The sequence below is a fragment of the Streptopelia decaocto genome (assembly GCF_964273445.1).
Source record: "Streptopelia decaocto genome assembly, chromosome: Z".
Classification (NCBI taxonomy): domain Eukaryota; kingdom Metazoa; phylum Chordata; class Aves; order Columbiformes; family Columbidae; genus Streptopelia; species Streptopelia decaocto.
In genome coordinates this window covers 72842079-73369497 of record NC_138657.1, presented here as the reverse complement: position 1 = coordinate 73369497, position 527419 = coordinate 72842079, and the positions used below count along the sequence as shown (strand labels likewise).

General features: G+C 46.3%; 17 protein-coding genes across 38 annotated transcripts in view; 5 read left to right on the top strand and 12 right to left on the bottom strand.

Moving 5' to 3' along the window:
- UBAP2 (ubiquitin associated protein 2) overlaps positions 1-26939 on the bottom strand; it is a 161816-nt gene extending 134877 nt beyond the window's left edge. For all 4 annotated transcript variants that reach the window (XM_082074598.1, XM_082074599.1, XM_082074600.1 and 1 more), the window contains exons 1-2: positions 26863-26939; positions 3183-3322 (exon numbers count right to left, since the gene is read on the bottom strand). In XM_082074598.1, the coding sequence (XP_081930724.1) occupies positions 3183-3281 (99 nt within the window). In that variant the 5' untranslated portion in view covers positions 3282-3322; positions 26863-26939. The remainder of the gene's footprint in view (positions 1-3182; positions 3323-26862) is intronic.
- Positions 26940-38323: 11384 nt separating this feature from the next.
- On the bottom strand, positions 38324-71958 carry DCAF12 (DDB1 and CUL4 associated factor 12). The gene is made up of 9 exons (XM_082075713.1): positions 71682-71958; positions 70714-70968; positions 60121-60327; positions 58835-58895; positions 55621-55814; positions 54466-54531; positions 53590-53752; positions 48336-48520; positions 38324-47572 (listed from the first exon to the last, which is right to left on the bottom strand). The coding sequence occupies exons 1-9, from the start codon at positions 71763-71765 to the stop codon at positions 47414-47416; spliced, it is 1374 nt and encodes a 457-aa protein (XP_081931839.1). The 5' UTR covers positions 71766-71958; the 3' UTR covers positions 38324-47413.
- Positions 71959-73829: 1871 nt separating this feature from the next.
- On the top strand, positions 73830-110512 carry UBAP1 (ubiquitin associated protein 1). The gene is made up of 8 exons (XM_082075690.1): positions 73830-73987; positions 93227-93267; positions 98095-98219; positions 102054-102983; positions 106226-106261; positions 106708-106905; positions 108305-108406; positions 109813-110512. The coding sequence occupies exons 2-8, from the start codon at positions 93234-93236 to the stop codon at positions 109951-109953; spliced, it is 1566 nt and encodes a 521-aa protein (XP_081931816.1). The 5' UTR covers positions 73830-73987; positions 93227-93233; the 3' UTR covers positions 109954-110512.
- A 2160-nt stretch (positions 110513-112672) lies between these two features.
- KIF24 (kinesin family member 24) lies at positions 112673-145376 on the bottom strand. Of its 4 annotated transcripts, none has more exons than XM_082075686.1 (14): positions 145303-145376; positions 144023-144135; positions 138928-139555; positions 135157-135346; positions 132971-133068; positions 130679-130894; positions 129022-129109; positions 126930-127051; positions 125226-125331; positions 123072-123143; positions 122244-122353; positions 118879-121314; positions 117850-117943; positions 112673-115224 (listed from the first exon to the last, which is right to left on the bottom strand). In XM_082075686.1, exons 3-14 carry the CDS (start codon positions 139539-139541, stop codon positions 115084-115086), a joined length of 4287 nt encoding a protein of 1428 aa, XP_081931812.1. In that variant the 5' UTR covers positions 139542-139555; positions 144023-144135; positions 145303-145376; the 3' UTR covers positions 112673-115083. The 4 variants fall into 4 exon arrangements, with proteins under 4 accessions (XP_081931812.1, XP_081931814.1, XP_081931815.1 ...); XM_082075688.1 differs by having other exon boundaries at positions 144023-144130; positions 145303-145351; XM_082075689.1 differs by lacking the exon at positions 144023-144135 and having other exon boundaries at positions 145303-145374.
- A 130-nt stretch (positions 145377-145506) lies between these two features.
- Positions 145507-150398, top strand: NUDT2 (nudix hydrolase 2). 3 transcript variants are annotated; one of them, XM_082074409.1, is made up of 3 exons: positions 145507-145630; positions 147007-147152; positions 149478-150398. In XM_082074409.1, exons 2-3 carry the CDS (start codon positions 147032-147034, stop codon positions 149789-149791), a joined length of 435 nt encoding a protein of 144 aa, XP_081930535.1. In that variant the 5' UTR covers positions 145507-145630; positions 147007-147031; the 3' UTR covers positions 149792-150398. The 3 variants fall into 3 exon arrangements, with proteins under 3 accessions (XP_081930535.1, XP_081930537.1, XP_081930536.1); XM_082074411.1 differs by lacking the exon at positions 145507-145630 and adding an exon at positions 145644-145877; XM_082074410.1 differs by lacking the exon at positions 145507-145630 and adding an exon at positions 145931-146164.
- Positions 150399-151968: 1570 nt separating this feature from the next.
- Positions 151969-177696, bottom strand: LOC309451029 (uncharacterized protein). 2 transcript variants are annotated; one of them, XM_082074407.1, is made up of 7 exons: positions 177541-177696; positions 169214-169375; positions 159000-159470; positions 156126-156266; positions 155661-155729; positions 155027-155117; positions 151969-154674 (listed from the first exon to the last, which is right to left on the bottom strand). In XM_082074407.1, exons 1-7 carry the CDS (start codon positions 177617-177619, stop codon positions 154467-154469), a joined length of 1221 nt encoding a protein of 406 aa, XP_081930533.1. In that variant the 5' UTR covers positions 177620-177696; the 3' UTR covers positions 151969-154466. The 2 variants fall into 2 exon arrangements, with proteins under 2 accessions (XP_081930533.1, XP_081930534.1); XM_082074408.1 differs by having other exon boundaries at positions 169214-169378; positions 177541-177545.
- On the top strand, positions 165383-181814 carry LOC309451027 (myogenesis-regulating glycosidase-like). The gene is made up of 2 exons (XM_082074404.1): positions 165383-165806; positions 179367-181814. Exon 2 carries the CDS (start codon positions 179502-179504, stop codon positions 181596-181598), a length of 2097 nt encoding a protein of 698 aa, XP_081930530.1. The 5' UTR covers positions 165383-165806; positions 179367-179501; the 3' UTR covers positions 181599-181814.
- Positions 181815-188301: 6487 nt separating this feature from the next.
- MYORG (myogenesis regulating glycosidase) lies at positions 188302-198000 on the bottom strand. 2 transcript variants are annotated; one of them, XM_082074406.1, is made up of 3 exons: positions 197865-197989; positions 194975-195420; positions 188302-190600 (listed from the first exon to the last, which is right to left on the bottom strand). In XM_082074406.1, exon 3 carries the CDS (start codon positions 190461-190463, stop codon positions 188427-188429), a length of 2037 nt encoding a protein of 678 aa, XP_081930532.1. In that variant the 5' UTR covers positions 190464-190600; positions 194975-195420; positions 197865-197989; the 3' UTR covers positions 188302-188426. The 2 variants fall into 2 exon arrangements, with proteins under 2 accessions (XP_081930532.1, XP_081930531.1); XM_082074405.1 differs by lacking the exon at positions 194975-195420 and having other exon boundaries at positions 197865-198000.
- A 915-nt stretch (positions 198001-198915) lies between these two features.
- On the bottom strand, positions 198916-203074 carry SPMIP6 (sperm microtubule inner protein 6; the record flags this gene model as incomplete). The annotated part of the gene is made up of 6 exons (XM_082074210.1): positions 198916-199012; positions 200422-200635; positions 200755-200830; positions 200955-201067; positions 201633-201777; positions 202937-203074. 6 exons carry the CDS (start codon positions 203072-203074, stop codon positions 198916-198918), a joined length of 783 nt encoding a protein of 260 aa, XP_081930336.1.
- Positions 203075-204800: 1726 nt separating this feature from the next.
- On the bottom strand, positions 204801-307453 carry FAM219A (family with sequence similarity 219 member A). 4 transcript variants are annotated; one of them, XM_082074554.1, is made up of 6 exons: positions 307218-307453; positions 249337-249436; positions 219616-219718; positions 215467-215547; positions 215072-215126; positions 204801-213885 (listed from the first exon to the last, which is right to left on the bottom strand). In XM_082074554.1, the coding sequence occupies exons 1-6, from the start codon at positions 307275-307277 to the stop codon at positions 213727-213729; spliced, it is 558 nt and encodes a 185-aa protein (XP_081930680.1). In that variant the 5' UTR covers positions 307278-307453; the 3' UTR covers positions 204801-213726. The 4 variants fall into 4 exon arrangements, with proteins under 4 accessions (XP_081930680.1, XP_081930681.1, XP_081930682.1 ...); XM_082074555.1 differs by having other exon boundaries at positions 204801-213882; XM_082074556.1 differs by having other exon boundaries at positions 307251-307453.
- A 352-nt stretch (positions 307454-307805) lies between these two features.
- DNAI1 (dynein axonemal intermediate chain 1) lies at positions 307806-458280 on the top strand (the record flags this gene model as incomplete). Of its 2 annotated transcripts, XM_082075449.1 has the most annotated exons (20): positions 307806-307838; positions 319369-319437; positions 321245-321337; positions 322216-322296; positions 323894-324020; positions 325426-325505; positions 326319-326483; positions 328147-328206; positions 330069-330212; positions 339353-339437; positions 340323-340440; positions 342506-342549; positions 376757-377004; positions 397674-397763; positions 402511-402598; positions 404443-404522; positions 413111-413259; positions 414157-414256; positions 428776-428961; positions 458046-458280. In XM_082075449.1, 20 exons carry the CDS (start codon positions 307806-307808, stop codon positions 458148-458150), a joined length of 2145 nt encoding a protein of 714 aa, XP_081931575.1. In that variant the 3' UTR covers positions 458151-458280. The 2 variants fall into 2 exon arrangements, with proteins under 2 accessions (XP_081931575.1, XP_081931574.1); XM_082075448.1 differs by lacking the exons at positions 307806-307838; positions 319369-319437; positions 321245-321337; ... (1 more) ...; positions 323894-324020; positions 328147-328206 and having other exon boundaries at positions 325143-325505.
- Positions 458281-459326: 1046 nt separating this feature from the next.
- ENHO (energy homeostasis associated) lies at positions 459327-461902 on the bottom strand. The gene is made up of 2 exons (XM_082074072.1): positions 461612-461902; positions 459327-460995 (listed from the first exon to the last, which is right to left on the bottom strand). The coding sequence occupies exon 2, from the start codon at positions 460681-460683 to the stop codon at positions 460498-460500; it is 186 nt and encodes a 61-aa protein (XP_081930198.1). The 5' UTR covers positions 460684-460995; positions 461612-461902; the 3' UTR covers positions 459327-460497.
- Positions 461903-464232: 2330 nt separating this feature from the next.
- Positions 464233-467267, bottom strand: RPP25L (ribonuclease P/MRP subunit p25 like). Of its 6 annotated transcripts, none has more exons than XM_082074655.1 (3): positions 467122-467141; positions 466036-466245; positions 464233-465586 (listed from the first exon to the last, which is right to left on the bottom strand). In XM_082074655.1, the coding sequence occupies exon 3, from the start codon at positions 465583-465585 to the stop codon at positions 465025-465027; it is 561 nt and encodes a 186-aa protein (XP_081930781.1). In that variant the 5' UTR covers position 465586; positions 466036-466245; positions 467122-467141; the 3' UTR covers positions 464233-465024. The 6 variants fall into 6 exon arrangements, with proteins under 6 accessions (XP_081930781.1, XP_081930782.1, XP_081930783.1 ...); XM_082074656.1 differs by having other exon boundaries at positions 467118-467132; XM_082074657.1 differs by lacking the exon at positions 467122-467141 and adding an exon at positions 466819-467096.
- Positions 467268-469754: 2487 nt separating this feature from the next.
- On the bottom strand, positions 469755-474022 carry DCTN3 (dynactin subunit 3). The gene is made up of 7 exons (XM_082074652.1): positions 473889-474022; positions 473671-473755; positions 472645-472731; positions 471948-472031; positions 471265-471323; positions 470486-470545; positions 469755-470142 (listed from the first exon to the last, which is right to left on the bottom strand). The coding sequence occupies exons 1-7, from the start codon at positions 473976-473978 to the stop codon at positions 470053-470055; spliced, it is 555 nt and encodes a 184-aa protein (XP_081930778.1). The 5' UTR covers positions 473979-474022; the 3' UTR covers positions 469755-470052.
- Positions 474023-479546: 5524 nt separating this feature from the next.
- On the bottom strand, positions 479547-499806 carry ARID3C (AT-rich interaction domain 3C; the record flags this gene model as incomplete). The annotated part of the gene is made up of 8 exons (XM_082074550.1): positions 499623-499806; positions 498595-498936; positions 485757-485829; positions 481756-481939; positions 481340-481584; positions 480776-481045; positions 480509-480598; positions 479547-479689 (listed from the first exon to the last, which is right to left on the bottom strand). The coding sequence occupies exons 1-8, from the start codon at positions 499659-499661 to the stop codon at positions 479547-479549; spliced, it is 1386 nt and encodes a 461-aa protein (XP_081930676.1). The 5' UTR covers positions 499662-499806.
- A 4191-nt stretch (positions 499807-503997) lies between these two features.
- Positions 503998-508692, bottom strand: SIGMAR1 (sigma non-opioid intracellular receptor 1; the record flags this gene model as incomplete). 2 transcript variants are annotated; one of them, XM_082074704.1, is made up of 4 exons in its annotated part: positions 508455-508692; positions 507452-507652; positions 506834-506925; positions 503998-504051 (listed from the first exon to the last, which is right to left on the bottom strand). In XM_082074704.1, exons 1-4 carry the CDS (start codon positions 508600-508602, stop codon positions 503998-504000), a joined length of 495 nt encoding a protein of 164 aa, XP_081930830.1. In that variant the 5' UTR covers positions 508603-508692. The 2 variants fall into 2 exon arrangements, with proteins under 2 accessions (XP_081930830.1, XP_081930829.1); XM_082074703.1 differs by lacking the exon at positions 503998-504051 and adding an exon at positions 505081-506524 and having other exon boundaries at positions 506833-506925.
- A 57-nt stretch (positions 508693-508749) lies between these two features.
- GALT (galactose-1-phosphate uridylyltransferase) lies at positions 508750-512374 on the top strand. 2 transcript variants are annotated; one of them, XR_014186245.1, is made up of 12 exons: positions 508750-508861; positions 509144-509313; positions 509385-509460; positions 509592-509640; positions 509856-509985; positions 510263-510319; positions 510621-510743; positions 510897-511029; positions 511504-511587; positions 511679-511833; positions 511934-512057; positions 512215-512374. XR_014186245.1 is itself a non-coding variant. In XM_082075032.1 (12 exons), exons 1-11 carry the CDS (start codon positions 508804-508806, stop codon positions 511997-511999), a joined length of 1101 nt encoding a protein of 366 aa, XP_081931158.1. In that variant the 5' UTR covers positions 508750-508803; the 3' UTR covers positions 512000-512034; positions 512215-512374. The 2 variants fall into 2 exon arrangements, 1 of the variants encoding a protein (XP_081931158.1); XM_082075032.1 differs by having other exon boundaries at positions 511934-512034.
- The last annotated feature ends 15045 nt before the right edge of the window (positions 512375-527419 follow it).

The following is a 527419-nucleotide window of genomic DNA, read 5'->3' as shown; positions in this document are numbered from 1 at the left end:
ATCCTGCACCTAAGTCCGTATCTTTGCTCAAACAAAAGAGGTTTCCATCTCATGCTACAGAGGGCAGATACTAAAGAGAGCCAGAACCAAAATGTGAGTTGATGTGTTGCGGAAGACTTCTTCATTGAGAAGGGGATCAGCTCATCCACTGAAATTCTTGACAGAAAGGATTTGTCCTGGGCAGCTGTCCAAATCTCACCTTTCAAAATCTCATTTCACAGAATACCCACATGAAATTCTGTGCCTCAGGAGTTCAGACTTCATCAGCTTCGAACTGCTTTGCTTTTGGAGTTTACCACAAACACAAGGAGGTCACCAAGTGTAAATGCTGAGATGAGTCTAAAAATTACTCCACCGTACACCACCAGCTGCTTCTTTTCTGAGAAGTTACTGCAGCTGTCCTAGTTCCTTGAAGGAAACAACATTTGCTGTACTCAGAGGCGATGTTCCAAGACAATTAGCATGTGTAATGGAGTTAAGTACTCTGCACTAATTCACGTTTTCAAAGTGTCATGCTGACAGCTTCATAGGTCAGTCAGTAACACAGAGGAGAGCCTGCTCTGGAATTCCTCATGCTGGCCCAGGTGCCACCCTCCACAAAAGCCTGTGTGGTGCTCTGTGCAAAGGAGCTCGCTCTTGGTGTCTGCTGAGAGCTCAGCAGAGAGCAGAAACAAAAGGTCTGCTGGTCTCAGGAATTCAGCCTTGTTGATTCATCTTCTCATCCTGAATTCAGCCTTCTCAGGCCCGCTGCAACTTTTAAGCTAGTGAAGAGATCTTCTTTAAAGATATCCAGATTTACAGCATTCAGACAATGCAATTTTTGTAGAGACACAATGGCGTATTTGACCAAAACCAGGAACCCATTAGAATTCGTTTTTTCCATAAACCATTTTTTTTTTCAAGTCCACATTCAAAGAAAAAAATATACCAATTTTATAACACTATCAAATGTGTGACAGTATCTTCAGTTTTCCTGTGTAAGCAGAGAGCTTAGAAACACAAGTAGGTGCAATATTGCTGGTATTTATGCCAGTAGATTACATTCAGATTCAACTGAAGGCTCAGAAGAAAAAAAATTAAAACCCACATGATGTGTTTACAAACACCAAATCATTGTCACAAAAACTTTTGGTTTTTTCCCAGCAAGTAGTTTATTTTTAAGGCACCATTGTTACAAGTAAGATTGTAGAATCCTATAAAAGAGTATAATTAGATTTTAGTTGCAACTAAGAAAACAGTAGAAGCTAAAACTTTACTCAGTTTTACAAGACATATTTGCAACATAAGAGAGTGAAGGAAATTATTAACCAACAACTTCAAACTACCAGAAAACAGAAGTATGCAAAATACAAAATTAATTCACAGTAACGCGACCAGATCTTACAACAAAATGGTACATTTATTATCCACAAGCAATGCAAAAGAACTGTGATGTAATTTCTTAAATAACTTAAATAACGATTATTGTGCTATTATGAGAATGAAATCTCCATTTCGGAAAGCCAACATTATTCTACATTCAGAAAAATGAATCAGTGGTTATTAAACAGTAAATCCCACACATGTCTGTTCATCTGTAAAGTCTGACTAAGCATGAAGAGTCATCTGATATCTGAAAAACAAAAAAAACGGTGCACCTAATTGCCGTATATTAAATAACCATCTTTTCCACAAAATTGACCAAAACAGTATCCATTATGTAAGAAGTAGAATCAGTGGATGAAGTGCAGAAAAAGGTCTGTAAAACTTAGTGCTTAAAATCAATCACATAGGTTGGAAAGGTCCTCGACTGATAATCAGTGCGACCTTCCACTGAGAGCATGTGACACTGGAGGAGCAGCCTGGCAGCAGACAGAGATCCCACAACTTCTCTAATCTGTGATCGTGTTATTGTAAACTTTTTTTTTTTAACCTTCGAACAGCTGGAATTTCCACAAGTTCCAACTTGTACTATTCTCTGTCTGGGAAAAGTCTGGCTTCACTTTTTCTATACCCTATCATAAGGTACACAAACAGGAGATATGACCTTGCCTTGCCTGCTTGGGGCTGAAGACACCCAGTTCCCTAAGCCATCCCCCACTGATCCTGTGCTCCAGCCTCTCAGCCATATTCACAGCTCTTCACTGGACTTGATGCCATCTAGCAATGTCTGTCTTGTGCCAGGGAACCCAAAACCGGGCACAGTACTCTACTGCTGTCTTACCAGAGTCAAAAAAGGGGAAACCACCACTTTCGTCAAACTGCTCACTATATTCCTGCAGCCTTACTTGTTATAAAACAAAAACGAACAACTTCGTCTGTTGAAAGCCCTTTCTAAATCCACACATTAGCATGAATCACCAGTACACAAATGCTGTAACACAAGAAGATGAAAAGGGCTTGAGCTCACGTAATTAATACTGTACAAAACAGAGCAGGTGCCTCTCCATGTTAAAGATCAGTCTAGAAAACAGACACGATTTTTCACAGAAACACCTCTAGATTGATGCACTCTCTGCCACCAGAGAACTGAGGCAATTCTTGACTTGAGTCCAATTTTGAGAAGTCTCTGACAAGAGAACAATGAGTTGTCAGGAGCAGAGACACTTTGCACTCTCTGCAACCCAGACAAGCAAACAACTACTCTGCTGCTGAGAATTAAGACAATGGGGTAAGAGCTTAATTTCAATCCCACAGATACTCAAAGTAATTTCAGTCCACTAGCGGACAAACACTCATTTCATTTTGTGAAGACACTGCACAAGAAATTTAAGATTTTGTGATTTGTAGATACGCTGAATCATGCTGTAGAACACAGCATACATCTAATGGAACCTTTTTCCCACCCACCCAAATTCCCCTACCAACCAGAAATCTTCTAGCATCATGAAGCTGGCATATGGAAGAGCTGAGATCTGAGGACACTGAGGTCACAGGACAGAAATTCTGACACAGGCATAGAATTCCTCACTGATGGGGAATGTTGCTGAAGAAAACAAAGCTCTTTTAGAGACAAGAATACAGGATCAACTTAATGCTGTGCTGGATTACTGAACAATTAAAGCGAGATATCAAACATACTCTTTCAAAACACACCATGATTTTTCCTCCAGTCTTTTCTCAGTTTTTACTGACTTAGGGAAGAAATGCATATCACTACACACACACTTTCAACCTGACAAAGATTATATAGTATCACATACCTGTACTACTTGTTTCTGTGGTTGTGTTGGCTGTGTGGTTGAAATTTGCGTTTTGTCCCGAGTGCCCCGGGTACGTTCACTGCCCACCGAAGTCATCATATACAGTATATACAAAACAATGTATGTACAAAATAGAAAATCTGAAAGGGAAAAAAATAAAAAGAGCATGAGTTAAGGCAGGGTACTGATTTCAATACCCATATAATATAGAAGTGCTGTAGCTCATACTCTTCCTGCCTTTACCACAAACTCTGTACAGAGAATCCTGAAAAAGCAGCTTTTATACACTACTATTGGATTTATTGCAGCCTTTACAGTAAGAGGGGAAATGCAGCAGATAAAAAGCATTTTTGTCAGCTGATTTGGATCTCTCTAGATCTGTACTCCCAGAAAAGATCTAAATCTCACGGCTTTTCCCAGTTATTTAACATACAGACTTTTCTATCTGCTACTCTGCTGAAACTTCAGCTCCAGCTGTATCACTCAAAATTCTTAATACCCGCTGTCTTGTTTTGACCCCTCGAATATAACCACTTTCATAACCATTCAGAATGCTAACGCAAAAGTCACAAAATAGGCAGTTCCTCTCTTCCCTATTATCAGACTGCTTTCCTGCACATATATGGAGGTTCTGGCCAATGCCCACTCCTCACCTCTCATTTGTAAGAGAAATTATGATCCTTGCCTCTAAATCCAGCCTCTGTAACCAGTGGTTGTTTTTTTTTACCCTCATACTTGCAGATGTGATTTACAAAACTATCTATTACCCTGCTTTAAACATACCTTTGTTGTATGACAACAAAACTTAAAACCCAAACCCACACATACATCAGTACAATCCCATTTGCAGAAGTCAGCTTTCATTCTCATTCATCCTCTAGCATTAAAATTACTTTCAAACAAGAAATAAATCATTCCCCCTGTTTGTACAGCATCTAACAAAAGGCTAATTGATGAGCGTGGTTTATAGTATCTAGCATAACTGGAAACTGATCTCTCAACTGGCCAGAACAGTAATAATCAACTACCTTGTTTCTGTCCTTAGGACACTGGGAAGTAAAACTGCAAATTTAAAGAAGTAAGGACAACTTATAAGTGGTGCCCCTGGGCAGAAACAGATGTGCAAATAAGCAGCAAAGAGCTTTTATTGCTCCCCCAATGTATGAACGTGCCTTAGCACGCAACTTGTCAGGGCGGCAGCTTTGGTGCAAACTGGCCAGCATGAAGCTCAATGCACAATAATGCTCAAATGAAAACTGAGTAAAATGCTGTGACTGCATGAACAAGGATGTGTTCAATACCTAGCTGCTCACTAGCACTCACAAGTAATGGGTACTCAACAATTTAAAGTCGCAATGAGAGGTTCAGTTTAAACATCGATTCAAGATGCTCAGGAGCCTCATCTAGAATCAAAAACACAATTAACTCCATTATAATCTAAATCACTTCTTTAGAAGACATTAGAAACACATTTTTGTTGGCCAAAATTGAACCTGACATTGAATTTCTTTATGTGCTAGTTAAAGCATTCAATAAAGTCTGAGGAGAAAGTGTATTTCCATGAACCCTTACATATTTAACAAGAAAAGGCCTGCCTTTACCAGGAAGCAACTGCAGATGAGCTGAACTGGAACACTGTGTTTCTCCATGTTTATGAATACATTCACCACAGCCAATCTGTCTCTCAGACTCTTAATGAAGTCTAAACTTTATTGTCTTCCAAGCCCCAGAACACACAGGCCTTCAGAGTTCTGCACTTGGCACCCTAAAACCCAGATACAGTCAGAACAGAGGTTATTCAAGCTCGTGATAACATGTTCTATGGAAAGCAAAATATTAAGTAGATGTGGAGAAACTCTAAACAACAAGTTCAATACTTATCGCCGACTATGTGGTCAAGGCTGTCCACTGATATTTTAAATGTGCTATGGGCAGTCTTCAAGTGGAGTTCACAGTAGAAATTACTTTTGCTCTTTCTCTTAAAATCTGCTTTATAAGCATTGCTGACTGGACTGCCAGCATCCAAAAGCTAACTTAAATCTATATACACTAATAAGGACCTTTGGGAATCAGACTGAAGCATAGAAGGTTCCATCTGAATAGGAGGAGAAACTGCTCTGAGGGTGCCAGAGCCCTGGAACAGGCTGCCCAGAGAGGCTGTGGAGTCTCCTTCTCTGGAGACATTCAGACCCACCTGGACACATGCAATCTGCTCTGGTGAACCTGCTTTAGCAGGTGGGTTAGACTACATGATCTCCAGAGGTCCCCTCCAACCCCAACCATTCTGTGATTCTGTGAATCGGTCAGCTCATCACAATCTGAACCTAGCATAATGAGCAATGAAAAAAAGCCCTGAACAGAGAACAGGACAGAGAACACTAACATCTCTGAAAGATGAGCTAAAAATTTCAAATAAGACTGTCTAAAATTAGACTACTGTGATTTAAGAGAAATTTTAATTCCATTTGGTCTGAATTTGTTCACCATTTCTGAATTAACATCATGTTTATACAGATTCTAGCACCCAGAAAATGTGACATACCTTTCACTGTTATTTTCTTTAATTTCATTAAATCTACTCAAAATACTGTGATCCACATTTTGGACATGACAGCTGTACACACATGTTAAAACAGAGTTTTCAGTTCGTTTGTAAAGCATACTATAGCCTACACTTCTGATAGCCAGGCAACCTATAGTACCTGAAAGAGGAATGTGTTTCTTCTCCCTCTCCTAACTCGTATTCTACAGCATCTCTGTGCCACAGCTGCTTAAGCCATATTTGTTTGTCAGGATTAAATGATACTTTAAGGAAAAAGGCAGGCACAAAAAACATTTGAAACATTCCCCAGGAATGAAGCAGCAGAGCAAGACCAGCCTTCAAGTGGGAACAGAGCCAAACTACCTTAACAGTATGACAGGATCTTCAAAGAAGATCCTCATCTTGCTGACCATGCAGCCCATGAGCAGCACAATTTGGCAACAGGTCCAAAGCAGAAAACTAGCGAGGGTGAGAGCCTCTTCCTGGCAGCACTATGGACTTGCACTTGCTTGAGACAAGTGTGGAAACACACCTCAGTTTGAAATTTCCCATCAAGCCAGCACAGACACACTATAATCCCTTTCAGACACGAAGTAGTCTTCTTAGAAACACAGGTGGCAGCTCCAAACAAAGGGAGTTTTCAATATGAAGTTATTTTATCTCCCTTTAGTTGGCTTCCACCATCAACAGGCAGTATCCAGCCCCACCACAGCATGCAGGAGGAGCAGACGACAGCGCACTGACCAGGGAAACGTGCCCCCTCCCTGGCACCAGCATGTCTTCACCACATCGGACTGAGGCTTCACACCCTAGTACACCTGCTCCTCAGAGTACCGAAACAACAGGCAAAGCAAGGCAGATACCCACTGCCTTCAAATTACCATGACGAGTACAAATTCGAGCATTAAGTGGGATATTATTAATTAATAAGATGGGGCTGAACAAGAACATTTCCTTGCTCACAAAGCAGCTTCTTATTCTCTCCAATTCCTCATATTAAAGTCTGCTTGGCAGGCTGTTGTCATAGCAATGAGTAGGATACCACAAGCTGATGAACTTAATTTTAACTGCAGATCAAATGAGGAAAAAAGATTTGAGACTGGGAGAAAGACAACTCTTAATTAAAATCTATTGAACAAAGATTAAAAAAATAATTCAGACAAGCAGGTGTTTCAGTTTCCACGTCAAGTTCTGGGTCAATGCAGAAGTCCCTCACCAGCAATTAATACGTGACCTTGTAGACACACTGCAACTCTAGTAAGCAGCCAAAACAGCTGTATTTTGAAGAAATATATACCCATTAAATGAAACAGACCACCAGAGCGCTAGAAAAGAGGAGAAAAAAGCATTAAAGGAAGAGACTGGACTTCCCAAAACTGTCGCATAAAGAAGGTGGTCATACTTTCTTTCATGATAATAAAAAAGAAGCACAAGACTGCTGTAAACTGTTTTTCACTGATGTAGTCTAGTACCTCCAAAGGAAGGTTGTCTTCTACTTTAAAAACAAACAAACAGAAAAACCACCAACCATAAAACCAAAAAATCCCTTTGAGCCAGTAGTTAAGAAAATTGTTCTGTTCACGTATGTTTAGCTTGTCAACCACAAAGGAATTCAAATTTCAGCACTTATTCATAAAGCAAATAACTAGACTTAAAAACGGAAAACAACAGAGGCATTTAAGAGGAAAATAATCCCAAATCTCAATGTTTTGTTTGTTTTAGTGTTTCTGTCTGTACAGTAAGTTTAGCCCAAGGACTTACACTACAACAGCAGATATAGTGTTGTATAATAAGTCATCAACAGACTGTTGATGGGATGGCAACAATTATCTCGTTTCCAAAAGCAGTACTTAAGTATTAGTCTCCTTCCTAAAGAGACCAAATCCCACCCCCTCCCAAAGTCTCCATTCCCGTAAGCCTTATTCAACACATTTAGTTGGGTTTTTGCTTTGGATTTTAGAAGGAAAAGAGGAAGGCAAAGAATCAAAGAGTAACTGAATGCATATGAACACACAAAACAGGTTTTTAAAGCTATCATAACACTTTCTTTGATCTTTTGTTCAACTTCTCTTTGCAAGAAATCTAGTTCTTTCATGCTCATAGAAGTCATAAAAGCTAGATGTATACAGAATACTATTTGACTTGGCAGGGTGGTAAGCCCCAGAAGACACAGCAAATCTATTGCAGAACTTCCAGGGACAGACCACGCACTGCAATACCATCTGACTTTCAATAATCCTTCTGAAGTTTAATATTCACCTGAACAAAATATTGATAGTTTCAATTCTTTTCCCGAGGCAGTCTCAAAGTTATTTTCTTGACTCTGCAGACAAGGTGCTGTGATAAAGAACACACGTTAAAAGCGTGGTTGGTTTTTTATACCCTAATCATAAAGCAACTCAGTCAAGGATTTCTCACAACGAGAGGGCTGGGAAAAGGCTGCAGGACACTGCCTCATGATTGCAGGACTACTGTACATGTACAATGAGTCTAGACTTCAGTGCTATGACAGTTGTGTGACAGGACCATGAGAAAAAAAGAGCAGAGGAAAAAAAAAATATGTCCACAAAGCATAGATGGAATGCATTTCCCTCACGTGCTGTTTTCTAAAGAATCTCACCACCTTTATTACTGCTTGAAAAGGGAAAAGAGTTTTCAAGAGTCAGATGTTCCTTGGGAGCAGTGCTGATTACTCAATGTTTGTATTGCTCCAAGCCAACAACAATGAACCTGAGCTTATGGATCCTGGGAGGATTCATGTCTCATCTTATGGTCTCCTATAGTAAACAGGAAAAAAAACTGATGGCCAAGTGTAGACCTGCATCACTGGCAGAACATCACAGCAGAGAGAAATTGTACTATCTATATGCTCTCATGTTTTACCAAGAAAAGAGGATTTCTGGAATTAGCCACAAAGATATAAACTAACATACACACTTCCATTTGTATTAGAAAAGCATATCGAATAAACAAGTGAATACTCTTACTCACCGTTCTTCAAACCCACTGAAATGCTAGTTTAAACTATTGTTATATTTTGCCAAGTCAATCTATACTTAGCTAAGAACATATCCCAATCTACAGAAATCAGAAATTTCTCATTACCAGAAAAAAACACCAAACTTCAAGAACTAGTATTCCTAAGCAAATGTTATACAAAGGAAGATAAAGCAATATATATAAATAAATCTTACAAATAAAAGAAAAGACAGCATTGTTATGGAAGAGAAAGAAGTATTCCTCTTCAAAAGACCAGAATTAGGCAAAAGGTGGTCACCTCTCCAGAGCCCCTCTCAAAAGCATGTTCTCAAAAGCCCCTCACGATACGGAAGGGGGACTCAATAGTGTATGTTCTCCTCTAGCAGAGCAGGTTTCAGTCATGGAAGTTACATAATATCATTAGTGTTATTTAGAAAAATATTCTAATCTCACGATACCTATATTGGCTACTACCCCAGTGTCTCTGCTAACAGATGTGTTTTACATTTTAGTATATACTAGTGATTATCCTAGCTTTAATCAAAATCAGCCAGCTACACCCCATAAATATCCAGCAGATTTGCTCTCATCATTTCTTTATAAATATTTAAACTTCAGCAGAAACAAGTGCCCTTATTCATACAGAAATTTCTGAAGGTGGAATCTGAATTCTCCAAAATTCAACTTTCCCTGGTATTAAAAAAAAAAAAAAAAAAGGACAATTGCACTGAAATCAGAGAAGGCTGACTTCCACCTAGGGCTTTATCTTTCACACAACCAAAGCAAACCTTACATTGCTAAAAATGTGGCTAGCAAAATCCAGCCAGCTCTGCTGCTGTCAGAACACCACACTCCTGAGTGGTTCTGGACAATCGAAAGCCGGTGAATGTCCTAGAAGATGCAGAAGACTTAACCTTATGTTTCAGACATCTGTATCTACAAAGTCACTACTTTGATCTTTTGCTGCCTTCCTCCAAGAATGCCATTTTAGATAACAACCACTTGGACTTCTGTATGCAAACAGAATAAACTCCTGCTCACTGTCCTAACAAATTAAAAGCCCCATGTTTGCAAGGACCTGCAAGAAACACTAGTTACCAGCACCTACTATTGACTGTAATGAAACTTTAAGTAACAGAGATCCGGTTTGAGTAACTGCATGCTATTTTGTATCTAAGCACTACTCTCAGGACTATCAGAACTAAAGGCCCCTACTACACCATAATGCAGACCAGACCACTGGTGTTGCCATCATCAGCTAGACAGAAAAAAAAAAGTGCACTGGTCCACATAGAAATATAACATATAGAAAATAGAAATCCTCTTTAAGAAGCAGCGATCATGAGGATCCTATGAGTTCACTTTTGAAGTACACTTCTCTGCTGAGGAATATTTTAAGAAAAGCTCTGACCTGTGCAGATATTCTAAAACCTGAAGGAAAAATTAAATACATGTTCCTGTCATCTTTGATGGAAGGACCTAATTTCTTACACTCCGTCATAGAAAAAGCTTTTCTTATGCAAATCCTCTCTAAAAGCTACCAAAGTAAAAGGGATAATGTATTCTTATCACAGATGACACTGCATGCTGTCCTGAACTCCCAACTGACTCAGTATCTTGGGTTAGGAAGCAGAGAGACCACAATGGCTCAGATGTGGTTCCTGGTGCTCGCACAGCCATGCACACACTCTACTTCCTCTTGCTACAGGAAGAAAGGAACACCTCCATTTCCAAGTCCTCTGCTCTTATTTTCTAGCCAAATCAATACACAGTATATTTGCTGTTTATTTAATCACTGCTACGTTCAGTGGTGAAGAACCATCAGTTTTACAAATATCTTCTTCATATCTGTTTTTCTGTGTACATCCCCCCAACAAGATGGAAAAAAATCAACAGAGAAAAATAGAAAAGGTAAGGCCCTCGGTGTTTTCCCTCCTAAGGTTTCCCAAGTAGCATCCAACAAAAAGGCACTAGAGTGTCTACAACTTTCAACAAAGCAGCAGCGAGCAGAACTACAGCCTAGTCACTCCCTGCAACAAATTCAGATTGAATTATAAACTGCATGAACTATGAGGTTTGTAAAAAACATTAACTAGTACTTCATAAATAAAAAGTTTTATTGAAGTTGAGGAAAAAACTGAACTAGCAGGTTTCTCTGGGTTGAAAATTATTACCCTCTTGCAGCCAGAACTAACATGGCCTTCCTGAAGTCACACAAAAGTAGAGGATGGCTAAGCAAAGTTTGGGACAAAAAAACATGACTGGAGCTTTAGTTCCTGTTTGGAACTTGGTTGTATATTCACTTCAAGTTCAATCCATAGTGCAGGTAGAACCCAAACAATTTATTCCACTAAAATCAAGTTTCAGCTCACATCTAATACAATGCAACTGCAAGCTGTCACCAGAAATTACATTCCTGCTTCCCTACTCCTTAACCACATAATATTGCTGCTTCCCTTCAATCAGACTAACGATCCTGCAGCTGCAAAAGGAGTGGGTTGAGCGAGCTGACCCAAGAGCAAACTAAACCTTCTAAAACAAAACAGTGAGTCAGCTGAATAAGCTCATCCAGTGGAAAACTATGTGGCTATACAACTGCTTATCTGACAGGAGTGATATGGATCAAGTTCACGAGGAAAGGGGGAACTTGCATTTCAGTAGCCATGCACCATTATAACATGGATAAAATGTGACGTTTCACATTTTGTTTTCCTGGGATCCAGTACAGGAAGACTTGATCCTGGTCAGGCCCTCTGCATGCAACAATGATGAAAAAAACATTAAAAATGCCCTGTAGGTCTTTTAAAAAATAAATATCTCCCAGGAAGGGACTCTGCCAGTACAGTGACCTTGACTACAGCACTGTCTTATGGTGTACATATTCTTTTGATCACCAATGGGAAAACAGAGACTAGTATCAGCTTTACTAAGGAACCTTCCTTAATGTGCAGCCTCTGGGATAACCATTAGCACTGCGCAACTTGCTGTGAAGAATACACTTAAAAAAATTTGGAGGTGTTTCTATCCAAACAAGAGGAGGCTATAATCAATGAACATTAGGACAACCTGACTAACACAGCCTTTGGTAATCTAGAATACAATCCTTTTCCCCAGCCACAGAAGTATCTGTCCGCATTCAGTTTTGGGCATTAAACTAGAGACTCAAACTACCCTAAAGCAATTTAGCCACCAGAAGCAATCTTTAATGATTCTGTATATAGAACTAAATATTCAATGCTTTTTCTGGTCATCTTTTGAGTTTCACTTTCACAGGAATAATACACCTAAACATCCACCTTTTCCCTATCAAAAGCCCCACCTTGAGAAGGCTTACTTCCTCTGCCAGCTCACTGAAACCACAGCAATCCCTCCAAGGCGTAAAGGAGGAAATCCAGACAGACTTGTCCCAGAAGGCAGGGCTGGATGACTGGAAGTTCTTCAGATGGCTACCTCCATCAAAACAATCATAAAGCAAAGCCTCCACAGACTGTAATAGTTTGCACAGCCTTCCAGTCTATCAGCTAGAAACCCAGGTGAGCTCAGGGTGGGTACACACACATACATATACACATACGTAACAGGTGGGGAAACAGCTGCAATGTAAAAACTAAACAAGTTACAGATGTTCTCTGCAAAGAATTCATGGAAGGCCATAGGAAACCCAGTCACACTCTGGTTAAGCTATCAGTACTACAAGGGAAAAAAAAATTAAGTAGCCAAAGCATCTCAGATAAGACTGAAGTACACCACTAACACTACACAGGACATATGACCTTCCTGTATTAACTCTTACCAACTTTTCTCAAAACCACTATTCCCCACACCTCTAGTGATAATATCAGCAGGACACTTTCAAAACTGTTTTAAGCTTGGGCTAAGTCAGTACATACAACACAAGCTACAAGCATACATTGGACACTTCAGGCTTGCAGTTTTTCAACAGTACAGGAAGACACAGACAACAAATCTCTCAGTGGAGGACACTCCTATCCATCATAACCATTACAGTCAACAGCCAGCCGTACCCACAAAATGAGTAATTCATGCAACAGCCAAAAAAAAAAAAAGCTGTTAAATAACAACAAGAACAAAAATTTAATCACCTTATTAGGAAACCTAATCTAGATTAAACCAGTACCAAAACAAAAATTATGCTGAATTGTAACAGGAACAGGGAAAAAAATACTGGAAACTGTCAACTTTGGCTATAAAACTGTAGAAATGCATATTTCAGCTATTCGCTCTTATGTAACATCCCACAACTAAACAGAAGCAGATTCAAGTTGAAACCCAGGTACTCCAAATGGCAGAAAGAAATAGCTAACCCAAGCTGAGAGCCACACAGCCAGGACAATACCCCTGAAGGGGTAATTTGATTTCAGTGGGGTTTTTGTAAACAAGGTGGCACATGGGAAGCAGCACTTGACATAGGGACAAACATGCTTGGTACTTGTGCTCCTCCTGCCCCTTCCAGCTCCTGTTCCCCCCCACGTCACCAAACCCCACTCTCCTGGAACAGCTTCCAAAGGAATACTTTGAATAGAAACAGATACAAGCAACAGCACTAAAAATAGCCAAGCAAGAGCAGAGACATTTGTGATGTTCTCCCACCGGTGGAAACACACTTAACTGCATTAAAAAAAAAAAAAGGGCACCAAGTTAATTCATACTAGAATTGACAATTAAGAGCAATGTAGAAAGTACCACCATTAAAAAAAGTTTTGGAGGGGAAGATTAGTACAGACTTGAAACACTCAGATCCCATTACAACACTCACAACAAAAAGCAATGGCTAACTTACAAGCCACAAGTCAATATAAAAGCAAACGCACTGAGTAATCAGTAAGGCCATATCTAAAAAGTGTGCTAAAAACCTTACCATATCAGAGTTTTGATTCTAGCATCAGAGTTTTGGTAGCAACACCAAAAAGCTCATGTATCACTCCCGCACCTATACAGAGCCCTATTTCTTGAACTAGATGCTGAGAGATCACAGATCACACTGCTTGTGATACACTCAGATATTCAGAAAACCACAGAAAAACAGGAGACTTGCTGAAAAAAACTCTCTTAAATAAAGCAAGATATTCCAGAACATCTTCCTATAATTTTCCCCCAGATGACAACATTTCTCAAGGTTCATATTAAGCAAGAGGAAAATCCACAAAAAAAACAAACTGATTTTTTGCAGAGACATACACAACCCTGAATATAAAGTTCCAGAAGGAAGAAACAATAGTTTTTAAGGCAGTACTAAAGATTTCCCTCCTTCACAATCTTATGCTTTTACTGTGCATAAAATCTTGATGAAAACCCACAGTCATTTCAGTCCATTTAGCTTTCCCAAGTGAAACACAGTGTCATGGTTTAACTCAAGCTAGAAATAAAACTATGATAGCTGCTCACTCACCCCCTCCCCCAGGCCCCCAATAGTGGAGACAATCAAAAGGGAAGGGAGAACCTTGGATCGAGATAAACACAGTTTAATAAAATAACAAAATACTAATACACTACTAGTAAATATATATACAAAATAGAAATAAAAGATACTCAAGGCAATTCCAAACTAACTCCATCCACAACTGAACAGCCAGTCTCAGTCCCTGGTCCTGAACAGCTGATCCTGAAGAGAGAAAAAAGGAAAAAAGCAGAAAAGCCCAGAGGCCTCTGCAAAATGGCAGAAGGCCAAACTAAACGTCCTGCACTGAACTCCCCTGGCTGCGTCCAAGAGCCAGCAAGAGTGAGAGAGAGCGGAAGAGCAGAACCAGAACGTCCCAACTCTCCTTAAATCTGAAGCATGAGACTAATGGGACGGAATACTCTCATCAATCAGTCTGGATGTCAGTCAAGCTCTGCCCCATCCATGCCACCCTTCCTTCCTGCCTCACACCTGTGGACAGAGCACTCAGAGTGTCCTTGGCTCTCAGAGCAGAGCAATTAAAACATTAACTCTGTGCTGGGGTGCTATCCCTTGTTCTCAAACTAAGTCAAAATAATGACCATGCTAGCTATGAAAAATAAAGGTTTCTAACTGCATGAAGAAAATTAACCCATTTTCAGTCAAACCAGCACACACTGCAAGAAGCTGAGTCCTTTTTCAAACTTACTGTCAGGTGCTCAGAGACGAGCAGCCACAGAAACAGCACTGAAAACTGAAAGCCATAAAAGATCATTTTTATTTCTCTGCCACCTCTGCATTGCTCTTTATACAGTCATGACTACTGTTAGCATTTTGTCTAGCTTTAAACAAGGTTGGTTTTATTGGTTTCTTTTAATACTAATTCTCATCTTGATCTGCTTCAGTAAGAAAACTTGGGTTTACCCCAAACTTTTCCACTCAGTTTTGAGCATTATTTTCCTCATGATCACAACTTCCCTATTTGATGTCTCATGTAAAATCATTTACACTTGTTCTACCACTCTAAAGGTCTACATGAGGTCAGGTCTACCTGATTTGCAACAAAACAATAACAAACTGTCCAGAGAGATGAAAGATTAACAACCTTTACAACCTGCAACATGCTAGAAAGGACCAGGTAAATAAAGTATCCTCTACACAGAACCCAACTCTAAAAGGAGGAATAAAGTCATACAGGCTGTTCTTGTGTGTTTAATATTAAAAAGGCAAAATAAAATTCATCTCCCACTTCTAAGTTAGTTTCTCAACCTTTTTGAAGACACCAAAGAGACAAGCTGCTCACATATGATGTCAAATTGTCTAAAGTTCTATTGCTCTTAATTGAGTATTTATTTTCTCTCCAACATAAGGATGGGGGGAACCACCCATAGGTTTTTTTCTAATAACCACAGTCACTGTTGCAGTCCCCCATCTGTACATTTTTCTGCAAGTCTGGACTGACTTAAATGTTCTTCAGCTGCCACGTATTTTCTGATCCTGGTAGGAAGATTTCACTCTGCCATTTCTTTCCAAGCCAGACTACCTTATAATAAAATAGAAGAAAAGTGCAAAGAATTATTTTATTTTAAGTCTGCAAAATCTGAATAAACATCAAAAGTTTTTCTTCAAAACTTCCCATTGATAGACCACTAAGAAATTCCTTTTCACATAAATTTATTCACTTATTTTCTTAAAGCTCACATTTCCTTTCAAATGTATTTTTGTATTCTGCTGGGTTATTCATTATTAACCTAACAGCCTGTGTTAACCTAAAAGCCCCTGATTCCACAGAGGTATGCCAGGTTTATATACTGTGCAAGGCAATATTAAAATGCCCAAGCAGAAATCTGCTTTCTAAAACATCTCAAGATTATATTGGTCATCTGTCTATTTTACCACCAGTCTAGGAAGCACTCTGCTGCAAGATGAAGTTTCTCACTTTAGAAAGAAAAGGGATTTGCACTCTTCAAGTCTTGAGTTTCTAAACCAACTTATTTATATTAATTGCAGCACCTCACCCTCAGTACATATGTGAATTCTGAAATTGAGTCTGGAATACACATTTTGCTAACTATGGTATTAAACTCTAGCAGCAGCATTAAAATATTACAGGTTATCAGCTTTAGAGATGATACTGCACCTATAAAAACTTGACTGAACAAATGGTTTGGTGATGACAATCTCAGACTATTTCAGCAGAAGATGTGTTGTAAACAGCAATTTTCTCCAAGCAATCAAACTGCTGTATCTACACAGCTCGCTGTATCTACATAAGCAACACATGAACAAGAGATAACCAATATAAAATATTACAAATTTTAAAAACGGCATTACAAACTTAAGTAACAGCTTTTTAATCACAATAATAATTTTTCAATCGCTTACAGAATGTTATTTAAAAATTCTAGCGCAACAGGGGACTGATAAGCACACTTGCTGTGAAAGCAAAGATGATACTGTAAATAAATTGAGAAACCAACGATAGGAAAGTTTAAAATGCAGAACAGTATGATGCCTTAAATGTGTTTTCAATTTAAGACACGAAGATTGTTTCTCAGGTTGAATAAGTACACTGTCCAAAACATGGCTTTTTGAAAACTAGTAAGAACCTGAATCACTAGAATAAGGTGAAAATAAAAAACCTAAAAGGAAAAATGCAACTTGTTGTTCTGCATGCCTCCTTTGATAACAGCAAAAAAGTCTAAGACACATATACAGTTCAGAGGGCACTCAAAGGTAAACTGCTAAAAGGCTGCTCAGTGTCTTACCTTCAGGACCCTGAAGGGGTTTAGGGTGTTCTTATTGAAAAATAAAAGTGTCATCTAAGTAGGTACCATCCTTTCGGTCCCTCCATCTTCCCATCGCTAAAATTTGAAAAACAATATTCACTAACCCTGTTTCTGTGCTCTTAAAACTCTTAAGGCAGGTGTTAGCGTGACCTTAGTTTTCATATCCCAAAAGAACCTCACCACAAAGTCTGAGTTTTTGAGGTTTGTTGTCATGAAATTACTGTGAGATCACAACTACATAACAGGAATTGCTTTGCAGGATCAAATGCAAGAGACCAACAGAACGGGATAAAACAGCTCTCAATACACTGCATTTAAACATTACCAAGTACACATGCAACTGCTGAGAACAGCAACTTTAACGGGCAGAATTTTTACTTCCACTTATTCATGACAGTCTATTTGAAGAGTTACACATACATCCAAGAAAAACATTTTGTGCTCTTTTCAGATATTTTTTTTTTTGCTAGGGAAAGAAGAAAGGGAAGGAAGAAGCGTGTTTAAACAGATTACGTCATTTCCAAAGCCAGAGACATAACTTCCCTTAAAACTATTCTAAGTTTTCAAATGTTATATACACAGTGAATAAAACCCAGAAAGTTTCCAGAACGCAAAGCACTAAGAGTAAGGTCTTTCGTGTGAGAGATGATTGGTTAGATTTCAATGTATATTCTAATATACAAGTATAATGGAGAACAAAAAACTTCGTTCAAGTGACTTATTACAATTCCTATCAGATTTTTAAAAGGAATAAAACAAAGAGACCAAGGAACACAATAAGTGAGAAGAAAAACTAGGATTAAACCTGGTGGGTCAAAAAAAAAAAAAAAGAAGTCAACCTTACATACAAATGTGAATCCACAAAAGGCTATACTTTAATGTTCAGAGGCAACTAAAAATAAATGTTTTTCTGGAATTTGCCTGTCAGTAGAGATTTTAACATGACTGAATGCATATTGCTGTTTAAGAGTTAGAAGTACACTGATGTCAGCCTATAATTCTCACACTGTAAACCAGTATTTCTTTGGCCAAACTATTCCAGAGCTTTAATTAGATACCAAATTGCTGTAACAGACTTGAAAGCTGAAGTTCAAGAAACACATGATAACGTTTTGGTTAACCTTGAGACTCTTGGATCTGTGATGTTTTGGACTTAAATACAATTGGAAAATATTCACTACATCTTCCTTAAGATTAGCTTTAGGGGAGCTTTTCTTTTTTAGCCTGTCTAAAGCTTAATAAAAACCTTAATTTTGTAAAGTTTTTGGAAAAGTGAATTGAGGGCATCTTTCCACTTTTTCTTTTTTGCTTTTAATTAGAAATTTGGGTCATTCTAAAAACACATACAGCTTCTGAAAGAGAAGGGTAGAGGCTAAATACTGTAAATCAGTACTTCAACGAGCTTTGATACATCCCAGAAACTGATCTGCTTGGCAGGCTAATTCACAACAAGTCCTGGAAGAGCTAAGTGTACCACTTCTTCCAAGCAGGTCTTTAAGATTTCAAGAAAGCAGAGCTCCACACCTCTCTAGCCATAAATACCATACTAGTATAAAATACAATAGAGTCACAATACCGAGACATACATACGGACAAACCAACCCAGTGTAAAGGTCTATTTTCAGTCTCTTGCATGTTGTCTTCAGCTGAATGCTTTCAGGCTTTAACTATAATAAAATAAGTAGATACAGATTTTAGCAAAGTTTAGCACAGTGTTTAAGCTATGCTTATGTGGGTCGCTTTATCTGGCAAAGAAACTGTGAAGTCTGAAGCCAAGATTTTTCAAGAAATGGAAGAGAAGGTAACAGTCTCATTTTATTCAATAGCACTAAATGAATCTCTAAACAGAGCTAACTTTCTCCACCATCAGAGTGCCAGAAGAGATAGCTTATCCTCTTCCAACATTTCTCCCTTAAAAAAGAACACAGATTATCTTAAAAAAAAAAAAAAACACACAACACAACTGTGGTATTTCAAAGCATGTCTGTTCATATATAAACTCACAGGGAAAAAAAGGCAATTCATCAATGCTGCACTACACGTACCCATAAACACAGAACAAAAACCCATTGATAGGAATACTAGGAGAAGATACAAAACAATCTTGCAGCTTTCCAGCTTGTATTACTGAAACTCCAGCCACTACACACTTAACACCAAAGTCTGAAACACAGTCACAGCATCAGCTAATTCACCACACAGATCTATCCGCCAAAAGTGATGCAGGGACCAGATACCTCTTCCTCCTTCCCGAGTATTCCACCAGGACTCATCGTTCCTGGTGTTGATTCATTACTCACTTTCAGTGCAGTTCTTCAAAGCAGGAATTTTGTTTGTTTGTCTAGAAAGACACACCTAAGGTTCCCTAGCATTAACTACTTGATTTCTGCTGCTATGTGCCAGACCCTGGATGATTTGAACAAACAAATCAAAGTAGCAACGCATCGTATCAGTGATCAAGAATAGCAAACTCTTTCCCCCTCTTTCCCCCATCCCAAACCAGTCTTGTAACTACCTGAAAGCCACATCCTCCTCCTGCTCCTCCACAGGTAACTCATTCTTTCACTCTCCGCACTGCATCAGGACCAGTCTTTTGAGTCAAGTAGAGAACATACCATCAAAAGGACAGGCTAACAACTGATCCTAACTTTTCTCCAATACCCTGCAAGGGGAAGAAGAGTTGCATGACAGCTTTTCAATCAGGATAAAGGAGACCTACGACCATAAAACAAATTCCTTAACAAAGTCCTGGAGAGGAAAATTATGCTGACTCCAGTCGCTTAACTCTTTTCACTTGTTCTCTCCTACATTCAGCTCCAATCTCAAACAGCTAACTGTTTTTTGCTAAGTGAAAAAGGTTTTAGCTACCACAGTCTGACTCAGTGCTCCAAACCTGCTTGTTCTGTCCTGTGAGGTAAGATGTATCATTCAATATGTTTTTATGGTCATTTTTTAGATATTAAAATCAACTGAAAAAAGATGGTTCTATGTTTTCTTGCCCTATGTTTTAGCATATTTTATAACAAATAGGTCATTTCATAACTAGAGAAACATTTAGGATGCCTTCTGTTGATCAGCTATTTTAATGGATTTGTTTTTTGGGAAGAAATATAAAAGTTATACATTTTAGCTTGCCTCTCTCCAATGACTGAAGCACTCAAAAGCACTCCCTAGCAATCAACAGAATCAGCAAGGGAGATAAGTCATATAAATATTTGAGGTAGGTTTCCTAGCAGAAACTAAATCTCACCGATGTTTCATTTCGGAGGACTGTACTAAAAGAGCTGGTCCAGCACTTCACAGATGCAATATCCCTAACTATGAACTAATTTTAACCACCTAATTTTATTCTAACCTTTGTCTACAGTTGTGGGGGTCCAGGGGATTAAGGGGCAGGCGACTGGATTTGCAAAAACAGGAAAAATAGGCTGATCCAGTTCACTTCTAATTTATCAGGACTTGTGTAATTCTGCAAAGTTTTGACTTCACTCTCATTAAAGAGTACTTTAAAAATAATTTTGATGCACATCGCTTCATAAAATGAACTGCTCAATATGCAGAAGTACAATAAGAACTCAGCTGAACCTCTCCTAAATGCTGTATGTACATTAAACCATCATTTACAATCCACACAATTCCTAGACAGAACATACACAGGGCAACTTCATCCCTGTCAGACAATTAAATGTTGGACCTGTTTCTTCCCTCACAGAACTGCTGTCTTCAGTTCAGCTGGAGCCGAGACAGTTAATTATTCTTCATTTACAAGCACAGAAATAATTTGGATTTGCAATATGCATCTTATGGCATTTTCACAGGACTTTCTCTAAACACACATCCCAAACCCACCCACCTCTCCACCTATTAAGAGTCATGAATTGCTGTTTACAACACCCCTACTAAATTCAATCCTTAATCCACCTTCTTCTCAAAAGCATGTAAGAACATACAGCCTTGAGTCTGCCTGAAGGACTTCAGATCTGACTGCGTCAAGTAGTTTAACCTGGAGAAGAGGAAAGCTTTGAGGACGATGTCTCATCAATGTATATAAATACCTGAAGGAAAGGTGGACAGAGAAAGTCCAGCTCTTTACACGGTGCCCAGTGAGAGGACCAGAGGCAATGGGCAAAAACTGAAACACAGTAGGCTCCATCTGAACATCAGTTACAGCTTTTTTACTATGAAGGTGACCAAGCACTGGGACACATTGTCTAGTGAGGTGGTAGAGTCTCCATCCTTGGAGTTACTCAAAAGATGTCTAGACACGGTCCTTGTCAACCCATTCTAGGTGGTCTTGTTTGAACAGGGGGGAGACAAGATGACCTCCAGAGGTCCCTTGCCAGCCTCAGCCAGTCTGTGATTAAGTGAAATTAAAGGGGAAGGAAGCCCTATAACAGAAAAGCTATTAGAGACAAGTCTTAAGCTTTAGCATTTCTGCTCAGTCACATAAAGAAAATCAAGTGTCTATCCTTAAGTAAATCAGGTAGGGTAAAAGTCAGTGGGACTTGAAATCCAGCAACATATGCTGCTCTGTCAAGAGATAAAACGGTAAACAATGAAAACTGGAATACAGGTACAAGGTTGCAAGGAATGTTATACTTTCAGTCAGAACAGAGAACTATTCAAGAAAAATAATAAGCATCCTTTTGTAAGAAAAGTTCCTGGGTATGGCTGGTCATCAAGAAGTAGCAAAGAAACCCAACGGGTTGAGGACATGTGTCAGAAGCCATAAAGGTTTCTCGAACACTAAAAAAAATTTTGCATTATCATTAACTTGCCTTCACCAAGCTCACAGCACTATTTTCAGTCTTTCTCTAAAGTGAATTTCAGACAGCTATCCCTTGGCATTTACCCCATGTTCAAAACACTCAGAAATTCATTAAATGGCTAATAAAAGAAAGTGAAGCACAAGACTGGGAAGTGCCATACTGCTCCCCCCCCATCACACTTAGTCACCCAAAGTTAACATCAGTAACTTAGGTCCCTCTTATGTGAGTCTCAAAATGGATCACAAGTCAGTGATCTGAAGAACGCATGACTGAAAGATGAAATAAAAGCCCAGTAACAGAAGACATCTGTCCCTTGGTGAAAAGCCCATCAAAAGCAAGGACCAGAACTTCTCAAGTACAATATATTATGTACAGCCTGACAACAGAGCTGGGTTTGGCACAGGAATTCCTTTCAGATTCATGTTGCTAAAACTGCATCTAAGACAATGACAAGCATGTTGAAAATCAAGGAAGAATGTAAATGCAGAAAGAAAATAAAACAAAACAAAATAAAATAAAATCAAAAGCAATAGCCTTCAAATACAGCGAACCATGGACAACATGATAATACGAGATAATGGTCAAGTGTTTACCATAAAATACCCATGATTCAGTTGACATTTAAAACCAAACAGAAAGAGGAAACAAAAAACTTTGGGAAGCCATATGCTTCATTCTATATTATTATATCCACCATCCTCAAACCACTTAACAAAACAAATACAGTAGGGGGAAAAAAAAAAAAGGTTTTTGCTGAAAAGCAATCTCAATATGGTCTGTAAAGCATCGTCCTACTTCCAGGAACAGTATTTTAGTCATACAAAAAACAATTGAAATGTTCTAGATTAAATCTACACCACACAGAGTAACACTGCAAAAAGCCGCCTTTTCTCTACAGCTAACATTAAAAATATTTAGGAATATAATCATAGTGACTGCATTCGAATTTTACAACTTCAAACACAAGGCTATTTTTCCTCCCATTAAACCAGCTTAAAAAAAAGTGCAACCTGATGATTCAAATCTGGAGGTTAAGAAAGAATCTGTGTTTTCTTCATTTAATTTTGGATTCAAATACTAAATGATTCTGTAACATAAATTCTATTGAAACAGCATCTTCTGCAGATCTGGAATAAACTGTGCTTCCTGTATGATAAAGCAAAAGAATAAAACCATAAAGTTCACCATAGGAGTACTACTATGGGCAAACCTTAAGTCTCAAGAAAGATCAAAGCTCTCTCAATATGGAAAATGTTTCATTGTTTTTCATGCAAAACACTACATACAGCCAGGTCAAGGACTCCCCCAAGCTCAGCTGTTGGAAGACTGATTTAAGAAGCTGAGGAGAGAATAGAAAAAATCTTGACAAGTTTTAACTTCAAAAGAAGCCACAGTATCTTGCAGCTTTCACAAAGACAGCTGGACAACAACAACAAACCCACAAAAACAAGAAAAAAAAAACTCAAGAGAACTGAGAGTAGAAAAAATTTAATGCAAGAGAACTGCAAAAAGTTGTTCCCATAACCTATCTCACAAGTTTTACAATTTAGAGAGAACATAAATAAAACAATATGCTCAGCAAAATAATTATGATGCTGTAAAAGCAAGCTCAGCAAGCCACGAGATCTTAGGCATCAGACTGCACCAGCTCTAATCTGTCTCCAGTCACTGTTTACTCTTTGCAGCTTTGAAAAGAAGTGGAGGGGAAAAGGGCTGAAGGTACCACACCTGTGAAATGGTTTGCAGGAGCCACAGGTGGGCAGGGAGTTTCAACAAACTGCCAGTTTAGACAGCCAGGATCAAGCAGCATGCACTGTTATGTTAGAGCAAAAAGGAGAAGCCCTCTGTACGATTTCTGTAAAATATGAACCTTAAGTAATTGCAAAGGAGCTACTTCACAACCTTTCATCCCAGCTCTCACTTTAACAAAAGTAAGCTGTTTAGGGAAGTCATATGAAAAACAGTACAAGTCCAAACTAAGTCTTCTCTGAAAAGTAAAGAGGATGAAATGGGCCAAAAATGAGCAAACTGTACGAGAAAGAAAAAAAAAAAAAAAAAAAGCTCCAGCAGAATAGCAACACTGAAGTGGGTATTACTTGCATTTCCTCTAGCACCTTCCATTCAACAGATCTGAAGTATGCAAATACAACACTGAGTTATTTAATCTGTCATCTTATAAAGGGGACAAGTCACTTGGCTTCTCTTTTACCGAGGTCATACAAGGCTGTTGCAAACCAGAGCGCAGAACACAGGTCTTTGGAGTCCCACTCATGTGCTTTAACCAAATAAGAGACAAAGATAAATAAGAAGATTAATAAAAGATAATATTTATACCCCTGTTCTTTTATAAAGAACCTATCTGAGTGTTGGTACTGGGAATTACTGACATTTGAAGTAAACATTACTATTGGTAGTAATACTGTCAATACTAACTATTAACAGAGTACTAACAGTCTTGATACATTTTTCAAGCACTATTAATCAGCATACTCTTCTGCTATGATCAATATCACTAAAGAGACACCAGCAACAAATATACCAAAAACCAGCATTCTATGAGGAAAGCAACACATTAAATGAAAGTCCATGGAAGAAATATAAAATACCAAAAATCTGCTTCTAAGTTCTAAAATGGTAGCTTAAAAATTGGAAGGACTAAAAAAAACAAAATAACAGCTTCTGGCAACAGACAAGGTTGGGTCTTCCCTTAGCTTCCTTAGATTTTAGTGGTGAGGCTGTAACTCCAAAGTCCTCGGTCAAATGGTCAAATCCTTTGACACCAGGAATTTTTCTGAAGAGCAGCCAAAATGATGCAAGTGAAAGAGCCTAAATGTCTGAATTTCCCTGACTTTATTTTTAATGTATTTAAACTTTTTTTTTTTTAAAATCAATACACTGATAAGACTGCAACTAGACCAAAGCAGAATAGAGCTTGCCCCATTCCTGCTCCTTCCCGCTTTAAGTTACCAACACTGTTGAGGTTATAAACACAAAAGCTGGATCATTTTCCAGACTATGTATCAAAATTGGTTTACACCAGTTAATCCAGTTTCTCCATGTAACCGTCCAGGAGTCCCAAACATCATTAATGCTGCAAAGTGATCTAGCCTTGCTTGCTTTCAAGTTACCTAGTATAAGGTTAAAAATAAATTCTTTAAACAAGTTAGGTCAAACCACCACAGAGAGATCAGGCCCAGGTATAAATACTGAGTCAGTCAGGTAGGAATCCAAACCCAGATTCCACTAGAGAACGTGACATAACCAAGGGAACTGCTAAAAGGGCCTGGTAAATATTAAAAAAGCAAAGCCTGCTGTTTGTTGTGAAGGGCTCTGTTTCAATGGCAAGCACTGCTCCTCCAGGCCTGCACATCCTCCCCCTCCCTTCCCTTCAGACACATCCAGCTCCAATTTCTCTTCTTGAAAAAAACAGCTGCTCTCACGTCAGGACAGCCCCTCCATTTCAGCAGCCACCATGGCCCCAGAGGCTATAGCCTTGATCTGCTGCTGTATTACAAGCATTCAGCATTTACTCATAGAATGGTTTGGGTTGAAAGAGACCTTAAGGATCATCGAGTTCCAACTCCAACCGAGATGACTAGGGACCAACTGGTGCTTGGTAGCTGGAGATGAAGTGGCCTGGCCCTCATGAGCTTCCTGTTACGCAGCTCTACACCAAACCCAACGTTTCTGTTCCACAAGACTGCGTGTTCCTTTGAACACAACCAAGAGAGCTCTGCACATCCATGCTCCCGATGTTAACACACCTACAAGAGAGAAGCTTCAAACAAGGTTCACCCTGAGTGACTCCCAGGTGGTACTCAACAGCACTGTGCACATCTCAGCACATATTTTAAAATCTATTTCACATCACAGAGTTCAGATTCTTGCCATCAGGCTCAAAGGTGCACCAGGTCCCTTTCTACATCCAGTTTCCCGCAGAAGGGTTTCTACCAGTTCGCTGTCCTGCTGTAATTTCTTCAGCAACAACACCAAACACAGAAGAGCTTTTTTTTCTGTTTTTAAATGAAACATAAGACAGCCCAATTGCAAAGCCCTGCCATGACTTCCAATTCTCAGCCAGCACACATCATCAGGAGTGAAGAAAGACTAGGTCGAGGTTAGCAGAGAAAATGGTTCATTCATCACCATGTCCTCAAGTAACCTGCTGTTACTGCTAAGATGTTATTGTCAGTGGATTCTGTAGCTGTGACCATGACACGGCTGCCCTACCCCACCCCACCAGCGAGGGAGCAGCCAGCAAGGAGATGGGGAAAGACAACATGGAAGAAAAGCCCTGCACAAGGCACAAATCAATAGTTATTCACCCACTTGTTTCCTCCCTGTGCTGCCAGCCCTTCTTTGGCCTGACTCGATAATCTCGGAAGGGGCTCAAAAGCACGCCCCACTCCACCAGCCCCGCTTTTCCTCTGAGGGGTCCAGCTGCACCCCCTTCCCTCACACCCCCCACCCACACAGCCAGGAGAAGCACGAACCCGTCAGGAGAGAAACCTCCAGCTGTAAGGAGATGAGAAACGAGGAGGATGTGGAGCAGGACCCCCTCTCCAGAACGGAAAAGGGTTGAAAGCCAACACACCTCTCCCGGCAGCCACCGGGGGTCGGGTCGGCTCCCCCTCCCCACACAAGCCTGGACTGGAGCAAGGCGGGAGCTGCTTACAGCCGCGGCCTGCTCAGCGGCCCCCACCCGCGCCCCTGCGGAGGGCAAGGGGGCCGCAATCTAGAGCAGGGCGAAGCTTCCCCCAGGCAGCCGCCAGGAAAAGTAGGGCAGAGCTGCCTCCCCTCACGCCGCCACCCCCCAACCCCTCCGGGCTGGGAAGGGGCGGCAGGCCCGACGGGGAATGACACACACCCGCACCGGACAAAAGCGCTCACCGGGACGGGGAACCGGCCACGGGATGGGCCCGTCGCCCCCGTGTTATGTCCTGGCGGGGGGGGGGGAGGAGGGGCGAGGGGCCCGTTCCGCGGCCTCGGGCCGCTGAGGGACCAACGGTCGCCGCGGGCCGTTGGGCACGAGCGGGGCGCGGGGCCTCCCCCGGCCGCGCGGGCCCACCAGCCCCCCACCGCCGCGCGCGGGCCGTGCTGTGAGGGGTGGGCTCGCGCCCCCCGCACGCCTCAGGTGCCCCCCCCCCCAACACCTCACCCCACCCCTCAGGTGCGCGCGGCCCCGGCCCCCCCCGCGCCGTACCTGCCCAATGTGCTCACAAAGCAGCAGCGGCGCCCACCAGCGTCACGTGACCGCCGCGCGCCTCGCTCCCTCCCTCCTGCTCCCTCCCCCCGCTCCTCCACGCGCGCGCGAAGCCGCTCCCCCGCCACGTGACGCGGCGCCGCGCGCTCGCCTCCTCCCCCCCCCCGCCCAAAATCCGCACCCGCCTCCCGCGCGCCGCACCCCTCACACACCGACAGCGGCGCGCCCACCCACCGGCCCTTCCGCCTCCCCCGGCACCACGTGAGCACGGCGGGGCAAGCCGGCCCCTCCCCCCACGTGACCGGGGCCCCGCCCCCCGCCCGGGCGCGCGCGGCGGAAAGCGGCGGTTGGTCCCGCCCACGGCCGCGGCTCCGTGACGGGCCGCGGGGGTTCCCGGGCCTTAGTGCCGCTCGTCGCCGCGGGAGGCCCGGGCGTAGGGCACAGCAGCTCCACGGGTCACTCCGTGGAAGGTTAACGGAACCCGACCGGGAAGGGCTTCAGCGGGGCCGGGTGACGGCGCCTCAGCGCTCCGTGTGGCCGCGGGAGGCTGAGGCCCAGCGCCCGCGGGAGAGCCCTGGGCCCAGGCGGATGGGTTTAGGAACAGAGACCGTTCGGAATCGCGGCTCCAGTGCCTGTCTCGCTGACCGAAGGATCGGTGGATCCAACTCTGGTGGATTTTTAGATTTTCTTATTTTAATGTGACTTTTTGCCCTGCAGGGTTTTGGCAGGACGGATGATGAGTGGTTTATGCCACTGTTCAGTTTGCCAGGTTCGTTACCTTTGGTGCCTCAGTCCCAGACAGTGTTCAAGCTGAGGTGACACAAGTTCAGGGCTTTCTAGAGCTCACTTGTGTCATTATTAAACAATCTCTGACCAGTGAATCAAAAGGCTCCTTCACCTTCTCTCTTCACAGTTGTTGAGACCACTGCCTGAGCGCTCAGGAAATTTGAACAAATTCTGCACTTACATTAATTTAAGTGTTACAGTCTTTTGGCAGGCTGGGCGCAGGGAGGTAACACAGTGACAGGAGGCATCCCAGGACAAAGGGGACCTGCACTACAGGAGGAAAAGGATGAGGAGAGTATGTTGGGGACTAATAAAATGGCAAGGGGATGGAACAGCACAGGTATATCAGAGCACTTAGTGCAGCTATGGCAATGCAGACTGAACAGTGATAGTACAAATGGCAGGAAAAAAAGGTTGGTTGACTCCCCAAGACAAGGAGTTTCAGGTTGTGAGCCAGGAGAAAAAAAAGAACTTTTTCCTGCTATACATTTCTCCCATTCTGTACAGCACCTCTAGCTGCCCAAAATGTAGCAGTTGTGCCATCTGTTCTCCCTTCTTCTTAAGGTCTGGCAGTTTAAGGCAGGGCTTGCTTAGCCTACGTGGATATTGGTCCCTGCTTGGCGCTCTCCTGCGTGGGCAGAGTCGGTGAAGGTGGTGGGAGCATCAGGTAGAGGAGACTCTTTGTTCAGCCCCTGGTACCTCCAGTGATAAAGCCCCGTGGCTTTTGACCTTTTCTGTGGTCTTATTTCCTTTACTGCTGTTTGCTCATCAGATCTCATTTTACCCTAAGCATACCTGAAAATTAATCAGTGTTGCTCATGCTTCTACCTAGCAGACAGATTTGAGTGGCCTGTGTCCTGGACTGACCTTGGTATTTGTTACCTAGATGGGCCAGAGCTATGACAGTTCCTACTGCTCAGAAGCAGCAAGACGTCACTATCCACATCGTTTCCTGATAAGATAGAAGGTACTTTAGGGATAAATGGAAATTCCAACCAAACAGTGCTCAGGTAGTGTTGATTTTCTTGAGGCAGCTGTTGATATTTTGCTTCATTACTATTGAGGGGAGGGAATTAATTATAGCTCTAAACAAAGTTTCACAAGCTTTGTGACAAACATGTCTGGGGCTTCATAATCTGTGCAAATTTAATTAGTAGTATTAGCATTCTTTCATCATGACTTGGCAATCCTTTGCTAATCAAGATGGGTATTTGATGTGCAGCATGCAACAAAGGCTGAGAGCTCTTGGGATGCTGTAGTCAGATGGTGTGGTGCCAGCTGGAACGTGTTTGTGAATATCACACAGAATCCAGCCCAGGAGCGTTAGGAACAGGAGAAAATTCAACAAGGATACCGTAGCAAAAGCATTGTAGACTCCTCTCTGTTGTACATGGAGCAAATATAAGTGAGAAAATGGCATATTTCACTGCCAAAGCTTCCAGGGCAGGGCTAGAGGAATAAGCTGATGGAAGCTTGGAGACACAGACCCTCGCTGCAGATACGCAGTACGTCAGGCTTGGAGAGGAGACCCTGCACTAGACACAGCAGTTTGACCAGGCCTGGCAGGCAAATTCTACCTACTGCCTGAGTCAGGACCTTTTATCTACTGCTATAAGGATTTGCAACCTTTTCGGTTTTTCAGCTACTGAAGAATAATCCAGTGCAGGTACAAATCCCACCAGGGGTTCTGGTGGACAACAGGATGACCATGAGCCAGCACTGTGCCCTTGTGGCCAGGAAGGCCAATGGCATCCTGGGGTGTATTAGAAGGGGGGTGGTTAGTAGATCGAGAGAGGTCCTCCTTCCCCTCTACTCTGCCCTGGTGAGACCACATCTGGAATATTGTGTCCAGTTCTGGGCCCCTCAGTTCAAGAAGGACAGGGAACTGCTGGAGAGGGTCCAGCGTAGGGCAACCAAGATGATTAAGGGAGTGGAGCACCTCCCTTATGAAGAAAGGCTGAGGGAGCTGGGTCTCTTTAGTTTGGAGAAGAGGAGACTAAGGGGGGACCTTATTAATGTTTATAAATATATAAAGGGTGAGTGCCATGGGGATGGAGCCAGGCTCTTCTCGGTGGCAAACAATGATAGGACAAGGGGTAATGGGATCAAGCTGGAACACAAGAGGTTCCACTTAAATTTGAGAAGAAACTTCTTCTCAGTGAGGGTGACAGAGCACTGGAACAGGCTGCCCAGGGAAGTGGTGGAGTCTCCTTCTCTGGAGACATTCAAAACCCGCCTGGACATGTTCCTGTGCGACCTCACCTAGGTGTTCCTGCTCCAGCAGGGGGATTGGACTAGATGATCTTTTGAGGTCCCTTCCAATCCCAAACATACTGTGATACTGTGATACTGTATGTGTGAGCTTATTTCAGGCTTGCTTTTCTCAGTCACCTACTGCAGATTTCTTAAATAGCTTCTAGTGCATGTACCACAGGCTGGAAACCACCATTCTGGTGCTTTGGCATTCTACTTACCAGTCACATTTGGGAGCCAGGGGGAACCACTTGTGTTAAGAGTATCACCCTGTTCCTGTCTGCTCTACTTCTGCGTTACAGACATGAAACAAAACTCATCTGTTCTTCATAGGCTTGGGCTGCAGTGTATCTGTGTATCTTCCCTCCTCTTTCTAACACTCTCTTCTACTTTCCAGACTGCCAACCTTTGCCCCACAGACTCGTCAGACAATCAATGCAACTGAGCTGAAGTTCTGAGCCATTCTTCACAATTTAACTTGAAGTTTATATTTAGTTTGCGCCTTTTTTTTCCCCCAGTTACACCACTTGGTTTAATAAAAATAACTGCTCTGGTGTGCAAACTGTTCTTACACCCTTAACCCATGACACCTGCATCAACAGCACTACCTTTCTCCAAAATACACTCCAGTAGCCTCAGAGACGTCATGTAATCCAGTTGTACTCAGACTCTCTAAGGGAGAGACTCCACATGAAGAAACCAAGCTTGACTTTCAGGTTTCATTTGAGACCACAGGGAATTAGGAATTCCCTCTACTTACAGTGGAACAATTGAAAATCTTGGATGCATTGGGCTTGTCTCGAGTGATGTTATGCTGCATTTAGACTTGGGGTGAAACTCCTAAAGATGCTGTCTAGAAATGGGATCCAGTGCATTAGATTGTGTTAATATGCATGCAGAAGCAAGGCTTCAGCAACATTTGTACTTGAAAGGGTTGCCATCTCAGTTGTGGAAGCAAGCCCTTCTGTTATAGATGCCATTCATTGATTGAGGGCATTGAAGGCAGAAAGCTAATGATCTCATTGTGTCTAGACGTCATAACAGCCCAGGCTATTCAAATTCCTAACATCCACAGGCGGCATTAGTCTCTCATGTCTCAGCATCATCCTGGAAATTCATGTTGGACTGCTTGATCATCCTTGGGTGTTGGTGTGTGCCTGGAGACAGACCCTCTTCTGTAGGTGCCCCCTGCAGCCCTTCATCCAAGTTTTCTCACCTTATAATTTGTCTGTATGAAAAAGATGATGCATTTTCATGTGACCAGAATCTGAAATTGCACTGTACAACCACCCATTGTTATTCCTCCAGCCTTTTTCACAAAACATCTTCTGCAGTGACTTTGTACTTATTTCCTTATTGCTGAGACAGTTCAACACATCTGAGCCTGATACTGATCCTATAGAACCTCACTGTAAACACCTGCTTCGGGGAGCATGTTGGCAGTTGTTAATCTGTGCAGCGTGTGCTCTGCTAATGGTGAGGGCTGAGTTTGTTCTGTCATACTCCCCAATTTAATTCTGTGACATGCTGACTGTTAACTTTATCAGCCAGACAATCTCTAAGGATTAAATAGGCTTTTGTTAATCAGACTTATATTTCAGACAACCTGTTGCCTGGTAATAACTGTCTATCTAGCCTTGAATTCTCTATTAATCAAGTCCCTTACCAGTTCTCCATTATTTTGCCTGTGACATCAAGGAAAGTAGTCGTCAGGTATCTGGTCACCCCTCTGTGCCTTGTTCAAACAGTGGCACGCTTCCAGCTTCTTAAAATTTCTGAAGATTAAAATTATCTCCATGAAGCCAGAAGTTTCCCTTGCCAGATCTTAACCTGGGGGAGGGAGGTGAACTAGATGATGGTTAAAGGTCCCTTCCATCCCACAGGTCCCTTCTGACTCAAACTGTTCTATGCTTCTATGAACTCTTGGGTCTAAGCACCTCAGGGCTGGTGACAGAAAACCATTTCTGCCTGTCAGATGTTACTTTGCCCTTAGTCAAGTCTGTAAGCTAACAAACAGCTACTTTTTTAGTCCCACTGTGACACTACTAGAGCATCCTGCTTAATGGAACAAGAATCAAGTATTTTTGGAACACTCCTACTATTACAATCATCCGTTCGTGCTTCTAAAACTGTCTACAAGTGAGCCAATGTGATTGCCAGGAATTGTCCTTTAAGAGGTTGGAAGTTCTTGGAAGCAAAAAAATCCTTTTGCTGGTGTAGCTTGTACCATCTTATACCAGAATAAATGTAGAGGAATTTATTTATTTGTTATGGGCAACTCAAAGTTTATCAGCCAGAAACACCAGTTGTTTACATGCAGAGCTAGTTCATTGTGGGATGGCTGATTAGCTCAGCTGCAGGGTCCCGTAAATGCAAAGCTAATTCGGTTACTGGGCCACGTCGACATCCTTGTGCACTGTTAGGGCCTAGTGGAATCTCAGCCTTCCTTCCCCTTAGATAATGTTAATGTTCCTTTAATTATTTGGTAATAAACTAATAGTCTTGTAAAGTGGAAGCTGGATGTTGCAGCATTTGCTGTTTTCCCCCAAATTTCATCTTAGGATAAATTACAAGTGCTTTTATCCTGTAATATATTTTAGGAGAATGTTTTCAATAGCATGCCCGAGGATATATGCCAACTCTGGTTAAATGTCAGTCATCTGCTTTAAGTTATAAAATGGCCATTTGTAGATGCAGCAACTGGCAATGGCAGGAACAAATCAGTGAGCCTGAGAGACCTTGGGGAAGTGCAGGCTGGTCGGCTTCCTCACTGTCCATGTGAAGGTCTTAGAGCAAACTACTGAAAGCCATTTCCAAATGTACTGAGGACAAGAATGTGATTTGGAGTCATCACCGTGGATGTACACCTGGGAAGTCCTGTCTGACCAACACCATCTTGTGTGATGAAATGACTGCCTGGGAGAGAAGGACATGTCATTGGTTTTGACTTTAGTGAGGTTTTCAGGAGTCTTTCCTAAAACAGCCTCAGAGACAAACTGATGATGTACAAACTAGGTATATGGGCAGTGAGGTGGACTGAATACTCGCTGAACTGCTGAGTTCAAGGGGTTGTGATCACTGGCACAAAGTACAGCTGGGGACCAGTCACTGATGGTGTCCTCTGGGGTTTGGCCCTGGGGCCAGTGCTGTTGAATATCTCCATCAATGACTTGGGCAGTGGGGCATAGTGCTTCCCCAGAAAGTTCACAGGTGGCACAAAACCAGGAAGAGCAGCTGATGCACAAGATGGTTGTGGTGCCATTCAGAGGGACCTCAACAGGCTGGAAAAATGGCCCAACAGGAATCTCATGCAGTTCAACAAATGGAAATGCAAAGTGATGCGCCTGTGAAGGAATAACCGCATAAGCCAGTGTGGGCTCGGGCCAATCATCTGGAAAGCAGTTTAGCAGAGAAGGACCTGGAAGACCTGGTGGGCAAGTGGAACACCAGCCAGCCATGTTCCCTTGTAGCAAAGACCACCATCCTGGGCTGCATTAGCAAGAGTGCTGCCAGGAGATCAAGGCAGGTGATTCTTCCCCTCCTTTCACCAGTTCAGCATTGGTGAGACACATCTGGAGTGCTGTGTCCACTTCTAGTCTCTATGATAGAAGAGAGATGTGGGCATAGTAGAGGGAGTCCAGAGAAGTGTGACAGAGATGGTTAAGGACAGAAGCACCTGACATACAGTACAGGCTGAGAGAGCTGGGATTGTTTAGCCTGAAGAAGATAAGGCTCAGGGGATCGTATCAGTCCCTTATCTGATGGGAGTCACTAAAGAAGACAAAGCCAGACATCTCAGTGGTGGCTAGTGAAAACACTCAAATTGAAAAACAAAATTCCATTTAAGCATAAAACTTGTTTTACTGTGAGAATGGTCAAACACTGGAACAGGTTGCCCAGAGAGGTTGTGGGGTCTCTGTAGTTGAAGATATTCAAAACCTGACTGGACATAGAATCACAAAATCATAGAACAGTTTGGTTTGGAAGGGACCTTCAAAGCTCATCCAGTACAACCCCCCTGGCATGAGCAGGGACAACTAGATCAGGTTGCTCAGAGCCCGGTGTAGCCCGGCCTGGGATGTCTCTAGGGATGGGGCATCCACCACCTCTCTGGGCAACAGGTGCCAGTGTTTCAGCAACCTCACTGTAAAAAGTTTTTTCCTCATGTCTAACCTGTATCTCCCCTCCATTAGTTTAAAACCATCACCCCTTGTCCTATTAAAAAGTCTGTCCCCATGTTTCTTATAGGCTCCTTTTAAGTACCAAAAGGCTGCAATAAGGTCTCCCTGGGGACCATGTCAAAGACCTTCCATAAGTCCAGGTAGGAAACATCTGTAGCCCTTCCTTCATCCACTGATATAGTCACTCCATTGTGGAAGGCCATTTGGTTGGTCAGGCAGGATTTTCCTTTGGTGAAGCTGTGCTGATTCAAATCTCCTCCCTGTCCTCCATGTGCCTTAGTGGAGGTTCTAGAAGGATCTGTTCCATGATCTTCCCAGGTGCAGAGGTGAGGCTGACAGGTCGGTAGTCCCCAGGGTCCTTTCTACCCTTTTTAAAAATGGGTGTTATGTTTTCCTTTTTCCAGTCATCAGGGACTTCACCTGATGGCCCTGACTTCTCAGGTATCATGGAGAGTGGCTTGGCAAGTACATCAGCCAGTTCCCTCAGAACTCTGCGATATATTCGTCAGGTCCCATAGATTCATGTATGTTCAGGTTCTTCAAGTGGTCACGAACCTGATTTTCTCTTACAGTGGGAAGGACTTTGCTCCCCCAGTCGCTATCTTGCAGTTCATCCAGACCTTCCTTTTCTGGTTGACATACCTGTAGAAGCCCTTCTTATTATTCTTTGCATCCCTGGCCAAGTTCAGCTCCAGCTGTGCCTTGGCTTTCCTAACCCCATGGTCCTGGGCAGCTTGCCCTAGCTGACTGTGCTTTGAGCAAGGGTTTGGACTTGGTGATCTCTAAAAGTCTCTTCTAACCTGACCTATTCTGTCACTGGGAGAGTACAGGAACCCAGCATTTGGCGGAATGACTTGGCCTCTCTGACCATTTCTTATTCCAAGAGTATGTTCATAACCTGAGAAAGGTGGCAAAGAAATCCATGTCACATGAGCCAAACTTTCCCTGTAGTCACTTCCTATGGCCCTGTGCAGAATGTTCGAGCTGTGGATGTTTCCTTTCTCCTAAGCGGAATGGAGCAGCCCAGAGTACATGACTAAAAGCTTTCCCCAAAACATAATGTATTCCAAGTACAACAGCAGCAGCCTGTTGTATATGCACCAAGATAACAGGGTTGGCTGTTTTTGTTTTTGAGTCAAAGCCTGTTTATACAGGTAAAAAGCTAAAGTCGGCTTTCTGTGATTAACAGGAAAGAGATGCTCCTATAAATACACATAGCAAGTCATCATTACACTCAGAATTTTTTTCCTTTATGAGAAGAAAGTCCCCATGAAATGGTTTTATCAGAAAGCAAGATCAGAAGTCATTAGAGTTTAATAGCTCTCTCCTGGCATCCTCGGTGGCCCAGCTGCTGGGTGGTGACCAGCAGCCCCTAGCAGTAAGAATAAAGTTGCTACCATTGTAAATGAGGAATGGATCATGGATTGTGCATTCCCAGGTGTTTCAGTTAGTGCTGACCAACCATTTCTCAACTTCTTGGCTCCAAGACCTCTTCTAGGGCTCTTATCCATGGAGAAACTGTCCAGTATTGCTGAATACTTACCCGGAATTCAGTGGCTATATTGGCAAGAGTTTTTCCACAACAGTACTAGTCTGTGTCTCCCCAAAGGCAACCTTAAATCTAGTCACATCTTTTCCAGTCATGTAGAATCTGTGAAATTTCTATTGTAGATGAGTCTGTGTCCTTAACGATCAACACACACCAGACACTGCAGTGCGTCTGTGGAGAGAGGAAACCCCTGGAACAGGGAGGCTTTTGACAACATGGGAAAAAGCCACAGGCACCAATGACAGTGGCTGCAAACCTTTCTGCTGAGACGGCAGTGTCCCTGGAACATGACCTACACTCCGTTTATGTCTTTGGCGCAAGCAGTGCTAGCAGCTCTCTAGCTGACCTTCTGACTGCAGCTCTGCACTTGCAGCCTGTGGCTTCTACCTCTCCCATCTCGTGATACACCTTAATGAAGAGGGAAAGGTAAAACCCACCGTGCAGGGCAGCACTTTGGAGCAGCTGATCAGTAGCTCCCAAAGGCCATGCCGGCCACATCGTCCCTTGAGCCTCGCAGGGGGCTGAAGTCATCCTGACGTTTGCTCTTCCAGATGAGGTGGCTTGGGGGGGGACTGAGAAAGCTGGGAGACAAAGTACAGGGGTTCTTGTTTTCTAATACACTGTGAACTTCCTCAGTTTCAAGCTCTGACAAAATGGGCTGCCCGTGCCCAAAGAACAGTCCAAGCACTGCGTCCCTGGCACCTCTTCATTTATAAACCCATTTACTGGACCTTGCACTGGAAAAGACTACTCCAATCCTCTATTCAGACACAGACAGGGTAAGTATAGCTATGGCTGGGAGGAACGAACAGAACCAGTATGAAACCATTCCCATAGTGCTGTCGTGATTCGGCTTCCTGGTTCTGCAGCAGAGGTGCCACCAGCTGGCAAGAGCTGAGATCCCGAGTCACCAAAACCAGAAACAAAATATGGATAAGAGGGAAAGCGATGACAGCCAAGCAAAGCTGCAGCAGCTGGGCTGGGCGCTGGAATCAGGCAGGCGGCAGATTGAGTGTTGAAAGGGATAACGTGCAGTGCCACCGTGTTTGTAGTGTACAGTAAAAGCACGGCCAACAGCAGCGCAGACCTGCTGCAGGCTCCAGGCCAAGGAGTGCGATAGATCTTGTCTTGGTTTCACAACCAGAAATGGTGGTGGCCACACGCACATGCCAGACACAGCCGGTGAGAAAGCACTGAGGGAACCTGGACTGTTCAGTCTCAGTGAAGACCATGGCCATGAAACTTAAAAACCCCTTCCAAAAAAGAGGTGGGCTGCTCCACAGAAGGGAGAAAACTGCTTCATCTGCACGGCGAATGGGAAAGCAAGGGGACCTGCAAGACAGAGGATGGGACAAAACAGGTGAACGCTAGAGTTATTATAGTTGCTGGGCTCTTTATTGCTGAGATTTAAGCTGCACACACATCTAGGAGGAACTCGATAGTTACCAACTGTCTTGGTATCTCCTGGGGTCCTCAGCCATCCCTGGTCCTTTTTGGTCCCGCACGTCAGCTGACAGGTCCCACACCATCTGGATGCAGCACTCCATGGAGTATCTGGTGCACCTGGGCAGCCAGTAACCCTCATTGCCAAAGCCCTTTACCCAGCTTAAAGTAACCATCCATTCACCCTCCTCTCATGTTCTTATGAGGCTTGGGGGCAGAAACAAAAGCACCAGCATGGTAAGGGACCTGTTCTCTTTTAAGAAGGAGCGGCCGTGTGACCAGAGCACAGCTCACAAGCAGTTCAGCTTCTGCACTGAGGGGCTGGCACAAACTCATCCAAACACACAACTGTGACAGGAGGCAAGCCAAGAGCCACAGCTCGTACTGATACCAACACCTCATCTCACCACACATCTAACCCATCATCTCCTACATGTCTCCGGGCCAGAGTTTCTTTTTTCCTCTCTCTCAATTTTGGTATTAGGCTCAATAGGATGACTGTGTAGTATTCACATACCTTTTAAACTCTGTTCTTCTGTTTGCATACACGAGCATTGGTAATACCTGCTGCAGTACTACAGGGAGCAGAGATGGTACAGCAGCAAACATAGTCTCCCATAGCTTGCATACAAAACTGCAGTTTGTCTGTGACCATGGAAAATAGGACCTTAGGGTGAGGCCAAGTATAAAGATGGGGATGCAGGAGCTGCTTTTAGGCACAGTTTTAGCCTCCAGCATAAAGCTTCGATCCCTTGAGGACATTCTTCCTCTCCCAAAAATAACTTTCCCACATTTAGGCAGGGAAATAGGACAGCTGGACACAAGCCTCACTGTCCTGTGCAACAATACAGCAGATCTAGTGCTACAGATGCAGTTTCGGTATGCAAGGTCTTCCCGAGGTACCAAAATAAAACAGGAAGGAGACATGTGAAGAGTGTAACAGTCCCAACTCTGCCACTCTCTACGTTTCGTATATGAACAAGGAGTGTTACTGCAGCTGTACAGAGGACAGGACGGATGTTAAAGCTGTGAAAAACAGGAATAAGCTGAGAACCTGTCCTTGGGGTATGAATCCACTCACTGGTGAAGGGAAAACAACAGTTCACTTTATTTCCCTTGAGTAAGTCATGTCAATGCAGAGGCTGGACTGTTACAAGGGAAAGCCATGCCCACTTGCTCTCAAAAGTGCTCTGGGTTTACTTGCAGTGAGATGATTAGCAAATAAAGGAAACCATCAGCCAAGCCAACACACTATCAAATACATTTTATTTAGAGATACCCATAGTAAGATGCACAAATACTTTTTGTTCACCAGTTTTCAGATCACACAACTTCAAGTAGTGGAAAAAAAACCAAACTGCAGTTAATTACAATTATCTATGTAACAGGGCAGTAGTAAAAGATCCATTTGTCAGACTACAGCATGGTTAACGATACTGAGGTGAGAACGCACAGATCTAGGTATTTAAAAAGTGCATGGGCCATTGCCACATACACTGACATGCTTTTTCAAAGAGCAACATCTTTCTGGCATGTGAAAACAGTAATCCGGTTAATGCAAGATGGAAATGTAGGCTCCTAATTTGATCTAAAAATGTATCTATTAACAGTTTTTGTCCAAATGGCAAATTAAGAGTTTTGGTTTTTTGTGACTGACACTTGAAAAGCAATCTGTAAAAATCACTGTTACATTGTCCATTGTCTATGTAGTCGAGCAACACACAGACGACCCAAAATGATCAGTTCCAGCCTACAGCTTCACAGCTCTTCTACCACAGTCTTCTTCAGAGGAGTCCAGAGTACTTGATTGCATTTAGCAAGCTGGCAGAAGGGCTGTAATCTGGGATCCAAACTCTTGCACCCACACCGAGTTCTTTCACAAGAGAAATCTTAGTCCTCGAATTTCAAAAAGCCCATGTTCCACCTGCCAGCATGTCAACTGGATCACGTATTGCCGAGTTTCCCGTCTAAATGGAGGGAAAGGTAGGAAGTGGCTCATCTAAGAGAATAGCTGCATTCATTTGAAGGTGTATTTAAAACACATGGAACCTGGACTCTTCTCTCCAGTGTCTCTCTCAAACCAAGGAAGCTCAGCAGGTTCTACTGCTCAATGTGATCCCCATTTTGCTTTTAAATAGGGATAGTGCTGTACAGTGCTTGGGGAAGACCAGCGAGGACTTGTGTGGATGATTACATGTAAGAGCGAGAAACAGGTTAAATCAGTCTTCAGTTAAACTACTTCCATTGCAAACAGAGACTGACTTTTGCATTATAGTTGAGAGGCACATTTTGCATTGTTCAATATAAACCCCCAGTTTACAATGCATTTTTTTTTAAAAAAAGCCAAGAAACTGTTACTGTTCTTATATTTAAAATTCTTAAGCTGTTCCCTCACTTATTTGACCCAGAAATACCTTCCCACTTGTGTGCATCTGCTTTTCCTCCCTAAAACTTGTTTGCATGAGAGATCCTTGTTTCTGTGCATTTTGGAAGTAGACAAATAAAGCTGATGCCTCATAGGGTGGGCTCCTGTACCACATTCAGGAGAGCAGAGCACGTCAGTAGGATTTCATACATATGTAGTGAATCCCAGAATAAACGAGAAAAATAAAAGTCACCAAACTGAAATAGCCAGCAATACATGAATCAGCTCCTTCATGGAGCACGAACGAGTTTGGAGCAAAGCCCTTCAGACTGGAAGGGGGACACCAGAGATACCCAGGGCTGAGCCAAATGAATAGAGAGCCCATCTGCAAGGCCCCAGTTCAGCAGGTTACTGCCTAAGCAAGCGTACAAGTCTTAGACTGCAGTGGGGCTTTAACAGGTGGCCCTGGCTTTGCAGAACTGGTACCTGAAGTACTAAGCTGTGAGAAAACAGGGAACTCACTGGAGTCCTGAGGAGCAGGGGGTGGCGGGAAGGGGGTGAAGCTGGGCCGAGAAGCTAGGAATGGAGACACCACATTTTGAACAAGAGCCACAGAACCCATTTGAAGTTACTTATCCAGACCTTTTCAGCCACTGAAGCTGTAAATCCCAGCTGTCCTGTTAGACCCCTGCGCACACAGCTCGTGTTGGCTCAACAACCAGCCAGGTGGAGGGAGCCGCAGACGAGGCCCTTCGGCTCCACAGCACGTGGGGGTGGCTGGTGACAGCTGTAACGTACACTGGTCGTACTCAATCTCAAAAACTTCCTGATGTGCTGACATTCGCTGTCCAAGGCGGATGCGAGAGAATTGCAGCTTCTGTAGACTGCACGAGTGGAGACTCCAGTTCCCAGGCAGCCAGACAGCCAATGGAGTTCGTGGTAAAAGCACAGAGCGGGCTACAGGTTTTCTTCTTATTATGACTCAATATTTTTCAGACTAGGTAAGCAGCTTTGAACTGATTATTAAAGGTGAACTAGGAAGAAATGGGAGAAGAGGAAGGTGCTAAAGATCACAAAACAAAGTTAGGCTAATCTGTTCTGGTCTGAAAAGTGACTGTGATAAAAACAGAACCTCACTGAATTTGAAGAAAATGCAAAGTTAGCAAGAACTCAAAAGATCAGACTGAGTCTGCAGCGGGGTACAGGGAGAACAGTTAGCACAGGAAGTATACATACATGGGAGCTCCTCGATCATGTATTAATATCAATACACTGCTAACTAATTGTGCTGATTCTAAAAACAAAGATAGCCTCATGGATCAACAGAATGCAGTACCGTACTTCAGTTAATTGTGGATACGCGCGCCCTTTGAAGGCCACAGCAAGAGAAGAAGCATTCTTGTTTCCATGCTCTCATGATCCTTCCAGCTGCAAAGGGACATCTTGTATTTATCACACCATCCTCTATTGCCTGCATAGGAGATGGCAACTCAGCCCGAATTCCAGATGTCACTTTAAGAACAAAAGTATCCTTTGCCAATTCAGAAAATTAAGCCAAACATGTAAAGCCTTTGTATTGAAAAAAATGAAAGCTTTTCAGAGAGGAGAAACAATTTACAAGGTAACTCTGATAACCAAGCTGCGCATGCAGACAGGCTGGTTTTGCATACTATCTGCCATCTCCCACTGTTCCATTTGCAAGCTGCATCAATAATTTTGAACAGTTTTACCTTATAGTTAAAAATGTGCACTGTAATATTTGAAGAGAGCTGTTGCTGCTTCACTTGACAGCTCCTGTGACCAGGTCAGGATCCAGTGCTGTTTCTGACACAGCTCACAACAGAAACAGCAAGCTGAGCATGGCTCTGTTAAATGTGTGGAATTGCAAGAGTTGTTAACAAACATCAGACCTTGGATCTAGAACAAAAGCCGCTAAGTATCAGCAAGTCCTGATATTTCTTCCCCCCCTCAAGGCTTTGGATCTTATAAAATATATTTGGGGAGAAAGAAAGAAAAAGAAAGAAAAAGAAAGGGGTGGGGTGGGGGGGGGAACAAAATAAAACAAAATTTAAAAAAAATAAAAATAGAAGAAAAAAACCCACCCAAACCACAACATTACACACAGTTAACTGTAGGACATCCTACCCTCAGGCAGCAAGTTGTGATCACTGCACATTTTAAAACAACTTGTGTAGTTTGTGCATCATATACAAGTACATCATAGGCAATGGGGAAGATCCAGCATTTGTAGCATTTGTGTACACATTAAGATACAGGCGAGCACTGATAAATGTCACAGGTAAGACAGATCCCAAGACAAACCAGTGCATTGATTTGTGTCTACACCACATCCTAAAACAAATGGAACAGGTCACGAGTAATGGTACAAACCTGTTGCAACTTCAACACGTACATCTTAGAAAAAGACAATGGATGTACCCAGCCCTAAGACAGTGACGAGTTTGAGATAACTTTACAAAGATCAAGGTACCAGAAGAGGAAGGCACATTAACCTCTGGTTGGTCCGTTTCAGTATTATTTGGATGAGTCATAGTGATTTATATACCCTGAGACTGTGGGAGGCCTTGAAAAGGAAAGGAGACCAGGTGAACGGGCAAATAAAAAGTACAAGTTTAATGAGATTTTAAGATTCAGCACCTGAATTTTCCCTTTTAATAAGGGCATCTAGAAAAGCAGTTCCTAAGAAAACAATGTATTGACTCCTAGATTTTTGTTCTTAGGCCAAAGAATTAAAATCTAGGACTATAGAGATATCACATTATGTTGCAAGGTTTTTACATACCCTCTCAGTTTCACTCTAATGACCAGAATTTGTACACAATCAAGTGTTTTACTTGGTGTTTTTTTGTGTACAGAAATGGTGAGGCAGCCCATGTTTTTCCCAGCCCTGGCACCCTGTTTTAGATCTGCGTGCACTTCTCAGAGCGTCCAGCTCCCACCAGGGTGCTGGAGGGAAAGGCTGTTAGAAAATGGCACCCAATTTTTAGCTGCGAAGATTCCTTTCTGTCAAGAACATTCTTTTGATTAGCCAAATACCACATGGTTATGATGAAGAAACACAGCATCGCAAGCAAAAAGGTACTTCCTAATTTAAATCCTTGAAAATTAGCATGGAGAAACAAGAATGACAGGGATATCTACTTGATCTCTCTGAAAACGTTTCTGATTAAGCCCTTTCACAAGTACCTCCTGAGCAATCAGGAGCTCTCCCCTCTATGTTTTTAAATTCCTCCGGAGTCCTGAGAGCAATACCAAACACCGTTGGGCTTTCACCTTTTCTCTTGTGCCTCCCTGCCCACCCTCACCGCACCCCAAAGTGCCAGCTTGCAGAGGCAAGGGAGAGATTCATTCAGACAAGATGTGCTGTCTTCTTTCCACTCCCCCTTGTCTGCAACCTGGACAAACTCCTGCTGTCTGTGCTTCAGATACTTTAAAATAAGTTACTGAAGGCACTGCAACACTCAGAAATGCGTTTTGAGTTGAGGTTGCACCATGGGCTGTGGCTGTGGCGTGGTCAGTGGTGCTTACAGGGATTTTCGCTTGGCTTTAAGCTGGAGAGCATGTGCCTGGCCAGTGTGGGAGCCCAGGGCCAGCACGGGCTGGTGACAGAATCAGCGCTGCCCGCATCACACGCAGCTCTGCAACAGCGCTCCTAGGAACGAGCTGCACCCCAGCTCAGACTGCTGCTATTAGTCACAGCAGCAATTGAGACAGAAGCTAATTATGAACCTCTCAGACACCTTGGAAACGTGGGTTTGTGGAAAATAAGGGTATCAGACCACCACAAACAGATCTCAGAGCTCCCACCTGGCTGCTTGAAAGATGCTGCTGCTTTGCCCAGATGCAGTAATTCACAGCCCGTCTGTTCTTGGTTTCTTGCAAACAAACAAAACAGGTGACCTCCGTGAAGGGTCTAGGCAAGCCTGCTTTATTTCCCACCTGCACCAGGTGAGGGACATCAGTTCACACGTCAGTAAGTGCCTCTCAGCTGAGGGGCAGAAATTAAGACACCAAACCACCGCTCAGCATAGCTGGATCACAACTTTAATCTGTTAACTCTGCAGCTGCAAAATATATACAAAGCAAGTGCTCGGCTGAAGGAAGAGGATGAAATTCTGGAAAAGAACAAGTGATACATAAGTATCTTAATCCTTAAGATACAAAAAGCTGCCAAGGACTTGAAATGGAGGCAGCAAATATATCCCCATAACGAAGTTCAGGAGTCCCCCTCAATAAAGGGAGTCACAAGAGTCACCCACAACATGAACATAACCTTTGTGGACAGACTAAGTCCAGTAACATCACTGGGGACTCTTGCAATTCATCTCAAAAATGAATCTATGTGGAAAATTACCAACTGAGACTAGGAACAAACACCTTTTAACTATTCTTTGGTAATTTACTCATCCTGGACTAACAGCAGCAGCACTGAGGAGGGAACCAAACAAGTGGACTCAGTTTACAGCACGAGGAGTGCACCAGCAATTCTCACTGTCTGACTTGACTGTACAAGGGAGAAAACTGGAGGAATTACCAGGAATAAGGTGTTTGGTGAAGAGGGTGAGCACCACCCTCATTGCTGTGCTCAAGCTAACATTGCAAAGAAGCCTCTGCTTCCTTAGCAATGTCCATCACATAATACCCAGTTGTTACTGAGGGGCTGCTACCCAGTAATTAACAAGCTGTGTATTACCAAACCCATAATTAAGTCACTAGTCTGATTACGAATACAGAAAATGTAATAACTAAAGATACCCAAATTAACATGGCAGTCTACTGAAAAGAGCTGAGCAGTAACATTAACTGCTTCCTACACTCACTGAAAGATCCCACAAGCCTGAAATGTCAATAACAGCAAGAAAAGCCTCAAGGTCTGTTATGACTGAAGTTCTTTTCTGCCCTTCAAGTGCCCAACCTGAGACAAAACAGAGCCTGTTGTCCCCAGGAACAGACTGTTAACTGTGTAATCCCCTATCAGTCAAATATGTTCAAGGACAACTGCCCAGTCCCACAGCCTGAGCCAGTCTCAAAGGTCTACCCAGTTTTAAAATAAAGCAAATTGAAGGTCTCGAGCATGGCTTGACAAAATGCCAGACAGCCCATTTCTGCTTGACAGAGGTTACCTCTCCAAGTACAATAGTGCTGCAGTAAAGACTGGCATGATTTGGGGTGGAGGGGATAAACCCAAATAGAACATTCAGGAGGGCAGGAAAGAGCAAGGAGAGAAATCATTAAGAAACATGGGAAAAGATAAAATGGTCTGAAAACATCCCTGGCACCGGGTCTCAGCAGAGCACAGTGAGCTGTTCAAGCTACAGAAGTGTAGTCACCAGACAGAATTCCATCCACAATGGGGTTGTATCTCTTATTTAAACCACGGGGTGCACCCAGTTCACCCCTACAGCCCAGAGTTCCCTGCTGTACAGGCATTCCTACCCCTGCTTTTCTCACCCTGATCCTGGATTTCAATTCTGGTGTCTAGCCCAGCAGGGTGACAAAGTCAAGTCAGAAAACACAGCTTCTCCTCTTATTTCTCCTATCACTTATATTTGGACAGTTGGAATATCGTGACCTTTCTCTGCCTCAATTTCTAACACTGACTGGACCAACTGACATACGACCAACCACAAAATATTCTGAAACTTAACATCTGTATCCCTACAAGTATTTAAAACCACTGGAATAAGCTACAAATTAAACTCTCTCTGACTGAATTTGTTTGCGTGCTTGCAGCGCTATCTAGTTTGTTCCCATTTTTTTGCAGGGCTTTTCATACAGCAACAAGGATGGCGCCCTCCCCAAGAGAAATTGTCTCTGCAAAAGGGCACCCTGAAAGCAGAACTGATGGAAGCACATGAGACTTGAGGCATTTTACATCATTGTCCAGATTCTTCTGAAAGCTCTTAAAGCTTCCTATACAGAAAATAAGGGAAGAAGAGGGGGCTCACACTATGAGGCTTTAGGACCACACGCTGTGGTGCTCCAGGAGACAAGAATCAGGAGAGGGACACCCTTGCCAGGGGTGCCAAAGTGACATCTTCAGTAACCTACAGACTGCAGAAAAATCAGCCTCTGTGTTTGGAAGCTGAAGCTCAGTCCATAAAAATACCTTTTCTGCCCCCTCACCCAGACATGGAATATGCTTCAATTAATAGCTCAACATCAGGGCTAGGATTTCCAGACGAGGAGCCCTCCTTTGGCACTGGTGATGCTAAGTGTCTAACTAGCAACTGTTGTTTCAGCAGAATTGGAGGATACACGAGTAGACTCAAGTGTCTAGTTTCTTTAAAAAAAGCAGCAGGACCTCAAACCAAGCCTGAATTAAAAAGAACTGAGCTGAACATGTTCCCTGTGCCAGAGTGATCTTACGCAGTGGCTGCAGGAGTCATCCTAGAAATACACAGCCTGCCATACTTCACCTAGTTTTTTTCTTTATACTTCCACTTCTCAAAACCCCTAGAATGACCAAAGCAGTATGTTGCCACCACAGAACAACACGGGCACCATTACAACATCTTTAAAAAACAATTTACAACTCTAAAATTTTGGAGCTCCTTTGCTAACCCATGGTTTATAACTAGCAGAGGGAGCTGCATTCCTCGCAGGATTTCCATCCAAGTCTCCGCTGCCAACTGGAACTCAAGCCTGAGCCTCACTGCTCGGTGTTACTGATGAACATACTGAGTCCAGGATAAGAGGGGCTGCAAGGACACACGCAGAGCAGAACTGTGTGAGGGACTAGGGCTACTCTGCAGTGCTGGCTGTGATCTCCAAGCACAGACCCCAGAACAGACATGCCCCAGCCCTGTCCTTCTCCTCAGCTTTGGCCAACTGCCCCTGTGGCACCAAAGCAGTGAGGTGCAGGCACACGCTGCTCCACAGGTGACAGGAGCAGGGAAAGGCATTAATCCCAGCAGAGGACAGAGGCAGCAGTAACAAGCCCAGATTTTGGTGCGTGCCAGAAAGCACCCTGGAGTCCTGCATTTCAGCCTGGCACAAAGAAGGTCCTGGGTTTTAGGCAGTTTATGAAGAACCCGTGAGCTACCGCAGTAGCATACACAGGAACCTTGGCTCATCTGGAAAACAGATTATTTTCTTTTGAATGACAAGCACACTCATGTCCCTAACCCCTATTTCCTCTCAGCATCTCTGCAGGCCTCAAATGCAATGTCACCCTGCAACAGCCACCCTACAAAACAGCCTATACAAAGTCCAGTTGTGCAAGCTGACATCTGACACAGGCAGAGAAGGAACAAAAGACATATTTAGGTCCTGGCATTGCTGAAAACTACAGTTCAAATACAAATGCACTTTAGACACATCCCGCACTGCTGCAGTTTGGGCTTGATGGGCAATACCCCTGGGGAATCAACCCCTGGGCTCCAATGAGTACAGCTTAAAATTACCATATTCATCTATGTATAAACTGTGTCATTAGACTTGTACTTTTAAAAAATAACATCAACCCAGGCCAGGGCCAGGCTCTGCACATAAAGTAGTAGTTTATCTCTTATAAATATTTTTAATATTTTTTAATTACAAGTAGTCCTCACTCCAGGCAATGTAACTGACACAAAGTACCTGCACACACACAGCCCCATGGCTTTCACAGAAAGCCCAGGAGCAACTACTCTATAAGAAAGGAATCCCACCTCACAGCAAAGTAGGGGAGGGGGCACATGGCCAAAATAGCCTAAATGTGGGGGAAGAGTCATTTGGAGTAAGTACAATAAAAAGGTATTTCAAAAACCCTTCATATAGAGGATCAAGGAGGTTAAAGCAAAAAACTGGTTCAAAAAGATGTACAAAAATGTTGGAGACCAACAGAAAACTGCCAAAAAAACCCTTGCATTTAAATCAGAAATCAATGGCATTACACAATTTTGCTGTTACAAAAAAGGAAAAAGAAAAGTGGAAATCTGTGCAGAGATCACCATTTATAAAGAGTTATCATTAGCTCCAGAGACCAGCATAATTCCCATGAAGTCCTGATGGAAGGGGTCCTCCTGCCACAAAGAGTTTTGTTCCAGACGAGTCGTAGCAGTGGGTGTAAACAGCATTCGGGAAGAAATTTATGTCAGAAAAATAATTCCTCCAGGTTTCATCATGATTCTGTTAAAGGAAAGTTGAAATTGTTACTGCTGCCAAACAAACCCAAAACCTTGTTTCACAACAGCAGAAGGTAACTTCCAGAGCCTAAAAAGGGATCTTTTCTGCTAATGCTCCCTGAAGCTTCAGACAGATCAACCTGAAGATACCAGCATTGTCCTAAAGCTTTTTCTGAGGACATTTGGGCCAAACATGGGAGGGGGACAGATGTCAAGTTTCATTAGTTTTTCAAGTTACATCACGATACAAAACATAATGTAGGAAAGTTAGACAAAGCCATTAACTGTCTTACGATAACATACAGGAAATTGAACTCCAGTGCTTATCCTGGCATTAGCTCAGGAAGCCACAGTTTCTAAAACTGTTCACAATTAAATTAAATCTTACTTTAAGCACCATGTCGGAGTAGCACAGTTTTAAAGGAAGACTATGTATTTTGTGTTTAAGGCTCTGGAAACTATGAGTTAGATTACATGTAAAAAATATGAAGATATAAAATCTAGTTCAGTTATCAATCAGTGCATAAGAACAACAGTCAGTATGCTTTACACTCAAGCAACCAACCATTCAATACCCTTTCATAAAGCTTTTGCAGAAAGCAATTCTGCAGCACTTCTTGCTTTTCATTATTACAGTTATTGGCTACATGATTACTATTTTTACTGGGATACACCTCAAACTATAGTTCCCATTACTACAAAACGAATGGGTTCAAGCCCTACGGCACTCCTGTGTGAAGAGTCTCCTACAGCTACTCACTACTCACCAGCCAGCCTTTCCCAGTAGTCAGCTTCAGTATTTCACTTCCTCCTAACTTCTGCTTCTGCCCATAGCAGGCACGTGGGGGCTTTTCATCCAGGAACCTCTGGGCTCTGATGTCGTAAAACAACAAGGAACCTTGCCCCGTCCCCACTGTGATGATGTGCTCGTAGAAGCTCACCGACCGAATACCTGTCAAACAGAGAAGGGACACACAATGCAGTAAGGAAGATGGATGCTTTGGCTCTGCCGTGGTGCTGCTTGATGTCTAAAATTTTAAGAGGAACTACCTACTGGTATTCTCCACAACACTTAAGTTTCCCCACTGCTACGCAGCAATGCAGATAAATCCCATGGGTACTACTGAAACAGCAGCTTCAACTACATACGCTACTTCCCGCTCCTCTGAGGCCACCAGCTACACTGCTGGTGCACAGTAAGAAGCTCCATTCTCAGCAGGCCTCAGCTCTGCCAGGTAAGCAAAGATCATAAGCCATTTAGGATCAAGAGCAGCTTTGTTCTGTCTGCCACAAGCCTCTATGTGAACGCATCACGAGCGAGTACATGGCAGCAAAGAACGTCACATTGGTTCCCTCCATGAGCTCACCTCATATCCAGCTACCTGCCAAACTGCAATAAGTGACCACGTGAGAAAAGTTACTGTCCCAGCTGCCATGAAATGCATTTTGCTGATCAAGAAGTGAGCTCTAAGAAAATGTAACCATAATAATCACTCAGCATTTTGCTGCTAAGATAGATCAGGCTCTTAAATAATTTTCAATCTATCTGCACTCAAATGTCACCACACAAGAACACATTCTTCGTAGCTGGCACTTTCCACACTTCACCTAGCAATGAAAACAAACTAGGAATCCTACAACCTAAGCAATACCATGTGAGACCAGCACATGGGAAGCTACAAGTTTCCAGTCCAAACAAAACATTCTAGCACAATTCAGTTATGCCATTAAATTGGGTAATAGAAGTATATTTTGTTTTCACAAAATCTAAATCTAAAGCCTCAGCTAAACAACGATCCATTAAAAATATTCTTGAGGAGATTCTGCATGTAGGAACTCACAATTTGTATGATGTCCTGTCATCTCATCTCTATTTGTTGTGCAAAAGGTTTGTTCTGTGTAAGCACTTCACTGCAAACAACTCTTCTACTGAGCTTAAACCCCACCACATCTAAGCTTTTCCTTCCTGCACAACATGACACCAGGTTATAAACTCTAAGGTTTTTAAAGCCATCTCCAAAGTACCACTGAATTACAGCCTAAACAAGCATTCAAACAGGAGGGGAAAAGAGTGAGTTACGCCAGCTACATCCACATGCCAACTGCTGTCATTGTACCAAGTGGGACTGAACATCATGAAGCTTATACTAGAAAACACCCAGCAGGAAACACAACAGCGACATCAGAGAGGTGTGGATGCACCCAGGGAGCTTCTACTTCCCCTTTGTACAGAAACACATCCTCATCCTTCCGCCTCCACAACCTGACGTGACATCCACAGCCAGCAGTGCCTGTGACACGCACCTGGAACAGGCAAGGCCACATTGTGGTGCCCCAGATGCGAGGTGATGCCCTGGCCGCAGGCATTAACAGGTGAGAAAACACTGTCCCAACTCTCATACCCGCTGAAGCAGATTTACCAGATCTGTGTAAGAATCTCCACTTTAATTCAGACAACTACAAATGCATCTGAGCAAGCTGGAGACATCTCCGTCACCACCAAGGGCCTGGGTCTGGCAAATACATGCAGAAAGCTTTAAGCTCTCCGCAATCAGCAAGAGCAGTCATGAGAAGGAAGGCACAAGAGGGGACCTCTTCTTATTTTTGCTCCAGAAGTACTCTTGACAAGCAACCCAGCAGAACACTTAACGGAAACGGGTGGGTGATGGAGTATGAAAGCAGGGGGCATATACTTTTCAATGCAATTTACTAATAAAAAGCTGTTAAATGCAGAATGGCTGTGGATCTTTCTCTAATCAAAAAAATTAACTGAAGCAATCTGTGATGTACACACTACTCAGAGGACATTTAGAACAAGCTTTCAAGGACAGCACTCCAACGGGTTCCTAAGGGCCTAAAGTACCTCAGATTAATCAATCCCATCAAACTAACAGCATGACCTGTGCCTAGAACTGATCACAGTAAACCCTCCAACATACCCAGCACTCTGCCACCCGTGGACCTGGACCACTTGGGTCAGCAATTGAGTCTCACTCCTGAGAGGCGAGGAGGCTCCACAAATCCCAGAAGGAAAGATGCAGCAGCGTGTCCTACACAAGGAGTGGAAGCAGATTCTATGCTGTGCAAGCTCTGTCCACTACATTAACATTGCTGCCTTCGGGATGCAAGTCATGGGCACACAACATTGCACTGTGCGCCAGCTGAGAGGAAAGCAGATGTTCGCGCAGAGCAAAGACTGGAGTCCATGGCCTGCACATCCCTGTGCAGCTGCTAAGAAGAGCAACACAAGATGCACTAAAAAGCATCAGCTACTGTCTGGGGTAGAGCAGACAGGGTGACACGGGGTGAAAAGCAGCCCCAGTTCGAGTCTTACTAAGCAAGAATGTTTCTCTCAACTGGTTTTGTATACAACACTAATGACCTGAAGTTAATGTGGACTTGCCACATTCAGCAGGCGCATTTGGAAGCTGAAAGCACATTCAGGTAACGCTTCAAAGCACTTAAAATCAACCCAGATTTTAGTCTGCAAATCAATAAACCGCCCACTTTCTAGAGGTGCTGCCTCAGTCCACATCCCAGTGAGATCAACAGAAAATTGAAAAACTCAGTATTTCCGAATTAATGTTATTAAGTGCCTCTACGATGACCGCAAAAAAAATCTGCATCTGCCAACTGTGCAGGACAGAAAACAGCACTGAACACAGGCTTTCTCCAGACATGAAGTGGAGATGCCCCAGAGATGCCACCTACACATCGATCATCCCCCAGCAGGGACGATCACATACTCAAGGCAGAAGATTGCAGCCCCCACTTGGCACCACACTCCAGTGTCTTGGTGTTGCTTCCTGTTGTGGTTTAGCCCCAGCCAGCAACTAAGTACCACGTTGCCACTCGCTCCTCCTCCTGCCCCAGCGGGATAGTGAGAATTGGGGAAAGAAAAAAAGGAAAACTCGTGGGTTGAGATAAAAAAAGTTTAACAGGACAGCAAAACGTTAGGGAATAGACTGCCTTAGTTTACTGAATTATTGGGTATTCTGCTTCTTAGGGAACTTGTTTAGAAACTGCTCATATTGAAATTGCTCAGCATTGGTTTGCCTAGCATAACTTTTGCAAGCTGTGAACCTTTGAACTTTCTGCTTTGTTAAGTAAAAAGGGCCTCAGAGTCTTCAAGCTAGAAGATAAGGGGAGCTGCATCCCTGGAGATAAGGAACAGAACAGAGTCTAACAGAAGACTCTTTTTGGCTATTGCCAATAACTTATTTTCTACAGCTGTAGGTGCAAAACAGCAACTAAAAGTCAGGGGTTTGATTGATGGCCCAACTCACAAAAATGAAGAGATACAGTGAAGAACAGGGAGATCTCAGACTCCAGTTTTGCAGTTGGTCCAGAGTGACACGCGAGAGGTGGGGACTTGGATTGGGGGGGTACAACTGTTCAACTGTTTTTCTGCTGAGGGTGCCTCTTTGGGAAGCACCAAGCTCAAGCTGCTCTATGCTGTACTTTATGAATCAATTATTTATTTTAGAAGAGCTTGTGGAATTCATGCCTGAGTCTCTGTTGCAGGAAACCTTGGGAAAAGGAACTCACCTAAGAGTTTGGCACCCCAGATGGGATCCATGGCCACCACCTTCAGAGCCTGTTGGCAACAGGTGGTTCACCTGGGACCTTGGGAGAGTGCAAGGTGCCAAAGGCTGAGTGTTAAAATTCCTGGAGTAGATTTAGTGAAAGTACTGCTGCAGCTTGTTGGAGAGATAAGCAGTAACAATAATGACAATAAAAGAAAATACAAAGTGAGTGATACATAATGCAGTCACTCACCTCCTGGAAAATTGATGTCTAGCCCTCTTCTGAGCAGCGATTCCCTCCCCTGGCCACCTTCCCCACTTTATATGCTGAGCGTGATGTCATATGGTACAGAATATCCCTTTGGCTAGTTTGGGTCAGCTGTGCTGGCTGTGCCTCCTCTCAGTTTCCTATGAAAATTAACTGCATCCCAGCAGAACCCAGGACACTTCCCTACAATACTGAAAGGTGACAGTTTCAGGACCTCCACAGAGTCCTCACCAACAGTGGGGCAGGACAAGGGCTGTTGCTGGTAAGTTGTTCAGGTGACACCATGAGCTGGTAAAGCACCTTTTCTTATATTATAGAAACTTCTCCCATATCTGAAGGAAGCACATCCTGACATTTATCTAGATAGCACCACTCAAACTTCAGTAACTACATAAATAAAACTTTCCTAATCCTTGCCTACATGCATTCCCTTTTAATAAGTTACCCAAAGAAGAGATGGATGCCTAGAGCCAAGCTAAATAGGACTGCAATTTATTAGGCTGGGATTGATATGGTTTAAAATGGGCAACACAGCACAGTGCCTTCTCATGCTTGAAAATAAAGGGTATAGGAAGAAGATCATGGAACCATGTACCCTGCAAACTCTCACGCTTGGTCCTGGTGTAAGATTCAATTGGACACACTGCATCTACATCATGAAAGGAAAACAGCACTCAACCTGCAAACTTCTTCTAAAAGTGGAGCTTTTGTATATTTAAATCAAATAAATATACATTGAAATTTAAGAGTCTCACTCATGGCTTTAAAATTACAGAACAAGCATTCACTGACAGGATGGACTCCCAATATAACAGCACAGAGCAGACAACAAGCTTTTTTCTGTTCCCAGAGAAAAAGGCAAGAACAGACAGCATTAACAGTGGAACAAAGACTAGTTTTTCTTTAAGGTGAATTAAAAGTTAAAAGAAGTTAAAAGTTTAGTAAACTTCAGTTCATTTTTAAAAGTTCAGTAGTATTTGGATAGTGTATAACTTACTTGATCGTAAAAGCAGTAATGCTGCCTAGTCTATTTCACAGTTGCTTTCAAGTTTGGTTTGCTGGTTGCTCAAGGAATACTGTCATAAAAGCAAAACCTACATATACTACCAATGATTTTGTCTACCACACAACATGTCTTTCCTATTCATTAAAAGCTTATCTTACTGCAGTCTTAATAGCTACCTCTGCAAGCAAACCACTTGAAGAACCCTTTGACAAGTTTCTTACCACTGCCTCGTTCTTTGGAACAGACGGATTTCACATTGTGAGAAGGCTGCCTGGGATCCAGAAAGGAGACGTGGGCCTGTGATCCTACTGCGTACACTGACCACTCCTGACCATAAGCCAAACACACGTTCTCCCTGCAGTATGGCAACTTTGTGGAAAGCAACTGGAAACAGAAGGAAATAACAATCAACCCGTCATGAGAAAGAAGCAAGATATTAACAGAACAATTCTGTAAGTTATGTTCAAGGAAGTTGCAGTGTAAAAAAAAAAAACCTGAAACAGCTAAAAAATAAGTTTACCGCAAAATCAGAACTTTTCGAGAAAAGCAATAACCTGGCACAGAGGAAATAACCTGAAGGAGATGGGATGCCTTATCTGAATCAAACTGAGATGATAAAGGCTGAAGCCAAGTATTATGGCAAAGAAAATGGGCAGTTTGGTGAATTGTTTTACATCTTTCTAAGCTGCTGTTATTTCTTCAGCAGCTGTACACAGACATCAGCTCTCAGCTGAAAAATCTTACCTCATACACTAGCAAAGATATGTCTAGGTTTGATCTGCAATTACACTTAAATAAGTGCAACTTCCTTTACGAACACTGCTAATCAAGTATCCATCGCACTCTATGCAATGGTTCACTTCAGCTAACCCAGAACTGCAGAAAGTTGAGAGCATTCCCACCCTGCAATATAAGGGGAGGGGTGAGTTTCTCTCCTCAAGCTCTAATTTGTAGGACGTTTCATTTTACATAAACCTTTTAAGTCTTCTACAAGTATCACTGCTCTTTCTTCAAGCAATTAAAGGAGATTAAGAATAGTGAACAGCCTTAACTGCTAGGTAACTTTTGAAACTTAGCACCAACAAACAGAAAAGTACCTTTGATAGTGTGTGCTCTGCTTTCCAAAGATGAAAATACCCATCTAGGGACACAGCTCCCAGCTCCTGTTAAAAACCAACCAAACAAGAGAGTTAGTTTCAGTATTACAGATGTCCTTACAAACTCAAACTCACATTCTCTACTATGCAGGCTGCATCCTCTGGATTGAACTCATGCATAATCCTGTGCATGCTTACCAAGATAAATTTTAGTTTTATACTGATCTTGATAGAATGCAATAGAGCACAAGGGTGCCAGGTAGAGTAAGAATTAATAAAACAACAAATAATTAAAAATTACTTTCAAAGGTTTAGATCCTGTTAGACAATCAAATAATGAACTATTAGACAGAACAAGCTAGAGCTGGCAATTTTCTTTAGCAGCTGCCACACTGATTCTGACCCTGAAGCAAACATTTCTTCCCAGGCACTACCCTACTGAAAAGTCTCCAACACAGAGGAGTAATTAACAACTATAGTGAAAAACAAAACACAGAGGACCACTGTGCTTCTGAGAGCACACCCACCATCGCTTCAGCTCCTCTGTGTTCTTTGAGGGCAGAAAGAAAACTAGCGGAGGATGAACTGCTACTCCCACTAGTAGTAACAAGAGATCAGCATGCAGAGGTTAACATTTACTGTTTGTCAAACGCCGATACAATAACACCAAAGCAAGCACTGGTGCCTGCTCCCCCGTGTCAGTCACTTCGCTTGCCGAGCAATCCAGAAACCACTCGGCCATCAAAACAGGAACTGCCTGAATGTTGGCTGGTCATCATGAAAGGAGAAGGAAAGCAGCAAGAGCACTCAAGAGTGGGATTCAAGCTGCTAGAGGCATTTTGGTGCTTTGTGTGCTTCTTGTAAACACCCCCTGTCACCTCTGCCTTAGGGCACAAGTCTAAAATCAAACTCACAGGGATACATTTCCTTCTGAAAACATGATTTTTTTTTTTTCCTACTAGACTTCTCCATTCACTTAGTGAAGAAGCAAACATAGCAGATAAAGACAACCATCTCATATAGGAAAGATGAAAAAGGATCAGGGAAAAAATATTAAGTTTCTTCTCAAGTATATTTGACTTGTATTACTTCTTTCTTCTTCTAATAACATGCACAGTTTTAGGACTTCTCAACTGTCTTGCTTATCTTATTCACCTTGTTCTTGTTGTTGAAAGCCAATGCTCGGACTTTGCAGTTGTCTGGATTGGTGTTCTCCTTGGGGATGTCCTTCAGAGCCCTGTGTGTTATGTGGGCATAGACAGGAACTTGAGAGAGATTATGCCTGGCGTCGCTTTTGGACAACACATCCTCTGTAACTTCCCAGAGACCCATTGAACCATCCCGGGAACCTGAATAAACAGTCCATAAATTAATAGCCCATTTCACATATACATAAATCCCTTTTTTAAAAAAAGAATAAACAACAAGGTCTGAAAGAAATAAAGGATACTATTAATTTAATCTATCTGAACACATTGGTGGTGCCTGTATATTAATTGTTATTAAAACATGATTTTACTGAGCTGTAAAGTTCTTAACATTGTGAACTCACTGTTGACTGGTTTGTCTACACAGTTTCTAAGCAGCCAGATCACCTCATCTGTTTTCAAACTGATTGGGATGCATCAAAAACCACAATACTGTACAACAATCACCATTAGAGATTCACACGTAAACTCAGAAGTGACTGAAAAGCCATCATTCAACCTGGCTTACCAAGGCTGAGACTGACAGTCTGTTAAGCCAACATAAACACCTCCAAGAAAACTCAGCTGAGTTTATGCCAATTGGAGTTCATTTGGTTTCTGCCAGTATGCTTATGGATATGTACACACACATTTGTGAACAAAAACAACTATTTCGAACCACAGTTTGTGCCAATTTCTGTCAAATCTATTTTAAAACTATTTTTCTTAAGCCCATGCAACCTTTTGTTTAAAGAACATAACACAGGAACTGGGGCTGAACAACCAAGAGCTCAGTTTTCTACTCAATCTGAAGATATTAATCAAAAATATGAGTCAATAAGACTAACAATACTGGATGAAAAAGTTAAATGTCTTTGGTTTGCAGACCAACACACGTTGATCCAAGGCCCTATTCCCATCCCTTCTGGTGTTCAGGCAATTCGCTTCCACCTAAGTCAGCTCTGACAGATTTCGCATGTACTTCAGTTTCTTCCCTACACAATGTGAAAAACACGTCCCTCCTCCTCTCACAGGGAATGCGTAAGAAATATTTCATGTATTGAAGATGCTGGAAAAAAACAAGATACCTACATCAGACTATTACATTTACAGGGTTTTGTGCATCAAAGGGAATAAGCTACAAAGGCAGAAAGCTGAGGAAAACATCTTGTTGCAATACAGGTGGTCCAGCACAGCAGAGATGGCTTTGTCCCCTCACAGATTGATTCGGTCATTTGTCACTATCGCCTACTACAGCCAAATACAACAGGAGCTTCATAAAGGCACTTGCACAGCAACAGGCAGCACGTGATGCAACATCCTGCCATTCAATTTACGAGCTGATGGTTTTTAATGGCACCTAATCTTGTTTGTTATGGAAGCTGAATACTCAGCAGTAGAATTTCTAAAACATCTTGACATAGTTTAGGGGGAAGCTGTCCCTTTTAATAGCCCTGGCAGGGGAAAAAGTCAACATATGTTGTTCAACTGGATAGCCCTGAAGCCAAGGAGAATATAATTTGTTGCCTAGGCTCATGCCATCCTGGCAATTATTATTCATGCCATCTGAAGCTTTTGCCATGGAAAGCTTTTTCTCCAGCCAGTACAACTGAGTAGAATGATGCATTCTCCTTGAGCTCTGGCAGTTTAGTCAAGAGTTTAATTTTATACTTCGGGAATACTGAAATACACTGCTGAAGGTTGTACAGGCCTTGTTCTTGTTGAAGTTAACACAAGCAAAAGGAATAATCGAGTCTCTGGTTCTCTTTGTACTCCACTCAACAGTTCTGATGGCAGTGAGAAAGTACACTGCCAAACCTCAGACCTCAGGCTACATGACTGGCATGATGTGCCATGCGACCAAATGCTGTTTCTCCTTTCTGTGGCATTTAGCTTGCCCCAAGAAAGTCACCAAAAATGCATTTAGTTTCTTATTTCAGGCAAAGATATTTGCTATATCCTCCATGTTTGGAGTTCAAATATTTCTGCTCTGCACTTTCAGATACACATGTAATTGAAATCTGTAAGATTAATCAATATCAGAAGTTAGTTGTCTTTGTTTTCTCCTGATTAGGGTCACCAGTGAAGTTCTGAAGAACTCGGTTTAGCAATCAGACTTGCAAATTGCTTTCAATGAGTCTTCCCTGATGTCTCAGGTCTGGAGACCAGAATCTATATCCTGCTGTAAGCACCATACAATAGAGAGCACAGCAGTCTTCTACTCACACCTCCACCCTTGAGCAAGGATAAAACATCGAGAGCAAAACAGTTCAGTCTCACATTCTGTGCCTCTCTATTCCACTGGGTCCTTATCTTTCCCTTGGACATCTGTAATCCCTCTGCTGTTCAAGCTTACCAGCTGACAGTGGTTTCCAATGCAGATATTTGGGTTGGAGACTTGGAAGAATCAATTTTGATATTAAATTGAAAATAAAGTTCCTGGATTAGCTTTTTATTTTCTGAAAATAAAAATCTTACTGAACTAACAATTCAAGTATTTGAGTTTTATATGAGACTCTTACAACCTTCTGTCACCTGCAGTTGGATACCTCCTTGTACAGAATACTACACTCTGTCAGCACAGACAGTAAACTACTAAATGAATGCAAGAGCATATTAGTATTGCTGCCTTCAGCCAAGTAAGTGATACTTTATGAAGTTAACTGATTGTTCAACTAGTTACTAAAAAGTCAAGAACTGACCTTTTCTATTACAGCCTTCTGTATTTATTGCCATAGTATATATCCACACACAAGTGTACTAATAGCTTAACAAAGCAGAGTATTCGTTAATTAGCCTGTCATAGGATTTCAGGGAACTGATATTACTTTGCTCTATTCCAGAGTCACCATCTGATAACCAACACTCCTCTTGAAATCATTATTCTAGTGTGGAAACCTTTCCTGTTACTCTTTGTGTTCAGACACCCTCTCATGGCAACACCTACGGGAAAGAGTAAAATTCCCTGTGATACCAGAAAAATAAAATCTAGACCAGGAACATAAAAATGAAACAAAGTGAAGCACTGTATTAAGACCAAGAAGGGTTCAAATAGTCCAAGTAGTTCCAAGTAGTTTCAAATGTCCTGATAAAGGGTTTTCCCTAAGACCTGTCAAGTATCAGTTTAAATTTCTGAAGAGGGGAAAAAAAAAAAAAAAATAGAGAGAAAGAAATTATTTTACCAGAAACAGCCATAGTATCACTGATCCATGCAATTGAAAATATCCAATCCTTATGTCCATCCTAAAAGAAAAAAAAGACAGTTTTCTGTGTCATTATACTCTAGAGTGGTCCCAAAGCAGATAAGTATTCTTCACTCTGATTTTTAGTACAAACTCAAAGGACAGACCTGCACTAAAAACATGCAGATAAGATTCCAGTATCAAGCTGGAGAAGTTTAAGTTTCTAATACTAATTTTAACTTTTCAAAAATTTTGAATTGTATAATGAATAGAGAGCAATTAAGTGATGAAAAAACAGGTCTCTGACCAAGGACAAACAGAAAGCAATTCTAAGGACTTAGATTTTCCATTTTGAAAGCAACATTCCTTCTGTAAAGTAGCTACTTATTTCCTCAAATGCACATCCCTACTACAAGTAGTAACCAAAGTCTTGTGTTTACAATATATGACCTACAGATTAATTTTTCAAGACCATTACTTCAAGAATCTTTTCTTTAGCAGGTGAGAAACCTATAGGGAAAAATGCTATAAAGCTCTAGTTCTGTATGAAAAGCTGCAGAGTCACAGCAGCACACAAATGAACAGCAAGCCATACAAATATTCAGAGTAGTGCCTTTCTGCAACTGGTTATCTGCTGCTGCAGAAACTCTGACCTGACCTCTGCTGTTCTAGTTAACATATATGTGAAGTCCTGATCAAAAAGGAGAAATGAGAGAGAAATGCTTATGGGACACCACTATGCTAATGTAATCGTTCTTTTCTTTTTAAGATCGGCTATTTTGAAAAGGGCTCATGATACTTCAGAAATATAAGCAGTTCCAGAGTGTATCAAACTGCCATAAACCACTGGGTTAGAACTAATCCTTAAAGCCAAGTTCCACCTCTGGAATAATGCTGCACTGGAGAAGGGGAAAATTTTAAGAACTTGTATCCTATTTTCAGTTCCTCACAAGAGCTTCTTCACTCAAACCAGTTTCAGAGGTCACCACCACAATTAGACTACAACATTTAGGATTTTGTTACATCTTCAGTACTTAAAAGTAATCTGAAGTAGACCTGAATGTAGGTGAGGAAGAAGAAATCTGACTCAGAACCCTGAGAACTGTCTCATATGTTTAGGTACTCCCTCTTGTTTCAGGTATCTCATCAAAAAAGACAACCTAAGGAAGGATGTTTTCAAGCTTTTAGAAATTCTCTCTCCACTATAAGACTCCCAAATCTTAACCTTGCTCTGACATTGGGCACTTCAAGGTAGTAATAAACTTTTCTCAAATACTCTGACTTACATCTCCCACACAGACAGGATCGAGTGTAGGCAGACGATAAATTGCAAGGCTGTTGGGGTTGTCTCCACCTGTGGCCAGGAGGGTCCTCGAGGGGTTGAGCTCAATGGCATGAATGCCACATCCCTGCTGGTTCACCATGCCAGGTTCACGATCTTTCAGAATAGGAATCTTGGTAATTTGACCAGTCTGGACATCTACTACAAACAACTGAGGAAAAAAAAAAAAAAAAAAAGAGAGATGCAAGTCATCATCAAACGGATAAGAAAAACAAGATGGTAAGTTATCCTCCCTATTTTGATTTGTCATTCTTTTCAAGTTGGAATCCACAAATGCTGCAAGTATGGCTGAAAATGCATAAATCCCTTCTTAAAACAAGTAAACTAACTTAATTAGTGGGTTTTATTTCGATCATCCCATTTGGTTTTCACTCTAACAGAAGAGAGAGGAGATAAATTAGTCATGGGAGGTTCCCCATTTAACAAACCCCTTAAATCTAAAACTCTTTCTCTGTTCAATACCATGATTTAAAAAAGTATTGTTTTCAGTTTCCCTGTACAGCAGTGAGAGAGAGACTCAAAACAGCCAGGAAGTCCCAGGAGGCTCAGCACAAATCTCTTACCTCCCAGATAACATCCTTACCATGAAATTTTTGCTTTGGCAAACTGACACTTCATACATTTATATAATTAGAGTTGTTTTTCTGGCGATACTCAAAGAATAATAACTAAATATAGTACTGTTAGTGCGAACATCTAAAAGGGTATCTAGCTACCTACCTCATCATGCATAAAGACTGGAAGCTGGACCTCTATACCACTGTCCCCTTGGCAGAAAACTCAGTTATAAAGCCTTATAACTCTTCAAACAGACATTACACACAAAGATGCGCCAGTTCAGACATATGCAACCGTAGCATTACAGCCTAAACCAAAACAAAGTTTTACATGGTCTGCCAAAGTGCACTTTCATTTGAGAGGCTCTTGCGCCAGATCATTCCCTGTGTGTCCAGGGGGCAGCTGCACCAACAGTCAAGTAGGTACAACAGGTGGGACAAGGCTTGTGAGGGGGCAGGTGTGACACAAGGAAATGGAGGATCTGAAGCTGACTTGGCACTACGTGATGCAGAATCACAGCCTAGGATTATAATTAAATTCCATTCCATGCCCCTCCCTAAGTTTGTCCCTTCTATAAACAAAGCCTCTGGAAGTAAACTGAAGATGGAGAAGGCAACAGCAATAGAAAAGAAAACCCATTGTTATTTTAAAAATGCACACCTAAAATAAATTGTTCTGAAATCCTTTGTCAGACATTCCTAGAGGAAGAGAAAGCCAGAGGTTCTCAGGGAGAAGTTACACGTACAAGTTGCTCACAGACCAAGAAAGTGTAGCTGCATATTGTTCTTGATGTACCGAACTAGCAGATATTAATGTCAAATCAAAACCTGATTAACTATGGCACAGCATGGTAAACTCACTCTACAGAGAGAGCAGAAATCCGTTCATTGCTATTTCTGTGTTGCGTCTAGAATTATGCTTGTGTTGTGTCTACAATTCTGCATTACCTTCAACCCACAATGGCTATTCCTCAGTAGGCAGCAGTCTTGCACAGATGACTATTCCCACAGGGACTAAATTCTCCTGTTTAGTTCTTTGTTCTGCACACAGGTGTGGGGTCAGGCAACAGCTGAAGTGCAGCTGGGCAGGAGGGAGGTACTCCTCACTTCTCCCAGAATTTACAATGCAGTTCACTGTCTGAGACAGCTGGTAAGAGCACGATGCACACAGCAGTCCCTCTGCCCTAACCGCATCCCTGAAAATTAACACCTGCACTATAGGATCAGTACCAGTAATTCCCTCTCCTCTCATCCTCCCTTGTCCTTCCCCTTCTTCCTTCCAGCAGAAACACGATTCCCTCCCCTCTCCTCCTCCAACTACTGAGAAACAAACAAACAAAACACAAATTCAGCATTTAAGTAGCTAAGATTAAGGCCTGCATGTGTCATCTGCAAGTCCTAAAGCTGGCAACAGAAGTGCTAATTAGGAAAACACATCCACAGCTCAGGATGTCCACAGACTCAGGAAAATTGGGCTTCAGCTGTAAGAGACTCACACTTCAAAGAGCATCTCAACAGGTATGAGGACTGAAATTAAAAACCCTTCGTATTCTCCAGTCTGACAACACTATCATACATCCCTGTTTGATACAAGGTTAATAAAGATCACTCTAATGCAAAATTCCTTTAGGTAAACTCTAACCTAAGCGGGCTGAAAAGGTAAAGAACTTTGACACACACAGTGCTGAAGCGTCAGACCCTCGCATTTCTGCCCTTGGATCTTCAACCTCGACGTCATTCTCCTATAACAAGTTTCAAAACTAAGATTTTCTCAGAAGCAGCAATAAGATGGTTTCTTTGCAGCACTTTCACCTGCTGTACCCTACTCTCATCTACCCTTAGCCCATGAATTGCTTTGTCATTTCCTCACATCTCCTCTGGTTGCACAGTATTACCTCAAGCAGAACAGCAACTGCCCTTTGGGCAGGAAAATTCACTCGGTTAAGGGACAGGATTTGTAGTTTCAGCTGTATAGTTTTAAGCAGCAACTTCTCCCCTTGCTTGGTAAGGAACTTGGCACACTGTGGGTAGTTTAAAAACAACCACCACTACCCTAGAATAAAATAAGCAAGCACTGTCTGCGTATGCTAGGACTCTTGCATCACCTGGGACAGGGCAGGAAGCCAGATGCTCACACTGCACCACTGATTACCAAGAAACTTTCCCTCTAAATACAGAGAACAGAAGCCAAGAGAAGCCAAACAGTAGTTAGACACTTCTAAAGCTGAAAAAGGGAGAAATGTTAAGAAGCAAGATAGGCAGCCAGCTAAGAATGCAGAAAATTTAAATACTGCTTTAAGAGTTTTAAAGACACTACAGTAAATAAAGTACAAAATATCTGACTGCTTTTAATAAAGTAGAGACAAAACCACAGTATAAAATGACGAATTCAAAGAAAAAAAAACAGAAATTGGCCTACTTCCTCCAACCAAACTGGTACCTTCAATACATCTGCAAATAACTCCAAAGCAGCCTGGCCTCTAAGACTCTTTCCCAAGCCCCCATAGCTGGACTAGACTTCTTTTTTTCCTTTATCTCAAGCAGGAATAGAACTTCTTTCCCAGCTACTCATCATATAGAAGCTAAAAATCATCCACAAAAACTTCTCCTGGATGCAGTAAACCCCCACCAACCTCCAGACAGTGAACTGTGCATATTTGTCCCTTGTTTTTAAGCTTTACAGATAATTTAGTTCTTCCTGCTAGTATGTTAGCCATTAGCGTGCCAAATAACTTAACATGCCAAATTTAGTAAGTCAGGATTGCTTGGGCCACCTGTCAGAAGGCCAAGGACCACACTTCATCTGTGAAAAACTCAGCTGTCACGTTCTCTGCAGGACAACCTTGTACTAACAAGGAAATAGGCTGGATGACATGACAGCAAGAAATTAATCTTCACTCTTATTTTTAAAGCAATTCGGAGGTACAGCATACAACAGTGCTACCTCTCGAGGATCAAGGCAAACAGCCATGGCTGGGTACTATAGTTGTCATAGCCGTGAATTATTAAGATCTGGCCCTACTTTTCACACCCCGTGAGATTACATGCTGTATGCTTATTTTTATTTTGGTTTGCAGAAGTAGTGAGAAGTAATCTTCGCAAATGGCTCCCATACAACTTCTATGTGGCTGTCCCCTTTTAAAACTGCTTATGATCAAACTAATAAAAAAAACTGCTTCACTTCATTGACTAGGAAACTTAATTAATCACCTTGCAAAAAGTAAATGCTGCGGGAATCGAGTATCTGAGGACCAGAGCCTGAGCTGCAAAAATCTACCCTTCTGTTACACACAATACTGACAGCAGAACGGTTTGGCAGGCTCTTCTGTCATGTCTGCTTCCACTTCTTGATCTGCCTTTTGGAGACAACAGCTTATGGGAAAAAAAAAATAACCAAAGGTATCAATTCATTAAATGTACGACTCCTTTCCACGCATTTTTAATGGAAAGCATTGACTTTATACAGTAATATTAAAACATGGGCCTATGAAATGCCATTTCAAGACAGCATGTAGACTCCCTGGTGTCCTCTGCTGCCACCCCTGCACACAGAGCAGATGAACAGGCAGCCTGATCTTTTAGCTGATTGTACAAATCAATTGGAACAAAAGCAAAAGGTGCTACTTTGAACTACATGTTTTTATTACACAAGCAGGATGGATGTAGATTTGAAACTTGCATGAGAGTGCTTACTCGTCGCACAGGAAGAAGGGCTCACGATATGCACTGCTCTCCAGCTCTTCACATACTGGTCTCAAAACATCACAGGCACATCTTGTCATTCACACTAATGTTTGAAAGAAGCCCAAGACAAACACATTGCCTTGCTAAAAACAGAGCCACTAAGAGAGAGAATTGATTGTGGTTAAGTTTCACAATTGGCTTAAGCCAACCTTTGAGAATCCATGTGATTCTTCCTCACCCACCCAGTCTCACCACCCTTGTGACAGCTACTAGTCCTCAGGTAGCTGCAACGTAAGCTGGATAACATCTCTGCATTAGGTGAAAACTGACCCTACAGGAAAACCCATCCGAACACAAAGCAGCAAGCTGATCCAGCTGACTCCCCAGCCACGGGCACATCAGTGCCAGCAAGAACGAGCAGGTGGGAACATCCCATTCTGGAACAGCACAACTCCAGATCAGCTGAAGCTGGTCGTAAAAATTTCACTCTCAGCCAAGCTAGAAAATGACATAGTTGTTCTCCTACAAATTTGGGGGTTTTGCTAACAAAACAAAGGCAAGACAATGGTTACAGTGCCATTACACAAACAGTATTGCTGGTGACACTGGGTAACAATGTTTGATTTTTCACAGTTCTCAGTCTTGTCTTTTATTCAGATTGTAAACATTCCTCTTTCTATGCTCATAAAATGCCTGGCATAAGGTTCTTCCGTTCTATGGCAATACAGATTAACTAATATATGGCAAGCCCCAAAGAAACATGGACTCTTTAAAGACTAAGCTATCGAACTGGTACATCTCCTTTTCAGTGTAGATCTGAACACAGAATCACAGAATAGTTTGGGTTGAAATGGAACTTCAAAGCTCGTCTAGTCCAACCCCCCTGCAATGAGCAAGGACATCTGCAACTAGATCAGGTTGCTCAGGGCCCCATCCAGCCTGGCCTGGGATGTCTCCAGGGATAGGGCATCAAACACCTCTCTGGGCAACCTGGGCCAGTGTTTCACCACCCTCATTGTAAAATATGTCTTCCACATGTCTAAGCTGAATCTCCCCTCCTTTAGTTTAAAACCATCAGTCCTTATCCTAGTGCAACAGGCCCTGCTAAAAAGTATGGCCCCATCTTTCTCACAGAACCCCTTTACGTACTGAACGGCCACAATAAGGTCTCCCTGAAGCCTTCTCTTCTCCAGGCTGAACAACCCCAATTCCCTCAGCCTGTCCTCACAACAGCTGTTCCAGCCCTCGGATCATTTCTGTGGCTCCTCTGGCCCCTCTCCAACAGGTCCATGTCTGTCCTGTACTGAGGGCTCCAGAGCTGAACACAGGACTCCAGGTGGGGTCTCACCAGAGCAGAGCAGAGGGGCAGAATCACCTCCCTCCACCTGCTGGACATGCTCCTTGTGATGCAGCCCAAGATACAATTGGCTTCTGCACCGTGAGCACACATTGCCGGCTCATGTCCAATCTTTCATCCACCAGCACCCCCAAGTCCTTCTCAGCAGGGCTGCTCTCAATCCCTTCATGCCCCAGTCTGTATTAATACCAGGGGTTGCCCTGACCCAGGTGCAGGACCTTGTACTTGGCCTTGTTGAACCTCATAAGGTTCACAGGGACCCACTTCTCAAGCTTGTCCAGGTCCCCCTGGACGGCATCTTGTCCCTCAGGTGTGTCACCTGCACCACTCAGCTGGGTGTCATCTGCAGACTTTGCTGAGAGTGCACTCGATCCCACTGTCTATGTCACTGATGAAGATATTAAACAGTACTGGTCTCAATATGGACCCTCGTGGACACCACTTGTTACCAGTGTCCATCCAGACATTGTGCCATTGACCACTACTCTCTGGGTGCGACCATCCAACCAGCTTCTCATCCACCAAACAGTCCACCCATCAAATCCATATCTCTCCGTTTTAGAGAGAAGGATGTTGTGGGGGACCATGTCAAAGGTTTTACAAAAGTCCATACAGATGACATCCATAGCCCTGCCTTTTGTCCACCGATGTAGTCGCTACATCATAGAAGGCCATTTGGTTGGTCAGGCAGGATTTTCCTTTGGTGAAGCTGTGCTGGCTGTCTCAAATCTCTTCCCTGTCCTCCATGTGCCTCAGCAAAGGTTCTAGAAGGATCTGTTCCATGATCTTCCCAGGTGCAGAAGTGAGGCTGACAGGTTGGTAGTTCCCAAGGTCTTTCTTTCTACCCTTTTTAAAAATGGGTGTGATGCTTCCCTTTTTCCAGTCACTAGGGACTTCAGCTGATGGCCACGACTTCTCAGATATCATGGAGAGTGGCTTGGCAAGTACATCAGCCATGCACTAACATGCACTAATCGTAGTACAAAACCTACTCACAGGTTGCACAGTACAGGTGACGCAAGTGGGTAACGGCCTTAAATATCCTCCTTGAAAGAGCACGAAGAGGAATAATCCAAAATATAAAGAATCTAAGAAGTGAGTAGCAGTAAAAGCAGCCAGCGAGTTGACTCACTCTGAATTCACATTTCCAAAGACCATGCAATCAGATACTCCACTTTGCTATGAAACTGAAGCTCTACTAGCTAACAGGCACACACTTTGATGTCATTGAAATTGTTCACTGCCAAAATCACATTTGTCAGTTTTTATGTGTGTCATGCCCTCTACGTTTGATTTCAAGAGGCTGGTAGACAGCTAACACGTGTCAACAGATGGCAATGGATGGAGAAGTGAGAGACTTCAGCTGCTAAAGGGCATCTCTGCCACGCACACCATACCTGGCACAGAAAGCACCAGGCTCCGAAGGCAGACACGGGTATTGCATGCAGTTGACTGAAAACCAAATAATCCTGAGATAAAAAGGAACACCTGGGTATTTACTCACAAGCCACTAATAAAAAGGGTGAATGCAAGTGCCAGGTACAGGCATCAGAGGTTTATTTACACTGAGTTTCGCTCACCGTTCAGTGGACTTTGAGTTACAAACTGTAGGAGCATGACTTCTCATTCCCTCCATGGGATCAGAAATGAGCAGTCTTCTTGATTCTTCATTACATGTGCAAAGCCAGAAGACACGTGAATGTGCAAAGCAAATGGAAATTATTTTACCCATAGAGTCCATATTCCTGGATGGAGGAGTAACTGTGCATTGTATTCTCACCACAACAATCCCAGGTCTACAAGACTAGGTTCTACTTGTACAAGATGTACAGAACAGACATGGGATCTCTTGAACAAATTACAAGTCTCTGAGAGGAAAAAAGAGCTGGTGATTTACAGCAGGGCATCCAAAGCAACAGATGAATCTACCAGAGGAAGGAAAGGTATCAGCTAGCATTCAGAAAGCAACCCTTTCATGCCTTGGAAGAGCCACCTGAGAAACCAGAAAAGAGCATTCAGTAAGCAAGTTTATAAATGTAAATATATCCATCAGGCCTGCCCAGGAAAAAAAAAAAAAAAAAGGCCAAAAAAATATTTGAGGCAATTATATTCTCAAGGAACTGGAAACTAATACAGTTCTTGTATTTAGGGAATGATTTACAGCTCTTGTATTTTTTCATCCTCACCTTCACAATCAGCAAAAGAAGTATGTCGTGAACAAATACACAGAACTAAGGGAAGAAAAAGAAGTCTTGGTCATTTCCTGAAAACGGTAAAAAAAAATAAAATAAAACAAAACCAACCAAACAAAAAAACCAGCCACACCACACCAAACTTCAGCAATCTCCTGTTCACTGATTTTGTTTGCTGTAACCTTGTCTCCTACGTAAGTCTCGAAGTTTCTCTGGGAAGTTTGAACAGAAGGCACTGATTACAGACAGTATCTTCTTCTGAGATCTCTCAGCATCAGCCTTTGGCAATTTAGATGCCGAGGTGACACACCCTAAACATCTGCACCTCTCAGAGGTTTTCCTGCTCATTCATTTGAATCTGAAAATCATTAAGTAGCTCATTCCAGTCTAGGAGGTTCTTGCAAACAAGAATCCTGACTCAGTAAAGACCTGGTGATGATCTTTGAATTTTTAGACACTTGAATGTTTATATAGGTTACATAATTTGAAATCTACCTGAAAAGGCATGCACCTTTAAGAAACTCAAATACTTGATTCACAGCTGACCAACTGGGAGCACCTGGATCCACTGGAGAACAATAAAGTTATTTCACATACACAACCATACCCATGGATATTTTGAAGGATAAAAAGTTACCCCAAATAATTAAACAAGCTATAACCCTCATCAAAAATGAGCAGTTAACAGAGAGCTCCATATTCTATTCAGTGTTTATAGTGACAAGTACTGTCAAGTGACTAAAAGCAAACTTACTTCTCAATGACAGGAGTGTATTTTTGTTTACTTATTAAAAACCGTGAATCCTTCTGGCATGGCATAGCCAAGGGCAATTTATAAATTAAATGCTAAAAGCTTTCAGTGTGACATTCAAGCTTTGATTAAAATGAGTGCTACGGTTTATACTTTTCTGTTGTATTAACTTCAATTATATGCAACTACAATGCAGCAAACCCCATTGAAATCAGCCAAGCTGTTTTAGATTTACTCCCAACTTAAATGCCACATCTTCAACATATGAGAATCAGCAAAGAAATTCTCCTTTTTAGGTTGCTTACTCAGGAGACGAGAGAGAAAATCTTATAATTAGAGTGTAGAGTCTAACACTCTACTTGTTCAAATGTGAACACAGAGCAACCAAACTAAAGCTATTACAGTATTCTTAACTCATACACAGTTTTTCACAATTACTTTTTCCGTAATCGTTACATTTTGCTTAGTAAAAGACAAGGTCCACATTAGGTCTAGCTGTGGAAGCACACACTGTGTATGCAGTGGGAACAACAATATGGTTGAATCCCTCTTCAGTTCCATGATTGTTTGGTCCAAACAATTTTCTGCAAGGTTGCGTTAACAACGCACTTGTCCATTTATCTTCACTGCAGCAGTGCTGGAACTACAGAAGCTACAGAACACAGCAAAATCGTTCCAGCTCTATAAAACACGCAGTGATCTTGCTAGAGTAAGCAAGATTTTCAAGAGCTTGTGTTTCAGCAGGAGTTTGTCTCCTGTAAACTGTTCCATGCACAGTGCTGGCTGCTGACTGGCCGAAATGATGAACACAGGTGGAGAAAGAAGGCAGAAAGATCCTATCTTAAGCTTATTCCTGTTAAGAGACTGTTTTGTTTATACAACTAGGCCTTGCCTCTTAAGAGCTACCGCAGGAAAGCCTCCTGCTGTGTAACTATGCTTAACAACAGAATATCTGAAATGAAGACAAAAATACCACTGTCCCTTGCGAGTCAGACCACCGAGCATGGCTTCTGTGCAAAAAAAAAAATCACGAGGCAAAGAAACAACCACAGCAACTGATATACTTGGAGGTTTATGAGCAGCTTGACCTATACATTCCTCACAATGCCTGACTTATTTCTATGGCACTAAGCAACTTGGAAAGAACAAATGTGGGATTTGGCACTAACTCTATCAGAACTTTGTACATGAAATTGCAACCTCAGCTAATGAAATTGGGCTACTAATTCCGACAGTTCGAATATTTCCTAAGTAGTATGAACTCCTGCATTTATTAATCACATAAGAGGTTATTTTAAAGTGATGTTTTGGATTTGAAATATTATAGGGGAATATTAAGAGTCTAAAGAAGTTTCAGTTTTTGCTGAAGCATATAAAGTTACATAAACAAGAGAAATTATTTGAACACTGAAAGCAGACTTAAAGCGAAAAATATCACTAAGTGAGCAAGCAACAAATAATCCTGAAGGTCTGAAATTAATTTTTTAAGCTTGGAACATTTCTAGCTACTCTGACAAATATCTGGAGTTCAACCACAGCCTTTAGTTTTGTAGCAGCTTTTCAAAATGATCAGCATGGAACCACACATAAAACCAAACCGTTTAAGACCCTTCATAATGAAAATGAGTCTTACTAGCAACTTCTGCCAGCCATGACAACAACCACTTAGCAAAGCCAGTGACATTACTTTAACTTTCCATTTGCAGGACAAGGAGGAACATCCAGCCCCACTGCTGCTCCCCATCCCACATACAAATGTGAAGCGCTCTGCGCAGGTCAGGCAGAACCTGTGCCTTGTTTTCAGGTTCACAGCCATCAGTTTCAGATGAGAACCATCACCTTCATTCAAAATTAATAATGCGCGATTTTGGCTCTGCTCCTAATTACGTCCTAATATTTTCCTTGGCATTCTACATACTTTGATTACGGTAAGTGCCATTTGGGGTGGGGGTGGAATAATTAACAGAGGGAAGAGAAACAGAGAGGTGGCACTTACTGTGTTGCATTTTGTCCCACACACCACTTGTCGGTGGTTCAGCCACTGGGAGGCAAACACTTTATTGAGGGTTCCGAGGTGGAATTCTCTCTCCTTCAGGAGGCTGGGAAGCTGCTGGGCTGCATATCCGTGTAACAGGTGGTGATAGCTGGACTCATTCTGCATCTGGACCTCTCTACCTTTCAGGTAGTACACCAGAGACCTTTTTACTGGGGAGAGTCTTTTCCTTTTGTGAACTGAGTGATCCCACCCATACTGTGGAGATAAAAACCCATGGAAATTAGATAGAGCAACTAGAACAAATATAAGACACGACCGTTCAGAGATACTCTCAGCAAAATATCGAAGTCTTCCAAACTATCTACAGGATATTGTACACAATGGTCAACTCGGGAATGCTAATAAAGCCTTCAACAACATAAAATAATCATGTGTATTAACTAAAGAAGTAACAGTGTTAAAAACAGCTCGGAGCGATTCGGCACCCTTGGGACGCCTATAGAACCGAGAGGAACCCGAGCAGCACTTCAAAAAGCAGAGGGCAGCCCGAAGGCTGGGGGGTGACACGGCGGGGTCCGCCCGGTACCGACCGCGCTGTTCACCGGCCTCCTCCGGCCCGGCCGGGGGTCGCCCCGCAGCATCGCGCAGCCCGGCGGGGCGGCGGGACCCGGCGGTTACGGCCCGAACGGCTGAACCCAACGGGAGCAGCGCCCGGTGGGGGGCGGGGGGAGGCACGTACGAGGACACCCTGTGGGGCAGCGAGTGGGGGAACGGCCGCTGTATCGCTCCGGGGCCGGGGCTGCTCCCACCCCCCGCCGTAACACCTTTCCCGGGCACATCCCCCGCCCTCCGCCCCAGCCGGGCACCTGGACACGACACACCTGGCCAGGGTTACACCCAGAAACCGGAAATTACCCCGCTCCCGGGACAAGGGCTTTCCCCGACCTCCCCCCGACCCCTCACCCTACCTGCTCCCCCTGGGGTCCCCCGGGCCCCGCCGCGGCGGCGGCGGCCGCCGCTTTCCGCTTCCTGCTAACTGTTTTCCGGGCCATAGTAGCAGAAGGAGGAGGAAGAGGAGGAGAGGCCGTGAGCCCGGCCCGGGCCCCACATGGAGCAGGAGTGGGAAGCGGCCGCCAGGGGACGGGGCATATAAGAGCGGTGCGCCGGTCCCGGTCACTCTCCGCCGCAGGCCCCGCCGGCCGCGCTTCACGACATTTTCCCCGGGACTCCTTTTTTTCTTTTTCTTTTTTTTTTTTTTTTACGACGTCGCTCCTTTGCGGCCGCTCCCCAGCCCCGCCCCAGAGCCTCGTTTCCTAGCAACTGAAGGGGGCAGGGTGGCGAGCTGCACCGCCCCGTTCGCGGTTGCCAAGGCAACGGGGCTCCCATTAGGGCGGGGCGGAGCCCCCTGGCGGGGCGGAGGCCTTACCGCACCCCGCCGGACTCGGCAGCGGCTGGAGCTTTTCTTTCTTTATTTTCTTTATTCTTTATTTTCGAGCAACCGAGGCTTGGCGGGCGATGCCCAGAGGGGAGAAGCCGTTTGGCCGACAAGAAGCGTCGCTTTGTCACCGACTTCTCCGAGTGGGCACGGGGCTCCGGTGCACAGTGGGGCGGTTTGGTTACACATTGGGATGCCCCGTTCCGTGAGGAAACTCCCTTATTAGAGCTGGATGAAAGGGCATATAGAATAATTTTATTTAATTATGCCGCTTTAAAACTATTGTGAGTGGGTGTATGCTTTTTCTTATGTCCACGTAGCTCATATGTGCACTTTTTCCTATGCTTAGGGAGGCAAAAATTAGAATAACCCAAACCAAATTATTGTTGTTTTGCAAGTGACATTGCAGAGAAAAGGAGGATGAGGAGAAGGACAGAAACATCTGACTTGCAGACTCCAAGAACAGGCAGCTCGTGACTGCTTGAAACTCTCTGGCACCTCAAGTCACATTAAATTGGTAAACATTGTGTTTTCCTGATAAATAACACATTTCTTTTAAGCTTTTTGTGTGTGTGTGTGCTTTCATCTAACAAACCTCAAAGAAAGGGGTGTTGTGAAAAGCCAAACTGAAAAAAAACAAAACAAAACAAAAAACCCAAACAGCAAACGAAACTACTGTAAAAGAACCTCACAGGATGCCCAGCTTCCTCCGAGGATAAAAAGCCCAAGAGATAGTTCTAGTTCGGCCATTTTCAGCCATGATTTACCACAATTTACCCCTCTCCACATCCTCCTCGCACACACACAACCTTCACCTGTGTTTTGGACAAAACCCCTTCATTTTGACCAAGACACTCTCAGAAGGCTGAAGACCCCTTGCCCAAGGTGCACGAGGGGCCGAGCACTGTGACCTGGCGCACCGTGGCGGGCAGGTCCCCCAAGAAGGGGAGCAGGATGGGTGTTGAGGAGGTCGAGGCTTCTGAGGGAAGAGGCACATGGGGTGAAATTACAGAATGTCCTGAGCTGGAAGGGACCCACAAGACTCATCGAGTCCAACTCCTGTCCCTGCACAGGACAACCCCACAGTTCACACCGTGTGTCTGAGGACATTGTCCAGTCTCTCCTTGAACACTGTCAGGCTTGGGGCTGGGACACCTCCCTGGGGACCCTGTTCCAGTGTCCAGCACCCTCTGGGTGAAGAACCTTTCTGTAATGTCCAACCTGAACCTCCCCTGACACATCTTCCTGACATTCTCTCGGGTTCTGTCACTGGTCACCAAAGGGAAGAGATCAGCCCCCACCCCTCCTCTCCTTGTGAGGAAGCTGTAACAGTGGTGAGGTCTCCCCTCAGCCTCCTCTTCTCCAGGCTGAACGAACCAAGTGATTTCAGCCGCTCCTCATACTGCTTTCTCTCCAAACCCTTCACCAACTTCACAGCTCTTTTCTGGACACTCTCTAACACCTTTATATCACACACGGTGCGAATGGCAGCGCCTCCGTGCAGCCCCCGGAAGATGCCGTGGCTATGCGGGGCAGGAGATGCCGAGGACCCCAGCGGACACACCCGCGGCTGCCACAACGACCCGCCCGTCCGCCCCGCCTCCGGCGGAAAAAGGCGTGGCTCCCGGCCCAGCCCCGCCCCTCTCATCGCTGGGGTGACGTCACCGCGGCGTGACGCCAGCGCGTCGCCGGGGCGGTGAGGCAGAGGGCAGGTAGACAAGATGGCGTCGCCCGGCCGCGGATGTGGCGACGCGGCGCGGATTTCGTAGGGGCAGGCGGCGGGCAGCGACCGCAGGGATAGCCAGAGCCGCCAGCTGGGGGCCGCCAGGCGCCGCGCAGGTAACGAGCGGGTCGGGAAGGGGCAGGGGTGAGTGTGCTGGTTCCCCCGGTAGCGGGGCCTGGGCAGGGGGGGCGCAGCTGGCCGCTCCCTGCGCCCTCCGCCGGGCCCAGACTTCGCCGCCGCTTCTCCTGGTCCGGGGTGAGGGACCGTCTGCGCCCTGGCTGTGATTCAGCAGATGCGAAGGAGCGGCAGCGGGGCCGTTGGTCCCTCGGGGTGGGGCAGGCGGCCCGGGGGCCGCTGTCCCGGCCCCGGAGGGGAGCGGGCCGGGGGCGCTGCCGCGGCGTGTGGCGTCGCTCCGGCTGCGCGGCCTCTCGGTACCGCTCTGGAAGGGGGCGTTTAATGGAGGTGAGAGCCCACAGGGCCGGCTCAGAGGGTCAGGGTCCTGGTGCTTTGTCCTGGGCTGGACCCGGGGGCAGTGACACTGCTTTCCCTGCCCTCTCCTGCTTTCCTGCTGGTTTGGGGCCTGCCTGAGTCAAGGGAATACCTTTCTGCTTAATAACCCTTGATGAATATGCCTTCTAAGAGCTAATTGCTGTTGAAAGCTGAGTGAACAGTTAGTGTCCATGATATTTGGGAGGAAGTTCCTCCCCACAGTAACTAAATCTGTGGAGAACCGAGATACCTGTTTTTGTTTGGGAGGATGCGTGTATGTTTTTTGTCAAGCTTACCTTCAGGTAATTTGTTGATTTCTGGCTCTTATGTTGTTAAAACTATACTACTCATCTTCCCTGTGCTGCTCGTGACTTTAGAGTTCTAATGTGTTAAATCTTTGTGTCTTCTTGTGGGCTGAAGAACCAAAATCATGTTTACTTAATGGGTTGTAGCCCTCCACATCTCTGTTTGTGCTTAATGTCTGTTTCTGGATCTTTTCCAGTTAGCTATTCTGCTTTTCGGTGAGGAAGAGGATCATATCGTTGTCAGTGTTTGAGATGCAGACATACCATGGATTTAGAGACTGATATAAGAACTTTAGTTTTGTAGCTTTTAACTTCCCGATAATGCCTTGTGTTCTGTTTGCTCAGTGCTTACTAGATGTAAAACATTTAACATTTTTTTAAGCTATTTAGTATAATTCAAGAACTGTCTTCCTGAGTTTTGATAGCTCAAAATCTATCATTTTAAAGGGAAAATTAGGATTGCTGTATTTTTTTAATTACTAAAAGAGATCACAATAGATGGAAATGAGTAATCACCCTATCAAGTATTTTTATTCCTCACATAACTTGAAAATTCCAAACAAGTAAATAAAATAGTCTTACAGAACTCTTGTGACATTTTTGCTGTCTCATTAGAACAGAGATAAGCAGGTAGACTCTGGCACTTGGCTGCACAACTGATATAGCTGCCATCATGTATTAATGTCAAATTTGAGCACTTTGAACTGGATATTCCCAAATGACAAGAGAGTATTGCCGAATGAAGGAGCAACTGAGTTGTGCCTGGTGATGTAATTTCAGTGGCTGTGCTGCTGATAGATGGCATGCTGCATCTCACAGCCTGTCACAGGGTTTAGAGGCTTTCCTGGGAGCTTGGCTGGGGGAATCTTACTCCAGCTCTGACCTAGTGAGATCAGGAAAAGGAGGAAGAGATGGTACTGCAACTAGACCTCTTCTTCCCCTTCCTTCTTATGTCATCCTCAGAGAATGGCACTTTTTGCATGTGCAGGATGGTGTTAGATTGCAGTGCCATGGCAGTACTGATACTTAATGACTTCAGTTTTCTGTATGTGCAAAGCTGTGTTTCTGAAGTGGCAGCAATGCTTTAGATCGCCATTGTAATTGGGTGACTCAAGCCTTTCAGGCAAAACTTCAATTCTAAGGATGGGGGAGAGAAAAAATGTAGTCTTTAATCTTAGTTTTTGCAAGCTTGTCGTTTGAGAAACAAAACTGAAAGTGATTGCGCTTTTCCTGTCTCACCACCTATGTCTGGCCTGCAAGCCTGATAGTTCTTTTTTTCCTCTGTGAGTGCACTGTGGAGCAAAGGGTCTAGGCAGGAAGTTGCTTCTACCAAGATCAGACACTGCGTAAGTCAAGTGAAAGCTGAAACTGTTACCTGAAGCTTCAAAGGGTAAAAAGCAAAAAAATCTCAGGTGTAAGATATGTGAATACATAAATGATAGTTTAATCAGTTGAACTTTTGTTTTCAGAATATTTTGAGAATATACTGATCAGTGTAGAGAATATATTGATCAGGTGGGAGACTTGCTTTATAGTATATGTTGGTGGATAGAAAAATCTTAATTATGAAAAATCATCAAAAAGACACGTGCAAGAGCTCAATCTCCATTGTTCACATGGTGTTTTGCAGTGCCCAGCACTTATTGTCCTGAGACAAAAATCTCTAACTAGCAAACTAAGAGTCCTGTTTCTGGGCCAGCTCAGCAGGCCACCTCATCTGACTTGATCACACTGGCAGCCAGAGCTGTTTTGGCTGGTGCTGGTGGCAAAGTGCTATAATGCCACAGAAAACATCACTTTACTGCCCCTCCTTTTTAATTGTGTAAGCTTATGTTTTTTTGTTGCTCACACAAACTTTAGGGATTGATAATTCAGGACATTCAACATTGTTGTCAATATCTAGTCTCTGTAATGTAAATTTTTGACATCAGTGTGTTCTTGTATTTTACAGTTGGTGCTGGATTTAATATTTTGATAAATTGATCTGTGAGAAATTTAGTTTTACTTGTTAGACAGAACTTACGCAGCCTTATCTGGCATTTTGTTTCTAATGTAATCACACGTGGTCTTTTCAGTCATAAACTCCAGAGCTTCTGCTGTCATTTTACAAGGATCTCCACCTAAAGGCATTACTATCTATTTGAAACTGACCAGTGCAATTCAAATCAATGTCAGTGCAAAGGTCTAACAGAGCTGTAATTGAAAAGCTCTGGAAGATGTTTTGGAAAACTGGTGTTTGAAGAAAATACAAAGAAAGGTTGTTTAAAAATTATAAATAGCTCTCTTGTTTGAAAAAGTAGGTCTTCTAGGCTGCATCAAAGGTTGATTTCTCTTCCCTGTATTGTGTGTGCTTGCCCTTATAAGTACAAAGGCAATGCTATTGATCTTGCAGTGTGTACCACTCTACGGTTGATCGCTCACGGTTTTTCTGTGTTAACTGCTTAGGTAGGTAATCCTCTCTGGTATGCAAGTGCATTGCTTAATGCTTCGACCCTCTGACTTGGTTTTAATAAGCTCATGTTCTGTGTCCCTGATGACCTTTTGCAGTCAGTGTAGTGTCTTGTATTGAGATATCTAAGAGGAACTGAGCATCTGGATTTTTCCCTCTCCTGAATGATCAAATTTATTTCATGTCCTTCTTGTATGGTAATTTTGGTATGGCATTTTTGTAGATGTTAGGAAACACTGTCTTTCCTGAGGCTGGGAAAGGTTGGAAGAACAGCTTGTATGTCCAGACTTGATTGTCTGTGTTGTGGTTTGTAGTTGGTGGGGTTTTTTTGTTTGTTTGTTTGTAGTTGTTTTGGGTTTTTTGTTGTTGTTTTGTTTTTGTTTGTTTGGGTTTTGTTTTGTTTTTCCCTCTTTGAAGGCTACCAGGTCTTTTCAGAATCTTTTAAGCTTGCAGTGTACTTGAAACACTGAAATATATCATGGCTCTGACTTAGGTTTAAATCTTATTTTCTAGAAGGCAAGGTAGATTAGTTCAAAATACCATGTTGTATTAGTAGCATTACAGTTTCTAGCTAACTGACCAAGTTCAAATGGAAATTCTGAGCTTGTATTTTCTCAGCTGCACTTTGTGTTGGAAACTCTTACACCAGAGTAACATCCTAAGTGGGGAAATCAGAACATGAGTCCTATCTAAGAAGCAGACAGTTCTTCAGCTGGAAGATGGTCTGAATATGAATATACTAAAGCGACTAAGCTATTGATAGTATAATGGAAACTAGTAATAGAGTTGTGAGCTCCTAGTTATTCTGGTCTATGTTGCTGGAGATCAGCATTCATGATGACTGTCTGCTAGATTATGAAAGGTCTTAAATTAAATCTTTCATATAATGTACATGTTTGCTTGCACCACTAGACATCGCTAGGTTAGCAGAAGGTGAAGCTGTGGCTGAAATGACTGGTGAGGTTTATTCCCTGAGTTTGTGAGGTTGGATTTCTAAGAGTATGTGTGTTATGTCAAATGTTAGCACTGTGCCTAATCTAGACATAGAGATGTGCGTATGTGTTCAACTTGATTTGCCTCATCAGTTCTGAACTCTAGAATAAAGCTGGACTCCTTGTTTGTAAGCACTCTGCAAAGTAATTGTTAAAGCATATGTATTTCCTTTTCTGATACAAGAAAACCTCACTGGGTTCCACCCTAATGACTAATACTGTCATGTGGTATCCTTGCACAGTAATGTATAATAATATGAAATAGAAATATCGGAGACATATCTAGTAGGAAAGGGAGTTTATATGAATAAAATCACAATCATCTGGAATAAAATTATGTGTGGCAAAAATGGGTAGAAAAGCTTTATGCTGTATACTTTCTGAGCAAAGAATGTGTTCTTAATCTTTTAATTAAGTATTAGGTCACCACAAGCAGTTGTTGCCAGTCTGTTTGATATCTTGGTAGAAAAAAAACCTGAAAGATTGAGTTTCATTTTGCTTGCTGTGTTCATAACAGTACAAAAAGCAGGTTATTGTGCTTTTCAGAAAGTACCTCTAGGTTTTTTATTGGGAAGAGGGGCGATGAGTAAGTGAATGTATCCCCTTAATTTAAGTGTGAGTTGGAGTTTTGCAAACAAAAATGAATGGAAAAATTGTAGTAGTAAAAAGTAACTTGGCACTTTGGGTGGTCATGAACCATAAAGAATTGGGGGAACACGTTTCTGTATTATATGCCTCTGAGGTTTATGAGCTCCTTATAAATCTAATCAAGCTGTTATTGGCTGCTAGGGCTCTGTACTGTCAATTACTTTTACAACTGAGCATGTAACTGCTTGAAGCATCTTCCAGATACTATTCTGAGGAATAACTTAAAGCAAATATTTGGGTAAGAAAATTTTTTTGTCAAGCTATAATCAGCCAAATTATTTGTGTAACTGTTTTAATCCGAAGAACTGTCAGACTTTCAGTTGCGGGGGAGACACATTTTGGGACTCCCACAGCTGGTAAGGAGTCTCGTGCTTGCACAAATTCAATTCTTTTAAGCCAGTGAACTCTGTGGAAGAACAATTGCTAGATTCTGATTAGTGTCTTAGCAAGGAGCAGTTTTCAAAATGCCTGCAGTTACAGGTTTCCTTCTTGTTTGTATAAGGGAGTTTGGTACATGATTTTTCTTGACTTACCTGGAAATCTTTCAGTAGCTGCTGAAAAGGTTATAAAGTACTCCTCAACCACTGAATGCCTGTGCTTAGTAATGTAATTTATTTGCAAGGAAAATGCAAACAAAGACAGTGAAGAGGTTGTTGTTTTTAACTAACACTATTGAATTTTTCTGGATCTAACAACTTCCAGTGTGGACATAAGTGTGATACTGTTATGTTCTGTAATGTCTTCTACATGAAGATTTTCAGCTGGAAAAGCCTAATAAATATGGCTTAAAGAATCCACAAGTATATTAGGAGATGCAAGGTGAATGAAGGTAGACAAAGATGAAGAATTTTAGTGTGGCATGAGTGGCTAGGTGGTCTCAGCTGCTTTTGGAGCTGGTGATGGACTCTAGAAATACACATTTTGTTGACAGAATGGCTATCACATCTGTTTGTGTGACATAAAAATGTCATCCTTTTCATACCCAAGCTTCTCTACTGGGTGTTCTGTATGTGTTGTGATACTGGACTGATGAAGAAGTTCTGCCCTCTCCCTGTGCCTTCTCTCCCCTCTCCTAAAGCAGTGAACTCTTGAAATACACCAGTATTTAGTGCAGGGATCTAGCTGTACTGTGAATAAATTGAGTATACTGAATAATGTAAAGGTCTTCTCTCCCACCTTGAAGGGAAAGAGAGAAGTTGTGTATTCATTTTACTACAAGCCTTCTTCAAGATGTAGTTCTCCCGTAATTTGATGTTACTACAGGAATGTAAATGTGATGCTCCTGTTCTGTCTTTAGGCAGCACTGGTTTGATTTGCTAAAGTAAGCTGGATTTAAGCAAATATATGGATTATAAAAGAGGTGGACGGCATCTGATTTTCAGGTTTCAGAAGAAAATCTGACATCTCAGTTGAGGAATGGTCAACCTCTACTGTTTCTGCTTTGCTTCTTTAAAAAACGTATCTTGCTGCTTTGCCACAGCAGTGATAGTCCACTGAGACAGATCCCTATACTGTTTGCGGTCCTGTATTGTTGCCAGTCTGACGTTTGGAGCGGAAGAGCGGTGGGTATGGCTGCTGGGTAGTCATGGGGCAATCTCATCCAGCAACCTGCTGGTGTCTGGCTATAAAATAGAAGTAAGGCTAGATTGCTGAAGCTGAGTCAGATCTGTCAAAACATCCAGAGGAAATGAAGCTAATGCATCTCTGAAAGCTGCTTCTGCACATAGAATGAGCTGTTTCTGTTTACTTATTCATTAAATGTTTCAGGAGTTGCATTCATTACTATAGCTGCTACAGAAGTTTCTTATCTGCAGGAAAAAGGGTTGTACCACTGATCGAGACTGGATATATAGTATAGAACAAAATAGCAGACTTAAATGAATTTTAAGCAGTAACTTAGAAATAAAGCTTCGACTAAATCAAATTTTGTATTTTCAGTTCAGAAGAATATCCTTAAGGTTTTTATAGTTAGATGGAAAGCGGAATAAGAGTGATTTGATAGAGAAAAAAAATATATTGGTCCAAACTTGAGAGAGGGTAGTGACGTTCCTGGGGTAGCTGTGGATTTGAGATTCAAGAAATACAAGTTCTATTTTGGCTTTATTACTGGCTGAGCTGGATGACTGTGGGCAAACTGCTTCAGTTTTGTGCCCTGCTCCTCATACCTGCAGAAGAGGGATAGTTTTACTGCTGGTTGAGTGCCTGACAGCTTTCTTTTGAAGTCTTGTGAAAGAACTAGGTGATTCTGATAGTATAAGGGGTATTTTGCAAAATTACTTTCTGCTTAGGGGAATGGTAATGAATGAAGAGTGTGTCTATAAGGGTGTTCAATTCCTGGCATATGCTGTCACCTTCTATATTGCATCTGAAAGTGGTATCTTTTTATGGCTATGGTTTCTTTCACATTTTCCATTCCATTTGAGCATGCAGCTCTAGTTCAGTCTTCATACACTTTTATCATTGGGAGGCTTGTAATTGTGCACATGTCTGTCACATGTCCGATCACCCAGTACCTTGTGAGTTTCTGGACTTTGCTCTCTATGTTCCTGACATAAAGATCATTCTGTGTATGTAGTGAATTGCAGACTTCCATTCTCTACTGGTCCTTAAATTCATCTGCTCCAAACATTAACTACAATTGTAGGACTGCAGTGCTGGGATGGCAAATTGAGTTGTTGTCTTACACAGAGAGAAAGCAGACATTTTCAGTTTTGTGGGGGTTTTTGTTTGTTTGTTTGTTGAGGTTTTTTTGGTGTATGTGTTTGGTTTTGTGGGTTTTTTTGAGTGGTTAAACATAGATTTTGAAACTCATTTTATATGGAGACAACTGGAATTAAGATAAGCTGGTGTGGAGGTTATTTTATGATGCTCAAGGATCTACTGAGTATCTTGCCTGAATGTAGCTAGTGACCACTGCATAGGATGGAGGGAGGAATGATGCTTGTGATACCGAAAGGTTTTTTGAAGCAATATGTAAAGGTGAATGCAGCAACTGGAGCATCCTTGAAAGTTACATCTGAGGGATGGGGTAGTTGCTCTGATTTCCTCCTCAGAGGGTGAGGATGGTCTGTGTGTTTGCGTGTCTAGTAACCTCAGCTGTGGGAGCTGCACACATAGACACAACCTCACCTAACAATGTACTGGCTTTTTTCCCTGTTGCTTGTGGCTTCCATTCCTGAACTTTTCAGTCCATTGTTGGACTATATTTCCACCTAACGGAACCGTATTTCCACTTAATCAGTCCTAAATAGAGTGGCTTTTACTGTTTCAGAACCAAAAATCAGAAGATTGCAAGGAAGATGTTTCTGCTCAGGACTGGAGTGTGCTGCCTTCAGGTTGTGTAGAGCGCTGAAGTTTTATAGTACACAACACAGCAAGCAGCTCTTTTACATACGGTATTCTATTTTTGTAATATATCCACTGTAGCAAAGGGCAACCTCAGTTTGAATTCTCTGCACAAAGGTTGGTTTCTACTTTTTTTTACACTAGATAAATTTGCTCAAGACAACTTCCTGTGTTCCAGATGAATTCAAATCGAGAAGTGTACTTGCTGTGGGTACCACTGTTTTGCTGAGCCTAGTCAGGTGTATACTGCTGTTTTCACATGTCAGAGTTTTGGGGTTTTGTTTTGTTTGATTGGTGGTTTGTTGTTGTTGTTTGTTTTTCTTGTGTTTCATTTTGTTTTGGTTTTGATAGCCAGTAGTGATGACTTCTGTTTCTGTGTATTACTAAAGAGCAGAATTTAATCTTTGCTACCAGCTCTGGTCTTCTCTAAAGTTAACAAGCCTTTTCAGTAAATAGTTAGGGTGTAAGTATTGCCTTTAAGACTGTTTTCTGCTCTTCCTGCTCTGTTTTGCACTGGTTCCATGTTTAATTAAAACAAGTTGGTCTTGCTCATTTAAAATATGACTTCTGGTAGCAGACTTCTGTTGACTACTGATAGTATTTCCCATCTAGGTCATCTTTGTAATGCAGTCATTAAGTCCTGTTTGGACTGGGTGCAAAAACATGAGAACAGGTTTAACTGGTACTTTATATGGGGATACAACAATATTGCTTCTTATTTAGGCATTATTGCAATGGGATGACGTTTTTATTAGCTTGGTTCACTTTTTTTATATTTCAGTTTGATTCCTTTGTTCTGTTCAGTTATTCTGGGAATGGGTATGTCCCTACTGAGACGTCAGCTCAGTGAACATATGAAAATAGTTGACGTGAGTGTTCACCTTGGATGGCAATGAGTTGTTGTTTTTCCTTGTATGTAAGTTTTGTCCTTCAGTGCAGCAAAACATGGGATTTTTCAGAGATGTGCTTATTTTCTAGTCTCATCCTTGATAGGAAGGTCTGTATGTGCTTATTTTCTAGTCTCATCCTTGATAGGAGGGGTTGGATGAAGACAGATACCCAGAGGCTTAGTATGAGGGACACATGAATGAAGGATGAAATGTGGTACTATCAAAAGCTGAAGCTGTACCAGTGGCATGTTAGTGGGTGGCAGAATATGTATTAAAAAAACCCAAAGTCAAGTGTGTGAAGAATGTCACAACTGTAGCATCTAAGATGGAGTTCACATTTCTTACATTAGCGCTGTCAAAGGCAAACCAAGCTTATGAGGTATGTTTTGAAAATCAGGAATGCTTGAAATGGTGAGAGTTTGATGTTGTTCCTTTGCAGAAAACACACTTTTCCAGGTATGCTGTGATCAGCTCTCAGGTGCTTCGGTAGCAGGAAGCTTTTAGAACTTCTGCTTTCATGTATCTCAAAGTGCATATTTGGTGAAAGAGCAACCTGTGGTGAATAGGAGTGTTTCCTGAAAAACAGGCAACACTGAGAGATGGAACTGAAAGAGGGTAGATAGGTATGAGGAAGAAATTCTTCCCCATGAGGGCGGAGGACACTGAACAAGCTGCCCAGGGAAGCTGTTCATGCCCCATCCCTGGAAGTGTTCCAGGCCAGGTTGAACGGGGCTCTGAGCAACCTGGTCTAGTGGAAAGTGTCCCTGCCTATTGCAGGGGATTGGAAATAGATGATCTTTAAGGTCCTTTCAAACCCAAACCATTCTATGACTGGTGACTTCTAAATTAAGTGAATCTGCATGGAACTTGCCTTCTCAGAATGTGGTTCCTTTAGTTGAGAGAAATGGATGTCAAAGTACTGGAGAAGTTTAGCAGTTTTAACCACATTATAGGATAGATCTTGTAGGGAGTGGGAGAAGGCTGTTGGTGGCCTTATGTGTATTTAAACTGCTTGGACTGAGGGTGCAATCGGGATTTGAAGCAGTGGCTCCCATGCTGAGTTGAAGGTTTTAGCCTGCTTGCTGCAGGGCAGGCAGAGTTGTTTGTAGGTGGAATAGTTAATTTAACAAGCTGTATTTTGTCAGTACCATACTGAGTTTTTCTGGGAAAATATTAAGTCTGTGGTGAGAGTGGGTAGCGAATGTGACCCTAGTATAAGAGGAAAAAAAATGATTAATCTACAGTAGTCTAACACTGGTCCCATTATCCTTGTACGGTGCAGTAGACACGTATCTTGGCTGAATTTAAATATAGGAAATGGCAAGCGATGTTTGACCTGCTGGCAGATTTTATTTCCATTTAAAAATTTTTGTATGACTTGATTTCTTGCTAGATGTTTTCTGTCTCCTTTTTAAAAATAATTCCATAAGCACTTGTATTTCACCATATTTCTGACCAAAACCGTAAATATCAATAAGCAGTACTGTTTCTCTTCTGAGCTTTAACAGGGAAAAGGTGACAGTTGTATAGCTTTGTTTGGAATGGGTTTTTCAAGTAGAGTAATTTAATTGCTGTAGTGTGTTTAAAAATGACTTAAATTTGACTTAACTAATATTTATCAAAAGAATACAAATTGCTTTCTGCAAGAAAATAATTAGATTTCGTGTGTTGTTGTTGGGAGTATGTCCTGGTACGGTCACCAGGAGTTGAACTTATAACATGCCAGCTACTTGTCCACCTCTCTTGGTCAAAGACTGTAAAAATAAATAGCTTGAAACAGAACAGATTCTGTTATTTTTGGATTAAAAAGGAGATGTTCTGATTAATAGCCAAAGCTGTTCAACTTGTGTGTTGGCAGCATTTTGGGAATGTTTGTCTCTCCTCATTCATAACTGGGGCAAGTCTGAAGTATTAATAATATTCAAGTACTTCAGAGTTAGCTTGTTATATGTTAAAGTATCACAGCAACAAATAGAGCAACATTTTGATTAGCTTATGCTGCTCTGGTTTCCAGACATACATTTTTAAATGTGCAGGATATTCTGCTGTTTTTTCATACATCTTTACCAAAAGAAAAGAACAAGTGATCTGTTTTGTTGTTGAAACTATTAATAGCAACTTTCTCTAGCTACCAGTGAGAAGGGTTGTATTGAAATATGGGAAATAGAAATAGAAAATGGAAACAGAAAAATTAATGCACATACCTGTCTCTGGCTAGTACTAAGGTTGCTCTTAGAAGATTTGCCTTGTTTCTAGTAGCATGAAGTCTGTCCTAATTAAGTTGAAGTAGCAAAAATTGTCAATAGTTGCTATATGTTTTCCGTCTGGCTATTTTAAGCTCTCAGAAGTGGTAAGTATTTGCTATTCAAATTTCATATATATAGAAAAATAGTAGTTAAAAGCAGTTGCTCTGCTCATCAAACTTGAGACTTGTTTTGTTTCTGCATTTTGAGATTATGGTAGCCCTCATTGGTACCACAAGTGCTGGATCATATTTTCTCACTTTTTTCCTAGAATGTAGGAGTTGGACAGCATATTTATATTTTCTGCTATGGTTTATCATGCAAATATCTGTCTTCTGTTGTATCTCAAGGAGGGGAAGATGGTCCTTCTGTTTCTAGTTTACCACCCTTTTCTTGGTCATCTTGTAGCTTCTAAATTAGTGAAGCTGATCTCGAGAGGCAAAAAAAAGAAAGATAAACCCATGTGTTTTTTTCCCTCTGCTTTTCTGTTTAGGTGATCTTTAAGTAACTTAGGTAACAATCACTAATAGGAACTACACTCTATAATCCACATCTGTTCTTGGAGTTGACAGAAGTTGGGCTATCCCCTTGTCTGCTGAGACTAAAAGTCAGACCAGCCTTAGATGTTGGTTATAGATGGTTTTGTCTTGTGACAGGATTCCTTTTTCGGAAAGAGTCCATTTTAAAAAAAGTCACTCATTTGGTGCAACAGTTAAATGTGAATTTGGGGGTTGTACATCCTCTATACTCTTGCCTGACATGTCAGTCTCTGGCCAAAGGACGAGCTTGCACTGATTTGCCTCAACCACAGGGCTGTCTGTAATTTTCAGTTTTCTTATGCTGTTGCCTGTGAAACTTGTAGTTCTAGGGGCTCATGTGGTATACAAACTTCAACTTCCTTGGAAGCTTGTATGGCTAGTAAGGGATTCAGTGATTTTAAAACTAGTGCATTAGTGTTATGTGTTTCCTCAGCCATTGTAGGGTTTTACCTTATTTCTGGGTGAAATGCATGGCAAATTACCTTACGTTCCAATTACACAGTCGGGAACTTAAAGGAGAAGTAGAGCTGTCCATTATCAGTTAAGAGCCTTAAATCCTTAACCAGCTCAAATAGTATATGCTTTTAACAAGCGTGGTGTCTTTAATGAACAAATTGGGATCCAACATGAGGATAGCTCCATAACTACAGGTGCCTAATATTAACACAGTGAATCCATACAGAACAACAGCGTGAGAGATGCTGTGGTTCTCTGAGAGCCTGTGGAAGAGCTGTCTTCTACTTTATCTTCCCATCAACTGATGTATGCTGAAGCAGAACGTCTAGTTGCCCACTGTGTCACACTAAGCAACAGATTGAAGCAACTGATTGAAGAATCATTTTTTTCCACTAGGAACTTGCTGTCCAACATCTGCATGTGCAGCCCTACAATGGATGTTACTGCCGTTGCTAAAGAGCATTGTCTTTTAATCCAATAATGTGATCTGCACACAGGGGCTCTTTGCTCCCTATCCTTCCCACTCACGTATCCTGGAAATGGTTTTAAAAGTGCTGGTTTATTGGTTTGTGTCCCTCTGTCCCTCAGTCATCGGAAATAACATACTGAATTGGTTTGATGCTATGGGCTGTCCTTAAAAATTTGGATCTCTCATCACAGTTGTTTGGATTGTCGATCCATGGGGGATGTATGCAACGGAGGTATCTCATCCCATCCTCCCTCTACCCCCGTTGTCAGTGTTATCCTTACTCTGCTTTTGATTTAATTTAGGGTGACCACTTTTACTTATATCCCATGAGATGAAGACGTGTTGTTAGATTTGATTTAAGCAGTGCCCATTGAAAACTGAATGGAAACTCCACATCTGTATTTGCTTCAAAAAGTGTGTGGTTTATTCTTATTGATTTTAAAATAGACCAAGAATCTTAATATACCTTATCTCCTGATTGCAGTAGCACTTAAATTACTGTAGATATACTTAAAACTTTATTTTTCTGTTAAGACTAGTGAAAGTGATGCTTTTTCTTTTTTTTTTTTTTAATTTATTGTTGCGCATAGTTGCAACATGTCGAATCTAGTTTTACAGTGTCATTTTCCAAAGAGCTGTTATCAGTGGCTCAATGTGTTTATGCTTAATGAAAGGGAAATACCTCCATGCAGCTGACACCTCATTGTTCACAGCACTGTTAGAGGTACAAAGCAGAAGCATTTGCTGCAGTTTTTGGGGTGATGTCATCTGTTTGGAGACTACAGTAAGTGAAAAAAAAAATCCGGTTTGTAGCTGTAGCAAACTTCTGTGGTCAGATTTACTGTCAGTTGACGTAAGAGATTTCAGTTGCGTAGCAATGATTGAACACTTGCATAGGTGGGAAGCTTTGATATGAGAATCTTAACCTCTGTTTTATCTTAGCAACAGGCACTGTCTGATTCTATTTTTGTTGTATGAGGCTATACACAGAATCCTGATGTTGGTTATAGCCTTTCACTTGCACTGAAACAAGTAGTTAGAGTAAAAATTTAAACCACTGTCTAAATCTGGAAACCTGTGACGCATTAGAAGTCAATCACTTGAAAGAAATGACTTTTCACTGTTTCTCGGTGTAAAATTGGTAGTAGTTCATGGATGTAATATGGGCAGCAAAAAAGTGATCTTTTCTTTCTGAAGCTTTTTTTGTCTTTTGTAGTTTCCCGGATGAATGGATGCATCCTTGGTTCTGGATCCTTAGACTATGCAATGTGTATTAGCAGGCAAAATGGAAGTTGCAAGATCAGGTCTTTATTCTCTGAAAAATCACAGATGTGCTGAATTGATTGTGGTTGATAACTCAAGGCATTTTGGTTTCCTCTGACCCATAAAAAGTACATTTCTCATTTATCTGAATCTTAGATGGAAATTACTTCATAGAATTCATGTGGTCTGGAATCTAGACATACTTGCACCGCAAAATGAGGGCTATAGCAAGAAGAGACCTGTTCTTGAGAAATAGTTAAAATGGCTTGAGATATCACTGAGAAAGCTGTTCTAGGTACCACTAATGGTAGGATGCTTCCAACTTGACCAGTCAGAGCTCTTTCAAAAGAAAAGGCACATAGATATAAACTTCAGGGAAAACACCAATAGAAGGAACATGGAAATAATAATTAAAAACTACCACAACTTCCCAGCAGCTCCCCATGAGTCACTCTTGGTAATAATTGTTTTTTCTGGTCTGTTGATGAGACTGTCCCTCTGGAATTGCTTGAATGCACCAAGTCATACTTCTCTGCATTCTCCTTGTCTGGCAGCACAGCTAAGTAGTCATTCAGGTTTAAATGGTGACATGCCAGGTGGACTGTCTTGGTCATCTCTATGCTGTCCCTTCAAGCCTCTCCAGCTTTTGTTTTTTGTGTGCGTGTTTTTGTTGGGTTTGTTTTGTTTTGTCTTGTTGTTGTGATTCTTTTCTTGTCCCCCCATCCCCTTCTGTCATCCCTCTGAATTTGTCTCTCCTGGTCCTGGGCTCTACTCTGCTGTGTTCCTCTCGGGCTGGTTTTAAGAACGTTGCCATATTGTTACTAAGTGAAAAATGAACGTAATAGACAGGAAGGGAAGAGCTCACATCAGATTTGTGTCAGTGGCTGCTAACATTCCAGTTACTTATGACTTCGAAGCACTTGCAGCTGTGATCTTCAGAGGGCTAGGCAGAACCAAGAATGAGGGAATGGGGCTAAGGAGGTCTACATTTGCACAAGAGAGCTTGTAGGTAGCTATAAGAAAACCTTGTAATATTATCTAAGTAAATTGTTTCCCTAGCTGAGGAGAGGTGTTGAAAAACTTCACATGCAGTAGAGTATTTTCTTTGTCAATTTAAGATGATCAGTAAAGCATCAGACCAAAATTTGTGCTCTATCTGCTGTTTCCATTGATGCTGAAGCATCCCGTTCTGGAGTCTGGAGATCAAAGGCAACAGAGATAGGGCTGCAATCATCCGTTAGGTGGTTTGGAGTAAGGCTTTGGGAGAAAGTCCTTTAAATTTCTAGCAGACCGGTAACAAAGGTAAGCAGATCTTTACTGTGCTGTGTAAGGGCTTTGACTAAGCAAATACACTTCAGGCCCAGAAGCATAGTAGCAACATCAGTAACCCACTAAATGGCTGCAAATATTGTTTTTCCCAACCATCAGGACAGAGCAACAGCAAGATGCTTGTAACAGTGGTCCCTGAATAGTCTATCAAATCTGATTAGTCGGAAGACACTATTTTAATTAAACCCTCTTTGGACAGGAGGCAATGAAATGTGGCTGGCAGCCTGTTCTAGTGTTACTGTGTGCAGTGCGTAACAATTCTGTTTGCTGACAGTGCCTTCTGCAGTAATGGTATGTTAATAAGTGCGTGGTCATTGTGCATCAGTAAGAGCTAGTGTGATATAAACTCAAATGTTACCTGAATCTAAACTGTGACTATTCCTCTGGAAGCGCTATTTGCTTGCTATTGATGTGCCTTAGCTTCTGTAGTTAAAAGAAGGTGTCACATAAAGCAGAGGAATCATTTTTCCCCACTGCACCCTGAAGTTAATGCAGGTGCCTGGTCTCTACTAGGATTTTACTACAGGATCACCAACAAAAGCAAGATGCTTTCTGCTTATGTGGGGTATTCTGCTGATTTAACTGAAATAGAGTTAATTTTCTTCATGCAGTTAGGCACTCTTGTTTTTCATAGCTAGCATAGTTGTTGTTTGGATTTAGTTTGAGAACAAGAAGATAACACCCTGGGATAGAATTAATGTTTTTCTTCAATAACCTTCAAGTATTTTTGATTTGGAATGAAGAGAATGTAAGAACTTACATATATCTTAGCTGTTGTGTGGGAGCCAAGGTCTTTCTGGGACTTCTGTCTGCAGGTGTGAGGCAGCAAGGAACGGGGGGCATGGATGGGGCAGATCCTGACTGACAGAGAGACTGGTCAATGAGAATATTCTGTGCCATTGGTGTCCTGCTTTGTATTTAACAGGAGTAGGGCATTCTGGCTCATCAGATTTGTTCCTGTTCGTCTCCATTCTCGGTGATTTCTGTTCAGGAGTTCTTTTAGTTTGGCCTTTTGCTGTTCTACCATTTTGCAGTTGGCCACTGGGCCTTTCTGCCTTTTTGGCCTTTTCACTCTCTCCCCAGCACTGGCTGCTCGGGGCCAGGGTGATCTCCCTCTTCCCAGGACTGGCTGGTCAGCACAGGTGGCTCATGAGGAACTGCATGGAGTATCACTTACATATTATTATAAGTGTGTGTGTATATATATATATAATTAATAGTAAATTGCTATTATTTTGTTATTTTATTAAACTGGTTTTATCCCTAATCCATTAGTTTCTCCTTTCCCATTTGATTCTCTCTTCTATTTGGGGGTGGAGGTGCGGGGGAAGTGGGCGAGCAGCTTTAGTGGTTTTGATTGCTATCTGGGGTTAAATCGCAAGAGGAATTTTGACACTGCGGACACATCCAAGGCCTTATGCAACTCCAGATTGATATGCCACTGCAAAACTCCCTGGATGTTAAACATGCACATCTTTGGTTCTGTGGGACTCATACACATTGCTACTAATGTCCCTGGTGCAAACTAATTATGTCACCACAATTTAGTGTTCAGTTACCTGTGATAGGTGTGTGAGATGGTAAACTTAGTGTGTCCTCACAACTGGGGAGGGAGTATAAATTACCATTCTAAAAATGATATATTTTGAATTGTTTTTGCCCTTGATGTAGGTACAGTCTGGAGTAAGTTGTTTCTGGTAAATGAGGTAGACAGCATAATCTGTATTGCCTGTAGGGAACCGGTGCTGTATTGAAAGAAATCTTCCTTGTTGGTTGAGCTGCCAAAGTGAAGAGGTTATTTCCTCCCATTATAAATTTTAAAATTCTTTAAAAATGTAGTACTTACTTTTCAGTCTGAGGTAGTAACTAGAAGAAAAAGGAACTCTGAGAAATTAAGGGAAGTGTGTAGAGGCCTTGTCCCTAGCGCAGCTTTGCTGTAACGGTAGTGGATGATAGGCAGCCGTAGTACGTGTTTGCAGGTGGTGCCTCACAGTCTCCAGTGACATACGGATGACTGGTGAGGTATGCGAAGGCTGTATGACTTCACACATGGCGTGGCTTTTTCAATAATAACAAATCAAGCGGTCATCTTAATTGCTACTCTCATACAGAAGAACTAGCAATGTAGCAGCTGTGGTCTGGGTCTGAAAGGTGTAACCTATTTGATATGCTGTAGTCTGCAGTCTAGTCTTCTCCTCTGTGGTGCTGGGACCAGTAAAGCCTATTCCACTGTAAAAGTTGATGTGTAACTGTACTGGGTGGTCTTCTGGCTTTGCCCTTGACAGCCTTCCTGAGATGGCAGGTTTGGCACTGTTTTACCTGCTCTTTAGGCCATCTTTGGAGCTGCAATGTTGTGTTCGCTTCTGAGAAGCAGTTGCCAGCTAGTGCCAAAACCAGTTCTCTGTCTTAGTGGAGTGGTTTTCGACGTAATACCAGTGTTGAGCGAGATGGTGAGATGCGCTGAGAAGAACCTGACAAACGTTGAGCAGTATGACACATGGGTTTTATGGAGAAGGTATACCTGGAATTGCCCAGCGTGACTCATTTCCTTGTAGACTGGCATCTGCTCGCTGTGTGTCCTGAAGTCTGGTTGCACCCGAATAGTGTTCTTCTCTCAGCTTCAGCTTTAGCTGTGTGTTGAATTCCTGTTAGCCAATAGAGTTTGTTCACCTATTGATTTCAACGTGATGTTGAAAGGGACATTTGCACAGAAAAAGATACTTTCCTAAAGTACCTGAAACTGGCTGTTCCTGACCCCAGTCATGTTAGCAGCTGCCAGAAGGAATAGCTAAGCTGTCTGTGTAATCCTCACCTCACCTTACCTTTAAGGTAGTGTTTGCAGTTGGAATCTGCAATGGAAAGATCTCAATTGGGGAATGGTGGGTGTGAATGTTAGATCTGCTCCAAGCTGTGCTTTCAACACTGCTGCTGGTGGGGGTGTACTGGATAACTTCATGGTTGTGAAGGGCGGCTGTTGGGCATTTCAGGCCATGAGCCGGAGGACTTCAAAAACAAAGGCAACTCTCATTCTTTGTTATGCATAATGTCAAAGAAGGATTTACAAATTCAGTTATTTGAAGAATTATGCTGTTGTGTCTTGAGAAAGATCTTGTGATGTACTTGTAATCTAGGAAAAGAACCAGTTATGTTATTGAACACATCATAAGCATCCTGGAACAGGGTTTTTGCTGACAACTAATGAGACAGCTAATTCTACCTTAAACAACTCTTTCTTAGGACAAGGCTCCTCTCTGTTAAAAGCTGGCTAGGCACTTGTGTGTTTAATAGCCATGTACATCTTACATCCAAATTTTGTAAGTAGTTAGTAAAATTCTGTGAGCAGTGGATGAGAACTATTGTTAGCATTTTTTTCTTGAGCGTTTATCTCAAGATACCTTCCTAATGGGACCATTTATTGTGTACTTGTATTGTTATCTGTGCATTACCCAGTGTGTCTAGACAACTGCCACGTTGGCTGACTGCATAGTGAGTATCATAGTATCCCTTTTTAGAGCAGCAGGGATTAAACTGAAGAGGATCAGTGTGGGATTTCCAGTAGGAAGGTCTGTTCTTAATACCGCAGGAAGCAGGGTGTGCTCCATGGGGCAGGGATGGAGCTGCCTGTGAGTGCTGTGATCTGGAACTCTCTGCTTTCCTGAGCAACCTGGCTGCTTCTAGGCTGGTTTTTGTGGTTTTGTTTTTGTTTTTTTTCCATCTTTATATTGCCATTTAGATTGTCAGACTCTGTGCTAAGTTACTTGTCTGCTCAGTCATTTCTCAGTCCTGTAAAATAAGTTTGCTTATCTATCTTGGTAACATGATAAACAGCAATTGTCTACAACGTATCCCATAATCTAGAGGCAAGAATGTATAATTTCATAGACTTATGCTGTGCTACACATACAAAGTTGTAAAATGTGTTTTTAAATGTTTTTCAGCTTCTAAATGGCTTCTAAGAAGTTGGGATCCGACTCTCATGGTAAGTGAAATTTGGCATCCTTGTCTTTTGAACAGAATGAATCCTATCATTGCTGCTGACTAATGTCCCAGTGTAGAGAGTCCACAGAAACTTTTTTGTTAAGGAAGAAGTGCCGTGGTTTTCCTCTTGCATAGTTGCCTGCTGATGCTGTGCCTGTTCTCTGGTTAAACTGAAATTCAGGCTGTTACTGTTCCCCCTCTTTCATGACAGAATAACACCTTCTCCTTCCTCCATCTCCACCTTTAAAATCAAAGCTGAACTGCACTTGCGATACTGATCTGATGTTTGCTGCAGCAAACACTGCGTCTATAGCTCCTTTCTATGGAAGTCAAGTGAGAAGTTTGATTGAAAGTAAAGTTTTTACTGTATCATTGAGCCATTCTTTTTTTTTTTTTTTTCAACAGTGATTTTTTTTTTTTTTTTCCTGAATTGGACTAATCACTAATCTTGGTTTTGGTCAACATTTTGGTTAGGCAAGTAAAGAAGAGGATATTTTCTTCTACATTTGAGATGTGTAGTGTCATACAGGTGATTGGTATTGTAAAAAGCATTTGCCTGTATATGTGCTTATGTTTCAGAAAATGGGGTGTAATTTGGGAGGATTAATGTTTCTGTGGAATATTAAAGTTCAAGGCTTTTTTATGGAATGTAGCTTCTTAAAATCAGTAATCATTCAAGACAGTATTAAGAGATTCATATGAAATTTCTAACATGATTTTTCATGAAATAGAAACTTTTGCTTTTAGAAACTCAGCCTTGATCTTCCTGGGTAATCATTCAGATGAGAGGGTCCTGGGGAATTCAGTTTGTCCTTGAGCTTTTTATTCAGTCTTTCAAGTATAAAGCTGAACTACAGAATAAGAAATGTCTCGGTTAAATACATGGTTAGAGATTAATAAAAATGGCCTATTAAAACTTAATTTTTGGATGGTCTCCCTTGCTGTGGCCCAGTGATCCTGCTGCAAGACAATTTCTTTATCACAACAGATAGCTGCCAGCCCTTCACGAGTTCTTTCATGTCTGTGAGTGGTGTCTATGAACACTATGAACTGCTTGTCTTTTGAATCTGTTTTCGTTTCTCTCTTCTGCTCCCTGAACCAGACTAGTAAAGACACTACTCAGAGTTCAACCTGTCTTAAATATTTCTCAAAATAGTATTGTGTGGTGGAATGTGCTTCTGGCTTCAAAATAACAGGATCAAAAGAAATGGTGCTGTAAGCTGGCTAGTTAACTTGTCTACTCTTTTGTGTACTCTCTGTTCCTAATGATAGCAGCGTCAATGTCATAATACTGTTTCTAAGGGGTAGTGGAGCAACTTCCTTGGCTTATTATGTCTTAAGAAATCAGTAGGGCAATTGTGCCATTATTCACCAGGGTTCTTAAGAATTAATCCCACCAAGTGAATTTTGGCTTACCGTAAAGCATCTAGCCCAACAGCTACCTTGAACTCTGTCTCTGGCAGGCTGATTAAATTGGTTAACATAGTTGATGCATCTTTTGTATTTATTGTTGACCTGCTTACTGGAGGTCAGAGGACTGTTGTTGAATCACAGAATGGCTCAGGTTGGGAGGAACCTCTGGACATCATCATGTCCAAAGCCTCTGATCCAGCAGAGCCACCTAGAGCAGGTTGCTCAGGACCATCTTCAGATGGAGATGAAGAGGGGAACATAAGGTATGGATGGAGAGAAAGGAACCGGTTTCTTGTCTTGAAGGAACTGTGCCTAAGCATGTAACTTCAAATGCTCTCTTGTCATTTAAATAATTGGAAGTTCAAGCGTAAGTTCTAGTGATTAGTGGAATCTAGAAATGCAGCTCTTAGCTGTTGCACAAAAAGGATGGGTTACACAAAGTGCAGTACATTAATATTGCTATTGTTTTGTCACTGTCACTATACAACTTGAAAGCTTCTCACTCCAATTTCTGAAAATTACGTAAGTGTGGTTTGCGTTACCACAAAAACAAAGTACCGCTTAGTTTCAAAACTCTCCCCTGTTCATAACCAGTAACTGATTTTACCTGAAATATTTCCATTTTGCTACCAAACTGAAGGACACTTTTGTGAGTTGGTCAGTGGTTTCCACATTAGACTACAGTGGAGAGAAATATTACTCTCATAGTAATTTCTTGGGCCAGGAATATCATATGGTATGTGGTGTCACAGATCAAACCGACAGGTACACTTTTGCCAGGGCTATTCTCAAAACTTTCTCAATATGCTTTTAACTGCTAAAAGGATGAAGTGGCTAACAGCCATATTAAATAACAGTTCAAAAAACCTCTTAATTGCTTCACTTGAACATGTAACTGTTGAAACAGTGGCTTGCATAATACTTTCAATATGTGGGTTTTGCTTATCGCTTTAGAATGTGCTGTATAAAAGAATTTGCTCCCTTACCCATTAGTGTGTTCAGGCAGAAGGGTCGTCTGTCTACAAAAGGAAAAGGATTGTTGGCTTTATTGATAAGGTTGTAACTTCACTAGACTAGTACTGCTCTTGGGCTGGAACAAAGTGGATATGGTGCATTAGTGTTTTGGTTCAGAATGAGTTTTGTTACCATCAAATGTCATAAAACACCTGGTATGTTTCTTAGCATGTGCTTGTGGGTTTTGTAGCAGAGTTATTTTCAATATGAGGTTATAGCAGTGGTTGTTATTAAAACAAAATAGTACACTGGATAGAAACTAGATGTTTTTTATCCTTAGTCTAGCTGCTGAGGTTAAACTGGCAGCTGTCACTGCAGCCCATCTAGTCTTGACGTGTGTAGGTTTTTTCACTGCACCAGAACAAAGAGTGTTGCTGTGTAAATACCACAATGTGTGCTTGTATCCTCTGTGTCTAGTACCTATTTCAGACAAACAAGAAGGCTGTGCAAGGGGAGGTGTCTGTCAATTACTGTGTCAATAGGTCTATTAAGTATTTCCACACTGAGCAATTTGAGCTGTGAGATCTGTGCAGAGAGGTGATGCTGCTTCGCTTGGATCATCCCGTGTAGAGCAGGACTTATGCCAGAGGGACTATGCAGGCCATAGTAGCAGCAGCTGGGAGATCTGTCTCTGACCTGGCCATGATTTACCACTCTCAGCACCACAGTTGCTATTTCTGCATAAGCAAACACTTTGGCACATGCAGGTTCTCAAACTGCCAGCTCAAATACAATTTGGATGCCGTGTTGCACATACTGGTGGTGTTGACCAGTGAGGTGCCATCTGGATGCTGTGCTGTGTAATGCTTGAATGTGTACTTCTCAGGACGAATCAGTGAAAATACAACTATATTCTGCCTGGAGCACTTTTTCATCCTGGTGGTGCAGATGGGATGTAAGTTATTGAGCCTGATGGTTTCAAAGCTGGAGGAAATACCATCAGTGTCCTAACAGGACTCTGGGACCAGCCAGTGCAGTGCATAGTATGAGAGCTCAACTGATGACAGCACATCAACATTTAACTCCAAATTAATAGGATGTTCCTGTTTTTGAAAGCAGCTCATCCTTGTGGAGCCTGTGACTGCTTTGTTGTAGATGAGTCAACAGTGAAGGAACACAAACAGTACTTAAACTGTCATCTGAGTATGAAAATGGGTCAGATAAAAATGGCAAGTTACAGCTCACTGAGCGAGAAGTCAGTCACTGAACACCATCTTTGATATCACCACTAATGTCTTTTTGGATCTGCAACAGTCAAAGCGAAATTACAAATAAGTGCTTGAGGAACACTTGGCTTGTTATACACAACCAGAAACTTTGCCTGTAATTCCAGAAGTTTAGACCAATGATCCAAGAGATGCCTTTCAGTTAATTGGGAAACTGAGTGCAATTTGTGTTGTGGGTTTCCTAATACTTCTTCGCAGCACTGCAAGGAAACCAAACTTCTAGTCTGGCTTCTTGGATGTAGTTGAACTCCAGGTGATTCTGCCTCATGAGTTTGCAGGATGCCTGAAGAAAAAGTTTAGTCCTAAACCGCTTTTTAAATGATACATGTCAGTGATAGATATGGAGGACCATGAAATAAGTCTCAGGGCTCTCATTGGAGTAATAAGAAGTCAGACAGCTGATTAGGTTAGATTGCTTGTTTCAAAAATCAGAATTGTTATGGCAAATAGTCTTGAGCTATTTCACTGTGTTTTGGTTAAAGTGGAGTGTCTAGCTTTGTGCCACTTTGCCTTTAGATCACTTCTGTCCAAATGTTACTTCCTACTTGTATGCCAGAGCCTGGATTTTATTTGTTTTAGGTGCTCTAAAGAAGCGTCATTTAAAAGCCTGTTTTGAATATGACAAAAGGTGATGGATCTTTTTATAGAGACATGACAGAATACAGTGTTCAGGAGAGCTTCAGCTTCCAGTTGTGTAGGCATAGTCTTGTCACCAGGCAAGCCAAGATGTTGGGTATAGTGACTGTTCAATCTGTTCAATCTGTTCAATTGTTGGATTGTTATTTTGTGGTTTGTGGTGTTGTTTGTTTGTTTGGGTTTTGTAACAGCCATGGGCTAGAACATTAAATGCTCTCCCCCCCAAAACCAAACAAAGACCCCCAAAAAACAAAACAAAAACCCCCAAAACACCAAAAAATACCAAAACCAAAACACCAACCAAACAAACGTCAAACCAACCAACCAACAAACAAAAAAAACACCAAAAAGAAACTGAGACAGTGAAGTCTGAACATACTCATTATGTTTCTGATCAAGGATCTTCCTTCATATTGAGCCACCTGATGTAGTTGGGGCAGCAGAGATAAAATAGCCCCCAAATACAGAAATGTGAGTCTTGATTGAATGCATTAAACTTGTAAGGTTTTTTTCAATACAATTTCTGGTTTTGTTCTTAGGGCCTTTCAGTTATCTTGATGATGTCCCCTTTAAGATAGGAGACAAATTCAGAACCCCAGCAAAGGTTGGATTACCCATTGGTTTCTGCCTACCTGATTCTTCTCAACTCGTCAGAGAAGCCCAGGTAAGTGACATGTTTTATCTTTCTGCTTTCTTGCCTGAACATGTGGTGCTGTAAATTGTGAGTAGTCACAGTTTGAACACACATTCATACGTTAGTTTTGTTGATCCTGTGTTGTCATTTTGTACTGCCAGGCAGTAGTTGCAGATGATCTGTTAAAATCTAGAGAAAGTTTATGATAGGCTAGGGAAAAAGGCTTCTACTTCTTATTGCTTTAAAAAGCCTGATAGCGAGTGTAAGGTCTTGCACTTCAGAAAACATAATCCCGGAGTGCAGCAGTGGCTGGGATCTGTCTGGCTGGGGAGCAGCTCCGTGGAAACGGACCTTGGGGTCCTGGTGGGCAACAAGCTCAATATGAGTGACCAGTAAGCTGCTGTGGCAAAGGCAGCCAGCGTGATGCCGGGTTGCATCAACAAGGGCATCACCAGCTGAGGCAAAAAAGTAATTATCTCGCTTTACTCAGTGCTTGTCAGGCGACACCTGGAATACTGTGTTCAGTTTTGGTACCTGCTGTACAAAAAGATGTGGACAGGCTGGAGAGGGTTCGGAGAAGGGACACAGAGATGATCAAAGGACTGGGAAGTTGCAGTGTGAGGAAAGGCTGAGAGAGCTGGGCTTGTTCAGTGTTGAGAAAAGAAGGCTTAGGGGGGATCTCAGCACCATGTTCTAGTATTTAAAGGGTGGCTACAAAGAAGATGGAAACTCCCTTTTTACAAGGAGTCACATGGAAAAGACGAGGAGTAATGTGTACAAGGTACTCCTGGGGAGACTCTGATTGGACACAAGAGGGAAATTTTATACTATGAGAGCAATCAGCCATTGGGAAGTGGTGGATTCCCCAACATTGGACACTTTTAAGATTCAGCTGTACGGGATGCTGGGCCATCTTGTCTAGACTCTGCTTTTGCCAAGAAAGGTTGGACTAAATAATCCTTCTGGCCTCTTCCAACCTGGTATTCTGTGTTTCTATGATTTATTTTAGTGTATCTATTTCAAAAAAGCACAGCATTTCTACGTAACAGTTACAGGTCTAAATTCTACCCTGACCAAATTTAAGTAGCCTTTTAAAGAACAATGCTATGAACTGATACACACGTGCTATGGCATTCTTGCAGGGTCTCTTTTGAGGGTAACAGGTGTTTCTAGGACTGTATTTTACGGGTTCTCACAATAGCATGATGAAGAAATAGATTTCCAGTTCCCACTTTCTGTGTGGTTCTGAGTGGGAATTCTTTTCCAGCTGTAGGACAGACAGGTTACAGCTTTGTACAGATGACTTCCATGTCTTTGAGGAGTGTGCCTCTGTTACCCTAAACTCTTGGTAGCATAAAATTGGTTGCTTTAGCATAACTGTTGAAAATCTAATCTACAAATTCACGTTGTGATACAGGAAATATAACTGAACTGTATTTTCTCATTTGGATCTGATTTTCTTTGATCAGTCCAGACTGATGATTGTTTTCCTTTCAGGTGTTGCTGTTAATGTTTATGCCTTCGCCCCCGCCCTGCATAATGGATTTTTTCATTATAGCCATTGAACTATTACCTTATGGCCTCAATACACATATTTCTACTCAGTTAAATTGGTATGGGAGAGCTAAAGGAGACTCAGCATCCTGTTGCTGGCTTCATTATGCTGTGTCTCCATTTTCCTGCCAAGTTGAGGCTCAGATATAGCGTGCCTGCCTTGCATAACATGATGTGACTGGGTGGACTATACATCTTGCAGTGCAATTTATCTTTTTTTTTTTTTTAATCCTACAGATGTAGTGAGAGCTCTTTTTTTAAAAAAAAAAGGGGGGGGAGGTGGGGAGGGGAGGTGTAGGGAAGCAAAATTGACCCAAGCCTTTCATTTCTATATAAATACTCCCCATGTTTTATTATTAAAAAATACACAGCTTGGGTCAATTTGGGCCATAGATGGCCATATGCACACAGACACACAGAACTGATAGCTCTGCTCAGATAGCGAGCAATGTGTGGTGGGTCGTGCCCAGCACTTCTGCAGGCAAAGTCACCTTGTTGGTAAACTGTGTATCACACCTCTGGAGTCTCAGAGCTAAGGGAGGGGAAAACTGTTACACAGTGGAGACAACATTTCTCCAGGATGTCACTGGATCCTGCCTGTTAGGGAATGTTCTTATCCTTAGGTTTCCTGCAACAGAGACTCAGGCATGGATTCCAGAAATTCTTCTAAAATAAACGATTCATTCTCAAGGTACAGCGTAGGTCATCTCAAGCTGGTGCCTCCTGAAGAGGGACCTTGAATAAAGATAATCTTAGGCAATTATACCTCCACAATCCCAGTCTCCCACACACACATCATTCTGGGCCAGTTGCAAAATTAGAGTCTAGAGTCTTCCCATTCTTCATTGGATCTCTTTGTTTTCATCAGACAGGGTCATAAATCAAAACCCTGACTTTCGGTTGCTATTTTTCCCTTGGAGAAGATAAGTTCTTGGCAGTAAACAAAACATTCTTCTGTTTTGTCTTTTGTTAGACTCTGTTCTGTTCCTTTACCTATCTCCAGGGACGCAGTTCCCCTTATCTTCTAGCTTGAAGACTCTGAGGCCCTTGTTTACTTAACAAAGCAGAAAGTTCAGAAGTTCACAGCTTGCAGAAGTTATGCTAGGCAAACTTAATTATGCTAAGTGAATTCTATATAAGCAGTTTCTAAACAAGTTCTATAAGAAGCAGTATACCAAATAACTTGGTAAGCTAAACTGGTTTATTCCCTAACACTGCTATAGGATGGGATGTGGTACAACACATAGCAGGTCCTAGAAAGGCCTAGTAGAGGCATAGCAAGTCTTGCTGGCTTGTTGCTCTTTAGAGCTGGAAATTAGTATGACCTAGCAGTCCCATAGCAAAGAGCACACCTGTTTGGTTATGTGCCACTGTCCTATCAAGGACATCTTTTGACTTCTTGTGAGTCACAGGTAGGTTACACCCTGGGTTTAGCTTGTAGGCTGTGTTGTCTGAACATTTTGTGGTTATTTAAAGAGCACTTGTGGCTGCTCCTTCTTTGGAAGACATTAAAGCTTTACATAGATTTAGTCCACAATTTTGTCCTCTCAACCAAGCCACTGGTAGGGAGAAGTTTACAAATGCCTTTCTGTGCTAACCTGACCCTGAAGGAGCTGATGCAAAATGAGAAAAGCCTGTGGGATCCTGTCATGCCAGTAATTACAGGAAGATCTGCTAGTGCAGGTAGTTGTCATCATCAGTGTAGCTAGTATATCCCCTTTGACCAGTGAGCCATTGGCACTGGTGTAAGAATATCGATACCTCTTAAGCCAGTGGGTGTAAAACTCTAATATCAAGTCCCTTAGAACTCTTCTAGGGGGAATAAAATCATACTGTGTTGGTCTTCAGATGCAAAAAATACACTGCCATAGTCTTGAATGACTTGTGCAACTTGTGGACAGGGGTAGTTCCGTGGTGGCAGATCTGACTGTGAATGTCCGTTTACTAATGCATCAGACTTCTGTTGCTGCATCTGTTGTCCTGAGGGGAGAGGGCGGGAGGGCTGTGACGCTGATCTTGGGATGATCAGCAGTTCTAAAGCAAAACTAAATGTAGGAAGGAGGCAAAATATGACATTCTAATCCAGACTATAGACAGGTTTTTCTGCTAGAGGCAAAATGAACTACTGGTATCTTCTATCTTTGGTGGTCTGTAGTTTACAAGAGATGCCTGGAAAAAAAATGATGCCTGTCCATGATAATTCATGTAGCGCTTATTCCGTGTTACTTATGTTGCTGTTAGAAGTAGCAGATATGATCGTTATAACTTGTACTCTTTTTCTTCTTTCCTTTCACTCCCACCCTTGGTCAGTATGACTTCTCACTGGAAAATAAAACAATCGCGTGGGCTGAAGATATCAAAAAAATTCAAGCTGCCCAGAGAGAAGCTGAACGCAAGGCAGAAGAAGCGCTAGCGACCTCAAAGGCAGTTCCAGAGGACAGCAGCAAAATGGGGTTCTCAGATGGACGTTGCCCTGAGGCCATGCCTCCTCCTATTAACCCCATCCTTGCTAGCCTGCAGCACAATAATATTCTTACTCCCACGCCGGCCAACAGCAGCTCTGTGAAGCAAAAGGTTCTTAGTCCACCTTGTCCAAAAGCAGACTTCAACCCAGCTGATTTTGAATGTGAAGAAGACCCATTTGACAAACTGGAATTAAAAACTATCAATGATAAGGAGGAGTTAAAAAATATTCTTGAAATTCATGTTGGTACTACTGGGCCAGTCGTTGCCCAGCTGTTAGATAATACTTTGCCCAAAGGAGGGTCTGACTCTGTGTTGCAAGATGAGGAAGTTCTGGCATCCATAGAAAGGGCCACGTTGGACTTCAAGCCCCTTCACAAACCCAATGGCTTTATCACTTTACCGCAGTTGGGAAACTGTGAAAAGATGTCCTTGTCTTCCAAAGTGTCCCTGTCCCCTATCACTTCAGTGAGCAATATCAAATCCCTGTCCTTTCCTAAACTTGACTCCGATGAGAATGATCAAAAATCATCAAAGCTCACGAGCACTTTCCACAGCACTACCTGTCTCCGCAATGGCACTTTGCTCAGCTCTTTGCAGACCTGTGCTCAGAGTAAAGCTAGTGAACTGAACGGACACCATATGGTTGATTTTTCTGCTCTAAATGAGGACAGTGGCATGGAGACATCGACATTATCCTCTTTGTCCAGGCTGCCTTCTCTGGCTGTGTCAACAGTTTGTACAGAAGAATCGTTATCTCAAAGCACAGCAACTACGGTAAGCATGTAGTGGGTTAGAACTGGGGTTGCTGGGGAGATGCAGAGGCAAATGTTGCATCTAAAACATCCTGTGAATTTGGTTTTAGTATTATTTAATGGGAGTAATGTGTAGGTCCTCTTAATTTGCATGGCAAATTGAGCAGTCCAACAGGTCTTCATGCTGGCATTTCTGAACATCAGATTACTACTTTGCAGGTTTCCACAAAATCTGATGATATTTTTAGACCAATTCTGGTGATCTTTCAGGTTTTCAGCTCTTATTATTCATAGTTGCACACCTTTGAGCTAAGTGTATGCGATATGTTCTTTGTACGGTCCTGCATTCTGTCTTAGCCAACTGAGAGATAACACATTCTGAAGTGCTATTAGTTTTTGAGTTAAATCTCTTCTAGATTTGTTCCTCAGCTTGTTTATTTATTTGTTGGAAATAATGGGAAATTCAGGCTTTTCAAGGAATAGAAGCAATAACAAGTTAAAAACCACACATGCTGTGCCATTCAGAAAATAAAAAAATGCTTGCAGTTGACCTGCAGTGAAAAAAAAATTTTGTTGTTTTTTTTAAATTTTATTTTCTTCCTGACTGTTCATCCTGGAGAAAAGGAGGCTGAGGGGAGGCCTTACCGCTGTCTGCAACTACCTGAAAGGAGGTTGTAGCATGGAGGGGGTTGGTTTCTTCTCCCAAGTAGGAAGTGACAGCGCAAGAGGAAATGGCCACAAGTTGCACCAGGGGAGGTTTAGATTGGATATTAGGAAAAAATTCTTCATGAAAAGTGTTGTCAGGCACTGGAACAGGCCGCTCAGCGAAGTAGTGGAGTCACCATCCCTGGAGGTGTTTAGAAGATGCTTAGATGAGACTCATAGGGACATGGTTTAGTGGTGGACTGGGCAGTCTTGGGTTAATGGTTGAGCTCAATCTTAAAGGTCTTTCCCAACCTAAATGATTCTTGTGATTCTCGAGAATACTATAGGGAAAATAGAAACTGATTAAGAAAAATTGATTTATTAGGAGAACTAATAAAGACCTTCATTTGAAACTGGTTTTGCTTTGGAAGTAGCAAAACAAGCAATATGTATGCTGACAGAACTAGTTGTTTCTGTTTAAATTCCAAGACTGCAAACTATACTTATTTCATGTTTCCACGATATGGTCCCAGTGGCTGGAAAATGACAGCTGAGCTGCAAGAAACTGAAGTAAATGCAACAGAAGCATTGAAAAAAATCTAACAGAAATCCTCAGAGTATGAAAACAATAGCACAAAGTCACAGTCATCCCTGCGGCTGGGAGCAGAAGGATCATGTGTGTGTCCCTTTTCTGCAAGGTTACACAGGAGTCAGCCTGCCCTTTTTAGGAAGCCTCAGGATAATTTTATGTCCCAGTGTATTCCACAAGGATTATATATATATGTACATTATATATGTATTTTTTTTTTTCTCAAAAGACTAGAAATTTTAACTTTGGTTGTATAGTTACCACTGGAGTTTATGCTTCACCAGTGAATTGGATGTAGGCATTTTGGAGGGAAATAAACTCATGATTTCTTTGAGGCTGCACTAATTCTGTCCTCAGTGGTCCCTTCTCCTCTGAGTATTTTTTTTAAGCTCACTGGTTTGCTTTTTGCAGCATTGGCAGATGGAGAAATGACTAGTGAAGGCAACAGGCTGGAATTAAACAAAACTGGTCAGAGGCATGATTAATATGATGCATTTTGTTTACAGGATCTCTGGCTGGGAAGGATGGGCCACTCTTGATAGGCCATTCGGAAATACCGCTGCAGTAGCGTGATGTGCACGGGCAGGGCTGCCAGTCTCTGTATGAAGTGCCTAAAAGTAGGCACAGTGTGCACGCACATACCGAAAGCGCTGCACCTCTGCTCTTGAAGGGCACTGCAATGCAAGTTTGAGATGTTAAGGGAGCATGGCTGCTGGGTGACCAGTCCTGCCTTTGTCCTCGGCAGCTGCTTCAGGTGTTTCTCCTCTTTGCTGGAAGTCACTGACTGCAAGCACAGGTTGTCAAGCTCAGTTGAATTGAAGAGGTGGAGTTGGTTTTTCTAGACTTTCAAGTCTGTGGTGTCAGAAGCAGTTGTGGTTTTCTGTCCGCCTTAATTAAGGTTCACCATCCTTAATTTGATAACCAGCTTATTTCAGTGCTACTCCAAATCCACATTTCACTGTGTCCCACGTTTTAGTGCTTTTAGCTCTGGCAAAAGTGCCTGGAGAGGGTGTGTGTGAAGCACCTTGAACCCCTCTGCCACCATTAGGAGAAGTTCTTGGGTAAACCAGTCAACCAGACTGAATGTGATTCTCAGACTTTGTCTTGTAGAAGAGAAATTCTTACCTTGTAGGTTAAAATGGGCAGAAATGCAGAACAAAACCTCCTTGGTGGAGGTTTGGGGGTTATTTGCAAAAACCTGGAATTTGTTAAAATCCTTATAGATCTTCTCAGAATTTATTTTCTACAGGCAGTTTTTTATTCTTTAGTTTGGGTCCAAAGAAAGCCTTCCTGAAAGAAGTGGACAGGCTTTCAAGCAATCGGTGTTGGCATAATAACTATTAAGAAATGTGGAAAAACTGAGGCTCTTGTTCCACATTGATTTTTTTGCAGTCTTTTCTCATTCTGCTTAAAATTCAGGAAGGCTTTTAAATGAATGAATTGTAATGTGCAGATTTGGTGGGGCAAAGTTCTACCCCTGCACTGCAGTTACTGTGGATGAGGCTGAATGACGCAGTGGTTGGTTCTGCAGGAATGGAGCAGGTGTACAGCAGGGAATGTTACCCAGCCTTAGCAGTATATGTAGTATAGGTTTCTCTTATTCCTTCTCATGGTCAAAAAGTCAAGAGAAGTCTCTAGGCAATGACTTCAAAATTGTCACTGTCCTTCAGGCCATGTAGCACTGGGTCAAGAGCTGAACAGGAGCCAGTAGGTTACATTGAGCTGTATGAACATGTAGCCGCTACAGGGAAGGAGTAAACAAGCTTACAGTTATTATGAGAAGACACATCTTTCTTAGAGTGCACTGTTTGTAGAGTGCTGAGAGGAGACATGATCCTTATGATGGCTATTCTATGACTCTATGTAACTGCATCATGTCTGCATCTCACGTGGGGAAGCCTAATGAGACCAGGAGTCTCCCTAGTATGGTAGACTTATTCCCAGATTTGTCCCTTCTCTCCCAGCTGTAGCAAATTGTAGTCACTATTGCATAATGTTTATAGTTGTCTTATTTGTGTGTTGTCCAACAGGTACACCCAGACTACAAGGAAACAGAAATCCCTGTGGTAAGTTCCCAAATACTTGAGTGCTTGCACTGGATCGTGTTTCTGAAAATCTCCAGAAGTAGCATTCCTTTGAACGTAGAATCATGGGTGATGAGTAAACTTGTGTTGCCATCTCCATGCTTCCTCTGAGGTGCAGGGTTTGGCTATATCATAACGATTTTCACCGTTGCAAAGGTTGGGTATTGAAAGGGTTTGGTGCCACCAGCAGGAGAGGGTATATTGTGAAGAACCCGCATTGTTGATTGTTGTTTTGTGGGTGACAAGGTTATGGTGGCAGTCACACTATTTGCACTGCTCTGTTTCATCCTAACTGTGACTTCCCAAGGGCAGTCTAGGAAGCCCCTGAGATTAATTACATGGGCTATCCTAGCCCTGCACTAGCCAGAAACAGGATGTGGGGATGCAGAAGATGACCGTCACCTCAGCCTCCACATTTGCCCTTTTAGGTAATGCACCAAAATTTCCCAGTGTCTAAAGTGCCCAATAACACCAGCTGCACAAAGTGGTCGAGTGGCCCCGCTCCTGAGCTACAGCAGGTCCTCTCTGCTAGCGAGAGGCAGTGCGTAGAGACAGTCGTCAACATGGGGTACTCGCCTGAGAACGTCCTGAAAGCCATGAAGAAGAAGGGACAGAACATAGACCAGGTAAGACCTTGCACAATGGGGAAGAAGCTCGTGTTTGCATGCTGATTTCTGCTGAGAAACAACCTTGAGTTTGTGAAGTGTGTAGGGGGGATTACTTTTGTTTAACAGGGAGCTGCAGCCTGTAGCAGCTGTGATATTAACTGCTGGAGAAGTTGTCACCTGGCAGTGAAGGCTCCCAAAACTGAAGAAAAGTGTCTGCACCTTGTTTTGATGAGGCAGCTTCAGTCATGTGGGTGCTGGGCTGCAGCTGCAGTGGTGCTGGGGCAGGTGGCACTGAGTCTTCCCAGGAGCCACGGAACCATCCAAAGGAAGTTTACTGTGGCCCTGCACCATGCCATGTGCCAAAAAAGCAGCCAGCTTCCCTTGTTCTCAGGACCAGGGGTTGCAATGCTGACGTCTCTCCCTGTGGAGTGGTTGTTCCCTGCAGGCTTATGACAGCCCTGAAAGGCTCTCGCAAGGCACCGCTGACCGACTTTCTTTTGTGCGTGCTGGTCGTGGTGTTTCCTGCCTTATGTGTTGCCTCAAACGCTTGTGAAAACCAGGTCACAGAGCATAAAGCGCTGCAGGGTGACGCATGGCTCTGGGTCTTGGATCCGCTTCAAACAAACATTTTAGAGCAGGGCGAGCGTGGCCAGACTTTCCATGCTGACCGTACGCAGGCTCTGTGCTGTGAAGAGCATCGCCTGGCGGGACCGTGCTTGTGGAGCTACTCTGCCTGTGCACTGGGAGCAGTTTAAGCTGTGTGCTGGAGTGGACTGTAGTATCAAATGGAAAAAACATCCCTTAGGAGGACAGTTTTAAATCCTGCTGTATTCGCAGCCTGCATTCTTTCGTTTTCCTAGCATTACCTGACCTTTACCCATACCTCTCAGAGCTGAGGATGGATAAGAATTTTGGCAGCAGTTTTCTGGGCATATGAGCTGAGATTTGCAGCTCACTCACCAGTATGCTGACTTGACCTTAAAAGGCTGACTGCTTTCAGATTGTATCAGCTCTTGCGGCAGTCTGAGAGGAAGCCAAAAGCTGACAAGTCTTGACTGCTGGACCTACAGTTTCATTTTAAAAACTCGTAGTATAAAAAGCAGTTAAACTTCTGCCTTCTTCTCAGTGATCAGACATGGAAGGCTAAAGATAGGCTTCTGAGGCTGTTTTGACTAGAATGGAAGGTGACATTCAGAGCTGGTGGGACAGCACACGAGGACAGAAGGGCTCATTTGCTTTTGCTGAACAAGTTCTTACACAGAGCATCTCAACTCTACTGGGAAGGACTTTAGCTCAGTCCCTGGTGAAGGCTGGGGTGGAGTCATGCTCAGCCCTTCTGCAAGTACAGCCATAGTATTCAATCGTGTGCTGCAAATACCACTCCGCAAACTTGGCTTATTTTTTTCATTCCCCACAGGTTTTGGATTACTTGTTTGCACATGGACAGCTTTGTGAGAAGGGCTTTGATCCACTTCTTGTTGAAGCAGCTTTGGAAATGCACCAGTGTCCAGAGGAGAAGGTGAGGGCTCAATATGTTAAGGAATAGAGAATGCTCTAGGATGGGGAATTCCAGCAGCAATTCCTCTGGCTGGTGTAGTTCTGGCTTTTGTGATAATGCTGCCTTGTTTCCAAACTGACTGCTGAAGGACATCCTTTTGTTGGGTGATAAAGCAAATACGTGTTAAAGCATTAGAATTCTTCCGATTGTTTTATTACTCTCGCATGCATTTTTATGGGGACAGGATTTCTTAAAGACCCTGCGTAGTCTGCTTGGATGTTTTTAACCTAGAGTTCTCTTGTGAGCGAAGTGTTTGGTACAGAGACAGTTAACTTCAGAAGCAGCAAATTATCTTTCAGACCCTGCCAGACTGCCATGGCTGTGAATTTCCTCCCTTGTGCAAATGCATCTGCCTGGCTGCTCAGCAAATCGGGTTAGTGCTAGCTTTAGAAGCTGGAAAATGTTTTTTGGCCCAGCTTCGTTGTCTGGCTGCTGTACCAGCACCAAAAGTACAGAGGCAAGAGCAGGTAGCCAGGGCAGAGGACATCAGGATCTGTCGAAGTCTGCCAACCTGTTGTGTCCTGAGTTATTACATGAAATCTTCAGAGGTACAGGCCAAGATATATATGCGTTCCTGCCTTTCTTGGACTTTGTGATGAGCTTGCAAACAGAGGAAAACCAGTGTAAAATGGAAGAAGTGACCAAGTTATGGAAACACATTTGCTACTTTCTTAACCCCAAAATTAGAAATGTCTGTTCTCCCGATTGCCCATGTCAACCTGCCCTGGGGTTTTTTCCTGTGTAGTGGAGGCACTGGAAATGGCAGAGCATTCATAAAAGTCTCATCAGCTGATTCACTCCTTGTCACTTTATTTTTTTCAAAGCTCAGGGAGGATTCATGGCTGATGTTGGCAGTATAATACAGAGTGTGTCCAATAGGGTTTGTGCTAATCTCCCAAGTTTTTCCTAGATCTAAAAGGCCAATTGATAGCAAGGGCTATTGTACTGTTCCCCAAGTCAAAATAACTTTAAAAACATTCAGTTGCACCAGGGGCTGCTGGATGGGGAGCAGGGTATCATTAATCAGCGTTTTTTGGAGCCCAAAGTGGGTCAGGCTGATAGATTTCCTACTGGGAGAGGCACTCCCACAGACTGCGGTTTTGCACGCTTGCTGAAGATGATTTTGGAAATGCAAGTCTGCAAAAACGGGGGACTGGAGCTGGGGCTCCGTGAGCTACAGCACCCAGAGCGCTGCTGGCTCTGCTGGGAGTGGGCTTTCTCCAAACACAACTGGAATGGGCTGCACTTGTGGAGGAGGAATCCCCGCCGTGGGGTGCCCAGTTGTGGAACACTGGCTCTGTGCTAAACCTCCACCAAGCACTGATCCTCTGTTCTCTTGCAAATAATGGACTGTCTGTGTCTTTCAGATCACAGAACTTCTTCAACTAATGAGTCAATTCAAAGAAATGGGGTTTGAACTAAAAGACATTAAGGAGGTCTTATTAGTACATAAGAACGACCGACACAACGCTTTGGAAGATCTAATGGCCCGTGCAGGAGCCAGCTGAAAATTCATTCCGGAATTCGCGGTGTGCAACAGAGCAGGACCAGCCCCGCCACCTCCACATCCAGTGTGACTCGCTCTTGGCAGGAAGGAGTCCAGCTTTTCACATACATGGGAGAGTGACTGAGCAAGCCTGCCTGCGTGCATCACTCCAGCATTGCTCTTTCCACTGAGAGCCAACTTTCTTTCTTAAATTAAATTTTTAAAGTGTCCTTTCCTAAGTTTCCTTTTTCCAGCTTGGCCACGGAGAGTTTAGACTGCCCAGCCTCTACTGGAATTGTACATAGGTCGAGGTGGGAGTGGTTTTCCCCCTCTCACTCTTGCACTGGAGTTGGACAGGAGAATACTAAGTTGGTTCTGAAACTAGGATGCTTTGGTTCTTTGAAGCTGCTTTCATGGTGTCTGCTTGTACTGAATTACTTGACTGTGTCACAGTCCAGATTAACTGGTTCAATTTGACCTTTAGTGCAATGGAGTTTTATTTTTTTGGTTGAAAGTTAGTCTGTAACTTAGTAAAACACTGGTTCAGAAACTGTCGCTATACATAAAGAGAGAAGCTGTTCCTTTTGTGGGGATATTTTTGGGTTTTTTTACCCATGCATCAAACACTTCTGCCTGACGTGAGTGTCCAATGCTGAGTGGTGTGTAAGTTCTCTTGAAACAGGTAAGCTGTGAACTCTACCTGGACCTGCAACTTCTCTTGGTTCTTGAACCTGACAGCAGAGAGCTGGGGCTCAGTGCTCTTAATCCCCCAGGCTTGTAGGATATTTAAGACAATGCCCTGCTAGGTAATCAATTATCTTTTATGTTTTAAATAATACTCAGTGTGATGCAGGAGGTTTCTTTCAAGCACTTTCTTTAAAACAAATATACTCACTGCATTAGTTAAATTTCTCACACTGCTATAGAATTACATAATAACATCTAGTACTAGAAATCAGGTTTGGGGTTGTTTTTGATATTTCAAAGTATTACGTTGTACATTGTTCAAGTTCTAAATACATAAAGTATCAGCAGTTTCGGGGAATCTTTGAAGTAATTTGCTAAATATTTTGATTCTGCAAAAGAACAACTAATAAAACCCTCAAATATAACTCCCAGTGTCATGATTCCCATCTCTCATGCTCTTTGACTTCAGCGGATGAAGAACGTGCTGGATCCTGCCCATCCCGTAGGCACGCATGAACAGTCTCTGTTGGGCAGAACACCCAGAGGTCCCTGGGCAGGCAGCTGCAGTGCTGGAACGTGCTGCTTTTTTTTGTGTGGCTTATTTCCCCTTCGTTGCAAAAACCAAGCCTAGTGATCCAAACTTGTGTTAGAGGATGGAGCTGGGAGCATTTGACATTGGGAGGGGAAATGGCTCAGCTTGTTGCTTCTGTTTAGGTTTTTCAGTAGGTTTTAGCTCATCAGCACCCTAAAGAAGATGGCATTTGTCTCCATTATGTTAGCTTTTTATGACCAAAACATCTAATTTGGGTCCAGTGTTAACTCCTGGAATTCTTTGTGAGGTGCTCAACTATATTAATTACATACCTTTACTTAAAATGATGTTGAGGCGAGATGTAGCTGGCAAGTATCTAGCAGATGTGGAGGTGGATGATGAGTAGGACCAGGGCAGATTGCTACGCATCTTATCTTGTACCACTGAGCTTCACCAGCTCCTGGTGGTGGGGCTGAAATTAAAAATTGTCAAAGAAGGAGATTCAGCAGCTGTTTACTCTGTAGGTGCGTGTAAAGCAGTTGTCCAGCTTTCCTTCCCAGGTGAGAAATGTGACAGTTTGAAACAAGAAAATGGCATTCCTGATTAATCAGAAGAGTGGGAAAACAAAATTCAGATCTGCTTTACTGCCACTGCTGGGAGCATTCAGTTGTGTCGCTTGTTTCTGTTTGCTTAGAATTAATATCCAAACAAGTCCCTGTCTGGTACTATACAGTCCTGAAGGGGCAAGAAATCTTGCTAGCAAAGAAACAGCTGTTTCGACCAAACCTCTAAATAAAATCATCTGTTTCTGTTAATGTGTGTTCAGTTTTTTCACAGTCCCCCTGTGGGGCTGACTCTTAACCCCACCACAGTAACCACTCTGCTTGTGGAGTCAGTTGTAATGGTGAGAGCAGAGACATGAAGATCGGAAGTGACACTTGTGAAGCTGGTGTTCTCCTTCCAAAGAGATGTACCCGTCTGTGTCTTCCCAACTGGTGTTGGCAGTGAGGTTTCTGGGTTTACATCACTGGATGGCTGAAGGCTGGGAACATGTTTCTGGGGCATCTTCTTACAGAAGAAGACCCTGGAGTTGAGGGGATTAGCTGGTGGCTTAGGGGAGAGGCATTCTGAAGAAATGGGACACAACGTGATGAGATTTGAATGTTGTTCTGGGCGCTGTGTGTTGCTGGTTATGCTGGTGCTGTCATTATCCTGTCACACTACAAAGCTCAGCCTGGATGTGGCGAGGTCCTGCTGGTGCCAGGCTGGGCTCTGTGTCCCTGGTTGCACTTGAGACCGTAGGGCTTTTCCTTAGGTTCTCAGATCAGATTGATTTATGTCCCTGGTTTATGTAATTGCTGCTGCCAGATACTGAGGTCTAGATGTCTTGGTGGAGAAGTGTAGAGACAGAGCCAAAACTGGCAGTTGTGCTTTGAGCCACAGACCCCCTGAGCTGCCTCCTGATAGTTCAGGAGCAGCAGCTGTTCTCATCACGTTTACTTTAAAACAAATTCTACATGAGTTCTGTAGTAAATTGAATTTTATTTTAAATAATGTTAATTACTTAAATAAAATATCAAGCCTTTGCCATGAGCATCAATAGTCTTCGTTGCACCTGAATACAAAAGTGAGCTCATTTTAGTTCTGTATTTAGTTGATTGTACGTGGCCAGTCTCTCTTAATCTTCTGTAATGACAATTGTTGTAATGACAATTTCATATACGTTCCTGAAGTTGAAATGAAAACCATCCATATTAGGTGTCAGTGCACTATCAAACAGCAGGAAGGGGATGACAATTTTAAAATGCTCATTTAGCACATTTTCATGCAAGAATTAAAGCAGCATCTAGGTAACAACCTTAAGAGTGGAGAGAAAAACATGGCCGCTTTTGACAACAATGTTGGTTGGTTTCCATTGCACACTGGGAGCCTAGATTTGTTATCTCTTGGCCATGCAGCACTTCAAGCATATCTGTAATCCTGTTATTGCCAAGGATGGGGGGATTTTCACAGCCAGGGCTACATTTTTTCATTTCGCCAAGTCCCCCATTCAGAAAAGAAAATAAAATTCTGAGACTGATCATAAAATCTTATAACAAGGTATGGTCTTGGGGATTGGCTCATGGATCCAGTTTAAAAAAGATTATCAGAGCTTTATCCTTTCAGAAAGTACAAGGACTACCCCACTGCCTTTTCTTGTCCCCTCGGGCACAGGAAAGCTCTCCCTGGCCCCAAGCGATGGAGAGAGGCTTTCTAAGAGTTGCTTGCCTTAAAGGGAGCTCAGTTTAATGGCTGTCCTGTCTCCATGGTTTTAACAAGACACTGATTGTCCCACTGCTTCAGAGCTCTCCGGTGACTGTGGAGCACCCCTGCTCTGTGCTGTGCACGAATTCTGTAATACTGCTGACACTAAGAGTCTTGCTCCTGGAAGCCTCCTTTCTGTGAGTGAAGAAGGATTCTGCTGTAACCTGGGCACAAGAACCATTTTGAGAGCCATGAACTCAGGCCCTGGAGGGACTAATCCAGTCCCAATTGCAAGACAGAAACTAACCAGTGCTAAAAAACAAACAAACAACACCAAACCAAAAAAACAAACACATGAAAAAACAAAAGTCAGGGCACTGGTGTAGAACTTCTTTCTTCTGTTAGGAGTCCTCCTCTTCTTCTTCTGTTCCCCAGGGCCACGCTGTGTGACATTCCTGGGAGTGTTTGTACCAAATATGCAACCCAGATAACTGAGTGTAAGGGCGATTCCTGCATCGCTACTCAGCCAAACCTGGGCTCTGCGGGGTGGCTGTAGGAGCAGGCAGTAAAATTCACAGCTGGTCAGGCAGCAGCGTTGCCTTACCCTTGGCATTTCTGGCTACTGAGCAGGCTTTGATTGAGCTGCTAGAGGCATTACTGAGGAGACATTGAGACGGATGAATGTGCTGCGACAGCCCTAATTTTGGGGAGGGAGCACTCACATAGAGTGTTGTCAGCTGAGCATGTTTCAAGGTCACTTGTGGCCTCAGCAAGTGGACTTGCTTTGTGGTTCAGAGGTGATGCATGCAGCACCAGCACATTTGCAGCACTCCAGCTGTCCACGCTGTAGTTCTTGATTTAAATACCTCACATAACAGCACTGTCTGCAGCTTCTGAAATCCTGCTGCCTCTAGAAAGACCCTCTTTTGACACGTAAAATCAATTCTGTCAACCTGAATGATGAGCTCTCCATAGCTGTGCCATAGCACAGAGATCAGACATGGTTTGCAGCAGGTAAGCTGTTGGCAGCAGCACAAAAACCACATGCTCGTTAACACATTGGATAAACCAAAGTTCCTACTAAACCACTCATCACCATGACTTAAGCCACCTCTTTCAGGAGCTCTGGAGTGTTCGTCCCAACAAAGAACAAAAGTGACAACAACCTTCCTTCTTCTGAAAGCAGCTGCACTTCTTGCACTGCCTTGACCTATGGTTACTTACAGTGTAGTTACGTTGGTGTGCTTCTCAAACAGCGGCACCTCTGTCTTTTCTGGCTTCTCTTTGCAAATGCTTTTCCGGGTAGTGTTTGAGCTGTGTCTGGCTTCAAAGTGTTTTTTAATTCTCCTTAATCTTCTTCGCAACACAGAAGTGACTTTAACATGTGAGAAGCTGCTATGCATACTGTGGACAGGCCTGGCTGCTGCTTGATGAGATACTTAAAGGCTGCTGAATTCTTATTCTTAAGAGTGTGGCTTATTGGTATTAAGGAAATACAAAATCTTGTGGTGCCATGTAGTCATTTCTCATTTACTCAGAATTCTCTCCATCTTTATCTAAGGTACACACTAATCACAAACAGCAAACCAAAAGCTATATCCCCTACCCACCCACACTCTGCAGCACCAAGTGTGGTGAAACACTGGCTGTTTCTGTGGCTGGTTTTGTGCATGTGCAAGCAAAGAAGGTCTAAACAGGTGGAGGTGTTAGCAGGGACATGTCAGTGCCAGGAGAGGCTAAGTAGGGCTGGAGATGGGCTCGCGCTGTTTGGATACACTTTGACTTCAGTACCAAAACTTCATCCAGCTTGGTCACGAAATTCTGAAAATCCTGGTGAGGAAAGCAGAAGGAAAGTTTAGGGAACAAAAGGAGCAGCAGCTTGGAGAAAATCAGCATTACACACTGGAGCAGTTTTATTCTGCAATGTAGTAGATTAAATCAGTGTTTCCTTATTAAAGTTCTGACCCTCAGAGGTCAACGCATCCACATACCAAGGTTAACTTACTCCAGTAGTTTAACATGTTGGTAAAATTACAGCTAATACAATGGTTTAAAAATAAAAATGTATAATGCACCTGTTCTCAGCCTTCTACACCAGTTTTAGCTTTTCAAAGGTTTGGTGTAGGGACTAGTCACCTGACGTGCAGTTTTACAATGTAGTGAGCTCTGTTCCTGACACCTCGTGTGTTGGATCTAGCAGTCACAAAAACGAACGGTGAGCTGGGCCACTCATTGATCAGACATAATAGCCTGTTCTTGGCAGACATACAGAATTATTTCACATGAGGTCACAGGGCCAGTTCAATGCCTGCATAGAATCATGGAGTGTCCTGAGCTGGAAGGGACAAGGATCATCGAGTCCAACTCCTGTCCCCTGCACATGACAACCCCACAGTTCACACCGTGTGTCTGAGGACATTGTCCAGTCTCTTCCTGAACACTGTCAGGCTTGGGGCTGTGACACCTCCCTGGGGAGCCTGTTCCAGTGTCCAGCACCCTCTGGGTGAAGAACCTTTTCCTGATGTCCAACCTGAACCTCCCCTGGTACATGTTCCTGCTGTTCCCTTGGGTTTTGTCGTTGGTACCAGAGAGAAAAGATCAGCCCCTGCCCTTCCTCCTCCCTTTGTGAGGAAGCTGTAGCCATGATGAGGTCTCCTCTCAGCCTCCTCCAGGCTGAACAAACCAAGTGACTTTACCCATTCCTCATACAGCTTCCCTGCCTTCATGACCACAGGTCTGCTGGATCTGACAGGAGGAATATCAGCAGTATGTACAGCCTGGGCTGAGGGGAACTCTGCCTGCAATGGCAACCTGCCACAGGGCTAAAAAGTGATATGAAACTGTGATGAAAACTGAAATGGAGACAGTTATTTTTAAGTAAGGCTTGTATTAATAAAGGAGCACTCAGGCTTGCTCTGCTCTCCAGCTGAGAGCAGAGTTTGGTGCGTCTGTTCGCAGGTGGGTGTCTACAGGGAGGTGTCAACATCCTCAGGGCCTGGGGCTTCAACTGCTACCACATGAAAATCATTCATTCAAAAGCTTATTTGGCAGGACTCCAGCTATCTTGTGCGCTGTATCTTTGTCTTGCAAGGACATCAGGACTGCAAAGAAGACCAGCCCAGCTGCCATGCATATTTTTCTTAAGCACTTTAAATAGTGCTTAGTTCAGTATGTGGCCGGTTTTGGCAGGAGTCCCTCCTGCGGCCAGAGTTTCATGGCTGCAGAAGTTGCAACCCTGTGAAAGTGGAAGGAGAGAAACTGGTATGGGAAGTTCAAGTGAATATGATTGCCCAAAGAAAGGTCATGCTGTGACATAATACTGCAAGATGTAAGTTACCCACACACTGCCGGGAGGCCGGGCAAGCATGTAGTAATTCCGCTAGCCAGAAAATGATTGCTTGCTGCAGGGGGCAAATAAATGGGGGAGTTGGTGTCCAATTACCAATGGACTCAGGAAGAACAACTTCAAAAGACTGATTAAAAAAACCAAAACACAACAAAACAAGATTGCTTTGTATCATGGCATTTTCTGCCACAAAATGAATAGAGTTCATTGCTTTTGTGCTGTTTTGTGAACTTGTGTATGTTAACTGGTAACACATCACATGCAGCTGGAAATCACAGCAAATAAACCACATGGTGGCTCCTTCCTGAAATCCCTGAGGCGAGAGTCCCTGTAGCGGTACTTCAGATCTGAACTGTGGTAGGAGCTGAAATGGTTTGGTAATTTAATGCAGCAATGGAGCTTGGCTTTATTGATAAGATGAAGGAACTGGGAAGGCAGGAGGTTCTCTCTGGGAAGTGTTAATAATCTGGGTGAGTGCTCAGACTTGGCACACAGCGGTGACGTGCACTTAACTGGATGCGGGAGAACCAGAGAACTAGGACTGCCTGGCTGGCAGTGGGGCCGTGCAGGTGCCAGTCTTTAGGTCCAGCCTATGCCATGTCACCTGAGACAAGGATGAGCTAAGAAATATTTGAGTGACAAAAGTCAAGAGCCTGTGAGGGTGCAAGTCATGGTGGTCAGAGCACTGGGGTGAGTGGGGCCAGGGGCTGTCACATCTGCGGTGCAACATCCCAGGGTCATGCTTTAGGGGTGCGCTGTTTTCTGGGGTATTGACTTACTTGCTCCAGCCTGTAAGGACAAAAATGTCACACAGAAAGATGACCTGTTTGGTACAGTCAGGGAAGATAGGAGAAAGCTGTCTTATCAGAGACAAGTGGTTCAGAGTTGGCCCATCAGTCTCCTCCCCCGCCAAGGACCTGGTACTGTGGAGACTGGCAAAGACACAACAGGTACTGAAAATAAGCGACCTTTCCGAGGACTCGGGGAGACATCAGAGAATGAGAGGAACAACTGATGAGGAATGTCATGTCACTAACTCAGGTTAATAATCTCAAAGATTAATTTATGCAGGTTGAATGGGCACTGAAATAATTATCTGAAACACTTACCATTGCTGACATCTGGTTTATCAAGCACTCTTCCTTGAAGCACAAGGATGCCATTTCATCCAGCTGCTGCCGATGGGCCCAAATTACAGCCTGTCTGATTAACATAAAATATACCACCGGTTACACAGCTTACAGGGCTACCTATAATTACTGTTGGCCCCAATAAACCTTTAAGAAGGAGGAATACCCCAGAGGAACCCTTGCTGTCCTGTGGTCCCTGGCATTCAGAAAGTGCACACCAGTGCTTCTTGAAGTGTTCTGGACAGCCCTGGTTTGGGGTTAAAGGTGACCTTGGTGACTGAGGATTGCTCAGAGAGGAGCGACCACAGCCTCTCATTAGCATAGGCAGCACTGGGGCACAAAACTGCTTTTTACCATAGAGAAATCTATTCATAGGACCAAAAGAATTGTCTGATTATTTGGTGAAATGGCTTACAGCTGTGAGGCTGCAAGTCATTTCAGTGAAAAACAGGTGGAGCGGGACGACAGTGCTGGTGTTCATTCCTCTGAGCAAGTTTCTCTGAACAACAATGTATTTTCAGTCGTGTGAATGCAGAACCGTCCTTGGGAGCTTACAGGGGCAGCTCATAGTACTTTGGAGCTTCACATCTGCATCTTCAGCAACTGCCCCGCCACTCTGTTTTTCTTTCCATAGGGATGGAACAGCTGTCACCTGCTTCTTGGTGGGAGGTGTTGGTATGTTTTAGGTACTTTACAGCTTATAGGAAGCCAATTAGCTACTGAGAACTGCAGTTTGTATTATAATTTTAATTCCTCTAGCATTATCATAGGAAGCTCTAATAGAATAATTGGCTTCCTGTAAGATTTTAAAATATAACTATATAACAGGCAATCATATATTTATAAGATAATTACAATAAATAATCATTAATCTTATTAAATTATTATTTCACAGGTTGATTTCCTGGATGTTTTTAAAGTATATATGATATGCAAATAAAGGCAAATGTATCACACATCTAGAACTTCTGAGCTTCATGACAAACTCCAGTGACTAGCAAGACTTACTGTGCCTTTTCCAGGGCTTCCCTCTGCCATTTTCCTGCCTCTGATGTAGCACTTGGAGAGCTGCTGTTCGACGTGCCCAAGGGGCTCTTTGCATTTGCTAATGGCTTATCTTTGGTTGCAGATCCTGAATCTACAGCAAAAGTCTCTTGCATAAAAGTACTCTGCATTAACTTGTTTTTTAGCAATGCTATTTCTTCATTGCTTAACGATGACTTGGCTGGGTCTTCAGAAAAACTGAAGTCCTCATTTCTCGGTCCTGACTTGGGCTGCGACAGCAGGCTGCTTTCTTGAGAGGGGGATGGGACTGCGTCATCCATATTCCCCACACTGACAAAGCATGGTACACCTGGAAAATAGCTCTTTTCAGGTATATCAGCATTTACTTCCTGAGCCGTGGGCTCAAGACTAGGTCCTTGATTTGAGTTAGATTTTCCTGAATTACCATTACTGTTTTCAACGTCAGCATCACACTGTCTGCCAGCTGAGTATTCTTTGCACATCGGGTTACTGAGAAACAAACCACCCTCTCTCTCTCCCCTGGAGCCCGTGGATTCAGCTGCAGATGTTTCCATCAGGTCACATCCAACAAATAAACTGTGAGCGGCTCCTTGCTTTGATGGGCCTGGGCCCAGAAGGCAGCAGCATGGCTTCACACCACAGCAGGTGGGTGACAGCCACTTGTCCCCTGACTGTGGGGAATGCAGCCGGGCGCAGTGCCTTCCACCACGACGCGTTTGCTCCCCCAGGTCCAGCATGCTGTCCGTCAGAGCTCTGCTCCTCGTACACTGCCAGCCCTCCTCCTCAAACCTGTTCTGGCAGCCGTGTACGTTCCTGTCCAACATCTGCTTCACACAAGGGGACTTCTCTGGGTTAGAAGACACTTCCTCTGTATCAGTTGTTTCCTCGTAGTCAAGGACTGACACTGGGAGAGGGGCCGTTAGCTCAGAAGTGAATTCTGATGAACAACTGGAAGATCCACAATGGTTAAATCCATCTTTTTGAACTTTCAGTTTTTTGTCTCCTGCAAGAGCAGCCTGTCTGTCCAAAGGGGATTGTTCCTTTTCTTTGTGCTGGAGGTCGACCTCTTTGCAATCCGACATTCCTGATCTCAGTACAGGAGAAACATATGTGTTTGGAGCATCCTTTTCTGGAGTCAAGGTGGCTTCACTGGAGTAAACAAGAGATCTGTGTTTGGATTTGTACTGTTTTTTATCAGCTAGGAAATCTTTGCCATTTTTCCAGTTACAAGCAGGATCTTCTTGCAGGCAGTAAGGTTTTTCAGCAGTATTGCTTGGAGAGGGCTCAGTAGTTAAGTCATAGCTCCATTCTGATGGAGTTTTGCTGCAGCCTGAATTTTTAATAGACTCCTCTCTCTTTGGACTGCCCTCACTATAATCCCAGCTGTCATCTAGTTCATGTTCTTGCATGGGTACTGCATATTTAAAAAATAAATCCTGTCGCTTTTGGCCTTTTTGCTCTTCCTCCGTTTCTGTTTCTCTTTGATGAAGGAAAAACGAGTGTTGACTGCACTTGTTGGTGTTTCTGCTTTTCACGCTCTGACTACAGACAGGTGAGAAAGAATCTTCACTGAAATCACTGTCATCCAGATCCTCCAGCTGCATCCCCTCTTTGCTCTGTAGTTCTGTGGGAGTAAGGCTCAGCTCTGGCTTCACTTGAATCTCCTGCGGTTTGTATTCTGTTAAAAACCTCTCAAGAGGTTGATAGTTCAATTTCTGCTGTAGAATAGGTGGCTGCTGAAACTGCTGGTGATAAAGACGTAAATGCTCTTCCCTTTCCTTCTGAAATGGAGGCACATTTGTCCAGGTTTCAACACATTGTTTAGCAAAGGCATTTCCCCATTCCTGTCTGCCACTGGAAGGCAGATTTCCATCTCCAAAGGATATATCATCTCTAGAAACAAGCTGTTTCTGTACAGGTTGCACTGTCTGGACTTTCAGGCACTGGACAGGTGGTCTGTCTTGCATATGCTTGTCTCTCTGGCCACTCTCTTTTGTTTCTGCTGTGGCAGCCGTTTTTATTATGAAATCCTTTGCAGCGGGGTTCTTTTCAGACTGGGGGGACAGATCATCAGCTTTCTTCTTCAGGGGATGTGCTACCCATAGGACTCCCTTCACCGGGCTGGTGTGGTGAAACCAGGGTGAGCTGGCATTTCCTTTGTAGGCATGTCCTTTGTTGATTCCCCTGTGGGTAGAACTAAAAGAGACACTGGGTGGCTGAAGTGCTGCCGGACATGCCTTTGTTTTTGTAGCGCTTGAGGGATGCTGGAGGCCTGGCTTCACTTTCTTTGGAGAGCTCTTTTCCCCAGCTGGCAAAGAATGAGAGTTTTGGACACATTTTGGAGATACATTTCCAGCCGTGCGGCGCCGGTTTGTGACAGGGGTTGAACATTTAATCCCTTTCTTCAGCTCTTTGACCCTGTAAATGAGACTGGCTTTAGAAGATGCCATGCTTTCAGATAAATAGCAGTGTCTTCAGAAAAAAACATATGCTTTCACACATACTGAGGCTAAACACTGAATTCTATGTAATGATTTCTGTTTTAATTGTCAGTGATCCACGCAGACATCAAAGCACCTCTGCCAAAATCCCTGAACTTCTGGAAAGGTCCACAGCACTGTTTTGAAGTGCTTCCTTGAACAGTGCATAACAGGTCAAATGAGTGAAGATGGCCTCTGTTTCAGTGTAAGGCGGTTGCATTTCCACACTCTACAATGCAGCATGGCGCAGTGCCAGCTCAAGACAAGCTGCTACCCTGCACAGCACATCATAGAGTCCCACAGGACACAAACTGGGTCTTTTGGAGTTGCAGTGGAGCTACTTAGGCCAGGTGATATTTGTACAGGGTTACAGTGCTCCTGAATCAGACCCATCACTGTGAAGAGCTGCCTAACTGGTATCACCCTGTGCCCTCAGCTGTCTCCTTTACTCCTGTTCCCCTTAAGCATCTCATCCTCTTAGCCCCAGCATTGCAGTCTGTAATTTACCTCCTCCTGTGTAGGATGGAGCGTAAAGGACTTGCACACATCCTAGACAGAACTACAAAACAGAACTAAAACCTTTTGATTGCTGAGGTTAGTAATCCTGCAGTTACAGGGAGCATCATCACTAAAGTGGGCATTCATCACTAACACCTGTCGTCAGAAAGGGTTTATAAGATCCAGAGAATCTCAAGACCAAAAATAAGAGTTGGAACTGGCAAGAATTTTATTTGCATTGTAAAAATTGCATTTCTTGCCTAAATCAATATTTCCAATGCAACCAAAATAAAACTTAACTACAAACATCATACATTACAATTTTTCTTTGTGTTTTTCACCTTGGCAAGACCGAGTTTCATCACCTACCTGTCAGCATATCGTAAAGTGTTCAGGGTATGCTCTGTAGCTGTGTGGCTGGGTGATACATTGGCTATCATACACGTCTTGGAATTGCCAATGAAGGAATCCTTAAGCACCTAGGGTGGAAAGGTAAAAACAAGATTCTTAGCAACTCATGTAATTATTTTTAAACACACGTTTGCTCTTATTTTTTACAAAATATGGGGGAAAGTGATTTAATCAGCTTGGAACTTATGAAAAGTTAGGCTAAGTTACCTTTCCTATAAATTAACGATGTGTACAGAAGCAGTTTAACATGAGTCCAGTGATACACAGTTACTGTCTCTTTTATTTTTTAACATGCAGTCCTCTTGTCTCAATTTGTCTTGCAATTGTTTGTTTACAATTTAAAATTACTACGAGTGTTAATCAGAGCTCTGAAAAAGCACTTGCACCAAATGCCACAAAGGTGCCCACGTATTTTGAGGAATAAAGCATGTGTTCCAGCTGGAGTGAAGCAGTGTTGATGAACGCTCCCAGGACTGTTACTGCACAAAAGGTGCAGAGTGGTTGGAGATAGGTGGTAACAGAATGAGTCTGGAAGGTAGCGTTTGAGCATTTAGTTTGGGTTTAGGTTTATTTGGTTTTTACCATGCCAGCTCCAGGACTGATTGGTAGAACTGGCAGCTGGCCTTAATTCTGTGATTATCCTTAATTCTTTAATGTTTTCAAAAGTTATGCATTTCTGTTTTCTTCAAGAGTTTAATAGCAGTTATTGAATTAAGCCCTTTATTTTTTTTTTTTTGGTCGTTCTCATCAGGGAAGTCTCTACTGTTGTTTTTCTTCTCATTTTACCTGAGTTAATTTGCTTTGCCGGAAAGGAGTATGTGCATGCTCCTGATCCAATGCCCGGATGCATTCCTTTAGCTACCGAAAGAAAAAAACAGAGGGAGAGAAACATGTGAATCACATACTGGCAAGGAACTGAACTGTGTTAGAAGGCAGCTGCTCTTAAGCCATTTCCACTCACACCAGTGCAACGCACCAAACCCTGCCAAAGAGAGCATGGACCAGCACTAATTAGCTGTGAGGGGAGCTGGATTTGAGCTCAGGTTTGAGCCCATGCTCAGAAGGTGGTGTAGATACAGCCTGTCTGTCTAAACAAACATGTCACTGTGACCTCGGACAGGCTAAGAACTATACACAAAACACTGAGAAAGAAGCAACAGACAAACCAGGGATGGATATAGAGCTACAGAACTCCCATTAAAACTAACAGAACATGAGCAGCTAGCTACACCTATGGCTTTCACAAAATGCATCCGATCTTCTTCCTGTTAATAACGATCAACAGAAGTAGCCTGTAGTCTTGAAGAGACATCCCTTGATTTATTACCAGCCTTGGAAAAAGATGTCAAGTTCAAACTCAAAGATGTGCACTTTTTTTGCCATGTTTCCACTGGAATAAGCACAATAGTATGACACTCCATATCAAGCCTGGATGCTCCCTAAAACTGGCAGAAATAGGCTGTAAAGCCATAAGACAAGTCATTTAGAGCAAATATTGAAGGAAAAACAAGCAGATTACAGTATTGCCATGGTGATACTACCATGAAGCAGCCTTTCTCCATTTAAAGTCTTTCTACCTTCAACATACACCCACTTAAAATGACAATTATTTCTCACTTTTACTGCATTTTATTAAAAAAAAAAAAATCACACTTCTAACAACAGATCAAACTGTTCTAATTTTCTATTCTGCTTCTTATCATTGCAGTATCTGAATATCTTTTATTTGAAAACAACGTGAATATTCCAACCAGCAGCAAGCTTCAGACTTCATGTGTTTTAAGACCTGAAGAGAGCATTATGATCACTGAGCGCAGTAGGTTTTACAGGCTGCAGATCATGTGGACTTACCTAAAGATGCCTTTTATAGTCAGTTGTCACTACTTGTAGACTGCCTAGGTATTTACCAGGCTTCACACAATAACAAAAATACAGACACTCTGATATAAAGTTCCTCTTAAAAGAGTTTCATGAGCTTACATAAAGCCTCACTTGTCAATTAAACTTTCTATTCAGGTCCTGACTCCCCATGCCACTCAGTTACTCACCAGCATCTACTCAAGAAAGCGTAAAGTAGAGAAACACTTCACTATACATGCTGTCTCCCAGTATGAACGCCCGTGTTCCACGGCAGGAAAGCCTCTGTGCAAAAGAACATTCTACATTCTCTAAGCAGAGCAAGCCACCTCCTATTCACAGCACACTAAGAGGTACAGTTGTGTGCATTAACTTCAGCACTGTTGACTCATACTCACTGATTGCATTTCACCTTCAGCCTCACTCAGAGAAGCCCTCAGTCATCAGTGAGCTTTGTTCATTTGAATTAAAGGTGGTGCAAAGCCTTCTGCACAGTTTATACGTACAGGCACTTCTGCTTTATCTTAGGTGGCATTTCTGTGCCCTTGTCCCTCTTTACATAACTGTGTACACCTAGAATTTACATTAAGAGTGCATTTCTTCGTGTTCCTTTCTCCCCACACACGAACTGCTAGTTTCTATGCTCCTGAGTATTAAAGTCCTTTACTCCTGATTTGAAAGAGAAGTCTGAGTTCAAGTGGTGAAAACAAGCAGCAGGAACAGATGTGCTTTTATGAAACAAAACAGGCAATCCCAAGCCAATATTCTCTAGAAATAAAAGAGACAAAACTTTCTATATAAAATAAGGGACGCTCATTATACTATACCTAACTTTCTCCATGCTGTGTTTACCTGGGTGGCTGTAAGAATGTATTAAAAAGACTTTGTTTTTATTACAAGGTTGTTTCCCTCTTAAATTGTCTTTCAGGCAAAAGACAAATTAAACTGGACACGCTTCATACTTTGGATGTTTTTGCCCTCCAAAAGATATACATATGTTATCTGGTCATTCATTTTCATCCTAAAACACATGCTAATAACTGAATACAAAACCTTCCTCAAACATGCTAGTTAGTATCTTACTGCTAAAAGACTTTGGTTTATTTCCGCTCCTTCCATTTTTGTTTGTCGATCTGAGTCTCTGGCATCAGCTGCCCTTTCACTGCCAGCCAAGTCAATGAATGATATCCTAGAAAAGACAGAGTTACATTTATCTTGTGGGATTTATTTTTTGTTTTCAAACCAAAGGGCTGCAATACATGACAACAGAAGTATGGTTAGAAATAACTACCGTTGAACAAAGAGAAATAACCACTGGAAATATCTGAGGCACCAAATAAGCATGGTAGCAGGAACATTGTCAGATCATACTGACACTAACAGAATCATAATAGAAAGTATAATCGCATGTGATGAGAGTGCTCCACATTTTAATGGATAAGCTGTTTAAAGTGTAACACATTCATCTCTCAAGATAATCCCTGCGCTTGTAGTTTCTTAAGAACACAGTTTAAGAAATCGTAAGTTTCTTGATTCTCCTTCCAGGTAAAACAGACAACAGCCCTGTCAGATGGGAATTCAGGGAAATATAAACAGAAATTTCCAGTGTAATTAATTAATACAATGAGCTTTCAGTGTTCCTTTTCCCTTTCTTCCACAAAACTCCATTACTCCCTCTCATGTTCCCTAGCTCTGCGTGCCAGCTGCTGTACTAAGTGATGCACTGTATCTTTGTCTTTGCCCTTCTTTTTCTGGAACGGCCCTGAATTCTATTACAGGCCTATCTAGGGATCCTTCCCGCAGTCCAGCTCCACTTCGCTTTCAGTAACAAAAAATGGCACACGTGCCACACCTACATAACCACATGCATTTCTATTTCTAAGCCTGCCTGTTCTGCCTTTTCCTCTCTCCACTATTTGTGGCTCTTCCATTTTGCCTTGTATTTAAAATAAGATCCTGGAAAGCAAGACTGTGTGGTAGTTGCTGGAAGGGTGTGTTAGTATGGTTTTTCTGATGCTCAGCAGTAATATAGATGCTTAGACCTCTTTCCTCAGACCTATTTCTTGGGGTTGTTTAGTCTGGAGAAAAGGTGACTGACAAGAGGCACAACAATTACAGTCTTCAAATACATAAAATGGCTGCTACAAGAGCAAGTAAACTGCTCTTACTGTCTGCTGCAGATAGCATCACAGCCACGCTCTCAAATTATCGTGGGAGTTTTGGTGAGGTACTATGATTCCTCTGGCCAAAGGCAAACATCTCTGATGGAATCATCTCCATCTGAGATAGTCATCCCGGGCTCCCTTTGTAGTCAATTAGAGGACAGAGGTGCTTTGAGGGGCCAATCTGTCTGACCTAACGTAGGTGGCTCTGCAGAATGGCATAAATTGGACCATAGAGGCAACTATTTCTTTCTACTGACTTCAAAGGTGGCGAGCTCATATGTGGATGTGCCCATTGCAGACATCTGCCTTTAGCCAGATGAACAGCAGACAGAAGCAGCTTTCCAACGCTGAAGATGAAGGGATGGATTTGATTGCCAAACTCCTTCACTGGACATTTTTACAAACAAGTTTGACAAAGGTCTCACAGATGTGGCTTAAGCGCTCTCTCTGGGAACACAGAAAGGACTGTGAAACTTCTCAAAGTCCCTTTGAACCCTTTCTTCTGATATAACTCACTAACTCAACACTGCCCACTAACTCAACACCTCCTCTTTCTTTGCCTCCTGGATGTCCTGGGCTCGACTTGCTCATCAGCAGTGAGCACTCTCACTTCTAGTCTTACCTTCCAAATGTCCTGTTGGCTGCATCTTTAATTTGGATTTGGATGATAGCATGAGATCGAGAGGAATCCGAGTTGACTCCCGTAGCTCCTGTGCTACGTTCTTTCCCCCCCTTCAAAATCACCTGCAATACAAGGGGCAAAAAATCTAAGCAAATTATAAATAAGAACACAATCTTGTTCTCCTAAGATCAGGTAACTTTAGGAGGAATAGTCCATTACAGCCTTAAAATCTGGTGCAAGGCAGATGTTAAGTTAGACAGGATCCCTTCCAATGCTTCTTTCAGAACTTTGTATATGGACTTGCTTGCAGTGACACTATGGAGCTTAGAGAGCATGCTGCAGGTAATTAGTTGTTGCATCACACATTCATTCAGATTTGCAAAATATCCAAACTATAAAATTAAAAACAAAAGTATGGCAGAAATGAAAGCAGGTTAGACTGCAGACATAACCTAAGAGACTTATAGGACTGCCTATTTCTTGTGTCCTTCTATAATTTCATTTTCTCATATGACAGATGGGTACTGTTATCCAGAAAGTAACACAAAAGATACAAAGTTCCAAATCCTTTCTCCATTTCCAGAATACAAATAAATTATGCCGGAGTAAGAAACAAAATTAAAAGATCAATTATACTCAATGCAACAATAAAATAAGAAAACAAGGAAGAGAGGAAGGGCAGAAGGACAAAGGCTCCTTCAAGATACAAATCTGCATAATTCTCTTTTGCAAACTTTTAAGGACTGTCACAGAAAGTCTAGCAGCAACTGCAGCAGAGCACCTGTAAAACAGTAATTAATTTTGTTTCTGGTTATAAGGACAGATTAAAATATTTTTAGCAAAATCAATGCATTATCAGTTGACAGATGGGCATTATTCATGCATTTCAGTGGCCAGTTCTCCACCAGCAACCTAACCACCTGCTGCAGCTCCCAAGCATTGTATTAGTGCTAAATGCAGATAATTTCTGAACCAAAGCCAACATCAATGAATAGTGAATAACTAGGAATGCATTGAAGACTCTTCCCATATGTCTGTTTCAGACTATTCAGAAGCTCCGAGTCAAGTCAGTGACATTTCTGTGTTCAAAAGGGCCTGTGGACAATTTCAAATTATTTTTTTTTCTGAGATACCTGTAAGAATAAAGTCATTTAATAGCTCTTCTCTGTGTGGAATGTGATAACACAGGGGAATGTGTTAATCCACCCTATAGCAAATTTACGGTCTAATTTGCAGAAGCATAACCAGCATGTCCCAAAGCTTGGAGTTAATGGAAGATGAAGAAGAAAATTAAATGGAATATAAGTGGGTAACACCATGCCAATTCTAATGAGTCAATTACACTATCAGGCACTTATAATTTACACTTCCTTACTGAGAAAAGGAATTAAACTATGCAAAATCAAGCTAAATAGAGAGCAGATTTAACCAGGTTGCTTGCTGTGGGACAATGCAGAAAATTTGCCAGTGCCCTTTTAGGACTCAGCCAGGCAGGGAAGGAAAACTGAAGTTTTGGCTTCTGCTGAATGTCAGCTACCATTTAAAGATCCTGATTTTACTTAGCTGTTATCACCCACATTATGTAAGCCATGTCTTAATCCTAATTCAGATCAATATCTCAATCTTAAGTATTTTCTAATTCTATTAAATTTGAAATTTAGATATTCTGTCCCACATCAAAGTACCTTTAATCCAGAAAATTTAAGTTCATAGAATCCAAAGAAATCACAAGGGGAGAAAATACTTAGCCAGCTTCCAGGGTTCCTTGCTGGGACACTATTTAATTTCTGGAATAGTGACAGAAGCCTATTTCTTGGCAAAGATCTTTCCACAAGGAGTGGCAGCAGAAGCAACAGCTGTAAATCAACAGCTTGCATGTTGCTAACAGAAGTCACAGTGACCCAAGAAGCTTACTGAATAAAGGCACCTTAATAGTGCTCCTCAGTGCTCTGCTGGAGTTGCCAATTTCAGAACCTTAAACAGGAACACAAATGTACTACACGACAAATAATAACCTCTGCAAATGACACATCTCACAAATTAGCAAATTGGGCTGTAGAAGACAAAAAGTAATTGCAAACATAGAGGTTACCTCCAACAGCATATCTACAGAGTCCACCTGAACCTCCCGCAGTCCAACTATTTGAACAATATGCTTGCCATCTTCTCTCGCAAAAAGCCTGAACGAGTGCAGAAAGGAGATTTCTGAAGTTTTAAACAGCAGCAATGAAAACATACTTCAGTGCTATGACACTGTCAAAAAGCAACCAGGGCTACTGACTGGGGAGAGGTACCACTATAATTAGTTTATTTTCAGAGCTGAAGAAGTATTTTATTTATAATGTGTACCTCTGACATTTCACTGTTAAGGAGACATTAGCAATGCATTTCTGATTGTTAGGGTACATAATAAAGCAGGGAAGTAAAATATCATGTTTACATTTTAGAGTTCTTGTCTCTCTTTAAACTGCATCTCTGCAGTTAACTGCATTTAACTTCTCTAGCAAGGTCAGACTGTAAGTTATGCTCTGTTCATGTTCTCAGGATTTTTGCACAGGATTTTAAAGCAGCTCCCATAGCCATAGTGTACGATTTCAGAGCACCTCTGCTATGAATCACACAGAAGCATTGCAGTATACAGGAGGAATACAGACATTCTATACACAGGATAAAGTTTAATCTTCCCCTTCCATGACATGTAAAACAGCAGAAAATAAAACAGCATAAAATACAAGGAGACTCTTTTTTCCATAGTAAATTGAGTCTTTACACGGCAGGTTCCAGTACCTGCTCCTTAAAATTGTTTTAAGGAAAGGGAACACACATGCGCTGAAACCAGTGCTTCTTTTGTAAAGAGATGCTCCTTTCCATGGGCAAAACGCGTCCTTCTTGAGCCCTCCAGCGTGCTCTAAGGATAGTGTTCTCGAGGCTGATAAAGGCCTCCAGCTGACATGTCATATTCCTTCAAAATCACTCCAAAAAGATTTTGCTGCAGAGATCTTAACTGACTGTTATTTTATTTAGAGATTTCAGACCACAGTGATTATTTTTTTACATCAAGTATCTACTGAATTGTCCCGATTGCCATTCTGGATGGAGCTTCTGTAGGATTACACATCCACCTGAACAGCTCTGGGGCCGAGGTGCTGCTGCTGAGGGTGATGGCAGCATGACCTGCGGAGGCTCGCTGCAGCTGGGTCACCGGGCTGCCAGGGAAAGGCACTGGGGGAGAAGGTGAGCAGACTCCACAGTGTGAAGCATGACAAGTGGGAGATCAACGGGATCTCCACAGACTTGACTGGCAAAAGCCAAAGCCCCACGGGCACAGCAGGAGGGACAGCCAGGGGTTATGTTTGAGCAGGGAAAGACAGGGACTCCACAACAGTTGGCGTAAGAACTTCTGGTGACAAGAAGGTTCTTCCTCTACCTATGGATATTCTGCTATTATATTATTATAGTATAAGTAAAACAGCATGACCTCATATCTCAACCATAAGTCCTTATCCTTACTTACTTCTCCCCCTAAAATAGTAAAAAACAGTAGTGCCTATCAATGCCACAGCATTTAGTGTCAGATTTTGCCTTCCTCTCCAAGTAGCTTCTGGGAACAACCCTAATTAAATATGTAATATTTACTATAAATGGTAATATGTTAAAAGTAATTGCATGGAACACTAACTGATTTATAAACAGTAACCAAGTGATTCATAACCATAGGTTTATAGTAAATTGTATTTTTATTTAAATACCTTTTCCTTCCATTTAGCAGGTCATAGAGCTGTCCACAGTAGATCTCATAAAAACTGATCAAAACATGGAGATCTTTCCTTGACTGTGATGCTTCTAGGTGTCCAAAGATGTCCTTGGCAGCCAAGGCGTAGAGTCCTGGGTTCCGGTGAGTACCTATCATAGTGTAAGTCTTCCCAGCACCAGTCTGCCCGTACGCAAAGCACGTTGCATTGCCTCTGTGAAGATAACTTCTAATGTCACATCTGATTTATTAGTATCTATTAAAAAAGATTCTGCAATGTCAATATCTATCTATAATGGCCTCTTAGCAATGAGGTTTGGTTTGCTATCCTATCTGGGAAACTGCAAAACACTTAACAGTGATTCCCAAGCATGTCCTATGGAGATCTGGCATGTCACAGAACACTGGCTATCTTCCTTTCTTCCAGATGCCGAAAATGCATTTAAGGAAACTCAGAGTTCATAATTATTCTTCCAGCTGTTTAGATGCTGCAGAAGTATAATGGAATTATGAATGGGAATCCTACTGATTATGAATTCACTGAGAAAAATGATTGTGACATGAGATGCAAAACAGCCACAAGTCAGGTTCTAACACATTGTTCGTGATGGAAATTAACACCCCAGCACTATAATTTATGGAGTGAGGCTGCAGTCCTGCAGGCAGCTGAGTCCATCTGAAGGGTTGTTGTTGCCCAGGGGAAGGTCTGGCTCTTCCCTTCCTCTGCTCCCAGCTGTGTGACCTGCCCTGCTGACCCGTCCCTTCCTGCGCTGGCTCTGATGTTTGACTCGACTGCACTAAAACAACACAAAGATTTTGACTGTTTTGCAAGCTAATTTTATGCTGTTTCAGTGAATTGAAGTACCCCACAGAGAATCACAAAATACGGCCAGACTGGCTTCACATAACCTATGGGAATGTGTCTAGTGGGGGGTAAAGAAGAGGATCATCCCCATTCAGTGGCAGAGCTGTTTGGTTCGCTCACTCCAGCCACTGAAATCACAGTCTGGGCTTGTTCCAGATTGCTCCTGCTTTGTCATCATATCACCTTAACACTATAACAGCAATGCACATAAAATGTCAAGGAGGTCTCAGGATATGGCTCCACTGCCCCTCAAGCCCATGTAAATTGAGGTTACTGAGTGCCTGCTTTTCCTTTCCCCATTCTTGCTTTTAAACAAGCACTGAACCCACAAGTAATATGTGAACAGATTCAAGGAACCAAATCAGACAAAAATAACTACAGAACAAATTATTTATTCTCCCCTACCTTAAAAAAAAAAAAAAAAAAAAAAAAAAAAGACATTTTAGCCATCTCAGTACCCTGGCAGAGGAATGGGTAAAAATGTAGGGATGTGGGAACATTTTCTTGCCAGTTTAGATTGCAGAATTACCCTGCTGTGGTGTCAGATTAGACCAATGCCAGTGAAGGGAATGAAGCAGGCGGGACAGAAAAGTTGGGAAAAGCTGAGAAAAAACAGTGGCATCTCATTTAGTATCATTATGGGATTAGCTGTAATGTGACCTGTGCTTTTAGTGATCATGTAGGCAAGCTACAAGCCTCATTCTCCTTTTTCGCTTTCCATTTCTCAAGAGCAAGACACTTTCTGTCTCTGCTGATCATACTTGCAGATTTGCAGTAACAGAATGCTCCATTTTGCTCATTTTCAGCATGGATATGTAATCTACTCCTTCAAAAACACAATTATATTCCAACTTGTTACTTAGAGTGAAAATAAGACCACTCATGTAAACCATCATCAATTTCCCATTAATCAGGAAGTATGCAACTATGATTAAACATCTAAGCAAATATAAATCAATAAAATAAAAATAAACTACAAGACTATTAATTTCTATTGCCCTGTGAACTGTACAAATACAAGCAAAAACGTCTTACAGCAGTCTCATTAAAGGGGTAATATTATTCCTCTACAGATGAGTGTGCTACTGCACACAGAAGCTTTTGCTAGAGTGGAGAAGAGACTTCAGAAATCCTGATACACATTTTTTTCATTCCAGGCTAGCCATGGTGTCTCTTTATTGCATCTGAGGTTCAATTTTAACTTTTTCTGTGATTTAGATTTCCCACCAATTGTGAAGAAAGTTTTCCCTGACTTATTTTGTCAAAATTGCAACCAAAGACATTCTAAGAGAGGGAAGGTATGTGGCAAAGGTGAAATGAACACATTTTTCAAAACATGAAAAGCATAAAAAGAAAATGAAAACAATTTATGAAAATGGTAAACAAGAAGGCAAAAAATAACAAATGTAAGCACTGGTGCCCTACCCGTTAAAAATATGCTGAATGAGAGGATGAGCTGTCTTCATATACACATCCTGATTGGTACATGACTCCCCAAAGACTTCATCAAAATAAAAAACATGCTGAAAAATAAACATGATTTTTAAATGAAAATGAATGTGTTTCACTTCCTCTTCATGCCCATTCAAAGGCAAATTTAAATAACAAAGTCTTTCCAGTGACTTCCTATAGCTTTGGATCAGGTACAAAGTGATCTAGCACATTTAACATGCAGCATGACATATGCAGCAACACATCATTACAACTAATCAAGAGACTGTGGGTAGGGGAAAAAAAAGGAAGAAAAGATGCCTTAATTTCTCATCATTCTGAAACAGAACATGCCACAGCCTTCTGACAAGAAAAAATAAAATAAAAACACTAATATGCTAATTAGAGAAAACCCTCATTATTCCTGAAATGAATCAGCCTACAGATGTACAGTAACACTGTAGCAGTAAAATGAACTCAGAGTCAACTCTTGACTCAATCAAAATTAGTCCTCAGTTGTTATTGTTTATGTTCAGCAGACTTTAAAAGTTTTTGTGCCAGAGAAGACAGGAACTATTCCTAAGCAAAGGTGGATTGTATTATCTCAGAAGGGGCAAGAAAACCCAAAACTTCCCACACTCCAGATCTGACCCAAAGCAGCAGGGTCTGTGGAAACACTGTGACAGAAGGCATTATGGGCTCCTTCTAGGGTAAGAATAGTGTTTATACGGACAGTCACAAAAATCGCATTTTCAAAAGAGCCTCCACGGACTGGTATCTAACATTATACTCTTACACAGGGGAGTCAAACTCATTTTCACCAGCGGCCACGTCAGCCTTGCAGTTGACTTCAAAGGGCTGAACATAATTTTAGGACTGTATAAATGTAACGACATAATGTAGTTACTGCATTACATTCAGCCCCTTGAATGCAACCACAAGGCTGACATGCCCCCTCATGAAAATGAGTTTGACACCCCTCTAATAAAGTCACTGCAGTGTACATTCAGTCTCTAGGACTGAATCATTTCAGCGATGCACAAACCAACCACATTAGTGCACAGGCAGATTAAACCTGGGAGTCTCAGCAGCTACACTGAGCTCAGAGGACAGAAATGCTCTGTGATGGGCCTGCAGTTTGCGTTCCCTGGCCGTGGAGCTGGAATGTGCCCCACCAACTCCCAGTTGCTCTGTACCCCTTGCTGTCCTTTCCATAGGAACTATGGAAAGTGGAAGGAGGGTGAGTAGCCAGACTTGGAAGCAGAGAAGGTCTCCTGAGTCCTATAGAACAGACACAGCCTTTGCCATGGTATACTTTTCTTTGGACTGTATTAACTGTCAGCAAAATTTCTTTTGTCTGTACTGACATAACAAAATTAATTGCTGGTTATTTCAGCACTGAGATACTAAAGCGATAAGCACTGCATAAATGCCCAATATAGGTCATAAGATGGAGGGAGTAGGGTGGAACTGCTGCACATGTTGCACCATAAAAGGTGGTACATTGACTGGGCCTGAGAGAGCTGAACTGAATTTTCACTAGATACTCTGAACAGTTGTTCCTATGACCCAGACTGTAAAAATAACACCCAGTAGAGTGAGAATGGCTTGCTGCTCTCTAGAAATCAGTTCTCTTCCTGGTGCTGTCAGTCAAAAACGAGAATTTGAACTATGATAGCACAAGGTATTTGGGATTAAGAAACAAAGACCAAAAGGGAACTTAATTTTCAAAAGCATTTAAGAACAAAAGAAGGGAGGGGATGAGGGTCTATGCGATTCTTTGAAACAGTCCTACAGTGCTGGAATAGCAAAAAAGGAACTCCTCACTGAAGCACCCTGGAAAGCTATCAGGAGACTCTGCAGCAGGCGATGCTCCTGCAGCAATGGCATGTAGCAGAAGGTTTTATTAATATTTTGCCACATGCAAAGAAAGCTGCAAGAGACGTGCTTTTGAGGCTTAACATCCTGGGCACAGGTTTTCTGCCACAGGCTGGTGTAAGTCAGAAGTAATTCAAATATACTTATGCAGAGCTCATAGAAGAGCCTACCACCTATTTCAGTGCAAGAAATGCCGACAGCCCTTTTCTGTTTCCCTTTATTGAAACTCCAAGTACAATTTGTTTTATCCCACCATGCAAGTGACTGGCCTATAAACACAACATTCACCTGGAGCATGTTACCTGTAAAATATATTGGGTAAGATCAACTGCCTCTTTCTTCTCATGAAGAAGTAGGGTTTCTTTATCTTTCACTGTGATGATATTAACCTCTCCACGTCGCTCCTCTCTCAGGCCTAGAGGACGTTTTCGGACACATACTCTGATTTTTTCACTCTCTGTCCAGGGAGTGTCTTTCTCAGAAGTACTGGGTCTGCAACAACAGTGTGGTTTTGCATTTTAGAATCAAGTTACTACAGAATCTAGAATATGCATAAATGTGACTTAGTTTATTAGCTTTATCAGAGAAATGTTTCTGTCTTTAATGGCTTATTAAAAAATCCTCCACCTCACCTCTCATTGTTACACGGTGAGGTTTTTGCTGTTTTTTTCATAGATAGACTCATGACTTTTGTGCTGGACTGGCATACTTTCTGTTGTCCACAAACATGTGATTGAAGCTGGCGTAATATGCAAGTTAACTTAGTAAAATTTAATCTTGCTGAAATTATTCACAGTCATGATTAATCACCCAATTACATACAGATAAAAGGATGAACAGATCTTGAAAAGGAGAGCATATAATACTTAGTTGTTTTTCCTCTTATACCGACTTTCACAGAATCACAGAATAGTTTGGGTTGGAAGGGACCCTCAAAGGTCCTCTAGTCCAACCCCCCTGCAATGAGCAGGGACATCTGCAACTAGATCAGGTTGCTCACAGCCCCATCCAGCCTGGCCTTGAATGTCTCCAGGGATGGGGCATCCACCACCTCTCTGGGCAGCCTGGGCCAGCGTTTCACCACATTCATGGTAGAAAATATCTTCTTTGTATCTAGTCTGAATCTGCCCTCTTTCAGTTTAAAACCATCACCCCTTGTCCTATCGCTACAGGCCCTGCCAAGAAGTCTGTCCCAATCTTTCTTATAGGCCCCTTTTATGTATTGAAAGGCCATGATAAAGTCTCCAGATTTTAATTCCTCCTATTATAGACTGTCAAACAGGTTACAAGTAAATGATTCAAAGTGGCTAACAAGACAGCGTCACCATGCTCCTGTGCAGCTCAAAGGAAACTGGAAGTATTTATCTCATCATTGCTTCCCCCTTGGTCTTGTAACCAATTTCTTTCTATTATCATAAAAGACTATGTGGTTTCAGCCAAGTGGCAAAGTTGTACTCTGGTGTTTTGGCAAGCCTGCTTCAGTTCCCTTCTAAACACCTCAGAAACATGAGGTCATTTCATGTTTCATTGACTAAAGTGCTGTGTAAAGCATTCTGTGATGCAGCATACAGAATATCCTTGAATTCAACCAAAATGTATTCATCCTGCCTTTCCCTTTTTAAAACTGTGTTTGGCCAAATGAGTAATGATTTTCAGCCTGGATTTGAATGTCAATTTGTGAGGGGAAAAAAAAAAATTATCAAGCTTTGACAAGATTAAAAGTAGTGTTTCTGCTATGCTATCCAAGTGCTCTTCCAAAATCTCTTAATGTAGCAACTGAAAACTAACATATACTAGTTGTCTAGTAAAATAAAACTAAACCCACAAGTTACTCAATCTCTCATTACAAATACAAGCTTGTAGTGTCATTGCTGTTGTGCTGCATGATTCCCCAGAAGCATATGACATGCAGATATAAATCTTAAGAAGTGGTCTTCAAAGACTACACATGAGTAATCTTTACTTGTAACAGGAGTCCCTTTAATTTTAGTACTGGTCCTGCATTTAGATGGAAAATTCTTTCCTCTGAAAAGAAAGGCAATGATACTTGAAATAAGATGCTTCATAAGCTACTGCGAGCTTATGGATATCACTAGGCACCAAATGTTGTCCAACAAATGATCAGAGGCTCTGAAGTCTAATTCTCTTCTCAGAGGCTGGAACTGGTGACCTACAGAAAGCTCCTGTTGTGTTCTAAGAGCCTGAAGGAGGAAAGAATGACCGCAAGACTTGGAGAAAGGAAAAACTGAAGACTTGGACACAGTTTATGAGAGAAAAGGCAGAAATTCTTTCTAGCAGAGAGGCACATTGAATATATTCTGTAAGAGAAAAGAATGCATTTTGATTCTATATGCCTAACTTGAAGTTTAGAGTTTCTGTTAACCTTTTTTTAAATAGAAGGCGTACTTTTTATTACTGAAAAAAAAACCACAACAAAAATCTCTACACAGTCCATTAGAAACTCAATTAGACAATAGGTCAGAAGAATCACTATGCACTGCTACTGTCGGAATTAAGCCATTTGCTCTGGGCAAGTGCAAAATCTATTTAAACATATTAAGAGAGCTCTTTTTCTTTCTGCCACTTGAAATCATGCCACTGTTTTCCAGCATTTCTCATAGATGAGACTAGATTAGCTTTCGCAGTGGTCAAATCACAAGGTGACATGTGAATGGATGGATTCAGTGAAGGAGTTAAGTGCTTGCAAAACAGGAATCACAAACCCAGATATCAGCAGACTGGCCCAAACCTGGAATGCACAACACCTACTGTGCAGTCAAAACAGGAGCCAGAGAAACTCGAATATGTCAGGAGGAGGATGCAGAAAGCCCACAGGATGAACTAAAGCCAGGCAGAGAGAATGTGCTTAGAAAAATAAGTGAAGAACAAGGGAAGAAGGTGAGAACAATGGAGAAAATGGCTCTACCACAGGAATAAAAATCTTAAACTTCTCTAGCTAAGCCATTAGGTTATATTTTATCATTTTTTACTTTCCAGCACTATGAATCCTGCCCTTTTAGTCACACCTTGGCTCAGCTTCTCACAGAGATAGAGAATGCACTAAGATGCCAATAAATGCAGGAGGTTAGCTTACTTATCTGGAAAGTGATGATTTTTTTTTTCCAGCAAAGGGGAGTTATAAACATTGGTCTTTCATTTCACAAGTGAAGTATTCTTACTACTGTCACTTTAGTACATTTCCACAGCGGCAACAGCATCTATCCCTCTGCACTTCATGCATGCTCAAGGGGAGTTGTAACTCCCATGGACCCTCCCACATGTCAAATCTTTCACCACAGCCTTTCCAGACCAAGGCCCAGCCTCATGCAGCTACCTCTCTTCACAGCATTTTAAAACAAAATTGCCATGACTGCATGGCAACAAGCTAGATGCTGGTAGTATCTGTGCAGAGGGGTATGTGCCCTGCCTGCTAAATAGGGAAAAAAATATTTTGTGCTTTAGAAATGTTGCCAGGATAGATTTACCAGTGGTTGAGGATAACCATAGCCCCTCTGTTACCGAACACTGGGAAAAGTACAAAAGTTACAGATCATGTGATTGGGGAGCAGCTGCAAGGCATCCCTCTCACCACTGCATCTGTATCCCATCCCAGTTATATCAATTCTGTTTCTTTTTAAAGCCCTAGTTCAGAAATTTCTTTATAAACAGATATGGCCATCATAGCACTTATCCTTTGTAGTGGAAAGAACTTGACAAACTTATCAACAGATGATGCCATATTTTTGAAAAAAAAATGTTTTGTAAGATAGTCTCATGGAAACAAAAGGAAAGATTGGCCAAAACACCAAGAGAACAAAGCCTGAAAGACAATAACAACTATTCTTAGGCAACCATAGTGAGTACTGGCTGGTGAAATTCAGCTGATTACTTCTACCAGACTGGGAGAGTCACAAATGCTTATTAATAACTCTCTCATTTATAAGATCTTGCATTGTTCTGTAGTGGTAGGATTACTTATTTGGAGGTGATGAGGAAGATTCTCTTCCATAATGAAGAAATAATTAATTATTACTAACTTGAAATATAGTAAAATAGAAGTGATGGATTATTACCTGACACAGGAACGAGGTAGTCCATAATTATACCCTGAAATATGAGTTATTCTTTGTATGATGGGAGCTTCAGAATCCCCCAGGAGAGAAGCAATATCATCAGAAACTGTTGGACAGCTCAAGTCCTTTCTTGTGCATGTTGCAGGAGTATTTAGATCTCGTCTAGTTAATCTGATCAGCTCTGAATCATGTGGTTGAATATGTCCCAACATTTCCCCTCCACTGTTCTTTTCTTCATTGGCACTGAAATCAGATGAACCACATGACTGAGATTCGGAGTCTTTAACTGTTGAATCATTTTCTTCAAAGAAGGACTCAAAACGCAGCTGCCTACGGGGACCTGATCTGGTCACCTGAGGCTGAATGAAAAGGTCACTTGGTTGAAAATCTTGCTTGCTTAAACATGCAACATCATCTTCTTGCATAATTTTGATTATTCTAATGAGCTGAAAGAGTCGTTTGCGGTCATTCATGTCATGGACCCCTAGTTTGGTATAATCTTTCATGGAAACTTTGGCAAGCTCATCAATCTTCTGAAGACCAAAGGCAGCAAAATGAGGATAGTATTTTTCAAGTTCTGCCTCACAAAGGCATTCATAAAGGCACGATGCCATCTTCAAGCTCAAGTCTACAAGATATGAAACAAAATAAATATTAGAATTGTATGAAACATCACATCTGACAAAGTTACTAATGAAGAAACTACACATTTCCAGATGCTATTATCTGCAGTTAGGATAGAAGCTTGTTAAATTCCAAGTTTACAATACGCTAGACTGCCAAACACTACAGAATATAGCAATAGCAATAGTCCAAACATGAAACAAGTATCCATCTATGAAACTATATTTTAAAACCATAGACAATATGCAACAATGTGTGAGAAATGCACAATGCAGTGTTACTTACTGCTGCAGTTCTTACACGCCTGATGTCTACTCAATGAATGCCACAGCTACTGAAACCCTGTCCTCAAGCTACAGAATGTAAAATGCCTAATTTTAGACCCTCAGTTTAATATCAGGGCATATGGTCTAACATGGTGCAGCTATCCCTGGTTAACCAACCAAAGGAGAAGAAATTGCATTTGTCCTCCCCTCAAACTGAATAGTTAAGGCCTTTCATCTTATGGGTGGACTACAACAAAGTTGTATTTTTGCTGTGTAATTTTCTCTTGTATGTCATTAATCTTGTGAGCACTTCTAGATATCCTTGACAGAACAGCCAAACCATTCTGTGAAATCTGAAACACAGAATTTCTCTATATATGCTACTGGAACGCCATACTTGCATTCTTGGGAAACCCGAAAAAGCAACATGCATCACTGAAAGGTATGCCAAAAAACCCTCAACTCCTTCATTCATGTCTCCCTGGCAATGCATTGTGCAGCTGTCTGTATCCAGATGGATTAATATCTGCAGATATTTTTACTTGTTCCATAAAATGGAAAAATGATAGCACTTCAAGTATCTGTTGTCCAGTGCTTTCTTATATCTTTGTTCAGTCTAGGACCTTAGCAAATACAGCTCCTACTCAGGTTTGGAGATGATAATAACATTCCACAAAATCAAGTTATTTAAGACTAAGTTCCTCCCCCTGTAACTCAGGGTCAGTACTTTGAGAGGATTTTCAAGCATCTCTACAACAACATTATATAAGAAAATAAGTTCACCAAATATCACCCCCAAATTTTATTCCATATAACTAAAATTAATTAAGACATTATGTTGTAATAATAATTAAAAAACTATAAAGATTTCAGTGCTGATTGTATAAGATATTACAGAGACCAAAGGGTCCAGCAGAGGACATCTAAAATTAAGTAGAAACTAGAGTCTAAGCTGTAGAGAGTAATTAGCCATAACGAAATTACAAGATTCAGCAGTAAAAAGCTTAAAGACAAAAACATTGGTATGTTGGCTAACTTATTCAATGTGTATGTAATGTAGCTCTGAATCAAAGTAACACCAGAGCCACTGCTGTTATTACTAGATACTGGGAGGGGGAAATCAAAATTAACAGAGATGACAGCAAACCCAAAGATCAGAGAGGCTAACTATGACACATATACAAGGGTTTTCACAGGAATTCATGATTTGCCAACTTCTCTAACAGATAAAGTTCCACAGAAACTACAGACTTCATTTAAAGAAGGTTACGATTTGATAAAATGCCTATTTTACAAAAGGTGGATTAAAATATAAAACCAGTACAGTTCCTGTGTAACTGTCTGTATGCACTGCCGTGGAGAACTTCTGTTTGATGAAATGAGCAGCTAGAAGACAGAGCTGAGACACCAGTCTCAAAGTACTGAGAACCTGTTAAAGATTACAACAATCCAGCAAATTTATGTTATTTATTCTCACTGTTTGTTAGATTACACCTACATCTTTATATATGCTTAATTTAAATACAGAGTGGCCAAAGACCAGTGCAAGAACTCAGTGTTAACTGCTGTTTGAATTATAATGTTGAACACAGGAGAAAGAAAGCATAGAAATGAAAGAAAAAAAAAAAAAAAAATAGACACACTTCCAGAAACAGCAGCAGACAAGGGGAGAGAACTAAGAATTTTAAGGTCAAAGTTCTAATTAAAAATTAAACAAAATATATTTAAATAGCTAGAAATTACTCTGCAGATAGTTTTCCATTATCTGGGGTTACAAGGGACTACGGTTCTCAAAATACAGAAAGTCCAAGTGTACAGGTGTGCTGAACTATGAGAAGGTTAGTACTGAGACGTAAGCAGCTCTGCATGGCTTATTGGCTAAGGCTTTGTGCCATGTGAAAGCAACTAAATGGCTTCTTAATGAGAGCTGGCGTGGGGAAGTAATTAACCGCTTCTGCTTACCCAGATATAATAAATCTTACTGGATCTATGTGGTTTCAGGACATAACTCCAGTGTCTCTTCACCCATGGAGCAGCAATTTCACAATGTATCAGAACTGAACATTGACTAATAAAGGAGTAACAATTTAATTCACTGTGGAAAAAGTTAAGCAATTGTCAGCATCTCTGATATCTTTAAAACTCAAGAGTAGACAACTCTCTAAAAGATTTGGTCTGGTTCAGGCAAAATTGAACTTGTCAGTGAAACCCTTCTGTCCTTTTAATTGGCGATGCTCTACAAGAAAGAAGCACGTTTCTTCTAACTAGAATAATACTTTAATTTGTCCAACACTGTAGAGTTCCTTGTGTCTGAAGACACTGCTTCTAAAACAGATACATAATTCTTCAAAATAAATTGGCTTTGTAAAGAAATAAGGGCAGTATTGGTAGGTTTTCAAGAATCCTAAACTGTTAATTATAATGCCATCTTCTGGTAAAAAAAGAGAAGACTGTTAGTCTTTTTACAATAAATAACAGCCAGCATTCCCTCGCCTACTGTCAGGATCTAGTTTTGTTTGTTCATTTGTTACAACACTGTGTCCCTGGGCCAGAAAAATATCACATTCTTCAGTGTGACAGTATCATACTAAAGCCCAGGTCTTGTTCCCTGCAAAGTTATAGGTGGCTTCGCTGAAAAGAGGATTGAGATAAAAGTCTATCACTTCTTAAAACAGTCAGATATATATTTTGAGAAAGAAGTGGGTCAGTATGAAGGTATAATTCTCTATGAGCACCTAGTTATAAGGTGAGATAGTCTCAGGCCTAAGAACAACTTTTCACTCAACCTCTGTTACAACACAGCTTGTAATTCTTCACTGTTCAGTGGTTGTCCTCACTTTAGCTGACAGAAGATTCAGCTTCACCAAAATTCTGACTTCCCTCTCGCACAAGGGACCTGCTTTTCCTCTGACAGATGCTGGTAATGGATAAATACTTATTGTAAAAAAGCATTAGAATTTTACATAAAGGGACCAACTCAAAGCACAGAGTAAGATAGCAGCTCATCATCAGAGAACTCCTCTGTCTCAGTGATAAAGGTTTTTTTTGAAGGTCATAAAGCTGGGGAAAAAAGACAAGTCAGGTGTAAATTGTAGAAATGAGTGGTTACATTTTATGCATTCTGAAGGAAATCAGCTTACCACAAAATCATTCTCTAGCAGCTGATCCTCCATTTTAAAATGCTTTTAATTATTAATTACCTTGCACACAGATGTTTTAATTCTCAATGCACTTTTCAAAGTAGAGAAAAGGCTGGCCTTCAAAGATACTCAGCAAGCGTGAAGCACTGTGCATTAAATAAATCACATAAAATCCCTGCATAGACTATTTTAAGAATAAAGCAGCCTTAGACCACTATATCTTGATCCTTATTAACCTCTGATATATTAAAGATCTCAGTGCACTGTTCACTTGAATAACACTCACATGCCCTCTTATCCCACTGTATCTCATTCATATTTACCTGACAGTTTTACCTGACCTCCACTGACAGCCCTGAGTGTCACCACCATGACACAAGCATCACTATATCCATATTTTAAACTAAGAAAATTAAGTCATGGTAAAGTGAAAAAACCTTATATGGCACTCCTACAAATGCAAACTAATGCAACTATACATTTAATCCTGCAAATAATCTAGAGATAATAATTCTGAATCATAAACTCTGGTTTGATGATTAAACAGTTTGATTAGGAACAATTTTCAAGGGCAGTCAATAATAGTAGTAATTGTTAATCAGCATACAAAACCTAAACAGCACCTTGTTTTCCTGCCTATCACTTTGTGTTACTTAAATAATTTTGATTTACTTTATCGAAACAAAAGTTAAGAACTTATAAGATTTGTAAACGCATGTAGCAGGTAGGTATGTTTCCTTTCCTGACCACAGCTATAGGAGAGTATTGCATTCTTTCCTGGTAACCATGTTACCCCAAACAAGGCTTCAGTACAGGCTCTGTCTGTGCCAAAGTGTTTGCTGGGTTTTGAGGTACAGAAGCAGAACATCATAACAAAGCCAGTCTGGCAATCACATGACAGAGAAGAGGGGAACTTATTCACTCATCACCAGCCGTCTATCTTTATTTCTCATTCATCTGAACGTTAAGCCCTTTCTAAACTGTGATCCAAAGCCAAATCTGATTTACCCCTCCAGAAATTAATGGCTAATTTGCTTTTCCGGAGCAACACACATAATATTTTACCTTTAATTATTCTGACCCCATTCCTTGGAAACTAGGGTATTCCTGTGAAGAACAGGTTCAAGGCGCAGTTGCAGTTTTATAAACACAGGCTCCATAGGAAGACATAATCTGTACTGCAAAACAGGTTCATAATTTTAGTTTCATGCAGTAGGTAGGCATCTACAAAACTGATGTTGCAGCAGGTCCCTTTGTGACATCACGGGATTACACTACGCAAACATATACACAACATGGTATTGAACGTTCTGTTGCTCATTGGAACAAGCTGGTTTTCAAGATATGAGGAACAAAGCCAAATGCTAGCAATAGATAACCACTTATAGCTTCTGCACAGTAAAAGTAATTGGAGAGGAGGGAATACTTTTAATGTTAACCGACAAGGCTTTTACAGTTGGACCACGATGCAGGTCATCAACACTCCCACTTCCTTTGCCTTTGACATAGCTAATCCTGAGTTGGTTTACTAAAACTACAATTCATTTCATTGCTCTTTGAAACAGATGTAAAAACAACTAAACTGTGGGGTTATTTTGTTTTCTGATAAAGTATTTTTCAATTGGCAAGACACTGCTGTTTTTTATAATCATCCCTTCATACTAAGTATAGTCTGGTGAGCTCAGAAGAAGAGACTCCATCCTACAGCTGATCCCCAACAACTGCTTAAAACAACAGCTGCATGGAAACGGGAAGTGTCTAATGTTCGGCCGCACGCTGAGAAGATAACCCACGAGTTATATTGGGATACTGATTATTTGAAAATTGTACCCGAACTCCTCTTGCCAGCAACATTTACCAAGTGGCTTTCAGTATTTATTTTATAATTGTATCAAAACAAACTGCTGTGCATCTGGAATTACACAGTGTGACCGAGTGGGGGGGCACAGTTACTGAGTTTAGCCCCATAGGGATTTACAGCTTCCCTCAGTTAATTCAGTCCCAGGCTGAGCAACTTTACAGCTTCCCGCCCCGGCCGCAGGGGCCGCACGCCCGGTCCCCTCCCGCCACCATCGCCCCCTCCCCGCGCTGCTCCCGCCCGGTTTTTTCCCCCGCACACCTCAGGGCCCGAAGGAGCGGGCGGCCCAGCAGGCAGCTCGGGCCCCGCAGTGGGATGGGGCTCAGAGAAGCCGCAGCGCTGCCCCACCGCCCGGGGAAGGTGATGGCCCCCGGGAAACTCCCCTCCTCCCTTGGCGCGGCCGTTCCCTCCACCTCCACCTCCACCCGGCCCCCCTCACCCACCACCTGCCGCGGCCTCACCCCCCGCGGCCCCCGCAGCCACTTACCGGCCGCGGCGCCGCACGCCAGAGGCGATTAGGCCGCGTCTCCATAGCAACAACGCTTTTCCCGCTTCAAACACTCGCGCGCAGCCGCGCACCCCCACAGCTGGCGAATAGGACGAGGGAGAAGAGCGGATGGGGAGTGACCCGGCGGGGATAAGCCAATCCAAGATCTTCGCGGACGGAGGGGGCGGAGCCTAGAGAAAGGCGGGAGGGGGGGCGAGGATGGAACGAGAAGGCAGGAGCGACCGCCAGCGCTTATGCCTCTGTGATTGGTTGAGCTTGCCATCAGTCTTCTGCCACGCCACGCCTACACCGCGGACCGGAAGTGAAGGTGAGGGCGGGGGTCGATGGTGGCCGCGGCCTTGGGCGTTTGTGTCCGGTTCCCCCGGTGTCCCGGCGGGCTTGGAGCCTCGCGTTGCCAAGGCAACGGCCAGAGGGGCTCAGCTCTGGGCCGCCAGACCTGGTCTCGCTGGCCCAGCCACTGCCGGGGGGCCCTCCCCGCTGGGAGCGGCCTAGCAGCCCGGACGGGCCTCACGGGGCCTGGCAGCGGGGCCGCTTGCTTGGCGGCGCTCGGAAAGGTTCGTCCTGCCGGGCTCCGGGCGTCCGAGCGCGGCGTTTCCCGGGTCGCACGGGAGGGGGTGCTGTTTCCCCGCCGCTCGGCGCCTGCGCTGCCCGGGGCTGCGCGGTGTGGGTTGTGTTTGGCGGGGCTGATCAGAAACCGAGGGGTTAAAGGGGGGTGAACCACCCTGGGGCTTCCCCACCGCCTTGGCGATGAGCGGCTCTGTGCTGCTGGTGCCCACTTTGGAAACTGCAGGTGTCGTGGTGCCTCGCTGGGCATTCCAGGGACAAACAGTGTTGTGTAAATGTATTACTTGCTGAAACGTGCAGTTTTGTCAAAATGCAAAGCTCTGCCTGGAACTGAAAACTGCTGGATTTTTAAAATGGATTTTTCATATTTATGTCTTCTTTGTTTCTGTGTAGGAGTAATTGTCCTGGCTGTGTAGCTTATTGATTACAATATACCTCCCTTGAGGTATATAATGCACTTGGACTAGATGATCTTTTGAGGTCCCTTCCAGTCCCTCACGTTCTGTGATTCTGTGTGTTCCTTTCTGTTTACATCAAATTCGTGCTTAATGTATATGCCAAGAAACTTTTAGTTTTGTATAACAGTTTGAAGTCTCACCCAGACCACAGAGAGCCTGTACTTAGCCATTCAATTTCTCAGCGCTGCCACTGGCACCTTGAGGAGTTATTTGCTGCAAGAGATCTGTCTTGGGCAATTAGTTCCTCATGCTGCTTCTGGTAATGCCGAGGTATTATCTTTGCACAGAGCCTGTGGATTTTTGCAATGGAAGAGCTTCAGAGTGTTCACTGGTGATTTTCCTTTTGATATGTCATTTTTTCCCTCCCTATGGTTTCTATGGTTTCTAATGTATCAGCAAAGGTGTCATGCAGGTCATATTTCATGCATCTTGATAACTTATTTTTTTTAAAGCCCTTATATAGGCTCCTGTTTCCTCTCTTTAAAGGGAAGAACTCATTTTTTTTTACAATTCAAAGATAATAAGATGCAGTTTAATTGTGTAGTAAATGCAAAGGGGCGGATGACTTTTAATACACTCAGAGATTTGTTCCCTGGCTACATACGACTGGTCTGTTTGATGCGTATGTTGTTTCTGTTTGATCCCCTGTGCGCTTCCACAGCTCTCGGTGCAGTTAACAGAGGGGTATGGCTGTGAGAGCATGTGGCCTGATCATCTACAGGAGGCTGCAGCCTAAGGTCACTGACGGTATCGAGTACCTCCTCCTGCAGACATCCTACGGGACCCATCACTGGACCCCACCCAAAGGTGACATTTGTCATGAGAACACACTCGAATGTCGTTTGTGTCGGGAGTGAGTGAGATTACAGACTGAATGCTAAATGCTTCTAAGGTCAGATTTGGGGGCAGTTATTCAGTTGACAGTAGCTGCTTATGAGCAGCAGAGTGGGGCTGAAATTCTCTGCAAGTTGTGGCTGTATAAGCTATTGGGCACAACTGTGTCTGGGTGTGAGTCACGCAGTCTTGCTCCTTGGATCTCTGATGATTCTGGCAGACATGGAGCAGCCAGCTGAAATTAGGTAGCCAGAGAAGGTGTTACCTTCTTGCCCAGGTCTGACCCTCTGCCAGGTGCCACTGTTGCCAGCACATGGTTGTTTGACCCACGTGTAATCAGAAAGGTCACAGTTTGCAGCACAACATTAGAAGGCAAACTGAAATCGGTGATGATTTACTTTAGAACACCTTTCTTAGGAGATGGAGGAGTTTATTTAGGTTCAGGAGATGGTTGATGCACATACCTAATGCACCAGAGATAAGAGGGACAGCCATCTTCACCGAAGCCGTCCCCATTCATCAGTGTGGTCGTAAAGAAGACAAGCCTGATGCTGAAAGATGTAAAGACACATGGTGTTTGGTGGTACATAATTGCAGGGAAGAGTTACTTAGATACTTAGGGGGAAAAGCACAGCACATAAATTCTTCAAGTTTCTTGTAGATCTTCTTACATACTTTTTTTTTTTTTTTAATCCTCTGAGATTTCCTCCTTCTAGTTTTTACTTCTTGTTTTGTAAAATGCATTGTTCTTAAAGTGTAGTGCAGGAGCAGTTTGTAAACAGGAATTCGCAAATAGGAAAAAAAGCTTGTAACAGTATCAACTACGCTGTCCTATTAAGGGAAAGAACAAAACTTTCCGAACCTCCCCCTTGCCCACTTCAGCAAAAGCCTAAGGGAGCAGAGTTTGCAGCCTACTGGAAAGCTAAAAAACATGTGCTGGGACATGATTAGTTGTTGTGAGAGCAGAGACCCATGTGGAAAGGTTTACTGGGAAGACAGTAATTCTGGACAAGCAATTAAAATTACTTGTAGGCATTTCATGACGTACATCTTTTGCACTCAAAATCACAAAATTATAGAATAGACCTTTAAAGGCCATGTAGTCCAACCCCCCTGCAATGAACATGGATATCTTCAACTAGATCAGGTTCCAGCCCTCAGATCATTTCTGTGGCTCCTCTGGCCCCTCTCCAACAGGTCCATGTCTGTCCTGTGCTGAGGGCTCCAGAGCTGGACACAGAACTCCAGGTGGGGTCTCACCAGAGCGGAGCAGAGGGGCACAATCACCCCTCTACTCATTAAGCTTCTGATGTGCAGATAAAAGGAGTGAGACCTGTTGGGAAAGCAAAAATGAGCTTCCCATATATCCCAGTTCTCGTACTAAAGAGTGGCTTTGGGTACCTATGCTCGGAGGAAAGATTAATCTCTGTGATGACATCATGGCTATTTGCAGCCAGCTGCATAGAAAATAGAGTGACACTAGGGGCAAAATAAAGCTTTTTTCCTCTTGAAGCTTCCCAACTTCTGCTATGTTGCTTTTCTGAGATCTTACTCGGCTTGTTCTATTTATGTTCTGGTCTGGAGCTTCCATGAGAAAACCAAATCTGACATTTCTCAACAAAATACAAACATCTGGGGATGTGTTATATTTATCCGTTGTTTGTAATGGCACCTCTCATTCTGAGCAATGTAAAATAAATGATGTGTCCTAGAAGGATTATGCAGCTGGTGAAAGGACTGGCTTTTAGGCTTGCTGCATTTCAGAGGGGAATATGAGAAATAAAAATACCCCAAGTGCCTAATTGAGACCAACCTTTTAAATGGCATTTGTCGGTGCCTGGTCTCATCATTTCTGGGCTGTCAGCATGAGTAAGCATTTTGCAGAATTGAGCCTTAAGCTTCCCTGGGAGGTAGGGGTTGAGAGAGGACTAAGGCAAATGAGCCATCTCCTGTCTGACTGGCTAAAGGAAAAGCATTCATGAGGCACTCAGTCCTTGATATGGTCTAAGGTGGAACATTACAGGTGTGGGGTGCTCCAGAGGAGGACTGGGAAGAAAAGATAACCAGTGCTGAGAGGCCACTGGGAGTTTCAGAAGTCGTGGGAGAAAAGACGATCCTTAAAGCAACGAAAGACAAACCAAGATATAAGAGTTGGAAAAGCAATCTGTTCTCCAATTTCCTTTTGGTTATCAGCTACAGTGTACTGTCATCTGTCTCCCAATGTTTCCTAGTTGTCAACTGAATGAACAAAATCTGAGTTTCCTTCTCAGAGACTTAACTTTTTCACATTCTCGACAGGCCATGTGGATCCAGGAGAGGATGACCTGCAGACAGCATTCCGGGAAACACAGGAAGAGGCTGGTCTTGAGGCCAGCCAGCTCACCCTCATAGAGGGGTACAAGAAAGAACTGCACTATCCTGTCCATGGCAAACCCAAGACCGTCATTTACTGGCTGGCAGAAATGAAAGACTGTAACGCAGAAATCAAGCTCTCGGAGGAGCACCAAGCTTTCCAATGGCTGAAGCTAGAGGATGCTTGCAAATTTGCAGAATATGAGGACATGCAAGCGACACTGAAGGAAGTACATCAGTTTCTCTGCTCCAAAGAGTGAAATGCTTTCGTGATGGAAACTTCAAGAAACATGGCCAGCTTTTTTTTTTTTTTTAAAAATCCAAGGGAAGAACTACATTGCTGTAGAAATGTTGATTTCTTTTTTGAATCTATACAAATTCAGTGAAGATACTTGGAGCTTTTAAAGAGCTGTGCTTTTTCTCCCCTAGCCAATGCAAAAAAAGTGTGGTCCAGTTGAACCGTGAGCCAGAGATGTCTGAATTGAAACCCAGAGCTAACAAAGACTTCTCTGTCCCCTGTTTCTTTTCTCCCTTTTTTTTTTTTTTTAATCGAAGTGCTGAACAACCAGAGGTCCTTTTGAAAAATCAAACACTTGATATTTCTTGACTTGCTGATGTAGAACTAGAGTTGAGAAAATGAGCAGATGGAGATTTTTAGTAACAGTGTTTACTGCAGAAGTTACACCTTGCATTTCAAATGGGGAAGCAATAGTTCTGTTCCCATCTTTTCCACTGATATGCTGTCATAACTGTTCAAATCATTTCAGGTCATGTTTGTTTGTATCATGAATTTATGTACATAACTAATGCATCACTATGAAAACATTTGCCATCCGAAGAGTCTTAGTAAATGGTTGATGTACAGTATTTAAATGGTGATCTCGAAGTTCTTTAGCCACTTTATTTTCTTTTTTGCTCTTTAACAAACACTTCAGACATACATTATTCAGAGGGTTAGGAAAGGGAAATGTATCTGCCTAATATAGTATTTTTTGCACAGAATTATCTAAGCTAATGAGCAATCTTGTGTCCATCTGATAGCATCTGTGTGGCTGCAGCCTGCACCAGTGTGTGGGCAGCAGGGCACCTGTGCTGCCAGAGCTGTGCTGTAGATGCTCGTGCTGGATGATTGCAGCAGCCTGTGGTGGTACCAATGTGCTCACCTCTGTCAGCGTTCCTGTGGACCTCTCTTTTGTCATTGATGCTGGGACCTGAGATTGTTAGCACTCTGTGGTTACACATATTCAGTTAGTAATGCAACAACAGGTTGACCATGAGCCAGCAATGTGCCCTTGTGGCCAAGAAGGGAAATGGTAGCTGGGGTGCATTAAGAAAAGTGTGACCAGCAGGTCGAGGGAGGTTGTCCTCCCCCTCTGCCCTGGTGAGGCTACATCTGGAGTTCTGTGTGTGGTTCTGGGCTCCCCAGTTCAAGAACAGCAAAGAACTACTGGAGGGAGTCCAGCAGTGAATTACAAAGTTGGTGGGGAGCCTAGAGTGCCTTTCTTATGAGGAACAGGTGAGAGAGCTGGGTCTGTTCAGCCTGGAGAAGAGAAGCTGAGTGGGGATCTCATCAATGTTTATAAATACCTCAAGGGATTAAACCAGGCTCTTTTTCAGTGGTGCCCAGCGATAGGATGAGGGGCAATGGGCACAGACTGAAGCACAGGAGGTTCCGTCTGAATACGAGGAGAAACTTCTTTGCTTTGAGGGTGCCAGAGCCCTGGAACAGGCTGCCCAGAGAGGCTGTGGAGCCTCCTTCTCTGGAGACATTCAAAACCTGCCTGGACACCTTCCTGTGTGATCTGCTCTGGTGAACCTGCTTTAGCAGGTGGGTTGGACTGGATGATCTCCAGAGGTCCCTTCCAGCCCCAACCATTCTGTGATTCTGTAATGGTTCGTAGTCTTTTGGATGTTTTGGCACATAAATAGTAAAAAAAGCATGAAGGCATTAAGTTTTTTAGATAAGGAATGAGGTTTTCCGAATTCGAGGAAATTTTGAAGAACAAGTCCCTTCCCTACATCTTCTCCAGACACTTGGACCTTCTGAGGCAAATAAGTGTACATCTCTGCTTCTACCTGGCCTTCCTCCTTGCTGCAGGAGTGAACCAAGGGTCATCAGCATCACATCAGCCTTGGAGAAAACCTGCGATACCAGAGGTGCAGCGTAACTGGGCTGAGAAACCTGGATGGCAGTTTAGTACTGTGTTACTTTCCAGTTCTGCACGCTTGTCCTTTGGTGCGGCATACACCGATAATGTTGGTACCACAGTGGTGGTTTGTTCATCACTGGTATCTTTCCGTAGAGTGATGTGTAAAAGCCCTGTTACAGTGCTTCCTTTTTCTGTGTATATACATACACACACAAAAATGGATGCACCGTAAGGAGGCTTTTAATGTATACGTGTATAACATATAGTCCTATAAACAATTTCAGTGGTTCTCCACTTTACAGTCAGGTTTTATTTTGATTGTTAACACTGTTTACAAGCATTGCATTCAGGTGATGGCAGAGTGAACATCACACAGGTGGTGCGACTACTCTTGAGTGTTTCTCAGCTGGCTTTAGAAGCAGGGAGTGGAAAGTGTCACCCACTGTCACCTGGTCCAGGCATCAAGGCAGAATCAGCTATTTCGGAGTGTTTCCTGATGGACATTTGGCTAATGTGCTTTTTAAAACCTCTCTTTATGGAGACTTAAGCCTGCTGCTCTTCTGTTCATACCTTGGAAAATTTGGTTTCTAGCATCTAGTAAAACAGTGAGAAATAACTAAAAGATAACCAGTAGAAGAGAGGGGGAAAAAAAAAAGCCTGTGCTGCTTCACAGTCTTATTTTTTTCATTATTGTTTGAGCTACCATTTAATCAGTGCTATGTAAACAACCGTGTTAGTGCCTTGTGGTTATAAGCAAGATTAGTAAGATAATAAGTATGAATTACAGAGAGTCATTAGCAAGTCATCTATTCTGCCCATTCAGCAGTAATGAACAAGCACTTACTGCTTTGGGAAGCACAACATTAGCTGAACTCCAAATAAGTATTTGCATTTCATTAACATAGCATACATCATGTTTCTAAAGTGTGTTGAGGTTTTGGAGGGTAACAAGTGCTATGCACTGTAAGGTGGTGTGCTCCTTGGACAGAATTTCGAAGACAGGCGTCTTAATTGTGGCGGAACTGTGATAACTGGTGAGGCACTGCATGTGCATTTTGATTAATTTATGTACAAAAAGTATCTCCACTTTTTTTTTGGTGCAAAATTATGCGTATGCAAACTTGACCCAAAAGTCTTTGGGTATTTTTAGAAGGGAAAACGTTGGAAAGTCAAAATTTGATTCTGACTCTGCATTCACTGCTCACTAGTGAAGAGTGACTTCTTTCTCTGCCCCTGTCTAGTAATAAAATATTTTTCCAAGGAGCATGTGGGAAATCCTCCAGTAAATAATTCTGGAATAATGTGCCTGGGGAAGACATTTCTCTCCGACCTGTGTGATTTTTATGTTGCAAGCCAATAAAGTTTGTATTTTCTTTCTTGAGACCAACTAAGTTCTTGGTTGTAATAATATCCTGTGGCAGTTAAGTTTATACCAGGCTGTGGGTCTATGTTTTAAAAGAAAAACTAAAAAACAAACAAACCCCAACATATACTGTAAATTCTCTAGAGACCTTACTTCTGCCTTAGTTTAAATAAAATCAAACCCTAGAGAAGTGCAAGCTCCGCTGAAATAGCACAACAACTTAATAAAGTGAACAGTGTTGTTTAAATCTGAGTAAGGGACAGGTTAGGGTATAGTTTCCCTTGCCCCACTGAGCAATTATACTGATGCAGCTTCTACTTGTAGTTTCCTAGTGTTAGTAGTTCTTGCTCCAAAGAATTCCTGATTTATAGCCATGATTATGGTTCACATCATCACAAGATCAGAGAGAAAGCAAGCATAAATTCATTAATATTAGGAAAGCACTAAGACATTGCAAGTTTCACTGAGAAAAGATGAGGATTCAGTGTGACAGTCACAGGTAATTACGCTCAAACAAGAAGTGTAAAGGCTGATAACTGTGCCTTACACCTTTCTAGAAAAAAACTGTATTACTGCTCTAGATGGGAGCAGTTTATCTGTTCACTGACTCTTCCATATGCCTATAGGAAATAGGAGGCTGAAGCAGTATAAAAAGGCTGCATAATGCAATATCCCCAACAAATATGACCACAGTTGTGATTCTACATAAAAAAACAGGATATGTGTTATAATAAGGTCTAATACATTCTAAATATGGAAAACTTGAGAGATGCAAACTCTCTCAGCAGGACTCTTGCAGTGATGCAGTGAGGACGATGGAGTGATAAGTTTTAAGTTAGAAAAATGACTTGCTGTTACTTAATTGATCACTCAGCGGGAGTAGTACTTTGGCAGATATCTGGAGGAGACTCTCTCATCTTCTGAGTCCTGAAGGCAGTGCTTATTAGTTATATTCTTGCATTGACAAAGTAGCTGACAGCCTTCTCTGTTGGCAGCTAGTTTTATCTTTAAAAGGATTTAAGAATTGTGAAGACTTCTGTTTTTCACCTTACACCTTGTCTCCAAGAATTTACTTTCTCATATACTTAGTAACTCTAGAATTTCAGGGCAATGAACAGTTGCATCTGATGAGAGTCTCGGCTTCATTTAGCTAAATCTGGGGTTTGTTACGGGTTACATCAGCTCTGAAAGAGCTAAGCAGTGTGTGCCTATACAAACCAAACAATCTGCTCCGCTTGCTTCAACCACGTCCTGTGCAAGGAGGTTGTTCTTGAGCGTTAAAAAACAAAAACAAAAAACCAACAAACAATGCTTACAACTCCCTGTCAAAACAGCAAAGCTAGGGAGGAGATTGGCTACGGTGGCACTCTTCCTGGTGGGAAATGTGACACAGGATGGAACAGCAGCTCTGTTTTATCAGAGCTAGTCCATTTGATAATTGGCATTATCGAAAAGAGGAGTGACAGTCCCATCTTTCCACTCAATGAGGATCTCTCCATGCCTCAAGGAAGGAGAGCGAGATGGTGGATGGTACAGCTGGGGACCTCTTCGCAAGGGAGACGGCTCCCGTAAGTCAGCTCTGCTGTTGCTGGCTGGGGAGCTATTCAGGGCAGAGAGGATTTTCTTCTTCCTAGGAGAAGAGAGAAGGCGGTAACACAACTGCATCTGGCTGTCACTTGGTTGCTTTTCCACATCAGGTGGTTCAGCAACCACATTCCCTAAGCCTTCAGGGATGGTGTGAGGTGTGTGGGAGAGGAGGAGCCAACATTAGCAGCTACGTTTTGATGGGACAGTGAGTGGGAGGGAGAAACAAGGTGTCAGAGAGGAGAACTCATCAAGGATGATATAATGGGTGAGCAGACCCATCTGCTCAGAGCCAGACACATCAGGTGCGGCATAGGGAAGGGTGCTGAGATCAAGAGTTTTGTTTTGAAACACTGGATAGGGAAGTGGCAAACCGAATGAACCTGTATCTCACTTACTTGTTGTAATGGACGTTGAGTGTCAGTATTATTAATCCCAGTATGAATGCCAAGGGGCTGAGGACCAGCATAGCTGTCTTCCAGTTGGTTCCTGAAAGGATATAATAGAAAACAATCATGCATTTGCTGTCCCCATCTCCGTGCCCTGATTGTCACAAAAAAACACCTGTAATGTCCTTGGAGGCTAGCAGGTAACAGGAAAAGTGCTTTGTCCATGAGATCAACATTGTACAAGTGCTTTACACTGCACAGCATCCCTCTATTGAAAATGACCACAAAAAGGTTTTCTTTCTTGCTAAGAAGACAATAACTATTCGTGCTTCTCTGCAGCTCTCTGATATGAAATCAGAAAGGCTGGGGGAAGGCACCATTGCTAGTGGGTATCTGTTTTTCCTGGTGAGTTGGGACAAAGCATTTGCATATTTTTACTCCACTTTTGTACTCCAGGCCTGTGGAGATTTGTTTAATCTTTGAAAGGAGATTTTCTGACAGCTAAATTGGTGCCCTCATTCCCTGCTGAGCATCCTCAGTTGTACCCAGGGGGATGTACCTCTCTATTGATGGGAATGTCAGGGGCACTGGTGAACCTTCATCCACCTGGTCTCTTCCTCCTCTGGGTGTTCACTGGACCTACCTGCAAGCCTGGCCCCAGCATTTTTCCCTCGATTTCCATGGTGCTTTTTAGAGTGATTGTGGGACACATCTGGGGGAAGAAGCAGAGAAACTCAGGTTAGCAGCTTCCACTGTTGGACCAGAGGAAGCTCCAGCTTCCTCCTGGGGCTGCACTGTAACCACAAGTCCCTTTTGTATGGAGCTGAAAGGGGAAAGGAAACTTTCTTGTTCCTCAGTGACAGACATTTTTTACTCCTAGAGCATCTGATAGCTGTGCCTCCAGGTTAAGGCTATGACTGTATCACCGAACCACTTGCCAAGGCAAACATCTCCACATGTTGTGCAAGAGCAAAGCCTCAAACCACTCAGTGGTACACACGGAAGTTCTTTGGAACTACTCAGGTACTTACCACCACTGAAAACACTCAGGTGATCCCTAGACACCACCCACACTTTCCTTCCGGCATTCGAAAAGAAAATTGCTCACCCTCATTTGCTGGGAGGTATGCCTGCTTGGTCTTTGATGGAGACACAGTGCTGTTGAATTTGGTAGCCAAAGGTGGGTCACTCAGGCTCACAGAAGATTCTCTGTCCACAGCATCGATCTTTGATGAATCGATGGTTTTAGCTTGGAAGGAAATAAAGCAAAGATGTGTGTGATTATAATGTATTTTCTGTAGAGAAACCATGATACACGCAGTGCCCAGCTAGGGAAGGGAACTCAGCCCTGCTGTGTTAGTCTTCTACCCTGCAAGACACATAGGACATGGTGCAATAGAGATCACCTCCTCCTGTGTGTTGGGGGCCTTCAGTTCTCACAGATTTTGAAGATGAAATTAATCGCTCAAGATTGAATCTGCAGCCAAAGCAAAGCTTGTTTTCTGGTGGTAAATAAGGTCGTTGCTCTAAAAAGTATGAGTGCAACACCAGCTGTTAAAAGTGAAGTGTGAGGAAGAGGCAACTGGAAGCATCACAGGTTCTACCAACACAGCAGATGAAGAAATGGGATCAAAAGGGTGGTAAATAGTCCATACCTCTTGCAAGGCTCACCAACATCCTTTGATTTGCCAGTCTTACTGCAGAAGTAGGGTGTGTGAGGTGGCAACTACTACTAGATGGGAGGTTGTGGGAAATCTTTTGGCAGCAATAGTCATCCCTCTCCTGCACTGATACATGTGGCAAGATCAAGAAATCCATGTCTGCAGGACTCCCCACTGCTTCTCCCAACCCCATCCCTTCCTGTGGAACCAGAACCCATGGGTACGCAGGTGTAATTTATTGAGCAAATAACCTGCCGAAGTAAAAGCTGTCTGTTCGTGGTCAACTGAAACTTGGATAAGAAATGTCTAAACAAACACACAGGACTTTGATGTTGTTGCTGAGTAGTCAGAGGTTCCCTCCAGTAGACTCTGAACCATGGGACTGAGAGGAATGTTATCAGTTTGCACAAGACACACTAACTGGCACAATCTAATTCAAAGCCTGCTCTATGTTTACCCTCCAGCCTTATTTGGGGAGCCTGGCTCCAAGGCAGCCCTGCGCTGCCAGGAACATTGCCTTGGGGAATGCAAATGCCCTTTTCACATGCCTTTTTCCCATATATTAGATGTTCCATGCATTTCCTAGCCTATATTTAACTATGTTATTATGGTATCTAATTTGTGTTGGCTATATTTACATTTGTGTTAAACAAACACTAATACTTGTGACTACTGTGATAATTGCATGTTAACCATCTACTTGGCTAATTAAAAACCTTGGTAAAAAGGCCATCTTATCTGCACATGACAGCCAAAAAAGCTATTGTATCTCTTTTTATTTCAAATTAGATATAGCCCCTTTGTGTCAAAAGGTTATATTCATAATCCATTGGCTTATAGTAACCAGACTCATCACATTCTCATTACTCATTTCTGCAAAGCTGAAAATCTCACTGGGGCCATCTAGAGTTAAGGTAAGGAATAGCCTTGTGTAAGGGAAATAATTTGCCCTGTGGAAGGCTGGGAACATCATCACCTACAGAGTGGACAAACACAGAAAAGCCATTATGAACACTAGCTCTTTTCTGGTCCCTGGAGTGGAAGAAGGGGGAGGATGAGGGAATGAATTGACTGTGATTTTCAGGTCTCAGTTCTGCACACAACTTCACAAGAAAAGTCCTGAAACCACCTTCTTGCATAAGTAAGAGGGGAACAGGCTGGACCATGAATTATCCGTGGTCAGCAATGGGCTTCAGTGGCCATCTGACAAATTATGACAGTCACATCTTGGTGCAGTGACCGTGCCTGATGTCTGTTAGCCTGGTGTCCAACACCTAAAACTATGACAGGACCAGGCTTTCTGCCCTTTTTGTGTCCAGTCTAGGCAGAGTATAGTGAACACTCAAGAAGGCAGAAATTAGGTTATTTTTAGGAGAGGCCAAGGACATAAAACTGATAATATAAACCATTTTTTAAAAATAGTTTTTGATGTCACGTTCTGGGTTTTCTTAATGCAAAGGGAGGGCAGCACTTTAACTACCTCCCCTTATGTGCTGTGTTCACTAGTCTCTTTATGGTTACCTCAGCAGGAGTGAGGTTCACTTTTGGGGATGATGACAGCATGGGATGAAGGTTAAAACCATGGTTTCATTAGTGATAGTTGTGCTGTTGGGCTCTAGAAGGAGATAACTGTAACGTGTTGCTTAGGAACTGAAGTAAAAATTTCTCATTTCATATGTAGCTGTTTCTCAATAATTTATACAAGTCTAAAATAGGTTTTCAGCTGCCTCCAGTGTTTTTGTTACCAAAAATGACATCCCAAAGTACAAAGTACCAAAAGCCCCTTCAAAGTCTTAAGCTCCTGACTTTATGGGATGTCCTTGGTTGTTTTGGACTTGGGAGGCTCAAGCCATTCCAACTATTCTGGGTATTGATTCAGATGAACTTTCCAAAATACTTGACTGTTGTCTGTCATCAGAAATGCTGCTGTGGTTTAGAGACCTGATCCTGTAAGGTGTTAAATGCTTTTTGGAAAACAGTGAACAGCAACTACTGGAAACCAGTAGCTGGGCTGAATTGGAGCCATTCAGTATCTCTCCAGACACAGCACTGGAACAGGCTGCCCGGGGAGGTTGTGGAGTCTCCTTCTCTGCAGACATTCAAACCCACCTGCACATGTTCCTGTGCGACCTCACCTAGGCGTTCCTGCTCCAGCAGGGGGATTGGACTAGATGATCTGTTGAGGTCCCTTCCAATCCCAAACATACTGTGATACTGTGATACTGTGATGAGTTAGAATGATGGTTGCAAGTCTGATATTAGGTGGCTTGGATGGTATGTAAGGTTAGATGTTATCTGATGCTAAATCTACCTCATCTTACTTTCATAGATCCACACATGTGTGTCTACAGCTTGCTGCGTTGCTTTGCTGGGCCTCGGAGCTGCTGTCTGGGCAGCAGCGCAGATGGTTTCATCTTCTAAAGTCTTCCACCTGCTTAATTTGTCCTTCTCCCTTGAGACAAACACCTTGTGGCCTCCTTCCTTGGTGCTGAGGTGGAAGCCCAAGCTTTGCAGAGTCAAGTGTCCCTTCTTGCTGCAGGACCACGCTTGGCGTTCCCAGTCCCCGCAGGGCTCCAGTTTGACCAGGGCATACCCCCGCGTCCTGTGGGCCGACAAGCACTGCTTCGTTTGGAGGCTGATGATGGTCTTGGTGGTGGGGTCCCAGCTCCACTTCTGCTGTGGGGACTGTGCCTTGCAGTCGGTCAGGCTGATGCCGTTGGTCTCATGGTGGGAGACACGAATGCACTTTTCCAGGCGGGTGTTCCTTATGAGGAAGCCTTGTCCCTCTGCTACTGCGGTACAATCAGAGCAGGGTTTAGTGATGTACATGGATGAGGGAAACGTGTCTTCTGAGTGCCAGACAGTGTGAGCAACCCAGGGAAGGGGAGACCTGACCCACCAGTCCTTTTCTCTATTGACTTGCCTACATAGGCAGCTCTCCCAGCTTCCTAATTCCCCAGAATGACATTTCTTTAAAATACAGGGTGTGCAAATAGCCGGGAGCAATACTAGAGAAAAACAACTATTATATAAGTAACCCATGTAATTAATAGGAAGAAACTCATCACCCTTCAAAAGTTGTACTGTTCCAAAATATCTGCCTGTATATATTTAATTTAATATTTCACCTGGTTATAGCTTTAAGAAAGTGCTTATCCTTCCCTCCCTCCAAAATAATGGGATGGGTTTGGGTTTGGGTTTGGTTTTTTTGTTTTGTTTGTTTGTTTTTTTTTTTGTTGGGGTTTGTTTGTTTGAAACCCCTTAATTCCCCAGGTGCTGTTCACCTGGGGCCAGTTAGGCCACTTGGGGCTACTTTTTCCATTAAGTGGCTTCTGGTAATATTACAGCAATGCTGAGTTAAAACCATGCCCCTCGGAAGTCTGGCAGTACATGGCTGATATGTAAATATTGAAATAAAGTTGGATTTAGTACACCTGACATTGGTCTGTGCTCCCAAGGCATGAAGGTTAACATTTTTAAAGATCCTTTTGTGAGAGAGAGATGTTATATAGCCGCCCCACAACAGACACACAATTTGGATCAATTTCTGTAATTGCTTGTTGCTTTTAATATCAATGGGTCCCAACATCTGCAATAACTTGGGATGGATATTATCTCGTTAGCTGGACAAATGCCCCTGTTTTCAGTACAAAATTATCAGGTGTGGCCTGTGAACATCCTGAGAAAAATGTTAAGTGCTAAACCGTCTGTCACAGATGTGAATGTACCTTCTGCTGCGTATTTTATGCCTAAAATAGAGGGATAGAAGTAAAAGTTTCAAATTTCTGCACATTCTGAGAAATATTTTAATTACAATTAACACATGGTAACTCCCAACTTTCATGATGACTTTTTTCCCTCTTTTCCATAGGAGTCAGAGTTGTAAAAGCCTCATCAACATAGAGTATTGAGGATAAAGAGTAAGAGGAGACTGAAAAGTGATGTTAGACAAGAACAACTATTTCTGCAGAGGTCCCTCCCAAAGCAAAGAACAATACTTTTCCCTGGCAGCAAGTATTTGGCTCAGTACTTGAAAAAACTAATGACAGTGTAAACAGAAGCCAGTACACAATACCAAGGGTATGAACAATAGCTTAAAAGAGCTCTTAGGCTTTGTCTCAGGAAATTCTGAGGGTCTGCTAGATTAATAGTGCCTCGGGGTTGCTAAATTAGAAACAACTCAGCCTGAATGCCTGAGGAGAAACTACATCTCCAAGATGAGGATGGTGTGTCTGTGCTGGGATATTGAGTTTCATGGACCTGTGATACCCACCGATCCAGGCAATTCCTGGCAATCCCATGTGCCTAAACAGAAATTAAGATTTTGGGGGATCTGTAGACAGCTCATGAGTCCTGTACTCTTTACCCCTTGTTGAGAGCTTGGTGGAGGGAAGATGTTTAATGCACGTTGGGCTTGAGTTTCTGTCAGTTTCCCAAGGCAGGATAAATGTCTTATATATAACCTCCCATAATCTTTAGAAAATCCAAAGTGAATGAATACAGTCCCCTCGCCATATTTTTTTCTAGGACCTGGAATCCAGGATTCTCACCTCTTTGCTTCCTCTTAATTGGTAGAAACTAATATCCAAAGTAATGATTTGAGAGCTGCATAAAAGTATAACAGGGCAACATGAGAAGTATGCTGGGCCAGATAAAATATCTGCTGAGGCAAGTATCTTCTCTCCAGCACTTGGCATTAGTATTTGCTAGTAGGGAAGGAGGGTATGAATCAGACAGAGCTCACTGAAGACAGCAAGGACACCGATGGCTCCTTCCTAAAGTGTATGAACTAGTTGAGGCTGGGTATTGATGGTTAAAATGGTTTTGTCTGTGTACACTAGATTGTATTTTTCAAATCTGAAGTTCAAAAACCATGTTGTTGGCTGATCAGTATCATGAGCTCCTTCTGCAGCTCCATGCAGTCAACTTCAGTTTTGATTACTCTAAATAATTTTGTGCCATCAGCAAACTTAATTATTTCATCATTCATCCTTATTGATCTTCGTTGGCATCTGCTGATACCTTCACTCTGCTGCCATCATTGTCAACTCATTCCACCTCTGTGTTCCAGTCTGTGGGCTAAGTTTCTCTCTTACTCCATGAGAATGGAGTTTATTTCTGCCCTGTGGGTAGTGACACACTGGTCCAGGTTGCCCAGAGATGTGGTCGATGCCCCATGCCTGGAGACATCCCAGGCCAGGCTGGACGGGGCTCTGAGCAACCTGAGCTAGTTGAAGATGTCCAGGCTCATTGCAGTGGGGTTGGACTAGATGAGCTTGGAAGGTCCCTTCTAACCCAAACTGTTCTATAATTCTATGATTAAAGGCCTTGGTGGAAGAACCTTATCAAAAGCCTTTTGCAAGCGCAAGCATAAAGTCTAGATCAGCTCACATCTATGCACTGTTGATGCCATCACAGGTGTCAGACATTCCCACTACAAAAGTTGCATTGATTTTTCTGATCTTTATCTGTTCTGTCTGCAAATTCTCTTCTTTGTTTCTACAGACTTGCCTAATGCTGAAATCAAACCTGGTGACCTGTGTTTCCCCAGGCTGTGCAAGGATCCCTCTTAAGAGGAATGTAACTGCTGTAACACAGTCCTTTGGTGCTGTGGTTGCTTTAAGTAAGAGTTTACATACTTCGTACAAGTTTAAAAACTGTAATCTTTAGTTTCCTGTAACTCAGTGTGAATGCCATCTGGGCCGGGCTGGTCATTTGCCACAGAGTATTTTTATTTTTTATTTTTTTTCTCCTAAAACTTCCTCTGTTGGCAGTTTTGTTTGGTAGCACTTCAAACTGCAGAGAGTGACTGATATTTGAGGACCTCCCTGTCCATGTCTGAAGTGAGAACCAGAACCAATAATCCATTCAGCCTTTCTACACTGCCCTGCTTTGGTTGCCCTTCATATATTTACACCAGTTATTTATTGTCCTCCTTACCCCCACCAAGTTCCTACTTCACATGTGTTTGAAAATTTGTGTAGCTAGTTTTTTTATGCTCTTTCTGGGTTGCTCTTCTAAATCTTTTTCTCATATGTTTTATCATGGGTTTTATTACTAAACAAGCCAGAATCTCTGCAGTTTTTTCTTTTGCTTGCTTGGCAAAGACTGTCCATTTGAAAGTTTCATTTTTTTAATTAAATTTTGAAGAGTGCATCTGTTCAACCCAGCCAGCAGATTTGTGTTTTGTTCTGTGTACATTCTCTGATGGTACAGATTACCTTCTAAAGAATCGCACTGTTACCTGCACATTAGCAGTAAGTATCACGTATCCCCGTGTTATCTATAATACCAGCCTTTTGCACTTTTCAGCTGCCCCTTTCTACCAGTTATTTTGGTTTTATGCAGGTCTCGGTCAGCACTCACCCCACTGAAGGTCCAGGGCAGCCCATCTGCCACGGGAATACATGTGAGATGAGGAACCTCAGAACTGCATCTGAAGTGCTTTCATGTCAGATTTGTATAGCTCCTCAGTAGCACATACCACCGAGTTTTCTTCATACCATACCTCAAGTCCTAAAGTATAGCCACCTTTTTACAGCTTGGGAACAGAGGTCTAGCTAAACTTTGCTTGGTTCAACGTTACACAGGAGGGTGGCAGCAAATTCTGGGACCATAATCCCTCTCCTCTGAACTGTGGTCCACACGTCTTCCCTACTGACAGTGATGCTGAGCTCTCTGTAAGGCTGGCTGTCAACAGCAGGGGTTTCCTTGTGATGTTGCGCAGGGTCCTTGCCAACCAAGATGTGAATCTGTGTCTGTCATACAGGTTCACCATCCACTACCCATGAATTTTTTCTAGGACCTTTTCTGAGGTTGAGATGTTGCAATCTAAGTGAGCACCATACAGTTAGATACAGGTAACTGGCGACAAGCATTGCATATGCCCCATGCAGTCATGAGGGGCAGACCCACAAATAAAGCTGGAGAGTATTTACTTTGGGATACACATCAGGCAGCAAGAATCTTTACTCAGGGGGCCAAATGACTTGCCTAACATTTGGGGAATGTTAACCTGGAGCAAGCAGAGCATCCAGTTTACTCCTTGGGGATGGGACTCAGTGTCTCTGGAAAATGCCAGCCTTACTCGTAGGGCCTGCTTTGAGCTGCTCATGCTTGAACATTTTGGCCTCTTCGTATTTTTAGGAACAAAATAAACAGTTTCTAGCAAAGGCACTTGATGCCAGCTTGTTTGTCCTATGATACTGCCACTCCGGTTACAAGAAAAAAAAGCAAGCAAATATAGTCCCCTGCGTCTCTGCAGCATGGCCACCCTTGGGACATGCTGTTCCTTGTAAGACTGGGAACAAAATCCGTGCAATGTTCCTAATTAAGGTAATGCCACCAGGAAAGCTTTGGTTACCAGTAATGGCTGGGAAATTTTCTGCCATTTCTAAGCAGTGCCTGTGATGGCTTGATGCAAATTATTTGGGAATGGGTTGGTCCATTTAAAGGCTCTGTGGAGGGAAGGGGTAAGTGAGAGACGAGCAAGCACATGTTCCCAAAACACCTTATGTTACCCAGGAGCATCAGCATTGACTTTGGCCTCTTTTGCCCTCCCCAGTGGGGTTCCTAACTCTTTGAAAAATCCTTTAATTAGCTCAATTTCTCTTGCCAAATAGGTGTGTTCTGTAGGGGGAAGACAACCACGGAGTCACAGTCAGGAACTTACTTTTTCCTCCCCCTACCTGCCCTTGAAAGCACATGTCCATCTGCAGCAGTCATGGCACCTCTCATAGGAACTGCTTCACGAAGGACATCCCATGGCCCAGGAGAGCTCCCAAATGTGGCTGTTCTTAGGTACCACCATATGACAGCAGCTCATCCTGAGTCACCCAGGCCATGGCAACAGTATCTTAGAGACATGTCTCCAAGCTGTCTTTGCTGCTTCCACCTCAAATGAGCAGAGCACTAGGGCTACATGTGCAAAGGCTTATACACCTTGGAGCCAGCAGTGCCATCGCCTGAGTTACAGTGAGACAAGTGAGGTTGCTGCTCAGTTTAATCTGCCTCCACTGTTTGCTGCTGCAGGTGATCATATCTCCTCTACAGAGCATGCGCCAATGGAGACTGGCGCACTTCGTTCTCATACACACTATATATGTTTGCCTCTTTGCACGACTGCCCCTGAATATCAGCTCTCCCAGGATTTAGAATCCTCTCATTGGACTATTGCTGCAGTTAAAGGGGCATCAGGTGGGAAGAAGGCTTGGAAGACTCCCATCCTCTCAAGCTGCCTTGCCAGCAATTTGGTCTCTGCCCTGTCTGTAAAGACAGCCATGGGGGATTCAGGCTCCCACCAGAAATCGCCCTGGCCCAAAAGAGGAAAAATTAACCAGAGGAGGCAGGGAAATCTATCCTTAGCTGCTCATACACTGTGGTGATGGGGTCAACACCACTCCCCACCCTGGTACTGGTTATGGGACCTTCTCCCTTCAGAGAAGCACAGCATACAAGCTCTCCTGCCCTCACTGCTGGGCCTCATGCTGGTAATGCAGAGCTACCACCCTCTTCTATCCAGATCCCCTACCAGGATTCAAATTCATGACCAAATATACAGTGAGGCTTTTGTGGCACATCTACAAAACCAGGTGGTATGGAAAGATATTTGATGAAGGCATAAGAGATTTTCATGTGACTGGCCATAGGAGCAGGAGCAGTTTGCTGTGGTGGCCTGAAATTATCATATTGTGCCATGATGGAGGGGAAGCTGTTTCAGCGCTCCCCTGGGCCCCAGCACGCTGTTTCCACCTCCTGCAGAGGGTCAGGACCAGATAGAAATGAGAAGATGCAACAGCAGCAGAGGGATGCTCATAGTTAAGGCAGGAGAGTTACCCATGCAGATGGAACTCAGTGCAAGACATTGCCCTCTAAGATCACTTGCAGGAACATTACATTGAATCCAACTGAAGCAAGCAGCTTAGATGCTATCACCTATGGACAAAGAACTTAATCAAGTGAGCAGGAGCAATCTTGAATGCAGCTCAGCAATAGATCCTTCTCATGAAAAGATCTCCCTCCATCCAAGGCAACAAGCCCCTCTCTGCTGCTCGCGCAGCAAACCGGACCAGGGCCATGGGATGAGGAAATTAAATACATCTGGAAGACACGCGAGTGTGATGAACCAGGTATGTTTGGGCAAAGGCAGGAAATCAAGATGTACACAGGAAAATGGTGAGATTAGCACCCTGTTGTCTGCTTTGCCTGAATTTATACGCCAAGACCCGCATGGCAGGAGGAGAGATTAGGTATTTTTTTGCAAACCAGGCTGTTGACTGGAACCAGCATTAGTTTTATTTTGCCCTGGTCCTTCTTCAGCGTACAACTGAGCTTATGTGGGTGTAAAGTTTGGAGACACAAATATCCATGACAGGCCAGTAGATGTGGCCAATCTACTTTAGAGAGGACGAAGCTAGATGGAACATGGTGAGCCTCTGTTGGAGGACAAACGGGCTTCCACCCATGAGTCCAAGCAGAGCAGGGAGAACAGGAGCTGGGTGAGCAGCTACCTGGCAACTGGGAGCTCTGGTTTTATGGGAGCACAATTTCCATCACTTCGGGCAGCTGATCAGCTCTTATCAAGATGTATGATTTTCATAGAGAAGTCAACAAAACCTACTGGTGACTGCCAGTAATTAGCTGGCAAATGGCTTGTCAGTGCAAGTACCTGATTGCAAATACTTCTTGGTCTGCACTCAGATTATTTTCCAGTAACATGTCTCTCCAAGAGCAGTTCCCAGCTGTTGCTTCTGGCAACAACATTGGGCTGTGTTTTTCCCAACCGTTGCTGTTTTCTTAATAGTATCCTGCTTTTGGTTAACCAGCAAGGCTTCATAGCTTTCCACATTACTGCAAGGTCCACTTTTGACCAAGTATCTCAGCAAAGGCCTCTGAGGGAGCAGAGCAGCCACAGAAAAAAGAAGTAAGGTTTTGGCATGGAAAAGCAGATGGATAAATGGTGTTAGGCAGAGGAGGTTGAAGTCAACACAAAGCTGATGCACGTGGCAAAAAACAGGCCCTTGGGGAATATGATGGAGGTCTGTAAAATCCAGAGAGGTCTGGAGAAGATGGGCAGGGGCTGAGTGGTCAAGGACTGATCCCAGATGGGACATGGGGCACCAAGGGAAGGCTCACGGCGTGTGGTGGTGGCTCTGCACCCAGCAGCTGTGCATCCTTGCTGCCAGGGAGGGCCTGCGCGAGCCGAGGGAGGAGATCTGATAGCCACTGAACAGTTAAACACAGCAGAGCCAGGGAATCCCCTGAGCAGATAATAGTTGGGGGCTGGAGAAGCATATGGGGGAGGAGAATTATCAGATAAGTTTGACGTTTCTGCCTTTTCAATGCGAGATGCTAAGGGCTGCCATAGGGGAGTGGGGTGCAAGGGGTCATGGAGCAGCCAGCACTGTACATGGATTTGGGAGTTAGGAGAGCAGCCCCCAGGATATGGGATCAGACCAGACTGCCAAGCAGAGCCACCACCAGCCTTATGCTCAGAGCATGAGAATCAAGAGTTAATGTTAAATGCAATATTTTTGCAGCCGTTTTCTTTGTGCTTGTACATGCACAGATCCTGACGGTTCCCATCTCCCCGCTACCCATCACACCTCACTCTGTTATGTCAGGCTTGACTTGTTAAGGGAAAACTTCAGGTCTCTCCCTGCTTGCAGGGACTTTCCAAAGAAACCACTGTCAGAAACAGCTTAGGCAATTCCAGGATTTCCAGTTTCCAGCAGGAAACTGAACCCTCTAAGGTCTGTTGGGAGCAAGCACCTCTGTCCTGTGGGCAGCCTTAGAGCTCAGCAGCCCCAGGCAGGATGGGATGCGGAGACGCTTCTGCAGGGAGAGATCAGGGAGAGATCAGCCCCAAGCAAGAACATGTTTGCTGTCTGCTCTTTGATCTTGCTTTGGGCATTGCCAGGTGTTGGGAAGATAAATACCTTTCTTGCAAAACAGTTGTGGTTTTGTTAGTGGGCAGGCTGAAATGCAATAGCTGGTCATGCGATTGCACCAAGAGCGTTTAACTGGAAAGGAAATGTTCTGTGGAAACGTCCTGCAATCCTTCCTAATTCAGTAATAAAGCATAACCATGGGGCTCCTGTTTTGTGTTGGCAGTAAAGAACCACTTTCTCCTAACACCAGACAAGATCTGTATTAGAGCAAAAGAGGAAGACCCTGGAGGTTGTTCTGCTCTCCTGGCATCCCACCACATTGTCACCTCCAGGTGCTAACCACATCCCCTGTAACTTTTGAAAGATGTACATATATCTTCACCCCGCACTAGCACAGCAACATACCCACAGCCTGAAGCTTTGAAAAAAGAGAGATTCAATTCACTGGATTTCATCTATCTGGCAGGATTTTGGGTGCAAAAAACAGCAGGAGATGGAGCAAAAGTCAAATCTGTAGGAGCACAAACCTCTCCTTCAACCTGGCTGCAGAGCAAACTGAGGGCTAGCTGCTCAAAGCAGCCCCACGAACACACATTTAGAGGCTGTGGAAAAGGTATTTGAAAGCAAAAGGCATTATGGTCAGAGCTGCGAGTTTGAGGTTCATCTTTAAGGAATAAGCACACCAGCTGTGCAGCCCGACCAGTTGTAGTCCTATGGCCTAGGGAGCTTGAAAAGCTCTGAGCAGGTAACCTGCAAAACTGCAGGGCTATCCTCCTTGAAGCTTCAGGGCTTTATTTCAATTAGTCTCTTTCAGCCTAGCATCTCAGGAATAATAAAAAGTGAATTACTTATTAGTTCAGGGGCTTCGTCCTTTTTTAAAGAAAAGATATGCTCCCCACCGCCCATGATGGGGTGGGTGAGACCGTGGGTAGCACCGCTCCCAGGTAACTGTTCCTGGATAGCACTGCTCCAGCTCTGCAGGATGATGCTTGGCAGGGCTTTAGCTTTCCTCATCTACCCATGCATGTCAAAAACAAGGCTACTTGGATTCAAAATCCTCCTGTGTACAGGCAGGATACAGGATTTGACCGACCTCAGCAAGCAGCTGAATGTTAACATGAGCCTTTACCAAGTTTGCTCCACAGTGATGAATGATGCAAACTCTGCATCTCCCCAGCACATCCCACTCCCAGCCAACCGCCACAGGAGCAGGACTAATGCAACAAGGTCCTGCTCCCTTTCCCACCACGCTCTCCCATTCTGCCAGCATGCTTCGAGCCCACTCACTGCTGCTGGGACAGGGAGCAAACACAGTGCTCAGGGCATCAGTCTCACTCCTGAGAGGGTTTATTTATCTGCTTCTCTTAGCAGTTTAAAAGCACTTTATAAAAGCGGCCAGCATGATGCCACAGTGTCCCTGGCCAAGCCATCCCAGCACCCTGCCAGCCTGTCCTTCACTCTCCTGTACCCCTGCATTTAATCCCATTTTAAATGCAGCCTTGAAATGTGCCTCCAGGGCACTGGTTTTGCTGCTGGTGGGTTCAGAGCTTTGCAGCCCAAAAAACACTTCAGAAGGAAAGTGGGTTAAAATATGTGAGGCTGTTTGCTTCCCGCTTTCCAGCTACCCCAAAGGAGGAGAAACTTACCTTCAAGCCAAGGAAGGAGGCAAATACAGCCTAGGCTCAGCCTGAAAAGCTCCATGGTCTGACAGAACAGTGGTGTGGAAGGAGCCCCTGAAGCCTCTTGCCTGTGAGGAGTGCCTGGCAGCTCGCTTTTCCCTCTTCCTCTGACATTCACAGCAGAAAAACCTGCTGGGAAGAGAAAAACTCTTTTGTCTTAGTACTGGAGACTTGGCAGCTGCCTTATCAGCAAAGCATCAGCTTGGAGACGCGGTCCCGCTCAGTGGTTATCCCTTAGGAGAAATCAGATGACGAGCCAGGATGGGGGAACACTGGCCCGAGATGCTCGCAGCCGCCGAGCTCGGCTCCTTAGCAGCCAGGGTTGCTCCCAGCAATGAGCACGGAATGCTAAGCAGGATGACGGGCTGCGGAGCGGAGGAGGATACAGGGCTGGCCTGGCAAGAAAAGGCAAAGTTCGGCAGGAGTGCCCGGAGGGGCGTGGGATGTGTTTGCTGAAACCCTGCTCTTGACTGTGCTGTCACAGGGTCATTCTCTCTTCAGGGAGAATGAGTTTAAGGACCACTATAGGTCACGGAGGAGATAAAATATTGCAAAGCATCTGTGGGGGGTGGTGGAGGGTGATGGAAGGGGGGCTGAGATCCTGGCCAGGTAGAAGGGTCTTGCACTGGATCTGCCCTGCTGCTCACACTGAGGGTTGCTCAGGGCATTTGGCTTTTTATGCATCAATTTGGGCCTTGCATAGAGGGTTGCTTAAGGTGAGTTTGGCTTTTTAAGCATAAGGTTGGGCTCTGCACAGTGGGGAAACCACACATTCCTCCCCGAGGGACAGCAGCAGGAAAGGCTGTCAGGTGAAAGAACAGCAGAGGAAGCCAGAGTTACAATTTTCCTGGTGAGATGCTCCTGTTCAGCTACACCCTCTCTGCACTCTTCTGTCTCACCTGCTCCCTGGGGCCATTCTCACCTGGATATATCCTTTTGCATAAAAACACACAGAAGTGATGGCTTCACTTTTACTTTTAGGGACCAGTCCTGCATGGCACCAACTCCACATCCCCCAGCTCTGCCCATGACAAGAGGAGTCACTGGGAGTGCTGGGACCTGCTTCATTTAGCGGCCAGGCTGTCAAATTAGAACAGCGCAGTGTCATTTGGCGCAAGGGCATGAGCTCAGGTCAGAGTCTTGCAAGGGTGCAGTTCCCTCTGTGCCCAAGCTGGGATGGTGGCTACCAGCTTTCCCCCTCTCAGAGAAGGGATCTGGCTTCTAACCAGACCAGCTTCTTCCCAGATGGATGTGGATATGGCAATGGTTATCCTACAGCAAATCAAAAGGGAAGTCTGGGGAAGTTCTTGGCCTGGGGAGTTTGCTCCTGCCTGGCCATAGCACTGCACTCAGGAAAAACACCACAGAACTGGTTTATTTGGGATTACTGGTTTCTTTTCCCCATGGGAATGTGTCAATTCACACTAAATACCAGGCATTTTTAATTTAAAAAGCACAGATGTTAAACTCTCCTCCACACGGCTGGGGTCGAAAACACAAACGCTCTCCACCACATTCTCTGAGCGAGTGTGTCCCTCCCACAGGAGGAGGAGGAGAGGGAAGAGCTTGCGGTGGATGCGTCTCCCTGTTGGATGGTGAAAAGGTCACTGTGCTCTCCTATCGTGGATCCTGCTATTACTCTGACCCTGGGAGCTGGTACATCTCCTGGTTTTCTCCTCCTGGCCCTTCCATCCATTTCACATAAAGGAAACTGAGGCATGGAGAGGCTGTGATCTGCTCAAAGCCATGAAGGCTCTCTCTGAATTCCTGAATCCCAGATTTCTCCCAATACACAGGATTACTGTTGCTTTTTACCACCCAGAAGGCCTTTCCCTGTATGTGCCAGGAAGGTATCCTCTGGCCAGGTGGGCTGTCAAGGCTCTTTGCTGTAGTTTTAGTGTTGGGAAGACCATAGAGGGTCAGGCCATAGGTCTAACCCCAGGTCTGAATCCAGCAGGGATCCACAAAGGATGCCAAGGGAAAACTAAGAAAATAGTTAGGTGTGTGCCCTACTTTTTCCTGCCCTTTGCAGCTCAGGATTTCCCAGTCCCAGAGTGTTGAGCAGATCTCCTGCCTCTGCAAGATGGGCAGCTCAGATTTGTGCCCTGAACAAGCCCCTATCACCTCCCTTGGGAAAATGATCCCATCTTCATTCCCACCGCTTCCCTTCTTTCTGCAGATATTTAATCTTGACAGGATCTTCCCTCTTATTCTGGACCTCCTCTGTTCTTGCTGGGGCCTTTAAAACTCTGTGCAAAGCCTGTGGGAAATCCAGGTGTTTTATTCTCCGAGGTGTGCTTCCAAGTTTTTAAAGGTATCTTCTTGCTTCAAATAATCTCTCCCATCTGCTATTAAGCCATGTTCCATTCCTTGCCCTAATGAAAGGAATGAAAGAAAGAAGAGTTCCAACTTTTCTTCTAGAGGTCATGTGCTGGTACTCCTCTTCCAGTGTGATGTCCTGAAGCATCTCTGCTCAGCTGTCCCCTGGCTCTAGTGCCGTCACCTCCATCTGGCATTGATGGCGACAAGGGATGCCACAGCACAGAACCCAGCCCTCCTTGCTGCCCAACACCCTGTCCTGGGGTACCGGACTGGAGGTTTGCTCCATCTGGAGATCTGTTCCATCTGGAGATCTGCTCCATCCAGAGATGCATCTTAACACCATAACCAAATGCAATTTTCAATCCCATGCCCACCCCAACCCCACTCCCCCTGCCCCAGCTTTGGCAATCCCTTAATGAGATACAGGATGTTCAGGCTGCCACTGAATCCCCCACTTGCACCAGACTGAGGAAAGCCTAACCCAGAAACAGATGCGATTTTTAAGCCCTGAAGAAGAGTGGTCAGTCTAAAATTAACATGTCAACACAGACCAAAATGAATCAGTTGAACATCAGCCATTGAGATTTTTAGGGTTTCAGGACACCAATTTTGCCTTATTTCTTATACATGCAAGAAAGCATTTGCAAATAAAATCACTTTGTAGCCTTAGAACCTATTCCTCCACAGTGCATTGGCTTGCTTATCACAGAATCACAGAATGGTTGGGGTTGGAAGGGACCTCTGGAGATCATCCAGTCCAACCCACCTGCTAAAGCAGGTTCACCAGAGCAGATCACACAGGAAGGTGTCCAGGTGGGTTTGAATGTCTCCAGAGAAGGAGACTCCACAACCTCTCTGGGCAGCCTGTTCCAGGGCTCTGGCACCCTCAAAGCAAAGAAGTTTCTCCTCATATTCAGATGGAACCTCCTGCGTTTCAGTCTGTGCCCATTGCCCCTCATCCTGTCACTGGGCACCACTGAAAGGAGTCTGGTCCCATCCTCTTGACACCCCCCCTTGAGATATTTATAAGCATTGATAACATAGGCATCACCTTCACCAGGGTCAGATTTATCTCCTACAGAGACTAAGGGATTTGTTCAGGCTCTGAATCCAGATCTCCGGGTAGCCCCATGTGTAAGGATGCTTTCTCCAAATCGTTTCCACAGCTTTTCCCAGGATGCCTCTGGGCAAGAACAAGCTACTTTCCAGCTGTGGTCTCTCCCAAGTGGAGCAGAGTAGCCCTGTAATTGCTGGCTCTTGGTCATGTAATTTCCATGTCAGTTAGTCCTTGCTGACCCGAGTCCCTTGGAGTAGCCTTGTTCTTGGCTCCATCATCAGTTTGACGAGTGCATTGCTTTTTCTCATCATTTTGCAGATCATGGTCAATTTAATCAGAATGAAGTTATGATGAAGCGAAACTTCATCTCCTGATGGGGACATAGTATTACGCACCGTGTCTTCAAACACAGGGATCGCTCACCAGACAGCCAAATACAGCCCTGTCTGTTGTGGGACAGGCACAGCTTTCTGATGCACAGCATCAGGAGAGTAAGCAGAGGCAAATATTTCACTAGCGTAAAACCCATGGGATGCTCAGGCATAGCACAGCCATCCATCAGGCTTTCACACCAGCACTGGAGCAAGCAAGCCACAGGACATCAGCAAGTGGCTTAAAATCTGAGCTCAATCTTGTACCCATAGTGTCACCCCAGGACAGGGATGGCAAAACTCACATCAGGTCCCTGCAATGAAGAGGGCTGGGGCTCTGGGGGTTTCTTTTGTTGTTCAGCGTTTTAGGGATGAAATCTTCCTCTCTCCCTGGGTAACCTCCTCCAAGCAGGGGTGCAAATGCTTATTAGCTTTCTTTCTAGCTCTCTGGCCTTTTGCAGGTATTTCTATCTGGTCTGGGTGCCTTTTTCAAAGCGCTTGTGAAAGGATCAGCTTCAGCCATGGGTGTGTGTAATTTCTGAAGTCTTTCTTGCTTATGGCCAGGCTGAGTTTCAGTGGTAACACCCTATCACATCCCTCTGGCTGCGGGCTGCCACTAGCCATGTTTCATTCCTCCATCCACATCCACTTTGAAGACGGGCTTTCATTGCCCTGATCAAAGCTGGGTGAGTGCCAAGGCAAGCTGAGGGAGGGATCTGGCCACCATGGGATTGTCTCTTCAGTGAAACCTTTGATCACGGAGAAGCAGCTGGCGTCAGTAAAGATCTTGTATTTCCAAGAAGGGATGAAGAAGGAAAAAGAGATTTTTTACCTACCAAAAATCCCCTGTGGCTGGGAAGTAGTGCTGGTCTGGGACAAAGCAGCATCTCCAGAGACGCCTGGGTTAGATGTGGTCCTCACAGCCCTGCTCCCATGTGAGCAGCAGACTGAGACTGTGGGGAGCCCAGAGCAGCTGCCCTCAGCCTGCCTGGGAGCCTTGTCTCCCTCTGTGGGTGCATCAGTGCTTTCAAGAAGTCCCACAAGGGCAGGTATGAGATACAAGTGCCCAGGACCCTCACCCTGGTAGGCAGTTGCCTTAACCTTGAGCTTGAAGCATCTCTCAAGGACCTGCCTGGAGCTCATGGCAGGTCTCTAGCTCATTCTCACAAGAAAATAGCAGTTGAGACTGGTTCACCTCCTAGGGGAAAGCCTTCAAGGTATTGAGCCTCTTTATCTCACTGCTGTTGCAGGCAGCTCCCAAGGGTTCTCTTGACAAGCTTAGCCTCCACCTGAGCCTGGATCTAAGTGGGAGAAAGCCCAGCTTGGACCCAGCTCCCTTCTGGCTTACTCCTTCAGCTGGCATGAGCTCAGCTCACCAACTTCATGCAGAACAGACTGTGATGAGAGCACCCTTTCCCCCCCATCTTTTCCTATATTTCTGCCATTCCCCAGCCTGCTCGCATGATTGCAGCTGTGGCACACAATAACCTTTTTTCCCCCTCATCTGTGCTTTGCTTATCACTTTCTGCTCCATTTGCTTTGTCATCAGGGGAAGGCACCTCAAAAACTCTCCAGAGCTCCTCACAAGCCCTGATGCTGACACAAAAGCGCCTGACGGGCTTGGTGATGCCCAAGGGATGTCTGATGAGTGGTGACCCTGCAGCCCTGACACAAGCCTGGAAGTACTCCCTGGTCTTCAGCCTGGGGCACTGGCTCAGCAGATGGAGCTCCTTCCCAAGGATGCGGGCAGAGCAGCTCTCAGCATGCGGCAGGATGCTGTGGCCACTACTTGCAGCTGGGAGCAGCACATGGATACTGTGTGCAGGCTCGGGAGCCAGAGAGAGCCCTGAAGTGGGGGAAAAAAATAGTTTGCATGTTTTTCTTCTGCCAGCTTAGGAAGGAAGAACTTGTTCATATACAAGGACAGGAGTGCGACTTTCCACTGCTTGCCCCTACAGCAATTAGCACTGGAAGACCTGTGCAGTAAACTCCACTTTATTCCCAACAGTGAGGGACTGGGATCCTCTGGATAAGGAGAAACTCCAGGTAATAATTCTGCTTTAGACCTGGATTTACATATCTCCAGAGGGTTTATAGGACTGTCAGGCTTGCACGGGGTTACCAGCATTGCAGCAGCACTTTGTACAAGCACAAGCCAGCAGAGTCCGTGCAGCCAACTTCATGCCAAGATGAGCAAAAAACCCTCGAGGCATCAGGAGACATGGTGAGCAGTGCAGAGACCCCCAAATCAGTGTGGCTGCATGCTCAGTGCAGTTTGGTGTGTGTGAGCTGGTGCAGGTCTCTCCCTACTGTTGGTGTATCTCTGCAAGATACAGCTACAAGCCTCCGGCAGGTTGGACTCTACTGCTGATATGGGGTTAATATGAACCAAACTGCTGTTTCAGCCCAAGGAGAGATCTGCACAGGCCAAGGGTCAAGGTGGTGAGGCCAGCTGTCACCGTTGCCCTCGCTGGAGCTACCAGGACTTGCTCAAAGCCCAGAGCTAGGGCAAGGGGTGAGTGCTGTGGTTAATATACTCCATGTTTGGGTCACAACCAAGCTTTGAGTTTTTTCCAGGAGGAGCAGGTCTTGCAGCACTCCATGGCAAGGACTGTGTCTACGTCCCTCTCAGGTTGCTCCAGGTGCTCCCTAAGCACTGGGTGCTTCTGGCAGGGACGTTAGTGCCCCCACCTGCATCACACAGACTGCAGAGTGTCCTTGGCAATGTCACCTCACCCTCTGCATGTGTCGCCCAGACACTTCCCCCTTCCATTAAGCCTTGTTGGCTTTGTGGCTAATCTGTGGCAGCTCATGCGATAACCCTGGCTCTCCCTCGCTCCCCCTCCTTGGCTGAAGTGACAGCAGATAGCTCTTTTCTCACATCATATCTACACACAGAAAAAAAAAAAAGGTGGGCAAAGCTCCCCTGGGCCCCTTTAGCTATAAAGCCCCCATACAACACCTGTGTGTGCCAGGCTGCTATGGGAAATGAGAACTAGTCGTAACTGCTTTCTTCTTTGGGTGTGTTTTCCATTAAAAAGGTCCTATTTGAAACGGTTTAAAAGGTAAATGATTAATCGATTCTTGCAGAGTTTGACAGGGCAATAGTTTGTTTATGACCATGACTTATAGCTACCTATGGCGCTTTCTGCTAGAACATGTCATATACTCTCCCTACAAGTGCCTGATAGTGACTCCTAAGTGTTTGATAGCCTGTTATAAAAGGAATCTTAATATAGAAAACTATCCCTTTGTTTAAAGACAGAATTGTTTCCTGATGTGTTATTTGATGAGTGAAAATCTCCCTGCACCAGCAGGCAGGTAAATGCGTTGGAAAGGCAAAAGTCTGAGGATTCAGATGTCACATAGCTTGGACCTGGACCGAGGCCTGACAAACTTTGTGTCACATGTGCCAAGAGATCAGAGAGGTCGCTGGGGACAGATCTGGTCTGGAGGAGGCTCTGAGGTTGGTGTACAAAGGGGTTTAGGTGTGTAGCTGCCCTTTGAGCAGGCTGACATACGTTTCATCACTTGAAACCCTTGCTAAGCTCCTGTTTACCTCTAAGAGGGTCTAAAGTCCCCACTCATTTTCTGCATGTCACAGTGTTGGGTACGTCAATGTTTAATCTGTGCATGCTAAGGGCTGCTTAGATCCTAGGGGTTAGGAATCCTGTCTCCTTTGGGAGGAAGGGCTAGGGAACTGATGGGGCCAGACCCATAGCAGATCAGCATGTGATAAACCAGCCAAAATAAAATACAATTGTGCCTGCACCTCGGGGGCATCTGGCTTTTGGGGTGCTTTGGGAGCATTCAACCCATCCTTGGTTGGAAGTGGTTGCACCTTTGTATGTGTTAAGTATTTGCTGGGGCAGAAAGGCTTTGCAAGGACTGGCTGAATATTCATGGGGAGGGGACACTGTGATGCCATAACCCCACAGACAGACCAAGGAAAAGGCTGGATTTGGGTGTTGGATCACCCATGGCACCCCTTGGAAAGACTCCTCATTGACCCTGGGCAGTGAATGTTTAACGTTTTCATGCAACATAAGCCTTGAAGGGCAGGCGTTTGCAGCTTCAGAGTCTACCTTACCTTAGTGCGTCCTGTACCAGGAATCCCAATTTCATCTTGCTCTGCCTCCAGAACCTGCTCTGCCCACCTACTGCCCACATCTCCCAGGTGGAACCTCTCCTCTGTGAGGGGCAGGACTGGGGTACCAACACACCAACCCTCTGCATCATAGGAAGGAGGAAAAACCAAAACGCCTTGGAAACAGGACAACTTGGCCCTGGAGCCCTAACTCCCTTGTATACTGTCTTTCTGTCAACCATCTTCTGCCCCCAGGGTAAACCAAGGGATTTAAAGTGGTTGCCTGGGGGAGAAATCACTGCATAGAAAGCTGTGAAAATTCCCCTACATCGTTTATTCTTGTGGGGATTTTGGAACCCTGGTGTCCTGACTTTTTTTTAAATTAATCAACAACATATTAAAAAACACTACCAACACAAACAAACAAGCATCATAAACAAGAAACAAACAAACAAACCCCAAGGAGTCCTGAAAAAGTTGTTTCCATCTCCCTTTCTGTTCCTTGTTTTTTCACCCTGGAAAATGCTGGGGCTCATCCTGAAGGCGAGTTCTGTCTTCAGTCTGGCTGGGAGAGCAAAAAGAGGAAGGAAGAAGAGGAGGAAAGCTCCGAGGACAGCAAGCAAGGGCTGACCCAGCACATAAAAACATCTTCAAAGCAAAGAAGTTGTTTTGCAAAAACACCAGGGTTTGCTTGAAGCCACCCCAGCTGGAGCCGCAAAGCCGTGTGAGGAGCTGGGCCAGCAGCAGGGAGGCTGCCAGGTCTGAGCACTTTGGGACTGGCAGAGTGCCCCGAGAACGCGGGTAACCCAACCTGGCCCCCAAAGCTGTCCCTCTCCCAGACCACCATCTCTTTGGTGCAGCAGAGACCTTCCTTCTCTCACCCCTTATCCCAGGGCTCACCCAGGAAAGGTTTTATCCACTTTGGCTCTTTTTCACGGCAAAGCCTCACTCAGCCGTGAGAGCTCATTACAAGAAGTGACTGTGCAGCTCATTCAGGTGGTTGGGAGACTGCTGCGATCGATCCCAAATTTGGTGACCTCTGGTATTTTTAACGGCTCCCTGGGCAACTTATCATCTTTGTATACTTAGATACTGAGGTAATGGCGGTGCGGGTAAATACGTCTGGCATGTATTGCTGGGCACGGTTTGTGTGAGCAACTTGGCTCTTTTTCCTCCTCTCTATACAGGCTGCTCCTGCAAGTTTTCATTCTGTCAGATCGCACAGGTACCAAGATGGGGCCAGGGAAGCCAATAGCCCCACTGCATGGAGCGTGCTGCCCCCAGCCACCTGCCTCAGTTTCCCCCCCTGTTGTTTTTGTTGGCAATAGATGTTCTTTCAGATACTGTGAGCTGCACTGCACCAGCTGGCTTTGTGATGCTTGATGCACCTGGAATGCATGTTGTTTTCTTGTACATTTCTCAGCAAAACAAGGTTTTAATATAGTCCTGTTCTTTCAACAACTTCATTTTAACACACTCTGTATCTAAATATCTTCCACCCCCAGCGCACTGTAGCGCCTTGCCTGACATAAGCCTGGAATTTACAGAAGCTGAATTAGGATAAAAAAACTGACAAGAGAATGTAGGGAAACATCCTCTTCTTCCCCTGACAGGACAAGAGGGGCTGTACTGGAGTGATTTCTCCTGCACAGGCAGCAGGACAGGCAGCCGAAGGGCTCTGCCCAGCATCCCCAGAGCAGCACGGTGCTGGCCAGAAATTACGTGCATCCCAACATCCCTGCGTCCCCATGTCCTCCTGCAGCTCAAGGAAGGAGCAAAGTGCAGAGAGATAAAACATTGCTTGCCAGCTGCATGCCTGGGAGGTGGTGGGGAACAGCAGGCAGAGGTTGGACACTTCAGTGCAGCATTTCTCCGCCTGCATTTGATGCAGAGAAGTTGTGACAGTTGGGGAAATCTGGCAGGGCATATAATTAATGTAAAAACAGGTTGGTGTCTGGTATCCGGCTTGTGTGCTCAGGTACCAACCCCTTTCCCTGGCCCCATTCTTGTCCCGGCTCTGGCCTGACTTTCATCCCTTCGCCCTTGCTCTGCAGGACGCAGCGAGGCTGCAGCCAAGGTAGGGTCATGGGAATCCTGGCACAGCCCCGCTCCAATAAAGCTCAGCAGAGCTGCCAGTGAACAGGCTGCTGCACAGAGCAAAGCGAGCCAGAGCCGCAGGGCCACAGGCACTGCCAGGCTGCACACGGGAGGAGAGGAGCTACGGCTGTTAGCAAGATTTAGTTGGTTTTCTTGGTGTTTACTGTTCATGAAATAACACTGCAGGTGTGAGCGGCTGGGCTTTGGAAAGAAGGCTGTGAATATCTTCGTGCGGCATCTTGGAGTTTCTATCCATCACTTGGAGAAAAAAAGAATTCCACAGCAAAGATTCTAGACAGGGGTTGAGGCTGCAAAGGAGTCATGGACAGACAGCTTACCCAGCGTGTGGGAAAACATGGAAAGGCTCGAAAGGGAGATGCCAAAGAAACACATTTGCCTGAAAACATCACGCCGGTGAAGCAGAAGCCCTCCAAGGAGCTGAGGCCCATGCTCGGGGCCATCTTGCTGGGCCTCGTCCTGTTCATCGCCGCGGTGGTGGCCTGGTGCTACTACACGGTGTCCCTGCGGAAGGCGGAGCGGCTCAAGACGGAGCTGATGGACCTGCGGGCGGACGGCTTTGTCATCAGGAACCAGCACGGGGAGGTGGTTTTCCGTCTGGCCTTCCGCTCGGGCAGCCTCGACCTGGAGTCGTGCTCCAAGGAGGGCGAGATTTTGAGCTGCACGCGGTCGGGACGGGGGCCGCTCAACTTCTTCATCCAGACGGTGAAGCCCAAGGACACGGTGATGTGCTACCGCGTGCGCTGGGAGGAGCTGGCGGCCGGCCCGGCGGTGGAGCACACCATGTTCTGGGAGGACGCCCACTGGTACGGGGGCTCGGAGATGAGCACCCAGCACTGGCCCATCCGCCTGGCCGGCTACCAGGAGCCCATGCCCTACGTGACGAGCGACGTCTACTCCTTCCGCGACAGCTTCGGCGGCATCCTGGAGCGCTACTGGCTCTCCTCCAAGGCGGCGGCCATCAAGATCAACGACTCCGTGCCCTTCCACCTGGGCTTCAACGCCACCGAGCGCACCCTCTTCTTCCAGGCCCGCTACAAGGACTCGCCCTACAAGCCGCCGCCGGGGCAGCAGCCCTTCCCCGAGCTCAGCTACCGCGTCTGCGTGGGCTCCGACGTCACCTCCATCCACAAGTACATGGTGCGCCGGTACTTCAACAAGCCCTCCAAGATCCCTGCCGAGAACGCCTTCCGATACCCCATCTGGTCCACCTGGGCCCTCTACAAAAAAGACATTGACCAGGATAAAGTTATGCATTTTGCAAGAAACATTAAGAAATACCATTTTAACTGCAGCCACATTGAAATTGATGACATGTACACACAAGCCTATGGGGACTTTGACTTTGACCCTGTCAAGTTCCCCAATATAACAGAGATGTTTGCAAAACTGAGGGAGGATGGGTTTAAGGTCACCCTGTGGATTCATCCCTTCATACACAGAGATTCCCCCAATTTTGGGGTGGGGATTGAGCGTCAGCTGTTCATCAAGGAGCCGTCGGGGCGGCTGCCGGCCATGGTGGAGTGGTGGAACGGCATCGGGGCCATCCTGGACTTCACCAACCCAGCAGCCCGGGACTGGTTCCAGAGCCACCTGCGCCAGCTCCGACACAAGTATGGCATTTCGTCCTTCAAGTTCGACGCAGGCGAGACCAGCTACCTGCCCAAGCAGTTCAGCACCTTCCGCCCGCTCTCGGACCCCAGCATCTGGTCGCGGCGCTACACGGAGATGGCCATTCCCTTCTACGAGCTGGCCGAGGTGCGGGTGGGCTACCAGTCGCAGAACATCTCCTGCTTCTTCCGCATCATTGACCGCGACTCTGTCTGGGGCTACGAGCTCGGCCTCAAGTCCCTCATCCCCACGGTGCTCACCATCAGCATGCTGGGGTACCCGTTTGTACTGCCAGATATGATTGGAGGAAACTTCCTCCCCAACAAGACAGAAGGGGCAGTGGAAATCCCTGACCGGGAGCTGTACATTCGGTGGCTGGAGCTCTCGGCCTTCATGCCCTCCATGCAGTTCTCCATCCCACCCTGGCTCTATGACAAGGAGGTGGTGGAGATTGCACAGAAGTTCACAGAGCTCCACGAGTCACTGGTGGCCCCACTGCTGCTGGAGCTGGCTGGGGAGGTCACCGACACTGGGGACCCCATCATCCGTCCCATCTGGTGGATCTCACCCCGCGACGAGGCCACTCACAGGATCGACTCCCAGTTCCTCATTGGTGACACCCTCATGGTGGCCCCTGTCCTGGAGATGGGCAAGCAGGAGCGTGACGTCTACCTGCCAGCGGGCAAGTGGCGCAGCTACAAGGGGGAGTTGTTTGAGAAGACCCCGGTGCTGCTCACAGACTATCCTGTCAACCTGGATGAAGTCGCCTATTTCCTCTGGGTTTCCTAACAGGATCCTTCATGAGCTACACAATGGTCTCAGGGCTGAATGAGCCAGGCACTTTTATGGCTTGGGAATTTTAATAGTTTTTAAAGTAGAAATACTTCAGTATAAAATTCAAAGAAAACACTGTGACCTCTGTTTTGTTTGGCAAGTGCTGTAGAATAACTGAATTATTAAAATATATTGTATGGCTGTCTTTATTATTGCAGTATGACAAATACAACATACAGAAACACTGTCTCTGCTCATAATCTTTTCCCAGCAAGAAATGCCATGCACACTTGTGGTTTATAAAGGAAATTACAAGGACTCCTTTGTTACTCAGTTTCACAGCTGATCCCTTGAGATATCTATAATTTGGTTTACTTAGTGAAGGAGGCAGTTGCAGCATAGTTCCTTTTTTTTTTCCTTTTTCTTTACAAAAAGCAGTCTGTGATTATCCTGAAGAGGAAGGCATCAAATTTTCAGCCTGCATGTCAGGTGGGTGATGATGCAGCAGTAAGGGGAGTTTGCATTTCCCATAGCTTGAGCTCTCTGAGCAAGGAGAAAGAAGCTATAGCACTTTCTAATTAATGCTGTTGCGACTGTTTTCCCCATTTTATTGGAAAAAAATTATTGATAACTAGGTCTGTGGTATGCATTCAGTCAAGCATGGTGAAATCTCAAGGCCATCAAGATTAAAACCTAGCACCAAGTCACGCATGGGTTAGGACCTCATAGGATCCGTGTGTGTTTTGGGACCACATTTAGAGCCAAGGGGTGCAATCCATCAGGTCCCAGGAGAGGACTCAGCTATCATACTCCTGAGAGAGTTCAGATAATTATTAATAACAAACCAGTTTGCTGACCCCAGCACGCGGCTAGTAGGCACCTGGGAAATAAAGCTGTGCATAACCCCAAAGAAGGAGAAAGCGCTTTTCTGTAGGGCTTTGCCCAAGAGCAGTTCCCTATAAAATGTAAACAGGGGCTGGGGAACATCGCATTCACTGCAAATCTGGTTTGGTGTTCTGGTGAAACAGCTGCAAAATCAGCTCAGAGCTCTACCACCCACCAGCAAGTCCATTATGCCACAAAGACCCTGCATGGTCACAGTGGCACAAGAGCAGTGCCACTGCTTCTCAGCCAGAACGTCTTCTAGATGGCCCCAAAAGCAGCTCGAGCTGTGGTAATGCTGCCACTGGTGTGGCGAGGGGGAGCGATACCCCCTTGCTTTAATCTAGGGATGTGGAAGGGAAAGCAATGCTCAGTGTGGCAGCAGCGTTAACAGACCATCTCTGGGTCCTTACCATGGGCTTTCTCCGACTCCAGGAGATGATGCCCATGGTGCTGGGCAGAGGAGGGGGAGCCAGGCTTCAGCCCCTTGTACGACACGTCTGCCCCTATAATCCGTGTGCCCTATACACAAACACATGGGTCTTCTTCTCGCCTGCATCACAGGCCGGGGGAAAGAGAAAGCATCACCGAGACTTTCTGCAAACTCTGGGGATGGTACAAGCTGCCAGGGCCCATTTGTCTGCTAAGGTGTCTCCCCCAGAACCCCATCCTTTCCTGATCTTTTCCCCAGTGCTTTTCCTTGCTGCACAGCTGGTGAGGAGCAACAGGGCGCCAGTGTTGGAGGGATCCTGCGAGCAGGTGGCACCATGTCCACCTCTCCACATCGTCCTGCCATGCCAGGGCTGTGTGCTGCCGGAGGGACATCTTGTTTGCCTTGCTAAGCTTCAGTTAGGTTCAGTTAGATTGTTTTTTCTGTGCTCCCTGTGCTGACGAAGAGCTGTTTACTGGAGCTGCTGGCAACATGGAGCTATCCCCCAGACCATCATTAATCTCAGGCTGCCTGTTTGGTTTTTTTGGGGGGGAGTTTATTACCCTTAATCTTTCATGATCACCAAGCTAAAAAGCACCCAGCCCCACTGGCAAATAATAATAATAAAATAGATTAAAATCACTGCTTTTCTCTAATTGGCCTCTGGGATTTTGCGTCAGCCCAGACCATTTTTATGGCTCTCTTGGTGTAAGGTACCCTCAGGCTGGCAGCTTCTGCCCAGCTTGGGATGAGTATTGATTGAGAAGGTTGTTTTCCTCCTCATGCTGCCAGCCTGGCCATGTGCCCGAAGGGACTCTGCTGCTGTCAGCTTGTACTTTCACCACAGTCTTTCCCAAAAATTGCTGGCTTTTTTTCTTACTTTGAATAAAAGCTGTGATTCTGGGTAGGGATGGACACTCTCCCAGCTGGGATCATGTGGGTCAGCTGTTGTGGCCCACAGGTACCTCGCTGAAATCTGCTTTGAAACAAATTGGGCTTTTGCTGTAGCCCCACTGGGGTCTGGACTTTGGCATTAAGACTCCCTCCCTGTGTCATACACAGCCACGGACACGTTTCCAAGTACTCCCACCAAGCTGGGAACCAGCACAGAGCAGACCCTGCTCACTGTCCCCACATCCCCAGTGAGCCTCACGCACCCTCCCTGCACACAGCACCTGCTTTTGGGAGGATGCAAACCAAAACAAAGAACCAAACCCACCTTATTCCAGGAAGGACTCCTGTGTTACTGAGGATTTGCTGCAAGACTTCAGGTGTTGCAAACTGCCAATCTGCCTGCAGGTCTCCAGTCAGCACCAGCTTCATCCCACCTCCTGCTGAACATCAGCTGAGTGTAAGGATGATGCTTGCATCCAAGCGAGAAGGCAAAGCGTTGGGAAAATATATAATTTATTGCAAAAGGAGCAAATTGAAGTGCTTCTCATCCCTCAAGCCAAGCTGCATGTGTTGGTCAGTGCTAGTGGTGCCAAGGCAGGCTGTTGTTCATGCAGTAACAGATTGAAAGGGCAGGAAAGACACTGTGTGGGGAAGAGGGGGTGGCATGGGGCAAAGCAGGGTCCCAAACAAGTTTCACACACTCTGTTTCTGTCACTCCCACAGCCACAAACATTACACTGTACCCTCCCAGCCATCAGCCCCATCTAGAAAGGGGTTCCCGGATGCAGTGGTGACATCAGGGCCAAGATGGACATGGACTGTCTGGAGTGCCCACGGGAAGCCAAGAGCAGGCTCCTCTTCTTCAGCACCTGCAAATAGTCCCAAAGTGAGAGCAGTGTGGACCAGCAAACCCCCCCGAGTCAGTGTCAGTGGTCACTTTTTGGGTGGATGTCATCAGAAATAGGGGTGCAGATGGTCTGGTCCCCACCCCTGGGGGTGGACGCAGCATTAGGGTTTGCCTGGACATGATATTTTCCAGGCCAGCCCTGAGACATGGCTATTCCCTTGACTGGTGGAACCCAAGGCAGGGCGATCCGTGACCCACACCAATGGTTCATCTCCACATCCCCATCTGGCACCACTGCAAACAGAAGAGCAGAGGGGCTGCCAGCTCCTCTTTTTAAGACATATATCAAAGCTGCAAGCTTTAAATAAGCCACAGTCTCGTCTTTGATTTTGGTGAAGTCTGGATGTAAAAAGCCCCAAATCTGCCCAAACCACTGGCCCCACATACTTGGTACAGATGGACGTAGTCAAACTTCTTTTTGTTTTCCAAAGTTTTATATCAATCAAGGTGATTCATGTTACAGCTTTGTTTTCATAACAATTAATAATTAGAAAAGTGGTTAAAAACAAACCCACCAGCATTACAGTCTGACACAGGACGACATGCGCAAACACAAGCATCCAGAAAACCCAGTACATGACAGTGCAAGCTTCAAAATTCAATCACATGGGCATCATGTTGACCTGCTGCTCAGCCATGATCAGCCACGGGCTGGGGCGCCGAAGGCTGAACCAAAACACAAAACCTCTTTCGGGGCTTTTCCTTGGCTGACTCAAACTAAACCCGGTTTTTGATGCCTACCCATGGTGTAAATCAGAGAAATCTCCCTGGCTAGCAGTTCCCGAGGTATCGGTGCACACAGTGCTTGTGATCTGTGAGGTCCTTGAGTCCTGCAGGGCTACAGCATAGCATTTTGTTGAAAAGCTGGATGGAAAAGGCACCTAGGGGCCTTTGAGATAACTTGAGGCAGCACTGCTGAGCCTGTCCCCGAGCCACCCATATGGACCTGTTCTTCAGCATCATCCCTTATGTCCTCCCAACAGCTTTATCTTTCTCCTAGCTTGAGCACTGACTAGCCACAACAACCTATGCCATAGCTATAGCATTTATAAAAATAAGGGCACTGTGTAATCTTACACATTTATTTAGTTAAATAAAAAGAAAATTAAAACTTTGATAATAAAATCCTTTCTTTAGAGGGGAGGGAAAGAAGGACGGTGTATTTAACAGTGTATTTCCTCTGTGACCTTCCTGACAGTGCCTGAAACCACTACAAGGGGACTGAAGGCACTCATCTGGCTGCTCCATTTTCATAATAATGGGATAGTAATGGGAATGCTGGGCTTCTCTTCACGTAGCCTCACCCCTTACTAGTGAGGAATGTGGCGAGTGGGACAGTGGAGAAGACCCAACATCCCCCAATCACTCTGGAACCCTTCCCATGAAGTCCTGTGCCCATGTTCCCTCATCTTCACTGGTGGCTGAGCTGTGCAGCAGCATCTCCTCCACCCAATGACCCCCATGCGAAGGGAGGACAAATATTTCACAAGCAAAGGCTGAGAGTGAAGAGGCGGAGCCCCACAGAGCCTTTATGGATTTCTAGCACTGGAGAAGCCCCCCTCTGCACCCTGTCCTCCTTGCAGGCTGTGATCAGACCCAAGGGGTTTGCACTAGATGACCTTTGAAGGTTCCTTCCAACCCAAACTATTCTACCATTCATCTCCAGCTTCTAGTCAAAAGGCCAAATCCTGTCACTGTCCTGATGACTGACACTGGGGCTTCAGGATTAACCCTTTGCCAGAAGGTGTCTGTAGCTTGTAACACAACTGCTGTTTGTACTGATGGCAGGGAACAAACCTGAGTCCTTTTTATCTTAAAGCCACAAGAAACAGACTTTGGGACACGCTTGTTCTCCCGCTGGGCAGGGACCTATAGTGCTCCCTTGCATTGCATTTTGAGCCTGAAACACCAAATTATGCAGGGCAGATTCAGACCACAAGGGACGCTCCAAAGAGTCCATCAAACTGGACTTCCTCACTTCTTAACTATGAAAGCACTTCTGATTTTGCCTCAAACCTGAATTTTCACTCTGGATCCCATCACAAACCTCAGGTTTAGCACATCTCCTTTTCTGCCTCCTCTGCAATGCAGGAGATGGGCTTTGAGAATGATCTCCACTGGTACCCAACCTTACCCAAAACACAGCTCCATCTCCCCAGGTGACAGGCTCATACCAGACCCATGCTCAGCCCAGACAAGATCCCACGAGAAACCCTGCAGATGCTGAACTCTCTTTGGTTCGCTGTCGCCTGGGCAGGGTGCCCCAAACCTTCCCAGCCAATGCTGTTCAACTCTGCAGAGGTCATTCAAAATTCAGGGGCTGAAATGCACTCCCAACCAGGGCACAGCCGAGAAGGTCCTGCCCTGGGGTGGAGGGCTGCCAGGCTTCAGTCTTGTTTGCTCTTTCTCAGAGCAGAGATTGCCCACGGCTCTCTGTAAATGCATCTTCCTGCACAAAACTAAATTACAAAGCTGGGAGACATCTCTGCTTCTCCACCATGGCTGCTGGGGACTTGGGGCACAGGATCATGCCACCAAATGTGCCCTCCTGGGGAGAGAGGAGGGCTGCTTCACAAAAAATCTCAACAAAATCATCACCTCTAACTGCAACCTGAGACGGAGATTGATATTAGCTTAATCTCATGGTAGATGAGAACATTTCCGCGGGTGCGGTGAGAACACCCGCTGGCACAAACCCATCAGTGCAAAAGCTGGTGTTTTCCACCCACTAACAAGCCGGCTAGCAGCAAACGTCACTGTCAATCCAAAACGCGTGCCACTCATGGGAACCTTCTGTTCCCAGGGAAGAGCTGCACGTAATTTGTAAGAACCACTTTGCTCCAGGCAGTCCTTCTGCTGGCAACAGACCTGAAAGCTCAACTGTCCTTAAAAACCAAAAAGGATGATATTGGCAGCATAATCATGTAAAGAAGTGGGGCCCTAAGTCCTTTAAAAAGACTAATGGTGCATGCTGGTATGGACAGCTCTGCTCTAGGAAGGGCAATGTTGACACCCAAGGCAAAACACACAGGCAAGTGCCTTGCTGTGGGTGTTAAATGGGTGAGGATGTGGGATGCAGCTGCCACAGCAAGTGAGATGCAGCCCATACAGTTAAAATACCTGGACATAATTCGAGTAACCTGGCCTGCCTGGTACCCAGGAAAGCGGGAGGATGGGGCAAGTATTAGTCCAGTGCCAACTAGATCAAAGTGGGGAAAAATATATGTGTATATATATATATATATATATGTATCTCTAATTTGTTTTCTGCTCTTAAAAAAGCCTTTTGAATAATTTTTCATCTTATAAAACATAAGGCAGGCTGTGCTGTAGCAACCCTCCCACTTCACACACCCCCAAGCCCAGCGCTGGACTCTCCCACGAGACCAGAAATGCTCCCACTGGCATTAAGCAACCTCCACCTCTTCAGATCCTTGAGAACTGAAAAAGTATTTGGTTTACCATGTGTCTGCAGACAGACTGACAACTACTTCCTGACCTATACACGGAAAAATCTGCCCATGGTAACCCAACTGGAGTCTCCTACCTGCCCCAAATTGAAAAAAAGCTCAGCTCGCCTCCGAATAAAAAAAGATTAACCCAAGGACAGTTAAGTCTATTTAATTCCAATCCTTATCCCCATTGTCAAACAAAATGTGCAATTAGAATTATTATTTGTTACAAAGTCCTAGGTAAGGCATAGTTATCCCAAAACTGATGGAGGATCCTGTTAGGAAACCCAGAGGAAATAGGCGATTTCATCCAGGTCAACAGGATAGTCTGTGAGCAGCACCGGGGTCTTCTCAAACAACTCCCCCTTGTAGCTGCGCCACTTGCCCGCTGGCAGGTAGACGTCACGCTCCTGCTTGCCCATCTCCAGGACAGGGGCCACCATGAGGGTGTCACCAATGAGGAACTGGGAGTCGATCCTGTGAGTGGCCTCGTCGCGGGGTGAGATCCACCAGATGGGACGGATGATGGGGTCCCCAGTGTCGGTGACCTCCCCAGCCAGCTCCAGCAGCAGTGGGGCCACCAGTGACTCGTGGAGCTCTGTGAACTTCTGTGCAATCTCCACCACCTCTTTGTCATAGAGCCAGGGTGGGATGGAGAACTGCATGGAGGGCATGAAGGCCGAGAGCTCCAGCCACCGAATGTACAGCTCCCGGTCAGGGATTTCCACTGCCCCTTCTGTCTTATTGGGGAAAAAATTCCCCCCAATCATGTCAGCAGATATGAAGGGGTACCCCAGCATGCTGATGGTGAGCACCGTGGGGATGAGGGACTTGAGGCCGAGCTCGTAGCCCCAGACAGAGTCGCGGTCAATGATGCGGAAGAAGCAGGAGATGTTCTGCGACTGGTAGCCCACCCGCACCTCGGCCAGCTCGTAGAAGGGAATGGCCATCTCCGTGTAGCGCCGCGACCAGATGCTGGGGTCCGAGAGCGGGCGGAAGGTGCTGAACTGCTTGGGCAGGTAGCTGGTCTCGCCTGCGTCGAACTTGAAGGACGAAATGCCATACTTGTGTCGGAGCTGGCGCAGGTGGCTCTGGAACCAGTCCCGGGCTGCTGGGTTGGTGAAGTCCAGGATGGCCCCGATGCCGTTCCACCACTCCACCATGGCCGGCAGCCGCCCCGACGGCTCCTTGATGAACAGCTGACGCTCAATCCCCACCCCAAAATTGGAGGAGTTGTAGTTTATGAAAGGGTGAGTCCACAGGGTGACCTTAAACCCATCCTCCCTCAGTTTTTCAAACATCTCTGTTACATTGGGGAACTTGATGGGGTCAAAGTCAAAGTCCCCATAGGCTTGTGTGTACGTGTCATCAATTTCAATGTGGCTGCAGTTAAAACGGTACTTCTTGATCTTTTCAGCAAAACGCAACAGTTTATCCTGGTCGATATCGTTCTTGTAGAGGGCCCAGGTGGACCAGATGGGGTATCGGAAGGCGTTCTCGGCAGGGATCTTGGAGGGCTTGTTGAAGTACCGGCGCACCATGTACTTGTGGATGGAGGTGACGTCGGAGCCCACGCAGACGCGGTAGCTGAGCTCGGGGAAGGGCTGCTGCCCCGGCGGCGGCTTGTAGGGCGAGTCCTTGTAGCGGGCCTGGAAGAAGAGGGTGCGCTCGGTGGCGTTGAAGCCCAGGTGGAAGGGCACGGAGTCGTTGATCTTGATGGCCGCCGCCTTGGAGGAGAGCCAGTAGCGCTCCAGGATGCCGCCGAAGCTGTCGCGGAAGGAGTAGACGTCGCTCGTCACGTAGGGCACGGGCTCCTGGTAGCCGGCCAGGCGGATGGGCCAGTGCTGGGTGCTCATCTCCGAGCCCCCGTACCAGTGGGCGTCCTCCCAGAACATGGTGTGCTCCACCGCCGGGCCGGCCGCCAGCTCCTCCCAGCGCACGCGGTAGCACATCACCGTGTCCTTGGGCTTCACCGTCTGGATGAAGAAGTTGAGCGGCCCCCGTCCCGACCGCGTGCAGCTCAAAATCTCGCCCTCCTTGGAGCACGACTCCAGGTCGAGGCTGCCCGAGCGGAAGGCCAGACGGAAAACCACCTCCCCGTGCTGGTTCCTGATGACAAAGCCGTCCGCCCGCAGGTCCATCAGCTCCGTCTTGAGCCGCTCCGCCTTCCGCAGGGACACCGTGTAGTAGCACCAGGCCACCACCGCGGCGATGAACAGGACGAGGCCCAGCAAGATGGCCCCGAGCATGGGCCTCAGCTCCTTGGAGGGCTTCTGCTTCACCGGCGTGAAGTTCTCGGGCAGGAAGGTGTACATGGTGCTCTGTTTTCCCTAGAGCTTTTTGCAGAGGAGTGGGAAGGAAGGTTTCTTTGTGGCAAGCCTGGGCCTCTCAGGAGAAAAAAACTGATAGGGGAGTTCCCACCTCCAGTGAGTCCCAGAGCACCTGTCCGTCTCTGAAAAAGAGGAGGATATAAATAGTCTCAGAACTTCTGAATCAAGGGATGCCTTGCCATCCATTCGCTGGCTCAAGCTCAGCAGTTCCCCCAGCCCCCCGCTGCTGGGCTGCGACGTGCCAGGTGCTGTACACCCCGTACCGGACATCGTCTCCGATTACCCTGGGCAGGCCACTGGTGCAGAGAACGGCCTGAGCCCCCAGAGAGAACAACCCCAGGGCAATAAGGACCAAAGTAGACCATATTTGTTGTTGTTGTTGTTGTTGTTGGGTAAGGCAGAAGCAGAGACTGGGAGAGGGTAGGAGGAGGCTGAGCAGGGGCTGGATCAAGTCCACTGACAGTGGGACATGGCTAATCAAGAGTGACAAAAGACACCACATAATGAATTACAGGCAGCCGCTCCTAATTCTGCTCAAAGTGCCTCCCTGGCAGATTTGACTTATCTGCAGCACCATCCCCTCTCTGTCCTTAACATGCCCCAGCAACTCCAGCTGTGCGGTACTTTGCAGAGAAGGTGGGTAAATCACAGTTTGTCTGCAGCCCCTGGATGGCCAAATGGGCCTGGGGTACCTTGTTTCATTGCGGGTTTTGGGGGGCATGTAGGGGGTGTGTTGTGCAGCAAAGCATGGCTGTGGGAGGTACCATGCCAGCAGACAAGGACGGCAGCTAGCTCCTGCCATGCATGCAGACCCTTGCAACAGCTCCAGGTGCAAGAAAAGCTAATTTTGTTAGGAGTGAGCAGTGCAGGACCTCCAAAGGGCTCTTCCTCCATCCCTCACAGCTCCTGGCTGTGTTGCAGCTCCAGCCCATTCCTCCCTGCGAGGCCCCGGGGATGTGGGATGTGCCAAGAGCTTAATGGCTTTTCCTTGGCCACAGGCTGGCTGGGCTCAGCCAAGCACAGCGTCGGGAATCCAGAGGGGAAAAGTAAAGTAAGGACACAGGAAAGAGAGAAACAAACTCAGCTGCAGGAGGAGCAGGGGAAGGAGAGGAGCTGCAGAGCCACAGACCAGCTGGCTGGTACCTTCCTAGTGCCAGCAAACATGGGCACATCACATCCTCCCCAAGCCCCGGTGCTGCAAGCCTGCGGGCTCTGGGCAAACTGGAGGAAACAAAACAAAACAAAACAAAAAAACCCACAACAACCAAAGACCAAACTCTTTTCAGGCACAAACAAAGCTGCTTGCAGGGACTCTCTCTAATGTGGCTGTTTTTTTTTTTTTTAAAAAAAAAAAAAAGGAAGAAGAAGAAGATCCAAAAGGAAATGTTGAACCCTCTCTCTGCTGCAGGTGTGACAAGCCGGAGTACATCGTCCTCTGCACCTTGGACAAATCTTCCTCCCAAAAAGGATGAGCAAAGCAGAAAGGGGTGTCTGAGCATCATCTAAAACTTGCTACTCCACCATGGCGATGCCCAGGTATAAGCCCAGAGCAACACCTGGGCATGGGCTCAACAAAACAGCGTTTTATATTCATCTTGAAGCATGTATTGTTGTCAGACATTGCAGCTGGAGGAACCTTTTCATTGCTGGCCCAGTCATTTTAACCTTCCCCTGGGAGCTGGTAACTTTCTAGGCTGCCAGTTGCTTTAAATGGGATTATGGCAGCATTAGGAAGCGATTAGCCTGAACAGGTTTAGCTAAACGACTTGTCCCATAGCCAAGTCCCAGAGAGCCCTCGCTCATTGGCGGGGAGCTCCGGCACGGGACAGGGGTGACTGCAACAACCCCGATTGTGTTACCCAGAGCTGGTTCCTGCACCCCAGGAACGGGACCTTCAGCCACCAGCACGTGTGATGTGAGGCTGGCTGAGCCCAGCAAAAATGGAGCAATGAAGGCAAAGAGGACACAGTGGTGGCAAGTAGCTGTGCGTGGGATAAACACTCATTCCCTCTATCAACCCCTCCTTGGTTTCAGGGTGAACAAGACGCAGCACAGGACAGTACTGGGGTTGCGGGGGAGGAAGGTTTGCAGAAGGGTCTTAGCCAAAACCAGTGCAGTGGAGCAAAGCCACAAGTGGCAGGACACTTCTGGAAATACAGATGGGTACACTGAGCCCAAACGAGCTCCCTCCCTCTTGGCACTGGGGATTTTTGGGATGCCAGAGAGGGAAGTGCAAATACCTACCCCTACCAGAGGCACGCCTGTGTCTCATGCATGGCTTATCTGGGGACTGCAAAGCACAAGGGGGGACAAAATAAAATGCAGGACGTTCAAATTATTTGGGAAAATATTTCTAGAAAGTTTTCACATTTTCTGAAAAAAAAAAAAAAAAGATGAAACAAATGGTGCTCTCTTTCCCAGCTCTCAGGTAGGGTTTTAAGCCTGAGAAATGGCTCATCCTGCTGCAGCAGGACTGGCTACCTCCACCTAAAACTGAGAGCAACACAGCAGCTCCCAAGGCTTCAGGAAGTTTCTGGATTTTCACTTCCCTTTCAAGAGGCCCATTTATTATTTATGAACTATTTCAAAGACACTCTATTTTTAGGCTGCTTCTTTTCCCCACCATGGGCTGGAGCTCATGACATACACGAAGGAGCTGTCACTGCTGCTGCCAGTAATGTGTTCTTAAAGAAAGGTTGTGCAGCCTCTTGTGGCCCTTGTATGCTGATCTGCCTCAGAGGGATGTGCAAGCTGAGTGTCCCAGCTGGCAGATTTAATCCTGCCTGGTCACTCTGTCTGGGCCAGGATCAAATCCCTGTGGCTGCCCTGGGCTGATGGACATCATCCGCTTGGGTACCACTCCAGCAAGGATGCTGAGAAGGGTGTTTGCAGGCATCGCCCAGAGCACCAACAGGCCAGGGAGGTCTCTGAAAACAGGACCTCACTCTGTGCCCATTGGCCCCTCTCTTTTTTTTGCCTTGTTAACGACACGTACTGTTCTTCAGCTGGTGATTTGGCCTCATCCCAGATGAGAGGTAAGTCTCCCAAGCTCCCCAGAGACAAGTGCCACTTCTCATTGCAAGTCACAGCCTGCAGAGGTGCCTGCTCATGCAAAGCCTGCTTTGACTCTTTTTTTTAATGCAAACTTGTTATTTGGCTCCAAGATGACATTGTGGTGACCCTTAACTCCTCAAAAAAAAAAAAAAAAAAAAAGAAAGAAAAGAAAACAGGAAGAGAGGATGTCAAAGCCAAACAGCATGTTTGCAGCTTGCTGTGCTGGAGCTTCCCAGCTGACCCAAAACAAAGCTTTTTTTTCCCCTTCTGTAGAAGCTGCGAGTCATCTTGCCTCAACTCCAGATGAAAGCTAAACATCTGAGCAGGACACACTTTACAGACCAAAAATAAAAATCCATTTTTTGGCCGCTTCTATTTTTACCAACATTGCTGCTAACCACGGGCTGCGAGACCCACAGCACCACTAACCCCAGTGACTTTGCAATTAGGGCATTCCTTTAAAGAGGGTCAATAACATTTAGGTGGTCCCTATCACCCTGGCAGGGTCCAGTCTGAATTGTGATGGGGGCCAAGCTTGTGCTGGGGACATGCACCCATTTTCCACATGGGGATACCAGGAACCTTCCCCTCCAGTGCAAGGTGCATCTGCCGCCTCGCCAAACATCTTGGCAGGAGTTGAACTAAGGAAACACTGCAGATTCCACCAAGAGGCATTTCCAACCCCATAAAATACCAGGGCATTACGATGGTAAATTAAAGGTGAAATTACTTCTCTGCAAAAGTTGTAAACTCTTCTCTGTAAACCTGACATAAGAGATAAGAAAACCCTTCCTGGGGGTTAATTTCCCTTGGAGGGGTCTGCAGCAGTACTGGAGTTCTCTGTGGAACTTTTCAGAGTCATAAATGGTGAAAACACCATTACAGCTCCTTGGTGCTGATGGGAGCGTGTGGGACAGGCAGGGGCACCGGGAGTCAGTGCTGGCACAGGGCGCAGGTGCTTCTCACATGCACCAGCCTCCCCACCCCCTGTAGACCAGAGGCACCAATTCCTCCCCCAGCCCTGCGGAGCCACCCACAAGCATCCCCCTAATACCACCCTGGGGCCCTGGGTTTATCCCCATGGGGCACTAGCCACCCCTGGGGATAATGTAGGTGGTACAGAGCCCCAGATCCTGAGCCAGGGCAGCGGGACAGGGGCAGGCAGGGGGGACACAGTGCCTCCTTCCCGGAGGTCCCCCACCTTCACTGTCCCCACTGCGGTCACAGCAGGGACTGACACACTGCCTGGCCTGAGCAGGTTGGGGAAAGACTGCACGGGGGGGATCTCTGCACCTCCTGCAACGCGACAGCCGCTTGCTGCTGGGGCTGCTGTCCCCGTGGGGGACACGGCAGCAAATTCCCCACAGCACCCAGGTGCTGGATACAGACAGCCCTGGCCAGGATGCGGCTCATCCCACTGGGCGCACAGTGCTGGTACTTACCCGTCCATCACCTCCTGGGGATCCCTGCCTGCCGCCTGGCTCCACCACAGATGGCTTTTTAAGCACACAAAAAATAAGCACCGCTACATCTCTGCAACCCCAGGAACTCCATCCTCTCCATCGCACAGGGGTGATTCGGGGCTATGAGCTGGCTGCGCCCCGAGCAGCATGTGTCCGCGGGCAGGAGGAGGGACCCAGCACGTCACCGGCGTGTTTTCTCAGGCACCGTGACAGACGTGTGAGCAGCCAGCCCTCTGGCCGGGCTGTGCCGAGGCAGCAGGGCCCGGACAGAAGGCAGATGCTGCAGACATCACAGCGGCACAAAGGGGACGAGTTTCACCAAGCCTCAGGTCCTGAAGGCGCGGGATTCGGGCTGGCATCTCACCTCCCTGCCAGGTGAGCGGGACGGTCCAGCAAAGGCTCACACCCTCCTGCATTCACAGACTCTTCAGAAGCAGAAAGTAGAATATAGAACAAACCAGAGTTCGTACCTTTTTTTTTCGCCTCCCCAAATCTTGTGATTTTAAGCAGAACCATAATTCGGCAGAGTAACGAGGCTCCTTGAGCAAAAGGAAACAAGCAGCCCTGCTGCTGCCAGCTGGTTTGTAAGCCAGGATTAAACAGCACTGGGCACCCAAAGGATAAACCCCAATTCCAGGGGGCGGGCCCATGAATACAGAGCTCATCTGCAAAGCACAGACACACTGCCAGCACCTCGCTCCATCTGCAAGCTCAGACAGGAGCTTTGAAGCTGCAACATTAGCTCTGCCCAGCCTTAAATACTTTCACCTATATTGTAGGAATTGGCACTTTGCAGCCAAGTTATATCCTTTAAAGCCATCAGTGTCAAGTGATATTCCAAACCCATTTAGACACCTCATTCAGTGTCTGACCACAAGTACAAAAAAGCCGCTGAGAGTAAATTCTGGCAGCAGATGACTTAATATTTAACACCCCTGACAATTCCCCCTTTACAACATCATCTTTGTTCTTCGCCCTGTGCTAATTAGCAAGATGAAGTTTTAATAAGCTGGGTTCTCACTCTAACTCACAACGCTTGCGGTGCTGCTGGCTCATGACTAAACCGCGGCTGAGGGCTCTCTCCTTCCCCTGCCTGGAGGCACATCACAGCACCCGAATTTGTCCAAGCCACAAAGATTTGCAGAGACTTTAAAACAAAGTGAGCTCTCTTGGTCCATTTGTATCAAAGTGCATCAGATACATGGGAGAGAAAGCTGCGGTGCTCTTCCTTTGGGGACATGCCTGTGTCCACCTTGGAGATGTCCTACAGCCCCTGGGGGAGCCAAAGCCCCAAAGCTGTGGTCCATGGGGTAACCCTGAGCCTTGGCACCTGTGGGGTCAGCGTTTCTCAGAGTCATCCCTTAAAATCAGTCAGCTCATGCCCAACCACAGTGAAAGCAAACCACCAAATACAAGCAGTTCCACGTGCCAGCATGCCAGGATGATAGAAATCTTTGACCAAAAAAAAAAAAAAAAAGAAACAAGAGTGATAACTGCAATAACTTCATCAATCCCACCAAAGGAGCCAGCACCAAGCAGGGTCATGGCACAGGGGGCTAACACAGTAGTGTCCGCTAGTAGCTTATTTCATTTGCCATGTGTGCTGCAGAAGATGCACAGCCATAAAGATTTTGGTGTCTTTGCTGCTGTCTTTTGATCGCCCAACCCAGTTCCTACTGGTACAAGATGTGCTCCATCTACCACTCTGTCACTCCAACAGCCTCTCTCCCTGGTGCTCCCATGGGCATTCATCTCACTCCTGCTCATCTCTGTCCTGCAAGACAAACTGCCCCACAGTGGGACCCAGTGCCCTATCTCACCCCAAATCCTCTCTAAAAGAGCTGATTCAGCGCTTTGGGAGTGCTCAGCATTTCGGATGCGGAGGCAGACTGAAACACGAGACCAACCCCAACACCCGAGTACTACAATGCGATATGGGAAAGAAATGGAAACCCAAGCACATCCCTCTGGCACGGTCCCTGCGATTTTCCAGCCATAGAGTCACCGTGAAACTCCAGGTGCTAGCAGCTCCAGAGAGCTGTGGGTGGCTCATGGAGGTGGGCTGGAGGCTCAGGACCCCAGGTTTCCGTCTGTATCCAACAGACCATGATGCTGGACAGCCTCAGGCCAAACGTAATCATCAATCCCTTTAAGTGCTCCCTGGCAGCTCTTCTGCATGTGGATCTGGCCACACAGACACTACCCCCTGACCCTCATTCCCCATCGGGCTGCAGGTGTTTGCTGTGCCAGGCACTTGCCCTTTGGGCATCACGAGTTTCTCAAGAGGGAAAAAGAAAAAGGGAAAGAAGGATTTGTGTTTTCTCAAACAGCTTCGGCTGCTCGTCGCTGCTGGCGGCACTTTCTGACAGAGGGGCTGTCCCAGAAACCACTTCAAACCCGACCCCGCATGTTGAACAGCCGGCTGTGTAAGCCCATCTGCTGAAGTTTTCACTGTCAAAACACCTGTTAAGTGGCATAAGTGAAAGCTGCACTTTGCAAGGGGATCCGGGGACGTGTCTCCGAGCTCCCTTAATCTTCTCCGGGTGGCAAGACCCCCTGCCCGTCACAAGAAAAACGTGCGCGGCCCCAACACGGCGGAGCACGAAACACTCGCACCCCAAGGTCAGGGTGCAGGTTTGCACGGACACCCCGCTCCCCGCGGGCCCTTTCCCGAGCACGCAGGCAGCTGCCTGCCCCCGCTGCCGGCTGCAGCCTGGGGGCTGCGGAACGGGGCACCCCCAGACCCGGCTCCAGAGCCCGCACCCCCGACCCGGTCATCCCCCCCATGCCGGGGATGCACACCCAGAATCTGCCCCGTGGGCTGCTGCATCCTGCTCCGGCGGGCAGCCCCGGGAGTCGGCAAACTTACCGGCAGCGCCGGGCCATGGCTGGACTCCGTGCGGCACCGCGGCGGGGGCACCGGGGACGGGGACCGACCGCACCCGGCTGCCCGCAGCGGTTCCGGGGTTGGGCGCTCCCCGCCGCCCCGCCCCGGCCCCCGCTCCAGCCCCGCCCCGGCCCCCCCGGCTGCAGCTCCAGCCCGGCCCCCCGTCCCGCCTCTCCCCGCAGGGAAATGTGCTACAGCTCGTCCCCGCTCGCCCCCGCCCGCCGCAGCACACACACCGCTGGGTGGCGGTGGGGCCGCTGCAGGGGCTGGAGACGCTGGGGATGCCCGGGGACACTTGGGCATGGGGGTACCCCTAGAGCTGTGCTGGGGGCACTTGGGGTTTGGCACTGGCGGTGCTGGGATGCTCTGGCTCATCTAGCGGCCGGCAGATGGGGGTTTCATGGGGTTTTCCCTGCCCCAGGACGGGGTTGGGGTGTTGCTTGGGTTGGGCATGGTGTGGCAGCGGTGCTGCCCCGTGGGGACATGGAGCCCCGGCTGGCTTTGTGCTGGAGCGTCATTGCCCCAAGGACCACAGCTCTGTGCATTTAAGATCTGCAGCACATGCAGAAAGTGCTGGCTAGTGATCCCCGCTGCCGCTGTGCTTCCATATCTCAGTCAGAGAAGGGCATTTCATGCTTACATTAATTATCCAGTGCTTTCAAATGCCCCTCCTTATTTAGCCCATGTCTGTGCTCGGCATCCCAGATGGATGGCAGCTCCTCTGGATAACTTGGCAAAAGGAAGCACGTCCTAAGCAGCCCCAGTGCGAAGCCGACAAACATGAGTATCAACAACTGCTTCTATTTCTGGCTGTGTTACTATGCTCTGAGAGCTTTTCCTTGCATGCTTTCTCCAGCTTGCTGGTGGTGACGGGGTACCAGCCCCTGAGGATTAATAAAACACCCACCAAACCTGTAAGCCCTAAAGCTTCTCCCCGCTCCCAAGGAACTTCCCCAGCCTGGAGGAAAGGGTCTGAGAGAAATTGTTACCCAAGTCAATTTTAATGAAGGTCCATCTTTGTTCTCCAACAGCATCACAGGTCATAGTAAGCCTCTGAGCTAAACTCAGGGTGGATAGTGAAGCTGCCTCTCTGGACGCCTCCTGTCATGCTGAAGTGGCTTGAGTCCCACCTAGGAGAGCAGATAAAGTGATCAACCATGAAGCTTTGTCAAGAAAGAAGAGCAGAAAACCTGGGTTTGGCTGGAAGCATGGCTTAGGGGTGAGTAGCAGCCACGCAGCCACCCCTATCTGCTCTGACGTGTGTCTTGACAAAGCAAAGCCTGGGCAGAAGAGCTGAAGTGCCATGACATTGCCACCTCATAAGCTGCTTCCAGTAGGTCTTCCACCCTGTGAACACTTACTCTCCCTTTCACTGTCATTTTCCTAAAACCTTAATTCACAAAGTCATACCAGTCCAGGAAAATCTGCCTGTTTCTCAGTGGAGAAGACTTTGACAAACATCTCACCAAGGCTTGGGCACAGGAACTTCTATGAGGAACCCAGCATTCCCTGTTTGTTCTCATTTAGTTTCAGGGCTCAGGAATTCTAAGCCAATCACACATTTTCTGCAAAGCCTGGCACCTAATTTTGGCCCACGGGAGGTTGATGCAGTAGCAGAGTGATGACTAAGCTGATTGAACAGTCTCCCTTCTCCCCATGCTGCTTTCCCAGGGCTGAAAAAAGCTGCCTCGGCAATGGAGACATCCTAAAGGTAAATTTGTGGGGATTAAAAGGTGCTGCCGGACCTGCAGCAGGTGAAGGACAGGGCTGATTACTGCATAACAAACAGCGTGACCAGGGAACAGGCTCTTGGATAAGAAGAGCAAACAATAATAACAGAAAATACAAGAGCAGCACAAGAAGCACTAATGAGGCTGGAAAATCTGGGAGATGCTAAGCTACATGCAGCTGGGCTCAGGGGTGCCAGCAGGATTTCAGGTGCTCTGCAGTCCCAAGGACAGCTGGATGAGACCAAGCACAGAACAGCCTGTCCTGGGAGGAAATTTGGCAACTGCTTCTCTGCAGGTAGCAACAACATGCCAGCAACTGTGTCGTGTCCTCCCTAGTCACATCCACTTTGCCTGTGAGATGGAGGTGCAGCGGCTGCACTGCTGCCTGTGTGGGCAACGTGGTGGGACCTGCTACCCCCAGGGTCTGCAGTCTGCATTGTCATCCCCAGAATAACCCTCTGAGCAATTTTGCATGAAACCATAATTAAAAGAGAGTTAGGGGCTGACTAGCATTACGGAAAAATAATAGGCTTTTCCCTCAGGGCAACCGGCTTAGAGCGCTCCCCCCATAGAACTTGTGTGCACCTAGGGTTGGTGTACGGGGAGGAGTATAGATGGGGGCGACGTGTAGATGCACAGGACATTCCGCTCGGGCTGTAATTGCAGCACCGGATAGTCCTGCAAGAGAGAGAAAAGGTATGGTGAGTGCTGGCTTCAAGGACAAGGGGGATGGGCCATTTCAAGCCCAACCCATGGCAACCCATCCCAACCTACAGCAACCATCCCACACCATCCCATCACATCTCAACCTTACAGCCCTCTCTCCTATCGCGTTGAGATGCCTTCTGATGGCGGCGGCCCCATCAATGTAGTAGTCCATCCCTCGCAGGCAGTAGTGGCGCCCAGAGCAGGGGCTGTAGTAGCCCTGGAAGGGTCCCCTCCCTGACACAGTGTACACAGGCTGCACGGACGGCGGCGTTTGCCGTGACAGCCTGCGCAGCATGTCGGCGACCATATCCCTCTCTGAAAGCAGAGGAAAGGTGAGGGTAATGGTGAGGAGGAACAACCAGCCCATCACCCAGATGGCCATCAGTGTGGCACAGGCATAGCTGGAGGAACAGGGCCAGGGTGAGGGTAGTTACCAATTTGACTGAGGCAGGCAGGTTTTGGGGGGTATGGCACAGGTATGCTGCGCAGGTAGGTCTCCATCCTTGTCTCCTGCAGGGAGCAATGACAGCTCTTGGAGGATTGCCACCATTTTGCTGCAGAGCCCAAGGTGCTGGTGGCACCTGGGGTAGCTCCAGTTGGGGGGCAGAGGGAGTGCAGGGAGTTTGGACTCTACCTTGGGCAGGAGTGGGAGGTAAGTGGAGTGCTTATTCCAGGTTGCGCTGTTGTAGGGACCTGTTCTCCAGGTGATGTATTTATCCTCATTGACAAAAACTGGGTTGTACCTCTCTGCAATGCAAAAGAAACAGCATGGCTGTTTACTTACTATGGCTGATACTCATGGTGCTGGGGACATGGGAGGACAGCCAGATAGCACCAATTGTTCCCCCTCTTCCCAAAATGAAATGCCACAGGGCCAGAGGGCATGTCAGAGGGGTTTCTCCCAGGGTTCTTGTTAAGGATTTGTGGTGGAGGTGACACCCACCACTTCCAGTTGTTGGTCACTCAGCCCTGCCCACACAGCCTTGGTCCCTGGGGGCTATGGGATGCCAGGAGCATTTTCCCGAGGCAGAACCTACCACCAGGGGATATTTAGGGGCCACTGGGGGAGAGAAGCCTGCGGACCTGCAACCATCCCTGGGACAGGGACAGTCTTGGTGCAGGGATGGGGTTGGGTGGCTATGGCAAAGCCACAAGCGTAGATACCAAGGAAGGGTCCTTTCGCCACTGGGTTGGTGGGATACAGGACGCAAAACGGGGGAGGAACAGGGCTGTTGTCAGTACCCTCAGTCCCCCAACCCCATGGGGACACAGTCCATGTGACACAGGGGGACAGTTGGGACCTTGGCAGTACCTTCGGACCTGGACAGCCAGTACTTCCCAGGCCAGTAGGCAGCAGGCTCCATGGTGTTCCTGTAGCAGTCCAGCATTATCGCCCTAATCACCTCCTCCGGTGGACCTTGGTTTCCCCGTTTTTGCACCGGGGGAACTGTTAATCCCTGCAGACAGAGTGGGGAGAGACATCCAGGCCACGTGGCATCACCTGCAGAGCAGGCGCTGGGGCACACGGTGAAGCTGATTACCAGGCAAGGTCTAATGCTGGAGACGCAGCTGGAGATCGAAGCACCAAGCCTCCCTTCACAGTGGGTGGGCATGGGGGTCATAGTAGCGCTGCGATCCCCAAAAAGCTTCCCACTCACCCCCAAGCAGGGCAGGGGGGCTGGCTGGGCATGACTGGCTCCTGTCCCCGTGCACACAGGGTGTCCATAGGCATCTGGGCACCTTCCATAGAGGGAGATGGGGTGAGTGCACTGGGACTGCCAGGTGTGGGGCCAGCAGAGGTTGGGAAGGGAGTTACAGGAACAAACCCATGTCCTACAGCTGGCAGAACCCAAGAGGGCTGGGGTCTGTAGGGCAGACAGGTTCCCTGGCTGAATGAGCCATTTCTGCCCCTGCAGAGTTGTGACATCCCTCTCCGTGCCCTCTGCTGGCTCCCTCATTATAATGCACATGCTAACGAGGCTGCAAGAGATGAGCCAGTTTGTAGTGTGCTTTGCATCGGAGCCTGCACGCTACTTAGCCTGTGTGAGGAAAGCTGCATGTCCCACAGACACCCCGCGCAGTGAGGACATGGCACAGGGATCCTTCCTTCTCCACGACCGGGGCTGGGAAGGGGTTTTCCACGCTCAGATCTGCCCCAATCCCTTTTCTCAGTCCTCTAGCATGGAAGGTCACCCAGCTGGAACTAAGTCTGGGGGTTGTGTGTTGGACCAGCTTTCAGAGTCACCCAATCTGCCCTCCACCATCACCATATCACAGCAACACTGGGCCTCAGTGTTCCCTTCCTCAGCAGATCCTGCCCCCTGAGCTCTCTGAAACCTCTTGATGGACAGGACTGATGTGCGAGAGCTTGTGCCGGTGAGTGCCTGTCCCATGAGCCCAAAGCCACCACAGGATGCAGCTCCAGGGGACAAGCAGCCAGTGAGCAGAAGTCATGGTGTGTCAAACACTTTCCTAACGAGGGAGCACACCTCCCCTCAACTACACACATGCAGTGATGCACCCCATGGGTCACTGTGCCAAGCCCCCTGCCTGGCACCGAGCATCCACAGCTGGGTAGGGCTGGAAACTGAGTTTTCCTTTTCCCACAGCATTTACCTGTGTCAGAAACTCATTATCTGTCTCAAACTTCAGTGGAGCCTGTTCGTGGATGGCCTTCTTCATAGTGCATGGTGGGCGGTAGGAGTCGGTGTAAGTGCTGATTGGTGTCCTGGTCTTTTCGGCGAAGAGGAACATGGTGCAGCAGTCTACTTGCTGGGACAGGAGCGCTTGGAGTCCCAGAAGGTCCTGGGGATGCCCCACTGGATGAGCACTGCGTGGGGCTGGGGGCTTGCAGCCTACCCAGGAAACGGAATGGGTCTGGCGCTCCTGCTCTGTCAGACCAGGGTATTGCTTATGTTGTCAGTGATGTCACAGTGTGGGAGCAGAAGGAACTGGTGGCTTGCTGTCCATTCTACAGCTACACCCTGGTTGTAACTTAGGGCACAGCAATTGCTGCCTGCATCCCTCTATGGGATACACCCTCCTGGCTTTGTCCTGGCCCTGGGCTTCTTCCTCTCCTGACGGCAATTACTTTAACAATGGCAGGAAACAGTTTCAGCTGGTCCTAATCAAGATAATTCTATTTTGGGAGGCGCAGGAGCAGTGATTGTGGCTTTTCCAGCCCCTTGGAAACCCTGCAGCTACCCAGCTGTGTGCACACAGCATCGCATCAGCACAGCCACCAACCAGGGCAGAGCACCAGGCATCACTGTCCCAATCTGCCAGGGTGACCAGGGGAACTATCACCTGCTCTGTCTCCCCTTTTTAATTAAAACTCTGGATTTAAGTGACCCCGTGTGGCTTGTTTGTTCTTCTGCCCTGAGCGATGGGCTCTGCAGTCAGAGTGAGTGATCCTCACCCATCTCCGTGCAGCTGGGTTATGTCCAGGGGAGATTTGCAGGAACTGTGTGTGTTCTTCCCCGAGCTGAGGAGTCGAGCAGAAATCGCAGCCCCTGCAGAAACCCCGCTCTGGCCTGGCTTGTCACACAGTGCCAGCTCAGAGCTCTGCCCGGCTCCTGGTCCCAGACCCGCTGCTGCCGCGTGTTTGGGGATGGCTGGTGAAGACCCACGTCCATGGTGGCAGGGGGACTGCCAACGCACCCCCCTGAAGGGCTGCTGAGTACTGCTCTGTGTGCTCTGGGGGACAGTGTGGTTTGGCAGCCTGGGGCACCCAAACCCTTTCAGACAAATGTAATGAAATGAAGAAAAAAGCTGCCATTGATTCTCACACCCTGCTGGTCTCTGTTGAGCCAGGCTTAGGCTCTCCATCAGCCCTGTCCCTGAGAGGTGGGAGGGAAGGATGGACATGAGGGTGTCAGTGATGCTCCCCCTGACTCCCCTTAATTCCCAGTGGCCTCAGAGCACCCCATGGCACAGATGTGGGGAGCACCGCTCTGGCAGAGAGGTGGAGTCCAAACCTCACTTGGAGGGGATTCATCCTGTGCTGGGCTGGCTGTCAGAGTGAGACAGTGGCCCCCCCTCCCCATCACAGCTGTCTCCTGTCCCTGCAGCCTCTGGTGTTGGATTCTAAAATGAGTGCAAGGCTCTTGTGCCAATGGCTTCAAGGGGCAGACAGATCTGCAAGGCTGGAGAAAAGGTTATTTCACCCATTGGTGCTGTAGAGATGCAGCAGTTCTTTCTGCTTATGTTGCTGTCAGGAGGAAAGGCACAGCCGAGCTGCAGGGGCTGGGTCAAGCCTGTGCATCTTTCTACCGCCTTGGGGAGAAACCGTCCCAAATGCTGGTTGTCCTGTGCCACACAGCACAGCTCCACACCAGCTTCTGCTGGGCCCAGGTGGGATGGCACTGACCACGGGGTGGGGGCTGGTACCTCCAGCATCTGCAGGTGCTGGAGGCTCCAAAGAGGCGCTGCAGTTCGTACCCTCTCAACCCGGTTCGCTCCAATGAGAAAGGCCATCAGGGCTGGTTTTCATACGTATGCTTTTTAATATCATTAATTTTGTTACACTACACACAACCAGTAACAATGATAAATACTGCAATGGAAATGTTAAAAAAAAAATATTATACACGTTTCATGTTTGTTTGTTTTTTTTTCAAAAAAACGCACATTTATAAAATAAATTAATGCATAAAACTGATGGTAGAAAAAAGAAAACCCAAAACAAACCACGACACAACTGATCTGTTTAAGGCAATACTCTACGCAGACGGGAACAGAAGTACGACAGTGTGCTACATGTTCTGAATGGGAAAAGAAAGAAAAGAAAACCCATACGAGATGTAGACTGATGCTTTGGGAGTGAAAAAACTCCCCAAACCAGGTAATAAAACCAATGGCCAAGTTAAGTGCAGCATTAATACACTCTGCATGTCAAATGATTAGCAGGTTCCTAACATGGACTAAGGTCAAGCTACAACAAATTTATGTTCCTAATTAAAAGGTTATTCAGGTCAAACCCTACATTTAATTCTACTTTGCATTTGGCTGTTTCAGCTATGTTTCACTATATGCAAGGACAGCCAGAAACTCATCTCCTGCTCTTGAGATTAACGCAAAGGTCGGGAGGTCTCTCCTCCTGAAATAAATTTCCATTAAATACATCCAAAAAGGATCTCGCTTTTGGTGACTCCCAAATGCCTCCCGTCACCCCCTTCCCTGGGGTGTCAGGCACCGCATGGGGGAAGGAGACCTGGGAAGCATTTTCTTGGGTTGAGGTTTTTTCCAAGCTGAGGACATGAAATGGAAGGGCGGATTTGATCGGGACTCGGAGGAGTGCTGTTTCCCTGCCTGCCAGAAATGTCTATCTGGAGCCAGCTGAAAGCACTTTCCCAGATGGGGGAAACCCAGCCTGTATCCAGGCTCTGGGTACAGCCATGGCATTTGCTATTAAGGTCAGTAAAAAGCTCCTTACCTGCCCAGATAGCAAATTATCCCCAATTATTAATGCAGCCCAGAACTTGGCCACTGGAAGGTGGACAATTATCATAATGCCAAAAAATATCCCCCTCTCCCTCCGAAAATAAAAGGGACAGCAGCCACCTTCTGCCAGCTTCTCCCCGTGGATCCCCATCAGCTGCCACCTATGCAAGATCGGCAGCGCCACGTCTCACCAGCATTGACCCAGCACGTTCCCAGTAAGGTGCATGTCTGCAAGGTGCTGCCGGGGGCAAAGAAGCTTCTTGGGACATGGCTGGAGCCTCCTGTACTACCCTGCTAGAGTGCACGTGGAGGAAGCTATGGTACACAAGGAAAGAAACCCAAGCGGAACTACCAACAATGAAGACCTGTGATGGGCAACAACTGTCTGGATTACCTTGGGTTCAGGTGGGAGAGGGGATGATGAACTGGGCTGAGTCACTTTGGTGCAACTGCCTCTGATGCTCATCACCAGTGCATGGGGTGGGGGCGAGGAAAGACGATGGCTGCTTTGAGAAAAGAGGAGCGGCAGAAGGACTTGTGCAATATAACAAGGCTTGCGGTTCTAGGACTAACCACTGGACATGGATACCGAAGTTTACCTGTGACAACTAGCTATCCTATCATCACTGCTGCTTTTCCTGCTTCCTGGTCTGATTCTTCTTCAGTCTGAGGAGCCGTGGGTGTCAGATACGATGGTCAGCGCTGACTCTCCCGCCCCAGTCTCTGGACAGTGCTCAGGGTGATCAGCTACAGGATGTACAACGAGGTCTGGAAGCCGCACGTTAGGCACAACCAGCTCAGCATGCAAGTGGCACATGCTTTCAGACCCTTTAGAAAGCTATTAATGGTGGCTCACTTCCTTCTTATTAAAGTTCAATAGCCTTTGTGGAAGGAGCAAAAATGGTTAAAAATGTGCAAAAAAGGGGGGGGACCCTCTCCAACCTTCTGAATTTTCTCCCTTGCAAAGACTTCATCCTCTACAAGAACCTTTCTCCCTGCAGAACTACATCCCTACCAGTGTGTCTGACGGTGCCCTGCCCCAGCGCAGACATCCCACCAGCACCGCTACTGCAGGTCTCCAGCCCCCACTGGGAGCAATGGGCTGTCAGACCTGGGACCTGGTGCTTGGGTCCCAAGAGGGGAGCCCAGTAGGGTGAAGGTGGCCTAGGCTCGGCTTGCTGGCTCACACCAAGGTTTTACACCAGTCTGGTGAGCCCTCAGCCCCACAGCCTTCAGGTGGGGGAAGAGAAAACACAGCTGCTCTCTGGCTCACCTGCCACCATTGTTGCATCTGACGTTTGGCTTGGGTTTATCTCAGGACAGAAGGAGCTACAAGCTGAACTCAGCTGCTACTGCAGCTTTTCCATGCAAAGGAACTGGGCAAAGAAATCTGTGAGCTGGGAGTGGAGGGGAAAGTGCTAAAACTCAGAAGGGCTGTTGTGAAGGGAGCTTGTCCAAGTTTTCCAGCTCTCCTGATGTGTCTGTATTACATGTCCCAATAAATAAACTTTGTGTCTCCCAAGTCACACAGGCTCAAGGGAGGTGGGTAGCAAAAGGAGTCACAGCTTTTTTTTGGGGTGCAGAAGCAAGAAGGCAGTCTAGATGGAGAGTGAGGCTTCCCAGTGAGCTCACCTGGAGCAACTGGATGGGCAACGACAGGAGAAATGCTGCTCTGGGAGGGAAAACATCTCAGCAGCTAAGAGGACTTATCTCAGCATGGCCTTTCAGTGGCATTTTCTTTTCCTGGTCCCTACTGTGCTTGTTTCCAGTGACACGTCTGAGACGGTCACATTCTAATGAGGCTTCTTTTGTACCTTCCACTCACCAATGCAATCCCACCACCTCTATCACTATTTGTTACTATGGAAATGGCTCCACGGACCAGGCACAACCAGCAAGATGTGCTCCTTCCAGAAACAAATCCATCTTTTACTGGTGCAGCTTTTTACAGAAAGAGAAAGGCTTGGAGACACCACCAGTAGCAAGTGTGTCTGGGAAGCAATGGAAGAGCTGCTCGCCACAGGGGCCAGGGGAAGCTGCAACCCGTCCTGGCAGTGTCTGCGCTGCTCTGTGACATGGCCACGTGGGCCACGGTGCTCTGCTCCATGGGATCTCCACTAGTCCCCAGCCTTTGCTGCCCCAGCAAGCTGTCAGAGCAGTGCTCAGCCTGGCAGCATTTAGCTGCTGTGATCCTGGCACTGCCACCAGTGCCAAGGGAGGCAAAGGAGGGGATGTAGCTGTAATTTTCTGGTAGCAATGCAGCAGCTCAGCTGCATAATACAGAGAGTTAAAATAGGGACAGCAGCCTTTGGGAGAAACCCACATTAATCTTCTGTAGGTAATCCCAGGTCACAACCTCTACCTCTACACTAAATTGCTAGCCCTTCTGCTTCGGAGCTTGTGTGGCGGGCTTGACTGATGAGATGTGGTTCAAGGTTTGCAGCAATGCCTCTCACAGAAAAGCTTTGAAAGGAAGTGACATGGATGCAAGGCTCTCCTAGAGGTGAAGAACACATTAAGATGAAGAACTTCCCATGCCTTCTCCTTAGGTACAACCCAGTCCAGCAGGCTTGCCCCATGGCACTGCCCATCTGTGCAGATGTTTGAGATATGACAAGTAGAAATAGGAGGGTGATGTGAGAAGTCAGGTCTGAAGACTAGTAGAATTCAAAGCCAGGGTATATTCACGGTGGCACGTGCAGCCAGGTGACAAGGTCTACTTTATTCTAGGCAAGAGTGGCCATAATCTGTGTGCACTTGAATGGAGAATGGAAAAGCAAAGGAAGCGCCTAGGCAAAAGTGCCAGTTTATACCCTCAAATCATTAAGTGGATGCTAAGAATACATAACTGTCATGGGAATATCCCAAATGACCCCTTCAATGGTCTCTTCTTTCCCATCAGCACTCGCTGTTTCAGTTGCACTCCTAAATTCCTTAACTCTCTAGCAGGGGATGGTGCTGTTGGGCCACCAGATCTTCCTACACATTCCCTGCGGCAGTACGCAGATTGAGAAGCCAGCTGTGTGAGAGTCAGCTGCCAAATAACCGGGAAACATCCACACCAAACATTTTCCCCCAAAGTTGTTTAATCTCTCTACTAACCTCCATCCTGCAGCCTTCTGGCACATGCAGGCAACATCAGAAGCTGGTAAGCAGAGGAAAAGCAGAGTAGTACTTTGAAAATATGCATATAATCTCTATAGCATGCTTTTTGCAGCCTGCTTGCAGAGCTACCCTATCAACAGTGCCCACCACGCTGCTGGCAACATCTGTGCAGGGCAGTGGTAGCACCTTGGGAAAGCAGGTTTCTCCCCTGTGCTGCAGAAGGGAATGGGCATCGAGAGGGCATGTGACTTGGCTGGGGTTATATCAAATATGTACCACGTGTCAACAGCAGCAAGGGACGCCAGACCTCGTTTCTGTTCTCTAACAGCACAGCAGGCTCTCTGCAGTAGTAGCTGGCCGAGCTGCCAGCTCAGGGACACAGTGTCTCTGGTGTGAGCATCGGAAAGCGAGCTTTGCTCCCTGCTGGTATCAGCATTGCACTGGGACAGATTAACTCGGACAACTGGGATCTGCCCTAGGCCAAAACAGCACTTGGCAACCTTTCTAGTTCCTGCTTGTTTTCCTTTTTCTGCTGTTCCATCTGGTGCCCAGCTGGGTTCTTCCTTTCTTCAAAAGCATCTTCATGTTTCTCTTGAGTCATAGACAGGGCGCTGTACTTTTCAAGCCCCCTGCGTGCTGTTGTGTAGCTTCCAAACCAGCCTGAGGACAGCCTCTGCACGGAGGGGAAAGGATTCTGCTCAGGATTGCAGACCAATGTGTCAGCGAGCACACAGCTGAGCAGAGCAGGTGCCTCCTCTGGGAAAGGAGCTAGAGAGACAAACCAAGAGCAGCTGAGTCCATCCTGTCCATGGGGAAGCGACCTGAAGTCCCTTTTGAAGTCCATGCAGCAGGCTTGGCCACCTCCTTTTGCAGTGGCAAGGTATGTGCAGGTAAGACAGCCAGAACACCATAACAGACCCAACAGCCAAATGTACATGTTGGGGGTAAACACGCAGCAACGTCAGATATGATCCAGCAGTTCTTCCAAGGGTTGGCTTAAAGATATATCCAGTAAGACATCAAATGAGCTTTCAGGATGGTTGACTGGACATCAGCCTTCTTTCAGCCAAAGCTTGTTGTTATATAACCACCAGAAAAGCTGACTAGACGATGCTATCTAAAGACCTTTCTCAACACTAGGAGGATGCTCCTCCTCACACAGACATCTGGAAATGGGAAGTCTGCAGACTGGAGAGACAGAGTTGAGTGCTGAGACCCTGGAGTTCAAAGCCAGCTCACATTAAAGGGTGAAATTAACATGTGATAAAAGGAAAGGGCTTGCTTAAACTCAGGTGATTTGGTGACTAAAATTACATAAAATCCTAACAAAAACCCAGTCTGACTTTAGGAGGCATCAAATGCAAATTCCATTGTGGAGGCACCAGCAACAATATACTTAAATCCTGTTTGCATGATAATTCAGGTGGATAGTGATGCAGCCATTCATACTCCATGGTGCTCTTCCTCTTGGCATCCTGTACAATTTTGAACTGAAAATGGGGCCTGAGAAGACCATCTGGTTTGGTGCAAAGACTGGAGGAACACTTTACTTTCTTGCATGCAATGTGCATTTAGGAGAGTGCCCAGCAGCTCTGCAGATGTAAGGGATTTATAATGCTGCAACAGAGAGTCAGGATCTGTTCCCTTTGCTTTTGCCTTCTCCAGGACGTGGTGGCAGAAACTGGTCAAAGGAGAGCAGCACCAGAATGGTCACGTATCTATACATCTTCCCGGGAAGTCACCACAGCGTAACCTCCAACAAGGGCATAAGGAAAACCTGGCTGAAGCAAAGGCCAGACAGGGAGAGCCAGCCCAGTCTGTGGTTCATACATATCGATGGGCTGTCCACCATATTCCATAATGAGCCAACAAACATGCCCCATGGTCATCACCTGTTTAAGGGGCTGCAGTTCAGAAGGGTTAAGTGTTAACGTTTCTACGATAGCCACATGTGAATTGCCTTAATCCATTCAGCCTTCCTGATAATGACCCTACACAAGTAACTACTTTCCCCCACCCTTTCTACTTTATCCCCCTAATAAAATATATGAACACAAAGCATAGAGAGGAGAAGCCAAAAAATTGCCATTTTATGGTCCTGTACTGTCATGCCAAAGGAGCTATTTGTGCAACCAGCGCCTTCTGTGCGCAGGAAAAACACTTGGATTGTGCTTCGGTCCGTATTTGGAGGAAGCACTGAGTGTAACATTTAAATTAATCTCCCTCCCTCTTCAGAGGCTGTGCAAGAAGCAGATGCACATCGCACAATGCAAAGGGCTGAGGGCAGTTGCAGGGTTGAGGAATGCCTCAACGTGGCAGGCAAAAAACAGCAACGAGGGCAATAAAAGGACTTGGTCAGGGTGCCATGGGACAGTGGTTGTTGGGCAAGGTCTGTTGTTCAGAAGGAGGTGTTAACCCTGAGAGATTAAGAGTCAGCAAGCCTCATTCCGTCTTAGACCGAACATGCCGGCAGCATCATGGGGACGTGTGGGACCTCCATGGCTGACCATGTAACCAGAAGCCTTGTTGCTCTAGCAGGCACAATGAGACACTCCGAGCTCCTGAGCAAGGGCTGTGGGAAAGGCTGAGCGTGTGCAGCCTGGCTGGAAGGCACAGAGGCTGAGGATAAACGTGATGAAGACACTGCATGGTACCAATGCTGAACAAATTCTAGAAGAGTAAAGATTTAAAGAGATTTGCTCATGTCCTATAGGATTTGGTGTGACCATGGTGTTTCTGTCAGGTTTTGACTACAATCCCCATTAAAAAAAAGGATCCTTAAGGAATGTTTTTTTCTCTTTTATCTTTTCTCTCTACACAGCATTGTTAGCATCCTTCCTCCACCTCCAGCCAACTTGCTAACCTCAACCTGAGATAGCGCTGGAGAGAAAAGCAGGCACATGAAAGAAGAAGCAAAGAATTGGAGACCTGGTGCTTTGTGCTTCTTTAGGAACATTTTGGACATATTTCCCCTTAGCACTACCAGGTGGTGAGAAAGGGAGAGGAATTGAGTTAAGGAACACTCTTCCTAGAGGAGCTGGCAAGTTAACCAGAACAGCTTCATGAGCAGGCAGGGATGCTCAGCAAGCAGCACCGCTCAGTCCTGTTTCTCTGGCCTGGAGCCATGGTGGCAGCACCCTGTTTTAGGGAGGGGGGCAAACACAGCTTTAACAGTTGCCCACACCAGCCAGTGAGTAATAAAGCCCAGGAATCTTGTGTGCTTGCTCTTTTGCTCATGTTGTGGATGGTATCAAGCAGTTCAAAACTGCACAGAGTGAAACCCCAAGATGTTAAACAAATCATCTCCCAGTCACGAAGTGGACATCTTAAAGACTTATCTCACCTCATGATGATTTCAAGTGGGGGATCAGTCTGTTGGGGTGAAGCTCAGGCTCTGTTTTGTGACTCAGGAATTCTGAGGGGAAGCTCAGAATTTCCCTTGTGTTCTCCCTTCCTAAGCTATAAAGCAAGTGATTGCACAAGGCAGGCGGTCCTTCTTGGCAGGGCAGGGAAACACAGTACTGCCTGTGGCAAAAGATTTCAAGAAAAATGCAAGCCCGTGACCTGAATCCTGCGTATACAGAAGCCAGCAGTGTAAGACTGGCCAGGGAGAGGCCATGTTTCCTAATTCCAGAAAAGATTCTGCGTTGAAAAGAATCTTCTGGTGAACTGGAAATTCAGTCCAGCAACCTAATGTAACACCAAGTTTCCTGACTATTCCAGCATGAAACAGACACAATTGCTCCTGACATGGGACAGCTCTAACACAGACCAAGCCTGGCTCACAAGTGGGCAGAGATGGGATGAACAGTAGTTTCCTCTCATGATGTTTTCATTTTAGCTGAAGCTGTTTATGATCCTGCTGTTGCTGAAATCTCCCCTAAAGTCTGACACCACCACACAGATGCCTTGAGGATTAACAAATCTCTCCCACAGGCACCAAGAGATACAGTGTCAAGAGAATATCAACAGTCAAGCACTGTGAAAACATGCTCTCTTCAACTAGCTTTTCCAGCACTGGCCTTCAGACTGCACAGCTGTAGTCCTGTCTTGTGCAGGATTCGTTTTTTTCTTAGTTGAACAAAGTCTGAGGTTGTTGGAAGGAGATGCGTCTCACAGGAATAAAGTACAGGCTGAAGTCAATATACGTGACTGGACTGAACTCGGAATATGGTACTCTCAGTAAAGGACTGAATCCCTGGAGAGCATAGATAGATTGCAGATCAAATCTGATGTGTTTGGTGATAACTTAATGTGGAGCTAAGGGTGGATTGCATTGGATACGTGACATGACAGCTCTAGCTAGTACTGACTCACAGTGAAATGCCACCTGTCTGTCCTCTTTGCAAGTGAATGAATTGTGGCTAGTCCTGGCTAACCTTGCCAAAAGAAAGGATGCCCTGCTCCATTCCCATTCCTGTGCCCCAGTTACAGTATCATTTTGGTTACGCAAATGAAACAGGTTTAGTGAATAAATTAAGAACTGACCTCCTCTCACTGGTAAAACCCCCTGACACCTCAGACTCACGCCTGGTCTTGCAGATGGATTGGTTTTGGTGGAACAGGCACCTTAAAAAACATCCCCAGTGCCTACACAAACCAAGGAGGTATCTCTGTACCTCTCTGCAATTCGCTCTCCAGACCAGACAGTTCTGCCAGGCACTGCCTGGCACTTAGAGCAACTTCTCTTTTGCTTAACCATAGTTTAAAATAACTTATCAACCAATCATAAAATGAATTTTTTGGTTTCTCCTGGCTCCATGAACACAAAGAGGTGCACGTCCTACCATAGGAGGAAGCAATGGCTGTTAAGTTTTACAGTTATAGTGGAAAGCACTGATCACAGCCTGCCGGCCTCACTACTGGATGTGACAGGCGGTGGAGGAGGTGGCTTGGCAACACATGCAGGTAGGGTTGACTGATTTAGGGGGGATTAGGTCAAGGTCCTCATCATCTGGGATCTCATCTAACCGGTACCCATCCTTGAGCAGCTGGATGTTCAAGTCTTGGTTGATCTGCTACAGACAAAGAGACAAACAGTCAAACACATGACACTTCTTCCTTTTGACGGTCAGAAGATGAAGGAGATCCCTTATTCTGGAATACATTTGCCCATCACTAGCAGTTGCCCCACCAATGAAAGGGTCCCAGTTTTTGACCACAGGTGAGGGTTGCCTTCTGTTGTTCCAGTTTCTTTGAGAAAAAGAATATCTAGAGTGAGATATTCCAGAGTAACAAGTTGATACACTCTTTTCTTCTGGAATAACCTTTCCATGAAGATAAGCCCTCATTTAAAGTAATGTAATAATAATGATAATAAACCACGGGCAGCTGGGCAGTCCCTCCTCTCAGTCTGGGGCACATCATAGCGGTTGAAAGGTGGTAAAGCCTCTTGTTTTTTTGTAATCTCAGATTCAAGTGCTATCTAACTAGATCTGGGTGAACAACACTTCATCACAGCCCAGAGACGGCCCAGATAGCTTGATCTGGTCCCTGCTCTTGGCCATTTCTCTGTATTTCGCTCAGGAAAGGGATACAAGGAGAAAGAGTTCCCAGCAGCTTGTGTGTAGAACAGCTGCTCAGCACCCTGGATGTAAAATCAGATCCCACAGAAGCAGTTGCCAGAGGCTGAGCAACTAATTCAGGAGAGAGCTTGGGAATATATTCAGAAACAATTAACAAGCCTGAGCTTCCTGCCTTTTCTCTTTGAAAGGGCAAGAATTCATATCTGCAGGTCCTCCCTGGAATTTCTGCCTGCTCCAAGTAAACACGCACTGGGTAACCCTGACCCTGTTAAGAACTGGAAAACACAGGACACCCTCAGGCCCTTTATTTGTGTCCTTGGCAAGCATACGGTTGCTGAGCTGGTGTGACAGACAAGTGGATGCTTTGGCACCTCATGGGCTAACATTGAAGGACTGAGCAGAGCTAGGAAAATTTTGAGTGAAGGCAGCTGTGAAAACAGCCGACGGGCAGATCTGTGTCTGTGCCACGGCAAGTGTGGGGACGGAGACAACTGGATCACCGGGCAAGAAAGAAACATGACTCGGTTTCTGCCATGGCCCTTTTCAGGCTCACAGCGTCTACAGCACTAGTAAATTCCTTGTACAGCCCTTTTTGGCAGCACAAGGCCAGTCTAAGCTGTTTCTGGCCATTCTACTATTAGCACTTGTGGGAGGGATAGCAGGAACGAGTATAACTCACCTCAGCTGATGAGTATCCCGAGGAAGAATATCTGGACATATCAAAGTCATCATCACTGCAGGGAAGGACAAGACACAGCAAAGAAGGAAATGGTTAGAGGGACCTGTATTCCCTGGTTAGCCCTATCTTTCTCATGCCATGAAGCTGTACTTTAGGCACAGAGAAGTTACATCAAGGGAGTCTGGAGAGCAACTTTCATCTGTGACCCTCAGACCTTTTCATCCAAGCGCTCTTTTCTCACATCTCTTCCTACTTGTTTACACACACAAAGCAGTCACGGCATATGCTGAAGGACACGTCAAGGAGGAGTGTGAGTGTTCTGAGTCAGCTCAGTGCTGCACTCCGGCATGAAAACTTCACTTGCACTGCAACGTATATCTTATAATTTTGCATACCTGTCCGTATCCAGGGCTACCAGTGGCTTCTCGTCTGGACTCTGGTCTAATGACGAATAGCCCTTATTGGGAACGACGAGCCTGAAATAATCAAATGTTGTCAGTTAACCACACAGTAAAGCTCAGTACCACACACAGTCTAGGGCAAAGCAATACAGTAGTTAGACTTTCTTCCTTTCAAGTCCTCCCTTTTCGGTGAAGACATTTAAATAGGTGCAATTCAGAGGAGGCAGGCTGTGTCTCTGGGTAGCTTACAGCAGTTTCACAGGGATCATTGGACATGCCCTGGAAACACGCTCCTCCCTGGAAGAAAAAACAGTTGGGACACCCCATGCTTCATTCTGGTGAACCTTTTTGGCTAGCACTGCTTGTCACATCAGATGGTCACTTTTGTCTTGCCTTTTTTCCCTGGCCGTGAGTACATGACACTGGAAATCGGTAAACAGGAGAAGGCAGCTAGGGGAAGGCAGAGGCTCGGTGCTCCTACTATTCTACTATTGGAAATCAGGTCCTTATGTGGTCCTTCTGCTTGAGTCCCTACCCAGACCGTCTTCCCCCAACTCAACGCTTTTGAAGTCTCAGTCCTAAATTTAGTAATATGAGACATATGAGCTGGTGGATGCAGCATAAGAGCCCAGTCAGACTAGCACTTTTAAAATTCCATTATTTTATAATGACTTTCACTTCATCAGAAGTGTTACAAAGGCTGATGATGACTTTGCACCTTTAATTGCCTGACAGAGTTTGTGAAATGCAATACAGGCTTCAGAGCTTCTAGGATAAAGGAAAATGCGTTAATACAATGGTAGTTCACAACAGCGTTCTTTAATCCACAAAACTGCACAAAGACTTTGGTTCATATTTAAAATAAGATCAACCAAATGAAGCAAATGGAATAAGGTTTTATGTTCAGCAGGTGGGAACCATGAGAGTGATGAAAATCTCCTCGTTCAGTGGGTTAACTCAGGTTTTCTCCCAAATGAAGAACTTGTCTTTAACAACACACGATGCACAATGAACCTTCACTAGGAGTTTGGGAAATATAAAACTAAATATGATAATCCTTCTCATCCGTGCTCAAACTGTTCTCTATCTACCTGAGATGTTTTTCTGCTTCTGCTCAGAAAATTTCATGAAGCCATTACAATTTTAGCAAGACAAAGGCCTGCCAGGCACTGAAGATGGACAGGCTCAGGGAGAGTAAAATGTACCAAATATTATCACAAAGCAGATATACAGGTTCATGACTAGTTGTATTTTCTTACTGTGTCCACTGAAACGCGAGATTAAAGAAATTAATTTAAAAACTGATGCAGAATTTCCAACCTGCTGCACCAGGAGACTGGACAAAATTGGATCCACTTGCAAAATTGCGTAGCCCTTCTCATAGCGCTGGGACAGTCCTTCTGCTTCTAAAACATGTAGGAAGGAAGCTGAGAAGTGAAGATGCCTGGAGCTGAAGCTGTGACCTGGCAGCAGCAGCTGGCCCATACAGATGTTAGAAGCACTGACTTCCACGCTCGCTCTCCAGTTTTCAAGTCACTGTTCCATATATACTCACTGAAGGTTGTTACTATATCATGAGTGAACAAAGCACTGTCAGGGGACCTAGGAGAAGAACCCTGTGTGGTGCTGTTTACTAAGTCTCTCATTCTAACTGTCCTTATTTTTGTTTGTCACTGTCTTTGGAACAAAGCCGGGCAGCAGTCATATCTGCATTCATCCACAGCTGTCCTAGTACGAGCTTCTTGTCTTGGTGTTTTTGCCCACATAACATGAAATATGTTATGACACGAATCCGAGTTTAGGCTGTCCTCAGAGTGGACTGCAACATCTGGCTGTGCTCAAGTGGTGCAGACGGTGTTGTGGGCTCTGCTTGTGCTCACAGCAAGTCTGCCAGCATCACCCCAACCTTACTCACATTTTATTTGCTCTGAGAGAGACTGAGCACGTTATGGATCCAAGGTCCTTTCACCTCTAACGCTGGCTGTGCCCCTGCCTGCCCCAGGAGAAGACAGAGTGGTGAATGCAACCTGGTACTAGAGGCTGGATGTCAGAAATTTGTTCAGATAATACAGAAGAACAGGAAGCCTTGGGGAAGGAGTGGGAGGTGGAGTAGAGACTAGGACAAGCAATGTAGCTTTCTGGAATAGAAGCAAAATATATCGGATGAGAACAGCAGAACTGTTAAAAAGGGGGAAATGGCTTTAGCTTATTCTCCTTCTAGGGAAACCAGAGCAAGCCAAGAGTTTAGACTTAAACCATAACCCGGACGTTCTGCAGCATATCTCACTGGAGTATCTCCCATTATACTGCAACCCTTATATCATGAAAAGAAGCTGCCTGAACAAGCTTCTGGCATTTCTGTCTTCCTGCGGTTCCCCTGTCTGTAGCAAGACATACCAGACCATTCTGAGGTATTACCAGGGCTGTGCTCGTGGTGTAGCCTGGTTCTCAGAATGCCAAGGGAGCTGGAGGATGAAGGGACTTGGGCCAGCAACACCCTGTGCCAGGCACCTCCCAGCCATATGGGAACAACAGAGCTTGGCTACATCTGCTACTAAAGCAAAGGCTGCAAACCTCTGTTTTGCAGATCCCAAGGGATGCTTCCAAAAACTGTGTGAAAAGTAACTCAGAAAAGCAAGTCTGCTGACAGCAGGCTTTGCTTGGTTGTGAAGGGGTGTGTGTGCCCTCTAAGCGGTGCTTGGGTGTCATAAATGGAATAAAACTGAGCTGGCTGTTTAAAAGCTTTTGTCAATAGGTGTCACTGCTCTGCTCTTCCGTGTTCAAATCACTCTTCTTGCCATTGGCAGTTCAGAAACAACCACCTCATTGAGCAGAAGTCACTAATTTTACAGGTAGGCACATGTACTTACCTCATCTCTCCCCTACCATCTTCCTCTGCTAATTTCAGTGTTTCTATATCTCTCATGCAGCAACTCTGCTACCACTCCCCTTGGGAAGCTAGCATGCAGCCTACTGCCAAAAGAAGCCAAGTCTTTCTAGCTTGTGTTTGGAATACAAGGAGGAACAGTGGGCAGATCACCCAGCTGAGAGCATTTGATGAAATTCCTGCTGCCACAAAGGGCTTGACTCCTTTATATGGTCTCAGCAACCAAACACAGGGCAGGGAGCAATGCAGCGTTTTCTACCAACATCACAGGGTCTCACAAATAAAAATTGAATAAGTCCTGGCATGAGTTGTGACTACTATTTTGGTTTTTGGGAATTAATGTGAACAAGGAACCTCATCTGTAGGATGTGTTGCATACAGAGGCTCTGACTAGCAGCTCCTGTTCTGCTTAATTTATGGTAATCCATGCAACTTTCTCACTCATCAGTAAACACCCAGCATTTACGCTGATTCTCCTGTCATTCAAGTTAGGTCATCCACTAAAAACTGCCACCTTTCTAGTACATGCAAAGTGTGCAACCCCGTGGGCTCAGGGGGGTTCCTGCCTCCTGAATGCAGGTAAATAATACACTGGTATGCTGAACCTTGCATGGAAAAAAAAGAAATACCCTAAAAGAAAATATTCAGCTAGCAATGTCTTTGTTTACAGTGGTTTCTAGCACCATCTGATACTGTCATACAGAGATGTGCCAAATCAGCCCAAGCAAAGAATGACCATGCTGTTCGAAGTGTGGAGGAGGTGTAAAGCAAAGCACACAGAGATGGATTATTTACAAGCCCTCATTAAGTCAATCAGTACAGGGAAGGGGTCATCATCAAAAATGAGCAGGGGAACGACTGAGATAAAAGCAGCCAAGGCAGAACTAAGCTCTAAACCAGTTTCTGTTACATGAAACATCTCGTACCTCTCCCACTGGCAGGATTACATGTTACATGAGGCTACCCGTAATCTGCAAGGCAGCCATATCAAACACCTGATTTAAACCAGGCTGGGCTGCCTCTGCCTCCTGCAGGCCACATTGCCACGGGTCCTGGGCTCAGCTGTCCCTGCATCTCCCCAAGGAACGGGATGTGACACAGCAGAGTGTTTGGGCCTGCCAGCCCCAAGAAGGGCATCACTGCTCTCGCAGAGTGTTTGGCAGTAGGCGAATGGCAATGAACATCATCCTTGTCCAGCTTAAGGCCATTGGAGATTGAAGCTTAGAGCACAGCTGAGTGCTTTTCCAGTCCTTTACCTTGTTCGTGCCATCACGTTGTTCTTCTTGGGCTGCTGATTAACTGGGCTTCCCATGTTGCCGTTCTTCAGGGAGCCCTTCCGAGCCAGCTCCCTCTGCTTCTCTGCATATGGGATACAAAGGGGAAAAGCAAAATCAGAGCAACAGCCTGTCAGGACACCACACAGCTACAGAAACACAGATACAGCAGTGGCAAACAGCATAGCAGAACTAATAGCAAAGGACATGAGCTCTTCATTTCACAGAATCACAGAATGGTTGGGGTTGGAAGGGACCTCTGGAGATCATCCAGTCCAACCCACCTGCTAAAGCAGGTTCACCAAAGCAGATCACACAGGAAGGTGTCCAGGTGGGTTTGAATGTCTCCAGAGAAGGAGACTCCACAGCCTCTCTGGGCTGTGCCAGAGGGCTCTGGCACCCTCAAAGTGAAAAAATTTCTCCTCATAGTCAGATGGAACCTCCTGTGCTTCAGTCTGTGCCCATTGCCCATCATCCTGTTGTTGAGCACAACCGAAAAGGGTCTGGTCCCATCCTCTTGACATGCACCCTTGAGATATTGATCAGCATTGATAAGATCCCCTCTCAGCTTCTCTTCTCCAGGCTGTGCAAAGGCCAGATGAGCTGCGTCCCACTGCCTACAAGATCACCAGGGGCTAAAACTAACGTACCTTGCCTCACAGCAGCTTGTTGACAATGCCACACTAAGATGGTCACAGAGTCTCTGGACAGAAACCCAGCTGGGGCAAAGAAGGGGCAGAGACATTATCTCTTATCTGCACCTGGCTGCTGCATGGACCCTAGGACTCTGCTGGGCAAGGGGGTCTGTCCTTCTGCCTTTTCTCCTCCTACTGACGCTGCAGCTGAGAAGACCAATGGGGCTAGAAAAGTGTTTGGATCAAAGCAGCATCATAATTTAGTGTTAGTCCAGCCTAGCTTGAGACCAGGCATGAGTTATTACTGTTTCCCTAGATGACAACGCACCAGACTAACAGCCTACAGCAGAAACTGTCTCTCCTCCTGGAAACCTGTGATGTCCCCCACGTGTCTTTCTCTTTTATCTCACATCAATTCTTGGGAGCTTGCTTTCTTTATTAAAAAAAAAAAAAATAAAGTGAAACATTTTGCAGCTGTATTTTTAAACAGCACATTGTTTGCTTAGATTTTCAGAGCATGTTCTATTCACTGCTGGAATCAACTTTACAATGTGGACAGCACATCAAGCTTTCTTCATGTATTCAGTGCAAGAGAGGATTTAAATTAGCTCATCATTTAGGAGGGACTATTTATCTTAATAACTTCTCACCACAAGACCTTAACTAGAATTCAAGTACAAAATCTAAGCCTTCTGCAGGTATGCAATGTCTTTGCTGTATCAATACACACCTGCCTCCAGCAGGGACTGGAGCCCATGTGTGATGATTATCGTATAAACTGATACTCAGCTTTCTGATTCAAATGCCTTCCTTGTTTGTTTTGGGAAATCATTTGGGTTGGCTTCCCAAGCAGCTGCAAAAGTTGAGCTAACTGCCCCAGTCTCATTGTGCAATGCCAGGCAAGGTTTGCAGGGAAAAGCTGAGTATGAGGCCAGTAAGGAAGGAAAGGGTCTAGTTAAAAACGTTCTCCAGAGTGTGAGAAAATGTTGGGAACTATTTTTCTGCCATGCTTGAATAACACGGATTTACCAGGTGGCTGGCTGGGGAACATGAATAGTGAATTTGTTTTGCTTCTGCTTCCCGTACAGTGTGAAATGTGCTGGTATAATTTTTTTCCCCTTGCAGATTTTATTCCCCTTGGAGAGAAAAGTACCTTTTCCTACTTGTGGTGGGAAGGCGGTGTGCCTACCAGGGCACGCACAGTGAGGCGAATCTGTCCTTTCCACACAGGTAAGAGCAGGTGGACACATCACAGAATCACAGAATGTCAGGGATTGGAAGGGACCTCGAAAGCTCATCCAGTCCAATCCCCTCACTGGAGCAGGAACACCCAGATGAGGTTACACAGGAAGGTGTCCAGGCAGGTCTTGAATGTCTGCAGAGGAGACTCCACAACCTCCCTGGGCAGCCTGTTCCAGTGTCCGTCACCCTCACTGAGAAGAAGTTTCTTCTTGTTTAATGTAAGTGGAACCTCCTGTGTTCCAGTTTGTACCCATTACCCCTTGTCCTATCACTGGCTATCACCGAGAAGAGCCTGGATCCATCCTCCTGACACTCACCCTTAATATATCTGTAAACATTAATGAGGTCACCCCTCAGTCTCCTCTTTTCCAAGTTAAAGAGCCCCAGCTCCCTCAGCCTTTCCTCATAAGGGAGATGCTCCACTCCCTTCATCATCTTCGTTGCCCTACGCTGGACCCTCTCCAGCAGTTCCCTGTCCTTCTGGAACTGAGGGGCCACAACTGGACACAATATTCCAGATGTGCTCTCACCAAGACAGAGTAGAGGGGAAGGAGAACCTCTCTGACCTACTAACCACCCCCCTTCTAATCCACCCCACGTACCATTGGCCTTCCTGGCCACAAGGGCCCAGTGCTGGCTCCTGCTGTCCACCAGGACCCCCAGGTCCCTTTCCCCTACACTGCTCTCTAATAGGTCATTCCCCAACTTATACTGGAATCTGGGTTTGTTCCTGCCCAGATGTAAGACTCTACACTTGCCCTTGTTATATTTCATTAAATTTTTCCCTGCCCAACTCTGCAGCCTGTCCAGGCCTGGCTTTTTTGAGGGGCAAATAAGCAGCAGAGATGCCTAGAGATCATAATTATGAGAGTGGCTGAGGAACCCACAGAGAAGAGAACATACTCACCATGCCCAGCTCTGCTCCTGCTGACAGCAGAGGTGAATAAATGCTCATTGAACTTGGCAGGAAAGGGATAGGATTAATAATTCTCCCTGGCATGAGCAACAATGAGACTGATAAAGGATCCAAGTCAAAACCTTAAATCACAGTAGTTTCTCAGGACCGAAACTTGCATTGGTTGTTTGTCTCTAGAACAAAAGGCTGGTATTTTGCAGGCCACCTGAATTTTGCTATTCAGGCACAGTGGGGTTTTATGGAGGCAAATGTTTACAACCCTAAATACAAACCAACTTCCGCCCGTCTACACCAGAAGCTCCAGTGCTGACCACAAACCCACAGGGCTGACACAAGCTGCCAATGCTTTAAGAGGCTGTATAATTCACAAAAGGCACCTGACTCAAACAAAGTTACACGTCTCATTTTATCTCAAGACAGCTAAGGTCTGCCTGAGCCTTTTAAATGGACCACAGCTCCCTGCTTGCCATTGATTTCTCAGTACAAGCACTAAATGCTCCTCTCCAGCTCAGGTAACTCGCTCAGCTGATTAATCTGGCCCCTCGCCAAGTGTCTTTTTCCTCCAGTACGTCTCTCCATGACTATTTTTATGCTATTACTGAATACTATTGCAATGTGTGGGTCTGAATGATACAAGATCTTTGATTTAATCCCTTCTTTCACTTATTTAGTGGCTTGGAGGGAACCTTCCCAAAGCAATGCAAGTGCGGTAGGAACACACATCCTGGCATCCCCAGGCACATTTCTTAAGCATGAACTCACAGTTCTTCCACCTCTTAGACGCTATGAGACCCTGGTGGCCAAAACACAATGGCTAGCAGGGAGAATGGGAAGTCCACCCCGTCCCAGTGTGTTAGGACAAGCTTCTGGAAGGTGGTGGAGATGTGTATAAGTTACATTAGTCTTTGAGGCACGGAAATGCACTATGTGAGCTTTACAAGTATGAACTACTGCTACTACCACCATCATCCAAAGGAGCTGTTTGGGTGCCTATCTTCTGAAGTAATCCTGGGTTATAAATTCCAGCCTCACACACCAACCATCAGGTCTACCAGAATGGAGGAAGGAGGTTTTCACTGTACATTTTCTGCTCAGTGCTTCCTCATGGCACAGCAGGTCGATTTTGTGAATCCCATTTCTAGGTAGTGAGCTCTTTTCCAGGCTTCCAGCTCTCTTGGTTTTGTCCCCCAGATGTTTCTCTGAAGGCCACAGCCCCAAACTCTAAGTAGCTACGCTCTTCTAGAAATGTGACTGACTTAGGCACTTCTGAAGATTTTACTTTTAGTGTCCAACGTTTTAACAAAATCCTGCAATTTCACAAATTAAAGCTGTTCTCATAGAAGTTGCAACCAAACACATAAACCAGCACAGTAAAAAGATGGTGAGAGAAGGAACAATCTAGCCTCAATAAGTAAATGGCATTTTTCTTTAAAGTCTGCCCCATATTGGCTGATGGTGAGCATGAATCCCCAAACCACAACCCTCCACTGACCCAACTGTGCTAACCTTTCAGAGAAACCTGAGAACTATGTACCCAGGCAGTTCTCAGGGAATGAAAAATTAAGATGCTCTTTCCTTCTGAGTCATTCAGACTCTTCAATATGTTAGTCAAGTATTGCCCATTGGACTTAGATGAGATCTGTGTTTCGACATGTCTCACCTGGCCTCAAGGCCACAGCTTGGCTTCACAGAATGTCAGGGATTGGAAGGGACCTCGAAATCTCATCCAGTCCAATCCCCCCATGGAGCAGGAACACCCAGACGAGGTTACACAGGAAGATGTCCAGGCGGGTTTGAATGTCTGCAGAGAAGGAGACTCCACAACCCCCCTGGGCAGCCTGTTCCAGTGTCTGTCACCATCACCATGAAGAAGTTTCTTCTCAAATTTAAGTGGAACCTCCTGTGTTCCAGTTTGTACCCAGTTGCTCCTCATCCTATCATTGGTTGTCACCGGAAAGAGCCTGGCTCCGTCCTCGTGGCACTCACCCTTTACATATTTATAAACATTAATAAGGTCACCCCTCAGTCTCCTCTTCTCCAAGTTAAAGAGCCCCAGCTCCCTCAGCATTTCCTCATGAGGGAGATGCTCCACTCCCTTCATCATCTTTGTTGCCCTACGCTGGACTCTCTCCAGCAGTTCCCTGTCCTTCTGGAACTGAGGGGCCACAACTGGACACAATATTCCAGGTGTGGTCTCACCAGGGCAGCGTAGAGGGAAAGGAGAACCTCTCTGACCTACTAACCACCCCCATTCTAATCCACCCCAGGTACCATTGGCCTTCCTGGCCACAAGGGCCCAGTGCTGGCTCATGGTCATCCTGCTGTCCACCAGGACCCCCAGGTCCCTTTCCCCTACCCTGCTCTCTAATATGTAATTTCCCAACCTATACTGGAACCTGGGGTTGTTCCTGCCCAGATGTAAGACTCTACACTTGCCCTTGTTATATTTCAGTAAGTTTTTCCCTGCCCAACTCTCCGGCCTGTCCAGGTCTCTGGATGGCAGCACAGCAGCACATAGGCCTGGCTTGTCCTCAGCACCTGGCAGCTTCTGTTGCTGGCTATGAAAAGGCTCCCAGAACTCCCTGTGCTGCCTGCAGTGTTCCAGCATGTGCAATGAACTTGCAGGAAGGCAATGCAGCTTGGTGGAAAATCGATGCTGGCCCTATAAAACTGTCTAATTCTGGGCAATTCTTGGGTACCAGAAGAATGAGGAAGGGTTAGCAGGCACTCCTGTCAAATATAGAGAAAACGAGATGTACAAGAACAAATGAAAAAAAAAAGAGAAGGCTGTGATTTCCAGCCACTGGTTATTTCATGTCTGGTAAGTTTGCTGTTGGATGATCAATGAAAAGCTAATACGGCAGAGGTACAAGGTGAAGGACAGAGACTTGGAGATGGGGAAGCCAGAAAGAAACAAGGCTGCTCTCCAACTACTTCAGAATAATCACTAATTACTGGCAGTGTAAGAGCAGTATAACAGCAGAGCTTCAACGGTGCTCTTTACAGGACATTTGCAAGTATTTAAAATAAGTCATTTAGCTTTCATTTCACTTGGCTGCTGTACTTTTTACCACTGTACCTAGAGAAATACTTGCACTGGAGGTTTGTTACCCTCCTTCCCATGAAGCGTTTATGGGTGACTGAGCACACCGAGTACAGGTGTGATGGCCTGTGGAGACAACAGGTGACCATTAGCAATACCAGCAGGGCTGGTGCAGCTGGGGGAGGGATGGAGTCAAGCAAATCCAGGTTCCTGCGGGCTTTTCAGTAATTTTCCAGACACAGACTTTCTTGAAGAAGCAGGATAGAGCAGAGGAGACTGGGAGGGCATGGAGCAGCCTCCATGTGCCTTTGATATTAAGATGTATGCTTAATTAGGAGCCTGGAGATCCTGTCTGATCATTAGCAGGGTTGCGGTGTTGGGTAACCTATCTGGCTCTAGGCTTGAGTGGAGCCAAGCAGGATTAGCTTCTGTTTCAGTGGAGAGCTCAGAGGACACAGATAGCTGTGCCATCAATGTGACACACTAGGGAATCTGGCTGGAATTTGGCTCTCCACCAGTTACACTCAGCTCATACTGGACATTCAGTCTGAAAGGGAACACGTGGAGAGGTATGTGTGTGCATTCGTGTGTGTATTTGAGGAGGGGGTCGAGGATCTTGCTGGTACCACTGTACTGCTCTGAATAGCATGTGGGACAGCCTTCCATCTGGACCTGCCAACCACCACATCACATCTCACCCTTCCTTTCTTAATCATCATTGTTGCCCTGCGATGTCACTGCTTCTCAGCGCCACTGTGCCTGACTACATGCATGCCCCTCATCTGGGGCAGCCTGACTGGCGTAAATGCCGCTCAGTGACAGACAAGGCTGATTTGCTTCCTTTGCACTGTGTGTCGGGAGCACGCAGATGCCGATGGCTCTGGACTCCTTGCTGAAGCTGCTGACCAAACCTCACTAATTCAATTGCTTGTGAACCTGTCTGACTAGGAGAATATGGAGCTTCCTGCTATGGGGACAGTGCAGTGTGGGACCATGGGATCTGCTGCAGAGGGAAGACAAAGACAAATTAATCTGGTGTGACAGAGCTGTATTTTTCCATTTTCAAGATCTATGAGATGAGTTTTTGGGATGTACTTGCCTCTCTGTACCCCACTGCCAGCTGAACCATTCAGCAGCTGAGGATTGCAGTGATTCCCTGATGAATTCTACCTCTCAAGCAAGCCAAGAATTTAAATTACACAGTCAATAAAATTAATCTCTCTGTTCAGATCCCGCTGAATGATCAACAGAGTTGCAAGCAAAGAGAGGGAGAAAGAACGAAGCACTGGCTACAACTTCTACTTCAAGCCCAAGTCCTGATTTCAACTCACGTGCACCACTTAGCTCGGGGACATTAGCATTCATCTAGTTAACACTGAAACCCTCAATACCTTTCACCTCTGGCACGAGTGTTTGTCAGTGAGGACTGTGTCACTTGGAGAGATTTCAAGGTATGAACATTAACAGGGGCTTTGCCTGCAGGCTGTACAGAAAGGGAGGTATCAGAATGCTGTGTGCAGGACCACGCTGATGCCAGAGAAGACTGAGCTCCCTGGGGAGATTTGGGGAGCGTAAGTGAGCATGCAGGCGGCATTAGCACAGCTGACGGTTGTGGCTCCCTGAATTGGGAGAAAGGCAAAATAAAAGCAATTTTTACTGAACGGAGGTAGCAGAAACAAAAAGGATCTGTCTGCAGCCAGCCCCCTGCTCTGAATACAGGGATTACGGTTTCAAGCTGATATGTGCTGGGCATCAGCGTTGATTATTCAGGACAGGCCACCTGAATCAGGATTGTTTCACCCAGCTTCAGAAAAGACTGTTCAGATAAACAAGGGTCAGACAGGTAAGTCATCCAACTACCAACTTGGGCAAGGCGTGCAAGACATAGTATTTTCAGCTGAAGAATGTTATTTTTGCTGACCCAGCCAAACTTGGAGAAATTAGCGAACTACATCTAATTGTGAGAACTGGCTAGCAAGAGCAGGACTATAAATCTGTCTTCCAAGGTCCCTCTTGGACCAGGCTTTAAGCACCCGAATAGCTGCATTTCCTTAATGTTCTGCTGATCTGGCGGCTGCTCTGCCCCTTTGGCATGGCTGAGAGCTGGCACAAACACGGATGGGCTTTGAGTGGTTTTAGGCTCCCTCCAGCTCCCAGGAAGGCTTGACCAAACAAAGAACTGGTAAACGCCCTAGGCAGTACAAAGGCGATGTTTGCATCGCTTATCCAAGGATGCAGCTCCTAACTTGACTTCTCGAACAGGAGCTGCTGCAACAAGCCGTCCGTACATCTTGGGCAGGGCAGCGCAGGGCTCGTTCTGGGGTGACACTGGCTGCACAAGTGACAGAGAGACTTCTGGTGGTCTGCCCGATGCTACTGTTTGTGTTTTCCTTCAGAAGTGAAGTGTGACACTATTCCTTAGCACAGAGGAATGGTAATACCTTAGCACAGGTAAATGAGGGCTCTGATCTTGATCAAAGGTATCCTCTACTTACACCACAAGCATCTCCAAAAGTGGCTTTAGATTCCAGCAGCATGTCCCCATCCCCTAGACACAATTTGCCAGCCACAAAGCTCATTTATCTGACTCTCATGTGATTATAGGAAGGAATGTCGTCTCTATTTATATCCACTATTGGGCTTTGACATCTAGCAGCGCAGGGCATCCAGTGCAATTAGCCATCCAGCAAAGAAAATCTTACAGCTGTACACTTTAGCGAAAAAAAATTACTATTCTGAACACAGAGTGTTTTACCTCTTCATGGCATGACATAACCGCAAATCATCTTTGTAAAACAGTCAGCTGTATTTTAGTGCTGGGAGAAACTATTTAACTGGTTTACTCCGAAGCCACGTAGAGCATCTGTGGCAGCAGAGGAGCAGAGAACCAGGGTTGGCAGCTCCCAGTCCTCTGCCCGAGCTCTCTCTGCAGCCATTTTATTTAAACAGGTTGTGACGATGGAGCAGCAGGCAGCAATTCATCTCTGTTCATCTTTGAACATCCCTCTGTGCTGATTTCAAAGGCATGCATTGTCCTAGTTCTCTGCTCAAAAGGGCATTTTATTGTGATTCAGCCCATGCTTTTTTCACTTAATTTTTAAGGATTGAAACTTCTATTTGTAATGGCTGCAAAATGCTGCATATAAAGATTTCATTCATCATTGTAAAAACTGGAATATATGAACAGCATCAGTTTTATTTAAATGTATTTTTCTGTATCTTTCACATTTACTTTCAGAAAGGGATTTATTTAGTATTTTCACGTACTTTTAAAATAATTTTTTTTCCTGAGAGAAGAACAAAACTAGGTATCTGCAGAAGTATTTCCATCCTGACAAACCCAGCTAAAAAGTTTTGGTTTATAAACTGAGCTCTAAAAAATTTAATCCATAAAACTGAGCTGCTTTATCCATAACATATTTTAAAGGGGCAGAGAGAAATAAGTTATTTCACCACAACTTCTGCAAATGCCCCCTCAACATTTCTACTTAATTGAACATTTGCTTGACCCTGCTGTATGTTGCAGCAGACAAAAAAAATTGAGGCTTTTAAGTGCAATTTAACTCCCTTCACTTAAATAACTCCCTTCATGTAAAGCATCACTTATGCTAAAGGCATAATCTGCCAGATAAACAGAGTTACTGTTAGTGCCCATATCACATTTATTATGGGTCCTGATGGTCTGTGAAGAAGCATTAAGGTCACTGATGCATGCAGTAAGTGTGATGCATACTTAGGAGAGTAACAGTGCAAACTAGTTTGGCTGAATACTCACAGCCTTTGGTTACATAGGAGATCAACATATAGTCCATATTTTTATAAAAAACACTTGAATAGAGTCTGATATAAGTAGGCTTCAACTGCTAACACACTTAATCAAATTCCCATGCTTGCACAAGTCTAAAATACACACTAAATGACTGGTCCATGGCAGGGAGCAGATTTTTATGGCCTATATAAACCACAGGCCTAATTTATTTTTAACATGTTGTAATTGGGAAAGCTTTCACTGGCTGGCAGATACCGCCGCTTGGAATGACTTGGTGAGTTCTCACCTAGTAGCCAAAACAAATAAGGACAGAAGCGCTAATGCTGCGGGCAGTGTGCGAGCTCCAGCACCTTGCCTGGGGCTTTTCCTGCAGCTGACAGTCCCAGCCCTGTGTCTGGCTTTGACTCAGCAGCAAAATGTCACATATTGGATCCATTCTATTTTATTATCTGCTACACTGGGTTTCTACAACCCTTTGCATTTGAAACAAAATTTTTAATCTAATAAAATGGAAGCAGATGGAGAAATGCAACCAGGCTGGTTAACAGGCTGAATGGATGGATACTCCTCACTCCATCATGCTTTGAGAAATCCCTGCTTTAGAATTTGATACCCATCATTTTATTCCCTGGAAAAGGGAAAGAAAGAGCGTTAACTAACTTATCATGTCGCCCTCCAAATACCCTGCTCCCCAGAAGAGCATTATTCCCTAGATGAATTGCCTGTTTTCTATGAATCTCTATGGGAGAACAGGATGTGTACAGCCCAGGGTGCTGTTCGGTTTATCAGCCCCAGCCCCGGGTACCTGGATCCACAGCGCCTCGGCCGCAGAGCCGCTCCACACAGCAAATCTGCTCCCTGGCAGGATTACTGACCTGATCTCCCCCTCCAGCGAGGCTGCCATTGTCTGGAAATTAGACAAAGAGCCTCAGAGCTCAATTAGTTATTTAATAAGTTTATGATTAACTAATCTGATGATTAAGCTTTCATTAATTAGGTTGGCAGGAATTCTGTTTCAGATGGATACTGGGCCCTTATCTGATACATTTCCTCTTGGAGCAGGGTCAGGGATCTCTGTGTGAGCCATTGTGTGCGGCATAACCCCATACTCCTCTCCCCTGCAGCAGAAGTACCTGCAAAAGCTGGGTGGCACCTGGGGGTGCTGCCAGATCACCGGGGCACGGTGGCCCCTGGGGACAGCAGGACATTGCAGCCCAGTTGCTGTTACACCTGGTGCAGCTGAAAGACTCCAGCTTGTCTCCTCTGAAGTCTCTCCAGACGATGCAGAAAGCAGCAGGCAGGGTTTATCTAGGGCAGCTGCAGACCTCGCCAGTACCGTTTCAAAGAGCCTAGCCTGTCATTTTGATATCCACGCTGCTCTCATCTGGATTTGGGCGGACCACCCCAGGGAGGAGCAGAAACTCTTTTCCTCTTTCTCTTTGCACAGAGCTTAGAGAAAGCTCTTGGCTTCATCTCTGGCTTTGTCCTTTGCCACATGCTCTGAAGGATGGGGCTCAGGGGGTGCTGCGATCGGTTCTTGCAGGGTGCCTCGCCAGAAGGGGAAGAATGCTGCCACCTTCCTCCTCCAGCTCGGACCCTGCTTTGGCAGAGAAATCAGAACTGGGTTCAGGGATTAATCCCAAACTATCATAAATGATTAATCCTCTTCCCATCCTCAAGGGATCCCCGGTCTCCTTTCTCAGGCAGAGCTGCTATCTGGCAGCACCAGGCAGTAAGGGATGGTGGAGGCAGGTGGATGGTGGGTTACAACTGCCAGATATTTTATGTTTCTCAATGTTCTCCTCCTTCCAGGGTGCAGGGCTGAGGGTTTGGCAGCCGCCTTTTCCTTCCACCTCTCAAAGAGTCTGATGTAAAAACACATCTGCGCCTCAAATGGCAGAGGGAATGAGGGCCGGCCAGAGAAAGCCTATGTCCCTGCTGAAAGCACAGAGAAAGGGGCTTGAAAAACATGATGGAAGGGGCTTTCTGGGTCCCAGGTTGTTGTCTGAGGCTACTTTGAGTGCTGCAGGAGGGGAAGCAGTGCTGGGGGATGAGAGATATCACCCCAAACCACAGAGCCCCGCAGCTGGAAATCAGACATACACACTCCTGAGCTGAAGCCTCTGATAAAGGACCAGCAGTTCTGGTGGCAGGGAGAGCTCAAAGGGACGCATGGAAAGCCCGACTCATGCAGAAAACAGCAGTAACATGCAGGTTAAGGTAATGGCAGTTCTTAGTATACAAGGCCGATGCCAATGAAACATGGTTCAGTAGTTTAATGCTGATGTATGTTACATCATTGCTACCCTTTGTCAGGACAGTGTGATGATCAGACGTGGTTTGCTAACACGAGCTGTCACTGCCCGCCCAGCGCTACTTGCTGCTAGGCCACAGGCAGCCCAAATGGAGAGAGAACGGGTGCTAAAGCGCTGCTGGCCTGAGCAAGGTTTAACAAGGCCTTGGTGGGGCACTGTGAAAGTAAGTCTGGGGGAAGCAGAAGCACGTATAACCTAGATCCTGAGCGTCAGAGGCTGTGCCTCGCTCCACACATTACTACCTTTCCCGCAAAGACTCAGGCTTTTTCGTCTTGCTGCAGCTAAAGGCCTGATGAGACAACACTGATTGGCAAATCAGCCCACCTCCACAAACATCAGCAGGGGAGGTTTCCAGCTGCCTCCCTGCTCTCGACATCTTACCCATAAATGAGATCGCTGGCAACGCTGCAGCTGCCGAGTCCCCCTTATCTGACCCAACTCTCCTAAATGACCCAGTGAAGCAGAAATTCTGACAGATCAACATTTTTATCTCCTTCCTTGATGGCCAGCTGTATGCACCGAAAGGAGGAAAAAATCCCACGAGGATATGAGGAAAATCAACACAATTTCTGTGCCGCTCGTATGCCTGGGCCAGGCTTGTGTTGGGCCACAGTGCATGCATGTTCAGCTTTGCTTGGCACATACACATTTTAGAGGTAAAGTCACCAACTCTATACAAACATACAGTTTATTGTTGTATATTAATAGTTGCATGCTTGGCTGCCTGACTGGAGGTGGAGGCGAGATGAGAGGAAAGCAAGGCTTTACTGCAATAGCACTAAGGAACTAGTGAGTGTGTATAGAAGATATGTAGTTCCTGAGGAACTACAGACTATGCATAAGGAGTACAGGCGGCTAAACGGTAGGTGTTTCAGTGATGTACAGTTCCTCTTGGTTCTAACTTCAATTTGAATTATCTTGCAACAATTAATATTTACAACAAGCTTTAACTTGTATACAGCACAGCAAAAGCAGGTTGAATTTAGTGATGAAAATGTGGAGTGAGGAGGGTCAGTTTTTTTCCCCTGACAAAAACTTCGTCAGAGTCTGTGATAATTCCAGTTCCTCTCAAAACACTTCATAAGAGATAATCTGCCTGTCCTTCAGCCAGGTGGTGCTGCTGGGCAGAGGTGAAGGGAAGAGGAGCCAGCAGAGGGGGGATGCTGGCTGGGTACCACACATCTGCCGATGGACCGGGCAAGCAGGATGTACAAGGAACAAAGAGCATTGGGGTTTATCTTAAGGCAAAGTGGGATTTCACAGAGCCTTTACAAACATACACGCTTGCTCTGTTTTTTAATTTTTGCTATGTGTTTTGTAAATAAGCTAGTTTTCCTGTTTATAATCTGTTTTGAATCAAGAACACAGATTTCCATTGCCAACTAACTGCATGCAGTGCTAGTAGTATCAACTGTCATCTTTTCTGCCTCATTATTTCTCTCCATACAAGCACCAGCAACTTTTAAATCATACTGTATCTCGAATTACCCCAGGGACAGAAAATAAGGGTGATGGGATTATCTGTCCTGAAGACAACTTCAATGCAAAGCAACATCAGAAACTCTCTCTGAATGCACGGGCTGGGGCGTCTGCAGGAGATGGGGAATGGGAACCAGGTACCAGTTCCTCTGAGGAAAGAAGGAGCTGTGGTGTGTGTACGCACACACATACACAAACACGCTCTCTAACACACAATATGCTGGAAAGAGCCTGGCTTTCACCAAGACCCAAAGAGAAACACCTTTAGCACTCAGATTTCCTGGCTGTCTCTCCACCCCACATGCAGCGCTTGAAAAAGACTGGGAAAAGCTGTGAGCAGAGCAAAAAGGGTGGCAGAAAATACTCTCTGCTTTCAACAGGTCTTTGCGGCTGCTCACAGCTGCACTTGCGAGGTGAACGGAAGGGCAACGCCAAGCTTCAGGGAATAAAAACCCTTTAACTTCTATCCAGGTCAGCACCAGCAGAGATGCAGAGGAAGCTCAGGGACTGTCAGCCTTGTCCTTTCCAGGGCTGGTACTTAAGCCAGAATATGTGGGCACTGGGGTGTGCTGAGCTGTCTTGAACTGAGTCTCTCCTCGGGCAGCATGTGCATTGTGGGAACGACAGAAGAATCATCATTTTCGGATCATCAAATACAAAACCCAGCAAAGCCATCCAATCAAGATGATGCATCTTGACTTGAGAACCCCGGGGAAGGTAGCAACTCTTTGCAAATATTGCAGAACGCCAAGGGGAGCAATTCGCTCAGCTGCATGGTAGCCAGGTCTGGGCCCTGTAAGTGCTGGGGCATGCTTTGGCAAGACCTGGAGTCCCTCTTTCCCCCCAGCTTAGTGATACTGAGGGCAGCGTACCTTTGCAGAGGCTCCAGGCTTACCCCCGTGTGGTTTGGGTCCTTTGCTGCAATGTCTGTCATAGACTGAAGGAAAACAAGGGAAAATGATTTATGCTGGTAGCGGTGTTATTCTGCAATGTTAATGAGTGGGAACATTTTAACCACAGGGATAAAAAGTGAGGAGAGACAGAAAAACAACTTAAGATGGCAATTTTATATCCCCTGCATCTGTTCCCTGGGCACCCTAAATCACACTGGCTCAGCCCAATGACAGGAATGAGGTTTCTTCCTGCCAGGTCTCCAGGGGCCCGTAACACATAAGGGAGAGTGAGCTGCATGTCCTCATCCCACCATGCCGTGACAAAGCTGTCGGAGCAGCTCTGACGGCCTCACCTCTGCCGCAGTGTCTGCTGTGAAAGGTAGGGACAGCCATTGCTCTTCTACATCCCTCTGGAGAGGATGGTACCAGAAGCCAGACGCAGAAAGTTGCTGCTTCTGTGAACTGCAACAATTTCACGCTTAAAGGCAGTAAACTGAAATAAATGAGAACCCCAACAAAGCACCTCTGCTGTTTCTGTGCTGGTGGAGGTGCAAATTCCAGTAACATAGAGAGGTAAATTGGGGGGTTAAACCTAGGACCACATTTTGCACAAGGGAAAGACCTTGCTGGATGGGACAGTGAACATATGATTTTCTTACTTTACTTTCATTGTTAAATGAACTCTGTTTACTTTGGTCGACCTTGTGAAAAATCATGCCTGGGATGCAGCATTAGCTCCATAATCTGTTCATCTGCACAGACCTCAAGAAGGTCAATCAACATCTACTGATGACAGTGGAAGGTGATGGGGACCTGGCAAGGCACCAGCCTGAGAAGGTTTGTGGTTATAAGGTACATCTGACAGTCTCCAACTGAAGCCACCATTTGCAACTATAATCAGCCAGCTAAATTATCTCCCTAAAATGCCGTCTCATACAGGGTATTGGTACCTACAAACATCTCAAAGCATTGTTGGGCCAAAGGACCAAAGCAAAAGTCAGCGCGTGGGCAGGCGGTGCCCACAGGGCAGTCTCCCTCTGGAAATCTCTGAGGACCAAGTCCACCACTTGAAGTCACTTGGCTAACTTCAACACTGCTGGGATGGCAGAGCGATCCATATGTAGCAAACCCCAGAGGCTTTCAAGGACTGTCCCAAAGAACAGGTTGTACAGTGGTGGCCATTTACAAATGATGACATACCACTAATTACCTTTTCTTTCCACCAAACATAACCTCATTTCCTCCAGACCACAGCTCAGACTACTCATCCTTTCAACAACTCTGTTTGTTAACCACCGCCAAGGGTCATCTTGAGCACTAAATACATGATGAGTACTCAGGAAGCAAGAGTAAATAATTTGTTCAAGTGAAGGACTGGAAGAAATGTACTCATGAATCTTCATTTTGAGAATCCCAAATACTCTCTGCTTAATTTTTCACAATTCTGTGATTCTGCCTCTGGATTATAGAGCTGGTCTATGAGGTTGGACAAGTTGCTTTTTTTGTTGTCTTTTGAAAAGTTTTAGCATTGTTCTGCAACCTTGTTAGATGTAACAAGCAGCTTTTCATAAGCACCTCTTTGTTCCACACCCCAAGACCATGAAAAAGAATTTATTTCTTCTGGGCTACAGAAGTTTGCTCCGGACCAGCATTCATTTTTTCCCAAGGCAAGCTCCACACCTTTAACAGTCTTGAACATCTGCCCACTACCTCCACTCCTGCCCTAAATTCCTCATAAGAAGATCAAAACGGTGTTTTTCAAACTACTAAAATAGTAGACCTCATTCTCCAGGATGGATTTGAACCTTCTCTGCTTAAAATCCATTCCTCTGCCGTACAGAAAAAATGCATGAGATGAAAATGGGGAAAAGAAACATGAGATGGGAGGATTAACTCACTTTTTTGGATTCTGTTATTTCTTACAATTATTAGTGGCATGCAGCAGGTAGGATCCGTGTGTGACAGCCACCCTCCGGGTCATCATCTTTTCCTGCAAAGTCCCCTCACGATACAAATCACAGCAGAAAAAATATTCCTCTGCCAGTCTAACATTTAAGTTGTCTTTTCCACTGGCTGCTTGAGACATCACCAATGTCAAGAAGAGCTTAAAGTGGTCTATGAAATGGAGGTGTTGTACAGCCACGTTAGCAGATGCTCCCGCGCCACATGTCACACGAACATGGGCACAACCACCTTAAATTTTCTTCTGCTTTATAATATTCCATCGCTACACTCCGTGGATGCCCTTGTTTTGCTAGGACAGAGTGGGTACAAGAAATCAGCTCCTTGCTGGTGTTAAAAGATCACTCAGCACTGAGAGCCATGGATAAAGTTCAAGTCAGGAAAGACACCTGTAAAAGAACAAATTTCCCTATCTGTGCACTGGAGTCAGTAAGAGACAGAAGCAAAGGAGAAAATTAGTTTTAACACGTTCTTAAATTCAATCACGGTACAACTGAGGAGGTTTGGTGAATTCAAGAGAAAGAACAGAGAGCAATGATTAAAATTTTAAAATAAGAACATTTGCAACAGTGTGAAAATCAAGTAGCAACTGGGTTTCTCTTGTTCACCAGCGGACATTCCGGTGTTTATTGAAGAGGACTGCTTTGTGCCAGTGCATGCAGGTTACCTAAGTGTTCCTCCGCAAATCCTACCGTGTTTGTGTTGCGAACCCAAGAGAATAACTAGGTAGGACTTACACAGTAAGACTACTTTTTCAGCAGCAAGTATAAAGTACATTACATCTAAAAATATACCCCTGGAGTCCTAACTAGGAACAGGATCACAAGATACTTCAAGTTGGAAGTGACCTCAGGAGCTTTCTAGCCCAATGTCCTGCTCAAAGCAGGATCAGCTATAGGATTAGACTGGGCTGCTCAGAGGTTTATTCAGTCAGGTTTTCAAAACCTTCAAGGACAGAGATGACTCAACCTCCCTGGGACAAGTTTTCCAGTGCTGGGCTGTCCTCATGGTGAAAAGGGATTTCCTTAAGGTGATTAAGGTGAGAAAGGAAATAGGCTGGGAATGAATACCCACTAGATGCTACAGGCAATTTACTGCCAACACAGCCATGTTGATAACATTCCTTGCTAGCACAGAGAACGTTTCCCATGAAGTCTTTCCATCTGCTTTACAACCCTCTAGGTTATCCTGGCCAAATCCCATCTGATGGTCATTACCTGGTAAATTCAGACAGCTGGCACTGTCTTTTTCCTCTTTACCGCTTCTTCCCCTTTCTCTCTCTGCCCTGTCCTGAAGCAGAGGAGATTACAAATTGGTTCTAGGTCAGGTTCTAGGACTGTCATGTATCGTAGCTCTTCTGCTACAAAAAAACCTATACAACACCTTCCTGCACAGAAAAACCTATATTAAAGTTTTGCTTTCATATTTTTGCTTCATGCCCTGCCCCACAGATCAGAGCCACATTTCAACTTGATGGTTAAAGCATTCAGGCAGGAAAAGGAATTGAATTTGAGCCTTCCACGTTCTGGCTTGAACTCTGTAGCTAAAAAAGGCAAAGCTATTCTGTGATTCGAGCCTCCCAAACTTTTCATAGCCAAAACTACTCTGTAAATTAGACATGAATTTGTGAATTTTGGAACAACTAATGAGACATTCTTTAAGTAAACTTACCAAAAAAAAAAAAAAAGGTGCAAGTGTTTATTAGGGACTTTAAGCCCAAGATATTTGTCTTCTGTTTAAAATTGCAAGCAAAACTCAAAAATCTTAGTTCAAACACAGCCTCTGTTCTGGACTAAAACTACCCATGCCTGACAGCACCACTTTAAATATTAAATATGCTAGCCTTGTTCAAGACGTATTTTTAGCACAGTGTGATTTAGTATGTCAAACACGGTTTCTCAGATTAACTTATACAACGTACAATTGTCTCACTTGTACTATTTTTCTCTTCTCTCTAATTCCTAGCCCTACAACCGGTATTTAAAACAAATCATAGCAAATCTTTATCTTTTGAACATCTGCTCCTACTTTCAGGCCGGGCAGTGGTGGGGACAGAGAGGGGCTGTTTTCTGGCATGGAGTGGCTGGTGTTACCTGGGAGCTCTGTTGTAGTGAAGGGGCTGCCAGCAGCTTAGAAACACTTCGTGTGATTAAACCTTCTCATAGCGAGCTCACTGTTTACTCACAGCAGAAAGCACTTTTAAGCACGTGAGCTTCAAACTACTGAGCTAGACAGAAGAACTGCATCATTCCTCCAAGAGACATCAACACTTGCTGACTTGATTGTACCAATTTCATAGCAGTGACCAAAAAAGAAGGTATGTAGTTGTTGTTTGGAAAAAGTGGGAATTATGTTGCATTTAGAGCAGAAGGTAGAAAAAATCAAAGTTACAACAAACATAACAGGATGGTTTGGGGTTTACAGTAGAATTACCTTAAAAGAGAGTAGAGGATTTATTTTATTGTGCTACAAACAGAGATACTTTACAGGACAGAGAGCTGAAACAGTTCCCCATTCAGAGAGGCTTAGGCTGAATCAGTTCAAGCTCTTCTCAAGGTAAGCGGTGAGTGAGGAAAAAAAAGGCAGAGAGATAAGAAAAGAAAGAGAAAAATATTTGGGCAGAGTTCACAGGTGAAAAGGACACGAAGAGGAAGGCAGGAGTCAGTGAGAGGCAGTGGCTCAGGTCTGCAGTCTTGAAGAGTGAGGACGGATGATTTCACTGATATTGGAAGCAGCAGGATGCCTGGGAGAGGGGCAGTTTGCAGAGCAGAGTGCGGAGAACAGGACTCTGCTGTTCATGCTGCACTGAGGCTGGAGGCAGAGACAAACAAACCGCAGTGGGTACGCAGGAGAAGCTGGAGATTGTTCTTTGAGCAAGTACATGAAGACGTGGATCTATCTGCCAAGAACACACTTGTTACTCCTCCTCTCCCCTTGTAACTGGACGTGGAGAAAGGACACAAATGTTGTCTATGCAGTATGCTTTCCCTATAGGTTAATAAAGAAAGAGGAATGCTCAAATGTTTTCAAATCTGACGAACAACTCCTGGTTTTCTTTCTGGAAGAAGCTTCAAAAAGGGGACTACAGCTGTTTTGCACAGCGCCAGACTACAGTGCCTCATTATCATGAACGATGCAATAAATGCCTACCCTTAGCACAAGCTACCGAGCCATGATTCACACAGTAATTATAGCTTTTTGAATGATAGCTGTGTTTAACAACTGGAAAAACGGGATCAGACTGTCCAATTACTGCTGTGACTTTACAGCTTCTTAAATAAAATCTTATCTCGGTAAATATGTGACATCTATAAAAACGGCTTTATTTTCCTTCAGTGAGACATGCTTTATAGAGAATGACTGCCAAGCGGAACAAGGAAAGAGCTGTGCCAAAAGCCTGAGGGTTGAAAGAAAAGGAGGAGAGGTGCAAGAAGGATTTGTGCGCACAGCAGAGCCCAAAGGCTGTGTCTGGTACCGCCTGTGGTCCTTCCCGGAGAGGCCACTGCCTCGTTACTGCCGGGGGGAAGCAACCGCCAGGGAACCAGCAAAGCTCCCTCTTAGTCCCAGCCAGGACTTGCAAGGCCCAGAAGCCTCTTTGAACAACTAGTCCCACCCTCTCCACTGCAGCTTAATTCCTGTTCCTAAAGCTTCTCCGTCAATCTGTGGTGCTGGCTGTTGTAAGAGGCTGGTGGCATCTCTGACCCCAAGCTGAGATGCTGAGAATAGCAGAAGTTGCAGTAGAGTTCCTTCTACCAGTCTGCTAACCTAGAAAACAGCCTCTTTTGCGTGTACCCAGCACAGGACCATATTGCCCCATGACCTCCTTCAATCAGCCCTCCCTTCATGAAGAACCACAGAAAAAGCTTCCACGGTTTCTTCTGTGCTGCCCCCTGATTTTGGGAATCGCTCCTCCCCAGACCTCTAAACCAAAACCGAGGGGCACGATGAAGCCAAGACTGCTGCTAACTAGGCAAAAATTGTGCTCCTATCCTACCTCTTCTCCACTATTCCATGTGGTAGATCTCCCTAAGTGACACACTGAGAGCTTGGCCATGCAGGTGGTGCTTTAGCTGAGGCACTTGCTGTGTCTGGTGCACCAGGGCTCTGCTGTGCATGGCTGGGTTAACACTTCTGCTGAGACAAGACTGTCCCCAGGTTCAGAGAAGTTCCTCTACTCATGCTCAGCCAAGGTCTGCATCCAGGACCACCATGGTACCCTCACCTAACAAGTACCCTGCTACTGACAAGAGCACATGATATCGGTGACGTCCTCATCTGTTCTGCTCTCCTGCTGTGGCACACCAAGGTTTGTGTGTTTTGATGAGCTGTGAGTCTCCAAAGGATCCTTTATGATCTCAGAGAAGCAACAAGAAGTCTTCAAGGTGCTGTGAGCATCCTCTGTGCCTAACAGTTAAAAAACCAACCAACCAACCAACCAACCAACCAACCAACCAACCAACCAACCAACCACTGCAGTGAACTTCCTGTACCAGCACAGATTCCTTTCCTTTGAGAACTGTGTATAATTTCTACTTAATAGAGCCCTGATCTGCTGACAGAGCATTTTAGACCCAACCCTCAATAAGCAGACAGTAATCCTTCCTGATTAAGAGCTGAATGCGTAGCACAGAGAAGACAAAGGGGGAACCCATATTGCTAAACAAATTCAGTTGACTGTCAGGTACAGTTTAAAGCTCATCATTAACAAATTAAACACATGAAAAAAAAAAAAAGCATCATCCAATATTGTCCACGGATGCTGTGGTCTGCTCCAGAGACAGTTAATATTAATTACAGTGGGCTCTCCTTGCTTTTCTTGAGTGTCTCACGGAAACTCATCTACTTATGGAGACATCAGAAGAAATTACAGAAATAGTAACACCTGGATAATTCAGAATTGGGGAAATCACAGAATCACAGAATGTCAGGGGAATGGAAAGGACCTAGAAATCTCATCCAGCTCAATCCCCCCGCCAGAGCAGGAACACCCAGATGAGGTTACACAGGGATGTGTCCAGGTGGGTTTGAATGTCTGCAGAGCAGGAGACTCCACAACCTCCCTGGGCAGCCTGTTCCAGTGTCTGTCACCCTCACTGAGAAGTTTCTTCTCAAATTTAAGTGGAACCTCTTGTCTTCCAGTTTGCACTCACTATTCCTTGTCTTATCATTGGTTGTCACTGAGAAGAGCCTGGCTCCATCCTCATGACATTCACCCTTTATATATTTGTAAACATTAATGAGGTCACCCCTCAGTCTCCTCTTCTCCAAGTTAAAGAGCCCCAGCTCGCTCAGCCTTTCCTCATAAGGGAGATGCTCCACTCCCTTCATCATCTTTGTGGCTCTGCACTGGACTGTCTCCAGCAGTTCCTTGTGGTAGGCCAGGGGATCAGGTGGAACCTACATTTCAGGACACAGGCTCCGAGAAGCCAGCAAACAGTATTATTGCCATTTTTGGTGTTAAATTTGTCAAAGATGCCAATACCTGAGCAGGCAGCCCAGTCAACTCAGCTGGTGTTCGTCTTTTTAATGTCAGGAACAAGGTGTAAATCACCTTTAGGGACATCACTCTCTTTCAAGCCAGTTCTCTATGTACTTCATAAAAAACAGTGATAAGAGTAATAACATGCTGTGTAACAAAACCTGTGAGCAGACCACCAGCTCATCACTGCTGTGGTGCTGCCTGCTGGGCTCAGGCTTTGCTAGGCCAGTTAGTTTTTATTCTCATCACTACTTCCACTACTGAATACTTCCTTCCTTCTACCAGCGAATCTCAATAATTTGCTTAATTTGCTTTGCCTCACAGCCTTCTGAGCTGCTTCTCCTGTTTGTGGTGACAGATTATGGTGGGTCAGGGCAAAGAAGAGAACCAGGGCAAATAAGAGAACTCCAGACGCTTTGGCTTATTCTCATTACAAAGTAAAATAATTCGCATAGACACAGATTTTCAGGCTTAGCTCTCTTTCCTAGACTATCAGACCTGCAGATACTGTAAAAATTTGGAATGGCTGAAGGATGGTCAGGTAATTAAAAAAAAAAGATTCAGCTATCTTATGGCTTCCTCCTTCATGACTTTTTATTGGAAGGCATATTAGCCAAGAGTGGTGCGTACAACACGAGGGTGGGTGTGTGTCTGTGGGTCTGCAAGGTGCGTGGGTACCCACTAACTTGCCATGGGAGAGGTGCCTGTATGATGGTGAAGGGCTGGGAAGGCCAGTAAAGCCCTCATGGGGTGGCACAATAAATCAAGCAAATTTCAGTGACAGAAAGACTAGGCTCATCTAGTGAGCATCATGCCCTGTCCTGCTTCATGTGCTCACGCTCTGCTCCTGGGATGTGCTGACTGGTACCTCCCTTCCCTCTGTCTCAGCTCACACTCCCTCCTGCCCAGAGCTCCCTGCTGAACTCCAGTGAACTGCTCTGTTCCAGTTTCTCTTAATGGCTTTACTGTTCACCCGAGCCTGTGTCAGCTACAGTGTCTCAAAACACCACTCCTGCCCCTCTGTTTCTGCTCTAACTAATCTTCAGTAATATGCCTGTCACAACTGTTTTTCTGCCCTCATCCTCGCTGCTCTGTCTGCAGGCAGCCTTACTGCCCTTAACATGATGCAGCTGCTCGCTCTCTCATCCCCTCCAAAAAGAGCCTGGAGATATCCTACAGGAAGGATGCTACAATAAATCTGTGTATGCAATTTCTGTTATAAATGGAAAGAGCAATAACACATGAAATAATGTTTAAATAAATTCCTTCCAAGCCCCCGGAGACCTCCGAGGGATGGGCTGCACTTCTATCTTCATGAAGAAAATCAATAGCAGCGCTACATTGCTGCTGCGCCCTGGCTTCCGCACTACTCATTCCTCCCGTACGAAGTAGAGACTGTGTTGAAGGAAATGGGTGCTCCCAGGGGAGGAAAACGGCTTTGTGCACTTAAGGTAATGATGTCACTTGAGGTCGCCATGCAAACAGTTATGGATATGGAAATCTGCTGTCTTGTCAATAGGGTTGGAACCTGGGGACCTAGCTTAAGAGTTACGGCTTTTTTATAAAATGCTTTCCCAATTTACCTACAGAGCTTCTTCCCAGAAACAACAGCTGCTGTACCTAATTAGCATTAATTGCCTTGTTACAGAAGAGCAACTGGGAACAGCACAGTACTTGAGGTACTGACAAAAGGATACACTAATGGCATTGATTTGTCCAGTCTACTACAATCTCCCCTTATTATTCTATTTTCTGTATGAAAAGGTTAGAAGTCACAAGCTGTGAAGCAGACTTGGGAAGAGATGCCAGAAAAGGAGCCACGGATGGAGGCAGTTACTGAGACATTCAGCCTATGCAAGATGCTTGCTGCCTGCTCTGTTTGGGACTGCATCTCCCAGCACCAGCTTTTCATTGTGACCTGTGGCAAGAGCAGCCCTGGAAAGGCATCCCTGAGCAAGGCATCCTTGTGAACAGCACCAGGATACGACGCTCTGCTGTGCGCTCCGCAGCTCTGCCATGCAGCTGCATTAAAACAAGCTGTGAACCCACACTTAACCCTAGGAGAGGGGGGTTAAATCGCTACACAAATTGAAATATCAGTTTCAGGACCAACATGGGGATATAAAGGCAATGTGTCTTTTACTGAGATCAGAGACCATCTGTAAAATTTCAACCAGAAATGCACCAGTTTTGTTGTGTTGAACCCTGAGGGCTTCGCAGTTCTCAGCTCATTGACTGATATTCCCAGTACTGCTCCACCCTGATCATACAGCAGTTCAGTATCTGCCATGAATGTGAAGCAGCAGGCTGGAAGGCAGGAGCTAAAACCACAGATGAATCATCAGCCTATGTCCCCAAATGGATTATCTCCTCTCTTCACTCCAGTCTCCACCAAGATGCGTCCTGGCCATAAATTACATCCTCAGTTTTGTCCAAGTCAGGGACCCTAGGAAACAAAACACTGTATTTCCTTGCCCTGGGGTTTCTGTTGCTATTTTACCCTACCAGAATTGCTTGCTCTGAGCAATTATTCCAGTTACTTGCTTGAGGTTTTTGAGAATCTTGTTTGTTAACAAGCAGGAATTAATCCAATAGCACAAGTAAAATAATTCAGTGTTTGTAAGTGGATGTACCTAACTGGTGTCCCGACACCAAATCCCCATGCCCAGCTAATGTCTGTGGAAGTCAGAGATATGAACTCCAGTGCTGTCACCAAGTAAAATCTCAGGATGTTTGTACATGGAGGAACACAGTGATGGAGCGGAGCAACAGGATGGGATCAGGCCCATTCCCTTTGGTGGTCTCATTTGAGATCTCTTCTTGGAGGATGAGCACTACGGTTATTTGTCAGAGAACACCTTTTTCTGCCAGGACTTCTTTCACCTTCACGTTCCTCCATCTGCTTGGCTCGGGCCCCACTACGGACATTCAGTTGCTCTCCTCTCCTTGTCACAGAGAAAGACAAACAGCCAGGCTGGGACGACTCCAGAGGCTTTTACGCTCACCCTAGCAACAGGAACAGGCTCCCTGTGCGCAGAATTTTCTTACCAGCAGTAGCTGGGCTGTGCCAGATCTCCTCTAAGGGTGATCTGCACTGTGTGTCTTAGGCAAAAAACCAATATCCTACAACTGCAGCTAGCAGGAGGGAAGTGTTAGTATCTTGTTAATTAATGAAATAGTTCTGCTCTGTTAGTGTTAGGACAGGTTCCTGCCTCTTGAAGCAAGGGGAGTTTCTGGTTAGGCTGGTGAGTATAAGCCCAAGCTTATACTTGAGCTAGAGCAGCTTACACCAAAGGCAATTCTGTGACAATTGCTTGTCCTTACGGGGCTGACCAGTACCAGCTGCTGTGCTTCTTGGTACTAAGATAAATACCAGCATGAGATCTAACCTGGGAGAGGAACAAAACAGTAGCTATGAAAGCAGGAAAATCACCTGCTACTTTTGCAATTCAGGTCATTTTTTACAAGAAGCTTTGCAAAGGAAGTCTAAAATAAAAGCCATAAACACTCTCAAGCCTGCATCAATAGAAGGTAGGCTTGGTCATATGGCAGGCGACCTCACCTGCATTCAGCTCACTCATTCTGAAGGTGGGATCCAGTCTGCCTAGCTTAGACACTCATTTTTCATGTATTTTTGGCCACCCCACTGAGTAGTCTTCCCAAAACAGTGCCTTACTCTCTGTCTAGTCCAAGGAGAGGAGCTGCTTACATCTAAGACAACAGGTATCTCAGTGGGATGAAGGCTGCTATGAGTCTCTCTGTCTGTCTGCCTCTCTCCTGTATGTTCATCTGCAGATGGGGACGTGGCAGATCTGTTGCCAAGCTCCTGATGTGGTGGATGTGCTGACAAATATGCCATTGCCACAGTCCCTCATCACCACTGCAGCCTGTCCTACAGCACTTCAACCAATTGCCACGTTGCCTGTTCTGTTTCAACACAAACTTGTCACGTCGTGGACTGCTAGGTGAGACACACAGACTGTCTGGATGGGGATTTCAGTGCAGAGAAGGGAAATTAAAAATGCAAACCAGAAAAACAGATGGCATAAGCTTCATTAAAATAATATCTCGTCTCCTGGGGGTCCCATGAGGATCTGTTGCTTTCCAGTGGATATGGAGCCCCTGAGACTTACACTTGGGGATTATTCTCTTCCTCCCTCTCTCCTTAACACAACTCTTTTCTGTTTTCAAAAGGCTTGTGGTATGTGCTCCATCTGGATATGCCTCCTAATAAGGATGTGCTGTAGACATCTCCTAAGCACTAATGGACACCCAGCCCCCCACAGTGCTGTCAGGAGCCTCCTTATCAAGTGATTTGCCAGAAAGAAGCACGGCTGAGCCTTGCAGCTCCTGACAGAAAGACAAAGTGGGAGTTTTAGAAAAGTAAGAAATACATAATTAATACGGATATAATATCAATACGGGTTTAAGAAGATTAACTACACGAACTGGGATATGTTGTTTGCCCTTGGTGTGAGGTTTTCCTCTCTTTCGACATGGCCTCAGCACCAACCTAAATTTTTCTGTTCCGCTTATAAACCAGGCATAACCTTTAGGAAGTCACCAGAAATATAAGCCACCTGTGAAGTTTCTCTTTTATCTACCTGACCCCCCCAAGCGAACATGTGGCCAAATGTATTAATTCAGAGGGGGAGAAATAACGAAGGAAAAGACCATTCGAGCGCTGGGATAAATCTGTGTTCAGTGCGTGCAGCACATCACACTGTTTCTGTCAGGCTTCAATCACTGCAGGCTCTGGAAGCAGAAGTTGTATTCATGCTGGGTTGGTATTTAATTGAGCTCACTTGGACCAAGCTTCCAGCAACCACATATGATAGATTTAAACATGAATCTTCACAGAGTGAGAAGTGACATTTATCAGCCTTCTATCAGAGCATTTGACATTTGAACAATTGATTCTGATTTAACAGTGAAAAATGCCACTATCCTTATGGAAAACCTGCAATAGGATTAAAATCCTACTCACTACCATCCCCAACAATGGCTCTGCCAGTTAAGCTATTAAACATTTATGTCCTACCTTAGCTTTATCTAGCCCTAAAGCGATTAAAGAAACAATCCAAATCCTGACAAATTTAATGCAGAAGAGCAAAAAATCTACTTGGATGAAGAGGGGCCAGAGCTGGGAGATGTGAGCCATGAAACTGCTTGAAAATTGTAAAGGCTGGGCAAATTTTAAGAATAACAGCAGCAGGAGCTGATGTGGGTTAAAGGCATGTTACACTGGCTACAGACAACACAGTTAGTCTCGTTTTGCTCCAGGTAACCTACAGCTCATCTGGGTATGGCTGAGAGTAAAGAATCGATCCAAACGCCACGAGATGCCTGTTCACCTAACTACAGAGGCACATCGTTTCCACAGGCAGAGCGAGAGGTGTTCAAACGTTCTGTCTGGAGACAAGGCAGAAAGATGCTCATCAGCCTTGTAAGATAATTCCTCCTAAGCAGGTAGGTTTCACCCACTATTACCCTCATAAGCATTTTGTGGTCAGCGCTGAGTATTCACCAGGCAGGAGCACTATCTGGAAAGCAGGTCCTGGCAATGACACACCTCTATCTACTGCAAATCTGTTCAGATTGTTCCAGTACCTTCCTTTGCCTCTTTACTGGTCGATAGCAGCGTTCAGCAGTGGTTAAATGAAATAAAATTTTCCCTGTGCAAAAAAGCAGAACTTCTGGCAGAAAAACGAATCATTCTCTTGTACCTGATACTTGGAAAAAAGCTGGTGAACTCTGCAAAGTGTGGTTACAGTGTATTTTAATGTATTAGTCCATTTTAATAACCTTGCAATCAATTGATGTAATAGGCTTCCTTTTCCTCAATCACCTCACTAAATTTTAGTTTATAGCAGATGGAGTTTCTCCTGTAATATTTTTTTCATTTCTATAATTTCAGTTTCCATATTTTTTTCTCCATGGGATTTCCCAGTCTTTGTTGCTCTGTTGTACTCATGTCTCCCAAATATGCTATGACTAAACTATCTTTGCTGACTCCTGCCTGGCTTTTTGTGTCAAAGTCATTAATGAAAAAATAAATGAAATTACTGTTGGAGAACTCCATCAGTAATGTCCCTTCTTCTGATACATTCTCCTTAAGCCCTACCTGATGTGTTCTGAGTTCCTGGGCTTCTCAATCTACTGGCTTTGCTTAAGCATTAAGTTTATAAACTTGAGGTTTGTTACAGATCTACCTCAAATTACCTTTTAATTCAATCTGCAGGAATTGAACCTGTTATTCCTGAATCCAAATCCATAATGTCCTCACGGCTTACCAAAGCCAAGTCTGAAATAGCATCATTTCCTGTCACGTTAGTGAGTCTCTACAGCCTAGAAAACCAAAAATATCTGAGACTTATCAATAATAGTATCAATGGCTCTCCAACCTGATTCCTGATGTTAAATTATCCGAAACAACTACTGCAGTAGTAATTATCTCTCTAATAACATTATAGAACACTCTTGGCAGTGAAAAAGGATCCTGGAGGCATATGGCATGCTGGCAGTGATAATCGTTTACCAAACTGTGAGATGTGCTGTCATTAATGCATACTGCTGCTCCCTGCCTTTTCCTGAAAAGCAGCCACTAATTTAGAGTATTCATGGCTGTGATTGCAGGACAAATTTACTGTCCCAATGCACTTGCTCATATCCTGATCAGTAGCTCAAGGTCCTCCACTTTGATGCATAATCTTGCTGTGTTTGCACATCCAACTTTCTGTCTTAACCTTCCTCGTCACTCTTTCAGCGAGACCTTGTCTATTCAACTACTTTCTTTTCCTTTGCTGTCCCTGAGTCTACTCTGTGACATTCCTTTCTGCATTGCTATGACTGGATTTATCTGATTATCCAATTTACTATGTACTCAGGTAGAGCTTTGAGACTTCACGAGCACTCCTCAGACTCTGCCTGGTGTTTCTTTCAGGCTCCTCTTATAACTGAAGCCAACATTAGTGTTTGCAGCAGTACTGTAGGTCCTTGGGTAAAACCCACCTATCAAAAACATCTCTTTGGAATCGAACACCAATACCTAAACTGTCCCAAATCCTCTACAAACCTTAGCTGTCTGCTGACCTTCCCTGTCACTCATTTGGTAGGGGCTAGAGCTATTCCACTGTACATCTGGGCACTCACTTCTTTCAGAGCTTTCCCCAACATGGCACCTTCAACCATCTCTAGCAGCATCCTGCCCATGTCATTTGTTCTGATGTGAAGGACAACCAGGGGACTGCTTCCTGTTCCTATTGGGAAACAGACTTAAACTCCCATTTTTCATCTTTCCTCTGAGCAAAAAGCACGCTGTTGCTTTGACCTGTCCTTCATCACGTTCTTGAGCTTTTTTGGCACAACAGTGGCTCAGGTTTTGGAGGCAGGACATCCATGTGTGGGTTGCTGTCCTCTTGTAGCATCAGCCTTGCGAGGGAGCAGTGTATTGTGCTAACTGAATGATTCTGCTTCCAGAACTTAAAAAAACATTGCTCAGAAATAGCACAACTATATGTGTGTGAACCTTTACAAACCTACAAGCCTTCCATCTCACGCTAACCCAGCTCTGTCTTTTCCTGATAATGGCCCAAGTCTCTGATCCTTTCCCTTTTGTTTGCAGTGATGCTGTCATCTCTTCTTTTTACAGTCCCTCTATATTATCTTCATTCTTTATCTGGCCAAGCTTTCATCTTTGCTTGATACAAATCTGTAGGTGTAAAAAGCTATGCCTCCCTTTCAAGGCATAGCTTCCTTCCTCTACAAAAGCCCAAAATACAGGGTCCTTACATGGCTGTAGGTCAGTGCCCTGAGCAGCAGAATCACAGACAAAACTGCTCTGTCAGTTGTTTGAGCCAAGCTGGCATGTTCAGCCACACACATGGAGATCTGCAGACGATCCCACGAGCACATCACCGTATTTCAGACCTTGGATTCAGCCTTTTCACTCTCCAACAGCAAAGACTCACCTAATTTCACTTGAAGTGGGGACGGCTTATAGTTCATGGCTACAGTCTCTCCCTCTCTTGTATCACAGTCTCTGTCCGAAATAGATGCAGCTGTTGGATCCTGTTAAGAAACAAAAGAAACAAAACAGAACGGTTTAGCTAAAGTTTATGCAGTCTGTTCTCTAACTGACTGTTAGGTGAGTCCATCCCCTCCCGCATTCAGAGGGAGCTGAGAACATGCCAGAGTTTTGAATGGCTGAAACCCAGTGACAAAGCATAGAGCTTTGGAAACACATTTAGTATGCTAAAAGTATCTCTGGAAACACCAGATTTCAACATCAGACTTATATGATGGATGATATTAGGAATATAATGTGGATGGTAGGTCACCAGTTCAAATTCAGCCTGGGTTGGCAGTAGTCCCAAACCATTTTCATATGATGACTCTTCGGGGTGTTGCATGAAACGCATTTACAGTTTAAACCGAGTTCCAAGTGGACCAGTCAACCTCATGATTAAAACTAAAAAGCTCGTGACCAGGTCTGTGTGAAAGTCCAGCTCAGAACAAACGAGGACCGAATGAGTGGGAGAATTCAATCTCCAGTCCCTCTTGGGAGAGGAATGGAAAAGCCTAAAGTTCCTATACTGAATGTATTTTGCGGCTAACTGGAAAGATTTCATTTCAGTATCTGTCAGCACAGCACCTTTCACCATCAGTGAAATGTCCCCAAAAATCAAAGGTCCCCAAACACGAAGTCTGGTCCATCATGCCTACTTGCAGACAATCTAATCCAGGTAGTGTTGTTCTCTATGAAACAGTGCATCAAGGGAGTCAGAGACAGAAACACTACCCATTCAGACAACGCTCTCACTACTTTTGCTGTCTTTCACAGCAAACTTCAAACCTGTTGGAACTACCTCAGTTTAGCACCACAGTAAAAATTAAAATCGGTTTTCAAAAGTGTTCACTTCTTCCCATCCAGAGCTAGAAACTAAATTAAACATGCATATACATATGTATGTAAATTTGGATTTATAATAGGTACAGCTGCACATGGAGAACAAACACCCAACATTACGTCCAATATCTGAAGAAACCATCACTTTGTAAGAAATTGAACTAAGCATCAGAAACTAAATACCAGAAAATAACATTCCAAACCAGTGAATTGATACTGCTCATCTCTCAAGTTTCTGGAGTTTGCATTTTGTACATAATTTCATATAAAAATGCAACTCATCATTTGGCACTGACACCTGTATGCAAGGCAGAGCCACTGAGTTTCAAAGCAAGGTACCATCACCCTTTGATATCAATAAAAAAATCACCAGGTGAGCCACTGTCCCTTGCTCCCCAGTGTCTGCCTTCTCTCTGTAGTGCACATTGGCTCTTTTTAATACACTCTGCTTATGAGATAAAATATGATTCTTGAATTAGGGTCTATCTTCATAGAAACTGGTTGAATAACACATGTAGGGTTATAATGTTCTATCAAAATTCAGATCCTTTGCGCAATCCAGTAGACTCTGACAGGACTTAAAATGGATGGTTGCTTATAAGAGCTTGCATCAATGACATTAAATAGATAATGCTGAACCATATGCAATTTCCTCTGCTTTCCTCTAATGCAGTCACTGCTGTGCTTTTCCTCTAACGCAGTAGTTTAATGATGGGTTAAAAAGGTTAGAGGAGATTGCAAATAGAATGGCAGCAGTTGTAGACAGTGATATGGTCTCCCTTCAGCCTCCTTTTCTCCTAGAGATGTGTGAGCCAGAACTTCACATGGCAGAGCAGAGGCCCGGCGACCTGGACTAGCTCAAGTTCACACTCTTTAATTTTAGACTTAAACTCTTTAACTCAAAAACAGACCCTATTTTTCTCAGAAGCTGATGTGCTGACAGCAGCTTTTCCTTGTGGATAACCTGCTGGTGACGTGAGATGTCCATTCGCACAAACAGAGGGAAGGGAAAAATGTTCTGAGGTGCCTTTGAGGATTCAGACTCTGGTCCTGGACCAGAGGACTCAGCTGGAACAACGTCAAAGCTCTGCTCTAGGCCAAACAAACAAAAAAGGCTTCCTAGACATCCAGAGAAAACAAAGATGATTTTCAAAGAGTGATTACTTCCACTCTGTCTTAGACAAATCTATCCTGGGAGGTGGGCCTCCCTCTCCCCACTGCCTACAGAGGAGGCCTGGGAACTGGTGGAGACTGCACCCTTGCCGCTGACACTGGAGGTGGGAACGATAAAGGACACAGCAGCAGAGTCTATAATAACACCAGGAATTCAGCTCCACGGTTTGTATCGGCACTTTTCAGCTCCAGCAGCATGGCGCCTCTAGAGCAGACCCACAGGGGAACATGTCACAGCCACAAGAGAAACCTGTGACTTGCACAGAGGGTTGATGAAGCATCAGCAGAGCCTGGGCAACCATCGCTGTGTGCACAGGCCACCCCTGTGCCCTCCAGAGAGGGAAATGGATGCATAGCAAAACTGAGCTGGGCCAAAGGCAGTGTCTACCTACCCCTGGCCTGGGAGTGCCAAGCCACTGTCATATTTCCCACCCATCACTTCATATACATCCTGCAGCAATGCACAGGACTCCAGAGTAACAACTCTGTCTGTGACAATAACAGCATTCCCTTGGCAGATAGGCTGGAGCTGCCTCTTGCATGAACATGTTTTGCTTCTGTGCATGCTGAACAGGTGCATTTCTCTCTATATAGCTCATCTACCCAGAGAAACATTTACCTGACTAATCAGTCTTTTGCTTGTGAATGCCTACGAACACACTGAAACTCACCACGAGCTTCTGCTATTGGAATCCACTTGGTGATTCTGTCCTTTTTTACAAGCCTTCCTAAACTGATGCATGCAGCTCTGACCCTGATGTTAAAATCTCAGCTACACGGTGTGACCGGTCCCAGGTCAGATGATGTGATTTCTCTCTGCTCGCTGAGGGGAACAAAACACTCCAAATCAAAAGCCAAGTGCCGAAATGTAGCTGCAGGGGCTCTAAAAGGTTATGGGAATTTAATACATTTAAGGGATTTTTTTATTCCTGAAGCCTCCTTATGACTTCACGCCTAAGGAAAATACACATTCAATTGGGACACTGCATGAAAATTTGTATGAGGTCAGACTTTAATTGAAGTATTCTCCTCACATACTCACAGCTTACTTGGGGATGCACAATCACAGCACTCAAATGGTGGGGTGGTTTCTTAATAGTTTGTTTGTTTCCATGAGCTTGACACAATGGACCTTGAAAACTGCCCTCCTGTACCTGGTAGGTACAGCCACGTTCTACAGTGTGTGTACCATGTGCCATTTCTGAACAACAGAAAGTGGTTTCAGTGAACCCTCATGGAGCAGGAGTGCTGTGATTCCTCAGTATATAGAGGCACAGAGAGAAGAAGAAAGCACTTTAAACTGAAATCGGAGGTTTGAGGAAGATAGCATGCTCAGCAGGGTTCTTACTCTTGTTTTAAATCACTCATTTCCTTTTGCAATACTTAGCAAGAAACACAACACCTGCTATTGCACCAGGTCTATAGCCTTTTTACTTGTATTGTCTACCTCACCCAGTAACCCACACTGACTACAGGGGAAAAATATCCCCAAACAGCCAGCAAACTGTGCAGTTACACCCTGCGCCGGGTGCTGGGTGCAAACACACCCTTGTCACGCCTTGGAAAATGCAGCTTCCTCTGAGTTCCTTTACAGTCAATATGTCTGACATCCCACAAGCTTAACAAGTCTGCTTTCCACCCTGCAAATCCTCTGGGACCCCAGTGAATGTTGAAGGGAATGGACACACACAGTTTTTGTAGCCTCCAGCTGCCCCTTAAAAACGTATCTGCAAACTGAGATGTCTTTCTGCCCACCCTTCCCGATTCTAAAAACCAGTCATTTTTGCAGCCATAATCTGCTGTGTGTGGGAAATTCTATCATCATGAAAGCAGCTCTTGCTTTTTGATAAAAGCAGAGGGCCATGATTACCCTTCACCTCTAATCTCAAGGAAAGATCCACTGTACATGGCTTTACCCACCGCTTCTCCCCACAGTTCAGAGGCTCTGGTCTGGTCATCATCAGCCAAATCAGTATGAGCTGATTGCTCAGGAGTATCATCCAGCTACCTCTGTCTCTATCCAGTACCAAACAATGATGTGTTTGCTGTCTTCTGTCCAACTTAAAGATGCTGGAAGTCTGGGCGCCCACACGTGTGTGGCAGCCTCCAGCGAGCACTTGCAGCTCAGCAGACTCCTGCTTTCTGAAGCTGCCCATGTGGACCACACACTGCAAACAAATGCTAACAAGAAGGGACAAGCCCAAGTGCTCTGCTTCTTTTCCACATCAAACACTGAGTTTGGAAAAACTGATAGATGTTCTATGCATGAGAGACTGACTTAGTGAGCAGAAAAACAAGTGAGAAACTTCATGCACCCTTGTATACAGGGGGTACATTGGAATCACCAAGAAGTTTCTATCATTGTCATGCTGTCATCCCAGACTCTCAGGGCTAGAATATTGCTCCTGATAATAAATATTTATGCCTTGGGAACAGAAAATCCTATGCCATTGGCAGATTCTCTGCCTCAAGCTGTATCACACTAGGTTACCTTGAGAAAGGCATCTGGCTTCTGGGGAGGGCACTCTGATGTGCACAGGTGGGCATGTAAAAGCACAATCTCATAGCGTTTTGGACAACAGACCTCTGCATCCTCTATGTATCACTACAATATTGACATGAAATATCTGTGAACCTGAAGTGCTTAAAAAAACCCACTAGGAACAAAAGTGCTGGGAACCAAGATGTGTAGTCTGCCTAAGTAAGAAACAGCATAAAAGGAGATGCCCCAAGGTTGTTAGATTTATAGTGGATCAAGCCAAATCCACCATATAGATGAACAGTGGTCAGTAATGGCATGTTCAGCAAGAGAAAGTAAAGCATCACAGAGGGAGGCAAGGCAGGAATGGAACCTGTAAGCCCCACAAAAGACTCTCTCATGCATTCCCTCTCTCATGTCCCCTGCATTCCTCAGGCTTCAGCTTAAACATACAGTTTTGGAGCCCATTATTTGAAAGAAGATGTAATCCCCTCAGCAGTCCTATACATAAAAGCTGGAAGCTACAACCATCTGGGAACACTGGAAGAATGAGGTTGTTCAGAGGAGAAGGAGGAAGACTGAGGGACACAATAGCTGTTTTCAGATACAGAAAGCCTGCCACTGAGAAAAAGGGAGTAATTTTTTTTTTTTTTTCATATTTCTGACCACCAGAATAAGAAACTATTACCTTAAATTGCAACAGGGTTGCAAAGAGATACCAGAGAAAACTGTAGAGGTAAGGGTAAGGAGCCGTACATTTGCCTGATAAAGCTGTAGAATTGCTCTTGCTGTAAGATTTTAAGCCTGGGTTAGAAACAGATTTGTCACACAGAAAGTCAACAGAGCTGATCTGGTTTTGGGGCCACTTGATCTGGATTTGGTGCAAGCCGATAAGATCCCTGATCTTCTTAGGTCTTAAGAGGAGCCGGCTTCTCAGCCAGACTCATTAAGACAGAACGTCAGTTTATGCCAGGAGCAAGAGGTTCTCCTCACTCCCCATCCACTGCCACAGACCATGGCAGGCCTTCAACTTGTCTCTGGGCAAGCTGAAGAAAACAATCTTTTTTCTGAGTCTGAAGTTGAAGGAACTCCAGAATCACAGGGTGACCAGAGCAGAAGGCTCCTAGAAAGACGTGGTTGTCGCTTTTCATCAACATGTGCAGCCTGCTGGATCCAGAGCACTAACCTAGATGATCTCATTGGCCAGGAGGGCCAATGGTACCTGGGGTGTATTAGAAGAGGGGTGGTTAGTAGGTCAAGAGAGGTTCTCCTGCCCCTCTGCGCTGCCCTGTTGAGACCACATCTGGAATATTGTGTTCAGTTCTGGACCCCTCAGTTCCAGCAGGACAGGGAACTGCTGGGAGAGAGTCCAGCGCAGAGCAACGAAGATGATGAAGGGAGTGGAACATCTCCCTTATGAGGAAAGGCTGAGGGAGCTGGGGCACTTCAGCTTGGAGAAGAGGAGACTGAGGGGTGACCTCATTAATGTTTACAAATATACAAAGGGTGAGTGTCATGAGGATGGAGCCAGGCTTTTCTCAGTGACAAACAATGGTAGGACAAGGGGTAATGGGTTTAAGCTGGAACACAAGAGGTTCCACTTAAACTTGAGAAGAAACTTCTTCTCAGTGTGGGTGACAGACACTGGAACAGGCTGCCCAGGGGTTTGTGGAGTCTCCCTCTCTGCAGACATTCAAACCCACCTGGACACCTTCCTGTGTAACCTCATCTGGGTGTTCCTGCTCCGGCAGGGGGATTGGACTGGATGAGCTTTTGAGGTCCCTTCCAAACCCTCACATTCTGTGATTCTGTGATTCCAGAGGTCCCTTCCAACCCCAGCCATTCTGTGGCTCTGTCATTCTGGGAACCATTCATCTCAGCATCACCACCCCATACCAAAGTCAAAATAAATGGCATTTTGCTGACACAGCCACTGAGGCACTGAAGTACATTCTGATCGCTACTGACTCAGTTTCAACAAAGCAGTAAACAACAACTGCTTATTGACTTTCTACTAGCTCTGCCAATGCACCAGGTACAACACTGTTGTTTCGTCTCTTCTGAGAAACTGCTGAACAGATCTTATTTAACACTAACAAATTAGGCCTGCAATATCCACTAGAAGATCCAGATTTTGAACCTGATTCATTTATAACTGCAAGACAAACTGGTATTTGAAGCCATTCTTTTCAGCAGTTGAAAAGCCAAAGGTGTTAATATTGCTCCACTATTAAAACCTCATGTCTTATTAATTAAATTGAGCCAGAACATCACCAAAATGACTTTTTACTGTGTACACATGCAGTCGGGGCAGCTCAGCTCCCTGGCAGGTAATGAGGAGTTCAGATCTTGGCTTTGTTTCGCAGTGCCAGTCTGTGCGTGCCACAGTGTTTGTGCCGAAACGTCCCCTTGGAGCCTCGGCCACCAAGGGTCTCTGCCTGGCTGCCACATTCAGGATGAACAAAATGCAGCAAACAGAAAGGCATGAAGCTGTGGAAAGGGAACAAAACACTTCAGATGTCTGTTTTCCTAATCAAAACTGACATTTGCAGCACAGGGAAGAAAGTCTCTTTTTTTTTCAGATGATGTGTGACTAATACTGGGAGTCTACGGTAACAGAGGAAGCACCAATTCTGTAAGTAGACCAAATACTCTGGGAAAGCAACTGAGGGACAAGGAAGAAAAATGGGAGTAATTACATGATTTCTGTTAGATTCTCCTTCAAGAAACCAGCAGCACAAGCAGGCCCCGGTCTTTTCAATCATGATAGAGTATATTTAACACTGTCTTTCCCTCCAGGCTCTTATCGAGCACATAAGCCATCACTATTATCACATGCATTTATAGGTTTGGTGTCTTGTGCTAACTTTACGTGATTTAAATTGGATCGTTAACATTGCAAATTAGAGAAATGCCACACTGCACTCCCCACTGCCTGCAGCGCCTGCCAAGCAGCTGGCATGCAATAACTATTTAAAAACAGCTATTAACTGAGGTATGTTTTCAGGATGCTTCAATACCAAACCATTTCCTTCCTTGTAAAGGATATATACATGTAGACAATACACCTTTCCTTTGGTACCTCTGATTACACAGCCCTGAGGTGCAACGTGAGACACATGAGTGTTTAAGGCAATAAAGCATCACGAATTCCTTGGTACCTAACAGCCAGTTTAGCAACTGGCATCTGGACAAACCAGGATCTCAAAAAACCCCAAACAACGTTGTAACTGCTCTTTAAACCCCAAATAATGAGGGAAGATACCTGCAAAATGATTAAAAATTGAGGAATGTGTCAGAGCCAAGGTCACGGTGTGTTTGGAAGATGGAGGCAGGAACAGGAGCCTGGGATCTTGGCTTCACGCCATAGCCAAATCCTACAGAAAATGGCAATGCTCTGCACAGCCCTGGTGCTGCCCATAAGGGATCACAGCAGGACCTTGTACTGACTGAATTCATGCTTGTTGGTTAGTCTTGAAAGTTTTTTTCAAAGGTGTGTCCCATCTTTACTCCTTCAAGGCTTTAAAGGAGCCCCACAAAGAGGAAAAGTGTATTTTGAAAGACAGGGTTGAGTTTTCCACCCGAAATGAAGACAACCAGAGACTCTCCTGTGTGGTGGAGAAGAATTGTGCTTCCTTCCCATGGACAACCCCAACACCCAGATAACCTGGCTAAGAAAGTACAAGACAAGTGGTGCCACTACTGCTGAAATGCCATGGTCGCAGGCATATACAGGATGGTTTACAGATCCTCTCTGCACACAGTGAAGCTGTTCTAGCTGTACATGAAAGATGAGACTAAAGCTTGCCTGAAGGAAACACTAAAAATATTGGTTGATTTTGGCAGATACAGCAGAAATGACAAAAAAAAAGTCCCGGCACAATACAAATGACAGTAGGAGAGTCCTGTTCCAGTGATCTAAGTTCTCTCCAATGTCCTGGAGATTGGATAATCACTTTCATAGGCCATGGAGTGGACTCAGCGTGACAAATATGTTGCTAAGCCTTCAGAGCCTCTAGCTATAAGAACAATAGCAGGAAAAGCTGTGATGGCTCTACATCCATACCTTTCAACAGATCAAGGGCTCCAATGAGTGGTCCAATGTCACAGTTATTACCAGCATACCTCTGGGGCCACTTGTTCTTTTCCAGTTAGCAGTTAAGATCTTTTTTTAAGAAAGGCAGATGATTTTCACATGTTCAGCTCCCATACATGTAAGATGAGGTCTTGCTTTTTGCTCCTGGAACAACCCTGGAACCTTTAATGCAATCCCTCAGACCCTTTTCTGAGCTGTTTTATTGCTTCTCCTGTTCTCTTTTTCTCCAACAATCACTCTTCGCCCTGGCTTTCTCCTTCATGTAGTAAATTCACGCTCTCCCAGGGACAGGGGTGTCCAGCTCCGCAGGCTCTCTGACTGATCAGGGTCTCAAGTCAACAATGAAACCCACACAATGGACAATGTGGGTCAGCTTAATGTCAGACATTTCTGGAATGAAAATGAGAATGAGTGCAGACTGCAGAACATTTATTTTCAGCCTCTGGATTAACATTGAAACCACAGGATGCCCTCTCCATCACACACCTACTTCACATTTGCCAGGTCTATTGCCTTCAACCCAAGGCACCCTGGGCAGGGTGTCTGCTGTCCGTACCAGCTGAGTTTGTGCATCTGCACTTTACTCAGCCTGCACACACAACTGAGGGCATAGATGGATCTTGTAAGTGCCTTCAGCAGGGAATCATTGCATTTCCCTTTAGGTACTCAGCCAAACCCGGATCAGGAAAGAGTTAAAGTTACCGGCATGGAAATTCAGCACTTTGTTTTCTAGGGAAGCTGAAGATGTGGGAATGGTGTGTGGCAAATGCAGTCAGGATGATGAGGGAAGAGCAAATACCCGTGTATTTGTCCAAGAATACAGCTGGCCCCAGGAAGCAGAAATGCTGAGAAAACCAAGGAAAGGAGACAGTCTGTAGGCAGGATCCAAACAAAGCCCTGAAGAAGCAGAGTGGGGGCCACTCTGGGATGGAGGTTTCAAGAGATTTCTCACAGAATCACAAATTGTTAGGGATTGGAAGGGACCTCAAAAGCTCATCAATCCCCCTGCTGGAGCAGGAACACCCAGATGAGGTTACACAGGAAGGTATCCAGGCAAGTTTGAATGTCTGCAGAGAAGGAGACTTCACAACCCTGCTGGGCAGCCTGTTCCAGGCTCTGGTACCTTCAGTGAGAAGAAGTTTCTTCTCAAATTTAAGTGGAATCTCTTGTGTTCCAGTTTGTACCCAATTGCCCCATATCCTATCATTGGTTGTCACTGAGAAGAGCCTGGCTCCATCCTCGTGACACTCACCCTTTACATATTTATAAACATTAATGAGGTCACCTCTCAGTCTCCTCTTCTCCAAGTTAAAGAGCCCCAGCTCCCTCAGCCTTTCCTCATAAGGGAGATGCTCCACTCCCTTCATCATCTTTGTTGCCCTGCGCTGGACTCTCTCCAGCAGTTCCCTGTCCTTCTGGAACTGAGGGGCCCAGAACTGGACACAATAATCCAGATGTGGTCTCACCAGGGCAGCGTAGAGGGAAAGGAGAACCTCTCTTGACCTACTAACCACCCTCCTTCTAATCCACCCCAGGTACCATTGGCCTTCCTGGCCACAAGGGCCCAGTGCTGGCTCATGGTCATCCTGCTGTCCACCAGGACCCCCAGGTCCCTTTCCCCTACACTGCTCTCTAATGGATCATTCCCCAACTTCTGCTGGAACCTGGGGTTGTTCCTGCCCAGATGCAAGACTCTATGCTTGCCCTTGTTATATTTCATTAAATTTCTCCCCAGCCAACTCTCCAGCCTGTCCATGTCTCTGGATGGCAGCACAGCCTTCTGGCGTGTCAGCCACTCCTCCCAGCTTGGTGTCATCAGCAAACTTGCTGATAGTGCACTCTATTCCCTCATCCAAGTCGCTGATGAATATATTGAATAGTACTGGTCCAAATACTGACCCTTGAGGCACTCCACTAGATCCAGGCCTCCAACTGGACTCTGCCCCATTGACCATGACTCTCTGGCTCCTTTCCTTCAGCCAGTTCCCAGTCCACCTCACTACCCGATCATCCAGTCCATGCTTCCACAGTTTAGCTGTGAGGATGATGTGGGAGACTGTGTCAAATGCTTTACTTGAAATCAAGATGGACCACATCCACCACTCTGCCATCATCTAGCCACCTGGTTATGTCCTCTTAAAAGTCTATGAGATTGGTCAAGCATGACTTCCCCTTGGTGAAGCCATGTTCACTCCCCTTATTGAACCTCTTATCCTTGAAATGCCTTGAGATGGCACCAAGGATAAGTCGTTCCACCACCTTCCCAGGGATGGAGGTGAGGCTGACTGGTCTATAATTACCCGGGTCCTCCTTCTTGCCCTTTTTGAAGACTGGAGTGACATTTGCTTTCCTCCAATCCTCAGGCACCTCTCCCGTTTCCCAAAACTTATCAAAGATGACCTCAGCAATGACCTCAGCCAGCTCCCTCAGCACCCACAGATGCATCCCATCCGGACCCATGGATTTATGGATGTCCAGATTGCTTAACTGCTCCTTAACCCAGTCCCCATCAACCAAGGCAAACTCCTCCATTGTCCTGCCTTCCTCTGGGGCCTCAGCGGTACGGGGCTCCTCAGGTCAGCCTCCGGCAGAGTAGACAGAGACAAAGAAGGCGTTCAGTAACTCTGTCTTCTCTGTGTCTTCTGTCACCAGGGCACCCACCTCGTTCATCAGTGGCCCTACACTGCCTCTAGTGTTAGTTTTATGTGCCATGTATCTGAAGAAGCTCTTTCTGTCGTCCTTGACTCCTCTTGCCAGGCTTAATTCTAAGGAGGCCTTAGCTTTCCTAGTTGCCTCCCTACATTCTTTGACAACAGCCCCTCCTTCCATGATCTGTAGACTCTCCTTTTCCACTTGAGCTTGCCCAGCAGTTCCCTGTTTAACCACACAGGTCTCCTGGCCCCCTTCCCTGACTTCCTATGTGCCAGGATGCTCTGATCTTGAGCTTGGTAGAAGCAGTCCCTGAATCCTCAACAACTGTCTTGGGCCCCTTTACCTTCAAGTACCCTTGCCCACGGGATTTCCCTTAGCAATTGCTTGAAAAGGCCACAGTTGGCCCTACTCAAGTCCAGGGTTGTGATTCTGCTTGGTATTCTTGGTATTCTCAGGAATAATAACGGATGCCCAGTGGCATTCAAGCTCTTTTACAAATGTAAAAACACAGACTCTTTCAACACAACTCAAGAGAGGAGCAGATGCCCAAAGCTTATGTACCAAGCATGTGCCACACTGCATACAGGTGAGGATCTCAGGGGTGGACACCAGCTTACCCTGGGCAGAGCGGGGGACTCTGTCACAGCCCACGCTTTCATACCCACTCAGTGCTGCCTCCTGACCCTGCAATCCAGACCGATGGGTTCACCCAGGATCTTGGTGGCTAACACTTAATGGCTTTGAGAGGGAGGCACTGGGCAGCAGACTTCTCCTGTCCTCACCTCGCCATGCGTGGTGTGGGCACCATTTCAACGTCTTCAGCACGCTGCCCCAAGCACAGCCTGAGACCTCACTTGCCTGTCCTACAAAGGTGGACCCCAGCATTAAAACCTTAATGGCTTCCCTCCACTAGTAGAGAAAACAAAGCTGCCAAGCCAACTGCTCAGCAGCCCTTTACTCTTCAGCACAACGCTTTCAACTTGTCCCAAGGGATGGAGAGCTCAACCAACAGATTTCCATATTTATAAGGAGAAGGTTTCTGTTTAGCCGAGCTTATGGCAGAAATAACCCTGCAAACAGCAGCAGGAGTGGCAGCACAGCAAACACATCTGAGGGGTGGGGATGCAAAAGCCGAGGGAGATCTCAAGTCACTCTCTTCCTTGGCACTGCTTTCCAGCCCTGCGCGAGAAATTGCGAGAGCACAATCACTTCAGCTTCTAAAATAAGAGCTTGCCTCGCCCCCGCCCCCCACGTCTGCGTCTCCGTGACTAATTAGCATCCAGGGGGATACAGATTCTCCTCTGATAAAGAGCTGTTTGGCTCCCATATCCCCTGACACGTTTGTATTAGAAATATCCTCATTATGTGACTAATCAGGAAAGCTGAGACAAAGACACAAGAACCAACTTAAAGGGAAATCACTGATCTTTATACAAGTGGCTAATAAAGTATTCTGTGTCCAAAAGGCAGATACACTTGCCCCTCTCCTGATCCTGAAGAAAAACCTACTTTTATTCCCAGAAGTGGCTGCTTTTATCGTCTCCCCTATTTTCTAAACCCCCTCCCGATTCCCTGGGTTCCTGCAGGGCTGTGGTTCATGCGCTGCCCATCGCAGATGGGCCCGGCGAGGTGTCCGACAGCTCTGGTGCTGCCAAACGCTGCGGATGGGAACTGACAAGCCTGGTTAGCGTTTCCCCTTGCTGAGCTTAAAAGTCAGCGCCACACAAAATGCCAGCCGCATTCCTGGCTGTCCCTCGAGAGTGTCTGAAGATATTTAGCACTGTTTTCTCCCACATAGCACAGCAGGCTAAGCAAAGACCAGAGCGCAACTTAAATACTGAGGTTTGGCAAGAGCTGTTTGAAATAAAGGCAAATAGACACTACTGAGCATTTTTAAAGGAGAATTTGTTTCCTCTCCGTGTTCCCTGCAATGGAGCTGGTCTCCATCCACCTCCAGCTTGTCTCCTCGGCCTCCTGTTGACAGCATCAGAAAGAGATATCAGGCCAGACGGTTTCTCCTTTGAAGGCAGCCCCTTCATCAGCCGAAATCAAGCCATCTGTCCCCGGCCCCCTTGGAGGAGCTGCAGCAGATTGTGGAGCACGGGAGGAAACACCGCACATGGTGGGAAATGGAGGCTGAGGAGGCTCATCGCACACACGGAAAGCAAAGGAGATGAAAGGAAAGGAAAGGAAAGGAAAGGAAAGGAAAGGAAAGGAAAGGAAAGGAAAGGAAAGGAAAGGAAAGGAAAGGAAAGGAAAGGAAAGGAAAGGAAAGGAAAGGAAAGGAAAGGAAAGGAAAGGAAAGGAAAGGAAAGGAAAGGAAAGGAAAGGAAAGGAAAGGAAAGGAAAGGAAAGGAAAGGAAAGGAAAGGAAAGGAAAGGGTGACCGTGGCATCAGTGCTCCCCGGGACAGGCTCGGGCACACACACCGGCTCTCACTCTTTATTCAGCTCCCTCCAGGCTGCTGCTCTCGCTGCTCTGGAGATGTGGAGTAGCCCCAAAGCCCCACATCGGGCTCCTCAAAGGCCGTGCTGGAAGGCAGACAGCTGTGAGCCACGCAGGGGCTTGCCTCCTTTGCATCACTGCCCAAATCTTTGCACTTTGACAGTTTTTTTTTAATTTGCCAAATGGCTATTCCTTGTGGTGAAATTTTGTACTCAGGACATTTCTCTCAGCTTGATTTGAAATATATATATATAAATGCTGTGGGTTTTGTTGTGTTTTCTTTTTTCCCCTGTAGGGGTGAGGTGCTGGGAACACATTTTGTCACCCTGAGCCCTCCTCTCTAAGTGATATCCTTCTCAGGGATGGAAGGCAGGGTCTGCCTGGAGGACAAGAACTGACCGGAGAAAGGGGATGGGGGAAACAGACTGGAGGGGAAATAGGAATGGCTGAATGATGTTCCTAGAAGAAAAGGTCCAGGAAGACAAAGAATAGACAGGATAGGAACAGTGAAAGATGGTCAGGACTAAAAGCACTAGAGGACACAGATGACAGATATGTGTGGTGTGATGTACCTCCTTGTTTTGCCAGGGCATGTGCACATGGACAACAATGTTCCTGTCACTTCCCCAGCTGGTCCCAAGGTACCTTTGAGTGAAGCCTTCTAGCAGTGAAGGGATTTAGGAACCTAATTGGCTCTGTGGCATGGAGTTGTGTGTTCAGACAGCCCAGAGCCATGCTGGAGGTTCTTTGTAGGCCATTTTCCTCTGTTACGACTTAAGGGAACTGACATTAGATAAAACCAGCAAGGCTGGTTTGCCAAGCTCTAAAATACAGCTACTGCAGCCTAACTTGAGCCCCTGCAACCTATGTGCTACAAAAGAGTCTTTGATGACGTGCTCATGTAAACCCTTTCCCTCGGTATTTCAGGAGCCAGCATGGACCTACGCCAGAGATCAGTCAGGGTTGCACAAGGAAGGAACAGAAGCCCGAGTACGTGATTCCTTGCACAAGTTGCAAGTCATGTAGGGAACAGGGGAGCAGAGCGCACAGGAGGAAAGATGATCTTTCAGTTATACAACACGGGGCTGTACTAGAGAACTGAGACCTTTATGCTCCTACTTGAAATGTGCCAACTCTCTAAAACCAGATTTCCCACAAAGGGTCACTAATAAGGGTTTCCCTCCTCTGCTGGGCTCCTGGATCACAGCCCTGGTGTGTGATATGCTGAGTGCTTACAAATGCTACCAAAGTCAGCAGAAGCTATGCTTTGAGTAGATGAAAGATATGAATCAGAAGGGGGGAAAAATATCAGGGGACATGTATATTGCACTGAAAGCCCCAAATGATTTCTAGCCTGGTCTCTGTTTCAAGCCCTTATCTGTCAAGCCACAAGATCATGAGAGATAGGGAAGGGATCTTGAAAGAACTAGGGGGATCTGGTAATGCTTTCTAATCCTTCCCCTCACCTATCAGGAGGGCTGCACAGATGAACATGGGATTTGTGAGTGCTCAGACACTATGTCATACCAAATGCCATGGAACAGACGAAAAATTGTATGACTTGGCCATCAGGACAGTTTTGGCTTTATGCCTTTCTTCACCTTGTGTGCACGTGGCTCTGCCACATCTGTGCCGGGTAGACCTGTCCTTCCCTCTGAAGTTCTGGTGTCTTGCAACCCTATTTGCAACCCTGCCAGTTTCTGTGCCAGTGTCACCCCGCTGTCCGTACAGATGTTCTACACAGAGAGCTGGGAGAGTGGAAGCACTCAGTGAATTTAAAGCAAGGGAACTATTAAAACAAAACACAGCAGCGGCCCTGATCTTTACCTTGGCCTTACCAAAGGCCTGTGCTCATTCACCCCAAATGAGGTAAAAGATATTTTTCAGGATGACCTGGTGCTCGGGAAAGTTCTCTTTCAAGCCCCAGTAATTGGAAGGCTGCCAGAGGTACAAAAAAAAAAAAAAGAAGGTATATTCCTTCTCATACTGTTTATGTTTACTTTGGTGTAGATCCTCCTTATCCATTAACAATCACATTGTGCCACCGGGTCCATAAGCTGTGGGAATGGATTCAAATCCCAGCCTCTCCCCACTAACGCAGCCTTGGGATCAGTGTCTTTCAGTCCCATTAAGTTGTTAATGTCTTGTGTTTTGGAGTAGGAGTTCAGGTATCTACTAGCCCCTTATCTCTTTTTTCTACCTCCCTGATTATTTTCTCCTCCTAGCACGCCTCCTACTGTTTCCTTTTTCAATAAGAAACAATCTCAATGTTTTCCTTGTTTCTTTCTTTCTTGTTTTAGACCTCCAAAATCTTCCTGATTCCACAATACACTTTTTAGGATGGATGACCAGAAACATACACCATGTCCCAGGCAATGTACTACTGATCTAGAATGGCTTAACAATTTTTTGTCTGCATACTAATTTCCCTGAGCTTTTGTCTGCCTTTTTGTCACTGTCACCACAATACACAGTGATGGTATGCTCCTTTCCCTGTGTCTCAGCTTTTCTCCCCTCCTTTTCATCTTTCAAAGTGTTTTTGCAGGAGTGGTCTGAGTCATTTTCCTCTGTTTTATATTTGGGAAAACTGAGATCCAGAGAAGTGAAGCTGCTCAACACAAGAGCGGGATAGCTGGGTATTCCTCCAGGGTTCTGGCCCCTAGAACGAGAGCATCTTCATAAGTGCATTTCTACTGAATACGTTTGATAGCACAAACCAGGAAGCAGCAAGCACCAATATCACACTTCAAACGACACAACAGGGGAAAAAAAGTGGTCAGGAGCTGCAGCTTCAGGACTATATTACAGTACTGAAAAGTGCTCCCTTCCTGCAAGCATTTTATATTAAGCAAAAAATTACATAAACAAATCACAAGTCTCACAGGCCAGACCATTCCCCAGACATTTGTAAGACTGATCTCAGTATACAGGTTTGTTTCTTCATCTTATCATCTTCTTTCTTCAACAAAATGTTTTCCCAGAATCGCCTTGTGGATGGCTTCATGCTCTTTGCTCAGTAATTTTCTAAGGAACTTAATCCTTTTGCCTTATTATCCAAGCCACTGCAATTCAGAGCTCCTCAATGTTTCAGTTACGTCCCACATCCCTGATTGATGTAAATGGTCGAGTCTATACCAATCTGTCAATTTCTTCTCCCTGTGAGTCTTACTCATAAAAGGAACTTGCAATTACAAAGGGAAGAGCAGCATACGATTTTAAAAAGCACATTTAAAAAATGCACAACTCTTCCCCTAAAGTACCTTCTCAGTTTTAAGTTTGGAGGCCAGGCCCACATTTGTGTCTGTTTCTTCTGCTGTACACAGCATGTATAGAAAAGTGGAGGAGACTAGAGAAGAGTCAACAAAACGTAAAAAGGGGATCTTACGCAAGGGTTGCAATTTGGTTTGTAAGTTGCCTACAGATTAATAGAAGGCCAAGCATTAAGAAGGCCTCTCACTACCAGTGAAGCCGTTTAGCTTAATAACGATGGCTTAGGCAATACATTCAGATACAGGAGACATGGTTCACGTAAAGTTTCTGTAAGAAAGGTCCCTTAAGCCTGGTTCTACCTCTTCGTCTTCACAGCTTTCAATTAACACTGCAGGGCAGGCATATAAACACTTTCAACTCTTTATCCCCTTTATAAATACCTGTGGACATAAGATATTTAGCTGAAACAGCCCTTTTTAGATATTTTAAATGCCATTATCATTAAGAAGACAGGTATGGGAAAGAGATACTGTTTTCCTTACATATTAGTTCCATCTTCTGTAGGTAGAAGCAGCTTTTTGCATTAATTTAAGGTTTGCAACATCTGTGCTGCTAGAAAAAGCTATCTGAAATGTAAATTTTCAGAGCAGTGACAGATTGAAGTTGAACTCAACACTTGACTTAGGGAGGCACAAATCAGGAACGTTACTGGCTCAAATATCCAGATGCCCCCCAATGAAATAAAAAACGGTAAATAAATTGAAGTCTCTCTGGGTGATGATTCTCATTATCTGGCTAAAAAAGATAAAGAGAGAATCTCCAAAGAAAGGTTATCATTAGCTGTTAATTGAAGGCACTTTCCAAAAGAGCTGCTTAAACCTTGAAAGATTGACTGTCTTTCCAACCACTACCTAATGTGCGCGTTAGAGCTGTATTAAAGAAGTCTCATTAGGTCCCTGCCCCCAGCGCCGCAGCTCAGAGCTTCTGATGCTTTAGATGAAATTCGTGTTTTCAAAAGCTCATTTACATACAGCCTAACCCCTGGGCATATCTTCAGCATACTTTAATGCATAGACATCCATCTAAGCTGGTGCTTGTGTTGTACAAACACAAGATACCTAAGTGTGTTGTAATGACCTTCAATAGAGGCAGCAGTCCCAGACCATTAAGATGAATAAACATATAATGTACCAACAACACAAATCATAATGATTAGCCTGTAAGATAAATGCAGCTACCTCAGTACACTATTTTAGGGTTTTTTTTCTCTTTCATGTGCCTTCTTTTGCTCTTACCTTCTTCCACTCCTTATTCCCAGACCTTTTATTTCCACTCACTAATGGGAGCTCATTAGTCTTGAAGAGGGTCTCCTGTTGAGATGATAATTCCTAGGTGAGACATCTCACCTCCCATGAAGCAGCCAGCCTCTACGCCACCTGTGACCTGTGCTCTAACCTGACAAAACTTGGAGGCTTTCAATTTAAACTGGTTACAATTTCAATTTCAACTGTTCTCTACAATTCTTGAAGTAAAAATCCATCTTGCACCCAGGTTATCCGCAAAGCATTCTTTTCTATCTAAAGAATCATCTATCATGTCTAGAAACTGGACATCATCGCAAAAGCTCATTCTAAGTGCCTGCAGAACCACAGCTTTTAAGTGAGGGGTGAGACGTGGGGAGAACCCGAAACAGCACACGGAGGTGGCCTGAGCCCGACAGAACAGGGTCACTGAAACAGGGTCACGGCCAGAAAACATCAGAAACAACTCAAGTGGTTAATCTGTGCCAGAGAGATTAACAATTTAATTGTAATCTCTGTTTTGCCTAGTTTGCACACTCAGTAGGATCACTATCATATATGAAGAGTGACACTAAGACTGAGCTATGTTTAACCACAGGATAGTGGGTGCACATCTACCCTGTCTCTATCTGGTTTTTATGCTTCCACTTCCGCAGTATTTGCAAACATTTGAAGCAGAGCAGTAGTCCACACTGAATATAAATCTGTGCTTACATGGGGAAATGTAATTCACTTGAATTTCCCACCTCAGTCATTTCAGAGTTATCAAGAAGCTGTGAACTATTTCCTGTCTGCAGGAGAGCCAGCAGACTTCAACATAGTAAAATTAAATTATTCTGCTCTTACACTATGTAAAATCCCTGCAGAATTGCTTTGAGCAGAAATGGATATTAAATTCACAAACAGTACAGTTTAGGGCCATTTAATCCAACTGCTCCAAGGGCTTTTCAGATAAAACTACTCCCCCAGCTGTAATGGGGCAGGGTTCTGGGAATTTGTGACTGCTTTTGAAGTTTCCAAAGCAATCTGTATGGCTCAACTCCAGTTTGAGATGCTAGTTCTCAGGTCCGGCTTTTACATCAAGCAAATTATGGAGGTAGCTGCCTCCTGTCATCATGCCCACAATAATCCTGAGGTGCTGATGGTGACCCATGCACAAAGCGACAATGTGTGGCATCCTAATTATACAGGAGCCATGCCAAACAGATTTTCATTTACAACCATGCCCAGCACCTTGAACTCAGACAGTCCTGCTCATCCTGCATTAACATTTCAGTAACATTTCCACATTTCTATTGCGCTGGTGGGTATCCAAATGCATTAACATGCCACATTTTAGATCCAGAAATGAAAGTACACCAAGTAGAACAGGAGCTAGTATTGTGGTTCATACAGAGCCAAGATGTGCTTACAAAAGCACAGCTGTGAGGAGAACAAGGATGCTGAGGTTGGATTCCTCTCACACTCTTCAATTTAACTCCTTACTGTCTCTACTTCCTACTAACAGGTTTATTGTATGGCTTCTCCTGAAGAACATTATTTCCCAAAAGCCTCCATAAGTAGCTTAGGTCTCACACCTAATATTAATATAGTTTACAGGATGTAATTATCACAGTGAAGGTGTTTTCTTATGGGAGAAGAATCCAGCCCACTAACAATGGGCTAACGGTGTTTCTTACTGAGCCCCTGGAAAGAAGGCCTCCTCCTGTCAGTGACTCCTTGAGACTTCGACCTGCAGATGGTCAATAAAAAGGAAGAGTTTGGAAAATAATTTTCCAGTCACATCCCCATAGAGAGCATGAACTAATAGAGGCAGGTGAACGCAGAACAGCCTGTGACAATGACTTGAATCAAGACCTCAGCTATCCAGATGAGCCTCTTAGTACAAATGCGATGCATTCCCCCTTCAACAGCAACCAGCTGCCAGGCTGACAAGTCATTCACACACAAACTGTGGCATTTGCTCGCAGCATGTTTTTGTCTTTCTTCCACCACTTACAACAGCACAGCTCAGCTGGCAGCCCGGGCTGGCATGCTGCTTTTTTCCTTGAAAGATGGGAGGGGAATGGCTCTTCTTCCAGCATAGGCTGCCTCAACATTTGATGGTCTCCTCAATGCTGGGGTGCTCACCAGCCTGGGAGCCTGAGCAGTAGCTGCAGTCCCTGGAGGGATGGAGTGCGGCCAGGATCACACACATAGAATCACAGAATAGAATCATAGAATCCTTTCAGTTGGAAAAGACCCTCAGGATCATCGAGTCCAGCCACAACCTAACCTAACTCTAGCACTAAACCATGTCCCTAAGAATCTTGTCTAATCGCCTTTTAAACACCTCCAGGGATGGTGACTCCAGCACTTCCCTGGGCAGCCTGTTCCAATGCCTGACAACCCTTTCCATGAAGATTTTTTTCCCAATATCCAATCTAAACCTCCCCGGTACATCTTGAGGCCAGTTCCTCGTCTTATCACTTGCTACTTGGGAGAACAGACCAACCCCCTCCATCCTACAATCTCCTTTCAGGTAGTTGTAGACAGTGATAAGGTCTCCCCTCAGCCTCCTTTTCTCCAGGATGAACAGCCCCGGTTCCCTCAGCTGCTCCTCATCAGACTCGTGCTCCAGAACCCTCACCAGCTTTGTCACCACCTCTGCACTCTCTCTAGCATTTCAATGCCCTTCTTATGATAAGGGGCCCAAAACTGAACAGAGGATTCGAGGCGCAGCCTCAACAGTACAGGGGGACGATCACTGCCCTGGTCCTGCTGGCCACACTATTCCTGACACAAGCCAGGATGCTGTTGGCCATTTTTGGCCACCTGGACACACTGCTGTCTCATGTTCAGCTGCTGTCACCAACACCCCCAGGTCCTTTTCCAGCCGGCACTTTCCAGCCACTCTTCCCCGAGCCTGTAGCGCTGCCTGGGGTTGTTGTGACCCAAGTGCGGGACCTGGCACTTGGCCTTGTTGAACCTCATACAACTGGCCTCAGCCCACTGATCCAGCCCAGTGCTTACTGCTGGGGCTGCGACCGCATCAGCTGGTCCTCAAAGGCAGGACCCAGCTCCATGAAGTCACCGCAGCTGGTCTACGCAGATTCACAAATTCTGCTGGCACAGCCACGGGAGGGTGTTGGTGCATCTCGTGTCATACTCAAAACACATACACAAACACACTGCAGGTGAAAAAAATAGACTTTCTAAGCATGAGACTCCTACATCTGTTCAAGTCTGTGAGGTGAATAAGCATCCACACATCCCTGCAATGTGAAGACTCATCCCTGCTTCAGAAACAGAAGATTAAATGTTACCTGAGCAAGCCTGGTATTTTATATGCAAACTACTACATGGCCCAAAATATCTTTTTTTTTTTTTTCCTTTCTTTTTTTTTTTTTAAATAAACTTTCCTCAGTTGAGGCAATTGAGAGAAGGAAGTTTCAAGCTTCAAACTGAGTGTCTTTGACATAACTGCAGAACCTTGTAAACCATTTCCAGCTGTAGGAACTTCACATTTCCATTCAGATCGCTCCAGCTGAATGTGCTGCACCACAGCTGAAATTTAAGAAAACTGTCACTACTTTTGTTCCCTTGTTTTAAAATAAACATTTTAGAGGGGAGAGAGTCAAGACTTCAAGGCAGAATTACTGGAGTGACACTATACCTACGCTGCAATGAAAACAGCAAAGACTTAGTTAAGCCCTCTCAAGATATCAGGATTTAAGAAAAACAAACAAGCCACACCAGCATGGAGAGGCTGCTTTTGTCCCAGCCAGTGTGAGAGCCATCTGTTAAGAGATTCACTTATGTTGTTGGAGTAACAATTCCACAGCTGTTCTCCATGAATTAAAGAGAAAGTACAAATCAAAAAGAAATGTGTGTTTCCAAAGATAGTTAAAGAGACTCTGTTTCTTTGTACTCCATTAAAAAACCAAAAAACAAAAAAGAAGGGAGATGCCACTGGCAAACTCTTTTTCTTTCTCAGGAGAAAACAGGAAAGCACATCACTTCAACCCAAAATACACCAGTGGTCTTCTACACCTTATAACCCAAGGAATTTCATTCAACCCCTATCTTATCCTGTAACAGATAATTTGAGAACCGTATTAAGGTGTTGATCTCTGTCTGCTAAGTACACCTCCCAAGTAAGCTACAGATACATTCAGAATTGAAGACCCGGATACTACCTACAAACAGAAGTGGAAATTAGAGAAACAAAGCAGAAGAATCTCCAACCTCTTCCCCAGCAAAAGAAACACTTATCTGGAGCTCTTCCTTTTAGTGAAGTGAAAGCTCCTCTCCTGTTTCTATTTATTTTAATGACTGGGGCAAGCCTTATGCAAACTGGCACCTATTCAAATCCTGTAGGAGGACAAGATGTCAGTTTTAATGTCCTTTGCCCAAGCTGGCTAATGTAGTTACTGGAGACCCTAGTCAAACCGTCTCTGACAGCATCTGAAATGCCCTTGGCTCGCGGCACAGAGAGCAGATGAAGAAGGGGCTGTGTTCAGACAGCTGGCTCCAGACGTCAATCTCAGCCAGCTCGATGACTTATTTTCAGGAGCCAGGACGTGACAGCTTTAGACAGCGAGTGCCCTGAACTGCTCGCTGCTCTGTTGAACCTAGATGCTCGTGGTCCCAACGCCTACCTGCTCCTGTGCAGCTTTAGCTCTTTTCTTCCCGTGCCAGCTGTGACACTGCTGTTCTCGTTTCTCCATGAGATCAATCAGTGATGGCTGAAGGTGTGCACCACAGCCTTTAATTAGTGCAGTCAGCAAAGCATTTTTATAAAGCACCAAACCTGGACCATCAGGGTACAACTCTGCATAAGGAAAGGGATTAACAATCCAAGCACAACTGTGGAACACCCAAACTCTAAATTACAATTACTATTATTCTTCCCTGTATATAAATCTACATATATTTTTTTTTCTTCCTTGCAGGTAGCAAAACCTGAAACTAATTAAATATAGCCCTTTCAGAAACGTTGCCTAATAGATCTTGGTAAGGCAAAGGTAAATTACTTTCTATTTAAACCGGATTAATGTGGAAAATCCTGGGAATGTTAAAAAATAATAAACATACAAGAATGCAATAATTACTTTATTTTTTTTCAAAAAACTAGACTGTTCTGCTTTTAAGAGACTGTCCTCTCAACTTTATGGACTCACAGAATATTCCTGGATGTGTAGGCTGTGCAGCACTGTAAACTGTGAAGATCACGGCGACTGCTCCAGCCTAATAGTGTAATTTTCCACTGCATGGTTTTCATTTATAATTCACCTATTGTATCCAGAAGTCTAATTGTAGCCAAGTACATTTTCAGGTTGTTCAAGGTATAATAAAGAAGCAAATAGCTCAGAAAGGGAGCTTTAACTTTATAATTACAAACACTTGCTATTTCAGGTGGCTTCTCCCTAGCATGTTTATAAGTTCCCTATTATACCCTTCAGTGTGTTGTAAACATAAATTATGAGAAGCAGCAGAGTGATTCACAGACACAATAAAAAACAGGAAAAAGAGAAACAACACAGGGGTCTGGATAAAACTGAGACAGCAGAGTATCTGGGTGTTCATAAGCAAAGTATTTTCCCATAGGAGTGATGATAGACAATGAGTCTCTGCATTTGATTCCCATGAGGCCCATTAAACACAAGGTGACAACAGAAATCTGTCCCCATTTCCACACAGAGGTGATGTGAATAGATTTATCAGTAGATTTCAGAGGCACACACCAATGCTGTGCACTGGTAGCCACCATCCCAGTGCAACCTGGCAGCTACTACCCACTGGAACAGTGGAGGATGCTCCTCCAGCCACTCCACAGCCACAGTTTAACACTCCAGACCCTTCGGTGCTGCTGGCAGCAACCATCCTCTCCTAGGAAAAGTGACTGCACTGCGGGGGGCAAGGCAGGCCGTTCGGAAGGGCCATGAAGTCCCTCCCTATTAAATGTTAACATGTGAGAACAGATCTATCGCCAGTAAGGGAAAAGCACACTCACCCTCCTGGGGGATGGCCAACGCTGCTTTCCTTTGCAGCCAGTTCGGTGAGATCAACAGTGAGATTAGTACAAGGTACGTCTCATTAATCGTTTTTATATGGGCACTGGTATAGCAGAATTTGGTCTTTGTGAAAATCCGTGGTCTTCTGTCCAAATATCAATTGCATTGTAATGACTCTTGGTTGTTGCTCTGCTGAAGTGGAGCTGGCAGTTGAAACATGAAAGGTTTTCTACCATCTCATCAGTTCTCTGGCTCATTTGCCACCCTCAGGACTACAAAAAGCACAATAAGGAAGACACGTCAAACAGAAGCTTGAATTTAAAAGGCCTGCATTCAGTTGTTCTTAGATTAGCAGAAGCATCATAAATGGGTGGTTGAATGAAAATATGAATTTTCCTTAACTTTATTAAAGACGTAACCCTTTTCTACTGTTGCCCCTAAACTGGACACTATGGAGCTGAGCTGCCAGCATTTCTGATTGTTGTAATTTCCACCCCGTATCAATACAAGTTATTTTTTCTTTAAAATGTATAAGGCTATGATCACCATTCCAGAAAATTCAAGCCAGCACCATATATCAACTCTTTTAAAGACTCTCTCTCCCTGTTTCCCTGTTAGCACAGTATGGATGCTGCCACAAGCATCCTGAATGACATGGGTGATACAGATAAACCCTCCTTAAGGCCACGTGTCACAAATACCCTGCAAACAGTCACAAAAAGGAGGTCAGCAATCTACTAAAAAAGGGAAGCAGAGATGGACATAAATAAAAGGCCAGATACCGCCTCTTCCGAGGAGTTCTGTGTGGCTGTCAAATGTTCCTGCTGCATCGCTACAAGCTGAACCGATAACTGATGCTGTCCTGTCCAGCCCGTGACGCATGGCTGATGGCTAGCTCTTCTATTTCGTAGCTTTCATCAGAACAGAGATTTCCATGCTTAAGATGCAACACAAGGTTGCAGACCATGCTCTGCTCGCAGTCCACCAAAGAAACCTGAAGAAAACCCTTTTATTTTAATGGCATTGCTTGAATTTTGCATTAGTGCAACAGCATGCTTCTGCAGGCCCCACCACCTTGTTAAGCACTCCCATCACTGTTAAAACAAAATTACGAGAGCGAAGAGAATGTAACATCTATTATGAAGTTGCGTTCTTTCACTATATTAGAACACAAATGCTTCTATACAATCAACATTTAAAATATATCTTTGCATTTGTATTTTATACAATTCTTACTAGGAGGCCTAGCCAGGGCATCTGTTTATGCATGCAGAATATTGAAGAGATGACAGGAGTCAGTTATCTTGGCTCTTACACCTTAAAGTGAGAAATCCTGAATCATAAAACTTTATTTACATTTATTACAGAGAAGAAAGGAAAATTCTGACTTTGCAACCTGAGGAAACATTAGCTCTAGCCTAAGGAAGCAAGCTAGGAATTAGACGATTTGATAAATTCTGTAACACTGTTGATTAGGAATGTTCAACAAGAGATTAAAATTCTCACACGTTTCAACACTAACACAGGGATCCGAGAAGCTTTCAGACATATCACTGCATGTCCCACTCAGCAGGCTGCAGTGGACGGACAGGCTGCAGAAAAAGCAAAGATGCATGGGGCTTTTGCACAGAACGGTGCTGTGAGCTCCCCTCCTGCGGTACAGGGCATTCCAGATCCCAGCCACAAGGGTTTCAAAAAATTAGACTTATATCTATTATAAAATACTCTCTTTGTGCAATATGACTGTCTGCGTGATGAAACTATGTCCCACATGCCTTGCTGTGTTCACATATGGTTCAGCAGAGCTCTACCCACAGCAGATACTGGTAGCGTGTGCAGGGCAGCGAGACCCACCTACAGAACAGAGGTGCCTACACCTCCCCTTAGGCTTAGGTATGTAGTACTCACACACAGAACAGCGACTGAGTGCTCATACATTCATTACGTGCAATGTGTATCAGTCTAACTAGCATCTCCCCAGTAAATTTTGCAAAGAGAAGGATTTGGTTTATTATATCCAGACAGCACAGTTGGTTTTCAGTGTTTAAACTCTGTTGAATGTGACAAGCTCCTCCTGCGTTACCAGCTGGCCCCAGTCTTTCTAAGGAACACCACCTCTCTGCCACACAAATCACTTCTGTGGCAAAGGATCAGCCACATGGCCCAAGATAGGTGTTTCTGCTCTGAAGTAGTTTATTTTGTACAGCAGTCAGGTTAAACCTTTCTGCAAGATCCCCTAAAGCAAGAACAGGTGCCTGCTAGAGTTATTTTCTTCAGGAGTTAGCACTGGCTTGCCTGTCACCTAACATGGGGGCAGTTTTATGCCTGCAGCGCTGTTTTCCTCCCCATCTGAGGCTCCGACAATTCTCCCACCTCCAGTCTGGCCATGGTGCTGCATCATCGCGCCAGCAGCTCCCGGCTCATCAGCAAAAAGAAATGGAGAGTTTTCTGAGGCCATTATTCAAGTTCTCCCAGAGCTTATCTCTGAGCCCAAGAGATAAAAGAGAAGACTTGAAAAAAGTCAGTGTAAAATGGTTGCAAATAGCATGGTTGTGCTAGCAGACTCCAGATGATGGGGAAAGCTGTTTGAGAGTTAAAATCATGTCACTGAGCCTATGCGAAGTGTTTTAGGGCCCTAATAATACCATAGCCAAAATGACAGCCACTGGACACCTAGGTATCTCAACTGCACTAGTTTACAGACATCTGCAGAGAAGAGGAAAAAAAAGAAGGAAATATGAATTTTTTTCCAAGCCTGCAGTATCTTTAATAAGATTCCCTGGCCTAAGGTAAAGAACAAGAAATGCAGGGAAGAGAAATAGAAATGCTAGGGATTAACTAATTTTAGAATCAACCACACGCTGTTTGCTTGCAGCTGGTGAGTGACCTTTGCATTATTCTCAGCTAGCAGGAAATTCCGATCTACATTAATAAGCAGAATATTGTTCACTCTTCCAATAGCACTTTCTTTGAAGATTTTCTTGCACACACAATCCTCAGCCATTTTCCACCCACTTCTTCACACTATGTGATCATCTCAATGCATCTGAATCAGTGCAGCGGTTTGCAACAGTGGAAACTATCACTTGGCTGCTCTGTCAAATGAAACTCTCTGAAGAGTTTTATATGGGAATAGAGAAAGAGGGTTTCTTCACCCTTCATAGCTGTGCTACAAAAGGCATTTCCATATGGCCACTGCCACAAGACAGGTACTTTCAACCAGGGATTCACCCCAAATTTTCTGAGATTATTTTAGCAGTGGAGGATTTAATGGGTGATTAGGTGAAGACAAGTTGGGTTCCATTTGTTGCAGATGTACAGTTCTCATTAAACTCAATAACGGCTGTACATAGACATGACTTTGATCTCCAGATTTTGACTGCAATCTGCTGAAATACGAACTCAAGCTTTGGACTGTTCTCAGCCACAACCAAGCACTTAAAAAGGAAGCTGCAGTGCAGTGAGGAATCACTGTCTCAAAAACGTAATTGGACAAAGGTTTTAAACTACTTTTATACAAATATTCTTCTGGTCTTCTTCCATACTGCAGAAAGCATGTCTGTGCAAGGTATGGAAGTGTTCTCCACTTGAGGAGTAAAGTCCTGTCCCAGCTAACTGAGATGGCAACGATCTGCCCACGCAGGACCTCCTTGCTTCGTCCCGCACACCCAATGTGTACGGCTGTCCCCAGCAGTGGCTGCGTTTCTGCAGAAGGGAAACTGTGAGATGCACTGAATGACTCTACAGTTTGTCTAAGCTAACTAACCAAAGTTTTATGGGAAATTACATACAAGTAAACAAGTGGAATTTAGCACAGCACCAAGCAATTCAATGGACTTTCTAGCAGATAGTGGGGAACACTGTTTGGATGCTGGAAAGCAAGTCTAGATTACATGTAGGCAATCCCATTTGGCAATGTACGTGGAACCAAAACATGGGCCTGGGTCCAGTCTCTAGTCATCCTCACCACATTTGAGAGCATCAAGAATCACCTTCCAAGTGCTGGCCATCCCTCTTCCAAACACAGGCCAGCAGCTGCTGTGAGGGTGCATAGCTTCCCTCCACCTTTTTCTGGCTGGGAAGAACTACAGTCCAGCTGAAGTTGGCAGGGACCTCTGGAGGTCATCTGGCCCAACACCCCTGCTCAAGCAAAGCCACCTAGAACCACTGCTCAGGATCAGGACCAGACAGCTTTTGAATATCCCCAGGGATGGAGACACCACCTCTGCAGGAAACCTGTGCCCATGCTCCATCAGGGAAGAGTATGTTCCTGCCACATCTATCTCTGAGGGAAGAGCAAAACGAGGCAGGCAAGAGAGTGCTCGCAGTGGAGACCTGCTTTGCAGAGGTCACCTGTGAAAACATCTGTAGCTCGTTTCATTCAAACAGGAATCCTGGCTTACACTAGGTCTGAGGAATTCAAATCCTCATAAGCATACCGTCATCTTCTTTTCTAGTAAGAAGACATTTAACCAGCTAGGGAAAACAGCCAATTAAACATTTCCCTGCAGGTCATAACCAGAGCTAGAAATTCTTAATTAACAAGTTAAAACTCATTTACGAAAGGCTTATTAACATTTTTAGGACCAGCATGCTCAGCTTGCCAATCAGAAAACAGCCTGAAACACCACATGGGAGTCACCAGTTTAGAAGGCAGCCAGCAGATTTACTGTTTTACATTTGACTCCTTTTCCTTTCATATTTGTGTCAGCTCACATATAGCAAAAGTCAGAAGGAAGCATCTAACCTGCTGAAGGTATATTCATCTCAAGGCTTTAATAATCAAAAGAGCTTTTAAAGCAGTAGTTAATCATTGCTTTTGGAAACTATCGTCAAGGTGTTTATTGTCCAGGACAGTGATTTGAAGGCCTTGACTCATTTAAGGGTCACTGGCTCCAAGTGATCATCAAAATGTAAGGGCAATTAGATTTAAAAAAAAATTGACTAGTCAATTTGCCAATTCCTTTCATAGGGTTAACCCTGGTACCTAACAGACAGATGACCACACCTGCTGGAAAAGCAAGTTTTCCATGTGAAAGTAGCGAAGCCCTGACCCTTCTGCATCCGCACATCAGGCGATGCAATGCTGTCCTTCTCCTGCAGACAGAACTTGTGCAGCTCTGCCCACCAGCACCACAGTGAGAACAGATTTCTGTGTAGTTCTGTTAGGGTGGAGAAAGAGATCGTGAGCAGTAAAACTTAACTGCACCAGCTGTGTTTTACTCTGCTGATTTTGGAACAGCTTGATTAGCAGCTGTCAGTTATTGAAAAAGACAGATGAAAAAAGGAAGGGGGAAAACACAAAGGAAAAATCTCTCTTGTTCATGACCCAAAAAACATGGTTTCAAAGACATAATGCTTCTTTCCAGCAAGAGAAGATCCAACTCAGATATTTTATTTTCTGCAGGTAATGACTAAATGGGGCTGCAGTGCCTCTCCCCCAGTCTTTTGTCCCAGGTCTGAGATAACAGGGACATAACTATGTTTCTTGAAGCCTGTATGAGCTCCAAAACAGCTGTGCTACTCTTCCTGCTACAGTTGTCTGCCTCATGGAATATCTCTGTCCAGATTTCCTGAAGCTTGCACCCTTTTTTGAAGGTCAGACAGGTGTGCAATCTCAGAGAATAGTGTAAGTGTTTTCTGGGATAATTAATCTGCTTTGTTGTACTCAAGCAGTGCATCCCATCTCCCTTCCCTTTCACAGAATCACAGAACGTCAGGGATTGGAAGGGACCTCAAAAGCTCATCCAGTCCAATCCCCCTGCTGGAGCAGGAACACCCAGATGAGGTTACACAGGAATGTGTCCAGGTGGGTTTGAATGTCTGCAGAGAAGGAGACTCCACAACCTCCCTGGGCAGCCTGTTCCAGTGCCTGTCACCCTCACCGTGAAGAAGTTTCTTCTCAAATTTAAGTGGAACCTCCTGTGTTCCAGTTTGTACCCATTACCCCTTGTCCTATCATTGGTTGTCACCTGGCTCCATCCTCCTGACACTCACCCTTTAAATATTTATAAACATCAGTGAGGTCACCCCTCAGTCTCGTCCAAGCTAAAGAGCCCCAGCTCCCTCAGCCTTTCCTCATAAGGGAGATGCTCCACTCCCTTCATCATCTTTGTGGCTCTGCAGTGGACTCTCTCCAGCCATCTCCCATGCTTTCTCACCATCCTCAGCCAGCTCAGAGGATGCTACCCTGCTCTGGGTACACAGAGCCACCAAGAAGGACCCTAGGAGGATTAGGGTTTACAGATCATGATGACTTACATTTTGTAGCTTCATCTGAATAGAGAAAGATGAGCCTATCCTGCACTGCAGCCTTACAGAGAGCAGCTCTGAAATCTAAGATAATGGGAGAAAAACCACATCTACCAAGACTCTTCCTTCCCTGTTTGAATGAAACACGCAGTTAGTGGCCAGCGAAACCATGGCTAGAGCTGCAGCCCGGTAGCAGTCAGGCGAGGGCTGGGAGAGATGCCCTGGGCTGTGCGGAGAGAACAGCTTGTCTTCACAGCGACAAGCACAGCAGAGTGAACTGCCTTCCCTGCAGAAGCGGCTGAGCGAGAAAAGCTCAGTGTCCCAGGGCTCAATCTGTCAGTGACGTGTGGTGGAGCGACTCCTTTTAGTCCGCAGCACTACCATCTCCACTGGCCACCTGCATCTGACCTGTCCCTGCTTTGGCTACGGCTTTCACCGCCACTCTGCAGGCTGGAAACGTTTAGGACTTCTTTGTTATCCACCATATGAGAATGTGTTTGCACAAACCTCCCGGGGCATGAAGCGTGCCGAGATCATTACCCAGCACCGCTGTGAGAAGCAGATGGTTTGCAGTGACTCTGGCTGGTAGGCTGCTGGTGGCACCCGTCCCTGAGAGTGCCAGGCGAGGGGCCGGAGCAGGGGCTGCTCCCAAAGCCAGGCTGCCAAGGCACCGCTCTCCGCGCGACATGCAACGCTGGGTGACAGATGGCGTTGTGCAAGGGCATCGTCACTGCACTTTGCCCCAGAACATCAGAGATGCAGAAAGAAATGAGTTTTTGACTCAGATTTTGATATGGATCCATACAAGCAAAAGAAATTCTGCTAATGAAAACAGAGCACAGTGGGACTTGAGTGGCTGTACTTTGTTATGATGTGATAGACAGCTAATTCATTTAAAGGGGCTGAATCACTACTGCAGATTTCTCCAGAATGGTTTCTCTCCTAAACACATCTTCCATTCTATCTAAGTCTGTGTGGGAGAGGGAAAAAACAGCATTGTTGTAACTAAGGCTTTCACAGAGCAATTTAATCTGTTGCTTAGACTGCCTTTTTTTTTTCATCTTCTGCCTGCAGGAAATCGCAATCTATAATTTAAAAGAAAAAAACCTTCCAACCAATATACAGAGGAACATTGGGCTACTGGGGACAATAGGAGATCCATCAGAGATCCAGGAACAAGGAAGCCAAAGCATAGGGTGGAAGGTATAAGCCTACAGCCTCAAAACCAAGATGAAAGTTAACAAAACATGATGCTCACAGGGGTCTTTCTGAATCATCCCATACAGTCCTGACCCCAGCTGCTGTGCTTACAATGTGGTCAAAATTCACCCTTCATTATCACACTTTGTACCTTACAAGTTGTTAGTCTATCGGTCGTTAGAGTTCTTTTTCTCTCAAAAAAAAAAAAATCAACCCTTCTGATTTCCTTCTAAAAATGTAACAGACTGTTCCTTGACCAGGAAAACTAATGACTCTTGGTTACACAAAGATTTATTTTGCTCTTTAACCATCCTCTCCCCAACTCGCTGCAATATCCCCCCTAGATCACCACCGTCACAAAGCAGAAAACATCACTTGAACCAGGCAAGAGCCAGGAGTGCATGACCCAGTTTGCATGTGCTGCCACATATATCCCTGCCTGCCTGAATTCTGTCTGTCCTTCCCACAGCGGGCACTTGTTTAGGTCTCTTCTATACTACCGTTGTTTTTCCGTGAACCTGAAATACGGCATTCTAATTATCTTCGGAAAAGAGCTTTAAAACCACTTGTATCAGCCAACAAAAACATATGTCAGAGAAACTGGACAGACTCACTATCACATATGCCTCCTGTCCTTCTGCAACCAAACTGTGTTATGGAGGCAGGGTCTGCACGTCGATAATTATCTCATGGTGCACCGTTGTGTTTCCATGTGCTGCCGAAAATACGCTGTCATTCTCCTGTGTGCCACAGAGGTGCTTCAGAGAAGCACTCACACAGCTACGAAGTGGGGCAAACCAATGGCATTCTGGGCATTCATCTGCATTTTTAACCAAGATGATGAAATTCATAATAGCATTTACCTCTAGAGATTTGAACAATATTTAAAGACTGAAACACAGTGGGCTTTCATGCATATGTCTCAAAAACTGGAGGAAATTAGTGAGAGGTTTCCCAGGGTCAGCTTTCTTCTCTCCCTCATCCTATATGTAAAGTCCTTTTCTACTTACCCAAAACCATAAAACCACAAATTTTTGATTTCTAGTTAGACTGATTAGACACAGACATGCTTCCTCCAAATCCATTCAGGCATTTGTAAGAGTCAAACAACATGTATTCCAGTGTTGCATAGAAATTAGAGCATGGCTCCACATTTGGAAACCAATTCTAAAAATACCATTGCAGAATTCAGTTAGCAAATCTCAATGGCCCAGATCAAACACACTCTGCTTAGGTTCTCTAGGAACATTTTCCTGGGAAGCAGTGCACAGTGTAACCCGTGGCAGGATCCTTTCCCTCATCCATAAGTGACATGTTGAATGTATTTAAGGACTCACAATCATAATCTTTCAAATGAACAATTGGTAGTGCTGGAGACTGTATGATTTAGCCTGCAACACCTCCAGCACAAGTGATCATGTGTGAAGCAGTGTGACGATGTTACGTGATGATCCAGTTCTGGACTGAGCTGCTCTTATAAAAAACAGCATCTTGCTACCAAGCCAGGTGAGAGCTAAACCAGCCAGAAAACGCGGAAGAAAAACACTGCCACAAGTCAGGACCACACTTCGGTTGAAACTTTGGAAACCCAAAGTCACCCTTTCCAGTTTAGGGTTCCAGATCTTTATGCCAAATTATTTTCCTCATTTGCTCTGTACCCCACCCACTTCAAAGTTTTTCAGTCTCACAGAGAACAAAACCCAGCAAGACCTCACCTTCCCACATAAACCAGCCTTTGAATCATGCAAGTGTTGGTGGTAAACATTGTTGACCCACTAAGAGCCAGAGAGATGTGAGATGGTTCCTGGAGGAACATGCCTGCCCTGTGGAGGACTGTGGCCCTCTCCCTCAGTCCCACATGGTGCACTGTGTTGTGTTTATGGTGATGCTAATGGGAGGACTTTCAAGCCCCAGACTCCCCAGAAAATCCATTGTATTACCCCAGCACTGCTGTAAAATGGGACTGATGAACTTCACACATCCAGATTAGGACCAAAGCTACTGAATAAAGACACTGTACAATATAATGACTGTTACTTCATGAGCAGCTATTTCTAGAAGGAAGGTTTATTCTCCATTTTGCAGCATTTCATGAGAAGACATTCTTCTATGGCGAGAGAAAGCACAACTGTATTAGAACAGTTGAGTCTCTGGCAATAAGCTTTACGAAACAGCAAGTAGTGCAAATACACATTTATTAACAAGAGCAACAGAAACTCAAACAACTGAACATGTTGAAATAAGGCTCCATAAACTTTCACAAAACATTAGAGAGGAGATCCGGCTGTGCTGTACTAATCACAAGAGCGTTAAGGAACAGGTGGCTTCACCAGGTTAGAATGACCTGGTAGGTAGAACTCACAAGGGACAACACATCTTTGCTTCTGGCAGTATATCCTTTGCAGTACTGGTTGTTTTCATTGCCTTGAATTGCAAGATAACGATAGCAGGATGAGTTTAAGAGATTTATACCCTTATTACTATCAGTGACTTAAAAATAAAATCAGTAAGCATGGGGACATAAATTTAAGTCATTGACTAACTCTCCATTTACACACTAGTTTTTACTTTGATGACTGGTTTCCAATTTTCAGTTAACATTAACTTTCAATTTGACACTAAATCTAGTCTTTCATCATAGTTACTATTTTTGCTACTGGTAACGGTCTGCATACAAAAGTCACCACCCATCATTATGTTTATCTAGTCTATGATCTCATTATAAGTTAGTCTGATTTCTCTCTCCCCAAATCTCTTTTGCTGAAACTACATTTTAATATAAATTGGAGGTCAAGTGCACAAATCCAACTTCTAAAAAGCAATGAAAAGTCTTAAAAGCACTGCACATTTAAGATTATAAATGCACATTCTGAATCAATGTGTTGCAAAACTGATCGAATTTCTGACCACATGTCCAACAGGATTTCAGAACAAACAGGTCTCTGCCTCAGACCTCTTTCACAGCTTGAGGAAAAGTCAGCTTTCCTCCATTTTTCCAATTCCCAATTGATTTCTCTACTGTGAAATTATTATTCAGGTAGTTTAGCTCAATAACCTGAAAATCTTCTTCATGTCCCCAAGGAGACAATTCCCAAAGAAGCTGGGGCTTTGCACATCAAACCTAGGCACCAAGCATTCAGATAGCAACTTTTCCAGTTTGCTAGTTTGACTGTGAACTGTTGGTATCACGTGTTCTTCTGAATGTTTTATTTATACAGTAGCACATGTCTTTCACACAGGTTGACTCTGAAATAAATATTTATCTTAAATCTTTAAAATAATTGATTACATATTTAAAAATCAAATTCAGTTACGTTAGCCAGTGAAATGCCTGGCAAGTTACATATGATTACCTGTTACCAATTCACAACCACTAGGTTGAGATTATAACAATGAGCAATATTATCATAACCCAAATTTTTCCAGCAAAGCAGAGTTTCTGCATGTCTCTTCATGATATCCCTTCCACTGCACTCCCAAGCATCTCCCTCTATCTCTTTCTATCTTTTCATTATGTGTTATTACATCCCCATTTACTTTCCTGCCACCTGGTCCTTGCCACAGATATCTACAGCTGCTCAGAGCTTTACAGCTCCTGGAGTCTGTGACTTTCAGGAAAGCAGCTGAAACTTTAAAAGTCCATGTAGTAACCACTACATTCCATACTTCTGTAATAATATTCCAAGAAACTTTCTTTAAACTTGGATATGAGTGTTCCTCTGCTTAACTGTCTCTTTAACGCAGGACTTGCATAAGTGCTTGCTTGAAGGAAGGAAAGCTGAAGAGTATCAGAGACCAGGCTGACAACTAACTAGACATCTCTGAAGTCTCACTACTTGTCTCCAGGGTGCAGAAACGTGTCTTCTTCAGATTGGTACCCGACACACATATATACCTAACTAGATGCTGCTCTCTTCTAGAGCAGAAAGCAGTACCGTTTATTTACAGAAGTGATAAAAGCAGTGTGAAGCCTTCAGTATTTGTAGGAAAAACAACTGTCTCCACCTTTGAAGTCTGTTCTGCTGACGAGCAGGTGTTGAGAAGTGCACTGCAAAATAAGCAGGTATCCCAAACCCAGAGTTATCAATGCTTTAAGTGATTAACTGACTTATTTCCCTATGAATGCATTAACAAGAATTATGAAAAGTGCCATTCAAAATACAACGGCCAAAACAGCTGGACGTTGATCAAACTTAAAGGCAGTTTTTATGCTGTAATTGCTTTTGCTCTCTGACATATTGATTCCTACACCAACACTGTAAAGGGTCTGGCCCTGCCTGAGTAACCCACCTTATGAAGGCAGGAAAAGGAAGAGGGGTCTGGAAGAAGGCAGAGGCTCTCCCCCTACAAATTCTGAAAATGAAGTTAAATTTATGCAAATTTCTTCACAAAAAGAGGCTGATGCTGAGAGGACCACTGCAGTTTGTCAGCCATAGCTAGAAGTGCACCTCCAATGCATATACAAAAGTGCTATATTTAATATTCCCTGGAAGAACTCTCCCCACCCCACCAGGTTTTGGTGACAAGTTTGTGCCTACCAAGGCACAATACTGGAAATTCTGAACTTGGAAAAAATTTGACTTCCAAGGTCTATGCCTTCCCATCAGAAGCCTTGTTGGAGGTCACTGACCTCTGGCATTTCTTCATTCTTCAGGGTTTTCAGCCCTATCGTTCCCTAATTACAGCTTAATTGCTGCCTTTACAGCAGAAATCACATCTTGATGCACACCCAACAAGCCTGTGCCTCCCTCTTCTGTGTGTGGGACTGATGGATGGGTTGTTGCTTTTAAGTTCTCCAGGGGGCTCTTCTGCTCTGCTACAGTTTGTCATAGGGGCAACAGCCTGTGTCACGTCTCAGGTGGTCCCATGTCCTGTGTGCCGGTGCCTGCTGACACCCCCTTGCCAAAGCTACACCTTGTCACACAGAAAACTCCTCACAAGACCCTGCTGGGAAACTACAAGCCATGTTTCCTCAGCTGCGTCATCAGACAAAGCCCAGTGGCTCTCACACCAAGCTGCAATTGCACACAAACATGCTTGGCTGTGCCCCAGTATGTAAAGTAGGATCTGACCCAATAGCAATCTTAAGAAACATGGGAGGACAGCATCAGGATGGCTGGCAGCAAGGAAGACTGATTAATAAAGGTGTGTTTAGTAATACCTTTGAAAGCAAACAAGCCAATTTGCAGAACTGTGTCATGCAAAATACTGACATCTTAATCAAGAAAAAATGTCAACCAAAACAGCTCCTGGCACAGGAAAACCTCAAATCTCTGCTGGATGTTTGTCAATAAAAGGGCTGTGGCAAGGAGCCTGCCCAGAGCCCTGAGCGCCTTACAGATTGCTCAGGAGATAATGTGCTGGTTCAGTCCTTTGGGGCTCCTTGCCCTTGAGAGACAAAAACCCGCGCAGCAGCTCGATGCCAGAACAAGGCACGGCAATATTATTACAATTGATTGGCACCAACTTCTTACATCATGTTTTTCCACACAACACACTGACCCAGCAATGGTCTAGCAGAAGCTTCTATTTTAGCTCACATATTTACTAAATTTGATGAGATTGTCTGAAACAAATAGTTACTATAAAAAAATAGTCCCGTGTAGTTGCTCCTTTAAACATAGCCCTCCGAAATAATCTGGAGGACTCTTCACAAAAGTCTCTGTTTGCACATTCATTTACTTATGCTATAGGCACAGCCAAGGCATACAGGTAATTTAAAACTCTTATCTGATGGCTTTCACAGGAGCATTGCATAGGTCTTCCACTGGTTTCCAGTTGCCTCTGGAGCCTAGCACACCAGAGCAGCACAGAAGTCACTTACAGAAATCACCAAAACTATCTGAAAAAGGTTTACTGAGTAAAAATTCTTTCAAGCAAGAACAGAAGCAATATCAGAGGCCAATCCAGACAGCTTGCCCTGCTCTGAAACACTTTTCCAACAGCTGCAGGATGCAAAAGAAATCTTCCTCCGAAGAACACGTTCCTGACAGCTTTTTAGGAGGGAACATGGCAGGATTGCTGGCAATCCTGTTCCTCTGCAAAAGCTCTAGAGACTGCCCCCATTGCCTTGCACAAACCGGACAGACATGCAACTCCACACAATATTCTGTAGAGCTTAGAGATTGACTGGCAATTTAATTGCAGTGTAGTTCAGTAAGAGACTGTTAAGAGAAATCAAGTTTACTCCCTTATTTTTTTAAGACAAGACACACGTGCCCAGCTTTCCACATTGCCACCTCTGCAGAGTTACTTAGAAAAAACACACTTTAGGACCAATAGAACTAAAGTAAAATAAGTGAAGATCAAAAAAATCTCCCTCCAGACTCACTCTCTACAAGTAACCTCAATGGAAGCAGCTTGAATATTCTAGTAAGTGAAGACACGTAACCAAGAGGCAATACAACCTCTGCATGACTCTTAAGCAGTCTTGCATATCTCAAAGGCAAATCTCTTCCATGTGGATTAAAAAAAACAAAATAAAATATCAGTGCTCTGAAGCACTCCCTACTACCTAAGTTACTGCAGTGCAGGTGAAACAAAACTCCACTTAGCTTTCAGCAAGTTACCTGAGGTATATTTTCACCAGAAAAGCATAAAGCTCACTGAAGGATAAATTACTCACCTTTTGGGACAGACCTTGCAGTCCAGCTGGGCTCCATGCTGGGATACGTGGACAGCGACACTTAGCTTAACATTAATTCAGGCATCTCTCCATTATGCTGTAGCTGTTGATGTGGTTACAGCACAGATGTACCCTCAGATGTTGCTGTAAATGGACAGCAATACTGCATACCCATACATTTTCCCATGCAGTTTTAACAGCCATCACCATCATAAGGGCTGCCTACATAATATCCCACCCCTTACTGGACAGGAGGTTCTTTCCATTAAAAATACTTAAGAAATCCATTAGAAGAAAATGATACATTACTCATAATGAAAGAGATTAGTTATATTGCACAGCACTTAGCTGAAATACACAGCCAAATCATTAAGTTGTAAGACAAAAAAATTGTAATAGAGATATTTTTTATTTCTGGTAAAGGCATATTCATTTACTTCTTGTGCAACCACATCAGAATGGTAGGTCCTGTATTACGCCAGCTTGTAATATCCTGTCTGTAGCAACAAGAGCAGTGGTGGCTATTCCAAGAGCACAGGGCATGTGGATGTCACGCTCATACTCAGAAAGGATGTTTTCAGCCTACAATTGCTGCTGACAACCATCTGACTTCAGTGAGAACAACCAGCGGGTATGAAGACAAAAATTAATGCTGCAAGATCACATTAGTTTGTGGAACACAAGTGTCCAGCACTCAGGAGCCTTAAGGTTCCCTGCACAGTTTCATTGCCAGTGTAGGATTAGTTTTATTTTATATTGATTCCATTGGAGAATTACGACCACTTCCAGGAGAGCCACAAGTAGCTGAGCTCCAAAAGAAAGCTGATATGAACAGTCTATTAATTTAGTTTTGTTTCACTCTCACCTGCCCTGTTGGTTTCTCAGAAAGGTGGCCAGTACCTCCACAGGGAGACCTGCCAGGATCTCAGAGGTATTGCTGAAGTATAAACTCAAAATTCATTTTTTAACCTTAGAGAGCATTGTGTGGTTCCAATGTGTTTTGCTTCCTGGGTGGTCAGGGACAAGACAGACTCAAACAGAAAACCTGTTCCACAGTGGAAACACACTAAAAATCGATTGAGAACAGACATCTAAATCCCTGATCTTGTTAGCATTGCTTCTGTGTACTCACAGCGCTGTCAAAGCTCTCTTCGTCTATAGAAAGAAACCTTGATTCTACCACAGAGACGATGGAAACATTAAATATAAGTCTAATATTCAGTAAGTTTACAAGGTGTTCGTTGCCTATAGCAACACAAGGGCAGCATCACCAGACTACCTAACTGAGACTGCAATTTTAATCAATATTAACTGAGTGCACATCCAGTGAGAGCTTTTGTCAGGACACAGAGCTGATATTTAAGTACAACCATCTGATTCAAGAGCTATTTTTCCAACACCCAAAGCTTGTTATATATGAGAATATGTAAAAATACAGCAGTACCCTGATTCCCCAAAAATAAGACCTACCCTGAAAATAAGACCTAGCATGATTTTCTCAGGATTTTTGAGGATGCTCAAAATATAAGCCCTACTCCAAAGATAAGCCCTAGTTACAGTTCACTAAAAAAGTCAATTTAAATAGTGTCCAGGCAGCTACACATGTAAAAAAGTAATCAGTTTTGGAGCAAAATTTAACATAAGACCCTGTCTTATTTTCAGGGAAACAGGGTAGAGAACCACAAAATCATCAGGTTCCTAATCAACACTGCATATAGAAAATTTAAACCTTACCAAGCACAATCATATATTCAAGAGAAAAGACTTTACATTTGAGGTTTCTACTGTCTGCCAACTCTTCTTCTGGAAAGCAGAAGTCACTACCTAGTTTCTTACCTACAGCTCTTTTGAGAGGCAAAAGGGCCCACAGAAGCCCAGTGTCCCACCAAAGAGGGCTACAGCAGGTCTTTCCCAATATATCAACATGACGACAGTTTTCACAATAATGGAGCATATCACTTCATCCTGACCATGAGCCTCTTTCCTGGAAATTTGGGAAAAAAAGCCTCTTCCACTGACCAGAAAATTTTACTGTTTTTGTGTTATCAGGTTTCTGTGTACCCACCTTCTACGCATATTTGATAGACCTGAAATCCTCCACAACCAGTTTTCCAAGTTCATCCCTTTTTCAATAGTTCTTTAGCAGAGACAAGTTCACAGATAGGATAGATTCAAACAATTTTGAGAAGATTTTGTTTCATTTTTAGAACTCCTCCCTTCAGCAGACCACAGTGGATGGAGCTTGGGTGCAATTTTTACCTTAACCAGAGAAGAATCTTTCTTCAGGACAAGGCCAGATAGGTGGAAAACAATTTGCCGGCTGCAGACAGCAATGTAGGCAAAGGGTTTATAGCAGATGACACAAGCAAGTATGATAATTTTAGCTGGTGGCCACAGATCAGACACACATTGCCTATATGCCAAGTCCTATACGTGTGCTTTTGGGGTGGCCCACAATCTTTTGATTTCTTTGTACAGCTGTGTACCTGCTATGCCAAAACAGCAAAACAACAGTTTACAGGAAGGTTTTACCTTGCAAGCCCTGAAATACTACTGCAGAGGACGGCAGGTAGCAAAGGAACCGCCACACACACCTCCTTCCACCCACTGGATAATTAGCCAGATGGCAAGCCTGCAACAGAGCCACCGTGAAACAGTCCGTATTCCTGTTCACTGAACCCCATAATATAGCTTAATTCCTCCAATCTACATACCAAGCTGTGAAAGCTGCTATTTCCCTTGCCCTTTTTCTAAATAACATTAGGATTCCAGAAGGAGCTGTTCGCATTAAGAATAGAATCTGTCATATTAAGCCATTGATGCGTTCTATAAAAGCTAGGAAAAGCTTTTAAAGAAAGCACTCCAAATAACACTGGGTTTTCTTCTTGCTCCTGCTTGGCCCTCACATACCCTGCAGTTGGGTTCCAGCGAGGAAAGGTCTGACCAGCACCACAAACATTGCTAGATCTGTAGAAACCCTCCTCTCAGCTATGAAAAAGAGATACAGACTTCAAAGAACAACTCCTCTGTAGATGGGAAAGAAACCCTGCTAGTTGATTTACCAGCAACTTTTAACCCAGCATCCCAGATTTGTTTTCAAAAGCTTTAGCACAAGAATTGCTCAACAGTTGCAGCAGGAGGCACATCCTGATACCAGGGCTGGCTGTTGTCCTGTGACCTTTCCTGGCACATATGGCCACAAACTCATCTTTGCTGTAACATTCAAGACTGTGACCATGAAACTTGCTGTGGAACAAGTGACAGAACCATGCAGCAATGCCACATCAGGTGCAAGGCAGCTAAGTTTACACATCGGTGTAAACAGCTTAGCCACATGCTGAGGATGTCACTGAAGACTGGCCATTGCACTCTAAGTATACAACTTGCTTTTCCTTAAAATGAAAAGTGTAAGTGCTATTACTGCTAGCCAATGGCCTATGAAACCCTTCTGTTTTACCACAGCAATGTCATGCAATCATTTCAGATACTTGCACTGACATTTATAGCTCTACTATTTTACCCACCTACAGTTACTGCTGGAAGGGAAACATCTAGTGGCCAATGAAATCTTCATGTAGTACCAAAGGCAGCACCCAGTACCCGAGACTGAGTGCAAACTGGACTGATGCTCAGCATCTCATGTAGAACTAATCAAGGGAACAACCTTCTTACCAGCTAAAGTTACTGGGCTTCAACAATCCAAGAGAACATGTAAGGTTAATCTTCCCTCCACTGGCAGCTGTAAGAATCTCTATAATTCCTTCAGATAAATTTGGTCATAATGCAGATTTCAAGGAAAGATGCTGCTCTTCCCATAAACCTACCAAGATACAGGAAAAAAAAAAAAAAAAAGGTAAAAGTTTCTCTTTTCTTTCTTATTTCTCAATTTGACTTTAGGGGCAGAGGGAAGGGGAACCGGAGACAAGAACTGAAAGAAACTTCCATTAACAGCAAATCACAATAACTAGTGGTAGAATTGTATCAAAACCAGATAGAACTCTATTAAAAATAAAAGCAAAAGGATTCTTCAGAATAACGTAAAATGACACCAAAGCTAAGATAGTTGGTGAAAGCACCAACACATCATGGCTTGCAATAGCAAAGCAAACTAGCCTTGATGGTTCATGAACACAGCTCTGTACAGCTGGCAGAAGTCCCTGCAAGGGCCAAGTACTCAAGAGAACGGCAAAGTATGTTGCCTTGCATTCACACAGTAACTTTACCACAGAGTTCACCAAATTTGATTGGAGGTGTTCCAGTCTCCAGCATCCAACTGCACCATGTTTTATTTACATACGGATTCTGCCTACTAATGATGTGCAATTATGTCTGGAGCTAGAACTATGACAAGGTAAGACAATAATACTGATATTGACACAATTAATTTTAATTGTGCAGCAGCATTTACACCAGCATAGCAATCTGTTAAGAACCATGGCACTCAATTTCAAAATAAAATCTAATTTTGAGCCATCATTTTTACAGAGCTGCTGCGGAACAGACGTAAGCAGCTATTTCCCTTGGTCCATTTCAGCGAAAGAAGCTGGTATAGAGAGTTGTTACATTGAACCAGAACTTCCCACTCAAATCTCAAAGTTGTCCATTTTCATGAAGTGTCCAACTGCCATTACTGGAGGTAACTTTGCATGATGATACTAATTTGCTCCTTTCAGAAAGTATAGCTGAAAGGACAGCCAGAGTAACTGATTTACTTCCACTAGTGTATTCCTAAAGGAAAATATACATCAGCACAGCACTGATGGTGCCATCACTTTTCTATGCTTCTTTTTAAAGGCTGAAAACAGGACTTAGGACTTGGATGACACTGGTACTTCGTATATTACAAACTCAAATGTGTTAAACCTTTCCTCATACGACACTCACCACTTACTGCGGCAGCAGTCTTCTTCCAGGACTGTACCTGCATCCTCCTTCCAATCTACTCTCCCCTTACACCTCCTTTCAGTTCCTCAGTCTGGCCTGAAGCGCATACCACCCTACTTATGGCCCTGCAAAAATCTGCCACTTGTTGGTCTGTAGTGTCCTCCTTTACGGTTTTAAGGGAGATTTCCAATAGCTAGTCTATCCCTGAGGCATCAGTCACCCTGATGGCCTCTCGTTACTCCATTTTTTAAGCTCTTTGAGAGGACGATCTAGTGACGCAAGACAGAGACCAGTCTCAGTAACAAGTAAAATGCTTCCCACCTACTGCCTCAGAGGTACAATGTCCTCAAGCATGTAGCCCTTTCAAGTGGCTTCATTTTTTTTTTGTTTCATTTGGGTTTTTAAAGGGTATATAAGGAGATTGATATATGTTTTCCATACATTGGGGGACACACAGCCTTTATCAAGTGTCCACAATCTTTGTGAAATTGAAAACCATGCTGCATTTCAGCCAGGTCTGAAAACAGCCCAGCACCTGCAGCAGAGAAGAGCAACAACAGAGCATCAGCAACCTGGAGGCACACCACGGGGTAACATTAAGGTGGTGTGCTCTCTCTCCCCCCATCATTGGTGCTGAGATCTCAGGGATCAACCCTTTCAACCCAGAAGACACCTTTGCTTTCATTTTAAAGCTTTTTGATGTACACTCATTGCTCAACACACCTCTCTGCCATAAATGAAGTTTCTGCTCCTTCCTGGTACAAACCCAGGTGAGCTTCAGAGCAGCAAGCCTAGTCAGGAAACAGTAATTAGTGTGAAACATTCACTGCACATGGTTGGTAGTTTTCCTTCCAGGTGCTTTGCCAGATTGAACAGATTTACAGAACCACTTACTACACTTCAGCAAGCAGTACAAAAATTTTTAATAAACCCCAGTGGTTTATTAGCCCTTTCTCCATCCTACTGTAGAGGAACTATCAAGACATCTGTAAATCTTAGCAAGTGGAAACAGCAAAGACAGAACTGCTAAATAAACTGGTAAAATTTAGCAACAATTTCTCTAAGATTTGATATTTCCAGATTTCAAAAAAAGTTTCTGCAATACAAAAGTAAATGGTTTTAAAATAACTTCTGAAGACATCCATCTGATCGCACTAGCCTTTAGCAAGTCTGTAACCTGAACAGTTGACACCATTTAGGAGAGGGTTAATCTGAATCGTAACCATAAATAGTTCTTACCCCATATTAACCATATCTGCCTCTTGCCTTGTGAAGGGGATTGCCCATCCCACCCGTACCCAAAGTGACCACAGCGCAATCCCCTCTTTCAAATGGTGGCAGATGTACAGAGCACATATTTGCAGGACCTTACTGAAAACTAACCATGCAGCTCTGGTTTAGAGTGCTCACCATCCAAGAGCTGCTTGCACCAGTTGATCCAGAGTGAAACTCAAATCCCAACAGTGTTTACTTACAATAGGTTTTGGCTGTGTGTGGGCACTTGAGCTATTAACTGAAGGTCACGCTGACAAGTACAGCAAAACGTACCTGGCAACTCAAGGAAAGACAACAGCCAGCTTTTGAAAAATGTGACCCAGCAAAATGGCAATTGACATGGCTATCAGCAGACTGAGTGGAGCATGACATTTCCATATGTGTAACATTATTATCAAGTTTGAGAGGATTCTGGTGGCGGTGAGTGACCCATGAAGGCACTCACTATTCACTGCAATACAGAATGTGTATCACTACAACCTGTGAGGGAAGCAGCCTTGTCTTTGAAGAGCAGGTATATGTCCATCCCAAACCTACTATTTGGACACATTGTGGTAGTTATTCCAAAAGAAAAGGCAGAATGACGACTACTGCAATTACCAAAACACTCATTTGGAAGCAATGGCTGTTGAATTTTGTATGATTTGTATGATTTACCAGTTAAGCTGAAGGATTGCTGTACAGCTTCAGACTAATAAGAACAAGTTCTTCAGCCTCGCTAAGCCAAAAGAACAAGTCTGCAGTATCAAGGGAACAAAATCTCAGCAAGGGTCTAATACACTTCAGAAGGTCAAGCTTGGAGTGGTATTTCATAGGCCTGCCTCGACCATGCCTCCTGGCTCTCTGTGTGTCAGCACAAAAACGTTACCACCATTGCAACCAACTGCTAGTAATTCCCTGTGATGTTAATGAGTTTTGAATTTATGCAAAGTGTCCTGGCAGGTTCTTCCGCAATAATCTACCAATCGCCATACCAATGCAGGATACCTGTTGTAAAAGCATCTAGCTTTCTCCCTGTTACTAATTAATAAAGCAAGACAGACCTCAGTAGCCATCTGAAAAATCTCTCAAACCAAAAATCCACTGGCCTGGAAAGGGACAACAAAAATGCATCAACACTTCTTGAATTCCTAAGTATCTATTTAAAAAGCTTACAACATATTCCTGTAATTCTAATCTTCCAAAAAAGAAAAGTCAGAAACCAAAATGAAGGTTTTGATCCCCAAACGAATTAAGATTCACAAGAGTTGTCAGGACCTTGTGTAATCAAGTGGAACTGCAACACTAGAATAACATCACAGCCAGATGTGTGCTTAGAAATTGAGAAGCCTAAAGACTTAACATTGCATTTTTCTACTTTTTACAGCATTGTCAGTGGTCAGTCAGCACCAAAGCCACTGCTAAGCTGCCATGGCTTAGCAAGAAAAAGCAAAACTTCTTGGTCATAACACAGAATCACAAATAGATGAGGAAATTAAATAAAACAGCATCACATACACCTCTTACAGTTGCAGAAGCACCTTGTGCTTCTCCAACCAGGTGCTAGGATATTAGTCACCAGGTCCCCAATTCAGCACCCCTATAAAAGCACATAGTACCAACTACTGCTTCAAGGGCTAATTGTTTGGACAAGCAAGGAGCAATTTTGGCACTGTTAGAGTCTGTATCATGGACTACCAGTTTCCAGATCAGAGTTGAAAAGAGACCTGGTGTCTTGGTAACACACACACACATACTTGCTCCATCTCATAGTCAAACTGAACAAGGGTCCCAGCCACTGATAAGACGTTAAGTGTTCACCTAATAAATGCATCTCCAGTTGTCAAACTGAGCAGTCTACTGCCACAAACCAAGAGGCAAGCACTGCCAACTTCACACCTCAAAGTCAATACAGAAGCACCTCTAGATTTAATAAACCAATTAACCTCATGGGACAAACTTTTTTTTTTTTCTGAGTTGGTCTCAGAGAAATTTTCCCCCAAATTCAGAGATTAATCTTTTGGTAATACAGAACCTTAGTGTTAATAAAAGCTCATATCTGACATTTCCCACTGCAGAAAGAGGAAACTTTTTGCTGAAGAAAGCATGGATTACAAATTCTTTATAGCTACATAATGCAAACAAAGCATTCTCATAACCAGATAATCTCTATGTAGTAATTCTTGCATGTATAGCATGGATCATCTCAGTTATTTTCACAATTGGGACATGTGTCTAAAGAACATGCACTGAAGGGTTTGGCTCAGACAGATGAACACTAAAATCTGGAACAGATGAAGACTAAAAGCAACATGACTTTTTCCTCCATTGGAGCAGCAGAAGAATCACAAGTGTTTTGCAGAATTTTAGACTAGATCTTCAGGTTTTGTATTAGCATCCTGAAGTGGCAATGCCTGCCAGTTAAATCTCTGTACAGATGTGTTACAACACATTTTGAAGAAGAGTTGGACTTCCTCTAAGGCCTTTACCATACCCATTCCCCTTAATCCTGGTGCAGTAATCAAAACTGGAATCTAAATCCAACTTGTGACATGTACAGATTTACAAAAATTTAATCACTAGCTAGCAGTTTCTCCTAAGCTTATCAACCGCCAACAACCCCATGTGAAGTGCAGCTTTTACATGCTCCAGTGGGCCAGGTGACCTCCATCTTCAAAGCCTGTGAACATGCTGTTCCTACAACTATTCTCAGGATTGCTATTCACTTCTTTTTTTTTCCTCTATACAAAGGCAAACTAAGATTATAGAGATCTAGACAGACCCATAGACCTGAAAGATGTTGGTGGGGGAAAAGAGGAACAGTTAAGTCTTTCTCTGGACTACCCTACAATTTTATTGCAAAATTCTTTGAAGTTTAAGAATCCTAAGCTTAGAAAAAAAAAAGCAACCTTCTCCTGCTGCTTCCATATCACACGGATCCTGCAAAAGCCCTGTTAAACATTTTCATCCCCATTCTGTTCACGTACCCCACCAGCTTGTCTCAAAGGAAATCATGCACAGCTTTGTCTTACTCCATGTATATTCTACAGCCAGCTGCTATAAGAACCAAGGTTCAGGTATTGTGCTTTTCCTTATGCTTTCAAAATAAATCCACATTTGCAATCATTAGTGCTCGATGCTACAACTAAAAAGACACTACAGCATTTTGACGGCTCAGGCTGTAATTACATTAGATCTATTTTGTGACTGGAACAAAGCTGTCCCACAGATGTGTGGAACTGGAGGTGCTGCTGCAGAGGGAAGGCTGTGCCAACCAGGCTGGTCCCTATATTGACACAGGATCACTGGACATTGTTCCATACACCTGAGACTCCCTGCTCCAAGCTACAAAAGCCAGGCTTGTAAGGGTGAACCTTTACTAGTTTTGTTCCGCCAGTGTGATCACCCCTTTTCCATACCTCAACTGACAGAGTGGTGCCTGCAGAAGCTCAAAATCTTGGTGGTGTTCACCTGGCACCTTTGCTCTGGCCATCAGAGACAATGTATTTTCCATTTGCATCACATGCATGTGGTTGGGAAGAAAAAAAAAAAAAAATCTAAAGAAATCACACTTTCATACAAAGCAGCACATTGTTTTTTAGAAGCATCAGTCACAAGATCCTGCCAGACAAAAGCTTTACAATGCCATCTCTGGCCAGGAACACTCTTATTTGTTTTCTCTCTTCAATTAACAATATGCACCCCACGCAATGCAGACATCTCTCCCTCTATTTTCTCAGGTCAGTCTGCTCAGACAGCTCCTTAGATGTTCAGGTTCTGCAGACTGCATGAATTTTGAAATTTGTCTTTTACGACACCTCAAGCTACTTGCAACAACTAATCTGAATCTGAAACTTGTTTTGTGGTCAAAGGTTAAGCCCCAATGTCAAGTCACTACCAATGAGGAAAAGCTCCATGACTTTTAAAGTAAATTCCTCTACTGCATTAACCACTACAGGTAAAATCCTTTCTACTCAGTTTCCTAACTGTGGCCACAAACATTAGGAATTGACTTAAGGAAATACTCTACTTCAATGGGATTCAAATACTTTCTGAATAAATGAGCACCACCACCATGTTCCTGCACAACTGGTTTGTTTGACAGTTTCTCAATATCAAGAACACTTCAAGGATCAGACTGGGTTTACTGAATCTGGTACCTCTCTCCATGATTTTTTTTTATTTTTTAAGATATGGTGACCCTAAAGAACATCTCACACCACTTCAGAGCGAGACAGCAATAATCATTCAAGTCAGAAACTCAGCTAGCGCTTCAGTAGAACTGGGGAGGCTGATCAAGACTGGATTTGAGTCTCCTTACCTCCTCATCTCTAACAGATATAGACCTGAATGCTCTGACATGCTCCAAGAAGTTGCTCTCCTAGAACTAGCTTGGCTCAAACCACGGGAAGTCTCATCTGCTTCCCTTATGCTCTCTCTCATTAGTCTGCTGTACTGCTGGTACATCAGCCAAAGAGCCAAACCAACACAGTTCACTGTCTGGTGGCATGACTTAAAAAATATTAACAAAAGAGCTTAGGCAAGCATAAATTAATCCCTTCTGATTTAACAAACATGAGTCTAACCAACAAGTCCTTTTAAATACTGCAATGCACTGCCAGTGTGCCTTTCTGGAAGGACTGCAGTACCTTCTCACTTTCAGGGAAGAAAGGAAGCCACAGTACCCTAAATCTAAGAACACTATCACAGACATGCACACACAAACACAGAAATCTCAAGTCACCTTAAACAACTGTGTGTAGGAGTGAAATGAAGAGCTCATGAAGACACAAAAATAATTGAATTTAAGGAAGCTAAATATACCTGGTCCACTGGAAAAAAAGGCCTTCTACTGGCCAACTGTTAGAGATCTTTTTGAAAACAAGAAGCAGGAGAGGCTACCACCAACCAGGCTAACTCACCTCAGCCCAAAGGCTCTTCCAATGCCCGTGGCAAACCTAGTGGACAGACACTACTACATCCCAAATACACTTGAAGGGGAAGAAACTTATTAGCAGCATCAGCATCTCTAACATTGAGACATGAACCAAGATTTGTTTTCACCAGAGGCCACATACAAACAAAAACCCGAAAGAAGACATAACCTAAATAAACAGTTTGAGTACAAGTGTACTCAATTACTAACCTACATTCTCATGCAATCAGTAAAACACTTAAGACAGGGAGAACTATGAATACTGCTGCTGTGCTTGGCTTCTTAGGAAAAGAGACTGTCTACAGGATTTATTAGGCTGCTGCAGAACCCAGAAGGTCAGCTGCTCATATTAATGGATCTTAGTTCAGGAAGGACACTGAAAGGAATTTGAGGAAAAACAGTGTCAGACAAGCATGCGGAAATACACCGTACAGCACCCAAGGAGGATGGATTCATGTCTCATGGTCCTGAACACAGAAAGAAACAGTCCAACAGAAGAGCTCTACCACAGTCTGTTCTGGAAGCAAGGTTTGGGAAGCACATGGGGAAAGAGACTGCAGACCGATGATGAGATTAGCTCTACCTGCTTCAGCACTGCACACGGGGTCTGAGCAGTGTGCTCCCGCAAGCAGGTGGTGCTGGGCTACAGGAGTTCTTTGGTGGTTAGTTATTTGATGGCTTGACCTATACTACACCTTTGTTGACTGTTTTCTCCACTAACTCCGGACAGACAACTTGCCAACAGCTGTAATTAAGCCACAGCTATGTAGTAGAATTTACTAAGCTCAGGAAAAATTTAAATATGTCCTAGCAAAGTAACCTGTTCACAGGCAGAGGCTCCATCTTCATTAGCTTGCCAGTACAGCTGGAATAGCTTTTTAAGACATAACAAATAATACCCTCCCTTTTCCCTCCTATGTAGGACATAAGGTCTTATCCATCTTTACAGAGCTAACACTCTTCTCATCAGGAGAGGCAGCACACAAGTGTGTGCTACCTTCAGCTTTACTATTGAAAATAACAAACTTTTCACAGTCCATAACTAAGACAACTTCGCAACTTGCTTATTAAACACAGTTTTGATACAGCCAGTACAGTCTGCATGTATTTAAGAGAGCATTTCTTCCCAAAGAAGTTTCCCCAAAGTGATAAACCTTGCTGTCCTGTGAAACAGTGACAGATGTGTCCAAAAGCTGAGCAGATTCCCCAACAGGTGCTCTTCAAAACTGAAGAAAATTTCCACCTACAGTTTCACTCACTCCAACTCACTATCCTCAGAATCAAACCAGAGAAGAAAATGCTTACTTTCTACTGCATACTACAAAACGGACACCAATCCCTTGCACAAGATTACACTTTAAACCTCAGAAAGAAGAATGACAGTCAAAGACTGACTACACAGGATTTGAGTTGGAACTGACGTATTTACTTTCTACAGGCTGTGGAAAGTGACGGATAATTGAACTGCACAGAATCCAAAAGCCAGCTACTCCAACCAAGGTGCTAAAATGTCTGGAAAAAGCAGGCACACCTTCGTGACTGACTGACTCCCAGACCTGCCGTTAGCCAGCTCCCCCCTTAAACCCCTGTCCCACAGATCAAACCAGTGATGGAGTCTCTTCCTCTTTTCTCATCAAGTTCAGTCTTCAATTTCATAGCAAGGAAGATGTAACTCCAGAGAGGCAACCTATGCCTTGCAGCCCCATTGGTAAGTGTTCTCCTTGAATGAAGGCTCATGGAATTAAAGGCATGTGTTATTCTCCTCTCTCACCCTGGCATTTTGCTCATCTTGTCCAACTTATTGACCTGTCACTACCTACTGGCAGAGAGAGTATACAGCTAGATCAGTAGCAGAAATTGGTGTCTGAGTATATATAAATATGAAGCTACATATGACAGGCTCCTGGGAGCCATGGAAGAATCCCAAGAGGTGCAGGCTTAATTCTTCACAAGGTTCAGTGCCCCTTTTTAAACACCTTTCTTCACTCAAGAAATACTTCAAACATGACTGACGGAAAAACCATAATCAGAACTTGTACAAAGAAGAGAAGAATAAGAAACTTTGTGCCTGCAGAGAGAGTGCCAACCAGAACGTTCTCCCATGTCCTGACAGGTCATCCTCTAGCTGCAGCAGCCGCATCCCTCACCACCGCCATTCGGGAGCCTGTGCTGGGTCACTGCTGGAGCTTCAGCCTGGCCTGCGGTTGTAATAAAAATGCTCCTGTATCTCTGCACCAAAGACCTGATGGAAGACAGGACAGAACCCCAATGAACTGAAGTATTCAGGGAGGTAATATTTAGACTAGTGCTACAGATGACCCCACAGCACATCAAAGGAGGCTGTGTAACTACAAGCAGCAGTACCTGAAATAGTTCTATTTCAGAACCCATAGTACTGCAACATTACAAATCTCCTGTACTGTAGGCTTTTACAAAACATATAGCTGTGTAACCCCTAGGCTACATTATAATGAATATACATAGGGATGACATTTTCATTTTAGAAGCTTTTCCTTCTAGAAAGATGAGTTTCTGTGTATCTTCACTAGAGACCTAATGTTCTATTAATGTACTATTACTAAGCCCTACAGGTATAACCTTTCTTTTTCCTTCTTAGTTAATTTTGTTTTCCTGTTTTCAGTTTTTTCCCCATTTTAGGGATGTAAACAAAACAAAGAGATCTTAACAAACAGCACAACTTGCCTGGGATGAGAAAGTCGGTATTTTCCAAAAATAAAGAATGCACATTTCATAAGCGTGCTGAGCATTCATGCTGTCTGCTGACTAAAATCATAGCTCATTTTTTTAAAACTAAGTATCCAGTAAATAACCTATTTTTTTCTTTTCTGTTCCTCTAATGTTCAAAAAAAAGCTGTACAGAAATGCATCCTCTGTATCTTCACAGTTTCTGGAAATTTTACACCGCCGGGACTAGTGCAGATTTGGCATTTCAGCTAAAAAGCCAACAGCATGGCTGAGCAAAATCCCCAGGCTGGCTGTCACCACAACTAGAGCTACCAGCCTGAGGTCCCAACAGCCTGGCAAATATCCGCGTAGAACCAGCCAGGCCACTATGCTTTAGAATGAGATATACGAACCACCACCCCAATTTCTCTGGGAAGAGCTCCTATTTTTCACACGAGCTGAGAACTGGGAAACTGAAATACTGCATTCCAGCTGCTGCTTTCAGGAAGTGAGCCAAAGCCTCAGGAGTTCATGGCAAAGCTCCTCTGAAGCTCCTGCACTTTGACAGATGCCTTTTCTTAGGAAAAGTCGTACTGGTGCCATGTGGGCAAGAGCACTTCTACTTTACTTCAATTTTTGTGCTATGAATAGAAGCTGCCTGCATCAGCGGGCAGCAGCGTGTGATCCAGCACCGTCATCTGTCAGTTTGCCATCATACACCAGTCAGTGCTTTGTGTATGCTAGAGACACATGCTCAGGAAGGTTTCATGTGCCAGCAGAATTCAAGATACAACCCCACTGCATCATGCTCAGTACATTTCTTTTTAACAAAAATACTAAGGATTTTGCAAGAGTTTAACTAACAACACAAAATACAGACTTGTAAATCACAGAGATACCATGTAGCGAGGCTCCAATACTGAAGATGGGTCTACATATGATTACAGGCTTCCTCAATCCTGTTTCAAAAAGTATTTTAATTTTTTTTCTCTGCAGGGTCCTCACTGTGCAAGTATCTCTTCATCTCTCTCTCCCTTTAATATTTATATTTGTAGTGAGAATTGTATGTTAGGAAACCTTTCTGACAAAAAAAACTTAGAGAAAACAAACCAACGCAAATCATTACAACAATGTACGACCAACAACAGACTGGGAAAAACTGCCTGGTTGGAAGTTAATACATCAAATACCAACCCCATCAGCCAATATAGTTATCTACCAGCTATAAGCGTTCCAGAAATTGTGAATTTCAGGCCTCATCACACCATGCATTCCTGCAATGCTGGGAATTGACTTTATCTGAAACTAACACAACACCCAGCAGCTAAAGAAGAGAGCCCTTTCTGTTAGTGCAGAAAGATCATGACAAGCCAAATCAGAAATTAAATAGAAACTAAGCGGAACACAGCTCCCACAGGTGAGCTTGCATCATGTTGATAGGAAAGACATGATACTAAGCATTAGGAATAAACAAAACCCCTTGTCAGTTAGTTTATATTGATTTGAAGAGGCAGGCGTTTTTGAGACAGAAGCCAAGAGCCACCAGAATACAAGATAGGAAATGAGAATCAGAACAGATGATCCCATTCTCATGGAAAGGTGCTACCTGAATGTGACCAAACGTCAGTTAGCAGCCTTTCTTCCCTTCCACGATAAACACGTACAGCATTATGTCATAATATCAAAATATGCAGAGTAATGTGTCTCACAAAGATGTGAAACACTGAGCCTCATGCCACCCTATAACCTGCCAGCATTTAACCAGGGTGTAGTTTGTATACAGACCTAGGGTCTTTATGCAATCGTATCCACCTGCCTACAGCAACTCCCTCAGATTCAGTCCTGTGCTGAACCTTTCCTTGGGTCTGTGTATCAGAACACAGCAGTTCTCATAACATGTTTGTAGAGGTTGAGTAGAGTCCAGACAACTTACTTGACTCAGCAATGCTTATCCAAACAGGCTGGAGAGAGGAGGAAATGATCACTCACCTTCTTAACTTTACATCACTGCATTCTATGCAAAGGGTAGGAGATGATACATGGCAGAGCTGGCTTAAGTGCAGCCTGCAGACCAAATGTTCTTGGCTCTGCGGCACAACTCCTATCTGACTTGTTATTAGCAGAGTGAAACTTGCAGCAACCAGCCCTGGAAGGCTTTGTCAGAGCAATAAGTACTCCACACAGCTCCAGTCTGTACTGGTTAGGTGCTGCCTTTAGCCTTGCAATGAGACACCAACACAGCCCTTGGCTGGACAACGCTGGCAAAGACAGAAGGTTCCTTCACCAGACACAGTTGAGTCATGGATATGTCAGGTCCTCTGTCTCAGCTCAGTAAATACAACACAGGTCATTGTCAGGATGTACACTCAGTGGACACCAGACATTGGTGTGCTATCAACCCTGGCAGACAGCTGATCAATAGTGCCGGTATCAGTGGCAGGTTTGGAGGCTAAGGGACTCAGAAAGGCTTCAGACTACTTTCTAAAAATGTCTTCCTTTTAGCATTTAACAGCCATACCTATCTCCTAATTTTGAACATTAGCAGATCAGCAGGCCTGCTTGTCAGATGGTTTCTAGGCAGATCACCAGCAGTTATCCTGGAGTTCAGCATGAAGACATCAAAAGCTAAGATGACACTTTATCTGTGTAGATGAACAAGACATTCAGAAGCATACATGCTGGTCAACAACACAAAGGTTTTAAGGATTTTTGAGCACAGGCTAACTTCATAAACCTCACTTCAGGACCCTGCTCACACTGCCAGATACTGGCCAGACTCAAGAGGGAACAGTGTTCTCCTATGACACCCTCCAGCCTGAACAGGATGAAAAAACATTTATTATAGTGCATGCACCTCACATCATGCAAGGGACCTTCCCTTCTCTATTTGCTTTCAGCAGGGGATCATGTTTCAAAACATTTTTTTTTGTTTACAGCTTCAGTGGCAGTTCACAATGGCTCTTAGGTCCCACCTGGAAAACAAACCTCTACTTCAGGCCTTTGGATGTGGGAAAGACTGTCAGTCCCATCTCCCCCTGAGACCACGTAAAACTGAAAGCTTTTACACTGGGAGGAAGAAATTACAAGTCCTGAGATGCTAAGGTTATTCTGTAATTTAAAGTATAGGATGGGTAGGAGAGAGAAGGGACAAATGGTAACTGCAACAGAACAAAGCAGCAGTACTAGGCAGAACTGTGTCACTCAAACAAACTAGTATGATAAACCCCTGCTGGCTTCTGAACTGCAAGGGTTCTTGCAAGCTCCCAGGCCCTACTTAGACAGTACAGATCAGGAGAGCAGAGGAGGCCACTGGAAATGCTGTACCAGTCTTGTTCTGCCCCACTTCTGAGCCAGATGCCAGCATTGCCAGGCACAACAAGAGTCCTACACACCCAGTCACAGCAACAACCCCTCACATACACAAGGTTTCACTATGAGTTCCATTAATTAAAAAACATCTGAACAGGTTCTGAGTATTATTTTAATGCAACTGTTAAAGCCCTTTGTGAAAATACTCGAATTCTTAGCTGCTGATGAAGGGAAGGAAACCTGCTTCCTAAGCTCGTTATCACTGCTGCAAAATTTACTGTCCTGAGACAGGAGGGTTGGACTGGACAACCTCTGGGTTCTGCTCACTCCATGTCCATGCAAGCATGCCTGTGCCAATTCCATTCCTCCACTATTATCATGGGGTTTCTAAAAAGTATTTAGGAGTATTTTCTGTCTGCCAACAGCTTTTCCAAATTTGCTAATCTTACTACTATGCCCACTGCCCTCAACAACCTTAATAAAGGAGGCTAGCCTTGCCACATCTGCTGCCTCTGCTTGATAAAAACAAACACAAGTAAGGCATGCAACAAGTCCACATCAGCTCGTATGGACAGTTTTCTGACCCACCACAAAAGTTAGAGGCTAAAAAAGCCAAACAACAAAAAGAACAAGCTAAAAATATTTTCATAATATCTCAACACTTCTACCATAAGGAAAGTGTTTTTCTTGTCACTGAGGGGTAATTTGAGTCTATGTAGACATTCGCAGAGAATCCTTCTGTTCACAAGACAATTATTTTGTTCTCCAGCTTTTTACAAACACTGGCTACAACAAGAACCCAGGGACTGGCACATAAACTCTAGATAACATACAGTTTGATATACTGGAAATCTCAGTAGTATCTTCAGTGCTAATATGAACCTGCCAATAACCCGTCCTCACCTGCTGAAAAAAGGATTTGTGCAAGTATTCCATTAAAGTTCTGTCCACCTCTCCAAACATTTCATATCCCCTTCTCACACCATCAGATGCTGAGATGGAATTTACTTACTGCAGCTGCCAAAGGGAATCAACATCTTGAGTGGGTCAGCCCGTTATCCAGCTTTCACTTTAATCCCAAGGTAAACTGTATTTCAACAGGTCCCAGGTTGCACGTAACACAGCTTCGAGGGGAGAGTGAGGACAACAGGAGAGGAACACACAAGGGAACCTCTCCCACACGGACAACAGAAATGGACCTAGTCTTCTGCAGCATGCAGCTGGGGCTCGATACCACACGAGCAAGCCTGTAGCATCAAAGCAAAGCAGTTACATGCTCCTAAGAAGTCTTGGACTACTTGGTGATGGTCTAGCACCTCCCATGGCTGCTGGCCAGCCTGGCCTTTATTCATAAGTGTAATTTCATAAGTTACCAAAAGCCCAGGACCGCTTTACCTGCGCATTTACACATCGGCACAAACGTGCAGACTTTCTGTTCTGCACAGATTCCCCAGGGTCCCGTGTAGCAGTGTAATCATTATGTCAACCTCTTCAGAGCTTGTTAATTGAGTGTAATTGTGTCTATGAAGTGAAAAAAAATCTTGATACGAAAAACACATGCCCTGACATGGGGAAGGGGGGAGAGCGGTAAATGAAAACCTCACAGATTGCTGGGTTTTATATAAAGAATTTTATGTGAGCAAAACTAATTTGACAGAGATGTTTCTTTGCAAAACACCTGGACTTTTCACACAATAAGCATCTAACAGCAGCTTTGCTCTGACAGCAACGGCTATAAAACCAACCACAGAAACGTCTCGCAGCTTCACACCAGACACACACATCTCGCACCCCCGCCCCTGGGGAGCACCGGACCGGGCTGCGCACAAACACCGCTTCATTCTTTCCCCCAGATCTCACGTTATTTTGAAAAAGTCAGCCTAAAACCCTACCAGTCCTCGGCGCCTCCAGCTGCCCGTCCTTCCCCGGCCGGGCTCCCCGCTCCCACCGCCGCTCCCCACCCGCCCCCGGGGCTCTCCCGTGCCCGGCGCTAGAGCCCACCGGCCGAGGCGGCGGGAAACACCCGGGATGCTTCGGGCCGCCGCCTTTTGCACAAGCGCCGTTCCCAGCGAGGCAGGAGCGGAGCCGCTGCCGCCCGTCCGCGCCCTCCCCACCGGTAGCTTCTGCCCTTGCTACCGGCGGCGCCCAGGCAGATGCCGGGGCAGATGGAGGTGGACGGGGGAGGGGGGCGGGGAGGACGGGCAGCCGTGACCGGGGCCGTCCCGAGATGACACAGCAGCCGCCGCCGGGCACGGCCCCGGGGCGCGGCGGGGATGGCGGCGGCGCGGAGGGAACGGCCGTTACATAACGGTCGCGGCGCGCGGGCTGCCCTCAGCGCCGCCGCCCCCGCAGCACCAACACCCGCGCCCTCCCCTCCCATCCTTCCTTCAGCCCCGGTGAGGCGGCGGCTCCCGGGGACAGCGCGGCCCCGCCCGCCCGCCCCTCACCAGCGGCTGCATCTCGGCGCGCACGGCGGGCACCTGGAACCGGTCTATCTCCTCCATCATGGTGGCGGCGGGGCTGGGGCGCGGCGGGGCTGGGGCGCGGCAGGCGAGGCGAGGCGGAACGGGAGGGGAGAAGGGCGGGCGCGAGGAGGCTCGTCAGGCACCGAAGGACGACGACACCGCCGCCCGCCGCGGCTGCTGCCTCATCACCGCCGCCGCTGCCGCCGGGGTGACTCAGCCGCGCCGCTTCCGGGTCCGGCCGCCACCGCCCCGCCCCTCGTTTGCATATTCATGAAGCGGGGCGGGGCTTCTGTCAACAATCCCGGGGCCCGGATGCTCCGTTCCCCCGCGTCCCCGCCCCGCCGCCCCTGGGACGTACCATTCCCTCCCTCGGGGGGAGCGAGAACACTTCGCGGGGGTGGCGTGTGCGGGGGTGGGAATGACCGGGGCCCGCGGCGTTCTGCGGCCGGATGGCTTCGCCTCGCTTCCGGCGCGTTGCCATGGTTGCCGCTGTCAACTTCCGGGAGGCCGTTGGCCGGCAGGGTCTGTGGCGAGAAGCGGGCGGTGGCGGCGAGCCGCTGCGGCAGCGCTATGCCGGCCAAAGCGGGCGACAAGCAGCGGCAGGTAAGGGCCTGTCCCGGGCGGGCGTCGCAGCAGGGCAGCTCCGCGCTCCCGTCTGACATCGCCACGGTGACGTCAACACCGGCGCAGTGACGTCACCCCCCGAAGGTGTCACCGCAGTGCCTCATGCAGCGGGAGGCGGCAGTTGACACGAGGAGACGCCGCGCTGTGTCCCGGTTCTGGCTCCGCCACCCTCAGCTCCTGCTCGGAGTGGGTGCCACGGTGTCACTGGTGTGACACCGGGCCCATGGTGACATTCCCAGCGCCACCGCATATGGCATCCCATGCATAGCCCAGCTCATTTCCCTCCAGATGACTCACAGACCTATAACCCCGCCGGGCTGGGTGGGACAGTGGGATGCGGCACAAGCCCCCTTGGCACCGCTTTCTGCGTGGTGTCATCACGTTGCATCACGCTGTCCCCACACTAGAGTGTGTCATCACCCACCCAATGACACTCTGTGTTCCGTGGCACCTCTGTGCATTGCCACCCTGTTCTGGCAAGTGAGTGTGTCCCAAAGCTGCAGCACCCCCACACTGTTTCACTGTGTTTCTTTGCAGCTCTGTGGGACTATAAAGGTTCTCAGATGTTACATCATGCCATTTCATCCCTTACAGCATATGATATTTACCTTCCAGGGCAGGTTTTAATGCACACGAAATGTCCCCAGTCTCCCAGAGAATCTTTCAGGAACACTGGAGCAGACAGGTTGAAATCTCTGTTTTTAAAAAGGTTTTTAAAATTATTTCAATTATACCTAGGTGTAACTTCTATAACTTAATTTTTGTTTTACTTTCTGGTCTTCTCTCAGTTCAGACAATGAAGTGAGGTCACTCACTACCTGCGTGGCCCTAATCCTGATCTGGGAGCCGCAGTGTGGGTGGATGTGTATCTGTGAGACCTGCGGGCTCTGTGTGGATGTGTCTGGGTACATCCCCTTGCAGGACAAAGGGTTCATTCTGGGATCTCATCTACTTCTGGAGTATCAAAATGCTTGATTTAAAAGCAGAAGCTGACCTGTCAAACCTTTTTCAAAACAGGTTTAGGTCAATCCCAATGTATTTGATCTTTAGGATTGGGGGAATAGGGTTAGCATAGGTGGCCCAGAAGTGACCAAGAATAAGCAGCCTGCTCCCTCAGTCCAGAGCACATACCAGAAATTCATAACTGATGAAGGAAGGTGGAAAGAAGAAAAAGAGGGACCCATGACAATTCGGAGCTGTGAAACAGTAGCTGGGATCTCTGGACAATCCTCTGTGGTCTGTGGGGAGGTCTGGACAGCAGTAGCTCTTTCAAGAAGGGAACAGCACCCTTGCTGATCATCCCATCCCGCTCTGGTTACCCTCCAGACCGTAGTTTATCCACACTAGAGCTGTACAGGCTCGCACTATGCAACTCCTGAAGCTGGAGCTAATAAACACTGCAAGGTGCGAGCTGTCTCTGCAGAGACAGATCAGATCTCCCTGCTCCTGCAACCGGGGGCTGGAGCCTGGAATCTACAAATACTGAAGTATTTCCCCAAGGTCCATGATGTCTGTGGGAGCCATCTGAGTGGTTCTGCACACATGGTGGGATGGCTTGTGGGTTTTAGAGTAGACAAGAGTAAGAGAGAGGATCACTGTGACATTTCCAATCCTTCTACTAAGAAATGCTAGTAATTATCAAGTTACAGAGGGCTTTCTGAAGTTTGCAAAGGGTGCAAATTCAGAACAAAAAATTACATCCAGTCCTAGGTAATGAAGACGTATATGCAAAGTTGTAAAGCCCATTACCAATAATAAAGATGCTAACTAGATCTAGGATGAAATGTTTACTCTGAATTTCAGTTTCTTTTATTTTTAGAATTTCCACATAAATATTTTCAATCATTTTCAGTAGCCATTATCTCAAATATTCTGAAACAGAGAGGCTTTGATTCACATGTTATTTGAAAAGACTTAATTAGTGTGCTGTAAAGGCATTAATTTTATTTTAAAGTGCTTGAAACATCAGAAACTGTATAAACTCTTAGTTTTCGGTGGTTTTTTTTGCTTTTCACATAACTTCCATTACAATAACTTAAAAGGCAATAATTTTAACTTGTTCTGTATTGCCTTTCCTATATTTGCTTTGAGCTTGTTAAATCTGATTGCGGCTTCATGTCCTTTTATCTACCAGAATATTCTTGCAGTTGAGGAGTTGTGTGGTTGACTAACTGACTCTGGAGTCCAAAGGCTTTTGCCTCATTTTCCCTTCCTGACAATATTGCTGACATCTTCATGGATGGCCAAGAGTGGACAGCTGTGCCTTTGCACTGCTCACTGCCCAATCAGGGCCTGGTGTTTGGTATTTACTGAGCCCTGATGGCCACTGTAAAATAAACTGGTGAGTCAAGGTTTAGATCCCAGTTCTTGACAAGAACCTTTGAAAAGGAGAAGGTGAGCTCCTGCACCTCCCCCTCACACATCCCTCCTCTCTGCCAGTGTTTGCAGAGGGGCAGGAAACAAGCCTGCTTCTTGCTGATGAGGCTGCTTTTTCTGCTACGCATAATTTCTGTAGATTTTCCATCCTCGTTCCTTTCACTGCAAATTCTCCTCTAGCAATATGCTCTTTTGACCTGTCCCTGTGCCTTTCTTTCCTCTCTTCCCTATGCAATGCTTTGTTCTGCTCCGCCTCCTAGGTTTTGCATTACTGGCCACTTTCACTGTGAAAATTTTCTTCCTGAGATTGTTCTCAAAGCCGAGATTGTTACCTGAACTAGGTTCTTCTATTTTGTTGCATGTCACTTCCAGCCCATCCTCTGCTTTCATGGCTGTGAGTTCTTCAAGTGCTTTGTGATCAATTCTTCTTTATTTCTTCTTCTTTTCCCCTACAGGCTGTGGTTGCCTGCCCTTCTTTTGTCCATGTCTTATATCTGCCTTCTCTTCTGACATAAGTTTCTTGCTTTGTTTCAGTCTTTTTTCCCTCATCTGGATGACTTCAGCCTCCACTTCAACCTCCAGCCACCTGATGTCCTTTTTCTTTTAACTTGAAAGAAATCTTCCGTATCCCTGAGTGAAAATATGTCAAAAGCCGGTTGGCCATCAGAGGTGAATGCTGTGGCCTTCCAGATGAATCATTTGACTTGATCTGAGCCTTAATTAGAAGCCCTTTTAGGCTCTTGTACGTGTCTGGATCTTTGCATTCCCAGCACAGCTTTGTAAATAATAATACTTACATATGCTCTGTACTTCAATTACATCCTTCATTTCAGGACTGAAATATGTTAGGCACAGTGGAGCTGCACTGCATTTTGGGATGATGTAGAATTATGGAAAGGCATAAGCCAACATCCCTGCATCAGACTGAAGGGAACAGAAGAATTAGATTCTCAGCCCCACTGAAAAGGGGGGCTGAGTATGACAGGCAGGACACTCTGTAGCAGGATATTCTTTCAGAGCACTGACCTGTGTGACATGCAGAAAGTTGTGGATAAGGCAGGGAATAGCAGCCCGTTAGCCTGGGGTCAGTCTAATGCATGATCATGTGTGATAGGAGCAACTGGCCAACAATTTTGAGATTGTTATTTTAAACATGGTTATCAGGTATGCTGTTGGAGCTGTTTGTTCCAGATTTGCATGTCTTTGCTTTGTAGCTCAAGGAAAAGCAGTGTGTGAGCAGTGGAGAGGACCCTGTGCTGCTGTGTACCCGTGTGGCTGAACCCACCCCAAGGAGAAGCAAGATTTGGTTGTGGTTTATTAACTGACATTGCATACACTGACTTGAGTTTACAGCATGCAAAACCAGACTGGCTGGTCTTACCACTTAGGGTCAACCCCACTGTCAGCAACAGGTCACTTATGCAGTGTTAAGAAAGCACCTGAATTTGGACAGTGAGGATTTTGTCGTTACACTTGACTTGTGGTGTTGCACCCACTGGCAGGTAGGCAGCTTCTTTGCTGCTAAGCAAGTTGTGAAACAGAAACAAAGAGACTCCCTCCCAAAACACAGTCAACAGTCAGACACCTTTTAATTTTTTGTGCCAGTAAAGACTTTTTAAGGTGCTTACTGATGCTTAAACATGCATTAAGCCATTCATGAAACAGAAAATAAACACTGTTTAGTATCTCTCAAAAAAGAGGTTATAAAATATATTGGCAAAAAGCTCTTAAATTAGTATCCCTAGTGTGTGTAAATGGATGTTTGCTGTAGGGCAGTCTAACAGTCACTTTGCTTCCTTTGGCTTTGTTTCCATGCTGTGCTTCTCTCCTGCTTCTGGAGAGTGGTGGTGGAGAGTGGAGACTGCTAATATTCAAAAAAAAGAATAAAAATCTAGCATGGAATTATTAAATAGTTTTATAGAAATGTCAAGCTTAGGTCTTATAGTGGGTCTCCCTCTTCCCCTTAGAATCCTACAAGCAGCTGTGTTCTCCTTTTTTCAGATTACATGTCTAACCTCTGTGCTGTGCTCCAGGGGAAGTGGCAATGATAATGTCTCTGCTCAGGAAGATGAAGTAAACTCAGCAGGAGTGTTCTGTGATTGCTCAGCCTTGTAATCTTGTGGTGACAGCTATCATGGGGAGCAGAAAGGCTGCAGGAATATCTCTTTAATTATCTTAAAAATATATAGTCTGGGTTTGTCATTGCCCTGATGAGTGTTTCATTAATATGTAATTGATTTTCAGCCCTTGGAAAATTTGCTTAATATGAAATGACAGTTCAGCTTTGCAGAGTAATCAAACTGCATCATCCTTGCCTCTGAGTTCCTTGGTATTTTAGGCTGGATCTGCAAGTCCAGATCTGCAAATCCACATCTGCTCAGCCCACCTTGTGATTAAGCACAGGGAGAAATTTCACAATACTAAAGAAGTTATTGGGTAGTGGTCTGTCTGTCTCCTCACCTTGCAGTGAGCTAGTTTGATCTGACAGTAGAGGAAGATGTATCACCCAACAAAGGCTATAGTGAGGAACCACATACTAGATGGCAGCACAGCACATGTGGTAGCATAATTGCATCTCCTACTTGATTAATCAAGGCAAGCCTTGGATTTGAACCTAAGGGATGGACACATTTTATCTGGAAGGATTTCTGTGGTCACAAATTCAGATTTAACCGAGTTCTTAAATGAACACTTGCTCTTGAGAGTACATCTCTGCCTCCTAGGACACCAAGATTATTTATTTACCATCAACATTGCCACTGACAAGTCAGAGGTTTTCTGCGGTGAAGGATGAAATAGTTGAGCAGTATGGCTATAGAAAATAGCTGTTAAAAAAGAACCAGACATGATTATTCCAGGACATGGAAAAAGCTTCAGTGCATTTGCTGTTCAGTCAAGAGAGCAGGTACTGATAGTCCTGTCTATTTTGTATAAATTCAGTTAATGGATCTCAGGTCGGCAATTAGTGGCTGTCACATCACCAACAAAAAGAGCGAGCAGTAACGACTGTGGATAGAGGAAGCTAAAAGGACAAGACTTGAACTGATGGTTGAGAATGATTCTTTATTTTCCTCATGTCAGGCCAAGCTGAAAACACATTACTAAGGTGTTGAGGGCAAAACTTCCACCACACTTTGCATCTCTTTGATGCTTGCTCTCCCATTACATCTTTCCAAGATGCAAAAATAGGATAGCTCTTCTTAAATACGAGCCTGGTAGTGCCTTTTTCATTTACAGCAATGCCCTTTGGAAAGTAGATGATAGTTTCTACTTATTTTAAATTTCCTGTTTTAGAACTAAAAAATATTTGGAGGAGTTTCATTTGGAGGCAACCCAAACATCCTACCTGAAAATACAATTAGAAATGCTTGTTGGATAGGTCAGCAACAGGAAAACTTTCTGCTGAAGGACTTGATTTTGCAGCTGTTTGCATCTCCTGATGGCTTGTCTGCATTAGAGGGAGCTGTGGCAAGGGAAAGGAAAATTAAATGTCATTTGAAGTCTCACTTTTCAGCTGTTTCCTCTCTTCATGTGTATCATCCTGTTGGATTGCTGTATCTTTGCAGCAGTCAATAGTCAATTTATCTTGTAGCATAGCCGATGTCTGGCCCAGGGAGGAATTTATAGGTACTGTTATTGTAAACACATCCTAGAAGAAACGTTCAGAAAAGAACATTCACTTGGGTTTTCTATATCTTTAATTTATTATGATTACTGCAGGCTTCTAGTGTCTTTTCACTGTGGGAACTACAATAACCTGTTCACTTATTTATTTAATGTAAGATGGTCACCAGAGTAAAACATGTTTAGCATGCATAAGTCCTCACTCTGCTATTTTTTGCTGTAGCAGTGAAGCACCCCCCAGGGTGATCAAAGTTATGATGGTGACCTGGAGGTTAGAAACTCCTTATAACTTTTTAATACCTCCTACCCATTCCTTAGTTCCCTAGCAACAATGTGTCTTTTTTTCCTAACATAAATTCTTCTTAATTATTCACACTCTTCTTCTTGTTTATTATTAAAGGCAGAGGTAGTAGCACCATTTATTTGGGAGACTGAGGAAGAATGTTGATTCTTTCTATAGCAAGACCGTGTTCACTTTATCAGGAATTCCAAAAAAATGCAGCTGTTTAGATGGAAATGTTCTTTACTGGGTGTCTCAGGCTATACACTAGAACAAATACTGTAGATGCTGAACAACATAAACCAAAACACTAGGAGCAACTTACTGTCAGAACTCTGTCCGTGCTTGTAAGCCTGGGAGAGCTTAAGTGAGGCAGGGACCTACAGAAAACGAAGTGTGTCGTTATGGAATTAAGCTGTGTATCTTAAAGCCTATGCCAAATGGGATGAATTGAAGGTTGCCCCAGCAACCTTAGTTCTTGCATTTTCGAACTTCTGAATGCTTCTCTTTGAGATGCTAATAATAGTCTGGTAACTTTTCTTTTTTTCTGTAGCTAGTTATGTTACAGCAAAAAAGTGCTTGAATTTTAGAGATGTGTATGAACACCAGTTATTGTTGTGAGCATCTTGCTAGCAAATGTATGTTGATTCATAGTTATAGTTCATTTTCTATTTGTATTGTGGATGCATTTGTGACGTCATCCCTGTTGTACAAACACTGTGTGATGTGGAACAAAGAAATAGCTGTCGGAGCAAAGTGGTTACATCTTAAATAATGTAATAATTTATGGATAACACTTTGATACAGTAAAAACAATGAGGAAGCAATGGCCATGATTCTTAGCTGTACCTGGGTGCTGTTGAGGATTCTTTACAGATAATGTGGCAGAGAGAATTTTTAAGGAAAGGTATGAAGAAAGACAGTGTGCTGGCTTTGGAAAGATTTACAGTGAGCAGGAGCTTGCAGAAGAAATAGCAAAAAGACAAAACACAGATACAACAATAAAAAGAAATGTCAGGACTGACTATTCAACAATTGGTGCAGCAATAGACTCTGTGCTATTATCTGAATTAGGAGGCGATTTAAAAGGTTTAATATTCTCGACTGACCCATGTTTGCTCCCCACCTTGCTTCTTGTAATAGTTTTAAACAGATCTACTAGTTTTGCAGAGTGTTGCCAAAATACTAGGTTCTCATCTCTTCATGTTTGTGTCACATTCCAGCTGGATTCCAACAGTTTTAGGTTCTTTGGGATTAGTTTTCTGTCACCTCAGGCACTTTGCTAGCACAGGCTGCTGTAGCACATCCCTGCAGGAATGACACTTGCATCCCGAAGGCTGCCTTCTGCTTCTCATACTGAGTTCTGTAGAGTGTCGAGTCAAGTAGAGTTGCAGCCTTCACCTTCACTGGTGAGGGTCCTGGATGTCCAACAAATAGGATATTCAGCTTCTGTTATTGTTGAAGTAGGTCTCTGTGCTGTGAGGGACGGTTTGTCTAGGCAGGAGATGAGAGTTTTGACCTAAAGACCAACACCTTCCTCAACCCTGCTAACACTGCTAGACAAACCTGCACTCCCCTGCTCCAGGTATGGCTGTCCTGCCCTTGTGGAGCACATAGGGAAGAAAGCCCAGCGCCTACACCGATCAGCACATGCTGTCTCCCCGTCTTCCCCCTGTGGCTTTAGCACACTTTTGGAGAGGGGTAGCAGTGTCTGTGCTGTGCAGCTCTTGGCCAAGGATCTGTGTGACAGCCAAGCAGCCCCAAGGAATAATTGTTCAGGTTGGAGGGGGCGGATGGAGTTCTTTGACTTCAAAATACCGGAGATAATAAGTGCAATTTTCTAACTGTCCTGCCAATCATGTTCTTGCTCCCTGCTGTAACTAAACTTTGTTTAGTTCCCAGGGAGCCCTGACACAAGGTGCCACAGTCAGGGAGCTGGGTCAGGCAGTAACATGGGAATGAGCCAAACAGAGGAGGGTGGTAAATCCCACTGGCTGATGCAATGAGGCCCCTCTCTTGAGCACCCTCTCCCAGTCATAAACTGGATGTAGTTCTCTCTGTTACCATTTGATAAAGGGTAAAAACATGCCTGGGAAGAAAGTTGAGACTTTTGAGAGCCTGGTTCTGTTTTTTAAATAGTCTGCAAACTTTGTTACATTCAAAATATTGTTTACAGGCAAAGAGGAGGCACACCTGATACATATATGTATATATATATATAAGAATGTAATGTTAGTGTGACTGATATTTTAGTCTAAGTATTGTCATCAGTCCAGATTAATTATTACAGAAAATTAGTACTACTGTGCAAAAAAAAAAAAAAGGCAGTTGAAATTGTTGCATGCAAACTCCCCCTTTTCTGGTATTGTGCTCACCCTTACTCTGGTTCTCTGGCTCCCAAGGTTGACGGTTTCATTTTGCTGTCATTGGTGGTGTTGGTGTGGATGCTATGGCAAGTTGTCACCGTCTGGGTTTCTTTGGGAAGGATAACATGTCCATGTTAATGGTTTCTTCTTCACTCTAGGACTCACTTGGAATTTCTTTTATACGTTAGCTAACACACTTTCACATCTTTCTCTTTCTTCATTGGTCTTGATGTTCCATATTATACCTGATCTTACTGTATGTGATGCTTTCTAAGTGTGCTAGATGCTATTATTTTGTTTGGTTTGTTACCCTTAAATGCAGCTTTTTCCAGTTACCCCGTCTGCAGGTCTGCGTTTCTCTAACTGACCAGTGGTGAGATACTTACAGCTGTGGGGCCTCCAATGTCAAACTTGTGCCCCATCTCTTGACATCACCTGTACTCTTCTATGCCACATCCTGGGTCTCCTCAGGCTCTCTCTATCATACCAGGCCTGTACTGTATCATTAAGTTACAGTCATGAAACCATACTGGTACTGTACAAAGACAAAGAAATAAAGTAAATTAGCCATAGGCCCCTGGTTGATTAGAAAATTGCTCACACTCTACCCTGCAAACCATTTATGGTGTGGGGATCAGGGCAGGGTTTGTGCTGCTTTCTTCCAGTGCACTCCAACTGTAGCTGTTCTTCAGTGTCACTTTTGGATTTTAATACAGTTGCAGATATTTATTCACAGGTGGCTCTTCAGATTATGCTAATTGAAATGTGTGCAACTGCCAAAACCAATTACTCTCAGATTGTCTTGTAAATGCTTTTGCTGCTGGATAAATGCTTTTATAGACTCATTTACAAATCATAGTAGTAAGTATGCTTAGTTTCATGTTTAAGAGTTTGATTTTGATTTGGATCTGAATAAAATTCTGCTCTGAAAATGTGCTTTAAGTTTTGTTGCTTAAATCACATCTAATTCACATGTAGCATGGTCCTTGTAGGACAGTACGCTGTGTTGCCCGTTGCCAAGCCATCACAGCGGGGAGACAGGCCAGCTGTGTAATCCAGTGATCTGAGCAGTGGTTGTGACACTGGGGCTCCTGCACTCTCTGCTCTGCTACCAGCTCACTGTGGAATTATAAAGGAAATGTCATAACTCTTTATTTTTCCCACCTGAGTCATAACTATTTGTATTTCAAAGTGAGGCACATTTTCTAAGCGTGGAAATGCATCGGTCTGCTCATTTTTCATCACTTTTAATATGTATCTTCTGGAATAAAAATAATCCCTGACGCCTTGTTAGTAGCAGCAATTTTAGATAGCTTAGCTTGTACAAAGGGAAACAACACTGAAAGCTGCAGCATCACGTCGCTGCTACAGTTGCTCTCCTCTGAAAAGATTTATTTTCTGCATTTTTATTGTAAAGTTTTAACAAGTAGCGGAGCTTTAGAAACCAGAATCAGGAATACTGGATCAACATTGTTATGTCTACTTAATTGTTTGATTCATAGGAAGCAGATTGTAGAAGTGAATATTTATTTTTTATAATGAAGGGGAATCATAAGAAGTCTAGGAATCTCTGTAGAGACTTGTGTTCCTTAGTGTGTTCGTAAGAGATAGGAAAAGGGGGATAAACAACAGATAATTTCATAAAGCTGGCTTTTTCAGTAGACTAACTAGGAAAACGAGATGAAGGTTGTAAGTGGCAGACTTAAAAAGGAAGTGGTGGTACGTGGCATTAGCATGTAGTTGTACCATGGGAGTCCTTGCAGCGGAAGTTGTCCATGCTAAAAATGCTCATGGATTCCAGAATGACAGCATAACTTTGTGGGGAAAAAGATCCACTGATATGAAATAAAAAGGATAGCATTCCTGATTCAAGTGCCTGTGGGAAGCTGAGCGGGCACCTTGGAGAAAGCTCCACAAATCAATAAACCCATGGGAGTTTTCTCCACCACCCTTTTGTTTTCCTTTTCTCTTCTCCTCTAGTATCTCCTTCTTTCCTGTCACAAAGTCAAACACTTTTCCCAAGTAACTCCTCTGCTTTTGTCATTCATCTCGTTCGATGTTTTCTGGGGTACACCCTGAAACTGCTCTTGCCAAAGTTTCTAACATTTCCTTTGTTTGCTTTATCAGATCTCACTGTGTCTTTTGGGTTCTTGGTCCTCTCTGTCCCTCAGCATCTTCTCAAAAGGATCCTCTTCGTTTCCTTTCCACTTTCAGTAAAATTTCCATAAAGCCTTGTCACTGGTGCCAGTCTGTTATTTCTTAAACTCTGGGTAATCTCCCTTAGAAATACCCTATAAGGCTCCCTGTAAACAACTATTTCACTGTTTTCCTTAAAGCTCGTAATAAAAAAATTGTGTGCTGTAATGTGCTTGGGAAGGTTGACAATGGTTAAATTCCCAGCTGTTCATCACTGTTTTTTATGTTTTTTTAGCACTTGTGGCTTTGTAGGTATGAATCTCAGATAGGCAGTAACAAAGATAGGGCATAGTGTTTCTTCATGCTGATAAACTACCATCTTCAATTAGAATTACCGAATCACAGAATCATTTATGTTGGAAGAGACCCTTAGGAGCATTGAGTCCAGCCCTTAACCTAACACTGTCAAGTCCACCCCTGAACCATGGTCCTAAGCACCGCATCTACACATCTTTTAAACACCGCCAAGGGATGGAGAACTCAACCACCATTATGAAAGTGACAGCCTTTCATGCACATTATTTATAGACAAAATACTGATATATTTGGCATCTGAAACATACCATTGCAGCAAGCATTAGTACGTACAATGAACTTTTATTCTGGTTTGGTTAAATTAGGAAACAAGGTGCTTTGAAGGTTTACATTGGATATGTTCTTGCTTCAGGGCCAAAGTGGACCTTCAGGAGGAAAGCCAGTACCACCAAAGCCTGCTAAACCTGCGTATAAAAGACGGGTAAGATCCACATTTCCATGAATCTTAAAAAATGTTGTTCTCTTCTGTATGTATGAGATGCAAACTGGATTCAGTCTGAACAACAGCATGTTTTATGGAATTGGTAACATTCCAGTTGATTTATCAGTAAGAGGTTGCTCTAGATTTCCACTGAGAAGGGAGTTACACTCACAAGTCAGAATAAAAATGGCAGCTAAAACAAAAGCCCAATTTAGGTAAACTGCAAAATGAAAATTTGAAAACAAAACATTTGGGATGTAAATTCCAAAACATAGGCTGACAATGACTGTGATAAAACTGCCTGCGTGGTTTAGAAAATTCAAAAGGTAGCTCATATTCACTTAGTTAACATAGAAGTACGAGCATTAGAGAAAACAGTATTAACTTTTTGACTGTTAACCTCATGATAATGTTTTTACTGTTGGGCAAATAAGTGTTCACAACATCCTTATTTAATTCACCTTCCTCTTATTTAGCTCCATTGGCATGGATAGAAAAAGGATAATTTACCTGCCTGTAAACGGGCATGGTGATAAACAGTTTTTCACTTTCTTAGGACAAATCACAGTCTTGTTAAATGTTCCTCTTTTGACCCTTTAAAAATGGGAAGTTATTTACCTTTAAATGAAAACCATAAATAAAAATGTTAAACCCCCAACACTTTTAATCTGCTTCACTAGGGAAAACAGCACTGAACTAACTGGTGTCACACTCTGTATGATAAATGTCCTACAAGCAGGAGTGTTAAACCACAGACAACTGTTCTGCCGTCACAGTCTCTTGTGTATCAGAGCACCCGACCGTCCTTACAACTTGCCTCATTTCAGCTCCCTTGAGGAAAGAAGAAAAGACTGCAGCCTGTGACTTTCTCTGTGTGCCTGGCATACGCAGAATTCTCTGTTACTTTCAGCCACTGCACATTTTTACACAGCATTGTGCTCTTTACCTTTGTGGTGCTCTGCAGATAGCAAAGGCTACCTGCAACCAGCCTCCACTTACACCCTGGGCTCATCAGCAGCTCCATAGGGCTGTAAAGTTTAGATGACCTGAGATAACTGTATTTAAAAGAATGTCTGATGTATTTTAAATCAACCCATTATGCATTTCAAACTGAGGGAGATATTTTGCCCAAAGCAGTTAAATGCTTTAATCAGCAACTTTGTGTTCTGGCAGTTTGTCTGTAATAACTATTAATGGAAATTCATCCCTACAGAGATTCCTTTTCCTGTTAACGATATCATATCATGACATAAACCCAAACCCAACCCAAGGAGGGCAGCTCTCTGTGTTTGCACAATGCAGTCTGCTGGCCTTTGGAAGAAAATAGTTAACATGCCTCCAGGAGCTGCTTCCCTGCAGCTTTGAACTAATTTCCAAGTGTAGCTTATAGTATAACACTTCAGAAGTAATTGCAGGTCCTTGACTTGTGCCCTTTGAGTAATCCTAAAGTGTGGCTCATTTGGGTGTTAAGTGGTCAAAAGATTCAGAAGTGCCAACTTTTAAAGGGAAATTGAAGTGGAGTTACTTGAGTTTTGTTATCGGAGTTACTCCAGTTTTGTTACAGGCCAGGAATTATCTTCAGACAGCAGCTCCTCCAGCCCACTGAGCTCTTGCTGGCAAGTGTAGCCGTTCAAAAGTCTTCAGATTTGGGCCTGCCATTTGAGGTTATCTGTTCTGCTCAAAGCACAGATGGATTGGGAAATGCTGTTTTTTCCTCCTTGCTCTATGCCTGGAGAAGTACTGCTTTGGGAGGGAGCAAAACAATCACAGTCTGGGTTCACTGATGGACTTGCTGTTCCTGTACTAGGATGAAGATGTCTCCACTGAAGCGGTAGAAGTTGTAGATGAAGCAGGAAATATTTTAGTCAAGCCCCCAGATCAACTAGAGCTGACTGACGCTGTGAGTAAAACAGTGCCTGTAGTTGTCATGGAATGTGTAAAAAACTCCATAACCTGAAGCCTACCTCTTGCCTGTTCTGATTCTGGAGTAAGACTCCAGTACTTACTAATGTACAGTATCTGCAATATAAACTGAAATGGCTTCCAGCAGGAAAATGGGGAGAATATGCTTTGAAACACAGTTCTGAGCTTAAGGAAGTGTAACTGCATGGAGTTGAATGGTGCTGGAGAGGACACCAGAGTCAACCCTGAGCTTCTCAGGTGCCTGTGTGTGATACACAGGACAGGGAGGTGTCCTGCAGTTTCATGGCCATTTCTTCTCAGCTTGGGTTCAGTAGGACTGTAGTTGGTCACTCTTCCAGCTGCAGTTGTCTCTTTTCTCACTGCCACATAAAGCTTTAGCATTACTCCCTGTTCTCCAAGTAGCTCTCAAAGGGAAGCTGTACATACTTCCCCTCACTCAGGTAGTGAAAACAGTTGACACCAGTGCTGGTTTTTGTTCTCAGTGGACGATCCTGCAAGCACTGCTACTGAGCTTATTGCGTACTCATGTTTTGGACAGTATATGCTTCAAGACACAGATTGTCTTTCTTGTCCCATAGAACACAGCTAGCGTTTTTCAAGTGCTCCCGTAGCTTAGACAAGAATTAACATATTAGCCAAAGAATTCAAGTAAGCCTATTAAAATACTATGGTTGGAAGTGAGATGACTGTTCCACCCTGAGCTAGCTTGGCTCCATGGGTTGTTGTTGTGGAGGCATCAGCAGCACGCAAAGTATCTGGAGCAAACTGAATAGAACTGAGTATAAATTTTTGTATGCTGTACATTGCAATAACAGTGGAGCTTTATTATGATACTATTTTGTTTCCATTCCAAAGGAACTGAAAGAGGAAATTACACGTGTCCTGACAGCTAATAATCCCCAGGCTCCCCAGAATATCATCAGATACAGCTTTAAAGTAAGTGTGGCATGACCTGTAGAACCAGGATGGGATTTTTTGCAATTAACTGGCACAGTGTTTTCCTTTTATTTATAACCAGGTAAGTTTCCTTTTAACGTGACTTCATCTTAACCAGCTAAATTTCCTTTTAATGTGACTTCATCTTGTTACATATTTACTGCCAATGGTTCCTTAAGGGTTTTTGCAGAGAGTACAAGTCTAAAATCATTGTAATATTTATTGAGAAGTAGGATATAACAATTACTCATCAAGATCTTGCAGTGAACATATAATTAGTGCTGCTAGTTTCAGGAAGTAACTTCTTCTATTCTGTGGTGGTTAGAGGACAAAAGGCAATCCTTACTCAGTCTGCAAGATAGTTATGCCTCAGTATCCTCACATCAAGATTGTTGTTTGAATTACAGGAGAGCTCAGAAATGTGCTTTGTGAAATCACTGACAGGAGCTCTGTTCGTGATGCGTAGGAGTGAGCAGGGGAGGGTGCATCAAAGACTGCTAGGGAACATCCAAGAATCACACCTTCACATTTCTGAGTGCAGAACCTTTCACTGGAGCAGCGTTCTCCTCCTTGCATTTACAGGTAGCAACACAGGCTGGTGCAGGGGGAGAGTGGGATGATGGCTTTGCCTCCCACTCGTCCCTCGGAAGGGTTACACCCCCTGAAAGAAAGGCCATGAGGACAGCTTATCTGGCTCTGGCATTGGATTGTCCCCAACCTTAGGTAGGGAACAGACAACCAGGTAAAAACTTCCTGAGCCTGTCTCATCTCTGTGCTACTGCAACTAGTTTGACCAACCATTACATGAGATCACCAGAGAAAGGAAGTCAGTCTTGTGGAAGCAAATAAGGTCACTTTCTCTTCTCTTTGGAGTTGTTGTTTTCCTTGTTTATGGGACAGAAACAGGTGATGAGTGATCCATATCTTCAAGTCTTCCACAGTGACTGAAATGGGCTTGATGCTGTGCTGTGATTCGTACAGAAAGCAGTCATATTTTTAAGGAGAAACCATTGAAGCCTCTGTGGTCTGCAGTGGCTTCTGATTGCCTTGAGGTGCAGCTCAAAATCTTAATGCACGGTTTGAGCCTAGGTGCATGCCTGCACTGTACTGTGGTCCACAAGCAAGTGCCAATCAAGCTAGCATCAAATATCTGAATTACTAAAGTGCTTATAACCTGGACACGTTTCTAGGAGCCTATACTGTCTCCAGATCAGAGCTGCTCTCTGCATATGGTGCTGCTCTTCTGTAGGTACAGCAACTCATTCAGGCACCTCAGCACAAGAAGATGTGAGAATCCCTTAGGGAGTGCTGTGTAGCAGATATACACTAGAACTGTATTTAAACTCACCTGCTGTGGTGGTTGTGGAGAACTAGGAGTTTCATGTTCTTGTTTCTTTTATTTGTATTTGTAATTTGTGGCTCTCAGTATCCTGATCTATAAATACCTGCTGGAAGAAATTCAGTGTAAATATGCCAATAACTACCATATATTTATCACTATGGATTGTCTTAGCTTTAGCAGTTTTGGCTACACAGTATTTCTGGTTTAAAATATTTTTTCCACACTGATTTAGTTGGGTTTTTTTCCTCTTTGTAGGATGGACTGTACAAGCCAATAAGCCATGTGGATCAAATGGCCATTCACTTCTCTTTGAATGGAAATCTGATACCCAAAGATTCAGATGAAGGCAAACGGCAGAGTATCAAACTAACTACTGCAGCAGGTAGGTATATTATCTGAAACTAAGATAATTTTCAGGTAGGCACTGGTACCACTTTTTCAACATGAGGGAATGATCAGGCTTCATCAACGTAGAGCTGAACAGCTCCTATTTTGAAACAAAAACAGAAAAAAAAATCAACCAGATGTTTGCCACAGTGTAGAAAATGGTGCATGCTTTTTGAGCCATGTGAACACTAACACTGAAATTTTCAGAGCTATTTGGAAAAGGTTCTTCACTCAGAGGGTGCTGGACACTGGAACAGGCTCCCCAGGGAGGTGTCACAGCCCCAAGCCTGACAGTGTTCAAGAAGAGACTGGACAGGACCCTCAGACACATGGTGTGAACTGTGGGGTTGTCATATGCAGGGACAGGAGTTGGACCCGATGATCCTTGTGGGTTCCTTCCAAATCAGGACATTCTGTGATTCTATGATTCTGTGAGAACTAGTGTGGCCAGCAGGCCCAGGGCAGTGATCGTTCCTCTGTAGTGGGCACTGGTGAGGCCACATCTCAAATCCTGCATTCAGTGTTGGGCCCCTCACTACAAGAAAGACATTGAGGTGCTGGAGAGAGTTCAGAGAAGGGAATGGAGCTGGTGAAGGGTCTGGAGCACAAGTGTGATGAGGAGCAGCTGGGGGAACTGGGGCTGTTCATCCTGGAGAAAAGGAGGCTGAGGGGAGACCTTATCACTGTCTGTAACTACCTGAAAGGAGGTTGTAGCACGGAGGGGGTTGGTCTGTTTTCCCAGGTAGCAAGTGATAGGATGAGAGGAAATGGCCTCAAATCATGCCAGGGGACGTTTAGACTGGATATTAGGAAACATTTCTTCACAGAAGAGGTTATCACGCATTGGAACAGGTTGCCCAGGGAAGTGGTTGAGTCACCATCCCTGGAGGTGTTTAAAAGACACGTAGAAGAGGCTCTAGGGACATGGTTTAGCAGTGGACTTGGCAGCGTTAGGTTAATGACTGGGCTCGATGATCTTAAAGGCCTTTTCCAACCAAAATGATTCTATGATTCAGTGATTCTCTGATTCATGGGTTGTACATAATTGCAGCCATTTTTGAAGGGCAGAAAGTTCCAGAGCTGAAGGGATACCCAGAAACAAAGCTACTCAGTTCAGAAGTGGATTTCAGAAGTTTTATTTGAGTTGAAATTAGATTTTTTATTCCAGCCCAGCTAGAGCTACTGCAGTTTCATTCTAGTAATAACATTGTCTCCTTTTGTGGCTTTGAGGAAACAATCACTCTCCAATTTGGGGATTGGTTACTGTGTTGTCTAATGAGATGGCATTAGAAAAAGGATGCCTCTGTATATTAATGCTTTAGAAGGCAGAAGGGTCTGCAGAATGTGGGATAATATGTCCTGTTATCCTGGACTTATTCACTTATCCTTTGTATCATCAGAAAAGGCTCCTGTTGAGACTTCTGCTGCTGCACCTGAAGAAGCAGCGATTAAAGATGAAGAAAGAACAGAAGATACTCAGGTAATTCTCCATAGTCAGCTGAAAGCTGTCCATTTTCTTTTTAATATTAGATTTGAAATTACTTTCTTATAAAATGGGCTTATTGAGAAGCTTCTGTGATTGATTCTTTTATGCCTGAGGTGTCTCCGCTGTAGGTGAGGCCCTGCACATTCTACTGAACAGCTGGGGTCCTCCTGCTGTTTTTTGGGCTGGCAAAGCTGTGTAGGGAGATAACAGGTCACTACACACCAGGTCTGTCTTTATCAAGACAGAGTGTAATTTACTGAGATCTGGAGTCTTCCTGGACAGCATGTCCATCCCTGAAAGAGAAGTTGGTGAAAAACAAAATTTGGATGGATGAAAGCAACAGACATAACTGCCTGAAATGAGGAGCAGCCAGATTTAAAGGCAGTTGGCTGATCAGGAAAGGAATATGCCATGAGAAGTTCTTATCCACACAGTGTCAGGCCTTGGCATCAAGTTGAAACTAGTTTCACATAAAGCCCACTGTCTAGCAAAGAAATAAAAACACTGGTTAGAGGGACTCTGGCACAGTCTTCTGGTCTGGTAGTCGTCCTATTTTATCTCACTCATGTTGGGCTTTGTTTTAAAGTAACTTCAATTCTTTTTTTTCTGTATTCCTGTATAGGTAATGATCCAGAATCTCCTTGCTCTGTTTGCTACAAGTCTCCTTATTTCCATCTTTAATATTGAACTTTGAATTACAATCTCCTTCACTAGGCAGCAGAAACAGAGCAGTCTAAGTAGTGCTTCTGGAGAAGGAAAAAGTGTGTGTTTCTTTCAGGGTGGAGTCACTGCTTAATTTTCTTGCAGGCTGCAGGAGAGGGAGAGGCAGAGGCAGAGGAGTCAGGAACAGCAGAAGCAGCTGAGGCAGCAGATGCTGAAGAGCCTCCTCCCCCAGCAGTGAAGGAGCGAAAGCTTGCCAACCAGTTCAACTTCATTGATAGACCTTCATGGACACCCAGATACCCTGTGCGGGTATGCTGCTGTTTCCTTTGGTGACTTGGAGGTTCTTGTCTTTGGGAGGGCATGTGGATCATCTATGTTTGTGTTATTTCTTGCTATCTTTGTAGATACTATTGGGAGAAAAAAAATCAAAAACAAAAACCAGTGTTTTACTATGGTAAAGCATTTGGTGTCATGAAAATGATGACAGAAAAATTCTTGCCTCATGGACTCTTGGACAGCCTATAAGAAGTTTTGGTGCTACTGTAAATCATTAAACCTCTAGTTGGATATAACATTTTTAATGTATATTTTCTCATCTGAAAAAGTATAGAGCAATGGTTAGGGTTGTAGCTGGGGGCTTGGACTCCATGAGTTCAATTTCCTTTTGGCAGAGAGTTCCTTTACGGTCTTGTACTTCAATTCTTACCTGTGGAGCAGGGTTATACACACACCTGTGTCAAAAGGATAAAGGTATTGATGCTTGTGTTAAGCACAGGCCTTCAGTAATTCCCAATGAGGGTGTCTTCACAGGGCCTCCTGACTGAGCAGTACTGGTGATGTTGGTCCCCAGTTGAGTGCTCAAAGATGAGCTTTCTGGATCGGAGGTAAAAGTTTCAGAGAGAAAATTGTCTTGTTTTCCTTGCTGCCCTGGAATCTAGAGTATACACAGCTTCCCCAGAGAGCCTGCCTGCCTTCTTGCAGCTATTGCACCTAAAATGCGATGCCTTTACGTCTGATGGGCTCGGGGAGATTTAAGAATATTTCCTAAAAGGAAATCTCTGCCCACTAGTAGAGATGGAGGATCTCAGGTGAATTTATCCAAGAGTGGGATGCTCACTGCAGTCTGAGCTAAGATTCTGCATCTTTCAAAAATCCCTGCGGAGGCCATGGAATTTGTTATTTCTCTGTTGCTAGATCTGCATATTCTCTTCCCATTGATATTACTGAGAGTGGCTTGTGTGCTTCTGTGTGATTCTGCCCTTGAAAGCAGAATTATAGACCCTAAATAGCTGTGAAGTGCTGCTGTGTACTGCACAATCTGTGCAGTTTCCACCTCTGAGATTGCTTCATTTCAGAGGTTAGTGAAATGCTACAGGCAGCTTCTTAAAAATGTCCTGACACAACAGTTTTTTCAAAGAAAATTCCATGAAATGAAATTAAAGTTTCACACAAATATATTCATTTATTTCAGAATGTTGATGTGAGGGTAATAAAAACATTTCAGTAACATCAAGTGAATTGTTTATAGATTATCATTCTGTTCAACTCTTTCGTTTTGACTGCTGTTCCTATGCAGGTTTTTAATATGTAAGTAAAAACTTTTCAAATTTGGTAGAATGTCGTAACTGATACCATAACCAGCAGCAGAATGTTTCAAATGGTAGAGATGAAACAAACAATTTCAAGTCCTTCAAAATGAAATACTGAAATTAAATATTTTAAGTATGTTGGGAAAAAAAAATCAGAAGGTCTTGTGAACCTTCTTTTTGTCCAGAAGAAAATCTATTTGTAGTTGCATGATCACCAATAATATTTGTGCAGTGTTCTGGGAGTCGTTTGAATGTTGAATTAATCTTAGATCAATATTATTCTAACTACTGGCTATGAGAAGGCTGTTTTCACAGCCAGACTATGTCACTGCAGAGAGTTTCAATGCAAAGATTACATGTTTTTATGCTTTTTGTTTATTCAGGATAGAGCATGTCAGTCGGAACCTACACCTTGTAAAACTTTATCAGACGATATTAACCAGGTATATTCTTTTTATTTTCCAAGTTCTTTTTAGAGTAAATTCAGGAAAATGAAATGAGAGAAAGGAAAAAACCCAAATCCCTATGTTTGCATTCCTTGCAGTGGAATGAACTCCCATACTGTGGCTTTGATCTCTGGTTTAAATCTGAGAGCAAACTAGGGTGGCCCTTTTTTCTGCCTTACTGGATTAACTTGCTAATGGTTTATGTTTCTAAGGTCAAATGTCTCTATCTGCTTTTAATTGATCTGTCACTTGGCAGTTGTATATGAAAGCAGTTTTCTAAAGCCTGAAGCTGAACCCAGTGAGAAGTACAGCACAAGGAGTGTGGAAGGCCTGCTTTAAACCTGTTGCAATAGACTAAGATCTGTTTTATCTAGTGGGAATGTGCCTGTTTATTCATTATGAAAATTTCCACAACTCTTATATAGTATTTTCTCCATCTCTTAAAAATATAAAAAGAAAATATTTTGCATGACACTTTGCACTTGAAATATGTTATAGCTTTCATTGGAAAGGCAATCTAGCCAATTCTGCTGATTAATCCTCAGATATTTGCAAAATGTATTGTGTTTGATGCAAGTATTGCTTCAAACCAGTGTACCAAGCTGGTATTAAAAAAAAAGTGTCATTACCAGTGTACCACAGGAACATCCAGAAGAAAGAGTAAGGTAATGGCAGCAACTTTAGAAATGCTCTTATAGGAAACTGATAGGAAACAGAGTGAAGGTGTTTCTGTCAAGATGAAAACTGTAACCCAGTCTGTTCCTGAACTTGAAATCAGTAACTGGCCTGAGATCTTCCTTCCCTTCCTCCAACTGCACTTCCCTCTCATTTTTTCTGACAAGGAGACAACCAGAATTAGAGAGAACAGAGCTATTTAAAATAATCAGGTTGTTGCTAACATTTTGCATTAAATGTTTGAAAACTGAGAAGAATGGTTTTCCCTTGTTTTATTTTGTTCTGTTGAAAATTTGAGTGGTTATAAAATAATATTTTAACATTTTTTTTCCTCACCTTTTTTTCCTTCTTGTTCTTCCTTATGCTCATAATTTCCTCTTCCAAAGCTTTGTGTTCTGCTCCTTCTCTTACTCTTCTCATCACATCTTCTTTGTCCATTCCCTGATGTTTGGAACATCTTCCCACCTAATTTCTGCCTGCAAATTTACAGCACAATGCAGAGTTTTTTTTACTAAAGGTTTCTGCCACCTTTCTTTATTCCAATATTCTATATTTTGCGTTTGAATCACACTCCTTCTCCTAAACTGATATGTCAGAATTAGATTTCCTTTTGTTTTGTTTTGAAAGTAATGTACCTGCTTCAGATATGATACTAGTACTGCAATACTAATGAATTAGTAGAAAAATTGCTTCTTTTGGTTCTACTCAAGTAGGATGTTCCTGGCATGTGGCATAGCAGAAGATGTAAAACTGATCTCAGTTTCCATTTGATCATATGCTGCAGAGTTGGAGTCCAAGATTTAAATTGTGTTATGCAGCTACAATTTAATTTTCCAACAGCACACAAGAAATGTCACAAAGCAGATGTTTAATGCATGCTGCCTATTAAACACTGGTAAATTAGCCAAACAGAAAGTCCTACAAAAAACATACAGTCAAAGCACCAAGAAGAGAGTTGGGGAAAGATATTGTTATGAATGTAATGTGTTCTTAAAAAGTAAGACATGCACCATCGAGCTTTACAAATCCTGGGCTTCAATCCTGAGCTTTTTGTGCAAGAAGCCAGCTGCCTTCAGTGAATTCCAGTGGCAATGTTACTGTTGTGAGGACTATCACATTTTTGTGATGGTATAGATGGCTGTTTTCTGGAGCATAATGAGGTCCTGCCTCTGTCTGTCTCTCAGTGGGTGATCCATGATGCCTATGTAGAGGAGCTTCGGAAAAGGGAAGAGTCAAAAGAGAAAGAAAAGCCAAAAGCCCAAGTAGCAAAGAAAGAAGAGAAGAAGACAAAGAAGAAGGGAAGGAGGTTAATGTCTCTGGACTCACAGGTATGTTTCGTAACACTGGAAGAAGCCTGCTCGGAGTGGGATGCAACCATAAGGCAAGTCAGGTGAAATTTAGCAAGTCATGCTGGCCGTGTACCTAGTTGTTTCTGTTGGCAAGTAGCAACCCTAAGAAATGCCAGAATTAATTTGCGATAGGAACTGTATTTCCAAAACAGGATTTACATTTTGCTGTATTTTACGGGAATACAAAACAGTGTGAAGCCATAATCTTATCTTCAAACCTGATTTCCAGGTGAGATTTATGGCTTTCTTTTCTGTGCATTATCATGTTTGTGTCTCATTTTTAATTATCATGTGAGGGATAAAAGAATGAAAGAAATAGAAACGCTGTGTGACTTTTTGAAGAATTCTAAGTGATGCAGTGGTTTTAGATACAATCTTCCCATTCAGAAAGGTAAAGAAATTTAGGATTCTTTCAAAATGTTACTAAAGCACTGTAGTGAAATATATTTCACTATTTTTTATTATTTTAATGATAATGTTATAAAATTATAATTTGTATATTTTCTAGCTATATGCATATAAATGGTATTTAATATATAATTTATAAAGAAGTTAATTAATTGAAATCGAAGCCTATATACTTAAAATTGAATACTGATTCTGGGAGCCTTGACCTAATTTGTAGAGGGATCTCTGATACCTCATTTATTCATTTAGTTGGAAAATGGTGTAGGTGTCTCTCTCCAGCGTTTGAGGTGCTGTGCCACGGTCAGTATTTACACAGCATGGTGATACCTCAGTGTTGGTGAGGTGATCACCCGAACAGGAGGCCAGCTGCTCTGAGTCCTATGAAGTAGGAGAGTGAAAGGTGAGAGCTGCTGGAGTAGCCTCCCAGAGTAGCAGGTACCACAACTCCTGCCAAGCTCCAGGCAAGTGTTGTGATCTTGCTGCGAGGATGATACTGACTCCTAATCCAGGCTGCTCTGTCAGGTGTAGCCTAGGAGTGCTTTGCAGGGATGCCAGAGTATTTTCCGCTAGAGTGACAATACCCCCATCATAAAAATATGATCCCACTTCAAGCACCGAGAATAGGATACACGCAACCCTGAAAGATTTTCTTCATGTTTCAGAATGTTTTCAACAGGTACAGGACATTTCTGTTAGGGTTCAAGAGAGTTCAATCTATACAGAACTGTGGGTTGTTCTTTCTCCCCTAGTCTAAGGTAAACTATTTAGAAGGCAAACTGAAATAATTTCTGTAGTGACTGCAGCAAAATGCACTCAGAACTATAATGCAGCTTGGCTAGTATAGGCGTAGATATATCAACATAACTAAGATATATTTGTGTAATATAAGCTGGATTCTGAAATTAGGTTTAGCATTTTCATAGCTGATCCAACTGTAGGGAGTATGGCTGGTTTAGCTGTGCCATCAAATGCCTTATAGTAGTTAACAGACCAGGAACGCATCCTGACAGGCTTCTTACTGTGAATTGTACCATTGAAATTAATAATTCTTTAGAAAACTACTAAATCTTTCACCTGAGTATGTTTTTGAGAATTAAGCCTGAAGTTAGCAGTACAATTATGGGCTTAAAGGGTGGACTGCTAAAAGTTGATAATGAAAGCTACATAAAAATTCTACCAATAAAACCATATTGGAAAAGACCTGCTGCGTGTTCCATTGACAGCCACGGGAAATTGCAATCCAGGCACCCATGATCCCTCTCTTTGGTGCTTTGCTTTTCACTCTTAGCACCTTCCAGGAAGCTTGTAGGGAAGCCAGAAAGTAAATACACTGAGGAGAAGGGAAACTTCTTTATGGAGAGCCAATGTCACAAATTGAGACCGTCTGTGTGGCTGGTGGACCAGCTTAAGTGTATTAAAACCTTGCTGAATTTTCCAGTCATTAATTGGAAAAATGCAACTTGAAGTAACCCAAGGCTAAAATCAGGCTTACAACAGGCAGTACATGTGGTCATACGTAGGTCTATGGAAATTAAAGGTTGATGGCATCAGATTCTGTACTTTTGGTCTCAAGTCAGCAAAAGAAGTGGGTTTTGTGAAGCTTCCAACTCACATGTTACAAACTTCGGACTGCACATGGTAATTGAAACAGAGCTTTCCCTGCTAAACACTTTCTGAGGACACACTGCCTTTGATCATTGCTGAAGGGGAACTGTGGATTATCAAGCAGGAAATGTGACTGATCCGCATCAAGGATGCAATGGCTAGAAGCAGCGATTGATTTCCACCATTGTTTCCATCAGGCTAGGGACTAGGAAGAAAAAGACGGTGATAGCTGCCGACCTCTGGCTGCTGGGGGGTAGAAAGCAAACAGAGCAAAAGGCAGGATTTCTGCTCTCACCCACCATGCACTCATTCCAGGAGTGAGCAAGCTCTGGCACAGTATGTTGATCACAGAAAACAGGGCTCAGGAGGCCACGAAGTCCATTCCTCTGACATAGGACAGAGGCAACTGTATGACAACAGCTGTATTTGTTGTCTGCTTTGCCATCCAGTTTCAGCATTACTGGTTAAAAAGTCTTTCACTTATATTTGGCTCACTTTGGCATATAGTTGTATTTTCCAAAATCTATGGTGTGAGATTTGCTATGTCAATTTCAGATGCTGACCCCTATCATATTGCAGGTATTTAGTGTCATAATGTGATACCAGAAAGAAATGACACAAGAGTAAAGAATCATAGTATTCTGTCATCAGTGAGAAAGAAATAGTCTTTGTTTTCCTGAAATCAAAAAGTGTTAGGCTAGCACTGGATTGAACCCAAAGGGAAGAAGAGGGGAAAATGAGAGGGTACGACCAGAGGTGAATCTCTTGCTGTGGTAGGAGTTCTGAAAGAGGATTCAAGAACTAAAGCCACAGCTCAAGATGATAGTAGGAGTCAGATGAGGATTTGAAGATATAATGGATGAAAAGAAAGAAAGAGAAAACACTGCTGGTATTGAGCAAGAGATCAAGAGAACAGATGACTTGGAGAAGAAGAACATGATCTGTGAAAGAATGAGAAAGGAGAGAAAAGAGAGAGAAGAGAGAGAGGAGAGGGGAGGGGAGGGGAGGGGAGGGGAGAGAAAGGGAAGGGAAAGGGAGAGAAAGGGAAGGGAAAGGGAAGGAGAAGGGGAAGGGGAGAAGCAAAGCCTTGACAGTGGAGTAGAAGCTCCTCACTAGGGGAAAAAGAGTAGAATGAAGCCATGCACTGCACTTAGGAATGAGGAGAAGAAGCAAGGAAGATATGGTTTGGCAAAGCAGAAGAGAGAGCCAGCCATCAGAAAAAGAAATGGAGATAACCAGAGATTCCAGCAGCAGGAAGGGTGAGAATGATATAAAGAAGAATATAAGTGAATAAAAATACTTTCTGAATGAAAGAAAGTATTTGACTTGAGACTGTGATGAGAGACTCTTGGAAACCTCCCCATATGTCCATCGCTCAAATGGATCTAGAGAGAAGAGGATGTGCTACATCCAAGAGCTGTGATATAACATTTGAAACTTTTCCTCAGTTTTCAACAAAGGCAACAAACAGAACGTGGAGAACACAGAATACCAAAGAGGAATGATATGAAATTTTCTGAGCTGAAAATAATTGAAAGCGAAGAGAACTAGGCAGAAGTGTTGTATCTGCTTGTCCTGTTCTTATTGTTCCTGAGCTATTTGCTTATGGCTCTGGTTACAGGGAGGATTGTGGCCCAGGGATACTCTTGGTTTGATCCAGTATGACCCTCACGTTGTTGCATGAGTGTAGAAATGACAGTGTCTCAGGTAGAAGCAAAATGCAAAGAGCAGGATGCAGTTAAGTAGATACAAGCAGCTTCTCTCAACCTGAGATGAGAAGGCATGAAATCACAAGTCTGCTGTTAGGGATTTTTAATGAATCTATCAAAAGAGGGGTGGAGCTATGTAACTGGAGTATAACAAGGGTATGTTATATGTAAGAGGGGTAAAAAGAGTTCCATTAGTCTGACCCTTAACACTATATGAGGCAATAGAATTAACATAGATAGAAAGAATAGAGAATTTGGGAGTAAATATGAAATTGAATAAAATAGCACATGTTTACCGAAGGTAGGCTGTGTCAAAATAATCTCATCTCTTTCTTTGATAAGAAAAAAGCTGTGGTTCCCTTTAACAAGAAAAGTATAGTAAAGTTAATCTAGCTGAAATTCTGCAAAGAGATTGCTATAGTGCCTTTGGGAAATGATAAGATAAACCAGAAAAGCTGTTATTAGTACAGATTGGGAGGGACTAGTGGAGAGGAAGACTGCATTTTGGAGTATTAAAAAAAAAAAAAATTGATAAAGTGAGGGCTTACAGTTTGGAATGACAGAGGAACATGAGTGTATCTGTTGGTGAGTTGTGATGTGGCTATGAGAATTCAAGTACATTGCTGGAATACATTGTGTGAGGGATAGCAAAGAAATATTATTTCTGTTATGTAAGGTGGGTGGTACCTTATCTGGAGTAGTACGAGGTTATATTCTTTTGATCACCCCATTTCAGAGATGATAGATTGCAGACCTGCATAATATGTAAATTAATATGAGAAACGGAAAGCCTGAATACAAGAAGTGACTGAAAAAAATGAGGCATTTTTATCTGGTAATGCAAAGGTAGAGAGGGAATCTGAAGCAGATAACGTAGAAGAAGAATTACTAAAGCAGAGGATAGTGTTGATAGAAATACAGAAGGATGTGAAACAGTTAGGAATGTGTTAAAACTGGAACTTATTGCACTGGAACAGTTTCTAATCTAGTCTGAAGCAGAAGTTGTTGAACAATTTCTTAAAAAGTCCAAACAAAATTTGTATTTAACAGAGAAATGTACATTCCTGAATCATGTGAGATCCTGCCTGATTTGTCTATCCCACTGTAGCATTAGACATGGTGAGATAGCCCAGCCCACAGGGCCATAATTATCATTTAAAAGCTCTTGGATGACCACCAGTTATTTTTGAAATAACAGCTGAAATTCAAATTCAACTAACCTTCACATTATTTTTCACTTCTTCCTGGTCATCCCAAGGTGTGGATGAGTTGTTACCGACTCCCTTTTCTTCAATCTGCTGTTTACAGCATATAGGAATTAAAAGCAAACAATGGAAATGAACATATGAGTACAATTCTGGAAATGAATAACTACTTGACAGGGTTCAACCTGTGGCATGTTAAATGGGATTTGCAGTGAGTGTTTGCTGTGGATGGAGGTGTTGGCCGAGCAACAGATGGCAGCAACCCTGTACTGTGCTTTTTACTTTGCAAGCCTGGAGTTCTTCTAGTCCCAGTCTATGTACTCTCAGAGGTATGAGCAGTTACTGCACTGGTTTTACAGTGGGGTTTTTCTTGTGCATATGCAGTTACACACCAGCAGAAACCTCTTTTCATTCCTTAGTTTTCTGGAGTTACACATTGCAACTGGCCAGCTGCTGAGAGGCAAATGTGAAACAATTATTGCTAATGAATAGTAGAGCAAGACCATGACATTTATTTTCAAAATACAAGTTCATTATCCATCTTACATATGATTCAGTTAACATTATTGCTGTTGTAGAAATAATTTATGCACAGAAATAAGTGAAACAAATTTGTGAGCAGGTGAGTTCTCTTTACATTTGGCTAGCTAGCCCAGAGTTGACCTACAACAACAACAAAAAAAAGAGTTTCAAACAGGTCTTTAAAAAAAGGGATAAATTAGGCATGTGACTTCCACTGAAGGTTTCAGTAACATACAAAATAATCAAATCTGAAATAGGACAGGATCCAATGAGAAAATAACTTACTCTGGTCCTGTTTAATGTCAAAAATGTAGTTATTCATGGCTACATTGTTAACAGCATAGCTGCCTAACAGGAAAGCTGACTTAAATATTTTTCAATTAATCTGGAGGTTTCCTGCTTTGCAGGAAAAAAAAAAAAATCCATTGAATGGTACATTGTTTCTGTGTTTACAATTTTTTGTTTTTTGTTTTTTTTTTTTTTAAGAAAGCTTGCTTTCCACTGCCAAAAAAAACAGGTGAGTCAGGATCTATCATTGATCTTGGAGAACACAGAAAGTAATGTTTGTCTTCTGAGCTACAGTCCAGAATGACGCCTCAGGTTGGAAATTTGGAATGCTTGCAGTGCAAGTTTCCTTGGGTGTGTAAGAGAACCAGAACCACGATCCTGCTCCTGTCTGTAGGTTACAACACTGCCATTCTTCCCCAGCTCCTTCCAGAAACAAGTGCCTGTTAAAATGGAAGAGAGATTTTTGCCTGCCAGCTGGGTAAATGGAAGACACCTCTGCTCACACACCTGGTGAACCAGCAGGACTCCAGGGGATCTGTTCTTTATACCTCGTAACTCTGACTTTTACAATGCTGGAGAGAAAAGCGTTCATTGCTTTTATCTTTTTTCTAAATCAAATTGTAACCCTTTCAACACAACATTGTTGATTAAGCTTATTCAGAGCAATGTGCTGGTGGCACCAATGACATTTTTATAGTCGTGATCCCATTATTGCTGGACAAGTGTTAGCAAAGGTGAATTGTTGTGGCTTTTTTTAAGAGGTATTTTAGAGAAAGACAGGTATTATTGTGGCAGAAGCAATAACGGCAACTTAAAGTGAAGAGAGAAATCCCAGCAATTGAGAGTACTGTTTTCTACCTGAGGTGTTTCAAGGATCCTCTTTCCCTCCCTCTTCGATTGCTCTTAATACTTATGAATTCACAACATCTAGGGAATATCATGCAATGTTAAAGTTTAAAAACATATTTTCTTGTGTCTTCTTGAATTCTGAACATGACAGTAGATGCTCTGTGCTGGTCTCAAGAAGTCCTCCCACAGATGAAGGGAAAGCCTGAAGAACAGGACAATGGCCACACTGATTTGCATCAAGGCTCTAACCACAAATGAATGTGTAAGGAAGGATAAGAGCATAGCAAGAGTATATTCCAGTCCCAAGTATTCTTTCAGCCTTCAACTATTTTCACCTGTTTCCTAAGCTTGCTGTGCTTTTGCACATAGATGGAAGTACTTGCTCAATCTTCCTTGAAACCACGTAAAATTATTGCGTCTGCAACACCCTTTGGCAAGAAAGTGTACAAATGTGTCATCCCTCTGTAAAAGTCACCTCCTTTTGCTCATTTTGAACTTGGCTTCCACTATCTTCACTTGACACCCCTACTTTTTGAGAGGAGACAGTGAACAGTCAGTCTCTGTCCATCTTCCCTGGGCCATTTGGGATTTCACAGAACTCTCTCATATTGTCCCAAACCATCTATTCTCCCGGCTGGCAAATCTCAGCCTACCCAGTTTTTCCCAGTACAGAAACTATTCCAGACTTGGACCATCCTTATTGCCCTTCTCAGACCTTAGTTCTGAATTCTATTTTAGCCTTTCTGAGATGAGAGAAGCTGACTGAACACATTACTGAAGGTGCAGGTGAACTATGGGTTTATAAAAAGTGTTGCAAATTATAGAATTGCTTTGTTTTTCTCCTTTGTCCTGTCTTTTTACATAGTGCTTTAGGTTTCATGCTCTTTGAAGCAAGACTCTCAGTTCCCCTTGAATCTGTGCAGACCCCAAAAAAGGAGCAGAGGGCTGGGATGCACAAAATCTGAAGTCATGTTCTTGGTTCTGATTGTGACTGCACAGTGTAGTGTTGGCAAGTCATTTAACTTTTTCTTTTCATGTTCAGGGCACTCTCTGAGCTGTGTCAAGGATGACAAGTTTCTTTTCAGTGTCATCACTGTGGGGGAAATCATGCTGTGCTGGCAGCCACCAGTCCCTAGCAGGGGTTTGAAGATGAAAGGCTTTGAAATACTGATGGGGATTTGGGGCAGCGGTCGTAGATGAGGATTCAGGTCCATGCAGCAGCGTGCTCTTGGAGCACTTTGCATACATAATGACATTGTCACGTCATTGCACAGAGCTGTGCTGGCATCATCTTCATGGTCCAGCACAGCCTGGGGACTTCTGAGCTCTGTCCTTCCAGTTGCTGGCACCCGTGCTTCTCGTCCTCCTTGGTGGTTAATCTAATCTGGATTTTGCAGATGACCACCCATACACATACAGAGAATAGAGAGCACATTCACACAAAGAATAGTTAGGAAGAGAGTTTAGTAAGAAGATGGTTATAAGACTGTGGTGATCAGGCACAAGGCTCTGTCAGACAAACATAACAACCAGCCACCGGCTGGCAATCAAACAGCCCCTGTTGTGCTCTCTTTTCTCCATTTGTTCATGCTGCTGCTTCCTCCATCCACCTGGATTGTTCCCTTTCTCCACCCTTGTCTCCTTCTATATCAACAGCCTGCCCCTAATTACTTTTTCCCCATTGGTCACGTTTTTGCTATATCCATACCCAAGTTTGCCATTTCTGGCATAATTTACTAGGCAATCTTAGCCTTACATGATATTACTGATACAGTTACCTAGAGACTGCTGGCCTTGCAAGATACCACTCCCCAAAAGATTTCCAATACTTGCATACCTGTAGGTATATCAGCATACCTTCACATATGCGGGCTCGTCCACTTGTGGTGTTCCCTGGCCAGGACGATGGGTTTTTCCACAGTATCAAAACAATTTCCACAAGAGCTGGACAGCAAACTGCCCTTTGCACATTGGCTGTATATTGTATGAGCTTATGGATCTGTGAATGCATCAGGTTGGAATTACCCAGTGTTTGACTGGAGGATTTCTAAATCCTGTGATCTTTACTTAACAGGTGAGGTCTTAAGGCTCACCAGGCAGGGATAAGAGAATGCTCGTGCTTGATCAAGCTTGTATGATATCATTACTGAAGCTGATTAACTGTTATCAAGTGAGATGGGGGCGGGACTACATGTGTGCTTTTAGCACATCTCATCATGAGGTGGCTTGAATGAGTTGAGGAAGACAAGACTAACTGCGTTCAGAGAAAAGCACCTTGCAATGGAGATAAATCAGGAACAAACACTGAAATTATTGCAGCTCAGCTGGGAATGGCATCTTGCTAAACTTATAATAAAGTCATTGCCTTAACTCAAGTGCCCTTATCATTAGGTGCTGGTGTTAGAAGCTTCAGATTCTTCTGTATTCAAGATCAAAGGACTCAAGTTTTTCAGTGACATACAGTCTGAAGGACTTGTAGATAGACAAGAAATACATTTTCTTTTCAATTTTTTTTTCTTTTTCTTTTCAACAGAGAGATGAAATGAACAAGATCTCAAAGGCTGCTAAAATAGTTGAGCGGATCGTGAATCAGAACACATTTGATGGCATTGCACAAGGTATGACCCTGCTGGAGATGCTTCTGACTCAAGCCAGAACTCCTAGACATGAGTGGCCACAGCTGTAGCAAGGATTGCAACAGCTCCTTTGGGGAAGCTGGCTTGTGGTAAAGGAAGCAAACAGGGATTTCAGCAAAAGATGTCAAGGCAGAGGTGAACAGTGGAAGATTAGGGCACAGCTAGTGCCTTTACATGAGCAACTGGTTTGTTACCTTATGGCATGCTAGTATCTTAAATGCTGAATGTTAGAGAAACAGAGCTGAAATGACCAGGGCTAGGAACCTGCTTGCTCACACAGGCAAACAGTACAGCGGACTGTGAGCATGCAAAGTGCATGTCACATCAGCCCTGCCCTGCGTGGGCTGGAGACAGCAGTGTGGTCAGCATTGCCCTCCCTGCAGCACTTACGTCCCTCAGCAGATACTTCTCTCCTGGATGCAGGTGCTGGTGACAGCAGCCAGTGCCGAGCAGCATTTTGCTGGCATACAGGTCCCAGCCATGCTGACATACTCAGCCTCGATGTTATTTTGCAAGGGTTTTGCTATCTCTGCTCAGCTCCCTCCTGAAAGTCTGCATCTAGCTCCGGGAGTGGCCTGAGGTCACTTCTCACCCGGGGCCTGTGCTACCTTGTTCATTCTTTGTCTGCTTTTAGACCATCAGCTTTTTTTGTGTGAGGACTTGGTGCTTGGTAAAATGCATTTACTGCACTTAGATACTGGTTTTGAGTTGAGGCTTAAGGACTGAGACAGTTTTTATACTAACAATTGAGTTGTGCAGAGGCTGTGAGGATAACAGTGTTTTTAAAGCTTCTCTGGTACTGAGCTATGCTAATTTATTTTAGGTTTATTCACCGGGATCTTGTCCTTGATTTTTTTATTGTTTTAGATTTTAGATATTTTGAGGATGAATCGGATGAATTCAGAGACCAGAAAGGAACCCTCCTCCCACTCTGGAAGTTCCAGTATGAAAGAACCCGTAGACTTGCAGTTACTGCCATCTCCTGGTAAGGCTCATCATTGCAAACTTACTCTTGGCGAGGGAGTGGGATTGAATGTCATGGCACCTTACAAGGCGGAGCTGGTTTCTCTGCAAACACTGTTTTGAGTAATAACAATCTAGGTGCTTTGGCAGCACCTAGACATAGGTGGTGCTTCTGGATGCAAAGCACCTTGTGTAAGGCTGAATGTGGCAAGTTTGTGCCATTCAGCAAAAGGTGAAGGCACAGCAGGCTCTGTGCAGCGCTAGGCTGAAGTAAGTGCAGTTAGTGGAGCAAGGAAGAGTTGTTTCTTGGGAAAGCTGCATTAAACGTATCATATCTTTGGACAATATGCTGTAGGAATCAATTCTGAAAAGCCCAGAGGAGGAGAAGGGATAGTGACTATTTTTTTGACAAGTATCAACACAGAAGCATTAAAGTACCAGAACGTGAAAGGCAAACATTGCATGTCCCAGACAGATATTGCCATAGACTATAAGATGCAGAGACTATAAGATACCAGACAAGAGACCTTTATGCACGGTACATATTCAATTGCTGCCCAGACTGCAGTGCTACTTGTATACCGGGGTCTTGCACAGTTCAGTTTAGTAGATATTTCCCCTGCAGTCCATGTTTGCATATTTATTCCTGCTCAGTCCAAAATGACCACTCATACTTTGAAGTCAACTCTCTTTTTCTGCAATGTTATTGCCATGAAAAAACCACTCACCATCAAACGGAATGAGTCCTTCTACTTTTTAACATGCTCGATCCTTCCCAAACTGGCTTAGTTCATGCACTGAGCATGGGACATGCATAGTCAGCTCCTGCCCTGTGCTCCTGTGTGCTCCTCCTCTCATTTGTTTGTGGGGCGATGTGAACACATCTGTGTCTTGCCAAAGAGGATCTATGGAGAGACAGAGCAGGATTGCTCTGTCCTTTCAAGCCACCGCAGTAATGATGTTTTAATAGAGTATCAAGAATGCAGTTGTGCGAAAATTACAAAATAACAGTAAAATTAGATGTAGAATTGGGAGCAAAAGCATCTGATATAGGTAGTTTTTGCTGCTGTTATTCTTGTCTTCTGGAAATAATAACAGAAAGATGGCCCTGAAATTGGAAGAATGATGCCAAATTGCCTTATGTGATAAGCTTTTCTAATTTAATTTTTCTTTTCACATTGTTAACAGTGATGGTGCATTCAGTGGTTAGAGCAAGAGCATTAGGATGCCTAGTTATATTCTCAAGTGTAAAAGGAGAAATGAAAAAAAGAAGTGGTTTTATTTTATCAATTCAGAATAGCAAGTGACAGAAAACACTCATTAGAAAAATTTCACATACATTCATTTCACAGAATTGTTATCCACTGGTTGTGCTCTGTGAGCTCAGGGACAGCAACAGTACTGACCTTTGTCTCATGAAAGCCCTACAGGGTCAGTCCACACACAGCAGAAGTTGTGAGGAAGGTAGATGTTTTCCAAATAAAGGGATTTTAGAAAACATACTAGATGGCTAATTGCTCATGGTCAGGATGGCTCAACAAATATACCAAACAACTGGGTCAGAAGGAGATTTCCTTTCCTGGTCTGTGGGAATGATCATGAATTCATGAACTGATAGGTGTCTCTTAAAGCATCTCCCATTATTTAATAACAGGTAGGGAAAGTAGATTTATTGAATATTATTCTGTTGTGGTTTAGAAGCTCCTGTTTTCTTTCCCCTGAAAGATGGAAAGTGGAACATTTCTGCCTTTTTCCTTTCCTCAAAGACCTCCTTTTTAAAAGTAAACTTTCCCTATTATGAAATGGTTGAGAAGTACTGGAGATTGACATCATGTCTATCTGTGGCCTTTTTATACTTTTCATCTACTGCTGGGGTCTTCTGATGTTCTGTTTTGTATGCATCTTGTGTCTGGAAGAATTGTTCATGCACAAACTTTACTAGTGCATGTGTTTAAAGGGTCAAGCCCTCAGACTGCATGCAGTCCTGTGAGAGTGGACTCTGATGTTAATGTGTGAAGCATTGTGCATTTCTGTGGAAGTATACGATTAATAATAAATGCATTATTATGTATATTTTCTCATTACAGGAATCCAAAGTACAAGGACCTGTTTGCAGTGGGGTATGGCTCTTGTAAGTAACAAATGCAAAAGAATCATTGAGAGATTTAGCATATTAAACAAGTGCACTGAGTTAAAATAATATACTACTCTGGGGCATGGATTGCATCTCATAGAAAGGAGTCACCTAATTTAAAGGCAGTAAATTGAGATTTAACTCATGATAGAGATTAGGCCTTTATATTCCATGACGTAAACATTCAGAAATGCATAGGAACCATTAACCAGGGGTTTTGGCTTATGACAGTGCTGACTCTCCCTTTTGTGAAGGACTTGCCTCTAAAGCACCACTTAATCCTTTTAATCTTACTTGGTGGGCTCCGATTTCTTCATTCCGGCCCTTCTAATTGCTGCAAGACCACATGTGTTATATTTTGCCAGAAGCTAATGACGAGATACTTCTCTAAGTGTAAACTCATTGCTTTCTTGTTAGGAGACACCTTCCAGGGGTGTTTCAGAGGATAAGCTCTCTATTAGGACACATTAGGTCAGGATATTGTGAAAAGGCACTTTCCCTGCTATAGGGTCTGGGATTGGACATGGGATAATTTGAGTAACAATGAACATAAGATTTAAGGGTTGCTGTGTGAGTCCATATTAATCTTTATGCAGTATTACTGCTGTTGTGTTCAAGAAATGGAAAACTAACAATTTGATATTTTCTCACTTTTTTGTTGTTGTTTTGCTGTGTGCATTCCATCTACCTGCTCAGTTTACAAATATGTCTATTTATTTTTTTTAGCAATGTGGGAATCTATATGAACAACCTTGCATTTCCTCCTGCTCAACATCCCTTGTTGCTTACAGACAGACTCACTGCTGTATTCTGAATTCCTGTCTTCCCATTTCCCCCTTTACTCCTGTGTAGACGGATAGTAATGCAACCATGAATAAACATTCTCTCTTCCATTATTTCTCACTCTTCTACTTTCTAGCTCTACCTGAAGTACTGACTGTCACAGGGCACTGCATTTGAGTAGTTCTCCTCAGGGACCACTGCTTCCTAGGGAAATTCCCAAAGGGAGGAGATCAGTTGTGAGACAAGTTTTCCTGGGGTCTTTCTTGCCCAGGTAGTGTTGGCTCCTCAATGTTATTTTCTCAGCAGACTACTCATCAAATTTTTCAGATCCCCAGAATGTGCTTCTAGGACTTACCACGGCTCTACTCCTCTCCACTGTTAGCAGCTGCTCTGAAGTCACATTGCTGGCATTCTCATGTAGTGATAGTGACCTTCAAGCCTCAGCTTTACATCAGATGGTTGTTGTTATTTAACAAGGGAATACAGATGAATGACTGAATTCCCAAACTATTTTAAGTCTCCTCTGGCTTTTACTCAGAGCTTGTGAAGATCACAGTAGTACCCCACCTGCCCATCTCCAGGGCATCTGCTCCTTGTGAAGATGTCCCCCCAGATCTTACCATTAACTTTGACATAAAGCAGAGAGGGGCTGAGAAAATGACAGTATTGCAAAGGCAGCAGAGCCTTCTCCGTCCTACAAGAAGAGGACAAACTACAGAACAGTCAGATTACAGTCGTTAGGTTTGTAGGAAGGACTAGGTGTTTTGATTCAGTCAGTCTCCCCACTGTCTATAGCAGGAGAGGTGTCCTTCTTCTCTGAGTATTAATATTTTATTTATTTAGTAAATCTGACTACTCTGTAGGGCACTAAATTTTCCATCAGGCTTGAAATAAGGATCAGTCATGGTGCTACAGGTAACCAGTGGCTGAGAATTGCAGATAGCATGATTAGGCACTAAAATTTTTGCCCTAAATACCTCAACTGTAGGAATTCTTTGTGGAGGACGGAGACTGGAGGACCCAAAGAGAGGACCTTGTCAGTAGCTACATCTTTGCCCACCAGCCCTTTCAGTTAATCTGTATGTGCTTGCAAATTACAGGTGGATATTTTGGTAGTGTTCTTTGTGCTGAAAAGATAGAATCTGATGTTGAATATTCTGAACTGCAAAGGCAGGTTATTTGGTATTTATTTTAAGGGAACCATTTTGTTTTGAATGGATGCTGAGGGCCCTGAGCTGTGATAAAATGACTAATCAGATTAATTGTTGAGAAAATGCAGTGTGGCGATAAAATGCTAAGCAGTGGGCTCCAAGGAAATCACTGTTATCAGGAAAGTGATCTTGAAGTCATTCAAGTATGTGTTTCTTGTCAAACACATCATAGTGCTCAGCAATAGTCAAAAAGGCAAAATAAAAATTGATGGCAATTACTATTAAAGCAAAAGAAAACAGTACTTCTGATACAGTGGAAACAAAATAGAAAACTACATATAAAGCAGCAGTAAGAACAACAATAGAAAACTAAAAAGAAAACAAAGCAATATTCATGATAAACTGATGTCTTGGTTACTGTGCACAGTTCTGGCTGTGAACTCTGAAGAGGAATGTCTTAGGCTATGGAAGGATTGGAAAAGTTCCAGAAAAGGGCAGCAAGGATGAACAGAAATATATATGATGACTTTTGATCAGAGAGAATAAACAGACTTGGGCTTCTACAACAGACAAGGTGGAGGAACATGGCATGATCTGTAGAGTCCTGAGTGGCATGGGAAAAGTGAAAAGGGGTCAAATGCTCATTATGGCACATAACAAAGCATGAGGGAGACCTTATGAAATTATCGAGTAGCAGGACTAAGACAAATTTAAAACAGTATAATATGATACATAAAGAAATTGTGGAACTTTTCTTCCTTCCTTTGTGATCTGGAGGACAGAGATACATGTGAATTCAAAAGACGTTAGATAAGTTCATGGATGACTAGTTTCCTGTTGGAGGGACAAACCATCTGATTCAACAAGTTCATAATTGTGAGTTGCTGGAATCATTTTGTGCATACAATGGGATAGATCTTTCTTTGTGGAGGTTCTTAGAATATTTAAGCAGTTGCAACTCAGTACTTTTTTGGATATGATACTTGGCTACAGGGGCCTTTGTTGTGATTCCAAATAGTTATTCTTATGTGTTTCTCTGTGCTCCGACAATGAAACCAGATGGATTGTCTTCATTTATGCTACCAAGGATTACATTCTGCTTGCAATATTGAAACATTTCATTTTGCTCTTAAAATGACATTTTTCTCTTGAAGTTCACTCCATCTGAGCCCTGGAAATGTTCCTGTTAGTTTGCCAAGGAGCTTAAATTGGCCTGACAATCTCTTTAATTCAGCAGGCAGCAGCTATTCTAAAGAGCAGATTAGGATCAGCCTTTGCAAAAGAAAGCATGATGAGAAGTGCTCAGGATATTCCTTGCCTTGTACAGCACAGCAAATTCTTATTGTGCTCACATCCCCTGTGCTCAGAGGGTGTAGGGATTGGGCAGTGCCTTCCCACTACCCTGCCACCCCGGTGCCGTGGGAGAGATGCGAGATCAAGGGTGGTAACCTCCCTACTTAGCCTGTTCAGACAGTTGTTCTAACTTCTTATACTAAGCAAGACTCTGATGTGTGCTTTCTGGCTTGTGCAGAAGTATTTATGCTTAGTATTAGTTCTGCCAGGGTCTGTTTTGCCAAGGGCAATACACAGATGCGGAGGAAGGCAGACCCTAAGTCAGTGACTTGCCATCTAAGTGGACAAGAGATCCAGGAAAATTCTTATCCCATTTTGCAGTGGCCAAGAGAGGAGCCAAGTAGCACTGTGGAAGGGGTGGTCTCTCCCCATGGACCTAGGCACAGCACTCAGCGTAGACGCTTGTCTCTTAGGTGCCTAAAGTGAGGAGAGATGAATCCAGGCTAGAGCAACTAATCCTGGAGTCACACAAGGGCTGGGATAGAGCCAGGAGCGGAACACAAATCTTTGGGTCTGCAGTGGCCATAGTTACATCACCAGTCTTTTGTGCAGCATGCATTTGGGAGCACTGCCAAGACACAAGTAATACGTTTGTCCCACTGCCCAAAGTATACTTTTTGAAACAAAAGGTCCCTTGTTTACTGTGAGTGCATTTCACTCCAGCGTGGTGAGTTCTTTACAAAAAGGGCCCTAGCCTCTCCCTTTCTTTTGTATCCCATTTCTGGAGTTTTCACCACTGATTTATTTGGATGGGGTTTGTGATGCTAATGGTATTTCTTTGGCATGAAACAATTTCTTCTGAACAAGGAAATATTGTCATGGTAATTTGCAATCCAAGATCTATGCTCCTTGGCTGGCATTAATTTTTATTCCCATCAGGAGGAGCTATTTTTCTGGGTTTGTTTTAGCATAAATGAGCTTGTTAGGTTCCTGTCTAGAGTGACAGCCTGCAGTGCAGGGTTCAGAGAGGCCGTGATGGGTGCTGGGCTTGTGTTCTGCCTTGCTGATGGGAGCACTATGAATACAAACCCAGGTCTTAGCAATCACCTCAGTTCATGTTCCAGAAGCAAGTTTGCCTCTGACAGCTTTCAGAGATGGCTTTTTATGTGCAGATCCATGTGTCAGCACATGAGTTGAGTAGGGAAAAGCAGTACTTGTATGGCAAATGTATTTTATCCTACTGTTTCTTTGCACTCAGTGGATGTAACTTGCCAGTCACAAGGATGTGTGAGGAGTACGGACTTATACCCAAAGTGCTAGAGATCTGACTTATCTGACTGAGGTATCTACTCAGTTCTTCACAGTGATCAGTCTGAAATGGCGAACCATGTAGACAGAAGTAGACCATGCAAAGATGCTTATGCTGCTCTAGCTTTCTTGTGTAAGATCAACATGGCAATGCTAGTACATGGTCCTTTTACTGGTGTGTCTGCATCCAAAGTAACAGTTGTTATGACTCCGCGACTGAACTAAATTGGTGTAAAATCTGGGCCAGAGCTTTCACAGAGATGAGCTGGTATTTAAAAGATGTCCTGAGGCTCCCTGGTGCTGAGAAGTCATGGCTGAACATTGAGACCACAGGACAGCTCTTGTTGGATTCTCCTGCAATGTAGCAACAGATAAGCAGAAGAAGACTGGGTATAACTTACTGGACAGTCTTATATTTTCCCATTTCTCAAATGCCCTCTGTAATGAACATGAACAGTCTTTTATTTACTGCCCTCCACTAATTGAGAGTGGCAGATGGTTACTGCAATAAGGGTATTCCTGAATGAGACATGCTCAGGATGCTTCAAAGGGAACAAGGGGAGGAGAAAATGAGCCAAGTGGCTTTAACAGCAAGGTGCTGCAGCTTCCTACTCACCTCTGTGCTTTGTAGGCATTGCTTTCTCTGCTGAGGGTCTCACCCCTCAGAAATTCCACCACTATTGAGGTCAACTGAATCTGTTAATCCTCAGTGCTCCATGAGCACTTAGCACTAAAAGATCAGTACAGCTCCTGCAGGAGCTAGCTCCTCAGTGACGCTGAGAAACATCCCCTTCAGGAAGGCTAGTGAAGACAAGATGGCAAGATGAATGTCAAATAAGATTGTCATGGTCAAGGCATGTGTTTCTCTTACCTTGCAAACAGCTTTTTGGCCAGGATCTGATCCTGCACAGAGGGCTGAAAGGAGGATTCATTGCTACAAATGCTAATTGGTGATGAGTATTTGCAGGATAAGGCATTTAAAACAGAGGTTAGACTAAAGAAAATTACTAGTAACAAATGTAGCTCACTTATAGTGGTGAAAAGTCATCCTACAGGGACTGAGAGTATGGTTTGAGGTTTGCCATTTTCCTCTCCCGCTTTTTATGCAAGAAGCCTGGGACCCCTCTGTCTAGAAAGCAAATAGTGGAAAAAAATAATTAGTAGAGAATTCCCAATCCACTACTCCAAAGATTTACACAGCACTTAGGAACATACACAGCCTGTTTCAAGCTGCGAAGACTTCTGCTAGGTCAAATACTTTGTTCTATAGCAAAATATTTCTCTACCAAATACGAATTTCAGAGGCATAAGTAAGGAATCGTAGAATCATAGAATTATTTGTTTTAGAAGGAACCTCAAGGAACATCTAGTTCCAACCCCCCTGCTATGGGCAGGGAACACCTTCCACTAGACCACGTTGCTCAAAGCCCTGTCCAACCTGGCCTTGAACACTTCCAGGAAGGGGACATCCACAAATTCTCTGGGCAGCCTGTTTCAGTGCCTCACCACCCTCATAGTAAATAATTTCTTCCTGATATCTAATCTAAATCTACCCTCTTTTAGTTTAAAATCATTACCCCTCATCCTATCACTACAATATGTGATAAAGAGTCTCTCCCCATCTTCTCTGTAGGCCCTCTTCAGTAACTGAAAGGCTGCTGTAAGGTCCCCCTGGAGCATTTTTTTCTCCAGGTTCAACAACTCCAACTGTCTCAGCCTGTCCTTATATGGGAGGTGCTCCAGCCCCTTGTTCATCTCCATGCCCTCCTCTGGATCTGCTTGAGCAGTTCCATGTCTTTCTTATAGAATCATAGAATCATTTTGATTGGAAGAGACCCTTAAGAACATTGAGTCCAACCATAACCTAACTCTACCACTAAACCATGTCCCTAAGAGCCTCATCTACATGTCTTTTAAACACCTCCAGGGATGGTGACTCCACCACTTCCCTGGGCAGCCTGTTCCAGTGCCCGACAACCCTTTCTATGAAGAAATGTTTCCTAATATCCAACCTGAACCTTCCCCTCTCGAAACCCCAGAGCTGGACGCATTATTACAGATGGGATCTCACCAGAGCAGAGTAGAGGAGCAGAATCACCTCGCTTAATCTGCTAGCCACATTCCTTTTGATGCAGCCCAAGATACAATTTGCCTTCTGGGCTGCAACTGCATGTTGCCAGCTCATATTCAGTTTTCTGTCTGTCAGTACCCACAGGTCCTCATCAGGGCTGCTCTCAACCCATTCATCACCAAGCCTGTACCCATGTTTGGGATTCCCCCAACCCAGGTGCAGGATCTTTCACTTGGTCTTGTGGAACTTCGTGAGGTTCGCGTGAGCCCGCCTCTCCAACCTATTGAAGTCCCTCTGGATGGCATCCCTTCCTTTTAGATTATCAAGCACACCACTCAGCTTGGTGTCATCTACAGACTTGCTGAGGATGCACTCAATCCCACTGTCCATGTCCTTGACAGAGATACTGGTCCCAATAAGGACCCCTGAGGAGCACCACTCATCACTGGTCTCTACCTGGTTATTGAGTAGTTGACCGCAGCATAGAGTGTGACCATCCAGCCAATTCCTTATCCACCAAGTTGTCCATCCATCAGTTACATGTCTCTATGTTTTAGTGACAAGGAAGTTGTGCAGGGAAGCATCAAATGCTTTTGCACAGTCCAGATAGATGACATCAGTTGCTCTTCCCTTATCAACCAATGCTGTAGCCCCATCATGCAAGACCACCATTTTTGTCAGGCACGATTTGCACTTAGTGAAGCCATGCTGGCTGTCACAAATCACCTCTGTGTTGTCCATGTGCCTTAGCACATAGTTTCCAGGAGGATTTGCTCAGAGGTGAGACTCACCTCTGTTCCCTAGGTCTTCCTTTTATCCCTTTTTAAAAATTGAGCTTATGTTTTTCCTTTTCTAGTCACTAGGAACTTCACCAGTCTGCCACAACTTTTCAAATATGATAGATAGTGGCTTAGCAACTTCATCTGCCAGTTCCCTCAGGACCCTTGGATGTATCTCATCAGGTCCCATAGACTTGTGCACATTCAGGTTCCTTATATGGTCTCAAACCTGATCTTCTCCTGTGGTGGTCGGTACTTCCCCTGCCTTTTGAACTCTGTGAACTGGGCGGCATGACTAGATCGTCTGCTGCTGACCCTCCAGTAAGTTCTTCGGCACTAGTGAATAAGAGATCTGGCAGTTCCTCTCCTCTGGTTGGGCTCTCCATCACCTGTACTAGGAAGTTACTTCAACACACTCCAGTAGTTTTCTTGACTGCTTGCAGTTCACTGTGCTGCTTTTCCAGCAGTTGTCCAGGTGGTTGAAGTGTCCTATCAGGATCAGGGCCTGCAAGCCCTCTTCTGATAGGAGACGCCCAAGTACCCCACATGTAGGTTCCTCCAAGGGAAGGAAATTTATTAGGCACCCTGTGCTCTTGACACTTTCAGAGGGTGGTTCTTACCTCATGATGCTGTAAAGAGACATTGAAACATTAAACTCTTGGCAATCTGAGTTGGGACAGATACCCTCTGACACTAGGTGTAGGGTCCTGAGCATGCAAGAAAGATGCTTGTGCTACACCTGAGAAGGGACTTATTATACCACTACAGAGTTGTGCCCTGCACTCCCAAGTACCTTCTTTTCAGCTATGGACAGTTGATTAAGGTAAACTTGCAGAAGGTGCAAATCTTGAAGCTGAGTTACCTATCAGGATAACATTTATTCCTGATCCTGACAGAAGAGCAATCAAAGCATTGAAGCAGTAGTTGTGATCATAACTCTCCTAAGGCAAGCCTGTAGATGTTCTGAGTGTGGGAAGGGTAGTATTCTTCTTGGAATTAAGAAAGAAAGTAATGGACAACAGGGCTCGATCCCATCCTGTCTTCATGTGCTGGCTGGAGGATTTTTCTTAAAAGTTGGGTCAAAGCTTATGTTTTAGAAGGATGCTCAGTTTTGTTGCCAAACTCCATCTGATGGTGAGTCTTTCATCTCTCTTGCTGTACTGTTCTAACTTTGAATTGGTCTGCCCTGTGGTAAATGGTATTTCATTTCAAGGTTGAATTTGTCTTACATTTTCAGCCATTGGAACTCATTATTCTCTTGGCAGCAAGCTTAAAAAGCCTTTCCAGGAAGTCCCTTCTCCAAAAGTGGTGTAAGTGCCCATATGCATTGAAGAAGACACATCTCATTTTTCTCTTCTTTAGGTTGAACTCATCAGGCTGTACTCAAGATGTGTTTTCCATCTGCTGTGTTATTTCAGTGGACTTTGCCTAACCTTTCTCCAATCTAGCCGCTTTCTTCTTGAGTGCAAATGCCATAACCAGGCACACTCACCTGTTCTCTTTTATGCATACTACCCACTGTCATATCGTCTTCAGGCTCCCTCAGCAGACATTTTATATCATTGTTTAGATCAAACGAGAAGTGTTAACCAGTGCTGGACTAAGAACTGATGCCTGGGAATCTGCCCTAGAAACCATCTCTGTTTATTTCTCTTTCTGTTTACAGCTCTACTTTAGGATCTGGCAGTGAGTCAGTTTTTAATCCAGCTAGTGTGTGCTCTACTAATTCCATGTCATATAAGTTTTTAAATCAAATATTACGTGCTTAACTGAATGCCAAATGAATACACAGATATATTCTTGTTAGCACAGTTATTTCGTCAGTCATCCTGACAAGAGGGATGGCAGCTTTGACAAGACATTTACCCTCTCCATAGGTCTGGGGGTCTAAGTAATAGGGAAGATAATTCAGCAGGACTGTGGTTCTCATGCTGAAAGAACCTCACTGCATACAGATAAGGTCTGTGATCATTAATTCATATTAACTGCTTGTTAGAAACTATAATTCTTTATCTGATCTTGAAATGTAGATAAATCCTTCAAGTTTTTTATGAGATCTCAGTCAAATTATGGAAATTAGAGGCTATGGGTCCTAGCTCTCTGAAACTCAGAAATATGTTAGAAAGTCATAGAAAATAGAAATGATGGTAGGCAGTCCTCATGACAAGGACAGAAGTGTGTGTTTGAGAAGGAGAACTCTAAAAGCCTGAAAACTCTGATTTAACAGTATATTATATGTGTTTAAGGAGAGTCAGTGTTAGAATCTGTACAAGATGGGGTTTTGTGGGTAATCTTCTTCTCTGCAGTGGTACATTTAAAGGCTGTGGTGCAGCATGTGGGAATTAGTCTGGACTGGATTTATGTAACAAGCTGCTATTAAATTGGGTATTTTCTGACAAATGACTGGAGAGTTTTAAGTAAAAGCAGTAAGTGCATTGAATACTGCCTAACAAACAGAGGTCTCTGAACGTACTCACAGAAAGTCTTTTCCAGGTGGCTTTGGAGATGTTTGTATATTTAAATTATGTTCCCAGAACAGGCATAGAATAATTCTGGGAGCAGAGCATTACCACAAAATTCTGGTAGAGATTCATGTGTCCCACACACCTCAAAGAGAAGTTCATATTACAGTCTTGATTCAATTTGCTATTTGGCCTACATTTGTATAAAATACTAAAATGCTGTAACAGATCCCAGCTTTGGAAAATGTCTCTGTGCCGGTTCAGAGGCACATGCCCAGCACTGATGTGAAATTGATAAAATTAAATACTTCTTCAATGGTGAAAGATCCAGAGGGTTCATTCTGACTTTTTGGTAACAGTTTTGAGAACTGTGTTGTGCCAACATGGTGCCTGAATGCTTCCTTTTAGCTGTGAGTGTAGTGTTTATTGACATTTTGGTTATTTGTACTGTAAGCTGAAAGACTGTCACTTTTTGCAAATGCTGGTTCTGCCAGTTATTAATGTTAGTTGATACAATAGTTAATGATATCTAACTATCAGTAGTGAATTTATGTTGAGGAAAAAAGGATACAATCACAGAATTAAAACATAATATTTGCTTAGCTGCTGGTGATTTTAATTATTATATTTGTTAAATCAGGCAGACTGAAGCCCCACTAAGTAATATGCAAAGCTGCAAAGGGAGTGGAGCATCTCCCTTATGAGGAAAGGCTGAGGGAGCTTGGTCTCTTTAGCTTGGAGAAGAGGAGACTGAGGGGTGACCTCGTTAATGTTTACAGATATATAAAGGGTGCGTGTCACGAGGATGGAGCCAGGCTCTTCTCGGTGACAAGCAATGATAGGACAAGGGGTAATGGGTGCAAACTGGAACACAGGAGGTTCCACTTAAATTTGAGAAGAAACTTCTTCACGGTGAGGGTGACAGACACTGGAACAGGCTGCCCAGGGAGGCTGTGGAGTCTTCTTCTCTGGAGACATTCAAACCCACCTGGACACCTTCCTGTGTAACCTCATCTGGGTGTTCCTGCTCCGGCAGGGGGATTGGACTGGATGAGCTTTTGAGGTCCCTTCAAATTCCTGACATTCTGTAATTCTGTGCAAGGAATAGGACATACAGAAAACAAGCATCAACAGAATAAGCATAGAGAAAAAAATTAAAAGATAATATGTAAGTCTTATTTGTGAGTTGTTGAAGAATGTTTGCATGGACACTGAAAAACCCCACTATCAAAAAGAAAGACTCTGGAAGAGACGGGCCTGCTCTGTATTAACTTTTGAGTGCTGTTTGTGCTATGTGATTTTTAATAGCTATAAGGAGTTTTCTATTTCTCCATTCTATTAATTAAAAGAGGCAGCTGGGGAAAAAACAGGCAGGAAATAAAATGTAGTGGTCAGATGCCTCTGAGGCAAGCATATCAAAAGTCATTACTAACTAGGCCTAATGCTAATTGCTGTTTCCATCCATGAAGAACAAATAAACCGAAAACCACTGTGGATAAAATGTTTTGATGAGATAAATATCTAGGAGCTGGTAAGAAATGGAAAAATGAGACCAAAGAGTGATTTAGATCCCTTTGAGGACAGAACAAGGCATGACTCTGCCTTACAGTGTCCAAATGTACGTTCAGAGAAATTCAAGCCATGCAACCATACAGTGGGGGACCCCATCTTGAGGAGCAATGATTTGAAAGAAAAAAAAAGCTTGTGATGAAACTCCAATACTTTATTGCATCAGAGATCTTTGAGTCTGTAGAGACAGGGGTTTGCAAAGAAACTGAAAGGTTAAAAGAGCCTTTTTTATTTAGTGCTGGAATGACCACCCTGGAGAGGCATACTCACCACTGGTGACATGCCGAGGAGAAGGGTGATAAACTGGGAAGGGTTCAAAAAAGAATGAAAGAATGATCTAAGAACAGGACGACCGACCTGGGAAACAAATTGAAGGAATTTTGTTTGTTCAGCTTGTCAAAGAAAAGCTTATTAGGTAGTTGTTTTGCGGTCTGTTAACTCCCTGTGTTGGGAAAGCAGATCATGTAACAAAAGGATCTTTAATCTGCCAGACAAATGACGTAACAAGATCAAAGAAAAGCTGGAAGTGCATGAATTCAGGCCTAATGAAGTGTGGCTTTCTAATAGCAGATGGGTAATTGAGAACAATTAATTTTGGCATGTAGTAAATTCCTAACCTCCAGAAATTTTAAAATGTGGAAATTTTAAATATGTGATATTTGTCTCTAAGTTTTGCTCTGTTGCAGCCATGTTTTTTTTTCATTTTAAACAAGATTTAATGTAGAAAAATGTTCTTTATAGCTTACATTCTTCACAAGTCTATTTAATCACTCTCCTAACCTTTTTAGAGGTTGCTGATGGCACCGTCTCTTGTTGGATGCTTTAAAGTTTGTTTGCAAAACACCTGTATCTTCCTCCATGGTCTCACAGTCTTTGAAAAACCTCCCTAGTGGTACTAGCATTAGAAATTTAAGCCATCATATATCTGGTTTATTGAGATAACTAATTGCACTCAATTAAACGTAATTACATTGAAAATTACAAGCCTTTAAAATCTGTTTTCCAAATACCAAATATCTCTTACCACACATACAGGCTCTGGGAGTGTGAAATTGACAGTACCTATTATATTGTCAACTCTGTTAGTAAATATAATAAGTATAATACATTAAGTGAATCATATGAAAGATTAATTTCAGTTGGTGACTTAATAACTGATTTGTAATTTAAATTCTGTAATTTGCCTAATTTTTCATAGCCTTAACCTTTGAATTCATTTAATTTTAAGTCAACTCATAACATCATCTTCTGCTTGAGTATTTTGCTAAGCATGAAAAAGTAAAGAGCTCTGTTGATGTGTTTGGGGAAAACAATGAATTAACAGATTTTACCAAACCTGGGGATCAAAGGAACTGCTCAGCCATCCAGTTGTGTCTCTGGTGCATTGCAGGCCATTAACTTCCAGCCACTTACCTCTCTGTCTAGCCCAGTTAGTTTCTTTAGTGCATTTTTATCCACACAGGAGACTAAACATTTGTGTGCCATAGAGTCTTACCTGTTTGATAAAGCCAGTCTGACACCTTCCCTTTCTTAGCTTTGTCCCTGGAAACAGCTACATTTAAGTTACTGTGGCAATTCTATTTTTAGCATTTGCACAACAGAAGCCAAACAGAGATAGGTTAGGTCTCTTTGTCATTGATGTGAAGGTGATGGTCTCATAATGAAAATCTGCTAAAAGACTTTTCACCTGTCTGTACTGAGAGACCCCTTGACTCACTGAGATAAAATTATCAGCCTATATTGAAGACAGGCGAAACAGTTCTACACGCTCTCTCCTAAAAGCAGCATAGAATCATAGAGTAGTTTGGGTTGGAAGGAACCTTGAAAGGTCATCTAGTTCGACCAGGTTGCTCAGAGCCCCGTCCAGCCTGGCCTGGGATGTCTCCAGGGATGGGGCATCAACCACCTCTCTGGGCAACTTGGGCCAGTGTGTCACCACCCTCAGTGTAAAACATTTCTTCCTCATGTCCAGCCTGAATCTCCCCTCCTTTAGTTTAAAACCATCACACCTTGTCCTATTGCAACAGGCCCTGCTAAAAAGTCTGTCCCCATCTTTCTTACAGGCCCCTTTTAAGTACTGAAAGGCCACAATAAGGTGTCCCCGGAGCCTTCTCTTCTCCAACTCTCTCAGCCTGTCCTCCCAGCAGAGCTGTTCCAGCCCCCTGATCATTTTATGCTCTATTTAAGACTCATTTTCTGGAATACAGATGCTCTTATGTCCATGTTCTATAAGATGAATGCTGTTTAGTTTTGTATTTCCTGTTCCCTCCAAAACCTAAGTTTATGTTACCATCATAGCTTCACTTTTCCTTAGCAAGACTCCTGGAATCAAGTCTACTTCTCACACTCCAGTCTAAGTAGCGAAAGTATTGTCAGGACCTTTGGGGTAGTAACAGGCTCTGGTGGCCCTGATCACCCTCAACAGCCTTATTCCTCAAGAGCAGTGGGACAAGCCCCTCTACTGTGTTATCATGCTTGGGTATCAGGTCCCCATTTCTTAGGGAGCAGCCAGTGATCCCAGCAACCAACCCCAGCACATATTCTGTTCCTCTGATAACCCAATGTTTATGTACATAAATAGCGAAGTAAAATCTGGATAAAACACCAGCCAACATTCCTTAGCTGTAATGTATTTACTTATACCAGAAATGTAATTATTTTTCCATATTAACTTGTACTTTAAAGGACTTGGTTTTATTCTGCTTGCTTTATTTTTCATTGCTAAAGTCTTGATATGGGCCTCAAAGCAAATTTCCTAATCTGAGTGCTTTGAGTTCTGTCTGAGAGATAACAGGAGCAAGACAGAAGATCTGGTCTTGATTTTGCATTAGGGCTTCAAGGATGAGATTCACTAATATGGGCAGATTCACGAAGGATGGGACTTTTGTAAAGTTATTTTACCTGACAATAAATCAGATTTATCTGGCACTTCATTCAGAGGAATTTCAGAGCCTCCATGCACGGGAAGACTAAATGAATTGCAAAGTCTGGTTGGAGACCTGTGGTTAGTGGGGTTCCTCAGGGGTCAGTATTAGGTCCAGTCCTATTCAACCTGGATAAAGAGACTGATTGCACCCTCAGCAAGTTTGCTAATGATACCAAACTGGAAGGGCTGACAACCAGAATGCTGTTCTGCCATCCAGTGAGACCTGGACAGGCTGGAGGACTGGGCAGAGAAGAACCTGATGAAGTTCAACAAGGGCAAGTGTAGGGCCCTGCACCTGGGGAGGAATAACCCCAGGCACCAATACAGGTTAGGGGTGGACTTGCTGGAAAGTAGCACTGCAGAGAAGGACTTGGGAGTTCTAGTGGACAATAGATTGACCATGAGCCAGCAATGTGCCCTTGTGGCCAAGAAGGCCAATGGTACCTGGGGTGCATTAAGAAAAGTGTAACCAGCAGATTGAGGGAGGTTGTCCTCCCCCTCTACTCTGTCCTGGTGAGGCCACATCTGGAGTTCGCATCCAGTTCTGGGCTCTCCAGTTTAAGAAGGACAAGAACTACTGGAGGGAGTCCAGTGGTGGGCTACAAAGATGATTAAGGGTCTGGAGCATATTTCTTACGAGAGACTGAGAGAACTGGGTCTGTTCAGCCTGGAGAAGAGAAGGCTGAGTGGGGATCTCATCAGTGTTTATAAATATCTGAAGGGTGAGTGTCAAGAGGATGGGACTAGACTGCTTTCAGTGGTGCCCAACGAGAGGCTGAGGGGCAACGGGCACGGACTTAAACATGGGAGGTTCCATCTGAGTATGAGGAGAAACTTCTTTACTTTGAGGGTGCCAGAGCCCTGGAACAGGCTGCCCAGGCTGTGGAGTCTCCTTCTCTGGAGACATTCAAACCCACCTGGACACATTCCTGTGTGATCTGCTCTGGTGAACCTGCTTTAGCAGGTGGGTTGGACTGGGTGATCTCCAGAGGTCCCTTCCAATCCCAACCATTCTGTGAGTCTGTGATTTAATTTGATTTGTTTAGCCTCCATAGCGCTCCATAAGCATATCAGTACTGATAATGCCAAGGAGCCATAAGAGCTATTTAAGGCTAGTGCAGCCACATATACTAGTTTATGGGAGAGTTTGGTATGCTATGGATTTGCTTTGTTCGCCTGCCAGGAAAAACTCTGGATCCAGTGACTTGAGAACTCTTTCAATTTCCTCTGTTTCTCAGATGCAAACGTGGTTGTGAAATCAGCCATGCAGATAAGGAATGCCATTGACTCCATAAATTTTATTTATTGGCTAATGTGTAGTTTACTGTGGTTAATCAGCTCAGTACTATTAAAGCTCAAAAGTTTTAAAGTACTTTGTAAGAAGATAGAGCCATTGTTAATCTTTCAGGATTATAGGAATGCAATCTCTGTAGTGAAATGTTACTGTTGAAAAACTCGATAATCATACAAATCATTTGTACAGAATTCTGTTGTGATTTTTTTAAAGTTAACTGCTGCAGGGTTAGAAATTATCAGGTGATCTGCATTTTTCAGTTGCATTCAGGGTTTTTCAAGCTAAGGAGGCACTTCAATGGTGAATCCCTGTGTGGAGTCTGTAATTTGGCAAGCGGCTTCCTGGGAGAAAAAGAGGGGGATTTTGTTTGTAAGGGTGTTGCTGTAGAATCATAGAATCATAGAATGTTAGGAATTGGAAGGGACCTCAAAAGATCATCTAGTCCAATCCCCCTGCCAGAGCAGGAACACTTAGATGATGTTATGCAGGAAGGCATCCAGGCGGGTTTTGAAAACATAATTGTTTCTATATTGTAATATGGAAGGTGCTGCAGGAATTCTTAATGAGCACCTTGCTGTGTGACTGAGATGTACTGGATATACCAGCTTGAAATAAATTTTGATGTCTTTCAGCTGTAATGCTTAAGTGCCTTCAAACGTGCTGCTCCGATGGGTTTGTTTGTGTTAGATTACTTTATATTGTGACAAAACTTTTGTGTCTGTGCACTGAAGTGAAATTATCTGTCTCCTCTAACTCAAATGGGGAAAAGATAAATGACTATATGTGAAGTCTGCAGAATTTGTGATTAGACCTTCTGTATAGATATTACTAGCAGTGGTGTGACTGTCAATACCACGCTAGCCAGATGGGCTAATTGTCAACCCCGCTTCCACTTCTATTGCCTTATTTCTGAACTTTGTTACTCCCACACCAAAATGCTCGGCACTGTAGGAGAATCTATGCAGAGAACATAAGTTATACAGCACTGCTGTATGAGTCAGCATGAGCTGTATGCGTGTCCGCGGAGTCACATTATAGTGCAGGAAGCTATCAGCAAAGACACATAGCATAAAGCATGAGAATTTCCTGTGTGTAACTTCTTTCTCTGACTTGATCTGCCACTTGGTACACTGCATACCATGCTCACCCTTAAAGGCAAGGCCATGTATGTAAATAAATTTTGTTACAAACCACTGTAGGCACAATATCTCTCTATTTGTATGTAGTAGCATAACAAGTATATTAACTAATAGTTGTTTATTTTGATGTCCTTAAAGCAAAATAAGACAGGTTAGTAAAGCAGCCTGTGGGACAGAATTTATGGAGGCAGGATGATGGAATATATATGTCTTTGTCTATGATGAAAGGAATGTATTTTAAATTGTTTTGGATGCAACATGAGGACTTATGATGTCTTCAGCAGAAAGCTGGTTGACATGTGAAACTGACAAAACAGGAAGAACTAGAAGCAGAAAAGGTAATACTAATAAGCATTGGGAGTTCATGTTTCAAGGAACAGGGTAAATTTCTCTGGCATTTAGGGAATTTTTCCCTGAGGGTGTTGTCATATTGCCAAATCTGAGATTGCAAGGCAGGCTCTCAAAATCATGAGCTTATTACAAATGATAAGACTTGACTTCATTTTATTTGCCTCCTGTGCTTTCAGGGTGGAATATGTTTGGTGTTTTAAAATTTTCCATTATTACCATGAGGGCTAGCTATGTTTTGTTCTGAAACAAAGCAGAAGCAGAACTTGTGTTTAAATAATGAAGCTGAGTCTTGGAAAATAAACCTTCCTGCTATTGTAGCACTCCTGATAAACTTGAAGGAAATGCCGGCCCTGTTGTGGCTCCTGTCTATAGGATGACTTGCACAGCTCTCTAAGCAGTGTCCCTCATGGTGGTAGAGGCAGTAGTTCCCAAGTAAATGGACTTCTGTGATCTGGGTGTGATCCCAATGGGTCCATGGCTGTGCAGATCTAACAGCTTGCAACTTTTGCCATTTCACACGTCTTGTGAGACCAGGTCGCAGCTTCTTGGAATACAATAGGAAATAACTGGTGAGTCATGGGTCTGTTCCAGCCTTGCTAATTTGATGCTTCTTGCTGTTCATTTTCTTCATTTAAAGCACCTGAGTTTATCCGTAATGATTAGATTGCTGTTGTGGCTGAACTATTTATGATTTCTTTTTTAACAGTATGTTTCAAATTTGGATTCCCACTGAGAAGAATGAATTAAGTTTTCCAAAAGAAAGTTTGAACTGCATTTTCAGATTTGCAAAAAGATTTTCAAGATTTCCAATCAAACCCCAAGCCCCACTGGGATCTCCCATACTTTAAAAGCATCTGAGCTTAGCTTCTTCCCTCTTGTACTGCAGTGTCTCTGACAGCCTCTAATCCTTCCAGACTTCACAGCATGCTCTGAAAATTGCAGTTTCCTTTTCTTCTTTGAAACAAATTCTTACCATTTCTTGCATATGGTATTACAGCTGACAGTATGTGGTCTCAGACTGAATACTAAGACTGTAATGCTGTTTCTTTAGTTCTGCTACAGCGTATAAATTACTTCAACTGGACTTTCAAGGTAGGTGCCACCTAAAGGAAATATAAATTAATTTACAAATGACAGTCAGCTGGGGCCATGTTCTACGTTGACCACCAACTGATTCACATTTTAACAAGCTATTGTTTTCCCAATTTGAATTCTCTTATTTCTTGAATTACCCATTTTTTTCTAAGCCTCAGTGGGTGCCATTTACACTATCGATAAAGCACATTTTTTTTTACTTAACACATATATTTACATAACTGAAGAATTAGTTGAAAGGAAGGAGGGAATGTGGCTTTCAGCTGACGTAGAAAAAGAAATTGTCAGTTTGGGCCAACAGCTGCAGAGCAGGAATCCTGAAAACCACATATCATGGCTGAGATAACTGAGCAGTGAAAGCTTTCTGTCATTCGGGATGATTACCGCACCTTACTGGTATTTTCTGCTTTGGCTAGGAGAGGGCAAACAGGCAATATCTAAAATGTCTAAAATACTGCTAGGTTGTTGTCTGGACATGGAGTTATATCTAATTTCTGTTCACATAAGATCAGAATCAGCCCACTGTTTTCAGTGGGAAGGTATTTCATAATGTCTGCCTTCTGCATTGCAACATAAGGTTTTTCCTTGTTTATTGGAAGGAACTGTAAGTTAGTACACCACTTTTATGTTAATTTTTGGCTTTTGCAGTGTTGGTTTCATACAGAAGTCAAGGTATGAACTTAAAGAATGACATAAAATCATGCTGGAATGGGACTCTAGGAACAATTTCTCTATATCAGAACAGACTTAATTCTGCCTAATGGCTTCTGACAGATGTATGACACTTCAAAGACCAGTATATTAAAGCTCAAGAGGATGAGGACTCTGTCTCTTCTTAAGCAGCCTGTCATTGTCAGGCTCACTTGCTGGAGAAAAAACCTGTAAGCGTGCACCTGACTCCCTTTGCGAGAGGGTTTGTACATCTCCAAATCTGAAATTCAGAGGTAAAAGAACAGAGGTTGGACTGGAAATCAGATGTGGGATTCCCAACTTCAGCCGGGTGGGTGGGCAAGGACATGTGCCTCCTGGAGGAGAATCTCCTTTCCTGTGGCCGTGCTGTCTTGTGGCAGCAGGGACCTTTTATTCCTTGTGCAGATGTGCATGCAGAGGGTCTTGCAGCTCATCACAGACTGTTTCCTACCTATATCCCTCTCTCTGGACAGAGGGGCCTGCAGGGGAACACAACCCCAGGATAGAGTTCGGAAAACATTCCCAGAAAAACATGTTGGGTTAATGACCAGTTGGGTATTTTGCTCCTGGTTGGGAGATTTTTGAAGGCCACTGAGTGCTAACGGGGCTCATTCCCACCCCGAGCCAATGAAGTAGAGGACTGAGGGCATGCACAAAGGCTCTGAGGATGCTCCTGCACCTCCCCTCTTGCATGCTGTGCAGAGACAGAGCAGAACAGGACACCCAATGTACCCCCTGGAAGCTATATCAGCTCCTGTCAATCAGCTGTTTGCAGACTGGATCTGTGGGAATGCTGGCTTTGTATGGGCAGAGTCTCCCGTGAAGGCGTTTGGTGTAGTACCATATGTGTTAGTGTTGGCTGGCATCACCTCTGTACTATAAATATCGCTGTTGGATAGTGGCACAGCATTAATTCTTACATGTTTTCATGCCAGTTTTACTTGCTTTCTCTAATCAAATATTTACAAACAATCTCGCTGTGGTCTCTGGCATCATGAGGCAGCTCTCTGAAGGAAACCATTAATTTTCTGCTGTACAGCATCTGCTGATTAGATGCTTTGTGGAGGAAGAACTGATATGAAAGCATAGAAATGAAAACAGCAATACTCCTGCCAAGCACTGTAGCCTGTTGCTACATGTTGCTTTCATTCATCAGCTGGTTTTATTCATTTGTCTGAAGCAACGCTAGTGGGTGAATCTACCAGATAACTACAGACTGTGAAGCGGTGCTCAGGAGCACAGGGGCTCACCTTCCTTGCTGTCTTCTCTCTATACCGCTGCTCCAAATACCAGAGGTCAGCTTTCTACTATTCATTTGAAGCCCTTTCTACTCCACCTGTGACATCAAACTGTTACAGAACATAAAGAAACTAACAAACTATTGAGGAGATGTGACACTCCTCCAGGCCAAGCATGGCTTGCAGGAAGGGTTAAAGTAGAAATACTTATGGGTTGGATAACCTGTATTGCAGTTCTCCCAGCAGAACTAGTTTCTAGCTGCCCTTGCCCTCCAGCCCGGTGCTGCATTTATCCATTTGTTGTTTAGACTGACTGCAAAGCCAGTGGATGTGATGTGGAGGCTCTTCCACAGTGACCTGGCTGCCTGTTTTAGTTACTTAAAAGGTATCCATTGCTGTGGTGTCTGAGGTCCTTTCTGCCTTGATTGTCCATGTCCTACCAAATGAGATCAGGCAATGCTGCTTCCATTCTTATTGATGAAAAAGTCAAACCAAGGGACTCACAGAAAGCAACATGTACCCAGAGCTGCATTCATCTCAGATCCCGTGGGGCAGTCCCAGAAATGTAAAGGTCTATTCCAGCAATTCCTGTAGATGAGCAGTGGCTCTAGGGGCACTTTTTACATAGTGGTTATTAAACCCAGAGTGCTGCTTCTCCCAATTAGTGCCATCACACCATCATTCTGTTTTGGAGAGCCCCTAACTTGTCCCAACCAACCCTTGCTCCTGCAAAGAGCAGGTAGGTTGTTGAGTCAGCTGTCTGTCTTTGCTGGCTAGTATCCAGTCAGAGAGCTGGGTCACTGGGCAGCTTTGAGACCTAGTCCTCCTTAGATTTAATTTAAGAATGGCTAGTTACATAGATTGAGAGTTATATGCATGCAATATCACCATCACTACCATAAGATGACCATGCCATTTTAAATGATTGGGGTTTTTTAGCCATATCAGCAAGCACAGGGTCACTGCAGCTAGAACACAAAGGAGGGGAGGAAGAACAGCAGAGGGAAAGAGGGATCAGCATTTTTAGCCACAGCCCACAATCAGATTGTTTTGTGTCAGTCATGAAACAGGACTTGAAAATATTCTGCTACCTTGATGTATACTCTGAGAAAGAAGACTTCTAGCTAAATTGGGAAGAGCAGTTGCAGACATGTATCTTAGGGGGTCTGAGATGGTCTGGTCTGTATACTAGAGAAATATATGAGGTTGGAAGTGCTACTTCTGTTTATGATGCTGGTGAGGCCTTTACTGGAATGTTGTACCTGGCTATTAACAGTTCAGTCTTCAAAATGGATATTAAAATTGGAAAAGGTTCAGAGACGAGCCACAGTATGACTTATGTTGGGAAACTCTGCCTTACAGTGAAATACTTAAACAGCTCAACTTAGCTTATTAAGGAGAAGTTTAAGCAGTGATTTGATTACTGCCTGTCAGTTACTTGAAGGGAAAGGAAGTAGATATCTTACAGAACAGAACTCTTTCATCTTACTTTTCATCTAGGACAATCTAGTAACTGGAAGTAGAATTCGGGGATCTTCGAAAGCTGGAAATAAATTGAATTTTTAATGGTAGAAATAATTAAACACAGGAACAAATACAGGATTTATTCATCACAACGATCTCCTTTGGCTTTAGAATTTGTAAATCTGCATTGGGCTCATTCCATCATTAGTTCTAGCAATAGGTAAGTTACTTTGTAAGCTCATGAAGTTAGATAGCTTATCAGTATTCCTGGGGCAGAATGGTACAAAGAAATTGTATAAGGCCCCATTAAAGACTTTTGCTTCAAATACTTTTCTGTCTTTTGTTCTGGAGATGAGTGAGCATCATTTTTCAAAAGAGTGGATCGGTAAAAACCTGAAGAAAATCTATCTAATTTACTGTTTTCATTAGAGTTGAAACTTGAAGTAAAAACTCTTCTTAGCTTACCTCTGGGTCTTCGCTGCTGCAAAACAAAACCACAGATTCTTCAGTATAACATTTTTCTCTGCTGATCCCTATGTAGGGAACTCAATTATAGTTTTCAATTCTCCACTTCATGCTTGGTAATATTTGCTGTGCTGCCAAACTGTCCAGATATACCCAGGGATATCTGGATGTTAACCTCCACTGACTCGTATTATAGGACACTTCAAGTTAAGATTCCATCAGGAATACATTAAAATTTCTGGCCATTGAAGAATAAATGCAGACCAAGTTTTCAGTTTTTAGAAACTTCTAACACCAGAATAGTTAAAAAAATCTGCATGTTCCATGGTGGGTTTTTTTGTTTGTTTGTTGTTTTGGGGGGTTTTTATGTAGTTTGGTTTGGGGTTTTTAAAAATTATTCTGAGTGCTGCACATTTTGTTGTCAAGGGTATAACTTTTCTGTAATATATATAAAAGAGGATGAAAGTGAGTTTTAGGCTATGAAGGATGAAGTGAACTAGAGAAGGCAGGAAAAAATTATTCGGGGATGCTTAAATCTTTGAATCAGTGTGGCATCTAAATGGTGAATCATGTAACTAGCTTTGAGTTGTGTCTTCAGCAACTCCTCTACACTTCTGTTTTCCTGGCTATAAGATAAGGAGAATGCGAACTTGAGGTTTACTCTGTGTGTAGGACTGGGTGATCTAGGCATCCTTAATTTTTCAGCGTTATCACACTGGATTTACATCATTACTAAATCTTAGCAAGTGACTGCTGTTGGGAAGTGTCTCACCTGCTATAAAAAAAAGGCAGCAGTTGTTGTTCCAGGAGCTATCGCCTGCTCCTTCAGCCCTGAGTTATTCTGATCAGATTCCTCCAGATATAGGAGAGCTGACTGGAATTCATTGGCATTCTCCACCTCCTCCCATCAAAGGGTGCCTGATGAAGTGGTTTCCAGCAGTGCACAGGAAACCTCCACAGAGGGACGGTTGTATCAGCTTTTTTATTATTTGGTGAGTTCTTAAAAGAGAATCCAACACAATACCTTCTCAAGATGCTGATACTGTGGATGCCAGACTGTGGGTACCAAGGATTTTGAAGGTTGGAGGTGTTCAGCTCAGGCTTCCTGGGCACCCTTGGTGCTCTGTGTGTGTCCAAGCTGTAAGGCTGTGCTCAGAAGAACAGGATCACCCGGTCAAAACACTGTTTTTCACATTGTAACATGGCATTTTCTCTCTGAAGTCTCTTGAGTGTTTTTCTGTGACCAGTTCCCCAGGCAGTTCAACTTTATCTTGCCCAGGGCCAGATGCAGCCCCTTCATGTACAGAGGAGGTGCCTGTGTGCAGTATTCCCCACCTTGGTTCACAAAGGGCAGGAGAGTGATGCTCATACAGCACAAAGCTGTGCAGTCCCAGGCTGCTTCTACTGCAGAGATGCTGGAGGGAAACTAGACTGACCAGCAGCAGCCTGGCTGGTAGGAACAGGAGATAATAGGGGGCTAAACTCCCCTCTAATTCCCACAGTGAATCCATGGTGTTGGCCAGACTTGTAGTTTGGTTTGGTTTACGTAGTGGTAGGCTTCCCAGAGATGGGAGTCTATGAAGGTGGATGTCACTAGAGAAAGACTGAAGTTTTTTCATGTGTGTCTAAATACCTGGTCTAAATACCTGGCATAACAAAAACAGAGACTGACTCTTCTCAGTGGTATCAAATCAAAGGAGAAAGACAATGAACATGAACTGAGATAAAGTCCCTTTAAACATAAGATAGAACTTCTTTACTGTGAGGGTGGTTGAGCAATGGAACAGTGTCGCCACAGGCTAGAGAGGCTCTGGAGATATCTCCTTGGAGATATTAAAAACCTCACTCAACACAGTCCTGGGCACCGTGCTCTAGCTGACACCACTTTAAGCAGGGGGAATTGGATTAGATGGTCTCCAGAAGTGCCTTCCAACTACAGCTATTCTGTGATTCTTTTCTTTCCTTTTCATTCTTTATCCATCATACCTAAGTGTGAGCCAAATTGCTCCGTGGTTTGCATAGATACTTGGTGCTTTATGTGAGCCTTTTGGACCAGTTCCATTCCCTTGTAACAGCCAGTCACTCTTTTGAAATTTCACTCTGAAGGATCCTCTCTCCTCTTGCAATAACTGCCTTTTTTTTTCTCCTGCCTTTGTTATCCGATAAAAGGATTGAAAGCTATTGCTTTATTACCATAAATACTGCAAACTAGCTTTATTTCAGACTAATAAATTTAAAAGTTACTTTTGTTTTCATATAGTTTTTTTTAGAAAGCTATACAGTTTTTCTCTGAAATCTACTTTTAGTAGCTCTTAAAACCCATGTATACAAACCACCAGTCATGTGTTTCACATATCTGCTTGAGATGCACAGTATTTCATGTACTAAAAACAAAACCAAACCAAACCAAACAACAAACTAACCCAAACAAAACCAAACAAACAATATTACTGTCAGAAGAACTGAATATCTGGTGTGTACTCCAGCCTTGTACAAAGAGGAATGCTGAAAGATACTGTCCAGATTTAATGGTCGGTAGCTGGCTGCACAGGGGAATGGGAAGAGGACTGATAGGGACCTGGGAGATGCTTAACCACATATTAGCAGGGGCCTAGACAGTATTATAGAAAAAAATATCCCTGTTTTTATGCCCTGTTTTTAGACACTTCCCTAGTGTTTGATGTTAACCACTGCCGAAAAAGGGGTAGATGCAGATGTCTGAATTGTAATGGCTCCTCTTAATATTCATTGTTTCTTGAAGTACATTCCTGTGCAAAATTGACTGCAGGTTGGCCTGTGTGTATAACTCTGCTTCATCTTCGCTCCTCAATCAAATCTGCGTCTTCTGCCAAATGCCTTCAGAAAAGTTGTCTGAGCTGCAGTATCATTTCTAATTGCCTCCTCCATGGTCTGGGCTGTACATGTCCATCTCTCATCAGGGAGCTGTCAGCTTTCAAGAGGCCACAGCATCATCATAAAGCTCTAACATTTCTGTTTAATTATGGAATACATAAGTGTCTCCTGGAGTGTGTGCCTCCCCTTCAGAGCTCTTCAGGTCAGGAATACTGAGATGCTGGCAGCCTGGCTTGTTTGCAGTAACAGCAGGCTGGTGTGATTATCCAAAGGCAGCACATTTATAGATATCCATTTGTTGCATGATGCTGGGGATTTCTGAATGTGTGCCTCCTGGAAGCCCCCCACTTGGCCACATGATGGCACTCTTAAATATTTAGTTGGTTGCAAATGTTAACAGGCATGCCAGTTTTTTAGAACAGGGAGAGGGGAAATAGAGCCTTGGGTACTAAATAGTGAAACGCTATCAAGATTGCAGGTTAAGCTGACCAAAACAAGGGAGGCAGAAGCAAGAGTTCAGCTGCTTGTGCCAACTGCCAATGTGTAATGGTAGGATTAGCACTTGTACAGCTTCCCAGCTCGAGTTCTCTGTGGAGATAAGCGTTTTCTCCTGGCTTTTGGAGCTGGGAAGTGCCCTCCGTTCCCTGGTTTCTGAGGTGCTATAGGAGCGAGCTATGTGAAATTGTTGGTCCGTCTAGCTGCAGATCAACCATAAATGCATTCCTGAAAACAATAAGAGTGCTGCTTTTGATATTATTAATATATGGAACTTTTATAGCCCCTATTAGTCACTCCTTTCCTACTTCATTTGTGATGTGTATCCTCGGAAGTCTTGTGAGAAGTATCAACTAAGACCACATTAGCTGGTCTTGGCACAGCAGGGTCTGGATTACAAATCTCCCTGTTGCTAGTCTTGTACCTTTATAGTGCAAGGGAAAGATACAGACTTTTTTCTCATTTCCTTGACTATCTTCAGGGTGTAAGTTAGTGTTCATAACATATGGGCCATTGCACAATTACTATTTACACTGTAAAACTAAGCCCTTATGATTATCTTATTTAAATAAGAAAATTTAAAAAATTAATTGTAGTGCCTGCTAGACCTATAATGCAAAACCTTGTCTGATGGGAATGAGGAAACTCTGGTTTTACCTACAGTGTTGCAATCTCAGCCCAGGCACATATTCCTTCTCTTTTTTTCAGTGCTCACCTTATGTGAACCAGGGGAGAGCTGAGCTGCAAGCCAGATCCTCCTGCTGTTTTCAGGAAGGAGCTACATCTTCTCATCCTGTTCTCCCCTATTTTTATCTGCTTCTGAGCCTTTGCTCTCACATGCAATGATAAACAGTTCATTGTTCCAGGCGTTTCCTAAATCTCTTGTTTTTGTTGGCCCAGTTGACTGTGGTCTCTCTTGTATTACTTTGCCAGACTGAATTTTACAGTGAGATGCAAACATACCTGACAGCTCATTTTCTTAACGGCTGTTTGTATCTATCCATGTTTCTGAGGTGTGTGTCTTGCCTCTGACATATGCAGAACTCACAGCAGAACTCACAGCAGTTACTAGGACTGTGACACAGCCTCCGGACATTTATAAATTATAGCGAGCCTCGTCATCTGTCAATTTTGTCTTTTCTAAAACATCCAAAAGACTTAGAAATTCTGGTGGGTATTTTGTCCTTTTTTTTTTTTTTCCTTTCCCTCTTCTATCTCCTATCAAACTGCAAGTTCTGTGCTTCCTAAACAGAGCCCCAGCTAATAACATCAACTGCATCAGGAATACCAGGCATAAGTCCAGCAGCTGGTGAAAGGTGTCAAGCGGGATGTTAAATTTGACATTCAGACATCTGAATCAGCATAAACCAAAATGATCTACGATTTCCCTCTACTGCACTGACGGGCTTGCTCAGAGCCTGCAGATCTTGCCATGTTAATGGTGCTAGCCATGTTAATGGTGCAAACCATGTTAATGGTGCTAACCCTGCTAACCCTAACCCTAACCCTAATAACCCTAACCCTAACCCTAACCCTAAACCCTAACCCTAACCCTAATAACCCTAACCCTAACCCTAATAACCCTAACCATAACCCTAATAACCCTAACCCTAAACCCTAACCCTAACCTTAAGCCCAACCCTGCAGATCTTGCCATGTTAATGATGCTAACCAGAGAGCATGTATTTCCCTGGGCTCGCTGATTTCAGCGCAGCGCAGGTGGTCTCAACAAGGGGGTTCAGCTTCCACTGACAAATGTCAGAAAATAAATGCCAGCAGAGTTATCATCTGCAACAGTATCTTGGAGGGGGTGCTTTGGGATCTGTGGCGGCCCTGGAGCAAGGCATTGTTTTTGTTGGTCCTCTGGATGGAAATATAAACTCACAGCAGATGAAATGTGTGACTGATGAAAAGGCAGGTGGAGTTGTAAATCATGCTGAGAACAGGGCTGTCATACAGAGCGATTAATCTTGTAGTGAGTTGGAATTATTCAGACCAAATGCATTTTAATGCAGCCAAATATAACGTTATACCTCTCTAAACAAGGAGGAGTGCTATGTTTTGGAAAGCAGCAACTCTATAAAAAAGGGGAAAAAAAAAAGCTTTTATGGACAAGCAATAGATTTGAGTTCCCAGTGTGATATCTTGGCAAGGAGGGTGAACAAGATCCTGGCTTGCAAACAGGGAGTCCTGAGTGGAAGCAGAGATATGATTTAAGCATTAGTGAGACTGATACTGGAATATTATATTTGTTTCTGGAGCCAGCGTTTTTCAAGGCATGCAGAAAAACTGTAGATAATTCAGTAAAGAGCGCCTCATTGATGTGAGAGTTGGAGAAGGTGCCCTAAAGGTGGAGAGAGGACAATATCCAGTTGAAATTTGGACTGCAAGGGGTGGGTTTTTTGGCCCTATTACAAGCCCATGTGATGTTGTCCGCATATCTGTGGAAAATTTCTTAATATTCTGCTCTTCCCCGTGTCTGCCGAGAAGGGGCTGTTTGCAGCTGTGAAGGCAGCACCTTTGACTGGTGTGGCAAAGCTCTTGTTGTCTCACGGCTTTTAGCTGAGCAGGGCTGGTGAAAATAAACAGGATTTTCTACTTCAGGCTGTGAACTTTATAAAAAATAAGCTGAAATGTGACTAGTGGTCAGTTCTAAAGTACCTTAATGAAGAGAAAGCAGCAGATATGAAAGAAGTCCTTAATCCCTTCAAGATAGCTTAGTAAGAATTATCAGTGGGAAGTCAAATAAAGAATTATGTGCAGCTTTTCAATCACTCAAAGCAATTATACCTTGAAACAAACTGCAAAATGAAACAGTGGCTTCTCTGTCTCTTCAGATCTTCAGATGAAGTATGCGTGTACTAGCCAAAAACAAGTTATCAGGCTCAAACCAGGGTATACCAGTAACATTTGTGAGCTGTGAAACAGAAGAGGCCAGGCTTTCTGACCTTGAGCTACAAGGCAATAAATTCTCAAAACACTTTCTTTTCTGGGAAGGGACGGTTCTGAAAGTGCAGGGTTAGTCTTTTCCCTGCCCACAGTGTGTTTCACGGGCAGATCCGTAAGTGATCAGGGCGTGTATCAACACAGCAAATATACTCAAGTACTTCTGGGCATTTTAAGGAGTAGGAACAGAATGGGCATCAGTGATCTCAGTTTAAGCGTCGCAGGGATCCTGGGGTGGGGCTGCCTTCAGCAGAGCCCTGTGAAGTCCCAGGTCTGCTCCCTGTTCTTTCAGATAGCTGTAGTGTCTTTGGCAGTCCCCTCCACTGCCCTTTCTCATTCGCTTGGCTGTAACAAGGAGTGCTGCAGATACAGGCTTAAAGCACCCTGAAGTGCTGTAAAACTTCCAGTTGTTATTTGTATTCCTCCAGAGCCTTTGCAAACACATTCAGCACATTGCCCAAACCCTGAGCTCCTTGGAAAGAAGTATTCTTTCCTGATTTTTTCTGGGCTATTGGCATACAGTGAATCGTAAAGTGCCAGCCATTTCTTCTCCTATGGCACACCCGTTCTGCCACAGCAGCAAGGTGTGGAGTTGGCAGAGCTATTTAAATAAGCCAGGAGAGAGTCTTGCTGAAGCAGCACAAGCTCAGCCGGCATGTTTCTCGGCGGGTTAGATGAGCCTGTGCTCAGTGCCATGCTGCACAGGTTTTGCTCACTGATAGGGAAAAAAAATGTTGTGAATTCATTAATTTGTGACTGGCTCAGTCATCTGCTGAGAGCAGCCCTGAGGAGATGTGGGGGTGTTCATTGACAAGAAACTCAACATGAGCCAGCAATGTGCACTTGCAGCCCAGAAGCCAATTGTATCTTGGGCTGCATCACAAGGAGCATGTCCAGCAGGTGAAGGGAGGTGATTCTGCCCCTCTGCTCCACTTTGGTGAGACCCCACCTGGAGTCCCGTGTCCGGCTCTGGAGCCCTCAGTACAGGACAGACATGGACCTGTTGGAGAGGGGCCAGAGGAGCCACAGAAATGATCCAAGGGCTGGAACAGCTCTGCTGTGAGGACAGGCTTGAGAGAGCTGGGGTTGTTCAGCCTGTAGAAGAGAAGGCTTGGAGGACACCTTGAAATACCTACAGGGGACCTACAAGAAAGCTAGAGAGGGACTTTTTACGAATGCTTGTAGTGACAGGAAAAAGGGTAATGGCTTTAAACTAAAGAGGGTAGATTTAGATTAGATATAAGGAAGAAATTTTTCCCGATGAGGGTGGAGAGGCCTTGGCACAGCTGCCCAGAGAGGTGGTTGATGCCCCATCCCTGAAGACATCCAAGGTCAGGTTGGATGGGCCTCTGAGCAACCTGGTCTAGTGAAAGGCGTCCCTGCCCATAGCAGAGGGGTTAGAACTAGATGATCTTTAAGGTCCCTTCAAACCCAAACCATTCTATAATTTGATTCTATGATTCTGTGATCTGTCTATGCCATGCAGGCTGTAGCACAGGCAAATTCTTCAGCTGTGCTCGAGGTTTTGTAGACCTGTGTAATGATAATAATTTGCTTGGATAAATTTGCTGGCCTGCAGATAACCTTTTTTGTACTCTATGCTTTAAATATCTGAAAGGCAAGTGAACAGCTGAGCCATTTCTTTGGTTACCAAATTTTTTGTCTTTGAAACTGATCTCTTCTCCCCAGAGGAGATCGCCTAACTGAGTGTAAAGTACAGCCAGCCCCTTCCCTTGGCTTCTCAGAATTTCAAGCCTAAAGGATAGAGTCCCAGCCAGTAAGCTTGTCAAATCATGGCCATATCTAGGCAAGGAGAGTAGATGTGCTTGTGCAGCTGTGATGCTCAGAAACAAGCAGCTGCTCACAATTGTGCTTCTCCATCTTGCTTCTTTTTTTAGATGGGCTCTCGGAGGAGAAAGGACCAATTTTAAGCAGCCGTGGTTTCTTTTAGCATAGCAATTTCTTGGTTCAAACCGTATCAGTGAGACAGCTGGCAGACTTGATTTATAGAAAGCCATGTATCACAGGATCTAAGATATAAGGCTACAGTGTTTTGGGTTTTAAATCCTCCTAAGAGAAAGTAATTTGTCAGTTTATCACATAAGAAAGCACTGGCTTGTGGTGTAGTAAAAACATCTAGTTTGACTCGTGACTATGGAGAGTCCCCACACTGAGATTTACTATGTGAATGCAGGATTTAACCCAAGCATGGTAGTTTTTAACTTGAGGATACTGTTGTGTTAAGCTTTCTGGTTCAGCCACTAAGCATTTTGGAGGAAATGAAAGAAAACCATGCATGTCTCAATGGGCTTTTAGTCAACCAAAAGACAACGATGCAAATAAAAAATATCTGTCCAGGAAACAAAATATTTTGATCTGATATTGAACATTTGCTGATTCTTTTAAATTCAGCTAGGGAAAATTATAAATGAAAAATCTGGTAAACCAGACACTTAGTAAAGCATCAAAACAAAGATTTAGATGCTTTTCAGATTTTTGTTTTGCATGAACTATTTGGTGATACCACAATGACATTCTGAGGTACTTTGCGGTCACTAAATTGGTATTTTTCTGAAAAGGGTTTGGGTTGAATGTGTTCAGCTTTAAACACAGATGCAGGTGAATATTTTAGACTGTGATAATAGTTGGTTTGAAAGGTATTTCTGATTGCATGTGATGCTTACAGGTTCAGTTGTCCAGGTGAAGACCAGTAATCATGCTATTTGCATCTTTCATTAGCAAAACTTCTTCTCCCACATACACTTATTACATGTCAGGGTCTGAAATTTAACCTCCACTCTGTGAAACACGGAGGATGCTCTTTCTCATTACAGCAAGTTCACTCTCCTCTTCTTGCTCTGCTGCTCTGTGTCCTCCTGTAAACTAGAGAAGAATAATTCCTGATGGCACTGATTGTCAGAATAACAGTCTGATGTCTCTAGTATCTCCAGCCCTTGTATCTCAGAAGAAGAGCCAGTTTGCACTTGTGTGGGTCTGTGTGGGGCAGATACTCTCTGCTCTTCAGTGGACGCTGGTGCACCCATTGGGTGCAGAGCAGCTGTCTCAGGTCTGAAGCTGCTGCTTTCATCTCCAGTTCTCAGCTCTCAGGTCTGCACCCTCTGCTTTGCTACGTGCTCTGTGGTCTTCTGACCTTGTTCCATTAAGCTCCCTGCATCCTGAGGGACAGATTTGGGGCATACTGCAGTGCTCTGCTAATTTTTACTGAAAACCACAATTCTTTCTCTTGAAAAGGCCATGCTTCAAAGCTTAACACAGATAGATATGCTGCTGTGGGTCTGTTCTATCCCTGTCATCCTGGAACATTGAATATCACTAATGAAATATGCCCTTTTTTTCATTTATTAAAAAACATCTTGGTATGTTACGGTTTAGTAGTCTGGGTGAGAATTCATCTTTCGTTGCAATTAATTTATGTGCCTGCTCTCAGAAGGCTATTGTTTTACTGGGATTTATGTGCCATGCTTCAGTGTTAATTGTGGATTATTCTCATCACTTTGCCTTTCATCAGAAACAGGCCGTACTTTAGCAATCGTATTATCCAGACTTACATGCACTATTCACACATCTGTGATTTAACCTGTGTCTGTGATATTTCATAACATAAAGGAGGCAATGAGTAGGATTCAGCTCTCAGATTAAAGTGGGTTTAACAGTCAGTGGAGGGCTGGCCATTACAGTCAGTGGAGCAAAAGTAAATCAGCAGACCTAATATAAGGATATTCTTTAAGGTGAGTTTTCCACACTCAGTGAAGTGGATTGATTGATCTCTGCTGATCTCTGCTGATTAAACTCTGAGTGCACAGACAGACAGCCACACGTAGACCTGTGTTTGGATGTGCTAATATGCAAACTGAATCCCGTGTTTTGCCCTGCCAGAGCTTCTTCCCAAGACCTTGCTTTACCCCTGCCAGACTGACCTCCAGATGGACTTGCTGAAGCTGCTCAGTTATTTTATCCAATAAAGGCCTTCTCCATCATCCCTGATTGAGGAATGTGGCTGTAATATGGCCAGACCAGTGGAGAGAGAAGCACCTCGAAAACCCTGTTCAAATCTTCAGTAGCTGAATCACCCTCTGAACAGGTGTCTCCTCTCTGCAAGAGGTGTGGGGAGCAGCTTTCTGACAGATAGAAAATGAATGTGCACTGCAGACTTTTTGGAAATACTGGCTAGTCAGCACACTCCAGGAGTAATAAGAGCACGCAACAGGTTGAGTTCAAAGGCTGTCTAACAGATTTGACTTCACAGTCCATTCTGCTGTGAGTCATTCCTGGTAGGTCATCTCTGCAGCTTCCCCAACTGTTTCTGCTACTGAGGAAAGATTCATTCTTGTCATGGCTGGACCTCAATTTAATACCAGTTCAATGACATTACTTGGCTAAGAACAAAGACAATTCTGTGAATTCAAAGGACCAGGCAAATCTCTGATGGAGAAAGCTAGTTCACTTCATTTTCAGACAGAATTCTAGGAATAAACTTCCCCGTCTTCCAAAAAAACATATGGTGAAAATATTAATTGTTTAAAGTAATGCCAGTATTGGAATCTCACCTTTCTGTAAAATAAAGAAGCCATTTTCCCTGCCTGGCCCCAGAGTAGAGAGAGACCTGTGAAAATAGAATATTTCCACAATCCAAATAGAAAGCAGCAGTAATAGTTTTGTTGATGTGAGAGTTTCTTTACTGGTTATTTGAATGTTCTCTATGTGGCCCTGATAAATTTGAGGTAAGCAATGTCTGTACCTGCATAATGATTTGGGATCAGCTTGCTGCCCAGGAGAGTTCTGTGAAGTTAGTGTTATCACTGGGGTACACATTTACCAAGTCCTTATCCTACAGGCTGTTCAAAATGTTAGGAAGGGTAGGAAGCACTTTTAAAAGGAGGTGACTGTTCTGGAAACAGGACATAGAGTGGATAAAAGAGTAAATTTTTTTCCTATATACTGTGTGCCCGAGGGCATTTGACAGTCAGAAAAAGCACTGGGAGAGATGGTTAGGATAGTCTCAGAGAGAACATTGTTTTAATAGATTAGGAAAGCTCCTTCTTTGCTTCTGGAGAGCTTATCTGCATCAACAGATTTTCTTCCTCTTTAAAAGAGTTTGGAAATGGTTTTTTAGGTGAGCAGAAACCTGAGAATTGCAAAGACAGTCAGGACATTAAAAAAAAAATCCTATTGAGAATAGGAAGAGCTAATTTCAGGCAGCACAAAGAAAAGGTGAAAGTAAATAGAAAAAAAAAAAAGAGGAAAACCTTGGCAAAAAAAGAGCCTCTGTGCCAAATAAGTAGATGTGTTGGACATAAGCAGAAAATAAAGCGGTAGTGACTTTTGTATTGTACAGTTATGTATAATGGCAGTGGATATGATGCTTTACAGATATTTCAATGAAATGCTTTTCTTTGAAGAAACAATGGAGGCTGTAACATCAAATGTTGCCAATACAAAAACTGAAATGCCTCTATTCTTGGTTGTCTGCCTGCATGTCTGCAATGTTAGTGACACCTGAGTCCAGAGAAAGAAGTGTCCACAAGATTCTTCTTTCCTCCAAGGCTCATCGTGTCTCTCCTAGAAAAACACTGAAAAACAGTAGTTTATCTGCATAAGCACATTGTCCCCATATCCTGGGGATGATGTATCAATGGAGGATGTACAGATGTAGTCACATCAACATAACCATTTGGTCCCATGACTGATGTCCTTCCCACAAGACTTTGCATTGCGGTTGTTTTTAGACATAGGTGAGTGCTGTCAGATTGTATGTCTCAATAGAAGAGGATCTTGAAAACTGAATTAACAGCAAATCATCTCCTTATTTAGATAACTTCATGAAGCAAGGCAAAGGCATGCTCCTGCTCTACACCATGAAGAACCCCTCCTTCCCAGAGTACATCTTCAGGACTGAGAGTGGCATCATGTGCCTGGACTTCCACAATGACTACCCCTACCTCGTGGCAGTGGGCTTCTATGACGGCAATGTGGCCATCTACAACCTGAAGAAGGCAACCTCCCAGCCCAGCTACAAGAGTAATGCCAAGTCAGGAAAGCACACGGAGCCAGTGTGGCAGGTAAGGGTGCTTTTCCTCTCCTCTAACTGCACTTTTAATCGGGCTGAGTTTGGGAAAAGCAGGAAAAGTGCTGTATGGGGAAAGGTGCTGGTTTAATACATGTGTTAGCGATTGATTGTTAAGTTGTATTTCAAGCTAATTTTGAAATATGCAGAAGGGTGAAGCAATTACATGAATCCTTGGTCCTCAACAGAAACTAAACATGTCAGCAGAAGTTCGCTATAATCAATTATTTCTCCTTAGTTTTCATTATTATAAATTGCTTCTGTTTGGGGAGGAACTGATCTGCTCTGTATACATCAGCCTGCAATGCTATTTATGTTCCGAATACAAAATCACAGGACAACAAGTGATGAGCAGTGTGTAAAACACGTATATCAGCCCTAAAAGAGAGCTTTGTTGGGCACAATAAGCCCAGGGGCAGCTGCCTGTGGAATGTCTGCCACTGGGATTCAAGACACACTACCTTGTGTTTGACCTTGAAGTATTCTGGTGAGTTAGGAACTGTGATGTGCAAACAATGCTCTTAAAGTAATACCACTCCGGTATCTGTGACAAAGAGTCACTGGATGGATGATATTGTGAAGGACTGGGGTGAATATGTTGCTACATCCAGCTAACTTTATAGTTATGTGTATGTGTAATCTGAGTTAAGATTGGTGCGCTGGAAGGTACATGCACTTCTTATCTCATTTATAGCAGTGAAAGTGTGATGGCACATATTTCAACATGGTCTGTATGAGCCTATAGAAGTGCATGGGTGAGTATTTTTTGCTATCCAGGGCTACAGGTATTGCAGCCGTTAACTGTTGCTGTCACCTGATGTAGGCTGCCTAACGCATTCATACCTCTAGGCACACTGCCAGTGTTCCTTGTACTTTGGCATAAGCCATGCATGGATTGTCCCCCAGCCATGGCTCCTTCTTGTTGCATCTTCCAATAAAAGTCCAAGAAATCAAGGGATCCTGATGGCACTGCAGATGAATGTGGAATATGCCAAGAGCAAGACTGGTGCTTGCTATAAACAGAGAGGTTATGCAAATGTAACATTTCAGAGAAGACCTGAATTTTGTATTTGCTTGTCTGTCCAAAGCTTTTCCTCTAGCAAACATCTTTAGCTCTTTTTACAAGTTAACATGTTACCCAGCCATGGGTTGTTATCATAATACGGTGTGCCAGGCACACACACACACACAGAGGCAGCTTCTCCCACTGTCGTTTAAACTTCTAGTGAAACAGCCTGACAAAATAGTAACTTCTGTGTGCAGATAGATGTTCATAGCCTTGCTGTGGCATGCTATGGGAGGACAGCAGTTGTTACTGCATGCTGCAGATGCCAGAATCCCCGATGATACTGAGAAGGACAGAGTGCGCTTAAGGGATGTTTTTAGTGGCCTCATCGCTACAGACCAGAAGCAGGTACATTCAGCAGTAGAAGCCATCTGTATGGTGTTTTCAGAGGTAGATTTACGTGTACCACTTGGCAGCAGCGTGGCTCAGAGGCGAAAAAAATCATCACACACTGTAAAGAGGTAGCTCTGAAAATGAGAGAAACTGCCTCATAAATATGGATAGTTGTAGGTATGAGTAGCCTCTAGTTCCTGCTTGTTTGATTTCCGAAGGTTGACTGCTGAAAATCATTATTCTTAGTTTTCTTCTGCAACGAAGTACCAATATTTTTAGTAAACTTTACAGTTTTTTATTTGCTGCAAAACTAGTGAGCAATTGAGAATTGCTGGAAATTACTGTAGGCATTTGTCTGTATCAGCCAAAAGGCTTAGAAAACTATTTCTCTCCATTGGGTGGGAGGAAAAGGGACATGGAAGACTGTTAGGTTGAGACACTGAATTCTTATTCCTCATTCGGCATTAAATAGTTCTAGTAAGTTATCCCCTCTTTCTCATATTTAGTTCAAAGATGCTCTATTCTCCCCCAGCAGCACCTCAACCAGTCTGAAGCCTGGTCTTTGTCAGACCGTCCTGTGCAGCCCTCACTGCTATAGAGTCTGCTAGCCTGTGACTTTGAAGACCAATTAGAAAAGTAGCAAAGTTCTTCTGAACAATTAGGAGCCTTTGTTCTCTGGACTGCCTGGCTCCTTCCTTTTGAAACAATGCAGCCCTTTCACAATGGAAGCAAAATGAGAAGTGAGTAAAGCAGGCTGACAGCTCTTTTATTGTGCCATTTCATCTTCAGTGACTTAGTAATATCTCAGAAAGTTTGCGTAAAACAAAGCTGATGTAACATAGCCCATTATTAAGAGCAAAATAAAATAACATTTATAATTCTGTTACCTAAGAATGAGGTTGTCTGCCTGATACTGCTCCTCATATTTTTAATGAGCATAGCAATGGCTTCTTATAGATTTGGCAATTATGTTCTGTATTTTGAGTCCTACTGCATTGTAAATTATGGAAAATTCTGGCTTGTTTTAAATTATGCATTTTTAATTATTTTCTATCAATTGGTTGAGAGCCAAAGCCAGAAATGAATAAGCACCTACACGGACATGTGAATGTATATGCGTGCTATTGGCTAATACAATCACCAAAACCCCAAGTCCTACAGGAACGCAGGACTAGAAATGGTCTGCCAGGTCAGTGAATTCAGCCTTTGGCTGCAAATACCAACTTAAAAGGAGTCAGCTCCTGGGAAACTGTGTCAAAACTGTCATATTCTGCTAGGCAAAAGCCTACCTGGCGTTAAGCTAAACCCCACTTTAATCAAAATAATGCTGCTGATAATCAGCAAAATCCTCACCCTCCCATCATCTGCAGCAGCAAGCACTGCTAGAAAGCAAGTCCATGGGCAGGGTGTCTGTTTGAGCCAGTGGCTCAGTCCCAGGGCTTGGCTCTGGGTGTTAATGAGGGTGGCCAAAGTAGGAAAAGTTGACTAGACTTTGGTACCCAGCGCCCACAAGACCAGTCTGCTCTGTGGAGAAGGGAAGTGCTGTTGGGAAGGGTCTCTCAGCATAGAGCTCCTCCCTTTGCCAGCCTTTCAGCTTTTTTCTTACTTTCTCTCTTATTTTTTAAAAATATGAGTATTAGAGTTTATTTACAGCAGGGAAGAGTGCTTTTTTTTTTTTTTTTTTATTTATTACCTTTCACCACTGGGATATAGTAAATATTTTGGATCTGAAGTATTTGGAAGCTGGGGCAGTTCAGAGACAGGGATCGATAACTGAACCTATCTGCTGTGTCAGTGTTTGCTTCTGCTGTTCAATCTCCCTCCTAAAACACATCTTATTCAACAGATTTGTTTCCACTGTCTGCTTCTAGCTCACTTTCACATCAAACCAAAAGAATTTTATTTCTGCTTGTTGCTGGGACTAGTACAGAGCCAATACTGCTGCAAAAGGTTGGAAATCTATATTTTTGTAGTTACTTACCATCAGATTTACTGACTAAATTCCCACTGCAGAGTTTTGACCCTAGGATCTGCAAAAGGAACATTTCGTTTGGCTGTGCTTAGAGCAAATCTCAGCTGTGGCAGGCTTGCCCCTGTGCACAGCATGGTTTGGAATTGCTATGGAGAGATCACTGGTTTGAAAAGCAACTTGGTTCATTGTTAGTTTACTGAAGCTGATCTGGCCTCCCCGAGGAGCTGATACCATGGAGCTTCAGATGGAATCCTCAAATAATTATTTTCTGCCTTATATTAATGCATGGGAGGAAAAAGGGATGGCCACTGCTGACTAATTCTTCACTAAATGCCATTCAGGTTAAATGTAATGCTCAGGGTTAGGACAAAAAGGACAAGGCGGGACAGTAATAGTCTGCAAACTGGCAAAAGAAACTAGAAGGAGTCTCAGCTTGCCAAATAGTTTCCCAGTAGGGCTTGTGGAAGTCTCATCTCAAATGTAAACCAGATAAAACACACCTGAGACTTGCTTGCTGGAGTCTCCCCCGTAACTGTGTGATCCCTTCTCCATCTCTTCTTTCTATGTTCAAATCTAAGTCCTTCAATAAGTCTACACTGTGGTCTTGTTTTGCTGATGGGAGTAAATGAGTTCAGTTATGGAATCACTTTAAGGTCAGCATGACCTGCTCTTTTCCACCCCACTCTGCTGGGCACAGCTCCACAAAAAATGGCCTTTCCAGGAAGCCGATTGTATTCACTGCACTTAGGAGAAGAAAAAGCATTTTGTTCACCATCCACTGTCACACCAGCACATTGTTTCGTTTCTGATGATGGCCAGTCTCCTAAATCTGTCATCTGCAGTCAGACAAACAGATTTTGCAGCTTGCATTGCCTCTGAGATGTTACTGCTTCGCATAATATTTTATTCCTTTGGCTTCAGGCAAACAAAGGGTTTGATGCAAAGGAAATAAAGAAAAAGAAAAGACAGAAGGTTGCTATCAAGGTCAGAATAAAGATCAGCTGTCTCAGAACATGCTTAAGACCCTTCCTGTTGCCTTCACTGCTAAGGGTCACAAAATAGGTGTTTGCTAGGGGTAGTTCAGCAGAAAAAGCTCATTTGAATCTGCGAGGATACTGGTAGGCAATAATTCCTGAGAAAACAGAAATTTGGAGAAGAAAGGAGAGCAACAGAGGCCTGAAACCGAGGAAGGTGAACCCAAGATGGGGATGAGGACCACCAGCTGGCAAGTGGGAGAATGTAACCTGAAGGGATAATAGACCAGAAACCTGATGGTAAAGGTCATTTAGCACAAAATCTCTATGGTAACACAAACCATCTGCATTTCTCCTACTTTTCTCTTGCTACCAGCCCTGCCTTGCCTCCCTGGCCCAGTACAAGCAGGGCAATTAACCTCTGATGTCCCAAGAATAAAGAAGGCCACTGTGTCCTCACCAGAGAGGTCGCTTCAGTCACTCAGTGCACGCATAGAAACACAGAAGAGTGGGAAGAGCATCCATGGGCCAGCCAGGGTGCCTTTGAGGTCCAGATACCTCAATCTGTCAAACGCTTCCTTGTTGGAGCAGTCCTTAGCTGCAGTCCTGCTCCCTGCACCGAGCTCTGTGTCCACTAACAGGCTGTTGCAGCAGCAGCTGTGCTGAGGACCAGACACAACACTCCACGCTGCAGCACCGTGAGGCATTTAGTGACCAACAAACATCTGTCATGTGTTTGCTTCCTTGTCCTCTCCCGGAGGGAAGAGTGGGCAGGAAGGGCTGCACTTGGGAAGGTTTAGCATGTGCTTGCTCTAGAAACTGGGGTCAAGATCAGCAGCTTTCTGGTTGTTCTTAGTCACTGGGAGAGATCACTGCAGAGTCACAGCCCTGCTGGAGGAAATCTTGTCTCTCACACAGTGAGGTTCTGCTGATTTTTGGAAAGGCTCTCCCGAGCCGTCAAAGTCCATCCGCGTACTGTGGGCTCATTTAGGCACGGTGGAGGTGGTGGAAAGCGCGAGACGCTGCTGTGGAAGAAATGCTGGATAAAATCTTACACAGCATGTTTGTACCTTTTTCAAAACCTTTTGGACATTTTTAAGCCACTTCAAGGTTAGGCAAGGTAAGTGTCCAAATGCTTCTTCCTAAGTATCTTTGACAATAATGAACAAAATCCCTGATCTTTTTACTTCAATGTTTTCAGATGGTATTGGACTGTACCTTCTGGAGGTTCAGTTTCTGTAGCTGGTTATTTTTAAATTGTGCCTTGGGTATGGATTTTTGTGGGTTAGAAATTCTCTTGCAAAGCATCCCTTGCAGACCTTGTAAGTTTTGTCTGAAAAGGAGCTTCTTCTGCTTTGATGCTGCTTTTCCCTCTGTACTACATACAGATGCTGAGCTTACTGCTCTCACTGAGTCTCCTGCTCTCATTGCTGCTTGCTAAATAGATTCTCCTCTAGTGCTGTATTGTTATTCTCCCTCCTCTTCCTCTTACTTAAGATCTAAACCATCTTATTGTGCATTTTCAGGTTGTTTATTTCTTTTCTGGTGTCTGCAAGCAAAGTATAAGCAATTTGATTTGTCCGTTAGTTGTACTGGTGCTACTTTGTGGAGAAAACTTCACTTATAAAATGTAAGAGTCCCTGAAGGCCTTGAGATGTTGGAAAATGTTAGCCTGAGGTTTAAAAGGGCAGAGTAGTTGTAATGCTATTGTTTCGTTGCTTGGATCTTTGCATCCTGTTCTATTGCCATATAACAGTCAAAAAAGTTAGGTAAATGTTTAATGGGAATCAGGAAACTATGCTGGATCTTAGTGGGAAAAAATGTATTTCTTTGCAGGCGTGTGAAATGTGACTGCTGATTGCTGGATCTTCAAAATAGGTGTAGAAAGTGTATGGACTGGATGGATCTTATTGGCACTGACATAGCCTGTGAAACAACACAGTGCCTCTCTGGAGAGGATGAAGTAGAGATGAGAGTGATAAGAGCAGAGATAGAGGCAAGCTGGGCAGGGAAGGTACAAGCAAGGTCTGTCAGATATACAGGGGACGTGGGGACAGGGCTGGCCACAGTGCCCACCCTTCTATGACCCTGGTGCCGCAGTGAGCTGCCACAGCTCAGTGCGTATCCAGGACCCCCAGCACCGGCAGGCGGGCTCTCCCAGTCCCTGCTGCAAGCCCACTTGGTCCTGTGATGATGGGAACCTTCACTCAGGCACATTACAGATGCTGTTTCTGATTTAGCAGCATCAGGCAGTGTGGGGATTTGGATGCAAGCCTGCTTGCCGTGTGTGTCTGCTTTCCCTGTGCATGAAGGCGGGAACTTCATATTTTGTCTGTAAATTGGAAATCTTGCTCGATGAGCGGTCAGAATTGAAACCAAGAGCTGTGAATTGTGGTTGGTTAAATACACCTAAGCTTAGCTGGCCTCTGGCACCTATCGCTCAGCTTCATGCTGTGTCTGACATGGGAACAGGGCCACTGGCGGGACAAACAGGTGAGAGTCTAATATCTGGCTCCTCACTCCTCGGCAGTTAACAGGCCAACCTGATAAGTTCAGTGGGAAGTGCTGTGAGGGGAATAGGCAAGTAGATTCCTGGTGAAGTGCTGCACAAAGCAGAGCATCCGAATCCTAGCAGGAAGAAAACAAACTGAAAGTAGGGCCAGCCTTATCCAGTGCTATTTTTAACTGAGCTCTGTTTCCTCTAGATAAATCTGAGTCTCTGAAGCATGAGTGATGCTCAGGCCCCAGGCTGGGCTTTTGCCCTGCATCAGTGGCAGTCACATATCTGTGCTCTCTGCTCAGCTTGGTTCTGAGTTCCTCCCAGTATCACCAAATGTGCTCTTTGGTAGGAGAGATTTTGCTGCTCTTTTTCTGCACCCCAAGTTCATGGGTGATGAGTGAATGCACTGATGTTGTGGGCATCTTTGCTTCTGTCTCTTGATTTTGAGCCCTTGAGTTCATTGGTGTTCAAGAGTTGGTACCTTGGGCTGTGAGACCCATGAAGATGCCGTCAAGGTGGAGAGCACTTGATCTAACTGTAGAAGTGATTTTCAGAAGAGGAGTGTTTATGGGACCGAATACGACATGGTAGTTTATTTTACAGTGTGTCCTTGTTACTGGTGTGCAATCTGTTAATAACTCTTTGCCCTTGACTATCAGAAAGTTTTTAAGGGCTTTGGAGGAGAAAACCCTGAGAAGGCTTGATGTAAAGCTTGCAAATAGCCATATGCCACTAGAATGAGAGAAGGTATTTGTAAAATTTTCAGATGGGAAGTTTCTACTGTTGCCTGTGGCAGGAGCAACCATCTTCCACCTGATAAGTCATTGCTGGTACCTATGAACAAAGCCATCAGTTCATGAGGCAGGTGACTGACAGTGGGGGGCTGCTCCAGGAGCACCCAGACATTGCTGTGCTGTGTCTTCTGTTCCAGGGTGTTTTGAGATGCTTTTCTTATCATAGCAGCAGACTGAAGAGTTCTTGTCTGGATCCTTGCTTGGCCCGACATGGTCCTGCCAAGCTGGCTGCCTTGGATGCTGCCTAACTTCTTTGTAGATGAAGTGGCTGCCTTTGTTTCAGTACCTATTTACTGTTACCAAGCTGATCAGCCACCCTGATGCTCCTAACCGGCATGTTTATTATTGGGAGAGCTATGTTACACAAAAAGGCAGTAGGTAACCTTGGGAGATATCTGAGTAAATCCCTACTTCTGCTTCAGATAGGATGGCAGGGAGTACCTTAGGTCAGGCTTTCTCATTAAACATGTAAGAGAGATGGAGGAAGCTCAAACTGACTGGAAGACATTGGGATCTTTGAACACTTTGACATTCATCAGCTATCTAAACCATTTCCTGTCTAATGCAAACAGGACAGCCAAGGATTTAAATATTACTGGCTCACCTTTAGGAAGAGTTAGTCCTTGCAGACATTATCTCTTTCATGGCTTCTGTTATGGGGGCAAGTTTGCTTTGTAAGCACACTGAGCTGATCCATTCTGTCTTGTTGCATGATTTTACAGTAAATGTCAACAAATTTTTCTACAAAGGACAGAATAGCACTGAGAACCTTCCTTTACTTGGCAGTTCCTTTATCTATAGATTACTGTCATAGCTGAAACATTTGCATTTAAAAGAAAACCCAGATTGTAAGATAGGAACACTTTTCAATGAATTTATTTTAAAGTTTATATATATATATGTAAATCAAAGCAATTTTTATTTATATCTCTTCATCAGCTTTTACTCACACTTAAAAGACTTGTCTGCTCTACAAAGCAGTCTCATTTATTGCAGTGAATGAAGCAGTCCCAGTGTGGTTGAACGTGACATGCAGTAAACTCGTGAGAGGGGAGACTGAATTTGAAATCAGACTGAACTTTCCTTTCTGGAACTGGGGAATGCTTCATGAATCATAGAAATGAGAACTGGCAGAGGTCTTGACAGTGTGCTCTTCTTCCCATCGTGCTGTCACAGATGTTGTGATATCATTCCTGAAGTGCTTTCTTCAAACTGAGACTGAGCAGTCTAGCTGTTTTCACCGGCACTGGAGGACTGGAGTCGATACTTACTATGTCTTACATGGTACTCATCTCTTAATGTAGATGAAAAGGGTTTCTGTAGTTCCCCCACCTCCCTGGCAGTATCACTTTGCTGATTCCTGCACCAGCCGCTGGTCCTTTTCTGCACTACTGCCACTCAGCCAGAAATCCCCTAAATTCTGCTTGTTTATTTGCTTTCCTCTTCCTGTCTGTGTCCCTCTGCACTTGCCTTTATCACATTTCACCTTATTGCTTTCAGACCATGTCTCCAGTTTGTCAAGATAACTTTGAGTCGTGATCCTAACAGAATCCTCTGTCCTTAAATGGTGTCATCTGCAAATATTCTGTGAATTTTGCAATCCACTGTGCGACATACTAATGAAAATATTGAATAGAACTGGACCCTGGACAGTCCCTTGTGGGAACCATCTAGAGATGTTCTCCCGAGTGGTCAGGAAATCAGTGATTATAACTCTTGTAAATTTATTTTTCAATCACTCATCCAGTTCATAGTAATTCCATCTAGACTTTATTTTCTTAACTTCCTTCTGAAGACATCACAGGGGTATGCCAAAAGCCTGGCAAAATCAAAGGTAATTCACATCTATTCCTTCTCTCTAATCCTTTAGACCCATTGCTAAGGAAGGAAATGAATTTTGTTTGACAAGATCTTTCCTTGACAGGCCCATATTCGCTGTTCTTTATCGTCTTATCATCTACATCTGTAAGGATGACTTAATACTTTGTTCCAGTTCTCAAAGTTCAGCATTAGGCTGACTGGTCCACAGTCCTTTAACCTGTTCTTCAAGACACATTTTGTTTTGGGTTCCCTGGGGGCATTTTTGCCCTGTTCCCACCCTCCAGGACCTCTCCTGTCTTTTAGTTTTCATAGATAATTGCTAATGATTCGGAGATTGCTTCAGCTGCTCCTTTAAGCACCCCAGGTTGAATTTCATCAGGCCTTGCAGAGTTGGATATATCTGTTCTTATCTCATCATTCTGGCCTGTGTTCCTTAAAGTTAATTTTGTTAAATGTCTCGTTACTATTTATCTTTCTCTATGGCACTGAAACAAGGAAGGCCTCAATACTTTTGCCTTATCTGTGTTTCATTGTGGGATCTGCCTTCTTCTTTGTAAACAGTAAATGAGGTCTAAGAAACAGAGGCTCAGATGAACCTCTCTGGGATATCTGATTTTGGCTTCAGGCAAGTACAGGCCTCCTGGCCCAAAAAGTCACATTCCCCTCAAAAGAGTCTCAAACTTCTTCTCCATGTGGGTGTCTCAGGCAGTGGCAGGAAATTGTTGGTGTCCCCCAGCCTGTGAGGGTTGCTTTTCTGCATGAAGTTTCTGGATGTGCAAAGACTCTCGAGTCCGACAGTGGCAGCCCAGCTCTCCCCTTACCACAGGCCTGACTCTCCTCCAGGATGGCTGTTCCTTTTTAGTTTTGGCTGGATTTGTCCAACCACTGTTATTTTTCCAGCACCATGTCTAGAGGTCAGGAAAGTAGATGAGGACAGGGACTGGGCTTTCACAGGGCTTCTGAGAAATCAAGGGCTAATGTCTTCTGTGGTAACGTTGACCTAAACTTTTACTTTATCAGGGATCTTTCATTCTTGCTAGATGTTCCACAGCAGAAATGCTGTCTACTTCCCACTCAGGAATGACAAAAAGCTCTGATACAACCCAGCAATCTTTTTTGCTGAGCATGTGTGCTCACATGAGGAGCACTGTATGCTGTACCTTGCCATCCTGGCTCCAAGATGGGCATGCTGGCCACCCCATAGTTCTGGTCTACCTCATGAGAGGACCAGCTAGGTCTTACCATGGCTCCTTCCTGCCTGCCTGACCAGGTTTACCTTGGTAAGGAAGCCCAGACCCACACACACCCATGACATAGCAAAATCTTCTCCTGCCACAGTGGTATCATCTGGCCGAGGTTCGATCAAGACCCACAGGCTCCTTCTGCCCCAAGTATAGACTTATCCAAAGAGGCTGATTGTGCTGCCTTGACCTAAATCTTGGAGTAAGCAGCCTGTACTCAGTTATCACAGCTCTTTAAAATCTTCGTCATTACCTCTGGTCAAAGTCAGTTGTCTGGATTTAGCTCACTCTTTGCATTTATCCCAGCTAACCATGGTGAGGAATGAAACTTCACGTCTGCCTTCTTCCCACCTCTGCATAGGACAACTTGAGCTGTTGTCCAAGTTAGCACTGGGGACTCCAGACACTGCCCTTCTCCTCAGCTCTAAAACTTGCTCTGCCTCTCTGGCTGCATGAAGACAGACACTGGAGTTACTTTGCATGTGAATGAACTACCCTGTGCTTTCTAGTAATTTGAGGGGGTCTCTTGCGACTCTTGCAGGAGAGCATCCTTCCTCTTTCATGTTCTCTATTGTGCATGATAAGGAGCAAATGAGGAATAGCTGGCAATGGGCTCGATGGAAGGCATTTTGGGACTTTGTCATAGAAACACTACTTTGTCTCAGTCAAGGAGGGATAAACTGTTTGCTACAGCAAAACAGAAAGCCAGTGGACTGTCCTAGGAGACTTCACTGCAGTGGATCCCTTGGGCAAACAGCAGAGGCAAAGTTACACAGGGAGAGGAATAAACAAAAAAAAAATGGCAATTTATCATTGACAGGAGGAGAATGTGGAAGATTTCTTATTTACTGGTAACGACTTGATGTTTCTGGATGCTTTTTTACCGAAAGTCACTGGCAGGAACCAACAAGAAACACATTAGGAGGTGACAGAGGGAAGAAATGAGAACTGCTTCTTAGCTCAAATCAGAGACTGCTGTAGGGGAGTCCAGGAGAATATTCACACCAGAGCACAGGAGAGACCAGCCTGGCACCAGATGATATGGCCTATGGAGTGACTTATCATAGATCAACACTTCAGTGTGAGCGCTCAGCATGATGCTGAGGCAGATGAAAAAGTAGGATAGCAGTGAAACAGGAAAAGTATCCTCTACACCGTGTGATGGATGCAGCCAAACTGCATCCCTGAGAGCCTGTGCCCTTGCTAAATCACAGCATGTGTTCAGCTCTTCTACCTTGAGAGAGCCCCAGAGCTTTGCTAGTGCTTTGCTTTGGTCCAGGTTTGTGCATAAAGACATTAGGGAAATATGGGCTTGACAGTGGGTTTTTCTCTGCTCTTTGCCACCAGAACAGGTGGTTAGAGCAATCTGAGGGCTGATTCCCTCACTGTGTTTGCATGCTTGATCAAGGAGCAGATGTTTGCCAGTGGGAAGCCTTGAGTAAAGGTCTTCAGCTACTCTGAGTGTAAGGAGAGGTGTCTGAATCTCCCTCCATAGCCCTGTGCACCCAGGGTATGGGGAAAACAGGATGATGGGGAGAGCCCAGCAGAGCTGGGAAGCACTTGTGCTCCCGTGATGCACATCTGGGCTCCTGCAAGAGACTGTGGCCCCGTTCAGCTGTGGAGCCAGATGTGTTACCTCCCTGAGCTACTGAGCTGGGCAGAGTGGCAAGTTCTGAGAGGGGCCCATATAGCTGCATCTAGAACTTGGCAGTGAATTACAAAGACCCTCATGAAGCACAGAAACGAAGATATGTGTCTAAAGCTGAGTATTACAGAAAAGCACAAAGACAAATTTATACAGACAAAGTGAAAGTGCAAAATGAGCTATGATTATCCTGGGTTATAAAAGAGAAGGGGAAAATATTTGGGAAGTATGTCAGAAGTCAAAGGAATGAAGAATATAGGCTCATTACTGAAGCAAGCTTTCAACTAATACCGAGTGGTATGGAGAAGGATGAAACATTTGATGTTGTATTGTTAAATCTTACAATAAGTGTCTGAGACTGGCTGCTTAGTATGATTAATGTGACAAGAGGATGAAAGCACAGGTCAGAATAGGGAAAGGGCACGCTAAGGAATATTCCGATGAGACAGGTTCTTGCTCATCAGCAAGATCGGCTTAAACATACGGTGAAGTACTTAAAGAACTGGCCAGAGCAATTTCAGATCATTAGCAAGCATTTTAGAGAGTTGTTAGGCTACATCCATTCTGTATTTTAAGCAGAGGCAAGAGCTTTATGTGCAAGCCCATTTACAGCATGTTAGGGAATAGACTGCCTTAGTTTATTGAATTATTGCTATTATTATACTGCTTCTTATAGAACTTGTTTAGAAACTACTTGCATAAAATTGACTTAACATAAGTAAGTTTGCCTAGCATAACTTCTGCAAGCTGTAAACCTTTGAACTTTCTGCTTTGGTAAGTAAAAAAAGGCCTCGAAGTCTTCAAGCTAGAAGATAAGGGGAGCTGCATCCCTGGAGATAAGGAACAGAACAGAGTCTAACAAAAGACAAAACAGAAGAATGTTTTGGCTTGCCAAGAACTTATTTTTCTCCAGCTGCAGATGAAAAAAAAGCAACTGAAGGTCAGGGCTTTGATTGACAGCCTGTCTGATGAAAATAAAGAGATCCAATGAAGAATGGGGAGACTAAGACTATAATTTTGCGAGTAGCCCAGAGTGATGTGCGGAGAGTGGGGGGTTCAGTTGTGGGGGTATAATTGTCCAAGACTTTTTCCACTGATGGTCCCTCTTCAGGAGGCATCAGCTTAAGCTGCTCTATGCTGTACCTTGTGAATAAATTATTTATTTAAGAAGAATTTCTGGAATTGGTGCCTGAGTCTCTGCCACAGGAAACCATGGGAAAAGGAACTTCCCTAACACATCATCAAATCTTCTTGAGTACCTCGACTCAGAGGCAGGGGTATTGATGAAGAGAAGCATCACTCTGCTGTTGCAAATGGACTCACACATATTCACATACCTGTGGCATCAACAGACTGGAACAGTGATACATATAAAGTCTGCTCTCACCAATCCCAAAACACTTTTCTGTGATACTGTAGAGCCAATGTCTGGCAAAAGAAGTTCACAGAATCCCAGAATGTCAGGGATTGGAAAGGACCTCAAAAGCTCATGCAGTCCAATCCCCCTGCTGGAGCAGGAACACCCAGATGAGGTTACACAGGAAGGTGTCCAGGCGGGTTTGAATGTCTGCAGAGCAGGAGACTCCACAACCTCCCTGGGCAGCCTGTTCCAGTGTCTGTCACCCTCACAGTGAAGAAGTTTCTTCTCAAATTTAAGTGGAACCTCTTGTGTTCCAATCTGAACCCATTACCCCTTGTTCTACCATTGGCTGTCACTGAGAAGAGCCTGGCTCCATCCTCGTGACGCTCACCCTTTATATATCTGTAAACATTAATGAGGTCACCCCTCAGTCTCCTCTTCTCCAAGCTAAAGAGCCCCAGCTCCCTCAGCCTTTCCTCACATGGGAGGGAATAGAGTGCACTGTCAGCAAGTTTGCTGATGACATGAAGCTGGGAGGAGTGGCTGACACACCAGAGGCTGTGCTGCCATCCAGAGACCTGGACAGGCTGGAGAGTTGGGTGGGGAGAAATTTAATGAAATATAACAAGGGCAAGTGTAGAGTCTTGCATCTGGGCAGGAACAACCCCAGGCTCCAGTATAAGTTGGGGAATGACCTATTAGAGAGCAGTGTAGGGGAAAGGGACCTGGGGGTCCTGGTGGGCAGCGGGATGACCGTGAGCCAGCACTGGGCCCTTGTGGCCAGGAAGGCCAATGGTACCTGGGGTGGATTAGAAGGGGAGTGGTTAGTAGGTCGAGAGAGGTTCTCCTGCCCCTCTACTCTGCCCTGATGAGACCACACCTGGAATATTGTGTCCAGTTCTGGGCCCCTCAGTTCCAGAAGGACAGGGAACTGCTGGAGAGAGTCCAGCGCAGAGCAACAAAGTTGGTGAAGGGAGGGGAGCATCTCCCTCATGAGGAAAGGCTGAGGGAGCTGGGGCTCTTTAGCTTGGAGAAGAGGAGACTGAGGGGTGACCTTATTAATGTTCACAAATCAGGTGCTTTCCTCAAAGGGACTGTCATTGCATGCAGGAGGGACAGGGGCATGGACAGGGTACCACAGCCCAGAGACCAGTGTCTGGATGATTTCCCCAGGCTAGAGGCATCCTCAGCCAGCCACGGGGACTCGCAAAGTGGGGATGATAGCACAGCAGTGTGTCAGGCTGCAGTCTGCCCTGTATAACAAGCATGACCATGGAAAGGGAGAAGGGCCTCAAAGGCCAAAAGAAGTGAAAAAAAGATCTGGAGGAAAATAGTAGGATTGAACCCAGGGAATTAGTGACCAGCCAGACCAATTTCAATGACTGGAAAAACACTGGAACAAATGGCAAAACCATTTGTAAATGTCTAGATAATAAGGTGATTCAGAGAAGCCGACATGGATTTGTCCAGAATAAATTGTCAAGCTAGTATAATTTATTTTCTTTCTTTTGTTTCAGAGAAATGGGCCTCATGAAGAAGGGAGAGGCAGTCAAGGTTATCACCTCTATCTGTCTTGACTTGACTAAAGCTTTTGATCCAGGCTCACATAGTGGCATTCTCATAAACAAAGCAGAGAAATATGAATTAAATAAAATCACTGTAAAGAGGCTGCTCAAATGGCTCATGCAGTGTGCTCAAAGAGCAGTTATACAGAGTTTGCTGTTCAAATCTGAAGATGCTTCAAGTGAGACCCTCCAGCTGTCAGTCCTGGTCTTTTGATCAATACTTTCATTAACAACTGCAATTACAGAATAGGGAAGCCCCCTTGGGAAGACAAGGCACTTTGCAGGACATGATTATGTTGAAAATGATCTTGATAAATTGGAAGAAAGGCCCAAAATCAATGTGAGAAATTCAATAAAGGCAAGAGCAGGTACTATGTTTAGAAAGGGGAAATTAAGTGCACAGATACGAAACAGGGGATAACTGGTGAGACAGCAGGATGCCAGAAGAGGAGAGTATCACAGTTCACTGCCAAGGGTCAGCAATGCAATAGTGTTGCACAAAGATATGTGTAATTCTGATTTATTAGCAGGAATATAAGATAGAGGAAGTTGTAACTCCTGTCTGGTAGTGCCTAGGGGTGGCCCTGTACCACGTGTTCGCAGCTGGAGAGAAAGGCTGAAGGGGAAGAAGAGGAATGGTAAAAGCTTGGAGAGCAAGACCTGGAAGCAACAGCTGAAGCAGCTGGTTTTGTTTGGCTAGGAACAGAGAGGAGCGGTGACACAGCAGGCTTTTCATGCTCATTTGAAGACTGTTATGAAATGGGGAATCAGCCATTGTTCTCTGTGTCCATTGGGGAGATGGCAAGGAGTAACTAGTTTGACTTGCGGTAAAGGAAATCTCCTGTATAAGGTCAATTAAGCACTGATGTATCTACAGGGAGGCTGTTGAGTTCCTGTTGTTGGAGGCATGTGAGAACAGCCTAGATGAATTGTCACCAGTGGTAGGAGCATGTCTGATCCTGCCCCTGAGCTGGACAGGTACCCATTTCGTGTCACTCCAAACCCTGCATTGCCATGATGGATTTGCTTAGGACTGTACTGATTGCCAGGTTGGCACTGGACGGTGCTTGTCCCTGGGTTGTATTGGCAGGGACTTTCCTCAGCAGCACAGGGAACTGTTTGCTTGCTGGAGTGATCTGAGCATGTCTTACTTGGCCGGTTCCTGTAGGGATGACCTGGGGATTTGATAATGCCTTTGTCTTTCCTCTTCACTACCTGTGTCAGTCTTTATTCTTTTTTTAGCTTCAGGTATTGAATGAGCAGAACCCTCTCATTTCACATAGCAGGGCCATGGTACTCCAGTGCTGTCAAAGGGCTCCTTGGAGGGCAGTTATTGGGAAAGGAAGGAATTGCTTGGCAGTCAATGTGCATGTGTTGCATGTGGCACCCCGCAGCTGAGCTTTAGCAAGCCAGGGGCCAGTCAGAGAGATTTGTGTTCGCAATAGGAGGTGTCACAAGAAAGGCAGATCCTGCCTGTGGCTGCTTGCAAAGCGCTCGAGTCAGCCTCACAGCCAGGGTGATTTTGACCAGTTGTATTTTGTCAGTGCGAGTGACTAACAGCCTCTGTGCCATGAAAACTGATCAAGCATTATTTCTTTTGTAGGAATGACATCAGAAACAGGGGAATTTTCAAATTAGATTGGATAAATGGTCTAATCTCCTGCTGGACAGGAGCCATTACCAGCTGCCATAGACAAAGATGATCGTATTCCCCTGCTAAGAATAAACGGACTATTGCCCTGCTAGTCTGTTGTACATAGCAGTGAATATGCAGGCTTTAATCTTTATTTTTCTGTGAAAAAAATAGGGGTTTGATCAATCTCAACTTCTTTATAAATGAACAGGCTTTAAGAAATGAAAATTAAAAAGTGGTAGGCTCTTCTAACAGCAATGACTATAGCACGCTATTTTGCACTGCAAAAATAGTCAGGTTAAAGATCACACTGAAAAAATAGCAGCGGATCCTTGATTTTATTACAGGTCCAATCATGGTCAGGCACAGCAAATGACTTGCTGCTCTGTGTTTACTTGCTCCTTTCTGCCGTTTACTCACACTTTCCTTTCCCATGTGGTTCTGTAGTCTTACTGTATCATAATTGAACTTTTGCTGTAAATTGTCTCATGCAGCCAAAATCCTGTGTTGACTGTCACACACTTGAGGAAAGAATTAACTTCTTATCCCTACGCACACAGGTGCCTGGCTCTCTTGTCAAATGCCCCACTCCACACAGCACGGATACTGCTAATGACAGGGGTTTGTGCCACGTTCACAGACCTTTGGGAGCAGAGAAAAGGACAGTTCTGAGCAGATGACCGATTTGATTGCAGTATCACGAAGGCTAATTGCTGCAATAAGGGTTCATGGGATTTAGAAATCAGGAGAAAAAAGATCACAAATATTATTAAGGGGTCAGAGGTGTTGAAGGAAAATGGAAAATATTAAGTACCAATTTCTGTTTTCTGAAATTCAAGCTAATGTCACTGAGAACTGCTGATAGTCATCTGAGGGCAGATCTTGATGCCTTTGAGTGTCTGTGTTCAAGCTCTCTACAATATGTACCTAACTCAGGTACTGTTAACTGCTTTCAATGTAGGAGCAAGAGTACCCCAAGTAAATCAACCTACTTGCTTTCTGGGGCTGATGACTGCACCTGTCTGTGTAACGGATGAAGAAAAGTAGTTGTGACACCTGAGTACCAATAGTAGAACACTTGAATAGATCTCCATCAAGGAAGGGGTATTTGGAATGAGTAAACCCTGGGGAAAATCGCTCAGGGAATGCTGAAATGAATTGGCTTGAGCAAACAAACTCATGAGCTCATGGTAGCACCAAAGTTGTTGGTCACCTCCAGAGGAGGTTTCTGCAGCAGGTTGTGTTAGTGTAGACTTGAGGACTCTGGAGTTGCATCTGCACGGGGTGATTGAGGTGGACTCCAGCTGCTCAGCCTTCATCCATGCATTTTCCACTGGTGTGCTGGGCTGGCATTTGGCTCTAGCTTGGATGCAAATTGTCTGCACTGTACTTGGCAAGAGTAGAGCTGGGAACTCAGCTGGGAACTCAGCTGTCCCTGCACAGCTCAAGCAGAACTCACTAGGACATACACTCTGATAGGGGTCAAGCTGGGACTTTTCAGTCAGAGAGGGTCTGGACCAGCTCTGATCCAAGTATGTGCATTGTGTAAGTAACCTGGATGGTGGCTTTAGACTTCAGGATGGCTCAGACCTACGCTGAGTGCAGCACAGGAATGTGTCACCTGAATTTCTCTTCCACATGTAGCTCAGGGCATTGCTGGGTTCAGGCTGTGGGTTTCAGATACTGGAAAGCCCCTTTTTGTGCAATGTGGTTCTGTCCCAGTAGAGGATATCTGAGCCACTTGTGCTAACTGCTCCCAGGTTTAAATGGCAAAACATTTGCACAGGGTTTTCATGGGAGATATTGTCTTGAGAAATAGCTTCCTCTATCTCAAACAAAATCAGTTGGGAAGTGTGACTGTTTTTCCCAAGTATTTGGGAAGACAGACTGAAGAGGAAGAACATGAGTTAGAGGAGAGCTGTTTGACATACAAATAAAAGCATCTCATTGTCAGAGAATTTTAGGGTGGCATTTTAAAAAACTCTGATTTGAAACATGACCCTTTTTCTGTGCCCAGTACGAGATTAGTCTGGCATGTGTTTGTAACCTGTTCCCTTGAACTCTTGTTTCTCTTTTTGAATTAAAACACCTCACTACACCAGCCCCTTCATCTGGAGCAGCTGCTGGTGACCATCATTGTCAGCAGCAGCTCATGATCCCAGGGAGGTGTTCCGGGAATAGATACGCTCAGCACATTTCGTGCGTGATATCCAGCCTTGGAAATCACTGTTCTCCACGTGAGCCATTGAACCTGTCTTTTTATTGTTAGCCATTTTATTCTGGGCCATATTGAATTACGCCATTCCTTTAATACCAGATAGCAGAAGTGGTTCCACTTAGAGACTTACACTTTCTCCTGTGCAAGGATGTTCAAAGGTATATACCACTTGAAACTTTTCAGTTGCATCTTGTGGGCATGAAACTGGCATTTTGATGTATTCTTAGGGGGATTCCTTTTACGTTTTATTTTTCCTTCCTCAGAATAGTGTGTTCTAGGTAGGAAACCTGTTCACCAGAAGATTAATTACTCTTTGATGAGTCTCTTGCTGAATTTTCATGCTGCACAGAACTTCACAGTATAAAAAATTTTACAAAGCAGAATTAACACAGTTTTTTCTCAAGAAACTATCATCAGAATACCCGATCTGTGTAATTAAAGTATTGAGAATGCTGGTTGTTTTCTGGAATGGGTACCAGATAAATAGCTGGTCACAGATATAGCATTTGGAATGCTCTAGGATAATCGTGCCCATTTGTCACGTTTACAGGGTGATGTTTAGGGAAATATATGTGCTGCACTTCTTGGACAAGAACAGATATACCTTTGAAAACCTCAGCAGAACCTGCTGAAGTGCTTGTCCCCATCCTGAACTGAGAGATGCCCACAGGAGTGTGTGCTGACAGGCCCGGTGACAAGTCATCCTTTTCCCTTCAGTCTGATTGAATTCCCAGATCTGAAAATCGAGCATTCTTAATGCTTTTGGTCTAACTAAAATGTCTCTTCTAAACTGTAAGCCATTTATCTGAGTTCTAATCTCTCCTGCTGAGCTGTCACAGTCAAAAGGCAAATCTCCTTACCAGGCAGACAGATACTCTGGAGGTGTAGGGAGGATTTCAATTTTAATGGAGACGTTTTCATCTCCTTGAAACAGAAGTGCCCCAAGGACCCATGTCACACATTGCCTGCAAGGGCTCTTCTGCACCCCACATAGGCACAGAAAACTATTAATAATTTGAGGTTGTCTGTCTGAAGGGTGGCCATATGGCATGGTACTTGGAGTAATTATCCAAATGGGAAAGGGCTAGTTTGTGCAGGGTCAGTGATGTACTTAGTGTCTTTGGGACCTTTCTGCAGCACTGCAGGTGTTGTTTGGAGATATCTTAGAGTTCTCTGGGATGGTGTTGTGCTGTAGTCCAGAGCACTGTGCAGCTCAGACACCTCGCAAGGCCCATCCTTGATGGCAATGCTCCTGTCACTGCTGGGGGACATGGCCTGGGTGGGTGCAGAGTCCCCATGCGTGGTGCTTTGACTCCTCTCTGGAGCATCCCTGCAGGAAAGTAAATGATGGAAGTGCTGGGGGAACTTCTGAAACTGCCCGTGGAAGTGTGTTCATACATCCTGTGCACCAGCATCAGGCCTCTGGGGTGGAAAACAGCTGCTCTTTAGGATGGATTTCAGAAGAACCTGCTGAGTGTATAGGACTCTGTCCTGCTAATGCTGAGTGCCCTGTGCTGACTGGGACTGTCTTCTTGTTTTAAGGTCAAATGGCAGAAGGATGACATGGACAACAATTTGAACTTCTTCTCCGTCTCCTCGGATGGGCGGATTGTTTCATGGACTTTAGTTAAGGTAAACAGTGAGTGGCAATTTATTTTCCCAGTGAAATTATAACCAATTGCCTCCAAAATTCATCATGCATTGGTTTTATTTTTACTTATAATGAGCCAGGTTTGAAAAGAAGTGGTAGCAAAACATTACAGGTACAGTCACAGCTGGGTCTGGAGCTCCATGTTAAACTCCGAAATGAGCAGAACCAGCCTACTAAGTTAGCTCAGGACCTTCATCCTGACTGCACCTGTAGCACCCCATGGAGATATGAGAGAGAATTTTCCTGCTTTGCAGCTGCAGGAATTCAAGACTGGTCCTTACTCTGAAACTTTCCTTGTCACAGGAGAGTTACCCAAAGCCAGAGCAGAGTTATCTGCTTTCTTTGCCAGCTTCAAGACTCTCACTCCCAGAATGGTCTCCTACAAACTGCAATTCAAAATGGGAGAGGGAAGGTGCAGATTTATCCTTTTGTGGCCAAAGTAGCATAGAGTAAGCTCACATTTTCATTGGGATGGCAACACACAATCAGACAAGCAGAGGGTTTCCCCCTGCCATGACATGGCCACCTCACACACAACTTGTTTGCGTGCCTGGCCTTTGATCACTTTTTCTTTTGGAGTATGTGCATTCATAGAAACTTCACACTGAGTGTCTCTAAATGACCCTTAGATTTATTCCACTGAATCTCAATATGTGTATTTTCTGTTGGCTGTTTGATTTTACATTTTGAAGATTTCAAAATCTTTTACGTAAAAAATAATTTAATTGCCTTAAATATGAGTTTGAAATAGCTGTCTTGTTATTCCCCAGCAAGCAAATAAACTTCTTGACATCGTAGGGTGCTCATTTTTTCAACCTGTTATACCAAAATACTCAAGGCTTTTCCATTCTGAAAGTTTTACGTCTTGCTGCTGTGGGCAGGGATTCATGTCTAACATTATATGTAAATCTTAGTCTCATATTCTCTTCAGGAGTGGGAGCTTCTTCTCATAAACATGGTAGACACATGCAGATGGCACTGATTATTAAGTTCTTTTTTCTAAATTCCTCCAGGTTGCAGCTTTAGATACAAAAATCCCTCCTGCAAGTACGTCCTAAGTCCTTCTCCTAAAAGACCTCTCAGAGCTCCCCAGACAGGGACAGGCTAATATTGTCACAGCACTCGGCTCCTGTTTTATCCGCCATATAGAAATGCCCAAAAGATTTATGTCCAAGTGGGTAATACACATCTACAGCTACACACGTCCAGTTAAGGTGACCTGACAGGTTGCACCTATTAGCTGAGCCCCAGTAACTGGGTGTGCTCAGCCAACTCCGATCAGGAGGCAAGAAACACTAGGTTAAGCCTCTTATTTCCAAGAAATGCCACGATTGGCGCAACCTAAGAATCTGCAGATGGACTCTGATGGCAACTCACCAGACAGAGGGTCTTTTGCAACATTTCTGTGATTCATCTCGTGCTTAACTGTGTTCTTGGGGACATGACTTAGTGACAGTGCTAGGTTAACAGTTGTACTCGATGATCTTGAGGGTCTCTTCCAACCAAAATGATTCTATAATTCTATGTTCCTATGGTATAGGTTGGGTTTTTTCTATCCCATGAGAATGTAGGATTACGTACTTAAACATTCTTGGTGTGATTTCGAAGACCCGCATCTGCTTAGCACAATGTCATTTTTATTTATTCCTTGCACTTCTATAAACTTGGCCACAATCATGTGAAAAGCACTGTTTTAAGATTTTTTTGAGGGGGAGTTACCTCTGAAATTTCCACAACTGTTATGTACTCAAGAGGCAGGGGTGGAAAAAGTTCTAGGTGCTGTCTGGTTTCTTTTTTCAGACAGAGATTCGACAGGGAAAGCAAGACACAGAATGAAAAAAGGCATTTTGTTACGATTTGTGGTTTTGTACCCAGCAAGGAGAAATTGACAATCTGCTAGAATTCCACTTTTACAAAAGAGCTGTCTCTGGGTTTTATTTAGAATAAAATTGAAGAGACTCCAGAGGTCTTCTGTTCTTCAAATCCATAGTGCAAATAGGGAATAAATGAAAAAGAGCTTTGTTAATCTTTTTGACAGGACTATCCAGAAGTAAAGCTTCCTCAAACACTGATAGCTGTTTGACACTTCCAAAGCTGAGAGCAAAAAGTGAATAAATTCATTCTTACTTCCAGCTGGATATTTGACAAGTCACATTCAAAATTTGGATAGAAGAGTTGTCAAATGTCAGCTAGGGACAATTAATCTGTCCTGGTCATAGCAGTTGTCTCTGTTAGCAATGGACACAATCTCTTTGTACAAACTTCATGAAACAGCAGGTGAGCTGTGTGTGCTTAGGCTGTCATATCTGCTTGGTTTTGGGTCATCATGAAGGTATAAAACGGTGAGGGAGGATGCAGGACTTCTGCAGCTGGGTGAGTCTACTCTTCCACCTTGGGTTCACATGTTGCCTATCAAAAGGGGTGCTCTCAGAGCCACATCGAGGAATCAGGTGGGATACAAGCCTGGCACTGCTTCTCATGCTGATCCTCAGCAGTTGCAGGCTTGATTAGTAACTGTAGCTCACCCTTCCTATGTGACCTAGAGCTAAATTGCTGAACAGCTCTGGTCCTCCTTCATCACTTGGGGCTAATAACAACCAAAGGGAAACAGGCAGCTGGAAGGCCTAATTCACTAATGCTTATGAAGTGTCTAACAATTGTTAGGCAGAAGCAACATATTATTGCTCAGTATTCCTGGAAGGCCAAGCTGTCAACAATCAGTTTACCCAGAGGAATATGCGAGTGACTCTGGTGACAAACAACCCCAGGAACTGATGCATTTTCCAGACTGTGAAGTGGGGTACAAAATGAAAGTGGCACAGCTGCTAAGTCTGCACCAGTAAGACCCTTTGTGAATGCAAGAGGGCTGCAAGAATTGTCTGCAGGGGCCTGGATCACGTGGAGGTGCCAGGAGATGTCTTCAGAGAAAGGCTGCAGAAAGGTGTGTGCTTAGAGAAGAGGTCTCATGCAGTTTGCCTTTCTTCCAGAACAGAGAGTAAGTGTGAACATCTCTAGTCCTGCTCAAATAATACATCTGACCTCTGTTAGACACATTGGGTATATTAACATAATCAGCTGTGGGCAGCTCCAAAGCTGCTCTTCAGACCAGACTCGTGTGGCCACCAGCCAAGCCTTGGACATGGCAGATGCTCTCTGGAAAGCAGGCAAACCGGGAAGCTTGAGCAGAGGCAAGAGGCTGCTCAGCGTGTCCTGCCTGCACTCCCAGCAGCCCACCAGCACTCTCATTTGGATGAGCAGCAAGTGGCATGTGGAATATTCTCCTTTCCTGGATGCTCTGGACACTTTTCTTTCCAATTCTTGCACACATGCAGCAGCCTATATGGCCTCTTCATTAGGATTTTACCTACTGAATCTCACTTGATGTAACCCACATGCTGCAAGAAGAGTCACTAAAAGAAGGTAGGACTCTGCAGGCTGCAGGAGTCTGCCTTGCTTCTTACTGCTCTCGCCGAGAACAGTTACTCCCATCAATAGGCCAGGGCACGTGGGTGTGTGGCAATGCAAGTTAGTGAGAAAGAAGTATGTTATTTTATGGGTTTTGACCTTTCTTGAACCTTCTGTAAATTTGTCCTGCCCCAAATACAATAAATATCTTACAGAATTCAGTCCTCTGTGAATTGCAGTGCTGAACAGATGCTCACAAGGACTTCTCCCACGTACCCTAACATGCAGTTCCTGGGACTGACTTTGCCAGTCAAAATCTCTTTTTCCACCTGAGTCCTGCCCTGGGCTTAGAGAAGCTCCAACTAAAGCTCGATTCACTGAGCTAGGATGTTACGTTTTGTTCTCATGGTGCTCCAGTGGGAAATCTGCAGATTCATGAAAACATCCAGTCCTCAGCCCACACTGCTCACTAATTTAATCTTTAGTTCTTTGTTCTTTTTATCAGCCCCAGGGTATTCTTATATTCACAGCCAACTCCATTCTGCTGTCGTATTTTAATTCCCAAAGCTAGTCTAAGAATGGAACTTCACCCTCTCTTCTTTTCCTCATACTCACCCACATTGTGTCTATTTTCTTCTGTCTTCTTTCCCTCACCTCAACTGTAAGCTCTTTGGGACACAGCCTTTTGGCCCTATGTTCAAACAGCACCTCACACATCAGTGTTGTGGCCTGCAATGAGAGCTCTTTAGAGCTCTGCTGATAACAGCAACACTGGGCACTTTCCCTTTGGGATAGCTGCATGCTAGTTGTTGTTATTACTTGAATCTCAGAGCCTATGAGGTGCTGAGTATTGGGAACTGAGGCTGCTCTGGGGATAACAGGAAGATAGTCTAACAAGAAGCAAAGACTGGCAAGGTGGTAGGTTACTGTCCCTTAGCGTGGATTTTAGTTAGCTCTATGATAATACACAATTCCCATTTTAAACCACGCAGAGTGATTTCACTTAACACAATAATTTAAGCTGACAGCGTCTGCTTCCATTCAAAAATGTTGACCCCAAAACCCAGAGCTTTCCAGGTCAGTTGCATGTCCCTGAGTGCTGTACCAGTGGCTCTCAGTACCAGTGCACCAAAGCATTGGTTTCCTGGAGGTTTTATGTAAAACAGCATATTAGCATGTTGCCAACTGCAAGCATGAAACATTAAGAAACTTTTGGACAGCTTTTTAAAATTCCTCCATAAAATTTGCCATTTCAAAGTACTGAATGTCTCTGTATTGTTGCTGTAAAGCCTGTTATTCATATGGAATCTCCTCTGCCTGCAGAATGAGCTGGTTCATACAGATATCATCAAGCTGTCAGTGGAGGGAACGGCGATGCAGGGGCCAGAGGGGCTGCAGCTGCAAACGCTTGGTAGGAGCCCAAGTCCTTGCCATGCTGATTAATTACTGACATAAAGCCTCTAATCAGTCATTCTGGGGAACTAAACTGGTGGTGGGGCGTTGAGATGGAAAGGAGCTAAAGAAAGGTTACATGTCCTTGCTTTCATCATGTAGTAGGGCAAAATCTGTCTGGAGCAAGGGCCACTAATTATGTCGAGGTTTGCTGGTTACATCTTGTGTTTACTTGCAGACAAAGGTGAACATTAATTCAAAAAACGTCTGGTTTACCGGGATATCCCAACACGGACAAGGCACAGGCATTACCTGTATTTGTCAAAACTAAGTCAGGTTTGTTCTTTCTGCCAGACACTGATCTGGACTGTCCAAATCAAGATTAAAAGCAACCTTTGCCCTCTCCTGGGTGCAGAGTTTATCCAGCCAGTGATGGGATGTGCCTCATCCCTCTAAAAACACATCTATTCTGAGCTACTGTGTTAGTCTCCCTCTGTACAAGGTGGAGAGAGTGCAGTCATTCTAGGCCAAATCCCCTCAGCCTGACCATCCTGTTTTTGAGACAGGATGGGATGAGTCAGCTCTGGAGGTTCTGGACTACACACAGAGCCTTGAGGAATCCCCTAATCATCCTACTGCACCTGCTTTTGGCTGTGAAGCTTTGGCATGGATTTGGAGAAGGCACTTGCTCTGCATTTAAGGATCGCTGTGTTTCTAGGCTAATAACTGCTGAACAATTTGTTGGTGAGGTTTGCATTGCCACTGAGGTTGCAAGAGACCAGCTACCGCAGTATACTGCAGAACTCCCAGAGGCTTTGGGATTATTTGTTAGTGTTTCTGGGAAATGGATTTTCAAAGTCTTGTCTTGAATATTTAATAATCTATTTAAATGTTAAAAATGCAGACAGTATTGCAGGGTTGAAACGACCTTAACAATTCCTTTGAGGGCTACATTTTGTTAACGTTTAAGACATAACGTTTAAGACAGCAGCCTTTGCAGAAATTTCTCTGTAACTATGCGCTTCTGAGCCTTGTCTGCTTGTTCCTGTTTCTCCTCTGACGATTGCTGTGGGTGTCCCTGCTGGTCAACAGCTCCAGGTTGCTCTGACACTCAGCAGACATCCCTTCTTCTGCTCGAGGATCCTGCTGAACTTCTCTTTTGCCACCATGTGAGTTGGCTTTCTTGGATGATGTTGCATCTGCCTCAGGAGCAGAAGCCAAGAAATGTCAAAGGGTTGCATCCCCTTGTGGTTGACACCCATTTTAAACACAGGTCACAATATTGCACAGTTCAGAGCTTTTGAAGTCAAGAGGACCCTCTATGCCTGGCAGAAGATTTTTTTTTTCCCCAAATCACATCCTTTTCTATTGGCTTTACTGAAGTGAGCCTGCTAAATGGCTTCTGAGCTAAAGATGGAAAGGGCACAGGGAATGATGATGTGGTGTTTCCTCTCTGGGCCCTTTTATGTGTGAGAAACTGTATTTTTGTGAGTACTAAACAAACAGAAAAAATCTGTTCTTCCCCAATAGGAGGTAGGCCTGGTCCTCACAACTCTGACATTTGCACCAGGCATTTTGAATTCTTACTGAAGTGAATCTTGTGCCAATCTGTTCTTCCAGTTCCCTTCTAGTTCTTCTAATTCCCTTTTCCCCACCTCTTTGTTGGCTTTTCAAATTACAGGTCTTGGGGACAGGCACAGATTGGAAAGTGTTTGCAGAAGGGGTGACTCTGATTTTGGGGGGAGCTTCTGTCTAATAAATCACTTTTGAAAATGCTGGCAGTGTGTATGTACCATAGGCAGGGAGCGTGTGCTGGCCAGACGAACCTATTTTCTGTCTGATAGACCTTTCTTCTGCTAACAGGCTGCGGGACATCGTTTGATTTTCACAAAAAGATAGACTATTTGTTTCTCGTTGGTACTGAAGAGGGAAAGATCTATAAGGTAAGAATGGTTTCTTTGTCCCTTGTTTTATATTCCCTGACCTGTGCTTGTCTTTCAGGTTCATCATCTTTACTGTTTGCTCAGACAGCAACAAAGCACAACTTCAGAGCCTGGTCCTGCCCTTGGATCCCTGTGGTGAGCCTGAGACCAGCACAGAGCCACAGAGGGTTGTGGGGAGCTCTCTGCACAGACCCAATTAAGACCTTATTTTGCAGACACATTTTTCATGCAAACTGCGTCCCAGAATGCTTTGCAGATTGTAGCTGTGCAAGTGAGGCACTAACTTTGATCAGAGCAGATGTTAAAAGTCATTGATCCTCTGTCCTCATGGGTATGGGGAAATGGCAGGAAAAATCTCATCTCTTTTCATTTTCAGACCTGTTACCCTGTAAGCAGTGACGCTAATGAAGTCTTGTTTCCTATGGATTGGTGTCCTGCAGCCTTTCCCTTCCACAATTAGATCCTAGATCCTTTCTACAGTCCCACTTTCTCCTTGCCCTCCTATCTCCAGTTCCTCACTAACTACCCTGATCCTTCCTCCCTCTGATCAACCTCAAACTGTCCTCCAGCTCAGAGATCCCACCTCCATGCTATAACACTTGATTCCTTCAGACAGTGCTGACCATCTCCCCTCCAGTGTCCTCCTGCAGCCCGACATTGTGGTCAGCCAGCCCTGCCCATGTGGGGAGGGCAGCAGCCAAATTTTGCTTGCCCTTCCTGGGGTGGGGGCACTGCCCAGATGTTTGCACTGTACAACCGTCCCTTTTTATAGAATGTGTAAGACTGTAATATTGCCAAGTCTTGCATGCAGTCAGATTTGGCTGAAATTGCTAGTGAGGTCAAAAGTTGTTTGGGAGGAGAGATAAGCAGACAGCAGGACATAGATGTTGTGTTTTCCTAAGAAATGAAGCTAAAAATAGGAAGTTTTTAGCTCTGCTGTATTTAGCCTTGAAAATAAAGCCACTAGCTGCTTACTCACGTAACTTTTGTTTGCACAGCATTCATCTGAGTTGGCTTTGGGGTTCTGTTAATATTGGAGCCACAGCTCTTCGGTGTGGGCTGAGGACCATCAGCAGCAGGCAGACATGCAGATCAGATTTAGCCAGCCATCCCTAGAGGATGCTGTAACCTCCTTCCCCGTGTCCTGCACAAAACAGAGAAGAAGAACCCAAAGGAAAACACATTCTGAAATTAATATCAATCATTTAGGCAAGACAGACTCAATAAATATGCATCCCTTCCAGAGGGATGATGCTTATTGAAATGTCTCCTTCTGCCAGGCAGTATTTAGGGGCGTAATACCGGGTAGCTCTCACTTGTATTGGAAAAGATATGTAGAAGGGAGGTGAGAGACCTGGGTGGGCTGGGCTGGTGGGTGATGGGTAGTGAGGTAGGTGCAATGGCTTTTTGTTGATGTTTTCAGGATCCAAAGCATCTCTTCGGTCATGGACAGATGTTCTTAATTGGCTGGTCACCCGAGGGAGTTGGTACCCTGGGTATTGTACTCCAAATTGTTTGGGTACTGCTGTGTCTAGTCCTGATCAAAAGGCAGCAAGGAAACAACTTTTAACTTCCTCTGTACTTAGGTGAGTGATGGGTGCCAGTGACTATGACAGTGGATGTCAGATACAGGTGGGGACCATCAATTACTCTTCAGGAGAGATGTTAGATCTGGTGTCCTGGCTGCATACACAGCAAAGGAAATCCTTCACACAGGAGGACTGAACAGGAACAGAATTTGGCACCACTTGCATGGACAAAGCTGTAGGTGTTCCTGCCTTGGATGATCTTCAGTGAAACTAGAACTAGCATGGGGTTTTAACATCAGAATTGATCCCAGCCACGAAGACACACAGACATTTTAACCACTTCTTGGGTGGACAGAGAGAGATACTGTTATGTGGGATCTTCTCTTTCATTGAGGCTAAGGCTGATTTCAGGGTTACTGATAAGCAACAAAACAGTCCTGCATTGGTGAGCCTTAGTGAAAAGTGGCACCACTCGCACATTGTGCAACACTGCCCTATAAAACTCAGGTGTTCCCGTGGGCAGGAAGAGCCAATTTTCCATCACACTGTATGGTCTAACACAGGGAAGAGAAATCTTATGTCTATCAGGAGCAGGCCTCCATAGTACCCACAAAAACAGGGGGAAGAGTACTTGCACCCTTAGCATCCCCCAAGAGTTTGCTACAAGCAGTTCTAAAAGTTGTGGGATCACCTGCTGCTCTAGACATTTCCCTACCACACACCTTCATCACACTCTTTGTTGAAACTCTGCATGTTTGAACCCATCACTGGAGCTACCTGTGGACTGCCTGCTCTGCTCGGGTGCTGGGGACAGTGATGGTCCTGCAGCCATTTGTGCAGATCTCAGGTCCTGTGGCTGTGCTGAGCAGCAGTCGAACTGCTCAGGTCTCTGTGCTGCACTTGTCCTTGCCACTGCAGATTGAGAGGGACAGACTCCTTACATGCTGTAGGAATCGGGGATCAAACATGGGCTGCTCTCCACATGGACTGAATTTTAGATTATTTATTACATAAATTAAAAAGCTAATTTCATATAGGTGGGGGTTTGTTTTTGTTTGTATTTTGGTTTTTTGGGTTTTTTTTCCAGAGACCAGGCATGCCAACAAATAGCATGATAATATGTTAATTCTTTAGCTGCAGAACAATTAAGGTGGTTTTTTTTTTTAATGGCTTAGTTAAGAGTATTTCTGAAGCCAAGAAATCATTATCCTAATTATGCACAGACCTATCTGATGCCCTTTTCCTTAGAGGACAAACTGTTTCTGCATTAATATGATTCTGTAATGCAACGCTACCTCTTTACATATCTTATTTGATGTTTAGGAATTGTTAAGCATTGATATCAAAAAGTATGGTCTCTGAGATATTGTTCAGCGTTGGTATCAAAAAGCATGGTCTCTGAGATTCATGTTGAAACATTATTGTGGCTTCAACTCTCTGGTCAGTATTACTTCTTAATGCACAGGGCTTCAATAGAGAAATTGTGTTGAGATTTGAACATACTCATGTAAGATAAGGGAGTTTTTTTCAGTTTTATTAGATTTGTGCAAAAGTAATAAGGTTTTAGACCGTGGATTTTAAATTGTTATACCTAGGCTCAAACATGTCTTTATAGGAAACATTACAATCAACACATTTTAGCCAAAAATAAGTTTTTTTATTCTTGTACCATAAAAGTCCATGTTTTGGGGATTTGATGAACTCTTGGAAAGCATTTTGTGCATCCTCCTGGCTGTAGAAACGTTTTCCCTGCAAAAAGTTGAGATCCTTGAAGAAGTGGTACTCAGCTGGAGAGAGGTCAGGTGAATATGGCAGATAAGGAAAAACTTCGTAGCCCAATTTGTTCTACTTTTGAACCGCTGGTTGTGCGATGTGTGTTCAGGCGCTGTTGTGGAGAAGAATCAGGCCCTTTCTGTTGGCCGATGCCGGCTGCAGGTGCTGCAGTTTTTGGTGCATCTCATGGATTTGCTGAGCATCCTTCTTGGATGGAATGGTTTCACCAGGCTTCAGAAAGCTGTAGTGGGTCAGACCGGCAGCAGACCACTGGTGACCGTGGCCTTTTTTGGTGCAAGTTTGGCTTTGGGAATTGCCTTGGAGGTTCTTCTCAGTCCACCCACTGACCTGGTTGTCACCACTTGTTGTATAAAATCCGCTTTTCATCACATCACAATCCAATCAATAAATGGTTTGTTGTTGTTGCATAGACTAAGAGAAGGTGACACAGCAAAACGACGACTTTTTTTATTTTTGATCAGCTCATGAGGCATCCACTTACTGAGCTTTTTCAGCTTTCCAAATTGCTTCAAATGCCAAACAACCATAGAATGGTCAATGTTGAGTTCTTCGGGAACTGCTTGTATAGTTGTAAAAGCATCAGCTTTGAGTGCTTTCCATTGGTCGTTGTCAACTTCCAATGGCTGCTGCTCCGCTCCTCATCTTCATAGCTCTCGTCTGCTTTGTGAAGCTTCTTGGACCACCACTAGACTGTACGTTCATTGACAGTTCCTGGGCCAAATGCCTTGTTGGTGTGGCGAGCTGTCTCTGCTGCCTTACCACCCATTTTGAACTCAAAGAAGAAAATTGCTCAAATTTGCTTTTTGTCTAACATTGTTTCCATAGCCTAAAATAAATATAAAATAAACAGCAAGTAATAAGTAATTAGCAAAAAAAGCATAAAGTGAGAAAAGCACATTAAAATGATGTATAACATAACCACATTTATTTAAGGATCTATTCCAATATCAAACGGCAAATTTCAACAGTGCAAAATTGGCGATTCCTTTTGCACTAACCTAATAGGCAGTTTGCTTGAGGGCGTAACAAATGAGTATAATAAAACTCAGTGCAAGACTGTATAGAAGGAAAAGGTGATTCTAATTTTAAACAAAACCAATTTCACTCATTTTCTCATACGAAGCACCAAGACATTTTTATCTGTGTGGGCAGGACAGGATTTCTTGTGGTTTTACCGAGGACAAAGGATGCTGGCTGTTGAGTCCTTACCACATCTCTTGTTTTTTTCTTACATGATGATGACAAACTGGTTTCTGGACAGGCCACGACTTCCAGTGACCCTGTAGAAATGGAGAGATCATTTACCTCCGTGTCTAGTCTTGGTTTGCCTTAGGCAAAGTTGTTTTCCTTGTCTGGATATTTTATGTCTTGAGTTCTATTCCTCATCTCCTCACCACCTTATCTTTGGGGCTTCTATTCTGTTGGGTTATCTTGTCACTTGACTTACTGCATTTGCCATCAATTAACACAAGTTCTTTCTTTTACCATTTACCTGTTTCTCCCAATGCATTCACATTCCTCTGTTTCCAATCATAAGACTTTCCACATATGTTAGCATTTCTGTTACAGATCTCTACAAGAAGGCAGTGAGCAAAAAACCCAAGGAGACCCTCTGGTGCTGCTGGTAACAGCTGTCCACAACACAGGGCACGTTTGTGCCAGTGATATCTGAAGAGCAGCTAGATGCCTTGATCTGCCTGTACCAGTGTTAGGCAGTATTCTTTCTGTTGCCAGACACAAACCTCCTTTGAAAAATATTATTTTGCGGAATTTCTATATTGGCTAGAGTCTCAATGTTTCTGTTAGTGAATTAAAGAAACCCTCTACATTATAACGACACCAATAGCCATCCATTCACCATGGATGCAGAGGAGCTTTGTGTCAGGCAAATGCCTAGCATAAACAGAAGTGCTGTTAATGAAAAATATTCACAAGATTTTGTCCTTGCAGTTCTCCTTTCCTCCTGGTATTCCTCCCTATGTTTTGTAGCTGTGTCATCAGTCACCTTTGTATTGGTTTCCTGTATTGCCATAGACACATTCTTGCTTTGCTGTCCCACCATAAAAATACCATTTACTATTCACACACAGCTACTACTGTTTAAATGGCAGAAAAACACTCTCAGCGAATTGGAGCAGTGCTCTAGAAGATCAGACAGGCTGCACAAATGCCTGCTCTTCAAATCTACTCATTGTCTTCAAAGCTGTCTTGTAAGGACTTAGGCATCACATTTTCCAGTGGTTTTGTTTTCATCCTGACATGTGTCTAATAACTGTAGGGTATTTAAAGTGAACAGTAGGGGAAGACTTTGCCAGCAGTCCTAGCTAGCTCAGAAACTCTTTTCTTCATTAAAGTCATACTTCTTTCTGAGTTTTTTTCTCAAGTCTGTGGTGGTTTTCCAAAATGCATCTTGGGAAGAATACAACCCTTGTCTCACACATCAGAGACAATATCAAAGGTTGGAGTGAATGTGGTGTGGGGCTAGCAGGCACTGCCAGAACATGATGTATGGCTTTAGGCTAAAGCAGCTATGCAAGGTTCATTTCTCACAAGGGAGACAACTGGGCATCTGCCCTATTCTTTTTGCTGCTAATTTAATAGGAAAACAGCAGAACCCTTTCCTGTCAGAGCCTGCGCATCAGCTCTGGGCCAGACTTTCATACCGCAAAGCCAGTGCTGTGGATCAGCGAGTCCTAGAGCATGGTGGGCCCCCTGTACCAGTGCCCAGATTGCTGCACTGATCAAGGGCTCAGCCCTAAGGCTTTAAGAAAAGAGCGCTGAGCATTATGGTTCTGTTGGATGCAGAAAAATCTGGTTAGTGTCTCACTCATCAAAGTCCTCAAGTATTAGGGACCTTCAATCCACAAACTTGAAAGGACAGATGGATAAAGCAGCTTCTCACTTCTGTTAATTACTTGTGACCCATTCTGTCTGTTCCCAGCAAAGTGACTTTCAAAACAGGCCAAGTACCAATTTTCCTGGTGGCTGAACATTAAGAATTATGAAGTAAAGTTATGAAACATGCCATGAAAGGAGATCTCAGTACCATAATTACACACAAGACAGTAATGCAGAGACAGACTATGCATCAAACTATTAGCAAGCTATAGACACTCGCAGTAAATCTCAGATGGACATCAGCCACTTTGTCATTTCCATTTCCTACCACAGCAAACCTCCCAGGGATGCAGGAGCTGCTGCTGTGTGAATAGTTTAGCACCCTCCATCTGGTACCTGCACCAATGCACAAGGGCATTTGAAATAAAACAGCTCTGAATACCCACACAGTGAGTGTCATGTGTAACAAACAGTTAAGCCTCATGATTAGTTAGAGCTTTAGTTTGCAAGAATTAAAGTAATGTAACACTTCAGCGATCCTGCTGCTTAGGCAGATGATGTGTTGCTGCATTCATTAGGGAGTAATGAAAGGTGCTGAAAAGTCCTTGTAGTGAGTAGTGAGGCAGACCAACAGGAAATTCTGAAACTAACCCCAGCCGGCTGTGTGGATACAGCTTGTGCATGAGAACATAACGAAGAGGACATTACTTGTGAGATGAGGTCCTTGTTGCTAATGAAGGAAGCCTCCAAGCCTCCTTGGAGGGGAGGAGGTTTGAGGAGAATAACCTCATTTTTTCTGTGTACACAGAACTGACAGGATCTGGATCAAGTTCCACATTCTGCTTGTGCAGACAAACAGATAGTGATTTATCCCCCACTTCTTGACCTCACACACAAACTGACGTTCCCAAGGCTCTTGCAGACATCCTATATTTTCACAGAATCACAGAATGTTAGGGATTGGAAGGGACCTTGAAAGATCATCCAGTCCAAACCCTCCACTGGAGCAGGAACACCCAGTTGAGGTTACATAGGAATGTGTCCAGGTGGGTTTTGGATGTCTCCAGAGAAGGAGACTCCACAACCTCCCTGGGCAGCCTGGTCCAGTGTCTGTCACCCTCACTGAGAAGAAGTTTCTTCTCATATTTAAGTGGAACTTCCTGTGTTCCAGTTTGTACCCATTACCCCTTGTCCTACCATTGGTTGTCACCGAGAAGAGCCTGGCTCCATCCTCGTGACACTCACCCTTTACATATTTATAAATATTAATGAGGTCATCCTTCAGTCTCCTCTTCTCCAAGCTCAAGAGCCCCAGCTCCCTCAGCCTTTCCTCATGAGGGAGATGCTTCCCTCCCTTAATCATCTTCGTTGCTCTGTGCTGGACCCTCTCCAGCAGTTCCCTGTCCTTCTGGAACTGAGGGGCCAGAACTGGACACAATATTCCAGATGTGGTCTCACCAGGGCAGAGTAGAGGGGAAGGAGAACCTCTCTCCACCTACTAACCACACCCCTTCTAATCCACCCCAAGTACCATTGGCCTTCCTGGCCACAAGGGCCCAGTGCTGGCTCATGGTCATCCTGCTGTCCACTAGGACCCCCAGGTCCCTTTCCCCTACACTGCTTTCTAACTGGTCATTCCCCAACTTATACTGGAGCCTGGGGTTGTTCCTGCCCAGATGCAAGACTCTACACTTGCCCTTTTGCCACTCAGTAGTACCAGCAGCTGTGGTGCTGCTGGCCTGACCCTTGCAAGCATATGCAGGGTTTGCCCAGTTCACAGGCTGCTGTTGGCTGGGTACGGGGTCACCCACCTACCTGTCGGGGACATGCCTGAGTGCTGGCCAACCTCTTGGGGTCCTCACACCCCTCCGGGAAGTGACGAGTGGCACAAGAGCTGCAGAGCTCTAGTTGAGGCCGGATCTCAGAGCAGGCTGTCTCAGGGTGATGGCATAGAAGGGGCTTTTGGTATGTTGCAAAATCCTTAGAGCCAAAGGGTCTGACAGGTCATGCTTGTGCTGAAAGCACCGCTGCTGGAGTTTTTAACTATGACACTTCAAGCATACATGTTGCTGTGTGCTTCTGAGCTTCCTCTGCCTTTCCCAAGAGCCTTTTACAGAGGCATGGCAGGAGCTCCTGCCACGGAGAATGGGCTCTGAGGCCTGACTGTGACTGTAGATCCAACCAGACAACTTCAATTCCTACCTCTGTGTATTGCAGGGGGGAGCTTGATGTTGCCTGGAAGTGATGCGAAACAGCATGTGCTAAATTGTTTAGTTTCTATAGCACCTCTGGGTACCAGCCACCTCTTCCCAGCCAGCCCAGAAGAGCCTTGGAGGCCACACAAGTATTCAGAGGCGTCTTTCTGTAGCAATATGAGCTTCAGAAGAAGGTCTAGCTCTGATTACTGACTAGTTCTTTCCATTGCAGTGTTCAAAATGCTATTCAAGCCAGTTTCTGGATGTGTTTGAAGCCCATAACATGGCCGTGGACTCAGTCAGCTGGAATCCCTACCACTTGAAAGTCTTCATTTCCTGCAGCTCTGACTGGACAGTCAAGATCTGGGATCACACCATCAAGTAGGTCCTGCTGGGTCCTGGCGTGGGCAGGGACATCCAGCTTGAAATGCCAGCTTCACACATCGGCTCTGCTCATGACTTGGTCTCAGTATCCATCTTAGGTGTTGATATTGATAACTGCTGTTTTATCTCTGTTTTGGGGGTTGGCGACTCAGATTTGTAGTCCCCAGACATGAGATTTAACATCAGCTGCCCTAGGAACCTGCCAAGCAGTGCAGCTCAGCATGGAGCCTGGCTGCTTCACTTGGGACCTGGCATTCTTCAGGCAGGACCTGCTGTGGCAGGGTTATTCTGGAGCAATGCTATAGAGAAATGTCAAAAATGTCAAGGACTGGCTTATGGCCTCAGGAGCCGGACACCTTCGGTGATCCAGAGAGGCAAAAAAACCCCAAACAAACAAACAAAAAAACAAATACATAATGAAGTTCAGGGTTAGTGTTTGAGGAATGTCTGGTTTCAATCAGGAAATTGATTTTGTTGTAAATCAGTCAGAGGCAAAAATTTCCTGTTGCCAATACTGCTCTAATATTTAATGTTGTCAGAAGTCCAGAAAGGGAAAATCACGTTTTCTCGCATGATTGTTAACCAGAGAGACACTATCTCACTGTGTGTGTGTTGGGGGGAAGCTTTCAGAATGCTTTCAGAAAGGAAGAAACGTGCTGCCGTTCTTCTCATTGCAACAGCACCAACCCAACCCCTTTGGGTTGATGCTCAGCTTTGTTTTGTCTTTGGCTCACACCCTGGCTGGTATCTGACATAAAGAAATGCCCCATCTCCCACTTCTGCATCTGGCCTGGAACAACACAGGCCACAGCATCAAAGTGTTTGTAGCTCAATGGTTCACTTCCAGAGCAGCATGTGTTTAAATTACTTCTTCTCCATGGTCTTCTTTTACAGGACTCCCATGTTTGTCTTTGACCTGAATTCTGCAGTAGGGGACGTTGCATGGTCTCCTTACTCCTCCACGGTCTTTGCTGCAGTCACCACTGATGGCAAGGTGAGAGGCTGCGAGCAGCGCTGCTCTGATTCGAACTGAGAGAAAGTCAGGGGAGATTAGGGTTGAGCATGGGGATGGGTCAGCCCAATCCTGGGCAGGCACGTCAGGGAGCTGCAGATGCCCCATGAGCATACACCACAGTGACGGACTGAGTTGGCTGCAGCTTGCCTGAGCTGCTTGCCTCGGCATGACAGGCTCATTTTGGTAGCTCAAGGCCCAGTAACTACTAATTCCTTTTTGCTCAGTCTGATTACAGAGGACAGAAATGAGGAAACCTGGGCAGCAGCATTTCTTACTCTTTCTCCCCCTAAGGTCCACCGCAGCCCTACGAGCAACAAGGCCAGAAATCTCTCAGCTGCAGCCCAATCATGCAAACAGCTGATGTTGAAACACAAAGCAGAGGCCTCTTAGCAAAGGCTGAGAATCAGCTGCACAATTCACTGCAGCCTTGATAAACCCATCAGAAATGCTTGTGGGCCTTCTGCTGTAAGCACAGGTGCTTCTTGGGGGCCTAGGCCCCCCCAGCCTCTAGCATAAGCAAGCCAAACCTCCCTGTAGTCCTACTTTTCTCCTCTTATTCCAGCACTCAGACAGAAAAGCAAGGTTCAGAGAACAGGCTGCTTTTCCCTGTGCTTTCCTGTCCTTGGCACATGTACACCTGGGCATGAATTGCTCACACTACTCCTGCTGTATTAGGGAAGGTGTTGCACATGCATGCAGGTCCCTGCTAGTTCTTGCAGTGACCACATCAGTGTGCAGGTGTGCAGCTTGCACATGCCAGGATAAAAACACTTAACTATGTGAAATCACCTTATTAATCTGGGGATGGAGAGATGGCACTCCATATCAGAGCACTCCTAGTACAAGCTGACACCAGGGCATTGGTTCTGAACCTCCAAGGTATAGAGAAGCAATAGGATAAAGTGTTTATATACTTATATTGATATTAAAAAAAATCAATTATAGTAATATGCCCAGGGTCAACCAATAGAACTTTATTCCAATTAAATAAAATCAAAATTTTACCACTGTATGAGGCTGTCTCCAAGAGTAATGATTTGGTAATGAAGTACTTAGACCAGTCCTAATATTGAAATAATGGCAGTTGTATTTTTGCCCTTGGCCATCCATTCTAGTAGCTCAGATGGTTAATTTGGGCTTGGCAAGTAGCCAGAGCACATAGCTATCCATCAACACTGGTTTTGTACTCTAAGACCACATTGCTCTGTCACCATGGGCTGTATGTTTTGCTGGTATAAATTGGAAAGTCTCTGCAGTTTGGCCAAATTACTCTAGCAAAAAGATGGCCTTTATATATCTCTATCATTGAATTGATGCCTTGGCAACTTTATTGCAGTTTAACCTTTATGTTATAGCGAAAAATTCATTTCACAGCTCAGGCTGTGAGTTTGTCTCTCCCAAGCTAAGCAATAGAAATCTTTTCACTGTGGAACCTGGACTCCCTGGAAAGCTCAGGATGCCACAGCAGAGAGCAGTGTTGGTGCTTTTCCCTTGCGGGCAGGGTCAGGATTGAGCCCCTTGTTCATAGATCTGTCTGTCCCCCTTCTCCCATATATCAGATGAAGGACTTGCATGAATGAAATTAATGCATTCAGTGTTACACATCCTCTGATTTGTTTTCCACAAGTGAAATTGCGTGCACCCCCAAACCCGGCAAGAGTCCTGCTGATGTTCAGAGCTCTGATCGAGTGCAGGGGTGAGCAGTGCAGGGAACTGTGAGTACCCCAGCTGTATCCTGGGGCCTAACCATGGAGATGGAAATGGAGATGATGGAGATGGAGATGGAGATAGATGGAGATGATGGAGATGGAGATGGAGAATGGAGGTGGAGATGGAGATGTCTGCAGGCAGTCTGGGCAGCATGAGCAGAGGGAGGGTAAACACTGGGCATACTTGGATTTCCTATTCACGTGGACACATTTCTGTAGTAAGAGCTCATCTCTAGGATTTGTGCTACACACCTGGGCCAAGTTCTTTGTCAGAACTTTACCTGCTCTAGGGAAGCTCATACAGGCTTGGCAAGAGTTTGTGCACTGGGGTCTTTCCGTCGCACCCCTAACTTGTCCTAGCCACTGCTGCAGTGACTCGTGTTGTGTTGTTGCAGAGTCACATCAGCTGCAGCATCTGTGGGCCTGGAGTTCAGGTGAGGGTATGGATAAGAGAGAAGACTGTCTGACTTGGTAGCACTGCACGCAGGGTATCTCACCTTGGCTATCCTGCCTTGAATCTAATTCAGTAATCCTAATTAGGTCCTAATCTAGAAGGATCTAATTTTGCTTTATGCCTTTAATCCCAGACTGTGAGAAGAGTGGCCATCAGCCAGCAGCAGCCCAGAATTGGGCTTCATAGCAGGGAAGGTCCAGGCAAGAGCTGCCTTCCCATTGCAGTAGGCTGGCAAGAACTGATGCTGGTAGAAATCCCAGGCCTCTGCATTAGCCACTTACCATGCTGGTTTCAACAGAGTGCATCTGAGACATGGTTAAGTTTCTATTTTAAACAGAACCTTCTAGATCTGCAATGGAAGTGGAGTAGATAGTTGTTTACAGCCTTTTTGTTCCTGGACATCTTCCACTTTGTATCAGAGCACACTTCTTGGGAATAGCTCAGCACCTTTCAAAGGGCAGTGTCCATTAGTGCCGGGAAAAAAAAATCTACATTAACAGGATACAAAAAAATACAGGATATGCAGCCAGAAAATAAAACATTCAAGGCCTTCTGTTCATAAACAGCATCTAGCTTTGCATCCGCACATAATTATGGCTGCAAAACTTGAAGGTTACCTGGAGGTGATTTTAAAATTGGGCCCTAATTGCAGTCTTAAAGGCATACCTGGCGTATTTTGGAAGAACACATTTCCTTATTCAAGCTGATGCTCTGTGTCCAAAATGTGTGTGTCAGCCCCTGTCTCCTAAGACTGGCTTGGAAATCAGGGTATTTTAGAATCTAAAAATCTCTTAATGCCCATAAATCCAGGAGGTGGAGATTTAAGAAAAGCTGTAAATATCAGAGGCATTATGATAAAATGTGTGTGTTGGCAGCTGGGAATCTGCTTTAGACAGAACCACCTCTTCATAAATAACTTGAATGTGCATGTTCTGCTGCTGGTGCAGTGAATACTAACTACTACTATTGCTCTTTATCATGTTCTGGGTAATTTCCTTAGTCTCTTGCTCTGCCTGATGACCATTTTATTTCAGAATGAGTACGTGTGATTTGCAATGAAAATTGAAATTAAATAAAATGGTCACTGAGACGTGGACATCCGTGCCAACACCACCTGGAAAATAACTCCCAATTCTATAACTAAGTACCTAAATAAGTGGCCTGATTTTAAAAGGACTGGACAGCCACCTGATTTCATGGAAACTAGTCTCTGTGTACTGCTCAGAAAGGTTGCTGTGGAGCATTCAGCTTTGGTTTCAATCAGTGTGCTAAGTCTGCTGCAGTTTTGCTCTGTGATTGCATTTCAGATGGCACTTATGTTCCTTGAAGACTCCACAGTGGTTCATAAAGCAGACAGGTGGAGAGATTTCTTATTTCTAAACATGACTCCTGCAGCTCAGTTGGCTGGCAGAAACTCTGTGATCTCTTCAGGCCATCTCCTACAAGGACCTTGGTGCAGATACTGATGTGATTAGCACTGAAATAAGATTAGGTTAGAGAACACATAGTTTAGTTTAGGTTGTAAATGGTAAAAGCCATGAAGAGGAAAAGGTAACTGGGATGAGAGACCTGCTTTGGAAATTAAAAAAATAGGAGATGGATTTGGATGCCTGGACTCCTACATTTAGGCTTCAGGAGATCTGGGCCTGTTGGTCAGTTTGTCATAAAGACAGAGGGCAGAGAAACAGGAAGGGGTGGAATTCAGTCCCTGTGCCATTCAGCAGGATTTGCCTTTGGGAGTTTGCTTTAAGCCCACCTCAAACTTATGCATAAAACAGAAAAAAAAATATTGAAACATGTAAAAGCAGGAATCAGATACCTGAAATTTCCTTCTTGGTCTTCTTTTACTTGCTTTCCTTAAGTAAGGAAATGGTACTGCCAGGTCGTGCTGTACAAGGGCAATGCTGCAAACCTCCATGTCCAGCTCACTCCAGCCATACGGATGCTTTCTCATGGTGAATTCATGCATGAAGTGTTACACCTGTTAAAAAAGCCAGACAGCCATGTCACAAGTGTCCCCATGCTGTGGGCCATAGCTGTCCCATGCGATGGCTGTAATGGCAGGGTCAAGCTGGGTTTGTTCAGCCTGGAGAAGGAAGGCAGCAGCATCCTGCCTGTGCCTACAAGGAGGCCATCGAGAAGTTGCAACTAAGCTCTTCGCAGCACTGCATGAAGGGATGATGAGACACAACAGCTGAAATGAGTTTAAATGAGAGGTTTGGATTGGATATAAGGAAAAACTTTCGCTGGGAAGGCTGCCAGGTAAAGGAACAGCTTGTCCAGAGAAGTTGTGCCATATCTGTCCATGTAGGGTTTCAAGGCCAAATTGGTCAGAGCCCTGAGCAACTGCATCTCACCTCAGAGCTAACACTGCCATGGGCAGGAGGTTGGAGCAGAGACTTCTGGGGTTCTCTTCCAACCCAAATTACCTTCTAACTCTCTGTGGGTGAGGAGGAGAATCACGGGGGTTTTACAAAAGGCTTGGGATCATGTGCTAAGTGCAAGTACATTTACTCTCATGTTTTTGTGGTTTGTATCCTTCATGACTAATGCAGCATGAGCAAGGTGATGTTATAGCCATTTTTAGTAAATATTGATAGCCTCAATGCCATCCAAGTATGCACTCTGCAGAGAAAGCCACTCAGACAAATGCTCTAGGGCTTTTCCCCATTACTGAAGCTGTTGACCTTTCAAGATGTGAAATACTTGGAATGACCCAAACCTTCAGGAAATTACGTAATGCTTTGTGCAGCTCAGGAAGTGGATGTGCCCTTTCCTGCTTATATACACATATTTTACTGAACAACAGTTTTGTATGAGAAGTCTTGAAGACCAGGTTCCTCCTGTATCTCACTTACAGGACAAGATACTGAAGAAAAGTCCATGCTCTTGATACCCATCCTTTCCCAGCTAGGAGAGAAACACTTGTTTAGTACTGGCATGTGTGTGTGTTCCTAGAGTAATTTCCTGCCCTTGTAACATTGACTGGCAGCAAAACCCAATGTCTGTCTTTAAAAGCATGAAAAATTTTGCGGATAAGAGGCTTGCCATGCCTTTCAGGTTTGTGAATATTTCACTGAGTATTTTGGACCTAAACCTGGCTCATCTTGTAGGGCACAAATCAGGGATGCCAGCAGACCTCTCGGCATCAGTCGATGCTTTTGTCCAGGGGAGTCAGAACTGTGAATGCCTCATAGCTACAGATGTACCTGACACATCAGAGTCCTTCCTCTTTCCCTTCTGCAGTAGCCCATGGGGTTTGTCCCTACCTTATGGGGCCACCACTAGCTCTGCACGGCTGGGATAAGGCATCTCTTGGCTCTCTGCACCATGGCCAGGGCAGTTACTGGGCTGTGAAAACAGGAAATGAGTGCAGATCCCTTTGCTGTCACCCAGAAGGACCTTTGAGTAGGCTGAAGTGGGCAGGGGCTTTCTTAAAATGGCTTTGAAATTGCATTCACAGAATAAGTGGTTCTTTTCTGGTAAAACTATTAATTTTCTTCTGCCACAAAACCTAAAAGGCTCACTCTTATTCCCTGCTGAATCTTTGAGACTGATGTGGACTGCTGGGCAGACTTACGTCTGCTTCAAAACAAGGGCTGGTGGCATGTCAAAGCTCAAGGAGGTAGATGGGCAGAGTCCCTCGAATTAATTCTACTTCCACTTTGTGCCAGTCCGACTGTCCTCACTTCTTCTCACCCACCCACCAGGTTCTCTGTGCACTGGCATTGCTCTCCTCTAGGAAGTTGCTTTTAGGGAATAAAACCAGCCTGAAAGACTTTGGTTTGTCCCTGCAGGGTCTGAGCCCTCACCTCTATCCTGCTGCAGCTCACATCCCATCACAGGGTGCTTTGGTGGGCTCCAAGCCTCAAGGTGTGCAGCATCAGGACGTGACTGCTCACTCACATCCCTTAGCTGCTGAATTGCAGGTGACATGAGTTTGTCAGCATGGTGGTTGGCTTCAGTGCAAAGTCAAACTGATAAATTTAAACCCTTTTTGTCATTGTCTTTGCAAGGATTGTTTTGTACACAGATGCTTTCAGGCCAGTTTTTCAATACTAAAGCTATTGCTCTTTCAGGTTATGGAAGAAAGCATTTTTACAAAACCCACCTGCTGAGATTAACTAGTTCATTCAGCCACACATGAACCAAGTTTGCTTTTTTCTGCTTGTGTGGAGTATGTGAGTGAAAAAACTACTTGGGCAGCATCTCCAAAGATTTTGTTGGTTGACCTGTTAGACTTTGCATAAAAACCTACTGGGGCACAACCCATCAGGAGTACCTGACACAGTTTAGAAAGCTACTCCTAGGTGCCTCTCTGCTCCATGCTATTGGGCAGCGCTGAGAATGGCCCCTCACTCAGGTTTCAATTTAGAAGTGGGGACAATTGGCATGTGAAGAGATGGAGCTTGGTCCCAGTCTACCAGGACATAGTTTCAGCTTGAAATCAGGGACTGGGCTGTGAGTCACAGTAAAGAGAGCACAGGGGGACTGGCACAGCTGGGCTGTATTCATGTATCACAGCCTTGGGAGATTTGTGCTGGGACACATAAGGAGCTGTCTGAAAAAGTCTCCCTGTTCTTCTCTAGGTATGTGGAGTGGGATGGCAGGGTGGGGAAGTGTCAGAGGACTGCAGGAAAGACTCTTTGCCTGGTGTTCAGGAGCGTGACAGTGCAGGAGAGACCGGGCAAACTAAATATGCTATTCAGAAAGATCAGATCATTGAATGGTCTATTTGTAAGCATTGGTAGATCAAGGAACAGCCAGACTACTAAGGCTTTAGTAAGATCATATTGCATAAAACTCATCTAATACTGTTCTTGAAAGTAACTGGCCTGGTAGATCAGAGGAAGAAGATGTAATACACGTTTACATGGTGACTTTGGGAATGCAGTTGGCAAAAGCCCATAATAAAACTGCAATGCAGGTGAGAAGGTGGATGTGGCATGATGGAACTCAGTGTGTGCAGTACAGCTGGGGATGCTTCGGGGACTGGGACTGGCACTGAAACCCAGCAGTCACTGTGATGGGACCAAGGGAACAGGACTTACAAGTGTTTTGGTGATAGAAGTGAAATTGTGAATGAGCTTGACAACCTCAGCGGCAATTTGCAATCAGGGAGATGAAATTCAATAAAGACACAAACCAAATGTGCAAAATGAAATGAGCGGTAATTGGAGAAGCAGCAGGACTGCAAAGGAGGCTGGCGCTGGTGCCTGCGCTGCCATGCTCTTGCTAACACTGTGCTGCCAAATCCAACCCAGGGAGATGCAAGGGAGAGTCACTTGATGAGCACAAATGGGGCTCATGCTGGACTTTGGATGCTGGTGTCTATGGAAGGGTCATCTCCACTGCTGCAGAAGGGATTGCAGTGTAGCACAGAGGTACCAGCTGCTGTCTTCAGCTTAGCTATTGCATAAGTTCAGCACAGATTAGTTTATCTGTTTGACTTTCACGTTTCAGAAGTGATTTGGAAGGTAACACTAAATTTAGTGAAGAGCGCGAGGAGACTTTTTCAAAGCATGCTATTAATATTGAAGAGTGTGTGGGGAAAAATAGTCGTGGGCAACATGACAGAATCATGTTAGACCAAACTGAAGCGCAGCCAGCTTAGGGGTAGGATGTATCACCTATTTAGCACCAGATAAAAGCATTCAGAAGTGTGCAGGACTGAGACATGAAGGAGATTATCCTAATCACTGAGCTTCTCGGAGTGGAGCCAGGCTGGCAGAGGTGGTGACTGAGAGGGAAGTTAGCTGGGATAAACAAGCCCCTTCTTGTAAAACAATGTGAAAGGATGTTCAGAAGACATCAAATGGTCCTCACAGCCTGTCTGAATGAATAGCAGCTCTTCTGCCCGCTGAGGTTTCGATTTTGTACTGACTCGTAGGAGCTGAGTCAAATCAGCTGAGGCTGATGCTGGTTTCTTACCATGTCAAATTAGGAGTGACCCAGTTCTTACCAATGGAGGAAAAGCTGAGAGATACAGCCCTACAGGGAAGCAGCTGCTGCAGTTAAGCCAGGAGACAAAGGCCTTCTGTTCCCTGCCATGCCACGCACCCTGGAGCAGCAGACTGGATGCTGCAGGACAGGGGGATGTGCTTGGCCCTCTCCTGTACCCCAGGACGTGCAGCCAGCTCCTGGCTGGCAAAGCTCACCCAGCACAGCCCAAAGAGCAGCTTTAATGGCTGCCTGCTTATCTTCCTGAGCTCAAAGCTACCTCCAAACATACCTGCAGCAGAGCTGGGGTCAGTCCTTGGCCACTAGCGTAAAGGTGGTGTGAAAGTCCTTGTGTTTGTGGGTCTGTCTGGTGCTGGTGTCTGGGCAACCAAGGACCAGCATTCCTGTGTCATCCTCGTAGAAACAAGGTGGAAACAAACATTTTCTGAGTCGAGTCTCCTTTCTTTCTGCCAAGCTTCTGACTGCCCCAGGTGTCAGAGGGACCAAGGACTGTCTTACAACCCTTATTTGTAACTCAAAATTGTCCTCCTAGAAAAAATTAACTATCGAAGGCTGTTCTGTCTGCAGTAGGAGTATAGTAATTATGCAAATAAGTCCTCCACCACATGGAAGTTTGGCTTTGATGCAAGCTGGATCTGCCCTGCCTGCCCAGTGCCATTAGGATGCTCCAGCAGCTGTCTTGGTGCTAGACAGGGGCTGGGGCTGGCCTGCCCCCTTGTTAAATGTATTACCTGCGAGTTTGAAACAAATCATCTATGGAGTTTGCAAATGGATGAAGTATCATGATTCAGTCAAGAAAATTAGGGAAATCCATCACGACGACAGTGAAAGTCAAGCGGTGAAAGAGATGTCAACTGGTAAAGGGCAACATCATATTTAATTATCCCTCACCTTTTGCTCTTGCACTGATTTTATTCTTTGTTGCCAAGTTACCAGGTACATCTGCCTTGTTCTTACACACATATGTATTTCCTCCCAGCCTTGGTTCTTGTTGCTGTCAGGTTGGTTTTGAGCACGCTAGCATTGCCCAGACCTCTGGGGAAAGCTTGTAAGCCTGGAACAAAAGGACAGCAAAGGCTGCAGCTACTGCAGACCCAGTGTGTGTTCAAGGAATGCAATAAAGGCAGGATAGGTCTAAGTAGCTCTTCAGCTCCCTTCTTCATGGGCCACCAGAGTCCAGTAGTTCGTTTTGCTGGCAGAGAGGTTGTTTGCTTTCAGGTGGTGCTTCTTGGAGGCTCCAGCTCTCCCGCAGATCCCCTGGCATCTCCCTCCCTGGCTTGCCCGGCTGCTGTGCTGCAGGGCACGGGGTGACAGCAGAGTGTGAGGACAGAGGGAGTCAAGTCACCTCAGAGCAGTTGAGAATCTGGAATGACTTTCAGACTGTAAGTTCAGTTTACAAATTTTGACACTGGAGCTATGGTAATAGCCTTAGATGTGCACTGTTCCGTGCTTATAGAGCAGCCATGCAAACCCTCAGTGGAGAACCGCTGGATTTTGGGAGGTGGAATATATTTGTGTGATTCATATAGATAGGAGCTATTGGTCTGGGTGCAAGTGAACTTGATTTCTTCTCTGTCTGTTTGAGAGTCAGGCATCAAAGCAGCTCATTTATGTCAACTATTTTCTGCAACTGTAACACAACAGAGTTAGATCCATTATTACCTGTAGGTCAAGCGTGGAGGCTCTGTTGTTACCCTGATGGTAATTTTAAAATGTACTTATTGAATAAAAAGCATCAGAAGCATCAGATAGACATTATAAGATTCACCTGATCCCACCTCAGACATAGCTAGGCACCTGCTTCATTCAGTGCTCCTCTTCAGCTGCTACTGACTTACCCAGTTACTGTTTTCCTATCAAGGAAAAATTCTCTTTGAACATCTGCCTGGCATATCTACCAACAGACTGTCCATCACTTGGGTCCTGTGAGTCCAGGTTTCTTTTGATGTTGTTGATGCCAGCTCATGAATCCCCACGCTGCAATGAACTGCTTAGCTCAACAGCTTGGAGGGTGGTACGTGTCCTCCTGCACTTCCTTGGGATGGGCATGCAGGTTTACATGGAGCATAAATAAAATAGCTCTTGGAGTAATTGGTTACTGCCCAGTGCTTTATTCTCCCTGGGGATCTGCAGCTAAGCTGGGGGAAGTGAAGAAGAGTTCTTGCACTTTCAGACTTTTCAGATTTGTTTTGCCTCTCTCACTGTGCCTCTCCCCAGGTTTCTTGTTCTTGGAGTCTTCTTTATGTCCCTCTGAGACAGTGGCCACACATTGTTACTAAGGACTTGGTAACAAAAGAAGTGAAATACCCTTTCCCATTATCTGAATGCTTATTAGCAGAGAGAATGAAAGTGTCTGCCATGGTCTGTGAGCAACAGGACTGCAGACCTTGCAGGTCTCTGGTTTGCTTCTACAGGATTTGCAGAAAGTATCTGATAAAAGCCAGTTTATTGCCAAGAGGCTCCACGTCCCTCTCTGGGCACATGTGCCACAGTGGAAACACTTTTTGAGGGCTGAGAATCAGAGGTTTGAAACCTCCACCATGCAGTTTCTAAACTGCTCCTGAATAAGTGTGGGTGAGTGAGTGTGGTGGCCCCGGGTCTCAGCACCTGCAGGGAGGGAAGTGCTGGGACCAGCCTAAGGCAGCATGAGAAGTGACGTGCAGAGCTGGGCAGGAAAGATGGGGCAGTTCACAGAAGCACCCTCACTGGTGTGTAAACTCTGACAAGGATACTGCTTTGACATGCTTTTTGTACCTACACAGTTCTCAATGCCATTAAAACTCAAGGTGGTGTCCCAGCACAGGGCACTGTGCTGCCACGTTACTTTGTGCTGTCTTCCTATCAAAGTCACACTTTCTGCTTTAGGGACCCTGAGCAAAGTACTGTCTTTCCCATGGATTTGTTAAACCGTCAAGTGTCACATTCTGACCAGCATCTCCACCTTGCTGTGTTGCTGGAGATAAAAGTCTGGGTGATGCCATGGTACTGAGTGAGCCATCGGGGGACACATGGGTGGAAGCAAGTCTGCCCTGTGAGCTGTAGGAGCCCAGGATGTTGTGACACGTTGTATGTCAGTGAATATGTAAATATGCTTGTCTGACACATGTGCTAAGTTACACAAATATCATCAAAAATGCCAGTTTGGACCAGCTGCCTGACCGTGTCTGGTTGGCAGCTGTCATCTGGGTGCTGCCTGCCCTGAGAAGAAGGGTGCCCTCTGGATGCACCTGATCTCCATGGAGAGGATTTGGATGCGGCTCTGGCTCTGGTCATCTTGTCTCCCTGTGAGTCTTATACCTGAGTCACATGTGGGGTTCGGTGGCACTTCTGTGGGTCATGGTTGGACTTCTCTGGGTCATACACAGAGAGGGCTCATCCTGCAAGACCTGAGACTCTTCTTTGCTTGGAAGCAGTGGTCTGTAATCTGGAGGGACAGGGGCCACTGGGGCAGTGGATGGAGAGAAGCTGTGAGCTGTTGGTGAGTCTCTGGGAGATTCAGATGGATTTTACTCCATAATCCTTAATCTTGGGACCTGAGCCAGCAGGACAGCTCACAGGATGAGGAACCTCAAGGGAGAGCTGCAGCTTTTCAGTCTCCCGTTCTTTGGGCAGAAAACCTTGCCCCAAGCCTCAGGTAGATCTGCAGATGGTGCCAGTCACATGTGGCTCTGCTGCTTTACAGCACTGTTAACTGTTGTGGGAAGCCCTGAGCCCCTTTTGGTTTACTCTCAAAATACCAGTAACAGTGTTGTTCTGGCCCCATTTCCCTTCTCCTGAGAGTGCCTGTAAGCCTCTAAATTAAAGCGCCTGAAGTCTTTCCTAATGTTCGTGGCCCACCCCTCCATCTGGAGCGTCTGACAGCTGATACGAGGCTGATGTTTCCCGCTGAAGAACTGAAATAGTTTGTTCTTTTCCATGATTCCCTTGGCAAAGGAAAACAAGCCCATTTGTTTAGAAGCTCATAAAAGAGGAGCTTTATAGTAGGAACATTCATAAACTTGTTTGCTTTTGACCTTCTCCACATTGCTGATGGTTTTGCGTTCTCGTCCCAGGCATTGTGCTTGTCTGGGCTGTCAGTGGCATTTTTGAAAAACAAGCTCACCCAGAGTAATTTGCATTGCTCAGCACTCCGACACTGAGCCTTCAGACATGCCATTATTCCCCACTGTAGTGCTGGTAGGGCACGCAGGTGTGATACATTGACAGCCTTATAGAACAGCAGTGCAGACCTGGCTGCTGAAAAGAAAACTGGCCACTAATTCCGTGTTTTACTTTGTTTTGGTGTTGTTTTTGTTTTTCTAGATTAATTGATGCTGCTCAGAAAATGAGCATTTCCCAGGCTCTTAAGTTATTAAGAACTGAGGTTGTGCCATGAGGGGGAGGGCTGAATTGTGCCCTTAAATGAATGAAAATGTATTCTGTGATGGCAAGCAATTAGACCTTGGGTAATGGGGGGTTCATATGCTTAAAAGAGAGCTTGATCCTTTTCAGAGATAGTAGGATGGCAGGCATAAAGTACAAGCCAGGCCAGCCACCTTTATTTATGCCTAGAGGTAGGAAATGGAGGTTACTTTGGCTGTACAGTGGGACCTCAAGTGTCAGGTCTTGATTCAGAATTTAATGCTGGCATCTGATATTTTGAGAAGATAAAAATTAAATCCTTTTTTCCACCTACGCTTCTGCTGACTGGGGAATGTGTATCTGAAGTGCAGATCCTCACGTTTGATGGATGCTTTGGATTCCCTTCTTGAATTATAAACTGTTGTGGATTTCTTCAAAATAAGCTCAAGAACCCTGTCCACTTTCCAAGCTCTTCTTATCTGGAAAAGGCTTATTTTTCTTCACTACTGAGGGAATCTTCTTCATCTTGTTTCTGCGTCTGTAAAACCTTTGTATGGTTCTCCTGCCCAGACCAAGGACATCACAAATTGCTAGATGTTGAGTCCTCTGAGGGCAGAATGGCTCACAGGACTGCCTGGGATGTGTGCTTTTACATTGCTCATCTCTCTGCTATACATGGATTCAGATAAAATTCACCAACTCATAGGTGTATGGTGGGAAAGTAGATGTACTGAACTGATACAAAACCTTCCACGCTGTTTGGAATAAGCTTTCATAGGATAACACTCTCAGATTTCAGATAATTCCTAGATTCAAATTGTGAGCATGGCACAATGTTGAAATAAATGGTCTCATCTCTCTCCTAAGTGCTAGTAAACAAGACACAGCTGGCAGGAGATGTACAAGTAGTTCAGTCCTAATTTTCCCCGTATTCCCACTGTACTTGTTAGCATAAAATATTCCCTTCCTTAGCTTTTCTGAAGACAGAAAAGGGAAAATAAACATGAGGCTGCAAGTCTCTATGGTGGATTCAAGATGGGAGTCCAGCATGCTGGAGACTGCTCGCTTCAGCGCTGGGGAAGAGAGGGACGTCATGTTTTATTAGCCTTTGCAGGCTGTAGCAATGATGGGAGCTAATTGCAATTATGGGGAGATAATGTTACGTTAACACCTTCTCTCAAGTAACTACCACTGTTCCCTCTGGGGTCATGACAAAACGTGCATCACTGTGCAGCTGGTGATGTGGCAGGCCTGTGTCACTGCTGGATCGGTGCCAGCGGGAATCCCGCCTGAGCGGAGCCCTGGATCTGTCTCTCTCCATCCTCACCTTTCCCATTCAGCCAGTCTCTCCCTGGCACTTCTCTCGGTGCTGAGGGAGAAGGATGCAGGCATAGCACGCGAAGCAGCTGGGCTGGAGTGGGCTGCCAGCACCAAACTGCCCTGTGCTGCACGTTTGTCTGTGCTTCCCTGGCTTTTCCCCAGGGTACACCCTTAATCATACTGCCCATGTTCCCATCACTTCCCTATTAATTACTGGTTTGAGTCTTTAATGCTATTATTAAGCTGGAAATATTCTAATAAGGGGTAATAAGTATTTCTGACAGCATTCCCCAGTTTGTGCATCAGTTTGTGTTAGGCTCTGATTTAGCACATGGTTGTTTCGTTACTCGCAGTGCTGAGAATCGAGGCTATGACCTGCGGTTTTGGTAATGCTGGCACTGAGCCTTCTCCAGTCTGGATCAGCTGGAACCTTGCCAAGGTTTTTGGAAGGAGCTTGCACCCACAGGAGGAAACTTGTCCTCACCCCATGAGCACCTGCAGGACGGGGACAGTCCCTCAAAAGCAGAATGCAGTTTCTGAACACTGGTTGCTTAAAAGAGGGTGAAGGCCTGACTGCAGATGGAAATTGTGTGATGAGGCTGCCCTTCTGTGCGACCTTTTCCCTCTGATTTCCTCAGCTGTTCTGCTGCTGCTGAGGGATGTTCCTGCCTGATTAACCCCAGTTGTGCTCTTTGCATTTTTTTTTTCTCCAGGCCCATGTGTTTGATCTGAATGTTAATAAGTATGAAGCTCTTTGCACCCAGCTAGTGATGCACAAGATGAAAGGTAAAATAACCCATATCCGGTTTAACCCTGTCTACCCTGTTGTCGTCGTTGGAGGTGAACAAGGCTTTGTTGTCATCTTGAAGCTCTCTCCCAACCTGCGCAAGATGCCCAAGGTAAGGACAACCTGCATTCCCACAATGGAGGTACTTCACCACAGCAGGTCTCTCCGTGCCTTATCACTGTCCCCTCTCCTTCTGTGCAATGACATTGGCGTAGCTGCTCTCTCTAGCAAAGTGTTTAAGATTACGTCAAGCCTTTTGGGTAGGATGTTAGGGATGCTGGATCCCTGCCTCTGTTCCTGTATGAGTACGAAGGCTCAGTTTGCTCATAGACAGGAGAGGGGACTGGTTGGATGGGGGTTTGCTGTCTGTGAGCACTTTCTCACCATGGTCCAGACAAGCCCAGAAGCCCTGCAGAGGTTCATTTGTTTCCCAAAGCTCACATCTTTCCTGAGCTTTGGGTTTTATTTGCAAAACTCCTTGAAACCAAGTAAAGGAGTTCCCAGCTCCTTCCCAAGTCCTCACACAGAACCCATGCATCCCAACTTCTTGCTGTCTTGGATCATTAGAGCCTGTCCCTTGACCACTGTGTCATCTCTTCTGTAAGTGAGCAAGCACTGTCTTTAATTTGTGAGGAGACTTGGGATCCTTTTCTCAAGAACAAGCAAAGAGATGCATGTACCTCTGTGAGCTTGTGAAGCCCCTTTTCCCACCCAGCCAAGAGGGCCAGTTGTGAAGGATGATGACTTCTCCCACATGGATGCTTTACTAGAGTTTCTGGGCTTCATCCAGCTATGAGCTGAATGTCTGTAAACGCAGGATCCTTTCTGAGACCATGTAATTCTCATACCCAGTCGTCTCTTGTTTAGTGGAGCTTTTTCAGTTTCAGAGTTTTTAGAACTGATCTAAGAAAGCAATCTCTCAAGATTGTAATTTTTTATTTATATACTCCCAAGGGTTATATATACTCTGCTAACTCACTATATTAGGCAGGGTCTCTGACCAGGAACTAATCACCCTGGTGTCTCTCTAGAGTCTTCTGGGTAATCTAGGGACATGGTTTAGTGCTGGATTTAAGTTATGGTTGGACTCAATGATCTTAAGGGTCTCTTCCAACCAAAATGATTGTATGATTTTTAAAAAGTTCCTTCAGCCGGACACCACTGAAATGTGAATCTTCCCTGTGCTGAGAGGGCATAGAAAACACAGTAACATGGCAGTCTGTTTGGGGCTGGGTGTGGGAGCTGTGGAGGAGAATGTCTCATATGCTTCACACTTTTCTATTTCTGTTGAAAACTAGCCCAAGGCCATCCAAGCTCTCAGGGCTGTCATAAGCTCGGCTCAGGACAAGTTTCCTGATTGCTTTATGGGTCCTTCCTGGGCATTGGCAAGCACCCTGTCTCCCATGGACCCTGGTTGCAGAAGGGTTCAGCAGTGGAGATGGGTCACACACGCGTAAATGCAGCTGCTCTCCTCCACACCCCAGCTGTGGGATGAGCAGCACCAAGCAATACTGTGCTGTGTGTCAGAATGAATTAAAATGTCTCCTTCCACTCCTGATGGCCAGCAGCAGCCCTCCATGCAGGTATGAATGTCACAATCTCCCTTTGCCAGCTTTCTTCAGAGGCAAATTGTGTATTGTTGACAAAGCAGTTTAAACTGTGAGTTCAGAAGTGGTTCCATCACTTATTGCTGACCTTAAGCCAATAGGTACCATATCCACAGCAACATATAAATGGGATGGAAATGGACTTTGCTGCTCTGATGTTATTAAGCTATCTGTCTTCTGCTTGCTTGGTGAGGTTTGGAGGGACACTAAATACTGAACTAAATGTTTTCCGCACATGTAGAGAAGAAGGAGGGATGTTCAGGTGTGGCTGGTGATGTGTGCAGGTCGTCTGGCTACGTCCAACTCTTCTCTGAAAGTGATGAGAATTTAAAATGGATGACATACATTGTGGGGACAAAGTGGTAGACCTGGCCCAGCCAGCTCAGTAGTATTTCTGTGCCACTGAGCCCATCTTTCGCGACTGATGTGGCATCTGCTGCACCAAATGCTGGTATCTGGGCCCCTGTGGTGAGGAGGTTTAGCAGCTGTGAGAGGGTGTTTTAACAGAGGGGAGTCAAGACCCGGCAGAACAGGCAGTGACACCTACTGCATTGTCTCATCCACCTCCTTGCTGTGCCAGCACCAGCCTTTGTGTCCTTAACTAGCAGCAAGCCTCCAGCCATGTTTGCAAGAGTGTCATCTCACTGTGAGGACTCAAATGTACTTCCAGAGTATTGATCCTGGCTCCTCTGATGATAGAGTTGGTGTGCTCTTTAATCCTTTACTCACTGCAGCCAGCTCTCCTCTGTAAAATGACTTCACTTCTCCCTGTTTTCTGGGAGATCCCAGAGCTAAGTTAACAGCTGCAGAATATCTAGAGGTTTTATAAGTGGAGAGGGTCCAAAACTGTGCAAAGGAGTCCTGGCATCCCAGCTGCCTCCTGGCAGACCTGGCAAACCTGGGTGTGCCTGGCTCAGGACCTGGGTAGCACAGTCTGGTCTCTCCAGCATTTGATCCCCAAAAAGCCCAGTAGGGAAACCTGCCCAACACCAAGGAGGAGAAGCCATGGCCGATGCTTCTGGAGAATCATAGAATCACAGAATGTCCTGAGCTGGAAGGGACCCACAAGGATCATCGAGTCCAACTCCTGTCCCTGCACAGGACAACCCCACAGTTCACACCGTGTGTCTGAGGGTCCTGTCCAGTCTCTTCTTGAACACTGTCAGGCTTGGGGCCGTGACACCTCCCTGGGGAGCCTGTTCCAGTGTCCAGCACCCTCTGGGTGAAGAACCTTTTCCTAATGTCCAACCTGAACCTCCCCTGGCACAACTTCCTGCCGTTCCCTCAGGTTATGTCATTGATCAACAGAGAGATCAGCATGGGTCCCTCCTCCTCCCCTTGTGAGGAAGCTATAACTGTGATGAGGTTTTCCCTCAGACTCCTCCAGGCTTGGACATTGAGGCCTTCACACCAACCCCAGAATCTGTGAGCAGAGCTGCCTGGTCTTGTTTCCACCAACTCCTTTGGAGATGGGAAGGTGCCTTTTGCTGGGGTCTGGCAGAACTCAGGGTGCCAATGGGACAGGGCAGCCAGGTTCTCATCCAGGTCCTACTGCCCCTTTGTTTCACATCGGCGTCACAGGGATTTGCCTGTGAAGCTTCTTCACCAGCGTCTTGCACAGCTGGAACAGATGTTTTTGACAGCTCTGACTAGCAGACCAATCACCTCTTTTTGAAAGAGATCTTAATAGCCATATGTCATTTCACACCCTCTTTATTCCCCTAAAAAGAGATGTGGTGCTGTCTGCTCTGTGGATTCTGTTCTGTGGATTCTTTGGCTGCTGCTGGGTTTTCCAAGACAAGACTCACCAAAAGAGACTGAGCTAACTTCATCCCAATGGGATTTCAGCAGATCTGAATTTATTCTAGTTTGCCTGTTAGTTAAAGCTGGTGTGGTGGATAAGTGGAAATAGGGAGGGTAAGGACTCCTGGGTTTGTGTCAGACTTTGGTTCATTCCTCTCTTTGTGTCCTTAGGCGAGGAAGGGAGGTCCAAGAGCTCTTTAAATAATTCACAGAGTTGATCTGCAGCTTAATTAATTCATGTTTGTTAAACACTTTGGGATCTTTAAGAAGTGTTATTTAATGCTCTGGGTTTTGCTGTCAGCGGTATTAGTACAGCCTCATTTATAACCACTTGGCAGAACAAAGTATGCCAAGAGGGGAACTTCTTGAAAGCACGCAGGTGGTGTTTTCAGAAGTTACGTTCACCAAGACACACAACAAAATTTTTAAAAAATGCCTAAAACTCCCTGTGAGTTTCAGCTTCCTAAATCATTTGGTGGCACACAGGAGAAGGTCCTCAGTTCCAGCAGGACAGGGAACTGCTGGAGAGGGTCCAGCGTAGGGCAACAAAGATGATTAAGGGAGTGGAGCATCTCCCTTATGAAGAAAGGCTGCGGGAGCTGGGTCTCTTTAGTTTGGAGAAGAGGAGACTGAGGGGTGACCTTATTAATATTTATAAATATATAAAGGGTGAGTGTCCCGAGGATGGAGCCAGGCTCTTCTCGGTGGCAAACAATGATAGGACAAGGGGTAATGGGATCAAGCTGGAACACAAGAGGTTCCACTTAAATTTGAGAAAAAACTTCTTCTCAGTAAGGGTGACAGACACTGGAACAGGCTGCCCAGGGAGGTTGTGGAGTCTCCTTCTCTGGAGACATTCAAAACCCGCCTGGACATGTTCCTGTGCGACCTCACCTAGGCGTTCCTGCTCTGGCAGGGGGATTGGACTGGATGATCTTTTGAGGTCCCTTCCAATCCCAAACATACTGTGATACTGTGATACTGTGAAGGTGCATTTGTTGTTGAGAGGAAGCTGGTACAGGGGCTCTGGCACCCATCAGTCACTTGTGTCAAGGGCCCATCTGTGTGCACAGAGGGTACAGAGATCCCTGTGTCCGGTGTCCTCATGTCTTTGCCCTGGTGATTTGGGTCCTGGAGCCCTCCCTTGCCCACAGCCTGAAGTCTCTGGGGTGGGACAGAGACATCCCCTTCCCCCAAGGCAGTGAGCTGTATTTATTTCCATGAGATGTGATCCTGGTAGAGGTCTTCTCTGCCTATTGCTGTTGTCTCTAGATTGTGTGAGTCCTCTTGGACCCCTGGGAGTCCTCTGGGAACGCACTACCCAACTAATGAGCACCAGTCCCAAGAGTGCAGGGAGCACGGAGGTTTGGGGGGCAAAGACAGCTGAACCACAGCTTTGTGGGAAGAGCAACCATGAGGCAGATAGCACAGCTTTCCAAAGGCTTACAGTCCAACTACCACCAGCACAGTCCTGCATTGGCCATCCTGAGCACCCAGCCCTCTTGGGCAGGAAGTGTATGACCAGCAGATATTGTCCTGTGCAGAGAAACCTCATTAAACTAGTTTGGGTCCCTCTGCTCAGAGCTCAGAGGTGAGGCAGAAATGCTTGCAGTATTTTAAGGTACAGCGGTAGGAACAAGTGTCTCTCTGCTGTCGTCCAAGCCACTTTTGGACTCCAAGCGCTCCTTAAATATTGCAGCGGTTGTCAGGCAGGAATTGTTTAGCTAATAAAGTATTGTTCCTAATTTGTAACGACCTTGGTGGTTGAGTTCACCCGAGGGAAGCATTGCTGTAAGAAGAATCAGTTTGGGGCAGAGCTGTTTAATTAGTAAGCCTTTCGGGTTTCATTTGAGGGCTGGAAGAAATTAAAGCATTTTGTTATCACAGTCAGAAGAATGTAGTTGCTCATGGGCTTTGGTTTGTTTTTAAAAAAACTATTAAAATAGCCTGGCACAACCCCTGTCAATGCCAAAAGCAAGCAGCATATAGTAAAAAAAAAACTGAGGAGTTTTTAGAAATGTGAGACCACAGCAGAATGAGAGAAGAGAAGAAGGCAGGTCAAAGAAAGGTTACCATACAACATTTGCTGAGGCTAAGGCAAATTTCTTGTCCAGTACCCAGGCTGGCAGCCAGAGAGGCAGCCAGCTTCTTGACCTGATGCTTGTCTTGGCTATTTATCTTGTATTATCTAAGGTGATTATCTCAGTCTCTGTTCCTGCTACTGGTTTCCTCACATGCAAGTCACCTCCTTCTCTGTCCCTCGGGGATCATTGTGTTATTTCTCAGGCAGTATATCATAGCTGACGGCATCTAGCTTGGGCCTGAGTGGGATGGGAAGGGGAACACAGGTGCTCGCCCACCCCAGGGTGCAGTGGCATGGCTGTGTGTGCATCAGGAGCTGCAGGCACACACCTGTGAGTCCAACGCTGGGTGCCTGTCAGCAGATTGTGGTGTGGGGACAAGCGAGGGGCATGGGGTATCTCTGAGCCTTCCTATCCATGTACACAGGCTGGGCAGCTGCTCTGCCCACTCTGTGCCTTGTCACACCAGCCAGTGTCACTTCTGGTCTCCCTATGCCCCCTTGCCCTTTTGCAGCCCTGATGATTTTGTCCTTGGACAGATCCAGCCCAAGGATGCTCGACCCAAGGCAGGACCATTGAGTTTTGCTGCCCGAAGCACTTTGGCTCTTTGACTAGCTGATGGCAAGGTCTGGGAGGGATTGGTCAGGATTTGGGGGACTGTGACAAAAAGTTGGAGGATGGTGGGGTTTTCAGGAGGTGAAGGAGGAAAGGAGATTTGGGGAAGATTGATGGAAGTGTGTAAAGTGTTAGGGAAATGGTAAGAGAGTGGCTGCAATCTCTTCTTCAGCCTATCCCCTTTCCCAGCACTGCCTCCTTCACTGTTTCCTGGGGCTTGAGCTTGCTTCCTTCTCATGCTCTCCAGCAGCACACACTGCACAAAGTGCTTTCTCAGCAAGGGACCCCAGTTTTGTCCCCATACCCTGCCTCAGTGGGATGCAGCTCAGGTCCAGAGCTGGCACTAAGCTGTGTGAGTGTACGCTGGGATGCTTGACCCTGAGCCCCACTGCATTGTAACCTTGAGTTGTTGTGACCAAGAGTGGCAGGGAAGAACGTAAAAGAGTTAAGGACCAGAAGATTGTTTCTGTTTTTAGTGTTTTCCTGTAGCTCTGGGAGGTATTTCAGGAACTTAGAGAGATGAACCAACAAGCACGGGAAGATGAACTTGAACTCTGTCCTTCTGTCCCATGAGGTACAGTCCATCTGCATGTAGGACTGTATTTACAGCAGAAAGCTATAGATTAGATACTCTCCAAGGTCACATCAGTCCTGGACTGGTGAGTGGTTTAGCACTGAGGGAAGTACATTTTGTCCCCAGACTTTCTATTTCAACAACTCTCATGTGATATTCTGCTGTCTGAGAGAGAAGCACTCGCCTCGCCTCTCCAAATGGCTCAAGTCTTGCTTTCCTAGTGGTGTAATTCCTAGTGCCTCCGTTTTCATGCAAATGCTTCTCTCTCGTTGAGATTCCTGCAGTCACTTCTACACTGTTCAGGCAGCGGCCAACTTCCTTGTGTCTCTTCAGGGCTGGCTAATTGCGCAGTGACCCAAAATCACAGCACACAAGCAGTGCTGGAGGAGTTTGGTGTGGAGCGCTGCTGAGCCTTGCCTACATCAGGACTGCCTCCTCCAGATGCAGCTTGGCCCCCTGATAAGGAAGCACACACAAATAAGCTTTGGTCTCATAAAAACTGACCTGCAGCTTGATGGCTTTACTTCCTCTGAGATTTCTGAATGCTTTTTGATTTCCTTTCAGTCCCTCCTGTGTTATTTAGGCTGGTCACAGATAGCTGCTTTCTGTACTGTTAGGGGAAAAGCTGAGCACTGTGAGGTGGATCCAGGGACTTGTGAAAGCCTATTTCTGCCTGTTTTCAGCTTTCTGTATTGCTTGTGTGGGCTGTGTAAGGACATATGCACCGATATTGACTCCTTGGTACAGGAAGGAAACGCAGCGCTGGAGGCCTTCAAGAAGAGTAGGGTAGAGACAAATCTGTAGGGACAGGTGGCTCTGAGCCTGCTTTGGAGCAGGAAGGGCTGGAGGTGGTTGCTGTGACATCCCTGCTGTCAGGGATGGCCCTAGCACACACTGAGGCCAGCAAGAGGATGTTCTGCTTGTGTGCAGCTTGCCAGTGCATGAGCAACATCGCTTGTGTCCTGCGGCCGTTTTGCTGTGCAGATCTGTGACTCATTACTGTAAATCAACATCTACTGAAGGGAACACCAGCGTGCACTGACAAAAGTAGGCGCTCCGGCCCCTTCTGCCTGTTCCTTCCCCTCTGCACTTTTCTGCCCTGCCACCATGCTGGCAGACCCATTGGAAGGATTCCTCCAGTCTCTCGCATCAGGATATTTCCCAATCTAACGTAGTCTGGGATAAGATGAGGTGACTCTGTTCAGTCGTGGAAAGCTATTTACTGGGAAAAGAGATAGTCTACTTGGCAGCAGGCTCCAATCCTTCTTGGGCAAGATATTTGGATATTTATCTGGAGGCTCTGGACATATCCACTCTGCACAGGACAGTGGCTCTATGGCACAAATCCAGATGTTCTAGAGTGTCACACCACAGGTACAAAGATTTCTGGATCCCAGAAAGAGATGTGGTGACCATAGACACTAGCATTTTGGAGAGCTAATCCTAACAAGCCAGCACTAGATCTAGAGGGCTTGAATCTTCTCTTGTTTTCTTCATTTTCAATAAAATAAGTTTTGGTTTGCGTCAGAGTATGTAGAGGGAGAAGAGAGCTCTGTGTAACTGTGGGATCGCTGAACCCCAAGGTCAAAGACCTGGGGTTTTTCTTCTTTTCGCTGTTCCTAGCCACTTGTCTTCAACTTCGTTTTTGTTGTGTAATGTAACTTTCTGTGGCTGGCCTGTTTGGCAGTTGGTGGACAGAACATCAGCATCTTCACAAGTTATTTTAAGCTGAAGTCAATTCTCAGTGGTGGGGATGAAGTCTGTGTAGTACACAAAATGGAAACACTGGCAAGTGGAGCAAAAAGAAAGGTCCCATTTTAAGAAAATTCAATAGTACTTATAAATTATTTCTAAAGTGCAATTCTCATCCTGTGATGTGCTGTCAGTGGGACACTGACAAAGTCAGGACTGGCTTTGACTTTCTAGCTTCCTCTTTGAAGATCTGTGTAATAAAAAGAGTTTCCCGTGTTTGAAAGTGACACAAGACCACTCTGTTTTGCAATGCTAGAGGTTTGGAGAAAAATGCCAGGAGGATTTGTTTTTGTGATCAATAATAGTCAAATCACTGAGATAAATGACCCTCTCTAGACATAAATCTGGTGTGTGTTCATTGGGTATTCAAGTGTAACTGAAATCTGAATTTGGCCAAGCAAAATTATTTTCAGTGGGTCTTATTTTACTCCTTCCCTTGTATTTCTGCCCACTGTCACAATTATTCTGCTACAAGAACTGTTTTGACCGCAGGGTTTGCATGCTCTTCCTTGTTAACAGGTTGTGTCCATACTTCGGTGCCCCCCATCCTAGATCTCCCCAAAGCCTGGGCTCTGCATTGTTGCCTGTCCTGGGAAATGCATGCGAAGGAGCCCTGCTTCACATCTTCAAAAGACTTGCATTTTGGTTAGATCTGTGATTGCCTGAATATGCCCGTCAGGGTTTGCACAGCTCCTCTTTGAGCTGAGCCTCTGCTTTCTCCAGCTCTTTGGCAGAAAGCCGTGGCGGCAGAGGAGCGAGCACAGCACAGCGTTATGGCAAGAGAGGCACTGCCCAGCCCCGCGGGCTGCTTGGCTCGCCTTCCCTCCCCGTTTCTTTCTTTAGCTCTCCTCTGTGAATTCATTTCAATGCACATGACTTAAATCCCCTCCGGAAAATCGGAGGATCCTGAGAAATCATCAATTCTTTGCCTGAATAACAGCCCCGGTACAAAGGCAGAGGGACCTCCAGGGGAACAGGCTGTTTTCAAAGTGTGCCCTCAGCAGAGCCAGCGAGGGAGACTTTTTGGGAGACTCCCATTCCCCCAGCAATGGTTGGGTGTGAGAGCGGGTCTGCCAGCAAGCAGCCTCTCCTGCAGAGGCTACTCGGTGCTCAACCCCCTGCCATAACTGATTACAGCTGCCTGCTGATGGAGACAACGTGGACACTTATCCTCCGGGTCATCTGAGGGTGAGCTGTTTTTTTGCCAGACAGCCCCAAGCAGCTCTCAGGAGTGCGGCTCTTCCCGAGCGGTGGCTCTGCTGCAGGGTGTGGGGGAGGAAAGCTTGTTAGCTCAGCCCCTGAGCCGCAGGGTGCATTTGAAGGGCAAGGTGACAACTTGTCACGAGGATGCAGTGTCAAGCGGTGGCTGAAGTCTGGGACACCTAGCCCTGGTCCTGGACCTGGCGTATTCTTGGATGAGATGTATCTCCTGTCTGTCTTGAAATGGGATGAGGACATGCATCTCCCTGGGAGACACAGCAGCCAAGAGGTGTCTGTAGACAGCATGGATCTGCTCCTCTACAGCCTCTCTTCTCCATGTGTCTCTCTGGCTGCATCCTTTTAGATACATCTAATACGGTCATACCTCAGGAGGGGAGCTGATATTGGGTTGTGCCGATAGACAGGTTCATCCCACCAGAGCCCAGCACCTGGCAGGATCTCCTGCCTCCCTGCATTGTCCATCACAGGAGGACAGTTGGGTGTCACAGGCTGTCAAGCCCAAAATTTCAAGCTGGGGCAGCCAGCTCCCTGCAGAACTGGTGAAAATTAGAAAGTGGAACAAAGTACTCAGAGATGCTTGCTTACAGCCGGCAGACACAGCAGTGGATGTGTGAGTTCTTACAACTCCAGCCCAGCAATCCCATCGTGGCCCTGTGCCCCTCAGCTGTCCATCCTGGCAGACAGTGGGGTGAGAAGGCAAGGTGAGAGTGCAGGTCCTGGTCTGGGGCAGAGGGAAGAGGTGACAGTGGTATAAGTGAAAGGACGAGGAGGTGGATCATGGCACAAGCAGGCAGGAGCAGGCATCCTGTGGGTGTCCTGGCCAGCAAAGCACTTAAAACCCTGGGATGCAGGTGAGCAGCTCCCTGTTGGTTCTATACCTCCTAGGGATTGGTTTGACCTCCATTTGCGCTGGTCATGCAATTTACATGGAAAAAAGTAATTAGTTCTCTCCAACTCATGGCTGTGCAGTATCTTGGGCACCCAAGGACTCACTCAGCAGGGCTGGTGAGTGGGACCTTCATTTGCAAGGCCTATCCTTGTCACGTTTTTGCATTGCCCTACTGAACCTGGCAATGCCCCACAGTTTAATCTTTTCCAACCTCTTCAGGTTTTCCCTGCTGGTGGCATTACATGCGTTGTCCCTGGGCATTTTCAGGGTGTTCTGGAGCAGTGTCCCTTGTTGCAGAGCCCAGTGGTGTCTGCTGCAGTGACAAGGGCAGGAAATTTGGCGTGACATGGAGTAGGAAGGGCTGTGGCTACAAGAGCCAGAGGAACAGCTTGAGATCTGGCACATCCATGTAACTCCTCCTGAGCTGCTGCCAGAGCCTGACACAGCCTTCCCCAAACAGCCGGCCTGGTTTGGAAAGGGCTGAGGCTGCCAGCAGAGACACAGAGGGCAGCTCCCTGCCTGGGACAGTGTGGCTGTGCCTTGGTAAGAACACATTCCAAGTGCACTGCTTGTAAAACTTGCAGTTTTCACCTCTGTGTTTCCTGAAGCTGGATGCATTGATATACAGACCTCTGTGCCCCTGCACACCCTGATTGAAACCCTTGTGCTGCTCCCAGCCCTTGCCAAGCTTCACCCCAACTCACGCCCGTGCCACCCCCCAGCCTCCTCCAAAAGAAAAGAAAGGGAAACACCTGCACTGGCAGGCAGGCCAAATAAATGGCCCTTGCTCAAATTAATTTGATGGGCTCAATGGGGAATTGTTTAAATGAGAGGAGGGAAGGAATCACCAGTGAATCAAATGTCTCGCTGCTCACAGTGATGGAGCTGACGCAAAAGGATTATTTTTATCCCACGGAGAAAAGGAAGAGAAGAGCCCTGTGAAGCAGAGGGGAAGAGGGGATGCCTTACAGTCCTGCTGGCTGTGGGAGATGCAGTGTCAGCTGCGATCAAAGCAGCTCCGAAGTTCTCCTGGAGGGAGGCTGTTACGCTCCAATTCACCAACTGTTTCTGTGAGATGGGATGCCAGACGCCAACCGTTTGAGGCCAACATACGGCAAACATCCCCTGCTCTCCCCTACCCCCATGTCCCACCAGGGAGCTGCCTGTGATCCCACTGCTTCCAATCCAGGAGATGTCTGAGGTCCTCATGTCCCGCAGGGTTATCAGTCCTGCCTGGGCAGTGTTGTGTTTCCCACCTCCAGCCTGTTGGGCTGAAATCTCCTTTTCATTGTCCCCCAGACCACATCCCATGAGCTGTGCCCTTGCTGCATGGTGTCCTGAGGGTGCAGGTCTCCCACTGCCCTCCCCAGCGCAGAGGGATCCTTTCACATACCTGGCCATAATGGTCCCATTTCTCTCTGGTGGGACAGCTGACTGTTCCAGTGTTGATTGATCAGAGAGCTGGAACATGTCTCCTGTCAGGACAGGCTGAGATAGTTGGGGTTGTTCAGCCTGGAGAAGAGAAGACTCTGGGGAGACCTTACCATGACCTTTCGGTACTTAAAAGGGGTGTGTAAGAGAGATGGGGACAGACTTTTTAGCAGGATCTGTTGCAACAGGACAAGGGATGATGGTTTCAAACTAAAGGAGGGGAGATTCAGGCTGGACATGAGCAAGAATTTTTTTACAAGGAGGGTAGTAAAATACTGGCACATCTTACCCAGAGAGGTGGTGGATGCCCCATCCCTGGAAACATCCCAGGCCAGGCTGGACGGGGCTCTGAGCAACCTGATCTGGGTGAAGATGTCCCTGTTCATGGCAGGGGGTTGGACTAGATGATGTTTGAAGGTTCCTTCCAAGCCAAACTGTTTTATGATTCTATGACTCACAGCAGCACAGGAGTGCCAGGTCCCATCCAGGTGATTATCCCTCTAATCCCAGCCATGATGGCAGAATGCTCACTCCACACAATCCTGTATTTGTGTGGGAGAATTGTCCCTGCTCACTTGCAATATCTTGCATTTGTCCCTGTTAAATCACATACAGGTTTTCCAGGTCACATCTCTGGTCCAGGAAAGTAATTTCTAATTCCAGTCCTGCCTTCCTGGACACCTACAGCCTTCCCATCTGTCCCAGTGTCTAAGCACTAACAGAAATGCTGATCAGATCCCCTCCTGACCAAGGAGCCATGAGTGTTGCACACAACTCTGTACCAATAGCTCTGGGTGCAGCTACTCACCTGGGTCTTATCAGCTTCTACCATCTTTATATAGATCTTTTGCCTCACTTGGGCATCAGAATATCAAGGCAGGCAATGGCAAAGTCTTCCTAAGGTTGAGATTAATGACTTCGGTGTCATTCCTGTCCACAAGGTGTATTATCTTCTTGCAAAAAGAAATCATATTGGTTCAGTGTGACTCCTTTGGTACAAATCTGTGCTAGTTGTGATGTGTCTCCTTGCAGGCACTTACAGGTTGTTGGCTTGTTCCACTCATCATCTGAAAAGTGAGGTCAAACTGAAGGGTCTGTGGTTCTCTTTTTTTAGGATAGGTATTACATTTACCTTTTTTCAGCTTTCTCATCCCTGTTATCCTTTTAAATTCCCCAAGATAAATGCTTCAGATTAAGGCATTAAGGTTGAGCTAAAGTGAAAACAGCTGCCTTCCCGAGGGGCTGGGGCTGTTGTGGCCAGGATGGTCTAAAACACCATAAGGAAGCCAAAGCATATGAGCACAGATAACACCTTTTATTAGGCAAACAAATATACCTGGAAAGAAAAGCACATGTGCCCTAAAGCTTGTCTTTTATTCTCCAAAGATATATTAGTTGAGCTAATAAAAGACATTGTGTCTGCCTGCCAACCTGTGCTGTCTGGGTGCATGCTAACCTGTGCCTTGCTCTGCCAGACCAGAAGCTGGTTTTGCAAATGCAGCTGTGAGACAGGAGGAGCTTATCCCCCTCCAGAACTAGGCCTCCTGCTTTAATCTGCACTGAAGGAACCAGCTAAGCCAGAAAAAGGAACCCAAAGGCTCTCATTTTACCTGGCCTGGGCAACCAAAAGGGATCCAGTGGAAGTGCAGGAAGTTAATAATTTAGTGTCTTTCATGTCATTAAAAAAAAAAAATGCAGCAGGCTTTGCTGCACAGTTAGAGTTTGTAATAGAGCAGAGCAAAAGGCTGATGGATTTGGTTTCAATTACAACTGCTTGCTCAAGAAGAAAAGCTGTGCTATAAAAACACTGCAGCCCAAATGGCTCCTGCAACGTGGGGGCTGGGAAACTCAGGCTGCAGAAGGAAAAGGGAAGCCCAGCCTGAGAAACCTCTGCTCATCCACTGCCGTGGCTGGGCTGTGGAGGTGCAGTCTCACTCAGCCCAGCCTAACAGGACTTCTCAGCCTAAAGCACCAGCAAAGGAGAGAGGTTTGGAGTTACGGGAAACTCAAACATTGCGATTGGACCGTTTCCCCTGCTTCAGAAAGAATTGCTTGTCTGTGAATGTGAGACCTCTTAAACACCACCACGCTGCCTATGTGCTCACTGCTAGCTCCATGGGCTTTAAGCCTTGCTTCATAAATGATGCTTGACTCAGGCCTGTGATAAACCTATTGCAAGATATTATTTATATCCTGGAATAATAGTTCAGCATAGACTTTCTCTTAAAAATAAACACCATCTTTAAAAGAAAAAACACCACACAAAACCAGCATGAATTCAGCTAAAGGGAGCTGGGACCAGCAGATCTTTAAAGGTGACACACTGGCCCAGGTTGCCGAGAGAGGTGGTGGATGCCCCATCCCTGGAGACATCCCAGGCCAGGCTGGACGGGGCTCTGAGCAACCTGATCTGGGTGAAGATGTCCCTGCTCATGTCAGGGGCTTGGACTAGATGATCTTTAAAGGTCCTGCTCTACCCAAACCATTCCATGATTCTATGATCTTTAAAGGGAACTGTAGGCAGGGGTCTCTGCCCACTACGGATGAGTCTGGCAAGGTTCACCAGGGTTTTTCGTGACCCCGCTCCTGTTGGTAGTGCTGTCAGTGTGACATCAGAGTGCTGCTGCTTGGTAAATAGCGCCAGCAGCAAGATGGTCTCAGAGGCCAGGCTACAGGACTCGGTTGCTTCAGCAATGCTCTTCAGAGCACAGCCAGAGGCAAGGTGACACAGGATGGATATAAATCCCATGCGAACTGTACTTGGAGCTCTGGGGTTGCATCTTGAAACTGAAGTGCTGAACGAGGCTTGAAGGTTGTAAAGGAAAGCATGAACTCCCAGCATGACAGTGAAACATCACGCCAAACACAGAGTCCGGCTTCTTCACTGGAGTAATTCAGAGCAGAAGCAAAACCAGGGCCAGCCGTTTGGGAGCGACATTAATAAATCCATCACCGCCTGCATTGCACACATCCAGGGCTGGCACTTCAGTGGAGGTGATTGATTGATTGACAAAAAATGCAAACTAAGTCTGGAAAGAGTAAGAGGGTTTATCTAAGGTCTGGGAAACAGGATTTCAAGGAGCTTTTTAGGACCTCACCAACAAATTAAGCCATAGCTTGCTTTGAGCCTAGAAGCACCTGCATGGGAAGGGATTTGCAACAGTGGAAGCCTCTTTAAATTAGCAGAAAGAGATATAATGGGATTTGGCAGCTGATCAAATTCAAACAAGGACTAGAGCACACATATTTAGCATGGCACTAACTTGTCTACATCCTTTAAAATCCTTCAGGTTGAAACTCCTTGTCTTTTACTGAAGATGTGCTTTAGCTCCAAGAGGAGTCATTGGTGTGATGAGTTTACTGATTGAGGCTGTGTGAATCATAACAGTTACTTCTGGGCTTAAAATCTATTAAATCTACTTCTGCTTTTGATCTTGAAATGATTGGGGATTGATGGGCAGCATAATAGAGTCACATCTTTATAAGCGGTAATCACAGCTTGGAGCAGATCAGGTAGCTGCGTATGAAGAGACTAACAGACTTCTGAACTCTTCAATTCTCTTGAGTGTGGCCTATTTATTAGCTCGTGTTAAACAATCAAACTGTAGGCACTCAGAGACAATAACGTGTTATGATAACCGTGAGCATGGGCTGACATAAAATCAACATTATCCCTTTTTCTGCCACTGAGATTATCCTAGTGGGAAACTATATCCTTGTCCCACATGCCTGGAGAGCACATAAGGTCTCCTTTTACTCCAGGTTGGAGTTTTCCCACAGGAAAACAGTCCTCACTTTCTGATCTGTGTGGTTCCAGATCTCAAAGAATCTGAGTCCAACTTCCTCCTTGGTCCTCTAGCTGTCTGCCTTTCCATGTGTTTTCTACAGTGCTTCCTGGTCATAATTTGTCACTGGGTGACCTTCTTCGGCTCTTTACTCTTCTAATATACACATTTAAACTAGTCTGTACAGCTTCATCGACCTTTAGATACCTTGGGAGGAGAGTGGTGAGGAGTTTGTCACATCTTACAGTGCAGTGTGCCAGCATTCCCCAGGGGATGGAAATTGCCCCACTGAGGGCTGGATTGCTCTACATGCTCCAAACACTATGAGCAATGTATGGTTAAGAGAAGATTTACTTAGAAATGCTGTCTGCAACAAGAGCACAACAACAGAACAGGGTAGAGCTGCAAAACTCATCCTTCACTGCACACTTGGTAGTGAAGAACATCCTGGGATTGCAGAGCCACGAGCACGTCCAGGCTGGAAGGGATATTGGGAGGTGTCTAAACCAACCTCAAGCTCAAAGCAGGATCAGACCTGAGATCAGACAAAGTTGCTCAGGGCTGAGGCTTCTCTTGAAAAACTCCAGGGCTGGAGATCCCACAGCCTCTCTGGAGCCCTGTTCCACTGGTTGACTCACTGTGGAGAAAAACTTCCTTATGTCATGTTGAATCTTTCCCTGTTTCAGGTTATGGTTGTTGTGCCTTGTTCACCTGGTGTGCACCCCTGTAAAGAGCCTGTCTCTGTCTTCTAGATATCCTCCTCTTGGGTGGTGGTGGGCTCCTGTTAGGTCACCCAAAACATCTCTCCTCCAGGCTGAACAAGCCCAGCAACACTTAGTGTCTCCTCAGTGCAAATCCTCCAGGCCTCAACAATCCTGGTAGTCTCTGCTGGACTCAGTCTGGTTTATCAACATCTAAGTTCAGCCCTTAAATTACCTTCTGCCTCTCTTTCCATAGGTGAAACTGGAACTCACCTATCCATTAGCTGAAAATTAAGACTTTTTACAGCCTGTTTTTGATCACGAGGGGCAGAGAACAGAAGCACTGAGCCAGCATAGCCATCTTCTCCTTATCTTATTTCTTTCCTCCCCAGAAAGCTCCTTTCTTTTTTTTTCCAGTGACTGAGGATGTGGCAACACATTGCACTGGGGACAGGAGGTGAGAGGGGCTCACCCTCTGCTTCCTTCCACCTCCAAATGCTTCTTTCATTAACACTTACCTAGTGTTTCTTAATTAGCACATTCTGGGCTGGAGCTGCCTGCCGTGTTGCAGCCTTCTGGACAAAACCTGCTGAAGCTTTACCCATTGTACGGCAGGAAATATTGGACACTTAGGCTTCTTATTAGACTGACAGCTACTCTTATACTATAGCATTACACAGGGGTTGAGTGTCGTTCTCACCCTCAGCCTCTGTAGCCATCCTTGGCTTTACCTGTGTCTCCTAAGGGAACTTGATCTGTGGTTGTATAGTCACCTTTCTTCAGACTTCTGATGCCAATCCACATGACAAGTGTATGGCTGAGCTAAGACAGGAGATTGCAAAGGTTATGCCAGAAGTGGGAAGAGTAACAGGCTGAAAAAATCACCCCAAAAGAACTGGTTATCAGTGGGATAACTGGAATGAAATCTCGGAACAGTCTGCAGATTTATTTTGAGGGTGTTGGTTGGTGTCCTCACTGGCATTTCAAATTTCCCATTCATGCCTTGGATGATCTAGCATAGAGTCCACTTATAAATTCTTGAGAAGCCCTGGGGGCATGAAGGGTCACAAGGACTGTAGAAGACTTAGTGTCAGTTCTCCACATGACTTGAAAACACTGGAGAGATGGACTGAAGTCAAGAAGGTCAATTCAGTGAAGACCTTCGCAAAGTAACCAAAACATCTGCCGGGGCTGACCTCAGCTGTGCTCAATCCTGCTTCAGTGCAAAGCCCAGACCAAGTTCCTGCAGTCCAAGGACTCAGAATTATGTTAATGAGCCCAACATGGTTGGTAATACCATGCCTGCAACATGGTGTGATTCCAGCAGGGAGTGAAGTGAGAGTTTGACTCGTGTTCACCACAATAGCATCCAAGCCCCAGATGGTCACACAGGAAACATTGCATTTGTCTGTGGTTAAATCAGGGGCTACTGGAACAAATCAGCTCTGTTACAGGTTCTCTGCTGCTCTCACTGGGTTTCTGGCTCATTTACAGATGGTTGCTGGGGAAGTTAAATTACGAACAATAACCATTCACTATGATCCAGGCTTCTTAAGCATTTTACAGGCTAGGGAGAGGCTGGCACTATTTCCCGAGTTACCTTCCTCTCACCTTCGGATCAATTGCAGCTCTCACTTAGAAATTTTATGCATCTTTATGGCAAATAGAGTGTTAATGAAAGTATAATTACTGGAATTAAATTTGGATTTAATTTTCTGAGCACAAGTGGCCCCTTTCTGTCTTTCTTTTGTTTTCTGCTTGGTTGCCAGCTGTGAAAACATCTATTTTCAGGATTGTTCTTGATGCCAAGGCACTTGCGCAGTGCCGGGCATGCAGCAGCGCAGTGGGCTCATCCCCTGCTGCGCTGCGTCTCACTTTGCTCTCAAATGATGCTGAGCACTCCCCTGCAGTGAGGGGAAAAAGCACGATCAGCAAAGTGCCTGGAGAAACCACCATGTCTTGCCATTTGTGGTGGCTGCATCTCATAGCACTTTTACACATAGCATCCACATGGTTAACTGTTTTGCGGGAGAAGCAGTGAGATATAAGTGGATGAGGTATGTTGCCTCATTTCTTTGAGATTGCTGTTGTTTCTACAAAGCCGTGGCTTCCACCATTCCTCTAGGTTGGTTTAGGCATGTCCTCCATGCTGCTGGAGAAAAACAATTTTGGTTAGCATATTGAGGACTCTCAAAAACATCACCATGTTTCTGTTCAGACTTTATTACTTGCTCCCAGATCTGCAGCCTAACAACATGTCTAGGTTTCAGGGAGCACCTCACACCAGGAGGATACCAGGAGGATCCATGCATGGGATCTGATCAGAACAGAAACGGGAGAGCCTGGGAAGAAGTGACCCCTCCTGAGGTGATGATCTGACCATGCTGGGGGAATCTGCAGCCAGAACTGGTATCCAGGTGTGGCAGGATCTCTACCGTCTCCACCAAGGAGACAGATATCTCCTCTAAGGTCTCTCCAGGACAAAAGCTTCTTGCCTGACAGCATTGCCCCAGCCGTTCCCCTCTGTTCCAGCTCCAGCAACACAAAGAGTGTGGTGAGGATCAGGCCACGTTTGCTGTTGTGTTGAGGCTTTCAACCTCAGTGAGGTGACAAGCTTTGTACCACTGTTTTTCTTTTAATGTAGCAGATCTGTCCGTTTAGTCATGTGCAACAGCTTCAGACAACCTCTGCTAACAAGATACTTCTAGTCCTTGAGTCTGGCAATTAATTGCCAGATAGATGCTGCTGCCGGCTTGGCCATGGTCTTGCTGAAGCTGTCAGCTGCTGGTTAACCTTGTTCCGTCTTTGGTACTGGTGAGACTTGCTGAGCAATTGTCCTGGTTTTGCCTTGGGAAGTGCTTACCTTAAGGACCTTAATGACTTCTACATTGTTTTCTTCACAGCCTGCCGTTATTTTGCAATTCTCTATTGCAAAGAAGCTCCATTAGTTTCAGCAGCCAGATGGGTTTAACTTGTCTATGGCACTGAAGTAATTATATTTTGATACAACAGGGGCACAGCAGCAAACATGTAAAATTAATTCAGGTGTAGCATCCTGGTCAGTGACTCAAATAAAAGTGCAGTTTAGGGAGGCCAACCCTAGCCACACTGTGACTGTGCTGTTGTCAGCATGGACGATCACTAGGAATATACCCCTCTCTTTTCCATGGATGATGTTTAATTGGTTTTTCCCATGGCCAGTTCCTTCTTCAGATATTTATTAGCATCAGAGAGACTGGTTACTGGTCTCATCTCTCTTCTGCTTCTGTTATAACTAAAACAGCAATGTATGCATGAAGCAATTAGATTTTAATAATGCTTTTCTAAATAGGATGTCAAGGAGCTTAGCACAAAGACTTGGGTTGGAGCCAGATCAGCATCTTAGGACTGGATTGTCATTAAAATGATTGCATCTTGCCTGTAGAGCATACCCCAACACAGGCTGTAGATCTGCATTTAGTCAGGGTGCACCTCATCTTTGCCTGCAGACAGGAACAGGGATACTCCATGGTTCTGGATGGCAGGGCCAGAGTGAGACACGGGCAGGGACAGGTCACTGGTGCAAGTGGAATTTGGGTCTGCTGGGAGCATCCCCAACTCCAGCTCTGTCGCCATCCCCATCAGTGCATGCCAGGCAGCCGATATCCAGGTCTGCCCCGAGTTGCCTGCTGCAGAGCAGTCGTTGATCAGGTCAGGGCAGACCTGCTCACCACTGGAAGTGTCTCTCAGAAGGAAGTGAAATGCCCACGAGTGCCTGTTCCCCAGGGGGGCATTCCCTGAGCAGCCTCCCAGCACATCGCTGCCTGTCTCCTGCGTTGCTTTATCCTGTCTGCTTCTGGCTGATACACAGTACTTGGGTCCTGCATTTGCAGTCAGGCCAGGATGAATCTTCTTTTTCCCTGTACAGCTCTTATTCAGACACTTAGGAGCAGGCCAGTGCTGTTTGGTCACTATGGACAACACTAACACAACCCCATCATCACCGCAGGCTGCGCAGGCTCAGAGGCATGAGATGCCTCAACAGGCAGCGATGAGCAACCTCCACCAAGCAGCACTGTGCCAGGCCTGTCTCCAGGAGGGGATTTACACCAGGAAAGCTGCTGACCAGGAGATCCTACAGCAAAGGGGCACAGCGGTGGGGTGCAGCTGAGCCTTGTCTGTCTCTGGGGCAGGATGGGATTTCTCAGCTGTAGTGGGGTGGGATCTGGGGAAGAGCAGCATCTCTTGCTGCAGGATTTCCCGTGCTACATCCAGCTTCTCGCTGACCCCATTTAAGCCCTGATTTACATGCTGCAGCATGAGTCTTAGCTGATGCGATTTAGTGTGACGTCCCACACAGTCCAGACTAATAGCGTATCTGGTTTCCAGGCCTGGGAGTGTTCGTGCAGCATTTATCATTTGCCTGGCCGTTTCCTGTGCAGCAGGTGGAGAGAAGCTGTGCAAGTCGTTTAATTTGTGGCAGATGGGAGACACAGCCTGAAGTAAACAGGATACACTTTGTGAGGATGGAGGGAAAATGGGAGAAGAGGGAAAGAAGGTGGGAATAATCGACCAGGGAGATGAACAGAAAAAGAGAAGGGTGAGCAGGACACGAGCTGATCTCATTGCACCAGTTAGCAGTGCAAAGGCCTCAGCTCCGATTTGGGGTACCAGGCTTGAAAGACATGAGGAACAGGAGAGCAGCAAGGACAGCACGTCCAGCCAAGAGGCTGGAAGCAGGGGGATGCACAGAGATGCACGCCCCTCAAGAGGTCCTGGGCTGGCAGGGTAATGAAAGTGGCACTCTGAGGTTATAAGACAGCAGGAAAAGACTCAGGCAAAGGGTTCTGGAGAGTTGGGCGGGGGAAAATTTAATGAAATATAACAAGGGCAAGCGTAGAGACTTGCATCTGGGTAGGAACAACCCCAGGTGCCAGTATAAGTTGGGGAATGACCTGTTAGAGAGCAGCGTAGGGGAAAGGGACCTGGGGGTCATGGTGGACAGCAGGATGACCATGAGCCAGCACTGGGCCCTTGTGGCCAGGAAGGCCAATGGTACCTGGGGTGTATTAGAAGGGGGGTGGTTAGTAGATCGAGAGAGGTTCTCCTCTCCCTCTACTCCGCCCTGGTGAGACCACACCTGGAGTATTGTGTCCAGTTCTGGGCCCCTCAGTTCAAGTAGGACAGGGAACTGCTGGAGAGAGTCCAGCACAGAGCAATGAAGATGATGAAGGGAGTGGAGCATCTCCCGTGTGAGGAAAGGCTGAGGGAGCTGAGGCTCTTGAGCTTGGAGAAGAGGAGACTGAGGGGTGACTCATTAATGTTTATAAATATGTAAAGGGTGAGTGTCACGAGGATGGAGCCAGGCTCTTCTCGGTGACAACCAATGATAGGACAAGGGGCAATGGGTACAAATTGGAACACAGGAGGTTCCATTTAAATTTGAGAAGAAACTTCTTCTCAGTGAGGGTGACAGACACTGGAACAGGCTGCCCAGGGAGGTTGTGGAGTCTCCTTCTCTGCAGACATTCAAACCCGCCTGGACACCTTCCTGTGTAACCTCATCTGGGTGTTCCTGCTCCGGCAGGGGGATTGGACTGGATGAGTTTTTGAGGTGCCTTCCAATCCCTGACATTCTGTGATTCTGTGATTCTGTTCTGGCAGGTGTGAGAGGGATTTGCTGGCAGCCATCACCAGAGGATTGGTTGGCAGCACCATCCCAGGGGATTTTCAAAAGAAATAGCCACACGGGTGATGGGAGTAGAGTGTGACAATCCACTGCTCATGGCATGTTGTGCCAGGCACCCCAGGGACTGGGTCAAGTGCTGGACAAGCATCTGTCAGAAGCAATTTAAAAGTAGCTGCTCCCACTGTAAACTGGGGCTGACTAGTGGACTAACCCCTCCTAGCCCTGCTCCAGGTGATGCTGCGATGTAAATGAAACCCACACTCCAGAATGTGTTGTGGCTGGAGGCAAAAGCTTTTTGGCTTTTTACTCCACTCCAGCCCTTTTAGAGGCCTCTGAGGGTCAGGGGAGGGTAATTATCTTGCTTGCTGAGCACAAAATGATTATTCTCAGTGCTTAGCACTAAATCGGTGAACTGATATGACTGAAAATCTTTTCTATGCACCTTGTGAGGAGTTTAGAATCTCACTAGGCTGCTCTGTTGAGCTGGCTGCTGTTGGCTTGTCTCAGTGACCGAGGGTAACGATGCCCAAAGGCAAAGCTGTTCACCTCACACACACACACACAATACCCACAGTCAGAGTGCAGACAGATTGCAGTGTGACCTCCTGAAGGAGCAGAGAACCTGTTGCTGGTGCTTCCCAATCACAGCATCTGTTCAGGGCTAAATTAGGGCTATTTGCTCAATGGGACCATTTCAGACCATAATGTGTCTGGATAACTAAGGATAAATTTTAATCCTTCACTTTAAAGATACTTTTTGGTGATAAGTGAACTGAGGATATAACCACATCCCTGTTTTGAACCCAGAAAATGCAGAAGACCAACTGTTTTCAATGGCTTTGGTGGGTTTCTGTGGCTGGTACTGGGGTAAATTCAGAAAGAGTTAAGTCATTGTAATTCCCAGTTCAGATTAGCTGTGGGGACCGCCATGGGCCCTCTCTGCCCTCAGCTTGGCCTTGGTCACTGAAGTTTTCATGCATGGCTGCTAAATGTGGTCTTTGTATGGCTATATTTAGGTGTCTAAATTAGTGGTGTGTCAGAGACGTTGCTCGAGGCTCTGGAGTTAGCAAGAACAGGGAACGTTCAGGTTGGTTGGAAGCCAAATTGCTTTGTTGGCAGCCCAAACAGAAAGGCCTGGTGCTAAGCCTTTCTTAGCCCTTAGGTGAACTTGGTCTTGCCCATCTTGCACCCCTCGGTGCCCACCAGCACCCTCCTCATCCTCCCCTGTGCGGGGCCGGTCGCTGTGAGATGGGCTGTGCGGTTCAGCAGCTCCTGTGCTCAGCCAGGGCATTCAGCCGGATCAGGACACAGAGTGCTTTCCCAGGGCACTGGCGATGCCTCATTAAATCCTGTTAGCACAACTTGCCACGGCGTGCTTCGGAGGCTCACTGCTCGGTATTCCCTGAGCTCCTTGCTGCGGGCCAGTAAATATCGCACCGCGGCACCGATCTGCGCAAAAGCCAAACTCCTCCATGGCTTTGCCGGAGGCTGCCAGAACCCACGGGGAGGGGTTTGGCTTTTCCTGTGTGCATGTCTTGTGTGGAGAACACTTGCAAGGAGGGTGTGCAAGGGTGTGGGGTCCCAGCTGGCCTCTGGCAGAGCAGACACGGAGCTGTGGTGACGGCTGTCCTCCCTTATGGCCGTGGATGAGTGCCTTTCCATCATACAGTCTCTCCCCTCTCCCATGGGTGTTTGTAGGCCAGCCAGACGTGTGGCATGATGCAGGCAGGTACTCACCTTTTAGATACAGGTGACCCTTGTTGCCCTCATCCCCTGGTTGTCCCTTGGTTGTCACCCAGTTCCCTCTAGTTTATTCTCAGCGATATTCACAACCCCTTCCAGCTCTGATCCAATTTTGTTCGCACCTCCTGCCAGCCAGATATTGCTGACCCTTGCTCCTGTGCCTTTATTAGTCAATGTGCGCTGCTGAGCCACAGGCTGATCCAGGTGTTGTGTCTTGGCTGGTTCCAGTGGCTTCACCGAGGACTTCTGGCCAGCAAGGGCAGGTCACTTGTGGCCATGAGACCTGTCTGCCTTGGCACATGGCCTGGTGCAGATGCTGGTGGAGATCTCTGAGTCAAATATGTGAGCTGGAGCAAGGAGAGGTGCTTGCCCTGAACAACACAGGTTTTAGCTGAAGCTGGAGGGGTGAGCATCTTTGAGGCAAATGATCCTGTGTCGTTGCTGATGCCTGAACAATCCAGTCATCCCCCTGGGGTTTTCTGCTGGTTTCATTCCCCGCAAGCAGAACATTTCCTGCGTCATTTATTTCCAAATAGTTGCAAAATAAGCCAAAATCCTTATCTCCAGTCTGTCAGCTAATCCGTCTGCGGGCCAGGAGCAATGCTGTCAAATCAGGCTGTGAGTGTGACTCGAGGGTCTCCGTGGTTGATAAGCACATTGCTGCTGTGTGCAAATGGGCTTCTTGAGAGCCCAAAAGTGGTTCTGGCACAGACACCATCCCCAGCTCAGCATAACTCCAGCTTTACCCACTGTATAACAGCATCAGGTTGCAATAGAACCATGATGGAGTAGGTTTTGGAAGGCTTCAGGGCTGCGGGTCATAACACACCCCTGTTGATGCATGTTTGGTTGGTGGCCTGGGGAACCAATGACAAAAATTTTGCTGTGTTCATGAAGGAGCTTGGGTTTCTTTGGTCTTCCCAACAGAAATGCTTCAGGGACATTTATTCTTTGCTCTCATTCATTAACTTTGCTGGACTTGTCACCGGCATATTGCTAATAGAGGAGCCCTTACCCTGAAGATATCACCTTGGCCTACCCCTGAGCAAGGCAGAAGGAACAAGAAAAAGTCTTCTCCAGAAGGAACATACTTCTGAAGTCCTAGCAGGCTGTATGCCCCATCCTGTAAGGATGGGAGTATTGGGCAGTCCCATTGGTGGCTTCTGGGAGCTTCTCACCCCCTTCAAAATCAATCTGTAAAAGCTTAAACCTCTTTTGCATGGAAAGCTGGTGTTCTAAGTCACTGAGCTGCTTCGTGAAGTGGCCAGATCCCGTCTCAGCACAGCTGTGCCCAGGAACCCCGTCCTGCTGGGAATGGCAGGGACCGGCACTGGCAGTGTCACGATGGCAGCAGCGCAGAGCCAGGTCTGTGCCGCCACCAGGGCTCAGCAGGGGAAGGGTCCCCTCTGCTCCCAGGCCAGTTATAGGGACTTTTCTATGTTTCTGCCAGCATAGTTGAGTTCTTTGCTACTTTGAGGCACAAACATCTTAACATAAACATGTTTTGCTTTGTTTAATTGAAACCTTGCAGCAGATGTTTTATGATTATTCCACCAATGGGGAAAAAAAAAAAAGATACTGAAAAGTGCCGACATAATGGATTTTATGGGAAAGTTTTATTAACTCGGCAGTTTACTGTTCAGTGAGGGAATGGAAGCATCAGCCAAGACACAGGGAATCCAGTTTGAATGAGTCCCATACCCTGGATGTAGAGTTGATTTTGTGCCAGTGCAGGGAGAGCTGGGGCTGGGGCTTCCAGGGTGGGGGATCTGGGGTCTTCAAATAGCCAGTCCTTGTCCTCATCCAAATCCTTGTCCTTGCTCTGCCCTCACCCCTGGGGCTCCACCTCAGTCATCCTCCTGCTGCTTCCCACCCAGTGTCAGTGCTCACCTTTGGGGCTGAGGTGACCATCAAGGGTCTGGCAGCAGTTGTGCCCACACTGCTGACAGGGCCAGGAGCCCCGTGCCTCAGTTTCCCTGCCTGGAGAGCCAGAGCAGAGTTTGGGATAAGGCAAAGGGAGTGTAAGGGCAATGGAGGACTTGGCCGTGAACACAGCAGCATGGGGACATGTAGGCAGTCCATCTCACCTCCCAAGGGTCGTACCCCATCAGCGGGCCAGAGTCCATTCCCTTGCAGAGCCTTTTCTGCCCCTGCCATGAGCTTTCCTGACACGTCTCTCATCACTGTTTCAGCCAAGAGCATTTTGCTCTCCTGCTGGGAACTGTTGACAATAAAATCAATGCAAATGCTCCTGTGAGTGGCTCTAGTACTCGTTCGATGGGCTCCTCAGGGATAGATCTCCCATGTAAACTCAGCTCTGCATCTGTCAGCTCCGTGGGGGGGATGCTCTGCCACGGCTCCCTCTCAGCTCCCAATGAGCCCCATGGATGTGTTGTAAGCCAGGATGCAGGCAGAGGATGGGCTTATCTACACAGAGGGTGTCAGAGCCCTATGAGTGCCCTTTCCACACCTGGCCACTGCATTCGACAGGAGGGGGAGCCCATTGGCACACCAAGGTGACGCTTCCTCGCATCGCACACAGTCTGGGAAATGCAACAGCTGTGCTCTGAGAAGGGCTGCTCCTTGGAGGCCTGGCGCAGGTGAAGGCCCTGGATTTGTAGGAAGCTGCCGTGTGCATCCAAGCGAACGCCGTGGTGCCGTGGAGGTGCCGCCAGCCAGCCTGCAGAGCCGCCCGGGGAAAAGCAGATGGAGGAATAAAGGGAAACTTTCCGTTCCAGTGCCCCTGAAAGGACATTATAATTTTGCTTCCCTGTGTCATCCTGCTTGCCTGGTTATGTGGCGTTAAATTAGGGCTCTGGTTCGGTTACGGCTCATTACAAGCTTACGTGTGGCTTTGTTGCAGCTTGCTCAGAAGCACCAAAGGAGGCAAGCCAGTGTGAAAGTCAAGGTTTTAGGGACAGCTTGCTGAGTAGGAGCTGAGCCTTGTCTGTGGCTGGTGACTTCAGCACTGTTCCCACAGACCTGGCATTACTACCTGGAAGGCATCAGTCAGGGACCCTCCCTGACCCTACCAGTGGGGAGAGCAAAGGGCTTGAGTTGGAGGTATGTTGCTTAATGGTGGCTTCAGCATCTCCTTTTCCCATCTGAGCAAAGCAGTTGCCTCTTCAGCCTGTCCCAAGGACCTGTGTGTGGTGCTGTGTGTGACACAGGGTGCCGAAGGGAGTGTTTTGAACGCTGTCAGACAGCAAAGCAGCTTTTCTGCAAAAATAGCTAAGTCCTGAAATACCCCAAGCAGCTGTGTTTATCCCAACGCTCTTGCTCAGAGCAATGCTCTGCTGTGACGTGGGCCATTAGTACAAACATCCTTCTCAGTGCTCACCCAGACCAGGGCTACCAAGGGTATTGCTCACTTAGTGGTGTTAATACAAACCAGCACCGTCCTGGCATGCAATTGATGGACTCTGCAAATAAAAACAACCATGGCTCATCGCAGTTCCCAGGCAAGGAGCAGGGCTGTATTCTTGGAAGAAGCGGGGTTTCCACATGTCCTCATTCCTCCAGCCGTGCCCTCTGGCAGCCAAGGAAACCTCTGCTCTGTCAGGGTTGTGCTGGCCTGGAACAGGGAGCAGCCTGGGGATCCCCAGGGGACTCGTTTCACCTTCAGTGATGCCCACATTTGCTAGAGAAATGTAGTGACATCCCCACAGCCCTACAACTTTATCTTTCTGGTGCCCTGGCATTTCTTTTGAACGCTGAAGGTGCGTGTTTGTAATCGCTGCACCCCGGGGCCATTAGAAGAGTTGATTCAGCAGGAGGATAATGGATCTTTTCTAGGCTGGCAGAGAAAAAAGCAAGTGGCCTCCTTGCTCTGGCGCTGTGTGCTGCTCACTTGGTCTCCCGAGAGCATCTCCATGCACAGGCCGTGCTTTGGGGGTGCTGAGAGGAGCTGGCACAGCAGTTTTCTTGTGCTGCCTCCAAGCCCAACTGGTGATGTTCCCCCTTGCTGTGGCACTTATGTTAGGGACGCACTGTCACCTCTCCCAAGCCTGCCTGTCACACTGGATACCGGCCCTCCTGCTTGCCCATGATCGGCATCTGCTTCATGGGACGCTCAGGGGCACGCTGAGCACAAAGGAGCTTCCCAGGCCCAGAGCAGGGACCCTCCCCAAATCTAGCGGCATCACAAGAGCCAGCAGGCTGGTGAAGGGGAAGGCTGTGAACAGAAGGCAGCATGGAGCAAAGGGATGCGGTGACCGGGTGAATGCTGCTTTGGAGGAACCCCATGGGGTGGATGCTCAGCTGCAGGAGGCCTGGTTGTGCTGAATGCATGTTGGAAAATTCCTCTGCTGCAGCTGCGTATGCATCTGGAGAGCCAAAACCCCGACATCAATTTCCCAGAGACTCCACACTGCACTGAGAGCAACACGCTGATGCTGTAGCCCACAGCCTGGGGACACGCTCTGCCCAAAGCAATGAGTGGCACTGGTATGCTGAGCAGGAACATTGTCCTCCACCAGCCCTGAAAGCTCCTGCTGCTCCCAAGAAAGTGAGGACTGAACTGAACAGGCTTATTTCCCTCATGCTATGTGATTTCTGCCAAGATGCTGGCGGTTTGCTCTAGCACCTGGGGAGCGAGACCCTGGGAGGGCTGGGACGGGTGCTGGGGACTGTGGGACAGGCTTGTCCTCACCACCAATGCTGGGGCACATGTCCGGGCTGGCACTGCAGCACATGGTGAGGCACAGGGACAGGTTTGTGGTGTGCCCAGGGGCAAGGGAGACTCAGTGACAAGCTAACAGCCCACCTGGGACTCATTCACTTGGGTTAGGGGCTCTCAGCACCCACCTGCCCTCCTGGGGAAACAAATTTGGGTGCAAAAGGGCCAATCCTTGCTCCTGGGGCTGCTTTTTCCCGGGAGCACTGGCATGGAACGTGTGTGGTAGGACTGTTTTGGGGAGGTTTGGACATCTGCGTTACTGTGACTGCTTTGGGAGTTTTGCATGCCTTGGCATGTCCCCAGTGCCTGGGGGAAAACCTGGGGGGGTTAGAGGGCAGTCAGGTCCCACAGGGCTGAGCAGGGCTGGGAGGAGAAAGGCAGAACATGGTCTGTGTCACTGTGGATCAACAGATCCATTCTCATCCCCACCTAAACCTTTGCTTACGGCCCTTCCTCAGACCCTGGGGGCTTTTACACATCTCATGGCACTTTGGGCTTGAAATACAGGGACAGGGATCCCCTGTGGATCAGCCCCCAGCGAGGGCTGTGAGCTGGGACACAGCAGAACAGAATCCTTCCCTGCACAGACCCCTCCCCATCCACACCGTCCTGCTGCTCACAGCTCTGCCCTGCTTGCTGTCTTTGCAGGAGAAGAAAGGCCAGGAGGTTAAGAAGGGTCCGGAGGTGGAAATTCCGAAGCTGGAGAAGCTGCTTAACCTGGTGAGAGAGCCAGAGGACAAGACAGAGGAGTGAGCGGGGAGAATGATGGCTCTGCTGGGAGTCACCTGCCAAACAAGCCCGGCTTTGATGGCTGGCTGCTTGGCAGGCAAGCCACGGGCCCTGTGCCGCCCGCTCTTTGCATAGCGGGAACACTTCATCTCCGTGCCCAGACGAATAAACAGGGGTGCTGTGAGAGCTGCGGCGTGCAGCCATCTCTGGGGTCAGACCTCACCGCACTCGGTCCTGCAGAGCTGCACAGCCCTCAGCTCTCCCCACCCTTGGCTTGCACTGGGTGAGAGCCCCATGGAGGGCAGCTGAGGGCTGGTTCCCCTGTGGAACCTCAGGGCTGCAGCTCATGGCAGCCAGTCCCACCATGAGTGGTGGCCAGAGAGAATGAGCTGCAGCCCCACAGTCAGTTGTGGGGTCAGCTGTGCACAGCCCCCTGGATTTTGGGGTGGCAGCCTAAGCCAGAGAGTGGCTGGGGTCCTGGCCTGTCCCCCCGCAACAGCCGCTCCTGTGTGGCAGAGGAACATGCCATCACTGCAAATAGGGTACCTCAGCAGCTGCCAGCCACCAGTTTCGGGATGCTCACAGCTCCCCTCTCCCCAGGGGGGCTCAGCCGCCTCTGCCCAGCTGGCAGCTGCGGTAACGACCGGGCGCCGGGGTTTGCAGAGCCTCCCTGTCGCTCCAGTGCTTTGCGGCAGAGGGATTAGCTGCTAGGTGGCTGCGGTGGCAGCAGGCGCTGTGGTGGCCTCACCGCATGCTGATGAGCAGGGACGGGCTGTCACCGCTGGAGCCTTGTACACAGCTATTGGGACTGGGGACCAGAGGCCCTGGTTCCACCAGGCAGGGGTGGTGGCAGGGTTCCTCCATCTGCTCCACTGGCCTGCGTCCCCTGCAAGAATCCCTGCAACCTAAGGCCATGGCGTGGAAACTCTCTGGTGCCTCTAGCACTGGGGCTGGGGCGTGCTCCCTGCTGACAGACATGCTGCAGGCATGAAACACCCAGCCACGTTCCTCACTCAGCATTTAAAAGCCACAGATGGATGTAGACATGAGCCCTTTCTTGTCACCATCACCCAGCAAACTGCCCGCAGTCCTGCAGGGACATTGGCCACTGGCCCTGGTACAGCTGCTGCTCAGCCCTGCGGGATGGGCAGGACACACCGCCTCCCCCAAATTTGCCAGGGCAGAGCTCAGAGACACCACCTGGGTCCTACAATCAGTTTATTAGTCTAGTAAAAACACGGCTGAAAAGGGATGCGTTAGCTATACCTGACAGGGGGAGGAACTGCAGGCTCTGCCCAGCCTGACCAAGCCCACACAGGGACCGTGGTCGGCCTCCCTCCCAGCACAGCCCACCCCTCTATCCCCATATTGCAGCGGCTGTGCCAGCAGGGACCTTGGCTATTGCTCAGCTCTGGGGTGGGCAGGGCAGAGCCCTCTGGAACCCACAGCCCTGCAGGCAGGGCAGGCGCAGGCAGCTGCCGGGCTTGGAGACAAGCCAGACTACAAGCATCCCTCCCCACAGAGCCACTGTGGTCCCCGGGGAGCATCGGGGCTGGAAGACCCTTCAGTGCTGTTTGGCCAGGCACCCTCATCTCTCCCTGTGTCTCCCACCTCCGCAGCAAAAAGCCGTCCCAGTCTGCTCTAGACAGGGATGGGGATGCCAGTGGGGGTACATCTGCTGCTGCCTGCAGGCAGGTCAAACCCCACTGGCTGGCCTCAGCTGGGAGCAGGCAGGAGGGCAGGCACGGACACGCAGCCAGTGAGAAGGGCCATTTGCCTGGCAGTGTTAGTGCTAACGCTGGAGGGGACTAACAGACAGACCAGGGACAAACAGACAGACCATGCAGACCCTCTCATGGCTCGTTAAACTGCCTGCCGGAGCAGACGGGTGCCAAATGCCCTTTGGAGGCTGTGGCTACACAGCACCCCAGGGCCATCCCCAAAGACACCCGAACCTGCTCTGCCTGTCCCCTGCTCGGGGACAGGCGCCTGTGCCAGCCCTGCTGTGAGCCCCTGACCAGCCCCGCTCAGGTCTGCGACATGGTGACCACTGGCCCGGGCCATGAACATGGGGTGTGCTTGAGGGTAGGGCGCCTGCTGCGCTCGCTGGCCACTGGAACAGGCAGGATTGTCCCCGTAGCACGTCCCCAGCCGCTCTTGCTCCATCCCCATGGTCACTGTGGGCATCCACAGGGATTTCACACACCAAAATCATGCAGACAACAGGCTATGCCCCACACCGTGGCCCCTGAGAGCAGCTTGACATCCCCTTTACTCTCATCCTGCCCCATCCAGCACCCCAGTCCCAGCACGGGCATCCAGGCTGGTGTGGCGCCTTTAGCACAGCCGGTTACCCAAGTCCCCAGGCAGCTCAGGGCTGCAGCAGGTACTTCTCTTCATTCCTTGCCTCATCCACATCAGAAGCTGGGCTCTTCCTGGGGCATGAGGGGGTCCTGCAGGCCTTGCAAAGGATGAGGAAGAGGATGAGGATGAGCAACACGATAACACAGTTAAAAGAAATTGCTACAACCGCTCCGGTGGAGAGAGCAGCCCCCATCGCCGCTGTCCCACAGGGAAAGGTAGAGCCCACAGCTCAGCCCCACGCATGGGATACCAGCGCAGCGATCAAGCGTGCAGCCTCCACCCGCTGGCATTGGCAGGGGACAGTAGGGATGGCGGTGGTGCCGGTGATGGAATGGAGCTGGGGCCAGGCAGGCAGCAGGACGGCGTCACCCTGTCACTGTTTGGCCACTCGCAACTGTTCTGGCTTTGCTGCACCGCTGGGAAGGGTTGAACAGAGATCTTCCTCAGCCTCCCCGCCTCTGGCAGGTCGGTGGGGACACGGGGTCCCTTCTCCTCCCTCCTGCACCTGGAAGGGAGAAAGTCATGGTCACCACCAGCACAAGTAGAGTGTCTGCTCGAGCCCCCCAGGAAGGGCTGTGGGGACACCACTGGGCAGCGACCCAAAGGGCTCCGATGGGATCTGGAGGCTTCAGCAGCTCCCAAGTCAGCTGCTGTTTGGGAGGACCTTTCCAACGCCCCACACCCCAGCTGTCCCCCCCCGGCTCCTGCAAGGGCCACCAAGCTGGAGGTGTCCCCGGTGGGAGACCCATTGCTTCATCCCGGACCAAACCCCCCTGCCCGGGGCATTCCCGAGGTGATTTCTGGCAGACTTTGCCCAGCTCTTGTCCCCTCTCTGCGTTCCTCCTGCTTTTCCTGCCGCCTGGACTCCTCCGTGAGGTCCCGCACCGCAAAACGGGGCGAGCAGCTGGGCGGGCAGCAGGTCGGGGGCCAGGGCAGCCCCCCTTGTGCATTTTACCCGGGTCAGGCTGAGCTCCGATGCTGGGGGTCCCCGGTGCCTGTAGCCCCCGCCCCGCCGAGGAACGGGACACTCACGGAGCCCCCGGCCCGCAGCGGCGCACCGGGCAGCAGCAACAGGTCCCGCCGAACCCGCCCGCCCGTCGTGGGGCTCCGGCCTTACCTACCTGCCACCGCTCCGAGGACCGCCGGGACCCCGCCGGCGGGCGGGCAGCGCTGCCGGAGCCGGGGCCCTGTGCGGAGCGGGGTCCCGGCGCGGTGTCCAGGCGCAGAGCGCTGTGCCGGCGCCGGGCCCCGCTGCGAGGTCGCGGTGCGGAGCGGTGCCCGGTGCCGCTGCGGACCCAGGCGCGGTCCCGCCGCCTCCGGCCGCGCAGCGGGCGCTGCAGCCCCGCGCGCTGCCCGCTCCCTCCCGCCGGCACCGGAGGGCGGGCCCTGCCGGCGCCCCGCCCCGTCATTGGTGGCCGCCCCCCATCGCTCTCGCGCCATTGGGCGAGCCCGCGGCTCAGGACCCGCCTCCTCGGACGGCGCCCACGTGAGGGGCGGAAAGCGGCGCCGGGCAGCGCGCGCTCTGCCGGCCCGGACCCGGAGTGTGCAGCGTGTCCGTACAGCTCTGTGACCGCTGCCCTGTCCCTCCTGCCCGTACCGCTCTGTCCGTAAAGCTCTGTCCCTCCTGCCCGTGCCGCCCTGCCCGTACCGCTCTGCCCGTACAGCTCTGTCCCTCCTGCCCTTTCCCTGTGTGTACTGCCCTGTCCCGGCTGCCTGTACTGTTCTATCCGCGCTGCCGGTACCGCCCTGTCCCATCCCCGCTGCCTGTACTGCCCTGTCCCTGCCCCCCTGCCCTGTCCCCGCTCCCTCCCCTGCCCGCGCTGTTGCTCCGCCCTGCCGTTCCGCTCACCCTCCGCTACCCTGCCTGTCTTGCCCACGGTGCTGTGCCTGCCCTCCGTGTTCTGCCTGCCCTGCTCTGTCTGCCCTGCCCGTGCTGCCTTCCCCACGCTGCCCCTGCCTGCCCGGCCCGGCCCGGCCCATTCCTCCTGCTGCCTTGTCCTGACCGAAACCACCTGCTGCTGCCTGGCCTGCTCACACACACTCACCCGGCACCCTGCACGCAGGGGCAGGTGATGCTGAAGACGGAGCAGCCAGGGCTGGGCTGGGATCCCTGCCTGGACACAGGGCTGCAGGCAGGCAGGGGGCGGGCACAGGCAGCACCCCAGTCCGTGGAGGTGCGGGGGACAGGTCATTTAGGGACATTCAGTGCCCTGGGAATCTGGGCAGCAGAAGCCTCATAGGCACAGCTGGCTTCTCCTCATCCTGTCCAGGGGGAAACTGAGGCACGGGGCAGCACACGCCTGCTGAGCCACAACCGCCAGCCTACGTATGGGGCTGGAGCTGGAGGTGCTCTGGTGTGGGAAAGGAGGGATGCTCCTGGTGAAGGACAGACGGGGCACGCAGGGGAGGTGGCTGGGGGCACACAGGACTCTCCTCACAGCTGTGCAGGCTCGTGGAGACACGCAGGGCCCAGCACCTGCAGCTGCTCTGAAAAGCCACGGCTGGGCCTGGTGCGGTGGGCAGCTGCTCCCTCTCCAGCCCTGGGGAAGGAAAGCTCCAGCGCAGCCAGGACTGCAGCACCCAGAAGGGAGATCTGCTGCAGTCAGCCGAGGTAACTTCCGAACAGCAGAACAATAAAAATCATTTTGCAGCTTTGATGAGGTGTCAAACATGCCACTGACACAAGGGAGGATCATACAGGCTGTCTGAGGATCCGTCTCTCTGCTCTGAGGGTGTTTTTACAGTAAACAAACACATCGGTTGCTGCAATGTCAGAAGCTGTCTGATCAGACACTCAAACATCTTTCCTTGGCATTTATGGCTAATCCGTTAATTAGTCAAGAAAAGCAAGTCTCCTCCTTCATTGCAAGGGAGCAGCAGCTGGAAATAGCACCAAGATACACCAGCTTAACTCTGCCCTGTTCCCAGGTTTCACCTGCGCTGTCAGAGCAGAGAGCTCTGGGCATTTCCCCCAGCACCTCATAAGCTGTGGTGACAACAGCTGGGCAGAGCGCAACAGGACCTCCAGAAGGGGAGGATGAGGAGCATAAACTTGGCACTGTCCCAGCTCGTGCTGTTGTGAGGCAAACGCCCGCATGCTGTGTGAGAGGGTGAAGACTTGTCCCACCTCTCCCCTGCTCCCCCAATTTAGGTAAAACCCATTCTCCAAATGCTTGTTTTCTGTCAACCGGACAAAAGCAGAGCATCAGGCCCAGCTGGAGCTCACCAACACGGGCAGCGACCCAGAAGAGCAGGCAGGACAGGCAGCACTCAGGACACGGAGTGAGCCAGGGGTGTTCTGGGGAGAGCTCAGTCTGGCACAGGGAACAGAACTTCCTTCCTGCCCAGCGTTACCAACCAGCGCTGATACAGAAAGGAAACTTACGCAAAAAAAAAAAGATGTTCTGTGCCTCACTCAGCAGAGTTTGGGTCAAAGTATTTTTGACACTTCAGTTCTGGTGGGTTTAAAAGATAAAAGAAAGAATACCAAAACGCTTCCCCCCAAAAAAAAAAAAACAACACAAAACCAACCTACACCTTTCTTGTATATTAAAGGTGAATGGCCAAGGCAGGACGAAAACCTTCCCCCCGCATCAGGGTGCATTTACAGTCGTGAGAGGAAAAATCTTACGGGTCCCCGAGACCTCTGGGAGAGCTGAAAGAGCAAAGTTGCAGCCGGCAGCTGCAGCCACGCTCACAGGGTGACCTCCAGTGGGAGGAGGAAGACATGACAAATTTCATGTTACATGAAAAGTAAAACTTTATTTTAAACCTATTTTGTGCATTATAAAGGCGCAGAAAGGGGAAAGAAAGCTTACCATTACCACCACCCCAGAGCACTCACACAGCAACAAGATTTCAGGCTGGTTATGACATGAGTCAACTCATGCCACTTTGGCAGAGAGATGGAACCATCAGCTCCACCCAGGCAAAAGGAGGACGGAAAGGGTGCGACATGCACACAATCGCAGATGGAGTTGTGTCCCGGCAGTCCTACATTCAAACCGCCCAACAGGCTCAGCAGCACACAGACTTTCAGGCACAGAAGTTGCCGACCCAGCCCCGTGCCCCACTGCCCGCACTCAGGAGCTCCAGCGATGCAGGCAGCAGCCAGGGGAATCCCCATCGGGTCTCATCTGTCCTCTGTACCGTGGCAAGAGCTACCTCCACCTGCCACAGCAGTGGGCACCTGGCATGTGTGGCCACTGCTCCGAGCAGCCAAAACCCTGCAGCGAGCAGCCGTTCCATGGGGCTCAGCGACAAGACACCAACGGTCCTTGCTCAAGCAGAGACGACTCCTGTCTCCCCTGAAACGCACGCTAAGGAGCACAGCCTGGCAGCCTTTGACAAGGGAACTTGTCAAAACACAGTTTAAGACAGCTACAATCACATCCATTTTGAAACAGTTAACTTCTCCTACCCTCCCCGTAAGCACCCTCCGCAAGCCTCCGTGTTCAGCAGCAGCTTTCCAGCCACAGCAGCTGGCTTGTTGCCATAACCATCCCAAACTACAGCCAAACACAGAGTGGGTGTCTCAGGACTTGGCGCAGGACTCCCCGGGTGCTCCTCCAGCGGGACGAGCGTGCTTTCCCATGCTGCCAGCTCCCCTGCCTCCACCCTGCTTCCTCTTCACCTGGCCCTGGGAGTCCGCTTTGAGCGTCTCGATCCAAAAGGTATCAAAGGAGCCTGGAGCCTGGTATCCCGGCTCCTGGGGATCGAGGGCGTCCTTGCTGAGTAGGACACATATGGCAGGAATGTTTCTCTTCACTGTCAAGGCATCGAGGCCTGCCTCAGGAACAATGGGTTCCCAGATCTCTTCGATCTGTTTGAAGAGCACTTTGGTGATCTGGTGCAGCTCTTTGAGCCTTCGTTTCATGATTTCCACACAGGTAATGGTCTTGCTGACGGCCTTGCCCGAGCCAGTGAAAAGGATCTGCCTCACAGAGTCCAGCTCCATCTTGCTGATGGCATAGCTCATCAGATTTCTGATTTTGCTCCCGTCCTTCACCTTCATTTCAATAATATCGGGGGGCAGGTCAGTAAAAGGAAGAGGACAAGGTTTCTCCACAATTTTGGTCTTCTTATAGTTCTCCATTCTGCAGTGTTGAAAGGAAAACAGATCCATTAATAGAAACGCCCACTAAAATGGCTGCACAAAGAAACTCTCACTCCAATTAGCTGCAACCTTTCCTCTAAAGGGCACTCTGAGCTATCAGAGTTGGGGATCCTGAAAAAAACACACCCCAAAAGATCAGCACGAATGTGCTGCTCATGCTGAGGAGTCACTTGTACCCCAGTGTTCCTCAGCACATACCTACAGCATGAACACCGCCACTGTGCAGCCTGGGCCCCAACAGGCAGGCGGTGAAATGAAGACGGCTGGTGCTGTGGGCCTAACCAGGACGAAGTAGGAAATACAGGTGAAAACAGAGAACAAATGGGTAAGCTGAGGTTATCAAGAACAGAAGACAGGGGGATACTGACCACAGCTGCACCCCATGAGACACATTAGACCATGCAAACGATGAATCCAGGCACAGCTCACCTGCAGCAGCTCAGGTATGTTGCAGACACAGGCTCGTGGGGCTCTGAGCCTCACGACTGGCCAGCCCAGCTGTAAGGCCAGGGACTGGAGACTTGATGAAACAAAGCAGGTCGCAGGGGAGACAGCAAGTAAGGGGTTACAGGCAGGGGACACAGGACCAGGAAGAAGCAGGACAACAGAAAGTCACATGATGAATGAAAAAGCAGCTCTCTGAGGGAAAGTAAACAAAGACAGGTTCCATTTTGGAGCTTCCCTCTCTGCCAAGACAAGGTTCCTCCACATCACCTTCCTTACCGACGCCTGCCTAGTCTGCATAGGATACCCCACTCCCCTACACAGAAAACCCAAGGTACCCAAGAATGTAGCACTAAAGCCCGGTAGGCTCATGAGCCCTGTTTCACCCAGAGCCAGCACCTTGTACCCCATCCACTGTGCAGACAGGGCAGGTCAACGCCCCTCTCTGTCTGTCCCCCGAGGCCGTGGCTCCCAGCATGGGCTCCGCCGGGGCAGAGCAGCAGCAGGCTCTGCTATAGGGGCTGTGGACAAGGCTGCGACAGGTGATGCGAGCAGCCAGAGCACGGCGGGGAAGGTAGAGCTGTGCGCTGTCCGGGCTCGGAAAGCCCAGGCACTGCTGCGGGCGGGGACGGGTGAGAGGGCTCGGAGAAGCCACTGCTGCGGGGATGGGGTCAGGCGAGGCTGGTGCCGCAGGGAAGGGAACGCGCGGGGGGGCAGAACAAGGTCCGGCTACCACAGAATCACAGAATATCAGCGATTAGAAGGGACCTCAAAAGATCATCCAGTCCAATCCCCCCGCCGGAGCAGGAACACCCAGATGAGGCTACCGGGTCGCGGGGAAGCCGGATGGCTCCCTCAGGGGAGGCCAGGCCGCTGCTGGGGGGAACGAGGCGGGCGGAGGGGCCGCGCTATGAGGGCCGGTGGAGAGGCCGGGCTGCACTACAGGGTCCCACGGAGAGGCCAGGTGCCCATACAGAGTCCCGAGAGGGGGCCGGGCTGCACTGAATGTGCCTGCGGGGCGGCCGGGCCTCGCTGTAGCGGGATGGGGGTGCGGGAGCGACTCTCACCTACCGCCTCCTCAGCGTCCCCTCACGGCAAGATGGCGGCCGGAAGGGGCGGGCGGAAGCGGAGGAGGAGCGGTGGGTGGGGCTCCGCGTGGCCATGACGTCAGAGCGGCGAACCCGCCGCCAGCAGCGAAATTTCCCGCGTCGTGAGCGGGGGCAGCTGCGGGGTCCGAGTGACAGCCCAGCCGCTCCTGCCCGCCCCGGTCCGAGTGACAGCCCAGCCGCTCCTGCCCACCCCGGGTCCGAGTGACAGCCCAGCCGCTCCTGCCCACCCCGGGTCCGAGTGACAGCCCAGCCGCTCCTGCCCACCCCGGGTCCGAGTGACAGCCCTGCCGCTCCTGCCCACCCCGGGTCCGAGTGACAGCCCTGCCGCTCCTGCCCACCCCGGTCCGAGTGGCAGCCCAGCCGCTCCTGCCCACCCCGGGTCCGAGTGACAGCCCTGCCGCTCCTGCCCACCCCGGTCTGAGTGACAGCCCAGCCGGGTCCGAGTGACAGCCCGGCCACTCCTGCCCGCCCCGGTCCGAGTGACAGCCCTGCCTGCTCCTGCCCACCCCGGTCTGAGTGACAGCCCTGCCGCTCCTGCCCACCCCGGTCCGAGTGACAGCCCTGCCGCTCCTGCCCGCCCCGGTCCGAGTGACAGCCCTGCCGCTCCTGCCCGCCCCGGTCCGAGTGACAGCCCGGCCACTCCTGCCCGCACCGGGTCCGAGTGACAGCCCTGCCTGCTCCTGCCCACCCCGGTCTGAGTGACAGCCCTGCCGCTCCTGCCCGCACCGGGTCCGAGTGACAGCCCTGCCTGCTCCTGCCCGCCCCGGTCTGAGTGACAGCTCTGCCTGCTCCTGCCCACCCCGGTCTGAGTGACAGCCCTGCCTGCTCCTGCCCGCCCCGGTCTGAGTGACAGCCCTGCCTGCTCCTGCCCGCCCCGGTCTGAGTGACAGCCCTGCCGCTCCTGCCCGCCCCGGTCTGAGTGACAGCCCAGCCGCTCCTGCCCACCCCGGTCTGAGTGACAGCCCTGCCGCTCCTGCCCGCCCCGGTCTGAGTGACAGCCCAGCCGGGTCTGAGTGACAGCCCGGCCACTCCTGCCCGCCCCGGTCTGAGTGACAGCCCTGCCGCTCCTGCCCGCCCCGGTCTGAGTGACAGCCCAGCCGGGTCTGAGTGACAGCCCAGCCGCTCCTGCCCGCCCCGGTCTGAGTGACAGCCCTGCCGCCTCTGCCCGCCCCGGCCCCAGTCACAGCCACCCCGTGTTCCCAAAGTGAGCATCCCCCAGCTCCCTCCTGCCCCGGGCGTCTCCGTGCGCACATGTCGTTCCTGAAGCAGCCTCGCGGTGCTCCCGGTTGTCACGGAATCACAGAATGTCCGACCGGGAGGAGCGGGCACTAGGAAGAGTGTGACCAGCTGGTGGAGGGAGGTTGTCCTCCCCCTCTGCTCTGCCCTGGTGAGCCCACGTCTGGAGTTCTGTGTTCAGTTCTGGGCTCTCCAGTTTAAGGACAAGGAATTACTGGAAGCAGTAATTCCAGCAGAAAACTCCCAGCAGTGGGCTACAAAGATGACTATGGGTCTGGAGCATCTTTCTTATGAGGAGAAACTGAGAGAGCTGGGTCTGTTCAGCCTGGAGAAAAGGAGCTGAGAGGGGATCTTTTCAATGCCTATCAATCTGAACAGTGTGTGTCAAGAGGATGGGACCAGACTCTACTGCTCAACAATAGCATGAGGGACAACGGGCACAGAATGAAGCACAGGAGGTTCCATCTGAATGTGAGGAGAAACTTTACTTTGAGGGTGCCAGAGCCCTGGAACAGGCTGCCCAGAGAGGCTGTGGAGTCTCCTTCTCCGGAGATATCCAAATCCGCCTGGACACCTTCCTGTGTGATCTGCTTTGGTGAACCTGCTTTAGCAAGTGGGTTGGACTGGATGATCTCCAGAGATCCCTTCCAACCCCAACCATTCTGTGATTCTGTAACATCAAGTCCCTGCCCCGTCCCAGCTGTGCTCCCAGGCACCCACAAGGAGCCAGGGGCTCTCTGCAGGCTGGCAGCCCCACTGCCGTGTGCCCAGGGGGGAGCTTGCTGACCAGGGGCCACTACGGGAATAGCCAGGCTCCTCTGCGCTTCCCTCCTGGGATCCTGCCCCATTCCTCCAGGGTCCCAACCCATACACCGCTGGTCCATGTCTCACCAAGCAGGAGGGTTTGGGACTTCAAACTCGTTGTGCCAGAAGAAACTCTGGGATATGGCCAGAGGAGGCACGGCACAGCTCACAGCCCTCTCTGGAGGGGAAAGGGATGGCCACGGGCTCTGGCTTGCAGCAGCCACCGAGGGGGGTGGGGGGGATAAAGGCAAGAGCTGCTGCCTCCTCCCAGCGCAGGGATGGGAGAACAGCCTGGCGGAAAAGCCCAGTCAGGCTGGATTCTGCTGGCGCAGGCAGCTCAAGTGAACGGGAAGAGCCATAAGACCATGTGCCATAGCCTGGGGAAGGCTGTGGGACGGGACAGGATTTACCTTTCCTTGCCAGTGGTTTCATCCAGCCTTGGACAAACTCCTGCAGGCTGCCATGAGGACTCCAGAATTCACTGCCTGAAGAATACCACACAGGGAGGGACAGTCTGTGCCACAGCTGCACCCAGGGGAGGAAGAGACAAGCCAGTTAGCGCTTCAGGACTTTACTACCGTTCACAGAAAGAGCAGAAAGGGGGTTTTAAATATGTTACAAACCAAAATGTATTTCAGGGAAGTGCAAGATTTGCAATCAGTGGCATATTAAAGGAGTAGCGTGGCTTCAATTCAAGGCCAAGACAGCTCAGCCACAGAGCCAGGGTGCTTCCCGAGAGCCTGCAATGTCACTTGCAGCATGCTCATGCTGAGTGGGTAGATGTGGAGACAAGGGGGTGTGCGCCATTCTGCGGCCTCTCCCGAGAGACCCAAGGCCAGCAGAGTCCTCTCCATTACTCTGCCGCAGGTTTGGCTTCCTTGGCTGCTTCCAGCTGCGTCAGTATTTCATTCCACTGGATAAACTGCTTGGAGAGAAGCAGGGTCTGGATGTGACTCTTAAGGAAAGAGACATAAGAAACTGCAGGGAAGAAAGCAAGGTCGGAGCACCTTGGCAGCCCGACAGCACCATTACAATCCCAGTTCCTTGGGAGAGGAAGGAGGCCTGGGACACCAAGCTGTAGAAAGCCAGCATGGACTCAAACAATCCTTTGGCTCTGCTCCTAACAGGAGTAAGACAGCGACACAGGTGTCACCATGTCAGAAAGCGCACTGGCCATTAAACACTGAGGCTGGGGACTGCGGGCTTCCAACAATATCTGATGGGGTAAGGCAGCCCAGGGACAAGTGGGCAGTTCAGCTGTGTCAGGCCCAAGGCTCAAAGGATACCATTTTGTTGTAGTCTTCAAGGAGCTTCTTGACACCGTTGGTGAGATCTTGACGCTGTTCCTGTGAAGAGGAAAGCATCAGTGAGCAAGCAATATATCATCTGAAAGACACGTGTCATCCCAGTCCCTGACAGCACAGTGGGAAACTCATCCAAGGCCAGTGCTGAGATTAGAGCTCAGGTCCTGGCTGTGGCCACCCACTGCAGTGTTTCCATGGTCAAGAGAAAGGTTACAAATGCCCAAGTGCATGAAGCACCAAAGCCCCCGGGCTTGCACTAGTGCCTGCCTGTTCTCAGTCAGCATCCATGATTTGCTTGCTCCAGAACGGAAACACATCAAAATGCTGAAAGGGGGCAGTAGGTGCTGTCCAGCTCACTCATCACCGGCTCCAGGAGCGCTCAAATGAGGAAGGAAGGTCACAGTATCAACAGCCTTCCAGAGACTGGGACACTGGAAGCATGCAATGCTTTACCTCAGCGTCCCAGTGAGAGGGGGAATGCCAGCTGGTTAAACCCACTGCCATTTATAAAGTGTTACTCAAATCTCTGTTTTGAGCAGCATCATGGTACACAAAACACTTTTCCAACTCAGACTCAATTGTCAAAAATCCTGGCTACGCCCCCCAAAGTGCTTAAATTTCTTTAAGACTGCAGTACGAATATACCGGGATTGAAAAAAAACCTGCTATAAATGAGCAACTCAAGCTGAGTTGTCAGTACAGCCACTAACAAATGGTTCTTTCTCCCTGCTAGTGAAGACTGCCAAGAACATTCACGCTACCTGCTGCTGTATGTGGATTTGAGAGAGTCGCTGTAGTTTGGTTGCATGGTCCGGAACCGCTGAAAGCAGAGAACAGAAATACATTTTATTTGTTTTTCATCACATGACATTAGATTGCAAAATAAAGACCATTCCTTCTGCATAAGCACGTCACAGCAGAACTTCACTCACTGAATGCAAGCACCACACACCACAAACACACCTTTTACACCACACAAACCCCTGAGCTACCCTGTACATTAAATACCCAGTTTATTTGCTAACTGCTTCTGGATGGTATGAGTTAGGGAACGCCTACAGTGAGAACTACAGAGTAAACTACTGGGATGAATGTTAGAGCGAGCAATTAAAAAGACATCTCCACTGGTGCCAGGAGCAGGGATATTCTGGACATAAAATCACTTGTGGGCAGGAGTGGCCTGCTCGTCTCCACCTTCTCTTCAAGCTGCTGTTTCTCATCTGCTTCCTGGCCTACTCTGTCACCTCCTTGACATTGCATGGGATGTTAGAGCAGCTTGAGGGAGGAGCAGACATACTTTGTTTATACCTATTTCACTCGGACCAGGTTGTGTGCTTAGATGTCCTCTCCTCTAGTCTGAGGCTCAGGAAGAAAAAGGAAAACAGGACAGGCAACAGTTTTGGAGTGGCATTTGCGGCTCAAAGTTGCAGAAGAACATGCATACCTTGGATACTGGTGCTGTCCAAGATGGGCTGGAGGTTCTTCACCTGCTCCAGAAGGGCTGCTCGGGAAGGAATAACCTGCTCCTCTGGTTGGGGAGGGACAAGAAGCAACATCAGTAAATGCAGGACACTGCTTTGGCTTTTCATGAATACCGGCGAAGTAACTTTTCCAGCTGATCTAGCTACACAGAAAGGGGCTTGTTTATGATTTTATTTAGACTTTCATGTTGTTTACCCCAGAATTCTGGTTCACACCAAGTTAAGGCAGGAAAATCTCCCCCAAGTTTTATTCACAGACTACACCAAAACAAGGCCAAACAAAATTTTTTAAGGCAAAGAGGACAAGGCTAGAACGTGTTTAAAATGCATCCAAAGGTCTTCCATTTTTGTCACAACCTAGGGAATACTGTTCTAGCTCCATTTTTTTTTTTTTCAACCTTCTATTAATTCAGGGTTAAACTCATCAATACTATAAAGATAAGAATGGACAAAACTGCAGCTTGGATGTGCACAAGGAAGCACTAAGGGTGACAGACATCCTTGTACCAACCATCTCTCTGAGAGCTTTAAGGACCGTGCCTTGCCAGATCTTTACAACTACAGAAAAGAAATCCATCCCAATCCAGTTTATGTAAAAGACAATTTTTGCAGTGCTAAAAAAAACCAAACCCAGCCATCTCCCCTAATTTCATACCACACCTGCCAAGATGAACTGCAGCTTCATGGCATCTGGAACAGCCATCCTATCAATGTACTGAGGGTCCAGGTACTTTATTACATCTTCAACTAGAGTGAAAAGCAGGTTTGGAGACAAAAAGTAGGACAGACATTATTGAGTTTACAAGTGCAATTTCCCTCCATGCCATGTATCAGGTTACTTTGTAAACACTGCCCACTTGGAGTCATTTTTTTTTTCAGGTTAAGTTCTATAGCACTTGAAAATACGTGACTCTGGAGCACTGTGACCAAGAACCGACAAATGGACCAAGACAGATAACTGCTTCATCACAGCCACCCGCAACACTTGCTTTTTATTTATATAACCGTATTAAAGGTGAGTGAAACCTGCATCTTCCTGCCCTTGAAATAAAACCAGCCAACAGCCGTCTGTCCCTGTCCTTAAAATCATCTACATATACACTGTTTGCACTTTTAGACTGAACAGCCACTGCAGCCTTAGACCACAACGACCCTCCCTACATGGCCTCCTCCTTCTGTGCCACCAGGCAGCAAAACTTGGCCAAGAGGCAGCTTTGCGGGACAAGGCACCACTCCGGTGCCTGCTCCAAATATCCTCAAGTTCAGAGGTGGCTCCCAAGATCCATCCACCAGTGGCTGCGTGTGATCCTTATTGTTCCCACCATGCACACAGAGTATTGCTGCTCTGTTGTGCCTGTTGGACTTCCAAGCATGCAAGAAATCATTTCAGGAGCTCACACTACAACAAACTTCAAGGGCTGCTGCTCAGGCAGTGCAGATCACTGCACAGATACAGGCAGACACCAAGCAAATAACAGGTTGCAGCCCCCCCGATCAGCTGAGTGGGAGAATCCTGAGCAGAAAGACACCTCATTCAGCTGCATATTTCTGTAACAAATATGCAAAGGCCCAAAATTAAAAGCCCTCACAGGAGGAGAGGGAGAAGGGAATTTTGTTCAGATGAGCAAAACGCCACACAGGGGTTTTGAGCTTCCCCAGCACCCCCGGGTCCCCGCAACCGCTCACTTTTCTTAAATAGAATTTTGATCCTCTCCTTCTTGCCGGCGATATTGCTCAGCGCCACCTGCACCTTCACCAGCTCGTCCGCGACCTGCAGAGGCACAGAGGAAGAGGGCGGGCCTGTCAACGCCCGCCGGGCCTGCGCCTGGCCCCGGGGGGTGGCCGGGCCGGACCCCAGGGCGGACAGAGCCGCCCCCTGCTCGCTGCGGAACCCCCCCCAGCACCTTTCCGGCCCCCTCGCCGCCACCGACGAGCTGCTCCAGCTCCTCCAGCCGCCACTGCAGCCGCTGCAGCTCCGCCGCCCCCGCCGCCATCTCGCCGCTGGCCGGAAGGAGCCGCACGCCACTTCCGGCTCTCCCCTCCCCGTTGCCATGGCGGCACGTTGCTAGGAGGCGCCGTTGCCATGGAGACGGAGCGGGACGGGGCGAGGGAGCCGGGAGGGTGGGAAGCGGGGAGGCGGCTCCCGGGGAGCGGGGCGGGAGGCGCGGAGCCCCCGGCAGAGGCGAGGAAGGGACGCTGCGGCCGGTCGATGGTGATTTGCACTGCAGAGGGAGGCATGCAGCCCTCTCGCCGCCCCGGGGCTGTCGATCGCTGCTTCTATTCTGGTGGGGTCCTCCAGGAAAGAAGCGCTCAGATGTATTAAAAGAAATTGATATAGCGATCCATGGGCCGCCTGGATGCGGGGCCTTTGAAATCCAGGAGGCTGCCGCAGGCTTTCCCCCAGGCCTCGGCCTGCCTGGGTTCACCTTCCTCTTATTGACCGCTGCACTGAGGCTCGCTGAGAAGGGAGATGCTATGGACGCAGCAGCCAAGCCCAGCCCCGCCGCTGCCTGCGCCGCACTCGCAGGAACCTGGATACCTTCAGCGGACAAGATGGATTCACAGTTGAGTCACAGAATCGTTTTGGTTGGAAGAGACCTTTAAGATCGAGTCCACCTGCTAACACTGACGCTAAACCATGCCCCTAAGAACCTCCTCTACGCACCTTTTAAACACCTCTAGGGATGGTGGCTCAACCACCTCCCTGGGCAGGCTGTTCTAAGGCCTGACAACCCTTTCCGCGAGAAAAAAAACTCCTAATATCCAATCTGAATCACTCCTGGTGCATCTTGAGGCCATTTCCTATCACTTGTTACTGGGGAGACGAGACCAAACCCCTCCATGCTACAATCTCCTTTCAGGTAGTTGCAGACAGCGATAAGGTCTCCCCTCAGCCTCCTTTTCTCCAGGCTAAACAACCCCGGTTCCCTCAGCTGCTCCTCATCAGACTTGTGCTCTAGAGCTTTCACCAGATTCATTGCCCTTCTCTGAATAAGCTGATGATAGCAACACCTACCATGAAGACCAGAAGCTTTCCAAACTGCAGAAGGAGAAGTTCAAGATCCTTGAAAGCACCTTGTGATGTTCCCTGCAGCCCAAGGCTCAGCCTGCCACTGGTCTGTCATGCCCATGTAACCTCAGCAGTGCCAGGGCTGCCCCAAGTGGGAGGACAGTCCCTGTTCCTCTTGGGCTGTGAGCACAGGGCTGGCTGTTGCGTTGCCATGACCCAGGCACCAGAGGAACCTGATTGGGGTCCCATACTAGGGTCTTAGGTCAAAATAATCTGAAGTGAGTACTTCATTAGCTATGGGGACCCTCCCAGTCCCCCTTGCCAAGGGAAAAACCCTCTGTGGCCTGAAAAAGCTTTGGCCTTCTAGATGTCTTTCTGCAGGGAGCTGTATCATAGAATCATAGAATGCTAGGGTTTGGAAGGGACCTCAAAAGCTCATCCAGTCAAATCCCCCTGCTGGAGCAGGAACACCCAGATGAGGTTACACAGGAAGGTGTCCAGGCGGGTTTGAATGTCTGCAGAGTAGGAGACTTCACAACCTCCCTGGGCAGCCTGTTCCAGTGTCTGTCACCCTCACTGAGAAGAAGTTTCTTCTCAAGTTTAAGTGGAACCTCTTATGTTCCAGCTTAAACCCATTACCCCTTGTCCTACCATTGTTTGTCACCGAGAAGAGCCTGGCTCCATCCTCGTGACACTCACCCTTTGTATATTTATAAACATTAATAAGGTCACCCCTCAGTCTCCTCTTCTCCAAACTAAAGAGCCCCAGCTCCCTCAGTCTTTCCTCATAAGGGAGATGCTCCACTCCCTTAATTATCTTCGTTGCTCTGTGCTGGACTCTCTCCAGCAGTTCCCTGTCCTTCTGGAACTGAGGGGTCCAGAACCGGACACAATATTCCAGGTGTGGTCTCACCAGGGCAGAGTAGAGAGGAAGGAGAACCTCTCTTGACCTACTAACCACCCCCCCTTCTAATACACCCCAGGATGCCATTGGCCCTCTTGGCCACAAGGGCACAGTGCTGGCTCATGGTCATCCTGCTGTCCACCAGGATCCCCAGGTCCCTCTCCCCTATGGGGCTGCCAGACTGTGGGAGGGAGCTGTGGCGTGGCCCAGGGCCCCAGAAATCCCTGTGGCCCCCCAAATCTCTCTGAAGGAGCCGTGCAGAGCACTCAGGCAGGAGGAGCTGGCTGCGGCCCTGTGTGCTCTGCCTTTTTTCCCAAGGATCGATAGCTGAGCTGTGGAAGAGGCATCTTCAGAGAGAAAGAGCTGTGCTTTGTTCTACAAAGGCAACAATTAGAAATGGCTTCATTAGTAGAATTGGCTGGGGGCTGCAGCAGGGGCCAGGAGCTGTGTACATAATGCTGCTTTGTGTTTAGAGGGCACCGGGTCTACCATGGCTTGTGCCCAGTTGGATGGCCAGTGCCCACAGATACACAAATCCCCATGCTAGAGAGTCACAGATAAAACAACCCTCCTCAAGGTGAGAAATTCAGGCAGTTCTGGGACTTGGGCCCTTGGTGGGGCTTTAGAGTCGGAGGACATCCACCTTTTAGGGTCTCATCCAACTCACAAGCCTTGGAGCAGGGCTGAAGGCACAGGACTGTCTGTGTGCAGCCCAGCACAGAGCACAGTGAATCTGTCCCCTGCTCCTTGGGGCTGAGAGGAGGTCTTCGACCTCATCCCCATCCTTGGAGTTTGTGGTGGCACACTGATGCCACGGCCACCTGCCTCCAGCCTTGCACTGGGGCTGGATCCCGCTCTCGTCTCGCTAGGCTAGATCATCCTCACATCCTCCATCTCCTTCCTCTCGCTCAATTACAGTCCCTGCAGGATGCAAGAAGTGGGCATCGATCATGGCTGGTTACTCAGGTGACAGCAGCTGTGTCCCCGAGCCCCCCAGGGAGCATGGCAACACACATCACCCCCTGAGCTGCGTAACGACTGGGGACGGGGGCCTGCGTGTGCCCTCCCGGCCCCCTGCGGCCCTGGTGCTCACTGAGCTGTGACCGGCTCTGCCAGTCAGTGACAGTGAGCACAAGACCCCAATTAAGGCTGCACCGATCCTACTCTGGCTCTGCTTGTCAGGCTGTGCTGGTGCCGTGGGAGTTCTGCACCAGGGCTTGGCTGTCTCACATCCCTGGCACCCCCACCCCAGAACTAACACCTCGGGACCATGTGGGGCCACACAGACACACACACACAGACAGACACACACACACACAGATCCCCCCTGCACCCTTGTGCACACACCCCCACACCCCACTCCTCGGCCTCATACCCACCTACATGGCCCCTTTGGCCGAACAGGTCTGGAGCAGCCCTAGGGTCCTCTGAAGGGATCCCGTGTCCCCTCCATGCCCCCCACATGCCCAAACATGTCTCCTATGCACCCCGATGCCAGTTCCAGGGCAGGCGGCCCGGCTGCAGCACCCTGGACAGCGCCCGAGCTGCCCGGCTGGGGCCGGGGGTCGGGGTGTCCCCAGAGGTGACCCCTAGAAACAAGAGGTTCTGTCCCCTTGGGTGGCAGGGGTGGGCCTGTCCTCATGGCTGCGGTTGTCAGGGGTATCTGCTCCCATGGGAGCCCCCTGTGCCTTTTCTTATGTGTGGGTGGCTGCACGTGCGTGCACGTGTGAGAATGCACATTTGCACACGTATGTGCGAGTGTGACTGTGTGTGAGCGTGCATACACTAGCGCATGTCACTGAGTTTCTGCAAGGGAGCACAGGTGATCTGTGCCTGTGTGGCGATTTAGAGCCCTGTGCGTCACCATGCTTTCCCATGTGCACCCACATGAGCACCCATGGGCACCCATATGCGTGTCCATGTCTCCATTCCAGCTCCAGCTGGGTCACCTGTGGCCTCTGTGGGAGCTTCCCAGGTGCTAGGCTGGCTCAGCACTGCTTGCATCTCACCTGGTGCAACCTCACAGACCCATGGCCATGGCCTTGGCTGTGCCCCTTGGCTGGCACAGGCAGCCTAATGGGGTCTCCACCCACGGGTGAGCTGCCACTGGGCAGCTTGGGGGGCCAAGCATCCCCATGGCCTGGCTGGCATAGCTGGATTTGGTGCCTAGCCTGATCCAGCCCATGGTTGAGGGCTCTGGTGGGTACAGGGCACCTGTTTGCAACCCAGAGCCCCCAGAAACTGAGGCAATTCTGTGCTGGAGGCAAAGGTGAGGTGGGCTGTGAAACCTCAGGCACTAGAGCAGGTACCCCAGGGTGTCATGGGCTATGGGGTTGTCCTGTATCCCCAAACTCTCCTCAGGTTGGGCATTGGAGCTTGGCAGGTATCACCACGTCATGCATACCACCCTTTACATCGGTTTGGTTCAGCAGTTTGTTGCCTTTAATAGATACACAGAGTGGCACAGCTGTGGTGGGAGTGCGGGGGGGAGCCCGGCAGTACCGATCCCCGCCCCCCCCGCGCTGAGGTAGAGGTGAGTGTTGCCCCACGCTCGCCTGTTTTGGCACCCAGGGGTGCGAGCGGGTGGGGAAGGTGCCCACCCGGCCCCAACGAGGTAGTTTGGAGTGCCCGGCGCGGTGTCCTCCATCTCCCTGCCCTCCGCCTGGGGACCCCGGTATCCAGGCTGTCTTTGGTGGTGGGGGCACTGCTGGGCTTCCCTGCCCTGGCCCCCACCAACAAACTCCTCCCAGTGCACAAGTTCCACCCCAATAAGCTCCACCCCCACTTAACCCATCACATCTCACCCCCACCAGTCCCACTAATATCCCCAGTATTTGCCCCCCAGGGTGACCCCCAGAGCTGAGGACCTGGGGGGTTGAGGTGCCACCACCCTGGGGTGGCCAGAGGGCACTCAGGACCCTGAGGGTGCCTCAGGGTGGTGGCAGCGAGTCCAAGCAGCGTGGGAGGGTGGTGTCAGGGTGTCTGCAGAGGGTAGGGGGTGCAGTATAGAGGGAATGCAGTGTATAAGGGCTACAGTTTTATAGGGGCTGCAGTGTATAGGGACTGCAGTGTTTGCACTAGGGATGTACATAGGGAATGCAGTGTATGGGGGATGCAGCATATGCATTGAGAGTTTCTATAAGGAATGCAGTGTGCACAGAGATGTGTATAGGGGAGACAGTATGTAAGAGATGCAGTGTGTGCACTGAGTGTGGCAATGTGTTCAACACACTGTGTGCATTGAGGTGCGTATAGGGGCTGCAGTGCATGCACTGAGGTGGGTATAGGGGTGACAGTGCATGCATCGAGGTGTGTATAGGGGCTGCAGTGTGTAGGGGACGCAGCATGCGGGGCCCGGGGTGCACCAGGCAGCAGGGCAGGCAGGAGCTGTATGGGGGGGCACCTGGGGGCAGCACCTGGGAAGGACGGTGTGTGAGGGGCAATATTTGGAGGGAAAGGGTCTCACACGTGGGGATAGGGAAAAATGGGGCCACATAGGTGCTCACAGCCTTGCAGACACAACTCAGTACTGCAGCAAGGGGCACCTTTGGGTCCCCCATCACGCCTGATGGCCCAGCTGGGTTCCACAGCTCAGCCCCCCAGGCCCTGGATATCCGCATCTGCTTTCAGGGTGGGGGGACATCTCCCCTACGGCGATGTGCTGGTGGGAGTGTGGCTGTGCGACGGGGCTGGGAGCAGCGGATTCGGGGCCGGCACAGGGTTCGGACGGCTCTGGGTGCTCCCTCCACCAGGTGCCAGCGGGGCCGGGGGCCGGCGGGCAAACAGGACACCTGGGGAGTGAGAGCAAAGGGGTTAGGGCAAACCCAGGGCTGGGGCTCTGCTCACCTGGCCCCCAGATGGGGCGTGGCACCCAGGCTGGGAAGTCTGGGACCAGCACCTTTGGGAGCTCCAGCCCCCCACATCACCTTTGGTGCCTCCCCTAGCCCAGCTGCCTGCCCCTGTGGTGGCCTGGGACCATTTGGTTGGCTGCTGATTAGCCCGCCATTTCCAGTTCGTTATATATTTAAGTCCTGAATGAAAAACTATAAGTTTTAATTGGGGGTATCTCAGTGAGACACAAGATCAACTGCTTGGCCAGGTAGGTGCACATCAGCACCCTGAAGAAGCCTCTCCTCCAGCAAAACACCCCAACATTTTCCCTGCCTCCAACACCACGCTCTGCAAACAGGCAACCCCACAGCCAGCCAGAGACTCTCTGGGCACACCAGCATTGGGGTGACCCCAAATCCAAGCTCTACCTGCAGGAGAGCTCTGTTGTGGGGCATAACCTTAGGTGCCTTTTAGCACTTTTCAGTCCAAGTCCATCCGTCCGTCCGTCCGTCTATCCATCCATCCATCCATCCATCCATCCATCCATCCATCCATCCCCCACTTTGGACTGTCACTGCCAGCCTCTGCTGGGGCCCAATTTCCATCCTCACCGCCCCCCTCCTCCTCCTGCCCCCACTCCCCAGGCCCCGCCACTTCATTACAATGGATTTTATAGTAAAGACATCAGATTGAAGGAAGGACTTGCTGGCCAGGCAGTGGCTATAAGTTATTGGATTTCCTGGCCGCAATTACACAGGCCAAGCGGCCCTTCTATTTACCTGTGTAGACAACTCCATTTATTTCTATTGACATGTTGATACTGCTAATGCCGTTGGTGGACAGGTTCAATGCGGTCTCCTGTCTGTCATCTGGGGAAAGGAAATACCGATATCAGCATGAAGAGAAACAGAAACAAGAACCTGCCCAAGAGAGAGCTGAGGGGCTCCAGCCTCTCCAGGCATCCCTGCTCCTCTCCAGCTGCTGCTGCTCTCTCCTGGGGTGCCGGGGGATGGGGTGACCCAATATGAGGTGTTGCATTTCACTACCTCGGTTGGAGATCTTGACATTCATGGGGAACTGGGACGCCACAGCCAGGAGGTTGTGCTGCAGTGCGTGTTGCACCAGCCGCTGCTGCTCCTCCACCGTCAGGGCCACCTTCTTCTCCGGGGGCTCCCCTGTCTCCAGCTTTTCCCGTAGCTGCTCCAGCACCGCTGCCTGCGAGGCGGCTGCTGCTTGAGCCGCGGCCAGGTGGTGGCCAGCCAGTCCCACTGGGATAGCGATGCGCCCTGGCACCGCTGCCGCCAGCACGCCATCCTCTGCAATGACCGGGAGAGCTCAGCGGGTCCCCCTATCACCACCCCATGTCACCACCCCCAGCTGGTGCCACCTTCGTCTCACTAACAGGATAGACCACCACCCCCAGCATCTGGGCTTGATCCTTCTCCAAAGCCAGGAGAAATTTCTCAGTCCCAGAGGGGGACTAAAATAAAATTGTTCCTGTTTTCCCCAAGTAAAAAGGGCAAAGCAGACAAGGAACATCCCTGCTGTCGCAGTGGTGTCCATCCCTGGGGAGAAATTCCCGCTGCAGGGCAGATGTGGTCCTCACCCACCTTTCTTAATGGTGTGCACTTGGCTGAGCTGGCTGCAGCTGTGCGTGGAAATGCTAAGAGCTGGCAGCGGCATTTTGGGGGAGCCCAGCAGTGTTGGGGTGCCAGCAGGTGAGTAGTTGAAGAGCGCTGTGCCAAAAGTCTGCCTCCGTCCCTCCCGCCGGTTGCTGTCGATGGCAGCTTGGAGCTCCCCGGGAGAGCTGAGTGCTCGCTTCTCACATTCGTAGGGATACAGGTACTTCATGTATCTGCATGGGGAGAGAACTGGGATGAGACCCAGCACCATGTGCCTCCCAGGCAGCCCTGTACTGAGAGGGACTGGGGTAGGGATGGCACCTGGGAAGAGGCAGATCCCTCCATCCCACTTTGGGGCACCCAGGGTGGACGCCCCCCGCCCGCCAGCAAGGCTGGACACTCACTGCGTGCGGAGAGTGAAGGCAGCGCTGGTGATGGAGGTAGGTAGGTTGAGGCCTTTGGTGATCTCCCGCCAGATCTTCTTGTTGATGACTTCGACCAGGCCACCCTTGTCCGTCACCAGCCGGTAGAGCGTGTACAGGTCCAGCACTTGCTTGGCCATGATGGGGATGCGGTTCACGGGCGTCCCTTCCAAGGAGACAAAAAGAGCACAGGGTAAGCCCACAAGGACCCTCACTCCCCGGGGACACAGCTTGCCCCCATGGCCACTGGAGGTACCAGCTGCCCCCGAAAGGGGAGATGCATCTCTCTGTGCCCAGGTGAGCACCCATGGTGCAGGTACAACCTCCATCATGCCTGTGAGTGGGGCAGACCCCAGCATGCTGGCATAGGGTCCCATTGATGGAACTGTTAGTGGGGATGGGTATGCTGCCAGCTGGGATGTGAGGACACAGTGGGATGGGCAAAGGGCCTCCTCCTGAGCCCCTTAATAGAGTGTCTTTGCCCCAAAACTCTTAGAGCTCCCTATAGAGCATCTTCCTCCTAAATCTGTCAGAGCATCCTAGAAGGAATCTCTCTGTAAGCCCCTTTCAGAGACCCATAAAGAGACACCCCCCCCTGAACTTTATAAAAAGGACTCACCCTGTAACCCTCTCTGAAGCAGAACTTCCTCCATAACCCTTCTGGATGGACTCACCCTATAACCTCCCAATGGAGACGTTCTCTCTCTTAAAAATCCCTCTCAGAGCCCCATAGAGAGGGACAACCCTATGAGTCCCCCTCATAGACACCCCACCCCACAGATCCCCCCAGCAGCCCCTGACTGCTTAAAGGCCTTCAGTGCCCCTCCTCAAGAGACCTGACCCCAAATACCCTCAAATGCCCTCAGCAGAGACCCTGACCCCTGGTCCCTTAGCATCATCACACCACTGAGGCCATGAGGTGAAGTGACATGGAGCCATCAGGACTCTGTGAGCCCAGCATGGACCAGCATGGTCCCCACAGCCACACACTTTGGTTATAACCCCCTCCCCACTTTTCCAGCACCCCCTGATAGCCACCACAGTCCTGCTCTGCCACACAATGTCTCAGGGCAATGGTCTGGGCAGCGGCTGCGGGCTGCAGCAGGGCAGAGAAGGGAAAAGCATCCGAACCCATCCCGTCCCATCTCACCCCGTATTTATTCCTCCTGCGGGGCAGTGGGGTGCGGGCAGTATCGGAAAGCCATCTATTTGGCTGCAGGAGGCTGTCACGGCTGTGCTTCTCCCCTCAAACAAAGCCGTCACTCACCGCCATCCTCCAGCATTCCTAATTTATGGCCCCGATATTGGCTCGGCTTCTTCACATAAGCCTGAAAAATGAGCTCTTTTTATTCCTTTAGTGAGTTAATTTAACTTTTTTGTGTGTGTGTGTGTGTTGTTTGCTCAGTCAGGAAGGGGGAGAGGAGTTTATCCTCCTGGGAAAAAGGCAGAGATATCGACTTGATTTCCACCAGCGGCCCCTCATCAGCCCTGCCTGGGGGCTGCTGGCACTGGCCCCAACACCTCAAGGGGGGCCAAATCGAGGGCTTCCTATCACCCCAACATGATAATGAGTTTGCAGAATCTCAGCCCTTGATTGGTGGCCCATGGACTTATTTTATTTTTCCTTCCCCCCTCCCCAGCCGTGTCAGTTAATGAAAGAGGCTCATCATTAATCTCAGGGCTGCATGGGGCGGGCGGCTGGTGCCCGTCCCGCTGACAAAGAGACCTGTCTGCGTCCCTGCAGAGTGATGGCCCCAGCCCCGGCTGGGATGAGCAGCACAAAAGCCCAGGGAGGTGATGCAGCCATTGTGGTGCTGCAATTAGCTCCTTGATTGATTAATGGCCCCATGTTATCAGCAGGCCCTTCTCTTGGTGGGGGAACTGGGGGCCCTGTAAAACCCCCCAGGGAGCAAAAGCAGCATTAGTCCCCCCTACAATCCAGCTCACCACTTTCAGGAGTGTCACGGAGGCTGGAGCGCAGGGATGAGGTGCCTCACTGTCTGCACCCCATATCTGATGGGGGTGACGCCGTCACCCCCATCTCATCCCTGCTCCCCCAGACCCCTTCCAGCATTCACCCCCACCTGCCACTGGACCTGCGTGTCCCTGCCACAGGGTCCCTGATGTGCCTCCTAGCAGGGTTGTCCCCAGCCCATATTTCAGCCCTGCTGATTTTCCACCTCACTGACAAATGCCCTGACAGACAGTGGGGGACACAGGCCCCTTTCATTAGGGCTCACTTCAGAAGCACCAATCCCCTCTGGCCCACTGCCACCTCAGGGACACAGCCCAGGGGTCACAGCCCCTGTCTGTACACCCCTGGGTGCCCCAGCAGCACCCACACTGGCTCATGGGTGCTGATTCTCAGCAAGCTTCCAATGGCCCCTGGGATGCTGTCACTGTCCCACGGCCCCTCTGTCTACTTTCTCTTTGCTACCCAACTTCAAAATCCCCCACTCCTCCAACAAGCGCACGCACACCCACAGCTGCACGCCCATACCCGCACACTCAAGCCTGCACACCCGCCTGCCCTCCCCGGGCAGATGCTACCAGTTCAGAGGAGGTGCAGGACTGAGGGGACAGGAGCAGGATGGCTGGACACGGAGAGGTGAGGAGCAGCATGCACAAGGAAGCTCCCTCCCTCCTCCCTGCACCACCAGGCGCTTGCTTAATTAGCCCTGGCCCCAATGGCGAGGGAGTTAATTAGCTCTGGAGAGAGAGATAATGAAGCCGTGGAACAGCCCATGAATCTTGCAGCTGATGGATGCTGGGGGGCCAAGGCAGCACTGATGCTCCCACTCACTCCCCACAGCCCCACACCAGGGCCCAGGTGCCCAGGGGGCACCCATGGCGTGGTACCCAGCCCCCAACGCAACTCCAGCCAGGCTCCAGTGTGAGCCCCACAGCCATGTCAGTGCCCTGTAGCACAACCTTGAGTGAAATGAGTTCATGGGGTCTCAATCTGACCCAAAAGTCAACCACTGCTGCCCCACAAGTGAGTGGGTACCCCCACTACCCTTCACATGGGCATAAGCCTGGGGGCAAATGCCCCTTTCTGCCCACCCTCGCCCCACGCACAGCCAGCCCCACTGCTCCTGCACCCCCTCAGCCCTTCCGTGTTAATTAGCTCAGCATTAACCTCTGCCTGGGGTTTACTGGCTATTGAGCGGCATGTTCATTAATCCACACACCAGCAAAAGGCTCTAATTAATACAGCCGGCCACACGCCCGCGCTCGCCAACTTTTAATTGTCGCAGGCCCGGCCAGGGAGGGCGAAGGTTAAAGCATTTATTGAGTCCCCAGGAGCCAGCTTGGCCCCCCATGCCGATTGCAAAGATTTCCGATGCGGCTGGGCCGGCTGGAGAGCCCTTAACCCCTGGGTGCCCAGTGCTGCCCAGACTGCTGACCCCTCCTCCCGCAGCAACGTGGGCATCATTAAGAGGTATCGGTAATGAGCATCCTCACCCGGTAATGAGCATCCTCACCCGGCACTGCAAAAGGGGAGTCATAATGGGCATTGCTAATGGGCACTGCCAAGGGCATCCCCACCAGGCACAACTGTATGTCCCTGCCAACAGGCACTGCTAATGGGCATCATTAACGGGTGTTGCCAATGGTTGTCTCCACTTCCCATGGGGCATTGACAGTGGGCATCCCTGCTGGGCATGGCTAAAGGGCGTTGCTAACGGGGATCAACAACTGGCATCGCCACCAGCCCCAGCTTGGGGGAGCCAAGGGGAGCCCCTCCAGCCAGCAGGCACCCCTTGAGGGAGGTTGGCTTGAGGCAACGGGGGCAAATGGGTGTGAGTTTACACATGTGCCTGTGCGTGTGTAGCAGATGGGGGTGGGAGGCACAGCAGGACCTTCTTAGGGGGCTTGCAGAGACCCATAGCAGCTCTTAGCCTGAGTGGACTATGTCATGAGCACCCCCGGCAGCTGAGGCAGGGATACCAGTGATGCCCACCCAAGCCACCCACCTTTACCTCTCTTCTGCATGAAGCTGAAGAGGTCATCCAGGAACTCCTTCCGTTTCGGGTCCTCGTCCAGTTCATAGAGCTGGGGGCAGAAGAGAGTGGGGTCAGTGCTACCGGCACATGTGGGTGCGTGAGGCAGAGAGGGCAGCGCTGGGGGCAGGACCCTGCCCGTGCCACGACCCGGCATCACCCCTGCCCTACGGCCTGCTCTGCTGGCAATGAGAGGATCCCCTGTGCCATGGACGGAATCCCTTGGTGCACCCTCCGTGCTGGCAGTACCAGGATCTATCTGGGCATGTGTCCTGGAGTGGGCTCCCCACACACCACTGACTATTTTGCACCCTTGCTGCAGGGATGCTGCATCTGTGCCCCGTGTTCCCCTGCCCCTCGCCTCTCTAAATAGAGGGATGACAGTGTTTCAAAGCAGGAAGATGATGACTATACAGATGGTGCAGCAGCAAATCCTGGGATCCCAGGCTGGGCCCTGGGACTGAGATACTCAGCCCTGGTCTGGCTCAGCGGCCTCCAGCACTGCGCACTGCTGGTGTTCAGCGGATGCCAGCGTGGGATCCACATCCTGTTCTGCAGGGACACACATCCACCTGCACAGCAGAGATGCTGGTGCTGTCCTAGGGCAGGACGAGCTGGCAGGACCATAGTGCTGATTGCTGGCAAGGGAGCTGCAAGTAACAGGGCTGCCCCACTTGACTGGTTGGCAGGGCTATTGATGACCTGATAAGCATGGCTCAAGCTGTGTCACCACAAGTTGAGGACTAATGAATGGCAGAGGACAGCTTGAGGCGCCTCTGCAAAGGGACATGCTCCCAAACCCTCTTCCCTCAGCTGAGCATGGTGACCCCAAAGCCATCTTCCCTGGATGCGCATGTGGACTCCAAGTCCATCTTCCTCAGCTGCACACGGGGACCGGGGTGCGAACACAGCAGCGCCATGTCCCTGCATGGCACAAGGACTTCCCACAGTGAGTGCGTGTGTGCAAAGCCAGATGTGCGTGCACTGTGTGCAAGTGCACAAACACAAAATGGTGAGTGCAGTGCTGTGTGTGTGCTGACACTGGTGCTCATCTGTCCCAGTAAGTTTGTGGCAGCACTGACACGTGTGCAAGCCAGTGAGTGTGCATGTGGTTGCATGGATGCACACATACGGCTCTGTGGATACTTATGTGTGTTGGACGGATGTACCTCCGGACACACAGACACAATCCCCCAGGCTGAGCTGACAGAAAGCACCAGGGCAGCAAGCGCTGCCCCTACACCAGGGACACGAAGCGCCAACTGCGTGCGAAAGCCAGGGCTTGCCTGATTCCAGCACAGCGCCTGGGTGACCATGACAAATTGGAGCCCGTCAGATCGATGGCCCAGCAGTAAAAGTCAGAGCACATGAAGGAAAAATTAGCACCAATCGAAGGCGCTATAGACACCAATTCCTCCCAGCGAGCCTGGTAAGAATTTAAAGCCATTGAAAAGAAACAAAACTCAGCAGTCCAGAATGGATTTCCAAAACATATACAAAGAAATGCAAGCTGGAAAACAAAGTCAGGCACAAAATAGAGTCGTTTAAAAAACAATTGTGCTGGAAAAGGCCGTTAAAAACCAATAGAAAGGGAGCGTCCCCCCTCCACACAGAACATCATTCACCGAGCAGATAAAGGGAGCTGGGTTGTGGGGAGGTGTCAGGCTGGGGGGACAGGGAGACGGGGGGATGCAGGGATGTGATGTGGACACATGAATACGGGGATATGGGGATGCAGGGATGTGGGGACATGGGAATGTAGGGATGTGGGGATGCAGGGACTTGGGGGACATTGAGATGTGGGTATGCAGGGATGGGGGCACATGGGGACACACAGACACCCCACAGTCTCCATCACAAGATGGACACATCTAACACAGTCCCCCATCTAAGCCATGGGTGCCAGCTGCCTGTCCCTTGTCTAACAGATGGGTGCTAACTGCCTATCCCTAACCTAGTCTATGGGTGCTGCTGCCTGTCTCTCACTGCACCCAGGGCTCTGATCCACTCCATAGTGCTCCACCCCTGCCCCTTCCTTGTCCTCTGGATGCCACTCGCCCACGTCATCCTTGCAAGCAGGGTGCTCAAGTGTCCCAATCCTTTGGTGCCAGCACCTTGTCCCTCCCCTCCACCCTGCCCCACTCTGTGCCCCATTCCCATCACCTGTACTTTCCCAGGAGCACCTCAAGACATTGATTACAGTACCAAGGTCAGGCTCAGAGCAGAGCTCCAAGGGACTGCTTTGATTTTTGCCCTGGGATGGCTGTGCACAATAGGATTTGCCCGCATTTCCCTGCCTGTCCCTGTCTGCAAGAGGGCTCCGACCCAAACTGCTCCACACAAAGCACATTTCCAGCCCCTGGATCTCCTGGCTCATCAAAGAAGGAGCAAATCCCCCCGAAGGAGGCAACCACTACCCATCCCACAGCAGGGCAAAGCCACCACATCGCCAGGGGTCAACCCAGTGGGTGGGCTTCTGCACCCATATCTCCATCAGGTCCCTGGGGACCACTCGTGTTTCTCCTCCCACCACAGCAGGCAGGATCCCACCAGGCACATGCCACCACTACCTCCAGTCTCTGAAACAGGTGCAGCCTCCAAGTGCTGGGATCTATTTTTTCACCGTTTATTAACCTCTAACCTTTTATCTGTGGGGCCCCAAGATGCAAAAACACATTACATCAAACAGGGAGCAAAGGTCAGCTTTTAAGTGGAGACAAGGGTGGAACCAAGTAACAGAGGATGCACAAGGCATCCCATGAGATTTGGGGATGCTCAGGATGGAGAAGAGGTGGGTTTGGGGGACTCTTGCTGATGAGGGCAGGTTGGGTCCCAGCCAAGGCTGGAAATGGGATCCAGGTGCCACAGGTTCACAGGCATGCCGTGGGTAGTGGCCTGTTACAGCCTCCAGGCATGGAGGGACCCCTAGACACTCCCAGCCCTGAGAAAGGAGCCAGCTCCATTCCCTACCCAGGGTTCCTGCAGGGGGGGCACCATGGTCCCCTCCCGCCTTGTTTGGGGACTGACTAAGTGACAGATCACAACCCGCCGAGGTCATACACAAGCCCTGTGGGGACATGCGCACCTCAGGTGGGTGTGCAGAACTCCACACAGGTTGACACAACCCCACATGGGTGTGCACAAGCCCACACAAGCATACACAACTCAACCCAGGCATGTATAACCCTGTATGGGCTCGCACAAGCCCATGTGAGTGTGCACAACCTTGCGCAGGTACACACAACCCCACATGAATGTGCACACACAACTCCATACAAGTGTATGCACAACCCTCTACATGCACACACATGCCCCCAGGAACACACACAATATTGCACAGGCATGTACAACCCTCCACAAGCATGCACAGCCCTGCATCAGTGTGCACAACCTTGCAAGGGTGCACAGAACATCATGCAAGTGTTCACAGTCCTGTACATGCACACAGCACCCACACAGGCACAAATCCCTACACAGGCACATACAAGTGTGTCTGGATGTGCACAGCCTCCTACAAGCAGGCACAACTCTGGGTCAGATAAGCATGCACAGACTTCTGTGGGTGCACACAGCTCCGCATGAGCGGGCACAGCCCCATACATACGTGCACAGCCCTGCATGGGCATGCACCCCAGATGTGCATGCACAACCCCAGATGGACATGCACAACTCCATATGCTCACGCCCAACCCTATATGTGCACACAAAACCTCAGACAAGCACTTACAACCCCAAACAGGGATGCACAAGCCCATACACAGCCCTATACGTGCATGGACAACCTGACACAGACAAGCACAATCCCAGACTGGAAAACACAACCCCAGACAGGCATGCACAGATCCACACTACACACACAACTCTAGATAGGTGTGCACAACCCCAGATGGACACACACAGTCGCTGTCTGGCATGCACATGTGGGCATGCACAACCCCAGACAAGCACACCCCACAGACGGACAACCCCACCCCACAGGGGCACCCACCACCCCAGAGCATCTCCCCACCGTGCACCTCTGAGCAGCCGCGCAGGCCTTGCCCAGGGGCAGTTGTGCAACATGAGCAGCGGCTCCTGCTTGCAGTGACCTATGAGCAAGGACCCTTTTAATCGTGTTTGTATTGATATAATTAGTAACTCATTTAACGCCATCGATGTAACTATATTCCTCTATAAACAGAAGTATTAAACTGTCAAGCCCCAGGATCAATATTCTGCCGATGCACAGCGCAGCTCTGCTCTGCCAGCCTCGGGGATCCCGTCCACGGTGCTTCACCCCTTCAAAAGCCGCAGCACCTCCAGCACTGCCCCACCTCCACCTGGCACTGCCGCTTGGGTGCTGATAGAGGGCCAGAGCAGGGTTTCCTCATCTCCACCCCACCCTGGGTGCAGCTCCAAGGACCCCGCTCCCTCCCATTATCCCATTGCCATGACGACATCTTTATTCCTTAAGGGATGGGGATAACGGGGCTTGTCGGGCAGGTTAAAGGTCAACAGGTCAAACATGGTTTATTAAAGGGACCCAAACAGACCTTGTGCCTCCCCCTGCTTCATCAATGTGGTTAAATAACATTGTTAGCACCTCTTTCTAATCTGGGAGATGCTGGGGGGCTCACAGGGCTGGAGCTGAGGCCCCCAGCACCCCAATGGCCAGCAGATCCCCTAGACAGAGGAAGGTTGTGGTGATGTGCTAAGCCACCCCTCAGGTATCTCCAGGCTGCTCTGCCCCAGCCAGGTCCCCCACACACCCCCCCAGGTGCTGCTGCCAAGGGAAGTGATCGCAGCAGGACCCCCCGCTGCCCCTGCTCAGCTGCCACCTCCTGCTGGCAGCCAGGGCTCAGATCAGCAACCAGGATTTAATCCACTTAATACAAGTCACATCGATCCCGGACCCTGCTCAGTTCCCCCCACCTCGCATCCCCCCCGCCAACCCTGAGCCGCTTAATATGCACCACATTGATTAGCCGCACTGCTAATTTTTCCATCTGGCTGCTGTGCACGCAGGGAGCTCAGGCAAGGTTCGTCCCTGTGCATCCCCCAAGCTTCCCGAGGTGCAGCTGCATGCCGTGGGAGGCCAACCGCTGCCTGGCTATTTTGGGGTTCCTGCACCTCTCTAGAACATCACTGGCACCTCTGAGTTCCTTCCCCAGGGAGACACTGCAAGGTCAGGTACCTGGACACCATCTCCCCCTGCCCCAGTGTCCTGATGGGATGGCAGGATGGGAAAGCCACTGGTGCCTCAGTTTACCCTGCAGGCTTGCAACCACAGGAAATGGCTATTCCAGGTCGATGCACAGCACCACGCACCCGTGGGTGCAAGGACCCCAAAAGTGGCCATGGCCAGAGCCACCCAGTGCTTCCCCAGCCACGGGCCACAATGTAAAGGAGCTGAGGGCTCATGGGTCCCCTCCCTGTCCCCCTTACGGGAGGTTGGGGTCAGCTCACTCCCCGCTGGGCACAAACCACCCCCTGACCTTGCGAGCCACTGCTTGCCTCCACCGCCAGCCATTAATAAGTTAATGGTTACGTGATGGCTTTGCCTGGACGCCAGCTACATTCAAAAGCACTGCCAGCTCTTAGGGGGGTGCTGCTCCCCCGACCCTAAAGCTCCCATGGGTGCTGGGGTTCTCCCTTGCCTCAACATTTGCAGCCTCAGCGGTCACCCCACTGTTGCAGCTGGACACCCCCATTCAGAGCCCTCTCCCAGCACTGCAGCTCCCCCCTCAACGCCTTTCATCATGCTTAATATTTAACGGTGCTTTATAGAGCAGCAGGTTTAATCAGCGCTGATAATGCGGCGGATCCGGCAGGTCATTAAAATGCCCCCCTCCCCTCTGTGGCGGGCGCCGTCACTCCCAGGAGAGCTGCCTGCTGCAAACATTAACCTGGCTTTGCGCAAGGTGAGGGACTGTTTGCTGGCAGCGCTGGCCTTGGGACAGCAGCCCCCTGCCCATAGCCCAGCTCTTGGGGTGAAAGGGTGGGTCTCACACAGTTCCCAGCTGCCTCCTCAATGGGTTTTGCAGGAAGGGAAACTGAGGCACGGGGCGCCAGCATGGCTCGCCAAAGGGTTGAAGCCACATGTCCGGAGGCCACCACAGGCACTGTTCACAGCCCCATCCCACCATCCTATATCCGTCTGTCTGGGGGCTGTGGCACGAGGGGTGGTCCCAGCTCCCAGCGAGCGTGCGCCCCCACGCCCGGCCCCTTGTTACTTGTTCATGGCTGAACAGGCAGGGAGTCAATGAGGGGATTTGTTCAGGTTAACCTCCCTGACCCTCCGGCACTTGCCATGCTGCCACCTCCCCCTCTATCCTTGCCTTCCTTTACATCCCTGCCTCCCCCTCCAACCTTGCCTCCTCCTCCGTCCCTCCCGGGGTTGCCAGAGCCAGGGTACCCCCCTCCAGTCTCAGAACCACCCCAGGTGTCCCCCGAGGGACATGCAGGTGTACACCCACTATATGTGCCTAGGTGTGCACACGAGGTATGTGCTTGCACACCGGGGGTTTGCTCATGCACACACACATAGGACGAGGCGAGTATAGGGGTGCACACCTGGGGGGCTGTGCAAATGCCTGGGATGAGTGTTGGGTGCTCGGTGACCATCTTGTGCACCACTGGCCCCATCCCCTTCCTCTGGCCGCTTTGAAGGGACAATGGGGCAGGAAGGGCTGGTGGCACCTCCCACGCTGGAGACCCCGTCCCCTGCTGCTGCTGCCAGAAGAGCTGCTTGCCTGAGCAGAAAGGGCATCTGGGGCTGGTGCTTGATCCCACCTCGTCACCAGATCCAGGACAAAGCAGCCTCAAACTGCAGCCTGCAGCAGGGCAAAGCAGCCTCACCAACATGGGCATCCTGGGTGTGTGCTCTGTGCCCCAGGTGACAGGTGTCCACAGCTGCCACGTACAGAACCCAGCACACTCTGTGCATGCTCTCACACCCAGTGCACCCCTACCTGCACACTGACACAGCCCCTGGCTTGCTCTGCACATACACACGTTGTGTGCGTGCTCTCCTTATGCACACTAGCCCCCAGGCACGTTCTCCTGGTGCAAACAGCCCCCTTGTGCATGCTCACAGCCCCTATACACGCTTTCCCTCTGCAGACACAGCCCCTCCGTGCGTGCTCATACGTCTGCTGCACACTTGTCCTGTGCACACACGCTCCCTGTGCACATTCATCCATCACCTTTACACACTCACACACCCCCTGTGCCCACTCTCCTTTTGCACACACATTCTGTGCACACTCAAACATCCCCTGTATACTCTCCCTGTGCACACATGCACACCTGCTGTGCATACTCAGACATCCCCTATGCATTGCCTCTGTGCACACTTTCTCTGCACACACACCCCCCTTGTGCACGCTCATACATTTCCCTACACATTCTCACCCTGGTGCATGCTCACACACCACCTATACACACTGTCCCCGGTGCACATTGACCCCCAAGCACACCTGAGCTCACTCCCACACCCTACGCAGCTGCAAACCCCCATGGGCAGCCTGTGGGACCAGATTCCCTCTCCCCACCACAGGTCTGCCCGCCCTGCTGCCTGCACAGGGGATTTACCTCCACTATTAACCCAGTGAGTAGATTAGCAAGAAGGCACAACTCACCAAGGGGTTATATCCCCCCGCCCCCAAACTCCCTACTCACATTGAATTCTGGGGTGGCGCTCCGGCTGGCACTCCTCTCCCACCTGCAGTACCTTTATTCTCACATATTTGATTAGTTTTTACACCTCCTCTTTGGAGTCCCTGATCCCAAGCCCTTGGGATTACCCGGTCAGGAGATGGTGTCACGTTGGCCACCAAGGCTCTCAGCATCTCTCAGACTGCAGCAGGGCTGGGAGCAGGGGGCTGGCACCCACCAGGACTGCTCAGCAGTGTGGCCTTGGACAAGGGGCACAAGGGTGGTCATGGAGTGGGGCTCAGCCCCCAAGTCCTGCCTCAAACACCGGTGGGTCCACACGGTTCTGTATGTGGAGACACTGGTTCATGCATGTGCAGGAGTGCCCATGCACACTGGGACACTACATGCATCCCTATAGATACACATGGATGTGTTCAGACACACATGGGCACACATACACATGTGGGCACACACATGGTCTTGTACACACATACAGGTCCATACACAATGTGGCCACATCCACACACACCTGTGCATTTGTACAAGTCCATATACACCTACCAGCACTCCCAGGGGTACACACACGCATTTGGGCACTTAGGCGGATCCATACACACACACGGGGTCTTCCAGGGATACCCACACATGTGAACACCAATATGGGTACACACACCCATCAGCACTCACATGGGTTGAGATACACACTGGCGCACACCTATGCTTACATGGATATCTATATGGATCCACACACTCATGTTGGTCTACATGCATACACATGAGCAGAACACTCCCAGACGTACCCCACCAGCTCCTCGCTCCTGCCCTGTGCCCCCAAACTCATGCCGGAGCTGCTGCTGTCAGAGATTAGCATGACGACCCTTGCCGCTGCCACCTCTCCGCTGCAGGTGGTCCCAGCCCCAGGGCAGAGCTCTGCCTGCAGGTTTGCCTTTCAGAAGCTTACAAGCAGGCACGGCCAGGAGCAAACACCGCATCCATCCATTCTGCCGCTGCCGCCCCCACCCCCTTCCTACAGTGTAACCAGAGACCCCCTAATTTAGCCCTGCGAGCCCTGCGGCTGTTGTTGCTGCACCTGGGTTAAAGATGTGCAGGAGGTGGGGTGGGCTGGGGCAGGGAGATCACCTCCTCCTAACTAGGGTTCCCTCCTGAGCCACCCCCACCCCCTGGCACACAGTGACAAGACAGCAGGAGAAAGCTGTGGTGATGCAGGCAGGAGGGCAAGCATCGCAGTCCCTTCCACCCCATTTTGGGATAACTCCAAGGCATGTGGTGCAGGTCCATGGCACAAGGAGGGCTGCAGCCAACCTGAAGCACTTTCCTCCAGACTTTGAGATGCCAGCGCATGCATTCACGCCCAGCGAGCCCCCCTCAGATGCATAGAAAGGGCAGGCAGGTGCAAGAAGCAATTGCTGGCAGCAGGGACAGACAAGGCAGGAGCAGCACCGTGGCTGGAGGAGGAACAGCCATGCTGAGGATGGCTGAGGATGATGACAAACAGCTGCTAGCAAAGCCAGCCATCCCCCAATTAACCACTGATGCTACCAGACACATGAGAGCTTCGCAAGGGTTGTCTGGGGCTGACATCTCCCTCAGCTGCTCCTGGGCTGGGAGGAAGAAGCTTTGGGGGTGTCCTGATCACCCCAACCCCAACTGAACAGGACTGAACAAGCCAGTGGGGCCAGCAAACACTCTTCTGCCAGAAGGTTGGGGACAAAACCCAGGTGTCTGAGTCCCTCCTTCCCGGAGCCTTCCTGTGGTGCCACCTCTGGGAAAAGCCAGGGGATAGAGAAGGAAGCCCCATGTCCTGGTGCTGCTCTTCCATAAACTGGAAGAAACGATGACACCTGTCCCCACATATATGCATGGCTTGTCTGGGGGAAAACTGAAAACATGAGGCTAAGCTGGCACCAGCAATACCAGGCTCTTCCCTGTGCCATCTAAGTCAAATGAGTGACGCAGCACTTCAGCATCACAGCTTGGTGATGTCCCCATCCCCAGGGAAGGGAGGGCTCAAAGGCAGCATATAGTCAGACCCTGTTTGGTGCCCCCCCACGCCAGAGCTGGGTCCCCCTTGCAGTGCTGGGTTTGGGAGACCTCCCAGACCTTTGCCCAGGTCTCTACCCATGTGTTCTTATCAAGTGTACATACACAGGCGCCGGGGGCTGATGCAAGAGGCAGGGGTGAGGGGGTCTCACAAACTCATAACATCAGAGCAGCCCTTCCAGATCACAGCAAAGGTCCCGCCAGCCCCCCCAAACTGGCGCCTCAGGAAATATATATAACCAGGGCAAACACATGGGATGATTCCCCAAAATGCTTCCCTGGGCGAAGCAGCATTAACCTGTTAACCCTCAATGGGCTTCTACACTGCAGCCTCAACTCTACTCCCATTTTTAGCACCACCGCGCTGCATGGCAAACCCCCTGCCATCCCACCCCCATCCGGGCTCTCTCCTTGCTATGGAAAGCCTGGGGAGTGGATCCTTGCTCACCCTCCTCAAACCAGGTTGGATTTGGGGTTCTCCATTCACTTAGCTGTCCCTTCCACCCTGGAGGATGACAGCAAGGACAGAGACTCCATGACCCACGCTGGCTGATGCCAGTGGTACCGCACTGGGTTGGGGGCAGCTTTGAGAAGAGGGTCCCGGTGAGAGAAAGAGCCCCAGCTCCCCCAGGGTCCCTTCCTCGCTCAAGAACCCCCACTGCCAGTTCCCAGACAGCTTCCGAGCAGGCACATGCCACCTTCCATGCCTCACAGGATCACAGCCCATCCCCTAGGAAACCTCCGAAAGCGGGAACATGGCCACCCGCCCCGCTCAGCCCCTGCCGAGAGCAGAAAACCTGTTTTCCAGGCTGAGCGAGGCACAGCCCTGCAGCCTGGGGAGGGACCAGGGGCAGGGGGGACTTATCACTCCCAAGCAGGGGTATGTCCCCTCCCATGCAGGGGCACGTCCCCTCCTGGATGATCACAGGAGAAGGACAGGAGTGACAGCCAGCCTGCAGACCCCAATACAAGCCAACACTGCAGCCTGCCCCAAACTGCCACCCCATAGAGCGCAGCATCACACAAAGAGAAAGCAATGTTGGTCCCAGTAACTCCTTTCTCTTCTCCCTGTCCCATCCCTTATGAGCAACCCAGAGGCAAAGGGTCCTCTTGTCCCTGTGCATGCTGGGGGCACTGAACATAAATGACATCCTCCTGTCCCCTAGGCTGGCTGGGACATGCTACCAGGTGGAAAACACACATGTGGGTCTCTAGAGTAGGGACTCATTGCCTTTACAATCAGGGTTGGAGAAAAAAGACAGCAAGCAAGCAAGGAGCCAGCTCTCGCCCTGGGAACTGGTGGCAGGATTTATCCCCTCACATCGATGTCCCCTGCCATCCATCCCCAGTATTCCCACCAGGCTACTGGCTTTGCTCTTGCCCTGCATGCAGAACACGGGCAGCCCCAGCCAGGGCAGGGCGTGAGTCTGAGGGACAAGAAATGCCAGGGATGCTTTCTCTGTGTAAAGCCTCCCCAGGCCCGGGAGGGAGGAGCTGCTTCCTACCTCCCAGCTGACGCCAGGAACCGGACAGTCAGCCTTTTTCTGCGCAGCAGGGTGTAACGTAACACTTCCCGGACAAGCTATTCGGCCTATGCAGGGCACCCACCCCGAACATCCCCAGGTTGCTTTCCAGGCAACATCGGGTGCTGGCAGCCTCCCCAAGCACGGCTGTGGAGCACGTACTGCCTGCACTCTACCTGCATCCGTACCTGCCGCCCTACAGGAGCGTGCCCAGGCGGGTGAGCCCTGAACCCTCTGAATAACACCACACTGTGCAGTCTCAAAACAAGAAAGGCAGCAGCATGGTCCCACAGCACCTGAAAGTCGAGTCCCTGCTGCTGTCCTCATCACCTCCTGCCTGCGTCACTGTGGATGAGACAGTATATCCTCTCATCCTACCATCCCCTAAGCAGTGCCATCCCAAAAAGCCACATGCCATCTGTGTGGGGACATCTCTGCTTGCTCCATCCCCTTGTTGTGTCCTCCCTGTCACCCACACAGCCACCAGCATCACCCCTCTCTTGCCCTGCGATGAAGCCGAACACACAGGGAGTGCAAACCTGACCTGGCACCATGCAATTCGCACTCATATCCACACTCACACCTGTGCACCAAGCAGCACCCACCACATGTGAACCAGGACTTGTGCAACCCAGCAGGGACAGGATCCATGCACTGGTGCACATTATTAAATACACAGAGTCCTTCCTCCAGCCTACATATAAGCCCCGGAGCCCCATCCCTGTGCCAGATCTCTGTGACACAGGGATCTCCCCTATGCCTGTCAGGAGTGAGGTGACAGGGTCAACACGCTGCTCCCTCCAGCCAGTGTAGGAAATCAATGAGCAGCATTGACTAGCCGTAATATGCCCTGGCCCTCATGGAGAGACGAAGGAGCTCGGCTCCACAGCCTGCTGGCTCCTTGGGGTGACCACGCACCAGAGCCCTTGCTCTTTTCTGCCTCTGCAAAACTTCCATGGACATGGGTCACCCCATTTTGCCCATCATGGAAAGCACCAGGGATGGAGCATGCATGGCTCATGGTGGGCACAAAGGGGTGCCCGGATCCTGGGCAGCCTGTCACGCTGCAGGTCCTGGGGATAGGCATAAGGAACATGGGGGAAGTGGAGGACATGAAGCAAGAGTAGGATAGGGCTTGGAGGCAGGGAGATGGGGAGCACGTGAGGATACCTATTGGGGTGGGACAGGGCTCAGGGACAGGGGCAAGTGAGGACCATTTGCGGATACACATTTAGGGCAGGATGGGGCTTTGGGACAGGGTCGTTGTTTTGCACTGACTATACTTGCCTGGGATGCAGTTTGGGGCCAAGGGAGGGGGGCTGGGGGGTTCCCATTTAGGGTGGCATGGCGATAATGTCTGGGGTAATGAGGGTGCTGGGAATGGCAGCTTGGAATGGGACTGAGATGGTGCCTGGGGCAGTGGTGTTGCCCACTTTAGGTGGGATGCAGATAGGGTCTGGGGGCATTGGAAGGCATAAGCGGCATCCATTCAGGGGGGGCTGAACCCCGAGTTTCAGAGCTGTTGGGGGACACCGGGGATGCCTGCCTGGAGGAGCCAGTGCTGGTGCCAGTGCGCCGGTGCGGCAGATCCTTCCTACCTGCTTGAACTGCTCCTCGTAGGTCCACTCGTGGTGCGGGGGGGGCGGCGGGTCGTGGGGCACCCCTTCTTCCTCCTCCTCGTCCTCCTCCTCGTCTTCCTCTTCCTCCTCTTCCTCCTCCTCCTCCCCTGCGGCGGGCGGCGGCCGCGGGCTGGGGGCCGGCCGGCGGCGGGGAGCGGCGTTCGGCGGCTCGGGGTCGGGGCCGGGCTCGGTCGGGGGCCGTCGGGGAGCGCCGTCGGCCCCGCGGGCCAGGCGGGCCGCCTGCTGCCGCTGCAGGCTCTCCATCACCGCCGCCAAGCGCAGTCCCCCCGCCGCCCCCGGCCCCCGCGGCGGGGCAGCCGGCTGCGGGCACAGGGCACGGCCTCAGCGCCGCCGCCGGAGGAGGAGGGAAGGGAGGAAGCACCCCCCACCACACCCGCTCTTCCCCCTGCTCCCGGGGGCCCTGTCCAAAAGTTGGGCGCGGAGTTGCCGCCGCACCGGTCGCGGCACCCGGGACCACCCGGCACCTTCCCCACTCCCGCCCGGCGCCCTGCCCCACGGGAGACCCGGCCCTCCGGGACCTCATCCCCGCTACTACGCGATACTCCCTCCCTGCTCCCACCGGGGGCAGGTCCGACACGGGACCCCCGTCGCTGTTTTGAGAGAAGCTCCCCTCCTCCGTCCTCTGGCGACCCGTGTCCTGCTGGGACACCCCCGCCCCAGTCCCACCGGGGATGGCGTCTTAGCGGGGAGCCCCTCCTGGTCCCACTAGAGACCTCCGCCCCGACGGTCCCACCGAGAACCGTCTCCTATCAAGCGCCCCCCACTCCCGCCCCCGGCGGGATCCGCGTCCCGGAACCGCCGGAGAGCCCCTCTCGGTCCCACCGGGCGCCTTGTCCTCCCGGGACCCTCCTCCCGTTCCCGCCGGGGACCCCCATTCCGCTCCCTGTCCGACCGGGGGTGCTCCCACCCCGCTCCCACCGTGCACCCCCGCGCTACCGGGGCCCCTCCGCTCCGTCCCGTCGCGATGCGGCCGCGCCGGCCCTCACCAGGGCAGGTTTGGCCGCCAGGCTGGGGTTTTCCACCATGCCGTCGGCTCCGAGCGCCGCCCGGGGCTCGCCCCGCCGTCCCGGGGGGCACGGCCGGCTGCTCCGCCCGGTCCCGGCCCGCCGCTCACATGGCGCCGCGCCCGCCGATATTTCTTTTATTCCGCAGCAGATGAGGGTGGGTGGGATTTTTTCCCTCTTTTCTTTCTTTCTCTCTTTCTTCTTTTTTTTTTTTTTTTTTTTTTTTTTTTGCAACAAGTGGCAGACAGGCAGCAACACCCCTCCCCGCTCCCATTTGCTAGCGCACGTCAAGGGAGTCATGCGGGGAGGGCCGGGCTTGCGGCAGCCCCGGAGGAGCGCCCCGGGACCGGCCCGCCGAGAGCCGGACCGGGGCAGCAGCCCTGAGCGGGGCCGGGGGAGGGGATGGGGCTGGGGGCGCAGAGGGCTGTGCGGGCCGAGTGTGTGTGTCCGGGGGCAGCGAGTACATTCTTGGGGGCGCTGGGAGACAGGGGTGCATAGGAGGGATGTGCAAGGGGTCTGTGCACCCGTGCAAGTGGGTCCTGCACTCATTGCACACATATACAGAGGGTCTGTGCATGTAGAGATAACCTGCGTGTGCTGGCCGAAGGTAGTGCATTGCGTGTGTGCGTTTGAGCAATCAGTCTGTTCTTGGATCCGTGCACTGGGTGAGCTGAGCGTGCACCGCATGTGTGCGTGCAGGGCGTCTGAGCACGTATACATCTGTGCACACCGGGAGAGGTGAGCGCATTGCATGTGTGTGTGGGGGACAGCCTTCGCACACCCACCAGGGGTATGCCCTGTATGTGTGTGTGCATTCAAGGTGTGTGTAACGCCCTGGGGGAGTGGAGGATATGCATACATTGCACAAAGCCGTTTGCATAGACATGTATACATACAGCTGTGTGCTTTGTCAGAGGGTCTGAGTGTCTGCAGCGTGAGCACAAACGTGTGTATGTTGTTTGGGACAACAATAAGTGCTTATATGCGTACACCAGGAGCTGAGTGTGTGTGTTTTGTGTGCTCACCTGTAGGTGTGTGCCATCTGTGTTGGGACAGGTGGGGGTATGGGCTGTATTCACAGGCAGGCGTGTGCACACACGTGTGTTTAGGGGAAGTGAGTGTGTATACCCACATTGTCAATTCATCTGCAGGTGGGAAAGGGGCGTTTCGGGTGAGCTCCAGGCACTGAGCACTCACCTGCATCTGCAAGGGCTGAGAGATTGCCACAGCACACCGCAAACTGAAGCCTGAGACTTGCCCACATGCTGGGGCCACCAAGGGGACCCCCAAACAGGCTCCCAGAGCCCCAGCCCAGCATCAGCAGGATAAGGCCATGCATCTCCTTTGTCAATGGAGGGACTCAGTGCTGCTGGCTTGCACTGTGTCCCCTCTTGCAACAGGATGAACTGAGGTACTGGGCTGAGCATGCAGCACTCTGTCCCACTGCCGCACCCACAGCACCTCACTTCCCCCATGGGGAAGCTCAGGGCTTCACCCACCAGCAGCATTCCCATGCTGTCCCCACGCACAACCCTGACCTGCCTGCCTGCCAGTTTTGTCCTGGCCCCTTTTTCTATGGAGTCAACTTTGGCAGGAAGCAAAGGAGGTGCCTGTGCTTCCCTGAGCTTTTTGGCTGGGGCAACTGCAGGACTTGCATGGGTCTCTGGGGCATGAGCAGCATCATCGCTCCCGCCAATACTGGGGCACAAGGGACAGTAGCTTTGGCCCCATCCCACAGCCACAGCAGCTTGTCACTGAGACCTCATGCTGCTGCACTAGGTATTGATGATATGGGGTGACAGAAGCTTTGGGTGCTTCAGAGCCCAGAAGAGCTGTATCCTGACCTTTCCCTGGACCATTTGTGCAAACAGCCACTGGCCGTGGCTGCAGCTGGAGCTGGCTTTGCTCTCAGGCTCTGCAGCCTGGGCTGAGCCTCTGTCCCCTTCTCTGCATGCATCCCTTTTTGGGGAAAAGCCACCAAAGCTCTCTAGGTTCCCCATGGGCATCTCTGGAGAAACTGTCCCTTGTCCTTCCACAGCGCTGGTGACCCTTGGGGCTCCTTGAGCTCCTGGCAGCCTGGTGGCACCCAGCACTGTGCAGCATCCTCCCCGGAGAAGCTCTCCTGGAAAAATGAGCCCCTTGCCTGGGAGAACAGGGCAGCTCCCGACCCCGCAGGGCCCCCGGGCGCTGTTTATCTTTGCACAGGAGATAAAGCAGCTGTCGGCCATCCCATTTCAGGGCTGGACAGCTGTAACTCGCCCTGGCCCAACCCATCCCACCGTGGCAGGAGTAGGGACCTCCCAGTGCTTGCCAGCGCCCCCTGCCCTCCCCGCCCACCTCCCCCCACCCGGGAGCATCAGTCTGTTGGTGTCTGGCCAACAATCCTGCCGAGCTCCTCCTGGGAAGATACAACCTGGCCCTATTTCAGAGGGACCCACAGGGCCATCCATCCCCCAGGGCTTGTTCCATAGGTCCCCATTACACAGAGCTCCAGCTTCCCCCCCTGGTACTGTTATACTGCACCCCAGGGTGCTGTCACCCATTGCACTGAGTTGTACCTCATCCTCTGCGCACCACGGCGAGAACGGAGCAGAGGAATGAGACAAGTGTGGAGAGGGTGACATGATGGGACTTCTTCATGGCCCAGCAGGAGCATTTGGGGAAGCTCCTCTCCCTCAGGGCAGAAGGCATGGGGCACTGCAGTCAATGCGGCACCCAGGTTTGGGGGATGTGGCCAGGCGGGCTAGTGGTAGTACCGAGGTGTGCATGGGGTACAGCATGTCCTGTCGCTCTGGGCTTGACCACCACAGGACCTGGCCCAGCTGGACCAGCATGGCTCAGTTCCTACTTAGAACCTCCAGTGACAACAATGGCTGTGGGGCTCTGCACAGGTGTCACAAAGTGTATCCATGCTCAGGGTCTTCCTGGGGCAGCAAGCAGGACTGTGTCCCCTCTACCCTCCCGCTCAGCATCTTTGTGCTACCAGGGTCTGGCGGTGCTCCTAGCTGGAGAGAAAGAGAAATCCCCCAGACAAACAGCTATCGACGGCTGCGGTGGAGGCAGCACAGATAGATACTGGAGGTATAGACGGGCACGGCAGACAGTGGAGGAGATTGAGAGATACTCGGAGCAGAGAGATACCGCAGGAGGAATCAGGAGATAGATTCTGCGGGCTGATCAATACCCACTGCATGCGGAGGGACAGCAAGATAGAGCGAGCTGCAGAGGGAAGGTGTTTGGTGGGCAGCGATGTGCATTTGTTCTGATGACGGCTCTGGGGAGCTGCCACTTGTGAGAGCTTCAGCTGGGGCTGGGACGGAGCCAGACTCACAGTAGAGGTGTGCCCTTGCCCTTCTCTGGTCACTCCACACGTGTTTGTTGTCCTTTGAGGTGCCTTGGGGTCCCATGTAGTCTCTGGGTGCAAAAGGGTGCATATCAGCTGTGTGTCCTGGTCACAACCTCTGGCCCCTCAAGGATGTCCCTGCCACCTGTGGGCACCTTGGAGAATGATTGGTGCTTGCACGTGGGCAGCTGTCAGGGAGAGAGGCCTCTTGAGAGTGAACCCTGGCTTTGGCATAGGGGCTGTGCTGAAGCTGTGCAATTGCGGATGAGTTCCTTTCCCATGCCTCAGTTTCTTCATATGAACCAAATGATGGCAAGCTGCAGGGAGCTGGGTACATCAGCATGGACACAAGCATGGATGAGGAGGAGTGGGGAGGAAGGGGAAGAGGCAGCAAGAGCCTGTGGGACATGCCATGTCCAGGACCCCATCCCTCATCTGCTGATCACTGGTGACACTTACCTGCTCTGTTACAGTCTGCAAACACCTGCTCTGAGATGAAGGACTGCTTTTTGGGACCCATCCATGCCTGGCACTGTCCCTGCTCAGTGCTAGGGTAGGGACAAGCTCTCCCGCAGCAGAAAAGCAGCCAGGGCTCCTGGGTCCCAACCCAGCTCCATCATGGTGGTACTTGCCTCAGCCACCCCGTGCTGCCCTGTTTCTTGGCCAAGCACATCCCAGAGTGCCCAGGGCTGGTGAACAAGGTACAGCCCTTGAAGAAGCCCTTAACCTGGACAGGGCTGCCGGCCCCGCGGCCAGGCTGGGGGGATCCCCCACCCGTGATGGAGTTATTGACACGGGCACTACGGAAAACACTGCTGAGATTGTTCACACTAATGTTATTTAGCAGCAATATTTCCGTAATAAAAGAAATCAATGGGCAAGAGAAAAGACCTGTCCAGAGCTTTGATTTTCTCATTTTAATGGCATACTTATTTACTCCCACCAGCGTGCCCATCGGATTTTCATTACGCGGCCTTCGCTGTAAGTGGAGCAGTATTGATACGAGCTGCTGAGTTAGCGCCTTCCTGCATGGGCCAGCATGGGATCGCTCGTGTTCCTCAATAGAGCCTTACTAAATCGCAGGGAATGGGCACGCCACAGGGCCAGGGCAGCCCCGTAGCCCACAGGAGCACACACACAAACACACAGCCTGCCCACACGCATGTGTGCATACCCGCTGTCTGGCCCTGTGCACAGGCGTGCACACACATCTACCTGGTTGTCCTGCCGGTCTGTACACACGTGTGCACTTGGACGGGGCGCACACGCATGCATGCACACTCACCTGCACACGCACACACAGATGCATGTGACTCCTGCCCACACATATGCACCTACACAAATGTTGTACCCATTCGTGCCTCAGCACTCACAGCTGTGCAAGTGCTCTGACTGCATGGACAGATGCCCAATTGTTCTACCTATATCACGTGTGCAACCCCTACCTGTTCTGCCTATACACACTTGCAAACTGTTACACCTATTAATATATGTATGCACACACATATGCATGCCTAACTGCCCTGCCAAGACACACACACACAAAACCCTCCTGCTTGCACCTATACACACACATGCATGCGACCTGTCTGCCAGCATGTGCACACACACACATGCACACACAGCCTAGATACCCCATGTTTCCTGCCTGTGCCATTCCGACACTGGAGGGTGCATGTGTGCGTAAATTTCTCAGGACTGCAAACCTACTGCACCCGGGTCCATCTACTCGCAGGGCTGCTCACCCAGCATTGCCACCGTGCCCCAGAAGGACGGAGCCCCACGGACTCTTGGGTGCCCCATGGAAGCAGGGCCCTGTCACCAGACCAGGCTTTTGGTCCCCAGCAACTGCAGAGGAGAGGAGTAACAGCACCATCTCTCACTGATGCCCAAGAGCGGAGATGGGCCTGATTCTGCCCAGCACTGCATGCCCTGGCTCCCAGGACCCTGGGTGGGATGATGCCAGCTTCCCTGGGGACATGAAGCTGTCCCCAGGTGCCAGCAGGACCCCTGTTGTGCCTGGAGCTGGATGGATCCAGCACCGTTCCTTGTGACAAGGGCTCAGCATGCTCCAAAGACTCTCCTGGGGACCCGAGCTGGTGGGAAGAACATTTTTATTATGGGTAGCTCTTTTCAGGTGGCAAATTAAGAAGTAGCCCATGTGCAGGGCTGCCAGTCAACAGGATGGGGACAGTCTGGGGAGTAGGACTGACATGCTACAGGCCTAGTGGCCAGGGACACAGACGTTAGTTTGGCAACAGTACAGAGGTGAAAGCCCTCCACAGAGCAGAGAGCTCGCATAGGTCTGGCCACAGGGCTGCAAGCAGTGTCCACAGATGGGCTTCCTCAGGGAACGGCAGTGCTCCCCCAGTGGCCAGGATCTCATGTTGTGAGCCGAGTAGGTTGGCTGTCCCCAGGGGGGTCTCACAGCCTGGGGAAGCACTTTGAGGGGGGAGATCCCATCCTGAGCTAGTACAGAGGTTCGGGCGTGACAGACGCCAGGTATGTGCATAGCCCAGAGGCCACGCAGAACGGGCTCTCGTTTAAGGCGACAGACGGTGCTCCCCCCTTTGGGAGGGACTGCAGGAGGAGGACACCATGGGGAATGGGACTCTCTTCTAGCCCCAGCTGTCCCCTGGGGCAGATGACACACAGGGGACCAAGACGGACCTCCAGCACAGAGGCTGGGCGTCCCCTCACTGCCAAGGGGTCCCTGCGCAGATCCAGCCCTGTGCCAGGGGGACACTGTGTGCCGCCAACCCACGTCAGTGGGGACAGAGCCACAGGAATTGCTGCCAGCTGGACTCAGTGCTGTCCGCAGCCCCGGCAGCCCGCCAGAGAGAAGAGAAACCTCTCATCCAACCTTTACAGTGGGTGCTCTAGTCCAGCTTATCCTGTGCACCCTGTCCCGAAGGCATCATCCTCCTCCCAGTGTCTCAGGAGCTGCAGGAATTTTGCAGAGCCTGAGGACAGCCAGCTCCAGCCCCTTTCTTGCTGCATTCTGAGGGCACACAAAGGTGTTTGTACCCTGTAAGGCCACTCCAGCCCTGAGGGATGGAAAAGCCCGACACAGCTCAAATCAAAAAGGGGGAGAGGCAGGTAGTAAAGAGGTCTGTGTTGCTGTGCCCACCATGGTCCCTCTATCCTGGCACCCAGCTGGCCCATCGGTAAGGACAGAGCAATTTGGGGCAGGCACAGGGGGTCTCCTGCTGCCTCTGATAGAGCCTGGGCTCGGGGAGGAGAAGGAGGAGAGGGGAGGAAGGCTGGGAGGAGAGGAGCCACCTGTGTTCAGCAGGGGTCCTGGTGAGCCAGGCTCAGCAGCCCCAGGTGCTGAAGAAGGCATTGGCTTCCAGGAGCAGGCCCTTGGCGTAGACACGCAGGGTGTAGAAGAGGGTGACGAAGTCCTGAGTGCTGAAGAGGGTGTCAGCCAGGGCAAAGGCCAGCGTGGAGGGGATGAAGCCCCGGCCGTATTCCACCATCCAGGTGCCTGCGCTCCACTGCACTGACGTGGCCTCTCCTGCCTGGTGCACGATGGTGTCCCCTGTCAACACACAGAAACAGCACAGCTCCCAGTGGCTGCTCCATGTCACACCCAAATAAGAGACATGTGGGATCGGGACCTGCAGGGCTGACCACCCCAAACCCTCCCCAGTCTTGCTCACTTTTCTCTTACTGGCACCACTTGAAATGCTGGGATGTGCCCCTAGGGACACAAACTGCCCCATCCTGAGTTCTTGGCTTCTACCAGCTGCCTGGAAGAGGCTCTGTGACAGTGGAGGACCAACCTGCAGAGTGGCTGTGCCCAAGATGTGGACACAGCCCACAGGGTGCTGTGGCTACTGCATTTACCTGGGTAGTAGATCTCACTTCTGGTGGTCCCCTCCTTCCACTGCCGGAAGGTCCCCGAGATGACAGTGTCGGAGATATCTGCCCAGTAACGACCTGTGGGAGGACAGACAGCACTGGCTCAGAGCGTCCCTGCTGGGGATGGCCTGGGATGCCAGGTCTGAGTCATGGAACAGCCCTCCGGGGAGAAGGATGCCAGCCCCTGGGCCTCGACACACTGAGGAGCGCAGCCAGGTCTGGTACCCAGGCTGGCTGTGTGACTGGCCATACCTCACCAGCACAGTCTACTTGGGTGTCCTTAAGCCCCATCACTCCCAGCATGCTTGGCATTTGCTCCCTGCTGAAGTACAAAGAGATGCAATGCCCACCACTGCCTGCTAGCTGGATGCAGAGGGTCCTGGCTACATGACATGGCATGCACAGGAACCCACAGGTGCTCCAGGACACCATGGGGACTGTTGCCCACATGGAAGGTGTTTCTCAACATGGTGCACCCCATTAAAGAAGTGGAGCAGCAGGCTCCTGCCCCACTCATACCATGGACAGGGCAGCTACACACAAAGAAGTGGAGTGGAAAGAGCTCAGAGAAACCCCCACCCACCAGTCCTGTCACCCTGCTTACCTGAGTGGCCACCAGTGTCAACAGCTGTTCCAAAGAGCAGCACATACTCGGTGAGCGAGGCATGCAGGAGGCACATGGAGCCCATCCACCCGCCTGCGTTCACGAACACCCACTGCAGGTCCTCATCTGGCAGGATGTGGCCTGGGTGCTTCTTCCGTAGCTCCACAATGATCTTGGAGAAAGCCAGCTCATGGTCTAGCCCTGCAGCATCCAGGGTTGCCGTGAGTCCCTGGCATGGCACAAAGCCTACTCAGGCCCTCCCAAATCCCTTCCACAGCCACAGGGTCCCAGCACATCCTTGGAGAGACCTGCCTAGGGAAGATGTCTCCTCTCTTCAGGCTTCAGCTCCCATGGCTGTCAACTGGCCCCACTGTTTCCTGGTTGGTGATGGAGGATTCACAGCACTGAGTGTTCCAGCCCTACAGCCCACCCCAGGTGCTAGGCTACATGGAGGACTCAAGCAGTGTGACAGTGCTCCTGTCCTGGTGACATACAGCCACTCTGCTGTGACTGCCTTATGGGGCCAGCCCTCCCCTCCAGCCCTAGCTGGGTGGTTGGTTGTGCTCCTGACCCACCTTGGGCTTGGTCCCCCGTCCTGGCCCAGTCCCACCAGTGGGAGAGCTGCCCTAAACCCGGGTTCAGATCCAAGCGGGCTGGGTGATGCTGCTGTCCCAGTCCCCATCCCTCCTTCGCTCCAGTCCCGTTCCCACACACCATCTCCCTCACACTCCCCGTCCCTGTTCCCTGGTATTGAACCCTTTGCGATACCGGTCCTGCTCCCCCAGTCCCAATCCCATTCCGGCCACGATCCCGGCCCCCCCTGTACCGGATCCTCCTCGATCCCACGTCCCCGGTACGGGTCCCTTCCCCAGCCCAGGCCGCTTGCGCTCATCCCCCTCTCCCCAGTTCCGCTTCCCGCTCCCCGCCCCCCATCCCTCCTCGGTCCCGCTCCCCTCCACCCCCCGCGGCCGGTGGGCCCCGTCCCGCCACGGGCAGCGCGTACCCGCGTGGTGCCGGGCGAGCTGGGCGATCTCGGCGGGGGTGAACTCGTACCGCTTGGAAGCCAGCCAGCCCCGTAGCCCCTGCAGCACCAGCGCCAGCGCTCCCAGCGCCAGCCCGGCCCGCAGCGCCCGCCGCCCCGCCGCCCCCATGCCGCCCGCCGCCGCTCCGCCCTACCGCCGCCGGGACGGGGGGCCGGACCGCCCCCGCCTCGGCCACGCCATGCCCGGCCGCGGGCGGCCCGTGCGCCGGCGCGGCGGGGCGGGGCGGAGCGGAGCCGGGGCCGGTTGGAAGGGGCCGGTCCCGCGGGGCGGGGCCGTTGCTGCCGCCGGGGCTTCCGGGAGTGCCGCGGCATGGAGCCGGCGCCGGCGGGCGAGGAAGAAGAGGAGAGCGGCAGCTTCCGCGCCAGCGGTACGGCCGGGGCTGCCTCGTTCCGGACACCCGGCAGAGCCCAGCCGAGCCCCGGGAAGCGGGGGCTGCGGGGACCCTCCCTGACTACGGGGGTGGCAGTGGGGAATCCCCCCCGGGCTGGTTCAGGGAGGAAGGGGTGAAGCAGAGGGGGGCAGAAAGTGAGGTGCAGACCCTCTTGTAGGGTTACTCGAGGAGGGGGCATGGTGGGTTGGGAGTACCCAGCCCGCGGGGGTCTGCCCCCTGCATCGCTGCCTCCCTGATGCCGCACTCCTCTCCACGCAGAGCACCAGCACGCTCGGTACAACCCGCTGCGGGATGACTGGGTGCTGGTGTCGGCCCACCGCATGAAGCGCCCCTGGCAAGGGCAGCTGGAGAAGCCGCCACCCGAGGATGTGCCCCGCTGGGACCCCAACAACCCCCTCTGCCCCGGGGCCACCCGAGCCAACGGCGAGGTACCACCGAGGACCCAGGCACCGGGGTTTCCCCTGCTGTCCCTCTCTGACCCTGTCTCTTGCCCTGGCAGGTGAACCCCAAATATGAGGGCACCTTTGTCTTCCCGAATGACTTCCCTGCGCTGCAGCCTGATGCTCCCGAGCCTGGTAACTTCTTGCGGGAGAGCAGGCTACCAGAGACCCCCAGGCTTAGGTCCTGGGGGGGCTGCAGGGTGGTCTGGAGAAGCATGGGTGCTGCAGCAGTGCCGTGTCCCTCCACACTCTCTGTCCTTCCCCAGGTGATAGTGATCATCCCTTGTTTCGAGCGGCAGCAGCGCGGGGTGTGTGGTGAGTACCCCCATGTTGCCGGGGCGTCTGGGCCATGATGTAGGCTTGGACCCATGGATGAAGCCAAACTGAGTCCACTCCCCTCCTTGCACTGCCTGTTCTGTGCACACCTGCTCTGTTTTGTGGGTTTCATCCCTGTTCCACTGTGATGTGGCAGGGCCTTGGGGGTCCCCATGGATGCCCTGCAGCCCCAAGCACGTATGTTTCCTTCACAGCAAGGTGATGTGCTTCCACCCCTGGTCAGACTTGACACTGCCCCTCATGTCCCTGCCAGAGATCCGGGCTGTCATCGATGCATGGGCAGAGCTGATGGCTGAGCTGGGTGCTTCCTACCCCTGGGTGCAGGTCTGTGGCTGGTGGGGGCTGCCCTTCTCACCCTGCCCCGGGGGGCTCAGGTGGAGGTGGGGGCCTGTGGCTGGGTGCTCTGGCAGCACCCAGGTTTGGGACCCTCCCAACTGTGTGTGGGTCTCCCATCCCTACCTTGTGTCCCTCTGAGTGTTTCCAGGTGGGTGCAAGGCTCTGGTTTCCTGCGGGATGCTTTCCTGGTGTGCTGAGGACACCGTGGCAGCCCGCAGAGGGACCATGGGTCTGGGACCTGCTGGCTGCACCTCTTTCTCTGCAGATCTTCGAGAACAAGGGGGCGATGATGGGCTGCTCCAACCCGCACCCACACTGCCAGGTGAGGCTGTCCCACCTGGACTTAACAGTGAGTCCCTGTGGGTGACCTTACAACAACAACAAACCCAGGCGGAAGATGTGAATGGGAATCTCCCTGCTCTGGTTCCAAAGCTTTCTGCAGAGAGGATCCCCTCCATGCCTGTCCTGTCATCTCCCCTCCAGGGGACTCTCCCTTGTGGCTGTCACATGTCACGCTCTCCACCTGGTGGCAGCATGGACTTGCAGATGGGCAGCATTACTGGGGCACCCCTGCAAATGCGGGATAGGGGTAACCCAGCCCCATGCCCCTGTGTGCCTCCTAGGTGTGGGCCAGCAGTTTCCTCCCGAATGAAGCATGCCTGGAGGACCGAACGCAGCGGCAGCACCTGAGCCAGCATGGTGTGCCCATGCTGCTGGAGTATGCCGAGCAGGAGGCTCACCGGAAGGTGGGGACATGGCTGCTGTCCGTATCCCCTCCCCGGGAGCTGGGTATATGTTGGGATGGGGCCAGCCAACTCCCAAGAGCCAGGGCCACTGGGAGCACCCATCCCTGGGGCACTGGGGCCGCGCATGTGCCCATTGAATGCTGTGTTCCTCAGGAGCGGCTGGTGGTGGAGAACGAGGACTGGCTGGTTGTGGTGCCGTACTGGGCCACCTGGCCCTACCAGACCCTGCTGCTGCCCCGCCGCCACGTGTGTCGCCTTCAAGACCTCCGTGATGGCGAGAGGGACAGTGAGTGGCTCCGCACCCCATCAGTCCCTATCCTACATCCTTTGGGCTTGGCCTTTGTTCAGAGGCAGCTCTGTCGCAGCTTTGCTGGTGCTGGAGGGTCTGTGTCCCCTTGGGGTATGGGGCTGGTGGCCTTGGCTTGGGGGTGGACTGTCACCCTCATTGCACTAGGACAATAGCTGAGTGTCCAGGTGCAGGCTGTTGGGGGGACTTGTGTCCTTTTGGGGGTGATGAAGCACAAGGTTCCCCATACTTCTGGGGTACTGGCTGTTGAGGAATGGGGGCTTCTCCTGCTGCGTTGCTCAGGCTGTCTGCGTGGGTTGGGACAGGGGTAACTGGGAAGTGCATCCCTCCTGCCTGTCACTGGTGTCCGCACAGGCAGAGGTGTTGAGCGTGACTCTCTCAAGCCTGGCATGCTGCCTGTCCTTCATGGGGGCTGCCCAGCTCAGGCAGTGACTCCCTGGCACTCCCCTGCAGGCCTGGCCTCCATCATGCAGAGACTGCTCATCAAGTATGACAACCTGTTTGAAGTCTCCTTCCCCTACTCCATGGGCTGGCATGGTGAGTGGCGTGGCCAGGGGACCCCCTGGACCCTCTCAACCGCATCCCTGTCCCTTCTGCGGGGCTCATGCAGTGGCTGCACCACTGGCAGGAGCCCCCACGGGCCCCTACCTGGAGGAGGACTGTGGGCACTGGCAGCTTCATGCTCACTACTACCCACCACTGCTCCGCTCCGCCACCATCCGCAAGTTCATGGTGGGCTATGAGATGTTGGCCCAGGCACAGCGGGACCTCACCCCGGAGCAGGTGAGCACAGCTGGAGTGGGACGGTGGGGAGCCAGGGTGTCCCATGCTGGGGCTGTCCCTGGGACTGGGCACTGGCTGCCCCTTATTCTGTGTCCTGCAGGCAGCTGAGCGCCTGAGGAACCTCCCCGATGTGCACTACAAGCAGAGGGCCAAGGAGATGTCATGATGGGGAGCAGTGGAGCCAGCCCTTGGCTCTGCCTGGTGAGGCCAGAGAGAGATGTCAGGTGGGGATGATGAGAACTGAGGCCTGCGACCTCATGTCACTTGTGAGCCCTCTGGTCTCCCAGCTTCTCCTGAGCCTTGTTGCGGCTGGGCCTGACTTGTGGACTGGTTTTGCCAGTTCACATACCCCAGTCCTAATCTTGTGGCATCTTCATGCAGGTGGTGCTGTTGCTTCCGTCTCCTCCCCCATCGCAGTTTGTGTCTTCCGCCTCCACAGTGTGCTCCACAAAAGGGCTTGTCTTCATTACCAGTCCAGTCTTACTGGTGGGAATGGGAGTGGCACAGCCTCCATGGCCAATAAAACCTGGAATCAAAGTGTCTTTGCCTGTCCCCTCGTGGCTCTTGGCCTTGAGGCGAGGGGTTTGAGGGCTCTAGTGGGGAACCCCTGCTGCTTCGAGGAATAGCACTGGGGGCTGCAGGGGGTGTGCTGGCAGCCCCATGCTGCTTTCTGCTGTTCTTATTTCTGCGTTGCCTCCTCTTCCTCCCTGGGGGGAGCTCTGAGCCTGTCTCTGAGTGCTGCAGGCTTGGAGAGGAGCAGGAAGGAGGTAGAAGTTGATGCCACTCAAGGCTTATCCAGCTCTTGGGATAGGGCTGAGGCCTGACAAACTTGCTGCATGGAGGCTGCGGGCTGGGCATGCCTGGCTGTGGCTCACACAACTGCTCTTCTTCCTCCTTTCTGCCTGGGCCTGCCAGGTTGCAGTCCTTACCCTGCCCACTGTGGGTACTGGGGATGTGATGCAGGGCTGTCAGGATGTGATGAGGGGCTGGTTCATCACTAATCTGGGGGCTACTAGGGAGTCCAGCTCTGCTCATGGTGCTGCTGCCCCTTTTGCCCTTCCCTGTGCCCACCCAAGGCATGAGGCAGCAGCAGCCTGGTTCCCGGGCTGAGCTGGGGGATGCTGCAAGCAGCTCTGTGCTCTCCCCGCCCTGCAGCCCATTTCCCTGGGTCTGTGGAGGGAGTCCCAGACAGTGATGCCCCACAGCTGATGAGGAGGATGTCCAGCATGTGGAGCCGAGTGCTCTTTGCCATCACATTTTCGCACAAATATTTTTTTTGTTTGTCACTAAAGAGCCATTCTCATAGCTCCTTAGAAGGCCCCTGTCCTTGTCAAGTCTATGAGTGGGCTCCTGGGGGCTGAGAATATGTTGTGAGAGTGAAATGCTTCCTCCTACCTCCAAGACCACAGTTTGTGGGGAGGGTCTAGTCCGTGCATTGCTCCTGGATCCCTACCTATGGGACTGGGGCAGGGAGAAGGGCCAGTGTAAGGCTTGAAGATGGGCTGGATGCGACCCTCCTGGTGCTGGCCCCATCCTCCTCCCAGATCACCACATTGCAGAGCCCATGAGCTGTCCCACCACCTGGCTGCAAGGGCTTCCTGGGTGCCCAAGGGTTTTGGAGAGGAGACAGAGGGTTTTGGGGTGACCCCTGAGCTTGGAGCCATCATTGCACACAGCATCCCCCTGTGTGGCATGGAGGGTGCTCAGCTCAGAGTCTGGCCTCTTGCAGACTGATTTCTTCCCTGCTGTGTGCATTTGGGCTCTGTGGCCATTCCCATTGCAGCCTGCATCCCTTTTCATCTCAACAAGTGCCTTTGCACCAACCTCCGGAATTCGCTGCTCTTCCCCAGGGCCCTGGAAAAGTGGCAACGAATTGGCTTAAATGTGGAAAACCAGATTGGGGTAATTAACCGCTGAACCAGTTGTAACGAAGCTAGTCATCTCCCTGCACGCGTAGTTAGCTCTGATTTAATAGCCCACCAGCTCCCAGCCTGGGCTGCAGCGCCTCGGCCCGGGGCCGTAAATGAAACTCGCAGTAAGTCAAGCGGTATTAAACTTTACAATCGCCGTCTTTAAAAATGAGACTCTTTCTCTAATAAATCAGAGCAAGTGAGATTGTAAATATCGAGGCAGGATCCATATTGCTTAATTACACAACGCCTAATGAACAGCCTGTTTGTTGTGTTGTGATTTAGGATGGAGGCTGGGGAGGCGACGCGTGCTGAGGAGTGCTGGTACCCATGCTGGGATGGCCTCCCCAGCAGGTAGTGGCTGCTGGAGTTCAGCTGCAGCTGAAATAGCTCAGAGACAGCATGAAAATTAATTTTTAAAATAAAAATTAAATTTCTGCCCCCCCCCCTCCTGCCCAAAAAGGCCTGAAATGTTCTTGGTGTAAGCCAGCAGCAGGTGGAGGAGCAGTGTGGCTGGTTGTAAGAGCTGGACCCTGGCTATGGTGTGCCCCTGCCTTCCTCACAACAGAGCCATCTCTTCTTGCCCCGGTATTTTCATCTTTGGTGAGGGGGGTATGAGAGGCTGGAGGGGAACAACGAGGCTTTCCTTTGGCATTGGGAGGTGTCCGGCTGGTGCGAATGGAGCTGCTGGAGATGCAAAGTTATTTCAGTTCATAGGAACCACCACTGCTGTTCTGTAAAGCCCGAAAACCTTTTATATTTGGCACTTACGGTCCAGTTGTAATCAAAAGGTGCTTTGTGGTGAGGAGATTAAAAAAATCTACCTGGGTGCGGGATGGTGGAATGGAAGAGCTGTGGGGACACCTGACTGTTGGTTCTAACCTGGAAGCATCAAAGGGAAACAGAGGCCTGTTGGGCTACCCTGTAGGGATATGCCTTGATACTATTTCACTTTAACAGATGAGCTGTTGCAGATCACACCAGGAAAAGTGTCCCTGCAATGCGGTCACCCTTGTCCTGAACCCCTGTCCTCCAGCATCAAGGCAAAAACATCCATTGCAATCCTTGCCCTGAGCTGCCCTGGAAGGATGAGCAGGGCAGGCGATGGGGGGAGTGAAGGGAGCTGAGGCGAAGCTCAAGCATGGAGTTAATGCATTAAAACCAACCATCGCTTAACCAACCTCGTAGCCTTATATGAGGACATAACCAGGTGGCTAGGCGATGGCAAAGCAGTGGATGTGGTCTACCTTGTTTTCAGTAAAGCATTTGACATAGTCTGCCACAGCATCCTCACAGCTAAACTGTGGAAGCATGGACTGGATGATCGGGTAGTGAGGTGGACTGTGAACTGGCTGAAGGGAAGAAGCCAGAGAGTCATGGTTAATGGGGCAGAGTCCAGTTGGAGGCCTGGATCTAGTGGAGTCCCTGAAGGGTCAGTACTTGGACCAGTACTATTCAATATATTCATCAATGACTTGGATGAGGGAATAGAGTGTACTATCAGCAAGTTTGCTGATGACACCAAGCTGGGAGGAGTGGCTGACACGCCAGAGGCTGTGCTGCCATCCAGAGACCTGGACAGGCTGGAGAGTTGGGTGGGGAGAAATTTAATGAAATATAACAAGGGCAAGTGTAGAGTCTTGCATCTGGGCAGGAACAACCCCAGGTTCCAGTATAAGTTGGGGAATGACCTATTAGAGAGCAGTATAGGTAAAAGGGACCTGGGGGGACCTGGTGGACAGCAGGATGACCATGAGCCAGCACTGCACTCTTGTGGCCAAGAAGGCCAATGGCACCCTGGGGTGTATTAGAAGAGTGGTGGTTAGTAGGTCGAGGGAGGTTCTCCTGCCCCTCTACTCTGCCCTGGTGAGACCACACCTGGAATGTTGTGTCCAGTTCTGGCCCCTCAGTTCCAGAAGGACAGGGAACTGCTGGAGAGGGTCCAGCATAGGGCAACAAAGATGATGAAGGGAGCGGAGCATCTCCCTTATGAGGAAAGGCTGAGGGAGCTGGGGCTTTTTGGCTTGGAGAAGAGGAGACTGAGGGGTGACCTCATTAATGTTTACAAATATGTAAAGGCTGAGTGTCAGGAGGATGGAGCCAGGCTCTTTTTGGTGACAAGGGGTAATGGGTACAAACTGGAACACGGGAGGTTCCACTTAAATATGAGAAGAAACTTCTTCACGGTGAGGGTGACAGGCACTGGAACAGGCTGCCCAGGGAGGTTGTGGAGTCTCCTTCTCTGGAGACATTCAAACCTGCCTGGACACCTTCCTGTGTAATCTCATCTGGGTGTTCCTCCTCCGGTGGAGGAAATTGACTGGATGATCTTTTGAGGTCCCTTCCAATCCCCAACATTCTGTGATTTCTGTGAAAATGCATCAAGGTTCCATGGAGGTGTTTGGTCTCTCTATGGCATGATAATAGGGCTGTAACGGATTAGGAAACGGCCGTGGTGCTTCTATGCCAGGCCAGCATGTCCTGTGCTCTACAAGGGATAAGCCCAGCAGGGGATGTGGCGGTGTAGAGGTGACTGGGGAGGTAGAAGGGCTGCGGATACAATGTCATTTTCATCACATTTTCTGGTGCCGCTGAAGCAAACAGGTTGAGCTACCATGGGACATGGTTTCCTCAGAGCTGCTGGGACTTTGCCTCGACTGAAGCAAATCGATGTGCTCTCCTGGGGTGTAACAGTACCTGTCTCCGTTGTTGCCCCATCCTGTGTGTTTGGGAGACCCAGAGCAACCCCAGTTCTGACACCGACTCCCTCTGTGGCCACGGGTGAGTCATGGGATGCTACCCTGAGTTGCTGCCCTGTGCATGGAAACCCTTTGGCACAAGCCTGCGATGATGGAGGGTAACTGCTGGAGGCATTTTCATCACCTTTGAGTACATGTCCCTGGCCTAAGCAGCTGCCAAAGGCTGTGGAGCTGCAGACCTGCTGCAGATTGCGAATCCCAAACCCTGTGCACTCCTCTTCCTCTCCTCCCTGCCTTCCAGTGCAGGTGAGACAATAAATATTGAGCAAAGGAAGTTAATCTGTGACCAGAGTGTTTTAATCAGAAAAAAAGGTACTAGTGCAGGCCTGCTGGCTCCTGCCAAACTGCAGTTTTACTGTCCCTCCCGGTACTGGGTTTATGGCTGTCATTTCATTCCAATTTTACTGTTGTTTTTGCCCTTATTGTTGAGTTTCTCCTTGCCTGCTGCTACCTGTGGCTGAATGGGTCTTTTAGGAACATAAGAAGGAAGAAATTAGTAAACTTTTAGGGAGAAAGAAGGGAACCAAGGGAAGGGATGGAGGAAGGCAGGGAGGAAGAGGGAGCAAAGGAGGAAGGAGGGAAGGGAGGGAAACAGAGAGGGAGAGAACACTAAATGCCTCACGTTTCTGTCTAGAAGATACCATCAGGCACTTAACATGAAAACAATTAACAATTTTAAGCAGATGCTAAACACCCTGGTGCCCTGCAGCAAGCAGCTCCTTGCTGCAGGGAGATCTGTTACGCCAGGAGAATTAAAGACAAAACCCAAACCCCTTTTAGATCTTGACTTCAATGGACACACAGAAGCATGGGAGCAACCTCTGGGGCAGCAAACTGCACCCAGCTTTTCCTAAGTGGCCTGGAGCCTCTCCCCTGCTCTCGGCAGCTGCCCTGACAGGGATTTTCCAAAGGGCTAAGATGAGCAGGAAACAATTTTGGAGGTGACTTGCCCATGCCTCAGCCAGCTGGTGTTTTTTCCTCTGCTGATGGTCACTGATACCTCCCTCCAAGAGGTGTGCATGGGAGAGCTGTCAGTCCCAGGTGGACACAACAGGATGTCTGGATGCTACTTGCTAGCATCAGAGAGCCGTGGGCTGTGCATGGGCTTTAGGACAGCAGCCTCAAGGCTGGAATTTAATTTGTTAATCATCGGAGATGTGCAGGTACTTAATTACCATCACGCTGCAGCATGCATGTGGTCACTAAGCGCTAGATTCCCCCATCTCTCCCTGAATTTCCTGCACACCCAGTGCTGAGAAGGCACCTTGGGGCTTGGCTCTCAGCAATGGGGACCTGACATCGCATGTGGTTTTAAGCCTCTCTCCCATCCTGGGATCCCATCCCAGGATCAGAGGCTTCTGTTTAGAGCTGGGGTACCCCAGAAGGGTCCAGATTATCTCTGTATTCACCCCCAAGCATAATGAGCCAGGGAGGGAGGGGAGCAAATGTGGATGGAAGGGTATGGGAGTGGTCTGAACTGGGAGTAGTTGACATGCTTGGCCACAAAAGGAGGTTATCCACTATTGGGGGAGATGCTGGGAGAAGACAGGAGCCCTTGCAGCACCCAGGACTGATATGACACCCAGTTTGCTCCTGACAGGGCTAAGATTGTGCACCTTGGCTGTGCCTGACAACCCCTGCTGCCTGAGCCAGCTGTGAAAGCTCACAAACATCTGTGCCTGCCCTGTGGCCACTGAGAAGGAGGAATCCCCCTTTGTCCTGATGTTCCAGAGAAGGAAGCTATAAATTATTGCTAATTATGTTTATGTTCAGTGATGCTGACGAGTCCGTAAGAAAGCCCTGGATGCAGGGAGACATTACAACACCAGGATGGATCTGGGGTGGAAGGTCACCCCCCAGGGTGTTCTCCTGGGAATGAAGTGACTTCTGGCAGAGGCAGAACCCTTGGGAGAGTGGAGGAGGTGGGGAGATTCTGATTAGATGCTAATGAGAAAGTAATCAGTAGGTCTCCAGCCTGCCCCATGCCCTCAGGCTCCCTTGCCTAGGTTGAAGCCAAACCACCTGCTTCTGTGCAGCCAGGGTGGCTGAAGTCCTGCAGGGTATGGCCAGAGCTGGGATCAGCCAGCTGCTGCTCCCCATCTGTGCTGCCATACTTGGTTGCAATAAAACCTCCTCATAAATAACTCCCATGAAACAAAACGTGGCAGAGAAAAGCTGAAAGTGCATTTGCAGCCTGTTTGCTTGGGCATTCAATCCCTCTTCAGTTTTGCTTGCAATTGCCTATAACTCCTGGCATCTTGTCTGCTCCCTCCTAGTTAGGTGTTTGGGCTGGGGGACAGGACTCCTGGACTGCTTGTGTTGCCCCTGTGGGCATGTTGCTGCCTTTCCTGGTGCCTCATTTTCCCTGTGGCTCAAGTAGGATTGGTAACACAGAGCCCAGACGCCTTGTGCCAGCCCTGCAGATGCTCCTGGGCTTCACAAGGACCAGCGTGGCACCCCTGCTGTGACACCCTGGTGGTGCCTCTGACCTGGACCTGGCCCCATCCCACCTAGGTCTTGCAAATACGAGGAAAATCTTTCCAGCTCTGGGGCTGGATTATGCCCTGAAACAATGCTGCCCAGCAAACCACTGTGTACTCAAACTGCCCATGCAATATTTATTTCACACAATTTAAAAAAAAAAAAGGATTTAATTTAATTTTAAAAATTAAAAATTGAATTCTCACATGGGCAAGAAACAGCGTGACGGCAAAGCCAGTATGGATACTCATGATGCCAGCTCGCTTTTTAACCCTTCCCACACTACTTTTAAATTGCCCCAGGGATCAGAGATGCTCAAAAAGCATCTGGCTGTTTCCAACTGCTTCCACTGTGCTTCAGTGACAGCAGGACCCCTCTCCATCGCGGCCCGGCAGGCCCCCTCAGAAGTATTCGATACACTGGCATGGGAGAAAAGAAATGACCCCCAATCTCTGCTGGGGTCTAAAATTTCTCCCCCCGAGGACTAGCCGACACATCAGGGACTTGGAATGATTATGGTAAAACCTGCGGGACACCAAGGGCATCACTATGATTTGTGCTGTCTAAATGTTAATCAGAATAATAATGCCTATTGAGACAGCTGTTTTAAAAGGCTGTGATGTCGGAGTAAAAATTCCAATAAAACTCTATTAGCCCTTCCTCGTTACACTAATGGTGCCTGCTGCTAAAAGCCCCCTGCTATAGACACCCGTATTAATGGGCTTATTACAGGAAATAAAATCCGAGGCTGAACATTACAGTGAAGCCTGATTAATTCAGCGAGGTAATATTTTTTTTTTCTTCCCCCTCCTCTCTCCCTTTTCTTTTTCTCCCCTCCTTTATTTAATGAACGTGCTCCTTGAAGTGCCAACTTTTGAGCTTCGCTTGGAGTTTGGTGATTATTTTAAACTTATTTTGTTCACAAAAGGATGAATCTTTGCACTGGCTCCTGGAGCAAATGGGAGGAAAGGCTTCTCAAATGCCTTTATCAAACCAGGGAAGAGAGGAAAGGCAGCCAGGCCAGGACTGAAGATGCTGAGGAGGGGGGACAATGGATATCCCATGAGTGGCCCTGGCGTGGTGGCTCTTGGGCTGGGCCAGCCCTTTGCTTGTCCTCAAAGGTGAAGCTGCTGGGGCGTGAGCAGCTGCTCCCCACTACTCCCTCCCCTCCTTTTTTTCTCCTGTTTTCTCCTCTTTTGGTGACACCTCCATCCCTACAGGAAGGGCTGGCCAGGGCCCAGGGACATTTACAGGTTCACCGGTACCATCCCAAACCCAGCAGAGTGGCACCACACAGCACCTGACGAGGCTGGCACCCCTCGCTCAGCCCAACCTCAGCCCATGCCGAGAGGCAGAAACCCACCGACAGACACACCGCTATTCATCCAGGCTATAAATAACTCCCATAAAAATCCTCTTCCCAGCCTTTTTGTGCTCAGTCAAACCCTGCCAATGGGAAAGGAGACGGCATCTATTTTATGGGCGGCTGGAAGCCGGCTTTGCATTTTTCTGGCTCGCGTAATCCCACAGGTACCCTCATTTCTTTTCTTTTTTAACAACCTTTTGATTCACATTCCTCCCAGCCAAGTTTAATTACGGCTTCGGCTCCCGCTGCCCGGTGATGGGAAGGGGAGAGGCCAGGTCTGCCTGCCCGCTGCAGGGGCACGGGGCGAGAGGCAGGGAGGGAAGAGAGAGGGAGGGAAGGCAGGAAGGAACAGGCAGGAAGGAAAAAGAAAAGGAAAATGAAAAGGAAAAAGAAAATGAAGAGGAAAAAATATGAAAAGGAAAGGGAAAAAAGGAAACGGGCAAGGGAAGGGGAAATGGAAAGAGAAAGGAAAAAAGGGGAAGGGAAAGGAAAAGGAAAATATGAGAAAGAAAGGGAAAAAAAAGAGAAAGGGAAAACGAAAGGGAAAGGAAAAATGAAAGAGGAAGGGAAAGGGAAAGGAAAATATGAAAAGGAAAATGAAAAAAGGAAAAGGGGAAAGGAATAGGGGAAAGGGGAAGGAAAAAAGAAAGGGAAAGGGAAAGGGGAAGGAAATGGAAAAAGAAAAGGGAAAGGGGAAGGGGAAGGAAAAGGGAAAGGAAAAGGGAAAGGGAAGGGAAAGGGAAAAGGGAAGGAAAAGGGAGAGGAAAAGGAGGAAGAAAAGTGCAGCACTGGTTTGCAGCCCATCCTTGAAAGCCTGGAGTGCCGCCCAGGTCCTAGATTGGGTAACAACTGTGTTTACTAGCCTAATTTATTTGTATGTATGTATGTATGTATGTATGTATGTATGTATGTATGTATCTATCTATCTATCTATCTATCTATCTATCTATCTATCTATCTATCTATTTATCTATTTTGTGAGGCACAGCACAAAGCTGTGAGCACTGTGAGCTTTCAGAATGGTTAGGGGAGACTGAACAGTGGGCTAGCAAAGTCCGGTCTTTCTTGATCTTGATTCCTCGCAGATCTGCTGCAGTTGTAGCCTTTGAGTTAGGCACCTGGTGCACGGGACCAACATGCTACAGGCTGGTGACAACTTAATAACAATGTGAGGAAGCTGAACTGCACTGGAAAGAAAAAAGGTGGTGGGATTGCACAGATCCTGCCAAGCAATCCTCAGGGGTCTGCAGGCGAGGCTGGAGCCGGGGTTTCCCTCTGGGGACCTGTGTCCTTGTTGCTTTAGGAAATTGGGGTGTCCTTGGATGGGGATGGCTGGAGGTTCCCACCCCATGTGCCTACCAAGGTGAACACCCCGTGCGTTTCAGGGATCTCTTCTCCCCCATACAACTGACACAGGCAATGCTCATGTACCCTATGACCCCATCCCTCCTCCAAAAAAGGTGTCTTTGGCATCATCGATCCCCCAGATCTCCTCAGCGAGGTTCTTGCTGTGATCTCCTCTCCATCACACCCTTTCTGGCACTGTTGGGCAGTGAAGGTGAGTGTCCCCATGGGAAACTTGGTGACGAGGGAGGACAGTCTAGTGAACAGGAAGGGGAAAAATAACACAGAAGAACGAAGGCAGAAAAAAAAAAGAAGAGGCAAAGAAATCAATTCAGTTACAATAAAGCTTCTTACTGTATTAACTGCTAATCCACAAATACACAAACACACAGAGGGAGTCCTTGGAATAAAAGCGTTTAATTAAGCTATTTGCTGGAATCTGGCTCTGAAAGGTCTGGCACAATGGAGGAACGGGCATGGCGGGACCCTGGGGAGATGCTCGGTGGGGCCACTGGTGACCTCCCCCATTGGTTCAAGGCTGTAGAGCAGTGCTGTCCCCTCCATGGGGACACGGGCCACCCCGCCGACCACATCTGGATCTCTCTGGGGTCCCCTTTGCCAGTCAGGGGGGATATCTCCTGGCCCCCCATGGATGCTGGGGACTGAATACCCCCCAGCTGGGGTTGGAACTGTTTGGATTGTGAGGCCATTTGCTCTTTCCTCCTCTCCTTTTCCTTGTGGGGAGGGGGCTGCAGCAGTGGGGGGTAATAACTTCTCTCTCCTTTCATTTGATCTGCCAGCGGACTCAGCGGGGGGAAGACCCTGTCTCGGCAGGCTGCCCACGAGATAAAAGGCACAGAGGGCCCAGCCAAGACATTTTTTCCGCTTTTCTCCCCATCCCTTCACCCCTTCCTCCATCCCCCCAGTTTTCTTGGCAAAGGACAAAACGGGAAAATGAGCGTATTCTTTCAAAGCCCTTCTTCTTTCAATATTGAACCAGGCCTGGATTCCCTTCTGGATGCCTGATTGCTGGCATTCCTGCTCCCCACGCAGCCTAAACTGTAACAGCTGGGGGCTGGGGATGATGTCGGGGGGCTCTGAGCATGTGTTGGGAGGCTGGAACAGAAACACCAGCCCCCTGCTTCCCACCCCAGCATCCCTGCTGCTGTGCACCCTCGGTGAGACCCGTTACCCCAGAGACTCCCTTGGCCCCATCACTGCCTTCAGCCAACGAAGCTCTGCTGCTCTGACATGTCACGAGTTGTGGGGTCTTTACTCCTGGCAAGTGCATGGGTTGAAAGATGTTTGGCCATGTCTGTCTGTCCTGCAAAACCTGTGCTGGGATGGGGCATGGGAATAGTCTCTGGTGTCCCGGCATGCTTGTCAAGACTCAGTCGTCCTGTCCGGCGCCGAGCTGGGATGAAAGCCACCCCAGGGAGCCTGGCAGAGCGCAGCCCAGCTCCTGCTTACTGCATTGGACTCAGTCAAGTGTTTCACTTTAACGTTTTCCAGAGATTTTCTTTTGATTTCACCCTTTTCTATTTGATTTTTTTTGAAGATGATAACGATCTTCCATTTCCAAATGAAAAGTCATTTGGCACCTCTGGGGGTGGGGGGAGAAAGATTTATTTTTCATTTAAAGCGGTTGAAACAGGATAGTTAAACCATTGCATGTCTTCTATTTTTTCCCCCAGAAGGTTTTTGGAAAGAGAAATTCCTCCGAAGTGACCTTTTCTTAGGAAGTGTTTTGATGAACTGGCATTTTCTAGATGAAAAAGCATTTCTGTCCGATGTGTCTGGCTGTTCCCAAGGGAAAGGGCAGGAGTGGTGAGGCCATGGGAGCTGTGGAGGGAGGGGACATTATTTTGGGATTTCTCTGGTGGTTGGGAAGGGATGTTTGGGGTGGTGTGGTGAATTCAGTGCCAGGAAACGGGGGCTAATGACAGAGGTAGTGGGGACGGCTCTGGTGTGGCTGCTTTGCTGAGGGTGTCAATGGGCTGAGCTTGGCTTCAGGAGGCAGCAAAGGAAGGGAGGTGAGATGGGGCAGCTCATTTCTTCAATACGGCATTCCCCAATTCCTCCTTATCAGCTCTTTAGCGTTTATCATGCCTTCATCACACTCCGTGTAACTCTCTGAGAAAGGAGAAAGGAGGGCAGCCCACAGTTGGGGCCTTAGTGTAAACCTTCAACAGCAGCTGACTCTAATTACTGCTTGAGATCCTCTGAGATGGGAGAATTTAGGCTTGCAATGGGGCAGTGGGCATGGAGGCTGCTGGGTGTGATCCACTGTGGTCCTCCTGGTAGGGTGTCATAGTGACACAACCCCCAAGCCTGGTCCTGGCAATGCAGTGTCAATCGGGCTGGAGAAGGACACTCTGCCTCTGCTCTGGTGCCATCCTGCCTTGTATCCAGGGTTGCAATAAGGGTTGCAATAAGATGAACATCCCCCAGGAAAGCATCCAGATGCTCTGCAGAGCTGCTGCCACTGGCCAGGCTGCCTGCCCTGCCACTGCTGCCCATGATGTCCCCACTCGCAGGAATCTGCATCCTTCTTGTCCATGTCCCACGTGTACACTTGATGGATGGGACCTGAGCACACTCTGGGAAATGCTCTCTCAGAGGTGTTTCCCCATTTGGACGTCCTCATTTGATGGTTTTCCATGCATTTCGTATGCCATGTCAACTTGTTGTCACTCTGGTTTATTAATCAGAGTGTCAGGCAGGGGCAGATCAAATGGCTTACAAGAGCCTAAGTACATTACAGAAACGCTATTATGTCTCTGCACCAAATTCATGATCTCCACGAAAAATTAGAGCAAGCTGCTCTGACAAACCCTGTTCTCCATATGCCCCATGAGCAGGACCCTAATTATTTTACCTTTCTTTAACTCTTCATTAATCTCATCCTCCACCAGCTGTCTGTTATTTTTTACCAGGGATTGATGTGGTAACAAAAAAGGTTGGCTTCACACATGCTTTTAAAATCCTGATGTTTGCAGGCTGCCGATGGGGCACCACTCTCGTTGCATTGCAATACCTGCAGGAGAGGCAGACAGCTGCTTTTTGGGGGTTCCTGCACATTTTTTTGGGTGACCCTGATTGGCAGGATGGCAGTGGCTGGTGATCCTTCCTGTGGTACCCAGCAGGTGGTGGTGATGTATAACTAATTCCTCCTGCCCTTTTCTTATCGGAGGATTTAAAATGTTTTATTGGGCTGCAGATTGGCATTATCCATTGATTGGGCTTTTGGTGGGTGCTCATTCCATTGTAAGACCTTTTTGCGTTTGCCGAGCTGGACACAGGCAGGGCTGACACCATTTTGTGCTCATTTTCCCTTGCATGCTCTGCAGGCTGTGCCATGTCCGAACGGTCATATGGAAGGAAAACAGGCAAAAACCTCTTATCCCTCCTGCAAGTCTAGTTGACACGGTCATTCCACTCTTTGATTGTATTTAATACCTTCCATTTCACATCTCTCAGCATGTCATAATAGGACTAAAAGATAATATCTATAATAATGCTTGTTTTGAAGGGCCAGGCTGAGGTGATGGTATCTGAAGGGAGAGGGCAGGGAGAGACAAGGCAGAAGGAGACTAGACATGGGGCATAGGGGTTGCCAGAGAAGAAGACGGTGGCAGAGGCCTCGCTGTGTGGGGTGGGTTGACTTGTCCCTGCCTGGGGTTGCCATCCCTGGGCAAGAGAGAGTTGAGCTTCAGCTGAAACATCTCCCTTCAGGACATTGATGCAACCCTCTGGGACACTGATGCAGCTGAGGGGGCTTAGTGCATCCTCACTGCTGAGCCGGCACCTGGGGACATGGATGGAGACAGCGAGGGGGTGAAGAAGAGGTGAGAATGAGTGGAGAGGAGGATTTATTAATAGATGAAATCTCCTCTGCTAGCTGCTGGTTCAGCTTTGGAGTGCACCTGATGCTGGGAGACTGGAAAGCTTAGCTGGTGGGAGTGATGTTGTGGGCTCACATGTGCAGACAGGAGCATGGGTGGACTGGGAATCTGGGGTGTCCTTGTTCACCCTCTGGGGGTGACAAACAGCCCCATAGCTTTCACCCAGCACTTTCCAGGTGGCTACTGGGGCAGCTGTTGGCCTCTGGGGGAGAGGCTGGGACAGACTGTGTGAAAACTCATTGTTTCTCCACACAAGATCTATGGCTGAGCTGAACAATAAAGAAACTAGAGGGACATGGTGGAGCTGGAAGTGGAGAAATCAGGAGCATGGCTGCCAAAATCTTCATCTTCAAGTAGCCAGGGTGGCCAGAGAAGGAGCAGAGGGGAGCTGAGGACACGTGTGCTGGCTGTGCTGGGCTGAAGCCAGAATATGTCTGCAACCCAGCTGGGTATAAGTGAAGGGCTGGGACTGCAAGGGCTGGGATCAGCTCAGCACTGCTGGGTTTGCAGCCCCATTTCATCCCGGGGATGCTCAACCTCCCAGCTGCACGCCATGGCCATCAGTGCAGACAGAGCTGTGGGGCACAGTGCTTTGTCCCACTGCCAGTTTGATGTGGAAATGCCTCCAGATATCTTCTAGGAGCCTGCTTCCATAGAGAGGCCAGAGGAGTTCCCAGATCAAGTGTCCTGAATGACCCACCCAATGCCATTGCTTTGCGTAGGAAATGACTGCTTCCTCTCCGCGTTTTACTCCTTGCTGCATTTACGTCCAGTTGTTTAACTCTGACCTTCGATCAATTTAAAGTTATCCATTTTTCCATGACAAGGGCCTCTGAGATGATGAAAAATTGACATGGTGTAATAGCAGAGAAGTGCCTCTGGATCTGCAGCCAATCTCTCCTGCGGCACAGAAATAAAGCCCCCTGAACACTGCAGAATATCTGAACAAATCCCATACTCTCTCATTTTTGTGTAGGCATATATATGGGAATGTACATGTGCGTAGCTTTATATATACACATATTAATATTCTCCACCCATTTCATTGCAGCATCTGGCCGTCCGAAATGCAAGTCATAATGCTAGGTGCTAATGGCATACGTTTTTATTTGTCCTTGCTATGAAATAGGTATCTCCGTATTAACTTTGCAGGGCATTATATTGATGTAGGGCTGTAAACTTTATGGCAGATTTCACAACCCTGTTAAGTGTATCATCTTAGACTGTAATATCTATCTGGGAAGACAAGTGAAGCCCTTGCAAGCAAGACATGCCTGGGATGGTGGTGTAAAGCTCCAGGAGGAGAGGACAAGTGATGCTGATACCTGCAGGATTCTGGGGTGTGCAGGAGGCTCCTCATGTCCCAGGGAAAGGGGTTTGCTCACTGTTCTTTGCCTGCTCCCAAAGTTTCCCAGAGCCATGAATATCTCAGAGTCTGTGCCAGCAGTGATTGCAACCCTCAGGTTTCTGGCCGGCTGCTCTGCAGGCTCTTTGCTCTCCTGTCCTTCTGCCTTCCATGTCCCCGGTAAATCTAACATGATGCACACCGTGGCCGCCAGTCACAGATAACTGCTTAGCTTAAATCCTGCTTGAATTCTCTTGGCTTATCTGCTAAATGGGATCTCAGCTATAAATGGAGTCTTGTGGACACAGAGGCCTATTTGGGCAGGGGCTTGTTCGGCAAGTAGTTTTACAGAAGTTCCAGCAAATTGCTGGAGAGAAGCTGAGAGATAATAACAAGGCAAATTGTATTAAGCTGACTTCTCTGCTTCCTCCTCATCCCTTGGCCGTTAGTAACTCATCAGGAGGGCGCAACTCTCA

Coding starts and splice junctions, on each gene's coding strand:
- LOC309451029 (XM_082074407.1), bottom strand. CDS start 177,619: ATGAGCCCCAGCATTTTCCAGGGTGAAAAAACAAGGAACAGAAAGGGA. Junction 159,471..169,213: donor CCTCCTTCCTTGGCTTGAAG/GTAAGTTTCTCC, acceptor ATTGTACCGCAG/TAGCAGAGGGACAAGGCTTC. Junction 156,267..158,999: donor ACATGTGTGGATCTATGAAA/GTAAGATGAGGT, acceptor TTTCCTTCCAAG/CTAAAACCATCGATTCATCA.
- RPP25L (XM_082074653.1), bottom strand. CDS start 467,213: ATGGCCACGCGGAGCCCCACCCACCGCTCCTCCTCCGCTTCCGCCCGC. Junction 465,587..467,121: donor GAGGGGACGCTGAGGAGGCG/GTAGGTGAGAGT, acceptor TCAACACTGCAG/AATGGAGAACTATAAGAAGA.
- KIF24 (XM_082075686.1), bottom strand. CDS start 139,541: ATGGCATCGTGCCTTTATGAATGCCTTTGTGAGGCAGAACTTGAAAAA. Junction 127,052..129,021: donor CTGTAGATATGCTGTTGGAG/GTAACCTCTATG, acceptor CTTGTATTGCAG/GTGATTTTGAAGGGGGGGAA. Junction 121,315..122,243: donor ACTTTACGATATGCTGACAG/GTAGGTGATGAA, acceptor TCTCATTTACAG/GGTCAAAGAGCTGAAGAAAG.
- LOC309451027 (XM_082074404.1), top strand. CDS start 179,502: ATGGACAGACAGCTTACCCAGCGTGTGGGAAAACATGGAAAGGCTCGA.
- FAM219A (XM_082074554.1), bottom strand. CDS start 307,277: ATGATGGAGGAGATAGACCGGTTCCAGGTGCCCGCCGTGCGCGCCGAG. Junction 249,437..307,217: donor GCGCCGAGATGCAGCCGCTG/GTGAGGGGCGGG, acceptor GTTTCTTAACAG/GATCCAACAGCTGCATCTAT. Junction 213,886..215,071: donor CGGGATACTCATCAGCTGAG/GTGAGTTATACT, acceptor CTTTGTCTGTAG/CAGATCAACCAAGACTTGAA.
- ENHO (XM_082074072.1), bottom strand. CDS start 460,683: ATGGGGGCTGCTCTCTCCACCGGAGCGGTTGTAGCAATTTCTTTTAAC.
- NUDT2 (XM_082074409.1), top strand. CDS start 147,032: ATGGCTGTGAGAGCATGTGGCCTGATCATCTACAGGAGGCTGCAGCCT. Junction 147,153..149,477: donor TCACTGGACCCCACCCAAAG/GTGACATTTGTC, acceptor CATTCTCGACAG/GCCATGTGGATCCAGGAGAG.
- DCTN3 (XM_082074652.1), bottom strand. CDS start 473,978: ATGGCGGCGGGGGCGGCGGAGCTGCAGCGGCTGCAGTGGCGGCTGGAG. Junction 472,032..472,644: donor GCTGCAGTTCATCTTGGCAG/GTGTGGTATGAA, acceptor CTCCCCAACCAG/AGGAGCAGGTTATTCCTTCC. Junction 470,143..470,485: donor TTGAAGACTACAACAAAATG/GTATCCTTTGAG, acceptor AGTCACATCCAG/ACCCTGCTTCTCTCCAAGCA.
- GALT (XM_082075032.1), top strand. CDS start 508,804: ATGGAGCCGGCGCCGGCGGGCGAGGAAGAAGAGGAGAGCGGCAGCTTC. Junction 509,461..509,591: donor GCCTGATGCTCCCGAGCCTG/GTAACTTCTTGC, acceptor GTCCTTCCCCAG/GTGATAGTGATCATCCCTTG. Junction 511,834..511,933: donor GGGACCTCACCCCGGAGCAG/GTGAGCACAGCT, acceptor TGTGTCCTGCAG/GCAGCTGAGCGCCTGAGGAA.
- MYORG (XM_082074405.1), bottom strand. CDS start 190,463: ATGTACACCTTCCTGCCCGAGAACTTCACGCCGGTGAAGCAGAAGCCC.
- DCAF12 (XM_082075713.1), bottom strand. CDS start 71,765: ATGGCCCGGAAAACAGTTAGCAGGAAGCGGAAAGCGGCGGCCGCCGCC. Junction 60,328..70,713: donor GTGGGACAAAATGCAACACA/GTAAGTGCCACC, acceptor TTTTTTCCTCAG/TTGTTTGTAGTAGATGTCCA. Junction 55,815..58,834: donor TGATACTATGGCTGTTTCTG/GTAAAATAATTT, acceptor CTGTTTATTCAG/GTTCCCGGGATGGTTCAATG.
- UBAP1 (XM_082075690.1), top strand. CDS start 93,234: ATGGCTTCTAAGAAGTTGGGATCCGACTCTCATG. Junction 93,268..98,094: donor GTTGGGATCCGACTCTCATG/GTAAGTGAAATT, acceptor TTTTGTTCTTAG/GGCCTTTCAGTTATCTTGAT. Junction 102,984..106,225: donor CTCAAAGCACAGCAACTACG/GTAAGCATGTAG, acceptor GTTGTCCAACAG/GTACACCCAGACTACAAGGA.